Source organism: Zalophus californianus, chromosome 4 (assembly GCF_009762305.2).
Source record: "Zalophus californianus isolate mZalCal1 chromosome 4, mZalCal1.pri.v2, whole genome shotgun sequence".
NCBI classification, from domain to species: Eukaryota; Metazoa; Chordata; class Mammalia; order Carnivora; family Otariidae; genus Zalophus; species Zalophus californianus.
The window spans coordinates 61,486,983-62,063,698 of record NC_045598.1 but is presented as its reverse complement, the minus strand read 5'-3'; the positions used below and the strand labels follow the sequence as shown (position 1 = coordinate 62,063,698).

The window sequence follows — 576,716 nt, the reverse complement described above, 5'->3', positions numbered from 1 at the left end:
AGGAGCATTTTCCCAGTCCACACGATTTAATGCCCTGGCAAGGACCCCAGGAGACAGCACTACTAGCTTCTAGAATGGCTGTTGAAAACTTGGGGAAAAAAGGAGAGCCCACATGAAATGAAGGAGAAATGCCCAGAATTGCCATGGCAGTTGCTGGAAGAAGGGATTAAAAGGTTCAAAGAGGTGAGCAGCTAGAGTACCAGTCAACTATGTTTATCCAGAAGACACTGTCAAAGCAGTAAAGAATGTGCTAGTGAAGGAGGCATTAGGATCATTGAGATCAATGGTGGCTTCCTCTGCAGTCCAGGGCTGTTCCAGAATTAGGTTCCCTAATAGCAATGGGGATAAAGGGATTCTGAGATAATAGAGGCAAATGGCAGCATGTAACCATCAGAAGCAAAATGGGTGGAATTAGCATAATGTGTAGCAAGCTCAGAGTGCCAGCCAAGGGGCCTGACCTGAACAGAGCTGTGATGATGGTTAATAAAACACAGTGTTCCTAAGGGCAAGATAATGGGCAGCCAGTAAGGGTATGCTTAATTTATTTAACCAAAGGAAACAAGGATAGATCATCAAAAGGCTGAGGGCTCTAGCCCCAATTCATGACTCATGATTCATGATTTGGACCTGAACTAGGCAATTTTCAGATTTGCCTAAAAGAGAGACTCTGGCCCCATGAGGAAGGATCCTAGAACAGCAGCTGTTTATGGTAATGATTTCCCTTATCTTTCTCCAAAGGGACTCAGGTCCTTTCCTTAGGTGATTATACACTGGGGAGAGGGGAGTACTGAAACATTTAGAGACTGCTGGACACAACTGTACAAGTTGACATTAAAGGAAGTGTAGCCACAGCCCCTCCCATTAGAGCCAGTGGGGATCAGGTATTAAATAGAATCCTAATCTTGGTCTTCCTCACAGTGGTTCAACTGTGTTCACAAACCCAGTGGCCAGCTCTCCAGGTCTCAAGTGTATAACTGAAATGTGCATACTTAGTAATTGGCAGAACCCTCCCATGGATTCCTTGGTTCCTTGACCTGTGGCATTAGCATAGTGACAGATACCACAGAACAGCTTCTGAAACTGCCCTATCCCCCCAGCCAAGAAATCAAAAGTATCATCATATTCTGGATTGGATGTCTAATGGGATGGAAAAATATAAAGCAATTTCAGAAGAGGTGACATTGTTACAATATTCATTCTTCAGTTGCCAGAGAGATAAATACACCTTTCCATTTATTCAAAATTTTGTTTTGTTTTAGTAAATGTGGTTTTCCTAACTATAAATATCACACATGAGAAAGTTATTTCCAAATATTTTCAGATTTAATCGCCACCGTGAATAAAAAGTTTATTATATTTTCTGAATGTTACTGGTTTCTGAATAGCTATTCCTTAGTGCAAGGCTGGGAACTGTCACTTCTGTGTTTCAGAAAAACACTTAGTTGAGGAATGTGCATGAGGACAAAGTGGCCAATTCAATTTTGTTTTGTATTCAGGAAAAGAACAAGTAATCATTTGTTCAACAAATATTTATTGAAGGATAGAACTGGGTGCTTTGTAGGAATGCAAAGATGATTAGGTGGACCCTGTCCTCAACAAGTTTGTAAAAGAGATAAATCATATCATTAATAGTAAAAATAACAACATGACAAAAAAAGTTAAGGAATTATTAGGGCAGAGAGAGGGGTGGGAGGAGGAAGGGAGAGAGCAAAAGAGAGGAACAGAAGGGGAGGGAGAGAGAAAGGTAAAGAGAAAGAATAACGGGGGTTGTAGGAGACGGACTTGTCTTCTGAATGATGGAATTGCAGGGCACACTGTCAGCCTTGATAGAAGAAGGGCTGCAAGGGTGAATTCAGGAAAAAAAGAGACACCTTCTTAGTGGTTGTCAAAAGATGAAAACTAAAAACGTTCACCTTATTACCTTGTTCTCTGTAAAGTAATATGCAGGGTCATCTGTAAATAGTGGACACTGGAATTTAAGAAGAAAAGAAGAGGTTGTCAAATGGCAGCATGGGAGGTAGTATTGAGAGCAGTGAAAGATGAGTGAAAGCAGGACTTCACAGAGTGATCTACACAACACCCACAACAGAATCACCTGTGGGTGTTTGGTAAAAATGGAGAGGCTTCGGTCCCACTCTAAACTGAGCATTCAGATGAGGTCAGGTAACTTGAATTTGTATATGGAACATTCAGTTAATTTGAATGTTGTATTAAGATCAAGAAATAAGAAACAAAAGCTGTCTTTAACATTAATGGCCAATAAAAATATATTTACTCCTGGATAAAGGCCCACTTATTAGTCATTACTTATGAGGAGATGACAAAAAGGTGGGAGGTGGGAGGAGAGAAAAGGTAAAGTTAAGAAAGAGTGGGAGAAGAAGAAAAAAAGAGGACAAAAGGTAAATATTGGGGAAAATGAGACAAATACAAGAATACAAGATGGAAGCAGAATTGAAAGCGAAAAGGGAAAAGAAGTACACAGTTATACAGGGAGAAATTGAAAAATGTGAGGAAGGTCTAAGTAGATTTTAGGGTGAGTATTAGCATAGACTGCTTTTTATTTATTTTTAAATTTTACTTATTGGTTGATTTCTAAATTTTTTAAGACATCTATTTTAAAGGGAGAAAGAGAGAGCATGAGTTGGTGGAGGGGCAGAGGGAGAGAGACTCTCAAGTAGACACCCCACTGAGTGTGGAGCCCGACATGGGACTCAATCTCAGGACCTTGAGATCATGACTGAGCCAAAATCAGAAGCTGGCTGCTTAACTCACTGAGCCGCCCAGGCACCCCCATAACCTACTTTTTAAATTAGCCTTCAGAATCAGTTACCACTTTGCTTCTACCTTCTCTGCAATTCTGGTTATCAAATTTGCTACCCTTTCTCATAGGTAGGAATTTCAGCTAGCAATGTGTTGGCTAAACCACAGTGTTTCTCAGAAGGAAGATGTTTTTCTGCAGCACTTTTTCCCATAGGATGGCAAAATTACCCCAATCCGGTGCTTTCATAGAGTTTCTAATCTGACTAACCCACAGAGCTCAAATAACAGGGGAGACTGGAAAAACTTGAGATAGGGGCTGTAGACAGTTGTCCTGTTTGGTAACTTAACTAAACTTTGATCACATACAAATCATCAGGTCACTATCTTTCCTGTTGTTAATCACTTGTTACCTAGGTAACTAATCAACTCACTCTCTAATCTGGATGCTTGATCTCTAAATACAACATCACACCTGGTTTATATTCTTCTGTAGAATATGTGGAAACTAAAACTCTTCCTTGTTATAAGCCCAGCACTCCTTTGTTAGATCTACAGCCTAACAGTGGTTGATGACCATCACAAAGAACTTAGTGCCTAGTTGTGCAATGGTATGGAGGCTTTCTTGGAAATTCCTAAGTGAGGGCTCAAAGAGCACAAGTGAAAACAATGAGGGAGAACTGTTCTTTTCGGTGCTAAAATTTCATATAAATAAAATTGTGTATTTATGTGATGACTTTCAGTGGAGTTGGATGAGATTCAGAGAGGCACCTGTTAGAAGAGAAAGAGGAATTTCTTTCAGCAGGAGCTAGAGAAGGCTGGTGGCCTCTGTTTACTTCACAGTCATCCTGACACTCTCACCTCTACCATGTCTGTGACCAACAAGACATTCTCCTCTTCCCCCAAACTTTCAGTGTGTACTTTCATGACTTTTCTTCCCCAACATTTTTATTATCCTTTGATTTAATAAGTATCCAGATGCTTCCAATGGAATGGGGAAGCTGGTACAGTTCTTTTTATTCCCCCCCCCCAGATATGACCTCCTTATCAGCCCCTGAGCAATGTTCTCCCTTAAAAGTTTGTTTCTAGATAGAAGAAATACTAGGCTGTTGCTGTAACTTCATAGAAGATAGCAGTCTTGGACAGAGCTAGATTAATTTTTTTAAATGAATCCTAATTATGTATTATTATAAAGTTTCTGAGGCCAACTTGAAATTGTATCCATATCCCCATATTATATTGTATGCAAAAATAAAGCATAAAAATAATATGAAAGTATAAAAACATGCATATGCTTTGGCCCAGAAATTCTCATTCCAATTAGATATCCAAATAAGACTGGGATGCCACTAACAACTGCTATTTATCTTTCTTCCAGGGCTCACAGCTCATATTTCTCAATCTCCTTTGCAGTTAGGTAGATTCATGTGACTGAATTCTGGGTAATGAAATGTGGAAATAAGTGAAGTTCACCACCTTAAGACCTGAGCTATAGAGAAACCTTCCACACAACCCTGTAAATATTCTCTTTCTCTATGTGGACACTGAAATGTTACATTTATTATGTAATTTAGCCTACTTTCACAAATATACACTACCAATACGTTGTAACATTGAGAAGGAGCACATAGGAATTAGAAAGCAGAAATAAAAATGGTTAATTTTTGCTGATGTGGTAGTCTGTGTAGAACATCCAAGAGAACTGACAAAGTATTCCAAACCATAGCAGAGCTCAGTTATATTGCTGAAAATGAGATGAATATTCAAAATCCATTTATGCAAGCATCAAACTATAAAATGAAGTAAAAAAGCTACTGTTTATGATATCAATAAACCTATATGGCAGTCAAGACTAAATCTAATCAAAGGTGTAAAAGAAGGATTTATATGGGGAAACATTAGAAAAGATGACCCAAATAATTACAGAAATAGGGCATGTGTGTTAGGGTGCTCCAAAGAAACAATACCAATAGGATATCTATAGATGTAGATACAGGTATAGATGTAGACAGATATAAAATATTATATTCTATATTACATATTATGTGTATATATTTATTTTCTTACATCTCTGTAGATTAGAACCAACACAGGTCTCACTAGGCTAAAATCAAAGTGTCAGCAGGGCTGTATTCATGTCTGGAGGCTCTAGAGGAGTAATTTCCTTGCGTTTTCCAGCTTCTGGAGAACACTGGTATTCCTGGCTCATGGCCTTCTTCCTCCATCTTCAAAGTCAATAATGTTCCATGTGCCTTCTCAATCTCCTGTAGTCGGATCTTTCTCTTACTCTGATCTCAGCTGGGAAAGGTTCTCCCCTTTTAAGGACTGGGCATTAGATTGGTCCCATCTAGATAATCCAGAATCATCTCTCCATATCAAGGGCTTTAATTTAATCATATCTGCCAAGTTCCTTTACCATGCAAAGTACCATATTCACAGGTTCCAGGGATTAGGATATGAACATCTTTGGGGAGGCATTTTTCTGCCTACCACACCACATATCAAATTTTAAGTTACATTATATCAGACAGTGTGGTATTGGTATGGGTCTATCAGGATACCTAGGGAAAAAAATCATATATATTTAGAAGCTTAGGCCTTCAGCTTTTCATGGAAACTTTAGGCCTTTTGTTAGAAGACTTGGAAATAATAGGGTAAGGGATAAATTATTTGATACTTGGCACAGGGGCAAGCTATAAACAGATTCCCACTTTAGATTTTATGCACAAATAAGTTTCTAAAATAATATGAAGGGAGAAGCTAAATCTTTTAAAAGAAAATACTAGAGAGTAATTAGAAAATACCTTTATGGTTTTTAAAGCATCTTTAACAGGATACTAAAAGCAAAAGCCATAAAAGAAAAGATCAGTAAGACTGAGCACTGTAAGTGTGAAAGCAATTTTCATGAAAAAAACATCACAAATAAAGCAAAAAGACTGACAGGGACATACCTTGCAAACTATATCTTAAAAACCAGTAAGAAGAAAAAGACATACAAGCCAAAAGGAAACGGGTAAAGGGTATAAACAGACAACTCACAGAAGGAGTGTAAAGAGTTGATAAAAAATATTCTCAATATCATTAGTAATCAGGGAAATTAAAATTAAAACCTCAATGAGATATAATTTCACAACCATTAAATTGACAAAAATTAATTAGTGGGATGTGATGATGTAAAGAAACAGCAATTCTTATTTATTGCTGATGGCAATGTAAACTGTTAGAAGCATTTTAGAGTACAATTTGGCAATACCAGATAAGGACAAAGATGATCATTCTAGATTTGACTTCTAGATTTCCCCTCAAGGCTACATGTACAAAAAAGTTCATTTCAGTGTTGTTTGTAATAGTAAAAAGTAAACAAGCAAAATCCTGCCATCACATTTTTCTGTGACTCTCATACATATATATGTTAATAAAAATACTCAATTAGAAAAAAAAACCTGCCATCCTATTAAATGGGGCCAGCCAACAGTTACTGAGGACTCAAACTGGTCTCTTAGAAGTGGAATGGGTTAGGTACACATGAAGGAATGCTATATTACTGTTACATAATGAACTAAATCTACATGTATCAATATGAATAAATCTTAAAAACATGTTAATTGGAAAGTTGCAAATGGATAAATACAGCATAATGTATTTGGCATGTATAAAAAATAGTTAAATGAAATAATAGTACTTACTATTCTGGAACACATATTTATGTAGTAAAAGTACAAACATATGCACAAAAGTGATGCAAAATAATTTCAGATAAGTTTTTACCTCTGAGGAAGGGTGCAGATGAAGGGGTGAAGATATATCTATATAACATTGTATGTCTATAAAAGAGAGAGAGATCAAACACATATTGAAGAATGTTAACATCTGCTAAATCTTGGTGGTGGAAAACAGGTCTGTTATATTGTGTTCTGTACTTTCCTGCATGTTTTGTATTTCATATGAAATGTTTGATAATTTTTTTATAAAGGAAAAAAAAAACAGAGGTGGGCAAGAGTTAAAAGAAAGACCAACCAGTGAAAGAAAGCAGTTCCTTGAACTGAAAATCATTCCCTATTTTTTTCAACAGGCATTTGTTAAAGATTTGCTATGTGACTTATTTTTGTGCTAGGAATTTGAATGAAATCTTATTTTTTAAAGTCATGCCAGTGGTAATTATACCAGTTTTACTTAATGGTGGAACACTGTGCCTGTGACTTTAACCAGCTGAAGTCAAACCCAGTAGGGATGCTTGTTTTGCATAATACAGACCAGTCCAAGTCTTTAGTAACTGCTAGATTGTTCCTGGGTAATTGGATGGCTGCTCAATTTTTTAAGGACATACTGCTGTTCATTCACTCAGCTTCTTCCTCATCATTCAGTGAAAACTAAACCATCTGTTGTAATGAATATAAGGCTTCCTGCTCTCAATTCTATCTTCTGATTCCTCCACTAAATGCTGGTTGTCACTTTCAATTTAAAAAAACATCATTATACTTTCCAATTCCTCCTTTAGAATTTTCCCATGAGGATCTCAAAGCACTTCATGCATTCAAGGGAAGCACTGCAATTTGTCCAGGGAATTCAATAGTGGCATTAGCTCCATTTTATAGACTGGATAAGTGGAGATTCCAGAGAGTTTCAGAATTTTGCACCCATCGTTTTGAAAGTTAGTGCCAGTCAAGAAGCAAAGTATGAGATGCTATTCTTAGACCTAAAATATCAACACCAAGCAGTACGCTGTGGAAAAATTTCAGAAAATTTTTCACAGCATTAGAAGCTAACCTGATGGACTCTGTGTCAGCTGTAGTTGACAGGTTTTTAGCACTTCTCCACCTGTAGGCCGTGGGTGGTCTCCAGGATGCAGACGCTGGTGGAGCTGACTGGTGAATTGGATGGGACCAAAGAAGGAGAGAGGTACTCAGGGTAGAAGGTACACTCAGATGGTGAGCTGGAGGTAGAGAAGGTTTTCCCTGATGAAACTTGATGTCAGAGTGGAAAATCTGGACCTTAGACGGGGAGGCATAAAACAAACTATTAATTAAGGTGCTGTTATTTACTTTTGTAATAGAAAAGGCAGAATATCTCTTTTGGGCATTGGAAATGGAAAATTTCACCTAAGTGACCACAAAGCAAGGACTTTCAAAGTGAGTTAACCAATTCCCTTGATATTTTTGTTTCCCTTCCTTCCCCAGGTTCTTCTCTTCCTTCCTTTCTTTCCTTTTTTTTTTTTTTTTAAAACCTCTCTACTCTCCATTAAAGATGGTCCATGACATATTGTCAAGAGACAGCTCAGTAGTCCCACCTTCTCAGTTCCTAAACCATGAGATGCTGTCTGTCATCCATTGTTCTCTTGGACCAAGTAACATGATTCATTCCACTCAGTTAAGAAACTTAGCTTTTCATTTTCCACTCTCTGTGAAGACAGGAAATCAACCTCTTAGCCATCTGGGGCATACCTGGATCTTGAGCACTGAATCCAACTCACTCTTTTTAAGAAACTGTAACCTTTATAACATGTTTAGATGTTAGCCTAACAAACAAATGAATGAGAATATATTAAAGAACAAGACAATCAGTGGCTTGACTGTGCAAGCAAAAACTTCTGATTTGTTAATGAAACAAACTTTTCATTCTAAACGACCAAATGCCACCCTAATTCTTATTCAAAGAATATCTTAATGTGGTTTACACTCTAAATATGGCCACTCACAAGAAACTGTGTGAGGTTCTGGCTTGCCCTTTTTATTGACAGTTTCAGATCTCCACTGTATCAAGCCTATATCTTAAGTCTCTTTGTTAGGGACCAGCAATAAATTACCTGAGGTCAAGTTCTGTTTATACAGTGGACTGTTCTGAGAGAATTACCTTCTTGACTTAATAGCTTCCTTTTGGGTGACATTTCTCCCTGAAAGAAGACAAATTGTCTAAGGTCAGCCTGCAGATCAGCTCCGAGTGTAGGAGGAAATTGTAGTGGATCAGCCAAATTGCACCAGCTCTACCCGCCAGCATCAGGCAGCACGCCGCAAGTCAGAGGCCAGCCCTGAGGGACCACAGCCCCCGCAGCCAGGCTGCTCCCTCAAGAGCAAACTTTCAAACCGTTCTCTCTGGGCTGCTCGTGGATTTATCTCTCCCCCCACTCCACCCCAATCAGCAATAAAATGGTTCAGAGCTGAGTTGCTTTGAAAGCGCTTTATTTCCCTCCATCTACTAAGGCTAATTGGGGAGTCTGAATGGGAAATAAGGGTGAGTCTCAGACTCAACTTGAGCTTGAATCTGTTCGGTTTCATCCACTGGAATAGTGGAGTAAACTCCAAATTGTCATTTTTACTAAAGGGGAAACTTTAGAAGTTAGAAGTGGACTCAGAGCAATTAATAGGTTTCAGGGCACTAAAAACAGAGTAATTTATTCTCAAAGGTGATTGCCTTCTACATGAAACAGTTCAAAAAGACAATTTCTTCTTATTTACCTACAAAGGATCTGGTGGTTTTTCCAAGTAAGTGGGTATTTTACTCCTCCTTTAAAGGAAAAACAGAGAAAGGGAGAAAAATAGAAATACAAGTCTCTTTTTAATTAAGCATTTTGTCCTTTGAAGTTATTCTGATTTTTTTCACATTGATGATGTAATTTATGTAAATAATCATCTATCTATGAAAGGAGTGTGTCTGTCAAAAGCTGAAATAAAAAACATCCGTCATTTTGAAGTGATTAACATTCTCCAGATGTTTAAATCATCAGATTTCAGGAGTTTCTCTTTGTTGTGATAATGATATAGTATCCAGAACAAGAATGTTTACTTTTTTGTATGGGTCAAACGCAGATTTTTCACAATCCTATTAAGGCATGCAGTTCATTGTAATTGTATGTGCAGATGAAAGCATATTCAGTTATTATTATTCCCCTTAATTGTAAACTGCTGCTGGTAATTTTACTGTAAAGCTCAAACAAAAGGAGTGTACTTGAAAGGACCACCACTGCCCACTTATGTAATCAATTTATATATGTCAAGTTTGTACTGGGATGGTTATCCCCTTCTGTTAGCAGACATGTGACATGCTACCACCCTGCAGCTCAGGGCAGGCACGCATGCTGCTGGCTCCCTTTGCAGGCTGCTTGGAAACACAGTGTATGTCGGTCATAATGTTAGATGACAGTTCCAAACTATTTCCCTTAGGCCTGTTTGACCCTTGAGTTCAGGGTAAAACGGGAATGGTTCCGCTTACCTTCAAGGACTGAGCATCCTCACCATTGGCAGATTGAACTTGGAGGCTTGGAGAAGCTCCCTGGGGGCCCAATTACCCCTGTTAGGGGACCTACTGAAACATTAATGACATGTAGGCACTTCATTCATAAAGTTGGGCTCAACTCATGTCTAGCCTTACCCCACACACACCCTTGCCAGCTTCAGATCTGAAATGTTTGTAGGGATTTATTAAAACCTCTTGACTAGGGCACAAACTGACTACATGCTTATTATGTGCTACCTAAATGCATTCAAGGCTGGGGGGGTGGTCTTAGATACCCATGTGCCCAGTTCAGTCTTGTAGAACTGCATTACTTAGGAACAAGAAATACCAAATAATTTCTCAAGAACTATGCATTAGTAATAATGTCTCTGATCTTTTTTGTCTTTTGAGCCCTTGATACATATGTTCAGGAATTTAATGTGATATTATTCTACCAGTGACCACACAATTCTATTCTTTTGAACATCAGAGAGATCTCTTGGTATCAACAGAGGGAGGAAATGTCTTCCTTTACAGTTCTTACAAGAAATCAAAGCATTACAAGGGGTAGATGATGATGAGTCAGACATAGAATACTTTCTTTCTTACTGGACTGAAGCCTTCGTAATTGGCTAATAATTAATAGTTACCATCTGCTATCCCTTGTGCCCAACCTTCAAATCATTCTTCATTTGTATTTGAACACACACATTCCTTTTAATCATTCCATGGCTATTTAAGTACTTTGATAAGGCTTGGGTCCCTAAAATGTTTCCAAATCATCCCCATCTGACAGAGACACTTGAATTAGAACTTTATTAAAGAGGAAGTATGTATAATAAGTGACAAGGAGTTGTAGCATAGGGCTGGGAATTGGGTAACTTGGGCTCTCTTCCTTGTTATATTTAAGCATCAAAGCAAGCGCTGAGCCAGTCCGTTAGCATTCTTGCCCCTACCTTTTCTAAAGAATTTTAATGGCCTCTGTGTCACATAAAACTGAATGTTTCAACCCTTCTCCTTTTGTGTCCTTCATCTTTCCTCAATCCAGAAGAATATTGGGTCTGGGATTATCTTGGGACCTGAACATCATTCTTTCTCTAAATTAGAGAAAAAGATTTGCTTCCAGAATTTTATACATTTTGATTCTCTTTCCTCTGAATAGTCAAGGGTCCATATTTTTCTGAGTAAAATAAGAAATGTACAAGAAATCTCAGGATATCACAATACCATTTTCTATTCATCACATTAAGTCAATGTCACTCTTAATATTGATAGAGCACATTTTATCTCTTCGTATCAAATTAAAATGAGAGGGAGATGGCTACATAGTAGGTCATTTCTGACTTTGCTCCCCTTCTCAAGAACAGGTAACAACTATTCAAAAACAAGACACTGCTGAGAAAATTCTAGAACACAGGAATGAAGCTGAAGAACGCCCCTGTTTCAGAGACCAAGACAGATTTCATTAGCAGGGTAAGAGAAGCAGCTAATGTTGACCACATTGACTCTCCCCAAGGCTAGTGCAGCAACATATGGACAGGTCTCCCTTGAGCCTCTGGTTCCTTCAGTGGGAAAGAAGAACCCAGAGATGGGGTGCCGGGATGGCTCAGTCATTAAGCATCTGCCTTTGGCTCAGGTCATGATCTCTGGGTTCTGGGATCGAGCCCCACATTAGGCCCCCTGCTCATCTGGGAGTCTGCTTCTCCCTCTCCCACTCCCCCTGCTTGTGTTCCCTTTCTCACTGTCTCTCTGTCAAATAAATAAAGAAAATCTTAAAAAAAAAAAAAAACCCAGAGAGGACAACCAGCACCATGTCCCCCACCCCAGCATTGTGGGTCACTTTCTAAGAGCCCCTACTCTGATCTCCAACCATGGGAATTGCAAGGAAATCTTCCTGGTCAACCACTGGGAATCCGACTGTGACAGAGAACAGAGGAAGGACTTACAACAACCAGCACACAGATCTTGGCAGATTGAGTTCATACCTGCAGAGCCCAAGTAGTAATCCCAACCAGTGGTTTGGTTCATCTGCAGAACCAAGGGGATGGATTCTGACCAGGAAATTCAGTGGGATACAGATCTGCCTGATTGGGATCCTCAAATGAAGCATTTTGCCAACTTAAGAGCCCAGTTTGCCCACACCCAGGCAAGAAGCAGAATCGCAGCTCCACCCACTATGGAAAGTGTCTTCCAGCTCCATCTAACCAGAAGGGCTGGCAACAACTCCTAGAAGCAATGTGGCTCAGTGACATTTGAGCCATGGGGTAGGTGGGCAGAGCTGATGGTTTGCAGAGCAGTTAGTGGCCCTGTTCAGTTAGGGAACTAGAGGTATAGGTTGACTTGAGTGAAGACAACAAAGTGCTTACTGGCTTTAGAGCTGCTTCTCCCACTGCACTCAAACAGGGAATCTAATTCATCACCCTCCTTATTGTTGAATACAGCCGTCAGCCTGTCTGACCAGGGAACCTAACCAGAGTACATGGAAAACTGCATAGACCAGTCAACAGCTCTACATACAGTAGCTTAAACAGAAAGCACAGCCTGTGGCTTCCCCCATCTGCGGAGCAAAATGGGTGGTCTCACCTGACCAGGGAATTCAGTACACACTGTGGCCTGATTTGGGTCCCCAGGCAATGAGCTGTGCAAGTTCTGAGTCTCATCCTGGCTGTCCTAGTTGTCAGGGAAGCTAATTCATACCTACATCTACTACTTAATATAATACCCTGTCCTGACAACCTAGTAAAACTGACCACAGAATCCAGGTAACTGCAGAGCCCATCCTACAGCCTCATTTTGGTAGGGAAGCAAGCCAGCAGTCGTATCCAACTATTCTCAGCCAGTGGTACCACATCTGCATCCCTGTCCTTAGAGCTTGACCAATTGCCTCACCCCAGGGAAACTATATAGTCTCCACTTGCCCAGGGACATTACCAGCAAATACATCCAGAAACCCAAACTGAGCTGACTGAAGAACTATCTCTGTCAAAGCAAATCTGTACTCTAAAGGAGGAGCCCAATTACTCAAATGTGCAGATACCAATGTAAGGAATCAAAGATCATGAAAAATCAGGTAAATATGATACCACTAAAGGAAAAAAATAAAGCTCCAATAACTGTCCCTAAAGAAATGGAGATCTATGAACTGCCTGACAAAGAATTCAGAATAACCATCTTAAGGAAGTTTAGTGAACTACAAGAAAACACAGATAGACAACTAAACAAAGTTAGGAAAATGATGAACAAAATGAGAAGTCTGACAAGGGAATTGTAACCATCAAAAACAAACAAACAAACAAACAAACAAAAAAAAACCCCAAATGTGAGAGCTGAAAAATAAAATAAGTGAACTGAAGAATTCAATAAATAGTTTCAAAAGTAGACTTAACCATGCAGAAGAAATAATCAGTGACCTGGAGGATAAGACATTGGAAATTACCAGTCAGGGGAGCAAAAAGAAAAAAAAAATGATAAAGAATGGAGAAAGCCTACGGGAAGTATGACACACAATAAAAAGAAACAATATTCACATTATGAAGATTCCAGAAGCAAAAGAGAAATAGAAAGGGACAGAAAGTATATTTTAAAAGATAATGGCTGAAAACTTCCTGAACCTGGGAGAAAGATAGACATCCAGATCCATGAGTACCAGCGGATCCCAAATAGGTTGAACCCAAATAGGGCTATAGTAAGACATGTTATAATTAAACTCTCAGAGTCAAAGACAAAGAATTTTAAGAGCAGCAAGAGAAAAGAGAAGTTATGTACAAGGGAACCACCATAAGGCAACTGCAGATTTCTCAACAGAAACTTTTCAGGCCAAGAGAGAATGGGATGATACAGTCAAAATTTTGAAAGAGTATAGCTCACAGCCAAGAAGTCTATATCCAATGAAACTGTCCTTCAGAAACAAAGGAGCGATAAAGACAAAAACAAAAGCTGAGTGAGTTCATTACCACCAGACCTGCCTTACAAGAAATGCTAAAGAGAGTTTTTTGAGTAGAAGTTAAAGAGCACTAATATGATAAAAACATAAAAAGTGTAAGTCTCACTGATAATGATAAGTATATATTAGATTCTGTGATATGATAATGTGGCACATAATTCATTTACAGCTCTAGTTTGAAAACTTTTTAAGAGATAGTGAAAATAACCATAACTACAATAATCTGTTATTAATTACACAATATAAAACATGTAAATTGTAATAGCAATAACTTAAAATGTGGGGAGGAGAAGAAGTAAAAGGTAAAAGGGTGAAGTTTATGAATTTTATTGAAGTTAAGTTGTTACCAGTATAAAACAGGGTATTATAAGTTTAAGATATTTTATGTAAGCATCAACAGTAACTGTAAGGGACAATCCTGTAGTAATTACACAAGAGAACACAACGAAGAAATCAAAGTATACTGATAAGACATCAAAATGTGAAAAAAGATAGCAGGATAAGAAACAAGGAACAATAGATTGACAGGACAACCAGAAAACAGTTAACAAAATGGTAACCAGTAGATCTTTATCAATAATAACTTTAAACATAAACATTAAATTATCCAATTAAAGGACATAGAATGGTTGAATGGATAAAAAACAAGATCCAACAATATGCTGACTTTAGCCTTAAAATCACACATAGATTGTGAGTGAAGGGATGGAAATGGTATACCCTCCCCCCAAAAAAGCAGAGGTAGCTACACTTACCTCAGACAAAATAGACTTTAAGCTAAAAATAGTAAAAAGATAAAAAAGACCATTATATAATGATAAAGAGGTCAATACATCAAGAAGTTATAACAGTTGTAAATATTTTTGCACCCCATATTGGAGCACCTAAATATAAAGAGCAAAAACTAACAGAACTAAAAGGAGAAATAAATAGTAATACAATAATAGTTGAGGACTATACTATCCCACTTTCGACAATAGATCATCCAGACAGAGAATCAGAAGAAAACAGTGGATTTGAATAATGCTATAGACCAGATGTATTTAACAGATACATGCAGAAGATTCCATCCAACAATGGCAGAATACATTCTTCTCAAATGCACATGGAACATTTTCTAGGATAGAGCACATTAGATCACAAAACAAGTCTTCGCATTCAAGAAGATTGAAATCACACCAAATATCTTCTCTGAACACAATGGCATGAAACTAGAAATCAATAACAAGAGAGGAAAACTGGAAAAATCACCAACACATGGAAATTAAACAACACTCTTCTGAATAATTAGTGGATCAAAAAACAAATTAGAGGGGAAATAAAGTTTCTTGAGTTGAATGAAAATGGAAACACAATACTAGAACTTGTGGGGTACAGCAAAAGAAGTTCGTAGCAATAAACACCTACCTTAAAAAGCAAAAAAGATCTCAAATAAACAACCTAACTCTATGCCTTAAGGAACTAGGAAGAGAAGAACAAATTGAGCCCAAAGTTCATGAAGAAAAAGAAATGATAAGATTAGAACAGATATAAATGAAATAAAGAACAGAAAAACAATAGAAGGATTAACCAAAGTAAGAGTTAGTTCCTTGAAAAGATAAACAAAATTGACAAACTTTTAGCTAGACTAACTAGGAAAAAAGGGGAAAGGACCCAAATCAACAAACATAAATAAAAAAAGAGACATTACAACTGGTAACACAGAAATTCAAAAGATCATAACCTGCTATGAACAACCATATGCTAACAAACTGGACAACATAGAAGAAATGGAAAAATTCTTAGAAACGTACAACTTATCAATACTGAATAAGGAAGAAACAGAAAATCTGAATAGACCAATTGCTAGTAAAGATATTAAGCCAGTAATTAAAAGTCTCTCAATGAAGAAAAGCCCAGACCAGATGGCTTCACTGGTGAACTTTACCAAACACTTAAAAAATAATTAACACCAATCCTTCTCAAACTCCTCCAAAAAATTAAAAAGGAGGGAACACTCCCAAATTCATTTTGCAAAGCCAGCAAATTAAAGCACGGTTGTTACTTAGAAACTTGAGAATAGATCCAGATAGGGTAAATGACTTACGTGAGGTCTCATATTTGTTCATTCATTTGTTAGCACCTATAATTGCTGGGCACTGTGCCCCATGCCTGTAATAGAGCAGGAATAAAAAAAGATGCCCTGTCCTAAAGAAAGGAGTGGAGCCAATACTAGAAACTTAAGAGCAACGAAAAAACCACTTCTGCTTCTACTTCCGACACTTTCTCACACCTGGGCTCACTGCTTTTAAGTATAAAAAAGATTTTCTGTCATGTTATGGTTCTATTTTGACAATGAATTCCATGGCATAGATTGCATGGTACAGCCATACTCCTTCAGGTGGGATAGAGGATAGCCGAAGAGAAGAAAGAACACACAATTTATTTTTTCAAAGTGTTAAGTCACCACATTATGATAATTATTTTTGCTTGGGATCCACAACTAATGTTTTTGTGACATTAAAAACCAAATCATGCCATTGTTACAACAGATTTATTTAATAAGCCAAAAATTCCTCACCCAATTTTAGGTTCATTGAGAATTTTGTGACAGTTTTCAGAATAGTTCTGAATAGGTAAATGACAAACTTTTTATCTTGAGCAGTTTCTCACCAACAAGCTAGAATCATGGACCGGTGATGCCAAAGAGCTTCAAAGTTCACAAACATGTGAAGTTGGAAAAACAATGGGGAAAATCAAGATGTTCTCAAGACTGGTTAATACTCCTAGATCCCTAGGAAGTAAGGTAGCAAGAGACAGAGACCAACTTGCTCATTATTACGTCAAGACCATGTTAAACACATTTCTTGCCAAAACCTTCAGTTGTTCCCGTCTTTGGCTTTTGAGGCTTTTAAATTAAGGTAGTAAATTAATGTAGTCTTAGGCAAATCTTCCCTGCTTCATTTCCTTGATACAAAAAAATGTGATGTTCAGTTTAAGCTCAGGTATTTTTAAAATTTCAGTGTGAGTGGCTACAGCTTGTTGACAGAATATTTTTGGCGATTTGTTTTGTAAATGAATCCAACAAAATCCCACACCCCACACCCCCAGCCATCCCTGTATCTTACTGTCTTTCCCTTCTTCCTCTCACTCGCCCTTCTTCCCACCATATGTTTTCCTTGGTATGTTGCTGATACAGATCCACTGACTCTTCCTCCTTCGTCTGTATTGAACCTAATTGTTTCTCTTATCATAGCTAGGCCCTAGAAAACACTTCTTAGCTCTTAGCTTTAAGTTCATTTTTTCATTCCCTGAATCACTGCTGGATTAGTCTTCTCATATCCCATTTTTAAATTAGTAAATATCCACCAGCTGTTATAAAATCCAAACTCTTTTTCTTGATCTTTACAAAGTTTTCCATCATCTCACCCTTTCAGAATTCATTTTTAGGTTTGTATTATGTAACACTCATAGGTTTCAATAACTATAGATGGATACACTAGTAGATACAGATGTAGATAGGTGTATTCCAGCAGGCTAGAGAACAATGACACACCAATAATGAGCCCATCTACCTCCGAGATCTTGGCTTTTACATACCACTCTCCACTAAAAGGAACCAGGGCTTCTTGAAGAAATGGCTGATTCCAGGACTGGGCAAAGAAACTACGAGATGATCCCAGACCACATTGTGACAGAAATCAAAGTACCTTGACTGATGGCAGCATGTCACAATACACACAGAAATCAGCCTGAATCAGCTTCTACTGCTCAAACAGGAGATAAACTAAACACCCAAATAAATAATATTATTAATAAATTAAAATAAAATAGGAATCCATGAATCCTTAGTGATATAAATTTAAAAATTGAAGGATATTTACATAGTCCCAAAATATCTCCCTACAAAAATACTTCTTAAGGGGCGCCTGGGTGGCTCAGTCAGTTAAGCATCTGCCTTCAGCTCAGGTCATGATCCCAGGGTCCCTGCTTAGCGGGGGGAGCCTGCCTCTCCCTCTCCCTCTGGCATCCTCCAACACCCCTCCCACCCCCCACTTGTGCTCTTTGGCTCTCTCTATCAAATAAATAAATAAAATCTTTTTAAAAAAACTTCTTAAATACAAATGAGGAAAGAGTAGCTTTACATTGGACAAACCTGGGAGACACAACTTTAATGAAATGATTAGAATGAACATCATTGTAATGCTGGCAAATCAAAATAATGAGCTACCTGATAATGATGCAATGAGAACACATGATCACTTTTAGATATTCCTGCCACTGATGCTTAGCCAGAATGTAATCATGAGGGAATACAGATAATCAGTAATAGAGAGACACTGTACAAAAATCACTGGCTTATAAACTTCAAAAGTGTCAAGATCGTGAAAGTCAAGGAAAGACCAAAGAACTATTCCAGAACAAAGGAGACTAAAGGGACATGAGAATTAAATGCAACATGTGATTCTGAACTAGATTTATTTTGCCACAGTATGCATTTTGGGGACATTTGGTGGAAATTGAATGGGGTTGAGGACTAGATGGTAGTATCAATGTTATTTTTATGATTTTGATAGTTTGTATAAAATGTTCTCGTTTGTAGGAAATACACCCTAAAGTATTCCTGGGTATTGGGGCAACATGTTGGCAAGGGACTCTTAAATGGTCCAGGGAATAAAATTTTTTTGCACAGCACCTATACTTTTTCTGTAAATCTGAGACTGTTTCAAAATTAATACACGTTTTTTAAGTTAAAAGAAAAGAACAAAAGTCACTTCTGAGTTCCTCATCTAGATATATATAACCATTGGTAACCTTGGCTTATAGCTTTCCAGCTTTTGCTTCTATATATATATATATACACACACACACACAGAATATATATGTATATATATGTGTGTATATATATTTAAATATTATTTTATTATTTAGTATTTAGTGAATCCAATCATACCATTCTTAATATTTTAGTTTTCCTTTTTCACTTAACAATAAGCATGATAATTTTCCCATTTCATTTGATGTTTTCATTACTAAATAATGTAAAATGCCTGCTAGTGTTTCATTATTTGGATTATAACAATTTATTTAGCCAATCTCTTACTTGAGAATATTTAGGTTGTTTTCCTTTTTTAAAATTATATTTATTATTTTATTGCTACGTTAAAATGAAAATAAACTGTGGGAAGGTGCAAACACATGCCATTTCATGAAGATTATGGAGCAATGGTGGCCCCCACTGTAGAAAGTGGCTTATTTTACTTAGGGGCACCTGGCTGGCTCAGTGGGTGGAGCATGGGAGTCTTGATCTCCGGGTCATGAGTTCAAGCTCCACATTGGGGCTTTTTTTTTTTTTTTAAGTGGCTTATACTGTAAGGGGTGAAAGGACTTCTCACACAAAGGTCATCAATGATGAGATTATTGATAGCATTTACCAGGTGGAGTTTATGCACCAAAGGAAAGTTTAAAAATGAACATAAGGGAACATTGGCTACTTCTGACCTCCTAGCCGGGGACTATGGGTGAAAAGCCAACAGAAGGTGCCTAAAATCTCTACAAACACATAGCTTTACAAAAAACAAGTAAAAAACCAAATACTCAGGCAATGCCGAAACTTGCTCTTGGGGGAGGATTCCCATTTTATAGTGTTTGAACACTTTCTTCTACTGGATAGTTTCCTTTGAGGGGATAGTATTTTTGTTGTTGTTGTTCAGTTTTAGTTTTCTTCAGTTTTGACCTGTCAGACTTTACTTCAGACAGTCAGGCTTATCACTCATCTTGACTAAAAGAAAGACTGAAGGATTGAAAACCACCAAAGGGCCACTGTTGGACTAACTAGGCTCTGCACCCTGAAGGAGGTTAGCCTACCACGCAGAACCTTCTAGATTATTTTCAATTCACTTCTGGTTATTTCCATGTGGAAATTTATAGAAATAGAATTGCCAAGGGGAAGAATATGCATAATTTTAGGGGTTTTGATGCATATTGAAAATTACCTTCCAGAAAAGTTAACTCCAATTACATTACTCTTATCAAACATTAGTGCCCATTTTCCACAAGCTCACAGATCATGATTATTATAAACCATTTTATCTTTTAGGAAAGAGTCAAAACAAAATATTTTAATTTTCAGTTCAATTTTAAGTAGATTATACATTATATTAGTCATTTGTATTTCTTCTTTTGGAAATTTTCCTCTTTGCTTGCTTTCTGTGATAGTATCCTTTTCTACTGTGTTCATTATTCTTAGGAAACAAAACGTTCTCAACTGTGATTTTTACATTGCCATTACTGTAAAAACAGTATTGTTACATTGCCAAATGTATTTATTTTATTTAGAGTCAAGTTTAAAAAAGCATTTACCACCTGATGATCATCTATTTATATATATTCATCTATTTATATATATTTCAAAAGTTATTTAGTCTGGAATTATTTAAGTATACAGTGTAAAAGTAGGGACGTAGCTTTTTCTCAGAAAATCACATGGTGAAGATCCAATGTTAGTCACAGAAGACAACAAAACTGCAATGAACTTTGCTTACTTTGGTCTGCTCCTGGCCTCTGAGGCTCTCCCTCAAACCAATATATGCCTTGTGTATAGGCCTCATTTCTTGGAGCAGGAGCAGGAGGAGCAATTGTTGAGCTCCAGAAATAGAGTATGTCTATACAGTTTGGGGGATTCAATCAGGTACAGTGAAGCTTTCCACGTGATGGCCCTGGTAGTTTTCCTGTTTGTCATCTCTATCTTGAAGAAATAAAAATCTATGCTTTTTATAGTGCAGCAGGACAAGTAGAATTGCAATAGTTTAATTTTTTAAAAGAACACATCTATTCAATAAAATGTTTATAGTATCAAGAGGCAAAGGTATCTTGTGTACCTTGTATGTTGAAAATCAGTGATTTGTTTTCCAATAACTTCTCCCCAAATGAGGCTTAGAGGGGTCCAACGTCTGAAACAACTCTGGACAACAATAATTAAGATTAACTCTTTCTGAGTCTAGATGGCACATTATTTTCTTTCTTAGATTTAGTTTTTATGTTTATCAAAACAAATTCATAGAATAAAGAGTCAAACACTGACAATAACAATAACAAAAATGGTAGCCTTTTTGCCAAACATTTCTGGTTCTGTCCACTTTTGAATTCATGATAGAATTGCATGTTTTTGGTTCCCTTATAAGTTGAGTGGAGCCAATGAGTTGTAAGCAGAAATAGGGTGTGTCACTTCCAGGCTGGAGCATTTGATTATGAAAGTGAGACTCTCCAGAGCTTTATTCACTATGATACAGTGCCTGGCAACATTTAACATGGTAGTAGCTGCTCCATTAGCCTGGGTCTATGGGAATACAACAAACAGAGGCTGCTGCTGTCAGCAATGGACGCTTAATGTAAGCAAGAAATAAACATTTGTGTTTATAGTCACTGAGATTTTGAGATTTTTTTTTTTTTGCAACATAACCTCATCTATCCTAATTGATATAATGATAGTAATGCATTAATTATTTTTTATTTTGTGCTATTTATCACAACTCTTCAATTATGTTTATTTACTTTCATTGTTTTATGTTAATTTATATTACTTATTTATATTTATTAGTTTATCATGATAATTATTATAAGAGTAAACACATAGTTCTTACTATGTGCCAGACACTATTCTCGTGCTTTACATACAGTTCTTCATTTAATCTTTAAAGTTATTCACTAAGATAAGTACTATTATTATCCCCATTTTATACATGATGAAACTGAGGAACAAGGAGGTTGAGTAACTTGTTCAAGTAAGTGATAGAACTGAATTTTGAACCCAGGCAGTTGTTCACAGAGACCAACTTGGGCCAACAAACCTGAAAGCCTAGAAGTGTTGGTGTGGAGGCTTGACTAGAGAAGAATTCACTTCTAGGCTTTCAGGTTTGTTGGCCAAATTTCTTTGTGACTGTATGACAGAGGATCTGGCTTTTCGCTGGCTTTGGCTGGTGTAAGCCTCTCTGGTCCAAGAGGCTACCTGCAATTCCTTGTCATGTCAACCTTTCCATAGGCAATTCACAACCTGGAAGCGGATTTCTTCAAGGTCAGCAGGAGAGTCTCTCTAGTGCGTGTTGGCAAGATGAAGATATATATGTATATGTATATCATAATGTGACATTGAATTATCAAGTTAACATTGGAGTGACTTATTACCTTTACCATAGTACTTAACTTACTTATGGAAGTGTCAGCCCATCATCCTTGCCATATGATGTATTCTAATCATAGGAGTAACATCCCCATCACCTTTGCTGTATTCTATTTGTTAGAAGCAGGTCAACATCCCACTCACACTCAAAGCTGGGGATTTTATGGTGTGAAACACTGGAAGGTGGTCAACCTTTGGGTCTGTCCACTATAAATGGCAAGAGAAAATGGAAGTGGAAGGACAAATAGGAAATACCCATGATATTTTCCAAATAATATGTGTACAGACCTCTATAAAAAGGGAAAAGACATTCAAAGGAATAAAAAAAGACCTTGGATATTAAGCATATGATTGAAGTTTTTAAAAATTAAATCACATTAATTTCAATTAAAATTAAAATTTAATTTTTTACATTTTTAAATTAAAATATAATTATTTTATTAAAATAATATATATAATATTAAAAATCTGTAAAAAAACAGAAAGTTTTTTTAAAGCCTCTATCATATTTTTTAATATCCAAGGGCCTTTTCTTTGAATATTCCTTCTCCTTTTTACAGAATTCTGTGCATGTATTATGGATGTAATAAATAAATAAAAGCTTCCTTTTATCTCAAAGAATTTTAACAATGGTTATATTTTTCAATGTTTCTCCTTCCTGAATAGCTTTGTTTTTTTTTAAGTTTCTTTTATTTGTTTTTTGGGGTTTCAACCTTCCATGTTAGGTGCTTGCCTCCAAGATCTAGCGATTGTTAACTATTGAATTGTATTTAAGAGTGTGGAATTAAAAAGCTGAGTGGCAGCTCTGTGATTGTGGGTGGGGTTTGCCTACTGGATTCTTCTCCGTAAGATGATCTCACTGGGTGCTTTCATGCCCCTTCCACTGTTAGCATTTTGGGATCCATTTTCTTGCACTGGTCAATTCCAGAAAAGACTCTTTTAATCATGTGTGGAGGGCATATGTTTAGCTGTATGCTTTTGGGGTGCTGAGAGATGGGAGAAGCCTAGAGACCTCAAGATTAAGTGAGGAAATGTACCCTGGATCCCTGAACTGTACCTGGTATCCCCCTGTCCAGAGAATAAACCTCTAGTCTCTTCAGCTGAGTGGAATGCAGGAGGGAATCTGACAAATTAACCGCCTTCAGTGACGTCCCCCAACTCAAGCCCCACCTTCATCTCCAATTCCAGAGGTAGGAGTGCTGCCAGTTCCTGAGACTCTTCAGGTTTCCTGGGCATAAATCATATTGCCTCTCAGCTTTTCCACCAAGAGCTTAAGGGGCTGTTTTCTCAAATCTGAAAGGTCAGTTACCACTCATCTGCATGTTTTCCAGCTTCTGAATTTGCTGTTGCTGCCTTCTTTCCCATTCTCTCTTTGTAATTTGTCTGTTTAAAAACAAACAACTCAACAGGTTTCAGGGAAGAATTGAATGCAAATGTGTATATTCAAGTCACCATTTTTCACCTGAAGTGATGGCTCTCAATTTACATTATTGATTTCATACAGTATCAAATTTTATATTCTGCCATATTTCTGACAATTTCATTTTTTTTTCTGTAGGAATGACAAGATGTTACACTGAGATATCATCATTTCCTCCCCCCTATCTCCTCCTCATCTCACCCTCTGTCTGAACAAAACTTCTAAACATGCTCAAAGAGTCATCTTTCTCAGACCCACCCCCATACTGAGGAACATACTCTCCCCTTTCTGACCAAAAAAGGATTATTGGGATCTACAGCTTGTGTATCAGGTATCTTACTACAATGAAGACAGCTGGTCCTTTAAAGGAGGGTTTAGACATGCATGCAGTATGGAGAAATGGCAAAAGCAAAAAACCCTCTTGTTTAGGATCAGAAGAGCTAACTTTGAGTACTGGGTCTTCTCTGAGTCTAATTTTTCATTCATAAAAGAGAATAATACGATTTACTTCACAAGGTTGCTGTGAAGTTTCAAAGGATAATACATGCAAAGTATGTAGCAAAGGTAGATTACAAATTTAGGATGGTAGATTAAAACTGTACCAGAGAAATATGTCCCTTAGAGGAAAAGAAATCCACCACAACAACCAAAGAACAATATGGTCAGTAAACTGGGGCGCCTGGGTGGCTCAGTCGTTAAGCGTCTGCCTTTGGCTCAGGCCATGATCCCAGGGTCCTGGGATTGAGCCCCGCATCGGGCTGCCTGCTCTGCAGGAAGCCTGCTTCTCCCTCTCCCACTCCCCCTGCTTGTATTCCCTCTCTCACTGTGTCTCTCTCTCTCAAATAAATAAATAAATAAAATCTTAAAAAAAAAATATGGTCAGTAAACTTCAAAATATAGCAACTGTGAATAAGAACTGCATTCTGAAAAGCCTTAGCTCCCAAACAACCACCCTTCTATCCTGTTTAAAGACCAGTTTGGTAACTAAACTGAAATGAGCCGAAGCCTGAGTGTGTCTCTCACACATGAATGGAAAATCTCCCCCAAGTAAGCCTTATGGAAGGCATTTGATAAGGTCTCAGAAAAGAGACAGGTGATAGATCAGGGTCAAGATAGTGGAGGTAGCAGTGGTAGCCTGAAAGATGATTAAATTTGGGGTATAATTTGAAGGTAGAGCCTATAAGATTGGCTGTATGAGAGAAACAGTGCAGTCAAGGATAATCCCAAGTTCTTTTGGTGTGAAGAACTGAAAATATGGAATTGCCAATAGTTGAGTTAGGGAGGATTATAGGAGAGTAGGTTTAAGTCGGTGTGTGGGAGAGATAAGAAGCTGAGTTTTGGACATGTTTGAGATACCTATTAGACATTTAAGTAGAGTTGTCAAGTCAACTAAGCAGTTGGATATGGAAGTGGTCTGGGCTAGAGATATAAATTTGACAAGCATCAGAATATACATATGTGTATTTGTGTATATATGAAAGTGTGTGTCATGAGATTGAGTGAGTTTGTCATGAACTCAAAGAATAAGGGCAAAAAGAGAGGCATTCTGTACCTAAAGAAAGAAAGTGATAATTAAAATATTGTGAAATTAATGGATAATTATAAAGGACAATGAACAGAATAATAATTGCCATAAATTAAATTGCTAACATAACAGAATTATTTAAGATGATAAAAAATACAGATAAAAAAGATTAAAGCAATTAGGAGGGGCTAATTAATAGGTATGCAAGACAGAGAAAGATAATCCAACATATGGATAATCAATTTCCTAACAGTAGAGAAGCCAAATAGAACAACTGAACAATATAGAAAGTATAAATATGTTTGCAGAATAAACTAACATTTGAATTGGACCTGTAAAGATTTTATACTTTGCTTGCTAGTTTGAGTAGTATACATAATTGACATCCCTAATGGAGAGTTTTCATTTATTTAAAGCACTACTTTTATGTCAGTATTCTACAGGGTCAAATTTGTTACAGGTAATACAGAAAAATCTAGTGTGTGTGTGTTTTTGTTTTGTTTTGTTTTGGCTGTTTGAGAGTTCTCTGTAACCCACTTTAAAACCTATTTGCAGATGCCCATGTCATAAGTACTTGAAGCTAATAGTGCTCTTGCATTTCTCTTTCTACCAGTTAACTATTGTGTTTACTAAGATTTAGTTTTGTCTTCAAACTGATCATGACAACTATACAGTTATAACAATCACCTCACTTAAGTGAATATTATATAAACCTATGAAATATGAAAGTAAAGGAGCATTTTTTTCCCTCTGAAAACCAAGGTGGGGAGATTTCTGGTTTGGATATAAAAGGTTGTAAGAAACCTTTGCTCTCTACCTAATTACCAAAAACAAGCTGGATAAGATTTAGAAACCACTGTAGAGCTGAGAACACAAAGAAACCTAAATTAACCATATTCCAGAAAATGACATGCCTTTATAAAAGAGAAGAGACACATGGTTGTTCTCATGCCTTTTGGAAAGCAGGGGGAGGAAGAATTTACCAGAGATAAGGAAAAGGAGAAAACAAGCTTTCAAAGAACTTTGAATGGCTACAAATGGGCAGATATCACAGGTTGGAATTACATGGAGCCACAGCTGCAGACAAATCAGCATCCACCCACCTCCTCTTCTCTGAGGTCTTCTGGCAGTGCTTGGGGTAGTAAACCAAAGCCTGAGGGCAGAGCAGGAGAGCTGGGAGAGTGTAAGGCAGGCATCCAGAGGAGAACAAGCAATAGGGCAGGAGCACTGAAGAGACCCATTCAAGGTATTCTGCAATTTCAGTGACTGATGTTGATGAGTGAGGCCCGGAGCTAAGAGAAAGTTTTCCAAGTCATTCTGGACCTTCACAGAATATAAACAGGTACCCTTTGAAGTTAGCAGCAAGGCAAGAGGGAGGAGAGAGATTTCAGGTGCATAAATCCTAAAGCAGGACCAGAGAGCAAAGAGAACTTCCAAGCAATTCCAAAATCTGACATTCTTACTGTAAGCAGAGAGAGAAAGAGAGAAAGAAAGAGAGAGTTCACATAGTTCAGAAAGCTTAAAGCATCGTTCTAAGGCATAAAGAGATCTCAGGAGTCTCATCAGTGCTCAGAGCCTTTTTTCCTACTGATAGAAAAATCTCAGTCTCATCCTCAAAACGTTTATTTATTTTTTAAAAAGATTTAAAAGATTTTATTTATTTATTTGACACAGAGAGAAAGTGAGGGAGCACAAGCAGGGGGAGCAGCAGAGGGAGAGGGAGAAGCAGGCTCCCCCCTGAGCAGGGAGCCTGTTGCGGGGCTCGATCCCAGGACCCTGAGGTCATGACCTGAGTGGAAGGCAGATGCTTAACTGACTGAGCCACCCAGGTGCCCCTCATCCTCAAAACATTTAAAGCCAGTTGTGAATTGAATCAAACTAACGTTGCAAAAAAGACCAGATCCACCTCGACCACAACTCAGAATCACTCAGTACCCCAACCCCACTCAAGCATTTTGGCAGGAAAAAGAGTGTGCTCTCTTTGCTGGAGGCAAATATTATTTACTTTATTCTCTATGATTCTTTTAGTAAAAAAATATCTGGAATAAAATAGAATTTTACAAGATACAGAAGCAAGAAAATGTGCTTAAGAGAGGAAGCAGTCAGTAGAAGCAGACTCAAAGATGAGCCAGCTGTTGGAATTATCAGATCAGAACTTTACTTAACGATTATTCAAATACTAAAGGATCTCATGGAAAAGGTAAAAAACATGCTTGAAGAGATGAGAAATATAAGCATGACACAGAAACTATAAAATAGAACCACAGCTAGGATAGAGAAGCAAATCTGAGTACTCTATGTGTATGGTGCTTGGCACTTAGATTTATGCCCAAACAATCCCATGCAGAGGGGGCTGTAAGTTAGAAAGAAGGAGAAGGAGGAACAGTGATGTTTTGTACATTGTGATGCCTAATAGAAGCAGCAGTGAATGTCCTCGAATGTGCTAACATCCCAAGGGAACCAGAATAGCAAACATCTCAAGATCACTCACTCAGTTTATTCATAAAAATACAGTGTATTCTGGGGACTCCCAAGAGCATATACTGAGGTCCTTCAGGGCTCTGAGGTCTTGCAGAACACATGGAGATAAAAAGCAATGATACCCGGACGATTACCATCAATATTATGCCAGCTATAAAATAGGTTGATGAGGCCTGCTTGAACTCAGGTTTTGATAAATTATAACAAACCAATTTCCTTTCTTCCAGAACGTTCATGACAAGGAAAGTTGCTTATTTCCTTCTGCATATAAAGTTGCTCAGTTGATATAACACATTTACTTAAGAGTTCAAAGAATATTCACCTTGTTTTAGTGTAAGTCCTATTGATCTAAACCACAGGTGTTCTACTAACATTTCCATTTGTTCTTGGGAGAAATCAACAGTCTTTCTCTCCTTTTGTTTGGCATTCTTTTTTTCCCCAGAGCACAACTTATTGTGTGAGGCTATGCCTTTTCTATTTTCATTTTATAAAAGCTACTAGGAGCTGTTTTAGTTACCTGACATTTATGTAGACAATGTCTTATTCTCAGCTCAGCCGTTTCTCTTTTTGGTGAAACTTGCCTATACTTAATAGACCTTTTCTACCTTAATTAATTGCTTATTAGCACTGCATTTCAACTCCACTAGGTTGATTGCCATCAATAGTTTTAACTTTACCAGCCTTCAGTTCAGGTTTCGGTGTGATTTGAACAAGCATACAACCTTGTCAAAAATGGATTAATAATGGATAAGTGGTTAATCCAAAAATGGATTAACTGTGTCCTTAAGACTCAGTTATATTCTTAGCAGAGGCTCAACTGAAAGCCACTTTTTAAAAAGGTAATACAGGTGACATATAGTACTAAGTTAAGTCTAAAAATAATGCAGATACTGACTTCCTTCTACTTATGTGCAACAGAATCTCCTAGAAATATTTAAGCCGTGTACCACTTGCGATTTTTTTTTAGATTTTCTTTGTTTGTTTGTTTGTTTGTTTGTTTATTTTAGAAAGAGTGTGTACATGAGCAGGAGGAGGGGGAGAGGGAGAGAAAAAAATCTCAAGCCAATTCCACGCTGAGTGCAGAGTCCCATGCTGGGTCTGATCTCACAGTCCTGAGATCATGAACTGAACCAAAATCAAGAGTCAAGACCCTCACCAGACTGGGCCAACCAGCTGTCTGACCTCTTGTGACTTTTAACCCTATATTTGCAACAACACTTGCATCTATTAGATAAAATGTAACAATGGTAGTTACTGAAAGCTTAGTTGCATGTATCCAGAGTTTTGGTTTAAAAAAAAAACACTCTAAAGTTTACTATAAATCAAATAACGGTACTCCTCAATATTTGTGCAAGTATATGTGCCTTTTGAATATTAATGGCTAAATTCATACCAGTACAAAGGTGGGGAAAAAAGTGCGAGGCAGGGGCGCCTGGGTGGCTCAGGTTGGTTAAGCGACTGCCTTCGGCTCAGGTCATGATCCTGGAGTCCCGGGGTCGAGTCCCGCATCGGGCTCCCTGCTCGGCGGGGGGTCTGCTTCTCCCTCTGACCCTCTTCCCTCTCGTGCTCTCTGTCTCTCATTCTCTCTCTCTCAAATAAATAAATAAAATCTTAAAAAAAAAAAAGTGCGAGGCATCTGGGGCAACCAAACTGCATTAGTCTTGTTTATCATACTTAACAAATGCCAGATAGAAATCTGAACTTACAAAGTCAACCTATTAACAGTTGATTAATATTTAATTTTCTAAAGGATTTGCTGCTGGGCACTTTTAAATTGTAGGCCCTGAAAAGTATTAAAATACTTTTAATATAAAATACTGCCAAAAGAAAGGTACGTGCACCTTTGCCACACTAAAGCTGAGCCATGGGTATAACAAGTTCTGGGTATGTCTCACAGGCAAATTTCTTTTATTTCCTTTTTTATTCTCTGCCACAAGGAACTTCTAAACAGATACAGTTGCTGCTAACAGTTTTATCCACATCTCAACCAAATTTGTCTGGGAAACTTGGCATTTAGCCGTGGTTGTCAAGCTGCTGCCACCACTAGTCACCCCTGGGGGTGTGCCTGAGAAGAAGACGGCTCACAAATCAAGGAAAGCAGTGCGCCTGAGAGGATAGAGTTCAGGCTCTCCTGCCCCAGTGTTCTTGCAGCCTGACTTTGCATCCCGAGTTTTCTTCTTCCATTTATTCAGAGGTAGAAGCACAAAGAGTAGAGTTTGTGGCTTCAAGTTCATGTACATATGTGCATTGTTCCAAGCCACCCATTTGTGACCTGGGCAGGGCTGAATTTCTAATTTCTGTGACCCTAGGTAAGAAAAGATTCAAATGACCCACAAGAAGTTAGCAATGAAGGGTTTTAAAAGCAACAGACACACAAAAAAAACTTGTTCTTCTAAAGTGAAAAGTTTCAGATTATTTTAAAATAAAATGGATTAGCAAAACCGTGTCTTCTTTTCCTTACGCCGACCCAAGTATAATTAGGGATTTTGTTTTTAACCTTTTATTTCCCTTTTTCTCTCTTTAAGCGATTATATTCAGAACTGATGGAACGTTGTGCTCCATTAAGAGTTCAAAATAAGGGCACCTGAACGGCTCTTTTGGTTAAGCGTCTGCCTTTGGCTCAGGTCATGATCCCAGGGTCGAGCCCCACATCGGGCTCCCTGCTTGGTGGGGGAGCCTGCTTCTCCCTCTCCCTCTGCCTGCCACTCCCCCTGCTTGTGCTCTCTCTCTCTGTCAAATAAATAAAATCTTTAAAAAAAGAGTTCAAAAGAGATTTGCTCAAGATTAAAAACTTTTGGGCTTCAAAGATACTATCAAGAAAATGAAAAGTCAACCCACAGACTGGAAGAAAATACTTGCAAATCATACATCCAGTAAGGGATTTGTATCCAGAATACATAAAAAATTCTTATGGGTCGATAAATAGAAAACAACCTAATTGAAAAATGGGCAAAAGATTTGAATAGACATTTCTCCAAAAAGATACACAAATCACTAATAAGCACATGAAAAGCTATCATTAGCATCATTGGTCATTAGGGAAATACAAATCAAAACCCCAGTGAGACCAATTTTTCACCCACTAGAATGGCCATAATAAAAAAGACAGACAGTAACAAGTGTTGGCAAGAATGTGGTGAAACTGGAACTCATACATTGCTGGTGGGAATGTAAACCGATACAGCCATTTTGTGAAACAATTTAGCAGTTTCTTAAGTTAATCAGAGATTTACCATATGCCTCAGTAATTCTACTCCTACTCACAAAAATTGAAAACATATATCCATATACAAACTTGTGCACAAATGTTTGTAGCAGCATCAATAACAATATCCAAAAAGTCAAAACAACTCAAGTATCTCTCATGAGATGAATGGATAGTCTATATAACAGAATACTATTCATCAAAGAAGGGATAACACTCTGTAACATGGATGAACCTCTAAATCTCAAACATCTCAGTGAAAGAGCCTGACATAAAAGAGCACATATTCTATCTATATGAAATGCCCCCAAAAGGCAAATATTTAGAGACAAAAAGTAGATTATTGGTTGGATAGGACTGGGAGTGAAATTGAGGGTGATTGTAAACAGGCACAACGTTTCATTTTCGGATAGTGACAACATTCTAAAATCAGATTCTATAAATTCACAAGAATTTATTGAATTGTACATTAAAATGAGTGAATTTTATGGTTGATAACTTATATCTCAATAAAGCTGGTGAAAAATATTATTATGAGTTCTAACCCAAATCTTGAGGGAATCTACCACTTACCAGATGGTATTCTTAATTTTGGTGGGCTTCACTTCATTGTACAGGTTTATTAAGACCCAGACTTGGTCAGTGTATTTAGAAAAATGCAAGTTTGGTATTTATTTTATGGAAGTTATCTGGGCATTTGGTTTGGGGAACCAGGAGCAGAACTGGGGTGATAGGGCACATGCTCTTACATGGGCTCGTTATTTGATGATGACTGACAGGATCCAGGAAGATGTCCAAGGTGCTCATCTAATTCCAACTTTGAAACTCCAGTTTCTTCCAAGGATTCTCTAACGAATTCCAAGGAGAAAGATGCACTGAACTTAACTCCTGACAAAAATATTTCCTGACTGTTGTCAACAAGAAGAGATTGTCTTAAATTAGAGGATGTATTAAATAATTTTAAACCTGACAAAATAGGACTCCAATTTCAAGAGCTTTTAATAGCATCTTCCTATAGACCTTAAATTTGGTGAATAACTTGTGAAGTGCCTTCCAGAACAAAGGCAAAGAACAAAGCTCTTGTTTCTATATCATTTCCCAGAGAACAAAGACTATGCTAGTGCTAAGTAAAGCTAAATGCCTTTGTGTCAGCTTTTACCCCAACACCTGTTTTATTTTCTGGTGGGATAAATAAAGAAATGGAAAATATGCCCTAACAACCTTCAAGTCTCTGTCCAAACTTATTTAGGAAGTGTAGAGGTCCAAGTTCCAACCTGTTTGTTATTTTGAGAGAAAAAGTTTTCTCTGAAGATGTAAAATAGGCACATTAAGAAGCCAAATGTACATTAGTTACCTGTCCCATCCTCCATTCCCTGCCCCCCTTTTTTTAAAGGTTATATTCTGCATGATGGAGGCTAAAAGGTGGCAGCTGTGCCAAAGTAGTGGACCCTAAATCGCTGAACAAAAATGAGAGAGGAGAGGCTCTGATTGCTCGCAGTACAGGAGTGAATATGCACTCTCAACCACAAATCAAGCGAACTGAAAAAAAAAAAAAAAGGCCCAATCAAGGCAGTAATGGCCTCCACTTCACAATCAGACAAGTGCTTCTTACTTGAAAAATCCTACCATTTATAGCTGATTGCTAACCCTGGCCTCATTTCTAATCTAAAGGGCGAGTAATAATTTGGAAAAGGAATTATAACAACTTCCCAACAATTTAGCAAATTGTTATTATTTCAGGGGGAGGGGAGGCAGGGAACAAGGAGTTGCTTTTGTAACGTGTTTCTCTTATGGGCTACCATTTTCATGACATCAAATCCCATTGCTTCCATGCTAAAATAGCAACTAATATATATTGGAAATATTTTTTTAAATGGTGATATTTTATGCCATGTTATGTATTTTATTTTTTTTAAAGATTTTACTTATTTATTTGTGAGAGAGTGACAGAGATTGCAAGAGAGAGCATGAGGCAGAGGGAGAAGCAGGCTCGCCGCTGAGCAGGGAGCCTGATGCAGGGCTCAATCCCAGGACCCCGGGATCATGACCTGAGCCGAAGGCAGACACTTAACCGACTGAGCCACCCAGGTGCCCCCATATTACATATTTTAATATGGTCAAAATTACAGCTCTCCAAAGAAAAAGGGAAGAAGTGGAGGTGTCAGTTCTTCTGTACACATTTACCTACAATATTCCCAAATACGTTTGAGTGAATGTCCTTGAGCATCACTGTTTTAAAAGGGATTTTGACCTTTTGGAGAATTTGACTTCATAAAAAAATAATACTTTTAAATGCTCCACTGGGTTTTTCCTTCAGTATTGTAGTGTTGGTGGACTTGGTTCAGGTGAGGTTTCTGTTACTAGAAATATAGTAACATATAGAGTCATCTACACTCTTATTTTTGTATATTTCTACATTATAATGAAATAGAGAGATATCTATCTATCTCTCTATATCTATTTGGCATAGGTACTAGTTTGGAGATTAATTATTTTCTACTGTGCAAAACACACACATATGTGTGTGTATATAATATTCTCTTCACAAAGCAGCTGAGCATACATATCATACATATCTTATGTAATATTGTATGAAAGAGGTTAGGACCGTGTTGCTTTCTGCAAAAGAAAATTCATTGATAAGACTATAGGACAGAGGTTATATTGAATCACAGAGGTAGAAAAGATAGAGGAGACCATCCTATTCATCCTCTTAATTATTATTCAAATGAGGAAACACAGGCTGGGTAAGGGTAGTAACTTCCTGAAGGTCACACATCTACTAAATGACAGATTAAATTAAAACGTGGATATCCTTACTCCGATCATCACACATTTTGCATTAATTATATCCATTCTTCCAAATGGCTTTAAATTATGTGGGGCTTTTTTAGGAACGGGACATGTTAGCCTCCTCTAGTATAGACATCAGTGATTTTTGTAAGAGAATATGCTTTTGTGAGCAATACCACTGTTTCTGCATGTTTCACCACTTTCCATGAACCCTGTAATGAAACTTCTTTGTAGTTTAGAACTCTTTTGCCCTTAGGTATGAGAAGATTAAAATGTCACCTATTGAAAATATATTTCATTCTCTTTTATTTTCCAAATTAAGACCAGTTGCCCACAATAGAATTGACAATTGAGTAGCAGAACCAAGACACAGTATTGTTCTTTCATTTCTCTCTTCAGGTGGGCAACCAACAGAATTCTGTGGGCAGACTGTAGGTCTCTGCTGTTGTAGTATACATGAGGCAGCTGACGTGTCTGGAAACTCAGGCGGTAATTCTGAATCTAAGTTAGAAAAACTGGAACTCCCTGTCATTTGAATCAATGTAAGCATAATGAACATTTATTATTATTTATTCATTTTCAGTGGAAAAAATAACTTTCTTTTGATATTTTTCATATGTTGTCTAGCAAATATTAGGGATAGAAAATATATCTCAAAGGAAATATTTTGATTTAAAATTGAAAATGTGAACTACGCTATGCTTTTTGAAGCACAACAGATTTTAAGCAGATCTAAAAATTGGATTTGGAAAAACAAATATAACTATCTTTATTTATGTGTGTAACTAGAGTAAGAAGGCTAAATTTTTCAGATACCCAGAAATGATTTATAGCTTGCAATTACCCACTCCATTCAATATAAACAGGATCATAATTCATATTACATAATCTATAGCACATTCTAAAATATATAATGCTACTCTGAAAAAAAAAATTTCCTTTATGTCATCTCTCATGTCCACCACCATGACCTGAAAGTGATTTTTTAAAAAAGATATAAAGATTTGATATTATTAAGTACTAGAGACAAAAAGCAAAGTATTTTTAGGAAGGAGTGTGGAATTGAAAAACTTTTAAGAGTGGAAAATCAGATATTATAATGGGAGGTATTCATTTTGTTATGGGAAAGAAAAGCCCTGTTATAATGGATGCGTTTGCTGTACTTCACAGATGTTTGAAAATTAGCAAAAATAAGTAAGACTTTCACTGTGGCTGAGGAGGATCAGAATGTAAATGCTTAAAGAAAAAGACTAGCAAACCCAAAAGTGGACAAAATTTAAAGTAGTGACCATAGGCAAAATTACAAAATGAAGCACCATGCCCTCAAAGTAGGCCAGATATTTTAGAAGAATTAACAAAAATGAACTTTAGATAAGAAATTCAAAGCATACTTTTGTTTTATAGTTTTAAAGTAACAGAATCTATTCACAGTCCAACTAGGAGAAAAATTTAGGGATCTAAGCTCAGGAAAATGTTTTTCAAGGATAGCACTCTTCTAGGAAGGGTCATATTCCTAACCTTCTGTTTTATTAAGTAAAACTAATATTGTAGAATATTAACACAAGCTAAAATGACCCCTAGTGTTAGGAAATAGATTCTTTAGGGTGAATCATAAGCACCAAATATTGTTATGAACACAGTAATGTTAGCACACACATTTTGTCACTGCCTGTAATACAATTAGTAACAATTGTGTTGCTTTAGTCACAAAGTGTGCAATAAAGGAGATCTCTTTCCTCTTGCCCATAAAACAAAAGAGTAGCTTATCCTCAGATTCACTCAAGCAGTTTTAGATTTTTATCATTCAGAAAAGATGTTTTCTCTCATTAGGAAATATATGTTTATAGCTACGAATTAGAGCAGATGTACCTACAAGGAGAAAAAAAAAAGGCAAGATTTTTAAATAAAAATTCTGGTAGCATCATCTAGGACAATGCGTGGAACAATTTCAAAGCAGGCTTCTTGAGTAGTAAAGTTACCTATATATGGGAAATCCTAGCCTTTATGGGCTAAATGGAAAAGTACTCAAGTTGTTTAGCTGTGTAAATCATTAGACACATTATAAGGAGACTCTAAAATGTCTAAGCATTTAAGAGCACTTGTTTCATTAAACCTGCACAAATGAATTTTGTGGTAGCCACTTAACAGTTCATTTTTATATCCTGAAGAGCGAATTTTGGAGGGAAAATGTAACGTTAAGGAATACAGTTCCCACAAGGCATCAAAGAAGTGCAACGTGTACGTAGTAACAATATCTCTTTCCTAAGAAAAACACAACCAAAAGAGGGTTGTGTTAAGATTCAATAAGGAATAACTAAACTCTCCTATGATTTTTGTGTGTTTGTGGCAAAGAAATGAAACTACTAAATACCAGTGTGGTTTAGAGAAGCAAGCAGGGATTAAAACAAAAATCAACAAAACCCTTGTATTTATTGTAATAAATGCAAAATGAAACATTATATAAAACATAGGCATATGGTTAAGCCTTTTAGAAACTATTGATTGTAAATGATAGATACTTCTGTTAAAAATAGGTTTTATCTGCACTGTATTATTTATCAATAACGATTAGAAAAAAAGTGAAAGTAAGAGCTAATAAAATACAGATTTATGATATAGATTAAGAAATAAAAATTGTTTAACCTAACATCCAAGCACAATGTAATTAATTTCAGAAAAAAATTAATACCACATACCTATGCATATTAAAAATACACAAAACCATTTTCAAATATATGTTTTGAATTCGGTGCTGAGCTTAATTGGAAAGCTTTCTTGGAGGAAAAGAACAAGAAGCTTCTTCCTATGCGCTTATTGCTACCACAGTAATTATCTACAAAGAATATGCCATGATGATAAACTTCATTATTCAATAACATTAGTAAACATTAAAATATTTAAAGAATATTGTACTGCATTATGGTTTATTCTATTTAAATCTCACAATTATAGCAGCCTTTTCTTCTTGTATTTCCCTATGGGATGAATTGCTAGGATTTGATAATCTGCTGCTAATGCAAGCTGATATTACAGTCATATGACCTAATTAAACATCAGAATTCATATTTAAAATATATAATTACCAGACTGTCATTTTTAAAAATGTAATTACTAGTTTCTACTTTAATAGCAAAAATTGATGTGCATGTCAACAGACTATGGAAAGTTTTCTGGAAAATGTTTTTCTTCTCTGATTGTAAAGAAACAATGAGAAATATCAGTGTTGAAACCCAATCATTAATATTTTTTTCATGGAATAAATTCCCTTGTCTTTCAGTTTTCAAGGGAAAATTTCGGCTTTCAGAGGTATATTACATGTCACTTCTTATTGTCACTTGGAATCCATTCATCTTTCTTTATAGGAACATATTTTCATTTTTGGCATTTAAGAAATCCATGCACAACACTAGTGTGATAGGTAAGTGAAGAAACAAACTTCCATTATTTTAAAACAAAATAGACTCAGATTTGGGGCTTTGGGGAGGAATTTTGCATTTCTGAATTGCACAAAATCATTTATAATTACCTCAGTGATTTCAATATCACAAATCCCTTCTGATTAGCCCTCTTTAAAAAAGAGACGAACTCGCTTTAGAATTGTTTGGCCCTGTTGGAAGCCCTGTCTTAGAGAAGGACAGATTATGTAATTAAGTTGAATCATGTATTTTCCATAGAAACAAGGCATGATACTGGAACTGATGCAAGCTATATGCTCATTTCTATATTTAGGCTGCTCAACGTCAACAGGGCAACAGTCCGCTGACCTACCAACCAAGAGTTAGGGCATCATAGGTAGCTTTTCAATTTTAAAAATATGGAAAGACCAAAAAAAAAGAATGACTATAGAAATGGCTGATGAAACGTAACCCTTTTAAGGAACTATTCTTCGTTCCTTGAGTGAAAGAGTGTCCCCTCAAATAGTATTTTCCCACTTAGAAGACTGATTTGCTTTGAGCGCAGTATAGAGAAGTCTGGGGAAATAGTTAAGTTTAGCATCCAAAAAAGAGATCCAGGCAAGAAAGCGAAAACGTAAGTTCACAGAGGAACACATGCCAAGTACCTCCAGAAGTTTGTAAGTGAAAATGCAAATGCAATATTTAAGAAAAATGCTCCTTTGTTTTTTCAAATACAAAGTGTAAACTAGAGATTACAAGGTTAAACCAGACGTTGCTGAGACTACATCTAACACACAATAGCAATAGGAAAGAAACAAATCACTGAAGATTTCTCAGCTTTTGATTAGCTTTATCTTTGAATTAAGAACACTATTTCTTACTGGGCTTTACCTTTGGATTCTCTTATTTCCATTTTTTACCACCAAACCACAGTTGTAGTCCTAAATACCCAGTTGTGCTGTGTTTTGAAACCCACTGCACTACACTCTAAATTGAAAGTGTACTATGTACATTCTACCTATGCAATCATTAAGAAAATTCAGTGTCACAAGAGCCCCTCAAAACAAGAGATCAAAAAAACTTGTAAATTGTTGTACAAGATCTAGAATATGTTGTCGAGAATAAGTCATCAGGAATCAGTGAACCTCCATCTTACAATGATTCTTTTAAACCAATAGCAATGGACTATTTATAGACTTGGTGATTGTATATTTAAATTTTGTAACTAATTGCTGTCTAGGTGTTGAACTTACATTTAACATAAAGAATAGACAGGACCACATGAGGAATAGTAACATTAAAAAGACTAAAGAAAAAAATTTGACTTGGAAATCTATAATCCAAATAAATGCAATTATAATTACTCACTCTTTCTCTAGGATAACTGTAGACTTAATACAAATATACAGAGAGACACAGGAATTTTCTTTGAGGCCTATATAGCGTCATCTATAAATATATAGATCCATCTTTTGAATTTGTACAAAATGATGTTGATTGTTAGCTCTTTACACATACATTTTACTTACGTGTGTGTGAAAAATATTTAAAGTTATGAAGATGATCTTACAATTCTAACCCCGTAGATTTTAGATTCAAGCCAACTAAAAATTTGAAGTAAAACTTGTTCCCAACATTTCTTTCCTTTTAAGCCATAGACATCATTTTAATGGCATACTGGAATAGCAAAGGTGAAAACTTTGGAGAATATGGCTTTTTTATTAAGATACCAAATATCATTTGGCATTACATGATTTCATTTTTAGAAGAATAAGTGGAAGAGTCATTTTTTCTTATGTTACTTTTTCTTAAAAATAAAAACATCAAAATATTCTGGAATTGGTTTTATAAAGAAAAGAAAACAAACCCAAGCCCACAATTTGTTTTGAACGAGGCTCAGGCAGCTCTGCTGAGTCTACTGTGTGTAGTGTTCTGCCACCTGGTGGCTGCTTGTAAAAATTCTAGACAATGTGTTTGGGCGGTCTGTTTCTTTTTCTTTCTTCACCCTCCCCTTTATAGAACTGATGAATTAAACTTCAATTTGACAATATGCCTGATGCTGTGGGAAACACTGGCTAGTTCATGGGACTTAATAATTAATTCTCTTTTGCCTCGTTTCAAAGCATAAGTACACATTAGCCACAAGATTAACAGGAGGTAAGTTATTGGCAATTGTTTAGAGAAATGAAATTAGCCAGAATTTCTTGATTTCTGCACAGTGCTTTCTTTACGCAAGGAATTAAAAATAGTTTATTTAAGTCTTACCATACCCTGGAAAATAGTCATGAAATAAGTCATGAAAAACTGAGGAACAAAGGAATTCATTAAATGAATATAATGCGACAGCATTTCTGTGTATTACTGTGAACATTCCCACTGCTACATTACAGGAAATAAACTTAGTATAGAGTCTGAGATGTCATTTCTGTCCATACATCTCATGGATTCTGTAAACTACAAGATCCAGCCTTTGAATAATGATCACTTACTGATTATTATACACTGATGAATCATTCCATAATTATATGTGTTTTTTTTTTTTTTAACTTGCTGTCATGAGCACACCTAGTGTTCAGAACATAATTGCTAAATGTCAAGGAACTGGGGCTTTTCAGCTGATTCTATGATTCTGTGGCAGCACACAATGAACCTAGAACATCTTCCTGTGAAAAATAATAAGGAAATGTTTAAAACCTGATGGGAACATGTGGAAAGAACACAGGAGCCAACTTGAAGTGACTCCCACTGTTCACATCTGGGGCAATAAAGAATGATAGCAACAGATTGTAATCCATTGAATAAAATAATATTTGAATCCATCTCTCTCTCTCTCTCTCTCTCTCTCTCACACATACACACACACACACACACACACACACACACACACACACACAGTGAGGAGGAAACTTTCTCTTGAAGTAGAATGCCAACTAGTAAATGTAGAAGGAATAAAGGAATGGTGAATTACCCTTTTGCAATCATCATGGTAATAACTGATTCAAACAAGAGTTATGCTAAAACTACAGGTGAAAGTTTGATGAAGAACAGGTCGTTTACATACTCTTAAAGTATAGCGTCCTACAAATTTCTTATTAAATATAAAAGGAAAAAATATTACCTTAAGAATGGAGAAATCTGGCAGACACCACATTAACCAAAGTTAACGTCACCAATAAGAGAACCTGAAGTCACATGCCTCCTAAAATTATACATTGACTAGAATTCCTCATTATGTAGTTTTCTTGCCAAAAATGCATAACCTGAATCTAATTGTGAATAAATATGAGAAAAATATAAACTGATAGCTATTTTTAAAATCCTCTTCATGTATTTCTCAAACATGTCAGTGTTATGAAAAACAAAGACTTGCTAACAGTTAATGATTAAAAGAGTCTAAAGAAATACAGAAACTAAATGCAATTTAAGTTCCTAAATTGGATTCTGGGTCAGAAAAACGAATTACTAAAAAGCATATCAATGAGACAATTGATGAAATTTGAATACAATTTGTAGATTATATAATTAGGTTGTATAAATTTCAGATTTCCTGATTTTTATATTTGTGTTGAGATTATATAAGACTGTCCTTATTCTAAGGAAATATATATTGAAGTATTTAAGGATAATGAAGCATGGTATCTTCGATTTACCCTCGAATGGTTCAGAAAAAATGTTTATATTTATGGGTATGTATGTATATATACCCATATGCATAAAAAGAGAGAGAACCAAAGGGAGATGGAGTAATCAATCTGGGTAAAGTATATTCAGAAGTTCTTTATACTAGCATAACTTTTCTGTATATTTGAAATTATGTCACAATAAAAAGTTTTCAAAAGGCTTTCTATAAACAGAGACAGGACCTATGACCTTTAGTCACAAGATGTATCTTGGAATCTTGGAATGCTGGATCTGGAAATTTGGGTATCTTATCATATATAAAACAATATTATGCACACAGTGTCCTCTAAGCTTATTTTTTTCACCCCAGCCCCTTGATTTTATCAATCATATAAAGATTTTTCCAAGAAATGTATAGTAATTGGATTTGATAAGGAATTTGTCATCTGTCTGTAAAGTAATAGATAATGCTCTGAACTCTTACACATACAGTGTGTTTATAAATTGAAATAGTTTAGAAAATTCTTGTTAAAGGGACGCCTGGGTGGCTCAGTTGGTTTAGCATCTGCCTACTGTTCAGGTCGCGATCCCAGGGTCCTGGGATCCAGCCCAGCGTCGGGCTCCCTGCTCCTCTCCGAGTCTGCTTGTCCCTCTCCCTCTGCCCCAGCTCGTGTGCTCTCCCTCTCTCTTGCTCACTCACTCACTCTCAAATAAATGAATAAAATCTTAAAAAAAAAAAAGTAAAGTGCCTGTTAGAAACCAGTAATGGGCAAGGCATCAGAGATACAAAAATGATAGAAATATACCTTTCTCCCTCAAGTTGTCAAAGTTTAATAGGGTGATGTTGGTGGATGTATCAAGCTACTCCTTAATATGTTTGATTCTAGAGATGTAAACAAAGTGCTATGGAAGTATAACGATCGGAAAGTGCTATGGGAAAACAGAAATGGAAGAAGTTAATTCTGAAGTGGGCTATCAGGAAAACTTCTGAGAAGAGGCAACATTTGAACTGGGCTTGGATTGATGAGTAGACTCTAAAGAGCACAGAAGATCCTAGGCAACTCTGTGATGGTGTCCACAGTACGGTCCTTAGTAATGTTATGAGATGGGAAGCTCTGCCAGGGAAGGGGCTTTGTCTTGTCTCTATGTGACTGACACATTGTTAGGTACTCCTTACATATTTGTTAAGTAACTATGGTGCAATTGTTGTATACACGTATGAATGGTAAGTAAACAATTTGATCATTGAGGAAGATTTCACTTTCCTCTTGAAAGACTTATATTTGGAAGAAAGAGTTTCTTTTTAATTATCATTGGTATAGCTAAAGAAAATAGGTCATTTCTATGATATACAGACGTAGGAAACTTTGTGTTAATAAATTCGACAAAAATATCTGGAAAAGGGTATATGGAAAGGGAAATAAACTTCTGGAAACGTTAAATAATCTGCCATCGACTTGGAAAGGAATCAAACAGAACTTCTAGAAATAAAATACAGCCTTTGAAATGTAAAACTCAACAGGCTAGCTAGACAGAGTTGAAATGAGAATGAGGTTGCTGGCAGATAATCTGAGTAAGTGACACAGAATAAAGTGCATAAACATAAAGAGATGGAGGGGAGGGGTGGATGGAAAAACATGGAGAATAGATAAAGTCGGCCCAGTATATGACTAATAGTTTCAGAAGGAGAGACCAGAGATGAGGAGAGGAGTAAACTATGGACTTCAGATAATAGTACTGCATCAATATTGGCATATCACTTGTAGCAAAAGCACAACACTGATGTAAGATGTTACAAATGGGAAACCGAGGTGGGGGGCAGAGAGGAAGGGAAGCGTATGACAACTCTCTGTACTTTCTTGTTTTTTATTTTTTAATGATTTATTTCTTTATTTGAGAGAGAGGGTACGCAAGGATGAGGGAGGGAAGGGGCAAAGGGAGAGAACATCCAAACAGAATCCAGATCCACAATGAGCTCAGAGCCCGACCAGGGGCTCGATCTCACGACCCTGAGATCATCACCTGAGCAGAAACCAAGAGTCGGTCCCTTAACCAACTGAGCCACCCAGGCACCCCTGTACTTTCTTCTTGATTTTTCTGTAAACCTAAAGATGCTCCAAACAAATAAAATGTATTGAAATAAATTAATTAAAAATAATAAGTAAAATAAGTAAATAAGTACACGTGCAATGAGTTAAAATTAAAGTTCAAACCATTTTGAAGGCAAAAAGAAAAATGGCTGAGAGATAAAGTCTCAGCAAGAATCAAATACATAAAAACCCAGTACATTAAATGGTTGAGTTTAAGAACATAAGCATTTATGGGTATTATAATTCTTTTGCACTAAAAGAAACCTGCATGTTGAGAGGAGCATAGTACAGTAGGGAAAAGAGAGAGGCTTGAGGGTCAGAGCCCATTTTTAAAGGCCAAAAATCCTAACCAAACTGATATCCCTTAATACACACCCTATACGGCTGTGTTAGATTTACTCCCCCTCCCCAAACCAGATTCAAGCCATTCGGGGGCCACCCACAGAAGGATGACACCAACCAGTTCTCAAGGTTCTTCACCACTTCACCCATGAGCTTCCACAGCTCCTGGCAAAATGGGGAAAGCCTTTGCTTTCAGAACATGGAGCTCCTGGCCACCTTTGCCTTTGAAGTCAGGTGGCTCTGGAAAAGGCTCCATTTCACTTGATCTGAGTTCAGCCACTGAGCCTTTTGCCTTGCCTTTCAAAACATCAGTGATGAGTATTCAGTCCTGGTATGCTCCCAAATGGCTGCCCATGGTCCAGCCACCTCAGGGGTGTTGTGTGAAAGCCAGCACCTCGACCAGGCCCATCCCACAATCTGTAGCACTCTGACCCTTTCCTAATGGGGGGAGGCGGGCTAAACACCCTGACACTCATTCCCGTCTTCAACTCCAGAAACACCAAGACTCCAACCTAGGGCCAGCCTCATGGGTCTCCAACCTGTGCAACTGCATGGGGCCCCATGCTTGGAAGTATCCTGCACTTGACTTTATGCTCTGTTGTTGCCATTTTGTCATTGAACATTTTTCAACAAGGTCTCCTCTCCCCATCTTCATTTTTGCACTCTCCTCTGCAAATTATGTAGCCAGTCCTGCTCTGATCTCTTGTTTATTGTGTAATGTCATAACTAACATCATTGTGTAGGTTAATTCTCCCTGAAGTTCCACCCAGTGGTGACCAATGCTGGTGCCCACAGGTACAAGCCCTGAAGTGGGAAAGATTGCAGCTGGTGGTGAGTCAGGGAGCCAGCGGAGGGGCTGCAACTGTGGTGAGCAGAAAGGCTTGGTGCAGCCAGACCTTACCTCCGCTAAAGAGTTGTCACTGGCCCAGTAGAGTCCGATTTTCCAATTTTTAAAGAAAAACTAGAGATGTACTTCAAAAACCTCATCATGTTTTAAAATATTGGCTCAGTGAGGAAAAAATATATTCTGTGTAGGCCAAAACACATCTGTTTGGCCATACTTGCAACCACTAGTTTATGACCTCTGGCCTCGAATATTAAAAATAAAAGCACATTTTTAAATTTCCCTTCCTATTTCTCAGTAAACTTAACAATCTTTTTTTTTTCTCTTTTAGAACAAATAGTTGTAGACTATAGGGAAAAATGAATCCAGGTGTTAGGAATAAATGTGTGCCTCCATCCTGGGGGAAGAGAAAGAATTCCCTTCATTTTGGTTGGATCAACAACAAAGACAACCCGCATATTGAATTATTACTAATTGCCCTGCTGCAGTTACTAATATTCTTGATCGGGCACGTGAATTGAATATAAAATAATATACCACGCTAAGGAGTGAGTGGGATTCAATGTCCTTTCGAGTTTATGGCCAGCACCTGGACTCTCTCCTCTACTAATCTAAGAGGTCCAGGATAGTTCTGTTACCTTCGATAAAGGGATTAGGAGGCATCCCCTCTCTTTCTGATTCTATGCATATGCTCAGTTTATAAAATTTGGGGATATATATGTCCCTATGGGCTCCGTTTAAATGAGTGAAGGATTATGAAAACCAATGGATTATGAGTTCTTTAGAGATATTTTTAAACAACAGGATGCAGAATCATTCCACCACAGGATACCTCTCCCCGTTTCTCCCCCTCCTCCACCCCAACCCCCCTTTTCCTACAGTTCTTATTTTAGGGTTTGTTTTTTAATTGTTTCTCTTCTCTTTTCATCTACCTGCTAGCAGATATTTCCACATTTTATTCATTAAATTAGAAGAAATGTTCCAGACATTCTGAGACCATAAGACTTCTTTCCTGCCCAAATTCCCCTTTGGCAGGACTGCTGTGTATGTTAGTAGATAATGTGCACCGCACACTTTTTAAGGGGTGCCATTCATACTGCCATCTGTGGGGATGTCCCCTCCTGGAGTTGAACAGAGTTCAAAGGGCACAGCTGTACATATTTTCATTCCTCATGGCTTTAGATCTAAGGATAAAGACAGTGACTTAATATCTTAGAACCTCCTCCTTACCTTCCTATAATGTGTATACACAAAATCTGTGACATAGGTATATTGCAACATCTGATCATGTTACGTTTTTTCATTAAAAAAATGTTTAATTTTTCTCCAGTGCCTTCAGAATTAAGTCTGTTACCAGTGGATTCTAAAAGCATTGCACCAATTTTATCATGATCACTTGAATGGGTTTAAAAAAATAGAGTCCTAGACCCCAGATTGAAGATTCTGGCTGGAAAGGTCTCGAGTAAAGTCTGGGAACAAGTGTTCCAAAAAGCAGCCCTCCAAAACACTGCTAGCCTGGGAATTTCCGATGCATAGTCATGTCTAGGCAACACTGGTCTGTGTCCATGGTGGACTGGAAGGCCCTTCACAATTGGGCTTCAACCACCTTGACTCGTTTCATACCATATATTGCATTTCAGCTTTTCTGGAATATTCACCATCACTGAATATACCAAGCTCTTTGATGCCTCAATTACATTACACATTCTTTCTGTCTGCAAGAGTATTTCTTGGATTTTTTTTCAGTGAGGTGAACTTGTTGGCATCCTCTTGAATTGGATTTCTAGTACTCCCTCACCTGGAATCAATTCTTCCTGTCTCTAGGTTCTTACAACAGTATGTATTCTAGAAATGATCCTTGGGGTGCCTGGATGGCATCCAACTCTTGGTTTTGGCTCAGGTCACAGTCTCAGGGTGGTGAGATCCAGTCCTGCCCTGCATCAGGCTCTGCGCTGAGCACAGAGTTTGCTTAAGATTTTTTCCCTCTCCCTCCATCTCTGCCTTTCTCCTGCTCACTCCCTCTCTCTCAAATAAATAAAATATTTTTTTTAAAAAAGAAGTGATCTTCAAAAATTGTTGGTCAGATACTCACCCAAATTAGTTTTAACACTATGTACTTAACATCATAAGTTTATTTGCATCATGTTTATATCATAAGTTTTAATCACTACCAATGATATAATTTCTAACATATAAAACATCAACTCTTTATATTAAATGTATGTCATCACTTTAAAAAAATAGATCTAAAGTAATCTCAATACCTGTCATAGGTTAGGTTCTTGCAGAAGACACCATTCTAGTCCAACGGATTTATTAAGCAGGCGCTCCTAGGAGAAACGGGTAAGGAAATGGGAAAAACATGATAGGAGTCAGGTGAAGTCCCAGCTTCAGTCTGACACTGCTGGGAGCTTAAATGGCAATTGCATGTCCAAGTTTATCCCATGTCTGTGCAGCAGAGCTGCCTTTTGAAGCTCTGCACTTGTCCTTACTGGCTGCGAGTCAGTGGGTGTTCATGTGGCAGCAGGGTGGGAGGTGGACAGGAAACAGACTTCCAGGCTCGTTCTTTCTTTTAGAGTGGAGAGGCTCCAGAAGCCTAAAGCAAGAGCAACAAAGCATAGGAGCTGGAAGATGAGGCACAGCACTAAATAAAGGGAACTGTGGCTTTGGGATAGGTTCCAAAGGTGTCAACAATATCCCAACAAGGTGATGTTACCAATAATTTAAAAAATACATTAGACTTCGGATTCTGGAAGATGGAGTAGAGATGCTTTTTCCCATTCCTTCCACTAAGTACCAGTAAAAACTCTGGACATTATATATAAAGTAAACATAAGAAGACTGAAAGTGAAGAGGGGAAGGTGGACAGGCTAGGCATCTCGGGACCTAAAGAACAACACAGTGGTAGGTTCTCTGGGGTTTCTTCTGACCTCACATATGCTGGACGGGGAACTGGAAAAAAAAAAAAAAAACAGAAATGCCAGTGGGCTCAGACCAAAAAAAGTCCCAGTAAACGTCTGCTCTCTCTAGCCAAGGAACCAGAAGACCGTGTTACAAGAGATCTTAAGAAGGAATAGCTGTACTGGAGAAGCCCCGCAGTTAGCTGGAGCTTAGCAGACAGGCAGGTCGGGGCAGGAGATGGGAGTTGTTGTCTCAGAGGTTAGAGCTGCTGAAATGGGTGAGATGGCTGGGATGGAGAGAAAAATGCAAGAAAACCAAAGACAGAAATACGGGAATGCCTACACGTTATTGCCCTTTGGTTTACAATTAGAGAAGAATTTGGTAGCTTTAAAAAAAAAAACACACACATGCTTACTGTCCCTCCCTGGAGAGTCTCAGATCCTTTCTGTATTTTTCCAAAGTTCTAAAGATGATTCCAAGGCACAATGAATGTTGAAAACTGTTAAAAGGTTTGAGAGCAAAAGACTTGAGGATTCGCCACAATCAGGGCAATTCAGAAGAAAGCATTCAGGATGCCCATGGGCGCAAGGTGATTGACAGCACCAAATGCTGCAGGTGGCAGAGGGATTGAGGACTCAAAGGAGCTTCTTTCTGGACCAATGGAGAAGACCGTGTTGGAAGACTTCCTAAATGTTGTGGGGATGCTAAATTAGGAAAGTAAATATTAGAATCTTCTTATAAAGGCCTAATAGGGAGCAGTTCAGAGATATGATAGAAAAAGGGAGCGAAGATAAATCTCAAGAACTTTAAAACTCCTTGGACATCATCCCTGATGAATTTATTTAGAGGATAATAGATGTTTTTGAAGTCCATCTATTTTAAAAAGGCGAGTGCAAAATGATATGACAGAAGGCAAGCATGTGGGATGCAAATTTAACCATAATTTACATAAAAGCTTAGACAACTTATAAAAATATTAGGAAATGCCAAAATCAGAACTCAATGTTTATTATCTTATATAATTTTTTCTTGGCATTCTGATTTTATCCTAGCATTTATTAGTTCTAGGGCTAACAAATAATTTCTTTTTAAATATAACTTTAATGATTTGATACTTTCTGAAGATACAGTATGAAAGCATCATTTTATAATGAAAATAAATGAGAGATGAGCAGTAACACATATGCAAAAGTCTATTAATAACTTTATTTTTATTTGATGTGAAGCTGTCAGTACTCCTGTTGTGTAAATACAGCAGGTGTCAGAACTATTATGTAGAAGAGGAACTGGAAGGCCTTGGAAACTCAATGATTTGCTCAAGGACCACTCCAGCTTCTGGGTAGCAGCCAGAACTCGGACCCAAGTCTTGTGATTCCTTGAAACTTTCCAAAATAGTATATGAGGATTCTATAAGGATTCCTAGGTCTTAAATGATCATTTTTGACCAGGTTTAGTGAAAAACCAGGCCCACCCGTGTGGCAGAGACCATGCCAGTGGCAGGCTCTGGTTTGTGAGAAATAATGGGAAGAAAGGGTTCAGGTATTTTGTCCTGAACAAAAAGCGTATCAGTTGTTTTCTCCACAAAGTCAAAAGAAAGGGAAGGACTTGTTATTGGACTTCATGGCAACAAGAAGCAAGCTCATTCCCCTTTAAAGGCTGGAGATTTCAAAGTTAAAAAAGAAGTAAAATGTTGTGACGATTTTTACTCAAACATTCCCAGTGTTAAGGTTCTCTTGAAAGAGTATTATAATTCCGTTTTGCAGAAGTAGAAATTGAAACTTAAAAAAGAGAGGCATTAAAAAGTCAATTTTAATTTTGCAATGAATCACTATGTGACTAAAACAGATGGTATTTAATAAGCAAATATTATACAGAGCTATTTTAAAAAGCTAAAGATTTCTCTCAAATATAGAGAAAGAATAAATCTTGCTTTTCTGAATGGCTCATATACTCAAGAAACTAAAATACTCTTGTAAAGAGCAGCTTTGTATTATCTATTAGAAACATTATTCTACCAAGACTGAATCTTAGTAATCTTCAGGGAAGATAGTAACACTGATTCCTAGGTCATCATCATTTTCACATTCTTTAACATTTTCTTCAGTAAAACATTTGCTGTGTGCTTCTTCTGGGTTTCTTTTCTTCTTACGAGTATACGATGATTTATTTTTGTCTTTGATTTTCTCTTTGGGACGTGCGTTAGTAATGTTTTCTTTTTCCAAAGCATGCTGTAGGCAGTTATAAAGCCTGTAAAGAAATAAGTACTACTGTTATATCTGTGTTCTCAAACAGAATGGCTGAAATACATCTAGAACTTATAAATTTGATAATGTTCCATAGTAACCTTAAAATATAAAATGAAGCAGAGAAATAATAGGCTTCTTGCTTTTATAAGATCATTTAATTAGGAAGTGTGTTTTCAGTTCTTCAAGCACACTCCTGAAAATTGAGTTGGAAACATCTCCTGACAACCTGTATTCTACCTCAACTACTATTCCAGATGTAGGAGTCAAACAAGAAAGGTAAAAACAGAAGAGAAATTATTTTTCTTTATAAAAAATCATAAATGTAATAAAATCTCACTTTAGAGAATTTGGCAAATATATGAGGTTACAAATATAGACTACCTCTACAGAACTACCTAGAAATAACCTCTCAATAGTTTTTTTTTTAGATGAATTTCTTTTTCTTTTTTTTGAGATTTTATTTATTTGACAGAGAGAGACAGCGAGAGAGGAAACACAAGCAGGGGGAGTGGGAGAGGGAGAAGCAGGCTTCCCGTGGAGTGGGGAGCCCGATGCAGGACTCGATCCCAGGACCCTGGGATCATGACCTGAGCCGAAGGCAGACGCGTAACGACTGAGCCACCCAGGCGCCCACCTCTCAATATTTTTATTCTTTCCAGTTAATTAATGTATTCTGAATTAATATAATTTATACATGCACCCAAATGCCTACTATCTTTTACAAAATTATTATATATAGTTTTACATTGTTTTATCAAATTTAATATTTATTGAAAACATTTTCTATATCATCAAATAAACTACAAAATAACACTTTTTAATGGTAGTGTAATATTATGTCATCTAGGTTGGCCTTAATTTATTTTCAAACTTTCTCTAATACAAACAGTGTGACAAACATTTTTAAAAAATAATGTGCTCTGAGTTTCTAGCTACTTTTTTAGGACAGATCGCTAGAAATGTAATTACCTGGCTAAAGGATATAAACATTGTAAAGCTCTTGATAAATACCACCTGTTTTCCAGAATAGATGTTCAAAAAAACATGCTTCTAATAGCAGTACTTGAAAGATCACTTCACCCATACATTGACTATTACCATCAAAAAACATACTTTACTTTGATAGGTGACAATGGTATCTTATTATTTTAATTAACATTTTTTGTTTGCCAGTGAAATTGTTTTTCATGTGTTCATTAGCTATCTTGATTTCTTAAGTGTAAATTACTCTTTTCCTTTCCTCATTTTTCTACTTTAGTTTTAGTGTTAATTTTGTGGTACAACAAACTGTTAGCTCCCCGAAAATTGGTCTTCATGTCTTTTCTACTCCCATGTTAACACCTAATACAATCCTCTGCCTGACACAGCAGCCTTCAGCCTATGTGGGAGGGCAGCGAGGTGGCATGGGGTATCACATGCGCTTCAAATGCCTTCCACTGGGAAAGCTAAAGGTAGGCTAATTTCAACCTTACTGAGTCTCGATTTCCTCATTTATCAAACCGGACATCATCCTGTACTGAGCTGCGTTGTCAGAAGGTTACAGGTGATATATGTAAGTACCTAGCGCAGTGCCTGGCACAAAGTAAGTTCTCAATATGAGAGAATTTTTATAGAATATAAATTCTATGAGACCAAGGACCCCATCTATATGGTTTTCTGTTACATTCTTAGCATGTAATACAATGCTGGCACACTCAGTAAAAAATAAGTGAATAAATAACCACTGAACAAAAAGGTGAATATGGACGTGTTACCCTAGGTCCCCAGGTAGAGGAATCTGGAAGCTGAGACCTCCCTTGCCATTGTGGGGATCTCATCATGCTTTTATATTCTATTATAATGGCAAAGTGTGACAGGGAATTTTTGGCACCTATGGAATAGATTGTTATTTGGACCAATTTTCTTCTTTCTTTAATTCAGTGAATAGGCTAAGTTCTACTTGTAAAGGCTCTAAAACTGCCCTAAAAAACCAAAGATATTCACCTGTTTCCAAATATTCCACACAATTCTAATACATACCTAACACGATTACTACATATCCTGTCCATATTTTAAGAACTTATGTACTCACCACTTAGGTATACCTTGATATCCAGCACTACGCTTGGCAAATAGGTGCTGAACAGATATTTCTTCGGTGAATAAATCCATCTCAAAGACGAGGTACAGTACAAGGAAAAGCAGTATAGTAGGAGGTACAGCAAAAGGCTTTGAAAAATACTGATGTATAATTTTTTAGACCCTATTCCGTGGTAACAACCTTTTAATTTAATGCACCCCTATATCTTTACTTAATTGAAACCTGGTTCCCCCACAAAGACACCATCTGCTCTGCATTTCTCTCAAGTGGAGATGCCTACTCTTTCTATATCCCACCTAACAGTTTGGATGAGGTCAGAACTGAACTGGCTCATCAACACTTTACCAGACTAAACTCTTTCATCTGCCCCTCATGCCACCTACCAATATTTCGTTCAGTCTCTTACATTCATGAAAACTTCTACACTTGGCATGATCTTTCTCCAGGTCCTACCGTCATCCCTGATGACTTTAATGACTGGTTTTCTTCTCATCTTTCACCCTGCCTATTTAGAATAGCTTAACAAAATGACCCAGTAGAATGACTCATTTTATCTAAAACTTATAAGTCCAAAACTTCATGCCACCAAGTGGTGTGAATCACCCCTATCTGATCATAAGAGGCTATCGTGATGTGCAACTCCATTTTCTACCATTCTCCACCCAACCCTGAACTTCAGAATCAGGTCAGAAGTCTTTTTTCTGGATTATACTTTATTCCTAGAAAATTAAAGATAAGATTAAATTGCTCTCTTATGATCATAGAGAATTAATAGCTTGAGAAAAAATATCTTGTCAATCATATAAAAAAAGTAATTAAAGAGGAACAGGTGCCTTACTTTAATCTTCCGTTAAAGGACCTAAGAATTCACAGCTACAACCTTGGGGTACCAAAAACAACTGGTAAAATGCAACAAAGACCCTGTTGTCTGAAAGCCAAGAACAAATACTTCAAATACTTTTTCCTTTTGTTTTTCAAAGGGAATTTTTAAAAAGTTCTTTGGGAAACTATCTTTCTCAATAAGTCAGAAATTTGTTTTGCAATCACATGCTCTCCCCTCATAAGATGCCCCTTTATATAGCACTCTGAAGCCCAATTCTCAAAGTGCAATTTTCTCCGTTCTCACAGGCAACAAAAAGAACTCAGAAGATATTTTATCTTCTGAAATGTATGCACAGGCAATTGCCTTCCCCACCCCCAAAGAAAATCAAACTGTCTTCAGTTTCTCTACTTCTGCAGTCAAGATGATCATGCCACGGGGCAACTTGTACTTAGCTCTCTTCGTGACAGAACTTTTCAGACCCGCTCTAGGAAAATGAATTCTTGTGTTTCAGGTCAGTTAGAGGACCACTTGATATTTCTCTGACTTCTGAAATAGGAACATAAAATTAATGAAATCTAGCCACAATTTCATACCCTTTTAGGGTTCCATTATTCACAAATAACAAATAAGGCTATTTTCATGGATATGTATTTAGATTTTAACTTGATTAAACTCTAGCATTTTTATTAAAAAACAGGTATGTGATGGAGCCCATGCCAGGCTCTGGAAAGAGAGGTAAAGAACCCGGTTGTGCTCTCAAGGAGCTCAGAGTTTAATGGGAGCAGCAGAACTGTAAAGACACATTCAGCATGCCATGAAGAAGACAAGAGGAACGGGGAGCATGGGGGGGGTACCCTGCTTCAAGTGAGATCATGAAATGCTCTTTGGAAAAAAACCCAATGCCGGGGCTGAATTGCAAGGACGGACGGAAGTTGGCTAGGTATGGGAGAGGAAAAAAATGAGGGAACCGAATATCCAAGGGGTAACTATGCAAAAATAAAGTTATGTGTTTTCACTTTATATTATTTGCTTCTTTGATCTTAAGTAATGGGGAAATGTGCGAGTTATTATTCACCTGTTTTAGTTCTGTTTTAAAAGTAAGACTAGCAACGCTGAGGAGTCTAAGGCATCTGTTATCCTTGCCTCCTCCTCCTTTCTACCCCCATTTCTAGTCTGTCACCACGTTCTGTTTACATTCTGCACTATCACTCCCGTTCATCTTGCTACTCAAGCTCCTGTTACTTCTCACCTTGAGTATACAGCAAGAGCCTACACCGCTCACTCTTATCTCTAAGCCATCTTATACATCTTCTAGAATAATCATCTAAGGCTTTGAAGCCTTGTAAGTAGCACTAGTGATGGAAAAAGTCAGTTAGCAAATTTAGCAAACATTTATTAACTACTATTCTCACACCAGACACTCAGAAAATGATAAATAAGAAACTGTCATTGCCTTTGGGGAACTCAATTTAATGGGTTAACTTTTAAGTTCCTTTAGTGTTTATTATTAATTCAATAAACATGTACTGGTTTTCTACTATGAGCTGGACACTATCTTAGGTTTTGGGATAAAAAATAGTTAAAGCGTGTATGTGTATGGTTGGTGGCAGGGAGAACTCAGTCCTATTTTCAATGTGACCACATTGTAGTGGAAAAAAGGACATACATGCAATTAATTAATGTTTCAATGTGGTTCATATTTCTGTTTTGCATTGAGGAATTAACTGTACCAATACTGGTAAATAAGAAGAAGAATCTGAACCAAGGAAATGATTATGGGGTTGAGACTAGGACAAGAAAGTTAATCAGGAAAGGCTGACGGGGTATTCTAGTTAGATACATTCCAGCGGTTATTGGATATCTAGGTTCAGGACCTGGGAGAGATTTCGAAGACCTATCATTACACATGGGGAAGTAGCTGAAGCAATGGGCCAGGAGCGGCATTGTAGAGAACAAGAATATTTAACCAACAGACAGACTAGTGAGTGAAATCCAGAAGGAAGCTAAGGAGGAGCACCATAAGCAGGAAGGAAAGCAGCAAAGTAATAACAATTTCATATACCTGCCAACAGGTATATGAAAAAATGTTCCATGTCATTAACCATCAGGGAAGTGCAAATCAAACCCACAGAGATACCACCTCACACCTGTCAGGAGGGCAACTATCAAAAAAACCCACAAGAGACAACAAGTATTGGCAAGGATGCTGAGAAAAGGAATGCCTGTGCATTGCTGGTGGGAATATAAAATAGTGCAGTTCCTGTGGAAAGCAGCACAGCAGTCCTTCAAAGAATGAAACATGGAACTACCATACGATGTAGCAATTCTACTTCTGGGTATACACCCAACAGAACTGGAAGCGGGACTCAAACATCTGTACACACATGTTCATAGCAACATTATTCACAAAAGCTTAAAGATGGAAAAATCCCAAATGTCCATTGATAAGTGAATGGATGGATAAATAAAATGTGGCATATAAATACAGTGGAGTATTATTTAGCCTTAAAAAGGAATGAAATTGTGATACATGCTACAACATGGATACACTCTGAAGACCATATACTGAGTGAAACAAGCCAGACACAAAAGGACAAATATTATATGATTCCACTTATGTGAGGAACCTAGAATAATCGAATTCATAGTAACAGAAAATAGAATAGTAGTTACCAGGGGCTGGGAGTCTGGGGAATGGGGATTTATTGTTTAACAGCTACAAAGTTTCAGTTTAGGATGATGAAAAGGTTCTGAAGATGGACAGTGGTGGCTGCATAACAATGTGAATGTACACAATGCCATTGAAATGTACAGTTAAAATTGGTTAAGTTTTATGGTATATATATTTTACCATAAAAAAGAAAAGTTTTAAAAAACATAACCAACCATTGGAAATAGATTCATTTACTTTTCTCTCCAATTTGCTTTATCAACAGTATTATATGCCAATGTATTCAGCCCTTTTACTCTTTATTTAGCATTTTCTTACTACACAGTTGGTGAAGAGAAGAACATGGCTAATTTTGTTCTACTCATAGTCACATGGTAGTTTCTTCTGACCAAGTCAGTCCCGATCTCTTAACAGTCCAAAGATAGCCTTTCTCTTGGTAAAGAGATCTCCAAACTTTGTATTTTTTAGCTGGAAACCATTATATATAAAATTATCTCCTTCTTTCCACTAAGAAGTGGGCTTGGGAATTGTTTCACACAAACCTTTTTTTGTATTAAAAATGTTTTACTTCTTAACTTTGATTTTTACATTTCTAGACTATTTCTTATTGCTGAAATGTTACTGATTAGGACTTGACTTTTAAAAATTCTACTATAGTTATTTGAATTGTGAACCTTTGGTCCTGTCACAAACAAATTTTAGTACTCAAAGTTTGATTGCAGAACTTATCACCTCCAGTATTTATTATTTTTTCACTTTTCCACATCAGAAGGGTAACTTTTTCTCTGCATTTGGTTGAATGTACAGCTGTTCCCAAAGGAGCTCTCTAATTTGTTCCCCCTTTCTGAATTCACATGTAATCTTCTAATCAGTATCTTAAGACACTTTTTACCCTTCTTTAATTTTTCACTGATTTTATATGATGAGCATGGCTCTCTTGATGGCAGCATGCACACTATAATCTCCAAACATATTTTCGAGTCAATGGATTTAAAGTATAATTTGATTTTATAGTTGGTGAACGTGGCTCAATTAACTTCACCAGGTGTATAGCTAGTTGCTCTTGGGCTATATTTATAATCTTGTTGAAATTCAAGTAAGGAAACAGAGAAACTGATTTGTTACTTCCTACATTTCAGCAAAGAGCCTCACTGGAATACAATCTAAGAAACGTGGTAAACTTATGGAACAGTACCAACAAGTACCTACATGTAGTTCAAACTCTGTAGTTTGGTGAAGTGGCTGGGTGCTCCTCAGTACTTACTTACTGGAAATTATCACTTCATTTAGAATGTTTGCTCAAAGCACCTGGTAGCCAGGCAACCCCTCAGCTTTCTTCAACCAGTGTTGTACTAGAAAATTAAGCTCCAATGCCCTAAGCCATCCATTGTCTATAATGAGTTAACTTCTCTCCAATGTATCTAGAATGGAAGATATATACCATTGTTGCAAGAACTGAGAAACAGTCCCTTGAATAATTTTGTGAATTCTGTTGTTCAAATGAGGAGTCCTGGTTAAGAAAGCCTGGATGGTTTGTAATGATGTGATCATAGGTTTATTTTCTGTATGTGTCAACGAAGAAGGAAAAGAGCTACCCTATCCTGAGAATCCATGACATGACAGGGATAGGGCCAGTCATTATACAGATGGTATTTATACTAAAACTGTTCTTTAAGACAGGTATTTCTCCCAAGTTAGATGGAAGAAAAATGAAGTCAAGAATGTTGAGTAAGTTGTGGTGGAACCTGGATTCAAATTCAGTTCTGCCTCTGGAACCAAATTCTTCCTCTTTCCACCATCATACACTGCTACCATTGGCACCTGTAGCCTTAGCTACTTTAAAAAAAAAAATTGTAGGTATTAAAGAATTTTAAGCAGGCAAGTAAAACACTAGGACTCCTTTGCACTTTACAGACAGGATTCTGATGGTGATAATAGAGAATGGCTCGGCAGAGAGACACACTAGAAACATTCTACTATGAGACCAGCTAACAAGGATATTGCAGTGGTCTTGAATAAAGAAAGTGACAGTACAGATGGGGAGAGAAGAATGATTTAAGAATTATTTAGGCAGTGAGTGACTCGTTGTGAGGTAGCCAAGGAGGTGGGGAGAAGGGGAAAGGACATTATAAATGACAAGTTGGCCATCACTCCTTGACAAACTCAGAAGGATGCATCTTGCTGATGGCAGATCCAAGCATTCCTTTCATATAAGAAAGACAGCAGCATCATCACTTCTTTATGTCAAAAACTCTGTTTTTATGAAAAAGTTGAAAAGAAAGTAATGTAAGAGTTTTATTTACCAGGAGATAAAATTTAAGGAGAAGAGAAGGTATAAAGATATAAACTGATAGTCATGATCCTGGGATAGTCATGATCCTGGGATCCATGATCCCTCCTGGGACAATTATGGCAATTCTAGATCTAATCCATAAGAATCAGCCACATATGTAAAATATTTATTAGGCAAAAATTAACCAGGTTGCTTTCCTCAAAAGGAGATTCTAGATAATCACCAGTAGATCACATTCAGGGGGCAGTGTGTACCTCTTCCCTGGCTGCCTTCAACTTGATCAGTTATGGTCCCCATTGCTGTTGGGCTCTCTTACCTGAGGGATTATGTTTCTCTCCCTTTATGCCTGTTGTTGCTGGTAGTCATGTCCCACTATCCTCCAAGTATCTTCCCCTTTACACTGCATTTCGTACCCTTTTACTGTCTGGGCTACTCTCATCCGTTACTTTGATCATTTTTTTATTATCTGTGATAAGACTACAAATAGAAAAGCAGTTGGGCACCTAGGTGGCTCAGTCGGTTAAGCGGCTGCCTTTGGCCCAGGTCATGATTCCAGGGTCCTGGGATCAAGCCCCACGTCAGTCTCTCTGCTGCCTGCCGCTCCCCCTGCTTGTACTCTCCCTCTCTAATAAAAAATAAAAAATCCTTAAAAAAAAAAAAAAAGAAAAGTTGTTGGGAGTATAAACTGAAGACGGTGTGTATCAGTATTTTCAAATATGACCTAGATATATAAGAATAACATAGAAATATCCAACTAACATACCTTTCAATTCTCTTCTTGTTTTCCTCCATTTTTTGATTTGCTATCTTTAACAGGAAGTCAATATATTCCTCAGTCACCATCAGTTTTCCCTTATGGCTTAATGGAACTTCTAAGCCATGTGTGCTCCGGATAGCCTACAAGGAACAAACAATTTTAGATATAACAACTTACGTACTAGACACACTGAAAATAACTAAAGAAAAGTCCCAGTCAGGGCTGTGTTTAAACATAATTTGGTTCCATTACAGGATTTAAGTTTATGCTTTAATATACTTTAGCTAAACACAACTGAATCAAATGAGATTAAATAGATTTTCCCATCACATAAAGTTATTTCTTAAGAAAGTCATTCTACATATTGTCTTTCGGGAAGGCAGACAATATCCAAAAATCCAATCACTTTAACAGTTTCAGTCTCACTAAAGCTTAGAAAGCTTTAATACGCTATTTAAAGAAAAGAAATAAATGAAATCTCAACAGAAGCTTCAAGGGAAAATCAAAATGGACTGGATGCAGAAGAGCCTCTTAGTGCTGCTTGAGCAGAGTGAGGTTATAAACCATGCCTGTTCTATCTCACAAAGGGGCTGCTTTCTCCATGCTTTAGGGTTGCCAATCTTAGTAAACCTCTTGATGAAACAGTCAATGTGTTCCAAGTAAATCCAAACAGTGGAAATAGGTTAAGAATGGCAACAAAAACTAGCATGAGAAATAAAAATTCTTTCGGTGAACTTTTACTGAGCATCTACAGTGTTTTGGCCCCATGAAAGGTATGAAGACACAGAATAAATATAATATGATCCCTGCCTTTAAAAGCTCACACTTTAAAACAGGAAATAAATAAGTGAACAAAGAATGACAAAACAACATAGGTGCTATGCCAGGAGAGACACACACACACATACATGTGAACGTGTCCAGGCCTCGGTTTTATGGGAAAGGTAGCATTTGAGTTAGGATTTTAAGGATAAGTGCAATTTCACCAGATGTAAAAATGGGGGCAGGGGACATTCTGGCCAGAGAATGACTTATCTATAGTCATGGACACGTGAAAGAGCATGATACATTTGGGAAACAGCTAATAGTTTTCTATCTCACTGGAGCATAAGTATGGTAGAAGGAGATGAGCATAAGTAAGGTAAATGGAAAATAGTTTGGGTAGGGCCTTGAATACCAGGGGAAATATATGGAGACCCTGACTTTTTTTATTTATTTTATTTATTTATTTATTTATTTTTAGGATTTTATTTATTTATTTGACATAGAGATAGAGCCAGAGAGCACAAGTGGAGGGAATGGCAGAGGGAGAGAGAGAAGCAGACTCCCCACTGAGCAAGGAGCCCGATGTGGGGCTCGATCCCAGGACCCTGGGACCACGACCTGAGCCGAAGGCAGACGCTTAACCATCTGAGCCACCCAAGTGCCCGACCCTGACTTTTTTAAAAGGGGGATTCTGATAGTATTGGTTTGGGGGGCTGAAGGAGAAGATGGTAGGAAGATGAGTCAGGAGACCATTGTAAAGGCTGAGGGGAGGGATCATGACGGCTTAAGCAGGGGCAGTGACAGAAGGCTTAGACAGGTGGAGTCGGGCATAAGAAATTAGAGGCAGATGTGATAGGACTTGTAACTAACTGAATACGGAAGACAAAGGAATGGAAAGTGAGTGAACGGTTCTGTTCTTGCTTGGGCTACCAAATGGAGTGTATGGGAAGGAGACAGGGACATAAACCAGTACCGTGGCTTTGACTTTCTATTTAGGCATGTTTTTTTAATAAGTGTCTTCTTTTGTAAGCCATCTCTATTTGGGAAATGGGCAACTTGTTAAAAATAGATAGAAAATAGGAAAGTCTAGGAAGCCAGAATGGAAGAAAACCTGAAATAGTTAAAAAGCAAAGAATACATACCATTACAAATAATAAATACTACAGAAGATCAGAAGAGGGCAAAATCACTAGGAGTTAACTCGGCCAGGAAAGGACTCAGAGAGGCTGGAGGCTTAGAAAGGGCTTTAAAGATCATCTAGTCCAGGGTTGGCAAACTTTTTTTGTAAAAGGATAGATAATAAATATTTCTCACTTTGTGGCCATACAGTATCTGTCATAACTACTCACTTTTGCCATTGCAGCACAAAAGCAACCTGAGACGAGAATTATCAAGTGGAGTAGTGGGATCTGACCTCCCGTGGACTAGACCTGGTCCCAAGGCCGTAGTCTGCTGGACCCCTGATATGGCCAAGAAAACTGAGACCCTGAAGGATTAGGAGCTTGCCCAGGTTCATACAGCGCAGCTGTGGTGCAGCCAGTCTCTGTGTAGAGGACTTCAGACCCCCTGTCTATGATTCCTTCCACTGTATCATGGTGCTGATTACAGTGAGCTTTGACTATTTAGGATGAGGAGGGCACAGAGAATCAGGTTGAAAGTAAGTAGAGGAAGACACTATAAAATAAGAGCTCAAATGCAAATCTAAGAACTCTAGACTTTGTAGGAAAAAATAAAGTACTAAAGATTTCTGAGCAAGGGAATGGCAAGATTTGAGTAGGGAGAGACTAAAGACAGGAGTCTAATGAGGTTCTTCAATAATCTGAATCACTTCATGCCCAAAGAATTGCTTTTTGCCAAAAGTTATCTTACCAACATAGTCTTTCCTCTCTTTCCCACGGTTATGCCGGAGTTCCTGAAACCAGAATCTATTGCCACTGAATGCTGTAAAAAAAATAAATTGGTTAAATTCTGATAATCTGGCTAATCAAATAATCTGATTAGCTCTAAAAATTGCAGAAACACATATAGCCCCAAATCTATAATTAAATTTAAAAACTCGTTAATTAAACTAAAATCATATTATTTTTTTGGTAGATTTAAAGCTTAGAATTAAATCTACCCACATACCTATAAATTCAAGTATAATCATAAAATGTTACCAGAATCTGTGCATCCTGCAACTGTCGACACTGCACATGAAGAACGAGTGGTTCAAATTTCAAAATGGCATCACCATTTGCTTTCTTCAGAGCTGCCATCTAAATAAATGAGAAATGTTAGCATCAGACACCAATATATGATCCTTTTCTATGCTGACCCTTTACTATATGCAACTTCAGTTTTTCCCAGAAACATTCAGAATCATCCAGCATCCTTTTTCTGCAATAACTTTTCACTCTGCTTTCTTGGTCCTCTTCCTCCAAACACTGATTAATCTGCTTATTCTTTTAAAAGACCTGATCTCTAATTCTCCCATAAACCTCTGTGTCATTCTTTCCAGCCATACCTGGGAAAGTAAACTACTACTCTATTTAACTCTGTAACAGATTTTCACTAAGGAATACGGTATGCGGGTGTCTGGCTGGATCAGTCCGTAGAGCATGTGACTCTCGATTCTGAGGTCATGAGTTCAAGCCCCATGTTGGGTATAGAGCCTACTTTAAAAAAAAAAAAAAAAGGAATATGATATGAAAGTTCTGTTTAGGGAGCCTGGGTGGCTCAGTTAAGCATCTGCCTTCGGTTCATGATCCTGGGGTCCTGGGATCCAGCCCCACATGGGGCTCCCTGCTCAGCAGGGAGTCAGCTTCTTCTCTGCCCCTCCCTGCCACTTGTGCACATGCTCGTTCACTCTCTCTCGCAAAAATAAATAAATAAAACATCTTAAAAAAAGGAAAGTCCTGTTTAAATGCTTTGTTATTAAATTGACGTTTGAGACGCATATATGTCTGAGCTAGAATTTATACAAGGTGGTTGTTATTTCTGTCCACCTAGTGTCCTTGGGCTATATCCTCCCTTTTTCACACCATTTGATTCTGATGGGACTGTCAATCATGACCCTATCACTCATGACTCCTGCTATAATAATCTCAGAGATGCCAAGTGCCTAGGTCTGATCGAGGATAGTATTCCATTCTACTGGCAAAAATAACTGATCTCAAGGGGAGAACATCTAACCCAAGCAGGATGACTCAGACTCCTCTGGGAATAATACCTGGATATTAGCAAGAAGAAGTCCTTTTCTAATGGGGCTGTTGGCAGCTATTTTTCCTACTACAAAGACTGTCTGGAGCAGAAGAGAATAAGGGCCAATATGCAGAAAGAACCAGTACCCAAAGAAAGAGATGAAGAATGAGTGAGCATCCTAAGACAACATTTGAGCACCTGAAAGGTAATGTAAAGTGCCTGACTAATACAAACTTATATGAACTCTTCTAAACATTTTTAATTTCTGAAACTAAATAACCCAGGACAGATGGGAAGACTTATAAGAAGCAATCCAGATAAATAATGTATAACTTATTTATGTCAGTATGTTGGTAATATATAGATAGTACCTTTCTCCAAGCTCCCTTCTCCTTGTATAATTTATTCCAGGTTACAGAGTTATCAAATGGTAGAACTGAAATTCAAATTTTCTTTTTTTTTTTTTAAGATTTTATTTATTTATTTGAGAGAGAGAGAGAGAGAGAATGAGAGATAGAAAGCACTAGAGGGAAGAGGGTCAGAGGGAGAAGCAGACTCCCTGCTGAGCAGGAACCCCGATGCGGGACTCGATCCCGGGACTCGATCCCGGGACTCCAGGATCATGACCTGAGCCGAAGGCAGTCGCTTAACCAACTGAGCCACCCAGGCGCCCCGAAATTCAAATTTTCAATCTACTATGTGTCCAATACCCATGAACTCTCTATGTTGAAGAGGATGTGTTTTGTTGAGCAATAAATAATGCTTATATACATATTTATACTTTTATTTCCCAAATCAAAAAAGCCACTATAATGAATCTCCTCAGGTTTTTTAATCTTCAGTCCTTATAATTAAGCACATTAATCCACCTTGAATGTTCTATTTTTTTCATATGTATTTAATATGATTCTGAATTAAAAGTTTATTTCTAAGTTTATATATAAAAACTTACCACATCATCCTTTACACAAGGTTTGTGTGTAACCAGTAGCCAGCAACGGTTTTGCTTTTGAACCTCAAAACCATTTATATCCTAAAATTAAAAAATAAACATAATTTAATCATATAATATTTACACAAATAATAAGTACAATGCATAGAATAATTGTAAGCTTTCTTAAGATTAATAATTCCAAGTGGTTATTTTAAGTATTACTGAGAATAATTCACTAGGTTTTGGGTAAAGTTAACCCAAAACAAAAATGAAACCAAATTAGTTGAAATATAAAGAAAATAAATTGTTTATTAAGGTATAAAAATATTTTCCGAAATATGATCACAATTTTGTCAGGAGAAAAGGGATTATTGTAAGGCGTTGTACGTTAGCAGCCCTGAGTTATACTCTAGTTGTTTTATTTGGCTTGTAATTTTTTTTTTTTTTTTTTTTTTTTGAGGGAGAGAGAGGAGAGAGAGCATGATTCGGGGGGTTGAAGGGGCAGAAGGAGAGGGAGAGAGAGAATCTTAAGCAGGCTTCACAACCCTGAGATCATGACCTAAGCTGAAATCAAGAGTCGGATGCTCAACCTACTGAGCCTCCCAGGTGCCCCTTGGCTTGCACAACATTAAAAAAGCAAACAAAAGAACTTGGAATTTCCTTTGTAAAAAAGCACTGTCCCAATCCCACACAGGACCTATTACTTTTTACTGACAGGTGGGCTGTTCACACCCTTATGTCTCTAGTTTCTAAAGGCATACATTTATAACATCGGGATTAGACTATATATACAGACCCAAAGGGCAGAGCTAGGACTGCAAGGTCAAAGCTTCAAGAAGCCAATACCTTAACATCAGTTTTTTTTTTTTTTTAATTAACTTAAAAAATGTTTATTTGTAAAGTTCTTTTAGATTCTTTGGATATAAACAGATTCTACCCTCAAGGAGGCTGGAAAGAAGATGCAGGAAACCATACTTAAGTCTAAATCACTATACTTCTACAAAGTAACTATTTTTACAATGAATTCACAGGAGACTTGGCTGTCTAGCTTTGGAAAGAGGAAGAGCTGTGCCTGTCCTAAATAACTGGTTTGTTTTCACTGAATGACCTCAGTGACATTTATCTGATCTTATGTTGCCTGCTCTAAATGTTAGAACGAAATGTGTGACTCACCTCTAGCAAATTTACAGAATCTAGGGGCATACTTAGGAACTAATGCCATCTCTAGCTTCATCTTATCTATATTCCCTTCATCCAGATTTTCCCACTTTTAATTTTTCTTCTTGTATTACTTTTCTGTAAGTTGATGCAAATCCTTCCCGAAATAAGACTAAATGAAAATAAATAATACACATAAAATGAAAAGAGGTTCTGAAAAAGTCCTGAGGCAGTTCAGAAGAAGCAGTCATTACTTACAAGTGGGTGTGTATGCTTGTGTTCAGATGGGAGAGGGGAGTTTTGGGAGTCACATCTCAAATATACAGAGATGGGGGGAAACATTTCAGGAATAATAAATATAAACAAAGGCAAAGGCAGGTAAATATAAGATGAAAAAGAGAATAGGGCGCCTGGGTGGCTCAGTTGGTTAAGCGACTGCCTTCGGCTCAGGTCATGATCCTGGAGTCCCGGGATAGAGTCCCGCATCGGGCTCCCTGCTCAGCAGAGAGTCTGCTTCTCCCTCTGACCCTCTTCCCTCTCGTGCTCTCTCTCTCTCATTCTCTCCCTCTCAAATAAATAAATAAATTTTTTTTAAAAAAGCTATTAAAGAAAAATAGTTCAGTTTTAGTAAAGAGATAAACATGAAGAGAAGTAGCAGAAAATATCAGAGTAGCAGAGGGGTCGGAAGGTATACTAGAATAGGGGTTTGGATTTTCTGATGTTGGAAAAATGTGTAATAAAAGATTTCGGCATAGATGAGTGACATGCACAGAGTTGTCTTTAGGAAGGTGAATCTGTTAACTGTATGTTACATGGTTTGGAGTAGAGAGAATGGTAGATCAGTGACCTGTTAGGAAAACGCTGCAGAAATCCAGATAAAATAGGGCAGTAGGAGAGAGTAAGTCCAGCTAGAGTGCCACTGCTCAGGAGGCAATGGTGGCAATATAAAAATATACAGGCCCTGCTAACCTGGGGGACCAGCAAATTATCAGTCAATGAGGGATCTAAAAAATGAGCTTATGAGTGTGCTGTCTTTCATGCTCTGAATTCAATCCTAATGTTAAAATTGACATGCAGCTAACTTTTATGGCACACTTAATATGGGCCAGGCATGTGCTAAATGTTTCAAATTATCCCATTTCTACTATGCAAAATCCCTATGAAGCCGATACTCCATTATCCTCAGTTCATAGAACAGGGAGGGGCTGAGCTTAGATAACCTTCCTAAAATCATATAGCCAGTAGGTCCCATAATTAGCTTAGAATCTAAGCAGTATTACTCCAAAGCCTGAGGGCTTGACCACTATCTCAGACTAACCCATATTCAGCGTAATGTAAAAATTACCAGAGCTGTAATAACGGAGTGGGCCACCAGGAGGCAGTAAACGCCTTAACCCTGGAGACGTTCCGTCAAGTAGTTGATTTGGTAAAGGCGGCTGAGGAGAAAAGCCGCCTTGCCCTGCTGGGAGTCTTTAAATTCCCCCAGTATTCAGAATCATATTCTCTAATCCTTGCAACTCAAGAGCATTCTCAGGCCAGCAGTTTCGCCATCACTTGGGGGCTTGTTAGAAATACATAGTATCATCAGCTCCATCCCAGAATTACTGAATCAGAATCTGTATTATAAAAGAGCACCTGGTGACGCTCTTTTATAGACACATTAAAGTTTTAGAAGCACTGGTCTAATTCAACATTTAAGTTTCATAAAGCAGAAACCACCCATCAGAAGGACAAACACAAGCTGGATTGGGGTGTTGCACTGGGTGGGCACAGGGCTCTCGGTGTTGCACACCACAGGGCTGGCACTGAAACAAATAGGGCCTCACCCCGTCTAGGAGGATGATGCGCCCAGCGCAGGAACTGGTGGTGAAGTACGGTTCTCGCCCATTCAGGAGCTGCACAAGTTCTACCACATCCTCGTCCACACTGCCCTTCCGGCTGAGGTCAGCTTTGCTCAGACACTGCGCCTTCCATCTCCTGAACTCTGCGGTATGATCCATGAGAGGAAGGATTTAGAGTCTATACTTTGACGTTAGCCCACGCCTCTCCCTGGGGGAAGCCATTTTGGAGCGGGTGGTGGCCGGAAAGGCCCAAACTTCCTCCTCGTCCCGAGTTCGGGAGCTTGTCGTGCCCTCCCCTGAGGGCGGGGAGAGACGCGCGGGGGAGGCGGAGCCAGCAAGTGTAGAAGACGCCCAGCTCCATCCCCTTTTCTGTGGAGTCTGAGTGAGCCCTCGCAGGTTTTGCCTCCCCACTCTAGAACCGGGTAAGTGGTTTTTAAAAAAAGTTCCCTGTAGTTGTTCAGGCAGCGGATCTCCCCGCCGCTGGTCCACAAAGGAGTGCGTTTGATTGGGGTCGCGCTCTTGTCCCGCGTTCTGTCCTGAAGAATGTGAAAAAGGAGCTCGTGGCCGAAGACCTTTCCCTCTAGGGGTTACTTATTCGTCATCCGTAAATCACGCAGGGACTTTCACTTGCTGGCCGCGAGCTCCCAGCCCTGGTCTCCAGTGAGATCTGCGTTTCGGCTGCACCGGGCAGGCCGCCGCGGGCTCCGCGGGCTCCGCTCCCGCCGCCAGGCCCGGGCTTGGGCGTTCCTGCTGCAGCCGGTGTCGGCCGCGGGCCCTGCGCACAGCCCCGCGGGGGGGAACAGGCTTCTCCTCTGCGGTTGCCACGACTGCGGGGGCTCTGGAGCTCCACCCGCCCGGTCTTAAGTCGCCTCTGCCATCAGAGGTGCTGTCTTCCTTTGGGAGAGAAATGCCTAGTTTCTTTGACACCCCCACCCACCCACTCCTGTGACCCCCACCTAGAATAATTTTCAAAGGAAAAGAAAATTATAAAACACCGCGTAAACACATCGTTAAATGCTCACTTAGTTCCCAGATGAGGCTTATCACAGTGACCAGAGAATGCGTTCATGATTGAACTATTTAAAGGCTCACGTTTGGACTGGTAGTGGAAAAGTTGTGCGATTCCCACTGAAGCCACTGGCACGCTCCATGTAAGTCTGGTCAGCATTAGCAAATCCCACTGAGCCCTTCCCGAGCACGGAAGAGCTGCCGGCCTAGTTCCATCCAATCTTTACATCCAAGAACCTGGAGGAGTTTAGAATTATCTGTTCAACTCCTCCTCCACCACCCCCTCTTATCAGAAGTGGGCACTGAGATCCAGACCAGGGAAGTAACCTGACAAGGTCACCCAGCCAAGAAGAGACTTTTCTTAGGCTACTTTTAATTGTTTGTTTTTTTTTTACATTTCTGGCTTAAGGCTAAAAAAAAAAAGGCTTACATGAGTCATTCTTGATCGACAGCGGCACATTTCGTAATGATGATTCTCTTTACAAGTTCTTATTTTTTTTATGTCTTGCTAGAAATTCTTACTTAATTTTACTTATGCCCTTCTCTCATAAGTGCCCTTGCTCTGCCTTTGTGACTTGATTTCTTCATTCTATATTAAAATATAGTTCTAACATTTTCCCTGTCCCTTCAGTTTTTATTTAAACCAAACGGATTGAAACAGAGCATAGAGAAGATCACTGTTTGAGGAGGAATTTTAGAATTCTGTATTTCCTAGATTTCCAAAGTATTCTTGGCAACTTTTTATAGGTCAAAAGTACAACCAAAAATTAAACCAGGTCCTCTAATTTAAAGCTTATACTTGATAAATTGAAAAATCTATTTAAAAACACTAGCAAGGTGGCAGGCCTGCTGACACGCAAATGATTTAGTCTGAATAATAGAGCATATTGCATGCTGGGCATGCTGTGAAGCACTCACACCCCGCACTGTTGCAGTTAATCTTCACAAGGATCCTATGCTAGGGAGTACTGGCCCCATTTTACAGATAAGGAAATTATTAGTTTTCCTAATAGAATCTTGTCCTCTGTGTCACTACTGGATCCTCCTAACTGACAGACATTTGGAAAATTTCACACTCTGAGCAGATGCCTTAATCATAAAATATGTAATCCTACCTGCAAGTTAGTTGAATTTCAGATTTCTAGCTGAGCCTGTCTCACTCATCGTCATAAAGTATATTTTTAAGAAGTTAAAGGATCTTCTATGCCAACATTTCAAAGGGTAAGATGAAAAGGATTGTACAGTAAGGGTACATCACCAATCAACATTTAAGGTAGAGGACTTGGATTCTAGCTCTGCTTCTGTGTGACCCTGGTGAGTCTCTTACCCTCTTGGGATGTTTTCTCATCCATAACATGGATGGTGATTTTATTTCCATTTCTGCATATAATTAAATGGTTGCTTTTCTACCTCTTGTGAAAAATAATTATACTAATGGACATAAAAGATGTGCTTTTTAGAAGAAATCAGGTATTAGGGGTTTAAGAATTATAATTACAATTTGTGTGTTATTTTATTCTTTTTATTATTCCTTTTGACATATCACCTTATGTGTTATGTATTGTGAAGCAGTTGATGATCCTATGGGTAGTTGAGGGGGTTTTCAAAGGCAGTTTGTACAGATTGAAGCCTGATCGATCATAGTGGCAAAGGCTCAGTGGGAAATAAGATGGACAGAAGCAAAGTAGAAGACAGCGCTGTCAAGGTTATGCCTGGTCTCCTTACACGCTCGGTAGGATAAGATGGTAGTACTAGGCAAGGCAGCAGGGTCTTCTAAATCCAGTATTAAGGATGAGAATCCTCCTTCCTTTGTTCTTTTCTCCCGACTTAGCAGATATCAAAATGTAGGGGGGAAATGTATGTGTTAGATAATTTTGCCAGATCCTATTTCGGGATAATTTTGCTTTTATTACTGCTACAGTTCTTTGAGGATAATGATGTCTGTTGGTGAAAAGGTAGATGCAAGTGCTTGAAAGAAATAAATAGGTAGGAAGTAGGTAGAAAGTGGAAAAGGAGCTGCAGATCTTATGTGGTGTGTGTAGCTGTGTGAAAGAATGAGAGCACAGAGTGAACTGGAGCTAAGAGAGGGGCTGGGGCATTTTCTTTTTGCCCTTTGTGTTCTATGGGGTTAGCACAGGGCCTCGCTTACAGTTAATGTTCCAAGTATACATGTTGAATGAATAACAACCAGTATTTTGATATTAATGTTTTGTTTAAATGATTCTCCAGACTGAATCCTTTGAGGCCAAGGTCTTGTTTTTATAATCTGAGTCCTGTAAATATTGTTATGTAAAATCAAAAGTGATTATGGAATTATAGAATCAGGAGTATTTTAATGAATAAGAAATTGAAAAGGAGAAAAGAGATGGGAAAGGAATCATATCTACTATATATATAGGAGTGAACACTTGCCAGGTTCAATGCCTGATGCTTGCTGTCTCTAGCACAGTAACCCTGAGTGGGAGCCCAGTTTTCAGATGAAGAAGCTCAACAAAGTTGACTGCCTTGCCCACGGCCATTTGGCTAGTAAATGATAGAGCCGGAATTCATACTGAAAGTTGTCAGATTCCATAACCGTACTCTTTCCATAACACCGTGCTGGCAACAAAAAGGGAAAAGAAAGCTGTGTTCTTATTTCCAGAATGAAAAACTCTGAGCTGGGCAACCTTGGTGGTGGTGGTGGTGTTGTCGTTTCTCTTTTACTGTCTTTATATTTTCACTTTCTTGTCTAAGAAATACCCAGCTTGAGTGAAGAGCTAGATCAAAATTCAGCAGTGAGACTGTTGGCAGGTAGGGGGTGAGCTGCCTTTTCCCAGTCCTCACACCACACAGGTGTCACCCTCAGGGACTGCCCAGCTCCTCTGCAGTGACCTTAGGTTTATGTCTTCTGCCTGCTTCTGCCCCCTTGTATTTGAGGTCTGCCCTTCAGGACATGTCATTGCTCAACAACCTTCTAGCAATGGACAATTTACTTTCTCCTCTGTGCTAGGTACTACATGGCATCACTTAAAATAAAGGGTTTTAAAATAATACAACTTTGGATTAATTGTATCAAGAACTTTCTACTAATAATACTATCAAAATGCTTTCAATTACCCCCTATAGTTGGAGGGACATTTTATAGTTAGCATGTGTTCTCTTCTGAGTAGCCCTGTGTTGAGCTTCAATATAGTAAAAGTGTGAATTCTTTCATCTCAAGTCCCTAGTTTCTACAACTTTTTGATCTTTCACCTACTCATTGTTGATGAATATAATTATTCCAGACATTAGCAAGGATGTTCTGGGTGGTGGCAGAGTCTAACTATTTGACGTGGTTAATTTCAAGAAATTGTGATAACCCGCAAGGAAAATTATGGAGATACAGTCAAAACCCTTTCATTACATCGCTATAGGTATGGAAGATTTCCATAATTAGCTATTTTTATATTCAAATATTCTTTAGACCTTTTCTAAGAGTTTAACTCTTGAGTTTTCATTTCAATGATAGCAGTGGTAGAAAAAAAAATAACAGTGGTAGGACAGAAAGGTTAACTGTAAATGACCCTTGTAATTTATAAAAGATTACATACAAAGCATTGTTTTTAGTTTTTAATGTTTTCGTCCTTTGTTAAAATGAATGAGCTTCATAAAGCTAAGTGTTTCACCATTGATAAATCTCAAAAACTTAATGTTGAGAAGAAAAAGCAAGTTGCAGAATTAAGTACAGTATGATCCAATCTAAATAAAGTTTGAGAACATGCAACACAATGGCACATATTGTTGAATGAAGTAGTGATATGACATCATGCCTGGGAATCATGAGCACTGAGTTTATGGTAATAATTACCTCTTAAAAGGGTGGGCCAGAAATGGGATTGGAGATGGGTACAGAAGGCTTCAGTTATATCTATAATGTTCTAGGTTTTTAAAATGTTAAGATTTGTTAAAGCAGGGTGGCAGGTAAATGTGTTCATTATATTCTTTATGTTTCTCTCTATATTTGAAATATTTCATAATCTAACAGAAGGTCTATTTCTCTAATGTTAATAAAACTTAACAAATTTCTAAGATGTGGCAGCACAAACTTGCACAAAAAGAAACCTAAGATACTGTGTCATGCTATGTCTAGCCAGATGTTTTTGTTTGCATGTTTGATTCCCTTGTGGAAGGCACTGAATCCCTACAGGAAGTAATATCAAGTATTTTGCTTTGTAGCTGAAGAATTTGTAAGATGAAAGGCCCTTAAACATGAAATGAGATCTGTGTAAGCTCATGATTTAAATTGTTGTTTGAAAAATTGTTTGATCTGCCTCCTCCAGGGGAAAAAACATAGTGATATAGCCTAGATACCATATGACAGTACATTATTTTTTTTTCTTTGTGTCTAGATCACCATGGCGACTGGACAGAAGTTGATGAGAGCGATTCGAGTTTTTGAATTTGGTGGACCAGAAGTGCTGAAACTCCAGTCGGATATTGCAGTACCAATTCCAAAAGACCATCAGGTGGAAATAATTACATAAAAACAGGCAATAATTACACTGAGTGTGAGTCTCCAGCACATTAGGTTAATGTTCAAAAGAAGCAGACTCACAATAATTCGTAGAGACACTGAATTAGGACAAAGTTTATACTGATGATATATGTGAGCTCTGACAAAGAGAGCATAGTTATAACAGTGAGGTAGATCTATAAAAAGGAAAAATATCTTGCTATAAGAACATTTTTGAGGTTGAGGATCATCTGTGCAGGGCAATAATTGAATTTTTCTGCACGGAGTCATAAGTAGTTTTGAACAAGTTATTCTATTACAAACTTTCATGATTTCTATTTTGTGCACAGTAGGAAAATGGTTTTCTTCTGCATACATGCCCTTCTATATGTGATTTAAGAGAATTTAAATGAAGAATTTAATCATTTCCGGTGACTTTAACGATATACTTTCTCATTAAAAATTATGTATTTTTATTACCGCACCTTCCATGACTCCCAAGTCTCATTTCCTTAATGAACCTTGAGCCTCCTGAGAGTTTTTACAATTTGGCCATAACCTAACTTTAGAGATTCATTTCTTACTGCTCCTTTTCAATAGACTGTGCTGTAAAAAGCAGCACTATCTGGTTTCCCCAAGAGGCCCTTTTATTCCTTCTCATACTATTCCTTCTACCTGAGATATCCTTTTCTCCCATTCTGAAAGAATATCTACTCTTCTTTTAGGGTCTAGCTCAAATACCACTTTCTTTGTAAGGCCTTCTCTTAACTCCCACAGCAAAAGTAATCATTATATATTAAGTAAGGTAAAATTAGCTTCTGTGGTAGATGTAACCTCAAAATCTCAGTGGTTCAACAATAGAAAATTATTTCTCATTCACTAAATTCCAGAATTCTAAAACATTGGTGGGTAATTCTCAAAGAGTGATTTACGGACCTAGCCTTCCATCATGTGGCTCTGCACCTTCAACACCTCTGTCTTCTGGGGTCACTTCTTTAAAAGGGTGGAGGCACAGTGTGGATTGCCTAGAACATCTTTATGGGCCCTGACAGTGACTCTGATCACTTTTGTTCACATTCTATTGGCTAAAACTCAATCATAAGGCACCAAGAAATAATATTCTTCCTATGTACCCAGGAGGAGGAGGAATTAGATTTGATGAGCACATAGAGGTTTGTGCCACACATCCTCTCAAGTACTTCCACTACTATTGTCCCAAAATGTTTTTAATATAGCATATAATAAGCCTTTCTGTCTTATCTTTTTTATGTATACGTTGGTTTGCAAAACTGTAATGTGAGTCAATTGAAGGTGAGGTTTTCCCCTCCATTTTTATAATTCCCATAATCAGTGGAGTCCTAGCATAATGCTGAATGAATGCCTAAATGTTCCGTGTGAACAAAAGTACATTGTCATTGCAGGTTCTGATCAAAGTCCACGCATGTGGTGTAAACCCAGTGGAAACATATATTCGTTCTGGTACTTACAGCAGAAAACCACTCTTACCCTATACTCCTGGTTCAGATGTGGCTGGTGTAATAGAAGCCGTTGGAGATAATGTATCCACTTTCAAGGTATTACATTTTCAATTATTTCCATTTTGGCTTAATATTTTTTCTTAAAACATTTTAACATGGCTTTAAAATGTGTTGTTATTTAAGTCTTTAAAAGGCCCCGTCACAGATTAAGGAGTGCACTTGCTGTGATGAGCACTGGGTGTTGTTATGGAAGTGTTGAATCACTAGATTGTACACCTGAAACTAATATTACACTGCCTGTTAATGAATTGGAATTTAAATAAAAACTTCAAAAAAATGAAAGGCCCCATTACACAATTTCTGCCACTTGGGGGACTCCTCTATTCACAAAAGAGATTGCCTTTTATCTGGAGGTCTTCCTTGTTTCCATTGTTGGGGACAAGTGCTGGGTAAATTCTGTATCTTCACATCCTCACAGAATTCAACTGTGATCCTTTTGATGTAGCAGAAATATGTAAGGGCAGAAAATAGGCAAGGAAATTATACTGTTTCCTAACTCTCAGTAATACACAAGCCAACATAATGTCTAATTCTTTTTATAAATTTGGTTTCATAAGATAAAGGGAAGGCCAATTCTTTTGAATAATAAGTAAAAGATGAAAAAAATGCCAGGTCAACTATACATTTTTAGAGCTTTGCCTCAGATCAAGGTGACTGAGTCAATAAAAATGTTACGATCAGGGCTTTTGTTATTTATATGCCAAAAGGAATCTAAAACATGGATAGTGTATTCATGTTCTAGCATCTTTCCTCATAATTCCTTGACCTGCTCCACTTTGGCAGCACATTTACCAAAATCGGACTGAGACAGAGAAGGTTAACATGGCCTCTGCGCAGGAAGACTGTCCGATCCCTACAGCGTTGCTCTCCTCAGCCTGTGGCTGTCTGGCTTCTGCCCTCATAGCTCCACTGAAACATTCTTGCTAATGTCACTAATGGCCTCTCGATTGCTGGAGTTAATGGGCCCTTTTATGTCATTATCTCTCTTGACTTCTTGGTGACATTTGACACTCTTCAGCCGCTTTTTCTTAAAAAAAATTTTTTTTTTTCTTCAGCTTCTATGACATCATTTTCTCTCGTCTCGGCCCCACTTCCTCCTAGGCATTGTTTTTCAAGCTGCTTTTTCTCGGGATGCTCCTCCAATTTCAGTGTTGCCCAGTGTTCTCAGTCTTCTTTACACTCTGGAATTCTGTGCCTTCATCATGACCCCACGGTTTCCAGGATCACACGTGACATCTTTACTTAGAACTTTCCACCAAGCTGTGGACCTGTGCTGTCCACTAAGGTGCATACCCCACACTCTTCCTTCTCTGTCTTCGCTCGTGTTGGTTCTTCTGCTTGGCAGAATGAAACTGAAACTTACAAACAGAGGTGCGGGGGCTTTTACCCTCCAGCTTTAGTTCCTTTTCATTTTATCTCTGAAACTATTACCTTCCATATATAAGACTACTTACTCATTGGGCACAAATGCTAGCAGTTCCTCAGCATTTATTCCTGCCACTGTTCCTTTGTTTACTTTGTTCTCTTCACTCATAATGACTCTTGTCAGTTCTAGTTTCCAAAATCTTGTCCAATTCCTCAAGACCTACCTTAAATATTGGCTTCTCAGTGAAGCTATTTTTGATTCCTTCAACTTAGAAATAATTCCTTTCTTTTCCTGGTTACTTATCTTTGATGGTTCATCATGTTTTCTTCCATTGTAGTTACTCCTGTCCTTTCCTTTTCTCTCTTCCCAGGGTTTAGGATGCTTTAGATGGGGGAAGTTGTTTTGTTATTAATATCCATCACAGAACTCAAAGTCCTGCTTTCCATAATGAATTCTTAGAATGTGTTTGAATTATATTGCAATCTGTGCAACACCTTTTTAAGCTATTAAAGCAGGATTAATCTTAACACATTCATAGCTGCCCATTTGCAAGTGGCACTGTTAAGCAGTGATGAGTCTGACTGCTGGGTGGATGCCTTTTGAATCTTTTTTGTTTCTGTCCCACCACATAGTGCTATTACTTTTTTAGATCTTTTTGGGGGGGGCAATTTAAGTATCCTGAAGGTTATTGCCTTAATATTTTGCTTATTCCAAGGAATATTTACATTTTTTTCAAGAAAGAAGAGTTCGGGCAGGTGTCTGTAGTAGACAGTCTGATTTCTCTAGCATGCAGGTCACACTGGGCAGGCGCTAAGTCTTGCATCGTGCCTTACCTCACCCTCAGTTATGCCTCTGCTTTTCAATAGCAAGGACCCAGCAGAGTTTACTGAGAGTTTACTGTGTTTCTGATGCTGTAACAAGTGAAGAAGCCTGTCCCAGCTCTTCTTGCTGTCAGGATCCAGGCATAGTTTCCGGCTCTTGGTGTTGTATTAACTGTCATTTACTAACTGCTTAATCTGAGCAAATTATTGAACTTCTTTGTCCCTCAACTTCCTCATTTGTATAGTGGAATTAATCTAAAGTGGTGATAAGAAAAGTGCTTACCTCATAGGTTCTTGAGAAGATCAAATTAGACAATACTCATTAGACTCCTAATACAGTGTCTTGCACAGTAAGCTCTCTCGATAAAGGCAATAAAGGTTAGTTGTTTTCTCATTATACCATTCTGGAGGTTCTCTTTCCCCTTTTTTTTTTTTCCTATTTTCCTTAAGTTTTCTTCTTCTTGGTTTCTATTAATAAAACCTTTAAAAATGTTTAATATGCTGAAGATAGTTTTATGAGACTGTAAGATGTAGAAAACAATACATAAATACTTGTTGTTATACAAGTTGCATTATAAAGGATTATACCCATTTGACATTTTTAATCCCTGGCGCATTTATCAATTTATTGCTTTCCCTAGAAAGGTGACAGAGTTTTCACTACCAGCACCATCTCTGGGGGCTACGCCGAGTATGCTCTCGCAGCAGATGACAGTGTTTACACACTGCCAGAAAAACTGGACTTTGAGCAAGGAGCTGCCATCGGTATTCCCTATTTTACTGCTTATCGAGCTCTGCTCCACAGGTAATGACACACACGGTCAGTCATACAGCCGGTATCGCCTGCCTTCCTATCATGCATCCATATCTCTCCTATCCGGTTACTATTTAGTTACCATTAAGCATTTATGGAGTGGAAGCTGTGCTAATTTGGGAGATTATTCTAATCACTGGGGATACAAAGAAGAGCAAAATGCTGTCTTTGTCTTTAAGATGCTGACAGTCTGGTAAGAGACACAGACATAAGGGTTATAATATTGATGTATAATGTGGAAAGTACAGTGGTGTAGATGTGCATAGGGATTTATGGGATCATAAGGGATGTAACAGTGGTGATGAGATAGGGCTTCCTGCCAAGATGTAAGGCTTGGATTATTTTAAAGTCATGGTTCAAAAAATCTTGTTATCCAGCCCTAGAAACTAATTGCTGCAATTTAAAAATACCATGTAGGGCCCTACCCTAGACCCACTGGTCAGTTTCCATGGCTGGGATCTGACAATGTGTGTGTGTGTGTGTGTGTGTGTGTGTGTGTGTGTGTGTGTGTGTGTATATATATATATATATGATTTTTTTTTAAAGATTTGATTTTTAAGTAATCTCTATAGCCAACATGGGGCTTGAACTCACAACCCCAAGATCAAGAGTCACATGCTCCACCAACTGAGCCAGCCAGGCGCCCCTCTGAAAATATGTACTTTAATCAGGGAGTTGTCTTGGGGAAGGATAGCTGGGAGGCGAGAGGAAACTCGACAATGGGAATAGCCTGGTGTTGTGGGGGAGAATCATGATATCTAAGGAGAGCTGTAGCAATTTGGTTTTGTTGGATGGAAGGTTTGAAGGCAAAGAATGGCATGGAATTAGGTTGGAATATAGTAATCTTTTAATAAATATTAGCTGTCACATGAAATAGGTAGGTTTCAGATTGTAAAAAGCAAGATGGTAGAGCTCGCACACTGTTCCGTAAGGGATTGGGGGTCATGAAATGTTTTATTCGGGAGAGTGATACTGTTATATGAGTGTTTTATTAAGATCGCCTATCAGTATGTGAAGGATGGATTTGATGACGGGAGTGGAGAAAGAGATGGGTGGGTCTTATACGAGTATCCTTTAGGTAAAATACCTAAGGGCCAGAGCAAGAGCCATGGTAGAAAAGGTGGAAGGGAAAGGACAACTATTAGAGGGTAAAATCAGGTGTGTTTGGTGACTGTTTGCATGTAGAGAATGAGAGAGAAGATGAACTTAACGGATACTTCTAGCTCTTGAGGTTGGTAAATGTTTAACTCTGACGAAGAAAAGAAGGAAAACGTTTCAAAGGGAAGCTTGGTCCAGTTTTGGAGTTGAAACCAAGATAGGCATCATGTTGGAAAAGACCAGCAACCTGTTGTGTGAAAGAATCTGAAGCCTGAAGGGTAAAGATGTCAACATGGGGTTATCATCCTGTGGGTGGGAGTTGACAAGATGAAAGTGACTGAAAGCCTTCAGGGAATGAAGAACAGTGGAGTGAGAATAGAAAGTTAGAGAAAATCAGCATGGAGGATTGTAGTCAGAGGTAGGGGGCAGAGTCCTAAGAGACCAAAGGGAGCGTTTGCCAAGGCCAAGGGTGTCTAGAGGTCATGGTGTCTGTTAAACACCTAAGTTCATGGTCCTTGAAGACAGAAAGACTTGGGTTACAGGACTGTCTTCTCCTACTACCAGCCATATGACCATGGTCCAGTTACTTCCCTGTCTCGGCTGTAGTTTAGTGGTTTGAAAAATGTGAATACTAATAGCTCCTCCTTCCTAGAGGTGTGGTGAGAATTCAGTGAAGTCATACCTTGTGAAGCTCAGTGCAGACCTTGGCATAGAGTAAGTACTCTGTTGGTGTTGGTGGTGTTAGGGGCAGTGGTTGATGTTGCTACTGAGAAGGGAAGCTAGCTGTCAAATGCAGCAGTGAGGTGTGTTTGGAAAAAAAAAAAAAAGAACAGTTAGGATTAGCAATTAGGAGGTGACTGGTGACTGGAGTCCAGGTCACTTTCCCAGTAGAGCGGCGGGACAGAAGCTTGATTGAGTGGGCTGAGGAAGGAGGTGGAATTGGGTTCCTCGAATGGAGCTAGGGAGGAGGAAGTAGAAGAGTACTCGGGAGTTTGTGGGGACAACAGGTTGAATGGGAGCTGAATATGTTTATAGCTGAGGAAAGATCTAGCAGCGGGAGCGACGGAAGGTTTGGAAGAGAGGGTGGAGCGGCAGATGGCAGTATGGAAGGAGGTAGGACGTGTGGCGAGACTGGCCTCAGATATTAAAGGGTATCTCATCTGCTAAACCCAGAATAGGTAAAGATGGTATAACTATGGAAAAGTTTGTGGGTAGGGATGTAGAGTGTTGAAGGAACTCATATGAGATTGCCTCACTTTTCATAATTAAATGGGAGGCAAAGTGATCTTTTGAGAATCAGAACAGAAGTGGCACCAAAATGCATGGTCACGTGATTTTTTTTTTTTAAATAGTACTTCGTCATTTGGGTAGATTATCAAGGAAGTTGGATTTTAACATTAATCCAGGGCTGGAGTGTTAGTGACAGAATGGAGTAGCATGAAGGAAATGAGAGCACAGGAGAGGAAGAGAGAGGAGTCGGGGTAAGCTGCTGCAGGGTCCAGGCTGGCTAGTGCAGGAAATGGAGCCAGGAGCAACAAGTGGGCAGAAATTGAGCAATCCAGAGACGGCAATCTCTGGGAAGTTGAAGAAAAGATTTTGAGAGAATATGGGCTTACAGAATTAGGATTGGAGATTACTGTCATAACACTGGTTATTAGGGTCTGATACTTCTCTAGTGGAGATTTTGGGGGTGGTTACCAGGTTCCGCCTTGGGAGAGAGTGGCTAAAGGGGAGAATTCAGGAATTGTGATTCAAGGTTTTCTTCCCAGAGAATGTTGAAATCTTTTAGATTAGGGCTGGCTTTGGCGTGGAAGAGAAAGCCAGGTACTAATGTGCCAGGTACTAATCTTCAGTGACTGGGAGGAAGTCTGGAACAATAGCATGGAAGGCCAGGCCAAGGCTCGAGCCCCTGCCATGAGCCCCGAGGGGAGCTAACTGTATTAGTCAGGGTTGTCCAGAGGAACAGAACAACAGAATGTGTACGTACATATGTATGTATTACATACATACATATATACGAGAGAGAGAGAGAGAGAGATTGATTTGTGGAGGCTTGGTGAGCTTAAAGTCTGATAGGGTAAACTGGCAGGCTGGAGACCCAGGAAAGAGTTGCAGTTTGAGTTCAAAGGCAGTCTACTGGCAGAATTACTTCTTGTTCCAGAAGTCAGTTTTTGTTCTTTTAAGGCCTTCAGCTGATTGGATGAGGCCCTCCACAGAGACATCCAGAATAATGTTTAACCAGATTCTGGCCCCATGGCCCAGCCAAGCTGACACATAAAATTAACCATCACAATAACTGTGTAAGGGTAGAAGGATCATAGCAGGGGGATCCGCGAGAGGGTTAGCTTGCTTTTTCACCACCCGCCCCAGGCCCAGTGGTTTAGGAGAATGTGCTCTTAGTGTTTGAGGGGTTGTTTGAAAGATTCTTAAAAGAACCATTACTGGGAAAAGTATTTCATATCCCATAGGATGACATCAGTAATCCTATTCCCTTACACTCATATTTTATTTTTTAAAATGTCAAAGTGTTTGGTGATAGTTAATCATTTAGACTCTCCATTTAACTCACTGCCCTCAGTCCCCTCATCTCTAAACAAGAGTATTGGAAGAGGTTTCATTTACTGCTCGTAATTGCCATTTGTCAGCTGTTGGCATGCAGCCTTGAGCATGACTCTGGGTCATTGTGTTCTTACTCCCAGATTGAACATAACGGTCTGTACAGTGTGGCCACCCCTATTGTTCTAGGAAGTAAGAGATCCTCCCTGAGAGTCCGATCCGGATCACAGAACAGCTGCTGGATTGGGACATTAGCATTGTCCATCTGGAATAATAAAGCATCTCCTGTCTGTCTTGCTGCATGTGCCTTATTTTCCGTATAATGGAAAAGTAGTCAGATGAACCAGAAGTAGAACATGTCATTTTACCGGAGGATCTAGACATTTTTTGGTGTGACATGGAAACCTTTGTGACAGGATTGATCATATTTCTTAGTCTCGTACCGCTGCTGATTCAGCATTGCTCTCTGAAATGTGGGCTTAGAGGCTGCACGACCTGATGTTCAAAGGCATGGAGAAGGAAAAATGTTTTCATAAATCATCTAACTTCTGCGTTTTCTTGGGCATTCCCCTGGGTCACAGAACCGAGACTGGGCTATCATAAGCCTGTTTTGAGACACTTTCTGTAGGAATGAACGAGAAACTCCAGTTCCCCTAGGTTCAGCTGTTTCACTTCACGTGCCTCCAAAGACTGTAGCCTCCCAGAAGGAAGGTAGCACCCTGATGTGCTACCAGCATCCAGCACCGTGCCTGGCACGTAATAGGTTCCCATTAAATGTTTGTTGAACGAACAAATGAATTTCATGTTTTCTTTCGTCTATGGCCCTGAAGAACCCTCATTTGATCCTGTGAAACTTGGAGAATATTTTGGGCTGTAGAGCAGAATGAGTTTCCTGTTTGGGGACGCGTTAGCTGAACTGAGGGTAGAATTTCCTTAAGAAGAATGACAAACACCTGAGCTTCATTACCTTCGACTTGAGGTGATGAACCCTTGTCTTGTTTTGCAGTGCCCGTGTGAAAGCTGGAGAAAGTGTGCTGGTTCATGGGGCTAGCGGAGGAGTAAGTATTTATTTTTAAGTTTATGTTTAAAGGAGCTTATGTGTGTGGGTTTCACATTATATTTCTTTTCAGTCATTTTTAAAAGCCAAGTTAATAAATATGGTCAATACTTGTAGTCAGTACATATATTCCTTTTTGTAGTATAGCTTCTTTAAATGCTGTCTTCTTAAGGTGATTCCTTGTCATTAGTTTAGCATTTCTTGGTTAATACGTTCAGCAGATCACCCCATTAAAAATGTCTGGGTTAGTTTTTTCACCTGTGTCAGGTGCAGACCAAAATGAACTGGCTTTGTTTTTGCCTTCAAGTAGCATATGTTGTAAGAGTATTTATTTGGAATTTTAAACAGTTTTTTAAAGTTAATATTAATTCCATATTCCCTTAGCTAAGGAAACTAAGGCTCCTTAAAGCTTTACCTGTGTTGCCCCAGACAGCACTGGAAAGCCACTCTGTGAATTCTCAGACCCTTCTATCTCCCTCCCACTGCTTGCCTGCTGCGCTTTAAGGACATTCACGGAATGCACGGTGTATGGCTGTGTCCTTAACACCACAACCCGTGGCTTAAATGCTAATGGGGGGGGAGGGGACTGAGAACTTTAAAATAAGCCCTTCAGTGAAATAACCCAACACAGGGCCGTCAGAAGCTTCTTCAAGAAACCGGCTGTCAATCTGCCTCTGAGGAGCTTAGAGGAAAAGTTAGAGCTCTGAGGTTGGAATTTAACAAGAAATCCACTTGACCTCTATCCTGCATATAGAGGCTTTAGAAATTTTGGAGATGAGATTTCACGTTTTTTTAAAATAGAGGGCCTGGGGCTAGATGGCTCACCTTGAGGAAGCTGGTTAACCCTTTCAGAGCACTGTGTATTCCGCAGAGTAGTTGAAAGGAGTAGCCTGTCAAATGGCACATTGTTCTGGAATAATGAGTGGCATCCTAAAAATGTGAATTTACCTCTAAAGGTGGCCAGGGACTACAGAGCGTTCAGCCCATTGTGTTTCTGTTCTTTAAATAGATGAAGCACAAGGTTCCACACTTAGCCTCCTGTCTACCTCAAATAGATCAATTCTGAAGGATTTCACAGATCAGAGTATTTACTAAAAAGACTAAGATTGTCTTTTTGGGGCTTGAGAAAATATGACAGATATGCTTTGTCAAAAATTCCCATTGCTTAGCTTCACCAAAGAGGCTATTTTTGGATTAAATTAAATTTAACCCAAAATAACTAAAGGATCTGTCAAACTTGCATTTATTTAAATTGCTTTGGCTTTCTGAGAGCTAACCTGGTGCACTGTATAAAAGGGAGAGGTTTCAGTAGGAAGGGCAGAGAAGAATTTAAAGAAAATCTCTTTTTATTCCCTTTACCCGCTTGTAAAAAGCCCAGTCACTTCACCATGATTTTTTTAATTTTTTTTTTTTTTTTTTAAGGCAAAATCCACACTGTTCTCTGAGCTGGCTGAGTTTGTTAAATCCTTGGCTGGCAGGGATAGGCTGGTGGCCTGGTGTGAGAAAGCTTCTGATCCTCCCCGCCCTACCAAAGGGAAATAGTGCTGGGTTTTGTCTTGCTTCTCTTTGTACTTTCTGTCCTCATTTAATTCAAATTCCTCTGGGATTATGTTGTGTATTTAAAATGGTGTGGAATTTGTGAACACAGCTGTTATCCAGATACGTTGGTGGGGAGTGCCCTATTTTAGTGTCAGCAAAGTAAATAGAAGAACAATAACTGACACATAATGGTATATAATCTATTGAAGTACTGTTCCTGGTATAATTGTTGACAAGAATGGCATAAACAGTACCTTCAGAATAGCTATTAAATGCCTCTTTAGAGCAGAAGGAGATATATTTACATTAAACCTTTAGTTTAGATGTAGTTTTATTAAAGGCCTGTTTTGTTTTTTTTTAAAGTAGCAAAAATCAGTAGTGCTAACTCCATAGTATTTCGTGGAATTGAATGTCTCTCTGACTCAGGAGACTGTGAGTCCTGGGCATTTGTTTGTTTGTTTTGGTTAAATCAAACAGGTCCCTGCCAAAACCCAACTGAGTTCAGGCTCATCACTCCCATATGCCATACAGTCTTTAAAGTCTATTTCAGACCTGGGAGTCTGTGATTCTGTTACAATTTTAATCAGTTTCTATCATCATTTTTCATTTTAATTCTTTTCAGTCCATAATGATTTTACCTCCCTCTAAATCATTGGTTATCATTGAGGGGTGGGTTGGCATCATCCCTCCTCCCCCTTGAACATTTGGGGCAGTGTCTGGGGACATTATTGGTTATCACTGGGTGGAGGGGTTCTGGTGTCTAGTAGATAAATACCAGACATGCTGCTAAACATCCTTCAAAGCACAGGATAGCCCCCTGCAACGTAGAATTGTCCAGCCCCAAATGTCAGTAGTGCTAAGTTTGAGAAGCCCTGCTCTAAATGTATGTGACACTTACCTGTACCATTCATGTGGCATGTAACCAAACATAGATTTCCTAGTATTGCAATTTAAAAAACTGTTTTTAGCTATATTCCTTATATGCTTTTATTTCTCCTTTATCCTAAGTACATTTATTTAGTGATCTAGTGATTTCATGCAATCCATGGCTTTATTTTCTTACTTTTTTTTAAAGGTTTTATTTATTTGACAGAGAGATAGTGAGAGCAGGAACACAAGCAGGGGGAGTGGGAGAGGGAGAAGCAGGCTTCCTGCTGAGCAGGGAGCCCAATGCGGGGCTCGATTCCAGGACCCTGGGATCATGACCTGAGCCGAAGGCAGACATTTAATGACCCTCTTTCAGTCCTTTGAATGCCCCAAGCTCATTCCCATGTCACCAGGTGAGCCACAACCATTCTGCCAACAGCATTCTCCACCAGGCTTTCCAGATACTCACACGGCTCATCCCTCACTTCACTCAGGTCTTTCTTGGTGACCTCACTAGTCCCTCTCCCTATCTCCAATAGGCTGGGTTTTTTTTTTTCATAGCACTTTTTCTTTTCTGAATGTACTTTATTCATTTATTTGTGTATTTATTATTTTCCCCCTTTCTCAGAGTATAAGTTTCTTACATGAAGTACCATGCCTAGCACATAGTAAACACTCAGTAAATAGTCATCATATGGATGAATGGATTAATTTGCTCATATACCTATCTCTTCCACTTAAATGGTGTCACATTTGTCATTTAGCATTTCATATGTACTGTTAAAGTATGAAGTCAGTGAGCAGGTTTTGAATATCTTTAAACCCCATACCTTCTGCACAAAGTAGATGCTAATAGTAAGCATTTTGATACCGTGGTTAAAAGCTCAAGCTCTACAGACTGAATTGGTGCAGCTCTGTGATTTGGCCATGTTCCTATCTCTGTGACCTGGGCATGTTACTTATATTTTATAAGCTTCAGTTTTCTCATCTATGGAATATGGACAATAATAGTATCTACCTCCTAGGCTTATTGTGAGGCTAAAATAAAGCAATGGATAGAAAGTCTTTTGAGTGGTACCTGACACATTATAAATGCTCAATATAAGTTAGCTATTGTTGTTCTTATTTCTTCATTTAGACTCAAAATTCCTTAAGGATAGGGTAGGACCTAGAAGAACCTTAAGTTTATTACATATATTTAATAAATATTTGCAGGGATGCAAAGAATCTAAAACTAGGCATTTATATTTTGTTTTTCAGGTTGGACTAGCAGCATGCCAAATTGCCAGAGCTTATGGCTTAAAGGTTTTGGGCACAGCTGGTACTGAGGAAGGACAAAACATTGTTTTGCAAAATGGAGCCCATGAAGTGTTCAATCACAGAGAACTTAATTATATTGATAAAATTAAGGTAAAATTACTCTACAATTTTATAAAAGTAGATTTTATTTCTTGGGAGACTTTGTTTTTTTGTAAGTTCTTTTTTCTTATCAACCACTCTCTTAAAGTTGTTTGCTTCTTTTTTATGCCTATGTGTTTTACAGTTTTAATAAATTAAAAAGCAGAGATGTCTAATTTTCAAACCTTTACTCTCATCTGTCTTGTTTATGTTTATCAAATAAAACCTAGCCTTTCCAGAGTCTTATAGCTATAAAAATTGGTACTCTTTAATGTAGTCACATTTTAAGTAAAGTCATAGCTCTGTATTTAGAGCCCTGAGTTGTTTTTTTTTTTAACATTTATTTATTTTTTGTTTTTTGGGGATTTTTTAATCATTTAAATTCAATTAACATATAGTGTGTTATTGGTTTCAGAGGTACAGGTCTGTGATTCATCAGTCTTATATAATACCCAGTGCTCATTACATCATATGCCCTCTTTAATGTTCATCACCCAGTTACCCCATCCCTCTACCCCTCTCCCCTCCAGCAACCCTCAGTTTGTTTCCTATGATTAAGAGTTTCTTATGGTTTGTCTCCCTCTCTAGTTCTGTCTTGTTTTAGTTTTTCCTCTCTTCCCTATGCTCCTCTGCCTTGTTTCTTAAATTCCACATATGAGTGAGATCATATGATAATTGTCTTTCTCTGTCTGACTTACTTTGCTTAGCATAATACCCTCTAGTTCTATCCACATCGTTGCAAATGGCAAGATTTCATTTTTGATTGCTGAGTAATATTCCATTACATATATATATAAAATATATAATATATGTATCACATCTTCTTTATCCATTCATCTATTGATGGATTTATTTTTATTTTAGAGATAGAGCTAGTATGGTGAGGGGAGTGGGAGGTATAGAGGGAGAGGGACAGAGAAACTCAAGCACACTCTGCTGAGTGTGGAGCCCGATGTGGACCTCGATCTCATGACCCTGAGATCATGACCTGAGCTCAAACCAAGAGTCAGACACTTAAATGACTGCACCATCCAGGTGTCCTCCTTTTACTTTTTTTGATATTTGTAGATATTGTGAAATGATCACCACAGTAAATCTCACTAACATCCATCACCATACATAGCCACAAACTTTTTTTCTTCTGGTAAGAACTTTTAAGATCTACTCTTAGCAACTTTTAAATCTGTGATACAGTATTAACAGCTGTGTTCGCCATGCTGTACTTTACATCCCCATGACTTATTTTTTTTTTTTTATAACTGGAAGTTTGTACCTTTTGACCGCCTTCACCCATTTCACCCACTTCCAGCCCTCTGCCTCTGGCAACCACGAGGTTTTCCTAATATAATTTATGTTGGTGTAACTTTTTAGTGAAAAGTGAGGTATCTACAGATTACAGACTGGATCTGTCTAGCCTAGGGAAAAGAGTTTGTTTTTAATTGGATGCCGTGGAGGAATAATCATTACCTTATCCAGAGCAGTGAAGGTTTTAGTTAGTTGTTGCATATATTCCATTGTTAGAGCAGAATTCAAGCAGATTCTGAAGTTCTCTGTTTGTACTATAGTAGCAATTTACTAAATACTGATTACTTTGCTAAACCTCAAATTACTTGCTTATGTTGAGAAAGACTTAGAATTTTCCAGGTACTGATTACTGTGTAACCTCAGTCATTAACAAATTGAGGAGAATATGAGTGAGAGTTTATTTATTAGCACTAAATCATACTGCCAAAAAACTGAGTAAAGTTACTCCTTTGTATATGTCTAGGAAACCTAAAATTAATTGAATATTTACTCCTGCTCCCATCATCCAACAGTATTTACAAAGATGAAAAATGGCCAGTTAATTTAAGAATATGTTTTTGTTTTGCAGAAATCTGACTTTAAGACCCTGAGGTCTTGTGGCTTCTTTCTCTTCTACTAGCTCCTTCTGCTTAAGTCTCTCTTATTCTCCAAATCATTCCCCTAACCTTTTATCAAACCCTCCACCCCCTCTACCACTGCACTTCTTGAAAAGCAGTGAATACTTACTCCTTTTACTTCCTTACCTCCCAGCACCTTCCACTGCATTTTGCTTGTCAGAGGTCACCGGTGAGCTCCTACTTACCCCTCTGCTGCTTTTGGCTTAGCCTTCGTACTGTGTGATTTTTTGGCAGCAGCTGACCCTGATCACATCTCCTGGCAGCTGGTTCTCTTCTTACTTCCCTGAGTTCATTTTCAGTCCCCTTCCTCCCGTATTACTTAAGTGTTGCTGTTCCTTAGCCTTTCCCCTTGGTCTCGTATCTTCCTGGTGCTAGACCTTCCCCCGATCAGTCTCATCTACACCTATGGCTTCAGTTTGTGCCCACATCCTGCTGATTTCCAGCACTGTCTCTGGCCTGCGTTCCCTTCCTTCGTGCCGTCAGCCTGCTGGACGTGGCCACTTATCTGCTCACCCGAGACAGACCCACATTTCATTTTTCATTCCTATCTTTTAATCACTGTTCTCCTTCCTGCCCGTCAAGTCTGCCACCTCCCTCTGTCAGTTTCGATTCTGACATGCCTTTCAAATATGTCTCCCTTTGTTCTTGTCTCTGCTGTGACTTAGTTTAGTCCTCATCTTCTCCAGCTTTGTCTGTTATTTATAACTGACCTAATATCCCCTTCTGTCTTCACATTTTCTAGACTTATTTGGTTCTCCTTTAAAAAAAAAAAAATCTCCAGAAATAACTAAAATGGAAGCTCCATGAGAGTAGGAATTTTTGTCTTTCTTGGTCCCTGCTGCACCTTCAGATCTAAAACAGGGTCTGGCACAGAAATTAGCACCTGCCTCCCAAAAGTCTAGCTCCTTTAACATGGCATTTAATACGTGTTCCCAGTCCATACTGATATAGTTGACAGTCGCCTCTCTACCTCTTCCCCGCCGCCCGCCTTCCCAAACACGTGCCTCAGCTCCTCTGGGCTACTTTCAAATCCTGACTCGGACTCTCAGTCCATAGCTCTTCTGTTTTCTCTTTCTCCCACCTCAGGTGCAGCTTCTGCTGGCTCCTCTTCCTTCCATTTTGCTTAAAGAGCTCCTGCTCACTCCTCAGGGCCCAGGTCCTCCTCTCTGTTGAACTTTCTCTGATCACTACAGGTGATCGCAGTTATAGCTTTGTTTTTCTCTATAACCTATAGTTTATTTCCACTAACGCAGCACTTAGCCCATCCCGTCACAGCTATGATTGCGGTAGGTTTCCATCTTTCTCCCTAGCTTTGTTTTGAGTTCTCTGTGTCCATCTTTGAATTCCCAGTACTTAACAATGCCTGACACAGGTATTCATTTTTTTTGTTAAATAAAATCAGTATAAGGTATATATGTATAACTTATTTAAGAGAAGAGCCAGTTTTGGATATTGCAAACCAACATCTCTGAAAACCCAAAAGAAAAGTAGTATGCCAAGCTGATTGTAAACCACTTGGGACAAAATTGAACGCACACACAAAAAAATTCGGCAACACCAAACAGCCAATGATTTTCTTCTTTTGCTTTTTGTTTTTTAACAAAAGTGGAAGTCTTTTTGGGATTTGGGATTTGTTTGCTTCTCTGTGAAAATACATTTTGAAGACAGAAAATTTTCAACTGAGGAAAAAGTATTTTGTAGTCAAGTTGAGTCGAAGCACTTGAAATTTACTTAGTATAAATCTTTATTACTTTAAATGTTATGACTGGTACCTTGGAATTACATCAACACTATATAATTAGATCACTTAAAATTTGTATTATTAGTCTTAAAAATGTAGCATTTTATGTCTTTTGAAACACATTTCTGTAATATATGGGACTGTGATAACTGTTTTACAGTTGTTTTTTTTTTCCACTTATCATCTTACTCTGCATTTTTTTATTACATAGAAATCTGTTGGTGAAAAGGGAATTGATGTGATCATTGAAATGTTAGCTAATGTAAATCTTAGTAATGATTTGAATCTTCTGTCATATGGAGGACGAGTAATAGTAAGTATTTTGGTTTCTTCTTACCACTTTGAAGCTTTACCATAACTTAATACTATTTTGCAGTAATCTTTAACTATAGACAAGTTGTTTTTCATACTAGGTTGTTGGCAGCAGAGGTCCTATTGAAATAAACCCACGGGACACCATGGCAAAGGAATCTAGTATAATTGGAGTTGCTCTCTATTCATCAACTAAGGTAGGAAAATAAGTGACTCTGATTTTGATAACTTAAAACATTGATACAGTTTGCCTAGTCAGGCAGACTGAAAATTCCAGTAGATGTTAAACTTTGTTATCTGACTGGATGGGTATGTTGAGGATTAGTCACTACAAGATAACTAGGGGGGCAATGTAATTTATTTTCCAAGGCAAGACACTTTTGAGAGAGAAGGGAGATACTATTAGTAATTGCTTCAGGACAATAGGCTTTTTGTAAACTGACACTGCCTCAGACAAATTGGACTTAAGGTTACTATATAGAAAACTACTTTTTCTCTAGTTCTGGACAAGTGACAAAAGCCACATATTTGTAAGGAACTGTTTATGTTCCGACTCTTATAATCTGAAAGTTTTTCTGAAAATTAAGTCACGAGTTCTACAAAAAGACCTTTTTCTTTCACTTAGGAGGAATTTAGGCAGTTTGCAGCTGCCCTTCAAGCCGGAATGGAAATTGGTTGGTTGAGACCTGTAATAGGTTCTCAGTATTCACTGGAGAAGGTGGCCCAGGCTCACGAAAATATCATCCATAGCAGTGGGGCTCGTGGGAAAATGATTCTTCTCTTAGAATGATTAATTCTTTCATGTATTTCCTATGCAATTAGAAGTTTCCTGTCCCAGTTTTACTTACACTACCTTTGCTCTAATCAGCATTCATTTGATTCAGTGAGTTTCTTATATTAAAAAACAAGATTTGCCTTTAGAGATCTGAGCATTGGAGTAGAATTTATTTTATAGCTCACAATATTCTTTATGCCTCCCACCTGCCTCTAATCAAGGAGTCATAGTAGGAAATAAAATGTCAGTAGTCATTTGGCATTGGGTGCGTTACAGAAATTCCTGGTGCTTGATCATTAATTCCATACCTTTGACTAAAAGAAGCTAATTCAAAATAAGACTGTGTGATTTCCAAACCTACTTGTCCTTGTAAAGGTTCTTTAATACCTGATTAGCTCAGAACTGTATTGGACTCTGAAGATTTTCTGGACTAAATAAGATCCCTTTTCTAAACTAATCTCATCTGGATCTACAAGTCTCTTGCAAGGGCAAGATAAACAATGTCCAGAGAAATGTGTTTTTTAACAAATAGTTTTCCACTATTTCCCCAATATTAGAACATCCACTGTGTTGATGGTTGATTACTCATTATCCACATATTCTTTTTTTTAATTGTACATTTAGTGCCACCTTTTTTTAAATTTTATTTTATTATGTTAATCACCATACATTACATCATTAGTTTTTGCTGTAGTGTTCCATGATTCATTGTTTGTGTATAACACCCAGTGCTCCATGCAGAACATGCCCTCTTTAATACCCATCACCAGGCTAACCCATCCCCTCTAGAACCCTCAGTTTGTTTCTCAGAGTCCATAGTCTCTCATGGTTCGTCTCCCCCTCCGATTTCTCCCCCTTCATTATCCGTATATTCTGTGAAGAGAGCAGCCTTATTTTTGGCATAATGTGATAGGTAGGTACCTAGTCTCCTGAGAGATACTTCCTGATGATTTGATTTTCCAAAATAGATTTAGAATTATCTGAGTGATGGGAGTTCTATGTTTTTATTTAAATTACTAAACAAATTTGATACATTAAGAGTGATCTGCTTTTGTCTTCATTACATGATAACCTGCAGTAAATTCTGTAGAAAAATAAAACCTGTGTTTATCTATTTGGTCTTTATATAGTACTTGCCTTACATCTCTTTTATGTAGTTCCTAATGGTTAATTTCTAACAGTGTTCTGTGCTGGAAGTCCTTATCGAAACTAAATAAAGGGATGATTACTTAGAAATCTTGCCATCAATGTCATGCACAAGGAAATGAAGTTTGATTATTTATGTTCTTGTTTTCCTTCCTACGAGCCTAGCCTCCTGTGTACGTACAAACACGCACCGACACACACACGTGTTTATAAAGAGATGGGGGCTGATAAGCCAAATCAATAGGGTGGGCCAGCAGGGTTTCTACATTGCAGAATTCTTTCTCTGAGAAACCTCAGTTTTCAATATGAAGGCTTTCAACCCATTGGGTGAGGCCCACCTTCATTATTGAGGATAATCTACCTGAAGTTACCTGGTGACTCTTCGTAAACACATAAACAAAATATGGTGATATTATGTTGACGTATAAAACCAGTCATCCCAAGAAGGTGACATAGGGACACAGATGAGAAGCACTTAGTATAGCTTGGGATTTCCAATTACACATTTAATATTTTTGATGCATTTGTTAGCTGCTTCCATCCAGAGTAGCTTTGGCCATGGAAGTTCAAAATAACATACATGCTTCTGAAGAGGGGGAAAAAAAGGGGGGGGTAACATTTTATAATGTCCTTAGCTTTACTGAGGCAAGAAATTCTATGTGTGCCAAGGGGTTCCACAATTCACAGTGTAAAGAGCATTTTCCTGTGCAAGATAACGCTCAAGAATAGCAAAACCTGTCGGGTCTGTTTGACCTGGCTCTCTCTGCCTCCTCAACTACATCTCACAGGAAAACACCTCAGCTCAAACCTTAATTCTTTTTCCAACACTACCATTAGCATAGTGATTTTTTAAAAAATACATCTTGAAAATTGTCATAGGATAATTTTACTAATCCGTAGGGCCTTAGGAATAGCTCATATTTTGGGAACTTCCTACATCCAATAAAAGAGCCCAGAAATGTTATATCATAAAAAGGAATCTAGATTCACTTTGGTCTAGAGTCAGACTGCTAGGTGTTGATGGGGGGACAGCCTTAAGAGTGAGTCTAAATCCCAAACCCACCGTGTGATACAAATGCTTGTCAAATGTGTTAAACATGCCAGAGGTTGGCAATCCCTGGTTACCCTTTCCCAGCTTCATGCAAAAATACCCTCAAAGATTGTAACAGTACTACAAACTAAAGATGAAACCCTGTGCCAAAATCCACTGGGAATTTATATTAACTCCAGTGCCCATCATTTGATTCATGGATCCAGATTAACTGGAGAGAAGTTAAGAAAAAGCCCCAACTCAAGTCACTAACTCAGGACACAGGAGCTACACCACCTTGAAAATCAAATCCTTGTTGCCCAGCCATCATCTGAGCTAGCTAGAGTTGATGTCTGTGCCCACTCCTGCAGTATTCCTCAGCCCCTTTCTTTCACCTGCATGATAGAAACTACAGATTTCAATTTTTGGTACAACTGTGGATTGAGGAGTGAGGGGCACTTTGTACCCCTGGATATACAGTCACCACAAAGAAGTCTTGCAAATGGATCGAGAGTGGAGGATCCCTAGATTGTAGCAAATGCTGAGAGTGTATAACACTTGTTCAAAGAACATTTGTCTGACTGTAGCAATTATCTACGCAGATTATCTAAGAATTGGAGCAGAAGATGCTCCTGCCTTAGTCCAGCAGGCACTGGAATTGACACAGGTACTTAGGAGGCCACCTCATTACAGATAAAGATCTGAAAGGAACCGAACTCCCCTGTGAACAGGGAGGAGGCCCAAGGGCATGTGGAAACCTGCTTGCAGGGTTGTTAAAAGCATGGGTTATGGAGACTGAAGGCCTGGCTTTAAATCCTGGCTCTCCTACTAATCAGCTGTAGAGTGCAGGGCAAATCACCTAGTCATCCAGAGTTTCAGTTTCCTCACACATTACATGGTAGTGATATCTACCTCAGCGTTTGTAGGAAGTAAGCAAGTTAAAGTGTGAAGTGCTTAGTGCTCTGGCTTGCACAAAGAAGTGTTTAAATAATTTCATTTTTATTAGCCATAAAGAAGGAATAGATTGAGATAAAGAGAAGGAACGAAAAGGGAGCATCCTGAAATATGAAAAAAAAAAAATAAAAGGAAACTCCAAAAGTAAATTCCCATAAGAGGGACTAATCAGCATAATTGACACTACTGAAAACTTCATAGGTCATATGGGTAAATTTGATCACTCTCAAAAAAAAAAGAAAAAGAAAAAATTAAGATATAGCAAACGAAAGAAAAATACGATTTTTGAATTCTGTGTATGCCAGCCCAAAGAAAACAGAAAAATGAAAGAAGTAATAATTAAAACTTTCCTGGGCGCCTGGGTGGCTCAGTCGGGCTGCCGCCTTCGGCTCGGGTCATGATCCCAGGGTCCTGGGATCAAGTCCCACATCGGCCCCCTGCTCCGAGGGAAGCCTGCTTCTCCTTCTCCCACTCCCCCTGCTTGTGTTTCCTCTCTCGCTGTCTCTGTCTCTGTCAGGTGAATAAATAAAATCTTAAAAAAAAAAGGGGACGCCTGGGTGGCTCAGTTGGTTAAGCGACTGCCTTCGGCTCAGGTCATGATCCTGGAGTCCCTGAATCGAGTCCCGTATCCGGCTCCCTGCTGCTCAGCGGGGAGTCTGCTTCTCCCTCTGACCCTCCCCCCTCTCATGTGCTCTCTCTTCCTCATTCTCGCTCTCTCAAATAAATCTTTAAAAAAAAAAAGAAAGAAAACTTTCCTGAACTAACCCAAAGAGCTTAGTTTATTAACTGACGGTTTTTATTAGGTCTATGCAAAATTAATGAAAGCTGCTAGTAATAAGACATATCCTTTAAAATTTTTAAAAGTCACACATACAGATAGTGGAAGGGAGCATACAGAAGAATCATTATTTGCAGTTACGTTGTTCAAGACCTGGAGAATGCAAGAGAACCAGTGGAAAGACTACTAATAAGTTTAGAAAGGTAGCCAATTGCATAATAAATATACAAAGATTAATATAAACCTGTTAATTGGTCAGAAAATATAATGGAAAGACAATCTATTCACAATAGAAGTACTACTATTACCAATTTAAAAAGCAGTGAAATATAAGTGACCCAACTTAAAAGAAACGTACAGGACCCTTAAAAAGAGAACTGCGAAACTCCTGGGGGACAAAATGGAATACTCAAAAGATTTCTTGGTCAGGTTCGTGTACAGATTTTTCCCTCATACTCTGGAAATTCAAAGTAATTCATATAAAAAATCTCAATATGACTTTTTAGAAACTTGAAAAAAAATGTTTCTAAAGCCTTTTTTGTGGAAAAAATGGGCAAGTAGCCAGACAATTCAGAAAGGGGAGGGGAAAAAAAAGGTTGGAATGAGTCTCAGCAGATACGAAAATTTTTTTCCAGGGTAGAGTGACTAAAATATTAGTCAAAGATCAGTGGAACAAAAGAAAGTCTAGAAATGTTTCTCACTTTTGGGGGTGATAAAGATGGCTTTTAAGTGGGGAAAAAAGTTATTTATTAAGAGATCTGGCTACCCATTTGGGAAAAAAAGCTAGGATCCTACTTCACATATAACATCAATAGACTTTGAGATGGTTCACAATTTTAAATATAATAAAATTATATAAAATGAAAACATGGTAGAATATTTTTTTATAATCTTGAGAGGTGAACAGCCCCTTACATCGTTACTCAGAAGCCCAAACTATCAAAGAAAGAGCAAAATAGAAAAAGTAGAAAAAGATCTGTAGTAACAGATAAAGATTAATAATCTTAAAAAAAAAGAATTCTTCAAATTAATTAGTAAATGAGGAACACCCCACAAGAGACATGGAAATGAGAGGATAATCCATGTAAGAGAAGATGCATACAGCCAGCAAACTTAGGGAAAGGGTTGTTCATGCTTATTAGTAATATAAGAAATGGGCACTCATGGACTATTGATAGAAGTATACACTTCCTTCTCTTCTGGAGAGCAGATAGACAATGTCTTTAAGTTTAAAATGTGGATTCCCCTTTGACCCATTAATTCCACTACAGAAATTTATCCTAATGAGATGGACATGTCTGTAGAGGCATATGTCAAGATTGCTTTTCCTGCAGTCTAGCTAATCATAGTAAAATATTTGGAAATAACCCAGATTTTCATCAATTAAGTGATTAAAAAGCTGATATATTTGTACAGTGCAATAGGGTGTAGCTATTAGAATATGTAGATATATAGCTACTAATATGGGAAGATGTTCAGGGCACAGTATTAAGAATATTAAGTTTAAAAGGCAGATACAAAATATGTGTAATTCTACTTCTAATTCATTGTGTTTACCTATGCATGTCAAGAGATGCCTGTTAAATAGTTTTGATTTAGTAGTAGAGTTATAAAGATTCCTCCCAACACTTTTATTTTTTCAACATTTTCAAATATTTTTTAACAAAAGTTATTTCTAGGAAATCAGCAGCAAAATTTTATTTAAAAGAAATGCTTCCTTCAAATAATAAATACTAAGATCTAAAGAGTTTAATATCAAAAATCAAAATAAATGACTTATTAAGTTTCAGACTACATATATATATATATCTTATCTTGAATCCTCTGTAATTGTATGTCTGCATATTCAGAACTAGTTTTTTACCTGTGTTGGTAATTTATGATTTATTCTTACGACATGCTCTGTAAAAAATTATGGCAGTGCAATGTGTTAAATTTGTACTAAGTGGATTGTAATGATTTATTTACTTTATTCTTGTTTTTGAAATATTAAATTGTCCTCAGAAAATACTCCATTTTGTTTTAAAAGGATAAAGTATTCTTCAGATGATGAAAACTATCTGATCTTGGGAAAACTCTGTATGTACATTTCTAGTAATGAACTCCAAGATTTAACTTAAGGTTAATAAAAAACCCAAGATGAACTTGGGCTTCTCAGTTTGTCTTGGATGTTTATTTTGATTGCAGCATCACATCTGAAATCCAATTGTAAGCATCACTTGTAATCAAAGCACTGTTAGTAGGTGTGACAAATGCATTTTAACAAAATTATATCCATGTTTTATTTGGTGATATATTATTTTGCTTAGGAATTAACACTGTAATTCTGTTTCACAGTTTATCCATGTAATTTGGGTTTTTACATGTCTTGCAGTTTCTTTTATCCTAAAGTAGGTTTGAGTTTATTAGCTGGTTTCACATAGTCTTGTTTATAGACCTATCACTATAGCTTCTAAGTGCTTCTCAGATTATGTTCCCTTTTTTTATGTCTATCAAACTACATTTCCACATAAATGAAAACTCTTAAGTTGCTAGAATTCTTTGCCTCTTTATCGTCAGCCCGCTGGTTATCTAAATGAAGAGCACTGTTTTCCAGTTTTGTTCCACCCGGTGGTAGGCAATTTATCTGGAATTTTTATTTCACAATGAAGAAAACAGTAAGCTATTTATACTTACAAATTTATTTGCATCCTTTTGTCTTCATCCCCTATTTCATTGGAAGTGACGACTATCCTGCTTATTAAGCATTAATTTATCTTTTCTCTGGATCGCTTTGCTCTGGCCTCTTCATGAACTTTGCTCTATCAAGTATTCCCTGAATCCTGTAGCTTCATCATCTCCCTACACATAGAAACACCTCAAATTCTTTCCTATCCTGATTTCTAGAACAACATTGTCCTGATACCCCTGCCCCCTTCTTAGTTTCCTATGTAGACATCTCTTCTTCCACTCACCTTTTAAATGTCGGCCTGCTTTACTTTTGGATTTTCTTCTCTCCCCGTTACTCTTGACTGGTATCGGAACCCAGGCATCAGTATATCCTTTGTATACTCAAACCTTTATCTCAAGCCTGTTCTAAGGCCCATATAGGGACCATCCACTGGACAGTGCTTGGCTATTGTTCCACAAACTTCTGAGAACCAGTATGTCCAGAATTGAATTCTTCCCTAGGTCTGTGAATGACAACAGCTTGTACCTGGCTACCCAAGTCCAGCAGCCATTTTCAATTCTTCCCTCTCCCTTATCCCCAGTACTGCATCCTGTTGGCCACTGACTTGGATGGCATCTCATCTTTGTTCCACAGAACCTGACTCAGTGTCCATGCCTGGGTCTCAGCCCTCATTGCTTCCGGGTTGGCTCTCCGTCCTGGCATTCTCACTGGCTGCTCGCTCTTTATTCTTGCCCTACTTTGAATCCATTGGCCACACAGTACCAGAGTGATCTCTATGAAATGTCTGGTTAAAATCCCTTAATGTGTGGCATTAAGTTGAGGACAGAATGGTTTGCAGCTAGCTGTGGGGGCGGGGCGGGGGGCCTTTCCCACCAGGTGGGGGCATATCTGCCAAGAGTAGGGAGCTCACAGCTAAGCCTTTAGGGCCTTGTGAGTCTCAAAGATATGACGGCAGCACATGGAATTTCCTCCCAGAGGAAAATCTTTCTTGACCACCCCTAATCAGAATTAGGCACCCTTCCTCTCTGCTCCTAGAATAAATCTGAATGCTTGCCACCCTGCCTAGGATATTAAATTCTTTTTAGAAGAAGATGGGTACACACACACACACACACACACACACACACACACACACAACACACAAACACAGAAGCAAAAAAAAAAAAAAAGCACACCTTGCACCATTGCAATTTACTATTTATTTGCCTGCCTCCCTGACTAGAGTGGTGTATATTTCTTGAGTGAAGGGACTCTGTCTTTCATTTCCTAAACCCATCTTCTGTGCCTCACTGGTGGAAGGAACTTAGCAAACATTTATTGACTAAGTTAATAAATATTTATTACACACTGATTTGTGGAATGTACCTTAACTTCTGCATGAAAATGTATTCGGAATGCATTTGTAAAGTAAAAATTCCAAACACTGTGGTTTTACCAAGGAGTGGGGAATTTGCAACCAATGGGTTCTAGCTCTGTGCCCGTTTTTGCTAGAGGCCCGTCAGAGGCTGAGTGGGGGACAGGGGTGCGCAGAAGAAAAGCAGCAGCCGTAGGACCAGGGAAGGAGCCACAGTCTAGACAGCTTTGGGTCCCCAGAAATTCTTGGGGAAGAGTGTTCAGGGAGTTGATTGCCCTAGACCAGACATTGGACTCACTGAAATAATAGAATTTCTGTTATTACTATTACTGTGACTTCCTTGGCTTTCCTCCCAGCCCCCCGAATGACGAGGACTGGGAAAAATTTAAGTTAACACACCTTTCTGAAGTGATCAGAGAGTGAAGAAATCTGCTTCAGAGCAGAGGTAGTTTAAAGTCCTTTTTTTAACATTCTGATTATACCTGCTCTTTGACTGTATTCAGTCCTTCGGTTCATCTCATCCCTCGTTGCTCTTCAGTCCATTAGCCTGAACCAGCCCTCACATTGCACCAGGCCTATGTGGTCACTGGAATACCCTCAACTAGTGAGAACCACCATCCTCGTACAGAATCACTCAATGAAACCTAACCCCGCATCAAACCTGTAATCAACCTCCAGTGTCCAACCTTTCGGCATTGAGCCAGTCAAATGTAGCATGTACTGCCCAGCCGTCTCCTCTCGTTGGCCTTTCAAACCCAGAACTTTCTGCCTGTACTCCTTCATGTCATTTATGCCCCATTTATTACCCTTTCTCCAGATACATTCAGAAATTAAGCATTTGATTAATTATAAGATGATCTTTATATATCCCTGTGTGAAGTATTTGGAAGATGAGCAAGTCATTTTTACCTCTAGAAGTTAGGTAGAATTTGGGAGTAGCTATGAATCAGATGTCACTCAAACCGGTAATGAAAGCAAATTGCTGTAAACCACATGATGGGAAGGAACGTGGAATGGTTGAAGCTTAGTATGATAAGCAGTTGCTAATCAGGAGGAGTGAATATTTTCATCTTTTGATTGAACTTTTTTGCCTAAATAGAATTTAAGCTTCTTGAGGTGAGGAATTAAAACCTAACACACTGCTGTAGAGGATAGGCATTCAAGTGTTTGAGGAGTGAAGGATTATAATGGTGGGTTAGGTTTTCCCACCTGTAAACTCCGCTATATCAGGTTCTATTTATAGTGCCATTTATATTTATTATGATTATGTATTTTTAAACTTTTTTATTTTATTTTTCCCATAAAGACAACTTTTATTTTTTCTTTACATATCTGCTTTGATATGTTTTTATCTAGATATACCTTACCTAGATTAAGAGAAGACAAGGACTTGGAAAGCAGAGTATCCCTTTCATTACAAGTTCTTTTTACATAACCTTTTTAAACTAAATTTAGATAACTACCTGTCTCTCCTAGCAAAGGAGAAGAGTTCTGCACCTTACAACAGGCACAAAAGGCTTTTAGAAAGTAAAATATTTTAAATTGATCCATTACAATTTTTCAGTTTTCTTGAGTACATCGGAAAGTGGGGCAAAAAGACAGGAGGGGGGGAAAGTTGTACTTCAAACAACCCAACTGTAATAGCCTTAGTCAGGTTTAGTATACTATTTATATTTTTTCTCCAGACAGGTACAAAGGGGGTTCACGTGCTCTATGTGCCTGCTTTGCTATACCTTGATATTACACACACACACACACACACACACACACACACACACACACACACACACACACACACACACACACACATATATGCATATGTGTGTTTGTATATATTTAACTCCCAGTAGTCCTGGCCAGTGTTTTTCTAAACTCTTTGAAGCATATGAAGTCCCAGTTATGCAACATAATCCTGGGCAACCACAAACAAGGCGGAAGCACATCTCCCAGAAATAATACTTGTCGACCAAGTATTATTACAAATAATGCTGTATCCCAAGTATTACACACACACAAACATATATAATGTATATTATGTATATATATTTAATTTGAAGTTTAAATTGTATTGCAGAAGAACCCACAGAGATATGTAAACATATTGGTACATTAACTGTAAATTGCAGATTTAACATTTGGATCAAGTACAAAAAAATTGGCTTTATATACTGTCAAAGCTCAGCTCTGGGTACCTGCCATCTTGCTTCAAAGAAAATCTCACTTTGGATGGTTGAGGAAAAAATCATGGAATTTTAAAGAAAATAAAAGTAAAACCTATCAAAACATTTGTTTTCCTTTGTTATTTTATTTGAATGAAACAAGCATCCAAACTTCTAAACCTTTTTTAATTTTAGCTTGAAAACCTTTAACAGCCTAATTCTTAAACTTATATTCTAAATATAGAAAGTGCATAACACAGGTAAGTATTAATTTTTAAATGTCAAATCAACTTAGTAGGAAAAAAGCAATTGGTGTGCTTCAGTAATAACTTCCACTTATCTTTAACTTGTTTTATTAAAGCTTGCAATTCTATTTAATTGGCATGTAATTTAATTGCCACATAAGTTATTTAATTATATGCTATAAATGGAAAATGTTGTTTATAGGCAATCACATCTCTTTTGTTAAAATCTGGAATACTAGATCTCCCTCAATCTTGTGTTTATATTATTTCTTCATGCTGATTAGTTGCATTGCATGATTGAGTTATATCACATATTTAATTGATTTTGCTATTGTTTATAATGGGGTGTGTATGTGTGTGTTTGTATTTTTTATTCTATTTCAGTAATTCAGAGAGCCAAAATTTAACCTACTTTATTAATGAAAACAAAGGCCCAGATGTTTGCTTCTTTATGGAAAGTACAAAGTCATGCTGTCCACCCAGCTCAGCATGCCTTACCCTCCACTCTTGCCCAATTTTAACCCATTACTTTGAAGGTTTACCTTAGGTGTTACTTCTGCTTGGAAGGCTGTTCTGACCCCACTAATAGGTGAGATGGTTTTTCTCTGAGTTCCTTTAGCAGAATAACTAATACAGAGTTAGACAGACCTAGACCTGGTCTTGTCTTCCTCTTTCACTAGTGTGGCAACCTTGGGTCTTCGTAAGGTTCACGTTTCATGGTTCTAAATCAGGGATAATAGTTAACAACCTTACTGGTTGTTCTGAAAAATATATTAGATTCATCTTTCTATGCCTTTGCACAATATTGGCACATAAAAAGCCTGCAAAGAAACTTAGCTCTCTTCCACTAAGTACTCAGTAAATATATGTTGAATGAACGGATGGATTACAGTCACCTGGGTTGTTTTTTTTCCCCCAGCCTTACTGAAGTATAATTGACAATAATTACCAACTGACTTGTCTGACTCCCACTGCTTTGTTTACCCAAGGGTGGTCTTTTGTCTCATGAAGGGAGGAGAACAGTACCTGCCACATAGTACGTGGTTGGTGAATTGATTGAAAACCTCTAGCTTGCCCATCTGACTAAAAACCTAATAAATACTTCAAATAAACATCATTCATTTAACGTGTTTGTTAAGCACCTACTCTGAACCAGGCACTGTTCCACTCCCTGGCTCTACATCAGTGACAGCCTGTGGTTTCATAGCATTTGGATTTTAGTGGAGAAAGGCAATGATAAGTACATGGACTGTTGAGTGATAAGAGCTATACAGAGAACTAACGCAGAATAAAGGGCAAGAGTTTATTGAGAGCAGTTGCTATTTTATGTAGTGTGATCAGGGAAACCTTCCTAGGATCGAGGGACCTAAAGGAAATGAGGGAGTCAGTGGAGCAGATAGATATCTGGACACAGAACTTTCCAGGCAGAAGGAGTAGCAGGTGCAAAAGCCTTGAGGAAGGAATATCCATGGTGTGTTTCAGGAAGAGCAAGGTGCTCTGACTGGGGTGGAATGAGGGAGTGGGAGGGTAACAGAGGTTAACACTAGCAAGGTAACAGGGAGCCTTGCAGATCAGTGGGAATGTTTAGAATTTAAATCTGAGTTAGATGGAAAAAACGTATCCATTAGCATTCGGATACAGAAGTAAAAACGCTCCGCTACCCAAAGCTGAAAGTGGTTTATACAGGGAGTAAGTGCATGCCCTTGTCTGATAGTCAGTGGACACAACGTATTCCTTAGATTTATTTTGACAGCCAGGGAAATCATGGCCTCTTTTGCATTATATTTAAATTCAATTTATAATTATAGCTGTTCATCTAAAAATTTCAAACCTTCCTTTGAAAGCACATTATAGTGATCCAGATTTCCCAAGGCCCTGGGTGTGTTTTTTATGGAGTATTTAAGCACTGTTGATACAAATTGGTGTCTCTGGGCCCTTGTTTCCAAATTGCATTCATTAAATGTTTTCAGGTGCGATCAATATTTTTTGAAAGTCTCCAAATTTAGTTTATAAAATTGCATGCTTGGATTGTGGAGCAATTATCCTCTCATGTTGAGAAATATTTTAACTCTTTCCTAAGACCACATACAAAGAGAAGGAAGACATCTACATTAAAAGGTGGGGTTTTCTCTCTTCGTTTAAGGAAAAGAAATATTCCTTTTACTTTGGGCCGTATAAGCATAAAACATAATCCTTTTTTTTCTCAGAGTCCACATTTAAACGTGCTCTCATACTGGCTGATGATGCCCTTTCCTAAAACACTTTGTCCTCCACCCATCCGCATTCCCTGCCCAGTTCAGGTTCTCTTCCATTTTAACAGCTTCCTACTTGACCAGAACTTTAACTAGTCTTCCTCCCTCCCTCCACCCTGGAGCCAGGCTGATTTTTCTAGTGGAAAAATCTGATCCTATCACTGGCATGCTCACATCTTCCAATGGGTCCCTGCAGCCTGGATCATGGAACACACACTTCTTAAGCTAAGTTTCCAAAGCCCTTTTGGGTTGAGACCCTGTGTGGTCTCTAAGCCACCCCTCTCTCCATGCTCTCTCTTCTCCAGGTACCTGAAATAACTTCTGGTCAGTAAACACACACTCTCAGCCTCTCAGCCTTGCACGCTTGCTGTCCCCTTACTTTCCCGTATGCGACTTTCCCCCACTGCATGCCCCCACTTCCTACCTTGTTGCCTCCCCAAAACTGCTCATCGCTCAAGACTTCAGCATCCCTGCCCCTGTGAGGCTGTCCTTGATCCACGAGGGCGGGTTGGCTCCGTGGGCCCCCCCGTAGCATCTACGAACACCCAACCTAACTCTAGGTGCCGACATCCTCAATTGTAATCTCTGTAGATAGGTGTGAAGATAAGAAAGAGCTCTTCCCCCGGGGGTGGTTAGATTGTTGTATGTAAGAATCATACTTTCCCTGTCAGTAGCGCTGGGGCCTGTGGCAGAGCCTGGGACGACATCGGGTATTCACAAAAGATGGGTTTGTTGGAATAAAAGCTATCTGGAGGACCCTTGTCTGAATTCGTTTTTTGCTGCTGTCGACGAAATGCAGTTTGTTCCTCACCAGAAGGTGTCACACTAACTCTATGTTTTCAGCACCGTTTTTGGCTTTCTGGCTCTGCTCTAACGTATTAATTGGGTTGTTATGGGAAGGAGATGATAATTTAGGCACTGTTTACAGAATAAAACTGATTTAACCTTCAGTTTTTCTGTGAATATTTTTTTTCCAAACCCAACGTTCCAACTGAAATTGCCAAAGTAAAAAGGAAGACTTCAAATTTAAAAAATGATTAGAGCGAAATAAAAATTCAAGATAGGGCATCAAGTGAAGAACACAGGAAAAATGCGAAGCACAAAATCCACACCTCAGAATGGTCATGGTCCAATAATAGCTACAGCTACACAACTGTTTCTTTCCATCTCAAGCAAAACGCAAATTGTGTTTGGTATTTGAGCAAAAGTGCTGAAAGGAAAAACAAGGCCCAGAAGGAAATGTGCCTTGTTTGTAGGGTCTCTTTAACTTAGAAGAGCTCAAGTTCCTGAGTAAAGAACTCTTAATCCTGGATCCATGAACATTATGCATGCAACGCTTTTATACACAGGACTGGAGAAGACGGAGAAGCAAACAGGAAGGAGACATGAGGAAATGATAAATGCCCCTTGAAGGTATGAAGACATAAGTTAAGAGAGGTTGTTTTTTAAAAAAATAAGATAGAAAGTGCCCAGGTCCACATCGCTGAATACTTGCAGCTCAGAGCAATAAAGGAGGAAGAGAGTCCTTGGAATCAGAAGATCCGGGTTATGGACTCTAAAATGTACTGGCTGTGTGACCGAAGGCCCCATAGAGCTGACCTCTCAGGCCATCCGTGTTTCCAAACAAAATAAAGCTTATCTCCAGTGTTGTGAGCGTCAAATAAGATAACTCATGTGAACACAATTCGTGTTCTTTAAAATGCTACATTAACATAAAGCAGCCTTACAGGAGAAAAGTCAAGGTAACGTGTATTGAGCGTTTCCCTGCGGCAGGTGAGTGCTAGGCACCACACATAAACACGCCTTCGATTCCTTCCAGTGGGACGAGACTGTCTCCAAGTCAATGAACTGCAGCCACAGCCCCCTCCTGCCTGTGTCCCCTTTCTTTCTTGGCCCTGTCACCGTGTTCCAGTAAATATCCCTTAGATACAGAAATCATGGATATCGTTACCCGTCCCTAAGCACTGAAGGATCTTCACAAGGGGTGAGCTTTATTAGAACTGGTAGTGTTCAGCTTGCAGTTGCCTTGTGGTGGTGGTGGTGCTGAGTTAGAATTAGTGCTTCTAAGAAAGCTCTGGACGTGTTTGCCAACAAATGCCTGGTGGAAGATTTCTTTTGCAGGAAAAAGACGTAAAAGAATTTGCCGTCAGATCAAGAATGCATATGACATTTAGACCTTATCCGGTGAATAGATGAGACTGTTTTCTGAAAAGGTTTCTTCTATTACAGGGTAAAACCAGTTTTGGAAGATAATACTTGGATACAGCAGGAAGAACCTTGCCCTGGATGTGCTCTCAATAAATGTTGACCACATAAATTAAGATTAGTCCCTATACCTGACAACATTAGCAATCTATATTTCTAAGGTTATTGGTTTCAATACAGGAACAGAATTATAACGTTTAGTAGTTTGTGATTTTCATTCCAGAAAATAATTGGATTTGGACAGGCAAAATAGGTTTTCTTGCGTGTACATATTTTTGGATGCACTGGAGTCAAGAGCGTTATTATTCTAATGAACATCATGTGGCCTGGGTAAAAAAGAAGTAGCAAAATAAATAAATAAATAAATAAATAGTGAAGAAGTAAGGAAATTCCAAGATCTTACTCAGCTTAAGGTGTAGAAAGCGAACCCTTACAACAGTATGTGTCCTCAATTCGATCCTTTTATTTGGTCTTAGCCCTTATATGGGTTATATTTGAGGTATTCGCTGCTAAAAGAAACCGAATAATGCAAGAAATTAAACTTTCATCCTAAAAAAATTGTAGAAGTTTGGATCAGTATCACACAAACACTGTTGGAATATTAGCTAATCTCTGCAATGGATTATAACTCCCAGAGGTTTTCTTGGGCACATCTGCAAAATTTCATTATTTCCATGACTGTTGAACTGAAACTATTGCCAGTTACTAAAAAGACAGGGCAACTATTATGTCAGTTGCTGATTAGTAACTCTACTCCTTGACAAGTTTACCAGTGTTGCTATTTGATGTTTTCTGCAGAGTGGAATTAACGTTCTTCCAGGAGGCAATGGTAATGAACTAAACCACATCCACAGAGGAGACTGGACAGCAGGGCAGTCTTTCACTTTGGTCTTTATCTGTAATCAGATGCTTTATCTCCAAAAATCTTGTCTGTCAGGTTCCCTCAACTAAGCTGGATTTATTAATACAGGTTGTTATTTCTTGTTCTGATAATGAGCTGCTTTACTGGTGGTTGCTCAAAGAACCACAGAAAAGCAGAGCAGAGGACCTGTCATTCGATAGCGGACTACACAGGCAGTGGGAATTAGATATGGCTTTTAACTCCGTGCCATTGATGGTAATTTTTGGTTGCTTGCCTGATTTGCCTGGGGCAACTAAAAACATCACCTTAGCTTTATTCAGGCTAATTGTCAGCTTGTACAGAGGCGCCAAATTTGAGAAATGATTGACAACTGGGTATATGTCCTTGGGTATATGACTTTGCAGTTCATAGTTGTTAGCACTCAGTCACTCAGGGCTGACCTGCCCCCAAAGACATTAGTGGAGGCCAGCCATCTGATGAGACCAAAGAGCTCTGGGGAGGAGCAGCAGCTCTTCCTCACCCGGGTGTCCACCATTCTTGTTGCATCATTGACCATCCCTGTGCGGGAAAAGCTGGATGGCTTAGGGCCTATTGGTGACCTTGTCTGACACCCATTTGTGTGTGGGGCAGTTCAGGCTGCACGCCATCTGGCCTGATTTGGCCAGCTGTTTCATCATGTGGCTCTTATCCCCGTTAATGGATTTCTCTGAATAGCAGAGTGTGTCAAGCACGAGCTAAGTAAGTAAAAAACTGTGTAAACCCTGATGTTGCTCATCACATTTCTTCTCCATCTAAGAGAGTTGTAAAGACTGCCTGTCTGTGACTTGTCTGTAATTTTAGGAAACACACGATTATAAAATACATTGCTATAATACCTATATATTACATCCATCACCTTTACAATCCAACCATATCTCAAACTCTGTTCTTTGTCCATTTATTCTTTTTAAACACATTTCCCCACACAGTGAAACAGTCATTCTGTGCCTGTCACTTTTTTCGGTGCTTCTAGTGATCTGTTGTTTAACCAAACTTCTATCAAAACTAAAATCTATATGAACAAGCCGTCGGGGCTTGCATCTAAAAACAGGGCTGCTGTCAGATGTACTGTGTACTGAAGTCTGATACCTTAGGGAAAGACAGTAAATTATACAGGAAACAAGACTTTCCCCCCAGTGTGAGGGAAAAAATCCGAGTCATGAAAGCACCCATGAGGGTCTTCTGGTGGTCTTCCCATCTCTGTCTTTGCTGAACTTCCCTTAGATCTCTGCTCCTTTCTAAGAATGCATCTTTCTTTAAAAATTCTTTTCCTCTTTGGCTTTGAGAATTTTTGTTTACCCTTTGGGAAAAATCTACTCCCTTCTGTGGGACTGGAGTTGCCTGAGGATCGAGGGGCCTTCCCAGGTCTGTGACGATGTCCAGAAAGGGACACCCAGGAATTCCAGAAGGACAGGGAGGGGCAACCTCTCATCCTTCAAACCCTGCTGAGCAACCTCATGTGGGGGCAGAAACCTTCATCCAGTCTCCCTTAGATCTTCCCACCAACCTAGTTGTCTGTACTTTCTTTATCTTCAGTTGCTCAGTAGATATCTGCTGGCTCACATGGAGACATAAATGCATGCACGGGCTCCCCACCACCTTTCTGGGAAGGACTAGCCTTCCTGCAGCCAGAAGCTAGAAGCCAGTGGGCAGATTTTTAACTACAGATAATTTTTGTTCAGCCTGATAATGTCCTTAAAATTAGAAAGTTTCACCAAAAACATCTGGCTTTTTAGCTCCTTTGGAAAAATAAGATATGGCAATTCTAGAAAACATTTCTAGAAGGCAACGAGCTGCTGGACTCGGGATCAACTGCCTTGTAAGACTGGACTTTTAGACTCGCCATGCAGTCTCATCTGCACGGGCCTGTCACTCCCTAGCGTCTTACATTTTTCTTTCTCTTTTTGAGTTTTTGACTCCTGGTTTAAAACCATAAGGAGGAACAAAAGCATTCTAGATTGAACGTCTCTCTCAGAGTGGAGTTGGCAGAACTCATTAATGTACAGATCATTGTTAGATTTTGTATTTCTATTCTCACTCCCTTTTTAAATTGTGGTTCTTGGATCATGAAGGAATAAAAAATAAAACAGGTCTTTACTGTACCATATACTCTCTGGGGCTATTTGCTTAGCTACACAAGACCTGAAAGGAGCTTTGAAATTTTCACTTGTAAAGGTTGGGTCAAGCACCTTATATAAGGCCTCATCCTCCTTTAGAGGGAAGGTGAAGGGGTTTCCTTCTTCCAGGGCTGGTGGAGGTTCATAGCCAATTGTCACAGTCTCTATCCTAGAAGAGGCCTTGTACTCCATTTAGTTCAATATAACTCTATGTGAAGATCCCTAAAACATTTGATTCCCCTTCTTGATCATTTCTCAGGTTGATAAGGAACTGTCTACCATCAAACATTGCCTATTCTATTTTTGGAAACATTCTCTATAATATGGGTGTAAAGTATGCACTTATTCATAGGATTGTTGCAATAGAGTCTCCAATTGTTGATTGTTTCTAGAAAGTTCTTTCTTTTACTGAATCAAAAATCATCTTACAATTTCTCCTAATTATCTCCCATGAAACTTCTGAGTCTCTTCTCTCTTCTGCATCAAACCCTTTTAAACATTTGATGGCGCTGATACTTTCCATATTCATATCATGCTTAATTTAGATGTCACCAGTTATTTCAATGGTTTCTTCTATAAAATGACTTGCAGTGTAGTCCCTGTTTTAATAAACTTATACTTGAAAATTGCATTTTTATTTTTTTACCTTCTGCAATTATTTAAGCTTTTTTTTATTTTTTGGAATGTCTCAAGTTTTTATTTAAATTCTAGTTAGTTAACATATAATGTAATAATAGTAATTTCAAGAGTAGAATTTAGTGATTCATCACTTACATACAAAGCCTGATGCTCATCACCCATTTAGCCCATCCACCTGCCCACCTCCCCTCCAGCAACCCTACGTTTGTTCTCTATAGTTAATAGTCTCTCTTATGGTTTGCCTCCCTCTCTTTTTTTTTCTTTTCCCTTTATTCATCTGTTTTGTTTCTTAAATTCCACATACGAGTGAAATCATGTGGTATTTGTCTTTCTCTGGCTTATTTTGCTTAGCGTAATACACTCTAGCTCCATCCATGTTGTTGCAAATGGCAAGATTTCATTCTTTCTGATGGCTAAGTAAATATTCCATTGTGTACATATACCACACCTTCTTTATCCATTCTTCAGTTGATGGACACTTGGGCTCTTTCCATAATTTGGCTATTGTTAATAATGCTGCTATAAACATCGGGGTGCATGTGCCCCTTTAAATCAGTATTTTTATATCCTTTGGGTAAATATCCAGTAGTGCAATTGCTGGGACATAGGGTAATTCTATTTTTAAGTTTTTGAGGAACCTCCATACTGTTTCCCAGAGTGCCTGCACCAGTTTGCATTCCCACCAACAGTGTAAGAGGCTTCCCCTTTCTCCACATTCTTGCCAACACCTGTTGTTTCCTGATAATTGCATTTTTAAATGTAACTCTTTTCTTTTGAAATGTTGACTGTAATATCCGGGAGTAAGTGAAACAGGCTTTTTCTATCTTAGTTTCAGCAGAGGTTCCATAGGCAGAGAATAAAACAGTAGGCATCCGTAGGGCTGCTGAAAGAAAGAAAATTCATTGCAAGAAGGAAGAAGCTGGTGGTGAGGATTTCACTGGAGAGAGCTGTAAGTATGTTGATTTCGCACACCTACCTGTCGTGGATAAGAGGCAATGCTTTCCCCTTAGCTTAAACCAGATGAGAAAGGCTTTTAGAGCACACCTCAGAGAGCTTTGGCCTCGCTTCTGATTTTGGAAAATGCAGTGAATGATATGTACATGGAGCTATGACTCATGGAAGCTCAGTGTTCCAGATGTCATCCTGTCAAAGCAAAATATTGAAGAACTTGCACATCTGAGAATGTAAACCAGTATCACACTGATCTTTTTAGTTTTGAGACCACATTGATCTCAAAATTGCCTTATATTGAGTTTCCAAGCAACCATCCAGGTATTTCTCATACAGACTGTAATTCAGTTAGATATCTTGATATTTTAGATGTGCAAAGAATTTTTTGAGGTTAAATCAGAACCAGCTTGCTACAGAGGCAGATTATTCAACGAGGATTTAGAATGCCTTAGTTTATATCTTATTGTCTTCTTTGTTGGCCAACCCATTAATCTCTTTGAGTCTCGATTTTCTCATCTGTGCCATGAGAATAACGGCACCGCCTCACCTTGCCCACCTTCAGAATTATGAGAATTTAATGAAGTAATGTGAATGTATTGTTAGCTCTTTGGAAGGACTCCATAAATGGTTCCCTTCTGCCTTCATGATGACACCCTCAATTTGTATCATTCCCAGACACCCTGCAGGGGACAGTATAACACAGGGGCTTAGAGCCATTGCTAAGGAGGTGTCACCGCTTAAAAAGCAGGTGATTATGGGCAAATTACTTCAATCCTTTGCGTCTCAGAAATTTTCTCTGCAAAAGGGGAAATAATAGTATTTGAGTGTAAGATGAGACATGACATTTCAAGTATTTTAGCACAGAGCCCGGCACATGGCATGGATCCAGTAACTTTTTTAAAATTGTCATTACTGCAGCAACTATAAGGGTTTCTTATTTTCTTTGATGACAGGGCCTATAACTGGCCTCCAGAAATCTGAACAAAAGGTCTCTTTGAAACACCCTTGACCACTGTGCTTGCTCTGAGGACAACAGAGTGCCTTTAATTTAGTCTGAAAATGGTTGATTTCCAGCAGAGGGAGGTAAAGGGAGGAACGCCCACAGAATGCCATTTTGCTGGTTTCTCATTCATTTTGACCCACATTTTTTACTAAAATCTCTTGCCAATCCTCTGAGATGTATCCCCCCCAAAATTCGAGGTGTGCTATGTCCCCCAAAGTGACAAGGTTGGTTTGATTCAGTCACTTTTATTTCATTCATCAGCTCTTTGTTTTATTGAATTAATAAAAAGTCATCTGTGTTTCTGCTGTGCTGCTTCTCAGAACCTCTCTGGACTGTAGAGGATAACCTGGGTTATTAGGAGCTAAGTTGCAAAGAGAGAGAAAAAGGTTAATTTAGGCTTGTCCTGGCCAAAATTTGAGATTTGGGATATAGCAGTATTTAACAACCTTTATATACATTTTTTTAACTTTGTACTGGTAGAAATATTTATTGAAACAATTTCACAAATCTATATAAAATGCAGTTTATTAATGTCATAGATACAAAAATATTTTATTTGAAATTATTTTCAAGTTTAGGCTTAACACCATAACATTTTTAGATCTACTTTTTTTCCTTATCAATTCATAAACATCAATAGTGGCCCTTGTAAATCATCATAAATGGACCAAAGCATATTGTACATTGTACCAATGTACAAATGTACCACAATGAAATGACCCATTATAAATTCTGATAAAAAAGAAGAAAAAAGAAAACATTTTTATTTAGCTTTGGTCATCTCACCCTCTGGAAATATATTATTTCTTCTAGATACATGGAAATCCTGAGAATAGCTTGCAAACCATATTATTACCTTAATAAACCCTTAGGAGTTGGGAACCCCAGATTAGGAATTGCCAGGTATGGCTTTAGCCGGGATCATTAAAACCAAATCAGTTAGTAGGAAAGATGTTATGTGTATTGAAGAAAATGATGATTTTAAACTCCAAATGATTTTTTCCTTTCTTACTTGTTTCTTTAAATCTAAGGTGTTTATCTTAATTACTAACATACTATTAACTAAGTTTTCACTTATCTAGGAGTGAAATAACTACTTTTAGGGGAGGAAGCAAGAGCTCTGGATCAGAAAGATCTGGTTCCACTTACAAGTTGGTCGACATTCAGTGAGCTAGTAAACCTCTCTGAGGCCTGGTTTCACCATTTATAAAAAAAGATCAGTAACACCTAACTTACCAGATTGGTTTGAGGATGAGAGAGGATGTAGGTATAGAGAAGATAGTGACTGGCTCGGTGTAGGTAGTTCTTAAGATGTAGATTATTCTGAAGATGAACAAGTTACCATATTCTCAGTGCTTACTATATACCAGGCCTCCCTCGTTTTCTGATGAGAAAACTGAGGGATAGCTACTCTCAGGAGCTTTCCCCAAGTCACGGAACTATTATATAGCCTATTAATCACTATAGTCCAGCTTTGCTGTGATAACCAACAACCCCCAGATCTCGGTGGCTTTAAATAGCAAAGGTTTGTTGCGCATCTGTGTTCCTGTCCATCTGGGGTTTGGAGCAGGGCGGGGGAGGGGGGCTCTGCTCCATGCTGTCCTCACTTGGGAGGACAGGCTGAGGAAAGTGCCACCATCTGGAAGGCTGCTGGTTGCTGGGCCCAGGGGAAGACAGGAGAATCCGGCACAAGTTCTTAAAATAGTCTACCCAGAAGTGACACATCATTTTCCACTCACATTTCATTAGCCAGAGCAAGTCCTGTGGTCCTGCCTAACTTCAAGGTGTTGGAGACGTGCCAGCCTCTCTTGTATCCTGAAGTTGACAAGAACCAGACGTTGGTGACCAGGAACACCTTCCACAGTGCCAGAATTCCAATTCAAACCCAGGTCCCCGACTTAAACATGGACAAAATAAGGGAGCTGGAACCTCTTACCTCCTCTTAAAGCTGTTCTTTATAACATGGCCATACTGGTCCATCTAAAGAAAATGCTCACAATTTACAGTATCATCTAGGTGTGACTACTGAAGTCCAAGTGCAAAGTCATGAAGCCAAGCAAAATGAAGGGGATTTATGGGTTTTCTACTTTTTGTGATTATGGATAACTGGAACTGAGTGAGTACCTTCCATTTAAGACTTAGCCTCTTTCTTGGTCATTTAGTTGCCTTTTAAGTCAGTAAAGCTGCATTTTTCTCCTTTGACCTCCTGTCCCTTCTTGCTAATGCTTCTCTACATCATGGCAGACCCCGGTGTTAACAACTTTGCTTCCCCTCCCCCCACCCTTCGGCTTACAGCTGAGGAAATAGCCTCAGTTGCTGTGTGTGACTATAGGGCACATCGGAGGGACAAGGCCATGACATTTTGTGGTTCTGTTTCCAGTGTTGTGGAACTTGGGCTCAAAAGAGCATTCTCCAGCCTCCCTGCCCGACCAACCATTTAGCTCAGGGATAAAAGCTCCCTGTGGAGGCAGCCCTGCACAGGTGCAGACAATCAACCCTGCAGTCACGATTCCACCTGCTTAACCTAAATGTGGAATCTGAAGTGGTCTTTATTGAGTGAGAGAAAAACTTATTTAAAAAAAAAAAACGTGAAGGAAGGGAGGAATCCCACAATTTTGATCTTGGGTCAGCAATGGGGGCTGTGTTACTAAACTGTACATATCCCAAGGAATTGCCACGTTTTTCTTTCCAAATGCATTTATACAGCTCAGGAGCCGTTTTTTCACTGCATTGGGTTTTCCTGCAGTTGACGGGTGGATAATCTTGGTCTCCAGCTCCCACTCCAGAATGGTTTTCCCGTGTGCATGTTTTGCATGTTTTTTGACGCTTCATCCACACTTCCGTTTCTTTTGTCACAGTAGGAAAAGTCTCATTAATTCAGAATTTGTGATCCCTCTAACAATGATGGAACTTTTTTTTAACTTTTGTGCTCTTAGGGAGAAACTGTTGGCTTGAGCAATCATTAGTGAAAGCATACTCAAACTCCTTTAGGGGTGCTTATTTACATGAAAATAATAGATTAATTACCAAAAATATCTTTATCTAGTCAATATTTCTTTAGGACCCTATCAGGTAGCACTTTCTTAATCTGAGTTACAGTATGAATTTGTAAGTAAGAAAACTACGTTTTTATTTTAAAAGTTACTATAGTTCAGATGGTTTGTTCTGTGAGCTTGACTATCACCTACCTCCCGTGTGGACAATCCCAGTCTTCTGCTCAAAGCCGTGAATGTACTTCTACCCTGAGGTTAAGAAGTGCAGTTTTGTTTACAGGACCCAATGCAAGGAGTTACAGTGCCCCCTGTCCCTCTAGCTGTAGAGAGGAGAACAAGATAATGCAGTCAGCAGTTTGTGATGCCGGCATTCTGGAAGACGAGTACTGTTCTGCCTCCGCAGAAAAGCCAAGGCCATTGTCATTTAAGCCAAATGAAGCTGTAAAGTTTTTAGAGATGGGTGCTCTTAAAGGCTAGAGGATGTGGAATGTTCTATTTGCTCTGTCGGAAAACAGATGTGCAGTAATAAATGAAATTCCTGCTCTTCGGTTTCTTTTCACCGGTCACATTATTGAGCTACTGTTCTTAGAGAAAGTTGGGAAGAGAACAGTTGGTACAACTGAGAACAGTCTTCCTTTGGGATCAGTGACCTTACAGTTATTACCCTCCCCATTGTGTGGTCATGCTTCCTTGCCTCTGGCACGTGGGGAGGAATCGAGCAAAGTGTTCAGAAGGGGAGGTGACCCTGCAGATGGGGCTTGACACAACAGAGCCCTGTTCAAACCCCATTTCCTTGATGAAGCCATTACCTTCCTACCTTTTCTCCCTTTTCTCCTCTTCCTTTTTTCTGTTCCAGATCTCAACCTCCATTAATGTTTGGGCTACAGAAATGAGAACAGGGTCTGTAGACACTGACTAAGTCCACTGTTGCTCGAGAAGCTTAAGCAGGGAGGTGTTAGCTTGTTACATCTTCTCCCCAGGCCCCATCCACCTGGCCAACTCCTACACAGCTGTTAAGGCCCATCGTAAGAACTGCCTCCTCCGTGAGTGTTTCTCTGACTTCCCTAGAGAAACTTTTTTGGGGTAGGGCTGGAGAATGTATTTATCAATAATATAATTACTCAAAAACAATAAAAATAATGAACACTCTTTATTTTTCTTGCAGATTTCTTCATGGTTATGCCTCCCCAATAGCCTTTATGTTTCTCCCTTTTCCTTCTCTTCTCCTCCATTGAGGCCAATCTTTTCCCTTGCCTGGTATACAATACCTGGGAGAGGGTGGTGAGGAAGTATCGGGGTGTCAAGACTAGAGGGAATAATAATGTGATTCCTTGAGAAGTGATATTCAGCATCACCAAGAGTGGGAACGTGGCTGGAAGTGATGGGGGACAAGGATAAGACAGGAGCCTTAGTTAGAAGGCACCGTTACTGCACCTTTTGCACACTTCCATCAGCACTTAGCACTTTGCCATTCTTTGCCCACATGTCTATCGAGCCGATAGCCTTCAAGCTTGAGGGCAGACGGGAGTTCTGGTCATCTTTGAGACCTTGGGTGTAGTAAATACCACTGATTTCCCGTGGCCACCACATAAGTTCATTGACTGCAATACTGGCATTAAGCTAATTAGGGAAGCTTATTAGGGATGGTTGGAAAACAATTCAGGTTTGAAATCAAATCCTTGTGCAGGTGCTTTTCATTCTCCAGCTTCTCAGTGTTATAGCTTTGAGTCACCTAGGCTAATGTTGGAGGATGTAAGGTATCAGGGAGCTCTCTTATAAACTTAACCACCTGCACAATTGTGACCTGATGAAATGCTTCCCTTACTTACTGTGGTGTTGTATGGGTTGATAAAAGAAAGTAGCCCTGGGTGACGTCAGATCATCATGCATAGTAATTATATATGGGAAGAAGTCTGGATGACTTCACCTTTATTTGTGGGAGAAAGATAAACCCGTGGAAAGATGTGTTCCTCCCAACCATTTGTGGATTCCTTCATTTGCTTCTTGAGCACCTACTCTGTGAGAGGCACTGTGACAGGTGCTCGGATAAAATGGTGAAAGATGTGGTATCTGTTCTCAGAGTCCGTAAAGGTCAATTACCTTTCTGGTTGCAGTAACAACGTAAACTTTTGCTGTAATGGGCCAGATAGTAAATATTTTCCATTTTGTGGGCCCTAAGTTGATGTTGTAACTACTCAGTTCTGCCTTCATAGCACCAAAGTGGTCACAGATGATTCATAAACAAATGGATGTGGCTGTGTTCTATTAAAACTTTATTTAAGGTTATGGAAATGTGAATTTCGTGTAATCTTCATGTACCATATAATAAATATTCTTCTGATTTTTTTGAACCATTTACAAATATAGCAACTCTTCTTAGCTTGTGGACTGTACAGAAACAGGCAGGGGCTGGATTTGGCCCTTGAGCCATAGATCTCCCACCCCAACCTAGGAGATGGTCACCGGTACTTTAGATCTGTGATTCCCAAGTCTAGCTCCTGTTCAACCGAAGTGGAGATCTGCTTGTCTCTTGCCCCAACCCCAACCCCACAGGTCTTCTACAAAACAAAAATCTTTTTATAAATTTATGGTACTACTGGGGACATCTGGGGACTTGTTTACCTGCGAGAAAATGAAAATGACCCCAGTGACTATTTGGTCTCTGAAACAGTTTTAGTTTTTTTCTTTTTTCCCTTTTTTTCCCTTTCTCTATCTCCATACTAGAAATGAACATAAAAATTCTTTCTAGCTAAATTCCCAATTCAATTTCACAGTGAGCATTTTCTGAAGTGAAAATTAGTAGCTTCCTTGCAGTTTTCACCAGGGATGTGAAACTGTGCAGCTCACAGGGGTGGGGGGTGGAGAACTCAAACCCCGTTTATGAATTGGTACATGCTGCCAAGAGTACCTTGCTGTCTGCTGAGTGCCGGGGATTCCTTTCTACAGAATCCTGAGTATCTACATAGTGTATTTTAATTTCCTTTCTCATTCCACCAGTGAGCAAATACCATTTTCTATTTGCACAAATGAATTAATATGTAACAACTAGTACCTCTATGAGATTATATTATTTACACCATCCTTAGGGGTTGGCAGCACTTGGGCAAATGATAATGTCTTTCTCTAGTACCCCCTCCCTCCTGGCCAATTTTTATCCAGGTGAAATGTAGTAACAGGGAGCAAGAAGGACACCATCAAACAGGAACCACAGGCAGTAGGAGTAGACATCTATGGGGCAGATCTGGCTCAAGTCCCATTGGTGGCTGCACAGTGATTAGGTATCTATAGAACTTCCTTGTTGAAGCGTAAGATGCCACTTTCACATCTCACATCTTTTTTCTTTGACAACCTCTGCTTTTCTCTAGCTCTAGCCCTGGTCCCCAACGCAGCCTTGAGTCCTCAGTCTCAGGATCTAAGTCATTGAACTAGAACTCTTGTTTTCCCCCTGCTGGGATGACTCTGATCTTTCAGGTCAGAAAATTCTGATGGCGGAGGAAATTTGACTCCTGCGGCAACTCACAGGAATCATGGGGGAAGGAATGTTGTCATTGTTAAAAAGCAACACTGAGGGCTTTGGAATCAGAGAAACTTGGATTTGAATCCTGGTTTTTCCACTTAGGAGCTATTGTAGAGTTCAAGCAAAATAATTAGCTCCTCTGTGTCTTAGTTTGGATAGCTGTAAAATGGAGGAGAAAACCTTCCTCACAGAATAGAGAGGAGGATTAAATGAGATAATGAACAGTTAGTAAGTTCTCATAAAAGGCTGAGGAGAGCATCGAGTAAGTGGTCAATAAAAAGACTATCACTTTGACAAGTTTTAAAAAATCTGTTTCCTTCATTTATTTGCCAAATGTTTGTTGAATTACTGTTTGCTTCCAAGAAGACCGAGAAATAAAATCCATGTACCATGTGAAATAGAGGCGCTCACGTTCAAGTAGAAGAGACAGCCATCTGCCAGCAAGTGCAGTCATGCAGAGTCGGGGTGTAAAACAGAGGTACGTCAGGTAGAGCAGGGCCCCAGACGTAGGAGTCATCAGCACACCTGAGGATATCAGAGAAGGTGGTGTGCAAGCTAAGTGTTGAAAGATGCATGGAAGTTTGTCCAGGGGTTAAGGGAAGAAGTATGTTCCCATTCACAGGATGGTTCGAGATTTGGTTTTGCTAGAGGTCAGGGTAGCAGAGGGGGAGAAAGTGGTCACAGTGGGACTGATGAGGGACTCAGGGGTCCAGTGATGAGGGACTTGAATATCAAGTGAAGGAAACCGGACTCTGACATGCTCAGTGGGTCTTTATGATGTGTGGGAAAGCAGAATGCCTGTAAGTGTTTGAGCTAGAATGGAGATCCATGGAGGGCTCAGTCACCATGGATGTGTCCAGCCTGTCCCTTACGCAGGAGGAACCTGAGGCCAGAGATCAAGTCCTGCAACAAACAACCTGACAAAGTAAAACAGGACGCAGGAAAGGTCATCTAAGTCCAGTGCTTTAAGCTTCCTCCACACCAAGGGCCTCTCCTGTAAATCCAGGCTTCTTCACGGAAGCCCTGCCTTCTCTGTGCTGGATTCACATACAAGTGCAATTCTAGCATGCTCCTGAGAAACTGCACCATCCCACCTTCTGAACTTCAGACCTATGGGCACTGCCTGCTGGGAGTGGGGACCTCAGTAGGAGCAAGGATGGAGATTTTCCAAAGAGGAAATGAAGGGATTGCCATGCCTTCGAGATCAGAATCAAAATCAAAACGCCAGATTGAGAAAGACCTCTTTCTTTCCCTTGAACTTGCAGTCTAGGGACTGTTTTACAACTGAATGTCCATGCATCACCGTGGAGCAGCCCTGGACTTCCATTACCCGACCTGTAGCCACCACCCAGCCCTTCCTTCCCCAGGGCCTAGCAGGAAGCACAGCAGCCTAAATGGGTGTGCCTGAGTGAGTGAGAGAGAGAGAGAGAGAGAGAGTGTGTGTGTGTGTGTGTGTGTGTGTTGTTTCCAGATTACAGGTGCCTGGGGAACCCGCACCCAGGGCAACAGAACAGGGGCCTGGGTCTCCTCCCACATTAGGACCCAGAAAGAGGGGCTGGAAGCTGAGCTGCCCTTCCAGCTTCCCCAGGCTCCGCTCCAGCAGCGCCTGGGCCTTTCCAGAACCTCCACGCTCGCCTTCCCTCCTCCCTTAGCAACCGCGAGGCTGTGGATACCGCCAGCGGGTGGGGGCCCGGGAGGCACGGGGCAGCTCTGCGGCGGCGGCGGCCCAGCTCAGGTGGCCCGCGCACGGGCGACCGCATTGCGGAGCCACCCCGCGAGCACAAGTGTCGCTGCGCCAGCGCGCACAGGGCCGCGCGCACAGGGCCCCGCGCACCCGACCTCCGCACCTGCCGTGGGTCCAAAAGGGATGCTGCAAAAATGAGCCATTCTCACCCGGCTGGGTAAGTGACAACTGGAGCTTTTCCACCCCGCGGCAGGTGGCGGCTTCAGCCAGCGGCCCCTCCTCCTCCCTCCCGCTGCGGGGGAAGGGGCGAGAGGGGGAAGCGAGAGGGAGGCTGGGGAAGAAGAAACAAATAATACGGATTCTAGGTTGCGCTGAGGATGGCAGAAATCCCAGGCTTCCTATCTCCTCCCTCCCTTTCCTCGCTTCTTTTACCAACGTTCGCCTCTTTGAAATTTTCACTCTGGAAGGATTAAAAAATGGATGTGAAAAACGCATACATTAAGCAGGGACGTTAGCTGGGATCAAAAAGATCCCGTGGCATGGGACATGTGTTTGAATGCAAAAGTAGAGGTCACCAAAATATGCATTCATTTGGAGCTTTGGGAAGGAGAGATAAATTTTCACTGTGGCGTCTTGCAGAGAAACGAGGTGTGAGTTGACTTAATGTCGAGGGAGGTTCTATTTTGAGGGGTGCCCCTTATTTCAGGGTCATAGAGATCCTTAAAAGGGTTTTGACCAGGGAAGGTGGTATGATACTGAAGAGGAAGGAGAGAAGGAAGGAATTGTGTCCTTGTGTGTTTACACATGATCTGTTGCTTTGGGCAGGGTGACTCCTCAGAAGATGTATTTGGCAATTATTTAATCTATTCTAGAAAGTTAACACAGTCATTATTGGATGTTGTTTAAAAAATAAAAGGTCTTGGTCCTTTTATTGGAAGGGAGAATATCCAATTTCCTCCCAAATTAAACAATGTAATGCATATTAGGTGGTTTTTTTATTATGATACATCTAGTAAGCAGATAATATCCTAGTTGATCTTGCAACTAATTTGAAAATGTTTTCCTTTTTAATTGGATTTATTGCACCTTTTCAAGAGCAGCAAATTAGTAGAGGACAACATATTTAAGATCATTTGGAGTTTGTGATGTCTGGAATACCACATTAGTCATTGTGTTTAGGATTTATAGTCAAACTTAAAGATTTTATTTTTTAATGAATTCACTGAGTGTAATGACGTAAACAGAATGTTTAAAAAACTAGAGGTATACAAGGTGCCATGTTGGAAGTCAATTTCAGAACTTTTTTTGGAAAGCAGTGTAGCTCCAACTAAACAAGCTTCTCATTTTATCTCAAATTGAATTTAGTTTAGGTACTTTAACACTTTGATGCTGAACTCCTGTGCAATTTTAGTTAGCCGTGGGTCATGTGGGATGTAAATGGTCCTATTTTTCTGCAGCTGCTGTTTGCAGTATGTCCACATTCGGGAAAATGAATGTGTCAGTCATGGTTGTCTTCCTGTTTTTCGAGTTTTTGGCTAAGTTAGAATCTTATTAGGCCATTTAATCATCCATTTTAAAATGTGGAAAAACCTGTAGCTGCTTATTAAATTGTGCATGATTAAGATTTCAGAAACTGAAGGGAAATTTTTCTGAAGCTCCGTTAGTTCCAAGCACATTGGAAAAAAGGAAAATTTATATCTAGGGAAGGAGTATGCTTTGTGGTACTCTTCGAGAAAGATATTAAGATGGTAACAATAATTTTGCACTAAAATTGTAAGCTCCTGGAGAGTAGGCACTATGTCTTATTAATCTTTGTGCCTCCTTTACCTAGGACAATGTTATGCATAAGGTAAAGCTCAGTAAATGTTTGTTGAATGAATGGTGTGTTCTGACACTCCCTCCAGTCTGGAAGTGGATGTATTCACATAGGAAAAGCATACTAGAGCTGAACAAGTGTTTACCATGTGCCACGCTGTAAAATAATGCTTCACATGATATACCTCGTTTAATTTTCCCACCCATTTCATGAGGCAGGTTCTAGTCACCCTCATTCTCACAGGGAAGGAAACTAAGATCTGAAAATTTCGAAAGGTCTCACAGGTAGGCAGGTGTCAGGGCTGGAAAGCAAAACTAGGCCGTCCAGTTTCAGAGCTTGTGCACTGTACAATTATACTGCATTGCGTCTCATGGCCAATAGCTGAGATGTATTGGAGCCCTAGATATATAGAAATTCCTATCCAGATCAGACCAACATCTGACAAGTGATTGCTTTACATAGCTATCTAGCATGTTGATATATAGAAAATTACTTTGTAATAACGTGTATATGTGTATTATTTTGTTTTTAGTTCATCAAAAGTAAATGAAAACAATAAACGTAAGAATAACAACTCTAAATGCCTTAGAATTCATCCAAGAACAAAATTATTCAAATTGCTGAAGTTTCTTGTCAATATAAGTAGGGATTATTTTTCTTGCCTATGCCACCATTTGGAAATAATAAAAGATTCAGTAGCAAATAAAAGGTTTCATTAAAGCTGAGAAAGCTTTTCCATCATTGCTGAAGTAGTTTGTACTTATTACATTTTAAGGATAAATGGTAATGAAGTGCAGTGGTACAATAAAACAGAAATTTCGAATCCCTAAAATTCCACCAATCAATAAGTGATGCCCTGATGCTTTCTCTTGGTGCTTCCTTGGAGTTCCACTGCTCACTTAATTACAGCATGAAACACTTGATATAAAAATTGCAAAGGGCCTGTGCTGACTTAGTTCAGATAGAGTTTGGAGTAAATAAAAATGGTCTTAAAAACTTCTGCCAAAGATTATAATAGAGACTTTGAATCTGAGCTGCATTGTAATTTGGGGGAAGTCAACTATAAAACATGGCTCCTGGCACTGCCATCTCTGATGCAATTGTTTTAGAGTGGGAAATTTCAACTGATAGTCCCTTAGCTTTGCTAAATCTCACCCTGGGTTGCTCTTTCTGTGCGTGTGCACGTGTCTGTGGGTTGCACTCTAGTCCTGGAGGTGGAATGGGGATATTATACCCCTCAGTCATGCATGAGGATGAAATGATACAGCTCTTCTAACTCCTTCAAAGGATCGTCAGTGAATCCATGTGAAGTTGACTCCCTGTGTGAAAGATAAGCTTGGCTCTAAGTAGAGATAGTCACACTCATCTGTAAATTTGCTTTGAGGAATTGGAAGAATGGGGAGCATTATGGTTTATGACAAGATAAAAATGCAGAAGATGTATGCTTGGAAAGATTGCTCCAAGGTTTAGACACACTTTTTTAAAATTTAGACCTATTATTGTAAATCTTTTTAATGTAAACAAATGTTTCTGTACTGACAGAGTACAGATCTCCCTCGACTTATCACGGGGTTACGATCCAATAAACCCATTGTAATGTAAGTCCAAAATGCACTTAATACACAGAACCTACTGAGCATCATAGCCTTGCCTACCTTAAATGTGGTCAGAACAATTACGTTAGCCTATATATTTGAGTAAAGTCATCTCACACAAAGCCTATTGTATAATATAGTGGTAAATATCTCATGCAGTCTATTGAATGATATACCGAAGGTGAAAAACAGAATGGCTATCTGGGTACATACAGGACGGTTTAAGTGTATCAGTTTTTTATCCTGGTGACTTAGAGGTGACTGGGAGCTACCACTGCCAGGATCACCAGAGGCTATCATCCCCCATATTGCTAGCCAGGGAAAAGATGAGAATTCAGAATTCAAAATGGTTTCTTCTGGGTCATATTTAGGTACCATCGTAAAGTCAAAAAATCATAAGCCAAACCATTGTAAGTTGGGGACCCTCTGTATACTGAAGTGTGGTATAGAAAGAATTAACACATCCCTAGTACTTGCTGATAACTCAGTCCTTCTTCATCAAAGGCAGGTGAAAACTGCTGGGAGTAAAACTGTCAATTTTTAGATAGTGGAGATATATATATATCTCCAAAAGTGACAACAAATTATCAACCCACCATGCCATTTACAATTGGAGTTCTCATTGTACTTTGTCTCTGCCTTTTTTGTTTGTTTGGTTCAACAGGGTATTTTCTTAAAAATTGTGATAAAATTAACATATAACACTAGTTTCAGGTGTACGATATAATAATGCGCTATTTGTTATGTCCCGCAAAATGATCAACATAAATACTGTATGATCTCACTTATATGTGGAATCCAAAACAATAACAACAACAACAACAACAAATGAACTAATAGAAACAGAGAACAGAACAGATTGGTTGTTGGTGGAGATGGGGCTGCGTGAAGGAAGGGTGGTGGTGAAAGGAGTGAAGGGAGACAAAAGGTACAAACTTCCAGTTGATAAATCAATCATGTCGATGTAATGCACATCATGGTGATAATAGCTAATAAGACTATTTTTTTTTAATTTGAAAGTTGCTAAATCTTAAGTTGCTAAAAGTTTTTTAAAATTGAAAGTTGCTAAATCTTAAAAGTTCTTATACACACAAAATTTGTAACTGTGTGGTGATGAATGCTAACTAGATTTATTGTGGTGTCTGCCTTCCTAGCAAAGTGTAGTGATTTATATGGCTGTAGTAACATTCTAGTCTATTCGTTGCTCACCACTCTCCCACCACCAAAATTATCTCTGTCACACAGAAAATCAGAAGTCATTAAATATTGAATTCAAATTGGGTAGTTTCTACTCACCCTCCTGTTACATAATAACAATTTAACTTCAGGAATAAATTGTTTCTGATTAAACGAGGTGAATTGAATATGTTCATTTGTCTTGACTTCTTCTCTGATCATCTATTATAGATTCTGCTCTTTTTGTTATAGATGGGATGTCATCTCTTACTCCTTTGCTTAACAAACCTGTTCACATACATAGATGGGATTGGAAAGGGATTTGTTTGTTCAACATCACTCAATTCTTTGAATTTCTTCAAAGTTATATTGCCAAAAATCACATAGTGATCTATTGCCAAAAAATGTTTTCAGTGATCTTTCAAATGTGATCCTTCACTTGTGTTGAAAGCAAAGGGTTGGACAGTACTTGCAATCATATTTGTTGCCCAGTCATGAAAGCACTTGTTGTATTAACATATATGCAATACTCCAGGTTGTCCTTTTACTTTTCAGATATCCTTCTAAGTTCGGTGCACCCTAATAAGACACCAGGTGGTGAGAGGTGTGCCTTTCTTTTATAAACATGGAAAGGTGATTATAAAAGGGAAGGGGGGTGTGGATCAATATGATGTGGAAGTGCATTTTCAGTCAGATCAGTTTTAGGAGAGCACAGAAGAAACTAGAGGGTCTAGAAATTAATTCCCCTAAAACTATCCTTGCCCGGGTTCCCTTAGGAAAGTCTTTAGGTATCCAAGGAATGTGCATATCCCAGTATGTACACTTCTTGTGTAGAGAACAGGGTACTGTCAGATGCAGTCTACTGTAGCACCCCACTTCCTTTCTCAAAATCTCTGCTGAAGGAAGGTCTCTCTAACTGCGAAAAGTGGAGACTCCCCCAACTTATTTTGATTATTAATAACTACAAACAGTTTTTCAGGGAGATAAGAAAACAAAACTTCTGTGACCTAATTTTCAAACTCAGAATCAGCCTCAAATAATCTGGGTCTGGTTGTTTATGTATCTTCAAGACTTTAAGTTTCCAGAGATACCATTTTCAATGAAAATTTTAGATTCTGGAAGATAGTACTGAAATAATCTTTTTAACTTTAATAAATAATTTTGGTACAGACCAAGAGAAGTAGTATGCAGATTGAATTATTGGATCTTTCCTGCCAATGACCTACTCAGTTCTCCCCACAAATAGTTGAAAATAGTGTAGGCTTTGGAATGATTCCATAAATGTCCATGGGTTTAAAATAAACTGTTTAATTAGGTGGGGTTAAAATCTGTAAAAAAGAAAAAAATCTAGGATTCAATATTCATATAGATTTGCAAGCATCTTTGTCACCTTTCCCTAAACTTGAAGTCCCAAGTGATATATTATGAATATGATTTATATTTTTCAAAAGGAGAAGGGAAGAGGGACAATCAATTGAGTCACAGTCAAAGTAGAACCCTTGGGCACTACAAACAAAAATAAATATAGTGAACTGACAGATATTATGCTTTCAGTTAAAATAAACTATTTAAGGTAAATGGATTGTATATAGTTACCTCATTAAATTAATTTTTGGCTTGAATGATCAATTACTGGTCCTGATTGCATGGAATAAGACTTGGGCAATGCCCTCAAAGGCGACTTACTTGAGTGTATAGACACTGCATTTTGATTTTTCTTTAGTTCCTTGCTTTGGCCTATCTCTGTGGTTCTGGAACTTATGCATACAAAGAATTACTGAGTGGTGCGGCATACACAAAACCATGGCTATCGTACTTTATGGATTAAGCTCATGATTTTTAAGAATATTTTTTACCATATAAAACATTTGCCTCTTGTGCTAACTAAAAAAGTCAACCCAAATGTTAGGTAGGATTCCACTATACCTCTGGTTTCTAACTGATCAGAAGCCTTTTGGTTTTTTTTCCTAGCTAGAAGCTCTAAATAACTCTCCTCTTCCAAGAATTCCAATTAGGGAACACATCCTTCATTGACAACATCATTGCTGCAGGTTGTTATATTAGAAAATATATTGAGATTAAAGTAATTCACCTGAGAGCTTGCCTTTCTGGATTAATGCCTTTCCAGAGAAAAGAGGAGAAAAAGATGTTACAAGTTCAGTAGATGCAGCTTGAAAAATCATGCCTTACTGAGATTCCGTCAATATTACGATTAGAAGTTTTTTGAGAGTCGTTGTCAAAGCATTGCTTTTATAGTGAGCCACAAGACACATACTTTAAAAGTGAAGAACATTTCAAAGTGTAGATGTATGGGTCAGGCTTCCTTAATAACTTCTCATTCTCTTTAAGGTCTGCTCTGACCCTCACTCTTCTTGTCTCCCGGTCTCTTTTGTATGGTTAACTCTTTTTTGGTCTACGGGCAGATTACCGTGAGGTGCAATTTCTTCTTCTGCCCAGTGCTTTGGGGGATCTCTTTGGAGAGCTTCATTATCTGCTCCATATCCATCCAAACTACCTACATGGATATGGTAGGATCCAGAAGTATCTGTTCCCCTTTCGGATGGATCATCACTGACCCATCTCTGTTTGCCAACACAGATAATTTGGAATCAAAGTGTGGGTTTCTTTTTACTCGAGAAATATATTCCTTGTTTCTATCTAAATCCAAGTTACATACGTCAACTGGTCGTCTTTTTCACTGTGCTTGTGTTATGGGCCAAATTGTACCCCCACCCAAATTCATATGTAACATGCCAACTCCCAGCACCTCAGATGTGATTGTATTTTGAGATATGGTCTTTAAGAGGTAATTTTGGTTAAATGAGGTCAGTGGGGTCATTAATCTCATATGACTGGTGTCCTTATAAGAAGAGGTTAGGACATAGACACACACAGAGAAAGAAGACCATGTGAAGATAGAGGGAGAAAAACGGCCATCTGTAAGCTAAAGAGCGAGGCCTGGAACAAATCTTTCCCTCGTGGCTTTCAGAAAGACCAACCGTGTTGACAACTTGATCTTGGACGTCTAGTCTCCAGAACTGTGAGACAATAAGTTTCTGTTGTTTAAGCCCCCCAGTCTGTGAATCTTCATTATGACAGCCCTCCCGCACTAATACAAACTGTCTGTCACTGCTGATGCTCTTTATACTTGGTTCTGCAAAAGTTAAAGATGGCCTTTATGAGAAATGTAGTCATTGGAGATAAATGATTTAACAATATGAGGCTCATGAAGAGTGAAGATTGGAAGCCAAAAGTTGAAAAGGGAGATAAAACTCAAAGCAAACAGAAAGTATGATTAAAGCACTAGTGAGGAGAAGTAATTAAGATAATAAGTCAATGGTCTCTACTGGTAAGTATTGAACTTTTCTGTTTAGTCTGATTCGTAATCAAATTACTCCCTACCTCTCAGCATCTTACACTAGTTGGGATAGAAAATTGAACATTTTAAGCTGGTGATCCATTTTTCTGTGACTGTTATTATTTTCTTACAATAGTAATAAACATTTATAAATTGATGAAAATTCTTAGGGCAAAATATTGAAACAAAGGAAAAGACAGCAGGGAACTAAACAGACAATATAAATTGCACACCGTAGTTATGAAATAGCATTAAAAACTAAGGATTTTAAATTGAATTGAATCATAGTGTTTTATAGTAGCAGTTAATCTGACATTCTCTATATGCCATGGATTATAATATTTTATATTTGTGAATATTATGTGGCTCTCATATTAAGAAGTTGTCTCTCTTCATAGCTTGCTCCAAGAGTTTACAGTAATATTGTTTCTGTTGTTTAGATTCAAATAAAAATAATCTGCTCTAAATGAGAAGAATAGACTTAGAGGGGATCTCAAGTTTCTAGGTACTAGGGATACAAGTTATTTTTTATTTTCTTCCTTATACTTATCTGTATTTTGAAAAATTTCTACTTTGAGCAAAAAATAAAAGAAAAATTTCTTGAAATCCTCCCACTAATGATCATAGTTAGGTTTTTTTGTCATTTTATTTTTTCTCCATTTTCCTATGTATTATCCTACTTTTAAAGCTATACTGATAAAGCTATATTGTTTGAAAAGCTGTTTCCAAGACAGTATTGTTTTTAAAGTTACACCAACAAGTACCAGGAGGGCAATTCCCTCATAGCATTCCAGTTGTCTTCATATTTCCCTTGTAACTACAAATGTTTTGAGGGTAGAGACCATACCTCTCTACATATTTTGGTCCTTCATGTACTTCAGGACTATGCCTTGCACTTAGCTCAGTCATTGCTGACATAAGTCTCCTATGTTAGTGATCATTTGTGATTAATTTCAAGAATACATTTGCTCATTCATTCAATTAATATTTACCAAGTGCGAGTATGTACTAGTTACTAAGCTACCATTTTAAGCACTTACTGTGTTCCAGAAATTCATCTGAGTTCTTGAAGAAAACCTAAGTAGTGACTTTTTTTTAAAAAAAGGTTTCAAAAGTCACTCAACGTCATTGAGTTTTGCTGTCCAAGGGCAGCAGGGTAATTTTATCAGTTAAGAATACATTTAACTGGAAGTAACAGAAAACCAAATGAACAGTGCCTTAAACCATAACAACATTTATTATTTATTTCACAAGTAGTCTGGAGGTAGGTGATTTAATTTTTTTTTTGTAATATCAGGACTTGGGTCCTTACCTGTACAATTTTCTTGGTCTTTTCCTTATGGTAGCAAGACGATTACCCTAGATCCAGTCATTATATTTTTATAAAAGCATCCAAAACAGAAAGGAAAAAGATGGCTGAAAGAAGGAATTTTTAAAAAGATTTTATTTATTTGTCAGAGAGTCAGAGAGAGAGAGAACAAGGGGGGGGGGGCAGGCAGAGGGAGAAGAAGGCTCCCAGCTGAGCAAGTAGCCCCATGTGGGACTCGATCCCAGGACCCTGGGATCATGACCTGAGCCAAAGGCAGAGGCTTAAACAACTAAGCCACACAGGCGCCCCAAGAAGATTTTTTTAATCAAGGAGGAAAACATTTCCAGAACATTCCAGCACTTTCCTTTAATATCTCATTGACCAGAACTGCATCAATGGGCATGCCTACCTGCAAGGGAGTGTGCAAAGAATTCTTCTGCAAAGAATGTATTGACCTTTACAACCTCAGTGGGAGACAGACAAAGGAGAAGGGTTTGGGAATGGCTTCTGGGACCAGTCCACAGTGTCCTGCAGCATAGTGCGTTAGTAGTTAGCTGTCTAGCTCCAGGCTATGGTCTGAGCTCAGATTTGCGACTCAGCTGTTGTGTGGCCCTACATGAATTCTGCATAATCCCTCTGATTCTTGATTGTTTTTTTTTTTCATCCATGTGGAAAATATGTCTGTTGTGTAGTTGTGAGGATTAAATGAAATCCTCTAAAACATTTAACACTGGGCCTCCCATATAGTGTTAAATATGCTGACTTAGTGCTTGGTAGCACTGGGATAGGTACTAATGTACATAAATAAGCCCGAATTTCTGTAAGAGAACTTGCACACCGAAGTCCTGAGCTAGATGTAGAGTTGGATTAATTGGACAAGGCATTCTGGAGAGATTAATTTTGGGGAAATATTTTGGATACATATATAAAAGATACATACAGATACATACACTATCCGGAAACATTTAAAGAGTAAAAAGTACTCTGTAAGTGCATGGTACAGATATCCCTTGCTTTTCCTAAGTTTTCATTAAACCACTTCTCTAAAGACCCACAGAGGACCTGTTTTTGCTAACAGAAAGAAGTCTGAAGAAGACTTTTGCCTTTAGAAATCAAGGTGAAAAGCAAAACAGGGTCTAGCATGTGTTTGCAGCGGGCCTTTAGGGAGGCAGCACACATTCTGAGCAGCAAGAGTGGCCCCGCCAAGCACTTTCTCTGGGAACTACACTCAGCATGTCGGCATTAGCCACCACAGCTTTGAACTCCATTGGTATCTGTGCTTTGTATTGATTTAGTTTGCTCATTCATTAGCAAGATGTGTCCTAAGGTATCAGAAATGCTTATGGGAGGTTATTTCTGGGAATACTCAAAAATGTTTTCATGTAAATCAATGACGATTGCTTCTTTGCTTTACGCCATTTTGGTTTACGAAAGACTTCACAGGAACGCTCTACTTTCGGTTAGCGGGGAGACCTGTATTATCATTGTAGTTGTCATTGCCTGTTATGATTTTGAATAAGTGAGAGGAGACAACATTTGCTTATTTATTGAGCTGACATCTTCTTAGGAGCAGGCAAGGATGCTATAAAACCAAGTGAAAGCTGGCCTGGCCTGAGAAATCGATACCTCAAATTTGGTTTTGCTGTTAGGTTCCACTTATTGTCTCTTGCTCATTTTTAGAAACTCAGATACAACACTAAATATACACACTAGGTTTGTTTTGGTTTGGTTTTGGTTTTTTGGTTCTTTTTTTTAAGTGAAAGATCTTTGCCTTTAATTCTAAGTCAGATTAATTTCAGATTTATTTCTGTTCATCTTATAAACCTTTATAAAGTGAGTTTGTATATTTCTTCCCCTTGAAATCAGTAGTCTGGAATCTCTCAAACTACCAGCAAATGGCTCTTTCACCATAATTCATGGGGATTTATATAAGGTTATCACTGTTAAATTTTTCTTTCCTACAAATTTTTCTTTCCTCTCAGTCAAACTTGAGACTTAGAGCTTTGGCCCAGGCTGGAATCTTCCAGAATAGGAAATGGGCTTAGAGAGTGAATGAGGCCGACCTGAGGCTGCAGTCTACGTAGAGGTGTATTGAGGTTCCAGTCCTTGGTGAAGAGATTAGCCCACAGAAGAAAAAAAGGTAAAGTCTGAAGTTTCAGGACCAAATACAAGAACTTGGGGACAGGAACCAGATATCCCAAAATCCTATTTCAGGCAGTAGGGGAGCTCAAGAAGCAAGCTGGGAGACAAGGTCCAAGGAAATTTAGAAACTGTCAGGGGAGTGTGGACAGAAGGTTAGAGCATTTCATAGGGGGCACAAACAAGGACTTGAAGTCTCTGAAAGTTTGGAATGGTCTGAAAATCATCTTATTGTTGTGTGTTCTTCTAAATGAAAAGGAATGATATTCCACAAGGAAAATCAGTGTTTCATTAAAAAAATATGAAATGAACATGCTATAGTAGAAAGAGGAATATTTTTGGGGTCAGAGAGACATAGGTTTGAATCTCTGTTGTGCCTTATGGGGACTTAGGAAAGTTAATTTCTCTGTGCCTCACTTTCCTCTTTCAAAAATTGGGGCTAATAAATACCTTCCTTGCAGGAATATTGGCACATAGTAGAGACTCAGTGAGTGGCAGCTATTGTGTGTTTATATTGATCTTCGTGAAAAGCATATGTTGCTTAAGTCTTTTTTTCTTGTTTAATTTTTCCAGCTTTATTGAGATATAATTGACAACACTATGTAAGTTTAAGGTGTACAGTGTGATGGTTTTATATATGTATGTTTTATGAAATGATAGGTTAGTTAGCACATCCTTAAATCTTTAGCATCTAATTCTTAAAGTACATCAACTCAGTGGTAACTTCCAACATCCATTGAGCATTTAGAATGTGATAGGTAATTTGCTAAGTTTTTAGTATGACTCATTTAATGCTCTAAATGACTTTAGAAAATAGCACTATTATTATTTCCATTTTCAGAGGAAAATATAAGGCACAGGGAAGTTAAGTACCTTGCCCCTCTTTGCTAATCTACTCAGTAGCTGAGATTGTTAAATAGTTTAAGATTCAAACTCAGGAAATTGGACTTGAAGCGAAACTCTCAACTACCATACTCTGCCTACTCAAGACACCGCAGGAGGATATTGGTGGTAGAATAATCTAGTCATGCTGTTTCCATGCTTAAAACCCTCCATGGCTATTTGAAAACTGGCCAGTCTCAGGCCCGTTGGGCATACCATCTTAAAGGCCACTCCTTTGACTTTTAAACAGTTGTTCCTTTTGTTAAGCCAAACTGTCCTCTCTGTACTTTCCCCCATCATTTGGGATCATCCTGCCTTCTTAGCATCTTTCACAGGTCAACCATTCACTTATCTGACCCCCATATGCTTTCTCTTCTTTAGGCTGAGCTCTTCAGGACTGTCGACTGTACCTTGTAGAACACAGTTCAGCTTAGTGGTTAAAGCAGAACAGTCCCTGATTTGAATTGTGGATCTGCCTTTAACTAGTTATGAGCTGCTCATCCAAGCACTCTATGCCTTAGTTTACTCTTCCGTGAAGAGGGTGGATAATAGTACTTTGCTGGGTTGTTTTGAGAATTAAAACATATAGCTCATATTATATAGAGTGTTTACTGTGTGCACTACAAGACCGTTCAGTGATCCATAAATACTAGTGATGAAAATTATTGGTTTCTAGAACTTTCCCTCCTGTCACCTTTTCTCCAAATAGCCTCCTTAATCTCCCTTGGTTTGCATACTATTTTTCTATTAATGCATATTTCTTTAAGTGGCCACAGTTTATTTTTTTCTGTGCAAAGAATTGAAATTCTTAAGTCTCCAGAGAAGAGCTTAGAGGCTCAAACCTCTTCTTTTGGGAACTGTCCACCTTAGGGAGTCCCAGGCCTACTGACTTCCCACACGCTGTTTTCCTATTGCCTCATCTGTGAACACTGCAAAACTATCTCGCCAGCAGTCAGCACAGTTGGAGACAGTTTTGTTTTTACTAGTCACTTCAAACCATCATATTAAGGCTATAAATAAAATAATATTATGGTTCTCATCTGTCTACATCGTTGGGATAAGCTGAGAGAAATTGTAAATCAATATTTAGCATAATTGCTAAGATCTGGCAGGTTTGGATACAAATAAAAAGAATGAAGAATGTAATATAAAATCATTTATATAATATTAGTTCAATCACCCTCTATTAAAGTGGCAGGCAGCAGAGGCTCATGGGCTAATTTTAGTTGACAAAGAATTTTCTTATTAAGGGTTGGAAAATAATTGACCCTTATGTCATTTACTCTTCTGTATTCGTCTTTCTTCAAGTTTCCTCAAAAGGTTTTTCTTTTTTTCCTACCTCCTTAGGAACTTTTCTTTCAATGCAATTTTGTATCACACTGCAAAAACATTTATTTGACAAAAACAAAACAACAAAACTAACATTGTCAGCATGATCCTCCACACTAAGCGCTCTGAATTTTTTTTAAAAAGCCAAAATATGTAAAGTGTGCCTTTGAACCTCTTTTGGCATAAACTACTTTCAGTTATTATCCTGAAGCAGAAGAGAGGTTATGATCCTAACACATGGATTTTTTTTAAAGGATATATGTCAAGGAATTAGACCAGTATATTTTGTTTACATTAACTGACTGAAAATTTCATTCATTCAACAAGTATTGGTGAAGTGTTTACTGTAGATATGGCACCACCGTACAACTTGTGAGAGGGATACACAGAGGGATCTTATATGAATCTAAACGGAGTGATCAAACATGATGAAAGAAATTCTGGTGCAAGGTAGCGAGACAAGGGCCCAAGGAAAGGGAAAGGTACAATTCTATGGGAATTCCTGTGACATTCTGGCATCTTCTTTTTGAGTCCTTGGATCTGAGTTTACTGATGAGCTTTGCCTACTTTTATAACCTCAGTGTCCTGAATGTAAAATGAGAGAGTTGATTAGACCTCATGTGGTCATTTCTATAATCCCGTGGATCCAGGTAAATACATTTCCAGGCCAGTAAACTTAGATCATCCACTTCAGGAAGCAGTCACAGCATTTGACTTCATGGTGATACCTGCAAAAAAGAAAACTGAATTCACCAGGGTCATGCGTCTTGTAAGGGGTAGAATTAGGATTTGACCTCAAGCCTTCTAGCCCCAAATCTCATCCGTTTCTATCTTATCAAATTTGCTGTGGGCTGAAGTATTTGATATAGATTTATTTGCCTTAAATAACTACAGGAAAATCATTGCACCTATTAGGAGTTAAGGTGTCTATTCTTAAATTTTCTCACTCTTAAATGGCAGATGTGCAGTTTTCAGTGATGGGAAGCTACATAGTTTATTTTTTCTTTATTTTTTCTGGTTATTTGTGCTGCTTTCAGTTATTTTATTTGGAGAAGTTGTTCCCATTTAGATTTTATTAATTTCTTTGCTAAGAATCTTGCTGAGATTCAAAATCTTAGTTTTAGTTGGTTGACTTGAGTATGATGAGTTTCCTCACAGAGCTGAAATTCTGTGGATTCTTACAAATCTTTTTGATGGACAGTGAGAAAGGCATATGAGTCAGGAGGTAGAGCTCCATTGCTTGTGAATTGTAACATAATGACAATCAAACCACAATATCCTATGATTATTTTAACTTGCTTTCCCAATACAAGGACTTGGTAAGTGAGTTGCAGAAACATTTCATCTGGTTGTCATTGCTAGAAGCCTGCCTTGGCAGTGGAGGTTTGATGTAGGCCCTCCTTGAACACTGTCAAACTCTACAAATTGCAGATTTAGTGACCTCTGAAATGCAAAGCACCTCTCGATTAGGCTCTTCATCTTCAGTAATAAAACTGTGCTCATTCACCTAAGTCTCATTTGATTTTGTTGAGCATAAAATGATGTAATCAGTTTTTCCACATTGGTAGCTGAGTTGAACCTTTCCATTTGTGGCAATGTAAAGAGATATCTTGCATAAAATTTCTTGATTGAAATGCTACTGAAAATGTCAATGTATTTGCTAGAGTCCTCATGTTCTTTTTGTTGGCGATAGGAAATGGTTGAATGGGTATATGAGCCCCTTTGGTCAAATACTGCATCTAGAAGATGAATTTCTGGATAAAACTATGTAAGGCATACTTCTGTAGGTTCACTCATATAATCAATCAATTTTATTTAATAGCTCCTGTGATATATCTTGCTACTTTTGAAATTAGTTAGTGGTGTGCTGGTAAACTGGCTTTTCAGAAAGAGAAAAAGCCCTGATTCATAGTGTTTGTTAATTTCTGTGGTGTAAATACTCCCACAATGGCCAATTTCAAGCTAACAATGGCTTGCAAAACTCCTGAAAATTTTAACAGTTATCTCATTAGAGCCAATGTGAGTCTGCTCCAACACTCCACAGTTATTACTTTTAAAATATAGTTTTGTATGCTTTCTAATTGTTTTATGTGTAAAATCTTTCTCTCTAACCTCATTTTGAGGCTTTTAGTGGCAGGGACCCTGCCATATTCTTTCCTCTTCCCCAGATTTATCTATATATGTGCAGTAATTAAGCGTGCGTAGTAACCTATTACATCAATACTAAGATGATTTTTTTCACATTTTAACATTACTAAACTCATTTGTGCTTACATCAGTGGCATGCTATAGCGTAATTGGCAAAATTTTCTTCTTTCTTAGTGTTTCATATAATCATTATTTGAATTTAATGAAATATGTTCAGTGCTGATTAATCCCTGGCAACCATCATTCAGTATTTCTGTTAGTTCATTAAAAAAAAAAAATCCACATAAAAGTGAGATTGCCCAGTATTTGTCTTTCTTCTGACTTATTTAACTTAGTATAATGCCCTAAAATCTATCCATGTTATTGCAATTGGCAGGATTTCCTTTCTTTAATGCTGAATAATATTCCATTGTATATATATTCACCACATTTTCTTTATCCATTTATCCATTAATGGACACTTAGATTGTTTCCGTGGCTTGGCTATTATGAATAATGCTGCAGTGAACATGGGGGTGCACATATCTCTTCAAGATCATGATTTCATTTCTTTTGGATATATTTCCAGAAGTGGGAGTGCTGGAATTCTATTTTTAGTTTTTTGAGAAACCTCCATACTGTTTTCCATAGTGGCCGCACCACTACACTCCCACCGTAGCACACAAGACATCCCTCTTCTCCACATTCTCACCAATACTTCCTCTTATCTTTTTGAGAATAGCCATCTTAACATATGTGAGGTGATATCTCATTGTGGTTTTGATTTCCATTTCCCTGATGATTAGTTGAATATCCCTTCACATACCTGTTGGCCATTTGTACGCTTTTTGGGGAAAAAAATGTATATTCAGGTCTGCTCATTTTTAATTGGATTATTGTTATTGTTATTATTGTTTGCTATTGAGTTGTATGAGTTCCTTATATACTTTGGATATTAACCCCATATCAGACATATGGTTTGCAAATATTTTCTTGTGAAGGGATTTTCCTGTGATTCTGGTGAGAGCTCAAAAAAGAAAAGGGAGCTGGAGAGAAAGCTTCCTTCATCTTAGAGAACACATAAATAGTCATGGACAGAACACTGGTAGAAATACGGATGGTGAAGGCCGTTGGGATGAGGTCTGAGATGGAAATGAGAAACATGTTATTGGAAACTGGAGGAAAAGCGATCCTTGTTATAAAGTGGCAAAGAACTTGGCCACATTGTATTCATGTTCTAGTGTTTTGTGGAAGGTAGAACAATCGAGGTATAGTTAAGTCACTTGCTCTCAGATATGGAGCCAGTAATTGGTGAAGCCAGGATTGAACTGGAGCTGGAGTCTTAACCACTACATCTGTCTCTCCCACCAAGGACAGACAGTGTGGGGACAGGCAGTTCTGGGAGAGGGGTTAGGTTCAAGATTGCTGAGGCCAGAAGAAATTCTTCTATCACTGCGATCATGAAGAAGTGTTACCTTAATCAGGCTTTTCTATGACTGACTTACATTAAATGATAATCTTGTTTTAGAGCTTTTCCATTTTAGGAAGATGGAAGAGCTGTAATAGCTTTCATTCCAGGGGCCTAAAAGAAATCAAATGAGACCATGTACGTGGAGGTGCTTTGTAATCTGCTAATGGGATGGGGATACTATACTTCTTGCCCAGCTTACAGCACAGTATCTGACATGGAGACACTTAAAACACTCATTATCTATTTGTGAATGAATCGGCCTATGACACAGGAAGAAATGAAGTATGCCCACATGCTCACACACACACACACACACACACACACACATACACATATACTTCCCCCACTAGATTGGGAACTCTGTGGGTGCAGTGTCTGTGCCCTCTCTGAATCCCCAGCATCTTACAGAATGCCCTGAAAGGAGTCAGTGCTCAGTAAGTGCTTGTGATTAATAGTATTATAGTGCTTGTCTTTTCAGATGGGGTTTTTATGAGATAGATTCTCTTTGGGGGCAGATGGAGAGATTGATAGTAATCACCGACTTTATTACTTCAGAGCCCCATTTAGATATTCTACACAGTGGGAGGCAGGGGTCCGAGGGTTAAGTGTTGAAGGACTGCAGCTGGGAAGGCAGCACTCCCAGGGACTCAGCAGCCTGCTCCTCTAATCCCTCTGCACTGCAGGAATGTGGGGTGTGTCTCACAGTGGAGGAAACAGGACCCATCATAGAAACAGGGTTGCTTTGTTTCCTGGGGGGCTCTCTTCCCTGGTGCACTGAGCCAGATAGTGGGTTGTTCTCCACCCAGTGGCCCGAGGGTGGGTAAGTAGTCTTGTCCATCAGATAAAAGAAGCCAATGAGTTAGGCCTGTTTTGGCATTTAGCTGTGGGACTTGGTGTGAACATCATGGCCTTTGAATGATAGGGTCACAGTGGCCTGGTAATTGCTGTGATCAGTGCAGTTGTTGATCCTATGGACCGCAGCAGGGGAGGATCATGGGACTGGGTAGCAGGACCAGAAGTCCAGCTTTGACCAGAGATGCAGAGAGTGACTTACAAAGGGAGTGGAGTGCTGCAGGTGCAACACAATCACCAACACAATCACCAAGTTCAGGTGAGGTGACCTCATCTGGCCCAGGGCTCTGCTGAGTGCAAGAAAGAAAAGAAAAGGGTGTGTGTGTTGGGGGAACAGTGGCAGTAAATGGAGAGGACAAAGGCAGAAACATCAGAAAAGCTCTACTAATCTAAATTTGTGGCTGGGTCAGTAAAGCTCTTGTAATTGAGCAAGTGCAAAGGGAGGCTACCAACCCATACCAAGCACACAGAAAGAGAAGCAGAACAGAGAGCATCAGACAGACCACGGTTGTGGCTGAGACCCAGGATTGCTACCATCTCCCTGTGGAGGAGGCCTCATGGTCAGAACGAGGGTGACATTTATATGTATACAATAGAAATGACTATTTCTGACTGCTAATGTAGTCTCATCAGGCTCCTATAACAGAATACCATTGACTGGGTGGCTTAAACAACAGAAATTTATTTCTCACAGTTCTGGAGGCTGGGAAGTCCAATATCAAAGTGCCAGCAGATTCAGTGTCTTGAGAGCCGCTTCCTGGTTCATACATGGCTGTTTTCTAGCTATATCCTCATGATGAAAGGGTCAAGGGAGCTCTCTATGGGTCTCTTTTATAAGGGCACTAATCTCATTCTCATTCATGCTCCTCCCTCTGACCCTATCACCTCCCGAAGCCCCCACCTCCTAATACCATCACACTGGGGGGCTAGGATTTTAACCTACGAATTTTAGGGGGAAACAAACATTCAGTCCATAACAACTGTTTTACTAATTCTGTATATAACTTACTCTAGTACAATTTCTTGTTATCAAACAGTTTGTTAATCTAAAGTTTCAGTTAAAAAAATTAGGCACTGCTGAAAAAGAAATTACTGACCCCGGATGGACCCAGCTAGTTATTTTTCAGCTTTTCTGCCAAGGCCAGGTATATGATATCATGGGAAGAGTTGCTTCACAAATAGCATCCCAACCAGGGACTTTCAGTCTTTCCTAAACAGGGAAAGGTGAGAAAGGTTTCAACTCCATCAGACCTTTCGGTAAGACTGTAGGTACTTCATGGACACATACTCATTTAGTATGAGCCTGGGGGAGCAGAATTAGGATGAGGTGGTGCCAAAGCTGGCTAAGCATTATTCTTAGGACCTAAATAGTGAAAAAGTTACAAATTCTGAATGAAATAAGGGGATTATTTTCAGCCAGTAGGGAAGTTAAAGTTTATGTTACCCTAACTTTTTGACCCTATTTCATTTAATCAGGGTTTTAGCACTCACAGCTATTCCAAAACTATTGATTTTTTTTTTTAACTTGAGCCTGAAAAACAGACAAAAGACTATATATGATATCTGTCTAATGATTTATCTTAAGAATCTGTGAACTGTGGAATCATGATTGTTAGGACCGAGAGACACCTGCTCACCTTTCTGAAATGAGTTGCTGAAAAGATATTCTGAGATTCAGAAAGGGTAAGGGATACAGTGTTGACCTTTTGGAGACAGGAAACCTTTGATGAACTATAGGACACCAAGACAGTTCATTTAAAAGATGGTTTCAAAGCATTATCTGGGGCTGGTTTCGTATATGCATTACTGAAGCCCTTGGGTTGTCTTTTTACATAAACCTCGTGAAATAATGGCTTCTCATGTGGCATCTTGGCTTCTGGGCTTTGTAACTGCTTTCAGTGTCTTTTGTGGACAAAATTAAACTTTCCTTACCATTTGACAGCATATAACTTTCCCAAGATGGGCGTTAAGGAGAAAAGAGACAGGAAAAGGTCACCGATACCATCTCCATGTAATTAAGGCAGCTAAATAAAATTGTCACTAATGACATTTACTTGACTGTATCATATGAGTCCCTGCTCTGGCCTCCAAATAAGTTAAGGATCAACTGCTCGTAATATGTACAGATTGTAAATCTTTGTTGCAGGTAATAGGGTGTACATTTTTTTTAAGGCCGCCTTATTTTAGGGCTGTGTTTAGGCTTGTGAATTCTCCCTCTTTGCCTCTTTCTCTCGACTTGTCTCTGTCTCTGTCTTCATCTCTCTCTATTTATATACATATGTATGTACCTACACTCACATTTATGTAAATGGATGAACATACGTGCCTACCGGTATACATACATGTAAATGTATGTGCATATGCATTTGTAAGGTAATAATAAGCAGTGGAGGGTAAGTTAAAACTTGGAAAAAAATAGCTTCAAATTTTGATTTATAGACTCAGATTGACCACCTACCAAGGTATAAGATGTACTGAAGGAAGCGATTTGTTTTCTTTTAACTCTTAAAATAAAAGACCCTAAAAATCAAAAGTAATCTATGAATTTTGTGGGGGGAGAGTGGGGAGTTCTAGATGTGGAATTCATGAAATTGTGTGTATATATATATATATATATATATATATATATATATATGAAAGTTAAGACTTCTAAGCTGCTGAGCTTAAACTTAGAAGTTTATGCCAGTAAGAATGAGTCCCAAACAAAATTGTTTTCCCCTATAGAACACATCATTATTTGGGTACACGATAAATAATTCCATAGGGATACTTAGAATAACACAAGATCTTGGCCTTCCAGTCTTATGTGACATGTACTGTAAGTAACTCAAGGTTTTAGGGCGGGGTAGTGGAAGGTAACACAGAGCGGCCAGTTTGCACTGGGGCAAGTTTGCTGGGAGAAGAGATGATTGTGGATCATGGGTCTTATCCACTAGCTAACGGTCATAGAGAGGCCTTGGCAGTAGAGGGACCGTGTGTTGTGTTCTGAAGACATGAAAGAATATGTTCAGGAAGTGCATGTAAGTTTGCTGCTGGAATTTAGAGTGAGACAGGAGGCTGAAGAGTCTTCTGCAGGAACTCCAAATTTCCCATCAGGCTTCCTCCGAGAAGACTTTCCTGACAGCCGGAGTTGGTAGTCTCCTTCTCTGAGTCCCCAGGAGTTTTGCTATTTCTATTGTTGGATTTTTCACACCCAATTTAATTGTTCATGTCTGATTTCCATACTTGTCTGCAAAATAAACAATGTCAGGACTGTCTCCCAGTTCTTATCATAAAACCCGGAAAACAGTAAGTACTCAACACCTGTTTATTGATCTGGAGGAGTGAATGATTGTGCATAGTTTGGGGATGAAAGAGTCAAGAATCGCCTTGGCTATCAGGCAGCACTTCATAAAAACTTAAATGGTTTCATTTTTCTCTTCCAGATTGCTTGCAGCATATAATAGTCTTACCGATAAACACCTGACTGGATATTTTAATAACACAAGGATAAGGCGGCATCTGTTAAGATCAGGGCTGGTAAGATTTGGTTTACTTCCTACCTGCCCTCTTGTTTCGTTAAATCCAGTAGTTCTCATTCCCTTTTCTGGTTTTCTCTTTGAGCTAATCAGGGACATCACTCCCTCCCCCTCATTTTAGAAAAATTACTTCTTTTCCAGAGCTCTGATTTATCTTTTTGAAGCTGTGTTTCAAAAAGATAGGAAGAGAGGTCACAATGACCGCTAAGGCTACTTCTAAATTATTGAGAAAAAACCCTAGGAGCTTCCAATAGCATATTTTACTTGTTTGTTTATTCATTCATTTATTCAACACATATTTATTGAACACATTATATGAACCAGGAACTGTTAGGGATTAAGCATAGAGAAGACTTTACTGTTTTCAGGAAAAAATACTATTTTTAATAATCACAGAATATGGTGTGCAAGACATGAACAGTTCAAAATTTCCCCTTGAATTTTAAAAACCTGTTTCATTTCCCAGATTGTTTATTGGTAATATTAGTATCTTTCCTTAGCTCTAAAACTATCATTTCCACAGGATTTCCATTTCTCTAAATGTATTTAATGTGAAAACCTTTAAAAAATACTATGGTTGTCCATTGAAAGAAATGGGCATGATTACAGAAAGTGTGAGTAACGATTTTAGCTGTTTACCTTCTTAAAACACAGTGGATTTCCTTAACTATTGTTGCCATGGTGTTGAAAGGATTATGCATTGCGTTTCTAATTGTTGTTTATGTGCTTGGCACTCTGGTTGGGTAGATCTCAAGGAGCTTGCTTTTTGTCTCCTGGGGCTTTGTTATCAGACAGACCTAGCTGAAACCTGGCTCTACCATTTACAAGTCATAGACTCTTGAGCAATTCATGTACTTTCACTTTCTCAGCTCCAGCTTCCTTGGTTGTAAAATGAAGACAATGATACCCAGCCCTCAGGATTGTTGTGGCATTAAGAGAGGTGTAATAAATGCTTGTTGCAATTATTGTGGTGACTATTAACATTTCTTCTTTGGATAACAGTCTTGCGAGCTTTATGTATAAATGGGAAGGACTTTGTATTTACTCATCAACATCATTAACAAGCATTTATTGAACATTGGTTATGTGCATGGCAACTCAAATAAGGAAGATTTCTCTAGAACAGTGGTTCAAATACAGTTCCTGACTCAGCAGTGTTCAGCATCATTTGGGAACTTGTTAGAAAATGCAAATTTTAGAGTCTCACCCCAGACCTATTGAGTCAGAAGCTGTGGGGCGTGGCCCACCAATCTGTTTTTTCAACTTGTTTTCTGATTCTGATGCAGGCTCAAGTTTAAGAACTCAGCCCTGTAGGAGCTTCCAGTCTAGTTGGGGAGAGCAGATCTCCCAGAGGCAAGAGGACAATGACACCTGTTAACTGGGGAGGGGGCCACAGTTCAGGATGTTCTTAACATTTTTTCTCCTTGGAAACAAATGGCATGATATCCCATGGACAAACACATTTCAAACACTGTAACTGAGTTATTTGTGATTGGAAACACTTTCTAGAATCAAACCCCTTTCTTCCATTGGGGGAAAAAAAAGATATATATAAAGAGATCATCAGTATCCAGTCACTTGTAACACAACTCTCCTTGGTCTCTGAGCTCCAGTACATTGCCACAACAGTGTTATAAAACTAGTTATCAAAATCAAGAAATATGTGGGCTTGGATCAGACCTGAAGGAGCAGGGCATAATTAAGTGGAAAGGAAGAAGATGAAAAATCCAAGAAGGATAGCACCCTCTGTTTACAGAAAATACAGAAAAATACAACAAATATGCCCTTAGGAAAGAGTAAGAGAAAAGAAAAACAAGTAAATAAAAACCAGAAACTACCACTCCTGGCATTTTCAATGATACCAATTGAAATCCGTCTGGAATATTTTATATCTGCAGCACTACATAATCTAAAAAAAATCTGAATCAAGACAAATTAAATTACATTCTGGGTTGGAGAGTAGAAGGAGAAAAAGCAGTGTGAAAATAAAGTAGTGAAACCAGTTACTTTTAAGACAAACTGATGAGCACCTCTGTAGCTTACATGTTTTGCCCCTCAGAGTTATTTCCTGTAAGATCTTCAGTCTTGTGATCACTGGTCCTATTCATTGTTTCAAGGTAACACCCTACCTCCTCTTCCCAAATGTGTTAAAAAAAAAAAAAAAGAAATGAAAGGAACACCTGGGTTCCATCAAGGAGACATTGTGATTCTAATGAAAACCTTGTTTTAAACGTCAAGTGCACCACCTGTGTGTGTTTTCTCACTGATGGGTATATGGGACTGATTTTTTTCTTATGAAATATTCATTAAAAGTGAACATTTATCAGCCATAGTAGTGGACTCTCTCATGCTTAGAAGACACCACTACTCTCTCTCTGTCTCTCTGTTGCTCTCTCTCTCCCTTTTTGGTAACGAACAATATATTTTCTGCTTTGTATTTCCATGTATGTTTTATTTACTCATGACAGATCACAAGAAGTGGAAGAATACTTTCTGAAAAAGAATACAAGCTAAATATCATGAAGAGGGATCACCAAAAATATATCCGGGAGTGCCTAGCTCAGGCTATTTTCCATAAGGTTCTTGATATGGAGGTAAAGTATTTACATTTTCTTTATAACATATTTTCTAATATGACAATTAATACTCCCATACCCAGAAGCAGAGGAACTCCTCCTGTATTTCATGAAAAATGAATGGAACAAGGTACCCTGAGAAATACGCTACATCTCTCTAGGTAACAAGGAGCCAAGAGACTGAAGTAAGCTTTTCTCCATTTCAGTTAAGGAAAAATATGGACATCATTATATATTTTGTGGTATTTAATTTAACAAATGTAGATTTTTAATCCATAATGGCTACTCTAAAACATACCAGCCCTCACCATCTGTACCTCAATTTCCATTTGCTAAAAAAAAAGTGACATCTGTTTAAATATCAGTAATTCCACTGCCATGAATTATTTCAGATTTGTTATTCTTTTAAGGTTCTGAAGCTGAGCCGTATGCTAAATTTCAAGGAAGAGGCATTGAAACATCTGCTGTCCCTCCTACTTTAGGCCACATTGGTCAGCATAGATTCACAAACTAAAGCATCAACAACTTTTTTTTCAAGTCTGACATGGCATTTTTAGTAGGATATCTAGCTAACTTGATAAATTATTTTATCCTTGCTCCATGGAACTTATAGTTTCAAGCATCAACACCATTTTAATCTCCTTGAAAAAGCATGTCACTTCTTGGCTTGGCCATACAGCAGTACATCAGAAAACTTGGCTGGTAAAATCATTGACCCGTGAGTGCAGTAAACATTTATGAACAACTGTAGAATCACGAGTAAACCAGTACTAAGTGGAGCACCGCTGAAAATATTTATTATTATGCTACCATTATATTGAGCAAGTGTTGCGTTCAAATAGGATATGATCTGTTAATTTAGGAATTCATTTTATGCTGTATATCATGTGCATGAATTATATGGAGTCATTGTTTATGGTCCCCAAATTCACTTGCTTATAAAAGTATTAGTTAGAATTCTGCAACTAGTGTTAAAAGAATAGTACAGTAAATTAGTCTATACCTAGTTTCAAATTTAACCAATAGGCACGAAGTTAGGTATTAGCTTTGATCTTTGAAGTTTAGTTTTCCAAACTTTCATGTAATTGACACATCATAACTGTTAAATGTTATTAAGAGTGTTCGTACATTCTTAAAGTTTGCAATAGATACCTTAGATAAGTGTTCATATGTAGTATATAATATAATTTCTTAAAATGTAATATATATAATTATGATATGTAATATATTAATATAATTAACAAATGGAATAGCTGTCTCTAAATTGTCACATTTGTCTCACATTTAGTTTATGCCGATGCTGTTTACTAATGTTGTTATATTAATATTCATGTATTTGTGCATACAAGAAACATCGATCATTAATTGTAGGCTTACCGTGTACCAGTATGAAGCAATGTGATGTAGCTGTGAGATATAAAAACAAAAACCCATAGCCAAAAAAAGAAAAAAACAAAACAAAAACTACTGTAGAAAGTGATCACAAGCTAGACAGAGGAAGAACAGACTGGGCTCACAGAAGAGGGGGACGATGACGCCTCTGTGAGAGTCAGAGGAGGCTGAACCGAGGTCTTGCTATTTGAACTGGACCTCGAAGGCTAAAGGAGGCGTCACATGCAAGCGTGAGAAAGGCATCGGAGAGAGTGAGGATCGCAGGCGGGAAGCTGGAGAAGAAAGGACATCGTGGATGGGCAGGAAAGCTCACTGAGGCCAGACCACACAGTGGGTTGGTTGGAAGAGCAGCAGGAAGTGACACTCTTCAGTAAGCTGGGGCCGGGGTTGTGGAGGGCCTTCAATCCCCAGCGAGGTTTGGAGTGTAGGTGATGAGGCGATGAGATGTTTTTTCAGCAGGGGCGTGAAATAAATGAGCAGAGCCGTGTTAGAAAGATGATGTTGCTAAAAGTGTGGGTGGCGGATTAATGAGCTGGAAAAGATTGGAGGTGGGAGGTCAATTAGGAAGCTGTTGCCGAAGGGTGAGGGCTAACAGCAGTCGTGGAGACGCTGGGGAGAGGCCGCTCTCCCAGATGAGAGGAGATGTGAATGGGAGAGAGATTGACACTGACTGAATGAGGAGGGCTGGCGAGAAGAAGCCAGAGCACCTCTGGGGGCGCCAGCGCGGCAGGTGGTGCGCGCACTTGCTGGAGCTCAGGGGCTGCGGGCGAGGGCTGGGAGCTCAGGGACTGCTGCGGGGCGAGGAAGGGCCCTCGAGCGGTGGAAAACCAGGCCCCACCGAGAGGTGTCCTGGAAGCCGGCAGGCTCTCACAAGCTGCCGAGCGGTGAGACCGAGAAGTGCTGGGGAAAAGAAGGAATTCGGTTTGACCCAGGGACAAAGACGTTGGTGGCCTTAGTGAAGAGGAGGGGCCGTGCGAGGGAGGGTTGCAGATTTGGAAATAAATGGAAAATGGCTGGTAGTGAGCGTAATGAGGTTTGGTGATCGGTGGGTGAGAGAAGAAGGAAGAGGGAGAGAAGAAAGGGAAGTGTCTAAAGAGGGCTGACAATACTCGCTAGGAAAAATCGAGTCCGCAGGATCCCACGGGCTGCACGAGGGGATCAAGAACACAGAAAAAAACACTTTTCAAATGCCCTCAAATGTGTCTGAATGATTTCAGACAGAATCGTAAGCAGCTTACTTTTACATGAATAAGCCTCATGTAAATTTGTTATACAATTAAAATATTACAGAAAATTAGGAAAACACAAGAAAATATAAAAAGGAAAATAACCGCATAGAATCCTTCCTCTCAGAGAGGACTGCTGTTGACATACTCACATTAACTTTTAGTCTCTATTCATATTTATGCATTAATAAAAACATGCTATGTTGTGAAAGGGACAGGGTCTTGTGAAAAATAAGTGAACAGATAAAGAGCAAACAAACAGGAAGTTAGTGTCCAGTAGACTGAGCTTCTGATGACAGTTCCACCACTGACTGGATGTGTGACCTGGGGCAAATTCGTGGTCCTCTGCCTCAGTTTCTGCACTGGTAGAATGAGACTGCTTAGCAATTAGTATTGTTCAAGAAGAGATGATGGACATGATGCCCCTTCCTGGCACAGGGGCAGCCACACGGTATGAGCTTGATCAATTAAATTGTATTTTTGTGCAATTCTGTATTTTACATTTTTCCTGCATGACATGCATTTTTCATTTTTTTAAACAAAATCTTTATGAATCTTATTTTAATGATTATATTCTATTCCATTATATGGATGTGCCCCAAAGTTAACCATTCTCTATAAGGTTTATATTGCTTCTGAATTTTTGCTTTGAAGAAAAAATTCCTTTCAGATAGCATCTGAAACACAGATGTTTTCTTTTAATTCCGATTTCCTCCTAGGTTAGGAAGTGAAATTTATCAGTTAAAGGGTAGGGACGCTTTTCACTGCTTTATGTTAAGAATCAGCTTTCCAAAGAGTTGTACCAATTCATATTCCCACTTGCACACTTATGCAGGTGATTCTTCTCCATCTCAGTGACAAGGGGGGAGTAAGTGGGAATACAGTTAGCTGGTGGGATTATTTTCCTCTAAAAAAATCTTTGCTATAATTGACATGATCCTCTCCTCCTTCTTTCCCGTATGCTTAGCGGTATCATCAACTTGAAATAAAAAAAAAACTGGAGACGTTAGCTAGGAAGGAGCGAATTCAGAGATTTAAGGTAAGGAGCTACATAATTCTATTTACTTCATAATATTATTTTATGATTTTAAAAGTCAATGGCGCTATTATTGAAACTTTTTGAGTCACTTTACTTTTGAGTAACTCATAGTTGAAGTCAGGTGATGGTTTCACCAAGACTGTATCTTGGCCACCATTATTTCAGAAGATCATGGCAAAATAGGAGATTCTCCCACAATTTTATAAGGTACAAAGCTTTCAAAGGAAACGTGGAAAACACTCTTTTCAAGTTTGAAATTTTGCTTTTGTCTTTTCTTAATTGATATGTGACAGAGGCCCAAGGATTTTTGTTTTGTGTCTTAAAAAGCTGAAAATAGATGGTGATGTTGCCCATGTGATGGAAAATGGCGTTCTAAGAATTATCCAATGGCACATTTTCATGCAAATGTGACCCTTGAAAATAGATGGTAGGAAAGATCTGCCTTGGCAAACAAAAGCATAAGATTTAGACATTCTGTACAAGGCATTTAAAAATTCCTTATTTGTTTTTATTTTTATTTTTATATTTGATATCCTTTCTTTGAAGTGAACTTAGGAAACATATAAATTTGAATCAGGAGATGAGAGACTCAATTAAGTATGTCTGAAAGGTTTCAGTTTAGGTTGGCAGTTTTATTCAGTTTCTTGAGCCATTCAAATGTGCAGATGATTCTTCATTTTCTGTGTCATGGGGCCCAAGACACATTTCACAAACTGAGGAATATTTGTAAAGCTTCTGGAGAATAAGTTGCCATATAAGGCGGTAATTTTTCCCTTTTGCCTGATAGACTCAAATCTGTCTATTTCATAATGGTCAAAAGATAATCTTGTTACAAAAGTGTTGTTAAATAATAGCAGATAGATCAGTTTTTCAAGATCAGAAATGTTGGTGTGTAGAGATTTGTGGTTAATTCAACTTTGACAATATTGTCCTACATCAAGGATTGAGTTATAGATTCTATAAGTTAGTGCTGAAATGTTGATGGAGAAAAATGGTCCCTGGAAATAGCAACGAACATTGCCTAAAGCCATGTGGGATTTGTTTTCACCCAGATTGCCAGATAGGCTGACTAAGCACATGAACATGTTACAACATTGGCAGAAATTCCTGATAGACATTCCAGTTCCTCCCTATATGATTTTCATTCGTAACAATTTTCACTTTATAACAGCATTTGGTTAAAAGACCTATGATTTAGGTGCCTTTTATATAATATGCAACCCTTTTGCTTGGGGCATGATTTCATTATTTTTAAGGTAGAAAAGTAATAGTTTCTGGTAGTCTTTACTGATCAGAACTGTGTGGAATATTGCGCTTATAGTGATCTGCTTAAGCAGATTCATAAATATTATTGCTAAAACTCAGGATACACTGTTTCCGTAGCTATTTCTTTGAGTACAGCTATTTCTTCCAACATAGCAGACTGAAATTCCTGCCTCTCATTACCACACCCAATGCCCCACTACAGCTGTGGAAACTTTCTGACTGTCATGATAGACCTCAGAAGGAACACTTTTGAAAGTAATGAGAAAGGACTTCTTTAGTAATATAGTATCTCTTAACCTGTCAGGCAATAACCTAACCTCGATTGCTAATTATGCATCAATTTTTTCAATCACTTTCTTATTCCAGGGAGAACCCACAAGATGGTCTATAGAAAATAACATGCCAATCCTGTCTCCCCATCCCCCAGTTGGCCCAAAGACTAACCGTGGCCATAGTGTCCTGGTTGATGAAGGACATTCCAGTCCAGTAACACTGGTGAGTTATATTAAACACTCTGTCATGTACCCTTCTGACTAAATATTGTATAATTTCTGATTACTCTCAGAAGGCATTCTCTCTGAGTGCTTCTCTGTATAATCCTGTGAATCCTACTGAACGCCAGTGTGGTCTTGTATCTGTTCAACTCTCTTTACTGAACGTCCCACTTTCAGTCAGTATCGTGCCTGTCAAATCCATTTTGCCTGTTACTGCTAGAGTAGTTTCTTTAAAGTACAGATTACTTGTTACTTACATACCCAAATGCCTTCACTGGCTCTGTGACATTTTTAGAAAAACCTAGTCTCTTTCACCTAACATTTAAGACCGGAAGCCATCTGACCTCAATTTAGCCAACCCAATATTTCCCCTCATGATTACCGTTTAGCGCTCTACAATGCAGCAAGATTGAACCGCTAGTCGTTCCACATGTGTCCTGTTTTCCGACCCCTAGATTTTGTCCTGCTGTTCCCTCCACTCTGACCTTATCTGTGAAACTTATTTACGTACACAAACTCAGTCATACTGTATCGCATGTTGGGCCAGATACTTATATTTGTGTTTCTTTTATCAAAAGCACGGGCACATACTCTAACATAAACATAGTTAAATGTGCAGAGATTCTATTTAAAGAAATTGCACAAACCGACATTTCATTCCAGTTTGATTCATTTATAATATAGAGGTGGGATTAATTTGAAGTTAGATGAGGTAGCTTGAAACAATATAGGTACAGGAAAAGATTTGCAGAATATTTGCCGGAGGTTGATGGTTTAAGTTGTAAATGAATTGCTTGATCACATCTTTATTCCTGCTTTGTGTGGCCTAATATATTTCCTTGTTAGCATGAACATTTTTTTTGGATTGCACAATATTTATAGAGAAATTTGCAAAGCTTTCACAGATTGTTGAAGTAGGTTCATCTCGTATAGTGTTAAGCTTTGACATTTTTCAAAGGTAAATATGTTTTGACATTTCCCGATGAACAACAGCTCAAGTTATGAAAAGCAACCATTTTCCCTTTGTTGTTACCATATTTCCCAGCTTCATTTAAATGTATACGTACACAAATAATTCTTTTTTTGGATGGCAAATTCACTAGGCTCTCAAAAGCTTAATCTGGTTGAAACAAAAGAAACAATCAAGTGCTGTTTTCTATCTTCCCACCTGTTTCAAAGAGGAGAAACCCTTGAAAGGCTTTCTTTTCAATTTTCCAGCTGAACACCCTGAATAAGTAGTTTATGATACATCCAGGGGATCTTAATGTGGCAGGAGTGAGAAAGTAATTTAAAAATTACAGGAAGCACTGACACCAGCACCTCAGAAACCGTTCTATCTGGTAAGCCGCCATTCTCCACTTGGTCACCCCCTATGGTGCTTCTGGACCATAAGGGATACTTATTGTGACCTTGGAAGTGTAGTTCCCATTTTACAGAAATTCAAATCTTCCTTTTCGTTCTCCTGACCTGGATACATATCCTTTAAATTTGACTCCTGACCTCCAAGTGCCATGGAGATGGGAGATAATAATCCTCTTGGGATATTGCCATCGATTTTTCTTTTAACTTTTTTGAATAAAGAAAGAAGGTGTCCAGTGAATAGTTATGGCACTTGGTCACTAATTGAACCTAAACCTTCAGAGTAACGTACAGGCTTTTAGCTGCACCATTCCCATTAAAACTGTGGAAAGCCATTCAACTCATTCTGCACAAGCTTGGAAAATTCACCCCCAGAGATTGTCTAGTAAGAATTAGAAATGCTCAGCTAAGCTGGGTAATCACCAGGTAGTCAATTTTGATTCACATTCCGGTACAGTTTTGAAAATGTTAAGCTACAGTGCCATATTTATTCCAAGAAAATATATTACAAACAGTTTAAAATATAGCAAATTTAAGGTGGCTTCTGATGTGAACTACAACAGTTTGTAGCTCACAGCTGTTAGTTGAATGATGCAAATTTGTTTTTAGATATAAATGTAATCAGTTAAACATTTGACTGCCATATTCATCTAACTGAATGATATCTGTATGCAAATGTGGAAAATAAAATTTAGAGCACAGAAGCCAATAGATCATGTTCTAGTTTATAGTAACCTGCTTTCTTGAATTCCTACATTAGATTTTCAATGTGTTTGTGTTCAGGGGAATTACTTGACAGGAGAGAGTCTTAGGCATATTTGTTTTACACAGTTCAAAAGAATTCTTTTGGGTGATCTGATTCCCTTGTTCAGAAAGCTCTAGTTTGATTTATCTTTGTGGGTTTAAAGACATTTTGCCTTTTGGCTCATGTAGTCTCATGTCCTGTTTCTTTAAATCAGATATTGCCTTAGTCAATCCACTTGGCTTTCTGTATTGGTCATGAAATAAATAGGTTTGTGTGCAGAGACCCAAAATAACAATGACTTAAACATAAGGATGCCCTCCCCACCCCAACACACTTATGTGAATCTCAGCTGGTGTGCTCATCTCTACTCTATGAAGTCTTCAAAAGCTCAGACTCCTAATTTGTCATTAATCTGCCAAACTTAGTGTGTTGTCTTCATTTACATAAGCCAAGATGGCAGATCACCATGTGGATATTTCAGCTACAAGGAAGGGGGTAAAGGGAAAGTGACAGTACACTTCTCCTAAAGGCATGATCTGGAGGTTTCATATATCACTTCTGCTCACATCTTATTGACCGAAAGAAACTGAGGCATATATCTGTACAGAATTGCAAGAGATGCTGGGAAATATAGTCTTTATTTATGATAGCCATGTTCCCTGATAAAAATTCTATTACTAGTGAAGAAAGAAAAACAGATATTGGGGAATATTATTTTTGCTACCCTCCCCATGTCTGTCTAACAACTGGCTTTCTACCTACCTGGATGTTCAAATTTATCATTCTTCTCTGCTCATCCATTTTCTTCTCCTGCTTATACATTTGGATAAAATGCTTCTGTGAAAACTTGAATTTTTCCTGGTCTCATTGGTTTTTTCCAAATAACATTTAGTTCTAAGTTCTGTTAGGTCTTAGATATTCTGTTATTTTTGTTATTGTCTGTTTGGCAGTATCTGCGTAGTTTATTTGGCATTAACTGTCGTGTGTTGCCATTAGATGTTAAAAATTACTTTTCAATTTTATCATACTGCCTATAGTTGGAATCCAATGAATGCTGACTTAACAAAATCAGACATTTGGTGACATATGACATGCTTGTCAAGATGGACCTCAGACCAGTTTTTGGTGGTAGGAGCTGCCCTATCATCGTTTTTGTATGGATTTATACAACACTTTTCCAGAGTTGAATATTTGTTGTTCACTGTGCTTGAGTCAGTGCATTAAGCCTTATTCATGAGTCATTTACATGCCAGACTTCTAACCCTCTTACCCAAATGTATATGTATTATTCTTAACAGGTTTCCAACTTTTTCTTGTAATAGAACAACAGGGCCAAAAGCCTTGTTTTTTGTTTTTTTTTTCTTTGTTTTCTTTTTGAATCATTGCTGATCTTTATACTAAATTTACAGTGTTCTGTCAGTGCCACAAACAGCATTTCTAATGCTCCGTACTGGTACTTTTGGTATTCTCTGCAGTACATTCTTGATTAGAAAATGCATCAGTCAGGGTCTCAGCAGGAAACAGATGGCTCACACAAATAGGGTAATTAGGAAGAGTTTAATAAAGAAACTATTTACAAAGATGCCGGCAGGGTTAAGGAAAACCAACTGGGGATTAAGCATGCTGGGGTCAGCACCCTGGGAAGCACAGCACCTAGGCCAGAGAGGGAGAGGGAAGGACTGGGTACCAGCACCAGCAGGCAGTCCTTACAAGCTAGGAGAGGACTGCCTGACAGGAGCTGTGGACTCGGATAGAGGGACCCACCTGGCCCATCACAACCTTGGTGGCAAGGGTTCAGGAGAATTAAGACCCTTGCCTCTTGTCTTCTGATCTCCTGCCAATGCGTTTCGTTGGCCAAGTCCAACTGGAATCCAGGGATAGTAGGTGTAGTCCATAAAGCAATGACTCCCAGATGGTGGAGCAGGGCAGAGAAGTCAGAGAAGAGGAGCAAATGGAAAATATCCAGCCTGCAAAACATCTTCATTTTCACACAGGGTTTTCTAATTGCCAGTTACTGTTTTTCATTTTTACTTTACTGGTATTTCAAGGGAGAAGTTGAATGAATGGTAATATATTGTAGTTACGCATTGCCTTCCCTCTTTTTGAATTGTATCATCTGCTTTTACTTCGGCACCATTCTGGAGATGTAAAGGACTTACAGTAGTTTATGTTGAAAACATTTAAACGGAAATGAGTCCATTCCAATCATATTCCTTTAGATCTCTAAAATAGGAACATTATTCAAGGTAACATTTGATTGTGCAAAGCCATTTTATGCACTGAATAAATTAGGCATTGTAAGCAAGTTTACAAAATGAATAAAATACAGGACCCTAACAGGGAACATCTCCTTTGTCTAGAATACTCTATAATTGTGGCATTTAGTTGTGTAGAGGACTTCCACACCATATGTTTTAACAAATACTTTGGGTCATAAGGCTATGTATAATGGAAGGACATAATTAAAGTTTAATCTGTTCAGTAAAAAGGCACCATTAATTACTCTAAGCAATTTGTTGGGTTATTAATTGGTTCTGGAAACATGTCAAGATACTAATTTAAATGGAATTTTTTTCCTTAATTGTCTAGACAGCCCCTCGACCATACACTGCCCCAGGAAATATGCAGCCTCCAATTCGATTAAAGCCTCTTCCCAGTAATCCTGCGGTAGGAACTGTTCCAAAGATAACTTCGGGGTCCAGATCGAAAACCTCATTGCTGGAAAATGAAGCTCCATTTCCCATTGGGGTAAATGTTACTTCTTCAAGAAATCTCTTTTTATTCTTCATTAGAATATTATATTATCACAGGTTTTAAGATGGAAAATTCAATTAATCTACTCAGTGAAATTTATATTGTGCACTTTTTAAGCATTTACTATGTACTTCTGTTTAATTATATCTTTAACTGGAAGGCCTATAATTTCTGTGCTATTAAGCAAAATGAGTAAGGAATAGATTTGTAATAATATAAGGTTATCTTTCATTAATCTGAACGATTGTATGAAAAACAAAGAGAAACTTCTTGTAGCCAGATATGACTTCTATCAGAATAGACCCAGTGTTGACTGATTCTAAATTTTAAATGCATGAAACCTAGAAAGTGAAACTTTCCAAGAATAAGTTTGCATTTGCATGCCAACTTACTTTACCATCAGTCTATGAAATTGCTTCAAGTTTGACTCTGGAGAAGGTTGGATATAGAAGAAAAAGAATGTCCCTCTTTAAAAAATGGTGAATTAATCCATATAGGAGCTTGACTTTGCTTCCTTTTCAAGATTATGTCTCTGGTAATTTTATTTTAACAGAGCAGTGGAGGGAAACATGGTAAACATAAAATTATAAGTTACTCAAACAGGGACAAATAATTAAGACATTCAGTAATTAGGGAGGGTATCGTTTGTATTTCTTTTTTTTTTTTTTTTTTTTAAAGATTTTATTTATTTATTTGAGAGAGACACAGCAAGAGAGGGAACACAAGCAGGGGGAGTGGGAGAGGGAGAAGCAGGCTTCCCGTGGAGCAGGGAGCCCGATGCAGGGCTTGATCCCAGGACCCTGGGATCATGACCTGAGCCAAAGGCAGACGCTCAACGACTGAGCCACCCAGGTGCCCCAGTACAACATTACTCTTTGTATTTCTAACATGAAGAAGAAACATTTGCCAGCTTAAGAAAGAACCTATGTCATGAGAACAATTGTCACTGTGTTCAAATGGGTGAATTTAGTTCCATTTCTTATTAGAAAAATAAGACATGAAATTAAGATATTTTTTCTTTTTTTTTGAAATTAAGATATTTCTATCTAGAACTGACAGATAACCTTGATACTAAGAAATTAATCCAGATAAACAAATGATTGTGTTTCATAATAAAAGCATAATATAACTCCAAAAATAGTAACTAATATTGTATCCATATAATATGCTTTTCAGCTTATGAAGCACTTTTCACAAACCTTATTTTTAGTTAATTTAATAGTACTTTCCTAGAAACAGGAAAAATTAAACCAAGAGTGGTAGAGCTTTGTCTAGGGAATAGTACTTAAGTCTAGGCAGAAGCTTGTGGGCTGACAATTAGGCTGACACTTTAGGATCTGGTGTCCACATTGAAAGCCTAGAGATTTCCTGTTTCACCTAGTGTCCAGGAACAGACAGGTTCTGAGAGATTGTCTCAAGTTAACAAGAATAACACAGAACAAGCTCACTTGTCTCCTTATAGTAAACCAAAATCAGCAGCCAAATCATAATCAGGGGCCATTAATTCACCAGATATCATAAGCAAAGCTGTAGAAGCAGTCCATTATCCCTCTATAGACAGACCTCCATGAGAAGCCAGAACACAATGAGAAGGTTGCCTAGTGAGCATGGAATCAGAATGAGGGTATATAGGGGAATGGAATCAGGTTAAAATGGCTTGATGTACCTATCTCATCTTAGGAATGGGCTTGCCAATTTACCAGAAAACTCAAAGGTCTTTGGCTAAATCCCTGTATCTTCCAGGGGTAACTTTGCCATTAGGATTGGAAATATTTAAAGTCCAATGGGTGGGATTTTCTCTCCCCTAGATAGTGCTTGGATGGGTACGTTCCACTTTTGCCAAGGTGATTTTATTATTTTATCTAAGCTCCTATACTTTGATAGATATTTTTTCCTATTAGATATGTAAATACTACTAATCAAGTAATATTCAAGTTCTGCTGGCTAGGGAGGGATTTTTTTTTTCCCCCTTTAGCTGATTTTCCCATTCTGCTCTGAGCCATTGGATGGATTTATTTAGTTAAATCTGCATAGGGCCTTTTATTTTCCTGTTCTCAAGTTTTGGGGTATGAGTGAGTGAGGGATAAGCACTTAATGGTAGCTTACTTAGGCTGACAAGATTTAGATCGATTCCATGTTGATTTAAACTAGCTAAACTTATACTTTTCATTCAGTAAATATTTATTGGGCACTTACTATGGACTAGGTCTTGCTTTAGGCATTAGTGATACATCAATTATCAAGGCAGACAAAAGTCTCTAATTTATTGGAGCTTATACTGTAATGTACATAGGCAAACTGCCAGAAGACATGTAATTTTTCCATGGCATTGATGACGAAGATGATTTAATATAAAATCAGACAAAAAATTTCTAAAGAATAGTAGTAGCCTTCATGATTGCTGAGCATGTAGTGAGTACCCACTAAATTCCTACTGCTTTCTTAAAAAGTAAAAGTTATGCCTGTGGGAATTGTTGGAAGGGACAACAGACATAAGCAAGTTTCTAAGTATCAGGAGTAAAAATCTTCAGTTTAGGCAAAAGCAATTTGGTCAAAAACAGGGTGGTGAAGATGCAACTGAGTAAAAATCGTGACTTAATTAAAAATGATTATCCTTACAATGAGAGTTTCTCATACACTATTGATAAGTATAGAAATTACCATATCTGTTTGTGAAGGTAATGTGGGAATATCTATCAATATTTTAAATGAACATGCTCAAGCATTTTTATATATAGGAATTTATTTTAGGAATATACACATATGTGAAAAGAAATAGATTCAAGAGTACTCAGTATTATAATATTCGTAATAGTGAACAATTTAAGACACCTAACAATTTAATAGGATGTTGTTTAAAAACATAGTTTATTAAAGTATGTTTAAAAAAAAAGGTAAACTTATTTTTACCAGCATGGAAAGATGTCTAAGACACTGTGGGCTAAAAAAAGCAAGGTAAGGAATGGTATGTTAATTTTTCTAAAAATTTATTAAACCATTTCCAAGTAAAGCATACAATTGACCAATAACTACTTAGAAATAATAATTTTAAAAATCTCCAAGTCCCAAATTTCTGGATTCATTGATTTTATTGTTCTTATTATTTTCACTTAATTTAGATTTGTTATTACAATATCAATGCACACCATCACAGAAAAATTGGAAAATGTGAGAAAAGAAAAATGAGAACATAAATAGCACCTGCAATATCACCTATTTTAACAATTCTAAATTCATTCGTGAATATCTACTTAAATTCCCTTCTGTTCACATAAATGTTTGCAATCAAAATATGGCCTATACGTGCCTTTATTTATCCTGCTTTTACTTACTTAGCAGTGAGAAATGTTTGGAGAAGGACTCTCCTTTCTTAACAATAACTTTTCACTATATTTAAGCATCTCAAAGAACAAATTGGCTGAAAAAACCATACCAAATAAATTGATAAAAGTGGGTAAATGGATAAAGTGATTAAAGATGCCTTAAAGTTTGGAAAACTACCTCAGATGCACAAAATGACCAATTTATGAAAATTCAGAGACTCAAATATATTTGAAAAATGTGATATGATTATTGATTACACCTTTGGTGCTTTTTTATTTTTGATTAATACAGAGATACATTTTTTCAAATAATACAAAGATATGTGATGGAAAATGATATCTCCCAATAATCCAAATCCCCAAAGGCAACCCTTAGTTTAAAATCTTCCAGTCATCCCTGATTTTATCAAAATCCACATACAAATTCACTTAAAAGAAATTGTGATCACATCTCATGGACCTTTTTATGTCAGGATGAATAGATTCATACTATTCTCTTTGAAGCCTGATGAGAATCTATTACAAAGACCAAAAAAAATTTAGTTAAATATTCTCCTATTGATGGACTTGATGGTTCAACTGAATTTGTGTGTGTGTGTGTGTGTGTGTGTGTGTGTGTGTGTATCCTTTTACACATTTACATCAACATATTGTGCAGTTATCTTGGTAGGATTTATTCCTACAAGTTGAATTTGTAGGAAAAAATAAGCTGAATAGAGTCTTTGGGTCAGAATCTGCATTTGGTTCTGTGATATTATATTATCAAGGAATGTTATAACCCCTGCATGGATGAAATCAATGTGAAAAAAGTACTAATACTCCATTGTTAAGTGGGCTATCCAACCCTGCCTCAAAGTACAATACTTCCAACTCCTTGATTTTAAATTGTTTAATTGTACTGGGTCCCCATAGATTTAATGGATTACTGAGGAAAAAAATCCCAAAGTACTTGAAAAATGCCATCACTGTGTATTTGTCATGAAAGTATACTCCAATAAGGTTAGAAAGTCACGAAAATTTAACTTGCTGTGGATACTACAAAATGCCATTTTTCAATTAAAAAAATGAAGTGTTTGAGTTCGCCTATCAATGTCAGTTGTATTTATGTGCAATGTAAATCATGCGGTCTTATCTTTAATTTTGGGTTACATTGGTCACTACTACTGTTTTACTGGCTGTTATGTTGTGAAATGTGATTACAGGGCAAGAAGGCAGTGATGAAGTTCAGGAACTCCATGGACAATTCACAGGGAGTGAATCGCTATCAACTTCCAAACATTAACAATTACACGATGCCTATTCCTCCTGCACCTCCTCCCCCCAGTGGAAGAATCATAAGGGAAAATAGACTTGAGTCATGGAGAAGGAGAAGATTTCGTCCAACCACTGCTCCAGATGGCTTAGATCCTCTCTTTACCAGGGTGAATATGGAATCAAGTTTTCTTTTATTAATTTAGCATAGATTACATTGTGCTATTAAATTTCTAGATGTGTGATACAAATGTCTTGTAAAAATAAATATAATAATTTCCTAAATGTAATTGTAAGCTTCGATGAATCTGAAATCAAATACTTGAGTAGCTCCATTCAGTAACTAATTTAGCACAATTAATTTAAAAAGTCCACTAAATCTTGTGGTCAAATTTAGTTTGTACTGTGCCCATTTCTAAATTATTGATTTCCTTCAGTTTGCCCATTAAATCACATGTCAGAAGTATTTTAACATTTAATTTGTGAAAATTCAGGAACTTAAGTATACCCCCAAACATAATATGCCATATAAAATATCTTATCAAAGCTTCCTTTTAATGATTTTTGGAAAATTACTGTATAATATTTAGAAAATATTTTCTTTCGGTGTTCTTTGAAAATATTGTAGCTGGTTGTACTCATTTTCTCAAAATGCCGAAGAAAATAGTCCTGCGGCCAGTTAGACTTTATGTAGATACAGGCTGGTATGAAGGCAGATCTCCTAGCTTTTATTGTGTAAATATACAGCTAATAGTCATCAGGTATAACTTCTGTGATTATTAGCAGATTGGAGGACTGCATTTCACTGGTTGAGAATGAGTGCTGGCCGGCAGGCGGACTGCATGCTGGCTCTTGTAAACCCGCCTCACTCTGACCCAGCAGCTATCCTCATCAAGGGCCTCAAAACACTGGACCTGTCTTGCGTGCGCTTGCTCAAACTGTCTCCTTTCAATTCCATTTTCCCCAGTTTTCTTCCATTGATACGGTTTTGGACAAAACATTGTATCCCTGGTGTCTGAGGCCCACTTCCACCCTGTGTCCTCGATTGTATCTTTTTCCACTGCCCCTCATTCTCTCTGATTTGGGTTTTCCTCCTCCCTGTAAAATTCATCGCTGTCTGTCAGCATCCCCAGGCTTTGCCCAGAGTGACGGGATCCTCTCTTCACAGGCTGTAGCCTTGGAGTCGTCTACTCTTCTCACTGCGTAGTTCTCTGAGGTGTAGTGGACTGTAGCTTCATCTAACAAACCACCCCAGGCAACTCAGCTTACAGTGACAAAGGTTTCTTTGCTTTTAACAGTTTTCATTTAAAATTGTATATAAGATTACTTTATTCCTGCATCTCCTCAGTCGTTTTGTCCTTTTATTTGTCTTCTTTCCTTTCCTGCTTGGCAAGATTTGGCTTTCCGTTCAAGGATCTTTTTGAGGTCTTTTCCAGTTTCAGTCCGGTGATGACCACCTTTTGAGGCTGAATGCCCCCGTGGACGGTCGTGCCGTCCGCCTTCTCTCGCTGCAGTCCTTCAGCATAGATGGTCTGTTCTCCCTGTCAACCTGGACAACTGTGCCAGTTTGGTCCTCACACAACCTGTACTTCATCCCCTTTTCAGATAGGCATGAATCCAATGCTGTACTTCTACCTCAGCTCTCTGGAAAGAAGGGAAGACGTGATCTTCCTACGATGTGTGAAGGTGCAGTGAAATGCCGTTTACGGTTCTTGCTCTGGTCAGAGGTCACAAAGGGATTGAGCTTCATTTTGGCCACTGGCCCTTCAGTGATGGCCGCACAAGGGAAGAGCAAGGGTTATTGCTTGGTCCCGTTATCATCTGGTGTTGGTCTGCTGCAATTCAGGGACCCAGACTGGAGGAACAGACTCTGTCTGGGGCATGCTGCCCTCATGGACAACAGAACCACAGAATGTTTCTAAGATTCCACTCAGTGTGAAACATGTCACGTATACTTGAATTCCATTGCCAAAGCATGACAGCAATGCGGTAGGAAGTATCATCCTCTCACAGAGTGGGGCAGTGAATATTTGGAGCAATAATAAAATCTACCCCATCTACTAACTTACTTCTGAACTCTGCATGCTGGTGTTGGTCTCCCTCCACTAAGCCAGCAAACACGTGCTCTTGAAGGATGTGGCCTCTACGTAGTGGAAACAGTGAGTTCCTCATCAGATTCACGTGCTGGCAGCATTAGATTTTCGGATGTTAAAGTGTATTACTGGGATAAACTGTACCCAGTCATACTTCTTTTTAAAAAAAGATTTAAATATCTCCTAAACCATAAGAACATATTAAATCTATATGTGCGGGGCGCCTGGGTGCCTCAGTCGGGTAAGCGTCTGCCTTTGGTTCAGGTCATGATCTCAGGGTCCTGGAATCGAGCCCTGCATCGAGCTCCCTGCTCATGGGGAGCCTGCTTCTCCTTCTCCCTCTGCCCCTCCCCCTTCTCGTGCTCTTTCTCTCTCAAATAAATAAAATCTTTAAAAAATCTATATGTGCAAGTTAAGTAAAAATAATCAAGCAAACAGCCATGTACACATCATTATTTCTTAACGAAGTAGAGCCCTGCTGCATAGCCTGAGCCCCCATTTCCTGGCCCAGCACATCTCTTACTTCTTCCCAGAGCAACCATCCTACTGACTTCTATGTTAACTGAGTCCTGTTTTTCTTTGAAGCTGTATCATTTATATACACAAAACTTCAGACATAAGCTCAAATATAGCATTGTAATGAAAGAACAATATTTATAGGAATAATAAGCTGAAATGGAACCTCAGAGTCTGAGTCTGGTTCCTTGACAGTTTTAAGAGCGTTTTCTGGAGAAGTCGGAGAGGGAAAGTCATGAGTGTTTCCTAGGAAAATGGAGCTCACCAGGGTCAGGGCATCTATTCAGGTCCTAGTGTGGACCAGTGTGTGGCCACCGGATGCCCAGCAGGAATATGGTCAGGGGAATGGGCTTCTGTAGCTGGGCACAGAGGAGAGAAGTGACTTCTCCAGCCGGTGGTCATGACAAGTGAAGCACAGATAGGCACGGGAGCCAGCTTCCCCTGAGCATTCTGCACCGAGGTTAGCAACACGGGTTGGTGTCCGCCGGCATCCTGGCTTCGACAGACCTTAGCATGTCTGTCTTTTTGAGTCACAAGGTTTTAGCCTGAGTTGGTCTTTTGTTTCCATTTCCAAACTTCTATTCTCTCTATTTGGGGAATGATAGAAATACTATACTAATGCTCTAATATTCTTATCTTTTTCTCTCCTATTTTCTATTTCTTTGTCTTTTTGTTCTACTTGCTGGAAATTTCTTCAGTTTTATCTTCCACACATTCTGAGTTTTTTCTTCTGGTGCCCTTTTTAAATTCTAAGAACTTCCTTTGTGTTCACTAAAAGTTACTTTTCAAAAGCATCTTGCTCTGTAGGATTTTGACTCTTTGGTATTTGTGGAGACTTTTTTGTGGGCTAATATATGTTCAGTTTTTGTAAAGAAAATGAGTCTCTTACTGTTGGGAGTAGAGTTCTACAAATGCCCAATAGATAAGAAATGTTAATTATGTCATTCCTGTTTTTATATGGTTAGCATTCTTATTAATCTGCTTTCTCAGTTCCTGAGTTCTAGAGATAATTCATTCTCTGTAATCATAGACCTGTCCATTTCTCATTGTAATTATGTCAAATTCTACTTTGTAAATGTTGAGACTACCTGGTGGTATGCTCTCAGCTTTAAGACTACTCTGTCTTACTGGTGAGGTGATTCTTTATGATTTGAAAAATGATCCTCTAAATCACATTACTTTTGGCCTTAAAATCTCCTTTGTCTCACAGTACTAATTTTCTTTATATTAGCAAAGAATATATATTCCTTTTACATTCAGCCTTTTAATATCTTTGAATTTAAGCTTTAGCCTTTGAATGCATTTATGTAGCATGTAACTTACACATTAAATTCACTCATTTTATGACTGCCATCCTCAAAACATCCTCCAAATACTCTTACAAGGAAAAAAAAAAGAGGAGGGAAAAGGCAAAGAGATATGGCTTGCTGGTGACCCACCACCTGTTCCTCTAGGAATGTGTAGAGCACAGTCCCTGCCCTCTGTGTTCTGTGTCTCTAGAAGATCCATGGAGCCAAATGACAAGGTGTGGTAGATCTTACAGCCCAGCAAGTTGCTACTATGATCTGTTACTTTGTTTCCTTTTGCTGTAAGACCAGCAGAGCTTTTATACTGCTTTTACAGAATCCACGAGACTAGTTAGATTTTGCTCTGAGGTTTACCTCCACATCTCCAGACTTTCATGTCCTCATACTGTATTGCTGGTCACCTACTATATACAGCAGCCTATTACAATGGAAATGGTCCCGTAATAGTGTTTATAAATGTGAAAATACAGACTTTCAAAGAAGAGCCTACTTAATCATTATGGTTATTAATTTAAAAAACAAAACAAAGTTGGTTTTTATTTTTTACGTGTTTTGTGTAATGGAGCTTCTCCAGGCATGAACTAGTCTGGGCTTTCTCTCTATCTGGTCAAGGCCCCCTCCCCCCACTTAGACCTCCCATGAGCCCTGTGCAATTACTGGTGCTTGGTTGGTAGGTTCTACTGCCCCTCAAATTTGACATGGTTAAGCCAGCTTCTCCATTCAGTTGCCTTGTATCTCATAATACATGACCTTTTCCCCAATAAAATCTCAAAATCTAGGCTCAAAACCTAGGCTTCCTTCTGTCTACATCACACATCAGTTAATTGCTAAGTCTTCCAGAGATGTCCAATAGAAATGTAATGCAAGCCACATATGCAACTTTAATTTTCTAAGAACTACACTAAAAAATGTAAAAAGAAACATGTGAAAGTAATTTTATTAACATACTTTGTTTAATCAAGTATATTCAACATACTGTCATTTCAACATGTAATCAGTATGAGTTTTAATGAGTATCATGCAATTTTTTTTATACTACGTCTTTGAAATTCAGTAAGCATTTTATATTTATGGCACATCTCATTCTGATGAGCCCCTTTCAAATGCCCCACAGCCAAATGGGGTAAGTGGTTGCTGTCTCAGACTGCAGAGCTCTAGCACCTGGACAAGGGCTCATGTATCTGATAATCCTTTTCCATTCCCAGTGCTATAGCCCCGGGTCAGAGGCTTGCTACCTAACTCTTCACAGGGCTGTTGCAGTCATCTACGGACTTATGTTCTGCCTTTAAATCAACAAATAGCTCGATTTAGCTTTTATTGATTATGACAAGCACTGGGCTAGGTGCTGAGGTTACCAAGATGAGTAAAGCCAAATCCTTATTCTCAGAAGGATTACAGTTTAGCCAGGGAGTCAGAAATATCTACAATTAACCATGACACATTGTGGTGAGTACAATCATAGTGATATAAATAAAGCACGATGAGAACTCAGAGGAAGGAAATGCTAGCTTTGAGGAGATTGAAGAGTGATTCGGAGGGAAGGTGGCATTTGAAATGAGCTTTGAAAGATGAGTAGGAAGTTAGCAGATAGAATCAGGGAGCGGAGGGTCAAAGGCAGGAAGGGGAAACAAGAGCAAGCAAAGTCCATCTCAGTATTGACAGATTCTATGTAATGAAATTAAATGAAGCTTGAGAAAATAGCTCCCAACATGCTCCTTCCCTGCTTAAGACCCTCACCAGCTTCTTTCCTAATGAAAGCAGGTATGTTCTTCTGCCTGGTTCTTTTAAAATGTAGGTTTTATTATTATTCAGGTGTGTCGAGACCTATAGATCAAGAGATGATTACCATTGAAGACAGTTTGTCACTTACAATTCCCAAAAGGAGGGACATGCCATGTGTATTAGGGTTCTATCCAGAATAATGTTTGACCACATCTGGGGCATTGTGGCCCAGCTAAGTTGACAGATACAGTTATCCATCACACATGTCACATGGGCCACACAAGGCAGCACCAGGGTTGGCCAGGAGACTGGGGAAGTGGGAGGGAAACATGGGCAAGAGCTTTTGTTGTGGTTTCTGAGAGAAGCAACAGGAAAGACAGGGTAAGCAGGTTTAGGATTGAATAGTATGAATAATTTTGGCAGGTTTTGGGGTGTGGAGGCTGTCCCTTGAGTTGTCTGCTGCTTGGTCCAGGGGTGCTTAGGGCAGGGGAACACTGGCCCAGAGTTTAAGAGACAGATAGCAGAGGTAGCAGGAGGGTGGATGTGAGCCCCCCATGGGTTAGTTTGTCCATGAAAAGCACTCTCCCAGGCAAGTCATTTACCATCTCTAGGAATTGGTTAGTCTTGGGAGGGGTAGTCTCTCCAGGGTCAGTAAGGGCCCAGATGTCAAAACGTCAGAATGCAAAGACATGCTTAGACACTGGCCTTCAAGGATTTTCAGATACTGAGTCCTTTCCAGCTTTCTGCTCCCATCCAAGCCAAACCCAACTACTCCCTGGACCCTCAGCTGTTTGGTTTGCCACTTCCCCACCTCTGATCTGTGCTTTTCTCTATTATTACTTTTGGCAGGATATTCACTCACTTTCAAATCATCTATATATTTATTCTTATTCAATTGCTTTTGTTGGCTTTTAATGTAATAAAATGCTTATATTCACTGTTGACAACAATGTTTCTACCTTCTATTTAGTGGACCTTCAGCATGTGCTGGGAGTTTTGCTCAGTGTTTTACATACATTCTCTCATTAATACACACAATAAGCTCAAGAAAGAGATAAAATAATGTCTCCATATTAAAGATGAGGAAACTGAGGCAAGTAAGGTTAAATAAGCTGGCCAAGGTCACAGAACTAGTTAGTGACAGGCTAAGTATACACACTCAGTAGACTGACACTTAGAGCCTGCAGTCGTAATCCTCAAACCCAAATTATATGGAATTTATCTACGAGCCTGTTTCTCTCAAATCTTTGCAGATATTAATCACAGTCAGGTGTTTCCTCAATGCAGAAAGGCTCTTTCTCTATGAATTGCTTGTGAGCACCTGAGATAGAAGGATGTTATCAAACCCGCCTTTCCCAGCCTCTGTCAGAGGCTTTAGATTCTGTAGTGATTTATGTACATCATAATAGGATCCCTTCTCTTCCTCTCTTCAAAAGGATCTTCTTACTTTTCTTATGCCCCTTACTCCGTTCTGCTTAGTATCAATACTCACCTACTTTTATTATTTGTTACTTCTACTCCTAGATTATGAAGCTTGTTGAGGGCAGGCATTTGATTTTACTTACATTTAATCAAGTGTTTATTAGTACTGTGTTCATAAACAGGTATTACTTTGTTATCCATGCAAAAAATTAAACTCTTAATTATACTATTTAATTTATGGAAATATTATGGAAATAAATTATGCCTTTCAGGCATAGATCCCTTTTCTTTAACAACAAATAGAGCCTAACAAATATTAGTTTTGCCAGAGAGATTGCATATTTCTTTTGTTTGACTTTATTTTAAAAATATTTTTTGAAAATTTCCATCCTAGTCAATGTATTATCTTGGTATTTTTTACTCTTGGTTTTCCTCACCAGTAGACCCAGATTTGAGAATGAAAAAGGAAAGCATCAGCATGATTTTAATATAGGGTAATTCAACATATCTCATATAGGCTTGATTTATTTCAGGCCCTTTCCATTCAACAATGTTTTTGCTTAAAATTAACATTGCAGTTTGGTAACTACTTTACTAGAAAGGACTTGAAAAATGATTTAAATGTCAATTCAACAGTCAAAATATCTTAGCAGCTGGTATTGCAGAATTAAACAATAGATGAGAGAAAGAACCAAAGATGCTTCTGGGGGTCTGCAGCAGTTGGAGTTTAAGGGCAGACCTTGTAAGCTTTTCAGAGCCTCTTAACACAAGCAAAATGCAGCTGGATAATTTCTACCTCTGAGCAGACTTACTGAATTTATTCTACTGAGGGAGATGAGGAAGGGAAGGCTCCTGTGTCAGTTCAGCATCCTCAAAGCCTGGAGTTCCGATACCTCCAGGAGGATGGGGGCACTGGGGGGCAGACCAGGAATAAGCATGAGACGCGGGTTACGCTGTGGTAGGAAGAATGGGTGGGAGGAGAGTGAGAAGAGGAAGCATAGGAAAAGCAAAGGAGGGAGGAGGAGAGAACAAGGAAAAACCAGCATGATAAAGAGAAGGAGAGAAACCAAATGAGTATAGAGAGAAGTTTCTGTTACAGCCGGGGCTTCTTGAAGCCTGAGGAAGCGAACACTGGCACACTCTTCCTCTGGCTCATTTTGGAACTTTCTCCCCCCTGAGGCCTGAATCAGAGTCAACACGGCAATTGCCTGATGCTCCTTACATAGGCTTTTTCTTTTTCCCCAAATAATTTTTTATTTGAGTATAACTGACACACATTATTACATTAGTTTCAGGTGTACAACATAGTGACCCAACTTCTCTATACAATATGCTGTGCTCACCACAAGTCTAGCTGCTGTCTGTCACCGTACCATGCTATTACAATATCTTGACTATATTCCCCATGCTGTGCCCTTTATTCCCATGATTTATGTGTTTTTTTACCTTTTTAAAAATTTAAATTCAATTAATTAATATATATTATTTATTTCAGGGGTACAGGTCTGTGACTCATCAGTCTTATATAATACCATCGGTGCTCATTACATCGCATACCCTCCCCAGTGTCCATCACCTGGTTACCCCAGCCCTCCACCCCCCTCCCCTCCAGCAACCCTTAGTTTGTTTTCTATGATCAAGAGTCTCTTATGGTTTCATTGTTTCATTTTTCCCTCTCTTGCCCTATGATCCTCTGCCTTGTTTCTTTTTTTTAATTTAATTTTATTTTTATTATGCTGTACAGGCTTTTAATCAATCTTTGTCAAAGGTGTTGTTCAACAGGACACTATTAATTAGTTTTCATGTTGTGGTGCCTATCGAGTTCCTATAAATGCAGAAAGCTTCTGATGTAGGGCGGGGTCCACTTACTGCCGCTTTTGTTTCAGCAAAGGACAGAATGTGGAATCCCTAATTGTTCCATGTCTGTGTCCAGTCAGATCAATGTTTATTAGGCCCTGGCTAGGTGTAAGCACTGGCAAGACACCGGGGGCATAAAGATCAGTAAGATACTGTCTTTATCTACTGAGAGTGAGAGGAATACAAGGGAATAGTTTCAAGGCCATGTGACTTACAGAGTTATATGGGTCTGGAGATTAAAAACACGTGGGTAGTGTTTGGGTGACTCCAATTATGCAGCTGCTGGACCTTTAAATGTATCAAAAGAAATTGCAAATAGTTGAGAGATAGGAGGAGTTGAAAATATAAGACTTTTTTTTTGTTATTTGAGGAAGGTTGAACCTTATCCCATGGATATTGGGGATTGTTGGAAGACTTTCAGCAGGAGAGTCACATGATCTATTTAGTGATAATATTTCACTCTCATATGCAGGAGGAAGGAGATTTGGGGAGATACCAGGCTAGAAGTGGGGAGACCAGCTAGTAGAGTGACTATGCATCCCAGCTTTCCTGGAACAGTTCAAATTTGTGGGGTTTTTCTTCTAGTATAATTATTAATAATATCTCTTTCACTATGTCTCCCAGTTTGGATGAGAAATTCTGTGGCCGCCCTACTAACTAGATATTTATTGCAGGGGTCTAAGTAAGACTCCATGATGCCCGGAGTTCATCAGGGCTCAGCTAAGTGGACGAAAAGGAATTGCTGCCCAACGCTATCAGCAAGAACAGGCCCTCTGACACCCTTATAGTCTCTTAAATCCACCCCCCCCCCAATTTAGGCCTGAGCACAGATGAAAGATCTCAATGAAAATTTAGTATATCAATTGAATGCTAAATATTACAAATATGTAATAACTGACTGGCTAACCACTCAACCAGCTTGCTGTTTATTTGTCAGCTCAGATTGTACTTGCCTGAGATAACTGAAAAGAAATGAGAAGGAAAGTCGTAAGCAAGTGGTGCAGAAAGTAAGAAAGATAAGCCTTAGTCATGCGTGGGCATGAGGCCCTGCTCCAGTTCCTGAAATGGAACTGAATTCTCATGGAAGGTTTTGATACCTGCTGGAGGACGGCAGAAAGGGCCGTGAAATCTTGCTAAAGTTTCATCATTCTGGGTCCTTATAACCTTGGAAGATGGTAAGTATAGAGGCAATTTAGTCAACTGAAAGAAACAATTGTTCATTTCCTAGTGCATGTATTTAATCATGAGCTGTCACTTGGGACTCCTGTTAGAATCCAGAAAAGGTTACATGGTGGCAATAATTGGGGAATATTTTTAAAAAGAGCGAAGTAACTAGACCCAAGAGAAAAGAGATGTTGCTGTCAGGAACACACTTTGGCAGAAAAAAAAAAATGATTAAGAGTAAATGAAAAGGTGAAGAGCTGTCATTTCCTTTATTTTACTTTTAAACATTTCAACTTCTCCTTCCTCATTTTGTACATATGAGGCAGGCTTTTCCTCCACCCTAATCTCACTATTACCTTGCATTTATAAAGAGCTTATCTCCCAGAAGCTCACAGGGCTACCTCTGAATCCATGCCACTTTGGAAAGTATTGCTTAACAAAAAAGGAGGCGCTCTTATTTAATCTGTCCTATCATTAAATGTTCTAGCGGGAGCTGGGAGCCGGATTTGCCGTAGGCAGTGATTGTGTGCTGGGCTGCACAAATGCACGTCGAGCTGCACAGCCGCCCAGGCAAGAGCAAACGTGGCATGATTTTCCTACTTGGTGCCAGGCCTGCCATCATCCCTTTGCTTTCAACTGGGACTCAGGGAGATGTTTCTAATCTGCAAAGAATTATCCAGGTTGCTGATTTACCTTCATGGCTGCTGACGTCCCTGAAATATTGTTGTTGATTACCTCTCTATTTGGGAGCTTGGTTTGCCACAGGCAAGACAATTTACTTAAATTTTAAATTTTGGACTTCCTTCCCCATTTACATTTTTCAGCCTGTCATTTGCAGAATTTCATGTAATCAGATTTACTTCCTCTGGTTTTTGCTTCAGAGAAATGGAATTGAATTAGAAAAAAAAAAATCCTCTGAAGTGGAAGGGGACGGGTTTGGAGATGGAAATATTTTAGTAGTTCCTTTCGAAATTTTTGTTGCAGCTTTGTTATTTAAAAAAAAAATGCATGTTTCCAAGGCGCCAATAATTCAATGAAATCAAATGCAAATAATTGCTCTGAATTCACTGAAAGTTGGTCTCTTCATGTTTTTCATTTAGTTTGAAAATTGATTTTTAGAAACGTGAAGTAGATTAAAAGTATTGCCTGGCCTCTGTATAATCCTCGAGCCGACAGTATTCTTACTAGACTCTCCTGGAAGTCTCTCAACCAGCTTTGACTGTTTCTCTGCCTCCTTGTCTTCCTTTTCCTGCTTCTTTTCTCCTCTTCCTTTTAGAGGTTAGATAAACACTTTGCTCATTCGCTCTTGTGAAAATACTCCAGAATATAAATGAGGAGGCCAGGCAGAGGACATTTCTTTTCATCTCTGGCATATCAATTCATTGTTTATTTTATAAATGAATGTGTGAACACCATAGAACAGGTTTTTTGTTGTTGCTCTTGTTGTTGAGTTTACTGTTTGATATGAGAAATAATATTAATAATGTTGGTTTTTCATTGAATGAATGCTTCCTGTAAAGATGGATAGTCCTAGGCATGTAACACACATCTCTAATCCTCAGTGACCCTAGAAGGAATCGAACGTGTGCCATCCCCCTCTCACATAGAAGAAGATCAGGGAAGGCTACATTGTCAGTGCTCAAGTGTAAAGATAAAGCACTCAATTGCAAAAAACAGTTGCTAAAGCACAAAATCAATCAAATTAGAACAAAATTATGTCACCAATATTTAATTAATTTGATTTGAATCTTTATCTGAGAACCAGCTGAAAGAACCAAGAGCGGTTTCCTCTTAGTGTCACTGATATTATGTAAAATATCACACACAGGTAAAATAAAAAGTGACAAACTTTGTCCAGATCCCTGGCATTTATATTAAAAATACAAAGCCAAAAAGCATATAATTGTTAGAGAGATTTCTTTGGTAACTGGCTTGACTTTTTGTACACTAGGAAGATTGACATTTTATCAAGGTTTTATTGCTAGGGAGGAGCCTTTTCTACTCCTCCTATTACAGTATCATTTCTCTCTGATTAGAAGGTAATTAATTAATAAGCCCCCTTCTTTTGTTGATTCTAGGATTCAAGAAAGATTCATAAAACACCACCGCACAGTAATGCAGCTATTACAATGATCTATTTGGGGAAAACTGTGCACCTGTCTCATGATCACCCAGACTTTCGGGATGAAATAAAAGTTTATCAACAGCATTGTGGTGGGGAAAACCTTTGTGTTTACAAAGGCAAACTACTTGAAAAAGGTACATACAAAATTTGAATTTTTTTAAGTTGCTTAAAGTTGATGCTATAGATAAACTATCGTTGATATCATATCAAAATGATTTCAATCACTCTGAAATTATGCATATCCAGGGACTTATAAACCAGCTGCCTCAAAGTAAATCTAGATTTACTGCTCCATGATTGAAACCGAAGCAGCAATTACTCTTGCAGATTGTGGAAGAAAGAATTTGGAGTGATTTAACCCGGTAACAGATTAATTTTGGGATAGAGATATATGATCATTAAAATGTTGCACGAATAAACTGTCCCCCAAATTACAAGTTAGCTATTTGGCCTGCCATAGTGAATTATATCATACGTTATTCTAAGGGAAAAATACCAGATTGGCAATTTGTTCTTTAGAAAAATGTTGAGATAAAATCACAAATCCAATAAACTTCAGGGTGAATCACACCTAAATAACTTGGTGCGGAATTTGGCTAGATGGATTTTAGTACATTTCTGCTTTCATTTGATCATAAATCCATGTTTCTTAGCAGAAAATAATTTTTATATCCAATATAGGGTTTCACATATTGTACTGAAGTGGTTTTCATCAATATTTAGTTGTGTGGAATAGCAATTAAAAGGACAAGTTGTTATAGGATTATATTTGTTATTTCCTTGCTTAAGAAACTCTGTTTAGAAAGCAATTGCATTTTTACTAAGTAAAAGAATTATTTATATTTGGGCAATCTTGATACAAGTTTAGGGAGTCTTAAGAGTTAGGGGCAAGAATGGAATTGTTACTTTTGGCTTTTCTGCTTTCCCTCATCACTCAAAAATTGTGACTGTTAATTCTAAAAATTTTAAGTACTTAAAAAGAAACTAGACAGATTTAGGGTTTAAATATTTAAAACTTTCCAACAAAAGAAAGAGTAAACATTTGAATGTTTTAACTTTATAAAGATTTATAAAACTTACTTATAAAAAATAATGCTAGAAACTATTTTTCCCCATTTTGTGTACCTGGCTGAAATGTAATTTACTTTGCCATTTTGTCATAGCATTTGAGAGTTCATTCCTGCCATTTTGTAGATGAGGAAAATGAGAGAAGTCCAGAGGTGAAATGGCTTCCTAAGGTCGCACGCACAGCTTGGGGCCTGGTCAAGAGCAGATCCTGGACCTCTGAGTAGGTGCAGGACCCTTGCTCAGTTAGCTGTTCTTAGTGGCAAAGGGTTTCCTACATTTTCATAATATGAGAGGTAGGAAATCCCTAATGATAGTGGCATAGATACACTTAAGTTTTGAAAGTGTAGCTTTCAAGTATTAATATAGAAGAATTGCTGAAAATAGCTATAGTCTACAATTGGAACGAACGTAATGAAACTTTTCCTGGGTCTTGGATCACGCTTTCTTCAAGACAGTGCATGTATGTCTCTTTGCCTGCTGGAAAACGTGGTACATAAAAATGAAATAAGAACAAGGCTTCACTAGCTGAATGTTTTCAGGAAGACCACATATACTCTGTGGTAACAGCGCAAAACCAAAGAGTAAGGGAGAGTGTTACTTGGCTAAGTGTTGTTTTGCATACCTATTGATCCTGGGACTGACTTTTGTTATGTCATTGGACAGAATTAAATAACAGAGTGGAATGGGGACTTAAATAATTGAATCCTGTCCACATAATAATTTTGTCTCAGCTTGCCCTTTGATTGCCAGGAAAGTAATTGTTGAAAATTGAAAAGTTGGGTGGCTCAGAGTTGACTTGTGGTTCAGCAATCTAAGCAATTTAGCTGGGCTGAAAAGAATCTGCCCGTTTTACAAATCAAAGCTGTGCATGATTCAGTGAAATGTGAATAGGTTTTTAGAAGAGTTTGGTTTAAAAAAAAAAAGGCGTTTAGCGTTCTGCTTGGAGCAGTAAACTAATTAAAAATGTGGCGTTCGTTAATTTGTCTTGCTTTTGGATGAGAAATAACAATAAAATTAATTATTTAGGAATGTGGCAAGTGCATCTTTTATTCCCCTAGTAATTCACTGATGTCTTACAGTTTGATTTTTAGACATCAAGCCACATATTGATTGTTTATTATATACACCTATGAAGTCACCAAGTATTTCTGCTACTTGTAAAGAGTACAGTTCTTCGCAGGCATTTTTATTTACCATGTTCATCCTTTCAAACAAGGCAAACCTTGGCCTCCTGGGTTCATGTGGATACAAAGAGCAACGTAACTTTTCTTCTTTCTGACCCTCTTATAATCCCTTCCTTTTCTGCCCCATTTTCCTGTATTTTCATAACCTGATCGTTTGTACCGATTTGTGCATTCCTCGTTACTCCCTCACAAACCAGCTGCTTCACTGGTTCCCCAACCCCGTGCTGTTATCTTGTCTTTTGGAGCGCTATTCCTTTGTCTGCAATAGGACAAAGGATTTTAAATTCAAGATAGGATTTTAAATTCAAATTTTATCCATCTCTTAAGATTCACATTGAGGCTATGAGGCTTTCTCAGCCGACTTCTGCTGTTTCATCCCTCTCTCCGTGGCCGGGGCTCTGACTCTACCCTGAAACCCGAAGCATTTCATTACACTGTGACTTAGAGTAACTGTTTTTTATTTCTCTTTTACTTGTTATATATACTGAGTTTTTAGTTTTTAGAAATATGCTTATTGAGGTGTAACTTACATTCCACAATTCACCCATGGTGAGTGTACAATGCACTGATTTTTAAGCATCTTATAGGGTTGTGCAGCCATTGGCACAAACCAGTTTTGGGATCTCTGTCACTTCAGAAAGTTCCCTTGTGCCCACTGGCAAAGAATCCTCACTCTCTGTAGCCAGCCTCAGGGAGCCACTGATCTGCTTCCAGTCTCTACGGATACGTCTTTTCTGGACATTTCGTATAAATGAAATCATACAATAGGCAGCATCTGTGTCTTGCTTCTTTCACTTAGCCTGATGTTTCTGAGAGTCATCTATTCACAGCCGTTATCAATGGTTGCCCTCTTCTTATACCACTGAATGTATTCCATCCACTACATGTCCATTTATGCTGTTTCTAATTTGGGACCATTATAAATCATGCTGTGATGAATATACAGATACAAGTTTTTGTGTAGACATCTGGTCATTTCTCTTGAGCAGATGCCTAGGAGTGGATTTGATGGCTTTTTCCCCCCTGAATATGGCCCACACTTTTCTGCTTCTTACATACACGTCTTTTGATTTTTTTTGTTGTTGAAAACTGGACATTTTCGATCATGTATTACAGCAACTGTGGATTCTGGATTCTGACTTCTTCCTCTTGAAGGTTATTGTTCTCACTCTTTTTTGTTGTTGTCTGTTTAGTAACTTCTCTGAAATTCATGAAATCCATGCCCCCTCTCCTTGGTAGACAGCCAGCGTAGTGTCTCTGCTTAGATTTTATCTCTTTTTATTTTTTAGGCTGACCTTCTTGGGTTGTCTCTGTTTTCATAGTTTATTGATCTCTAGTGATTTGTCAGAGGTTGTGTGCAAAGACTTTGACCCAGTACAAAGTCAGAAGACTTTGAATGAAGTACAGCCCCCACCTTGTACCATGGATCTATGTGTGGGTGTATTCCTTTCCTGGGGCTAAGGTAACAAATCCCCAAAACTCGTGGCTTAAAACAACAGAAATTTAATTCTCACACAGCTCTGGAGGCCAGACATCTAAAATCAGGTATTATTAGCAGGCCATCCTCCATCTAATAACTCTAGGGGAGAATCTTCCCTTGTCTCTTTCAACTTCTGGTGATTCCCAGCAATCCATGGCATTCCCTGGTTTGTAACCCAGCGCTCCCCCCAGAGACCCTATTTCCAGATAAGGTCACATTCTGAGGTTCTGGGTGGTCATGGAGTTTTAGAGGGCAATATTCAACCCAAAGTAACGGGTTCGGGAGTCCATCCAAAGTTCAGGCAGTTTTCAGGTCTGCTTTAACTTTTATTTTTCCACCAGGTTTTCTTTGTTCATGGGTGCAAGCTTCCAGTGGGCCAGGGATGTATGAATAGGTTGGGCCTACTCCAATCCATGCCACTTCCCATCAGCCGGGGGGATGTGTGGAGAGCTTATCAAATGTGTCTATAATTGCCTTATGGCCTGTATCTCCTCCCTGTTAAGTTTCTGGCTAGCCCTGCAGCCTGGGTGCTTGCCCTAATTTCAACTACAGTCTTAGTTAGCAGGATCTCTGAACTTCCATGTTAGCTTGCCTCCAAGAATGCCACTTATTACTGGTAATGCCACTGGCCAAGGCTTTTTTGTTTTCTGCTCCAGACAAAGTCAGCTCCCATTGACAGGGAAGCTGCTAGCTATTTGTGGCCTGCCCTCCCCTGTTGGAACTCTGCTGATGAAATGCTGGTGGGGGGGAGGGGGATGGGGATTCCCTCTGTCCTTATGAAAAGTTCAGTAGTTTTTGAACTGCTGTTCAGTTTGTTTTAAGTCTTTGGTCCATTTTTAGAGACAAAATTTTAAGGGGAGAGGCTTTGGGGACCTCACTCTTGAAATCTGGCATATTGTTTTTGTCTCCTGCTGAATTATATAACTTCTTGAGTCAGGAGACCATATTTGATCTTTTTTTCAGTATTTTAGTTCCTCTTTAGTGCCTCAAACAGTGCGAGCCACTGCCAGTCAACAATGAATAACCACGTTTTACACGTAGTGTAGAATGCCTTCTGACACTGTACATTATGTAGTCCGTGAGGCTACTCAGTGAAGTGGGTAGACGGGGTCGCTCCCTCCACCCAACTCCTTCACCCCCTCCCATGGCCATCCTCATTTTATATGAGGGTTCTGAAGTGCAACAGTCCAGTGACCTACCAGGGGACACTCAACTTATATGTAAAGAACTAGGACAACGACCCAAATCTTCTGAACTCTGGTCGATATTATTTCCATTATTCCATGCAGAAACCATTAAGTCAGGGGTGGAAAGTGTCACTAAATTTTAAAATATAAAATTAAAAAAGTAATCACAAGGGAAGAAAAGCAGAGGGTGTCAATTCTTGTTACGTTGGGGGAAAAAAAAGAGAAAGGAATGGAATAATAGGTGGATGCACTCTCTAGCCACAGGGCTGCACGACGGAAGGGCAGTCGCCTCGAGAAGTCCACCTCCTGCACCAGTTCTCAGCATTTCCTTAGCCGCACCCTCTCCCTAGGCTGGGACCTCAGGCAGTTAGGGGGTGTGAGGCCGCAGCAGAATAGATCATATGACATGAATGTCCAATTCAAGTTTCTGGAAAGAAAGCAGTCAAACTCGCTTTCTAGTCAATACTTAGGAGTCCATATATCACTAAGACAAGTGGATTTTTTAAATCTGTTATATCTTAGTTTCCCCAGATGCTAACTTTTCGATTTTCTCTTCCCTTGTGTGTTTGAATTTTACATCACAAATACTAAGGTACAAATGAGGGAATTACCTTTCCAGTAATTTTATTCTTTAGTACAATTGCAACTGATCTAGGTAGTTTTTAGGGGCAGAGTGGGGTATAAACATAGTATTTCTAGATGACTATGAAATAGGTTAAAATAATAATTTATTAGTTAGTTATTGGGGGCCTCCTATGCCATTGTCCTGGGACCTGGGGAAACAAGGATGAGTCAGACCAGTTCCAGCTCTCATGGATTTCACAAACATGCAGGACTGCAGACATCTACATCAGGGTTCTCAAAGTCAGGTTCCTGGACCAGAAGCTCAAGCATCACCTGACAACTTAACAGGAATGCAAATTCCTAGGCCCTAGTGAATCAGAAACTCTGGGGTGAAGCCCAGCAACCTATGTTATAATAAGCCTTTCAGGGTATTCTGACGCACACTAAAGTTTGAGAAGTCCTGGTATTGCCATATTTCTAAACAATTGTAATAACAGCAACAACAAGAAAGGTGTACAGAGAGATGAAATGATCAACTCCATCACTTGTGCAAGTGGAAGAGTCCAGAGAGACTTGTTTTGTAGGAAGTGACATTAGAACTGTCATGAAAAGTAGGTTTCTGAGTCACTCTGTAACATAGGGTTTTCTTAGACCTAGAATTTGGGATCTCTAGGGTGAGACCTTTCCAAAGAGCATTATAAAAAGACTTTGGATGATTAAAAATTATTAACTCCAAGCAGTGGTTCTTAATTTTTTGGTGGGACTTTTGGGTGGGCAGGGGAACAAGAAGGGGACCCAAATCCAGGCAGAACTGAGAATGGATTTGAGATGGAATAATTCTACCTCATCCATACATGTATTAGGCTGGTTCAAGTCATAGCTAAAAATACACATTTATTTAAAAGCATTACTGAGCTCACAGTAGCCTCTTGCCATATACTTTATCAGTAGCTAAATAGCAAGATGAAATCTAGAGAGCTACTGGGACTCCCAACACTGACTCCCCTACTTACTGTATGATCTTGGATAAATGACTGAGTTCCCTTGAACTTTAATTTCTGCATATAGAAACTAGTGATAATAATATTCTCTAAACTTCATGTGTTTGTTGAGAAATAACACACCCAAGATTATCGGGCATAATGCCTGGCCATAATAAGAGCTCATATAATGTTATTATTTTATTACAAACCAGAGTTTTATAATGCCTTGGAGTATTTATTGTAAATAAAATAATAGCATGTGTTTTTATGATTAAAAATTGTCCTCAAGTTAAAAAGGTGATCTAGAGCAAAATATTGTACTTACCTAATAGAAAAATGTGATTTTGAACATATTAGTCCAAAGTCAGTTGCTTTCACTGATGTATTTACTTTTTTAATTCCAGAGACCTTTCAGTTTGTTTCCAAAAGGCACCATGGTTTCCCCTTCAGTCTCACCTTTTTCCTGAATGGGATGCAGGTGAACAGGTTAAGCTCCTGCTGTGAATATAAGCATCGGAAAGGTTCCAGACTTGGAGGCAAACGAGGCTACTTCGGGTTTGTGTGCGTGCAGAGATCATCTCCTTGTTACAAGTATGGAAACCAGTGTCCTTTGGTAGAGGGCACGTTTGCTACATTTTCCTCTTTATGCTTCTACTGATGCATTTCTCAGCACAGTTTGTTAACAAAGCTATCAGTGTAGATGAGCCCAAAACGTCTAAGTTAACGGTTGCTTATTATAACCCGGTGTGTTGTGTTTGAAATTATTAGATCGAAGTTAGATTTCCAGATGTATTCTATCATGGGGATAAAAGCTGGTGGTGTTCCAAATTCTGTTTCTCTCTCTCTCCCTTTCCTCATACTGCTTTAAGTTCTGTTTCTGAAGTGAAGGAGAGAGGGTGTTTTATTCTTATTCTTCTTAGGAACTGGTTTGGGAGTCCCGAAGCATGTGCCAAGCATCTGTCTTACATGGTTGGGTGTGACAGGTCATGCTTGCATTATGGTGTGGCCCGGTTACCATTCTCATGCCCCTAGTTTTAATCTCAGGCATAACGAGATGCATGATAAAGGGTCAATTTTGACTGTTGCTTATCAGCTTTCATATTGGACATTCTGTTTGAAATTAGGACACTTGCTTGTAGGCTTTCTTTAATTATTTTCTGAAAGTACTCATGGAAAATTGATATATGCCAAGCTAGAAAACAGGAGTGAACCACCCAAAGTTCCTGCCCTTGTGGAGCCCATTCTAATGGGGCAAAGGCAAATAGCAAGTAAACCAATTAATATGTGTCAGATGGAAGTGTTGGGATCAACTGGAAGTTCTCTGCTGATTGTTTCTGTATTTTCAGTCAACCAAGAATTTATCAGCTGAGGTTAAGGCTTAAGGAAGAAGGCATTGGAGGTTTTAGGGGGGAGAAATGTGTGAAAGAGTCATCCAGCAAGTGGGACAGTGAATGGTCTAGAGCAATATAGTAGGAGTGCCCAGATGTACTTAGGACCCACCTGAGGCTGTTTTCCTGTTCCAACTCAAATATACTTTCTCCATATTTGTGGGCAAGTCATTTAACAAATTTCTCTTTGCCTCCCAGGAAAGCTAATGAGCATATTATATACAGTCATCCATGCACAAATACATTGCATTCTTTGAGAGTTGCTGTATAAATCCAAGCTGTAAATGTTTGGTTGTAAACACTTTCTTTGGAGGTTTAATAATCAGTAATAAAATCTGATTGATGACATCTACTTTCCTATTTAACACTTATTACCTCATGCACAATTTTTATATGATTTCATTTGATTCCCTCTAGCTTCTTTCTTTGACCTTTTCAAATAATAAAAATAAAAAGCTTGTGATATTAAAGAGTAAGGACTGTTAGGTCTGTTAACGTTTTTAAAAATTTATTTATATAATATAAATATAAAACAAATATTTATAAAATATAACATAATTCACTTATAATTTTATATAACCTTTTTGGGGGGGTCACATCCATGATACTTTTAATTATTTTAAGGGGTGTACATGAATGCCTCTAATTTGTTAAAAAAGAAATTAATTTTCATTCATTTTTAAAAGTACTGGCTCTGGAACTTTTGATATGAGGAGGGAATTATTTAAAACAACAATAGGGAGTTCTAGTTCTAAAAATGATTAGGAATTACCTGTTTAAGGTCTTCAGAAAACAAGAAAGGCTCAGCAGTGGTCACATCTAAGTGTGGAGGTTGCACACTTGTACCCATCCCTCAGTCATGGCAACTGAAGAGACAAGGTAGTTATTTTCAGTTGCTAGAGTGAAGCACAGAAGGAAGAATTGCCTAGCCAAGTAGAATGCAGACTGCGTTGAGCTTTAGTAATCAGAATCAACGCCTCAAATTATACTCAGAAGTCAAATAGGTAGTCAGTGACAAGGAGAGCACAGATGTAGCTCACTTTGTTCATCCAATTCCCCTAAGCAGATGGGCAATAAAAAGTCTGTGCATGCAGTAGGGAGGCATCAAAGCCTCTACGTAGTCACAACATAAACCAAAAGTAACAGCAGATCAGATGCTCCAAATCGATGGATTTGGTGTTGCCATTGATAAGGGAAGAAGAGCTTGAACAGAAGGCAATGCTAGTAATCATATTCTGTGAAGATTCATGACACCTTTATTCCAAGGAAAGTGGTGTGCTAAATACATCATCATTACAGGCAAGAAACATTTATCATGCTTAATATGGGGGAGGTAAGTGTATTCTTATTATCTCATTTTTTACAGCCTGATAGTTACTTTGAGTGCAAATCCTTTTAGCTTTATTTAATGGGGGGATATTGAAAAGATAAGTGATATAACCAAGTTCTCCTAAGCTGGGAGGATTGATTCCTATGCTATTTCTAGACTGGGGATGGCTGAAATTCAGTGAAATCTTTAGCTCAAGAAATTGCCATTAGATCTAATTCACACTGAGGCAGTTTTCAAATTTTACATATTATTTCTGGTTGGATACATCTTGACTACATTTGGATCTGTTTTCACCTGTGTGCTCTATTGATTCAGTTTCCCACTAAGTTGTGTAGGGAAGGGGATGCAGGTAGTTCTAGAGGAGGAGGCTGGTGGAGGCTGACAGTTGCCCGGCACTTTTCTCAGGTCACAGATCATCTCTAGGCCTTGGTGCGAACTTCTCCAGGTTTTGTTAGTTTCTAGTGAAGAGTGTGAGCACTTTCCCTGGTGGGAAGCCCTGCAGTGTAACATCTGTCCATGGGGCTGTCCTTCTGGGAGGGCTACACCTGTAATCTAACAATATCTTTGTACCTCGTTGTGAGGGGATGGAGTCTAGCAACCCTGAGCCAGGATCCAGCTCCATCCCTAACCTGCTGGGTGAGCTTGGGCAAGGCATTGAGGCCTGCCAGCCTCAGTTTCCTCCTTTGTCAAGTTGTGATGATAGTTCTTAATGTGTCGCTCAATAATCTTACTCTTAGCATAATCATATTTTTATTAATGTATTATTGTACATTATTATAAAATATTGTACATCCTCCTTTGTCAAGTTGTGATGATAGTTCTTTTTTTTTAAAGATTTTATTTATTTATTTGAGAGAGAGAGAAAGAGAGAGAGAGCACGAGAGGGAAGAGGGTCAGAGGGAGAAGCAGACTCCCTGCCGAGCAGGGAGCCCGATGTGGGACTTGATCCCAGGACTCCAGGATCATGACCTGAGCGGAAGGCAGTCGCTTAACCAACTGAGCCACCCAGACGCCCTGTGATGATAGTTCTTAATGTGTTGCTCAATCATCTTACTATTAGCATAATCATATTTTTATTAATGTATTATTGTAATTATTGTACAATATTGTACATATTATTGTATGTATATGTATTATTATCATAATTGGAATTCTTATTTCAATATTAACTTGAGAGATAGGAAAAAAGCTATAGAAGGATTTATTCATGTTACGTTTGTTAGGACTGATTTTTCAAATATTTTTTAATGTCTTAATATATTCAGATCATTGGCTTGTTTCACCAGATTTGACTTTGAATGACTTCATGACCTCTACAAATTATTGCCATCTCCAAAGAATGAAAGCTTATTGCTAGGAAAAGTCACCAAAAGATTGTTGTACAGGCTTCAAAAGGCCATTCTAAAAACAATGATGACAGTTCTATTAAAATAACCATGCAGGCTCCCGATGTGTATATTTAAAGGGCACAACAACATTTGACTGTATATGTTTCTTAAAAAATCAATCATATTTATTTAGAGTCAACCTTGTATAGAAGTCTTTTGTTGTTGTGTTGTTGGAATAACAAATTATCTAAGACTGAATGGCATCTTCTTCTGATTATTTTTATCTCAGCTTCCCTGTTTATATACCTGAATGTTCTTTTATCATATAATTCTCATTTAAGAACTTGAATGATATGTTTATTGGACTCTGTAATGAGGCTAAAAACATGCTTTAAAGGCACAAGTTTTAGCTTGAGACAACTGTTCTTAGTTGTTTCGTTGTTTTCTTGTTCAAATTACCATGGGTAAAATTATCAATAATTGTTTGTGTTCATTTACAAGAATTTGTTATGAATGAGAAAATAAGTTTATTCTAATTAACTATGTGTACTATAATAAAATATTTCTTATAGTATTTCTTACTGGAATAAGAAATAATTCATTTAAAAAGCTTTGAGGTTCCATTGTGTTATATATAAAGGTTAATAAACACCCTGTGTTTACGTTTTTCACAGGTGCATTATTGCAATGGGCCTTGACAAAAATCCAACTTCACCAAAGCCTAAGAGAGAAAAGAGTATGGAGAAGAGAGAAGAACTGAAGAAGGGTGAGGGGAAACTGAGGAAGGATGGAGGGTACATGATACCGAGAAGGAGTGAGATGGAGGGGAACAAAACCGCTTCAGTCATTTTTTCAGCTCAAGAAGAAAAAACGGGGATCGTAGAAGTGAGAACAGCTGTGGAGGAAATGGAACTTGAAGGAAAACCAGGACAAGATGTTTGGGGAGATGCCCAGGAAAATATATTTCAATACGGTAATGGGCACCACAGAATTCTTTCATTGTTGCCATTGTTGTTTTGCTCCAGTCTTCAAAATGCCCTTATCGAAACATGCAACAGTACCTACCAAATGTTGCTCGGTTACAGTCTTCGGCCGGTTCTGTTGCATGGAGGGGTCCCTGGCCACCTTCCCGCTCTGCGTTGCGTGTCACCTCCCTCACGGGAGGCAGGCCTGATGCTGCAGAGCTGAAGGTGCTGGCAGGGGCGGGAGGGGAAGGAGAATCCTGTCTGCGTCAGCCAGAAGCTCTGTTCACTTCTGCAGAGAGAGACGGGCTGGACCAAATAGAATTTTACATTTTATTTATTTATTTATTTATTTATTTATTTATTTATTTATTTATTTATTTATTTATTTTAGTATTTGAATGTACTTGCTTTGGTGAAATTGATGCTTGGGATCAGGTAGGCACAATATGCTTATATAGTAATACGAGTATTCCATAAGTAAGAACAGTTGACGTAGGCTTGGGGTCCTGGAGCTGATCTGTCTGCCTTCCTTGTTATTCTCTCCTCTCCTGCTCTCTTCTTCTTCCTCCCATCCTCCCTTCCTTCTCTCTCTCTCTCTCTCTCTCTCACACACACACACACACACACACACACACTCATAACCAATAATGAAAGTGCCAGGTACTGGCGCTGGGCCAGAGCTTTCCACACACACAGTACTTTTTTTTTTTAGAAAGAGAGAGAGACTGTGGGTGAGGAAGGGCAGAAGGAGAGGGAGAGGCTCCACACCCAGCACAGAGCCCCACACTGGGCTCGATCCCACAACCCTCGGATCGTGACCTGAACCGAAGTCAAGAGTCTGAACGCTTGACCAGCTGAGCCATCCAGGCCCTCAACATGCACTATGTCATTTTATCCTTACCATTCATTGTGGTAGGTATTATTACTCCCTCCATCTTATGGGATAGGAAACTGAGGCTCAGACACACAGACAGAAAGCAGCAGAACTAGGACTTACACTGGAGGTGAGGAAAACTTTTGCCTCAACCCATCTAGGTTCTTTGACTGGGTCCTTGTAAATGAGACTGACAAAAGAGATTAAAACAGGAAAAACAAACAGAAATTTATTAGCATGTGCATCGCACATACACCCAGGAGTACTCAGCGGTGAGTAACTCAAGGGGGTGGTTAGAACTTGGGCTTATGTAGCATCTTAGCAAAAGAATGACGCTTTTAGAGAAGTGACAGGGCAAAGGAAAAAGCACTGAGCTTCTGGGGCAGCAAATTATGGGAAGGCAAATATATGGCGAAAGGAATGCTAGATAAAGGCTAGTTTCAGTGAGGTTTGTGATGCTGATTCTTTGGGTGTTTTTTTCTGGACTGATAAGGATGTGGAGTCATCTCCTTTGATTAACTTCTGTCCTTCCTGGGTAGAGAGGGGAGGGGAGACACCTTCACAAGTTTATGTCCTGCTTTTAGCTAAATAGGGGGAGGGTAGAGCACTCTTCTTGTATCTACTATTTCTCAGTTGCCTTCAGCTCAAAATAAAGTAGATGCCAAAGTGGCATATTTTCTGGGCCAGCATACTCTGTCTGTCACACTCCAATACCCGGGCTTGTCTAATTCTAAAACCCAGGCTTTCCCACACTGTACAACCTCCTATTCTGCACAAGCTATCCTCGATGTTACCTGGTTGTGGGTGATATGTCCAAAGTCAGCAAGGGGAGCTGCCTGCATGTCCCGCTTACAGCAAGGAGGCAGCTCTGGGATTAGAGGACCATTAGCTGTGGGCTGGGAGGACCTGTGGAAGAACTGGCATCAGGAAAGGGGCAGATTCCTTGTTCCTCCTTCTCCAGTCATCTTGCTGCTGCCCAAGGGTTTCAGAAATCCCAGAGAAGAATTACAGAGCTATTATAGCACTGGACTTTGTTTATTACTGAAAGAATGTGATCATCTTAAAAAAGATTTCACTTCTAACACTTTGACCCAGTTTCTCTCTCTCTCTGATCTCTTCTAGTTTTTATTATCTTAGATTGAAAATTTAAAACTATCTACGGCAATAGCAGTAGCACAGAGATGAACAAATTGGATGTGTTTTTATGTGTTTTAACTTTCAAGACGTGTAGGTTTATTAAAGCCATGCTCAGGAGAGGCTTTTATATTCTTCTTTTTTTTTTCTTAAACCAACCTGGCCAGTGTTATGAGTAGTATATTTTATGCCTATGCTGTAGCTTTTCCCAAGATCTTTCCTCTGTGTTGGCTAGTTAATGGATTTGTCCTTTAAAAACAAAAGAAGAAGAAGAAACAGAGGCAGCAAGGCTTCAGCTCTCTGCAGAGCATCCACTGATGGTAAAGGGCAACAAGAAACTTGAGTGGAGGTCAGTGAGAGAGGGTTGCGGCTGGACTGATGTCGACCTCGTGTCAACTCACTTCCTCATTAGTGGGGATGGTAAACAACAAGCTAATTAAATTCTCTGGAAGGAGGAAGATGAGATGGGAGAAACAGAAATTATGAAAAGGAATCCAGAAAGCATGCCACAAGTTCACTCAGATTGAGAACACAAGTAGCTAACACAAAGGAGGTGGCTCTGAGCGCTCATGCTAAGTGAGTGCTCATGGTTAAAGGAGAGATGATATTTAGGTGTAATGACAGTAGTGGGTAGAGCAAAGCCAGGGCAGCCTTGAATCTCGTACTTTGAGAGAAAACACAGAAGCTTCTGCAAAACAGAATGTAGGGACTGTTCTTATGGTTCAGTACATGTTCCTTCAATTTTATGCTCTGCTTCAATAATATAACTGTAATTGTGTCCTGATTGTGGACACTTGTACTTCTCCAGTTTTAATCAGGTGCCTCCATTAGAGTATATTTCTCTTGGTCTGTGACCAACCCCTTCCACCCCCATATTACTACTAATCCCTAATAATTATTAGACATGTATTGCTCATGCCATTGTACTAAGCATGTTCCAGGGATGATTATTATATTTTTTAAAAGATTTTATTTATTTGAGAGAGATAGCAAGTGAGAGAGACCACAAGCAGGGGACAGAGGGAGAACCAGACTCCCCGCTGAGCAGAGAGCCCAACATGGGCTCCATCCCAGGACCCCTGAGATCATGACCTGAGCAGACACTGGAGAAGCTTCTCCAACGGAGCCACCCAGGCACCCCTGTTCCAGGGATTATTGCTTTAATAGTCACCACTGCTTTGTGAGGCAGGCACTACCATGTCACGGATGAAGAAACTAAACCTTGAAGATGTTGAGCAAATTGTGTAAAGTGACATAGTTAGCAAGTGTTTTCACTTGGACTTGGGCACATGGCAGCCTGCCTCTAAAACCCTCATATGTCACCACTATGTGACACTAATGATGGATTATAACAGTTCACTCACGTTCTGCTTGGCCCCCTGCTTATCCTGTGACCAGCAGCAAATATCTGTAAAGTGATAGATGCATGTGTTTCTCACGCCCGTGTGTTCTGTGGCTAACCTAAACTCCACCTTTTACGAAGTCTTCCACGATCTCCAAATGACTTTCTGCCCCCCCTTTTTTAATTCCATTCCATTCATTTGACACTATTTCACGTAATTAATCATGAGTCCTATATGAAAATCCATAGCAATCAAGCCCAGTAGTGATGAAACTAACATTACTGAGGACCATGTATAAAAACTACTATGAGTACTGTATCTCTTGTGTATTTGCATCTTTTTTTTTTTTAAAGATTTTACTTATTTATTTGAGAGAGAGAGAATGAGAGAGAGAGAAAGTACATGAGGGGGGGAGGGTCAGAGGGAGAAGCAGACTCCCTGCTGAGCAGGGAGCCCGATGCGGGACTCGATCCAGGGACTCCAGGATCATGACCTGAGCCGAAGGCAGTTGCTTAACCAACTGAGCCACCCAGGCGCCCGTGTATTTGCATCTTATTTCCTCCACAAAAATTGGAGAGTCCTTCTCAAAAAAGGCTTATTGATTGACAGCTGACTGGGCCAAGTGAGGAACGATCCTATTATTTGGCCTGAAATATTTGGATAAAAATATTTGTTTTTATTGGTATTTCCTGTTTCTTTCATACACTATAAACCAAATTTTTCATCTTCTTATTTATAATTTTGGTTTGCAGATAATAATTCGCATTTCATGTTCTGCATATTAAATTTCTTTTGTGAAAACATTCTTGTGAATTCTCTTTGTTTGCCTTTCTTCATTACACTAAGTTTCTGATTTCACTTTTCCCCTTACATCTCCCTCATACAATCTCTGCATTAACAGAGCTTTCTTCATATGCACGGGGCCTGCATTTCTAAATTAAGTTTCTTTCATTGGGGCAGGGTGGATAGCTCTAAGTAATTACCTGACAGGCCCCCACCACTGGCAAGGAAGCCAGAATATCTAATAACTAAAACACACAAAATAGGGAAAGCTTTATTTTCCCTGTAATTTTTATTTTAAAGATAATTGTTTATTTGCTTAATTGGTTCTGCATGAAATCCTTTTGCTCTCTATCCTTGGCATGTTGTCATTTCAAGATTTTTAGTTTTTGGTGGAGGAAAAAGGGGAACAATTAAATATGAAAGGTGAAAAATCATAACCACAAGGGACAGCTGGAGTTTATCTGATGTGACAATTTCCTTTTTCTGCTGTGGATTTGTTGCACCTCTGTAGGGAATGAAGCAAATTAGTAGCTGTGACAGGAATGTTCTATTTTATAAGAATTTTTTATCCTTGGAATGTAATTATTTCATTGACTGTAGGGATGAATAATGCATATGATTTGGGTTCTGGTCTAAGTATAGAATGCCTCATAATGCCTTTTCCTGATGTCCATTTGGTTCTCAAAGAATGTGCTATTCACAGTATTACTTCTCAGGGCCTTTGGACTTGATTAATTGAATTTTTCCACTTCACTATTCATTAACTTGATATCCAAATATTTTGAACATTCTTCATATGAAATATGACCTCACTGGGTCTCCAAATTAACTTTCATTATTATAATCCTGTTCTCTTCATTTTTAATTTATTTCTAATTTATTGTTTTTCTATCAAGTTCTTCTCTTGTCTATTTTGGTTATTGTAGATGATGATGTCCATTTGTAAATGAACTTTCATTAGGTTTCAGGCTCGTCATTTGGAGCTTTATTTCTTTTGTGCTCTTGTGTATGTAACTGATTGCAATCTTTGATCATTTGCTGTTGGTTTTCCATGTTCAGTAATTGTGTGAAAAAGAAGCAAAGAAAGGCCCAGAGAAGAGAGTGTAGTGGAGTCAAAGTTCTCATTAAAGTAAAATGGGTTAAGTATCAGAGATTCTATTTTCCTTCTTATAGTGGTGATTTTTTTTCCTCAGAATATGAAGAAGATTTTGAAGTAGATGAGGAGAAACAAGATGAGAAAGCTAATGAAGAAGGACAGGCTGATGATCAAATGAATGAGATGTCAAAGTCACCCTCAGATGATGAAAAAGATCATTTAGACCCTGAAAAGGAAAGTGAAACCTTGTCGCAGAGGGCAGCAGATGCTGATGACAATATGAAGGATGAAGGGGATGGATGCTGTGACAGTGAGCTAGAGGAGGATAAACAAGGCAAGTTGTTTCCCAGGTCCTGGGACATGGGCTGTTCGGCAAGTGTGCTCACTCCTTTTCTTTTCTTTCTATTTAATGGGATGATCCTCTTTTAAGGGAGTGTTTAGAGCCTGGTTCCCTAACCAGAGAATGATGATCAATCAGGCTTCCATAGATACCTAATTTATGGGGTCATTCCGTAATTCCTTCTTTCCTTAGTTTGCTGGGATTTTTCAACAGGGGTCAGGTAAAGCTTTTAGTGACATGTCCTCTATTTACTTAGAAAGTTACTCCTTTTTTTTTTCTTTAAATCCCAAAGTATCCCCTCTTACACACACACACACACACGTATTCTCATGTGCATACACCATTTTGTAGCCTTAGAAAAATGAAAAGAACCTCCCATTCAGTTAAAAGGAAAGTTGAAGATTCCTACCCTAGGTTCACATTTTTGTCTTCACTTACCTTACACACAGGATGCTGTCATCTTAGTTTCATGGAAGGATTATCTCTTTTGACAAAGGAGGCTCCCTCACAGTCTTTAAGCTTAAAGAGACTCTGAATTTTCATGGGGAACATACAGAAAGGTTTTTAGGTAGAGAAAGAAACCCTTATCATCTGAGACATACCTCAAACATTTTAAGACTCTTTTAAAGACCTTAGTTCCCCAAAATCATGTTCAGTCAAAGAAGGAACCAATTTCTTGCTTTGTCCAATAAAAGGGTTTGGTCAAGGTTATGTGATTCTTAGTTAATCAGAGATCTTTCCTGGTACATTGAGGGCATTTACCAGTTACAACAATAACCCTGTCGTATTTAAGTATATGTATGTCTTTGTAGTTTGCTTTGGGCTAGAGAATGAGGTTACGTTATGATGACTTTTTTTTTTAAGATTTAATTATTTATTTGACAGAGAGAGAGACAGAGAATGTGTGTGCACAAGCAGGGGTAGCAGCAGGCAGAGGGAGAGGGAGAAGCAGACTCCCCTCAGTGCAGGGAGCCCAATGCGGGGCTGGATCTCAGAACCCTGGGATCATGACCCAAGCCAAAAGTAGACGCCCAACTGACTGAGCCACCCAGCCACCCCTATGATGACTTTTTAAATTGCTGTCCATTTCCCCCATTCTTTCCACCTCTCAACATTTTCTACTGTATAAAATTCAAAATTTTGAATTGAAGGAGTATATTGGGATAATATAAAGTAAGAGTAAATTCAGTAACCAAGAGCAAATATTTTAGTTCCATTCTCTTCAAGAAATAATTTAAGCAAACCTATTCTAAAATTTCATGCACACACATAAAGGCAATAAAATACAGAAATTATTTAGAGTAAAAGAGAAGATAATTTTACTAGGAACCATAGATGGGACCATCACTAAGCTTGAACTAGAAATTTAATCCTGAGTTTCCTGACAGTTAAAGCAAAGAGTGAAGCACAAAGTGAAAATTTAGAATGATGTTCGCTATTAGTAAACTTGAAAACACGATATGCTGTCACTTTTATTACAGTTGAAAGATGCACTCAAGATTAATGGCCAGGCATTGAAATATTTTTTATAAAGTCTAAACTAGGCCCTTTCTATAATTTCTCTTAATACTTACACTTTATGTTTCCAGGCATGCCTAATATATAAGCTCTTTTCTCAATTTAATGTGAATATTGGATTTAAGTTTATATTCCTATATGACATAGAGAAAGTTAAAGAATTCTATGGAAAAGTGATGTCACATGAATCAAATTTTTAAGAAATTATATGAGTGACTTGAACCTGGAAAAGAACTGAAAATGTGTTTGCATGTAAATATAATGGTTCAAAACACAAGGGACTCAATTTTTCATTTCTTCAGTAAAGGTGGGGAATTAATAAGTGTTGATTTCATGAAGATTCAGTACATTCTTTGAATATTTGGTCATCTGGGATTATTTTTGTGCTACATAATCATTTTGTTTTCTTGGGATCAGATGGATTTTTTCTAAGAACAAATTTTTATGTTCAAACAGAGAGGGATATAGGCTAGTACTTGGATCTTCCTTGGAGGGAACGCCTTAATCATTTAGACCTGTAATTATTGAATAACTGACAGAATAGGTAAGCTTTAACACTGAATCTGCTTGCATATAAATAATTGGAATCCTATGTTTGGAAAGGCATCCAAAAGGTATTGTTTATTAAGACTCTGTGCTAAGCACTATACTAAATATTTTATATGAATTATCTGATTTACCTCAACCAATCTTAAAAAGCAGGTACTGTTTCTTTTTATCTCCATTTTACAAATATTTGAACTTGGATATGGTGGGATTAAGTAACTCACACGCCAGAAAGCAGTGGAACCACACAAACATTACCCAACTTCAGAGCCTGGATTTTGGAGAAACAATATAATATTGTTCCAAATGAGAAAATATCTATTTATCTAAAAGTAAAGCAAATCCCCCCAATAAAAGGATTCTGCTTCCTCAAGACTATGCATTTTAGAGGCACTTATCGTGAGCTCTTCATCTTCTTCTCTAGCCTCTGTTTTTTTGTTTTGTTTTTGATTAGAGGAGATAAAAGTGGACATTTTCTACTTTTACTCAAATTGACCTTTCTCCTCCCTGGATGGACTTCCCTGTCCACTCCCAGGCATTGAGCTCAGTTCCAGCTGAGGCCCCTGCTCTCCCAAGACACACTCCTAGCTTGCCAGCCTTCGCTAAGCTCTTTATTTCATAAAACTCTATCATTCAGTAATTCATTATTCTCTTATTCATTATCTCTTCTTGTTTCATATGTTAAATTTCACCCCTCAAATTAATTACAAGAGGTAATAACACAAAGTTGTTACAACTATGGAAGCTAGGACAGTATGTTGTCTTTGTTATTCTTCACAGAGATGATTTCCTAAAAGATATTTTGTAAATATTATGCAATTACTTGATTGTTTTAACACTAAGAATACTCTGTCTCTCATTCTCTCTTTCTCAAATAAATAAATAAAATATTTTTAAAAAACAGAATACTAAGGTGCTTTTATTCGTGGCACACCTTAGAATTTTATTGAAAAAGATTGTATAGCGTTAGCTGCATTATTATATGTAATATTTTTGAAGAGATATGTAGTGAATGCTACCAGAACATATAAAATCTAGCCCGCAAATGGGAAATTTAAGAGCCAGAGATTAAATTTGCCAACTATTTTATTTTGTTGTTTCAATAATGATATTATTAAGCTATCCTTTTTAAGAGCTCTTTTGCATTTTTGGTATTTACATTAAAACTTTGCCATTATTTTGAAATAAAATCTCATTGCTTATTACTGTTTCTTTCCTCTACTTCCCAGCTCTTTTATTTCCCATCCCTTGATTTTGATAACCTGGCCTTGTGTTATTCAGAAACATTCCTTTTAGCATGCGGGATATCTGAATTAGAGATTTCATCCAGCAAACAAAGTAGCATGTATTAAAAATGATAATGACACAGCGGGTTCCTTGGAACACTCTATTAAAAAGCCAGACAGCATTTCATCTTCAAAAGTGTAAGAGGCATATTGTGACCACTGAGTCTGAGACACCAGTTCATCCTTTTTATTGACATGATTAAGAATCTTGCTGTTAGTATTTGGATGTGTTTCATTTGAACCTGCCTGCACCTGTTCCCAGAGGGCAAACAATTGCCCAGGCTGTCACTGTGGTGACAAGTTGGCCCCATTTAAACTGCCAGCTAACAATGGCGTGGGCCCGCCTTGATGAATGCTCTGTGCTGAGCAGCCCATGAGTGATGAGTGCTAGGGACCGAGAGCCACGAAGAGAGCACCCTGGTTTAGGGATGACGTGTGAGACTTCCCATCGTTTAAAAAGAATGACAGCTTCCTTTTCTCTGCATTTGTGTTGGCAACCCCAGGCGCTAAGTCACTAGTTGAAAATACATTGTCATAGATGAATGTTCTAAGGTTGAGGGGAAAAGTGTCATGTCGCTGGGAATATACTTTTATACTTTCATGGACAGTTTGGATGATAAGGCTTATGAGTAAGAGGTAAAGAATCAATAGCTTCTTATGAGAACGATTTCAGAGAGAGAGAGAATCTCTTCCCAGAATTGCAAAGAATAGAAGAATTAAAGCAAATGCTTTTTCAAGTAAGAAAGATAATATTTCACTTGTGCTATTTTCCAGTCTGTTGAAGAAACAGGCCTTATAGACTTTTAAAATTCTACAGTCACAAAAAATATTCTATTTACTTGACTTATTCTCTTCAAGAATCTTACTCTTCATTTCCTGGCCTAACTATCGAAGAGAAGCATATGAGGGGAGCCTGCTTCTTCTGTGTTGAAATTATAGATGCTGTGAAACCACATTCTGTGGACTTCAGTGTAACTTGACTGCTCCTTGAACAGAGAGGACTAGGGGAAGACTGTAGATGGCCTTCTGGTCAGCGTCTATATGTGTGATTTTTTTTTTTTTGCATGATTAAACTTCAATTTTTCTGAATGGTAAGAATTCCTCAATCCATATTCACATTTTGATTATTGAAGTAGGAAGTCATGGCTTTCAGGTGAATATTTAAATGCAGCATCATCTTTTAGTCCACATAAAACACTTTCCTATGAGATATTTCTCTACAGGTTTGAATCTCCCTTATACACAAAAAGGCATTCCTGAGACACCCAGTGAAAGCTTAATCTTAGTGGATAAATGTAAAAGGACTTAGCACGGTGTGATACAGGATTTGATTATATTCTCAGTATTTTAAGTACTCATTTTAATGTTTAAAGTGCAATTAAAGGTAGATATGGAGGAACTTTTAAGCTTTTTCAGTTGTTTTCATCTCCTCCTGCTAGAGCTGCATTTACCTGTAGATATTTATTCTTACAAAGTAATGTGTATATTTGTCTCATTGATGAATTGAGTCATAAATTATCAGTGTGAGGACATATGCTCTCCCTTAAGACAAATAACTAGTTACTGTTTATAGCTGGAATTTAATGATTTCAACTTTTATTTTCATTAAGCATCCATTCATTCTGCAATATTTATGAGTACAGAGGCATTTGTCTAACTAGACATTATTGTACATGAAAATATTGACTAAACCATAGTATCTAATATAAAGTATAAACAGATTTTTATGAGCTCATGTGTATAATCAAGATAGAACTATTAATATGAGTAATAGTAGGAGGTATAAATTCATGTGTCATGGCCAATTTGAAGACAATAGGAGCAGCATCCACGCAGATTTTGCTGTGAACCCCTGGACTAAAGAATGGGAGAGAGAGAAGCAATTTGTATTAGTTTGGAAGAGTATTGGATCCACTGGGTTGGGATGCATGGTATGTTATTGGGCTGAAAGCTAGTTGTTTTTAACTGAATTTACATATTTGTACTGAGTTTGTGCACTTGAAGTGTCCATGGGACCTCAAGCTAGTGAACCCAAAACAAAGTAGTTAAAATCAGGACACTAATGGAGAAAATGGTGAATTTAAACTATAGTAAAACCATGCTCTATGCTAGGGGGTGAGGAAATGATTCAAAACTAAGGTCAGGACTTATAATTGGTTCAAAACAGACCATACGGCTACTGATTGCAGGACGAGTGTTAACAGCAGCTCCTGAGAGAGCTGTCCAAGGTCAGTGTAAGGAGCATAGACAAACACCTGAGTGAACATGGACAGTTGAGCTGTTGTGCTCGTGCGAAAGGAAGCAGTGTCTGGCTAGAGTGTGTAATCTCTGTGGAAGCAGGGTCCTGGCCTGCCTTTTTCTCTACTGTATCCTTAGAACCTAGCACGATCCCTGACATATAGGAGGTGCTCAATATGCATTTCATGAATGAATCTATGGAAGTGGGTAGAAAGGTGAAGAACAACTCAGAACCTCAGTTACGAGAGGGGGTAGCAGAGTTCATCCTGAATTTTCTGGGCTGGTGTTGACTGTGGATGTGTGAGCGGTTGAAACACACAGGTGTGTTTCAACTTGGCAAAGCAGGCAGTACAAACAGTGGAGGTTACTGATACATACATATATATAGTGGCCAAATGGAGAAGGACCACTAGGGATATAAAACGGAGGACAGGCTGAATTCCATGAGTTCTGATGTTTTGGAGAGAACGATTTTCCATTTGTCATCCTGGGGTGGTAACAGTGCAAAGTTAGTTAAGAGAAGCAATAGTAGGTCCGTGACAGTGGGTGTGGTACACTCTGAAGGCCTTTTGGCAAGTAGAGTGGTCTTAGTTTTACTACAGTGGGTCATTACAAAAAAAAAAAAAAAATGTTTTACAAACTTGCTACTTTATAGCTAATGGGCATTGGATATTATTTAACTTCTCTGGGCCTTAAGTTCTTTTTAAATTAAATTGAATTTATTTATTTATTTTAGAGAGAGAGCGAGTGAGTATGAGTGGGGAGGTGGTGCAGATGGAGAGAGAGAGGCAGAGAATCTCAGGTGGACTCTGTGATAAGTGAGGAGCCTGATGCAGGGCTCAATCTCACCAGCCTGAGATGATGACCTGAGCCGAAACCAAGAGCTGAACGCTTAACCAACTGAGCCACCCAGGTGCCCCCTTTACTTTTTAGATCTAGAAAAAGAAAATAGCTATTCCATGGGATTAAATGAGATATTTATAAAGTGCTTAACCTCCTTGTTTGGTACACAGTAGGTACATACATAATCATGATCAGGTCTGTATTTATTTTTCCTCAGCAAACAGTCACTGCAATTACTATTCTTCGTATAATGCACAGGGTGAAATCACAAGAAAGAAATGTATTAGACAATACTTAACGTGTAGGATTTCATAGAGGGGGAAGGACTGGAATTCATAAAGAAAACATTGTTTGATTTTGTGTCATGTAATTTCTGCAATGACTTACAGAGAGGATTAACCCCATTTTATAGTCAAGAAAACAGAGGCTTAGAGAGGTTAACTGGAAGAGCCAAAGTCAAAGCTAGTCAGCAGCTGAGTCATGATTGAAACACCTAGTTTCATCTTAGAGAAGAAATTATTATTTTCCCTCAGTCTCATGTTGTGTGAAATAATAGTGATGTAAAAGAAGGAAGAGTTATCAGTGACAGGAAGAGAGAGACGGTGAAGGGTTTGGAGCCTGATTGAATGTGCAGGGCGGAAAGTCAGAGGTGCCTTGTAGGGCATGGAATCATGGCGCCACACCAACAAGTGAACATCATGTCTTTACCATAAAGATCAAGAGCAGATGCTTTTAGCTTCAGTACCTGCAGGGAGCCATGCAGAGACAGATAGAATTGGGTGGGAGCCGGAGTTGCTTACTCACACGCCTTCAAGATAATTTTTTCCCTCCTAGTGCCAAAAAATATTAAGTATGTGCCCTCGCAGTTCTTTCATGTAAAAAGTTCTTTTAGACAAAAATTTTTATATAAAAACTTGCTTCATTTCTAAGACAATAAATAAAATTAGTGTTGAAAATCCCATTCCATGGCCCTGAAACATTTTGAGCTTTTATTTGTAGGCAAAGTCTTGCCCCAGTGTCTGCATGAAAATGAGAGAAAGAAATGAGAGTGAAGCTAAATTGCACAGCAAGGTTAGAGAGAAATTGGAAAACTGAAATGAGTTTATATGGGAGGTCAGGTACCCTTGCCTCTTGAAGGCCATTCATTCTCCTGATCTTTCTTCTCTAAGGGACTGACTCAAAATGAGCCAGAGTGTGATTCAGGCTTTTGAAATAAAACAACACAATTAATAGAAGCTACGAAAGAAAGGTAGGGGAATGCTCATTTTTCTTATTATGTGAACAACTCTCAGAGCCAAAAGTCAGAGTCATCATAGAAATATTAAAGATGGTAGATATGAATATTTTTGGGAGTGTAGAACAAGTATAATATTGCCTTCTAGCTAATTGTGCTATTAATGAGAGCCATGGATTGAACAAGTAGCAAATAGGAGTTGTTTTTCTTTAAAAAAAATGTGAAATGCTTAAGAGAGGGTGAGATCCTAGTCCCTAAATTTTCTGAAGTGGTACAAATAAGATAGAGAACAACTGTCCTTGATCTGCTGTGTTCCCTACTGAGAGACAGATTTTATAAAATGGAGATAAAGAATGAGTGGTTGAAGTATGCGTTCCTTTGAGAAACAGTGGTCATCTGGCGCCTGTCAAGGGAGTTGGGAGATAGGAACAAATGGAATTGTACTTAAGGGGTTCTGTTGCTTAAAGGCTTTTTAGAGTTTGTGTTTTACTGCTGTGTAGCATCTCTCAAATCTTTGTGGAAACTCTGATAAGTCTCTGTGTCTATACTTAAAATTCTAAGCCCTGTCATGGAGAGTCATTTGGGCTGGAGGGTGTGAAGGAAAAGGAGAAGAGGAAAGACAGGTATTTCTTCCCTTAAAGTCTGTATCAGCTGCTACAGTCGTCTGTGCAGCTGCCAAGCAGAAATAAAAGAAGCAGAGAAAAGAGTAAGGAGCACACACAGAAGAGAAAACAAGGAAGCTAGGCAGCGTTTAAGTGTAGGATATTTCATTTGAAAATATATTCTATAAAAAGCTATTGTAAACACAGCTCTGTTGATGAAAAACTCAAAAGCAGGTTTGTATTTATCTGGCCCCCAGCATATGCCGTGACTTTCAGGCTGTGCGTCTTCCTTCCAGAGATTCAGGGTGTATGTGGCTTTCTTGGAGATTTTTGAAAGTGCTTTTGGGTAGTAAGAACGGAACCATTTCTGGCTTTGGTTAATCGAGTCTGCGTATCTGTAGCATCCCATCAGCACACGGCCTCCCTCTCCTAGAAGTCCTCTTACTGATTCCATGTGCCCATCTCTGCCCAGCGCTGGCACCCTTTGCCTTCTTCAGAGGACAGCCCTGGGCTAAGGAGCTGCTTCACCTGCCTGCACCGAGAGCCTGGAAGAGCCAAGGAGTTTACCTTCCCCTGGCGGGGTGGGGGGCAGAGAGGTAGTGGTAGCCACATCTGACTGGAGCACTCGATCCTCAAGGGAGGAAAAATTCTAATATGATTTAGACCTCAGAGGTCCTTGTGGGATCAGGCTGAGGTTGAGATGTTGCTTGAAATAGCTCCCTTGATCGACTTCTTCCCTTCCCTGCCCTGCTTCCCCCACACCTGTAAAAGTTTCTCCTGGAGCATATCCCTAATACATCACTTGCACATGAATCCTGACCTCAGCATCTGCTTTGGGGGGACCCAAAATAAGACAACATGTCCTCCTACACACACACACACACACACACACACACACACACACACACACACACACACAAGCATCACCTCAGAATATCTTTAAAGTGTCTTGGTATTCATGCAAATGCATCAATCTTTCTAGTACACCTTGCTAGCTGGGTATGGGTGGTATTACAGTAGATAAAAATTTAAATTTTATGCACAGAGAATATTGTGGCTACTCAAGATGATAATGAATAAGCGCTCTTACTGAACAAGTAAGAATTATCCAGTTTCTTCTACGATAAAATAGATACAAAGGCTTTCTAATAAAGTGGCTTTCAAAAATAAATGAATAAATACAGTTGGTTTTCAGTTAAATGTGATTTCCTATGGAACACTTCTAGAGGGGCGGCTGGGTGGCTCAGCTGGTTAAGCGTTTGCCTTCAGCTCAGGTCATGATCTCAGGGGTGGGATCGAGCCCCGCTTAGTCGGGCTCCCTGCTCAGCGGGGAGTCTGCTTCTCCCTCTGCCTCTGTTCCTCCCCACCCCCCAGCTTATGCTCGCTCACTCTCTCTCTCTCCCCCTCTCTCAAATAAGTAAAAAATCTTTTTTTTTAAAGAAAACTAGAGACTCACAGATTACATTGGTTTTTCTTTATCTTGACAGTTATGTGCAATATATGTGAAATGGGCACTAAGTCTATTAACCTATATTAAAAATTTTTAGTATGATTATTACTCACCTGATTCCCACAATTAAACCAAGTGCTTTATGGAAAAACAATGATGTCATCATTTTTATTTTTTAGATATAAAGACTGTTTCATCATCTTCATCCAGAAGTCGCCCATGTTCTAGTTGCAGTGAAGATGAGTCTGCACCGGGAGATAGAGGGGCCCACGCTGAAAACAGCCCGAACAGAAGGGCCAGAAGTTCATCTTCTCAGGAGTCAAGTGAAAGTGATGAGCCAGGAAAATCCCACCTTCCAACTGAGGATTACTTAGAAGTTGAAATTGAAGACCAAGAATTCATAACAGCAGATATAGAGACCAAGCCTCTGCCCACAGAGGAACGCTTGGAGAATGTTCTTGAAGAAGAAATGGAGAAAGGAACCCAAGTGATTGCAGAGGGCTTATCTGAGAAGTCCAGGGAATGTGTTTCCACAGAAGAAAAAGAAAAGGATAAGAGTAGGTTTTGGGAAGGAAGCACTGCTAAGGTGAAGGACAAAAAGGCAGGTCCCCGTAGGGTGGAAAAAGATGGTAAGTATGGCCATTGAGTGGACCTGCCATTGTTCCCATGCATGGAAGCTGATTTGGGTCCTTACATTTCTGCCAAAGCTTGGGAAATGCGATTGTGATAATGCCAGAGGCATTCAATTTTTTTCTTATTTCTCTCTTCATCACATAATCATACATGTACTTTCAGCTTGCTGTTTTCCTTCTATTGCATTTTAAAAGTTACTTGATAAATCTGACATAGCTTGTTTCCTATTTTCTGTAAATTCCTTCTTGTGGTAATTCTATCTCAAGAATCAAAACACAGTATGTGTCTGAAGGCAACATATGTGTGGCTTTTTAGAGGTGATTTAATATTAGAAATACTATTTGTTTTTAGCTATATATTCACTTATATATACATACACACACACACACACACACACACACACACACACACACATACATACATAGCTAACATTGGTAGGTGCTTACTATGTGCCAGTTCTAAACATTTATATATATTAACTCATCTACTCCTTACAACAGCCCAGTATCCCCTGAGTTAGGTTCTCTTATCATCATGTCTTTTTTTCACAGGTGACAAAATTGTGGCTCAGAGAGGTTAAGTAAATTGTCAAGATTATATAGCTCCTAAGAAGCATTCCTAGGATATGAATTCAGGCAGAGTGGCTCTGGTTTTTAAAGATTTTTCTATTTTATCTGTGCAATAGGAATTTAAATTTAGATAAAAATATGACAGTTTCATAGAAAACTCCAAACTTTACTTTGAGTTCTTCTCTGAAACTGAGTGATTTCGATTTTCTGACCCAGTGGTCACTGGGTGAGTATGCAAGGCAGTTCATTTGATATGGGAAGAGTGAAGAATGTCCCACAATAATCAGGTCCCAGGACCTTAGACATGTGGAAGGTCTGATGCCTTTCTCAAATTTAGAGGGACAGGTAAAGGACCAAGTTGTGTCCTGTGGACAGCTATGCCTGCCAGATGTTTGGCTCTCACATGGCATCCTGTGCCCTGTCACTCCTCTTCCCCTGTTCTCGCTCATCTGTCTCCCCTGCCAATATGGTGGGCATTGTTCTTGATTCCGAGATAAGATCTGTTTTCACATTTTAATATTACTAAAATCATCTGTTTTAAAGCTTATGATTACTTGTAATGTCTCTAAAAATTTTTTTTAGGACCTAAAGAGCTGTTATTAAACCACTGGGGCCTACATCTAGGAATTGAGGTTGTTGAATAGTTATCTTTCAATTCAATCATTATTCACCTTCTACTATGTGCAGGGCACCATGGCCAATAAGAAATGTGTAAGAGAGGGTGCCACCCATCACATGTTAAGAGGAAGGTGTGGCACCAATAATTGGACAAAGGTCAGTAGTCATTCATAAAACCAGAGAAGGTACCAATGCTAAGGAGTTTCAAAAGAAGGGGAAAGTCCCATTTGGTTAAGTACACCTTGAACGTTTTTGTGAAGGATTTTTTTGAGGAAGGTTTTAAAGGTTAGATATGATTTTTAAGATCGAATGAAAGAAGATAAAAGCATTCCAGTTAGTGGGGTGTAGCAAATTCAGATAACTCTAGAATATACAGTTTGACAAACTTCGACCCACAGGCCCCATCTGGCCTACCACCTTTTTTTCTTCTTTTGCATGGCCTGTGAGCTAAGAATGTTTTGAAATTTTTTTGTTTGTTTTTTAAAATTTTTCAGTGGTTTGAAAAAAATCAAAAGAATAATATGTGGTGACATGAAAAAATTAAATTCAAATTTCAGTGTCAGAAAATAAAGTTTCACTGGAATAGAGCTATGCTCATTTGCTTACACATTATTAACAGCTGCTCTTGCATTGCAAGGGCAGAGACTGCCTGACAGCTCACAAAGCCTTAAGAATTCACTATGTGGCCCTTACTAGAAAAAGTTTGCCAACTTCTGCCCTGGGATTGAATACCTCTGAGGTTTTCAAAGGGGTTTTTCCATATGTGAGTTAAGATTTTTGTAAAAGTATATTTGAAACCCTTTTACAAAGTAATTCAAGTCTTTGATCGTGGATTTCATTGTTCAGTTCTAGAACATATCCTGTACAATCTAGGAAATTTGTACAATTTGGCAAGCTGCTGCCCAAAAAAGGTAGAGATGTTAAAGTTCAGTAGTAACAGTGACATTATTTCTTTTACTTCCTCTTCAGAAAACTAGATTGTTTACCTGGACTTGTGTATACAGACATCTTTTTGTAAAGTAAGATGCATGTAGCGTAGGCTGTATTTAGGTGATGGATGGAATAGCAGAAACATTGGGCTAGAAGTCATGCCACTTGGAAGAAAGTGAGGTGGTGTTTTTTTCTGGATGTGTGAAATGAAAAGTGTGTAGGTTTATCATTTTTCTTACATATTATGGGAAGTCTGTGTTCTTGACTTGATAACATCTATAATTCTAAAGCATTTTGTTATCTTTTTATTAAGGCAGGTTCAACTTCAACACTAGATGGCAAGGTTTGTGACTTTTTATCTTTCTTAAGCTTTAATAAATGTCGCAGGCCTCTTTGTCAGTGTTTATTTTTCATTAACAGCTTACGACATAACATGAAATAATAGTCAGAATGTAGAGAAAAGTAGATTTGAAAAAAATTACCCATAGATGTAGCACACACACAAAAAATCACCTTCAACATTTGGTCAGGTTTTTTTATTTCTAAACTTAGGGTTTACAAAGTTATGTTGTCATATTTTTTATAAAATATTGTGTCCTGCTTTTTTTTCTTATTGTTATAACATAAGCATTTTTATGTTATTATGTAATCTTAATAAATATGTTCAATGTCTGTATGTTATCCCATTCTGTGGTTTTCTTATAACCATTCCCCTATTATGGATATTTATATTTTTCCCTATTTTCACTATTATTAATAGTACTCTAATATCTTATTACCTAAGGTAATTTAAAATCTATAATTATTTTCTTAGGCTAGGTTCCTAAGAGTGTAATTTCTGGATCACATATTAAGGCTTTTGATAAAATTTTTTCCTTATAAAGGATTGGTTGAAAAGTTTAAACAATACAGAACAGAGAGAATGAAAAGAAAGCTAGTCTTCCTTGCCCCGCCTCTACTCTTTCCCATGCAACATAGTCATAACTGCAGAGAATATTTTTTAGGCCTGATTCCAGAAAAATTTCTCTCCATACACATATATAAATGTATTCATATATTACATATATGCGTATATCTTTATAGACAGATGGAAACATACATTTTGTTTTACCACTTGCCTTTTTTTCACTTATTACTGTATCTTCAATACCTTTTCATATTAGCACACATAACTGTACTTTATTCTTAATCACTGTACATAGTATTCTACTGTATTGCCTTAGTATTTTATCACTGCAAATTTTCTTAAAAATATGTTGCCTTCTGTGCAAGGACTGATAGATTTGTTCTATGACTCATCTTCCACGAAAGAACAAAATTTCTGGGTTATGGAGGCCCAGAGGCAGAGGGAATAAAGTACAGTGGAAAATAAAACATTAATAGATTAAAAAAAACATGTAAAATGTTCAGAAAGATGTAGAAGGATTAATGCTATCAAAACCCATGGATGCATAGATTATAACTCTTGAGTGCTGATGTTTTAAGTATATTCAAGGAAATGATACAATAAATTTGTAAATATTTTTTACAAAAAAATAACAGATGAAGAGAGGTCATAAATAGTCTCAAAGTCCCTTATATGAATAAATATTTCTAAGAAAATTTCAGATAAAATAAACCAGGTCTTGACTTGCCTGATGCCAAGCAAAGAGGTTATGGCTAGTTCCTCTTTCTTGATGGAGTCTTCTGTTAGATGGCTCAGGGAGAGAGGGATGGAACCAAAGTTAATGCTTGAAGAGAAGGTCATGTAGGTGATCATGCTGCATTCGATCAGAAGGCATGGTAAAGAGTGAAATGTGTATTATTTTATTTAGATCTCTGAGTAGAACCTTAGGTCAAAATGGGGGCCAAGATAATGTGTAGAAGATTCTCTCTCATATTAGTTTGGTGCTGAATATGAACTGTGATTATGTTAGGAATAGGTCTGTGGGCTATAAAATCACACTCAGGTAGTGATGTTTTATAGTGTCCAAATGAAAACAACTTAATCTGAATTGTTTTCACTTAAGATCATAGCAGTGGATAAAGTAGTAAAGTTCTACATTCAATACCTTTGTGCCTTTCAGATAACATAAAATGATATTTTTCCTTCTATTTTATGTGTCTCACTTAACTGGGCTTTGTCCAGTCCACCAACAAATCAGGCGAATTGATACAAAAGATGTGTTATACACAGTGAAGTGGATAAAATAAAAGATTATAATTGCTAGCTACAATGGGACAGGGTCCTTGGCAGGTAATTCAGTATGATAGGGCATAGTGTTATTATAATGTGTTTATTTTTCTCTGTTATCTTCAGTTTAAGCTGTCTTAATGCACTATGACATGATCTTTGCTTTATGTTCTAATAGTAGAACAATTTAGGTAGATTAATTTGTGAAGTTAGTATAATTTATACATTACAAATAAAATGTTAAGAACAGAATGTTGTATACTGTGAAATGTATATGGAAGCAGGCATTTTATTCTTTTATATGTGAATGAGAAGAGGTCATAGTGCTTGGCCAGGTAATCTAAGCCTAAGTAATGTAATGGCTAGAGTCATATGCAGTCTGATCATCACGCAGCCAAGTTGGGTGGTCCTGATGAGAGAACATGACAATCACGTGTTGTGAGTTGTGGTCTAAGTGCAAGTTCTGGATGAATTGTGAAAGCATAGTTATTTGTTCCAATAGATTTCCTCTGCCAGTAAATAGTTTTTTGGTTATCTGCTTTATGCCACACTGTTCTTAGTGTGAGCATCATGACGTCCCTTTCCATACTGGAGTTTATGTTCTAGTGCGAGAGATGCCTGACAAGTGAAAAATAAACAAGTACTGGGGTATTCTGGCCTAAGTGTAGAAGAAAAATCAGGGTTAGAGGACAGAGCAATGGGTTGAGGAAGGGCTGTTATTTCAGGGATGGCCTTTCTGATGAAGGGACATTTGAGCAGAGACCTGAATGAAGTGCAGGGGAGAGCCACTTTGCCCCCTGCAGGAAGCGCGCAGGAAGCAGAGGGAAGAGCAAATGCGGGGACTCTAAACCGGGAGCTGAGTGGAAGAAGAGGCAGAGGGAGAAACTCGTATGCCATGGGGAGGATTTGATTCTGAGATGGGAAGCCACTGGAAAGGTTTGAGCATACAAATGACGTGATCTGAAAGTTGCAGAAAGATGATTCTATACCATTCTATACTGTGTGGAGGATAGACGTTAGCTCTCCACAGCTGTCGTCTCTGAACAGCTGTGGGCTTGGGTTTGTAATTAATCCTGGGTTTGTGTGGGCTGTGCTTCGATTCCGGGGGGGGGGGGGGGGGCCGGGGGGAGGGAAGCAGGAGCATCTTTACCACATAGGTAGATGGTGTTAGTCATGAAGTTTGTCATGGTGACATGCTGGGAAGGTAATTGATTGGCTACACAGAGAACGATCGAATCACACACGTGGTATTCGAGGGCACCAGGAACTTGGGATAAACTTGGATAGGTCTTTACTCTGCCTTTATAGCCTTCTTCTTAAAATTCCGATGAAAAGTTCTTGGCAAAACTTTCCTCTGATAGTGAATTGCTCAGGGTTATTAGTGTGTTTTGAGATGGGATCAGTTTGTTTTGTTTCAAAACAAGCAGAGAAAAGGGGATGAATTTAGAAAGCTTTCCTACTAACATTGAAAAAGGTATCCTTGTCACCAGTTTTCAATTATAAAATTATCAAATATAGAAAGAATTGATGGAAATTGTAACATTGTTGGCAAAGCACAGGGACATACGGCCTTCCATCATTACAGGTGAAATTGTTTGTTGATACCTCCTTTTTTTTGAAGAATATATAAAAAACATATCAAAAGCTTCTAAAAATATGCTCTTTGAGCAAGTCCAATTCCAGGAATTTGCCCAAAGGGAATAGTCAGAAAAAAATACAAAAATGATTATAAGTCATATTTAAAATAGCTTTATAATCACACACACACACACGCACACACACACACACACACACAAATGGAAATAACTCAGTATTCAAATCAGGCAATTGGTTAATCAAATTTTAGTAAAAACTTATTAGAACATTCTATGTAGTTACTGAAGAATCTTGTTTTATTTAATGATATATGGAAATAGTCACAATATATTGCTAAATGAATAAAATGGGGTACAAAATGCTATCTATACTAAGAGTAGAGTAAAAAAGATACATAGAGATTCACCCAAATGTTAACTAGTAGTTCTGAGTGGTAAAACTAGGATAATTTTTGTTTTTTTCTTTGTACTTTATAATCTTTTAAAGCTTTCAGTAAGAATATGTACTATTTCCCTATTTGGGGAAAGTACTGTATATATTATTTTAAAATATGTTTGTTTTCATAATAAAAAAACTAACATCAGATAATAATATTTTGGTATTTAAAAAACATCTTAAAATGTCCTATATCATTTGAGTGGATAAAGCGCTTTTCTAAGAATTCTAAGAATTCTCTCCATTTTGCTTTGAAGGCTGTGAGAATGGACAGTTACCTTTGCTTTTAATGGTCATCTTTATAGAAAGGGAAGGAGAGGAGCCTCGGGGGGGTGAAGGGCTAAGTAGTTAAGGACACAAAGTGATGTATCACAGTTCTGGCGCCGGGCTCAGCGGACATAGTCCTCCTTTCCTCTAGGTGGAAACCCTCAAGGTTAGACCCTAGCCAAGTTCTTGCTTTTAAGTTTCAGTTTCAGAACATCTAAGGAAGAAAAATGACCAAGTGAGGCCTTTTCTGGTCTCACACCTAATTAAGTCCTTGATGCTCAGGCCAGGGTCCCATTCTTGCTGAATCTGTAGCAAGCAATACCTAACTGTATATCTACTTCCAAAAGCCTTCTCATCTACTTCCAAAGCCTAACCCTCCAGGGGCAAGCCAGCAGACGTGGCCAGGTGGTGAGGACAGTCCTGAGACAGAGGGACTACATGCTTCACTGTCCATTCTGAGTGAGTTGTAATTTCCAAATTATGCTAGTACTGTTTGGCTTCTTAGAGTAGTCTGTTTCAATAGCTGCTAATTGCTTATTTTAATTTATTATTATTGTAAACCATATTTCTTTAAAAATTTATTGGGGTATAATTGATGTATATTACATTTTCTTAGGTGTATAACATAATGATTTGATATTTATATGATAAACCATATTTATTTATAGTCTGTGGCTACCTGGAAACAAAATCCAGATGTCTCATAGGCTCTGATGAAACAAAACTTCAAGTCATTGCTGTGAAATCAGACTTGGTCCCATTCCCCTGTCCTCCCATCTTTGGGATTTCGATTGCTCAGTCAGCCAAGCAGATTTATATACAAGGATCTAAAATACTGCTTATTTATTAAACTCACTAGTTATATACTGTTAACATTATTACAGTGGGCAAGATATTTAATTTTTATGTACTATGTTTATAAAGTTCCTAAAATAAAGGTTTACTTGATAACAAACCCAACTATAATCTGTCATGAGCTGATGTCATCTCTAAACTATATTATTGTAAAAATCGTTTTTACTTGTTTATCGGATAAATGAGGAAAATTGATGTTCAAAAAAATTTTTTAATAGAATACATTTGAACCATTTTATGTACCTCTTTTCATTTCCATGTTTGTTCTCAAGATTAATAAAGTTAAGTCATTCCATTTTTTTCCCCAAAGACACATGAGGCAGACATTTCACTATTTGCTTCCAAACACAGATGAATCAGTGAGTAACTAATTACCCCTTAGCAATTCACCTTAAAGTGAGCAAGAGACCACATTCTAGTTCTGTTTTTTTCCAAGTACAGTCTTTGGATCAACTGAATCAGAATACATTAAAGGAAAGAGAGAAAAAAAAAGAAGGGAAAGAAGGGAGGGAGGGAGGAAAGGGAGATATGTTCTTATCTGGGAGGGCAGACCTAGGTCTAGTGTTATTCCAGTGAGCTTTAATTAACTAGAAGGTGGCATAATGGTAGGGTGTCAGGGATTTAGGTACATGGATCATGACATGATAGGTAAGGGATGTAGACAGGGACATATCAGAAATAATAGACAAATTTAATTGATATTACAGTGTTGCCTAGAATCATACCAGATTGGGTGATAATACTTAAAATAGACATGCTCATCATCATCACGGCTATTATTTATTAAATGCTTAGGCACCTGCTAATAAGTGAAAGATAATCATGTACTACATATATTACTTTAATCCTTCCAATAACCACTGAGTAGGTATCCTTTTTTGACAGATGGGTAACTGAGGTCTAGGCTTAGGTCAAAGAACTTAACGAAGGTAACACGGTTAGTATGGAGTACAGGACTTGAACTTAGGTCTTTGTGTTTCTGAAGTTCCGTGGCTGGTTATCAGCTGCAGAGAACAGGAATTTCTACAACAGCTTTTACTGTCAAATATATAAGAATCATGCACTAGGTTTTTTTGCTCTATCCACGTGGAGTATTGGGGTCAAATCATTAAAATCTACTAATGGATGAAATGCTCATAATATAGTCAGCGCTGGTGGTCTTAGCAATTTCAAAGAGCAGTGATGACTGGTGTTATAAAAGCCATAACGTGTTTCTAGAAAGGAAAAGGCAACTAAACCTCGTTTTCCATCATTTCATTGCATGTGCATTTGGCTAATCTGTCACTGCTTCTGGCTGTTGTCTTTTTAAAGTATTTCTTTGCATGGATTTCTTCGTGATCTGCCATTGTGTTTTCTCTTTTGAAATCACAGCTTGGAAACAATCTCCATAAATTTTTAAAAAAACAAGGTCACATTTTAATGTGAATACTTTAAAATTAACCCCACTTGCTGAAAGGATGTGAAATAGCTCAGCAGTGTTCCCATGACCTGTTTTTATGCCTTTTGATATTTCCTATGATCTCCAATCAGTTGGACAGACTGTTGCTGAGGCTGTGGAACCTGGTAGCCACCGGCACTATGGCACCGAGTCTGGTGTTAGCAGCACGGACGAGGAGAAGCACTCGAGGAAGCTGGAGATTGACACGGGTGCAGGTAAGGGCACATCATTACCTGAGAAAGACCTTTAGAAATCCTCTGCGAAAGACAGCCCCGTTTTTCATCTTTCATCCCCCCACTCTTGTTTCCTCCTTCTTCCACCTTTATTTTCTTTCACCTAATGAATTTGATGGCAGGAGGTGGCTGAGAGGCCTTAAGGGGAGCTTTAAAGTTGACATCGGATGTGAATGTTATTATTATTTTTTGAATATATTAGTGCCTAGATTGGAGGGAAAAAAGGACTTTCGAGTATAAAAGATATATTGGTAGGGATTTTCAGATCAGTCTTATTTTGTAGTCGGCCTCCCAGTTAGGTGAGTAGGTAGGAAGATTTGCCTAACTGACCCACTGGAGACAGGGAGGGCCCAAGACACATTTCACAATGGTTTATTTGAACTTCTTATTTTTTTAAATTAGGGAAGAATTCATTGCTATCAGCATATGACCTGGCTCTTGGTGATGAGTATTCCAGCTGCAAGATTGCCAATTAGAGTGATTCAACAGACCATGACTCATGTCCGTCGGGTCAAACACCCTGTGTCCTTGAAATCGGGTTTACCCATATTTAGTAGAGGACTTTTTAAAACTGCCCTGATTTGAATATATGTATGTATATATGGGGGGGAAGAGTTATTCATTTTATTCATCATATGGTTACATTACCCCCACCTCTGATTTTTAACGGCAGTCATTAAGCACTGTGAAGTATTTGAGATTTTACCCAATTTTCAAGCAAACAACTTTGCCAGCTACAGTTTCATGGTGTGAGCAGAAGACACAAATTCCTGGGTCAGAGAAAAAGGACTTTATTACAACAAATAGCCAGAATATTTGCACTCACGCTGGTTCCCTGAGCTCCAGTTCCCTCTGGGGAATGTGGAGAGGGCCAGGTGGCACATGAACCTGAATAGATGAGTTAAAGGAGAAGGACCCTGACTGCTTAGGGAATCCAAATCTTTGTATGGTGAGCCTTCCACCAGAGGAGTTCTGGTATACCTCCCAAACATTCTGCAATGCAGGCACAGTAGCTGTTATTGATCAAATCTGATTCGAGCAAGAAAATGTAATTTATCATAAGCAGTGAAAGGGAAGGATGGAAGGAAGACTGGGTAGGGCCTTCTGTGTGCCAGAAACTGTGCGAAGCATTTTATGGTTCACTATCACAAGGATTCTGTGAGTCAAGCATTTCTGCTCCCATTTTATGGATGAAAGAATGAAGGCTTAGAAAAGCGTTGTTTCCCAAGTTCATACAGATAGTAAGTGGCAGAGCTGGCGTTCTCATCCAGCTCTGTCTGACCCCTAAGTACACACTCATTGCACGATATTAAATTGCCTGTTTGTGAATATGGCTTGCTCTCTTATATTCTTTTTTTCCCCCGAAAGCCCAGGAGGTTATTATCAAAAACCATGTCATGTTTTCACACTCATACTTCTTAGAAGGATTTCAATTGCCCTTTCTCCCTTACTTCAGAAATGTCATGTCTGACGCCCCTATGGTGCGCATGTTCATATAATAGCTCAGCTGGACGCCATTAGCCCTTTCTCTCCTAGAATTTAGGTATAGCATATTATTATATGGTGGCTGGGCAGTTTTATTCCCCTGTTTTCCTTAATGTTCTTTAATTAATCCATACATTTAAAGACCAGGTTAGCAAAACAGAGGACTTTATTTAAGCGTTTTTCATAACTGACTTTTAATATACTTTCATGCAGGAATTTGAATAGCAATAGATACACTATTAAAGAGACTTGACACACATTGTTTTAATTTTATTTTTAATCCAATAATAATCCATAATGAGATACAATGGATGGATGGAATAAAATTATTTCAGGTGAATTGGCTACATGTTCTCTGAATGAACATTTGGCTCCATATTTCCCTCTGGCAGCTTGTAGGTGCAATTTAGTAAATAACTGCTGTGATGTGCTGAGGGCCACCTATGAAAGTCAACACCAACCCTACTGATGGACCTGAAATTTGTTACTTCTTTGAAAGAAGTCACCAAAAGTTACCTTCCAAATATATTTTTTGAGGGAAATGTAATATCGGCTATAACTGCCTTACTTCAAAATGGTTTATTGTGATAGCTGGCAAAAGGCCAAGAGAATGCAACAAAGGGCAGCTGTGTTTTGTGTTAGGAGAGGAAATGGAGTGATCAACAGTCCTGGATGGGGTATCAGAACAGGGAAGAAGTGGTGAATAGGATCAGGGCTTTAGGTTTCTGATAGATCCTTGGTAATGACGTGGGGTGTGTGGGTTAAAGATTTATTTATTTATTTATTTATTTTGAGAGAGAGAGAATGAGAGATAGAGAGCACGAGAGGGAAGAGGGTCAGAGGGAGAAGCAGACTCCCTGCCAAGCAGGGAGCCCGATGCAGGACTCGATCCTGGGACTCCAGGATCATGATCTGAGCCGAAGGCAGTCGCTTAACCAACTGAGCCACCCAGGAGCCCAGGTGTGGGGGTTAGATGGCTGGCCAAAAAGACAAGCAATAAAAAATACGAGGAAAACACATTTGCCTACTTTATAAGTTTACATAATTTGGAGGTTGGCACACTGGTATGATAACTTCTAGCATCTAGTCTAGTGTCTCTCTCTTTTTTTTTTTAAGATTTTATTTATTTATTTGACAGAGAGAGACACCGCTAGAGAGGGGGAATGGGAGAGGGAGAAGCAGGCTTCCCGCCAAGCAGGGAGCCCCATGTGGGGCTCGATCCCAGGACCCTGGGACCATGACCTGAGCCGAAGGCAGACACTTAATGACTGAGCCACCCAGGCGCCCCTAGTCTAGTGTCTTCTATAAGTGAGAAAGATTAGATTGATAGCAAAATTATTAAGATGACTGTTTTAGAAGTTCCTATCTCCCTAAGTATTATCTGCATTTGGAAAATGTAAATGGTTTTGGTATTTGGCATGACATCCTTTTATTTTTGCATGGATCATTTCAACAGAAATGCATGTTATTTGTTAAATAACAAGAAATGCATTTGAAGCCTTTAAGAAACATATTGAACCTAGATTTATTGAAGTATGATGGCTAGTACAGCCAGATTTGCCAGGGAATTATGAATGAGAACTTATGAAATACTGCAAGAAGGTTATTTATGTTGAAATTTGTCCCAGACTACAAAGTCCTGTCTTGTTCTCTGATCCTGTTTTGCCAAAGGCAAAACAGTTTCTGAACATAGACAGGAGGTATCCTGACCTATAGTACAAATTGGTGTCTTTAGTAAAGAGCCTTACTTTGAGCTACAAAGTTATTTGATGACTAAATCTAGATATAGTAGCTTTAAAATGTGGGAGTAATATATGGGATAATAATCAGCTCACACAGTATTGTGATTGTGTTGCCGAATACCCACAAGAGTATAAGAAACACAGGCTGACGACATGCATATTATGATGCTCTAGGGCATAATGATTTCTAAGAAGATGAAATACTGTTTTTTATTACATGATTTTTCTGCAAGTCCTAAATTTCAAATGAAAGTAGGCAGTGTGTGTGTATGTGAGAGATTGAGAGAGAGAGAAGGCGGGGGAAAATTAAGATAAGGAGATTTTGTTTGTTTTCAACATTTGTGATGTTCACTTTTCCTTTAATATCAATGTGTCCATTAAATAGATAGCACTTCTTTTCATCACGAAGAGCCATTATTAAATCATGGTGCATGTTATAGTTGATGGCATCAGAGGATCGAGGAAATGTTTTATATATAATATCAATAGCTTCTTGATATTATATATATCTCATATGTGGTTATATAGAATATCTCCTCCCTGGGCGCTTTGATTAAAGTAACCGTGTTTTCTAACCTCATTTTATAGCACCACACAGGAATTTCGAGGAACGAGCAACACTCAGCTCAGACGCGGAATCCAAGCAAGGTGCATCTGAAGCGTACACACTGGAGAAGAAAGAAGCAGTGGAGGGTGATGGACTTCCCCAGCACAGGGATGCTGACACAACCAAAGAGAAAGGGGGTGCAGCCCAGTGGGGAAAAGCAGGGGTTAATGATGTTCCCTTGGGGCAGGGGAAGTCAACAGCCCCAGCTTTAATAGGACAATTTACTGAGGAAAGAGAGATCCCTCGGGGCATAGCAAGTGGGGCAGAGGCAGAAGCAGAAGGGGATCCAAGGCTGGATAAAGAGGAGTTAAGCCCCAGGGGAAAAGAAGCCACCAGAGCCTCTGGAGGTCTGAAAGAAGACGAGGCTCCTGAAGAGGCGGCCTTGCTGCCCACAGTGCTGGAGACTGAGAAGGCGGCTGCCGAGGAGGAGCGGGGCTCCCAGAAGGCAGTGCTTGCACGTGAGGCAGCAGCTCCAGACTCAGAGCGTATTCAGGAGGCCGCAGCCATGAGGGAGGCAGTGACACTAGAGGAGAGAGAGGCTGAGAGAGGTGAGGCCGTGAGTGCTGCAGGGTCTGAAAAGCCCGAGGTGAACAGTGAAGAGCAAGCATCTACAGACCTAGAGGACCTGGGAGCCGCGGGAGATGCTGCCTCTGAGAGAGAAGCTGGTTCAGAAGAGGCAGTGCTTGGGGGAGAGGAACCGGCCGAAGACAGGAAGGCAGCTTTGGGACCGCGGACACCCTTGAGCTCCTCAACTTGGGAGAAGGCTGAGGCAGCCCCGACGGGGCTTTCGGAGGACAGCCTGGAAGAGCTTTGTAGGGAAGATGCTGACAGGGGGGAGGTTGGGACTGAGGCAGAATCTAATAAAGAAGATGACAAGAAAGAAATGCTACCCGAGGAATTAGGTGTAGCAAGAGAGAGGACGAAAGCGGAGAGGCCAGAATCACCTCTGGAGGAAACTGAATCTGAGAGGGGAGAGGTGACCAGGGCAAATGCACGGCCGGGTGAAGACATTTTAGAAGAAGAGCACAAGTTTAAAGGGGAAGAGCAGGAAACCGCGAAGGAAGTGAGATCTGAGGAAGAGACACAAGTCTCCCAAAATGAAATGGAGTGTGATGCCGAGGGCGAAGCAGCCATGGGGCCCTTGGAGTTGACGGACGACGCAGGGCCGCAAGGAGGAGATTCACTGAGAGAGAGGTGGGGGGCCATGTTTGAAGCGGCACCTGGGTATGAAGAGTCACTGGAAAACACAACTGCTCTGAAGAAACAGGAAGGAGGGGAAAGCCTGAGGGAAGCCTGGGACCCAGAGCACAAAGGCAGAGCCGCGCCGCTCCCCAGGGAGAACGGGGCTCCCTCGGGGCCGGACCAGGGGCCGGGCCCTGAGGGGGAGGGTGTGTCAGGAGCTCCTGAAACGGAGCTAGCAGGAAAGGGGCAGGCCCCGGAGGCAAAGATCGCAGCCCCAGGTGGGGCCCAGGAGCGCGCGGCCAAAGATCAAGATGGCCTCGCTGGACTGGAAGGAGGGGATGAGGAAGGGCCTCTGCAAAGGCAGCAAGGAGCGGAGGTCACAGCGATGACCCAAGAAGATGTTTCCGAGGAAGGTTCCGTGATGGCAGAGAAGCTGAGTGAAGAAGCTGGGGATGAGGAGGCAGATAAAGAGTGCGCTCCGGGGCCAGGAGTGACGAGGAACGGGGACACGGAGGGGGACGGGAGCTTGCAAGGAGGCGCGGTGGTGGCCGAGGGAGATCTCCACCAAGGAGAAGAAGCGGCAGGAACGGCCGCAGAGAAGAGGGAGGTGTTGGCAGATTTGCAGACAGCTGAGGGGAAAACAGGGGCAAAGAAAGCCTCCTCCCTGTCAGATGTTGCTGGCAAGGACACTTGGCACAAAGTGGAGGAGGTACTAGGGAAACCGGCAGCTGCCGAGAAGGTGGTGGCAGGGGAAAGAGCGCCGAGCAGGGAGGAGGAGCCGGCGGTGGAGGAGGTGACGGGGACGTGGGCACCAGAGGCTGACGTGGGGGCTCCACGAGAACCTTCAGGCCCGGGAGGGCAGGCCCCGCAGCTAGGGCAGGGTCCAGAGGGCGGGGGAACTGAAACCGCGCAGCGGGCAGAGGCGGTGGGAGAGGAGCCCGGCCCGGGGAGCGGAGACGAAGCACGGGAGTTGGGTGCGGGCGGAGAATTCAGCCCAGGAGTGTCCCGAGGGAGAAAGTCGGAGCCTAGGGGAGAGAGTCTGCAGGGCGTGCAAACGCTCCCTGTAAAACCTGATGACACGGAAAGCCAAGAGAGGCAAGCGCTTACAGTGCAAAGAGAAAAAGAGCAGGTGCAAAGAGAAAAAGAGCAGGTGCAAACGCAGATGTCTCCTTGAACAACACGAAGGCCTAAGGGACTTTGGGGCAGAAGGTGAGTTTAAGCCCGCTCTGTTCGCAGTATTAAACAGAGTCCCCAGCTGAGGTTCCCTCCCCTTTGGTCAGGCTCAAACCTTCATCAGTCCCTGCATACAGCTGCCCCCAGCGGCGCCAATTCTCAATTCTATGCAGCTTGGCGGCAAGCCCCTGAGGACAGGAGCTGGGGAAGACCGCGGTGGGGCCAGCGCACACACACGGACCCACTTCTACACCTTTTGCACCCCTAAGTCATGTTCTCTGCTCTGCAAGCACAGCTCTCTGAAGAGGTGAAATCCATGTCTCCTTTCCAGGGCCCCGGAGATGAAATGGAGAGAATGGGACACAGGGACATACCACAGACAAAAAGAATCAAACTCTATTCCCAAATTCATTTCCCGTTTAGCGTTTAAAAGGATGGCTGTGATTATTTACCTTTAAATGGGCTCTGTGCCTTCATTTCTGCAGTTTTTGTGAAGTTTAATATATACACAGCATAAATTATAAAACATGAAAAATGCATACACATTATAAAAATATATGTAAAATAGTGCAGGTTGTAACTAAAGGCCAAATTATTTTTAGCATTTCCTGTATTCCTGCTATTTCCCTGATGCCCTCATATTCCTAGCGCCCAGTTTCTACTATCCTGAGTGATTTTATGCACAGTTCTATCCTTTTTTATTATTTTTCAGGATATTTGAGAGATGTCTTCTGGAAGATTTAAAGACTGGAGAAAGATTAACCCAAGCATCTCACTTAGAACTTTGGATTCTTACCTTTTTTTTTAAATCCTCGTGCTTGTCTGAGCTGGTTCCCTGTCTAGCAGTGCTGGTCAGGTGCACAGTGAGCACCTTGAAAGTAACTGGATCCATCTGTAGGACCCTCTTTAGGGGCAGCGGTTCCTAATGGAGGACTGTGAGGCTGTTAGGTACTCAACATAGCTAACGTATCTCTATTCAAATCCAACTGATAGTTTTCCAAATGTTTGACTTTTACCAAAGATCACCCAAAAGGCTCGGTCTTCACATCTGGGGTTAGTTTAAATTCCTTTTTTTATTTATAATCAAATATTAGTTCCGGTTTCACACATTAGAGTTTTACTTAAAGTCTGTGGCTTGGGGCTTTAATGACTTAGTTTGTGAAAATGAGCTCTGAAGGTCCTTCCGTGTACACTCAATACTAAAGATTGCACCAGCCCTGTAAATCCTTCCAGAAAGGGATTCTATGGCATGTAGATTCACTTACACTTAGAAATATTTATTCATCCTATTTATGCCAGAAGAGTACAGTGGCAATCTTATTTCAAAATGCCCTTTGCTTTTTTTTTTTTTTTTGTATGTGTTTCTGTCATTTTGCTTTCTAAGGTAGACTTAAATGCTTGTCGCATTTTGTCCCTGGGGCCTTATTTATAGGTCCATTCAAATGTAAATCAAAGTAGTAAATAATTTAGCTGACTGAAATGAGTAACAATAATGATAGCAGGTAAACATTGCACATCAGCACATACATCAACATTCTAGACTCCGGATTCTTTGGTTGATGTCATTTGATGGAAAAGAAACTTGGATTAAATTAGTGTGCTGCTCACCTGCCCAAGTTCTGTTACTTCAAACCTGTGAACTAACCTTGCAGGGCATTGTAAATCAACAGTCAAGATCACTTTCTAAATTACCCATTGATATTACTAGAAATAGCTGTGCATCAGTGTGCCTACTGGGGATTTTGATTTCCTTGAAGATGTCTTTGTTCCTATACCAGTACTCTAAAGGGCACATATGTTTGGCCATCTTTTCTCCCATGAGGAGGTGAAACAAAATTTCCTAAAGCAGCGATTCTCCAGCTGGACTACACATTAGACTTGCGTGGAGCACTTTCATGAATGATTCAACCCCTGGCCCCCTGGCCCACAGAGATTTGGGTTTAATTAGTTTTAGATGGGTCTAGACATCAGGTGTTTTGGTTTTTGGGGTTTTTGTGTGTTTTTTTAAATTCGGTTGATTCCACTGTGTAGCTAAAATTGAGGACTGCTGCCCTAAATCATCATATAATCTATGCTGACTGCCCTACACTCTAGGCCCCTAGGGACCAGGCATATTATCTTTATAGGTATGTTGCATTTTAATAAAGGAGTCCTTGAACGATCAAAGATATAATGGACGTGTGGTTCTCAAAATGTGGTCCCTTGATGAGGATATCAGCATCCCCTGGAACTGCTCCAAAAATCCTCATTCCCGCCCTCACCTCACACCTATTAAATTGGAAACTCTGTGGCTGGGGCCTCCCAGTGGGTGTTTTAATAAGCCCTCCAGGTAATTGTGATGTACTCTAAAGTATGGAACTGCTATCATGGACTCTGGATTGTACTGAGGATTAGTCTCAGTTGGAAAACGGATTGCAGAAGCATTGTGAACTTTCTCTCTTTGTCTCTTTTTCTGTCTCTATTTTTCTCCTTTTCTCTAGGAAAGGGTACTCACTCTAAAAGTGATGGATTCATCTTTAAGCTTATTTTTATTATGACTGTAATGATGTGTTTATGACATCTTCCAGCCCCCCTCCACAAGGATGAGCACCTCTCACAGCACACCACAGATCGCCATTGTCTATCTTAGGTTTTATGAGTGGGTTTCATCTATAGTATATCTAATTTCATTTATTACTGAGCTGCATTACTGTGGAGCCCGACAGTATTTGTTTCCTGATCTCAACCTCAATGCTACAGAGCACTTTGAATACATAGCACCTTATGAGAAAGATTGTAAACTTGTTAATTCTATTGAAGAATGAGTTTTGTACAATGTGCTAAATGGAAATTGCATTGAATTATTTTTATATTTAACACATTCCGTCAAAACATTCTGTAACATAATCCTACAATCTGCATGTGGGTTTAAGTGTGAAATTCAGTGTTGGGATATTTTGATTAAATGACTTTCTTTCTCTGCAAATACTGTGTTGATAAAACTATTTGCATGTTCAACTGAACTGATATCCCCCCCAGTTTCATTATTAAAAGCATAAAGAAGCTATATGTTTACAAAGAAGACATGTGAATGATTCTTTATAAATAAGACTAGACTTTGAAAAATCTTCTTTGTCCTTTCCTTATGAATTTAAACTCTATAAAGCAGAGAAAGTTTGTTTCATTGGGTTGTTTATATTGACTGTCTGCAAACATGTCTGCATTCTTACGTGTCTTTCCCATACATGAGATAATGTCAGAGAGGAAAATTATCACCATTTCATGAATAAGTAAATGAAAGCTCAGTAAGGTTAAGTGGCTTGTCGAAAATCATGGGTCAGTCTCAGGTCTTCTGACCCTGAACTCTGATGTTCTTCATCTCACACACTATCTTCTAGGAAGAGGTATAGTAAATACATAGCAAGATACTATATGTGCACTTCTACATGTTTTTGTTTACTTGTGGAAGGAAGGAAAAGACTTACAAAGAAAGTAAGGAAGGGTGAGTTTGAGGGTGACTTTGAGAGAATTCCAGCTGTATTTCCTTGTTCTCTTGCACCTCTTACAGCTGGACACAGTGGCAGAAAACTTCTTTTAAAAGATGCATTTGGGAGCGCCGGTGGCTCAGTCAGTTAAGCATCTGCCTTCGACTCAGGTCATGATTCCAGGGTCCTAGGATCAAGTCCTGCATCGGGCTCCTTGCTCGGTGGGGAACCTGCTTCTCCCTTTCCCTCTGCTGCTCCCCCTGCTTGTGCTCACTCTCTTTCTCTCTCTCTCTCTCTCTGTCAAATAAATAAAATCTTAAAAAAAATGCATTTGGGTGGCTTAGAAGAGTCAATAACAAATCTCATTAATATATGCTATATCAGCAAGGAGGGAGTTATATTTCCAGCCAAAGAATATGGTAAGTTATTTAAATAATTCAAGAGAAAACTAGACAACCAAAGTAAAGGTAGACAGAATTAGGCTGTATAAAATTTATTTATTTATGAGAGAGAGAAAGAGAGAGAGCACGAGCAGGGGGAGGGGGAGAAGCAGACTCTCTGCTGAGCAGGGAGCCTGATGCAGGACTCGATTCCAGGTCCCTGGGATCATGACCTGAGTGGAAGATAGATGCTTAACCCACTGAACCACCCAGCTGCCCCTGTAAAATTTTTTTAAAGACTTTATTTATTTATTTGACAGAGAGGGAATACAAGCAGGGGGAGTGCAAGAGGGAGAAGCAGGCTTCCCGCTGACCAGGGAGCCCGATGCGGGACTCGATCCCAGGACCCTGGAATCATGACCTGAGCCGAAGGCAGACACTTAACGACTGAGCCACCCCGGTGCCCTGTAAAAGTTTTTTAAGTTAAGCTTTTTCTGTGGTTTTATAAATTCTTGTGTTATAAATTTAAAGTTGAGTTCCTTAATACTTCTAAATCAATAATTTTGCCACAATTAATGTCCTTGGAAAATGATTGCTTGGGAAAAGAAAAGAAAGCCTTAAAGATTCATCTAATAAGTGAAATATTCTAACAGCTTCAAGGACAGCCCAGGAAAGGCTTCTGACCTTGGGCAATATTTCCTTCTAGTCCTCTATACCCACCTGATTGTGTCATTTAAAAGAATCTCCCTGTCAACATGGCCAGCAGCAAGAGGTACAAGGGAACGGGGAATAAATATAGCTAGAATTCTTTCGAAGTCACCCTCAAGCCCACCCTTCTTTTCTTTCTTTGTTTTTTCCTTCCTTCTAATACCATGCCCTAGGATAGGAAAACTATGATAGGAAATATAAATTCTGTCAGATAAAATGCTAGATATTTGAGAATACACATTCCTTTTGAAATTCCCTCCAGAAGTCTCAGACTGTTTAATAATCTGTGCAAACCTTACAATACTTTGTGATGATGCAATGCCCCCATTTTTCATTAGGGAAAATAGAGCACACAGAAGATTCCTGGTACAGAGAAGCTTGTGCCAAAGTCTATTTAAGAACCAGCTCTCTACCTCCTTTGTGAGATCCTTACTGGTCTTTATTCAGTGTCTACTTATAACTAAGGTTATGTTAAGGAAAAAATTATAGGAGAAATCTCGTACTTGTTCAGGAGCTTGGTACTAAGGTGACATAGAGATCTTCAAGCTGGTGGGGGTGTACCCCTGAGGGGAAATGAGGCTTTTCAAGGGATTCTCTACGAAGGCTACTTTGCAAGTGTTCAACATCCATATGCACTTTTGTCATGAAATGGACCTGAAAACTGGTTGCACTCGAGGTCTCCCCTTTAGCCAGTCTCCCATTCTCATTCCATAATAGGTGTCAACTCTTCATTTACCAACTTGCTGTGTTGTCTCTGGGATGTCACACATGATGAACAATTTGAAATATGGTGTAGGCATGGAGCATGGGAATGACCTCAATGACTGGTTAACAAATCCTTTTGCAAGTCAGGTGGTTTTCCATTCTTTGTTTTCAAGAAAACTAAGTTGAGTTGTCAGCTGATAAGGTAGGAAAATAACTTTTGGTATTTTATCAGTCTGTGGCTTTTGATAAATCACTCACAAGTAGGTCAGAGAAGACACTGCAGTACCATACACCAAACCATTTCCAATCCCATCTATTTACTAATGTGACATGCACAAATACTGCATTTGTACATCATTACAAATAAAACAGAAAATGGAATAGAACTGATGTTCAACACTCATTTAGCAGTAAATAATATTCGTTCATAGATCAACTAATTAAAAATAGAAGTCACCATCTTAAGAGATGCATCTCTACTCTTGCTTTTTATGGGTAATGGTTATCAAAACTTATAATGCATGTATGTTGTTTTGGCAAATGCATATTACTCATCATTGTAATGATAGCTCAGTCCAGAAGAAATTTCACACATAGAAATTTATGTTCATAAGAAAACTTTGAAAAGAGACAAAAAACCCAGACTCTTTTTTTTTGTTGTTTTTAAAGATTATTTATTTATTTATTTATTTGACAGAGACACAGTGAGAGAGGGAACGCAAGTAGGGGGAGTGGCAGAAGGAGAAGCAGGCTTCCTGATGAGCAGGGAGCCTGATGCGGGGCTCTATCCCAGGACCCTGGGATCATGACCTGAGTCAAGGCAGACGCTTAACGACTGAGCGACCCAGGTGCCCCTAAAAACCCAGACTCTTAACTGTGGAGAACAAACTGATGGTTACCAGAAGGGAGGTGGGGTGGGGGATGGGTGAAATAGGAGATGGGGATTCAGGAGTGCACTTATCATGATGAGCTCAGAGTGTTGTATGGAAGTGTTGAATCACTATATTATACACCTGAAACTAATATAACACTCTGTTTATTATACTGGCATTTTAAAAAATGTTTAAATTAAATTTTACTTTATTTTTTTATTAAAGTTTTAGAGATTTTATTTATTCGTTTGACAGAGAGAAAGCAAGCAAGCACAAGCACGGGAGGGGCAGAGGGAGAGGGAGAAGCAGGCTCCCCGCTCAGCGGGGAGCCTGATGGGGGGCTCGATCCCAGGTCCCTGGAGCCATGACCTGAGCAGACGCTTAACCAGCTGAGCCACCCAGGCGCCCCTAAATTTTACTTTATGTAATAATTTAGTTACAGAGAAGTATGACAAGGCAATCAAAAAAAGACTTTCAAACATACAAATATACTACAGTAGGATAAAAATCTGGGGGCAAAGTGGAATGGAAATTAAGAAAAAAATAACATGAGATTTCCTAATGCTAAAGAAGAGCTTAGTCATGTACTTTTGAAAATGGATATCTTAGGTCAGGCTCCCCAGAAACCCTCTAGAATAGAGGTCTGTATGCAGAAAGTTTACTGGGACGTGGTCTTGGGAATAACACTATGGAAGAGTGAGGGAAAGAGAATGGGTGGAGAGAGAAAATGGGCTTTGATGTCATTACCCCTAAGGCTGCAGCCCATCACATGGGGAGCTCTGGAGCAGCTCCTATGGCAGAGGGCCAGGTCTCTGAGTCCCCACAATGGGCCAGTCACTGATGTTGGCTGTTTCCCCAGGAGAGAGCCTAACCTTTGACTAGATAGCTCCCTTCAGTCAAAAGCACTTCCTGTACAGAGACTCCGATATGAGCCAGCAGCAGACCCCACCCCAGGCAGCTGGGGAATGAATGCGTTGACTGACTGTGAAGGGGGTAGCTTCCCCACAGCACCCCACAGCACCCCCACAGCACCCAATACATGGAGAGAGGTGATATGAAGTTGCGATAGCATTTTGATTTCTTTGGACACATTTAGGAAGGAGACCGAACCGTTTTATCTTAAAACATCCCATTTTATAACATGCTACAAATTACATCTGTAACTACTATTTAAACTTACATGAAAATTTGTAGATGTCAATGAAAAAAATGTGTGAGGGTGTACTGACAGCTTTTTAACACTCTCTTATGTGAGCAAAAATATTTGCAGAGCACTGGTGAAATGGAACAGGTGAATAGCCCATGGCAGCTGTTTCTCAAGCTGCAAGGCATGGCAGCTGTCATAAATGAGTTGCTAAGATTTTGATTAATATATGAGGTTTGTTTTGGCTACATACTACTAAAGTGAGTGTCAGAAAAATAAATGAGTGGGTCATGCAGCTTGGGGTTGCTGCAAGGAAAAAGTAAGAGTCCTAGCACAGTGTCTAGCTGTTTCTAGGGAAGGAAGTGTGCCCCTGGAGTGTGTCCAAGCACACAGTCAGGCGGTCAACAGTTGTACTCAAACAGCAACTCCATGCTAGAGGGCAGGGGTCAGCAAAGTCTTTCTATAATGGAGCAGATCCTACATATTTTAGGTTTTATGGGACACAGAGTCACAACTACTCAATCCTGCCACGTTAGGGCAAAAGAAGCCATAGACAATACTTAAATGAGTATGGTTGTGTTTCAATAAAACTTTATTTACAAAAGAAAGGTGAAGTGCCAGATTTGTCATGGGGACTGTATTTTGCTAACCTGTGCCAAAAAGCAATCAGGTAAGTAGTTCTGTAACTATGTAGACTAATCCGCACTTCCCATATGCCACAGAAATTTTAGTTTTCAAAAGTACTCCTTAATCTTAAAAATTTGGAAACGACTGGTGTGAGGAACAAATTGCCCTTTAATCCCTTGGTGGAATGAATGATTTGTTAGAATCTTTCTCTCTCTCTCTTTTTAATATTTTATTTATTTATTTGAGAGAGAGAGAGAGCTAGAGATCACAAGGAGAGGAGAAGGGTTGAGGAAGAAGTAGACTCCCCGCTGAGCAGGGAGCCATGCGGGACTCGATCCCAGGACCCTGGGACATGACCTGAGCCGAAGGCAGACACTTAACCAACTGAGCCACCCAGGTGCCTTCTTTCTCTCTTTTTAAGACTATTACTAAATCTTAGCCAGCTTTTCAGTCCATCCTTGGCCTCCTTCACCGTTTTCTCTGGTACATCTGTTAGGGTGCAAACATGAGATGCTGTGAAGAAGGGAAAAGGAGCTGGAGAGTTCTGACAATCGCACTTCCTGTAACACGGGCTGACTTGTTCTGCAATAGAATGTCAGCTTCAGGAGAGAAGAAACATGCTCTGTTCTGGCCCATGTTCAATTTGCTGTGCCAAGAACACAGTCTGGCACACAGCACATGCTCAATATCTGGTCAATGAATGACTACATGAACTAAAACAGGTCGAAATAATGTTATAGGCTGTCCTGAAAATTTTTTAAGTTCAAATTTAATTGATGTTGATAAGATGCAGGAAGCATCTGAATTTGTTGACTGAAGAGAAAACGATATTTCTATAAAACTTTAGAGGTAATAGGGATACTAGAGATCAAAGACTCCACCATTTCCTTTTTAGATACCAGGTTGAGAAAGGAGTGGCCCAGAAGGTCTGAGAAATGGGCTACGCATGAGTTAGGGGATGAAACAGGATTAGAACTCCTACTTTCAGTCTAGAGCCTATTTCACTTAGTGCTGCTTCTCTCAGATTTTCTTTTTAGAAATGCAAAATCCTAATTTCTAATCAAATTCATTCTCTAAAACTTGGTGGGTTGTTTCTGTTTGTTTGTTTTGTTTTTAGGACCACTAACTTAGTTCTTGCTTTTGCAGACACTGGAATGCAAGTTTTCAAATGCAGTATAGTTGAAACATTTTGGTTGTCTGGATTATAGATGTCTCTAAGTTTTTCCATTACTTGTTTGTAATCCCCACTGACAATGCAAATGTTTATAGCTGGAGAGAGCAGATATCCCACATACTAGTTAATGCACACACACTCACACACACACACACCGGTCATGGATGAATTTAAAGAAAAGAAAGTCTCTGAGAATGAACACTCTCCCCACTGAACTAATCATAATGTTAGTGGCTGCCTACATAGCACAGAATTCTGCAGCAAAATTCAGCAAATTACAAACCTTCTGAGCACATACAAATTGGCTTAACAAACTCAAATCTAAATCTCTGGTTCTCAATTTTAGCTGTGCATAAGAATTCTCCTGAGGGATTTTTTTAAATCTCTGAGGGTGAGAGTCAGGCATCAGGACTTTAAAGAATCACCACAGGTGATTAATACATGTAGTCAAGGTTTTGCACCAGAGACTTCAAGTCTGAATAACTCCTGTTTTGAAAAAGTAGTCTGTCAATGGGATTTCAGAATCCTAATTTAACAGGTTTAATACAGCTTCACACATTTTGCTTTTACTATTTTACTCATTTTACTCTTTTGCTCATTAAGCCTCGCAACGCTGTGAGGAAGGTACTATTAGCCCCATGTTATAGATGTCGAGACTGAGACGGAAAATGATGAAGTAAGGTATTCAAGTCACAGAGCTAGGAAGTGTCTCTGCTGGGATTGAACCCAGAAGGAAATGGCTCCATTGGCAGTAGGAATTCTTAACATTTATCTTGCATTGGAATCTCCTGGACGGCTGATTAAATTAGAATTTGCTAGAGTTTCCCATTCATTAAGGTTGCAGGGCACCTGAGAGTTTGCATTTCTAACAAGTCCCCATATGATGCTGATGTTGCTGGGCTGGGGACCAGACTCTGAGAATGTGCAGTTCAAACTGTGTTTTAGAAAGCCTGCCAGGCAGGTGATAACAGATGCACACAGAAGTGTGAGGGAGCCCTGTTCTCAAAGGTTCTTAGCTTGGACTGCACATTAGGATCTACTGGGAAGCTTGAAAAAGTCCTGATGCCAGGCTGCACCCCCAGACCATTAGCATCTCTGGGGAGGAGGACCCCTCAGGTCTGTGAAGCTGAGTCTGGGAACATTTGTGGCCGGGTTAGCTTCTGGTCAGCCATTGCATGTTAGGCGCCTTCTCTCAACCAAGAGATCTGGTACTCATGGCCAAATCTAGCCTATGCATCTCCTAAGACTCAGTGTGAGATGGTTTTGCACCCTGAGCCACCCAAGCCAAGGGATCGCCACAATTCTGAGCACCTCTAATCAGTATGATAAAGAGCTTCACGCTTGTCCTGTCCACACCTGAAAAAACAAGTACTTCAGCTGATGGGCAAGGGCCAGATCACCCTGCCTCCCAAAAGTTATGTCCAGGGAAAGTCAGGGTACAATAAATAAGAATGGTTTGAAGAAAACCAATGACAAAAAAAGAAGTAAGGGTAGCCTGAGGGAAAGAGATGGAAAGAGACAGAGGGAGTCTGGATTACACCTTGTTGATATGTAATAGTTTGCACTTACAGGTCATTATCACACAGACCATGCATTGTTCTCATGAAGTAGAATCTAGCAGCAAACAGAAGAAAATAGGGCAGGTATTTTAATTCCTATTTTACAGAGGAGCAAAAAGCTCTGAAATTTTTCAACTTTTCTTTTCCTAAGTGTGGCATTCTGTGTAATTTCTTCGGAGCTACCTGACAATTCTTTTATTTATCTGTCTAATCTTCTGCTTAATGCATCACTGAGCTTATGCTTTCAACAATTTTGTCGTTTCTTAACGTTGTATTTAGTCTTTAATCCAAATCTACCTGTTATTTTTGATGATCACATGCTGCTTGTTAAATTTTTCCTACTTCATGTCATTTTGTTTTTAAAATTTAACTATTTTACGTGTAGTTATTTTCTATTCTGAAATAGATTCTTCTAATATCTAGCATCCCTGGCAGTCTGGATCTATAGATTGTTATTTCTGCTGACTTTCATTCATACTGGTTTGTTTCTCATTTGTTTGCAAATATTGAGTTAATCTTAATTTGTGAATAACTCTCTCAGGATCCAGTTTAATGTGCCAGTCTTTAATAAAGCTACCCCTCATGTGGGCTCGAGGCTTAATCTCCAATTTCAGTTCTAAAATTCGATTGCTATCATGGCAACCTTGCTCTTCCCTTGCGCTTACCCAGATCACTGATGGTTTTAGGTCACTTTTTATTTTTTTTTAAAGATTTTATTTATGTGAGAGAGCGAGAGAGCGAGAGAGCAGCAGAGGGAGAGGGAGAAACAGGTTCCCCGCTGAGCAGGGAGCCAGATGTGGGGCTCAATCCCAGGACCCCAGGATCATGACCCAAGCTGAAGGCAGGAGCTTTAACCAACTGAGCTACCCAGGTGTCCCCAAAATTAAGTTTTATGCAGGATCTACTTGTATTGTAGCAGGAAGGCTCTTTAGGCATCGAGTCTTCAAAATAATTACATCATTTAATTATAAAGAATAAAGGTGCACAATAAACACCAAAATTTTTTCAAATATTCATAGACACAAGTTCCCAAAAATAAGGTTTGGATTGACTATGAAGATACCAGCAACTGAGACTAAACTTTTCAACAACTAAAGCTTCTTAAGTGATGGTTTAACACAACTGTCTTAAAATGGTTGGGAAGAGATTTTAAAATTGCAGTGCTCTTGTTATTGGCATTTAACATTGTAGCGCTCTTTTTAGTGGTATTTAAAATTGTAATGCTCTTGTTGGTGGTATTTCTTCCCATAATTCAACTCCAAGGAAGAGTTCACACATGGGTCATGGAAACAACTAGGTTGTATGAAACTTTAGAGAAGCAGAGGATTTACATATTCTATCTTCTGAGTACCTCATTTTTCATTTATTTTCACTCTCTTGTAGCTTGTCCACCGAGGCTGGTAGAATAAGGGCTCCAGCCTCTTTCTATTTAGAAGTGAGTAACAGACCCCTATAAAAAGGGGAGAAGGCCAATGTCAATTACTGGGTTTTGATACTGTCCTATAGTTAAGTATAAGATGTTCCACTGGGGGAAGTTAGGTGAAGAGTACATAGGACCTCCTTGTACTCGATTTTTGCAAATTCCTGTGAATTGACCATTATCTAAAATAAAAAGTTAAGCAAAAAGATAGCAGACAGCAAACTAGAGTAAGGCCTAGAGGCAAGAGGGTGTGAAGGAAGAGGTGCATTTTCCCTAAAGCCTAATATTTCTTCAGTGGAGACCTGTCTCTGACCAGGCCTTAAAAGAGTGGGAAAAGGGAACTCTTTGTGGCACACTCATGGTTTATTTTAGTTCTCCAAAGGCATCATGTGCCAGAGCCCTAACTCCGGATAGCAAACATCATTTGCTGGCTGTGAGATCCCTGAGTTACCTTGTGGGGTGACAAGCCCCCCCCCTTAAGGGTGCAGAAAACCTGTCATCTTCTTGGAGACACAACTAGTGGCTCCCTTCAAATGTTATGTTGATAGTTATTAACGCCATGTTTACAAATAAACACCATAAATTAGCACCGTGGGGAAAAATGAACTCCATGAGTCTATAATAAAAGGAGGAAACATGCCTTTTAAGGCATATTGTTTAAAAATTATAAGGGAGTAAAGGAGGACCTGTTTTTAACCAGGCTAAGAACATAAATAACATTTATAAATGTTTGTAAGCACTCCTGTTGGTTGTGGTTCTGATGAACTACAGTGTATGCTTATCTTATGAGGAATCATTTTCAATACAATAGTAAGACATTTGATAGGAAATTGCAAATAAGGAGGTGTCTCTCTGTGATTCTTGAGCTGTATTAATATTTTAAATCAATTAATAGCTTAATGGATAGGGTGGGAGAAAGGAACAAACTACTTTAGCTTTAGCAAGCAATTTGAACATTCTCCACCACTCACTTTACGTTTTGCAGAATTTCCATTTGTATTAATAACTTATTACTTCTATTAAACATGCATTTTCCCTAAAGCCTAATATTTCTTCAGTAGAGACCAATTAACTAGGACAGTCTTTTCTAAGCTAGCCAATTATTTTAATTATTAGAATTTTTTAAAAATGTGCTTGCTTTGCATAGGTTTGACCAGTTGAACTTGCCCCCCAGATGCCCTGAATTTGTATTCTATAAGGTGGAGGTTTTAGGTGAATATGTGGATGCCAAAAAACCGTTTAGAGTTTTGGGGTTCTGCAGAGCGGTAGACTAACAATCTTGTGTCGATACGCTATTGCTTTTCATCCTCTTCTCTAGCTTTAACTTGGGGCCTTTCCAATCCAGACTGTTCCTTGTTAGTGAATTAATTCAGTTTCCTTGTTCTCTTTGTGAAGAACCCTGGCTTGATGGATAAGGAGGAGCTATACTGTAGTAGGCGGGGCTCTATTATAACAAAACTTGAGGGTTTGCTCCCTTATTTTTTTGGGACTGCTACTAAAAGGTACATGAAGCTCATATTTAATGAGCGTTGAAAAGTTAAAAGCAAAAGCAATAAAAAAGCATTTTGTTCATTAGACCTCCCTGGGGGTGAGGCATGCTTAAACTGAAAGAATGAGAAGTACCATAGAGATGGAATTTGTTTGGGGGGTTAGTGCTCTCCCGCCAATGCCAGTAAGCCAGTCATTTTGATGCAAATGATAGACCTTCCTGAAAGGCAGGTAAAAAGTCATTTCCAACTTGCAGAGAGACACTGAACACAAGGAAGTAAAATAAAGGTCAGCAATGATGAGATGGCTAAATGGGTACATACTAATACAGTAGGAAAATGAGTAAGCAGATTGGTGGAATGAGAGAACTCAACAAGAATCAAAAAGGGAGAGGAAAAAGATCAGCTTACAGAAATCTAGAGCAAGGAGAGCAAACACCAGGTACTGGTACTACTTTAACTGGTGATAGGGGTACTTACAAAGGGCGTGATCAAACATAGTGGTGCTCAGTACAACGTTTCACATGTAACAGACTGAAACAGAGGGAAAATGGTGTTAGGTTAATTACAAGAGGAGGCCAGGAGCTTGACATGGTTCTAATACCTCAGCACCTTATATAAGCAAACCAAAACCTAAGCCTACCAATGTCTCAAGGTTAAGAAATCAAAACCTAAGAACAACTAATCACAAACAGCCAACTAAGCTTTTCCAAGTAAGGCAACTGCTTAAGCTGTAGCCAATCAAATAATTTCCTTGCTTTGCTTCGGTATCTTTGCTAAAAGTCTTGCTCCTATTTCCTGTTGGTGGAGCGCTTCTAACCACTTCTGGTTTGCTGTTGCCCTATTGGAATAGATTTTTGCTCAGAGAAACTCCTAACATTTTTAATATGCCTCACTTTATCTTTTAACAGTGGGGACAACAGGATACTCAGAAGGTGCTGAAAGAAACAGGGCTGAAGATTAACATAACAATAAAAAATTAAAAAAAAAAAAAAAAAAGAAACAGGGCTGAAATGGTGATCTTAGCCTGGCAGCCTCCTGAACCCCTCAGTCCTTTGTGAATTCATTCTTATACGAATTGAATTATTCTTCAACCCCCTATTCCTTCATTCTACAAACCATTCCTTACTAAGGAGGAACTAGTGGTCAAAATTCAAGTCATCTGCATATTGTCTATGGTAGTTTGGTTTTACCAGAAAGCAGACCCTGGGCAAAAGCTCATAGGCTGCTTACTTTTTCAGTAATGCAATCCCTGGAAGCAGGAAGGAGGCAAGTAGGAGGAATGTGGAGGAAAGGAGGGAGACCAACCCCTACAGTGTGCTATTGAGCTGGATGCTGTTTAGTACCAAGGGTGACTGATTGTCAGTCTCACCAAATTGTCTTCTGAAGCACTAAGAATGACTGTGCCTCAGGACAAGGGATTGTGTTGGAGAAAGGAGAATGTATTTCCTGCTTCTGATCTCCTATTGGTCAAAGGTTTCCTCCACATTTGCATAGGTGTTAGTTAATAGCCAGGTTGAGCTGCAAACGCCTAGAGAGCCAGAGGCATCTCTCCTCGAGCAGTAAGGGAGTTTTGTAGCAGTGATCTGGGAGGTGCGGGGCAGTAGGGAGTCTCCTGGCCTGACGGGAGGTAAGGCGTGGTCAAGAAGTTGGTTGTCACGACTTTGGACTCTGAGAAAGAAACAGGGTTTTAGAGGGGAGGGGGGAGGGGGACAATCCCGGTGATGGGTATTAGCCTGGTGATGGGTATTAAGGAGGGCACGTACTGCATGGAGCACTGGGTGTTATACGCAAACAATGGATCGTGGATCACCACATCAAAAATTAATGATGTATTGTATGGTGACTAACATAACATAATAAAATTAAAAAATAATAATAATACTTGTTATTCCCTAACAAAAAAAAAAAAAAGAAGTTGGTTGTCTCCATGGTGGGTAACTCACTGGCAAATGGCATAAGGTGAGACAAGATGTGAAACGACACTCAAGAGGTGTCTAAGACTTGGTCCTTGGGGACCCTGGTAGTTGTTTCTGTTTAACCGCATTGCAAATCTGGTTATAATTTTATTAACGTTGTGCCTTTTGTGTTACTCTATCTTTTTGTTACCTAGCCTCAGTTGCAGGACCTGAACTTAGGGCTGTCTTACAAACACTTAAATTTTCTCAGCCAAGATCCTTTCATTAGAGTCCAGGAAATAAATGATTAGCCCTTGGTACTTGCTTGATTCCTCTCTCAGTCATGTTATATCAAGCATGGCCGATTGTTATGGAACATTTATCATGTGCCTGGCACCGGGATATGTGCTTTCCATGCGTTGTTTTTCTTAATCTTTTCTGTGAGGTAAGAATCACTCTATCCACTTTACAGGCGGGGAATTTGAGGATCAGAGAGACGAAGTAACATGCCCACGAGAGGTCCCGTAATGGGTGGGAAAAAACCAGAACTTCACCCAAGTCTGACTCGAAAGCTCACAGCCAGTGCCTCTCAAAGTGTGGTCCCAGGACCAGCGGCATCAGCATCCCCTGGAAGCTCGTGGGAAATACAAATTCTTGGGCCCCACTCCAAAGCTTCCGATTCTAAAACCCTGCGACGAAGGTCCAGAAATCTGTGTTTTAATAAACCCTCTAGGGGCACCCGGGTGGCTCAGATGGTTAAGCGTCTGCCTTCGGCTCAGGTCATGATCCCAGGGTCCTGGGATAGAGCCCCGCGTCGGGCTCCCTGCTCAGCGGGTCTCCCCCTCCCTCTGCTTGTCCCCCTGCTCATGTTCTCTCTCTCTCTTTCTCTCTCTCTCTGTATCTCTGTGTCTTGAATGAATAAATAAAAAAATCTTTAATAAAAATAAATAAACCCTCTAGTAATCCTGACATGGGTTGACACTCAAGAACCGCTTGATGCTATTTTGCTTCCTACGGTCTCCTACTTGGTATAGGATAAACATACGTCAGCTAGTGTCCCATTCATTTTTATTCTGATTACTTCAAATTATCCTCAATTTTGACATTGATTTTTTTTTTCCCTTAGACTAATTTGAGTTTCGGGAAAGGAAAAAAAAAAAAAAAACCTGAAAGAAGAACCTGATATTCTTCACTGTGGATTAATTTTTGAAGTGGTGTTAAGCAGACCATCAATTATTATGAGTAGAAAACTGAAGGGCAAACCAGCATTCAAATTATTTTTATTGCATTTCATGGTCTTGCTGGAATCTTACCCTTTACTGATTAGTTGAGATAAAAGAAGAGATGGAGGTTAGTGAAATTAGTGAGCTCTAAAACCTTTTTTAAAGATGGTGAAGATACCTTTCTTCTGCATAGGAGCCTATTGCTTAAAAGACAGATACTTGAGATAATATTCTTTTTAGCTCACTAATTAAACATAAAGCTCGGCTGAGAGTGCTTTGGAGACGTGTCCTCGTAGCAGGGCCTGGCACCCGTGGCAGTGTTTTAATTCAAGAAGCCTAATTTAATTAGCACCCTGCCAACGGGTCGGCTGCTGTGTTGCCTTGGATCTCTGGCCTGAGGAGAAATGTGCAACCCCTGCTCTTTTTATTTCTAGTTAGCCTCATAAAAGGTAGGATGTCCAAGGAGGGAGAAGAACTTTGCTTCTCCAGCATGTTTGGCATGCGGTGCTAATTGAGCTGACGGTCTTGGACCACAGTCTATTATTTGGGCATCTGAGCCTTCAGCAGATTCTGGGGAAGGGATCACCGGTGTCAAATGGCTCCTCTTTGCCCTCATGGCTCTTGAAATATGGAAGGGAAGTGATCAGGGGGAGCTCCTCCATCGGCATCCTTGAGTAACTGCACGCACCACAAAACCAGGAAGGAATAAGGCATTCAGATCCTACCGGTGATGGCTCTGCTGTCTCTCCTTGTTTTCCCTACCCAGCGTGCTAATGAGGAGAGGAAAACATGAAACTCCTTGGCTTCCCTAATTGCTGTGCTTTGCCCTCATAACTTTTTTGTTCCTGCTTGTCACGGTGAGAGTCTTGCTTCTGTCAATCATTTCTGGTTCATTCTGCCTAGAAAATAACAATGTGTATTTTTTCAGCCTTGAGATTATTCCAGCCCCTTCTTTTCCATAATTAAAACAGAGAAAATGATGATGATTATATTTTTGGTTTTACTTTGCAATAATGAGCCACAGCAATCAGGAAAGGTTTGTTTTTCTGGTCCCTGAAACTTCTCCTGGGCTAATTCTCAAATTTTCCTCAGGACCGCAGAACTGCAGATTTGTTGGCTTTTACCACGACTCTGGATTGTGCACGTTGGCTATTTGTATTCCTCTTTCTCCACACAATAGAGGCAGTACTGTGTAGTGAACAGATCCTGGGTACTAGTGCCAGACAAACCTAGTTTTGAAACGTGGTTCCATTCTGTGCTAGCTTAGATTCATTATCCACTTGAGCAAGCAAGGGAAAAAAAAAAAAAAAAAAAAACTCCCGTTCCAGAGTTATTTGGAGAACTAAGTGACATAATTGCATTTAAAATCATCTGAAACTATTCCTGCCACATAATAGGTGCTCAATACATTGGTTTTCTTGCTATTTTTACTCAGCATCCCCCTTGTTGGGGAATACTTCTTGGTTCCTGTATTTGATTTAAAGGATTTGATTTCTCTTCTGATTTGATTTCAGGTATAAATAAGATATCACCAAATGGGCCAATCCTAAGGTTGCTGGATCTTGGCTCACACTGCCTCAGAAGTGTAAGCTCAGAAGCTTACTGTTCACAATGGTGGGGCCTTAGGGTCATCGATGGTTATTTTCACAGGAGGGAAAAAATTCTCCATCCTTCTCACGCCCTCCTCTTGTAGTACCGCTCCTTGGCTACATGGCGATATAACAGTAACGATAAACAACAACAACATTTACAACAATATCTGCTATTGTGGTCAGGAACTATAAATGAACTTTATATTATTTGTAATTCTTACAGTAACTCTTCAAGAGAAATGCTATTATTACCATCTGCAGATATTAAATTGGAACTCAGAGAGGTTAAGTGACTTGTCCAAGGTCACACAAATACTATAGAAGGTCTGAGTGACTCCAAAGCCAGTGGTTATTGCTTGAGGGAGAGAGGGAAGGAAGGAAGAAAGGAAGGGAGGGAGGGAGGGAGGGAAGAAGGAAGGAAAAAGGAAAGGAAATTAAGTAAAGACAGGGAACAAGAGAGGGAGGGAAAGAAATCAGGTCTTTCATTTCAGATGGATTATCTAGAACTAGCCTTTTTTCCTACCACCAGCACCCATTTTTTCCCTCTTTCCCAGGGAAATGTCAGCTTTGGAAATAATTTAACCTAAATAATCACTCTGTTGGAATAACTCTCTCCTGGTGCTGCTGTAATTTGGCTTACAATTATAGCTAATTGAACATCTTCGAAGCGACTCAGTGCTGCATGCACATAGAAAAAAAAATTTAATGTGCTAAGCATGCAAAAACATGATCATAGAAGTTCATTTTTACCAGCAGAAAAAGAAAGCAATTAGTGAGACATTTTTTCAGCAAGGAGAAAAGACACATACGCACACACAAAACCTCATGATCTCAAGACAAGCTCTAAGATGATCCTTGGGCCCCATTAAAGGTGCAATAATGAAAAGGGTTGGTGAACTACAGGTTGACATCTGTGAAAAGGTTCCCCTTCTCAGGAATCAAGACACATTAGTCTCATTATTTGCAGATCCTTGACAAGACAAGAGCCAGAGGGAAGCGGTAACCTAAGGAGATACGTTGTGGAGAGAGGAGGTGGTTAATTAAAGGAAACAAAGAAAGGGAGCTTCACACATTTGTTCTAGAAAATCTCCCTCTAAAAGGGGTATTTCAGAAGCAAACTGTCCTTCCTCTGGATAGGACCTCCATTCCATGGGAAAGTGGGAGGACCCTGGCTTACCCCAGCACTGTCCTGATTATACATACAATCGGCATTATATCTACGGTTAATCTTTTAGTTAAAACTGGTTATTTACTTACTTATTTTTATTTATTTATTTATTTTTACTTTCTAAGGTAGTCCTTTCAACCTAGCTCATAGAGGGATTAAGGCCTGAAGAACCCCAGGCTAGGTGCTGGCTCATTCCCTACAGCTGCCAGAGCAGAGGCCTAGAGACAGAGCTGGAGAGATAGGAGCTCTTTAGCCAGCCCCTTACCAGAAAGCCTTATGCTTGTCTGCCCACTTCAGGCTCCTTGTTCCTGCTTATTCGAAAGACCCTTGGCAACTTGCTAGGTGGGATAGAGCACCTATGACTCCAGAATAATTTGGTAGGGAAATGAAGAGGCTGGGGGCTAAAAAAAGAGTGACTCTAAGTGGAAGTATCATGCTTTTAACTTCTACTGGACTGGCACTGGGCTATCACTCAGCTGTTCAGAGGACTTCCGACTTTGCAACCACAGGTCATAAGAAAAGGCTTGGAAGGGTTTTAGAGGTGAGGTTGCTTTTCTGATAGAAACTGCCCTCAAGAAACCTAATTTCTAATCAGGAGGAGGAGAGGGGAGGACGGAGGAGCTCACCACAGACATGAGGGGAACAATCGGCACTTTTCCCATTTAGTTCCATTTGTGTATGAGCCCACATTACTCAGGAGAAGAAAGCAGAGTTGCCTAAATACAGTCACAACCGGGCTCTATATTCCTTCCATTGCTCTTCAAGATCGCAGTTGTCCTCTCTGGGTTGACAGCTGTGTTCTCAACCTGGGGCAGTTTTGTCCCCCAGGGTACATTTACAAATGTCTGGCGACTTTTTCGGGGAGCTGTTACTGGCATCTGGGAGTGGAGGCCGGGAAGGCGTTAACCATCCCACTGTACCCACGACACCGCCCACAGAGATAATTCCCTCCAATACCTCAACAGCGCTGAGATCTAGAAACCTTGATTTAGAGGCTACCCCATCTTGTTTTACTAATTTTTTTCCTCTTACTGAGGTTAAAAGCAGTAATCATCACACTGAATTTACATGGTTTCCTGCCTGTTTTTTTTTTCCCCCCAAATCTGCCTTTCAATGCAGGACTATTTTGTTTGGTGAAAGTATTCCTGTCTTCCTGGTTAGAATGAGCGTGGAGAGCAGGTTTTTCTCTCTTTCTCTTTTTAAGTAAACTCTACCCCTGATGTGGGTCTTGAACTCACAACCCTGAGATCAAGAATCACAGGCTTTACTGACTGAGCCAGCCAGGCACCCCCCAGATTTCTCATTGTTTGAAGGCGACTGGTACCTCAGATATCCTTCCAGTGCACTGTGCCAGACTCTGGTATAAATAGTAGGTTTGCATTTGTGGGCCAGTGTCATACCCACACCAAGAGCATCTATGACACCTTGGTTCTGACAGCAACAAGATGCCCAAACAAAGTACAGAGCACTTGGTATGATGTAGAAAGGAGGCTAAATAACTAAGTGCAATATTTTGCAAGCATCTTGATCCGAAGATCATTACCAATATGTCTTAAAGAAGGTATACTCAAGGGTGCCTGGGTGGCTCAGTTGGTTAAGCGGCTGCCTTCGGCTCAGGTCATGATCCTGGAGTCCTGGGATCGAGTCCCGCATCAGGCTCCCTGCTCAGCAGGGAGTCTGCTTCTCCCTCTGACCCAACCCCCTCTCATGCTCTCTCTCATTCTCTCTCTCAAATAAATAAATAAAATCTTTAAAAAAAAAAAGAAGGTATACTCAGAAGACGTCTTGTTGGAATGAAATACACTCTTGCATCCATTTTGTGTGCCAAAAAAGAATCTTTAATTACAGAGCTGGACACTAGAGGTAACATAATTTATAACATAAGAAAATGAACAATATTCTAAAAAATCAAACCCACAGTTCTCAAACACAAGTCTAGATAATTCAGTCTAGGAAAACATAACAATTGTTAAGTGCCCACTGCAGACTTAGGTCCCATCTCCAAGTAACGATATAAATTTGTTCTTTCAGTTACAAAATTCAAACCAGTTCTTTAAATACATTCTGTCTTGGTTCTTTTGCATTTCATTCCTTAGCCACAAATCCAAAGCCCAACTTGTGGTAGGGAATTAAATAGGACCAGAATAAACAAGCCAATTTAAGGAGACCTTAGAGGGTAAAATATTATAATTGGAAGCAAGTCTGCCATGGTTGGAACTGCTGCTGTCAGTTTGGGGGGAAACTCTCCTTAGGTATCCGCGGAATGCTGTCAGCCACTGTCCTCAAAGCTGCCATTATTCCGGCAAGAATGAAAATGCATCGGGCTCATAGGATCAGACACGTAGCCTGCATCAGAATAGAAGTTCAGCTGTTACTCACCTGCCTTGCGGTCCATCTTGCAATTTTTTCTTAACCAGCCTCACCCAGTGCACCACAGAGCTGCCAGGCAGCTTCTCCTGGCTCCTGGGCAGAGTCTGGGCATAGGCTGCTGGCAGGCAGTTGTAAAACAAAGGCAAAATTTAAAATGCAAGCAGAGAGCTGAGACCGGAGGAACACAAATGGTGATTGGGACCCAAGCCGGCCAGGATTGGAGTCAAGAAGGGGTCAGTTCAAGAAGGTGGTGTATTGTGATGGCTAGAAGTATGGGCTTTTATGTCAGGCAAATCTGGCTTTAAACCCCGGCTCCACTACTTACTGGTTCTGTGATATTTGTCCACTTAACATTTTTAAGCCTCGGTGTCTTCATCTGTAAATAGGACATTAATTCGTAAGGTTGGTACCATACATCAGACCGTCCAACCGGATAGTGTGTGACAACATGAGAGTTAAGCAAATGGCAGTGATAAAAAGAAGGGGGAACTAAGCATAGAGCAAAAGGAAAGAACCACTCTCTATCACAGGTTGCCTCTGGTTAGGTTTTGTTTTGCTTTTCCTCCCTGAGCGCCCGGTTTTTAAGTGGCCATCAAAGCTCAGGTACAAATACCAGTGGTATTTGATGCTCATTGAAGCAATAGCCCCTGCTGTGTCCAGAGAACACAACTAGTGGCTCAGGATCAGGCCACTGACCCAGAGAACACAGGACACGAGCAGGTAAGCAGTTCCTTCTCCCCTGCAAGTAAGGAAGCCATTCGTTCATCAAGTCGGTGAAAATGGGCACATTTGTCAATGGCTATTGCCGCTTCTGCTCCCCTTGGATAGCTGAGTTTTCAGAACCAACTCAGCCATCTACATTGTCATCAAGGCATCTAGCAATATGCAGTTGGATAGGTTTATTTATTTTCATAAGTAGGGTCTCTGTCAAAGTCTGTTAGGCGGCACACACACTGTCTTATGTGGAGATCCCAGGGCTGCGGCTGACCGTGGGCGGGGCGGTACTGGCCCGGCTCAGAGAGGAGCAGGGTGTGGTCAGGGGTTGCTGAGTTGAGGGGAGGCAGGACCAGCATACACATCACTGATTCCTAATTTTGGGTGGACTTACATAAAATCTACATTTCCTCTTATCCAGCCTGAAACTGCACCTTCATTCCAGGCACAGACAAATGTTTTAATAAGCCTGTGATCATTTTATTCCTATCATCAACCTTCTACTGTACCACATGCGATTTTACCGGCCTGTGAGGCTCCTGCCTGCCCCTCTCCCCATGGGACTCCAGGGGAAATGTCCCTGGGAGTGCTCGTCGCTCAGTGCAGGTGCCTCTCCTTCAGGGACGGGGATGGGCGGCAGAGTCAGCGGGGTGTGGGTGCTCACATTTTTACTGATGCATCATTGCCAGAGTTGGGCGACAGGCACTTGGGTGGCCGCTCCGCTGAAGAGGGACCCATGTGAAATTTGACCATAGGCTTTAGGAAAAGAACCATAGCCGCACATTCTGTTACTTTAGGGTGAAAGGCCTCAAGTACAGAGAGACTTGCTATGCCTGTAATTTTATCTTCATCCCCTAGCCCTGCTCTTTGGGGGCGGAGAGGAAGAAACAGGTCCTAACGTAGCTGTTTTACCACAACTGGCTTATGCGATGAAAACGGAGGGCAATTAAAAGTTCTTTCTTGTACCGGGTGATGTTCCTAAGTGGGGACAGTAAATCTATCTCCTTTGTCTGTTGGGGCTCTCGCACCATCCAAACACCCTAATGTTTTCTTCCACCCCAGTACACGCATGCAGGGGAAAACCCAACTTCTGCGTTTCTGCATCACTTCTGTCTTCATCTTGGGGAATGCTACTCAAAGTCTTATTCCTTTAAGAAACAGATTGTTAATGAAATGCTTCATCTTGAAATGCTTCCTCCACCATGAAAGGAAAGACTTCTGGTCAAAGCACACATTTCAAAGGGTGCCCTATGTTTTGTGGTTGTGTGGTCACATCTGTAAAGGTTTGAAAAAACGATATGATCTCTATAAAAAATGTGATGATGTGACAGAGCACATTTTCCCCTGTAACCAGACTGGCCAATTATGTTGTAAAGCTGATGATAACAAGCACTCGGCTGCATTCTACACACGTCCTGGGAGTCAGAGCACAAAGTTTCCTTTCTTTAATGTTCCCAAGTAGTTTGGCTGCATCTATCCAGAAAAACTTTTTTTCCCTTCATTTCTTAAAGGCTTTCTAATGCCTTAGGTAATAATAACTTGGCAAACGGGGTGCATTGGTGAGGATCCCGAAGCGGAGGGCTTCCAAGGTCTATTGCCATCTAAATCAAAGAACCGGGAACGCATCATCCAATTTATTCTTCCCCAAACCCAGTTCTTGTAATAAATCTGATCCCTTTAAATGACGTACATTTTTTTCAGTCCTCCATATTGTCAAGAAAAGTTCCCATGAATAAATGAGCCCATTGTGCTAAAATTCCAATTAAATATAGAGCCTCTCAGGCTTAGAGGTTGGAAAAAGGACATTACAGGCCTCGCACATTAATATGGCAGCTGATGATAAGGGTGATTACCCAGCCTCTGGCTTCCAGGGGCTGCACAGAACTGTGTTAACTATTTCAAAGAGCTTTATTAATTCCTTCTACAGTAGTCCTGTGCAAAATGGAAACCATCAATGATACCTTCACCTCCTCTCTAGCTTTTTGAGGGGATGGCTGGGTTTACGTTTTACCCTTGGGTACTTGTTAAAGGGGAAGAGCTCCCCCAGCATATGATGTAATTGTGGAGACTCCTCTCTTGTTTTTCTCCTCCTGACCTACTTGCGATGTGGGGCTTAGAGGCAGTGAACTCAGTAAGGTGGCAACAAGGTGTTTGGAATATCACAAGATGCAGGTGATTGTTTTCATGAGGAGAGTTGTATCTTCTTCCACGTACACACACACTCTGATATACTTGTACAAATACACACTTATGCACACACATTATTAAACTCAAAGGTAAATGCTGAGTTATATAAGACTAATAAGATCAAAGTTCTTACTTTTATAATATAGTATTTTTAAAGCATCCGCCATTTCTTGGTATTATATAAAACAGAATCTTTTCTCCCTTGTCATCAAATAAATATCACCTTCTTAGGGGCAGGTCCCTTAATCAGTCTGAACAATCTATATACTTACCATATTTGTCAACGGGTGAGAACTGGAGACCTCTTGTCATCTCCCCCAAAGACAGGCCTTCAGAGGAACATTGTCCACTAGAAAATTCCGAGAAACACATGATTTCACACTATGAAAACCATGGTGGTGGTTTGCTAATAACATTTTTATAAAACATAATTTATTTACTCGGCATAGATCCCAGAAAACTGACAAAGTGATACAAAGGTGTTTTTAATGCTACAAGTGACTAGTTGGGAAAGAGTTCAGAATTATTTGGAGTAAGTCAGATTTGGGTGTGAGTCCTGGCTCTTCCAGGGAGGCTACAAAGGGCATGCCACCCATTCTCAGCCTCAGTTGATTTATCTGTAAAATGGGAAAAGTACATAAATAATTTCCAGTTTGTTTTGATGATTAAGTGTAATAAAAAGGAGTGATGAATCTAAAACCTGAGTTAGTATCATTGTAAGCCTTATTTAAAAGGAACTAATAACCAGAACATTATTATCTTAGTAATAATATCAAGAAACCACATGCCAAGAGATATTGTTATTATTATATTGCTATTGTTATAATGGTAATTATAAGAGATAATGGCGATAATATTTATTGCATGATCTTGATGTAGTAAGCATTTACCTCTCTCATCTCACTTAATCCTTATCATTACCAAATCATTTCTGTCATTTTACACGTAAGACAACTGAGGCTGGAGCAATTAAGTAACTTGTCACACAGGTTTGATAATTGGCTCATCTATGGTTCAAACCCAAGGCTTTTAGATTCCAAAGCTTGCGTGCTTATCCACTATTCAAATGGGAATTTCTTCCTGTTTCCCAGCCCTCATTAATCCTTCACTTCCTCCAACTTCTACTCTTTTACCATAGTGGTTAATGGGGTTGCTTCCTTTTTACTTCTTCAGACTCAAAACCTGAAGCCTTTGAAACCTTCACCCTAATATCGAATCACATTTGTCAGTGAATTATATATCTGTGGTCTCTCTTGTGTCCATGTCAGTTTATGCAACTATACAATGGGAATTATAACAAAACTTGGCTTATAAAGTTAATCACAAGAACTAAAGAATTAATAAGTTTAAAATACTTTGAACAGTGCTAGCATTTAGGAAGCACTCAATAAACGTTACCTACTTTTATTAATTGTCAAGGTCCAACTCAAAGGCAACATTTTCTCAGAGTCTTCTTGGAAACCCCACCCAGCATTTCATACCCCTCTAGTACTTCATACTTCTACCACAGTGCTTATCAGAGTCTGCCTTGGTGTAGCACCATCTGTATTTGTATGTAGTGAACCCCACTAAACAATAATCCTGGAGGTCAGAGATCCTGTCTGACATCTTTGGATCCCCCACGAGGCTTAGCTGGTACTTTGTAAATAGTTAAGATAATTAAAGTGTGTAAAACAGAGTTATTACAAAATATTCATTTGAAGAAGTTAGATTTTTCTAAACTCTAATATAAATTCACACTGCTTAATTTACTTAGCTGCCTTAAAATGACCACATGTTTGGCCTCACTTTCTGAAGAAATAAAGTGAAGTTCTTAGAGGAAAGCAATGATTAAAAAAAAAGAAAAAGTATTGACTTCAAGTGGGACATGGTATTATCTCAATCGACATTAAGTGGTAAATCACACTCAGTTCTGGGCAATAGAATGTCATTCGAGATATTTTTCAAAATAAAATGTATCCTACTAATACCCTAAAATTTACTTACTAAAGCCTCTTTAGCACTCTAGCTCCGTTTAAGAAATGTGCTGTCCATAGTAGTCTTGGCAACAACAAGATAATAGGGAATAAATATTTTATCATCAGAAAGGCTATCTGCTTTCCTATGAATAAAAGCCCTCTCCAAGCTGTCTTATTTATTCAGTCGCTGAATGCAGTTCATGCCAGGGGACTTAACCTTCCTGCCCAAGAGATACTACATGGGCTGGCTTTGGATACTGCTCTAGGATGACAGACAGATGGAAGCTAAGCACGCCCAGGTCAAACAAAGCAGAGGAAACCAGACCCTGATCAATGGAACTAGTTGTCCTCAACCCATGCGCATCCAGCCTTCAGCGGGAGTTTCACAGAAGCCCGGAGTTTAAGAGACACGCCAGCAGGACAGGAGCTGTGTTTGCTGAAGTTGTGGTCAGTGAAAATCGGCATGTCCAGTGATGCCGCTGCCCCACAAATTCAATGAAAGTAAATGTGAACTAATGACAGGTAAGAAAAGCACTCAGTTTTGCAGTGTATCGATATTACTAGTCAACTAGGTAGCCTTCCTTATGCTAAGAGGATGCTATATGTCATATATATATGACACATATATATATATGGCATATATATGAATGATATAGAATATTATATGGGTAATTTTATGCATATGTTTAATGGGAATATCATGATGTTTTCTCCTTTAAAGAGAACAACAGAATCTTTAGGTTAGTTTTTGCACATTACGCCATTATATCAATACATCTTATTTAAGTACTAAAAAAGGCTTCAGTCATTTTAGGCTAAATAGTTCAAATTAGCTCTGTGGTGTATGTGTAAAGATAAACACAATCATCAGCCATTGTCTCTTACAAAGGTGCATCAGGGAATGAATAATTTATCCAAAATGAAGAGCAGAACTAAAATTCAAAAAATATTTCCTGCTTTTCAATCCAAGCTTTATGGGTATGGACTACCTAGTAGATTGTTAGCTAATTAGGCCAGTTCATACTAAAATCCAAAATACATAATCTGTATTTTCGTGTGTGCATGCCAAGCAGACCATGGTTGGTAGGCACAGGCTAGCATGTTTATAGTCAGTCACGTGGTCTGTGAATGGACTTACGCACCCTGAGCAAAGATAAGAACATTCTAAACTAGGAGGCTATGTTGGCTGAAAGGAATGCAGAGATAACAATGTTCAGACAAGCACATTAAGCAAAAAGTATTATCCAAAGAAAAGTAAATCAATACGTATGTAAGATTACAGAAGAGCCATGAAAAGTGCAGAAAGTGCTAGCTGATAGAATACACCCAAATATAGCTTCAATTCTTCAGAGCAGGAGTAAGGCAGAGTCTATAAACTAAACTAGTGGGTTAATGTACATTCTAGGCAAAACTCCAGAAAGGAATATTAAAACAGAGTTTTTATGTACACTTAAAAAAAAAAGCACTGATTACTAGAAGCTACCATGGGTTCAGTAAGAAAGAAACATCATGTTAGATTTGCTTTATTTCTTTTTGTTGAGGATAAATTTAGAGAGGAAATTCATAGGCAAGAACATACATCTGGATTCCCGCAGATACTGGACAGAGTTTCTCCTGATTGCTTGGAAGTAAGAAGGGGAGATCTGTGCCAGATGACAAGTGGTTAGATTGAATTGTCACTGCTTAAATAAGTGAAGAACTGATAAAGACTTCAAGTAGGGTAAAAGGGTAAAAGCTGAGGCTTAGACACTGGGAATAGTTAAAAGAAAATATCATATTTCCTGAAGTTAGAATTGTCCCAAAATAGATTGGGTTGTTCTAGAAGGGGATATTGTCCCATCCCATCCCTGGAAATTTTTGAGGTATGGCTGGGGTACCTCATGGCTGTGGGTTCCATAGAGGGATCCAAATGATGTGACATTCCAGGTCCCTCCATTTCTTATGTTCTATGATTCTTTGGAAGGGATTCATGAACCATATAGACTTTGTGAAACTGGTTTCGTATGTTGGAAAGGCAGAGTGAGATTACATTTCCCACTTAGGCAGAAGATTTTTATCTTCCTTACCTGAAGTGTCTGCGATTTGGCCAGGGCCGAATGCCCAATTTCCACATATATGCCACAGCATACCTGGCTACCCATTACTGTTACTACTCGAGGTGGTGTTTGCCGCATTTTGTCTATACACATTTCATTTCAAGTAGTCACTGAACCCTGATATTTGCCTGAAGGAACCATCTCTTCTGTGGTCTATTTCAAAGGAAGAACCACACTGCCATCTAAGATGAAGCAAAGGAAAAGTGTGGAGAAATCGCTTTCACATAAACCCATCATTAAGGATTTGAATGACAGGTTGTGTAAGGCTGGTACTAAAAACTCCTGAGCTGCTTTGCAAAAGTTTTTATAGAAGATAAATTTGTAGAATATTCATGTTGTAATGCCTGAGAGGTGGAGAAAAACTCCAAAACACTCTGTCATCTCTTAATCCAGAAAGGTATATTGCTAAGCAAGGCCCATGAGGAAGTAAGAAAAATACTGTCTAAAGAGAGTCTGGGGAAATCTGATGTCTTCTCTCCAGAGTTGTGGGAGCAGGGGAGGGCCACAACGAGTTCAGATGGCCCCATTTAGAGCCTCAGAAGCAGCCAGCATTGTGGCTTCCAAACTACAGCCTGCCAAATGCTTTTGGTATTGGAGCAATGAATCATGGTTTTGGCTGTGGGATTTCATGAATTCTCAGAATCTCTGCTAGTGCCATAATTGCTTCTGACTGAATTACATTCCAGAGAAGACATCAGGTGGGCATCTAGTCCAAAAGAAACCATTTTTATCACATTCTTCCAAGTGTGGGTTTTGCAGAGCCGGGGACTTTGATTTGGTGAATTATAGCAAATGAATAGAGTCTGCATGGCTTGAAAGCAAGAGTAAATTAAATTAAAACAACTAAATAAGAACAAAGAGACGTAGAACATTAAGTTCTACCATAATGATATAATAAATGATTTCTTAGATTTGTAGAGGGCTTTGTAGTTGGCACATACTTTTATACTGATTAGCTTAGAGCATTTTTATAAAACCCCCACGAAGTATCTGGGAAGGCATTATTTTTACTTCCATCCTATACCAGGCTCAAAGTTTGAATAATCTGCAGTAACTCATGGAGCTAACAAGGGGCAGAACCAGAACTTGAACAAAATATCTTGACTTCCAGTCCATGCTCTTTCTTGTAAAGCACACCACATTTAATAGCAGCACATGTCAAACATGTTGGTCTGTTACCATTTGGGGAGCTCCCTGAATTAGTCATGAGTTACAGAGTTTTGGACCCTCTGCATATAAAGACCAACACTACATTCCTCATAGAGAAATACCTTTCATCATCATAGAGAAACCAGAATCAGCTTTCTCATGTCCTGCTTGGTTAGATCTGTTAAAAAAGTTTTACTTTCCCCTATCCAACAACGGCTTACCTGTCCATGTGCGAGGATGCCAAAACTTGAGACATACACGCTAAGCTTTCTAAATGAGATGCTTATGCCTCCCCACAACCCTCTGATCTTGTGCAAGGTTTCCTAAGCTGCATGCATGGATTCATCTTCCTAAACAGTGCCCTGGCTATGTTGAACAGAAAACCATTAGGTTACTCGTGTGATTAAAGCCTTCAGGCACAACTTTCTTGCCTTCAAGTTGGTCCAATTAGTTTTTATGCAGCTAAAGATGCCTTCAGGCTACCGGTAACCCTAGAAGATTTCGTCATTTGGACTTTGCAAAGTCAACACCATTCAAGGCCTCACAGCTTTGCAAATATGCTTTGTGGTTTGTTAGGATTTTTTCTGGCCATCTGTCAGAATGATGTTACTTATGAAAGAATAATTGCAAGGGGATCAATGGCATATGCACCTTTATCCCCTTCCTCAAGAGGAATGTATCTGAGTTAAAAGTCATTTCTTTCACTCAAAATGAATCACATACAGGTAACATCTAACCAGAATTTCAGTTCTTTGACACTAATCTAAGGGACTAATAGAAAGAAAAGGCAGAGAAACAGCCTGCTGTGATTCCCTAATAAAGGTGTTTAGAAAGGAAAATAAATGCTTTGCCACAGAAAAGGCTACTAGAGTCATCTGGCTTGTTCCTTTTGGCATTTAGCCGAAAACAAATAGATCTATTTAAAACAGATCTGTCACAAAGGATAAATGCCTTTCTATGCTTTGCAATGTCTATGCAGCCCACCTTTTCTCTGGCCAAAAGAGAAAGACGACATTTCTATTAGAAATGGGATCACCTTTGGCCTAACTTTGAAATAGTCCAGTCAGACTCTTATGAATAAGCATTTGTTAATTTTTCAGCTAAGTTCAACATATTTATTTATTCATGATTTCATCCTGGCTGTTTTCAGAACATTGTTTTGTCTTTGTCAATATCCCCTACTTGATGACATCCTAAATTAAAACAAATTTATTGCTCCCATTACAGTGAATGGGCAATGGCCAAAGTATTTAATGGGGCCAGAGGTCAGTGCAAAATATCTCTTTCAGGAAAATCAAACCCATCGGCTTTCTTTCAATGGCAAATATCCCCAGGCTATAAAAGGCCTGAAAGACTTGGCAATGGGTCATGGCTCTGTTTGAGCCATTAGGCAAATATCCAAGGTCTCGGCTCCCCCATTTTTAAGGGAAAAAGCAATTAGGAAAATAATTATGAATAAGGAAAAATGCAGCAAGAATTGAAACTGTGTGCTAGTTCCTTGATGGTTCATAAATTTTTAATGCGCTCAACAGTAACCTAACAATACCACCGCCTCTCAATTTACCTATACTTTCAGCAGGTATAAATGAGGAATTGTGCAGTCCAGTAGGAGGGAGACTTTGCATGCCTTGACTGCTAAAACTGAGGACCGTCCTTTAAATACAGCAAAAACAAAAAAAAATAAATAAAAATAAAAAATAAATAAATACAGCAAAAATCTCTCTTATCCTTCACCTTCTGTATCATCATCCAAAAAAGGGAATGTATTTTAAACTTTAGAACTAGGAGATCTTGGGACTGTGATGGACATAAAAGAACCAAGCATATGTAAGTTATACCCAAATAAAAGACCAAAGAAAAGAAAGTGAAGTGCTGAGAGTTAATGACCTGAGAATTGTGGATAAATAACTTGGCTGAGGAAAAGAGAAGAAAAGAAAAAAGAGAAGAGGAGAAGAAAGGAGAGGAGAGGGGAGGAAAAGAAAAAAAAAAAGCTCACCTCTCACTCTCCATTTTCCCACCTCCCATTTTACCAAGAAGGAAGTTGAAGCCTTGGGAAGTGAAATGACTTATCCAAGTTCATATAACAAAGCTATCGTGAAGTCAGGAGATAACCTGGAGTTCTAAACTTCTAGTCTTCTTTGATAATTTTTTATTCCTATTTTTAAGGAGAAAGGGGAAACAAAAATTTGTTGCCTACCTGCTAAGTGTCAGGGACTCTGCTAGATGCCTTACAAATCTTACTACGTTTGCTCGGTCTAACAACCCGTTTTACATGTGTGGAAAAGGAGTCTAAGTCTTGTCCAGGATCACACAGCTGTAATTCAAACACAAGCCAGGCAGCATACAAATCATCTGCTTTTCTTAACTCGGTTAGCTCTAGAAAATATTCCAAATTTATAACTATAACTTTGTCTTTCTCCTTCTTTCCGTGGTTGATTATCAAGCACAACGCCAGGTGCAGTGCAAAGTGCTAGGAACACAGGTGTGAGTGTGATGGACATGGACTCTACCCTTTGGGGTAAATAGAAATGTAGACATGTACAGGTAAACTTCAATGCTTGGGGACACAGTACATACTATAAAGGGTACCCTACCTTCACAGAGGAAATGAAGGACAAGCAGGGGTTCTCGAGGGTAGGGGACTTCTGGGTTAGGGATAGGTTGGGGCATGTGCAAAGACCTAGGAAATCAAATGGCCAAAGTGAATATATAAAATTTTAACTTTTCATTTTGAAACAATCTCAAAATGAAGGAAGGTTGCAGCAATGGTACAGTTTTTTTTTTTTTTTTAAATCCTGAACCATTTGAGAGTAAGTTGCCAATCTGATGCCTATCATTTCCCAAATACCTTAGTATATTTCTAAAATGAAGACATTGTCCTATATAGCCTAATACAATAATTTGATTTCATCTACTCTCAAGCTCCATTCAAGTTTTGCCCATTATCTCAGTAATGTTCTTTACAGCAAAAGGATGGGATTCGGAATCACATACTGCATATAGTTGTTCTGTTTCTTTAATTTCCTTCAATTGGAGACAGTTTTTCAGTCTTTACTTGAGTTTCATGACTCTGAACATTTTTGAATGACAAGCCAGTTATTTCTCAGAATATCCTTGAATTTGGTTTTATTTGAGGTTTACTAATGATTAAATTAAACTTATATATTTTTGGTGAGAAGCATCACAGAAGCGATGCTGTGTTCCCTTCATTGTATCCCATCACATTTTCATTTATCTCGTTATTGTGTTCTTAATTTTCATTAGTTGATTTAAGGTGGTGTCTGACAGGACCCTCTACTACAAAATGATTCTTTTTATAATGAATAAGTATTTTGTGGGGAGTTACTTTGAGACTATATAAATATTCCATATCTCAACCAAATTTCAATATCTTCATTTATTTATATCTATATGGATTTAAAGTTCTTATTTTATTCAATGGATTATAACGTTACTGTCATTATTTTGATGCTTAAATTATCTTAGAGTTGGCAAGCAGGAGCCCCTTTAAGCTGTCCCTTTGATATATACTCATCTTTGAGTATCTCTTTACTTTCTGGCACCAGACCTTCCAGGCCTATTTTGTGCATTCCTTGTCCCAGCCTTGAAATCTGCCATTTCTCCGAAGTACACTGCTTCCTTTTTGTGAAGAACAGTAGTAAGAAATCAAGATTTAGGTGCTTGGTGTGTTTCTTGTTGAAGTGTTGCTGCTCCCAGACCCTCTCACTGAGCAGGTAGAGGTGAAGAACATGCATGTATATACATCCATGGGTAAATACATTTAGACCTCTCCCACCACCCTCAAATCATACATTCATACCTTTATCTCCAGGCTAATCTAACATCACAGGGTCCATTCTAGTTTTCTCCCTTTCCATGTTTGTAATGCCCTTCTCCGACAGTGAGAAACCTGGTTCCCATTATCCTTAATATATTTACTTGTTTGATCATTGCTCCCAAATGTACAAATCTCGGTGCTGTCACACCCCCATCCCTCAACACACGTGTGGACGTCTTCCTTTACCCCACGTGGGCTCCACTGTTGTTTCCATGTGGCTGCTTCCCTCACCCTCTTGTGTTCGGACACCCTACTTTGGGCTATTTCCCACCTGTCTGCCTCAAGCGAGTGCCTCCTCACCTACCTTGGGCCCCAGCACTCAGCACTGAGCTGTGCCCCATGTGATGCTCTCCTCACCCTGTGTGGGTTCCAGTCACTAGCACAGGGCTGCCTACACTTATACTCTCTGCACCACCCTCATGCTCCACCTTCCCCACACCAGGCACCTTCCCGTAACTGACACCCTGCTCAATCTGCATTGAACCACTGTGGCCACCATCTCCCTGCATGAACATCCTTCCCCTGTGCATGGGCTCTGACACGTCACGTGGGGTCACTGCTTCACTGACCCCTCTCACGGATGTCCTCCTTCCCAAGCTTGGACTCTGACTTCCCATACCAGGTTTCTATCCCATATGGATGCCTTCCTTACCATACCTGGGCTCTAGCATCTTGACTGGGTAGCCCCCTAACCCTCACGGAAAACCTTCCTTCCTCCCACTCTCGCTCTGACACCTCAGGCCAGGCAGCTGCCACCCACCACTCTCACCATCCACATGGACATTCTCTGTACCCTACTTGGATTCAGACAACCTGTTCCACATCCACACAAGGTGGAGAAGTCAACCTTGCTCAGCCCTGACTGATGGCTTTTGGACTAAACCATTTAGGAAGAAAGGGGAAGGGAAGAGGAGTAACCAGGATGAACTTTTAAAAATGTTAATCAGATCATATCATGTTCCTGCTCAAAATCCCTCAGTGACTGCCCAAAACATTCAGATGACATTCTAATGCCCTGTTCTGGCTGATGAAGCTTTTGTGGTTTGGCCTCTACCTACCGGGGGACTTCAGCCCGTAACACTCTCCCCTGCCTCCTATCCTGTGTCCACAACAGAGGCCTTCTATTTCTCCTCTTTTTCCTGTCTTATGAACTCTGCACTTCCTTTTTTTGCCCTGCTGAATGCTGCTTCCCAGGCCCCTCCTTGTTTTCATCATTCTAACCACCCCATCTAAACTAGCCTTCCAGTCACTCTTTATCCCATCAGCCTGTTCTAACTGCCTGCATAATACTTGCCACCATCTCATTTTCTTGGGTATTTGTTCATTGTTTGTCACCTGTGTAGCCAGATATAATACTCTGCCTCGATCTACTTGGGAAGTCACCTTTAGAATTTTCTATACATGCTCAAGTTTTCCTGTGTCTGTCCTTAAAGGGAGGGGAGAGGTGGATAGCTAATTCTCCTTCCCACCCACCCAAATGAGCCTCCATCAGTGAGGAACAAGAGTTGGTGGATAAATATTCCAGCATCCTTGCTCCTTGTTGGGAAAATTCTGAGACATGGTCTATACCCTCAGAGGATACAACATGAAATTAAGACTTAGTTGCTCACAATAGTGGCTTACTCATTAACATACCCCTTTATTTACTTTTCTTTCCTTCACTGTGCTTGAGATCATATCCCAGAAAAATAATTTTCACTCGAATCCTTGTCTCATGGTCTGTTTTTTGGAGGAGCCCATATTAAGATGGCTTGCCTCCTCTGACTAGAATGTAAGTTTCATGACAGCAGGGACTTGTTTGTCTCATGTACTACTGTGTCTCGAGTCCCAGTGCCTTAAACTAATTGTCATGAACTAGGCATCCAATAAATATCTATTAAATGAATGAATAGTGATTCCTCCCTTGCAACTTGACTCGTGCTTATCTTTATTTAACCTCTGATTCATTGGCCAGCCTCCTTCCATTTCTTTAGCCATTGCCCAAGAACAGCCTGCATTCCCCTGTTACTGGAACAGTGACCTCTGCCAAAGGCTCCCTATTCCTGTTTCCTGTCTAGCCTATTCCACCCTCCACATCATTGCCAGAGAAATACGCGAATGGTTCTTTGTTAGGGTATCCTCAACCATTCAGTGGTTTTCAGTACAGTCTTACGGACATGAAAGTGCAATGGGACACCACAAAGAGTCTCTCTTCAAACTTGGCTTCTGGGATAAAGGTGATGGCCGTATGGAAAGGAAGCAGGAACCACAGTGGCCTCAGTGCTGCCCGAGACATTTGTTCTCACCATCCGGAGAACTTGCCTCTTGTGCATATTCATCTGATCAACAAGTGCGCTGTGGATTCTTTATCAGGAGGGATGCTGCCTTATGAATCTCTGTCCCTGGGGGCCTCACATAGCACCTGGCATTGGCCAGTTGAAGAAAATGTGTAGACTTCTTGAAGGCAGCCTTATTATTTTTCCACTGGGGAGATGAGTTTCCGACGTATGCAGTTTCAGAGCTATGTGACTTGAAAAAATTGGATTTTTTAAGTTTCTAGAACAGCGGTCAGAAAATGTTTCCTGTAAAGGGGCAGATAGTAAATATTTTAGAATTTGCAGACCATAGGGTCCCTGTTGCAACTATTCAACTCTGCTATTGTAGCACAAAAGCAGATATAGACAATATGTAAACAAATGAATGTGGCCGTGTTCACAAAAACTTTACAAAAACAGGCAGAGAGTTAGATTTGGCCCGTGGGGCACAGTTTATCAACCTCTCCTTTGGAGCAATAGATAAGCCCTATATGTGGTGCTTCTCTAAGCTGTCTTCCCCCTTTGGGCCAAACAATGCAATCTCAATGAAAGTAGGATCTCCACTCCTCTTTCATTTTAGTAGCTCCTCTTAGAAGAGGAATAATAAAGACTAAAATACATGAGCTAATGGGAAAACAGAAAAGAAATATAGTGTACATTTGTTCCATGTTTACCATATATCAGACTTGTACAAATCGCATTCTTGCTTAACGCTCACTGCGACATTCTGAAGGAGGCGATAGTCTTATTTTCATCCTGTAGAAAAGACACTTGAGACTTAGAAAGCTCAACTAACTTGCCTCAGGTCACACAGCTTATAAGTAGTCGAACTTGAATTTGAACTCAGGCCCATCTGAGCCCAAGCTTTTAACCACTATTTTATAATAGTGGCCCCTGCGTGGCTACAGAAGTAAAAATTACAAAACCAATTTTAGTGACAGAAGATAAAGGCGGCAAGTTGATAGGTGCCTACAGAGTAATATATTCGTTTCCCCTTTTGGACTGAGGAAAGTTCAAAGGCCATCTCTGTTGATTGAACATCTCCAGGCTCTGTTGTGTGGATTCAGATCCCTGCAAGAAACTCCATATTCCTTTGTTCTTTATGACAGGCCAGTCTGAATGGAAAGATTTGAAAACTCCCTAAACTCTTTGAACATGTAGAACATTGATCTTCACAAACCATCTGAAACACCCTAAGGAGGTTACAAAATTACAAGCGATGTTTTTTTTGTTTGTTTGTTTTGTTTTGTTTTAAGTGAATGTATGCTAAACCTCTGGGACCTTTTGTCTCCTCATACAACACCAAAGCTTTCCCTGCCTCCTCTGTGTATTCTTTGCTGTCAGACCCTGAATAATAAAATGGTATTATGTTGCTAGGGTGCCTTGTTCTTATGGAAAAGTTCTTCTCCTGCCAGTAATGTGGGGGCTCTTACCCTACTCTGGTGTGATGTGCTGCGAAGCTTCTTTGAATCCTGAGGCAACCCAGGGTTTGATATTTCCCGCTGAGCGCACCACTGCTCCTGCCTTCTGTTTTGGCAGGAACACGACTGTGGTTCTGTAAGAAGTGTTCTGGGGTTGGCTGCAGAGCTGGAGCTCCATGGTTGGTTTTAGGTTGGTATTTATTAAGCCTTGATATGGGGCACTCCCGACTGCACCCGCCTTCAGAGCAGGAGCCATGTTCTTTTACCTCTGTGGCCCCTGCAGCTGAGGCCTGGCATGGAGTTTGCTCTCAACACAGATTTAATAAATGAATTTGATGGAATTCCCTGAATTCGCAGACATGATCTCACCTCAGGGAATTTGCAGTTACTGTTCCCACAATCTGGAATACTCTTCCCTAGAGGCCTATGGATTTTGAATTCACTCTGTTCACATCTTTGCTCACATGTTGTCTTCTGGGTGAGGTCGTCCCCAATCTTTCTGTTGAAAATTGCAAACCACACATCTTTCTGCACTCCTTATCCCTCATCCCTGCTTTAGTATACTGCATAATTTTCTTTAAAAACAAAAGTCTGTCATTTTCCTCCCCCACTAGAATAAAAGCTCCATGAGGGAAGGGATTATTTTGTTTGTTTTATCTGTTGCTGTATTGCAGAACCTAGAAGTGTAAGCTCTGAATAAATATTTGCTAAATGAATGAATGAATGTCCACAGCCCTCAGAAGTGAGAAAAATGGAAAATTGTTTATGAGTTTCTTTCTGGGGACATTTACGTGGTTTTTTGCTGATGCATTTTTTTGTACCGTTTTTAAATAGGAAAGGGCTTGTGGAGGCCCTGCAGACAACCATCAGTTGGCCCTACCTCACGTCTGGCCACAGCCAATAGGACTAGGCAGCAGCCCTGGCGTCCATATAGAGAGCCTGCACCCCGCTCCTGGAAGGGCCAAACCCCTCTATTCTAGGCAGGCCCACAGAGGCATCCCCTCTGCAGATATCCATAACCAGCTGAATGGGGCAGACATTGGGCTATTAAAATACCCAATAGGCTCTTCTGAATGCTTCCAAATACTATCTGGTATTAATTATCACATAGTTACCGTGTGCTTTAAAGACTTTTCACATAGAAGACTCATTCACTGGAGATTTTGTGGACACTGCAGAAAAAAAAAAGAAATTACTCAACTGTGTGGCTGGCCACAACTGGGCTGTGGCCAAATGCCAAAGTTTTGCAAAAGCACTTCTCTAGTGAAAGCAGGAACTCCACATTCACCTATGCCTTTGGAACCGTGGCTTATGAGAATTGCCTCATTCTCTTAGATATATGACCTAGAGAACAGCAGAACACGAACATCACACTCAGAATTCTATGATACATGACTTTACAAAGCCAGATGTTTCACAGAAGTATCAAGTAGGATAATGTTTCTAAAAAACACTTTTTAAAATCTTAAGTGTTAGAACATCTATTTCACATATATGTTTAAAATCTCATTTAACCTTCCCAGCAACCATGAGGGATGGATATTATTATTATTATCATCGTCATTATTTTTGTGAAGAAACTAAAGAGCAGAAAGGTCAGGTACTTGGCCTGAGGTGAGTGACTGGGCCGGTAAAGGGAGAAGACTAATCAGGACACACACGTTGAGCCCACTGTTGTTCTACTTCAGTGTTCCTGCAGGACGGGCAGTCCTCTGATCTGCTGGAGTGAAGTGAGTACGTGGGTTCTTCCCCTCTCATTAGTAATTTGGGTTTTTCAATTTCCAGTGGACTATTGGGCTTGGTCTTAGAAATTTGGCTTTCCGGTGGTGAGCCTATTGATGCTTTGGATCATGCAAAGCTGAGTTTTAGGTATTCACAGTCTCATCCTGAATTCCCTCTACAGGCAAATACACAAAGTTTCCACTAACATCAGGGGCTAAGGTAAAAAGACAACAGATTCTGAACCTGAAAAAAACCACCAATTTTAATCCAGATTTGATTCCATAATATTCCAGGTAGAAAATGAATGTTATGCTGGGATTGCTTCCTTACCTACTGGGGTCGTGCATGTGCACACACACACAACACACACACACACACACACACACACTTTAAAGACTTAGAAAACAACTGCTTTACATTTTTTGGAATATGTGGGGGAAAGTCAGATTTCCTCTTTTTCATGCTGTTTTTTAAATATATAATATCCTCTGGAGTAAGTCTTCTATACTGTGTTGGGAGAATGAATCATGCAACGCCCACTACAAATATCCCCCAAGCACCACTCTGGAAGTGTACCCCTTGGTCTACCTCTTAATATAAGATGCCCCAGTGAAAGGAAACTGCGTCTGGGGAATGGGTAATCTGAGCTGCCCCGGGTTCCCAGAGGAATGCTAGGAACACACTTCCCTTGTTTATGCATGGTGCAGAAGCTGCCTCCTTTGGATTCTGGCTCTTAGCAAGTGCAAGCAGCACCTCCAGGCACACAACTGCCCCAAATGTCTCCCTTTGAAGCCCCAGAGTCCACAGCCTTCTATTTGTGTCTGGCTCTGATTCATCATGGGCCTGAATGCTTCTCCTGCTATGTTCAGCTTCCAATAGAGCCTGAAACAGATTTTTAAAAAGAACAATCCCTGGCCAGTGAATCTCAGCATGAAAGAGTAGGAAAAGTGAGAAGGCTGGGAACTGAGGCAGATAGTAATTACTTCCTATGACCTATCTTTGGAAGGATATTGATATATCTCCTTCATCTGGATCTTTTGCTCTACCTGGATCCCGGCTACCTGTTTAGACGATTAACAACAGTTGGATGCAGACCCACAATCACTCTGGGCCTTGGAGAAGTTATGATTCATAGCCGAAATGGCACTAAAAAGAGACCAGCACAGGTTTTGAAGAAATTTCTACTTATTTTCAGTATCAAAACACTTAAAAAATTTATGTATATATTTATTTAACTAAATAATATTATTATATTATATAATTTAATTATATAATAACTAAATAATAAATAAAAATTTATTTATGTAATTAGAAACATCCATTCATAATTTATTCATTCGTGTATTCGCCTGTTAGGCCCCGTGCCTCTCTTATCATAAAGTTTATAGTGCTTTGCCAAAATGGTCTGTTCAACAACTCTATGAGGGCAGGGATTGGGTCCACCTTGATGATCACCATATCCTCTGTGCCTGGAAGATAGTGGGTCCTTACCAAATATTTGCTAAGCAAAAGAAGGAAGAAAGGAAAGAAATGAAAAAGGCTTTATGAAAATAGTAGCATTTAATATAGAATGTGTGTGTGTGTGTGTGTGCGCGCGCACGCGCGCGCACGCACACATATATGATCAGGTAGGAATTTATTGTTCTGGAATATGTATTTCATATAATAGCTAACAGTTATCGAGGAGTAACTATGTGCCAGATGTTGTTTTAAAGTTTACGGACATTGTTTCACTAAATCTTCACAATAATCATGAAGTGCGTACTATTATTTTCCTTGTTTTATAGATAGGGAAGCAAATGGAAAGAGGTTAATTAGTTTGGCCAACATAATGTATAGGAAATGGCTTTGCCAGAATGCGGACCCAGCCAGTGTGACTGGAGGAAAGTGCTCCTTAATCACGACTGTACATGGGCTCCGTCTTTGTCACAATCCCACCTCTGCAAACCCCCACGGTGACAGACAGAGGACATTCTCTAAAAATGTTCCGGGGTTAAAGCCAGTTGTTGAGTCTTGCCCAAAGGAGAAATACTGTCCATTCTGGGTACTCAGAGCACAGAGAAAGTGGATCTGTGCTCTCAGAGATAGGACCCCAACACCGCCTTAGGGAACATGGGACTATTCAAGCTTCTTTTTACTTCTGCTCCCTATGTCACCACTATTCACAACTGAGTGAACAGAAGCCTCAAGCAAGTACCCCAAGATGAATCAACTCCACATGGAATTTCCAGGTCTAAGTTTAGTGAGGGGCTGGCTGCCCTGCTTTCTGTTAGTCTGATTTCAAGTCTTCCCAACCCAGCTGCTTAGACATGTTACAATTCAGAGGGGCTCCTTTCTTTGTCCCCCCAAGTGGATCAAGACTCCCTACCTCTCAATATGTTCCAGGGCTCCCTTCTTTCTTTCCTCACTTTTGCTATCAGCATATTAAAAATGGAGGCAGAGCAATAAGGTTGTTCCTTTTTTAAGTTGTAAGACATAACTTTTGGTGTCAAAGGATAGGACAGAGAAGGTTGATGGGAGATAAGCAGGGACTGAGGAAGAAAGAGCCAGAGGCAGAGGAAGTGATCAGTGCACATGGATGGATGGGGCAAGACCTGGGAGAAAGAGAGAGGCTGGACTCAGAAAAGAGAAGCACTATTTCTCCATCTAAAGATAAACAGAAGAAGATTCTGAAGTTTTTAAGGAAGTTTAAAGGGATTGAGGAGGAAACTGGGTGGCAGTCCTAGGAGATGGTCTCAAATTTTTAAGAAAAGTAGGAGGCAAGGTCACATGAATTCTGTGAGTGAATTTAAATGACATGCATTTACATTTTCATCCTAAAGACCTATTCTGAACCTAATTCAGTCAATTTTTTGAAAAAAAAAAAACTGTCATTCATAATCAAGGCACAGATAACAAATATTTTACAATAGAATGGTGAACGTCATAAATGTTAACCTTTGGTTTATCGCAGCCAAATGTATCCTCCTTATGGATACCTGTCTTCACTTTAGGAAGATTCCATGTATAAAACAGAAATTTCTTTTAAAGATACATTCTGTGGGATTGTTTTGTAAAACCATTTACTTAATAAAGAGACTCTCAGAACTTTCCTATTACTCTAGCTTCCCTATTATTTTAGTTTATAAAAATCAATCTAAGGACTTTTAAAAAATTGTACTTTTAAGGTAAGGTAATTTGTTTTAAATTGAAGACTAAATGCTTTCTCAGGATGCATATTCATAAATGGTGTTTTAAAAATGCATCCTTTACTTATGGAAAAGAAAATACATAAAAGCAAAATGTGAGACCAAAAAAACCAATACAATAATTCTGAACTTAAAAAACAGATACTATTTTGAACACCATTTATGATGGATGATGAGGCCTCCATCACTGACAGTAAGTTCCCCAGATGGGCTTCTGATAAAACACAGAAGCCAAAAACTTAGTCATGATTAGTAGACTTCACTAAGACCCTGGCGCAGAGCTCAGCAGGAGGAGTTGATGTGGGAGTAGGAGAATCAGAGGTCCTCCGGGGATAAGAACAGCAACTCAGAAGGCAACAAGAGTCTATAGCTGCCCTTAGGCTACACTGGTCCTGTAGGTAAAGAGGAAGAAGGAAAATGCTGTGGAAATATCATACACAAAAACAATAAATAAAGCGAACAAATAGCAGGACACTATGGGGAAGCAGGAGACATAGTACATAAGAAGGCAGAATTCCCTTCTATCCTTTCAATCCCTATTGAAGGGCTGGATAATTCCTCTAGCCTCCCTGACCAAAGAGTAGAGTCACCTCTAATGGCCCCTTTATCCTCAGTCAATTAGAAAACCCTCTGTGTCCCCTCCACCAGGCCAGTATTTCCCAGCATCTACTGCCCTATCTCTGTTTCTCCTTACTCTCACTAGGAAACTCTTGGTCTGTCACCTGCCCTCTAGCACCCCACACATAGCTGCCAGATTCATCTTTTCTAAGCAAGAACTCTGACAAGGTTACCACTTGCTCGAAAACTCTGAATGGCTTCCGAGGATATGCTGAGACAGTCAAAGATGATTACATTAAGTATCGCTTAGAGCAGTGGTTCTCAAAGTGTGGTATCTGAATCATCAGCCACAACATCCTCTGGGAACTGGTTAGAAATGCAGATTTTTAACACTGCATCACACTGACCCAATCAAACCTCTGCGAGGAGGCCCAGCAATCCATGCTTTAAGAAGCTTTCCAGGTGATTCAGATGCATAGTAAATTTGAGTACCACTGGCTTAGTGATTAAGACCATGAACTCTGGCTTCAGATGGCTTAGTTTCAAATTCTATTTTGGCTTACTAGCTGTATTCCTTACACAAATTGCTTCCTAGGTCTCAGTTTCCTCATTTTAAAAGTGGGGGTCTGAGATTGCAACTTATGAGTGATAAACAGGTCATATATAATGTATAACACAGTGCCCACACATACGGAGCCCTCGAAAAATATCACTATTACTAAGTATGGTTATTAAAGGCTACCCCTACACTGATCCCGAACTATTTCCCACATTCTGGCTTAGTGGATCCACTCACCATTCCAGGCAGGTCTTATGCCACTAGCACATATGTGGGCTCAACAGTTCGACATATGAATCAGTGAGGAGTGAATGCCAGAAAATTCTTGATAATAATTAAGTGCCTTAGGGAAGGAGCTTAGTTTGAAGTTGAATGCAGTGAAAATTCTAATGAATGTTAATGAGGCATTGATTTACTATCTGACCTGAGAAAATATGATAAACCAGTTGCTTTTATTCCCGTCTGTAAAATGGGATTAATGTCATTAACCTCCTTTAAAAGAATTACCCCTACAGATACATTGCTCATAGAAAGTTCTCATAGGTATTGAAAATGATTCCTCTGATACATAATAATGAATCCTATTTGCCGAAATGGGGACAAGCTATAAATAATCTCCATCAGCAAGTCTGGGTACTGGGGACAATGATGTTTCTGTTTTATTTTGAATTGTTATCAGTGTTTCCTCAATTCTGCTCATGGGAACAGGCATTATAAATATTTCTTTCAGACTTCTGTCACATTTGGGTAGAGGATGCTAGAGAAAATATTGTGGGCTGAATGAGTGGATAGCAGCTTTCATTGACTAGTCTTCAACATTCGCTGATTTTTTTCCTGGCTCATGGGAAATTTCAGAACAAAAAGAAATGGCCAGGTTTTTAAAAATCTTGAAATACCTAAGTTATGACCAATAAAATTACAGATATGAATGATTTACACTTTAGATTCACATTCTTAGCACAGTTTTTGTTCGAAGATCCCCAGAGGATGACTTCATCAGGAAGTGGATGATCTTTCCCCTCTCTCCAGTGAGGCTCTTAAGACAATAATACTATTCTCTATTCACATTCTCCACAGAAGGCAAGTTTCTCCTTCTTGACTGAGTCAGATATCAGCATTTCGTGTGAATAAAGGAGGTAAACTTGCTCTACAGCGCATTAGGCTGGCACGGGTACTATAGTCCTTTTAACAATTGAAGATCTCCAGGCCAAAGTAAGAGCCAATTGAAGACTAGGTTTCTGAAGATGAAAACCTCAGACTTATCTTAGATTCCATCACACTTATTGTTTGACCTAGCTTGAATGTCCTTGTCAGATCTTGCTTTTGATTATTTCCATCAGTGATCAGTCTCCAGGCCTCACCTGTTGTCTCTGCCTGCGTCAAACCTTGATCTCCATAGTTTGACTACATCGGATGTCAGTCACCTGCCCGACCTCAGTTGTGTTTGACCTCAATTACCTGCAATTTCTTCCTGACTCCTGCCTTAATTAGGCCTTCAATTGTGCCTCTTGTAGAACTGGTTGCCAACAGCAACCATCAAAGAGACCCCAGTGAGACCTCAGAGAGCACATTGTCTCCCGGTGTCCTTGTGACACATATGGGTAGCACAAAATATTAGAATTTAACCATGACTTTGGTTAGTCACATATTTTTTCTTTCTGAGAAGGCACCCCAGAAAATGTCTTTTAAATCTCAAATTGGGTATGGTGTGGGTTTTCTGTACAACCACAAAGGATGAAGGGAAAATAACAAGTGACTGCTATTCCGCTCGCAGAGCATCAGCCTAACAACAAGTCTTGGGGCTGGTTTTCTTCCTGGGCTCAGTAAATCTCTTTTACCCTCGGCATTCATTTCCTAGGGCCTTAAGGAGGTTCCACAAACTGGATACCTTAAAACAACAGCAATTTATTTTCTCACAGTTCCGGAGGCTAGAAGTCCAAAATCAAGGTTGGTTCCTTCTGAAAGCTCTGAGGGAGAACCTGTTCCCTGCCTATCTCTAGCTTCTGGTGACAGCTAGCAATTCTCCATGTTCCTGGCTTGTTATCAGTTGCCTCTGTTGTCTTCACATAGCATTCTCTCTCTCTCCTCTTCTTAGAAGAACACAACTCATAATGGATTAAGGGCCCACCCTACTCCAGTATGACCTCATCTTAAGTTATTACATCTGTAACAACCCTATTTCCAAATAAGGTCATGGTTTGAGGTACTGGGGGTTAGGACTTTGACCTCTCTTTCTGGGGGACACAATTCAATCCATGGCAGCCCCTCACATTTGAAGCCACATCCCTGACCTTGTTTTCATCATGCATTCTAAACAATTTCTTATGCTGTCCTGGAAAGAGCACATGTGGGCTTTGTGGTTAGTTAGATTGGAGTCAACGCCAGCTTCCCTACTTATTATTTCCGGGCATAATTTCTGTTTTGACCAGTTTTGCCATCTTCAAAATAAAGATATCTACCTTGCAGGCAGCTAGGAATATTAAATTAGATAACATAAGTATGGTACATAGTACATTCTCAATAAATTATATTGAGAATTTCCTTCTTTAATGAATGATTATTAAATAGCAATTTCTATTAAAATGAACCTTTACACCAATGTTTCTCTTGGCCTTAATAATGAACATTTCAGTACAAATACACATACAATCGCACCAGTTGCTGAAAGGATCATATAGTCCTTTCAGCTTGTCAGCTTGTGACTCTCTAACAAAAATGTAGAGTTGTGGGTAAATGCTTTAAAACAATTACTCCTGACATTTTGATAAGAATGCATTTATTAGACCATGTCTCATACTTGATTGTGAAAATAAACAAGGGCCTAAATGATGTGGCTTTAAGTGCTCTATAAAATCTCTATTTCAGTACTCTGTTCTATGATTCATAAAGGAAGCTTCCATTTTGGTGTGCCCGGGTAAATCTGGCTATGTAAACTCTGTGAAGCCTTTGAATTAAAAAAAAAAAAAAAAAAACGTGGTTATGGTTTACTGCTTGACAGTCTTTTTAAGGGAGAAAAGGCAGGCACTGAATCACCAAGATAACTTTATTTAAACTTAATTAGTTGTTGGAGGATTATTTACCCCCCTTAGTCTATAAAAAAGCAAAAGTCTGTCAGCACCAGATGTATCTGATTTTTGCAGATGTGGTTGTGGCTTCTGAAATCTTTAAAGATTCATCTTAAATATGCTTTCAGGTCTCCCTTTTGTGAAACTTTGACAGGATAATAGAATTAGATTTGCTGAATTTCACTAAACTGTAAAGTAACGTGTCATCAGCTTCGCTAACTTCTCAAAAAATATTTCTCTCTAGTAATGCTCATCAATCTAGCTTTTCAACCCCTAAACACAAAACTCTGAAACAAAAAGGATGACTCCATCAGTTTTGTAAGTGACAAGATGTTAAACATTTAACACTCCCACATTGTAGCACCAGCTGCTTCTGGATAATGTAGACTTGCTTAGGTTTGGTTTAGAGAGAAAGGGAGGGGAAGAAAAAGAAAGAAGGAAGGACAGAAAAGGACTAACTCTTGCAGTGAGAATGCAAAATGCTCTGCAGATGTGGAAGATTCTGGAGAGGAATGTGTCTATGGGAAAACCTTCCCTCTAGAGGGAACATGGTGAGGGAGTCACTACCATATGCTTAACTCCTAGCAGCACCCCTGTGTCTCCACCTTTCCAAGGACTCCCTTTGATAAGAGCACTTAGTGCACGGGATTAAAATATTCTGTTCATAAAGGGAAGGGATGGAGCCTCAGTCAAGTACCTTTCCAAGTTCCACTGTAAGTGCCCAGTACATGTCAGCTGAGTGAATGACCTGGAAAAGTATAGGCAGCCCTCTGGCTCATGCCAATTCTTTGTCCACAACCAGTTCCTCATCTCAGGCACTTCTGCTGTGATCTTGGGCCAGCCAAACAGCACTGACTGAGCAACCTGTGTGCTTGGTTGACCTCATGACAAAACCCTTTGACAAAGCCTTTGTTAACAATCCAAAACTAGCATCAACTTTAAAGAGTCAAGAGTGTTTTCTTTTTTAAGTGTCTTGTCATGAGTGATGCTCATGAGATGGCAAAAGTCATCTCTGGTTTTCCACGGTGAGCCATTTTCCTGGGCAAAGGCAGAAAAAGCCAACTTTGAGTGGTTGCACGGTCTGCCTGGTCATGTGCTTGTTAAGAGAGAAGTTTTCCATGTGGAGTGAGGCATGCCACAGCAGAGTGCCCATTTTGAAAAACATAGTATGAAGCTCCCTAAAGGGAAGACAGAACAGTATAAATAGCACTCTGTCAGTGGTAGCTATTGGTTCTGTCATCAATGAACTTTTGATGAGGAACTACCATGTGCTAGATGCTATTCTAGGCACTAAGGATGAAGGCAGATGGGAGTGGTGTGGGAGTGGAGATGCATATAAAGAGGAATAAGGCATATGGCTGAGATGTTGGGCAGTTAACTCAGTAGGTCTCAGTTTTATCATCCACCTTTCAATGTAGAGATTAGCAAACTACAAGCTGTGAAATCTTTGGGTAATTTCTTTCTTTCTTCTTCATTGCCTGCCTGCCTTCCTTCCTTCCTTCCTTCCGGATCCTTACACCTTTATTTCTCTTTCCCCACCATTTAAAGAGACAGCCTCACAAACATAATCATGTGCGTAGTGTCATCAGTGAAAGATTAGTTGAGCATCAAGAGCCACCCCTGCAATGCTGCCTGGTCGGCACAGTTCCAGAGGCTGTTCTTGGCTTCAAGGTGGACCTCTACTGCATCTATGTCACTCATGTCTCATCTGTATCACTACATTTTCCCTACCCACCTTGTATTTATTTATTTTTTAAGATTTTGTTTATTTATTTGACACAGAGAGAGAGACAGCGAGAGCAGGAACACAGCAGGGGGAGTGGCAGAGGGAGAAGCAGGCTTCCCGCCGAGCAGGGAGCCCGATGTGGGGCTCGATCCTAGGACCCTGGGATCATGACCTGAGCCGACTGCAGACGCTTAGTGACTGAGCCACCCAGGTGCCCCAACCTGAGTCTTTTTGATGACCCATTCTAAACACAGCTGCAGAAATCATGCTCATTCAGTCACTTGAAATTTAGACTCATGCCCCAGTGTGATTTCAACAAAGACTACTGGTTGCTGTATCCAGTCCCATTGAGAGCCTCAAATGCTCCCTGTTTGGATGAAGAGTCTGAGGTCTTAGTGCCTGGAAGGGAAGCTGCACAAAGAAATGCTTCTCTCTTCTTTTCAGTATTTCTTGGATATTGAAAAGGGATGTATCTACTGAACCAACCTTCCCTCTTGAGGGGACATTGCAAAAGAATCACCACCAGGTTCTCAACTCCTAGCAGTACCCCTATGTCTCCACTTTTCCAAGGGCTCACTCTGGTAAGAGCACTTAGTGCACTGGATTAAAATAATTTGTTCATTGAGAGATGGAATGGGGCCTCACTTGTCTCCATATTCTTATTTCTACTGCTGCCCATTTTAAATCTTTATTCCTCTCTTCTGCTATGTCACACCCAACTCTTTGTTCTTCCCCAAATGTATCGCTCAGGTTCCCACCTCTCTACCTTGGTCCTTGATGCTTTCTTTCCCTAATATACCCGTCCTTCCCTTCTCTGTTCTGCTAATTCTCCCAGATTCAAGTTAGGTAGCATTGCCTTCAGGAAGCCTCTTCCGACCCTCCCCAGATTCCAGAGCATCCTACTCATGGCTCAGTATTACCTTCCTGTTTACTCCTCTGGCCTCCTCACTAGACTGCATTCTGTCAGGGCTATGGAGAGACATTATCCATCTTTATTTTACCAATACTGACTCAGGATCTGGCATATAGTAGATGTTTAATAAATGTTAGATGAATACATCTCCAGTGGAACAACCTAAAGAAAGAGCAATACAATCAGCAGTAGCAATAAAATAAATGAAGGGGCTAGACAAATAAGGGAACATAATGCCCACATCAGGCTTTTCTCATCTATATGTAAAATATTGGTAATCTTTTAAGTAAAGAATATACGGGAAAGACAAAGGGAGGAAAGAGCAAAAGACAATGTATTCAGTTTGCCAAGAGTGTTTATATAAGACTAGCTATCAAAATATTGGGTGCTCTCTGGATAGGGCCAAACATGGTTTTATGTACCTAGTAGGAGCTCAGTGCATTTTTGTGAGATAGTTGATTAATTCCATGAACTTTCCAATTTTAGACATATTCAATTAAACTTTGTATTTCTGTTCAAGTTCCTATATGTTTCCCTAAGATAAAGAGGAATTTATTTAAATAAATGCAACACATAGATCTTTGTTCTTTAGGACAAATTATAGTGCAGGGTGCTGGCCTAATTCAATGGGCAGTAATTGAAAAAAATACAAAAATCTTGATAGTATTTCAATTATCTCTTTTGTTCCTCTTCCATTTAGATATAAGAAAAAAAGGATGGGAATTTATTGTCCTTTGTGCTAAAGAACTCAGTAAGTAAAAATCTGGAGGTGAATAATGTAGCTTAACTTTTCTAAGTAGTCTTTAAACTCAGAATTGTCCACACTTTAAAAAAGAAAGAAAAATAGCGAAAGAATACACAAGCAGCAGAAAATTTATTTTAAAAATATGAACTTTAGATTACTTAATATCAAAAAGTAGTTCATAGGTGCGTTTCATAGTCAAATACTCTATTCCTTAACATATGTCATAAGTCAAAAACAACAACCAACATCTTAACATAGTGTTTTGTCATCATTTTTATGAAATTTATTTTATGATTTTATTTTTCTTCTCTGGGTTGATTTGGTAAAATATTATTGAAGATAGTGTAAGCCTCATTTTTTCTTGAACAATAAAGGATTTTTTTAATAGAATGAAAAATGTTTATTTGTGTAAAAACAGTATATTTAGATTTGTTGTTTCTCAAGCATTTTAAATCTTTTCCATTTTTGTGTAGTACTCTAGCCTTTATCAGGCACATTCGCAATTAACTATAGTTTTCTTTTCAAGGCTTGCAAAAAAAGAAAAACTGAAATCCTTGAAAGTAATTTCCCCTGATTTCTGTCATTTTCATGTAAATAGCTGCTGGATAGAAAACATGCAGAAACCCTGACTTTAATCCAAATGGCAACTTGACTAGGGAATGGCCAATATTATTGAATTTGACAAACAAGTAGTGTAGATAGGTGAGGAAAAGCTATGAGAAATTTATGGGTAAAGCTGCTATTTAATGAGAAAAAGGACTGTCCTACTATCTCAAAGAGAATAAGTGACAAAACGGAGAGCAGAGTGCTTGAATTAGGATTCTGAATTCCAGGCAGACATAGACTTTCGCAGCCTCAGAAAGGTATTTATCTGTCTCTGGGTAGAACTATAAAATAGCAGACAATTATGTCTAGTTTAAAACAAAACAACACAAACTTCCCAGGATAATATTAACTGTTTTATATGTATTTTCTCCAGTCCTTGCAAAAGCTAGCCAAAGTAACATCACGATACCTACCTTAGCAACCTTGGGCCCAAGTTCACACTGTACTTAGGAGGCAGGGATTTGAACACAGGTATCTTTGGCTCCTAAAGTACACGCGCTTTTCCAGTGTAGCACACCAGCTTCCCCTTCTGTTATCATCAAGTCATCCCCTTCCTCCTGAGCTGCTCTTATGTAGGACACCTGTCCTGGGCCAGGTTCTAACCATTAACTCACTGTCAGTATTCCCAGGCGGCTTTTGATTTCTTGCTAAAAAGATATGGAATAGAAAAACATGCTAGTATACACTAGCCTCCTACACCTGCTTTATTTATTTTTTAAGTTTTTATTTAAATTCCAATTAGTTAACATACAGTGTTATATTAGTTTCAGGTGTACAATATAGTGATTCAACATGTCCATGCAACACCCGGTGCTCATCACCTCAAGTGCCCTCCTTAATCCCCATCACCTATTTCACCCATCCCCCAACCGACCTCCCCTCTGGTAACCATCAGTTTGTTCTCTATAATTAAGAGTCTCTTTCTTGGTTTATCTCTCTTTCTTTTTTTCCCTTTTCTCATTTTTTTGTTTCTTAAATTCCACATATGAGTGCAATCATATGGTATTTGTCTTTCTCTGACTTATTTCACTTAGCATTATATTCTCTAGCTCCATCCATGTCATTGCAAATGGCAAGATTTCATTCTTTTTTTTATGGCTGAATAATATTACACACACACACACACACACACACACACACACTACATCTTTATCCATTCATCTATGGATGGATACTTGGACAGCTTCCATATCTTGGCTATTGTAAATAATGCCACTATAAACATAGGGTGCATGTATCCCTTTGAATTAGTGTTTTTGTATTCCTTGGGTAAATACCCAGTAGTGCGATTGCTGAATCGTAGGGTAGTTCTATTTTTAACTTTCTGAGACCCTCCATACTGTCTTCTACAGTTTGCATTCCCACCAATAGTGCAAGAGGGTTCCATTTTCTCCACACCCTCGCCAACACCTGTTGTTTCTTGTGTTGTTTATTTTAGCCATTCTGACAGGTGGGAGACGATCTCTCATTCCCTACACCTGCTTTAAATGAAGAACTGATGCCTGGAGCTGTTGCAGTCACTTTGTGGCCATGTAGCTACAAACATAAGAAAGACAGACCAATATGTTGAAAATGATGAAGGGGAGAAAATGAACCTGGGTCTTCAATGGCCTGCCAAGTAGCAGAACCATTGCCCATGACCATCTTCTTCTAGACTTCTTGTTTTATGTGAAAAACAAGCTCCTATTTTATTAAGTAACTATCATTGAGTTTCTGTTACTTTCAGCTGAAAGTTTTCCTACCTGATACATTGGTGTTGGCTGAAAGCTAACTAATTAGATATTAGGTAACTAATGATGTATTGAGTAGGTGAGGAAGAACACGATCTCTCTCCCTTCCCATTTCCTATTCCTTATCCTGACATTGTCTTGACAAAAGACAAATCTGATAGTCCCTGAAGGCTTTTCTCCATCCCCTTTCAGATGCGTAAGAAAGGGCTGGCTCCCTGTGTCCAAGATAGTAGAGGTCAGCACCAGAGACTTCCCTTTTTCTAACAACGCTATTTCTCACCCCAGAGGGGAAATTTTATCATTAAATAGTCACCCAGATGTTCCCTGTTCCATTTTCCTTTTAAGTATATAGAGAGTAAAAAAGCACAGGGTCCATCTAGAGAGTAGACCATTCTGAGAGAAGGTATGAGCTCAAGAGATTTGTGTCCTTGGATATTTCTCTGTTTATAACTTTCTCCTATAAACCCCATTTAGATTTATACCATGTGCCCCTAATGAGTCTGTGCCCCACCAACTTACCTCATCTTCCATTCTGTGTTTTCAGTGTTTCTCCTCCTTAGTACAGATTCATTGTCTGGTAGTGTCCTTCTTCTCCAAATTCAGTGTCCTTTCCAGAGAAGGACGCATGGGGGACCTGTTGTACATACCTCTAAGGCCAATGAATGGCCTATCTCTCCTCACTCTGTCATACCTCCTTCTGTGTTTTCATGATCCAAGAGACACCTGCCCATTACTGTATATATAACTTTTTATTATACATACATTTGGGGTCTATTTCCAAGGCTAGACTACTGAAAGGAAGGAAAGATTGTACTATGCACTCTTCTTGACATCCCCGATCCCTAGCAAACTCCTGGCACAATGTAGGCACAATGTAAATGTTTACTGAATGAATGGATGACTAACTTACTGAGAGAGGAAATAAATGCTGATTTAAACTTTCAATCTTGGGTGTCCCAAAGGCACTTGAGTTCCTAAGTCTCAGGGCTTATATGCCTAGATGACACCACATTAAAGTGCCATATTGGTAGGGAATGTCATCGTGGCTGAAACAACTACTTCTTAAGTCTCACCACAGACAGTGCTTCTCCACGTTCTTGGTGTCAGCAAACCCTAATGTGGAGCAAAAAAATGAGACTTTAGAGTAAAAACATTTGCGCTTATTGATTGATTGATTCATTCAATATACATATACCTACCATTTACTATATGACAAGCATTGTGATAAATTTTAAGAATGTAAAAATGAAAGATATAATTCCTGACCTCAAGGAGTGTACAATGCGTGTGTGTGTGTGTGTGTGTGTGTGTGTGTGTGTGTGTGTGCGTGCGTAGGGGGGTAGCTGACATAATTATGATGATTATAACATAGTTTGTACACTTTGATGAAGTATGCACAGGATAAGATGGCAACAAACATGATGGGTATTTAACCAGCTGAGGGCATCCAGGAAGACTTCCTGGAAGAGACGACTTTGGAGTCTTTCCTATATTGAATCTTTCATGTATTTGTTTGCTAAAAAGGTAGGAGTGGGGTGAGGAAGTTTGGAAACTGCTCTTATGTGTGCAATTTGCAAGTTTCTTTGGATCCATATTTAAAGAACTCTTGGCGTGCGCTTGCCTTGAAATTTTCATAATGGACAATACAGGGATCTTACAGTCAGAGCACTATATGATATCTATAACTAAATTCAGATAATGATTTATTTAACATTTCTTTCAACATATTTGTTTAGTGTAAGTACTATGCCAGTTGGCATTACAGGTATAAAATTATTTCATGTGGATGGTTCTGCCTCTCAAGGAACTTACAGCATGGACATGATACTAGGTAGAAAGTGGTAAGAATTAAGGTAAATGAAACTGGTTAGAGGAGAGAAAAATCTTTTCATCCAGCATAAAGTTGGGATTAGGAAAGCTTGGAAGGAGAGATGACACAACCTTGGAGGAGTTGGATTTAGAAATAAGGGGGGCAGCATTCTCAATATACTGGAGCTAGCAGGGTTCGCAGAGATTGGTAAGTACTGTGCTTCTTAAATTTTAATGTACATTCACAAGTCATGTTACAATGCTGATTGTGATTCCGTAGGTCCCAGTGGGGCCTGGGGATCTGAACTTCTAATAAGCTCCTGCTGCTGGTATGTGGGCCACACCCTGAGTAGCAACGGTCCAGTTCACATGCCTCAGCAGGGAGGAGAATCCTGCCACCCAGGCGAGGAAGGGACTTGTCCATGCCACCCAGTGATTGGTATGAGGCAGCACTCCGTTTCACACTGCTGCAGTCAGTAAGTAGTCAAGAGATCATGGGCTTTGGAGTCAGACTGATCTGGGCTCAGTGTTGGCCCTGCTATTTACTAGTTGCAAAGCCTTGGGCAGGCTATTTATCCTTTCTGTGCTCCAGTTTTCTCATTTGTAGACTACTGATAAATAATTCCTACCTTGTAGAAGAGTTGTGATAAGTTAATGATATGACTGGTGAAGAAAAAATGCACAATAGTGTCTGGAACCTAGTAAGTGATCAAAATACATAATGTGTCTTTTCTTTTCCTTTTTTGACCAAGTTAATATTGCTGTCAACGAACTTGGCCTCATCTCAACTATTATTTCCCCGAGGGCCTAGGCTGTGATAGCTGCCAGTTTTAAGTAGGGGGTACTTAACACTGCTGGCAAATTGGTGCCTGATTGAGGCCAAAATAGGAAGATTTTTTTTCTTCCTTCCTTCTTTTTTTTTTTTTTTGCTGTCTCTTTGGAAGAGGATTCAGGAAGATAAACATATCTGTTAGTGAATTTTTGGTACTTCTTTGCAATTGAGGCCTTTAAAACATCTGCTCATTAATAGAAAATGCTCAGCTAACATCACAAATATTAATGATAGAGATTTTTTATTCCACTTTGGTTAATACAGGAATTATCTTTTGTCTGGATCCACCATTTTTTCAGTTTGTTTTAGCTGCTTCCCTACATACCAGGAAAAACTCAATCCCATAGTTGCCAAGGAGATAAATAAGAAACAATAACTTGTGAAATGTCTTCTTTAACAAAAAAAACTTTCTGTTTCAAATAGTAGCAAAGGGAAAGGAAGCATGTTGTCATTTTTGCATTATATGGGGGTTAGAATGAGTCTGCATGGAAGGTGCAAAACGTGCAAAGAAAAAAAAAACATCTATGAGGAATTAAACCCGTTAAGCTGTGCACAGCCATTGTAAGAGCTGCTTTAGAAATCTATTTAGAAATCAGTGCTCTTGTATCTGAATCATTACAGACACACCAGCATCACCCACTTCTTATTACTGCAAACATAGCAACAGTTGCCATGCTAGCAAGAGATTCACAGCACAAACACTGGAGTCAGGAGGCAGCAGGGTGGGGCCAGAGCTGGAGTCACGGCGGTTGAACAGCGCTCAGAGCTGCCTGTACAGATTTAATTAGGCCGGTTGTTCTCTCTGGTCCTCGTGCTGTGTCCTGTCAGACATTTCAGCAGAGCAGAAGCAGTCTTAAAAGCAGCCTTTTTGGACCAAGGCTTGCTTTCGGTCATACACAAATGTCACTGCCAAAGGCAGGATCTGTGGGCTTTGATGTACCAAGAGTGGGCCTGGGCCTCCGGTTTTGGTTATGAATGGAATAAAAAAAACCTCATAAAACTCTCATCGTTAGAAAGTCAGGCTATTCGTTGTCCCAATATGTCATTTCATCTAACTGAGAACTGAGAAATCTGTCACCGTTTATTTAGCAGTTTGCCTCTGGCGAATCTTTGCAGGTTCCCTTCCCGTGGCTGGGAATTAGTTAATAAGTATTACTAAACGCTTGAAGAGGGAAATGCACTCCGGCTCACCCTTTGGGTTATGAGGGAGCCCGTTTTAAGTTGCTAACAAGCACTGCTGAAGGATAGAGAAGAACATGAAAATACAGCATCAGAATAGCCACACGGAGAGCTTCATCTCATTCTCTCTCAAGTGCCTGTTGTAACCTGAATATGTCACTCGCTCACTCTTTTCATGTAAATCTTTTATGCCTGACAATAAATTCAGGTCCTTAAAACTTATAAAAAGGTGCCAATTTTACACACATAGGGGTCTTTTCATATTTTCACTTTATTATTAATTTCCCATTTTTCATCACTTCGTCTTCTGAACGGAATATTTTGTTTGATGTTCTTTTATATTTTTCATGGAAAAAAGGCTGTTTCCCACTAAGAGTGGTATTAAAAGTCAAGGAACTGAAGGAAAGGAATGACATTTTTTCACGTGCTCCTAACTTTAAGGCTGACTTCAGCCTTTGTTCAGTGTGAAACTCGAAGCCTCTTTCGTTAGTACCGCCGGAGGCCCCACGTGTGATTTCTCAACTGATTGCTAGGTGGCGCTAGAGAGCAAGGCAACTAGGAAAGAACCTCTAATAAGATTGATTGCTCTGGGTTCACATGGGCTGAAAGGAAGTTCTTACGTAGAGCTCTATCACATTTCAGCACATACTATTTCCAGTTCTGATGATTTGTAGGATATCAGCAGCATACAATGCAGAGGGCACTAGCAATCAATTTATAGTTTTCTTTCCACTTTTTGTGTGTATGTGTGCATACGGGAATTGTTTGCTTATTTCACTGTAGTGCTTTCTGGGTATGGCACCTAGGGCTATGGTGGAGAGGTATACAAATATAAACAGATAGCTATGCTAATTGTTTGGCCCTTTATAGAAATAGTTTTAACTTCCTGCAAGGCCCCTCTCCACTTTCTTTAATCTTTCCTCCTTATGACATGACATTTGGGGACATAATGAGGAGGTGTACCAAGTACTTTCATACCCTCATATCAATGTGAACAACTGTGTATTTTTCTCTCTCAACCCCATACCCTATGGCATTAAGAAATTTTCTGCTTTTGTTAATTAGAAAGATTTATGGGCATCGCAAAAAGATTTGAGCTTAAAAAGAAAGAGATAAAAGGCAACTGACAGGCATTATGTCACTTGCTTGATTCTAGCAGCTCTCCTTTGGCTTTTATATTTTTTCAGTGCAGACCCTTAATGAGCTTGATAACTGACCTTCAGCAAGTGAATGTCACAAAAATTACACATCCTAGAGGTGATAACTATCCTGAGAAAAAATGTTTTCTTGTCCCTAGATTAGGCGAGCAACATTTTACTCTCCTCATTATACAAACAATGTGAGCAAGGCCCATAGAACTTGCCATGAGTTAGGAAGGCAACTCTTCCTACAAGCTCGGAAGACATTGCTGAAATGAAAGTTACATACTACTATGATGCTCTGATACACACCGAGGTCTTCTGTAAATTCTTTATATGTCATATTTTAAATCAACAATCTTTAGTAAGTAAAGAGACAGTTCAGGAACTAACGATGCTATCTTTCTATTGTCTCCTTACATTTATAAATCTTAAAATTGTTTCTATGTGGAATCAGCTGGAAGGTTGTGTTTATGAGTGAGAAAGGGCAGTGTTTATTTTCATTTCCAGGGTTAAAAAATTCTTGAAACCCTCATCATTAGATAAGCTATTTATTGCTCCAAAATGTCAGCTAAAAATTCCTTAAAAGAAAATACAGTGAATGCAACTGACTACTGTACTAGGGAATATATTTAATGAAGAAATGAAAAAAAAAAAAGAGGCCTAGTTTTGCAACGTATTTAATTAAATAAAGGAATCATACTAAAGTAGAGCTATCCTTAAAACTGGTTCCATGTTGTCTAGAAGGGAAGAATTTATCTTTTTATATGTTCTGATTGGTTTTTGTGGCTTTTAAAATGTGGCCAGGGAGTCAGACTGGTTTCCAGAGACATGGTTAAAGAAGACAGAGAGGGCACGGTTAGACCCTGGCAAGCTGGTGCACGTGCAGCAGCTACGGGGTTCACTGGGTTCAGGCTGTACCTCTATCAGTGCAGGCAACTGATTCTAAAGGTCTGTCATGAACAGGCACAGAGTGAAGTAAACCGGCTATAGGATCAGAGGTAGTCAGAGTGAGAAGGGACAATTTCCCTGCAGTCAAAGGTTGTATTGGCTGTAGACTGAGAGTGCTCTAGGTTCCAGTGGAGCTGGAAGAACTTTAGAGGTAGGCAGCTCTCTGCTGATTCCCAAAGCCCGAACCAGAGCATGCAAGTTCCTGCTTCCTTCAGACGGTTCAAACATTCTGGTCGATCTGAGCCCCCAGAGACAGCATGGTGTAAGCGAAACTCTACTAGCAGGCCCAGGTTCAACTATTAACTACCATTTTCCCACCATGTAGTTTCATACAAATTACTGAAATCATTGGAGTCTCAGTTTGTTTTACCTGGAAAATGGAAACCACAAGGCCCACTTCACAAAATTGTGGTGAAGATTAAACAGCATTAAGGTTTGTGAGGGCCTATCATGATCATTCATTCATTCCACAGATAGGTATTTAGCACCTACCATATGCCAGACACTGTTTTAAGTATTGGTGAGACAGCATCAAAAAGAAGAAAAGAAGTTCATGCCCTCATGATATTTACAGTTAGTGTAGATACCAATGAAAAAGTAAATGATTGGCTAAAATTATAATTCTAGGTCACTATAATTCCAGGTGCTACGAAGATACTGATTCCTGTTGGCCTAAAGCTTGAATTTTGTTGAACCACACAGGGGGAAACACAGCCTGGGTTTAAGCAAGGTGGGAGGTCAGATAAGAAGCAATGGTGTAAAGCTAAAATCTGCAAGGGACAACCCCAGGGTGAACCAGGAAAAATAAAATCCACTCCAAGTTAAGAGATGCAGAGGATAAGTGTCCATTTTGTCCTTGGATCCAGGTAAAATGAAAAAAAAAATTAAAGAATGAAATATTTACCCTCAGAAGTCCCATCCATAGTCCACAAAGATCCAAGTTTTAAAATAGAAAATACTGTATGTATTTTTGAAAAACTCCAAGTGGAAGTTTTGAAGTGGTCCTATGGGGTTAGTGGACCTATGTAATTAGCAAGAGCAAACACAAAGCATCTGTGAGGTAACCTACACCAAATAAGGGCCAAAAAAATCTGCTGGAGATAAAGTTCCAAGGAACCTGAGCTTACAGTAGAAACACAAATCTCTAAATATGTGATGAAACCAGGAGCAAGAATTAGCAGAAACAACAAACTACATAATTAGTCATATAAAGACTGCAGAGGTTAGAAATAACAGACATTCAGTTATGGAATATAACATAAATGTGTTTGAAAAAAGAAGATAATCCATTAAAAATATGTGGAAGAAACATGGGACTTTCAAAACTGTCACACACACACACACACACACACACACATTTTTTAGATATGGAATAGAAATTAGAAATAAGTTGAAATTGAAATGTAATGAACAGAACAACATATTAGATCCAGTTACCAAGAGAATATGTGAACTGGAAGACAGATTTGAAGAAATTACCAGAAGGCATTATAGAAAAAGTAAATCATGGGAAATATATATAAAGACATTGAGGAATGTGGAAAATAGAGTGAAAAGATCTAAAATACTTCTAGAGTTCCAGAAAGGGAAAATAAAGAAGATGGAGCACAGAAATATTAGAAGAGGTAGTGGTGAGGGATTATCTAGAATGTATAAAAGATGCCAATTCTCAGATGCTGGACACCCAACAAATTCAAAGCAAGATAAATTAAATCCATGAAAACTATATACCACATAGTTAAATGTAGGATACCAAAGACAAAGAGAAGTGCTAACCGTAGTTTAGGGTAGATTGAAAATAAAAGAACAAATTAGATCCACAGATGAAAGTTTACCAGAAGCAAGGAGAGTCAAAAATATGTTGAATGCATCTTGGAAGTATAGGGGAAAAGTAATTAAACACCTCAAATCCCATATTCACTAAAGTACCTTTCAAGAAAGAGGGATAAGGGTTTTTTCACATGTTTACTTCTAATAGAGTCATGTTAAAGGAATTTTTAAAGATGTGTTTGAGGAAAAGGAAAATGATCTAGGAGGAAGGTGTGAAATATAAGTGCAATTAATAATGAAGTAGTTAATATGGGTAAGTCCAAATGAACCGTAGCTGGATAAAACAATAAAATAATACCTAAGATGTAGAATTAAAAAAATCATGGTGAAACTAAAATAATGGACAGAAATATCATATAATTCAGGAGAGAATGATTTGCAACTAAAATGCTCTAAAACCTTTTGTTTGGGAGATCTTCTGTTTTAATAACAAATATATTAAATACAGAATTTGTTAATAAATATGTTAAAGTTTCTAGGCACCCACCAAGAATAGAAAAACACAGCGCTTATCCAGGCTAAAATTAACAACTCAGGAAACAACAGATGTTGAGGAGGATGTGGAGAAAGGGGAACCTTCCTACATGGTTGGTGGGAATGCAAACTGGTACAGCTACTCTGGAAGACAGTATGGAGGTTCCTCAAAAAATTGAAAATTGAAAATTGTAGAGCTACCTTACAACCCAGCAATTGCACTACGAGGTATTTATCCAAAGGATAAAAACATAGTGATTCGAAGGGGCACATGCACTCCAATGTTTATAGCAGCAATGTCCACAATAGCCAAAATATGGAAAGAGCCCAGATGTCCATCAACGGATGAATGGATAAAGAAGATGTGGTGTATCTATATACATACTATAGAATATTACTCAGCCATCAAAAAGCATGAAATCTTGCCATTTGCAATGACGTGGATGAACTAGAGGGTATTATGCTAAGTGAAATAAGTCAGTCAGGGAAAGACAAATACCATATGATTTCAATCATATGTGGAATTTAAGAAACAAAACAGATGAACATAGAGGAAGGGAAGGAAAAATAAGATGAAAACAGAGGGAGACAAACCATAAGAGACTCTTAACTATAAGAAATAAACAGGGTTGCTGGAGGAGAGGTAGGTGGGGGGATGGGGTCATTGGGTGATGGGCATGAAGGAGGCACTTGATGGAATGAGCACGGGGTGTTATATGCAACTGATGAATCACTAAACTACCTCTGAAACTAATAATACAGTATATGTTAATTAAATAGAATTTAAATAAAAAATACAAGTTTTTAAAAACAACAACAACAAAAAAGAAAAACAGAGTACATATTCAAGGAATCCAAAGAAAAACAAAAAAAGGGTAGGGTAAGAAAAAAGCAAAAACTAGAGAGAATAAAATAATATGGTAGCAATGAATTAAAATTATTTCAGCAATCGTTGAATGTAACAACCAATGTGACAAAAGGTATATAAGAACCTTACAGAGAAGATTATAAAATCTAACTAAAAGATATTAAAGAACATTTAAATAAATGGAAAAATCCACTAAGTTCATGGGAGGGGAGACCCAATATCATAAAGATGTCAGATCTTTCCATATTGATCTATAGGTTTAAAATATCTATAATCTAGGATACCTGGCTGGCTCATTCAGGAGAGTATGAGACTCTTGATCTCAGGGTCATGAGTTTGAGCCCCACACTGGGTATAGAGATTACTAAAAAAATAAAAAAATAAACTTGAAAAAAATCTATAATCAAAATCTTATTTTTTGTGTGTGTATAAAATGCAAGCTGATTATAAAATCTATATGGAAGAGTGAAAACCAAGAAAAATCAAGAAAGCCAAGATGAGACATACCCTACCAGATATCAAGACTTTAAAAATGCTACTGTAATTAAAATTGTGTATTACTGACATAGGGATAAACAAATATTTCAATGAAACAGATTAGAAAAACTGAAAACAGATCTATCTAAATGTAGATCCTTGATGAATAAAAGAACTACTATTATACAACAGTTGGGGAAGGGATGCCCTTGTATTTTATTTTTATTTTTATTATTTTTTTTAGGAAAGAAGAAAAAGAAAGTTTGTAATCAGTATTTCATGTTTGTTCATCCGGTTCTCTTTATACCTGGACCACATCTCCATCATCCGCCTCTTCATTGAGACTTCTCCTAACTACCTCAACAAAAAGCAATCTCTCTCTTTCTTTTTGTTAACACACTGAGAATGAATCAATCAGTCACTTCTCTCCTCACACAGTTCAGGTACCTCCATTCTATCCTTTTGTTCATTAAAAAAAAAATAGGTAAACATTTAATGCTCTAATGGTGACAGAGTGGTGTAGAAAGAAGTCTGAATTATCTGGTGATTCATTATTTTGGATAAGAACATATCTGAACTTGATAGTAATGTAGGGGTCAAAAACTGTGAGTGCCAGAGTTTTACTCTCTTAAAATGCAGAAATACAAAGCATGGCATTCATGGCCCAACTAATGATTCCTCTAATTTATTATAAATAAATATATTTAGTATTTACCACATACAGTTAAATTATAAATGAGATATGGTAGGCACCTGAATAAAAACAAAAGAGAAGACAATTTCTGTCCTTAAAGTATTTATGAGCTAAAAATAAATAATTATAAGACAAAATAATATAAGCGCATAAAGTGGCACAAAATGCTGTGGCCTAAGGCATAGGTGGGGATCGGGTAGCCTCAGACAAGGCTCACTTATGATGTGATTAAGCCGACTGAGCTATTACTGAAGGCTTATTAATATATTGACAAGATTGGGCAAGGTGTCAAAGTTAAAAAATAGAGGATACAGGGATAGGGTAACCGTAGGTTAAACACGGAATGTATGGGATATAGTAGAACTTCTAATTTGTCTAGCTGTGCATTACCAGGGATGCTATTGCTAGTTTGTGCAGGATAATTCCTTATTTTGTGGGATTGTCCAAAACACTGTAGGAAGTTCAGTACTCATTTGAGAAGAGAAGAAATGACAGTCTCTCTCTGCTTAGAACCACTGGGACATATGATGCTCAGTGGGAGGTATCACTGGAAAATATACCATTGATTATTTGGGATTCCAGGATGACATAATTTCACTTAATTTGAGAGGTAATGGAGAATTATTGGTGGTTTTAAAGTAGGGTAATGGTATCATTGGAGTTCTACAGAAGGAAGGTTATTTGCTGGCAGTAGAGGGTTAACTGGATTAAGGTCATAAGGAAGCTAGAATGGGAGAGAAGTTTAAAGACAAAGGAAACAGAGCAGTTGAGGTGGGACATAAGACTGGGGGTTAACTCTGTGTGTGTGTGTGTGTGTGTGTGTGTGTGTGTGTGTGTGTGTGTGAGAGAGAGAGAGAGAGAGAGAGAGAGAGGCTGGAGCTATGGATTGTATGAAATCACAAGAAAACTCATGAAGATGAGAGAAGTAAGGTAGGAGGAGTTTAAAGTGGTCATAAGCTCGTTACTGAGACTGCTGATTGTGGTGAGCTGGCAAGAGAAATAAAGTGGGGATGAGGAAGGGAAGGGAGGAAAAGAGCACATTTAAGGAGGCTGAGGGAAGTTTCAGTACAAAGAAGCATGTAGGAGAGGTGATAGATTAAAAAGAGGAGCGCTGGGCGCCTGGGTGGCTCAGTTGGTTAAGCGACTGCCTTCGGCTCAAGTCATGAACCTGGAGTCCCGGGATTGAGTCCCACATCAGGCTCCCTGCTCAGCGGGGAGTCTGCTTCTCCCTCTCACCCTCTTCCCTCTCATGCTCTCTATCTCTCATTCTCTCTCTCTCTCAAATAAATAAATAAAATCTTTAAAAAAAAAAAAAAAGAGGAGCGCTGACCTTTGGTGATAAGGAGGAGACCCTATTGCTCCTACTTGATAAACATTCTGCTCCACGACAGCAAATGGCCACAACCCCCTCACCACTCTCCTTTTCTTCATTCCTCCTAGGAACAACAGTTTCAGGGTGCTGTCATCTTACACAATTGCTGCATTCCGAGAAAACTATGTGTAAATGAAAATTTTATAACTTACATTCAACTTTTATAAGTTGAATCGCATTCCAAGTGCACTAGGCAAGCTTTCTATTTAAAGGAACCCTTTGATGGACCCTTTGGTAATGTGAGAAATTAATTCCAAATGTATCTGTTTTACAGTTGCAGTCCCTGGATCTCTGGTTTTCTTCTCCTGGACAGCTAACTAGGTCATAGCATTCTATTCTCAGAGCCCAGCCCCACACAAACACTAATTGATTTTCGCATCTGAAAGGTTGTGTATCACTTTGTCATTTCTAAATTTACATGATGTAATCCATGCACAAGATGGGAGAGATTTCATACCCAGTGGGAGGGGCAAGTGCCACATGCTTAGTTTTCCAAATATATCTAGAGACACACAATATTTTAAAAGAGGCAGGACTTCAGGAGCGCCTTCCTCAATCTCAGATTGCAACAATTGGTGGTTTCAGTGGCAACTAGTAGATCCCTATCACCTGTGGAGAAAGTAATCTGACAATGTCTCACCTTGACATGTATTTTGCGAAGGAAAACAATAACCATTAAAAACCAATATGCAAATAAACAACAACCAAAACCCCCCATCAAATCATGCGTTATAAAACTACAGGCTGTGAACTTCATAACCCAAAACTGAAAAATAAATGTATCATTTTTAAGACATTCTGGAGGGCTGCGAGGCCCAGAAATGGGGGCATTACATTAGTCAGGAACACAGGCCAAATCTTGTACCCGTATTTTAAAAGCATGATGCCAGGCTAAAAATTACACCTTGTGTGATTTTAACAAGTCAGCATGTCCCTCAGATCAGCAGTCACCTGCACGTTGTAAGAATTTCTGGGAGACACCCAGCAGGTAATCAACCTTCAAAATGATGTCCTTTGGTCACAGCTGCTGTGTCACCTCTGCCCTCACTTGCCTCTTCCATGTATCCCATGGTTACATCCCCTCCCCACAAAGTGACCGGCAGGTTAGCACTTGGGCATCCCCTTCTAGCCGGCTTCTCCTACTTGGGGGTATGTTGCAATCATCTCGGAAAGTTCATTTTAATGTATTTTTTTTTTTTTCATCTGAGAAACTTTAAAAGCTTCTGATGTCTGGGTGCCACCCCCCTGGGTTTGGGTGTAATTGGCCCTGGGCATTGGTACTGGTAAAAGTCCGCCAGGTGATTCTCCTGTGCAGCCAAAGTTGCGAGCGGCTGTCTTCCCGGCTGTTGAACTCGCGGCCCTGCTGGAGTTACCCCATCTGTTCCCGTTCCCGTATCCTCAGGCTCTTTGACTTTAAGGACCTATTGATCTCTGGTATCGCTGGCTCTGTCTTTCATAATAAACGCTGAGAAGGCAGGCGGAGGAGAAGTAGCTGAATTCTTTCCCTGACTGGCTTCCAGAAGAAGCTGGAAGAAGTCCAGCAAATACAAGTATTGGCAAAATATATCAAGCTTCTGAAAAGTGCCACCTCCTGTTCCAGGGACATTCAGAAAGCACAGACGAGCCTCTGGTGAGAATTTCAGCTCCGCCTCCACAAACTTAGGAAAGGTACTTCTCCTTCCTGAGGCTCAGTTTCCTCATCTATAAAAACTGGAATACCTGAGCCTTACTTAGGTGACTACTCAAAGGGTCTGAAATAGCACGCAGCATGCAGTAGGCACTCAATAGTGACAGGTATATACATGGAAAGCATAGCGAAAATAGTTAAAGCTTTTTCACTGATTATGTTCCGAATTAATAACAATTATGATTTACTGAGCCCATTTATCCAATTCTTTAGCTATGAAACAAATGTGTATTACCTATCAACTTTATACCAGCCATACTGCTAGATACTAGGGACATGGTTATGAATAAAATACACATGATTCCTACCTTAGTACATCTTACAGCTTAGCCAAACGCTTTACCTATTTCTGGAGTTGATTTCAAGCAGTCCAGAGATTGAACTTGCTAGAGGGACGGTATAACTAACAAACGGACCTTCCATGTACCCTCACAGCAAATACTCAGGATGTACTACATTGTTAAGAGCAATCTGAACCAAGTAGAGAGACAAAGACTTAGCAGATTTCTGTAACAGTTGTGAAGGGCCAGAAAAGCTATAAGAAGCCTTAGGAGACTATCAAAAGGAACATCTCAAAAGACCTGATGGGTTTTTCCCACACCCATTTCCCACACCCAGTTTTATGAACAGTGGTATATTTCTCTGGGTTCTTGAAGGTGCTCTTGCGAGCACAGCTGTGCCCCCCATGCTGTGTAGCTGTCTACGTGTTGTAAGGTGTATGACTTAGCTACATTACGGGAACTTGTATTTTTTGGTTGGGTCTCCTGGCATCTTTTAATCAATCACCCACTCCTGTGATGATACTGCCTCGCTCAAGAGCAATCCTAAAAGCTGGTATTATTATGTCTGTTTTATGTACAAAACTTAAGTAACTTGCCCAAGGTCACTGGGCTGGTAAATGGTGAAGCTGAGATTGAACCTCAGGTCTGTATGATTCCACAACTCACGCTCCTAACCTCTGCTTCAAAGTAGACAGACTTCAGGGGACTGTGTTTTGGAAATATCAAAATCTGCTTGTTCAGAGAATTAATTTTAAAACCACAAGTAAAGAATAAGAAGAGCAGATGGAACTAGCAGACGATGCTGTGACTGAACCTAATCTAATCTTGGCCTATGGGCCTCTTATGAAATTATATAAGAGACTGGAATCTAATAAAGAATTGTGTCCAGTTTGCCTGGTTATCAATCAAACCTACTGATACTTAATTTTATGACATTCTGTAGATTAAAGTCTTCATGATTCAGATTCCCATCTCTTCATAGCTGCAGCTGCAACCCTTTTGTTAGACTAAGAATATAATAATTATAGCTAAAAAACCAACATTAGCAATTTGTATATGGTGTAAGATCCTTGCTAACTCCAGATAATCTTCCTCCACCTTCAGGATAAAACTTTTTACTGTGATGATGGGATGTGTGAGTGAGTGTGGAAGCATTTATGTGTGTGTGAGAGTATACATGTATAGTAACTCAAGTGCAAATGCTCTGGAGCTCATGTGAAAGAACAGAGATTTTAAGCCAGTTTTTCCAGACTTTCGTGGGTTGCAGTACATACTTTCGATGGTATCCATCCAGCTCACAAGTGATTGCTTTTGCCATTGCCCATCCAGAATAGGGGTACCTGGCAGCCCTGTTTATATTAATGAAATATGACCCCACTGCTGCTCCAGCCGCACTTGTTTAGACCAGGGGTGGCCATTTGATCCCAAAAGGGCCAATCGCATTCTCTCTTAGGGCAGACTGCATTTATTCCTAATTCATTATGCTTTCTCTATCTATGCCCTTTGCCAAGTGACTCTGCAGTTCCTTCCACTACAGGCTGAGTATATGTATTTTCTCTCCCTATTGGATATTGGACTCAGCTATGTGACTTGCCCATGGAATGCCATGGGGTGCAACTTGAACATAAGCCTTAAGTGGGCATGTGAAGTTGGGCCTGCCCTCTTGAGTTCCTAGCCTTTGTCCATGAGAAGAACATGTCTCAGGTAGCTGCTGGTCCAAAGACAGGGAGAGACATGTGGGACAGACCAGGATAAAACCTGTGCTCCGTCAAGCCACCTACAACCAGTTCACAGACACATGAGCAAGAAATAAGTACTTATGATTATATATCCTTGGATTCTGGTGTGGATTTTATAGAGAATTATTATGGCAAAACATAACATATATCTCTGCTTGAAACTTTACAGTTAAGCTGAGAGACAAAGAGACTGTCTATTGGGAACTGGGGCATGTAAATGGTAGAGTTCACTATGGAAGAATGTTGAACTTTTTTTTTTTCTCTTTTTCTGACTTGCTCCTTTGCTTTTTTTGTTTGTTTGTTTGTTTTTTCCCCTTTTTTGGCTCTTTTTTTGAGGTAAACTTCACATAACATACAATTAATCATTTTAAAGTGAACAATTCAGTGGCTGTTAGTACATTCACAGTGTTTTACAACCACCTCTATCTAGTTCCAAAATAATGTCATCACCCCAAAATAAAACCCTGTAATCATTAAGCTGTTACTCCTAATTTCTCTCTCTCCCCAGCCTCTGGCAACTACCACTCTGCTTTGTTTTGATTTTTTTAATTTTTTAAAAATTTTTAATGGATTTATGTATTCCCTATCATGGACTGAGTGGTGTACCCCTCCCATCAAATCCATATATTGAAGCACTGACCCCTTATGCAACTGTATTGGAGAGAGGGCCTTTAAGGAGGCGACTAAGGTTAGATGAGGTCAGAAGAGTGAAGCCCTGATCCCCCAGGACTGATGCCTTTATAAACAGGTGGAAAGATCGCAGCACTCTCTTTGCCATGTGAGAACATAGGGAGGAGGTTGCCGTCGGCAAGCCGGGAAGATGGGCATCTATAAGTCCCACCAGAGCCTGACCATGCTGGCACCCTCATCCCAGATTGTCAGCCTCCACAGTGAGAGAATACATTTCTGTTCTTTAAACCATCCAGTCTATGGCATCTTGTTATGGTAGCCTGAACTGACTCATACACTTATTCTTAAGGATATTCATATAAAAAGGATCATATAATATGTGGTCTCTGTGCCTGACTTCTTCCCAATGAAGGTATATTTTCCAGGTTCATCCGTGTTGAAGCACGTATCAGTATGTCATTGCTTTTCATGACCGAAGAATATTTTATTATGTGCATACCACATTTTGTTTGTCTGCTCATCTGTTAATGGATATTTGGATTGTTTCCGCCTTTTGGCTATTGTGAATAGGGCTGCTATAAACATTTGAGTACAAGTATTTGTTTGAGTACCTGTTTTTCATTCTTTTGAGTGTATACGGGGTAGTGGAATTGCTGGGTCATAGCGTCATCCTCGGTATGCTGAACTTTTGTGGTGCTTAGATTCTCAAAGCCATTTCTTGGTTCCTACACAAGGAATCCTTCCTTGGATGCCATAAGATAACCCCAAAATACTTTCAATAAATTCCTTTTGTTGCTGTAGCTAGACAGTTCTCACTTAAGCTAGAGGTAACTGCTGTTACTTGAAACTTAGAAATCTTAAACAAATAAATAATACAATTTCTATTTTTTGGTCCTATAACATTAATAGAATCTTATAAGAAATATGGGCTAAAAACTCTTACTTCAAAGTTTGCCATAGGGGTGGTAAATCCCCCATTGATACTAACCAAATCGGGTGACGATCTTGATGGGATTCTGGTTAACTGGACCATGAGATTGTTGCTTAGATTGCCACTCACCTTTGGGACCAGGCAGCACAGGACCTCGCATTCAGAGCATATTCCAATTCAAAACGACTCCTTAACGCTGCCACATGGCTCCGGCCAGGCCCTCCCCGGCTCACCAGGCAGTCAGAAGAAGAGGAAGGTGAGAGAGACCCACTGCTGTTACTTGATGCAGGAGACATCAGCTGAGTGAAGAAGGGGTAGTTTCAGTCCTTTCATAAATCCAACAGGCTTAAGCACAGAATAGAATATGGATTTATTTTAACTTTCTATTCTAGGATTTCTCATATTTTAATTTCTATTCATCTCAGCTTACTTCTGGCTTTTCCTATCGGCCTCTGATGGCAACACATGGCTAGCTTAATGTACTTTTTTGACCCAGTTCTATGCTGAGAGCTGGCCCATTCAACTTATACTCATCTTTCAGAAAACATGGTATGCTCAAATCAGATTCATAACATGGATATTTAGAAGGTGATTATTTAATGGTTAAAAGATTACATTTTTCACTATGCTGATGAGATTCATGGCAGAGTTCCTTTAAACTGTAGCTTAAAATTATCCCCTTTATATGAAATTATTTCCTTTATGTAAAATGAATTTACACACTTTTCCAAAAATGCATCCATTTCATAAAATGAAGGATGTTTAATGTCTGGCAAGCATGAGGACTAGAGAGAGTTGTTGGGGGAGAAATTTTAAAAATAGTTACAAATAGTTAAGTTTAGCTAGAAAATAGAAGAGTATGAGGGAAGAAAATGGGAAAGAGAAGAAAAAAAAAATAGGAGATAGTTTTCTTGAATTTCTGACGGCCTTGCTGTTTACCTAACCCAACTGAGAACACTAGTGCTTTGACATTATAATCTCATAAGACATGTCGACAGTGGATTTTGGTTTAAAAATAAAATATATGTAAATTCTAGGCTCTTCACAGTAGCCAAGACATTACTGAGTAAAGCTCTGAGAATCATGTGATGTCAGTGTTGAAATGAACCTTCAGACTCTTCAGTGATTGAATCTCTTCTATGCCTCCTTTTCAAGTGAGCTATGCAAGCAGATGGGGAGTCTCCAGTGATGAGGACCTCACTGTGTCCAGATCCATTCATTTACCTTAGGACAACTCTGATAATTAGAAAGTTCTTTCTCCTCAAAAACCAAACCATAATTATACTTCATTTCCATCTGTTGGCCCATAGAGAACAAGGCCAATCCTTTCACCATATGATCATTTTTCAGATGTTTAAAAAACAGCTCTTGGGCTCATCCTAATTTTCTCTTCTCTGGGACAAGCATCTCTGGTTCCTTTAATTGGTTCTCACATACATGATTTTCAATCCATTCATCATTCTGATCTCTCTTCCCTAAAATTTGTGTTCCAGTTATAATGATCCCTTTAAAAGGATATAACTGGGTACTATTTTGTTTGGCCATCTTAGAAGAGAGAGGAATGATATCCATTCTTTATTTTGTGGCAAGACAGCTACTTCACACTCTAACTCCCAAAGAGTTTATTTAATCTACTAACATGCATGATGCTCCTAAACCATATCTCCACCATTTGATATTCTTACTATTGTTTCTCTGACTCTGGTATGTGATGTTATATTAATTCTTGTTAGACATGTCCTATCATTTTATCTTCCAACATACGGAATTCTACAAATCAAGCCCCTTAAAGCTGATCTTGGGCCATTATTTAGTGCAGTCCAGTCCAGCAACTTCTCTTTGCATATAGAGTATGTAAGAGGGTATACTTCATCTTCTCTACTGGTAGAGATTGTGCTAAGAGGCTTGGTCAATATAAGAAGCCATACTAGTTTAGGACATCCTACCATTGTCTCTGTATCTGGAATCCACTCTCTCATCTAATTGGCTATATCCCCAGGCTTGGAGCAGTTTTGCCCTGTGAAACACAAAGGTTCAAAGTGAGAGGACACTTGGAACTTAAGCTTTAAAAGTGTCTCTCAACATTCAAGGCCTCCAGCAGATGCTCTCGTTAGTAGGGGCTGCTAAAGCCCCACGAATTATACTACTACTTTTCTCTGCTTTGTATGTTTCAGGACTGAAGAGAAGGGAATGGACGTTTAGTGTCCAAAGACTGAAGCTGCCTCCTACATAAAAGACTTCCTTTTTAGAAATGTCATTAAAGAGTTATGAGACAGCCAATAGCTGCAGGCTGCAGTTGAAGACCTGGAACCCTTTCCCAATAAACTGGGTTCTAGTGACTCTAAGCTGACTTTTTTTGTTTTTTGTTTTATTTTTTTAGGGGAAAAAAATGGGATGGTTCCACTTTGGGATTTAGTTGTGCAATCTCAGGCTGATGCTGTTTCTCCTGTTTTGCCCCTTCCCATCATATGCACATGTATTTGTGAGTCAATATGTGTGATGTCCACCCCTGTCTCTTGCAGCACTCATTTGCATTGGGAATATATTATTATTTTTGAATTAGTGCTCATGTGTTAGCTTCTTTGCTTATTTTCAAATGCTATCTCCTGACCAGGTGTATAGAAAATTAAGGCAATTAGAGAGAAAATTAAAGCAAACAGCTCCTTGATATTAAGGGAAAAAAATTCCATTAGGCTGATTACCAACATATATCACTTTATGCAACATATGTGCGGTATAAAAGCAATGCATCCCAATTAATTTATGCGCTAATTTTAGTGGTAATTTCCCTTTCTTATTGAGCATAGACAGTGGCTTAATATTTTAACTTACATTTCACTGTATATAGGAAATTTTGTATAGAAAAAAGTTGATTTAAATAATTACCTTCTAACATATTTGCTGTATTTTCAAATTTTTAGATATTAATTTTTTCAAGCTGGGCTTGCCTGTGCCCATTTGCCTGACTGATTATTTGTTGGAAGGCCCAAATTCATGCTGAAATTGCCTTTGTCCCTATAGATTCAGTCAGTCCACCCTAGAAACTTAATGAACATGGTAAATACATGAATGAAGTTATAGACCTTCATACCTACTTTCTACAAGCAACCCCTTACCTATTCCCCATCACCCTTGGATATTCAAGATTTTTTTATGGACATATTTCAGAAGCTAAAGTTCTTACCTCAATGTTGCAGAGACACTCTTCTAACTTGGTAACAACTTCAGAAAATTCGGGTCTTCCCTGTAAATAAAGAAAAGACTTTTTCCCCCAAAGAATAAAAGGGAAGTAACTCTCTTTGGATTTTAAAATTGGGTATTTGCATTTGTAAAGGATGAGATTAACAATAAAGTATATTTTTATTTAAAATACACTTGTATTGAAGTGTTAATTGAATGTTCATTTGCTGTTCAGGGAGGGATGTTGAGTCTCCTGATAAGAATTTTAAGTCAGAATTTGCAACTACATTCAGATAATGAAATAGTGGAAAAGCTTTAATTAGCTTTGCATGCTTTTAAATGGCAGGTTTTCCTCTTCAAAATGAAAAGAAATAAGTGAATACTAGGAACTGTTAACTATCTCAGTGCCTTATAATATACTGCACAATGTGTCTGTAGGAAAAGAACTGCTAAAGCAAATTTTATAATTAGCTTCATTTTGAAAATGCCATCTCAGATTCAAAGCTAAGATCAATAGAAGCCTCATGACTATGCCCTATTTTAGGGGTTAAGATAAGCTTTTTATATTCAAAAGCTGCCATTAAAGATACTGTTCATTATGAACTTCTGTGTCAGATGAGTTTAGTTAAACAAACATTTATTGTGTTCTGATTATATTCCAAACTTTGTTCTAGTTGCTCGGGATATAAGGATGATTATGGATCTATGGAAAAAAATGCTGGGGATTTTAGAAAATGTTGTTCTCTTTGGAAGAATTTATATGCCTCCTTTTGTCAGATCCTAGGGACTATATAACCTATCATTTCTCCTTTATGAAACTTTTACTGCCAGGAGGTGGATAGCCCAATTTAACATTCAGGTGCAGTAACCAACTAATTTAGATTCTTAGTAGAACAATTTCTCCCTTAATATCTAACCCTCCCCTGAGGACACTGCTTCCCCCAGAGCCCTCTCAAGTGAAAGCTGTTTTTTCTTGCGTATTCCTGGTACCTCTAGGTCCGTGGGGGTGGTGATGGGGTGAGTGGAGCTCTGGGTCCTCTTTATTGTCATTGCAACTTCCAAATGGCTTCTCCTCTAAAAACCACCAGTTTATGAAGCTATTATACCAGTCACTGTCCCTCATTCTTTGAAGGCTTTAGTGCTTGGCTCCCCGTCATGCTAACACTACTAAGTGCTTTTATTATCCATGCTAGTAATCATTAAAATGGCCTGATCTCTAGGTTCCTTTGTTTCCTCTTCTGCCTTAACCTTACTTACACTCCACCTTCCTGGGAGTCACTTACCTCCTGGGTCCTATCTTAGATCCTGTTACTAACAAGGTCCGCAACCCTTCTCTGTTTCCATCCTGTCAGTTTCCATCAGATCACTATCTCGGCTCAATCTTCTCTCTCTCTCTAGTTTACTTCTTCTGGAACCCTGACTCCAACAATCTTTAACCACACAAACCATCTTGCCACTTTAAAAAAACCAACTTTCTGTTGTGAACGTTTTCAAATGTACCCTAAAGTATTAGAGAACAATTTAATAAACCTCCATGTATCTATCACTCTGCCTTAAAAACCATGTTTATGCTAATATTGTTCTACGTACATACACATGTCTGCATCTATCTACTTACCTACCTATCATCTAATCTATCTCCCTTATTTTTTTGTTCATCTTACCATCTTTTCTTTCTTTTTTTTTTTTTGGTTTCAAGTTTTTATTTAAATTCTATTTAGTTAACATAGAGTGTAATATTGGTTTCAGGAGTAGGATTTAGTGATTCATCACTTACATATAACACCCAGTGCTCGTCACAAGTGCCCTCCTTAATGTCCACCACCCATTTAGCTCATCCCTCACCCACCTGCCTCCATCAACCCTCAGTTTGTCCTCTATAGTTAAGAATCTCTTAATGGTTTGCTTGTTCATCTTACTATCTTTTCACTGTCATTTACTCACCTTGTTTCCTCCCTTACTTAGCTTAGATTTCATTGGCAATCATAATCACTCTTTTCCATACAGCCTCAGCTCCCTTGTCTTATCATGCATTTTGTATACCATTAGAAAAAAAATCCCAATCTTGATTAAATCCATTCTGACTGGTCTTACTTCAAAATCATGTCCCTCTAACCTGAGGTGGACCCTCAGTACTGCCTAGAGAGCCTGTTACACATTTTTGGCTCACTCACTCTCTCACACTCCAGATACCTATTTTGTTCCTTCTCCTCTTTCCTCAAATGTCTAATTTCCACTACTACGTTGACCACCCACCAATGTCTAAATCCACATAATTTGCCCTCACTCGCATTTCTATGGATGAATTTTGCCTTTCTATCTGAGGTCACTTCTTTCACTGGGTACTAACCCTTAACCCTGCTAATCTACTGAAGGGCATTGCTCTAACAATAATTCTGCTTTCTACTTCTTTGCATCACCAATGTTCCCTTTCTATTGTTTAATCCCGTCAACCGTACTATAAATTCCTCCATCTTAAAAAGAAATAAGCAACAAAATAAAACTCTTGACTCCACTTCTTCCTCAAGGTACTGCTCCATTTTCTCTAGTCACCAAAATCGCTCCAAAGAACTGCTTAAATTTGCAGTCTCTTACTTTCCTCCTTCCATGTATCCTCCACCCCAACCAGACTTTCTTCTGTGACACTCTGCTATGCCTGCTCTTGTCAAGGATACAAAGGCTTACCTCCTCACTGCTAAATTCAAAGGTTACATCTCAAAGCTCTTCTTACTTGGCACTGCATTAAATGCAAATAATCATTCCTTTGTGCCTGAAACATTCTTTAATTGGATTTGAGGTCACTACTTCTCAAGTTGTTCTTTCTCAGTCTCCTCTATTAGTTTCACTTTTCCTTTTCATCTTAAAATCCTGGACTGTACCAGGACTCAAGCTTTGGGTCTCTTCTCATCTCTCTTTAGAGTTAATTTGTTGAGGGTTTAATTCTGTCTCATGGCTTTAAAAAACAACTCCCAATATCTATATCTAGCCCAGTATACTCCCGTAAACTCTAAACTCACATATGCAAATTCTTATATTTATAGTCTTCCCTGCTTCAGTAAATGGCAACTCCATCCTTTCACTTACAGAGGCCAAAAACCGAAGAATAATCTCTGACTTCTCTCTTTGTCATACTCTTGCTTTTAATCCACCAGCAAATCATATTCATTCTCCTTCAGAAGGTATCCAGAATCTGAGCGAACAGGTAGCATTTATAGTGGATCAACATTCCCCCAAACAACTATAAGCTCTGGGCAAAATGTAAAAGACAGCTACCTAAAGGCAGTAAAGAGGGAACAAAATCCAGGAGCTTCTGGAGGGGAGTCACTTGGAAGAAAGGAAGGGCGTGGAGTCAGTTTTCCATCTTTTTATTTTATTTTTTTTACAGAATTTACCCTAAGGGTAGGCTTCGTCTACATCTTACAGAACAACTAAAATTCTTATGAAAGCCTACAGGTTTGCTTGCTTACAGAACAGAGGGCAAAATTCAGAGAAATCAGTATATTAGCTATGGTTTTGTAACAAATTATCACAAATTTAGTGGTTTAAAACAGCACCCTTTTATTATCTCATAGGTTCTATGGGTAGGAGTTGAGTGAAAATTAACTGGGCCCTTTCCTCAGGGTCTTACCAGACTAAAATCGAAGTGTCAGCTAGTACTGTGATTCTCATCTGAGGTTCAAGGCCTCTTCCAAGCTCACTGGTTATTGGAATAATTCATTTCCTTGTGGTTGTCTGACTCAGGCTCCTGTTTTCTTGCCAATAGTTGTTTAGGGATGACTCTCAGCTTCTGGAGAATGCTCACAGTTTCTTGCCACATGGTTCCTATAAGTAGCTCACAACATGGCCATTTGCTTTCTTCCTGGGCAGCAAGGACATGTTTCTCTTCCTTCCTCTGTGACCAACTGGAGAAATATCCTCCGCTTTTAAAGAGCCCATCTGATTAGATCAGGCCTACCCAGGAAAATTTTCCTTTTGCCATATGAGGAAACATAATTATAGGAGTAATATTTAATCATATTTGTAGGTTCTTCTCATAATCAAGGGGAGAGGATTATCCTTGGTACGTATACCAGGGGACAGGGATCTTGGGGTCATTCTAGAATCCTGTTTATCATGCATAAGCACTAGAAAATGAGGGGAGATTCTGGAAAAAAAAAGAGTCTAAGAAAGGGAGCCCCAGAATCTGCATACAAATTCTGTTTAAATCTTTGGCTGGCCTCTGGACCACATATGCATGGAATAGACTCTAAGCAGCTCAGGTAGGTTTAAAGAAGTGAACTGAGATTAGATCTTTTGCCTGATGCAGGGCATTTTTCTTACTATTTTCTCAGACTGGAATTATTTAACTCTTATTCTCTGCCTGTAGAAATCCTCTGCCCTCTTCAAGGCTCAATTCACAAGATACATTCTTCTTAAAGTGTTCAAGTGATTCCACAGAATAATTTTGTTCCTTTCTTTAGATTTACTTCATTCTTCCTTGTGTTATAACTAGGCATTTACATGTTTATGCCACTATCTAGAAAGTGTTTTGAGAGTAAGCAATGGTTTATATACTTCTGTATACCTAGCATGTTCCATTGCACAGGATAGCTTGTTTGAGCTCAAATTTGTTATATTAAATTGCATCATGATAATGAAAAAATTATCCATGATCTATCTCTCTTTTTCATCTAAACCACAATCATCTCTTTCTTGTATTATTATAATTGCCTTGTAAGTACTTATGCTGCTTCTGTTCTTTGCCTATCAAAAGTATTCCCAAAATGGTAGCCAACCTGTAGCTAACATCATATTCAATGGTGAAAAGCTCAATGCTTTTCCTCTAAGTTCAGGAATAAGACAAGAATGCCCTCTCTTGTGACTTTTATTCAACATAGTATTGGAAGTCCTAACTAGAGTAATTAGGCAAGAAAAATAAATAAAAAGCACCCAAATTAGAAAGGAAGAAGCAAAACTATTTGCAGATGGCATGATATTATATATGGAAAACCCTTGAGACTCCACCAAAAAACCGTTAGAACTAATAAACAAATCCAGTGAAGTTGCAGGATACAAAACCAAATATACAAAAAACTGTTACATTTCTGTACACTAATAATGGACTATCAGAAAGAGAAATTAAGAAAACAGTATCATTTATAATTACATCAGAAAGAACAAATTACCTAGGAATAAATTTGACTAAGGAGGTGAAAGATCTGTACATTGAAAACCATAAGATGTTGATGAAAGAAATTGAAAAAAACACACAGATAAAATGGAAAGATTTTCCATGCTCATGGATTGGAAGAGTTCATATTGTTAAAATGTCCATACTATCTAAAGCAATCTACAGATTCAGTGCAAACCATACCAAAATTCCAAAGGCATATTTCTACAAAAATAGAACAAAGAATCCTAATATTTGTATGAAACCACAAAGACTTCAAGTAGCCAAAGCAATCTTGAAAAAGGATAAATCTGGAGATATAGTGCTCCCTGATTTCAAACTATATTACATAACTATAGTAACCAACACAGTAGCCAGAATTACTCATTTTGTTTGTTTGTTTGTTGTTTATTTATAAGATTTTATTTATTTGACAGAGAGAGAGAGTGAGAGAGCTCACAAGCAGGGGGAACCGCAGAGGGAGAAGGAGAACCAGACTCCTTGCTGAACAGGGAGACAAATGATACAGGGCTCCAGCCCAGGACACTGGGATCATGACCTAAGCAGAAGGCAGATGCTTCACCGACTGAGCCACCCAGGTGCCCCTAAAATAATCATTTTAAAATGTACTACAGATTAAGTAAGGCCACTCATAAAAGCCCCGATTAGGCTCATCTGATTTGGATACAAAGCAAAACCCTTCCATTCATCTGTAAGGCACGCAGAGCCTGCCCTCGCTCTTGCCTGACTCTCCCTTCCTGCTGTGTCCGGCCATTCTCTCCGCCTGGACTGACCAGTACCTTGACCTTCTCCAGGTCTTTGCTCAAATGTTACTCTATCAGAGAGGTTTTCCTTGTTCACTATATTTAGAACCCCCAAACTAGTGCTATCCGCTCTCTTTCTTGCTTTATTTATTTCATAGCGCTTATTACCAGATGACTTAATAGATATTTACTCATTGCCCATGAGGTCAGGGATTTATCGTTGTCACTATCTTATCCCCAGTGCCCTTAGCAGTGTTTGGCCTACAGAAGGCATTCAGTACAGATGTTGAATGAATGACAGAATTCATGATTCTATGTTTTATTTACATTTTATTTAATTCTCAAACTATGTTATTATATAAGTAGAGTATTTTTATTATAATGTGCTTCAAGTGTTTTTCCCCCTAAATCAATCAGGGAAACAAACAAACAAACAAAAAATAAAATATATTGGGGAAAAATATAAATAAATGGGCTTTTTGGAATATTATATCCAAATGATGTTAACATTTCATTGGAGGGCTGAAAAAGCATAAAAATAATGGTGAAATTTAACATTTATTAAACACTTAGAGCATTCCATTTACTTTTTACAATATACTCTATAATGTAGGCATCTGTTACTATTTCCATTTTAAACATGAAAAGGTAAAAAAATAAGAAAAAATAAATAATTTACCTAAGATACTATGTTCAGTAAATAGCAGAGCTTAATTCAAAGCTAGGTAGAGCTTATGATCTTGGTGCTCCTCCAGACTCCCTCTCTAAGTATGGCATCTAAATCTGCAAAAAATAATTCGTTTGTACTTATGTAAGACGCAGTGCCTGAGATTAACTTCTGCAAACTAGAAAGAAACTAGACAGTTAAAAGATGTGAGGTTAAATATGAAATAGCTATGTAACTTTAAATGGTTTATGAACCATTCCAAATTTCAGTCTTTCAGCCTCCAATTGAGTTGCAGAATTAAAAGAATTAAATAAGATAATGTATGTGCAAAAGCTCAACAAGCTGTACGTATTTTACAGAGTATTTTAAATTTTTTAAGATTATTTATTTATTTATTTGACAGAGAGAGAGAGACAGCGAGAGAGGGAACACAAGCAGGGGGAGTGGGAGAGGGAGAGGCAGGCTCCCGCTGAGCAGGGAGCCCAATGCGGGGTTCGATCCCAGGACCCCGGGATCATGACCCGAGCCGAAGGCAGACGCTTAACGACTGAGCCACCCAGGTTCCCCAAGGAATTTAATTTTTAAATAAACTATTCTAATGGGTGTGCTCTGGATGAGCTCTCTAAATTTATGGTCAAATGCTTTAGAAGTTTGGTTTAGATTATATACAAATTAAGAATTCTAGCTATTTATCTGGAATCTTGTGAAAACCCAAGGTGCTCACTAAATAGCAGAAATCACCCAAATGCCTCATGAGCTGAAAATACTGAAATCATGGATAATGAATGCCAACATCATGATGTGCCTTGTCGTCTCCTTTCAGGTGGATGGCTCATGCTCTTTGCCATCGTGTTACGGCTGGTGGCAGCTTGTCCTGCGTCATGTGTGGTGTGCACCAGAGATGTAACCCTCTGTCACCAGCTAACCTATATAGTAGGTAATAAAACCAATAGCTCTAAAAAGCAGTGTTAAGTGTATCTGGCAAATTCGTTGCCATGGCTTTCATCATGCTGAGGGCTCTCTGGACTCAGCCTGAGAGAGGTAAACTTTCAAAGAGCAAGGCTTTCACAGTGATGAGAGACTGATAACATTATTTTATTTTATTTTTCCTGTTCCTGGTGGTTTCAACCAAAACTATGTTAAGACCTTCAGAGGTGACTGAGATATTTTGCTATTACAAAAGAATACTACCATTTCATGCAAACACACACTTTTTTTTTAATAAAAGAAAAAAAGTAAATCACTTTGATTATATTTTTGTCCATACTTTGTGCAGTTTTGAACCCTACCACTTGCTGGAAACAATATCAATGAATCAGAAACCTGAACTGCAATTGTTCAGCATTAGTAAGATTAAGTGATGTACTAGCAAAACAGATTATTATCAAAGTGCATCTAATTTTGAAAGTCTAGTCTTTTTTTATTGGTGGTAAATGAGCTGTAGAAATGCTAACAAGATACACTGCCTGTATTCATTACATATTGCTTGCTTAAGTCAACAATTTAATAAGACACCTTATTAACAAATTTGAGGAGAATGTGATTTACATCCTGATATCCAAGAAGAGATAAACAAGCTATAAGCTCTGCCAATGGAAAATTTTCAGAAACAAGTCTGAGTTAAGTTGGAGTGAAAGAAGATGATTTCATTTCTAAAATCCTATGACTCTATGAAAATTAAGAGATAGTAGTTATTATCATCCCTGACAGGAGAGAGACAGTTTCAAGGCTAGTTCGTTGTACACTGTTTCCAATTAGTATTGAAAATACTTAAACACTAAACTCCTACCCTCTCAAATAGATTTCCCAACGTCACTACATTTTTTTCTGATCAGAGATAGCTGATGTCTGTAAGAAACATTGCAGCACCTCTGTATCTTCCTTCTCATTTACAGAATGCCACATTCACGAAGTTAAATTTCATAAACACAGAGTAGTAGATGGATGACTTGTGAGTGGGCTTCTGTCTATTCCTAGATAAGAAGTAATTGACAGAATCAATAGCCTGCTCCCTCAGAGTCGACAAATCCCTAGAGAACTAGGGATCCATAAAAATAAAACTCCCTTAACCCATAGCAAAAACAATATTGAGAGAAACAAAATGCTAAACCGGCCAGAACTAATAGAATTCAAATAATCAGTGATAAATACTAAACAGAAACACACACACACACACACACACACACACACACCATGATTTAAGCTTGTTTGTGCTGTAGAGATGGAAGCAATTCTTCCAAAAGAAGGCACTGTGAAAATCCTTTTTTTTAATATTTTTAAAATCTCTTTGTTTCGGCAGTATAGTCTGGATTTCCTAAAGGGACTGTGATTTGCTCCCCTCATGGTTGATTGTTCTAATATCACCTGTAGACCTCCCAGGGACAATGGACTCTTCCATCTTTATGACACTGTCATTTGCAGTCAAAACAATTTTAGCATGATAAAGATGTGTTACAATAACTCCTGATTATAATACATCTTTATTGAGTTAAAATGCTTTGATTTCTAATGACAGAGCAGTGATAGCTCTGAGGTGATTATGGTGAAGGGATTTAACAGTTGGAAGCCCTGAGTACCACCTGTCATCACATGATGTACTTCATTGGAGGGAACGGATATTAGAGAGGAGGCCAAGATGGCCCAGACTATAATGAGAACCCCACTGACAGATCCTCAGGTCATCTGGAGAGAATGTAGATCCTTACCAAGTTGCCAACATTTAGCCTGGAGCTAAAAAGCAGAAACCCAACCCTCCTTCTCACTCCTCCCACCCAACTTATACCTTTAGGTTTGAGAGAAAAGATGACTGACTTCACAGCATTAATATGCACTGCTAGTGGAAAACTGGCTAGGAATCGCAGACACAGGCGTGGCTCGTGGGCGAACCTGTCTCGGGCCGGCAGGGCTGCAGCGGGTCAGTACACGGGATGCCTAAAAAGCCACCTTCAAAGAAAAAACATCCCTGGTGATCATTCCAAACAATGAATTAACTCTGACATCGAAAGGAACAGATGGGTTTATGTTTCTCAAATAAACATGTCATAGAAACAAAGAACATAAAAATCCATCATTCTGATAAAAAGCCAGCTTCCCCTTCAACTGAGAAATCAGGGAATTATTTTCATTTTGTTTCTTGTTCTTACCCAGGTGGTAAGATTGCTCAGAGGGCGTGGAGTATCTTTGCTGTCCACCGTACCCCCCTCCTACTTGTGTGTATCTCGCTTCTAGTCTGTGCTTTTCTTCCCCACAGCAGCCCCTGTGACCACGAGGGTTTTAATCATCACCGATGGATACCTCGCCTCTATAGGGAGCACAAATCTGTCCCTCTTGTTTAATCTTGCCTTGCTCTCCTTGAGCAGAAATGGCATCGAGGATGTTCGGGAAGATGCCCTGCACGGCCTCTCAAAGTTGCGGACATTGTTGCTGGAGCACAACCAAATATCCAGCTCTTCACTCACTGATCGTACCTTCAGCAAGCTTCACGGTCTGCAGGTGCTGGTGCTTAGCAATAATGCTCTGCGCACCCTGCGAGGCTCCTGGTTCCGGAACACCAAGGGCCTGACCCGGCTCCAACTGGATGGGAATCAGATCACTAATCTGACAGGCAGTTCTTTTGGAGGCACGAAGCTGCACAGTCTTAGGCATCTGGATTTATCTAACAATTTTATTTCCTACATTGGGAAAGATGCCTTCCAGCCCCTGCCTCAACTGCAGGAAGTGGACCTTTCTCGAAATAGGTTGGCCCACATGCCGGATGTCTTCACTCCACTGAAGCAGCTAATCCTTCTGAGTTTAGATAAGAACCAGTGGAGCTGCTCTTGTGATCTCTATCCCCTTGCCCGGTTTTTAAGAAACTATGTTAAGTCTTCTGCTCGCATGCTCAGGAATGCCAGGGACCTAAGGTGTCAGCCATCGGCCACAGCTGCGGGCACTGCAAAGAGTGTGCTAAAGCTGTCTGAGACCAACTGTGATTCCAAGGTTTCCAACGTCACTCTGGTTCTAAAGGACAGAAGTCCCCTCCTCCCAGGGCAGGATGTGGCCCTGCTGACTGTCCTTGGCTTTGCAGGTATGCCAGGGAGAAGTGTGCCCAGCTCATCTCCGCGTTACTAAAATACACTAAATGATGCTTTTCCCAGGCAGGTTGGGGAAATTTTCCAAGGCTTGAGGAAGGGAGAGGTTGTGAGTAGATGTGGGAGGATGTTGACTGACCTGGCCCAGCTTGCAAGAATTTCCTGTTGCAGAGAAGCTGTCTAACAGAGGAAAGGGTCTTGGACCAGAATTCAAGTACTCTAGTCTTGGTGTAATAACCACTGTAATCCTGAGTCAGTTACCTTGCCATTTAGACTTCAGTTTTCTTGTCTGTAATGCAGGAATATTATCTATATTTCATCAATCATCCATTTGCCATGGAGTACTGGGACATTCATTAAAACACTAGAAATTGGGATTAAAAAGTGATGAGACATTGTCTCTTTCCTCAAGATACTTCTGTGTGCACTTCTGTGGTATAGTAAGAATCAGTGGGCTTAACCAGGTGCACGAGGAGTTGATATTATGGCAATCACATGCATCCTGCTCTATAGTGGTTGTATAGCACAGTGATTAAATGTATGAGCTCTGCAATCAGATTACCCAGGTTTGAATCCTGGCTACCTCTTACTTGCTGTGTGACCTTGGGCAAGTTATTTAATCTCCCTGTGCCTTGCTTTCCGCCTATTTGGGAGTTTTGAATTCTTGTAAGATTTCTGTTTATCAACTCATTCATAAACTTGGCCCATACCTCCCCAGACTGACTAAGGAGAAGATAATTTTCAACTCTTTAATTTTTCTACAGTAGTTTAAACATTTCTTGACTATGCATCATTGTTACCTCTCACTGGATGAATCATACAAAGTGATACCTAGTATCATTAGTCAAAGACCAAATATACATGAGATTCCTTGAGTTATCTAGCTGGATGTATGTTTTCCTTCTATGTTTACAGTGCATGGTGAAATCCTTTGGGCTTGTGGGTAACCATGGTGATGAGGTGTGTGTGTGTGTGTGTGTGTGTGTGTGTGTGTGTGTGTGTGTGTGTGTGTTGGGGGGGTGGGGTGCCCCAAAGCTAGAAAACCAGAGGCTTGCAAATGACATCCAGGACTGAACTGATGTATTTTGAATATGTGCTATAAATAATTATTCTATAGCAGGTTTGCCGTGAAACCTGAACATCAGATTTTTAACTCCTGACAGTTACACTTTTAATCAGAATAGATAGAGAGCAGCGTCAGGTCTAAACAATGGAACTACCATCGGCAATAATCAAATTCAGTTGGAAGTGAATTAATATCCTCTCGGAAAGATAAATTATTTTAAAAACCTGTGTAACCATGTCAGTAATTATATGTGTTAAGAAATAATTTACCATAAAAGACAAAAGCAAATAAGGGCAGGGAGTTTTACTTTAAATGTACTAGAGTACTAGAACTCAAGTGCTAGTTCTACGGAATAATTAATAGCTATTCCAATAAAAACATACACAGATGCACAGTGAACAACATGTTGTGGGGTTCAAATAGATTTGGGTAATGCTGGATTAAACAAAGTGAAATAGGCTTCTTTAATTGCAGCATTTTTCTCATTGCCTTTCAGTTTCTAATGAGCATTACGAATCCTTAAGAGGAAGATACAATTGGAGTGTTTCTCAAATTTATTTAACCATTGACTCTTTTTTCACAGAGGATTTCGTTAAATTAGTGTTTTATAGGGCATCATTTTGGAAATATTACAATAGACTAATTTTCAGCATCTTCTAGGTATTTTCTATATCTATTTTCAGAAAAAAAATTTACTAACAACTTACATTAGTGTAGAGATGGGTATAAATTCTGGAAGATTCAAAGGTTTTGTCAAAATAATAGGAAGCTTATTGTGCATGGACAAATTCTGATAAGTTATAACTATGATTACACACATGTTAAGTTATAATGTGTGAAAGTATCATTATATACCTCTCATTAAGTGATTGTTAAAGATGCTGTTTTTAGGAAATATTTGTCTTTAAAAAGATCTGACCATATAATTTATTCTACTAAGATTTTACTCCTTCGGAAGTAAAAATGTAGTTAATAATCTATACCTGTAGATGGTGGGGAAAAGACTTAGAATTATAATTTGACCCCTGATTTCCTTTCCTTCTTTGGCTATAGCTAAATCCTCACAATTCCAGGGACTATAAATAATCATATTCAGTGAATTTAAAACCAATAAGTGGTTATTTGGCATTAAATGCTAACATCTTAAAACCTCATATTCTGGGCGCCTGGGTGGCTCAGTTGGTTAAGCGACTGCCTTCGGGTCAGGTCATGATCCTGGAGTCCCGGGATCGAGTCCCACATCGGGCTCCCTGCTCAGCGGGGAGTCTGCTTCTCCCTCTGACCCTCTTCCCTCTCATGCTCTCTATCTCTCATTCTCTCTCTCTCAAATAAATAAATAAAATCTTAAAAAAAAACACCTCATATTCTGTGAATTGGTTGATGAAAAGAGAAAGATTTCATGAAGCTGTAACATTTCCAACAAGGACTTATCATTAAATTTGCTTTTTGCTGTTGTTGTTTTTCCAACTCAGAAAGATTGTCAGAACACTTTTTAAAAATAGCAACAATGCCCATGGCAATGAAAATTCAACCATCTTCTTAATAGCACATTCAGCCTGCCTACAAGCTTCATTTGCTGCTTTTTGCTCTCTGCACTAATAGAAAGTGACCATACCTGAGTGGTAATGTGGTGCAGACATAGTTCTAGCATCAACAGCAGGAGAATGAGTGGTTCCTTGCCATTTAGACACAATTAGAGGAGAAATTTTACCCTATAATCAGATTATGCCTACTCTCATTTCAATGGCTGATGCATGTGTTTAAGAAAATTTAGGTCTTTCTTTCCTTTATTATTTGGCTTAGTAACTGCATCAGCCATATGACATATTCTCTTAATGATTTTATTTTTTGGACTCCTCTCCCCCGCCCCCCCACCCCCCGTGCCAGCTGAGTCTTCTAGGACCTAATAGGGCAATATTGAACTGAAACAACAGCAGTAGCAATCATAACCATAAACCACAATGACGAAACACTGTGTTAAATGTCACATATATTATCTCATTTAATTACCAGTCGTATTAATCATCCCTGTTTGATAAGGGAGGAAAAATAAGGCTCAGAGAGGTTAGAAAACTTGCCCAAGGAAAGTGTCAGAACAAAGCTTTGAATCCTGAGTTTTCTTACTCCCTGTAAGACATATGGAGGGTTTCTAAAATTTTATTATTTTCATATGTTTTTAATATTTTAAAGCCACAAGTCTTGTTTGGAATTACTAGGCAATAAAATGTCTGATCTAAGTTTTGCTACTACTTTTTTTTTTATTGCTCTTTATTTAAAAACATAACCAGATGGACCTTGGTGTTTATATTGTCTGGTTGTTATTCAGTCTGAAAATAAACATTGGAAGTATATAATAAGCAAAAGTGCTACTAACTTTTTAAAAATATATCTTTAATAGAGATTAAATTATTTCAAAATGTGATAACACTAAAAGTATATTGTAAAAAAAAATTAAAGTGGGGCTTATAAGACCTCAAGATCTGGTAAACTATGCAAAGGTTGAATTTTTTTTTTTTTTTTACCAGAGAATGCTATTCACTTTGGGTAATCTTCATCTTTAACAGAAAAATGAAGCAATCATGCCTGACACTTTCTTTTCTTTCAAGTTCAAAAAATATCATCACGTTTTCATTAAAGTTGTTTGCAGTGGAGGGAACCAGGCATGGTGCAGTCAATCAAAAAGTCTAAAATGCTGACATCATCTCTTTCACTGTCCTCATTTCCAGAGTCAGGAAACTGAGTTCTCCGGGGGAACTGACTTGCCTAAGGTCACACAGCAATTTATGGTCAGAGCTGGCCTTAGAAAATGGGGCTCCTAACTTAGTTGATACTGATGCCATGTCTTCCCCACCACCATTTTGGGGATTTGTAAGATTGGACCACTCAGTGCATTCATTATTAGAACTCATAAACAGAATCCGTTCTGTTTATTTAAGAATATTCAGTAAACATTTCTGGTGTGCCTGTGCCAGACTTGAGGGTACTGGAGATACAATGTCAAACAAGACTGAAAAGTTCCATTTCCTCTCAGTGCTTAATTCTAGCAGGGGAAGACAGACAGTGAACAAACAAGCAGGTAAGTGAACACAATATTTTTATACTGTTATAAGGGCTAAGAGAAAAGGAAATGACTGTGACAGAGAGGGAGTTGGGGTATAACTCAAGAGACTTTGGTTTGAACATCTAGGTGGTTGAGCATGCCATTTGTCAAGATGGGAAACACTGAAGTAGAAACAGGTTAGACTCTGCATGTGAGTTTCAGAAACACTGCCCTCTATAATTTTATTCATAGGACAAGCTATATGTACATAGAACATGAAAGGACAGTTCCAGACAGTCTGAGATTAGATGTCAGTCATTGTTTTGTGGGAGTTTTGCAAGATGGAAAAAACAGCAAAGGTATCAAGAAATTTAGAGGTACTGATTTAGTTTTTAAAGGATAAATTTCAAAAAAAAATAAATTTCAAATAAGCAGAGATAGAGAAAGCACAAGTCACTGAGTCACTAAGGGCATACACAAAAGCTTAGAAATACTTTAAGACTAATGAATTGAAGAGTTTGAAACATAATGTTTTAATAATGAAAAATGAAAAATTAGGCAAAGAAGGAAGGTTATGGCCAGACGGCACTGAGTCTTGGATGCCCAGGAGTTTGGCCTTGATGCTAATAGGAAGTCAACGACTTTTTCTGAGGTAGGGGGTGAATCTTTAGGGATGATAAAAATACAACAATAGGAGGAGGTTACGGTATATGGAAATTTCAGGGTATGTACTAAATGTAGTCTACTTTAATTCACTATGGGATTAAGAAATAGGAAACTTGGTTTCCTATAGGCAGAAGAAGAATTTTATTTTATTTTATTTTTTTTTAAATTTTATTTATTTATTTGAGAGAGAGAGAATGAGAGATAGAGAGCACGAAAGGGAAGAGGGTCAGAGGGAGAAGCAGACTCCCTGCCGAGCAGGGAGCCCGATGTGGGACTCGATCCCGGGATTCCAGGATCATGACCTGAGCCGAAGGCAGTCGCTTAACCAACTGAGCCACCCAGGTGCCCCAGAAGAAGAATTTTAATGCAAGAATTATTTTATCCTGAATGAATCTCAGTCCATGAACAAAAAAACCTTTTTTTCTACCAAAGGCATTCCAGATGGTATTTTTCTTATAATTTTTAATAGCTACAAAGAGAGATCCAAATTAACAAACAGAACAATGTTGATTAAATAGCCTCTGTCTGGACTGATATTTTTCTCCATGGTGATAGACTTCCCAGCAATTCTGATGCCCTTTAAACCATTAACCTTGATATTTGTGGATTTTACATTTGGTGATTTATATGTTTCTTCCTTTGATGTTATCTTTTAATGGTCTCTCTATTTGTCACAGGAGCTGTTGGTCTCACTTGCCTAGGTTTAGTTGTATTTAACTGGAAACTCCAACAAGGCAAAGCAAATGAACACACATCAGAAAACCTTTGTTGCAGAACCTTCGATGAATCCCTGCGTGCTCATGAGGCAAGAAATTACCACGCTAAGGGATACTGTAACTGCCACTTAACTCAGGAAAACGAGATAAAGGTCATGTCCATTGTGGGGTCCAGAAAGGAAATGCCGCTTTTACAGGAAAACAGCCATCAAGCAGCACTGGCCTCTGAGTCCACAGCCCTTGACGGATCATTTAGAAACCTGAAAGGTAAAGACCATGGGGCAGATAGCACTTTCTTCTGCTTTGGTGGCAGATTGCTGCAGTCAGGATGTTCAGAGCCTCCTGGGAATATGGCAGCTTTTAATGAAGCAGGCTTACTTACAAGATATTGTCCAAAGAGAGTTAGAAAGTTAAGGAATCATAAGCCTGGGGAAGTCCAACCTCAAATTCTGCCACAGCATGTAACAAGAACAATAGGGGAGTTGCCTTGTTTTAGAAAATCCCACTCTGTTTAAATTCCTCTGAAAGGCATAATCTCCTTTAATTTTCTCAACAGTAGAATGCTCTAAAAATCATTGTGTAGCACCACTCTATCCTTCTTCTAAAGACACTAGATCTGTGTGTGTGTGTGTGTGTGTGTGTATGTGCGTGTGTGTGTGTGTGTTTGGGGTAAGGTGTAGATGAGGACTCTGCCACCCTCAGGAGCTAAGAGTATCTTATGCCTGTTGGAAAGTGAATTTTGTGACCCAACACCTAACAAGTTTCTTTTTTTTTTTTTTTAAAGAAAAGAAGGCTTTTAAATAGCAATATGCTGTTAAGATTTATGGGAGGCTGAGTATCGGCTTTTATTCCAACATCCTTTGAGCTCTAATGCCAATTCTGCAGTAAGGAACCTTCTCAGAGCATGACATGTTAGAAGAATGGGCCTTCTAATGCTAGTGATTCATTTCAGGAATGATGTCAAGACACACACTTTGCTTGCTGAGCTGTCAGGGATGATAACTTCCCAGTCCAGGGAAAGTCAGGACTTAATTCATTGTCCCATGTTGGGAGCCAAGTGAATCTGGCCGTGACATCTACCCACTGTACATGGGCAATGTCAATATTTAGGCAGAGGCAATGAATTAAATGTCTTCCTTTTCCTTCCTGAATAGTAAGGTGATGCTTTCAGGCTCAGCAGTGAAAACTTTGACAGCTCTGTAAAGAGGTTCCTGTCATTTATTTGAATTGGTTTACAATAAGCAGAGCTTTCTCTCAGAATGTGAATGGTGGAGGTACTGCACCAAGAAATTCTCACCATGGGGATATGGCCCTTAAGATGGATTTGGGGACAATTGGAAAATAATGAAACTGTATGTTATTTCATGTGTGGCATAAGGCAGGATACGAATTTATTCCATTGCATTCCCCAGACTCCAGTTCTTACTAGTTTCTGGGGACTGATGATTTGACTCAAGAGAGGAATAGTCAAGAAAAAAAAATCTGCCATAGAAACCAGATCAGACTGGCTTTATTTTAGAAAGAAATAAGCACTTACCCTTTCAATAGAGTCACACCTAGGGCAGATGTTTAGCTTTGTCCAATGCCTTAACTTTTCTGTGGGAAACTCTTATACTGAAGGGAATGTTGTCTCTTAACCATTTAAAACCCAGTCAGTTGTTTCACACAGAGAACACATTTGTTTGTCAAATCAATACATTTACTTTTAAGAAAGACTTGAAATTCTGCTACATGTCAGGCATTGTACTGGAGATGGAGAGGACAGGTATTGGAGGACAAAACAACCAAGGCCACATCTGCTTTAGAGCAGAAGTCAGTAAGAGTCAGTGTCACTCTGATTATGTTTTCAAACTTGGAAACACAGAATCACAGTATTTCAGGAGTAGGGGAGATTTAGAGATGATCTAGTCCAATAATTCTGAATATTTATCTTTGAGTCACAGAACTCTCTTAGAATCCGGTAAAAGCTAAAATTCTTTCCGCAGAATAATTTTATACCCATATAAAATTCCTATCTAAGTCTTATCTCTTGATACCTATTGAGTAAGCAGCTTCTCCAAGGTTCCCCAGAAAGTTGAAGGCAAATCTTAAGAGTTAGATGCTAGTGTGAAGCTTAGCTCACGTCTTCCTTTCTATCTCTGGACAGAAATACCCCTTTCTTCCTTGGGATAAAACAAACAATTTCAGAAGACAAGAACACTGCTATGATGTAATTTTAAACCTAATATGCATTGTCTTTAAGAGGATAGGGTTTAGTGTCAGAGAGACCTGGGTCAAGTTCTGCCCATATCATTAGTGGACATGTGATGGGGGGGAAAGCATTTCACCTCTTTAAGCATCTTTCCTCATCTGTAAAAGGGATAGGACAAAAGGACTTGTCCAGTGGATCAGATCTCTTATGAATATTAAATGAGATAATGAAGGTACAGTACTTAGCACAGTGCCTGGCTCTTAGTAGATGCTTAATTAATGGTAAAGGTTACTATTATTTTTGTCATTAGTATTATTTAACAGGTATCATTAATATCAAATTAACATGTACCATTTAAAATTCACAGAGATTCCTGCAATACAGATGAGCCATATTACAAAATACTCATTCATTTAACAAATATTTAATTAATCCTATATTAAGTGATGGGAAATAAAACAGGTATGGTCTCTGATAAAGCCAGTAGTATCACAGGTATTTCTTTTTTGTTGTTGAGGGTATCTTGTGTTTGAAACCTAAACACTACCCAATATAGTATCATGTTCTTCCTAATATTTAGTTCCAGCTGGGAAATTAATGCAGAAAAAAAAAATCACAATTTTTTTAGATAGATATTTATTCATATTTAAATATGAATTTGTTATTCATATTTAAAGATATTAGATATTATTCATATTTAAAGCTAACTCAACCGACAACTAATGTAAAGATGTACAACTATGAATGTTTTTATTTCTAATTCTGTAACTTTCAAATCAGCATCACAACGGATTAGGATGTGGCCATAAAGAGTAGCTTTGTAAACACACTGAACTGCCCAAAGTCTTTTGTGGGTTTGGTTAAAAATTAGGAAGTATTCAAGAATTGCCATAATCAGAGGAATCATTTTTGCACCTTTCATTAGATTTCTAAGCAACTGTTTGGTTGGGGTAATAAAACTCAGCTCAGTCCTAAATTTCTGCATTTCTTGTTCAGCAGATATCAACAGTGACAAATTTAGTAGAAGATATGCAACATCCGCTTCAATGTTGGCAAGAGAAAGTTTTGAAAAACATTTAACAAATGAATCATGGCAGCCTCCGATAGAAAAAAAAGACAATGGCTTACAACCTCACAGGCAGAGACATTTTATTATAGGCTCATCATCCAAGCCTTGTGAGCCCAAGGAACACTGTGTACAAAAGATCTTACAAAAACATAGATCAGAATATGATGATCCTCATGGACTGTTAAGATGGAGCGGGCCTAGCTATTTTCAGCCAAACAATTCTCTTATCTGTAAGTATGTGCCCTGTGATCAATTTCAAGATTACGTGGAAGAAAAGAAGTCAAATTGTCAGGAACGTTCAAAGGCCAAGAAAGAGCAAATCCAAATTAACAGTGCAATAGAAAAATTCCTTATGAGTGAGGACAACACGGAGTTATCAAGGTTATCGACAAAAATCAAAAAAACATATTCCCCTAAGAGGGTTAGCTTCTGTGATCCCGATTTAGTAGAAAAAAATAGTTTGGTGATGTCATCTAAAACATCAACCCCCTGGAAACAGCAGAAAAATCAAAGTAGCCACCTGACCAACTTGGATCTCAAAAAATGTGGCAATCCTCAGGAGGGAAACAAAGGAAGAAAATGGCCTACTGATCCACAGATTCTGAAAAAGAAGAGAACCTATCAATCTGACCTCAAAGGGAAAATTAAAAAGCCAAATTCAAGGGTAAAATTAAACGCACACCCTTTTAGAAAAGTCAAAGTCCATCCAGAAAAATCCTTGCCAGATCTCCCAAAGAAATGTAAACAAGCATTGTTACTGCCGAATAAATTACCTAAGGCTTCTCAGAGAGAAGCCAATATAAACCTTGTGTCCTCTGCAGATTTTCCCCAACAGCCAGAGAGTAACAACTATGTTAAACTCACTTCAGAGAGTATGCCTCTCAACCACGCTCCAAAGCAGACCCCATTTTTTTACCAAAAAAACACTAAAAAGACTCTTCTGCTCAGTGCTAATGACTTACCTGTAGTCACCCAGAGCTCCAGGGAAGGCAACTCTCACCCTAATGGCCTCATTCCTGATAGCAATTCATCAACACTGCCTCTGCCCACACCCATCATAGCTGAACACAGGTATTCAAGCTCTCAATTTGCAACTGAGGGAACGGTAGGTGCAGCTCCCCTTGCATTGGAAGTGCATAGGTCTTTACCAGCTATTTGGGAAAACATAGAAAGTGATGTTTTACCACCCAGCATTTCCAGGGGGTCTACTGACCAAGAGGCAACAGAGCCCACTGAGCACATGGAGCAGGACAACTCAAAGACTGGTTGAGCCAAATAAGTTTTCTTTGTCCCTGGGGAATCAAACACACCTACACATTGTAGGTGTCCACAAGACTGACACCTATAAGGAACATACTTTAAATCAAAATGAAACTTTAAAACATGTAGAGCAACACTCAAGTCATGAACAACTTGCTAATGAGGAAAAAATGTTAATGACCAAATGGAGAATACCACATCAAACTGTGGAAGGTTGTATCATGGATGAGGGAAATGATGTAGGAATAAAACTTCCTCAGTCAGAAACTGAGGATTCCTCTCTCATTTCCCCTGAGACACAAGCCACGGGCGACCTAACGTTGATGAAGACAAACTCTATCCCATACCAAAATAGAACAGAGATTCCCAAAGAAATCAGTACTTCTCTTAGCACTCAAGCCTTTTGGAATCTAACTAATAGCAGCAAAGGAGAAACTGACGGCACAAATGCATTGCCCATAGATGATGGCACCGGAACACTATAGATACAGATATTAGGGAAAGAAAATAAAAAAATGCCGCAGGAAAACAAGGCAGATTCTAGGCCATTAATTAGGACTGCACAGATGACCTTAAAAGGCAGCAGAAAAGAAACGCAGCAAACTTGGGAAAATGGAGAAAGTGAAAAACATATGTTGTATGATTCAAGCTCTGCTGAGGCTACTATTACAGCAAAGGATTTGAGTATCACATGTTCCCCTGAAGCTGAAAATAGACCTTCTCGTAGCGAAATAGATCTTCGAGTTAACTGTAATATGCAAGATTTAGGCGAAGTTCAAAATACTCAACCAGATAAAGATAACAGTGTACATAAAGAAGGTGCAGGGACAGTGGGACACAGCAAGTGCTTTCCTCCTTACCAGAATTAAAAGACATTAGTTTTGAGGCAAAAAATAAGATGCCTCTAATTCCTAGAAGAATAAATGAAGCTGTAAACTCTGCTCCAAAACCTACACTGTATCCACCATCTGCCGATTATGCTGACCCATCACCTTTAGAGGCAGAACTCAACTAATAATCATTTTCTATTTTAGCTTTCTTCAAAAGGACACACAAACACCTCCTAGTCTTTGCAGGTATTCCAAATGCATTATTTTGGAGGAAAATTCCTCAGTAACTCTCTGTTATCAGTGAAATAAAAGTACATGACTGAGTATAATGCAAAAATCAAAGATGGAGCCACAAGATAGGTTTGACAAAATTAACTGAGTTTGCGTCTCTAAGGAATGGAAAAATGGAAAAGAAAAGTTTTGCCTAGTTCTGGAAAAGAAAGCAAACATTAAAAAAAAAAGCCTTAAGCAAATGAAAGATTAAATAAGAAAAAAAGTACTTGAATAGATTTACCCTTGATGTTTATTTTATGGAAATTACTATACACATCTCAATTAGTGGTATTACAATATTGCTTTCTACAAAGATGATTATATATTCATATTTGTGCCTGATCTGTTTTCCTAATTATGGTATGAAAATAAAAATTGAGCTTTGTTTGTTAACTGTAGTCTAGCTGATATGCATATTGGTATATTTCAACCATTTGCAACTGCTCTGTTGACAATTATCCTAGATCTTAAGTATTGAGTTTTTTAAAACCTGTTATTTCTCTAAGAGAAAAAATTAAGGATTTCCAGGGGTTGTAGGCTATTTCTGTAAAACCTGTAAAATCCTCTAAATCCACTAGGTGGGGATCTCGGCTTCAATCATTTTAGAAGAAAAAATGGGGCTTCACATCGACACAATGGGTCCTGAACAAAGGGAATTTTAACACGCTTTATTGCCAATTGTTATTAACTTAAGATTTTGAAAACTAAATAACCTATTAGTATGTAAGCTTTCAAGGTTTGCTCTCTTGAGTTTAGCACGTCACTATTGTTTGGTGTGAGTACTCTTCCTTGTGCACAGGAATTAAATGTCCTTATAAATATGACATTTAAAAGCAATAGTAGAATAAGCATCTCTCATTCAAAGCCATACTTAGTGGAAAGATAGAGGTATACTCAAACAATTTTATTTTTGATATCCCAGTAAAACATCGAAAGCATACCTTCATGGTGAATATTTACTTTTCCTCGTGGGAAAAAAAGGTAGTACTTTCTCTTCCTCTATCTATATCTAATATATTTTTACATATTTTATATATTAATGTAGTTCCTAATATATTTCTATATAACAGGATCTTTATATCTACATTTGGCAATATCGTACAGCTTAAACGACTACAGAACAATGTAAATATTGCTTACATGCCCCGCCTATCTTCTGTTTTCTTTCCTATTCAGAATTGCCAGCAAATGATGTAACTTTCTTATTTTGAAACTCCCTAACCTTATTCCCTCTCTTCTTTCTGTTTTCTCCCTGGATTCAAAATTTCCGTGCTTTTAACTCCAACTCCTCTCCCCTCTATTTTTGTTCAGCCTCTCTGCCTGAGCTTAGCTCCTATGCCATCTGTCTGCCTCCCCTGATCCCACTTCATTTGGTGAAGCGCCTTTAAGGTGAGAAGAGCATCTATGCCAACTTCTTGCACAATAACTTTATTCTCACTGACCGTTCCCTTAGTTTTGTAGACGAGGTTAGTTTTTTTTTTTTTAAATCTCTGGGTAGTTATCTTTCTTTTTCCCTTTTTCCATGCTTTTTTTTTTTTTTTTGCGCCTTCGCCTTACTGCAGAGTGCTTGGCTTTGTTCTCTCACTGCCAACAATATCCGTGATACCTAATGGCCTAAGGAGTACTCTGGTCACTAGCTGATTCTTGGAAGGGACCAATGACAGCTCTCCTGGGCTACTTCCTCTTTTCCATCTCCTAAATCCAGTCTTTCACCTCCTTAGAATGTTGTTTCCTTTGAAGTAGTTCTCAAAGTTTACCCTTGCTCCTGAATCCCCATGGTAACCATTGTAGTCTTTGTGTTGTAATCAACTGGATTAATGCAATAGCAGCCCAGCTGGATGCTCTGACTTCAGTGTCTTTGGCTCCCGTTTCAGCCTACTAGTTCTCTGCCTTTACTGGGCACAAATCACCTGAGGTGCTTGTTAAATGCAAAGTCCCAGGCTCCATCCCAGACATTTTGATGCAGTAGCTTTAGAGTTGGGCCCCAGAATCTTCGTTTTAACAAATATTCCTGGGTAAACTGGAGCATGTAATGTGCAGCCCACACGTTAAGAAACAATGCTCAACTATCCCAATCACACTAGAAGATAATTCAGTGCCTGTCTCACTATAGGAACCACATAAAATTCTTTGAGTAAGTTATCAAATCTTTTCATATCAAATTCAGATGAATTTTCCAAAAAAGTTACTTTCATCATATTTCTGCACTATTTTAGAGACAAATGCCTGGGACTTCAGATCCAAATTCCCTATTCTGGTTTCCAAAGCTTTCCAAGATCTAACGGGACTTTTTTCCACCTCTTGCGGTTTTCCAACCAGCATTTTCCATTTCCTATAGGCTTCTGTTCTCATTGCCCTCTTCCTCCTTTGTAGGTCTCGACTAAGAAGACATACATAGGTGATAATAACGTGGTTCAAATTCAAGGAGTGAGGCAAAGACAAATACGTAAGGAAAGAGTTAGTAGTGAAGTTGATAACCTAGAAGCAAGGACCAGGAGAGCACGGTGTTATTGTCTCAGATCTAAAGATGAACTTGTTTAAAATGATGGTAGAGAGATCTAACTCCTCACTGGCTACAGGGTTCCCATAACTAGTAAGTCTCTTCATTGTGTCCTTTCTCTCAGTGAATTTGCACACTTCTCTTCGCTGGGACTGTTTTTCCCTCTCACCAAACGCCCTCCCCCTTCATTCAGCAAACTCCTATTTATGCTTGTGATCTTTGCTCATGTGTCACTTCTTCCAGGAAGCCTTTCTTGACCTACACTATCTCTTTGTCCATCACTTGCCCATTCCTTTAGTATGTGTTCTCATCTAATCTTGTTTTCCTCATTTTGGCTTGTTACTATAAAATTATGTGTTTATATGTGCTATGGTGAGCGCTGTGAACTGTGCAAGACTGCTGAATCACAGATCTGTACCTCTGAAACAAATAATGCGATATATGTTAAGAAAAAAAAAAGAAGAAGATAGCAGGAGGGGAAGAATGAAGGGGGGGAAATCAGAAGGGGAGACGAACCATGAGAGACGATGGACTCTGAAAAACAAACTGAGGGTTCTAGAGGGGAGGAGGGTGGGGGGATGGGTTAGCCTGGCGATGGGTATTAAAGAGGGCATGTTCTGCATTGGAGCACTGGGTGTTATACACAAACAATGACTCATGGAACACTACATCACAAACTAATGATGTAATGTATGGTGATTAACATAACAATAAAAAAATTTAAAGAAAAAAATTATGTGTTTATTCAACTAGTCTCCATTTGGCTACTAGGCCTTACTGAGGTTCCATGGAGAGCATGTCTCCATTGAATCCCCAGCACTGGTTCCTGGGGCTGTGTAGAGCAGAGACTCAATAAATCATTGTTGAAGGAAAGAATGAAAACTAGCCCATTGTTTCCCTTCTCACTACTGAGCCTACTCAGACAGTGAAGACCTTACTGGGTGGGCACTGTGCTGATGTCTCAGGCATGTCACATCCAGCAGCTCAACTTCAGAATGCTGAGATGGAAAGCACAGCCAAGCCAGGGCCCACCTGTCTGGCAAGCCCAGATACAGCCGGCTAGTCAGAGACTTTTCTGCCTACTATGCCTACTATGCCTTTCTCCCATCCTTCTCCCTGCCTTCTCAGAGCCCAGGCCCTGGGCTGATTCGCTTTGCTGCTTAGCAATAAAACTTTTCCACTAAGCACTTGATTTTTGGGCTCTTAGTATTTCTTGTAAACTTTAAATGTACCCTCCTTTGGCCCTAATCTGGGTCTCTTATTTCCTAACCTGTTATTTGTGACAGCCATTCTACCCCCCAAAAATGCTTTTAGAAGTTGCTAATTACTTGCTTTTATCTCCAAATGAAAACTTCCATATGTCCCTTATTTATAATCATAATCATGAAGATCTTGTCCATTAATAAAAGCAAAAGGGAGTCCCTCGACTGTTTTTTATGTTACACTTAATGTTATGTACACCAAAGAGAGAATGAAATTCCGGATTAGCTTTTTTGACACACTTATCCCTAGAAAATATGCCTGAGGTTCATATTGAAAAATAAGGAAAGCTTTTCCCAAACTATTTTAGGTCATATAATTTTCAAGACAAAATTTTTTTGGACACTGAAATTCAGATGCGGGGGCTGGAGGCTTTGATAAGCAGTAGTGGTACTCGTTCATTTACTCAACCAATATTTCTGAACATCTACTAGGGATGGTTCTGGATGCTGGGGTTATAGGGGCAAACAAAACAAAACAAAAAGTCTCTGATTTCTGGTAGTGAGAGAAGATTCAACCCCAATAAATACATAATCTGTCAAATGGAATGGTCAGGAGACGAGGTTATCTCTTTTGAGATTACTCCATCCACATGCCATAATAATCTTTATTTTTCTTCTTAAGAATCTCCATGTATACTTGTGGGATTGGGTAATGACTTGGTCTGGGTTTTGCTATTAGAAAAAAGAAGGGAGGACTTTGCTTTCTCCTTCCAAAATCTGGCCTGGGGCTTATTCTCGCTCTCCTTTGGTGAGGTGCATCCTGAGTTACCAACAGCTACACTTTTGTGAACTAATGTGAACCAATTCCCTCTGCTCAGCAGAAGAATCAATGTGGGCTGACATCAAAACACAAGGATTTCAATGAAAACAAAACATGCTGGCAGGGAGAGTCTTAGACACTGTGCTAAACCGTGTTATCAGGAGAGAAGTTGTAGACTGTCCTCCTTTGTCATTCTCTGAGAACAAAGTAGACGTCAAAATGCCTGGCATAGGTAAGAAGAACCCTTTCCCAGAGACAAGCGGTTTGAGATTTCATTCTGGGATTATAGGAGTGTGACCCTTAATATTCTTAGATCTATGATCATATTTAAATTTTTTTTCACTATTTACATAGCCTTCTTTACGTATTCCTTCCATAGGATCGATTCCTCCGTCCGTGCTCTTAACCACTTTATCACATAACCACTTAAAGAGTTGGGGGGGGGGCTAGGACAAGGCCTTGGGACTCCTGCTTGAGCCAGTGCCTACTGAAGACCACATGTCATGGGGCCTTAGCCTGAAGGCCTGCCTCGTGGCGAAAAGCCAACACACATCCATCTTGTGCCAAACTTCTTTCTTCGGAAAATGACTAAGTATGGCTCAAGCATAGTTAATAAAATTGCAGCTGAGATGAGACTGTGAGTCATCTGTCATACCCTGGTCTCTCTTTTGCTAATCAGTTGTGAGAAACATTTCAAAATCAGAGAGCTGCAGCAAAGAAATATGAGATCCTCAGACTTCTTGAGGCAATTAGAGACTACAGAGCAGAAGGCAAATCAGTCTTCCTGCCTTGACAGTCTTAAAATACACACTGGAAGTAGACTTTGGAGTTACACTATTTGGGACAGGTTTTGACCATAACACATTTTATTTCCTAAGAGGAAATAAAAATTACTCACTTCAGGACATGCATTCCACCCTCGCATCAGCAGAGATGATATGGGCTTGGGGATGGAGTAGCCAATGGGAGGTCTGATATGGTGGTAAGCCATGTCAGCTGCAGCAGCCGCTAGGAACCAAATTGATCATGTCAGTTCTGAAATCCACATGTTTGCTTCAAGAAACATATGAACAGACAATAAAAAGTCATCAAAAATCAATCTGTGCAACATTAGCGGAGACTCAAAGACAGCTCTCTGCTGGTTTTTTTTAATGCTTAAACAAAATGTTGGATAATTTGATACTATAAGTTAGTCTTTATAATTGTCCATTCATTCAGTTGTTCATTCAACAAATTGTGAACAGAAGGAACATAAACAGGATCAAAGAAGCATACAAAAGAACATACAAATAGCAAGCCGTTTGGTGTGTGTGTCTGAAGTATAGGGTATATGCGTGATGTTATAGGAAGTAAGGACTGAAAGGCAAATTGGACCAGACTGTACAATGTCATAAATCCCAGGAGAAAGAGCTTATATTGTACTTAGCAAGATGTGGGGTGCCACTGAACTTTGCAGTTCGGAAAGCACCCGTATCACTTGGACAAAATAGATTATTTTTTAAGCTTAAATTATCATTACTGGTTATAAGAATTTTCGGATTTTAAGATTTAATACTTATAAAGTAGTTATTATTTGCTAAACTTTGTTAGATACTTCAAATCCATCATTTTAGCTAATACCCCTCATTGACTGAACTCCCTAGTGTTACCTGTCTGCTTGGATTTCTGAATATTGCTCATCTCAAACTCCCCATTACAGTGTTGGGATTCTTAGGACTTCACTGTAGATCCCTGACTGTTGCATAGTTTCCTATTCTACAACCAGTGATTTCTGTAACTCTCTTGGAAACCAAGTTCATAGCTACTTTTACTGAACATATTTTATATCAGGCAGCATGGTAGATACGTACATAAGCTTTTTCAAACCTCCTAACAATCATCCAAAGTAGGTATTTCTCTGCGTGTGCGTGTATGTAACTAGTTTTTAATTTGTGAAAAAAATTAAATATAATTAGTAATTGGTGTAGCCTCTTGTTCCAGATTCCACGCTCTCTTCAACCACTTCACATTGAAAATACTTTGTAAACAACACCTGAAGCTCTTTTTATTTCTCAGAAAAATTGCTCTGCACCAGTGGGAGGCTAAAGTTCCAGGATGTTGACTTCCTATTTTCTACGTTTGTCATCAACATCTGTCTGTACCTTAATAACTTTTCTGATATGACCTATAACTATTACCTCTCTTCCACTAAAGTTTGCTCCAATTCAATCCTGTTTATAGATCTACTAATTTAGTGAAATTATATGTAATATAACTTAATCAACATTTTGCCTTATGGATTAGTCAGAATTACTATCTAATTTTGACAAATGTAACATTTATACCTGTTTTCTGTAGAATTTCAGAAACATAATTAGAACAAAATCTTATTCAGAAAGGATAGTTGTTAATTATTTTGAGTATTTCTTATATATTCTTTTTATCATTGAGCTCATGCCCAATCAAATATATGATTATGTAATATTTTTCCCCTAAATATCAACATTTTTCCAAGTTATTAAAACTTCAGGTTAACATATTTTTAATAACTGTATTCTGTGTGACTTAATCATTCCTCAATTTTAGGTTGTTCAAATTTGGGCATAAACACTTCAAAGTATATCTTCTTCAGTATGACTTTCCCAGTTTCACAGACTGTTTATGATATATTTTTTAAAGATTTTATTTATTTATTTGACTAAGAGAGAGAGAGAGAGAGAGAGATCACAAGCAGGGAAAACAGCAGGCAGAGGGAGAAGCAGGTTCCCCACAGAGCAGGGGGAGCCCAATGCGGGACTCGATCCCAGGACTCTGGGATCTTGACCTGAGCTGAAGGTGGTCGCTTAACCAACTGAGCCACCCAGGTGCCCTGTTTATGATATTTTGAGGGGAGAGATTAACATGTCAAAGGGCATAACTGAAGACTTTTGATACATACTGATAAACAGTTTTTCTAAAGAGTTGGACTAATTTATACTCTGAATAGCCAATGTGTGAGAGAGTTTTCATTACATCTGCACCAGTATTAGGCTTTCACATTTTATGAAAGATTTTGCTAATATGAGAGGTAAATACGCCAGCTCATTTCTTGTTGGTTAAATTTTGTTCTTTGATGGATAGTGAGGCTTACTAGTTTCCTGAATATTTATTGGTTATTTGCATTTAAAATTTTAAGTTCACTTTGCCGGCCTGGTATTTTGGTATTTCCTTGCAACCGCAGTCTAAATGCACCATGTTTCCAGGTTGAGGGCAGTCAGAAATTCCATTTCTGCTTTTGTTTTCAATGCCATTTATAGAATATTTGCACTGTCACATTTGCCAGCCGTTATCTAGCCACTATCAGCTACAGTTATAGTTGCCAACGCTAAGAAAACAAAGACACAAAAGACTGGTCAAAACATCCTTAGCAAACTTAACATGATTTACAAAATGTGTCTTGTGTCAAAAAACTAGGTATGTTAGATTTCTCCCATTGGCTGCTCTTGATGATTTTTAATTCTTTTTGGAATGAGGTAAATAAATAAGCAAACAGATTAACTAATGCTTAATGATCATTGATCTTCAAACTCTATTTTTTCACCTTATGACCATTTGGATATTGTTGAGCTGGTGCAGCTATAAGCACATAAGCCAGTGTAGTGAACACATTTAAACTAATTATACATATCCTAATGGGTGGGGAGGGACTATTCATAAAGTGAGTTAAACTCAGATGCAGGTGCCAAATGTCTCCTCTGAAACCCTTTTAGACTCTGATATCAAGTCTATAAAGTTACTTGTTTGCTTCTTGGCACTGTGTCTGGAGAATCAGTTTAAGATGAACGATATTTAATTCTTCATTATTCAAAGTAGATTCTGCAAGTCCTTGGCATCTCCTTCTCCCTTTTGCTTTGTGCACTCTTGGCAGCGATACTACTCATTAGCACCTCTGCCAGAAAGTGGGCAATGCAACATGAGGGGTCATGGAATTGAGATTTGTCACCTTTGAGAGTACTTTGTCAGTCTTGCCTAAGTGGCCGTGCTATACCAACAGCTGGGAAATTTTCTGGTATTCCAGATTCAGGAAAGAGACTGTCAGCCCATTAATCAAGTGTTTTACCTTGATTGCTACATAAAATATGTTAAATGATTTATGTACATATTGGTTTCTACTTTTACAAGTGAAACTTTGCTATTAAAAGAGAATAAGGCTAAATTTAAAAATATCAATAACTATTTATTGAGCACCTACAATTTCTTCAGCACTGTGATAATTATCAATGATTTAGTGAAACTTGTAATCAAGATTCTAAAGTAGGACTGTCTAATAGAACCTTTTACAATGATGGAAATATTCTGCAGTGTTCAACACGGTAGCATATACCTATTAAGCACTTAAAATGTGGCTATTAAGCACTAAAAAGGTGTGACTGTTGAATAACTGAATTTCTACTTCAGTTTCAGTTCATATAAATTTAAATTTAAATAGCCTCGTGTGTCTAGTAGCTTCCATAGTGGACTGCACAATTCTAGAGCATAGCTTTTTCCCACTCCCATTATCCTGAAAACAAGATTTTGTGAGTCAGCCTCAAAGGTTTATAGAACCATGGTATTGATTTGTGGATTCAAGTTCTTTATTGTTTATTAATACTTTATCAAGAAAAAAAGGATATTATTAGAGATCGTCAACAAGCATTCAGTACAACATGTGATAACCTTCATTCATTCATTCATTCATTCGTGTGACCAAATGTACCGAACATTCCATGAGAGTGATAATAAACTAAGAAAAAAATAAAGTGTTAGACTTTTCAATAAATTTGGTAAATGAATGAGTAATCATTAAAGAGATGAATTACTGGATTTTCACTGCTTTTTATGGTTCAATCACAAATTCAGAAAGGTGATCCTTTTTTCCTAAATGCTCTTTCACACCCTCTTTTCCCACATTACATCTAGGTCCCTTAGGTCTTAGCTTAAAGAACTGTCTCTGGGTGCCCTTCTTATGTACTCCCACAGCACCTGATACTACAATAACATACATTATATTATACTTAATTTTTCATTTATTTGCTTGCCTCTGTAAATAGATCACAAGCTCCTTGAGCTCAGGAACTGTAACTTTTCACCATTGTATCTCCTGTGCTTAGCACGATGACAGGAAATTAGTAGGCACCCAACTGATATGCACCAAATGAATCAGTAAATGAGGCAGTTCAAAATATGATTTCACTGGAGATCATATTTTGGTCATGGTATAGAGGACTCAGTAAACATTTATTGTACAAATAAATAAGGATTATGGATTAATGCTGATTAATATCTTGCTCATTGTTATGTCTTTAGGACAGAGCACAATGCCTAGTCACCAAGAAACACCATGGAATGAATATGTTTAGTTTAATATTAAATTATGACACAATTAGGTAAATTATTGAGATCTTGTGGCATATTTAGTTCATAATCTCATCTTTCTTTTCAGAACATTTGGGGAGGGGGCTTCCATAAACTGAAACAGTATGACTATTAAGAAATGCCCTTGGGGCACCTGGGTGTCTCAGTTGGTTGGGCATCTGCCTTCAGCTGTGGTCATGATCCTGGGGTCCTGGGATGGAGTCCCACTTCAGGGTCCCCGCTTGGCAGGGAGTCTGCTTTTCCCTCTACCCTTCTCCCTCTGCTTGTGCTCTTGCTCTCTCTCATGCTCTCTCTCATGTCCCTCTCTCAAATAAATAAATAAAATCTAAAAAACAAAACAAAAACACACAAAAAAGAAAAACAAGAAATGCCCTTCACAAGGAAATGCGGGGGCCTCATTTCCAGGAGGCTTTGCTTTTAACTCTATGAGAGATCCTGATTAAGCTAATTTGCCTCTGTGAGTATTAATTTTTGTACATGTAAGATGAAGCAGTGAGGACTTTGTGTAATGGTGATAAGCATGGGCTTTGGGGACAAGGAGCCATACACTTAAGTCTTGACTGTCCCTCTTACTAGCATGTGATATTGAGCATATATCTTATCCTAATAGAACCTAAACCACAGGTTATCGTTAGAATTAAAGGAGATAGTGTACAGAGAGCATCTGGCACATTGTTGGTTCTCAATAAGTGTTAGCTGTTGTTGCTGTAATTATTATCATCTATAGAGCTAAGGGTTTCACTGATCCCTTTTAGTCTGAATCTAGAGAACTAGATATCAAAAACATTGTATATTTTCTGTTCTGTTTAGACCAGAAATCATAGTTCCTTTTGAGGTTTTTTGGGAGTATGAATACTAAGTAAAAGATTGCATTGAGTTACTGCAAATTACAAGGCTACAAACCATCTCATCTGTCACCAGCCCCAGCTCATAATGTAATATGGCTGTGGAGAGGATGACTATGCAGCTCTTCATGGTGAATTTAATTAGCTATATTGCTTATGGATAAATTGGTACTGGATTCTGAATTCCTAAATTAAACTATCACTTACGTTTTATAAAAATAAATCTAAGCATCTGTACAAAAAAAGAGCAATAAAGTACGGTATTTTATTTGTAAGCTTTGACTAAGATAAAACTGCTGGAATGTTTTTTATTTGTTTTTTTTTGTTTGTTTGTTTGTTTTAAGTTTTGATTGTGTGTATGTGTGTTTTAAAAAACACAATTGATTCTACCTCATTGTTTTTATGGGTTGGGCTGTGGTGAAACAAAGCAAATGCAGACCACTCTCCCAGCAAGAGCTGAGACACATTCTTTGTTAAACTGACACTTTTCAATGATGTATCACCAGAGCATATAGCATCTGAGAGAGACCATGAGATTGCAATCTTGAGATTGCACTAAGAATGGCTTAATTTTTTAAACCACATCCCATTCTCATTACAGACTGTCAGAAGAATAGATTAATTTGCACCAGTGTCTATTCTCATTGCAATCTTTGTCAGTGTAATGAAGTATTGGAATGTTAATATAAGCTACGTTCATAGAAATATCACTATCCATTGGACCGATTTGATCTTTCCAGTGATCTGTGTAGTGATTGGCTGGCTCTACTCTTTTCAGTGATAAAGTGATAAAGATTAGCACAGCAAACACAGGATTTCAGAACTTTCGCCCACTCCTATTTTCCTATTACTTGTCCAAGCATAGTCCATATCATCAACGTGCTTATGCCTTTTAAGGTTATTTTATTTAGATGCTTTAGGATCCTAATCATATATGGAGAACATAATCATCTAATATTTAAACAGGGGTAGCAAACACAAATGGCCACAAATATGGGATCCTGTGATATAATTGTGTCTCTAAATGTACTTAAATTCTTATTTTTTACAATCATATGTGAGACAAAAAAACTTGCAAGCCATATTTGGCCCCTATATTACAGTTTGCAACTCTGACTTAAAACTTCAATATGAAGTCTCACCAAAATCTGGCTAGAATGAATTGGCAGATGTTCTTAATTTGCTGCCACATCCGAGACTTAGATACAGCTTGGCACTGAGGAATCCCAGGACACAGAGTTGAGTCTCCTTGTGAACCAGCTGGCATCACATAGGAAGACAAAAGAAAAACAAGAGGCTTTCTTCTTTGGCCTCAAACTATAATCTGAAAGTGATCCACAAAATTTGGTACCTGGTTATAAGGGAATGGGATTGGATAAAATACATATTGATGGATTAATTTATCTTAGATTTGTTCTTTAGTTTTTCGTGATATATCAGAGGAGACAGACCCAGGAGAGACATAAAATCTGGGAAGCAGGTGTTGGTTTCTTTCTCTGAAATGTATCCAGTACAGCTCTTGTTTGCCAGGTCAGACCAGCTCCTTTTTCATCTTGCCTGGTTCTTCTCTCTGTGCTTGGCTTCACACCTTGGCTTCTTCTCTGCCTAATCTTGTCACTTCTCTCACAAATCTGCTTTCTCCCTGGATCCATCATCCTCCTTTTGGCTCAGCCAGAAGCCTGGAAATTAACCCTGACTCCTCCCTCTCCCTTGTGCTCCCACCTCAACCCATGGGCAAATCCCATTCAAATTTCCCACAACTGGCCTCCTTTCTCTTCTAAAGCCACTACCCTAGTTAAGGTTTTATACATCCTTATCTAGATTACCTGGTCTTCTTGCCCTTGGTTTCAAGCCTCTTCAATCTAGACTTTGCTTTGTAGCAAGAAGGAGTTTTGAAAATAATAATAGCGTTTAATTATTGCCCTGCTTAAACTCCTGCAGTGACTTTCACTGTGAACACACAGGCCCTTCACCACCTGGCTCTAGGTTTACATTTACAGCATGTGCCTTGTGATGGATTCCCTTGTATTCTCTGATTCATCCCTACTGAATTATTTGTGGATCTCTCATGCCTCTGCACCTTGCCCATACTGCTTTCTGTTAGAACTCCTTCTCTACCTCCCCACTATCTCTCATTTAATTAGTTTACATCTTTTTGCAGTTCAGGTATCATCTCTTCTCATATTCCTTCTCTGATACCATCTTCCCATTCTCCACAGTCTGGGCAGGAGACTCCTCCAGGGAGCATCTTTAGCACTCTGCTTCTCTCTAGTTGGGACTTAACTTCTGCTCTGTACTATGAGGGCCTGAGCAATGCCCTATTCTTCTCTGTTTTCCTTTTAACTCTAGCACAGTTCCCAGCCAGAGGAGCATTCAATGACAGCCTAAAGATAATAATAATAGCTAATATTTACTGAGTGCTTCCAATTCCCAGTCACCATTCCAATCTTTTGAGGTAGGTCCTATTATTATCTCCATTTTAAAAACAAAGTGAAGTATAGCTAGGTTAAGTAGCTTGCATCAGTTACAAGGCTCATGTTCTTACACATTATGCTGATTCCCTTTAGCCCATATGGTGTTAAACTGAAAGATGCTTTCTTAAAAATTGAATTAATTGACAACATGTAAAAGCCTTTAGTTTCCTTCCTTCCTTCCTCTCTCTTTCTTTCTTGCTCTTGAGAGAGAGAGAGACAGAAAGAGAGAGAGAGAGAGAGAGTGCGAGCATGGATGCACGAGGTAGAGGGGGAGAGAGAGAAACTTAAGCAGGCCTTAGACCCAGTACAGAGCCCAACATGGGGCTCGATCTCACGACCCTGAGATCATGACCGAAATCAAGAGTCAGAGGCTTAACTGAATGAGCCACCCAGGTGCCCTAAGCCTTTAGATTTCTAACACAAACACACAGAAATTATTTTATATGGTAACAGTGGGCAGTGACCTCTACATTCCTGCATGGCACTGTTTGGCTGAAGCTGGGTAGCAGCTGTCCCTTTGAGTCAGAGCATGTGATTTCCTGTCCATCACACTGTTCTGTGTTAAGCATTTGCCTATTTCCTCTGGCCCTTTGGGCATTTGATCTCTCGGGTCACCCATAGGATGCTGGATGTGATGGCTTTTTGGTTCTTTCTAAGCCTGAGATTATAAGGTTAATTTGAATATATCCTATGCAAAAGAGACTCTAACTTCAAGTTCTTCTCAGTGCATACCCATCACTTGCATAAGAGTCAATGCCAATATTTGTGTTCCATTTTTGTATTTCTCCCAGGAGATAGGGTACTACTAAATCCAGAAGGATGAGCCATGTGTAATGTTGCTACTACTATAATTGATAATGCTGTCATACATTGTAGTCATGGATTTGTTCCTCTTTGTAAATGGCTAATATGTAGCTTATATTGAATCTGATGCTTCACATAATTTATTGCTGAACATATGCTAGATTGCCTAACCACTGCAATGATATAAACAGTCTCATTTCTTGATGTATGGTCACTGTCCAACTTTAAAAAATTCAACATCTATCACAAACAAACCTTCTTTCCAATAAAGTACTATAAATTCTAATATCTGGGATATTGGTATCAAGTTATTCTTAGGCAAGATTTTAACTGTTTTATTATATAATATTCTCCCTCTAAAAAGGGTAAATATTTCTGGGGGGGTTCATGACAGAAGGGATCTTTATCTCTTTGAAATATTCACTGTATAATTAGCAAAGGATAATGGAGAAGAGAAAATTCCAAAACTGTATGAGTACAGTATGATAAATACTATAATAAATGATGACTTGGGGCATAGAGGAGACTGCATTAACCCAATATTAGAGAATTAAAGAAGATGTTGTGGGAAGAAGTGATATTTAAGCTAAGATCTAAACATTAATTAGGGTTCATATGACGGAAAGTGAGCAAGAATGTTTCAAAGAGACTAATGTGTGCAAAGACAGGGAAGAGGGAGGAAGCAAGTCATGTTGGGGAAAAGAAATGGGCTCTGGGCTGGAACATAGATGAGAGACTGTAAGTGGCAAGAGATAGACCTGGGCGGGAAAGTAGGAATGTAAGTGTGAGGCTTTGTAGATTGTTTCAAGAAATTTTGTTTTTATCTTAAAAGCAAAGGGAAAGCATTGGAGATTTTAAATAAAGGAGGCCAGATGATCTAACTTCAGTTTTTAGAAAGCTAAACCTAGCTATAGTATGGCAACTGGTGAAAAGAAGATGATAAGAAAACCTGGAGATAATGACACCATTTAAGATACAGTGCAGAGGGAGAGAAGTGGAAAGATTCAGGAGATATTTAGAAAGTAGGACAGAAAATAAGGAAATGAGTGAGAACAACAAGAAAGGAAGGACAGGAGGAATGAGCAAAAGAAGGAAAGAGAAGAGTCAAGGATGACTGGAGTTTTTATATGGGCTTTATGGAGAATGAGTGCCGTAAAAGCATAGCATCCTAGGGGTCTTGACCTTGTGTTACACTTCACCATCATCTCTCATCTTACAGCTGCAGAGAGTTTTCAGTTTACTAAGTTCAGTCATAACTACCATGTCATTCACCAACTGCATTTCCAGAGGAAAAGTTAGTAAAAGGCCAGAAGAAATGGGACACACTGGGAATGGGAAGCAAAAGATGGCTCCAGTGGCTGGAGCACGTGACGTAAAATGATGTGAGCAAGGTCAAGATACAGAAACACGTAGAGTTGTGCAGGGCATGTTAATAACTTTGAGATTTAGTCCTAAGAACACGGGAAGCCATTGGACGATTTTAAGCAATAGTGGCATAATTGGTTTTATGTTTTAAAAATACCATTCCAGTAGCTCTCTGAGGAGTGGAGAGGAAGTGGGGCAGAATGAAGGGAAAGAAGTCAAATGGCTATTGCAATAGTTACAGTGATAAAGATGGCAGATTTGACTAGCATAGTGGTGGGTGAAATTTGGAGAAGGACCTATGTATAGGTCCTTGAGGTATATATCTCATCCCTTTTGTTTTTTGTTCATTGTTGTTTATCACAGTCTTTGCTTGTGCAAGAAGGCAAGAAAAAGATATAAAAAGACATACAGATTGAAAAGAAAGAAAGTTTTCTTTATTTACAGACCACAAAATCATCTATGTGGAAAATCTCAAAGAATGTAGAAAAAAGCTACTTGGATGGATAAGTACATTTAGCAAATTTGTAGAGTACCAGGTTGATATTTAAAAATTAACTATATATGGTGATTAACATAACATAATAAAAAAATTAACTGTATCTTTCCTCTAGCAAAGAACCACTGGACATTGAAATTTTAAAAAATAACATGTATAATAGTATCAAACACAAAATGCATAGAGATAAGTGTAAAAAAATGTGCAAGGTTTGTATGCTAAAAACTACCAAACACACAGATGACAGAAATTAAAGAAGACATAACTGAAGGGAGAGCTATACCATGTGGACTGATTGGAAGATTCAGTATGCTTAAGTTGTCAGTTCTTCGCAAACTGATCCATAAACTCAATGTAATCTACCCAAAATTCCAGTGGGCTTTTTTTTTTTGGTAGAAATAAACAAGCTGAGTCTAAAATTTATATAGAAAAGCAAAAAGCCGAGAAGAGCCAAAGCAATTTTTATAAAGAAGAACATAATTGGAGGATTCATATAACCTGATTTCAAGATTTAACTGTAACCTTTCAATATAATATGGTATTAACGTAAGGGTAGACATATATCAATGGAACAGAGCCCAAAAATAAATACACATATACTGTCAATTGATTTTTGACAATAGTAACAAAATAATTTAATGGAGAAAGGAAAGTTTTTTCAACAAATCATGCTGGAAAATTAAACATCCATATTAAAAAACAAATTTTTTATGAAGAATTTTTTAAAAGATTTTATTTATATGAGAAAGGGAAGGAGAGAGAGAGAGAGGGAGCACAAGCAGGGGGAACTGTAGAGAGAGAGAGGGAGAAGCAGGCTCCCCATTGATCCTGGGACCCTGGGATCATGGGATCATGGGATCACGACCTGAGCTGAAGGCAGATGCTTAACTGACTGAGCCACTCAGGTGCCCAAAAAACAAATAAATTAACAAAAGAATAACAAAAACTCATACCTGTGCCGTTAGAAAAAGAGAACACAAGCAGATTTTATAAATATAAAACCTAAACCTCTAAGAGTTCTATAAGAAAACATAGGAGGAAATTTTTGTAGCCTTATTGATGCAACCATATTTTAGGAAGGATACCAAAAAATGTGATTTAAAAGTTTGATAAGATAGACTTCACTGAATTTAAAAACTTCTTTCAAGACATTGCTAAGACTATGAAAAGGCAAGCCACAGGCTAGAGAAAAATACTTTCAAAATGCATAGCAGATGAAAGACTTCTACCTAGAATCTAAGAACTCTTACAAGGAAATAATAAGGCAATCTGAACAAACACTTCACCAAAGAAAGAGGTATGAACACACATAAACATGTGAAAAGATTATCAACATCATTAGTTGTTAGAGAAATATAAAATAATACTACAATGATATACCATTACATACCTACTTAAATGGCTAATATTTTATTTAAAACAGGCAACAAAAAAGTCCTGTCAAGGATGTGTAGCAACTGGAATTCTAATCCATTGCTGGTGGGAATCCATAATGGTAAAAACACCTTAGAAAAACTCTTATCATAAGATCTAGTAGTCATCTCTTACATGTTTATTCAACAGTAATGAAACCATCCACACAAAGAACAGAATGGTCTTAACCATCTTATTCATAGTAGTCCCAAAGTGAGAATAATTCAAATAATCATCAACTCGTGAATGCATAATTAAAGTGAGATACATCCCAAAATGGAATATTACTCAGGAACAAAAAAAGAATGAATTTCTGAAAATCAACAACATGATTGCATTTATAGGACATTCTGGAAAAGGCAAACCTATAATGACATAAATCAGATGAGTGATTGGTGGGGGCAAATTTCCAGTCTAATGGTGAATACAAGTAAGTAAATAGAATGACAAGACATAAAAGCAACTCAAAATGAAAAGACAGAAGCAAATAAAATTTACCTTAAACCTCAAGTATGTGTATATTTTTCATGTGGTTAAATTCCATATCTCTACAGTCTACATGTACACAGAGTATAATGTGTATTATCACCAAAAATTAGGCTCACTCACAAAGCCCCATTTTTGGAAGGTATCCATTTATGTAATACAAAATTATTAGGAAAAGCAATTCTTTTCTATAATGTGAGACAAGCAGAAAACAGTCCTGATAGGTTATTTTTATGTGTTGCTACTTTCAGCTCACCCTTATATACACACTAAAAAGGAGCATCTAGAATCTAATCTCAAAAAATAAGTATTACAATGTCCACGTTATTTGCACCCACCTGCCATGTGACCGTAGTCATTTGTTGTTTTATTAACCACAGATAAACCAAAGCCTTAAACTTTAATAAAAATATACCAATGCTTGTGTGTGCCTGTGTCTCAAAATCACACAGATCATTAAGTTTTCTGGATTTGGCACACGCTTTAAAAGACACTGAGGGGCGCCTGGGTGGCTCAGTTGGTTAAACGGCTGCCTTTTGTTCAGGTCATGGTCTCGGGGTCCCAGGATCGAATCCTGCTTCAGGCTCCTGGCTCAGCGGGGAGCCTGCTTATCCTTCTCCCCACTGCTGTGCCCTTTCTCTCTCATTACCTCTCTTTCTCAAATAAATAAATAAAATCTTTTAAAACAAAAAAAACCCAAATTGAAATTGTTTACTTAATTCTCACCTTGCCCACCCACCGAGAGTAATAATTTTTTTGGAAAAAAGTGTTTCTTGAAGTCATGAAAATGCACAGAACTCTGGAAAACAGAGAGACTTTGCAGGATGTCTTACCTGGCTTGAGATGAGCGAATGGAATTTCACCAGTGAGAAGTTCCCACAGACACAGAGCATAGCTGAAGACGTCAGCTTTGATGGTGTAGCGTGTGCACTGCGTGAACACCTCAGGAGCCATCCAGCGGAGGTTCTGCATGTCCAGAAACATCCACAAGTCATTTACCAAGTGTTTAGTTATTCCATTGTAGAACAGTGTTTTTCTTAGTAAGGATTTAAGTGTTCTCACAATTGTTCTCAAAAGATATATACATAAAATAACATCGATTGCCCTATACTGTGCAATAAAATGGTGTGTTTATACATAAATAGCAGGTTTACTCTTGTTGCTCATTTTTACAAAGGGCATTTTTTAAATCATTGGAAGATCATGAGATTCACAATTCTTCCCAAAATATTGCAACAATATTAATCATCAAGTAACCCTGCATCTTATAAAGTGATGATCACAGTAGCAGCATTTTCAGTTTACTTCTAAGCACCTTACCCCTAGAAGCCATAGAAGCTTCTGAATAGCCAATCACAATTCACCCAAGAGCTCTATGCCTCCCTGGGGGTGAATCACACACTGTGGGAGGCACCTTCCCTCCTTTAGATCTTCAGGTTGTAATTTAGGAAGTCACTAAATCAGACCCCTAAATAATGCTTTCATGACTGAGAAGAGAAAGGACCGTAGGGGAGTGCCCAGAATATTCCTATGAAGCAGATATCTTACTGGCAGGATCACATCTGTCACACCTCCTTTGTTTGCCCAGTTGTGTTATTTCTGAATGCGGTTTGGGCAATAAATATTCCGGGAACAAAGTCTATAAAACGTTATAATCTTCTCTGTACAAAGTTTTATATTCATGTTTTGATGGCATTATTTACATTCTTTTCACTTGCAGTTATGTATTTTTTGGTTTTAAATATAAGTTTCCATTCTGGGATGCAAATGCATAATTTTGATTTATTTGTGGTTTAGGGGAAAGAGCAGTAGGTTTTGAGTTAGGAGATGGAAATTGCAGTTCTAGCTCTACCATTGCCTGTTTGGGCAGATCTAGAGAAATCTCATATGCTTCCTGGACCTCAGATTCCTCAAGGGCAAACAGAGGAGGCAGGCCCTTCCAGCTCTAAAATCCCATGGATCCATAACCTTATCAATGAACTTCACCAAACACCTTCTTTCTTTGTATTTCCACTGAAGGAAACCAGTATTCTTTTATTGTTCTTCCTGAAATTCTATGCAGAGCTGTCTGCTGATAATTCTTTTGAAGTGTCTATCTTATTTTGAAATCATGCATAATTACAGCATTCCAAGAATATCTCTGTTCTGATTATGGTGCTTATATGCAATTCTTCCACATCAGCTTTTACATTCCAAATAGTCTCCACTTATGTAGCAGATTATGCATTGTGTCACAACATTGCGTAAGTGGAAGTAGGCATATGATGTGCCCATTTTTCCACAGGGGAGTAATAGAGTAATTAGCCAACTTACACAAGGCCCCTTAACTAGTAAGAAACAAAATAGCCTTCAAAATAAATCTAGAGTAGTGTTGTGCTTAAAGACTACACTGCTAGAATAAAAGAATTACTTGCTGTTGGTGACATTCAATTCAATTTCTTCCAACAAAAGTTTATCTAGCCAGTCTGGATGTGTTTTAGAGTCACCCGGGGAAACTTAATAGATACGGGTACCCAAGATCAACCCCAGGCCAATGAAATCAGAATTTCTGGGCGTTAGATTCAAGTGGCATACTTTCTAAAAAAGTTTCTGAAGTGATTCCAATATGCAGCCAGGATTGAGAGCCACTGATTTAGCTATCTCTATGTCCCAGGTCTGCATGTCCTGTCAAAAAGAGGACTCATTCTTCCTACCTCCCTTACCTCATATCTTACCCTTCTCCTTTTGCTTACTCTACTCCAGTCATTCTGTCCTTAAACACACAGAGAATTTTCCTGCCTCAGGGCCTTTGCACCTAACGTTCCCTCTGTATTTCTCTTCTCCCTGTGTGGATGACTGCTGGTCAGGTCTCTCATCAGATGTTATCTTTCCCTCTTGCCCTATCTAAATGGCACCCCTACTACTCTCCATTCATATGCTGTGCTTTGTTTGTTCTTCATAACACTTATCACCACCAATATATATTTTGTTAATTTGTTCAGTGTCTAACTCCTTCTAGAAGAATATTAGCTCCATAGGAATAAGAAAAATAATTTGGTCACTGTAACATCCCCAGTTCCTAGAAGAATGTCTGGCATCTAGTAAGTAGTCCATAAATATTTGTTGGATGGATAAGTGAAATCTAACTGGGGAAACCAGCATGAATAATCCTGCTTACAATACAACATGGTCCATGATGTGGTTCCTGCCTTCCGCTCTAATGCATCTTTCACTCTCTCTTTCTCACACAGTGCATGCCAACAATGCCAATCTATTTGAAGTTCCCTTAGGAAGTCTGATATTTCTCATTCTCCCCTGTGACTTGGCTCACACTGTTGTTCATTCTACTGGCCACTCCTTTCTGTTTTCCCTCCACCTAATTTATGCCCGTTCATCTCACCTGAGCTCCCATGATGCTTTGTCACACCTTATTTACCACTGAATTTCCACACTGCTTTCAATCTATCTGCTTATTACCATGTTTTCCCCATTGGAAAATGAGCTCCTTGAAATTAAGGACTAAGCTCTTCTTCACATGTTGCATTCCTGGCCCTTTGCACAATGCCTGATACATGGTAGGCCCTCAATAAATGTTTGTAGACTGAATGAATAAGAGTTTAAATTAGCAGTGCAAAATGCACAGAAGCCCAGACAGAAAAGTGCATGGGGAGGAGGCAGCAGGGGGGACATTATGCAAGGAAAGGCACTTAAAATTGATAAAATTTCCTGGGTCTTGCAAGATGAGTAGACTCCTTTTAGGTGGGGTGGAGTAGAGGGCTATCCAGGCAGAGAAAACCACACCAGCAGAGTCACAGGGATATGAAGGTGAAAGCATGTTTGGGGAATGACCAGGAGGCTTGTGTGCTGGGCTACAGGGGACTTGAGAGAAGTTGCTGTGGGGGAAGAGGTCACGGAGGGGTCCTGAGCCAGACTGGGGAGGAGAGGAGGCTGCCAGGCAATGAATTTGGATTTGGGCCTGTGGGTAAGTGGATATCTTTTTTTTTTTTTTTAAGATTTATTTATGTGTGTGTGAGAGAGAGAGAAAGAGAGAGCATGCATGTGCGTGGGGGGAGGGGCAGAGGAAGAAGGAGAGAAGGTATCTACGCAGACTCCCCACTGAGCACGGAGCACGACACGGGGCTCGATTCCGGGACCCTGAGATGAGGACCTGAGGTGAAATCAGGAGTTGGATGCTTAACAGACTGAGCCACCCAGGCTCCCTGGGTAGTGGGTATCTTTGATGGTTTACAGGAGGAGGTGAATTGTCAGAACCCAATATTTGGCTGACGCTGCAAAGAATGAGTTGGAAGAGAATACTGGAGTTAGAATCCTACTTCTAGTTCAGAAAAGAGATGATGAAGACCTGAACTGAAGTGGAAAATGAGAGGTTGGGTTGAACTTAAAACAAGCATGCAAACAGACAGAAAAAGTGAGTAAAGTCAGTGGAAGCAGGGAAGGAAGGAATGGAAAATTACCTCAAACTTGGGTAATTAAATAACATAGGTAGTCTAGAAAGAGAAGTTACTTTTTGGGGGTGTGGGGGGAGCAAAGGAGAGAGCAGGTAATGAATTTAATAGCAGACGTTTTGAGTACAATTATTCATGCTTCAGACATTATAACTTCTATTTTACTTAAACATTGATGCTTGGTTATGTGACATATTGCCTTATAATGCTAAAGTAGAAGAAAAGTTGTTAATAGATGCTGGTTAACTACAAATTCTATAGTTAGTTATCGATTAAATGTTCACTCCACTACTTCATAAGAAGATCTAAAACCGAAAGCCAATTAACCATGCCTGCCATGTACTTTTTTTAGTTATATTTGAAACAAATTCTGTATCATTTTGCCCATTGCCTTTTCCAAATATATATCTAATCTATTTTTCTGGTAGAGCCTTGAAAGTGTTCTTTTGAGGGCTTAGTGCAAATAAAAACAACACAGTATCCTGCCTCTGGGACAATTACAATGCTTCCAGTTAAAGCTGTTCTCATCTCACTTCACCTCATGCTGAGTTTACACATTTTAATTGTTTCATAATTATAGGGAACACAAGCAGCAGCAAACCCCAGGTTGTTTTGTCATGTTGTCTTCGTCCAGAGACTGTAGAAATCTTGATTCTGAGGGAAGGAGAAAACGAATTCATGTCAAAGGAAATATCTTTAAAAATAAGGTCAAAATCACAGCTATAATTTTGAAACCCCAAGAAACCTCTATCTTATTTAAATGTTCACTTCCTTTCTTTTAGCTGGGGATATCAAAGATGAAAAACTGAAAATAAATGATATACTTTTAAGATTCAGGGTCACTGAAATTTGAATGACTTAGAAAAGTATAGCTGTCAGTGTGAAATCCATTTTCAGATTCGTCATACAATATGAGGGACCAACTAGGAATGAAGAAAGAGACTGATGTCATTCGGGATATTATTCATGGAAATCTCACCTCCAAAATCTGCCACCACAGCATGCCCATCCTCACAGAGAAGAATATTATGACTATAAAAAAAAAACAAAACAAAAAACAACTTTGAGTAAACTTTACTATTACTGAATCCAGTGCCTTAAGGAAAAGGATGATATTTGTTTACCCACAGGATAAAGAAGCTGCAAAAGATGACCAGAGATCTTAGGTTAGTGAGTCTGATTTTCTGAATTTTGCTAATTCAAAAGGAATATTTACAAAATCATTTTATATCTAACTTTCAAAGTATACAAAGTATCCAACTTTGTGTAGATCTTCTAAACTTGTCAAAAAGTCCCATTAGCTGGAGATCAGTTTTTCAAATACTTGAGGTTCAGTTGCTAATACAATTGTAACAGTGTCAAAGGCATCTCTGAGCATCTGAGAGTCAGAGCAAGGGAACCAGCTTGCTGGAACCCGAGGTATAAGGACAGTTCAAGTCAGAGCCCGACGTGAACACCGTAAAAGGACCCTTTGTGGAAAATGTCTTGGCCAGTATCTTCTAGCTACAATTCCAGGAAGAAGAGTGTTTTTTTTTTTTTTTTCAAAGATTTTATTTATTTATTTGAGAGAGAGAGAATGAGAGATAGAGAGCACGAGAGGGAAGAGGGTCAGAGGGAGAAGCAGACTCCCCGCCGAGCAGGGAGCCTGATGTGGGACTCGATCCCGGGACTCCAGGATCATGACCTGGGCCGAAAGCAGTTGCTTAACCAACTGAGCCACCCAGGCTCCCAAGAAGAGTGTTTTTTAAGACTGACACTAGCAAAACCACTTTTTAAGTTCTTAGGGAAGAAAAGGTATAAAGGTCATCAAAATCTTTCCAGACCATAATTCAAGCTAGATTAACAATGTCCTTCCTTTTCAAAAAGTAAATCAAGACTGGGAAAGCCCCAAAAGAGGTCGTTCCTCCCACATGTTGGTGAAATGAGTTGTGGGATATCTTAGGGACAAGCATATCATGATTCAAGATTGTCTTTGAGTGCTTCTTACTGAATGCCTTTCTTCATGCTCATTTCACATTTGGCTTGTAAATGAGTCATTTCAGTATTAGGAGATCCTCCACTGGATTTCTTTTAGTGTCCATAGGCTATACTATATTTATTTTATTGGCTCTATCCTTAATTGTTTTGCTTCGTGATCAATATAAGGAAAACACTATTATTTTCTAGTCCTGAATAAGTCCTGAATAAGATATTGAATCCTTTGCATAAGTGCTTTTTTGTTGCTGACTGGAGCTTTATTTACTAAGTTATTTTTGAACTCCCTTAGTATCATTAGTGACTTTTATTTCTGTGATATAGACTTAATCCTCTTTTCAACTACCAAAAATCTAGACTATGTTTAAAGTCACTGTGCTTGGAAAAACCCAGTGTAGAAGTAATCAAGGATGTCAAAACAAAATCCCCAAATCCTCTCTTTAACTACAAATTTATCAGTTGCTACATGTGATGAGATGACTGTCATGATAAAGAACTTGATAGCATCAGGAGCTCTCTGGAAGTTCAAGTACAACAAGAAAAATGCATCTAATTTTGTACCACTAGGTTCTTTGTAGGATTTATGGGAGTTTCAATACCACAATCCCTTGGTCTATCAAGGGATAATGGGTGTTACATTTTAGAGATATCATTAAAACACATACTGAGCATGGATTCCCCAATCATCATACATTTCTATGTATAGCATCCTGTCTGTTATTTTATTTTAATTCCAATTGGTTACCTAGAACAGTGGTTATTAAAAAAATATTTTTAGGAGTATAATCTCAACATGTAAAACAGATTTGTAAATGGATCTGCTGCTCTAGTTCAATATGGGGAAAGGCTCCCAGAACTACTAAACCTTCACTTTTTCCATAATAGTAGTCATCCAGGCAATAGCTTAAAATCATGGATCTTGAGAAGCCCTCAGATAAGTTACATCTATATGGAATATTTAGAAAATTTCTTCCAAAGTAAATATTTTATATTATTCAGAATGATGTTATAGCAGCTAGCTGGAGTTGGGGTGGAGCGTTTAGCAAAATTTTACCCTTTTATCAAAGAAATTGGGCACCCAGTACATCACGGTATGAGAAGCAGGATATCTCAGGATGCATGGATTATGCTCACTGCTGTACCTCTGCTGTTTTTAGCACATGCATTACATAGAAGCATTCAATAAACATTTGTTGAACACATAAAAGAAATAGAAAATAGTCATGAGTATTTTTTGAATACCACTCATCAATCTACTGATAAATATTTAGAATTCACAGAATCCTACAATTGGAAGGGACATTAGAACTAACTTAGCATAACCCTCTTAGTACCTAGAAGAGTCCAAAGCTCAGAGAACTTCATGTATCAATGGAGATTACAGAGGTAACTAGTAACAGTGAAGACATAGACTCTAGTTCACGAAGGCCATTCTTTCAGAACTTAGAACAGGGACTGGCAAACAGTAGGTGAGAAATGCATTTTATGAATTATTCTTGTGTTAGGTTATGGACCTATCCCCACAAGCATGACATTTACTTTCCTCACATTATCAAGATACTCTGAGAGATGCAAAGTGAGGCAAGTTATGAATTTCATCTTCAAGGAACTTAAAATCAGCTGATAAAAATAAAGATGAATGTGGGTTATGTAAGAATTCAAAGAAAATTGTGTAGGTTAAAAAAGGAAATTATTTTTGAAGTGGGACTGGAGGGAAAGTCTGTAAGTCTATAAATACAATTTGGCTGAATGCTGGTCATATACCAAGAAATTCTCTATATACTGGAATATAGTGGTGAACAAGATAGGCAAAGAGTTTGTGAGCCGATGTAGTCAGGAGGAAATGGGGCAGAAGATGAAGGGAGAAAAGAAGTCTAAGTTGGGGGATGATCTTAGAAAGGTCAAGAGCTGGGGACGCCTATAGTTTCCATCAGGAATTACAGGAAGATTATACTTCCTAATTGGAGTACATGCTGCAGAATAATGGAGGAAAACTGAGTGAAGGTGGTGTTGGATTATCACAAGGAAAGATGAAAGCCGGGAAGGGAATTCTAGGCCTGATGCATGGAGATAGCACATTTTTATGCATAAGGGCGATGCTCTGAAAGCAGAAAGATTAGTATTCAAGAATAATTTTAAGCCCTGGGTACAGAAAGTAGAAAGAGGGGAAAATAAACAAGATAGGATTAATACATCAAAACATCTGAAAAAAAGTGTCTAGGTCTTGGGATAGCTTAGATATAGAGACTAAAGGGAACAGAAAGCCAAGGATCATCCTTCATCACACTTCAAGTTTTCTAGTTTGGAGTTCCTAAGCACAAGGCAATAACATATCCAATTAGAAGGGATTGTCTTACTAAAAACCCTATGCTTTTTTCTTAAGATTTTATTTGTCAGAGAGAAAGAGACAGAGAGAGAGCACAAGAAGGGGGAACAACAGGCAGAGGGAGAAGCAGGCTTCCCGCTGAGCAAGGAACCTGATGCCGGGCTCGATCCTAGAACCCTGGGATCATGACCTGATTCAAAGGAAGAGGCTTAACTGACTGAGCCACCCAAGTGTCCCAAATCCTATGCATTTTTATGAAAAGGGTAGTGGCTGAAGTGGGAGGCTGAGAAACTTCAAAGTCAGTGTTTTGCTTGGCAAGATTGGACTCACTAGACAAAAAACTATTATGTTTATCAAACTAAAATGAACATGAACTCGGGCGCCTGGGTGGCTCAGTTGGTTAAGCGACTGCCTTCGGCTTAGGTCATGATCCCAGGGTCCCGGGATGGAGTCCCGCATCGGGCTCCCTGCTCAGCGGGGAGTCTGCTTCTCCCTCTGACCCTCCCCCCTCTCATGCTCTCTCTCTCATTCTCTCTCTCAAATAACTAAAGTCTCAAAAAAAAATGAACATGAACTCTTGTGTTCTTAACAAACAATAGCAAATTACACGAAACAAAGGATGAAGTGACACTTTAGGAACACAAGGCTATCTGAGTTCAGAGCAGCAAATGGAACCAAATGTCAAAAAGGATGCTATGAAAATAATACTGCAGAACTTCAGGAAGGGCTGGAACAAAATGAAATTTTCTATTTACTTCAAGGTAGTCTTTTGGATTTGTCCACTCCTTCTCTAACCACTCAGTAACAATGGAAACTAATTTTTAGAACTACCTCTAAGATTCAGCCATTCATTTTTTAGTTAGTGCTGAGTGATAGTTCCTATCTGGAGTGAAATAAATAGAGATAGGCAGGGGTGAAGCTGAGAGAAGCTGTGCTAATCAGTGACAGCACTAAGGCTTTGTGGTGGCCCTTGTGGTGGGTCAGAGAGTCATCAGCATCGGGGTTGAGGATACCTAGGGAAGGGGATGAGCTTAGAGCTGAAGTCAGTTAAGACAACAGAAGTGGTACAATTATTATTAGTGATAACTTCAAGAGTTTATTACTGAGATTTGTTCTGAATGGCAAGTTTTGAGAGGAATGAGAGTAGTGAAAATTGTGGGGCAGTAACAGCGAGGGTAGCAGTCAAGAAAAAAGGGAGTAAATACTGGATGAGAGCCTCCTTTGGGCAAGCACTGATTTTTCCACTCCTCATGGATCCACTATATGGTTGGTATTAGCCTATGCACCCTATGGATGGATAACTGAGGATCACAGTGGTTGCATAAGATGGCCAGTATCACAGCTAGTAAGCGGTGGAGGCAGCATTCAATTCTCAGGCTCCAAAATTTGCCCTTTTTAGAAGCTGACTTCCACATCACCCAGATAGGCCCTGAGGAGCCAGGACTCTTCCAGCTTGATGTCTAGACAGAAATTCCAGAAAATCTGCTTGAGTGAAGGAAGACTGGCCAGCTAGTGCTAAAAAGTTCTGTGTTCAATGTATGACTATAAGGTAATGAGAATGAAGTCAACAAGCTACATGGAAATAAATCTAATACACCTCTGATCCACAAAGACACAGCAGGCAAACACTAACCTTCTTCCCTTCTGGGTTTGGTTAAATAGGTCATATGTAGATGAACGAAGCACAGTCCCTGCGAACAGGAAACTTGCAATCTGACCTGGGAATCCAGCTAGGAACACAAAGAGTGTCATCAGGATCAGAAGAGTGAATGGAAACAAGGTGATGGGAATTCTAAGACTTTTTCTTCCTTAGGAGACCACCCAGGAGGTTCATTTTTATCTGTCTGCTTTTATATAAAATTCTGGGGGGAGGCAGTTTTCTGTTACACATGACGCTTTACAGAGCATCTTCATGGATATAACATTTGGTGGAAATAGCCCTGTGAGTCAGGCCCTTTGGATTTGAATTTGATAGACGAACAAACCTGTCAGTAATTGATTGAACTAGCACTTTAGCACAAGTCCTACCATCTGGGGGGAAGGGATTGAGAAATAAGGGGCAGGAGATGAGAAGAGTTAGGTTACAGAGGAAGGAAGGAGGGCAATGGTGAACAGATGTTGTAATATACACACATGTACACATAAGCAGTACACACACACACACATTTGCTGTGTGGAAACATCTTTAAGGGTGACATGCTCCTGAGGAATGCTCTCCAGATAGCAGTAGGTTTTGTAGCCAGACAAGAAAGTTCAAGAGATAAACATCAACAAGCCCTTCATTTTTACAGTAATTTTTGTCTTTTCTGGATTTAACATGTTGTTTTCATCCAAATGAGTGTGGTTTTAATAGTCCGCACTATTTGCGGACTTGTAATTTAGTTGTGTTGAGTGAGGCTCAAGCTCCAAAGCAAGTAGCTTAGCTGATGAGTATGCCAAGGTCAACCTTGCAGCATCAGTAGCTCAAAGGGCTTTATTGCCGTCTTTGGTGATCATGCCTTACAGGAGAAACGGTATGCTGGAATGGCAGTGGTTATCTGCACAGGTTTACCCTCCCTGCTGTGAAGGCCTCATTCTGAGGTAGAAACCACAGTGCCTGCTTTCAAAGAGATGACAATCTGATTGGGAATGAAATGCAAACTGACAGGAAGAGACATTATCATACATAAGCTAGAATGTAAAGTAGCTTTTACTGTCAGAGACCTAGAAAAGAATATAGTGACTGTGAGAATTAATTCTGGAAAAGATCGTTAAAATAGAAGAGAAGATCTTAAGAAATAGGTTGAAGAGAAGGTAGTGTGTAGGAAAAGGACCCGGAGTCAGAACACCTGGTTTTTGCTGTTAGTAGTCCCATAAATTTGGACAAATAATAATTTTAACTTTTTGAATCTTCCTTTCTCATCTTTAAAACTTTTGAGAGGAATGAAGAACGTTAAGAGATCATACACAGAGGGGCACCTGGTTGGTTCAGTCAGTTACACGTCTGCCTTCTGCTCAGGTCATGACCCTGGAGTCTGGGATGGAGCTGCATGTTGGGCACCCTGCTCAGCGGGGAGTCTGCTTCTCCCTCCCCCTCAGCTCCTTCTCTCTCTGGCTCACTCTCTCTCAAATAAATAAACACAGTCTTAAAAAAAAAATCATACATGGAATTTTGTAAATTCTGAACTGCTAAATAGGTATTGGTTGTTATTAATACATGGAGGACCTAGCTTACAGAGTGTTTGTACAACTTACAAACAATGCCCTTTGTAAATGATAAAGCCGTGTACTTGGTAGGTATCAAGTGATGAGTCTTGGAAGCAATGTGACTTTCTGGATCAAAACCCACAGGAGAAACTGACTTCACTATGGAGTATTTCAACTTATTCTTAGCCCAAATAGTCTCTTCTCCTTCCATTCCCATTGTCTAATTCTTTTTTTTTTTTTTAAGATTTTATTTATTTATTTGAGAGAGAATGAGAGAGAGAGAGCACATGAGGGGGGGAAGTCAGAGGGAGAAGCAGGCTCCCCACTGAGCAGGGAGCCTGATGCGGGACTCGATCCTGGGACTCCAGAATCATGACCTGAGCCGAAGGCAGTCGCTTAACCAACTGAGCCACCCAGGCGCCCCTCCCATTGTCCAATTCTATAAAACTATTGCTGCTTTGATTGAATGACCGCATTTCACCTAAAGGAATCTTTGTTCTCCTGACCGCATTGATACCACAGTGTTTGGAGTTGCCTCCAGCTTTGTCTTTTATCGTGATTTGGGTCAATTGTTTACGTAACAGAACTATTTATCTCTTTGAAATGTCTGTCCCTTACAGATGACTCCACAATAAAGTTCTTTTAACCCTAACAATGCATGCACTTAGCAGAATACAAAATAAAACTGAAGGCAAGATTTACTTCATCCAATGTGAACACAGTCCATGCTCGGACCTTCAGTTCTTTCTTCCAGAGTAACACAGTTCACTTTCAGAAATGAATAAGCTGTTTTCAATGTGGTGTGTGTGTGTGTGTGTGTGTGTGTGTGTGTATTTATATCTTTTAAGTATTTTCTCCAGTTTTCTTTTAAACAAAAGTGAGTGGAAGTTAAATTCTGCTGGTTCTTTTTCTTTATGACATTTTTTTTTTACTCCAACCTCAGAACTGAGTTAATTTAATGAAGTCATTATGTAAGCATCATGAGTCTTTTCATTTTAATTGCCTATATTGAAAATTTACCTAAAGTGCTCAGATGATTCATAATCAGTTGGTTATGCACTATAGTCCAATACTAATTGTCACTATTAATCAGACTGGCCTGATTATTAGACCATTTTCCAATTCTGACTTTCTTCCAGAGCCAGACTGAAGTTCATGATGGCCTTAGAAGGTTCAAGGTGACTTGCTACTCTCACTCTGCTACCATTAAGACTTTTTTTAAGTCACTTAAAAAAGAAACATAAATAATAATTCATTTTTTTCTGAATTATAGAACCATGTAATTGTTTGTGTCAGTTGCTACTAACAAACACTAGTTTAAGGGCACCATGGCCAACCTCTCAGTGTCCTATTTGAAGAGATGACAGCCTCAGAAGTGTAAACCGAATAACGCAACAGCAATGCTCCCCAGACTTGCTATAAGCCACTGTTTTCTGATAAATGCCTGAAGGTGATTAACTTACATGATTAAAGACACATGGCTATTGGCATGCCTGGAAGCATTCCAAGGGTTAAATCAGTGGAAGCAATTAGGCTTCATTTTGAATCTCATCACACTGTGAAAGTCATTAGTTTACAAACAGATCTGCCTGACAAGCAATCATTCAAACCTGATGCTGAGGAGTCCCGGATCTGCCAGCTGCCACATTTTGCTGGTGGTACTACTTGATGGCCCAGAATTCTTTTTCGGCTCCAGACCTCCCTCTGGGGAGTTACCACCTTCTTGACTTTCAGCCGAGGCAATACACTGTTCTCTACTATTAAGCTCCCCTTAAAAACCCTTTCTCAACCTTTGCCACTACCAAACTAAATGTGGCTCTGTACCTCTCAATATGTAACCCCCGTACCCTCATCTGCTTCCAGTTTGTTTCAAGTATAAAGTGCTTCCTAGATCCTTGAAATGCAGCACAGCTCAACTCTCCTCACTTTGGAGCTCTGTGCCCTTTCCTAAAAAAATACTTCCAAGTCATGTAGATCATCTCCTTGCGGTCACAGATGTATTCTCGCGTGCTCTTTTTTTTTTTTTTTTTTGACATTTTTCTTCCTCTGATTTTATCTTTCTATCTCTGCTTCTTACATCATAGGGAACAAAAGCAAATAAAAACTCAGTATCTTCATGAGGGGTGACTGCTGGGGATCCTGTGTTTGAGCCTCAGGCAATGGAGACAACACATTTAGGTTCAGAGATATTTGTTATTTCCTTATTATGTACGTTGTGTGGTGATTGTACCCTCGGCAACCACTTGAAGGCCCCTCACAATTTGGGCTGCACACAGAAACCTGGTTAACAATTGTAGGGTTACATAGGAAATCAGGTACTTTGTTTGCTTCATAGCCTAATAAAGCCTCCACCTAATATTCTGGACATCTTTGTACCTTTGGGCCCAACATAAACTGTTCCAGGGCTCTTGCCATAATCAGAAGATTTTGTTGTTGTTGTTTCTGCCGGAAAAGTGAGGCCACTGGAACTCTATTTTTTTTGGATTTTATTTCATCAGGGTACCCCTCCTTGACAACGGCCAGAGAATCCCAAGCCTAGGTTTCCCTATTAATCCCTGTGAAGCTAGTTCTTCACTAAAAATGAAAACTGTAATTTTATTTTTCATGCTACCAGAAAGCAACCCTATTTGGCTTCATACATACTGATTTAAGATAGCTTGTATCTACCATTGGTTCTTAAGAAAAGCATGTCAGGGAAAACCCACATTGACAGCAAAATAGATCCCCAAACTCATTCAGGAATAGCAATATACAGATCTTGAACATAATATAGGTAAGAGAAGGAATTTACCAAAGCCCCATATCATTAACTTCTAAACACTGAAAGCCTAATTTCAGTGAACTCTCGGAAACCATGGAAACAGAACACTCCAATGAATGCAAAGGATTGTAGAACCTTGACTTTTTCTAAAACAAACTTCACTCTGTCAGTAGAAGTGTATTTGAAGGCTTACCTCTAAAGCTATTGGATTTGTCCCATTGCCAGTGGGATTGAAGAGATGGATTATAAGATTTGTATTGTGGTTAAACCCATTTATTGAGAGTAAGGTGAAGAAAACACCATACTCTTCACTTATTATTTGCTCAACACCATGAAATGCAAGTGGAAGAGTGATAGTGACTGAATAAATCGAACGACACACACTCAGGCTATTGATTGTGAGGTTTCTACGAGTTAGTGTCCTAGAATCAACAAGCAAGTATAATTGCTGTTTCTAGGTATGGCTACAGTTTTGCTTATGTCCAGGGTATAATCGTATGATGATGAGGCATCTTAGGTATGCAAACTGCAAAATCTGAACTCTATAAAGGAAGAATTTGAAGAGCTTTTTTGTTGTTGTTGTTACTGTTTTTTTGCCAAGGTTACCTGATTGAGCCCCTGACTAATTGTTATTTTTCCTGCCTCACCTACTTCTTTTCCCTGATCTCTGAGGATCTAAGCATGTCTCCAGCCTTTGTTAAGTGTGTTATATAGATGCTAAGGGCCCCAATGACTCCTACCGAAAAGTGTGCTAGGACTCTTCCTACCCATGTTTAAGAATCCAGATCCAAAACTGATTTCTTTGGCAACGTGCCTTCTGAACATAAACAGTCAAACACATAAGGTCTGTTTTAACCCTTTATCTCTGCAGGATAAAATTAAATCCTGGATGCTAATGGGGACAAAGAAACAAGGCCAGAGAGAGGAGAGATTAAGAACACAAATATATAAAAACACGTAAGAGAACAAAAATCTTTTGAGTTTGGCGTGGCAGGCACAATTGATATTTTGTGTGCCAAGTTTCCTGTTTAAAGACCCTGAAGTAGGTGTACATGTGTTGAGCAGTGGAGGGCTGAGCTTAAAAATAACAGTTGAGAGGAGAGCTGGGCTTTATCAGCAAAGAAGGTTTCGTGACTTAAGTAGAGCAGCTTCGGACCTGGGCAACTCCGCGAGAGCAGGCGAGGCAGCTCTATCTCTGACAAGAAGAGGCTATGCTCCTGCAGGGCTCGACCTCTAAGGGAGTGTCTCCTTCTAACCTGAGCCACCAATGAGTGTTTAAAAAGTATGGCTTTGGGGTGGAGTCTTTTGGGTTTTCCACCTAAAGTATCATATCATCTGCAAACAATGAGAGTTTGACTTCTTTGCCAATCTGGATGCCTTTTATTTCTTTTTGTTGTCTGATGCTGAGGCTAGGACTTCTAATACTATGTTGAATAGCAGTAGTGATAGTGGACATTCCTGCCGTGTTCCTGACCTTAAGGGGAAAACTCTCAGTTTTTCCTCATTGAGAATGATATTCGCTGTAGGTTTTTCATAGATGGCTTTTATGATATTGAGGTATGTATCCCCTATCCCTACACTCTGAAGAGTTTTGATCAAGAAAGGATGCTGTACTTTGTCAAATGCTTTTTCTGCATCTATTGAGAGGACATATGGTTCTTGTTCTTTCTTTTGTTAATGCATTGTATCACGTTGATTGATTTGCGGATGTTGAACCAAACTTGCAGCCCAGGGATAAATCCCACTTGGCTGTGGTGAATAATCCTTTTAATGTACTATTGGATCCTACTGGCTAGTTTTTTGGTGAGAATTTTTGCATCCATGTTTATCAAGGTTATTGGTCTGTAATTCTCCTTTTTGATGGGGTCTTTGTCTGGTTTTGGGATCAAGGTAATGGTGGCCTCATAAAACGAGTTTGGAAGTTTTCCTTCCATTTGGGGTGGCTGGGTGATAGACATTGGGGAGGGTATGTGCTATAGTGAACGCTGTGAATTGTGCAAGACTGTTGAATCACAGATCTGTATCTCTGAAACAAATAATGCAATACATGTTAAGAAAAAAAAAAGAAGAAGAAGCTAGCAGGAGGGGAAGAATGAAGGGGGGGAAATCAAAGGGGGAGACGAACCATGAGAGACGATGGACTCTGAAAAGCAAACTGAGGGTTCTAGAGGGGAGGTAGGTGGGAGGATGGGTTAGCCTGGTGATGGGTATTAAAGAGGGCACGTTCTGCATGGAGCACTGGGTGTTATGCACAAACAATGAATCATGGAACACTACATCAAAAACTAATGATGTAATGTATGGTGACTAACATAACAATAAAAAATTAAAAAAAATAAAAAGCATGGTTTCAGGGGAATGTGTTTGCAGCCCTTTGGGAGGCAGGGATTTGTAGGTAACTCAGGAAAGGAACCGTTTACCTATTGAACTAATCTGAAGCTATGGCTTTTACGGTGGTATCTTTATCTCTTCTTAGCACAGGGAGACTAAATGCCCATATTTGTGCAAAAGGCCAGGTTAAAAATGTACTTAGTCCCACATGCCTTCCATCAAGGACGCTTTGAAAATTCAAAAGAAACGAACGGGTCTATTTTTTAAAAACTCACTGAACCATTCAGCTTCTCTTCAGTTGCTGAGAAGAGGAGCTGTAGGTTTTTTTCAAGACACTAGATAGTCTATCCCCGTGGGATAGAAATATTAGTCACAGAAATATAAGTTAACAACCATGACGGTTTAGGGCTACTCTAGTTCTAACCCTTTGTCAATGCTCTGTGACTGTCCCCACAATACCCTCAGCTCCTGCCTCCCCTTTGTTCATCCTGTCTTCTCCAAGTTTGAATCCACTTCCAATTTCCTCTAAATAAATATCCCCATTTTTCAACATCCTGTTCAGTGATTTCTTCTTAGCCAGGCTTTCGCAGTGCTTGTCTCCAATAAGATTATAAATTCCATAGGAGTAAGACCCATGAACCAGGGAAATAATCGGTGATCAATAAACTCTTATTGAATTAAAATTTCTTCCTGATACTGGAGGAATAAATGGCAAGAAAAACTGGGAACAATGGGGGGGATTTTATGGGGAGATTATATTCAGCTGTAACTTTTCCTAAATTCCATAGAATGAATTCTGTATTTACTCAGGTCAAATTGTTGTTTCATGTTTCCTAATAAAGGTCCAAATTTGTGACTCTGAATATATTCTCTGAGACTTAATACCTTAATTTTCCCATTTTATTCTTACTCCAGGCAAATTCTTATCTGTCAGCTACCTATATAATCAGCATTTACCCAACAAATATCTGGGTAATATTTATTTGGCATCCACCACACTGCTAGATATTATGCAGGACACAGAAAAAGCTTTAGAACAAACCCACCTTTCCAGTAAAGATAAGGAAATGAGCTAAATAAACACTTCTCACTCTACCCCTCTAATCACTGACTGCCATGCATAAGTCTGAAGCTCTATTCACCCCATTTACTCACTTCCCCCATGCTTTTCCTGACCTCCTAAATCCTAGCCTTGCTTCAAGAACAAGTTGAAATCTTGCCTCCTTTTTGAAATCTTAGCCAAATATTCTAGCACACACCAATAAATCTGAGACTAAATGCCAATAACACAATTTTCAGTTCCATACATTTGGTACTTGGTTCACACTCTGTTATTTTTTTTTCTTTTTCCACATATCTATTTCCCCAGATAGAGCAAAACTATTCTTAAGTGAGTTTTTTATCCTTTGCTCTCTAGGACTTGGCAAATTATAGCAGCTCAAGGAACATCATGATTGTGAATAATCAGTATAGCTACTGATACAACATCCTGCTTTTTTCACAGTAATCCTCTGGGCAACATTCTGTTGTTCTCCTCCCCTTCATAGTCAATGTTCTTGAAGGCTTTTCTTACACTCACTTCTTCTACTTCTTTACTGACCAACTCCTCTTCAATCTACTAGTCTCATCTTTTTTTCCTTCCACTCCAATAAATCCTTTTTCCAACATGAACATCTGTGCTGCTCAATGCCATAGACTCTTTAGTCCTTGAACTATCTAATCCTGAGCACTTCTTCCTGACCAAAGTGCAGGCTATCACCATGAATCCAGTTACCCAAATAAGGACCAGGGAATCTTCCTTGATTCCTCCCTGTTCTTTAACCCCTCCATAAAATCAGTCACCATGTCCTATTGATTCTGTTTTTCTAGTATGTTCTGCATCTGTCCAGTTATGCTTTCTATGCATTGAGCCCTTATCCACTTTTGACAAGTCAGTAATCCAAAAACAAGTTTGTTTGTATCCCATTTGTAGAAAGTATTACCTATAGGAGATCTTCTTTGCTAGTCATGGTATTAGGCATTAGGTAATAATAATAATTAACACTTATACACACCATGTACTCGGCATGGTTCTAAGCAATGTGGGTTAACCAATTATGGTTAACAATATCACACAACCCCATGAAGTAGATATAATTATTATATCATTTTGAATATAAATGGAATTGCAGCAAGGTTCAGTAACTTCCCTAAGGTAACACAGCTAGGTACTTTGAATTCCTCAACTCATTTACTCTCCACTGTAGCCTTATATGGTGATATTAATATTTCATCTTACACCTAAGTATTTAAGGCTGAGAAGCTTAAAATAATTTTCCTAAGGCCACCCATTTGGTAAAAGTGTCAGAGTTATGATTAGAATCCACAACTAGTTGGCTTCAAAATTCATTTACTGTCCTCCACACATGCTTTGAAGTTGCCACACAGAGTGATTTAAGAAAAGTTAAATTGGAAAGTATGGACTGAATTTCTCATCTGTTGCATTAATTTGGGAACATTTGTTTTGAATATTGTTTTTAATGGAAGCAAAGAGGATGAGTGTTAAAATAGTGAAGTCTATAAGTTAAAAGAAAGTAAGTATAACAAAGCACAAAAAATAGTGACCAAGGAGAAAAGTCTGAACACAGAGAGGAAAGAGAAAACAGGACCAAAGGAAGGAGACAAAAAGGGTGGGGGAGTGGGGGTGGTGGTGGACAGGACCTATGGGAGCTGAAGGAGGAGCTAAGCTGAAGCATGAATTGCCTCCATGGTGTTTAGAACATCTAATGAGAATGTGTTAAGAGAAAATGTGATATGTGACTAAATAGTTCAACAACATCCATATTTCATGATGTTGGCTTTATGTGACTAGGTTACTCAGGAATCTACCAGCTGAAACAAAACCAAAGATACTGGGTGATTTTGTTCATGCTTACCAATCGCTACCCAGACTTTGCGTGCAGCATGGAAATGACAGATGATTAGTATTCTAAAGAAGTCTATAAGCTATCCAACAAGTTGTGGATACTTTGTATTCTGCACTTACCCAATACAGCAGAACATTTTGTTCCTAAAGAATTTAGTATGCTTTGTTTTTTTGGTTTTTGATTTTTTTGGGCAGGAGTTTGGTTTTGATTTGTGTGTAGTTCTACTTAACTCTATGATGATGGAAACAACAGTTGTAAATGTTACCCACACCCCCTGTATAGTCAAAGAAACAAATGCAAACATCAATTTGAGTGTCTGGTGTCTCGAAGGTGATGAAAGTTGGTTAAAGAGTGTGGGTGGAATGTGGAAAGAATATAGGACTGGGAATCAGAGCACTTAGGTTCAAATATCAGTTCTGCTATTAAGCCTACTGAGTGACTTTGGGGGAAGAAATTCATTTACTGAACTTCAAATTTCTCTTATTCAGGATTGTGAGGTTTTTTTAAAATTTTTTTATTGTTATGTTAATCACCATACATTACATCATTACTTCTTGATGTAGTGTTCCATGATTCATTGTTTGTGCATAACACCCAGTGCTCCACGCAGAATGTGCCCTCTTTAATACCCAACACCAGGCTAACCCAACCCCCCACCCTCCTCCCCTCTAGAACCCTCAGTTTGTTTTTCAGAGTCCATTGTCTCTCATGGTTCGTCTCCCCGTCCGACTTACTCCCCTTCATTCTTCCCCTCCTGCTATCTTCTTCTTTTTCTTTTTTCTTAACATATGTTGCATTATTTGTTTCAGAGGTACAGGTCTGTGATTCAACAGTCTTGCACAATTCACAGTGCTCACCAGAGCACATACCTTCCCCAATGTCTATCACTCAGCCACCCCAAGCCTCCCACCCCCCACCAATCCAGCAACCCTCAGTGTGTTTCCTGAGATTAAGAATTCCTCATATCAGTGAGGTCATATGATACATGTCTTTCTCTGATTGACTTATTTCACTCAGCATAACACCCTCCAGTTCCATCCACGTCGTTTGCAAATGGCAAGATCTCATTCCTTTTGATGGCTGCATAATATTCCATTGTGTATATATACCACTTCTTCTTTATCTATTCAGCTGTCAATGGACATCTTGGCTCTTTCCACAGTTTGGCTATTGTGGACATTGCTGCTATACACATTGGGGTGCACGTACCCCTTCGGATCCCTACATTTGTATCTTTGGGGTAAATACCAGGTAGTGCAATTGCTGGATCATACGGTAGCTCTATTTTCAACTGTTTGAGGAACCTCCATACTGTTTTCCAGAGTGGTTGCACCAGCTTGCATTCCCACCAACAGTGTAGGAGGGTTCCCCTTTCTCCACATCCCCGCCAACATCTGTCATTTCCTGACTTTTAATTTTAGCCATTCTGACGGGTGTGAGGTGGTATCTCATTGAGGTTTTGATTTGGATTTCCCTGATGCCAAGCGATGTTGAGCACTTTTTCATGTGTCTGTTGGCCATTTGGATGTCTTCTTTGGAAAAATGTCTGTTCATGTCTTCAGCCCATTTCTTGATTGGATTATTTGTTCTTTGGGTGTTGAGTTTGATAAGTTCTTTATAGATTTTGGATCCTAGCCCTTTATCTGATATGTCATTTGCAAATATTTTCTCCCATTCTGTCAGTTGTCTTTTGGTTTTGTGGACTGTTTCTTTTGCTGTGCAAAAGCTTTTTATCTTGATGAAATCCCAATAGTTCATTTTTGCCCTTGCTTCCCTTGCCTTTGGCAGTGTTTCTAGGAAGAAGTTGCTGTGGCTGAGGTCGAAGAGGTTGCTACCTGTGTTCTCCTTTAGGATTTTGATGGACTCCTGTCTCACTTTTAGGTCTTTCAACCATTTGGAGTCTATTTTTGTGTGTGGCATAAGGAAGTGTTCCAGTTTCATTCTTCTGCATGTGGCTGTCCAATTTTCCCAACACCATTTGTTGAAGAGATTGTCTTTTTTCCATTGGACATTCTTTCCTGCTTTGTCAAAGATTAGTTGACCATAGAGTTGAGGGTCCATTTCTGGGCTCTCGATTCTGTTCCATTGTTCTATGTGTCTGTTTTTGTGGCAGTACCATACTGTCTTGATGATGACAGCTTTGTAATAGGGCTGGAAGTCCGGAATTGTGATGCCGCCAGCTTTGCTTTTCTTTTTCAAGATTCCTCTGGCTATTCGGGGTCTCTTCTGGTTCCATACAAATTTTAGGATTATTTGTTTCCATTTCTTTGAAAAAAGTGGATGGTATTGTGATGGGGATTGCATTGAATGTGTAGATTGCTCTAGGTAGCACTGACATCTTCACAATGTTTGTTCTTCCAATCCATGAGCATGGAACGTTTTTCCATTTCTTTGTGTCTTCTTCAATTTCTTTCATGAGTATTTTATAGTTTTCTGAGTACAGATCCTTTGCCTCTTTGGTTAAATTTATTCCTAGGTATCTTATGGTTTTGGGTGCAATTGTAAATGGGATCGACTCCTGGATTTGTCTCTCTTCTGTCTTGTTGTTGGTGTATAGGAATGCCACTGATTTCTGTGCATTGATTTTATATCCTGCCACTTTACTGAATTCCTGTATGAGTTCTAGCAGTTTTGGGGTGGAGTCTTTTGGGTTTTCCACATAAAGTATCATATCATCTGGAAAGAGCGAGACTTTGACTTCCTCTTTGCCGAGTTGGATGCCTTTGATTTCTTTTTGTTGTCTGATTGCTGTGGCTAGGACTTCTAATACTATGTCGAATAGCAGTGGTGATAGTGGACATCCCTGCCGCGTTCCTGACCTTAGGGGAAAAGCTCTCAGTTTTTCCCCATTGAGAATGATATTCGCTGTAGGTTTTTCATAGATGGCTTTTATGATATTGAGGTATGTACCCTCTATCCCTATACTCTGAAGAGTTTTGATCAAGAAAGGATGCTCTGCTTTGTCAAATGCTTTTTCTGCATCTATTGAGAGGATCATATGATTCTTGTTCTTTCTTTTGTTAATGTATTGTATCACGTTGATTGATTTGCAGATGTTGAACCACCAGCCTTGCAGCCCAGGGATAAATCCCACTTGGTTGTGGTGAATAATCCTTTTAATATACTGTTGGATCCTATTGGCTAGTATTTTGGTGAGAATTTTTACATCCATGTTCATCAAGGATACTGGTCTGTAATTCTCCTTTTCGATGGGGTCTTTGTCTGGTTTTGGGATCAAAGTAATGCTGGCCCCATAAAATGAGTTTGGGAGTTTTCCTTCCATATCTATTTTTTGGAATAGTTTCAGGAGAATAGGTATTAATTCTTCTTTAAATGTCTGATAGAATTCCCCTGGGAAGCCATCTGGCCCTGGGCTTTTGTTTCTTGGGAGATTTTTGATGACTGCTTCAATTTCCTTCATGGTTATAGGTCTGTTCAGGTTTTCTATTTCTTCCTGGTTCAATTTTGGTAGTTGATACATCTCTAGGAATGCACCCATTTCTTCCAGGGTATCTAATTTGCTGGCATAGAGTTGCTCATAATATGTTCTTAGAATTGTTTGTATTTCTTTGGTGTTGGTTGTGATCTCTCCTCTTTCATTCAGGATTTTGTTGATTCGAGTCATTTCTCTTTTCTTTTTGATAAGTCTGGCCAGGGGTTTATCAATCTTGTTCATTCTTTCAAAGAACCAGCTCCTAGTTTCGTTGGTCTGTTCTACTGTTCTTTTGGTTTCTAGTTCATTGATTTCTGCTCTGATCTTTATGATTGCTCTTCTCCTGCTGGGTTTAGGCTTTATTTGCTGTTCTTTCTCCAGCTCCTTTAGGTGTAGGGTTAGGTTCTGTATTTGAGACCTTTCTTGTTTCTTGAGAAAGGCTTGTATTGCTATATACTTTCCTCTCAGGACTGCCTTTGCTGTATTCCAAAGATTTTGAACTGTAGTGTTTTCATTTTCATTGGTTTCTATGAATTTTTTAAATTCTTATTTCCTGGTTGACCCATTCATTCTTTAGTAGGATGCTCTTTAGCCTCCACGTATTTGAGTTCTTTCCGACTTTCCTCTTGTGATTGAGTTCTAGTTTCAAAGCATTGTGGTCTGAAAATATGCAGGGAATAATCCCAATCTTTTGGTACCGGTTGAGACCTGATTTGTGACCTAGGATGTGATCAATTCTGGAGAATGTTCCATGGGCACTAGAGAAGAATGTGTATTCCGTTGCTTTGGGATGGAATGTTCTGAATATGTCTGTGAAGTCCACTTGGTCCAGTGTGTCATGTAACGTCTTTATTTCCTTGTTGATCTTTTGCTTAGATGATCTGTCCATTTCAGTCAGGGGGTTGTTCAAGTTCCCCACTATTTTTGTATTGTTGTCAATGTGTTTTTTCACTTTTGTTATTAATTGCCTTATATAATTGGCTGCTCCCATGCTAGGGGCATAGATATTTACAATTGTTAGATCTTCTTGTTGGATAGACCCTTTAAGTAGGATATAGTGTCCTTCTTCATCTCCTATTACAGTCTTTGTTTTAAAATCTAATTTGTCTGATATAAGGATTGCCCCCCCAGCTTTCTTTTTGTTTCCATTAGCATGGTAAATGGTTTTCCACCCCCTCACTTTCAATGTGTGGGTGTCTTTGGGTCTAAAATGAGTCTCTTGCAGACAGCATATTGATGGGTCTTGTTTTTTAATCCAATCGATAGCCTGTGTCTTTTGATTGGGGTATTCAGCCCATTACATTCAGGGTAACTATTGAAAGATATGAATTTAGTGCCATTGTATTGCCTGTAAGATGACTGTGACTGTATATTGTCTCTGTTCCTTTCTGATCTATGCTGCTTTTAGGCTCTCTCTTTGCTTAGAGGACCCCTTTCAATATTTCTTGGAGGGTTGGTTTCGTGTTTGCACATTCCTTTAGTTTTTGTTTGTCCTGGAAGCTTTTTATCTCTCCTTCATTTTCAATGAGAGCCTAGCTGGATATAGTATTCTTGGCTGCATATTTTTCTCGTTTAGTGCTCTGAAGATATCATGCCAGTCCTTTCTGGCCTGCCTTGTCTCTGTGAATAGGTCTGTTGCCAATCTAATATTTCTACCATTGTAGGTTACATATCTCTTCTCCTGAGCTGCTTTCAGGGTTTTCTCTTTGTCTCTGAGACTCGTAAGTTTTACTATTAGATGTCGGGGTGTTGACCTATTTTTATTGATTTTGAGAGGGGTTCTCTGTGCCTCCTGGATTTTGATGCCTGTTTCTTTCCTCACATTAGGGAAGTTCTCTGCTATTATTTGCTCCAATATACCTTCTGCCGCTCTCTCTCTTTCTTCTTCTTCTGGGATCCCAATTATTCTAATGTTGTTTCGTCTTATTGTATCGCTTATCTCTCGAATTCTGCCCTCGTGATCCTGTAGTTGTTTCTCTCTCTTTTTCTCAGCTTCTTTATTTTCCATCATTTGGTCTTCTATATCGCTGATTCTCTCTTCTGCCTCATTTATCCTAGCAGTTAGTGCCTCCATTTTTGATTGTACCTCATTAATAGCCTTTTTGATATCGACTTGGTTAGATTTTAGTTCTTTTATTTCTCCAGAAAGGTTTCTCTAATAACTTCCATGCTTTTTTCAAGCCCAGCTAGTATCTTTAAAGTCATGATTCTGAACTCTAGGTCCGACATCACACTAATGTCCGTATTGAGTAGGTCCCTGGCTGACGGTACTATCTCTTGTTCTTTTTGCTGAGGTGATTTTTTTCATCTTGTCATTTTGTCCAGCGGAGAATAGATGAATGAGAGAACAAAATGCTAACAGGTTAACAACATCCCCAGCAAATATACTCTATACAAATCAGAAAAGACCTGAAACCAGGTGAAAAGAAAGGGAAAGAAAGAAAAAAGAAAGAGAAAAGAAAGAAAAAGAAAAAAAAAACAAAAAGATAAAAACAAAAACAGAACAATACAAAAAAAAGCAGAGTATGATCAAATATGATCAGACTGGTGCATAGATCAGTGCCACACACTAGATTTTGGGTGTATTTTGGTCTGTTAGAAAAAAGTGCCTCCTAAAATTTAAAGGATGAAAGACTTATATATTTACAAAATAAGGGTTGATACAATGAAGGGATGGAAGATGACTGTAAAGATGAAAATTATAAAAGATTTTATAAAAGGAATTGATAAGATAAGAAGTTGTTTGAAAAAAGAAAGAAGATTTAAAAAAAAAGGAAGAAAAAAAGGGAGAGATTGTGATCAGGCAGGAGACTAGAACAAAGCCATACACTAGTGATTTAGGGTATATTTTGATCTGTTAGAAGAAACTGTATCTCAGAATTTTAAAGAGAGAACAACTTATATATATATGCCAAAAATAAGGGTAACTACTATGAAGGGACAAAATATGACTCTAAAAATGAAAAATAAAAAATGTTTTTTTTAAAAAAAAAGGATTGATAAGATGTTGGTTGAAAAAGGGAAAAAGAAAAATTAAAAAAACAATGAAAAATATTAACTTTGAAAAACTAATGAATCATGGTAAAAAAAGCCATGAATTCTATGTGCAGTATTCCCCTAGCGCTGGAGTTCTCCCGTTCTCCTTGATTGGTAAACTTGGTCTTGGCTTGCTGGCTGTTTGTGCTGATCTTCTGGGGGAGGGGCCTGTTGCCGTGGTTCCCAAATGTCTTTGCCGGAGGCTGAATTGCCCCGCCCTTGTCGGTCCGGGCTAAGCAAGTTGCTCGGGTTTGCTCTCGGGAGCTTTTGTTCCCTGCAAGCTCTCGGTACAGCTCTGGAGAACCAGGGCGAAAATGGTGGCCTCCCAATCTCCACTTGGAGGAGCTGAGAAGTCGGGGCCCTGCCCCTCAGTGCGCCCCCAGAGAAAAGCAGTCACTCCCGTCTCCCCGGTCTCCAGCCGCACTCCATGTTCACCTGGCCTGTGACCGAGCGTTTCTATGCCTGGCACTCGACCCCGTGTGGAGTCTCCAAACCCAGCAGATCCCTGCGGTGCGCTTCCGCGCCGCTCCTCCCTGGGGAGGAAGGGGAGTCTCCCCGGCTCTACTGCTTGTTGGGTCCCTGCTGGAAGAGCAGTGGCCCGACTGGGCTGCGGATCACAGTTTATGGCAACCCCGAGCTGAGAGCCCGCGCCTCGGCTCCGTCTCTGCAGCCGGCTTCCCTGCTCCGATACCTGGGAGCTCTGTCGCACTCAGGCACCCCCGGTCTTTCTGTGACCCCAGGGTCCTTAGACCACACTGTCCCGCAAGGGTTCCACCCCCCGCTTAGTCACTGCAGCGACGTCCCTCAGCAGAGCCGACTTCTAAAAGGTCCGATTTTGTGCTCCGCGGCTCTATCCCTTGCCAAAAGCGGCCGACGGAGGCCCCCTCCCCCGCCGTGTATCCTCCCTAATATCGCCTCGGATTCACTTCTCCGCACGTCCTACCTTCCAGAAAGTGGTCGCTTCTCTGTTCAGAGAGTTGTTGCTACTCTCTTCTTTGGTCTCCTGTTGAGTTCATAGGTGTTCAGAATGGTTTGATCCCTGTTCAGCTGAATTCCTGAGACCAGACGAAATCCAGGTCTCCTACTCCTCCGCCATCTTGCTCCGCCCGCCCCAGGATTGTGAGTTTTTAAAATAAAAATTAAATGAACTAATACTTGTGAAAAAAATTCATGTGGCATACATCTGATACATAGTGTTTTCTCAATAGAGAAATAAATAAAGGAAATGAAATGCCAGCATCAGAGAATTAATTAGTTGATTTCTCAAAAGACTGAGGATGACAGCTCAAATGATATATTCCTCATAATAATAAATAATAATAAATACATATATATCTTCACTTTATGACACATAAATGGGGATGTGTGAACAATTTTAAATATTGAGCAAAAGAACAAATAACCTTAGGTAGAAATCACCTTAAGGCATTAGGTCTTCTAGAAGATGTGTTAACCCTTTATGTTTCCAAAGATTATAAATGATTACATATTTCAAAATGGTTAATTTAGTCCTCAAATTTAAAAGCCATTTCTTAGGAGGAGTAGCTTCCTAAGAAGAAGCCATTACACTGAAAAAATTAAAAAGCAAAGCAATCCAGGGCTTTTGTTTCTTCCCTGACTTGCATGTTACTCTTAGTTTTTCAGATTTTGCCCAACTGGGAAAACTTTCAGAAGGTTCCTACACAGAGAGTTTTGTGACCAGGAGGATGTTCCATGTAAGAGTACCTGCAGTAGTCTTCCACACAGCGGACCAGACAAGATCCAGTAAATGCCCACTGCTATGACGTGACTTAGGTCCTTACTCTTGCCAGCTTTTCAGGTTATGTCAGTCCTCTTATCCTTAGCAATCAGATTAAGTAGCCTCTCCTAGTGAAGTCTCTACCAATTTCCTCATTTTACAACCATCTTCCTTTCTAGTTTAAACTCTTACAGCTGTAATATAGTAGAATGAACAGTGGATATAGAGAAACAAAACTTAGACTCTAGTCCAGCTCTGCCTAGAGACTTTTAAAAAAATTACTCAAATTATTTCTTAATATGATGCCTTAAATTCTCTTTAAGAATTGTCTTGTCAGGGGCGCCTGGGTGGCTCAGTTGGTTAAGCGACTGCCTTCGACTCAGGTCACGATCCTGGAGTCCTGGGGTCGAGTCCCGCATCGGGCTCCCTGCTCGGTGGACAGTCTGCTTCTGCCTCTGACCCTTCCCCCTCTCATGTGCTCTCTCTCTCTCTCTCATTCTCTCTCTCAAATAAATAAAATCTTAAAAAAAAAACCCATCTGTTTAAAAAAAATAGAATTGTCTTGTCAGGTGATGGTAAGGATTAAACAGGAAGTCTATAAGACCTTAGTGATTTGCAAAACACTATTAAATGTTAACTCTTCATCACTTATATGTACTTTTGGATCCTCCACTCAGCTGCAAGCACCTTAAAAGCATGAACCATCCTTTTCATGTATTTGAATCTTCAGGGATTAGAAGTTGGTGGCTTTTTTGTTTTTGTTTTTGTTTTTTATGCACTGTATATTCAATAGATATTATCCATGCTGGTAGTGTTGTAAGGGGTTCTCAAATATCAGGAAGAACATTTAAATGTCATAGGAACTCTTAAGAAAATCCCAGTAATTTCTCTCCACCTGGAAGCCAATGGGTATCTGATGATGACTATGGATGGAGGTAAAATATGCAAAAGATAAGAAAAGAGCAAAACTCATCAAAATTCTGGACAGTACAAGTAAGAACGAGCCATTTTTTCCCTTTTAAGGTGGCATGAAATTCGAAGTCAAATCATTACTTTCAAAGATTGATAAAAGTCACATTCCTGACTTGAAAGAGGTACCATGTGATAATGTTTCCTCTGACACTTATTACAGCTATTGCTAAAACTGGCATCTGTGGAACGTTACATCTTAATGCCGACATTGCCTTGTTACAGCTTGAGTGGAGGCACTGTAGTTTGACTGCAGCTGCTTTATGACATGATAAAGAATTCTGAAAGTTGTGATGCTGTTTGCAGTGTCCTTTCCTGATAAAGTAATAGTGTGGGAGATGTGTGTTGGTATTTGATAATTTTGAAAGCTTTGAGAAAGCTACGACAGCTTGGCAAAGCATAGCTGGCCAGAAAACTTTGAAGTATTTCTCAAGCCCTGTGTCTATCCTCAAAAACAAAGTGAAAGTAAAGAAAGACACTTCATGGAAGCAAATCCCAGCACCTGCCCCTGGCGGTCTTGCTAGAATTTTTCTTTTTCTTTTCTCCTTTTGTTTGAGCAATTGGATGCATAGAATGGATCATGTGAAATCTGAAATGCTTATTTTCAAACAGCAGTTTTTAATGTATAAATTTAAACATAGAAAACATCTAGCAAATGTTTACTTGCAGTTTTACTCCTCCAAATATGTTAGGATTTCTTCCACATAATTTCTGGCTTATACTTACAGAGATTTCTACCTCTGGTAGTTACACATGCATGAAAATTCATGCAAATCTATTTATTCAATCATTTCATACATATGTGGTAACGGACCAAAATGAACATCTCAACACCAAATGCTAGTGAGATGTGGAGCAATGGGAAGTCACCTTCATTGCTGGTGAGAATGCAAAATGGGACAGCCACTTTGGAAACTGCCACTTTGGCAGTTTCTTACAAAAAGAAACATGACTCTTACCAAAAGATCCAGCAATCGTGCTCCTTAGTCTTTACCCAAGGAGTTGAAAATATTTCCTCACAAAAATCTGCACATGAGTGTTTATAGAAGTTTATTCACAATTTCTCAAACTTGGAAGCAACCAAGATACTCTTCAGTAGTTGCATGGATAAATAAACTTTGGTGCATCCAGACAAAGGAATAATTTCAGTGCCAAAAGGAAATGAGCTATCAAGCCATAAAATGACATGGAGGGAACTTATTGCATATTACTAAATGAAATAAGCCAATCTGAAAAGACTGCATACTGTGTAAGTCCAACCATATGACATTCTGGAAAAGGCAAAACTATGGAAACAGTAAAAAGATCAGTGATTGCCAGGGTTGGTGGGGAGAAGAAAGGGAGGAATAGATAGAGCTTAGAGAATTTTTAGGGCAGTAAAACCACCCTGTACGATGCTATAATGATAGACACATGCTATGATAAATTTGTTCAACCCCATAGAACGTATAATATCAAGAGTGAATCATTAAGTAAACTATGGACTCTGGGTGATATGACATGTAATATAGGTTCATCAACTTTGTAAATATACCACTCGGGAGGGGGGGAATGTTGACAATATGTGTGGGGGGCTATGCATGTTTTGGGAAAGAGGAGGTGTACGGAAAATCTCTGTACCTTCCTCTCAAATTTTCTCTGACCCTAAAACTGCTCTTTAAAAAAACGTCTAGGGCACCTGGGTGGCTCAGATGGTTAAGCGTCTGCCTTCAGCTCAGGTCACGATCCCAGGGTCCTGGGATCGAGTCCCGCATTGGTCTCCCTGCTCCTTGGGAGCCTGCTTCTCCCTCTGCTTCTCTCTCTCTCTCTCTCCCTCTGTCTCTCCCTCTGTCTCTCATGAATAAATAAAATCTTTAAAAAAATAAAAAAATAAAAAAAGTCTATTAATTTTTTTTAATGCACATCTCTCCCAAAATTTTTGTCTTTTGTCTTTCTTCCTGACTCATATGCCACTTGATTTCATTCTTTCTTTGGATACTGAGTGTTTTCTCTTTTGATGTATAGCCATTTATGTTATGCTATACCCTTCTAAAATATTGCAAAATCTTTGAGTACAATATATGTCTTACTTATCTCTATACTTAGCATGGTGCCTGGCATTTGGCAGTCATTCCAGAAATGTGTATTTAATGAATAAACTAAATAATACTTAGCTTTTGGGGACACCTGGGTGGCTTAGTCGGTTAAGTGTCTGCCTTTACCTCAGGTCATGATCCCGGGACCCTGGAATCAAGCCCCATATCAGGCTGCCTGCTCGGCTGGGAGCCTGCTTCTCCCTCTCCCTCTGCCCCCCTGCTTGTGATCTCTCTCTTGCTCTGTGTGTCAAATAAATAAATAAAATCTTTAAAAAAATAATACTTAGCTTTTGCCATCCATTTATATTTGTTATGCTACTTTGATAATATTCCATACAGCATATTAAAATATATAAAATTATTATATCAAAATTTTCTAGCTGATAGCAGAAAACTAGGGAGAAATTTTGCCTCAAAAACAATTGGCTGTATCATTTAATACACATCCTGAATATCTAAATTGGAAGACACAGGTTGTTGGGTACTTTTGAGTTTCCTTTTGAAATATCAAAAAAAAAAAATCCACAAAAACCACAAAACACACATACACATTTTTACACACACATCACAAATATATATACTCACAAATTTACAGGAGCACTGAAATATGTACACAATATACAATAGCACAAATCAGTGATTTGCTAATCTTTTGTGTGTGTGTGTGTGTGTGTGTGTGTGTGTATGTGTGATTTGCTAATCTTTTGAAGGAAACGACCTTAATTGCAGCATGGATAACACAGTGGTTTGAATGGTGGCCTCAAAAAGATATGTCCATCTTCTAATCTTCAGATCCTGTGAATATTATTTTATTTGGAATATAAGGGTTTTGTAAATGTGATTAAGAATCTCAAGATGACATCATTCTGGATGATCTGGGTGGGACTTTAATCCAATGGCAAATGGAGGAGACAGAGATACACAGGAGAAGGTGATACAAAGACAGAGGCAGAAATTGGAGTGATGTGGCTGAGAACCACCAGGAGTAGAAGAAGCCAAGCACAGAATTTCCCCTAGAGCCTCTAGAGAGAATGAAACTCTGCTGACACCTTAATTTTGTACTTCTAGCCTCCAGAACCGTGAGGGACTCAATTCCTGTTGTGTGAAGCCACCATATTTGTGACAATTTGTCATGGCAGCCATAGGAAACTAATATAGATGGATTAGATAGGAAAATAATTCTCTGTTAACTCAAACACAGAACTTTGAAATAGAGCAACACCAGAAACCAAGGAGGAACTAGAAGAAGGCTCTCAAATTTTCCTTCATGAATAACACTTACCTATTATGTGGGACCATTCAGCCACATCTAAACATTCCTTGGGAAATTATAAAAATTTTTAATGATTGAAGATATCCTACAAGCATCCCAGAAAGAAACTAAGTTAAACAAAAGAGATAAAAATCATGTTTACTCTAGGTTTTTCCTTGGTGACTTTGCATGACAGAAGGCAATAGAATAACAGTCTGTAGCATTTTGGGAGGATAGGGTTTTAACTAAACCATTGTGCTCCCACTTATTTACTGAACAATTATTTATTGAGAGGGTATTATATGCTAAGCCCTGTTAGAGTCACTGAGGATACAGCAGTAGGCAAAGCAGAAAAAAAACTTGTTCCTCTCATGAGACTTACATTCAAGAGGGAAAAGATACACAACAAACAAATACATATATATCATATAGTGATAAATATCAGGAAAAGACACAAAACACAGTAAGGTGGAAAGGGAATATGGAGATGGGGGTTCTAGGTTTCATAAGTGACTCAAGAAGCCCTCTCTGAAAAGACGATCTTTGAGCAGAGCTTGAAGAAAGTCCAAGAGTGAGCCGGAATGATATCTGACAGTGTCCTAGAGAGGAGGAGTTGTAAGGTGCAAGGCTCTGAGGCAGGAGTGTGCTTGGGGGCTTTAAAAGCAACTGTCTGTGGGCCAGCCAGAAGGGAGAACTTTGAAAGATAAAAGTGGACGAAGCAAGAAGCAAGGGAAGGGAGGGTGAGCCTGAGACTCCTGTGAAGGAGAAGGAGAAGGAGAAGGAAGGAGGATTGGGGAGGAAGAGTCCCAAAAGGCAGCATAGTTCTAAGAAAGTGTTGGCTAGTGGGAAGTCCTTGAGCCAAAGTTACCTGTTAAAAAAGTTCACTCCTTGTAGGAATGGGCTTGCATTAATACCCTGATTGTGCAGAGTCATGGCTGGGAGAAGCCGATGGGAAATGTGTCCCTGTCTTGAACATGGGGATGGATCAAGAAGAGCAGCAACTGGGGCAGTCAGTTATGTTCTTCAGAACAGATCTGGGGGGCACATTTTCATAACTGCCACAACGTCTAACATTGTATCTGATATCACAAAGGAAAGATGGCCCTCCATCTTTTATGTATCTCCTAAGAACTAGAATTATATATCTCCCAAGGACTAAAATATTCTCCTGTATAGCCACAATGTCATTTTTATGGCCCTGAAATTTCACACTGACGCAGTTATATTATCTAACCTGAGATATCTTTTAAACATTCAAGTGGAGATAACCAGTAGGCAGTTAGCTGTAAGCTTCTGAGGTTCAGTGGAGAGTAAAAAAGTTAGAGACCACCAAGCCAAGCTTTTATTAATATCTAAAAGTAATGAGAGGAAATTATCAAGATAGTCAGAGGCTCAAATTACACACACATCATGGGCTCTTACACAAAGATACACTCTAGAAGAAATGAATGGAAAATAAAAAGACAGAAACCAAGAAATTGTAGTATAATAGAACTACAGAGAACATTACTACCAGCAAAATGTATAGGTGTCTTTCAAATCAGAGTGGTGATACAGCAAAATTAAATTGCAAGAGTGAAAATTATTCTTGAAAGACAAGATCTTTAATAAGAATAAGAAAAATGTATTAATAAAAATCCATGTATCTAATTCCAGATCATATTAGAAAATATTAAGGAGTGGGAAATAAAAGCATATTAAAGTCCTTGCTTTCAGTCAGGGGAGTCCAAAGTGTTGATATGGTTCTTGGATTGAACTATATAAGTTATCTTTCCACAACCGTGCCTACTAATTTAAGGCCTCTATCTCCTGGAAAAACCTACTCCAATAATTTCTAGGATGCTCAGAACTACTATATCACACACACTCACAAATACTTCTTTTCAGTTGCTCTATGGCAGTTCAACAGTCTTTGTTTCCGTTCTGCTCATTACTCTCTCATTAGCACAGGCCTTACAAGACACCACACCAGGTCTATTTTGGGAGTACCCACCATGACATCCAAGGTGATTATCACCAGAGGTCGCTGCACATCCATGAACTGAAGAACTGACTCAGCTCTCTGAATTCCTCTGGTCTTCAAATTCCAGTGTTGTGCTTTGCTTCGCGTCAAAGCAGGAAAAATTCCCTCTCCTCAATTATGTGCCATATTTGAACATTCGAGAACCAGACATGCTGCTGTATAAAGAATAACTGTGACTCTAATGCACAGCCGCTTCTGCCAAAGTTTTCAGAACTGAGACTCCTAGGAGGAGTCTGGGACTAGGCTGAGCCTAGGCTATGCTAAAAGTTTTCCTCTTTCCACATGGATGATTTTTTGTGTTCCTCTGTCCACAGAACTCCTTATGCCAACCACCTAAAGCATAGTTTCTCTTGCAAAGAAAACTGGAGATGGCTACACATCAGTAGTCATAGCTTGGTCAAAGTCTGGGATCCTGCTTCCCTCATAATAAGCAGAGAAAAAAGGTTCAATAATGGTTTATAAAAATGTAAAGATGACCATAATCCAGAGCCAAGAACAGAATGTATATTGCTCAAATCACTGAAGAAAAAATAAAGAATGTTTAGTCTATATACAAAAGATACAAGGAAATAGAAAAAAAAATCAGTGAAGTAGAAAGACTATAGAAACCAGAAAGTAGTAAAATCTAATATAAGTATGATAATAAATGTGACTGTAGTTAAGACCAGTATTAAAAGAGAGATTTTTACAGAAAGGTTTTTTAAAAGATTTTACTTATTTGAGAGAGAGCATGAGAAGGGGGAAGGGCAGAGGGAGAGGGAGAAGCAAAAAGCAGACTCTTAACAGACTGAGCCATCCAGGCACCCCCAGAAAGATTTTTTTTAAAGGAAAGTTTTACCAAATAAATATAACAAGCAAAATTAGTGAAAGAAGGGATAATAAAAATTAAAAAAAAATACACTGTATTAAGCAATATGCACTTATTAATATACATACAGTAGGCCAAGACAGTTAACATTAACAAACTATTTGAATAAGTGGTTTGTCAGAGAGTGAGAAGGGAAGTGTAGAAAATATAGCAGAGTAAAGAAAACAGGAGAAGCTCTAAGATGGTCAGGAAAGGCCTCACTGATGTGAGAATGGATGGAGTGAGGATGACAGCCATGTGGATAGGTGGGGGAAGAATGTTCCAGGCAAAGGAACAGCAAGTGCAAAGGTCTGAAGTTGAGCAGACTTGGAGTGTTAAAGGAACAGCAAGGAGGCCATTGTGACTGGAACAGAGTAAACCAGGAGACTAATAGGAGTTCATGTCAGAGTGTTGTCAGGGATCAGCTGAAGTACGGCCTTTTAAGTGACTGTGTTTTGACTTTTATTGCAATTGAGCTAGGGAACCCCTGGAACATTTTGAGAATAGGAGTAACACAATCAGCTTTTTTTAAAAAAATGACTTTTGTTGCTTTGTTGAAAACAGAATGAAAGGTTAAGGGGAGCAAGAATGGAAAGAAAAAGATGAATTAGAGCTGTATTGTGATGGTCCAGGTGAGAGAGAAGAGTAATTGGGATCAGGATGGTAGTGGTGCATATAGTGAGAAATGGTCCACTTCTGAACATATATATATTCAGGAAACAGCTGACTGAATTTCCTGACTAGTTAGATGCCTTTTGAAGCTGTTGATTTGCTTGTTTATCTTCCTTACAAGGCTAAGAATTTCATAATAACAGAACAAATGTATTATTCAACTTAGATCCTTTGCACTAACATAGTATTTGCCCTATAACAAGCAATCAATATTTTTAGACTAAATTTAATTTCTATATACAGATATTTAAAAATGGGCACTGTGGAATAGTAATAGACACAGAACAATGTAAAATGCCCTCAACATCATTCAGAATTTATCCACCCATTACTTGACGTAAGTTCACTAGCGGAATAACAATCTAAATACAACTGGAAGAAAGGTTAAAATTAATATGCTAGATCAAGTGGGCATATATTTCTTTCACTGTTATAATTTTTTCATGCAAAACTCCATGCATATTTTATTCCTTTTTAAAAAAAAATTTTTTTAAAGATTTTATTTATTTATTTGACAGAGAGAGACACAGCGAGAGAGGGAACACAAGCAGGGGGAGTGGGAGAGGGAGAAGCAGGCTTCCCGCTGAGCAAGTAGTCTGATGCGGGGCTGGATCCCAGGACCATGGGATCATGACCTGAGCCAAAGGCAGATGCTTAGGGACTGAGCCACCCAGGCGCCCCTGAATATTTTATTCTTTAAAATGAATCTGCTACTAGATTCTTACATCATAATGTCAAAATATAAATTTTAGAAAAAAAGGCATAATACATTTGGAACCATAAAATTAAAGTTGTTATAAAATAACCAGCATAGATTATTATGTATGGTTAGAACATTTTTAAGTAAAAACTTCAAGGGACTTTTAATACGTGGTTAATTCAGATGCTATAAGTGGGATAGTAATAAATATGACAGCTCAATTCTAAAACCTACTCTCAATGCACTCAATGATCCATTCATTCAATGTTTTTACAGTAGGTTTTGACAAAGCTAAAACTTGCATAACACTCCTACACTACTACCACATAGCAAAGAGCCATTGAAAAGGATGTACTCACTGTTATGAAATCCAACACACAACATGTAGCTTACAGCATTCTAAATGCAAAATAAATATTCCAACCTTAAGTCCCCTACCATCAATGTAGTTGAAAGAACTGATTGCAAATCTTTTTAGTGAAATCTATATATTGTTTTAACTTTACATTTCTTTCCTATTTCCTTTGGAAGAAAGGCATCTTGAGTAATATTAGGAAATAAAACTAAAAGATATAATAACTTGGATACGCACTACACCACCAAGTGTAATGTAGTACCCTACTATAAACATAACTTTTTTGGCACTTCCTTGCATTCAAATTAGACAGAACTCTCAATGTTCTTCATATAGGACTTAGAGAGCCTGCAATTAACTTCTGTGAAAGTTGAATTTTTTTTTTTTTAGTTACAGTAAAAGTAATGACACATGTAGTTTGCATTAAAGAAATTTCATCAGAGGAGATCAGCTAATTTCTTGAACACTAACACATCGGACTTTACAATACTCTTGAAATTTAGGAAGAATATGTGGCTTTCCTGTGACCACTTCTTCATAATTGATTACCACTATTTTAGAAACTATAACTTTCTTAATATAGCTTGGAATTGTTTATGAAGAGGTATGATATATACTTTATATAGTGGAATGTATTGTGTTACTATATTGGGAAAAAGCTAGAAAAGTTAAATAAATCACACCTTATAGTAATTATTTTATATTAAGATCTAGGATTTTCCTGTGTCCAATACAACCATGAATGTAACCAATCTATCTACTTGTTACATATATACTTTTTAGAAAAGTCTGTCTGATTTCTTTTCTCTGCTCCTACAATGCCTGACACATGGTAAGCATTTAATAAATGGTTAAATAAATGGTTACTATATGAATGAAATAAACAGATGAATGAATGAGTTAGCCAATCAATCAATAAAGGTGTCATCATTAATCTGACATCATTGTTGTAATACTTGTATTGAATTGTTTTTCTAGTCATAATGGCTGTCTTTTACTGAATTACCTACATTTCCTTATCTGGCTCACTGAAAAGTCATGTCCTATATTTGAGGAACAGAGAATTGAAATTGAGTATGACCAAGAAACGTTACAAAATTATATGGCCTGCTGTTATTGAGTCAAGGTGAGACAATATTTAGTAAGGATCTTGAATAACCCAAATATTCATACACTGACTGCATCTATCTCTTTCCCCCTACTCTATCTTGGGCTTCTTCACATGACAGTGCTCCAGAGGGCAGGTCTAAATGAACAAGTACTTTCCAAACCTCCATTTGTGTCATATTAGTTGATTTCTCTTTGGCCAAATTTAGTTACCTGTCCAAACCCCAAACTGGGGTAGGAGCAAACTACCTAGGTTTATGGATACCCAAGAGGCATGATTCATGGGGTAGGGTGGGATTAATACAATAATACACCAGAGAGTAACATAATTGATTGTATATTCTGGGACAATCACCCCAGAAGCAAAGTAGAAAACTGATTAGATGGGAAAAAAACAAAATTTGGGGAGATCTGTACAGAGACTATTTCCACAACTAAGGGAGAGTATTGGTAGCTCAAACTAAAAGGATAGAAATGGGGTAGAGGATGGTGGGTAAATTTGGAAGGTATTTATGAGTTACAATAGAAAGACTTGGTATAATTGGATATAGGAGTGAGAGATTAGGAATTAAATAGCTGACCCTAAAGTGTGAATCTGGGTAAATGGTGGTACCACTTCTGAGAAGAGAAATATTGGATGAGAACAATGATATGATTGCTAATTCGGTGCTGGATATTTTGAGTTGGAGACTCCTTTAGTTATCCAAGTGAGAAAGCCAAATAGGTATTTGGATATTTAGGTCTAGAGTACAGGAGAGGTCTGTGCCAAAGATAAGGATTTGGGATCATAATTAAAGTCAGAGGATCACCTTGAAAAAACCATTGCAATGGGCTAATCAAGGTAGAAACTCAGACTGATGAGGATAGCATAGGGAATCAAAGAAGAAACAGCTCAGTGTCTCCAACTTTTGCCAAAAGCTTACCTGTGATACCTGTTGAAGGCACCAGCCCTCCTTGACTCATCTACGTATCTTATTGTTGAATCTAGTAAATTAATCTTAGTGACCTGCCATCAATTAATAGGTACACATTCAAGAGGTATTTGGACATTATTAGGAAACAACTTTCTAATTTACCTAATTTCTTTATCCTGGAATGCCTGTTCTCCACATTTCTGTGTGTCCAGATACTGTCCATCCTTTAAGGGCAGATTCAAATATACCTTCTCCAATTTATCTTCTCCCATGTCCACTCCTCCAACAGTTAGATGTTAACATTTCTCTACTTTATCTGTATCTCTTATGTTTTTCTCTTCTTCCTTTTGAATATCTCATTTTTATCTACCCTATCTTCTTGAGAGCAGTGCTTATTTTTTATTTATTTTTCTATCCCTTCACTGCAAGATACACAACAGGCGATCTAGAAAGATTCAGTGAATACATGCATTGGCAGAATGTCAGGCAGCAGTCACAGTTCTTTAAAGCCATTATTTCTGGACAAGAGGTGTGCATGTGCGTAGATATGGTGAGAGGAGATCCTTATTCAATGCATACCACATAGTTCGTTACCTATTTGACCTACTCATTATACCCCTTTCTGCTGCATTTGTAAGAAGAGAATTTCTAATTGAGGGTTTTCTCAGGTTGATACCTACAAGAGCCAGTAAGTTTTACCCATGGTTATTATCCTCTGTTTTAGATAAAAAGATTTTATCTCAGGGTATCCACACTTAGTTGCATCCCAAATGGTTTATAATGATGATAATTAGCATTTAAATAGAACCTTACCTATTCAGGGGCCTTACAGCCATGCTTATTATTTAATGGAATGGTCACACTATTATCCTTCATTGAGAAATCTTCAAATATAAAAACCTACAGAATATAGATATCATAAAAGCCTAGGAGCTGATAGAGTTAGTGATGCTATGCATTTTGTTAGCAACTTCAATTTTATGGTATAAAATTGAAATGTGGAAGACCATTAGTACTTTTTCAGCCCTGAAACTTAGCATGCAATGTATGCTCTAAGGTATAACTACACAAAGACAAAAAAAACTCCTTTCTCAATAACCAACCATTTGTCAAGGAGAGAAACCTTTTCTTTTCAATAATCTCTTAATCGCCATAGGACATGAGTGAGCACTGAAAGAAATCAGTCTGTTTGAAAGTCTTGGTGAGATCATTCAAAGCAAGTCTCAGGCTGTGATAACTCATAAGACACTACTGATTTTGAGAGCACCATAAGAGTATATTCAGGACTTCAAAGAATAAATCGCAATTTAAGATCCCTATTGGCTTCTGACAGTTATCTCATCATCTTGGCTATTACACTACCGTGTCTTGGAAGGAATGCTAGGCTTTTTTTTTTTTCCTTTCTCGCCTTAGATGTCAAGTTTATTTCTGGTCTTTCATGGCTTAATTTTACAAGTGGTAAGCTCTTAAGAGAAATATAGGACAAGGTCTGAAACCAGGATCCTGAAAGAACTATAGTATAACTTGAAGTAAATTGTAAAATGCAGATAAAAATACAAATTTCTCATTCTGTTAGAGACACAACTTTTATTTTCTCAGGAAATATTGGAGATTCAAATATTAAGGGAATCTGTAGTAGTGGAAAGAATACTAGATTAAGAGACAGAGTTACACAGAGTTCTAATATCCTTTTACCATTAACTAGCTGTATGATTTTGGGGGAAATTAATATAATCTCTGGGAAGCCTTAAGTTCTACATTTAAAAAATAAGAAATTGGAGTTAATAGTTATTTTAATTTTATATTTTAAGGTAAGTTTCTATAAATGGAAACATACAACTGAAAAGAAGAAACAGCCTTTATTGATGTGATTAGTAGTCTAGGTTCTCTAATATATTTTATCAGAATTAATCATGTAGAATCCCATTAGTGTCTTCATCAAGCAAGAATTCTTTTAAAACAAAATTGTTCTTTCATTTAAGCTTTAAATTACCCCTATACCAATAACAAAGCAGCAGAAAGAGAAATCAAGGAATCTACCCCTTTTACAATTACACCCAAAACCATAAGATACCAAGGAATAAGCCTAACCAAAGAGGTAAAAGATCTGTACTCTGAAAACTATAGAACACTTATGAAAGAAACTGAAGAGGACACAAAGAAATGGAAAAACATCCCATGCTCATGGATTGGAAGAATAAATTCTGTTAAAATGTCTATACTACCCAAGCAATCTACACATTTAATGCACTCCCTATCAAAATACCACCAGCATTTTTCACAGAGCTAGAACAAACAATCCTAAAATTTGTATGGAACCAGAAAAGACCCTGAAGAGCCAAAGGAATGTTGAAAAAGAAAACCAAACTAGAGGCATCACAATCCCAGACTTCAAGCTGTATTACAAAGCTGTAATCATCAGGACAGTGTGGTAATGGCACAAAAACAGACTCATAGATCAATGGAACAGAATAGAGAGCCCAGAAATGGACCCTCAACTCTATGGTCAACTTATTTTTGACAAAGCAGGAAAGAATGTCCAATGGCAAAAAGACAGTCTCTTCAACAAATGGTGTTGGGAAAATTGGACAGCCACATGCAGAAGAATGAAACTGGACCATTTCCTTACACCACACACAAAAATAGACTCCAAATGGTTGAAAGACCTAAACGTGAGACAGGAGTCCATCCAAATCCTAAAGGAGAACACAGGTAGCAACCTTTTTGACCTTAGCTGCAGCAACTTCTTCCTAGAAACATCGCCAAAGGCACGGGAAGCCAGGGCAAAAATGAACTCTTGGGATTTCATCAAGATAAAAAGCTTCTGCACAGCAAAAGAAACAGTCCACAAAACCAAAAGACAACCGACAGAATGGGAGAAAATATTTGCAAATGACATATCAGATAAAGGGCTAGTATCCAAAATCTATAAAGAACTTATCAAACTCAACACCCAAAGAACAAATAATCCAATCAAGAAATGGGCAGAAGACATGAACAGACATTTCTCCAAAGAAGACATCCAAATGGCCAACAGGCACATGAAAAAGTGCTCAACATCGCTTGGCATCAGGGAAATCCAAATCAAAACCTCAATGAGATACCACCTCACACCCGTCAGAATGGCTAAAATTAACAAGTCAGGGAACGACAGATGTTGGCGGGGATGTGGAGAAAGGGGAACCCTCCTACACTGTTGGTGGGAATACAAGCTGGTGCAACCCCTCTGGAAAACAGTATGGAGGTTCCTCAAACAGTTGAAATTAGAGCTACCGTTCGATCCAGCAATTGCACTACTGGGTATTTACCACAAAGATACAAATGTAGGGACCCGAAGGGGTACGTGTACCCCAATGTTTATAGCAGCAATGTCCACCATAGCCAAACTGTGGAAAGAGCCAAGATGCCCATCGACAGATGACTGGATAAAGAAGATGTGGTATATATACACAATGGAATATTATGCAGCCATCAAAAGGAATGAGATCTTGCCATTTGCAACGACGTGGATGGAACTGGAGGGTGTTATGCTGAGTGAAATAAGTCAATCAGAGAAAGACATGTATCACATGACCTCACTGATATGAGGAATTCTTAATCTCAGGAAAGAAACTGAGTGTTACTGGAGTGGTTGGGGGTGGGAGGGATGGGGTGGCTGGGTGATAGATATTGGGGAGGGTATGTGCTACGGTGAGCGCTGTGAATTGTGCAAGACTGTTGAATCACAGATCTGTACTTCTGAAACAAATAACGCAACATATTTTAAGAAAAAAGAAAAAGAAGAAGATAACAGGAGAGGAAGAAAAGGGGAGTATGTCAGAGGGGGAGACGAACCATGAGAGATGATGGACTCTGAAAAACAAACTGAGGGTTCTAGAGGGGAGGGGGGTAGGGGGATGGGTTAGCCTGGTGATGGGTATTGAGGAGGGCACGTTCTGCATGGAGCACTGGGTGTTATGAACAAACAATGAATCATGGAACACTGCACCAAAAACTAATGATGTAATATATGGTGATTAACATAACAATAAAAAAATTAAAAAAAAAAAAAAGAATATCCAATGGAAAAAAGACAGTGTTTTCAACAAATGGTGTTGGGAAAACTGGATAGCCACATGCAGACTAATGAAACTGGACCACTTTCTTACACCATACACAAAAATAAATTCCAAATGGATGAAAGACCTAAATGTGAGACAGGAAACCATCAAAATCCTAGAAGAAAATGCAGGCAGCAACCTCTTTGAGCAAGTGGAATTTAAATATATATACAAAGGTATATATTTAAGACTTTATTTATTTATTTATTTGAGAAAGACAGAAAGAGAGAAAGTGAGCATGTGGGGGAAGAGGAAGAAGGAGAAAGAGAGAAAATTCCAAGCTGACTCTGCCCTGAGGGTGGAGCCCGACGTGGGGCTTGATCTCAGGACCCTGAGATCGTGACCTGAGCCAAAATCAAGTTGGATGCCTAACCAACTGAGCCACCCAGGCACCCTTGACTAACTGGAATTTAAATAAAAACTTGGAAGAAATAAAAAATAAATAAAAGTCAATAAAAATAAATTACTCCTACTCAAGTACCTTTTTGCATAGGCATCTTTAGTGCAAGTCAGAGGTTGAGGTATTTCCATACAACCTGTGTTTCCTGGAGTATCTAGGAATCACTGACTCAATTGGAATGTTGGTACATTCATCATCCACTGGCTTTCAGAATAAAGTCACTAACTTATCTATTTGCCAATAACAAAAGAATAATAAAAAATTTGCAAAATCTACACAAATGTAAGCAGAAATATGAAATAGTTTACATATTACAGAATACATAGTTCAAAGTATTATGCATAGAACCTCAAGTAAAACAAACAATAAAGAACTCTTCCTCATACTTAAAAATAATGACCAAAAAATGCAACACAGATTAGAGCAAAGAGCACCGCATTTTGAATAAGGAGATTTGGGTGTCTCCTGGTCATAATGGTGAGGAGCCTGGGCTCTGTCCTTAGTCAGGCTTGGCTTTGAACACTGGCTTCTGGATTAGTTACATGATCTTGGGTAAGCAACATAACATCTCTTAGCCTCAATTTCCTCATATGCAAGTTGTTGATAAATGTGTCTTTTCTGACTGTCTTATAAACCTTTGAGAAGATCAAATGAGTAATGGATGGAAAAGTATTTATATATTGCAAAGTGCTATGCCAATGTAATTTTCTTTGATGGAGTAGTAGCTAATTCTGGTACTAAGAGGACAATCTATTCTTTTGGCTATATGGAGGCATTAGGTAAGTGTCATCTTTCTTGAAGTCTTCTACATTTCTATATAATGAAGAGAGAGATTTTTTAATTAAGGGGTATGTGTGATGAGTTGAAACAAGTTTTCTACAAAAACTACAATACCACAAACTGTCTTGTACAGACTTCGGTTATGAAGCTGTCAAGTTGAATGTCAAACTATACCTTAGTCTGAAGGACTTCAAAAATATAACACCATGTTGCATTTGGATTTGAATCACTGACTTTCGACTTGTTTATCACGACATATTAAAAAGAAAGATTTAACCTTGTAGGCCTATGACTTGTGACTAACTTGAGTTAACTTGATTAGTAGAGAATCCAAAATTAGGGTGTCTATCTTTTCTGACCTTGATCTGTGGGAGGATAAAATGTGTCACATGGATGTAGATTGGCCAGAGAGAATGAATGACTGAGAAAATAAGAATGCAAACCTGACAAAAACAACAAAGGGAGAATTAACAAAAGAAAACTAATATTTCGTATATATCTGCTACACATCTGGCAGTATGGAAGGTATTTTAGAAACATATCTTCATTTGTTTTGTATAGGAACACTGTGCAGATGTTCACCACTTTCCAGTTCTAAAAATAGAGAGAGGATCCCAGATCATTTGCTTAAAATCTTTCAGTGATTCCTCAGAGCTCCATACTCATTTGGTTGGCCTAAATAATCCTGTATATTTTGGTCTTGCTTAATTCTTCAGTCTCATATTCTTTAAAGACTTGTATTTCTTCACCTTTGGTCAACCACACTGAGATTCTTAAGTTCTTCACAGCTATTTGTGTATGCTCCAACTTCTCCAAGTGCCTTGTCTTTAATTCATCAGCTGGATAACCCAACTGGTAATTCAGGGCTCAATTTAGGCACCATCTCTTTCTAGAAGACTTCTCTGCTCCCATGTAGTCAGGGTTAGATCTCTTATCTTTGTGTTTTTATAGAACCCAACGCTTAACACTATCATAAAACTTAGTGTTATTGTATTGTCATTATCAGCTTACTCAATGATCTCTCTTTCTTAAACTATAAGCTCCTTAATCCATGAGAGGCTATGGACTCCGAGAAACAAACTGAGGGTTCTAGAGGGGAGGGGTGTGGGGGGATGGGTTAGCCTGGTGATGGGTATTAAAGAGGGCACGTATTGAATGGAGCCCTGGGTGTCATACACAAACAATGAATCATGGAACACTACATCAAAAACTAATGATGTAATGTATGGTGATTAACATAACATAATAAAATAAAATTTAAAAAATACAGAATATACTTTTTTCACTTTGCATAGACAATGTCTATCACATACAAGGCATTAAATATGTAATGAATGATGGGATGAATAAATAAACCAATTAATCATTCATTCAATCAATCAATCAATCAATCAAATCAGTTAACAGAACTCTGGTTGTTCTTTAGGGTTTGAAAAAACCAGAGTCAGAACCAGGAATTCAGTTAGTAGGGGAAGAGTAGGCTATAAATACAGGTAAGAATTAGAACTAATAACATTGGAGATTCATATAGGGGATGAACCATAGGAAATTGAACTTAGAATGAATTCAAAGTCTGGGGGATCAACATCAGCTAGTGGTTCTCAATGTATGATTCCCAAACCAGAAGCATCAGTTTCACCTAGGAACTTGTTAGAACCACAAAGTTTTGAGCCTAACCCAGACTTATTATATCAGAAACTCTGGGAAGGGAGTCCAGAAATCAATGCTTTAATAAACCCTCCAGATGGTAGTCTGAGAACTACTGGCATAGGCCAAGCGAATTAGATGGGAAACTTAGATTTTAGCCAGCAGTGTCAAATATCTAAGAGATCAAGTTGCTCGGAAGGAGGTACAAAGTTAAGAGACACTGGATATGAAAAGTTAAGCTATGAATCCAGATGGAATTGAACAGGCATAGAGAGATAGAACAGTAGTTATAGGTAACAAAAGCAAATAAGATTGTACTATTGAACCAGTGTTTCCTGAGGTGGTAAGTCTCAATAGGCTAGTGGATAATGGGAGGTGTAGATTCTGATACATCCCTAGGAATGATGAAAGAAATGGGAATGAGAATTCTTATTTAATAAAGTCTTTCCAGGTGATTCTGATATGTATTATCTCTTGTTCCTAAGTGAGATGCATTATTTTATTATAATCCTCATCCAAATATTCTGACTTAGAGCCAGAACTGACTTTTAAGCATAGGTAGGAAGTAACCAATCTAGCTCAAATAGTAGGACATCAGGGTGGGGAGCAAGTAATTAACTGACATACATTTCTAAGCAGATAACACATAAAGAAGACTGAGCAGTTTCAGTTCTTCACTCAAGTGATGGTAATGTGAACAGGATGTAGGCAAAATGAAACACAAGAAGTAGAACTTTAAAAACAAACATTCCGCTTACTCTTCATTATCCATGGTAATGTGATTAGCATGGACTTCAGCCAAGACTTCCAACTATGTTCCTCATTAACTATGTAGAGAAATTCTTAACAAGGAACACAATTGCCATGTGGTTGTGTACACGATGCCAAAGATTCATATAAGAATAAAAACCCAGTAGATTATTTGGGAAACTCCCCAAATCTAAACATTTAGCATTGTATAAACAAAGCCACTGATTTCTTTTCACTTTTCATGTACATGTTTTGGTAGCTATAGCCAGTAATATATTCTTTTTTCCTTCTGGTAACTTGGTGTTGTTTTGCATCTATTGATCAAATGTTTATTGAATCCCACTCTATGTTCAGCCATGCCTAATTAAATTAGCAGTGTAGTACCCAAATTTTGATAGTAATACAGAAGAGGAGAAAAATAAATATTACTTCTGAACTAAGGAGATTAGGAACAAAATACAATCCTATTTGCCATGCAGAATTGAACCTGAAACTTGATGTTGACAAGTTAAAATCAGTAAAGAGGATGTGCCTCGAGAGTTCCACTTTTGGTAATGGCAAATTGAACCTCATTCTTTGAGAAACTATAGAAAATGTTAAAAAATAAAATCTATTTTAAGGCACAAAACAGCTAAAAACAGTGCAGAATTAAGGAACTAAGATCAGGAGGAGAAGAAAACCCACCAATATGAGCCCCAAACTGGGGAGTCAATTTCCCCCTTTGTGAATCTTCCTGTGCCATCTCTAAATAAATAAGCAACAGAAGTGCATGTATTTGACGACCAAAAGACATGTAAGGAATGTTCAGAGGAGGATATCCTTACTATGGAAATAGCTCAAATATCCATCAATAGTAAAATGGAAAAATAAATATATTTGCTGAACAGAATACTATAGAGTGTTTTAAATGGATAGATTCACAAAAAGATGTTGAGCATAAAAAGCCAGATATAAAACATTGCCTATGAATCTACATACATAAAATTAAAAAAACAGGCAAGACTAATCCATGGTATTCTACATGAGGAGCAGGGAAAGGGTAATGATTAGAGGTCTGACTTTGCATCTTACCTGCCATTGGTCAAGACTCTAGTGTATCTCTAGAATAAGGTAAAAAAAAAATGACTTTTCCATAAGGTACAGAACAGAAACCAATTTTTCAATGGGTTTTGGGTCCAAATTCTGAGTGAATAATTCCTTACTATGCCTTACTTTTTCATAGTTCTCTGTACATTAATTTTCCTCAGGGACTTCTAAAGGAAGAGCAGTATAATCACTATCAAGGCAGGCTTTAGGCCTCCTGGGTTGCCTACTGAAATATCATCTTATTACTGCACCATTCCATCACTTCCAAGAGTCACATAATTACTGTCAAGAGTTGATGTAAGCCGTCAGGTCATTTTACTGAATGCTACTTTCATTTATCTACACTTGGATAGCTTTATGATGGAACAAAAGTTAGCTATTAAGAAACAGAGAAATAAATTTTAAAAATATGAAGGATAAGAATACTCATATTATTCCAAATTGAGTTTTTCATTCAATGTTCCACATATACAACTCTAAACTTTGTATCATTTCTATGAATATCATTTAGGATGGCAATAATAAGCATAGATCTGAAATTGCCTTTTCCCTCTTAATGAGCTCCCCTCCTGATGCAAATACTATGGGTGATCCGAAGCCCAGATGAACTGATAGACCCTTGCTTGAAGAATTTAATATTGAAAAATAAAATAAGCAGAGTTTTGAAATAATTACATAGCAATTTTATTGTTTGAATTTATATGGCAAAGACAGATCTGATCATATTTGACATCTTAGTTCTTTTGTTATTTCCTTCTGTGTTAAGCTGTTATTATCTCTCTTAACCTCCTAATGGGAGAATTATATTTGAGCAATTGCCTCTCCAGCAACATTTATGAAAATGAGTATAGTACTCTGAAAATACTTCCCTCTGTAGCTCATTAAAGGCTCTTTTCTAACTTGTTCACATGGACTATGGATTATTTAGCTTCCCCATAACTGAGCAGCAAAATTTACCAAACAATGGCAAGCTATTTATATATTTTCCTTTTTGTTACAAAATGCAGACAGGTTCATGCCTTTTCATTGATAGTGTTATTAAAGATTCAATACCTCTTGTGAATAACAAAGGACTGAATTATATAGTTAAGTACCAAAATTGATAAAGTTTTTAAAAAGTCTTTCTTCCCACTGTGAATGCATTAAAAAGACCCTTTCTTTAGCTCATCACAAAGAAATGTATAAAGTATTAAAATTGCTGTGACCTGGAAAATCATCCAAATATGACATTCAGTGTGTAATATGTATGTATATATATGGATTTGAATGAGTTATAGAAAGAAATACATCTATGTCTTTATCAAAGCTATTATCTATATAGAAGAAAACCCTATAGAGCCTATGCTCACTCACCCCTTTGCCAGTACATAAATAGCTACTTAAAAACTGCCTTTTAGAATAAGGCTCATTGTTAATTTTGAAAAGTAAGAAAATGAATCTTGAATTTAAAACTTTAAAACTTATTTAATATTCTTGACATCCTATTTCTAGGTGCCACTAATGTTAGGTCTCTTTTGGATTATAAGAATCACACAAAATTTTTCTGATGTCTTCTTTTTCCTTATAAGCCAAGAGATGGAAATGTTTCAGTTCTCTGCTCCCAAAAACATCACTGCAATAATCTGAATTTCTTCCCATTCCTCTCTCTCTCTCACCAAGTCATTGGTGGACTCTTTTTTTCTTCCTTTTTTAATTGTCTTATCTCTTGCTAAACAGCTCTTGAGAAAAGTTGCACTATCAAACAGTGCTCTGAAATGTTGTATAGGATTTTTCTCTAAATCCCCATAATACTTTAAACTGGGCCTGACCCCCTCACCGCATTGGTGTTTATGGCTGTGGTATCTGTGAGTACTCAGAGTTTTCCCTCCTGACCTTCATGAGCTTCCTCTATCATACAGCAGTAATTATTTAGGTATTTTAGTCATTGCTGTTTTTATTTTTTCATTCTGGCTGAAAATTCTTATTCATTTAAGTCCTTGTTCAAGTATCACTGTTCCTGTGATCTCTTTAACATTCTTTGTACAGTTGGTTACATTTTCCTCTGTACTTTCATAGTACTTGGTTTATCACTCAACAATTTTGTTTTCCCACTAGGTTTGGAATCCTGGGGGGCAGAAACAATGTCTTGGTTAATTTGAATCCCTTAGTACAAAAAAATCATACACAGTAGACACTCAATTCCTGCTGAATAAATGAATAAGCCAATAATAAGCTGTAAGAACAAGGCAGGGATACACATCTTTCATTGTATAATCTTTACAACAGTGATATCAAACCCATGTGACATGGTCCCTGGGATGGCAATGGTTATTTCATGGGGATTACACAGTTGGGAAACTTACTTTGGCTGGTTCAGCATATACTCATACTTCTTTATTTTCCATGGGCAGTCCCCCTCCTCACTTTTAGTTCATGAGGTTCATGTAGATTTAAGATTCTAGGAGTGATTTATGAATTATCTAACCAATCAGAACATCACATTCTCTGATCTATAGTGATTAGCTCAGGAATCTTGATATACAATTCTAGGTCAGTGTTGGTAAAGTGAAACTAGAAGACCTCCTTACACTGCAAAAGTGGCCACCAGGTGGAGAATAAAAATCAAGTGAACAATAATAAAATTAAAAAGAGAAAAACCTAGAGGTGGAGAAAGAACAAACTTTGACGATATCATTTGGAATACTAGGCCTAGCTGTGTTTTAAAACACAATCTGCTGGACTTTTCAGTTATGTAAGTGAAAATCTTTTTCTGTTTTCCTTGGACAAGTTTGAGTGATTTTTCTGCCATTTGCAACTTAAAAAGTCCTGTCTAATATAGTTTTAACAATCCAAATTTGCACTAAGCTTTGTCTAGAGATTAAATATATATATGTATTACACACACACAGTTGTATGTATATATTTGTATGTGTATATATATGTGTGTATATATATGCTGTTATTTTTCAAATATATGCAACACTACTGTAATAAATAAAATACATAAAAAATTGTGCATAAAGTGTTACTGACTTTAGGCCAGCTTGGTTATGCATTCTCTCACTTGATAGACTCTAAAGGTCTAATAGCATCCCTTGAGGTCTGCCTAAATTTTAATACTAAAAAAACTGTCATATTCAGAATCTTTGTTCTCACTGATTTGCAGCATCTGCTCCAGTCCTGAATCTATACCCCATGTTTGGTAAATATATTTTGATTGATTGATCAAATATAAATTTTCTCCATTAGCTTAATGATAGTACTAACTTAAATCATATGATATTGTTGATTTGCAACCATTTTTAGCCAAAAAGGACAATTTCATATGGTTCAACCTAATAGTGAAATGAATTCACAAATCTATCAATGTATTTTTACTGTTTTTACCCTGTACAGTACAATATTATTCCAACAGAAGTAGAAATAGCAATTTTATGAGTATTGGTTACCTGACTCACCTTACTTTTTTGTTCAAACTGACTTATGTGTTTAGACATAGCCTAAGAGATAGAAATCATCTGGGAAATTAATTTCCATTTCTAGGTGTGAAATAGCCATTTCAGATATTTGAAAACCAGTAGTTCCTTCTCTACCATTTAAACTCACTTTCTTTTCTTCTTCCATTTTGATAGATAAACTGTGGCTGTGTAAGGTTTTGTTTTTGTTTTTTGTTTTAAATAATTATGTGATATGTTACTCTAGGGAAATGCTTGTAAATATTTTTTATCTTAGGCTTTCAAATCCTTTCCTGCTTACCTTTTCCCAGAAATCTTTACCATCCTATCTGTATTCCCTTCTAATTCATTATTACTTTTTCTCCTCACTGTGATATCTGAGATATCATCTGGAATGAAAATGAAACTTGCCCTGCAATTCTGAGAATAAACGAAATATAAAACCAGTGCCTACTCCCTTTCACCTTCACCTCAACCCCTCCCCAGCACATTGTTTTCTGCTAATTGTCACAATAACAGCCATGCTGATTATTTATTTGCCACCCCTGTGCCCAGGGTGCTTGTGGAACAAAGGAACACAGCTTATAAGAGGTTTGTGTTTAAGCAGAAAGTGTTCCCAAAATTCTAGATGCAAAATATAGTTTGTTTTGTATTCCTGAAGACCCTTATGTACTGCCTGAATCTTAATTATGCTTCCCAACATTTGCAAAATTAAAACCTCAAATTAAACATCTCATTAATGTAGCTCCTTTGCAATGTATCCATTTGTTTCAAAAATGATAAAAGGGGAAAATTATGCATTTCAGGAAGTACTTGGCTGTAATACCAACTCACATTTATTTGAATGTCTCAGAAAACAAACTGCAAAGCCTGTTGTGGAAAGAGTGTGGAATAGAGGAAGTCAACCAAGTGAGTAAACATGAAATGGAGGATTATCCTTATTTGTGGAGAATCCATTCCAGCAAGAAATTGAATCAGGGGCTTCTGCATCTAAAAGAGTGGGGCTAGTCATAGAACCAGAGGGAAATGACTTTTTAGATGAGAAGTAGACTAGACTAAGGGCTATGAGACCACACGGTCTAGTGGCCTGAGAAGTGCAGAGGATTCAGAGATTGGGGTTAAATCCTACTTCTGTTAGTTGCCAGGTTTAAGGAACTTATTGTAATTCAGCAGACTCATACTGAGTTCTGACTGCTGCTAGGCCCTGAGCTGAGTACAAGGACTTTGTTCACACAATTAGATGCTTCTATCCTACAACATCAATTTTTTCCTCTTACCAGATTATTCCATCAGCATGCACACATGCCCTAGTAGCATCCATCTTTAAAAACCCTCCCTGGCCCACAAACCCCTCTAGTTACAGTCCAGTTTCTCAGTTTTCCTCTTCAAAACTTCTTGAAAAATTTATTTCCACTCCCCTGCCTCTCATATCCCCTTACCCCCAAGGTTTTAGAAAAGTAGTGCAGTGAAGTAGTTAAAGACTCAATCCTGGAGTCAACCTTTATTCTGTCTAGGTTCAAATTCCAGCACTGTGAGTAACTCTGAGGCTAGCTATTTGATGTCTCTGTGCAATTTCCTTAACAGTAAAATGGAATAAAAACTGCATCAAATTCATAGTTCTACTGACCTCTTCCTGAGCTTTAGATTTTTCGTTTGCAACTTCTTTTTTTATTTAAATTCAATTAGCCAACATATAGTACATCATTAGTTTCAGATGTAGCATTTAATGATTTATTAGTTGTGTATAACACCCAGTGCTCATCACATCACATGCAACTGATTTCTTAAGGTCTTTTCTTAAATAGGCTGCTGACATTTAAAATGGCCACAAAAGATCTCTCTCTCTCTCTTTTTTTAAAGATTTTATTTCTTTATTTGACAGAGAGAGAGAGAAGAGCACAAGTAGGCAGAACGGCAGCAGAGGGAGACAGAGAAACAGGCTCTCTGCTGAGCAGGAAGCCCGATGTGGGGCTCCATCCCAGGACCCTGGGATCATGACCTGAGCCGAAGGCAGACACTTAACTGACTGAGCCACCCAGGCACCCCCACAAAAGAGCTCTTGATTTCTGTTTCCTGAAAGCTGTTTTTCAAATAACATCTCAAAAAAAAAAAAAAAAAATGGCACCTGTGTCTATCGAGGTTTTCTTTTTCCCTCATCTTCCAAATATATCCAGCAACAACCTAGCAGGCTCTACCTATAAAAAAAAAAACCCAGATCTATTGACTTCTCTCCATCTCCACTGTAAACATTCTAGCCCGGTTCACTTTCATTCCTCTCCTGGAACCCACCATAGACTCCTGACTGCTCTCTCTGCTTCCACTCTTGCCCCATATTAGCCCATTCTCCACAATACATTTAGAATAGTCTATGTTAAAAACATTAACTTACTAAGATGTAATCTTCATAAAGGCAGGATCTGTTTTGGTAACTGCAGTATCCCCAATGCCTAGGAACTGGCATATAGTATATGCTCTATAAATATTTGTTGAATGAATAAATAAATAAATCAGATCATGTTTCTCTCCTGCTTGAACATCTCAGTGGCTTACTATCACATTCAAAATAAAATTTGAACACCCAAATGGTCCATGCACCATATATGAACCGGTTCTTGTTAAACTGAGATTTTATCTTGTATCGCTCTATTATCCAGTATGCTTCAGTCACCCTGGTCTTCTTTCTCTCTCTCTCTCTCTGTGTATGTGTGTGTGTATGATATATATATCTTTTTCATTCCAATTTAGGGATTTTTCACTTTCTCACTTGTTATTTCTCTGGAATCATATCCCATTCATATCTTCACCAGGCTAGCTCCTTTGTAGTATTCAGATCTCAGCCCCATATATAACCTTCTCACGGAAGTCTTCCAAAACCAACAATCAAAATTAGTCCCTCCACCCCCAATAAATTTCTATCACATCTACACATTTTATAGCACATTTTTATATATCCAAAATTATTTTGCTTGTTTATTTTGTTGTCTTATCTCCACCTACCCCTTACCCACATCTAATCTGTATGCTTCATGAGAGCAGGAGGAAACTTTGCCATCTTGTTTAATCTTGTATTGTCAGCCCCGAGCACAGTACCTGTACACAGTAGGTATACAGTAAGTGTTGGCCGAATAAAGAAATGTCACTGTACAATGTTCTCACTATTTACAAGATGCAGTTCAATGGAACTCAAAAGACACATCACTTTCACCGTCATCTGAATCAGGAAGATTTCTGACAAACAGTGACAGTACCCACTATTATACCTTTAAAATTAGAGCATATAAATGTGTTTGTACTCACACAATCAGAGCAGCCTATCTCAAAATGTATTCCAGGGAATATAACTTCCCTTGGAATGTTAATAAGTAAGTTGTAAATTGTCAAAGAAGGTGGTGAAATACTTTGTTGAAATTGAACAATCATTATTTTCTGCATCTTTAAAAGTGGGAGGTACTAGAATTCTGAAAAATATCCTTTTAGGGAAACACTGAATTAAAGAATCCAGTGATTATAGGGATCATTACAAGGCCCTCCTCATTCTTCTTAAACTTGTTCTTTTTAGTTTTGAAATAATCAGGGACGTCCTTTATTTTTGCTCTGCCAATGCTCTCCACTGTCCAACACCTTTCAAAGATCTCTACTGGTATCGTTGTTCTCTCCCTAGACATTCTGGGCTTTTTGAGGTACCTGACATTTCTGACATCTTATTCCTAAAATTCCACTCTTTTTCGTTTATCCCTGTGACTATTCCTTTTTCCCTTTTCTAAAAGCTTCTCACCTTGTATCAGCTGTTCCTCCCACTGCTGTTTCTATTTGGACTCTTTACATAGAGTAAAGTCAATTAATCCCAGAGCCATTGCTCTCACCTCTTTGAAATATATAATTAACGCTTCACAACTTCCAAAGATTCCAGGGCACTACTAGTCATTAAAAAAAAAACAAAACCAGCTTTTGAGCATTTATTATGTATTAAGATCTGTGCTTAGTGTAATGGTACTAAGGTGAGTAGAATGGTCATAAGCCTTGCCCTCACTGTAGTCTGAGGTGACAAAATGAAAAAGGCAATTCCTATGAAAGAGAAGTAAGTGTAAGGAAGGAAACAAGTGCCTTTGGAGCACAGAACGGAAGAAACCTAGCCCGATCTGAGAGGACAGGTGGATTAGAGAAGGTGTCCAAAGGAAAGTAACATTCATGCAATTTTCCAAATGCCCTATACCATACTCCTCACAATTTCCCATAAAGTAAGGATGACTACTTCACTAGCGTTTCAAACACATATGGTTGAGGTCAGTTTCAATCTTTGCATTTTGCTGTGTGTATAACCATTTACCCTGATATCCAAGCTGAAATCTTAATATTTTTTAATCCCTTTTTCCTCCTTCCCTTCAATTTGGACTAGTTACCAGATCCAGTCAATTTTGCCACTACCGGAGTCTATAATCCTTACATTCTGTTGCTTTCTCATTGCTACTGTCTCAGTTCACACCCTTATTACTTCTGGCCTGAGCTATTTTAACTTTCTCCTAACTTACGGCAAATGTTCCTGTACTAAGTCACTCTCTATAACATTGCCAAAAGGTTTTTTTTTTTTTTTTTTTTTACTTTGTCTAATGATATCCCGAGTCTGTAGTCTATCCCTTTGCCTGTTAGCTAACAATGGGATAGGGCACGCTCTCTCCAACCAACAATGTACTCACAGAGGCTTGGGTGCTTTGAGGAAAGTTAAAGTTTGCATTAGCTGCCTGCTGCAGGTAGCATGCAGATATCATAGATAGTAAACAAGAATTCCTAGCAAGAATGGTAGCTCTTGCACTGTCCTGGATTCCCAGTGGTTAATCCCATTTGAAAGACTGGAGATGGAGAGGCATCCCTGAGACATGCGTCTCGGGGCAATGCGGAAGTTTAGAATGGGATTCTGTGCCTATGATATGATGGTAGATTTTCCAAGAGTTAAAATAAAGTAATAAAATAATAAATAAATAAAATACCCTGAAATATGAGAACCATTTCCCTCATTCTTTCTTTTTCCAGATAAGTCAGAAGAACTAAGCAATGATTTAAAAAAAATTGACACAAGTAGAATAGTGTCAATTTTCAATTATCTCTGTATAAATTATTTTCAGTGATCCATTATTTCCTTTTTACCTAACCAGATCTCAGGTGGCTAAGTTAAGACAAGGTCTTACATTTCAGAAGAGGAGAAGAGAGGGAGATTATTTGAGAGGGTTTGACTGTTAGAAGGTATGATTTTAATATTGACCTTTGGGCTATTACTTTCTTTGCAGTGCCATTCCCTCTGCATGTTTTCTTTCTCCTCTTCCTTCTTTTCCTCTTTTTCTCTCTTTCTCACTTTTTCTTTCTCAGGATAATTAGTGGAGTTAAAGCACATTATTATCACCAGGAGGAAGACTTTTTGTTGAGTGGGAGAATGGGAAGACAGAAATAATTACTAAGCATTCTTCCTTAGAAATATTCTTTGCAACCCTCATTTGCAGCAAAGGTATGAGAGTTGGAACTTTGATCATATACATGCGACTAGTTTCAAATGGCTCTGGAACCATTTAGGTGAAGGGACCAAGAGCTAACATTTATTGAATGTCTACCATGTGCCAGACACTGCTATGAGGTAGATACCATTCCTATTTTATAAATGAAGAAAATGATGTTTAGAAATAACTTGCCGGGCGCCTGGGTGGCTCAGCTGGTTAAGCGACTGCCTTCGGCTCAGGTCATGATCCTGGAGTCCCAGGATCGAGTCCCGCATCAGGCCCCCTGCTCAGCAGGGAGTCTGCTTCTTCCTCTGAGCCTCCCCCTTCTCATGTGCTCTCTCTCTCTCTCTCTCTCAAATAAATAAATAAAAAATCTTAAAAAAAAAAAAGAAATAACTTGCCAACCATTACAGCATTAGGGAGTGGCAGAGCTTGGATTAAGCCTTAATATTTCTGACTTGAAAGTACACAGTCTTTTTGCCACTCCTGGGATGCATTCTCTTTGATACTACCACTGCTCTTAAAACTGCTATAGCAATTCTTAGTTACTGTATTGCTGGCCAAAGCCTAGAGAAACTTCTTTTATAAGAAATGATACTGAAAATTAGTGTGGGCAAGCCAAGGCAAACTTTTAGGAGAAGAGCTTCCTCCTAGAAGTCTCAAAGGTTTTCTTTTTTGTAACAAATTCCAGTTTCACCTCCAAAGTGGAAACTTCTTGTGTATAAAGTTTTGGAAACTTGCTGATTATACAAGCATTTGATCAATCTATGACTTTAACAGCACTTCATTGATCAAATGCACAAAATAAAAATTTAAATTTATTTATTTGCTCTTTTATTTTTTTGGTTTCTTTCACCTAGCGTATACTCTCCTTAGTTCTCACTACTGTGAGAACAAACATACTTTTCCTTAAAATGTTCTGAAAAATATGAAGCAAAATAGAAAAAAAATATAAAGTATTTGTAATCTCCAATTGTTGAGACATTTGAACAAAGGAAGTAAGATTATTGAACCAGAGAATCCAGCTTTCTTCAGTGCTTGTTTGTTTTTGTAGCAAAAACATTTGCTATTTGTTAAATATATCTGCTAAATTAAAAGAATACATATAGATGACACATACTAGATAGCTTTTCTATAGGAATTTTAACATTTATAGGTAAACAAGTGGCTCTCTGAAATGGCTAAATCTGCCTTGCCCTGACAATGAATAGAAATGCTTAGTATCCAGCTAAATTTAGAAAAATAAGCCACTACTCAAATGAAAACCATCTGATCTATACCTGAATCATTTTTACTAATCAAGAAAAAAATTCAATTTATCACAAATACTTTTACTGTGAGGCTGAACATTACACATTTCCTTCTGCCAACTAAATTTGGATTGTCTAATCCAATTTTCTGAATTTGGGCTAAACTGACCTTAGATCAGAGTGCAATGGGAACATTTTCCACAGACCAGTTATCTGACATACACTTTTTCATCTGTTGAGACGTATATAGAGATGCTCTATAAGTCTCATTTTGAAGAGGGAATCTAATTTTATATTTCTTGCACATGAGTTATGTTGTTCTGTGATCTTGATTGTAAATTAATTAATTCAGTGTACTTTTCTGAGTCACAGCATCAGTGTTCCTTAGATTCCATAGATTTCCTCCTGTGAATGACATTTGGAAGATGGAAAAAGCCATTCTAGCTTCATCCTCATGACCCACAGTTTCATGCTACATATCTATAGCAGCACACTGCTTTCAATCAACTTAGTGATACTAGAGTAGCTTTTTTTGTTTCAGAGGTTGTGTTTGAAGTTTTGGAAATTTTTGATATCTAATGTCTCCAACCCACCAGTTTTCTGATGATATATCAACAATCTGGGCCTTTTCTTTGCCATTCAATGTATGCACTTCCACATCTGGCTGAGGAGTAGATCCCAGTACTGAATACTGTTTGCATCAGACCAGAACCAGCAAGAGTGAATAGAGGGTAAGTGCAGAGTCTCAGAGATTCTCTCTCATCTCCTTTCCTGTCAGTGTCTAGGGTCCTTTGACTAAATGCTAACATTTGCAGACAGCTAACTTGACCTCAGTATGATATAGATTTGTATTCGGTGATGGCATCTGAGTAAACCTTTTTCTTCCAAGTCAGTTATGTTGATTCTTCTCCATTAGCTGGAATTGGTTTTGATATCTTCAGTGAGATTAATTATCAAATGATTACTTCTCCTTTTTAAGGTTTCAAAAGGACAATACCTTTCGTTTATGATTAGAAAGGTGCCAAATCATATTACTTTACATACTTCTTTTTAAAGATTTCACTTTTTGTAGTTACCACTTATATTAGACAATTTACTTGCATCCATATTAGAAGAAAGGAGTCAACTATTTAAAGATGAGAGTTCGATGAGTTTTAACAGACATATTCTTCTGTGGAACCACTGCCTCAATCAAGATACAAAATATTTGTCACCCCAACAGGATTCCTTACTCCCCTTGCAGTTCATCCCTCTCTTAGCCCAGCCCTAGGAAACCACTAATCTGCATTTTGATGCTAGAGATTAATCTGCATTTTCTAAAAATGTATATAAATGAGATCTTATGGTAGATAGTATTTTATGTGTGCTTTCTTTCAGATGGCATAAGCTGAACGTCAACAGAGAATGCTGACCATATTTGAAAACATGGTTGGGATAATTCCAGTCAATGAGAGTGAAAAGTAGCCGAGAAGTGAAAAGGATGGCTTAGGTATTTGTATTAAAGAAACCAAAGAAACTTTGAGAAAATATATATAAATAAAAGGCATAGTATATTTGTGCTGTTGAAACCACAAAGGATATTTAAAAAAACAAAAACAAAAACAAAAACATAAATCCTTGACAGAGAGTAACTTCTGGGTCAGCTAAAAATTAAAACTTTTCCATGAAGGCATTGAATAATCACTGTATCTAAGAAGCTGAGCATCAACATAAAGCAAAATTGTGAAATGATTAATTTAGACATAAAAATATAACAAGTTCAGGAAATGTCGCCACTGGTTTTTCAGGTTCACATGAATCTGATTTTAGTTCCCACATACTCTTTTCAGAGGATATTTAAATAATTTGACCGTGACAAGCCAAACTGTTTTGAGACCTCATTGAAAGTCAAATGAAAACATTAATCAAATGCAAAAATATTCTAGTCAGGCATAGAAATGTTGCAGGTTAGAAAATAAAAATGTTGCCTGTGAGAAGGAAAATCAATCAGTTCAGAAAAAGCAGGTATTGGTTCAAATCTACATAGTCAGTAGGGACTGGAAATCACTAGAATTTCAGGGGATTATATTTTTTTCCTAAAGAATCATCAGATAGTCTTGGGCTATGTCTACATTGCAAAATCAGTTTGTTTGGCTAACTTTTCACCTGAGTAAATTAGAAAATCAGTGCAAACAACTGATCATATCTTTTTTTCTCACTGTCTTCACTGTCTTTTTGGACAGGCTTTAGTGACTAGCATACAAATAATTATAGCACAAAACAGCTAGGTAAGCGACTTGTGGAACCGCAGTCTTAATTGAGCAAAAAAAAAAATAGCTTTCATATTATTAAATGCCACTGAATTGTTCAATATTAAGTGAAAATTACCTTTTAATTTCTGCGATGAATTCTATAATCTATACTTCCTTGGTAAGGCAATCTAACAAATACTGCTTTGCTATTTAATCAGAGCTGCTCCTGGTCTGTGGGACTAAATGACTATACATCCCTATGTTTGGGTAACTACGGATACAGGTAAGTATATAGTATGGGTAATAACCTTAATCTGTCACTTACCATCTGTATCACAATTGTTTAGTCTCTTTAAGCCCTTTTGTCTTTATCTGTTTAAAAAAGACATCATATAGAGTTATGAGTATTTAATAAGCTAATGTCTATGAAGCATTGAGCTCAATGCCTGGCACAAAGAAACACTAATGATACTTTTATATTCCTTCAAATGTTATTAATTAATTCATACATTTGCCCAATATTAATTGAACTTTTATTAGGACCCAGTCACTGTGCTAAGTATTTGGGGATAAAATGGTACAAAATACACAGTCCCTGTCCTGATTAAGCTTAATGTGTAGCAGGGAATACATGCAAATACATTACCAATTTTCATAGAGTGCTATCTACCCTGAGATAAGCAAGAGTAGGGTATTCTCGTATAAAGGGCTTCCTGGTGGATGGACTATAAATTAGCCAGGAGAAAAGTGATACTGGAGGAAGGGGGAGAAGGAACAATGAGGGGAAGATGGGAAGGAGGTGTAGGGTAGGGGTAGATGTTTCCATCAGAGTGAACAGCATGTGTTAAGGCCTATATTAAATTTACCTTTTCAGATAGAGACTACAGATGCAATTCAACTGAGAAAGACAAAAAAAAAAAAAAAAGGAAAAAAATGCAAACTTTGTTTTCTGTCTACTGCTTACAGTGTTAGGGAACAAACGGCAAATAACAGCTCTTTAGCCTCATATTTAGGAAACAAAAAAGGAGAAACTTTGTCAAACCCAGAAGAGGTTAATAAAAGTTCAGTGCTAAAATATCTGCCCTTAAGGCCAACTATATCTCAATAGAGGGAGACTCAGAATATCTTTCTCACTCTTTGTATGAAATGGGAAAAAAAATTAAAGAAGGAGAAAGAATTAGAAGCATGTAATCAATCCTTTCCTTTACAAATCCCAGCAATTCAGGAGACTGCCAGTGGCTAAATCTTTCAGGGACCACAGACAGGAAAAAGCCTATTAAAATGTGCCCCATTCCCAAAGAAAGGGTCACTCAAGATCCTCAGACCCTTAACTCTGAATAGACTTAATGAAAGCCAACTGCTATTTTAAGAATTTAGAAGGGGATTTCCCTCCTGGAAGAAAAGAAGTCAGACATCATCAATGCTCTAACACTTTCATCTATGGTACCAGGCATTGCTTTTCACGAACTTTCTGCAGGTTGTTAAAGCCATTAAATGAGGGCTTAGTGACTGAGAATACAGTTCATCACATACAAGGCTTAAAATATAATTGATACAAAGACCATCCCTCCAGGATTAAAGAGTTCTAATCATTCTTTGGGGCTTGCATGCTCTTTTCTTCTTGCTGGTCAAGGTAATATTAAGCCTTTCGGAAAAGGAGTATGTTGTTCTCCACGCCATTTAGGAACCACGACACTTTTCAACTTCAGTTGGAAGAAGATAATCCAGACTACCCTACAAAGTGTACAGATCCAGCAGCTGGACACAAAATGAATCTTACTCTAAGATTTCTGGCAACTCAGTTTCATGTGATTAATAAAAATGATACACGGATTTCTCTTGTAGAATCTTTCTCTAGTGTTCTCCATGTAACATTGTCCTGACACTTCTATTAATTGCAAGGATATCTCTGTAAACAGGTAGATATTAGACACCATTATCTCCACTTGCAAATGAGAAACCTGAGGCAGAAAGAAGTCAAGTGACATAACAACAGCGTCACAAAAAGAATGGGAATAGAAATGAGAAAAACGATTTTCTCCTGTGAAACAAGAAAGCAAAAAGGATGTGATGGGATGATTTCCTTTTCTCTATTGAAGGAAGGGCAGGGGCAACATTTTTACTGCTAATTTTGAAAACATCCCCTCCCTGCTCTTTATAGTAACAAGGACAATTGCTGAATTGAGTCACTGGCTGAGCTCATTGGGCATAGAGAAGAAAAGCTACCTAACTATATGGATGCTCCACAAATCCTCTACAGGTCCAGGGCTTCTCCTACTTGACTTTTTTTTTGTCTGGCATGATCTCTGGGATGCGCCTCCAATGAGGGTTCCCCTTCTCTGCTATTATATTCACAAACAAATGACTGTTGAGTGATTGAATGGCTGGTGTTTAAATTGTATGCTTAAGCTTTATGAACGAACTATAGGAAGAAGAATCACCAAGAAGGATCTTGGATAATTAAATAATCCTGCCCAATCCTCAGCTGTGTTTTTATCCATATTGTTTCCAATCTGCATCTACCTAATTGAAGTGTCAGACAGAATCCCTGTTGCAAGTTAGAACCATGAAGAGATAGAGAGGTCTCAGTGAAGGCAGTGATATAGGATTAGAATTCCCTGGCCCTTCTGTATATATAGTGAGAGATCCACAGTCAAACAATCCACTTATCCTAGATCTTTATGACAAGAAGAAATTAGCCATCTGAGATATTATAAGCAAAGTTTGTAGTAATACAATCAAAAGGAGAGACAGGCCCTTAGAAACATTCAATTCAGTAACAGCATTAAGAATATTAAATAGTGCAAATAAGCTTTCAGAAAAATAAAGAAGAAAAATGACAATAATAGCTAATGTATTTTCTCATTTAAACCCAATAAAATGGGTAACATTATCACCTTATACATGAGAAAACTGGTTTTTAAACAAATTGCCCAAGGACACAGGTAAGGTGTGACAGAAGTGGTATCTGCACCTGCATGGTCTGGCTCCATAGCCTCTGCTCTCAATTGGTTCATCCCGCAGCCTTCCAGTAGGGTGGCAGACCACACCAACACAGATTCCCAGAGCTGTCCGTGTTGCAATCTCGGGAGAATACTGACCTTATCTGAAAAGCTGCTTCCTCCCAAGAGTGATAGGGAGAATTTTGAAATAAAAAATGTTAGACAAGAGAAGAAAATTCACAATTATCTGTATCTCTTTTCCTAGACCAGAGTCAAGGGGGTAGCTATTGGAAATTCAGTGAATGGCCAAAGAAATACCCACCTATTAAGACTGTTTCTCTCTTATTAGCTAGAAATTCTGGCTCTGGGTCCCTAGTCAGGTTGCACTCAATTAAATTCCAGGATCTTAAGAACACAAGAACGTAAATGAATCTCAGCAAGCAAGGGTTGAAAATGATGAACTGAGAAATGCACAGATAACCACAAGGCAGCATTAATATCATTATTGAAAGGTTAGCTGGTCAGGAAATCGACAAGGTGCCAAGAGGGCACTCACAGTGCCTTCCAGGAAATGAGAGCAGAGAAGAAAGGAGGCTGAACACAGCAAAGCCTTTGTTGACATTTTCCAAAGCTGACTTTATACAAGCCGTATCCCTCAAGAATGGAAAATGGCAGTATAAGGAACCAGTAACACTAGAAAATTGTAGGCCAATAAGTTCACCCCCAGTCACAGGGAAGCTTTTGAAAGGTTTTAGAGGATCAAGAGGGGGCATCGCCACTACTCTTCCAAGTTCAGCCCTGGGATGAGAGAAGGTGACACGGTTATAGGAAAAGCACAGCTGTCTCCCTGGCTTTGGGAATTCTCTGGGTGTGGCTGTGTTGTATTAGACAACGAATGACTTTGTCACAAAATGCTCTGGAATAAGAAACCCTGAGGCCAGGCTCTAGGGTGGAGTAGTAGTATTTTTACGTTGATTCAAAAGTGAATTCTGGAATCACAGCATTCCTGTTTTCAGTCAACCCTGACTTCCCGTGCTCTTATACACACAGATACATTTATTTTGCACACACACCCATGATCTTGTGTAGTGTTTCAAATGGCATATGGTGGCTTAGAACCCACTTCTAAAATAAAGGATTCAGGGATTTATCTAACTGGGACCATTGAGCAAGAGATGCAGGTTTGACCAGGTTTGTGTGAACAATGTGATAGTGTGAGCAGAATGAACGAGTTTTCCTCTGACTTAAATATACCTGTTTTAAATTTAAAGGGAATATGTGTCTAAGGGGATTTACTTAACGGGGTGTTAAGTAAGAGCACTATTTTTAGAATTTGTGGATGCAGCCAAAATTAAATGAGACATTCTAACGGAGGCAGCTGAGAAAGGAACATTTTAACTGGCCCTGGGAGGAAACTTTAGCTATTTCTGTTGGCGTACAAAGAGAGGACAACTCAGGACTAAAGGACATTCGGGTAGTGGAGCAGGGGAGAGGGAAGGACCTGCTATTTTAATGCAGGATGAGCAACCTGAACCAAAATGAAATGTGATGGGAATGTTTGGGACATTGTCTCTGGGAACTGTGAGAATCAGGTGAGAGGCAGGGATGAAGCTACATTCAGAAAAGTTGAGGACAAGGTGGGTGGTGAATTTCTATTTAAATAATAGGCTGGAACTTGAGAGTCAGAGGGAACTCCCTGCTTCATCTGGAAGTTTAGGGAGTTGAGTATCGACAGACTGACTTAAAGTGGAGATCAAGCGTGTCAGAAATGGAAATGGAAATTATGACTGAACATCAACACCTGAACGGAACTCATAAATATGATTACAGTAATTTGTAGAACCAAATGGTTGAGGAATGCCTTCTGCTGGATATGGTACAACAAGTTTCTCTGACTAGAGTGATCATAGTCCTGTGTTTTACTTTTCACCCTTAAAGAAAAATGTGTGTATACGTGTGTGTTTTAATTGACACAGAGCACATAGAACTATGACTTAAGTTTTGAATTTATATAGTCTATTTCATACTCTTGTATCTCATTACAGCACACGTTTTGCTCTTGAACCATGTTTTGATTCAGTGACATATGTCTTCATACTCCCAAAGCTATTTTCATATCTTTAATGTAATCAACAATAGTAAATAAAAGTAATTGTTTCAAAATTAATTCACATATAATATGCTTTATTAAATAGCTTTCACTGCATTTCCCAATTAGTGGTATTAGTTTATAAATTGTGAACATGTATATGTAAAAAATATTTAGTATGAGATTAACATTATTTTAGTGCAATTGATTCAAGCATATGTAGACGAGACTTCTCAGTTATCATCTTTACCCTAGTAACTGTTATCACTAGCATAAATAGGGTGAATGTAGCACAGACTGTTGGCTGCCCAGGAAAACTCGTTTCCTCTTCTGGGCACACAGCTAAGACTGTATTACTCACTACCTACTGCAGTAGGGGGCATGGCCATATGAGTGAGCTCTAGCCAACGAGATGTGACTCAAAGTGATGCATGAAATTCTCATGCCCAGCCTATTAAACACTTCATGCATATCTTACATATTCTTGTCCCATTTATGCTCCTTTGAATGGAGATGACCCCCAAAGAGACCTTGGAAGCCCATGTTTAAAATGGGTCTTGAGTAACTTCATGGATAAGGGCCACACCAACAACCTGTTTATTCACATAGTCAAGATACAAACCTCTATTGTTTTTGGACCATTATCCATTTTTGGGTCTATTATTGTAGCAGGTAACCTACCTTAAGAAATTCAGATTTCATCTTGGAAAACTGAATATCTTAGTTCCCCCCGCCCCCATTACTCAAAGCAGTAATGAAATTCACAGAGAACGCTTTAAAAAATTAATTTGGAAATCTGAAGCCACATTACAGTTTTAGACAAAAACATTTCAGAACTACAAGCACCCCTTAAACCTGAAGGCCCTAAGTCCTAAGGCTTCCATTGTAGGTAATGAATAAACTTCTTTTTTACGCATCCCAAAGGGTATAGCTATGTCTTATCCTTGGGGAATTAAGAAAATTGTCCCTCAAATCATTTTCCATAGGACTTAATTCCTTCAGAAGTACAGTTGAGAAAGGCTGGAAGCATCACAAAAACACGGAAATGTGTAGGCTTATATGTAAATTGATATATAATACACATATATAGTTTATATGTCTTTATCCTTCTATATGTATATTGATTCATTATATGTGTTATGTATTCTTCCAGAGTTTATAGTCTTGAATACCCATATGACCTGTGCGCACTGCCATTGTCCAATATTGAAACTTGTACTTTTATTTTGGCTGCCTGTAAAGATCCTACACTGCTGGGAACTTTCTAGTATCAATCATGAATTATAAATTAGATGTTCCAGAGTGCCTTAAGTATACACAGCAACTCCCATGGAAAATATGGATCTTGGGACATACTCTATGCTGCAGGTATCATGGACCTGTGGATCTCAGTCTTTTGCATTCATTATTGAATGGATGAATGAATGAATGAATGAATGAATATTGTATTTTGGGCAATGATTCTCAAAACACGTATAATTCTACTATGAATTAATTCTTCAATATTCCCACTCCTCTCTGGCAGCAGAGAAGTATGAGATTGTATGACAAATGGTTAGAGTAATTGGCATTAACACTTGAAGGTTGTTCTCAGTGCAGCCTGCCTATTGGAATCACCAGGAGTGCTCTCTAAAAATATGATACCTGGGCCCCACCCCTTTAAATTCTGAGGTAAGTAGCATCAGGGTTTTTTTTTTTAATTTTTAATTTTTATTTATTTATTTAAAAGATTTAATTTATTCATTTGAGAGAGAGGCAAAGAGAGCACAAGCACGTGGAGAGGCAGAGGGAGAGGGAGAAGCAGACTCCCGGCTGAGCTGGGAGCATGCCATGGGGCTGGATCCCAGGACCTGGAGAGTTCATGACCTGAGCCTAAGGCAGACGCTTAACCATCTGAGCCTCTCAGGCGCCCCAGCATCAGGGTTGTTTTTTTTTTTTTTTAAGGTCTCCCATAGTTTCTAATGTGCAGCCAGGGTTGAGAAAACTGTGCTAGAACAATATTTCCTCTTCTTGTTTGGTCATAAGAATTAACTGGCAATCTTGTTTAAAAGTATGGATTTTTAGGCCCAATTTAAGACATTCTCAGTCTTTGTTTCCAAATTCCAAAACAATTTGGAAAATGTACTTTTCCGAGGGAACAATATGTTTTTGGTTTTTTAATGAGGGCCCCCAGATGACGCTTATGATTGGGAAATTTGGGAAAATACTTCATTAAACTCCAAGCTCTTCTAGACAAAGTGTTATGGCTATCATTCTCAGCTGTATCCCCAGGCATAGCACAGACTCTGGCTCATATCAAGCACTCAAGTATTTATATTATTCATTAATTCATTTACTCTTAAAGTGGAAATGGATGAGAAAAATTTGACAAAATTTAAAATGCCACGTGTGACTAGCTTAATACTAGAGATTTACAAAAGTAGCGTTATGAAGGATTTCATGAGTTTCAGTGTGTTCTTTCAAGACCTACAATAATTATTGAATTGTAATCAACTGGTTTGCACTTGATATTCAGAATTCTTTGCAACGTGGTATTTGCCAGTAAATATTAAACTCTCTCTGTATAACCACTTATTGGAAAAGTCACAAGTGAAAGGAACAGCTGAGAGCGGACTCTTTAATTTATGAGAACTGAGGAATACAACTGTACCTAATAGTTCAGTAATTAGAAAAAACTTACTAATTTGTTTATTTGTATTTGACTTATTTTATTTTATTTTTTTATTTTTATTTTTTTTATGTAGTGTTCCATGATTCATTGTTTGCATATAACACCCAGTGCTCCATTCAATACATGCCCTCTTTAATACCCATCACCAGGCTTAACCCATCCCTCCAGCCCCCTCCCCTCTAGAACCCTCAATTTGTTTCTCAGAGTCCATAGTGTCTCATGGTTCATCTCCCCCTCCGATTCCCCTCCCTTCATTTTTCCCTTCCTATCTTTTTTTTTAAACATATAATATATTATTTGTTTCAGAGGTACAAGTATGTGATTCATCAGTCTTACACAATTCACAGCGCTCACCGTAGCACATACCCTCCCTAATGTCTATCACCCAGCCACCCCATTGCTCCCACCCCTCACCAGACTTTTATTTATATTTATAGTCAGTTGAAAGGCAAACACATACATCAACTTAAAACAATTATTAACATTTTTTATGAATAATTTTTTCTTTGATACTTTTTGAAATCTTCACTGATTTAGTTAAATGTCATCTTCAAAATTAAAATTCTTCCAGCTCTTACCAACTTTGTCAGTTTATGATATTTGTTATTTCTCCTCAGTAAGTTGGCTGTTTTAAACTGTCACTAATTATTTTCCTTTATTGTCACCCAAATAAGCTGACACTCAAAAACCAATAGTAATCTTTCTCAGATGTAGATCTAGACCCCCAATTAATTACTTAAAAAGTAATATAAAGTTATATAAAAAGAAATATTGATAGTATGAAAATATCGTGGATTATTTTTACATCCTTGACATATAAGAGAACAAGTGAGGGATTAATAATGATAACAAATGTCATTTGTCTAGTGCTTCACAGTTTACAAAATGCTTTCATATACATATCTCATGGGAGTGCAATGGCCATTCTATGATGGAAGTATCACTAATTTCATTGCATACAGTATTGTTCTTCTATATACTTATACAGGGAAAAGAGCATTCATTTGATCCATGTATGTTTGCAATGATGTTTTGGTTTCAATGTCAAACAATTTGGAAAATGTACTTTTCCGAGGGAACAACAGAGAGCTGCTTATATCCAGTAACAAGCTTTAAAGCCTTTAGTTGTAAACCATGCTTTGCAAGTTCCAATACTGCAAAATGAATATATACATTGGGCCAAGGGTAAGTTGGTAAGTTGGTAGGTAGTGAGGTCTACAACAAATTGGAAAGTGCATTCCTGTATAAAGCTATATATATTTAAAAAATATTTAGGGGTGGAGGGGTGGGGGTGGGAGGGATGGGGTAGCTGGGTGATAGACATTGGGGAGGGTATGTGCTATGGTGAGCGCTGTGAATTGTACAAGACTGTTGAATCACAGATCCGTACCTCTGAAACAAATAATGCAACATATGTTAAGAAAAGAAAAGAAGAAGAAGATAGCAGGAGGGGAAGAATGAAGGGGAGTAAGTCGGAGGGGGAGACGAACCATGAGAGACGATGGACTCTGAAAAACAAACTGAGGGTTCTAGAGGGGAGCGGGGTGGGGGGATGGGTTAGCCTGGTGATGGGTATTAAAGAGGGCACGTTCTGCGTGGAGCACTGGGTGTTATGCACAAACAATGAATCATGGAACACTACATCAAAAACTAATGATGTAATGTATGGTGATTAACATAACAATAAAAAACAAATAAAAAAAGCAAACAAAAACTACATAGAAGTTTGTACATGCTTATATTATCTATTTCTGATATAAAAGAAAAACTAGAAAATAAAAGGAATAGGATCAGTAATGTCTAGTTCATGGCATTAAAAATTTCCACAACAACAACAAAATATTTAGGGGCACCTGGGTGGCTCAGTTGGTTAAGCAGCTGACTCTTGATTTTGGTTCAGGTCATTTTTTCAGGGTCCTGGGATTGAGCCCCATGTTGGGCTCCACACCTAGCCGGGAGTCTGCTTGAGATTTTCTCTCTCTCCCTCTGAACCCTCCCAAATAAATAAATAAATCTTTTAAAAAATGTTTAAAAAATATTTAAACACTGCAGACCAAAAGAAACATATCTGTGTGCCTCATAAGCAATTTCTATTCCACATTAGCAGAACATGGGTTATAAAAGAGGAAATAAAGCAGGAACACAGAAACACAAGGAGATCATATGAGAAATGAATTCGGTCACAGGAATTAAGCCTAAGGACTGAAGCACAAAGAACAAAGTTGGTAAATGGCTGATGCTCATCCAGTATCATCAGCCTCTTTATCTCTCTGTTCTGACTTGGTTTTGTTGTTGTTGTTGTTGGGACAGCATAATAAAATGTTAAGAATACTATAAGTTAAGGATGTGACCTTGGACTTAGTTTCCTTATCAGTAAAATGGAGATAATGATAACTGTATTATAGAATTGTTGTGAGATTAAATAAAAGCATACATGACAAGGGCTTAGCTCCTTTCATCTTGTGAGTGGTAAATAAATGGTGGGTATTATCATCATTCTCCTCATCATCATTGGAAAGAGCCACTTCCTTACTCAGCCCTTCAACTTCTCCTTAGTAAATACTTAAAGATCAAAACTAACTTTCAGACCTGTATGGTAAGAAGCCTGCCAAGGGAAAGGCGGAGAGTTTTTTCCTCTCACTCATATAAATCAACTACCACAAAACCAAAGAGAGCATCCCCTCATCTGTAAGCTGATCAATAAGCTCAAACAGCCCCTTTCCTTTAAACCATAACAGGTATTGGGCAAAGTTAGTCAGGCTCTACCTAAAAGCAGCCATACTTGTACCAACTAGGCCGTTGCTTTCTGAAGTGATATTCACAGAAACACCCCAGGGATTTGGTTCAGTTAAAAATGCATTGATTGGGTGCCTGGGTGGCTCAGTTGGTTAAGCGACTGCCTTCGGCTCAGGTCATGATCCTGGAGTCCCAGGATCGAGTCCCACATCGGGCTTCCTGCTCAGCGGGGAGTCTGCTTCTCCCTCTGACCCTCTTCCCTCTCATGCTTTCTATCTCTCATTCTCTCTCTCTCTCAAATAAATAAATAAAATATTAAAAAAAATGCATTGATTGAACATCTCTGAGATGAAGAGAACAGGACCTCTGCTCTTGAAGCTCTGACATGCCCAGATTAGTGGGAGAAAGAAAGATGTAAACAGGTCATTTCAATGCAAAAGTAAACATGTCTGAGTTCCTCACTCTTATGTGCATCTTTCCCTTTCCCGTTTTTCAGTGGGGCTCCATAAGCATTGTAAGCATGCAAGGGTGGGTCTGCTGTGAAAATACTGAGGGAAGACTCATACCTGTTCTTCAAGGTCTAGCTTTAGCTTTACATCCTCCAGGAAGCTTTCCATTCTACTTTGATCTTTGACTTACTTGAAATCCTTTGAAAACTGCTGCTTAATCATTTTGGTCCTTAGTCATTTTCTACCTTACATGGGAAATAAATTGTTTCCTGGTATATGCTCTGCGTACCCAAACAGTATAGTAAGCCCAGAAGGGCTTACACTCTTGAGTAATATGTGATGTTATATCCACATTAATCTGAAAAACTGAATGTTTTATTGTTGCCAAATTAAAGATTAGTAAAAAATAGTTCATAAATAATATATGCAATTGTTTGGGACTCTATTACATTGAGGACACCCATGAAGCCATGTTTTATAAAATTTGAAGATGTTTTGGTATAATTTAAAGCATTTGGGTTAGATTAGAAACAGAAAAAAAGGCAAATGTAAACATATCTGTTATACAGTAAATGTTCTCTTTCCACTTTTAATCAACATTTATATATTTGGCCCTGTAACAACTTGCATTTAAAGGGCAACAGAATACACATTCATTTGCCCCATAATTGAGGAGTTACAGCTAGAAAAAAACCTTCAATGACCACTCATTTGTTTTAATACCACACGCAAAATGGTTGGGATGACGACACTCCTAAAACTCACAAATCATCAGTTTATATTATGCTAATTTATCACCTAAATCTACTTCCTGAATACTGTTACTGAAACTCAAAGAAAATATGTCTATTAACATAAATGCTTTTAAAAGAGAGGTAAGAAAAAAACCCTAATAACAGCAAAGAAATGACTTTTGTGTGAAAACTAATAATTTTAAATGGATTGAATCCCACATATATTTACTTCCAGTATCTAAGATTCAACCACTCTCATAATCTAATTTATTTTATTTTATCTCTCCTATCTTTCATATCTGTCTCTCTCTTTCATTTCCACTGCCACTAGTGAAATTCTGCTTTTTATTACTTCTCATTTAGATTACTGCAACAACTGCTTCACCAGTTTCTTGACTTCCCCATCAAGTCGATCTTTTACAAAGATGCTGGATTAATCATTCCATACTACAGTTCTGAATTTGTGATTCCTAGCTCCCCCACCACAGTGCCCACTTTCTTACAGAACAAAGCCTAAACTACCTTAAGTCTAGGATTCACTGATTTCTGTGCTCTTATTCCAATTTATCTTTCTGAATTTCTTTCCCAATCCTCTGCTTCCTACATTACAAATACTATGTACATTCATATACACTTCATCCCTTTAACTTTCTAATCTCTATTTTCTTAATGTCTTCCCTAAGCTTAGGATACCCTTCCCAATTCTATCCATCCTTTCGTGCCAAGCTCAAATGTTCCTTCTTCCATGAAGATGTTTCTAAATTCCTCAGAAGTAATTAATATTCTTCTTTCTAAAATTTTATAGAATTTTTAACATCTCTCTTATAAAACTTATCTTTTTATACCTACCACATACTTAAGTAAGTATTTTTCTCCCCTACTAGAACTACGAAAGCTCCTTGGGAATGGAGTCTATGGCAGCTTCACCTTGTAAGCTCTAATATGCCAAGTATAAAGGCTTTAAACATAGTAGATAACCAAATTGTTGTTGAACAAAAGGCTGGAGTAATTACTTTTTAGTAGTCTCAGAATTGTGGACTTTATACAGAAGATTATATATGGGATCTATATGAATGTTATTGATAATCATGAAATGAAAGTTATTAAATTTCAATAATCTGACTTGTTTCATAAACTAGATCAGTGGTTGTCCAGCTATTCTCTATAACACCTTTGGGATTCCAAAGAGGTGGCCTGGGGATCTCCCTCCTTGGCAGTAGAAAATGGTAAGTGAACATATTTCTGCACCCTACATTCTGCCTTCAACTAAAGCTGCTACATTTTGTATATTGGCCTTCTTGTAAGACTTTACTTAGAGAAAGCTTTCACTATTTAAATTTCTTTTTTTAATCCCTTGGGTTTTCACCCCTGGCACACTATAAATTATTTGTTTCAAGTCTCTAATCTACATGAGAACACCTTCACATGAAAACTAGGTAAACGAGCTGCTGTGTTTTGGCTGAATTTACTATTAGAAAACTACCAAAACGGTAGCACAAAAATGGTGTTTCAGGTAATTTAAATCAGGACCTCCTATAATACCTAACTTTGTATGAGACCTGACATGTTACAATAGTCCTTGATCTAAATTTTTGATCTGACTTTATTGACTTGAGAACTAGCTAGCTGGTGAATCTTTTTTTTTTTTTATTAAGATTTTTTATTTATTTGACAGAGAGAGACACAGCAAGAGAGGGAACACAAGCAGGGGGAGTGGGAGAGGGAGAAGCAGGCTTCCTGCGGAGCAGGGAGCCCAATGCGGGGTTTGATACCAGGACCCTGGGATCACGACCTGAGCCAAAGGCAGATGCTTAATGACTGAGCCACCCAGGCACCCCTAGCTGATGAATCTTACAGACATCACTCTCTTGAAAGATCTCCGAGAGGCAGTTATATAGCTTTCTATTTCTGTAAAAGACAATGACAAAACTTTCTATAGCTTAGCTTTAAAGTAGCCTATCGCCTAATTCACACAGTAGAAAACCCTGATTTGCAATATATCTAAGTGAAGTTACACTGTATCTTCAGTGAAGATACACTGAAATCTCTCTTAGACTCCTCTTCAGTTACACAATTCTATGTTCATTATTTAGGGGGAAAAAAATACCTGTTTAAGTCACGGTGTATAATTGGCTGTGTCAGGTTGTGAAGGTACTCCATACCTTTGGCAACATCTACTGCAATAATTAATTTAGACTGCAAATCAAGAATCCTAGAATTTAAAAATAGATTTAGTGAGGATGAAATGGTCAAAGCCAATAGCACATCTTTCTAAAAAATATCAATGGAGTACGTGATTTGTTATTCTGTATATCTTTCAGCCTTTTTTGCTTTATTGAAGATTAAGCTAAATATTCAAAAAATCTGGAAAAATAGCTTTTCTACATCAGATCATACTTAATTATAAATCAATTCAGATACCAACCCCTCATATTTAAAATATTCCACTTGATTTTATAATACTTATAATGCTATACTTAATTTTTTTATAATAACATAAGATGGATTCTACTCTAATAATTGAGGGAAACCACACTCTAATTATTGTATGCACATATCTAGGAAGTGAATTAAAATTAGATTTGTGCAAGGCTATTCTTTTTTAAAACGTTAAAAAATAAATGCTGTGACCCCTGGTAATTATTTTATTCTCAGCTTACATATATCTGCTTTATTAGTATATCTATTTAGCCTAATTATTATAAGCTTTGGTTGCTAATTTAAATTCCTTGAATTTGTTATCTCCAACTGAATTCTTGTTAAGAAAGCACAGAAGTATTTCTATTCACTAAAACATAATTATTGGGCATAAATTATTTGCCATCTTTAAAATGCCACATTTCCTAGCACTCAGAGATTTCAGAAGGTAAAGGTGCATCCAAGCGGAAAGCCTCAATGACATGGAAAATGATTAAGTCAGAACAAGAGACCCATACCTCTTCTGTTCATGAAGGAGGGAGAACAGAGAACCCCCTGAAATGTACTGAGTGACGATGGCAAACTGGCTGGGATCGTTCAAGCAAGCACCCACAAACTGAATTACACAGGGATGATTGAGCCGGCAGAGAATGGACACCTCTCGGCAAAACATATCCACATCTGATTTGGAGCAGTAGGTGTTGGCTCGATAACTGGAAATGGCAGCAACAGGAAATCCTCAGTCAACAGATGGATCAAAACAAGGGGCTTGCCATGCATATGCTTCTTAAAGTTCACAACTCCAGTCTGATGCTAAATTTTCTCATGTTTGCTTACCGTTTTATAGCCACTATTTTATTTCTGCATCGTCCTTTATATACTTTCCCAAAAGAACCTGAAATTGTTTAAGAGAAATGAATAAACACATATTATCTTGAGCTCATGAAACTAAAGCAGACTAGTCTTTTCTTAGGTTACCTGAGCCGATAATTTCATGGAACTCAATTTCTGAGAGCTGAAGATGGAAATGTGAAGGCAATCCAGCCCTTAGGAGGAGAACATCTGCCTTTTCTGCAAACAGGAATTATTATTTTATTTTTAAAGACAAAAAACACACATGGATGTGTACACATGATGCACATATATACTTTACTTAGCCAAAAATGTCATTCCCTAGTAACATTTAATTTTCCAAATACAATTGACTACTTGGAGATACTAAAACCTTATCACAAATGATCCCTAACCCTCTGCATTAAAAACATTGTTTTCTGTCTCTGTTCCCAGACCTTTGTTATCAGGGCTAAAGTGTTTATTCCTAATTTGATCAATAACTAGCTCGTCTGCATGACACGGCAACCCTGGAGTACAGTTCATATCACATCATGATAAGGAGTTTTATCTGGTCGATCCCTGCAACCTATCACAATGGGCTTAGACAAATATCCATAAGCTAAACCTCAGAGGGATGCCAATTAGATGTCAAAAAATAAGTACATGAATCATTCAGAGGAAACGTCTCAAACCCAAAATCGTTTTTAAAAACTTCAAATTCTAAATAGTTAAATATAAATTTATAGTTGAATCATATAAATATGTATATATATATTAATTTTCCTGATTCAATGGTATTAATTTCTATGTGCAGCACACATTCAAAAATTTCCCGAGGTATTACTTATTTGGGATCCTTTGGAAAATAACTTATTTTTTAAAATTTATTTTCCTATGGCAAACCTATTCCCAATTCTCCTTAGAGATATTAATATTTGTAATTTAGACTTCATTAAAACTACAAACATCTATAAGAATTTGATCTTTCTTTAATACTTGGGAAATTTTCACTGCTATACCTTCATGAGTCTAGATAGCATATGCAAAATAGTACGGCGGCCAAGGTTAATTATGGAGAGAATTGTTTGTTGCTAATATTGTTTATGCAGGCAAACTAGTCATCATTTATAATATGTAAAGCAAAACAGAAAGTTGTCATATTTGAGGCAATAGTTATCCTTAGTAATAAAATATAACAATTGTCTCATATTAAAATACCTTTCGTCATGCTTTTAATCTTCCCCAAGGGGGACGGAAGAGACACATAGGAGCCATCTAGAAATCAAATTATATTATAGAGTTGAAAGTAGCATTTTTCTACATAAACATTAAACATTATAAAAAGAAGCAGGTGACAAAAGAAATTTGCTAAGAAAACCAACTGAGAATATAGTTTTAACCCAGGTCTTTTTCTGGATACTGAAACTGTATAGCAAGTGTTTATTTAGAGAGTACATAAAAAGATTAAAAACAAAAAACCAAGGTCTAGTAGCCTCTGGCAGATTTAATTTGCATCTGGGTATGAGTATTCTCTGGCCTGCCTTAATAGATAACTGAAACGGAAAATGACTGCTCTCAGCTCACCCCGGCCTTCCTGGTCATGCATAAGCCTCATAAACATCCAGTCCAGGGAATGCTAAACCTGAAGGAACTGCAGATTAGTGAGTTAGAAAACTGCTTAAGTGAAGGCTTCTTTATTTTCAGCCTTACCCAGACATAAGTTCTCTTAAAATAAAGCCAATCTGACATGCCCTCATCCCTAACCCCAGAAAAATAGTAATAGAAATAAAGGTTTACTGTTAGACACAATATTGTACTAACAACAAAAACTTATTAAGAAAGGGATACCTCCTCCAGGCTGAGAATATTCATTACAGGGCAATTCATCCTGTGGTCTCTTATAATGCTTCAGGAGTGTGACAATTGCATCATGTCCTTCATGGAAAGACAAAAAGGACAAAGGGTCTTAATTTTTGTTTGATTTATTCAGCTCATCATACAACTCAAAAGTGACTAGAGGTAGCTTGAAACATGGGATATATCTTAAGAGATAATATATTGCGGGCGCCTGGGTGTCTCAGTTGGTTAAGCGACTGCCTTCGGCTCAGGTCATGATCCTGGAGTCCCGGGATAGAGTCCCACATTGGGCTCCCTGCTCAGCAGGGAGTCTGCTTCTCCCTCCGACCCTCTTGCCTCTTGTGCTCTCTATCTCTCATTCTCTCTCTCAAATAAATAAATAAAATCTTTAAAAAAAAAGAGATAATATATTGCAATAGGAATTTAGTACTTTCACCTACCCATTCATTCATTCAAAATAATTCATTGAGACCCTACTACATGTGAAGCACTATGTTAAGCACTATATTGGGTAGTAGGGATACAAAGAAGCTTAGTGTAGTTGAATATAAATGAGAATTTCTAAATGAAGAAATATGAGGTGCTAAGGTCACCATTACAAGGGTAAAAAGCACGGATGGTAACCAGGAGAGAGGGTTTGCTTTGATTGAAGATTACATTCGGTTGGCAACTGCAGCATAACATGGCACTAAGATAATTGACATAGGTTTTTGTGGCAGGAGACAGCTGTCTGTCTGCCTATAAATATTTGTACTTCCCATTCATGGGGTGATTTCGTCACTCGGAATGGCTGTCCACTCAGGGACAACAGTTCCCTATCGCCCTTGCATCCAGATGTGGCCTTGTGACAAATTCTCACCAACGGAACATGAGCAAAAGCCATGCCACTTCCAACTCTGAGCTTTAAGAGAAAAGCTCAGCCTTCTCTACTCTTCCCTTCTGCTGGCTGGATGCAGAAGGTTCTGAGGCCCTAAGGGATGGGAAAAAGCCATCCATTGACCAGAAATGCCCACACTGGACTTCTATACAACTGATAAATAAATTTCTATTATATAACACCACCCAAATTAGGAGATTTATTAACTGCAATAGATAACATATTGTGAAAGATAAAAAATGCTAAATGCTCTTCTGAGTAGACCCATGATTTTCAATAGAACTAAACTTTTTGATACGATTTTATGGTTTAACTATAAAAATAATCTACTGAAGCTACTTTATACAAGAGAAAAACAAAGTCAGCCTTAAAGACCCTGCCAAGAGACTTGTGAAATGCAACAGAACTCATTGTAAAAATGGCAAGATTTAGGAATTGAAAAATCATACGCCCTTATCCATCCTGGAGGGGTCACAGATAACACTTGTTCAGAATACACTTAGTTAATGTAGAGAGTATATGCTGAGAGTTATGCCTGTTTATCAAATCCCCCCTTCAAAAAAAAGAATTAAAATTAATAGAGCATGCAGATCATGAGATGGGGTAATTAAGATACTAACTAGATTAAAAACTTTTCCAAATGTAATATCCCAACACCAGTTTCTTCAAGAAAACAACATTATGATAACAATTGTTAAATTTGTAGCAAAACTTAAATCTACAGAGTTAACAACTAGTGCCCATTTTCTTATCCATAGATTTCAATTCACGACTGGTTGATCTGTAATTTTCTCAAATCATAGGCATAGGTTATGATGAAATAATGAGGAGCCTGTCCTATTAGCATTTTTTCTTTTCTTCCTGTGCTCACAATCAGGGAAAACTCCAGACCCCAATGGCATGAGCCAACAGGCACATTTCTAAAGAGCCTAATACGGGGCGCCTGGATGGATCAGTTGGTTAAGCATCTGCCTTCGGCTCAGGTCATGATCTGGGAGTCCTGGAATCGAGTCCCACATCAGGCTCCCTGCTCAGCGGGGAGCCTGCTTCTCCTTCTCCCTCTGCCTGCCGCTCCCCCTGCTTGTGCTGTCTCTCTCTCTCTGTCAAATAAATAATAAAAAAAATTAAAATTAAAAAAGAGCCTAATAGGCAGAAGAAACAAATAATGTAAAGGTTCCAAGATGGGAGGAAATATGACAGCTGCAGAAATGAAAGGCGGCCAGTGTGGCTGGAAAATCACAAGCAAGGGTGAGAGTGGTTCCAGACTTGGGTGGAGAAATAGATAAGCACAGATCATGTGCAGAAGTGCTTCACAACTTTGTAGTGTGTATAAGAATCACAGGGAGCATATATTATTTACTTTCTTTAAAGATTTTATTCAAGTTCAAGTTAGTTAACATATAGTGTAATATTGGTTTCAGAGGTAGAATTTAGTGATTCATCACTTACTTATAACACCCAGTGCTCATCACAAGTGCCCTCCTTAATGCCCATCACCCATTTAGCCCATCCTCCCACACACCTCCCCTCCCCTCCAGCAAACCTCAGTTTGTTCCCTATAGTTAAGAGTGTTTTATGGTTTGGCTCCCTCTCTGTTTTTATCTTCTTTTATTTTTCCTGCCCCTCCCCTATGTTCATCTGTTTTGTTTCTTAAATTCCACATATGAGTAAAATCAGATGGTATTTGTCTTTCTCTGACTGACTTATTTCACTTAGCAAAATACCCTCTAGTTCCAACCACACCATTGCAAATGTCAAGATTTCATTCTTTTTGATGGATGAGTAATTTTCCATTGTGTGTATATATATATATATATACCACATCTTCTTTATCCATTCATCAGTGGTTAGATATCTGGGCTCCTTATATAATTTGGCTATTGTTGATAATGCTGCTATAAATATCAATGTGCATGTGCCCCTTCAAATCACTATTTTTGTATCATATCCAAATGACACAAAAATAGTGATTTGAAGGGGCACATGCACATAACTACCTATCCAGCAATTGCTGGATCATATGGTAGTTCTATTTTTAACTTTCTGAGGAACCTCCATACTGTTTCCCAGAGTGGCCGGACCAGTTTGCATTCCTACCAACAGGGTAAGAGGGTTCCCCTTTCTCCGCATCCTCACCAACATCTGTTTTTTCCTGAATTGTTAATTTGAACCATTCTGACCGTTGTGAGGTGATACATCATAGTGCTTTTGATTTGTATTTCTCTGATGATAGGTGATGTTGAGCATTTTTTCATGTGTCTGCTAGCCATTTGTATGTCTTCTTCTGAGCAATGTCTGTTCATGTATTCTGCCTATTTCTTGACTGGATTTTTTATTTTTTGGGTGTTGAGTTTGATAAGTTCTTTATATATTTTGGATACTAACCCTTTATCCAATATGTTATTTACAAATATCTTCTCCCCTTCTCTTGGCTGCCTTTTAGTTTTGTTGATTGTTTCTTTTGCTTTGCTGTGCAGAGCTTTTTATCCTGATGAAGTCCCAATAGTTCATTTTTGTTTTTGTTTCCCTTGCCTCTAGAGATGTGTCCAGTAAGAAGTTGCTGCAGCCAAGGTCAAAGAGATTGCTGCCTGTGTTATCCTCTAGGATTCCTGTCTCACACTTAGGTCTTTCATCCATTGGAATTTATTTTTGTGTGTGGTGTAAGAAAGTGGCCCAGTCTCATTGGTCTGCATGTGGCTGCCCAGTTTTCCCAACACCATTTGTTGAAGACACTGTCTTTTTTCCATTGGATATTTTTTCCTGCTTTGCTGAAAATTAGTTGACCATATAGTTGTGTGTCCATTTCTGGGTTCTCTATTTTGTTCCATTGATCTATGAGTCTGTTTTTGTGCCATTATCACACTGTCCTGATGATTACAGCTTTGTAATACAGCTTGAAGTCTGGGATTGTGATGCCTCTAGTTTGGTTTTCTTTTTCAACATTCCTTTGGCTCTTCGGGGTTTTTTCTGGTTCCATACAAATTTTAGAATTCTTTGTTCTAGCTCTGTGGAAAATGCTGGTGTTATTTTGATAGGGATTGCATTAAGTGTGTAGAATGTCTTGGGTAGTATAGACATTTTAACAGAATTTGTTCTTCCAACTCATGAGCTTGGAATGCTTTTCCATTTCTTTGTGTCTTCCTCCATTTCTTTCATCAGTGTTTTATAGTTTTCAGAGTACAGATTTTTTCCTCTTTTGTTAAGTTTATTCCTATCTTATGATTTTTAGTGCAATTGTAAATGGGATTGATTCCTTTATTTCTCTTTCTGCTGCTTCATTATTGGTGTATAGAAATGCAACAGACTTCTGGGCATTGATTTTATATCCTGTGGCTTTGCTGAATTCCTGTATCAATTCTAGCAATTTTTTGGTGGAGTCTTTCAGGTTTTCCACATAGAATATCATGTCATCTGCAAAGAGTGAAAGTTTGACCTCTTCCTGTAAGGCCAATCTGTATGACTTTATTTCTTTTTGTTGTCTGGTTGCTGAGGCTAGGACTTCCAGTCCTATGTTGAACAACAGTGGTGAGGGTGGACATCCTTGTCTTCTTCCTGACTGTAGGGGAAAAGTTCTCAGTTTTTCCCCACTGAGGAGATTATTAGCTATGGGCCTTTTGTGTATGGCATTTATGATGTTGAGATATGTTCCCTCTATTCCTTTGTTGAGGGTTTTTATCAAGAAAGGATGCTGTATTTTGTCAAAAGCTTTTTCTGCATCTATCGAGAGGAACATATGTTTCTTATCCTTTCTTTTATTAATGTGGTGTATCACACTGATTGATTTGGGGATGTTGAACCACCCCTACAGCCCGGGAATAAATCCCACTTGGTTGTGGTAAATAATCCTTTCAATGTACTGTTGGATTCATTCGGCTAGAATCTTGTTGAGGAATTTTGAATCCTTATTCATCAGGCATATTGATCTATAATTCTTTTTCAGTGGAGTCTTTTTCTGGTTTTGGAATCAAGGTAATGCTGGTCTCATAGAATGAGTTTAGAAGTTTTCCTTCCATTTCTACTTTTTTGGAACAGTTTCAGAAGGATAGGTATTACTTTTTCTTTAATTGTTTGGTAGAATATCCCTGGGAAGCCATCCAGCCCTGAACTTTTGTTGGGAAATTTTTGATCACTGATTCAATGTCCTTGGGGTTATGGGTCTGTTCAGATTTTTCTATTTCTTCCTTTTGGTAATTTATGTGTTTCCAGAAATTTATCCATTTCTTCCAGATTACCTAATTTGTTGGCATTATGATTGCTCATAATATTCTCTTATAATTGTTTGTATTTCTTCAGTGTTGGTTGTGATCTCTCCTCTTTCATTCATGATTTTATTTATTTGGGTCCTTTCCCTATCTCTCTCTCTCTTTCTCTCTCTCTCTGATAATTCTGCCTAGGGGTTTATCAATTTTGTTAATACTTTCAAAGAACTAGCTCCTAGTTTTGTTGATGGAGCGCATGTTAAACCACAGATTCCTGAGCCCTACCCCCAGGGATTCTGACTGAAAGGTCTATATCGGGACCTGAGAGTTGCTTTTCTAACAAAGCCTCAGGTGATGCTGATTAGGAGTCCACACTTTGATACTTTGGATGTGGAGCTTTGGAGTTTAAGACAAGAAATTTGGATTTTATTGTAGGTGAGATAGAGGACCACTTTAATTAGTTGAAGGACGCAATTTGTTTTACTTTTAAAGAAGATCCTTATTTACAGATTAGAGCTATGATATGTCCTTCTAAGGTTGTTGTAAAGATTAAGTGAGATAGCGCATGTGCCTACAATTCTAACATGTAAATAGGCCTTTCAGATCTTCTCACTGCTTTCTTGCCTTACTATTTTGCCCCAAGAATTTTAAATGAACTTGGAAACTCTTTTATGGAACTTCACATAAATTTTCTAAACACCAATATATTCCATTTCTATTGCTGCTGTGGTTAATTACTGCAAACTTAGTGGCATAAACAACTTTATTATCTTATAGTTCTAGAAGTCAGAAGTCCAACATAGTTCTCAATGGGCTAAAATCAAGGTGTTGGCAGAGCTTCATTCCTTTCTAGAGGCTCTGGAGGAACATCAATTTCCTTGCTTTTTCCAGCCTCGAAAGGCCACAGACATTCCTTGGCTGTGGCCCCTTTTTATATTTTCAAAACTATCAATAGCTGGCTGAATCCTTCCCAAACCATTTCACTTTGACCTCTGCTTCTGCCTCCCTCTTCCACATTTAAGGACCCCTGCTATTACATTGGGCCCACTGGCATAATCCAGGATAATCTTTCTCAAAAAGTCATCTAATTAGCAGCCTTAATTCCCCTTTCCCATGTAAGGCGGCATACTCATAAGTTGCTGGAAATTGGACCTGGACATCTTTGGGGGGGCCATTACTCTGCCTACCACCCCCAGTGTGATGAAAATTTCAGTGTGCTCTGTTGGCATGTTGGTGCTGCCTCCCATTGAGTAGCCTCCCTTTCTTCCCCATTGCTGATGGCCATTTTAGTCTCAGGATAAAAGTAGCACCACCAACAAAAAGTTCTCTGAAATTAAAATACCCCTTCATCTGTCCTGCTGCTAGATTCAAAGGTTCTGAGGTTTGTCTGCTCCTCACTACATTGTCTGCCCCCTCAGTTTAATAGGAACTGTGGTGCTTTTAGTTGTTCTTTTACTTAATTTGGTCTTTAAGTGTTTGGGACCAGGAAAAACAAAACAAAACAAATTTTCTTATTTCTCTTTCTCCTTTGGGAAAAATAAAACAACTTAAACCCCAAGGATTTGCCAGGCATAACAAAGCTTACTTAAATCACAAAGTCTACCTCCCTGCCTGTCTCAGCCTCTCTGTTGGACTGACTGTGGCTGACAGTGGAGTGGGCCTCCTGCTTTCGCTAGTGAAGCAGAAAGCCGCGTCTTGAATCCTGACTGTGTGTGTAAGTCAGTGATCACACCCTTGATGTTACCTTTCATTTCAACAGCTCTCCTGGCTCCATTTGCTCTGAGCAGCTTTAATTTCCTGCCAGCACAGTGGCACAATTTGCTGGCATTTTCTTTGGGATGCTTTTCATCAGGAGCCTAATGAGTGCCTGGGTTCTGGCTGATGATAAGCAGGAGGCTGCCAGGGAAATGCCAAGAGGCCCCTCGGCTCTGGAAGGCATCTCCGCCTGATTTCCCACCTCCTGCTAACTGTGGGCCAAGGCACACACGTATGGGAAATTCTTCACTGCTGTCACTTCTCTGACAAACTACCAAAGTGTATGCAAAGAAACCTGAAAATCACTAGGGCCCAGCTCCCTGATACTTGGTCACAAGGAGTTAAGCAGAAAACTGTCTTGGTGGAACTCACTAAATGGACTTGCTAAGGCAAACTCCTGATAATGGATATACCCAGATAACCAAGGCACACTAATGGAACATGTCCAGAGATAATCAAACTTTCACTAATTAAATAAAATGTTTTCCCATATCTAAGAATTTACTATCTACATCCAAGTATTTTACCCAAAACAGGAGGTTGCTATGTTATTAGCCTAATGCTGTTATAATAATGCTTTGCACTTTCAGAAGATTACTGATTGGAGCCCATGGAGGTTTTGCCAGTTTGGAGTGTCTTTCATTTCCTGCATCCCACTCTGCAAGTCTGTCTGTATTACTCAAATCCCATGCTTTCCCTTTAATTCATCTTCTTCTTCTGTTCCTTTCCTTATACTTGGGGGTGATTCCTTCCAACCCCAAACCTCTTTGCTTTCAACTTTCTGCATATCTTTATTTTATAATCTAGATTGTTTTTTAAGGCTACAAGTCCATCTGAAGGGCTGTTACAAAGACAGTTTAGTATGTATATCAGGTTCATGTATACAACAGAAGGTTCATAATTATTCAAGAAGGAAAAGGACACATTTTACTATAACCCTAAAAAGGATATCTCTTCAACCCCACCATTTTGTCTTAAGAACAATGAATGCTGTTTACTGCTATGAAAAATTATTTTGATAACAGAAGAAAACTTGCTATGAAAATTATTTTAAGTACTAGGTCTGAAGATTAATGGTAAATGACACTAGTACTAAGATCTTCTCCCTGACGTTGTGACTCTGAGGTCCTCTGGGTCTAAGGTAGAGAATATAGGGATTAGGTCTTGATTACATAAGCCAAGGAATTCCTATTGACCTCACATGTTCAAAATGCCCAGGTGATCAAAGGAGCAGTTTCAGCCTTTCTTTGTCATACCTAATGGAGGAAACTTTCACAGCAATGACACAGACGAGACTTTACTCAATATTTTGCTATCTCCCCTTCGCATCATGTTAAAATCTCATCATCAGGTAGGAAAAACTCATTTTCCAAAAGCACTGAAAAGTGGGATCAAGGATGGCTCCTGATGTTTGTTCTTCCTCCTGCCAATCCTGGCCCATATACTATCATTTAAATAGTATATTTAAGGCAAGAAAAATTCAGTACTTGCTCTATCTTCTCATCACTTAAATCTGAAAGATACTTTCACAAGAAAGGGTACACATGTCCCTCTTCCCCCATATTCTTGTCCATTAATCACCAAATCACCAGGCCCAAACAAGAATGTCACCAGTCCTTCTTCACCTTGAGATAAGAACCCACAATCATGAATGCTTTTGCCAAAAGAACTCTATACAAACCAAGTTATTAAGCATTCTTTCCTTCTTTTCTCTCCTTCCCATTTGGCTTTCTTTTCCCTTCTACAAATATATATTGAGCACCCATTAGAGATCAGCTCAAGAAACATCTTCCCAAGGAAGCCCTCCATGACTTTTTGATTTTAAATAGTATCCTTTAACTTTTTACTCAGTGTTGTGTTTCCTTTTTTTTAATTTTCTGATAGTTTCTATTTGTTTTCTTGCTCATGACCTATTTCTTCTGCTAGAAACACAAACTTCCTAAAAACAGGATCTAACTCACTGTTTTACTTCAGTTCCTAGCACAGTGTCTATTACATATTAGGTTTGTAATAAATTTTTTTGAATGAATGACTGGAACCAGGTATGAGAGATATAATGTTGAGATATAAATGTCCTTAATCTTGTAATGAATGCTTTCTAGAATAAAAGAAAAAAATAATGATACAAATGCTCAAATTTTATTTAGCCAAGTTCTAGGAAGGAAAAGGTGGAGGATGCTGTGAATGAGCATAACGGTGCTATTTTACAGTAGGCTAGAGGGGTCAGGAAAGAGTTTCTTAAGGAACTGTCTTTTAAGCTGAACTTGAAAGATGAATATGAGTTGATTAAGCAAAAAGGGAGCATAAGAGCCAGAGGGAAATATTTCATAGTTCCAATGCATAGAAAGAGGAATTTTATTTAGAACATACTTTAAAATCATCTGCCTATTAAAATTTAAATATTAGTACTGTGCAGTTAATCAGAAACCCACAATATTTAAAGAAGTATCTACAGAGACAACAGAATAGTGGTGAGTGGTATTCTTGAGAACATCTACTATATTATGACAAACTAGATGCCATTTAGTGAGACATGAAATTGAATGTTATGACTGAGATATCTGCTCATTCTTTAATTCACTTCAACAAACACATACTGAGCACCTACTAGGAATCAGTCATTGAATTAGCTTTTTGGAAGACAAAAAATTAATAGCTCAAATGTTTGTTCTCAAAAAGTTTATAATCTGATAAGGGGCAGTGTTTCAATATGCAGTGGTAAATACAGAGATAGAGATGCACATATGGTATAATAAAACATAAGAAAGGACATGTATGCTAGCCTGGAACATCAGGGAAGACTTTCAGGAAGAGAGGATCTGTAAACTGAGTTTTGAAAGCTAAGTAGCAATCAGACATTGAGAGTGGAGTGGGTTAGGGAGAATGGGAGGTGTAGAGATAGAGAGGACTGTATAAGGGAAGGCTTGGAAACATGGAATAACATGATATACATGGGGAAGAATGAGTATCTTTGTATTACTATCATGTGAATAGATACTGTCTCACAGGGTAATTGTGCACATATGATAAGTGAATGCATATGAAGTATTTAGAATATGCCTGGCACCGAGTGAACCCCCACTGAATGTTAGTGATGTAGTGGATGTAATGATGATTGTAGCATGTGGGGTCATTCACATGACAGGAGTGACTGGATATGAGGTCTGAGAGGTAGGAAGGGCACAGGGCATGGGCACAGGTTATGCCATGATGACACACTGGAACTTTTTAAATAGGTAATTGTGTACCAGTGAAAGATGTTAAGCTGGGGAATGCTATGAATTCCTATTTACACCTTGAATACTTCTTCGAAACCACAGCTAGAAAATGGAATCAAAGAAGTTAAAGACCAAAAAAAAAAAAAAAAAAGAAAGAGAAGAGAGAGTAGTTATGAAGCTATTAAAATGGATCAGGAGAAAGATAAGGTTATGAACTAAAACAGTGACAGTAAAAATAAAAAAAAAAGGATCGATTAAATGTACCTGTAAGGTAAAATCATGAGAACTTTTGATTGAATGGATATGGGGAAAGAGAGATTGAGGGAGAAAAAGTCACCAAGCATCAATCCAGATCTCTGACTTCAGCGACTAAGTGGATGGTAATGCCATTAAATGACAGAATGAATAAGAGATATGGTAGGAGAAACTGACTGATGAGGACAAAAAAGACATTAAGTTCAATTTTAGACTTGTTGAGTTTTACATACTCCTCAGATATCAAAATAAAAAGATCCAGCATGTCAGTTGGTGTGGTGATTTGAGAACATGGTCACAAATTCCGACACTTGTCCATGACTGAGGGGGAAAACCCTGCTATAGTAAAGAGACTTGCAAATTTGTGCTAAGTTTTAAGATATTGTTTTACATATTTGCATCCTACTATGCAAATTAGAAAATGGTTTTAAATTACTTTTTAAATATTTTGATTAGTGATTTTCAAAACCTCCTTAATCTTGCTTCAGTCCTGAGGTTTTAAAATAAATGGTATTACTTGATTCATAAATAAGAAATATAAATACAACAAAACAACACATTTTTTGTTTTGTTTTAAATATTTATTTATTTGAGAGAGAGAGAGAGAGAGAGAATGAGCAGGGGAAGGGGCAAAGGAACTCCCACTGAGCGTGGAGCCTGACATAAGGCTCGATCTCATGATCCACGAGATCAGGACCTGAGCCAAAACCAAGAGTCGGATGCTTAACCGACTGAGCCACCCAGGCGCCCCATAACAACACATGGTTTTATATATTCCAGGTTTGTCTGGTGGTGTTTGGCAGGGATACAAATTCTTCACTAGAGAGCTTATAGAGGATGTCCATCATTCTAATATGTCAATATGTCACATTTCTTATTCCACACTAAAACATGTAAATTAGGAAAGACTAAAATTTGGGACTTATGTGAAGCTTGACTGAAACTTTGCTATGCAGTTAATAACAGATACCATTATTTTTACTGAGAATCTGTTATGTTCCAGACATTTAGATCTTATCCCAAACCTTCAGCAGAATTCTATAAAGTGGTTATTAATTTACTCATTTTAAATCTGAAGATTAAGGCTTAGAGAGGTTAAATAACTTGCCCAAAGTCAGTATATAATAAGGATGGAAACTGAACTAAGATCTGATTCTCAAGTGAGGTGGTAAGAGCGCGAACTCTGCAGTAAGACAGAACTCTGTTTGGTACCAGCTCTCCACTTAAGAGCTGTGCAATTTGGGACCAGTGTGACTTGGCAGATTGAAGTCTCAAACTTTTAATCTGTAATAGAGAGGTAATACTGCTTTAAAGGGTTAGCTTGATAATTTAATTATATATACACATATATGCATGTGTAATAGGCATGTAATGAATGCAAGTTCTCTTCTACTATCCATTTTAATGTATGTGGCTTTTGTTTTTTTTTAGTTTCAAATTTTTATTTAAATTCTAGTTAGTTAACATACAGTGCAATATTGGTTTTAGGAGTAGAATTCAGTGTGTGTGGCTTTTTACAGTTATTAAGTTTCAAAAATATTTACTGTGTGTAAATGTGTTACTCCCCTATAAAAATGAAAGTTCTGATCATTCTAATGAGAGTTTGTGCTATTCTATTTATTTTTTAAAAGGGAAACTAAACATGTAGAACGTAACCAGTACACACAAAATTGCACATAGATTTTGAAATACCATCTAAATCTTTCATTTATTCCTTCTTCTGCCCCAGACCTAATTCATGCTAGCACACTAAACTAAGGTTCACTAAACTAAGTAACTAAACTCCCAATAGGTAAGAATTCAATATAGAAGAAGTTTGGGAATTTATAATCCATTGATGAAGATTTATCAAAAAATTTAACGAATCCACCTCTTCTTCCTTCAACTCCTCCCCCACTCTTATCTTTTAGTTATTTTTTACTGGTTGAAAACTGTAGAAACTCACAACTGTAAGACTTTATTACTTTTAGAGAATACACTATAGTACGTTTACTATAAATAATTCACACCATACTACACTTGTCAAAAGGAATGAACAAAGTATATATCATGGTACAGGAGCCTTGATTTTTATTGTTTTTGCTCCCTTACTAATTCTCCAACTGCAGCTCCCTGTCACTGTGAATTACAGTTGTTTTGATGTATACAAATATTGTATTCTGCATAATTAGATATCAGTATAGGAGCCTCTGCAAATTACTTTAACTGGTGTCAGTACTGAAGCAAATAAGAAGTTTTTAGTTCTGTTTCTAGTTTGGGTTATTTTCTGACCCTAAACAGCCTGACATAAAGAAGTGCTTTTCTTTGTGAAAGGCAGCATTTTCAAATCTAACTGCCAGACACACTATTGAGCTATGTGTTCAATTCTAATTGGCTGAGATCTTTTCAATTCGGCAGTTTCATCTTTAATGCAATGGACGTAAGATTATATGTAGGTCTTTTCAGTGGGTTTTCCATACTGGTGATTAGGGCAGAGGATTTGAACATAAGCAGGCTGCTGGCTATTTCTTCTGGCCAATTTAAATTGATTCATACAAGTCCTTCATACCCCAGGGAAAGGGCAGAACAAATCCAAGTGAGTGAGACAGCTATCTCTACTCTCAGATGGAATACTAGAAAACAAGGCGGTGGTGGTGGGGTAGCTGACTAGAGGAGGGGAAATACTCTAAATACTGTAAAATTAGAGCTCTGAGTAGTCTAGCAGGGAAATATTGAAACTTAACCTGTAGGTTTCTGTGTAGAATCAAGGTCACAAGGAAAATTATTTCCAAGATTGATTTTGATATCTTTAGGTTAAAAAGGCTATGTAAATGGAAACTGTTCTTCATATCTGATCCTGCAAGGAGCCATGGTGAGTAAACTCTTTTCTGAGTTTCCAAAAGGAAGTTGGTAACTCTTACAAAACTCTAAAGCACCCCTGAACTGAATGTGCTATATCAGAATAGTAGAGGGTAAGCTAAAAACTGTTTGTGTCAGGTGAAAAATTTGTCTTAGAAGAACAGAGGCAATGGGTGCCTGGGTGGCTCAGTTGGTTAAGCGACTGCCTTCAGCTCAGGTCATGATCCTGGAGTCCCGGGATCGAGTCCCACATCGGGCTCCCTGCTCAGCAGGGAGTCTGCTTCTCCCTCTGACCCTCTTCCCTCTCGTGCTCTCTATCTCTCATTCTCTTTCTCTCAAATAAATAAATAAAATCTTAAAAAAAAAAAGAACAGAGGCGGGTGCTATTGAGAAAAACTCCCAGTTTTCTATTAAGAGGGTAAACAAAAAAAGCAAGCAAGCAAGCAAGCAAGCAAGCTGGTAGACTAGGATGAGCTATTTAAATTTGGCACACCCAAAAGTAGTCCTTTTTAAACAGACAGACTCCGGCTATGAAGCTCCCTTCTGGTTTATCTCCCCAAGGAGAGAACAAGGTATGGGGTAAACCATGATGGGACCATTTCTACAACATCTCCATCCTATAAAGAAGGAACTTCAAATGAAGTGTTTCCTCAACTCCATCTCCAAGTTGCTCAGGAAAATGCTTAGTATGCCACATCAGTTAATTTGGGGATTCCCTCTCTGAGGGAGAAAGGAAAGCATTTCTTTATTCAAAGAAAACAGGGACAGTGCACTGTTGACAATATTTTAACGAGGCCATTTCAATCTCTCCCGAACACAAGAAAACAATGCAACATTTTTCTAGCAAGAGAAAAGAGCAACAATTTCATTTTATTGGTTTTGACTTGTTCTGCTCTAGAACATATGCAAAGCATCCATCTGTCTCTTGAGTATGAACATTCAATTTGTTAAAATTCATAGTAATAACGAAATACAACACTGATGCCTAACACATTAGTTGAACAAATAAGGGTGACAAGTATGGCAGATGTTGCAGAGACCAGTGGGTAAATCCTCTAAGCTAAAAGATTTTTGTTGTTGTTGTTTGATAGGAAACCTTAGGAACTTACACAATGATTCATTGTTTCTTAAAGTGTGGAATTCCACAAAAAATAAAACTAAAGCCAGTTTTAAACTATCACTCTCAGTCAACTAAAAACAAGCAAAGCCAACCCCTGTGAAGAGCTAGCTACAGCACTGTATCTGAGCTGTCTTCCGGAAGACCAATGCTTTGTAAACAGTCTTTCCCTGAGACTCAAGTTTCTTGAGAGACACTGTCTGAGAATCACTTGAATAAATGCAATTTGATGAGTAAGTAGAACTTAGTAAGCCCTCCTGAGGCTTCAGAATATGTAAGATTCTTCAACTGCTGCTCAAATACAGAACTACCTGGAAATTATTTTATACAGATTGGAAGGTCCTTATACCTAACAGAAATGCATCCAGATATTCATCAAAAGTCATGTACGTTAGGGCGCCTGGGTGGCTCAGTTGGTTAAGCGACTGCCTTCGGCTCAGGTCACGATCCTGGAGTCCCGGGATCGAGTCCCGCATCGGGCTCCCTGCTCAGTGGGGAGTCTGCTTCTCCCCCTGAACCTCTTCCCTCTCATGCTCTCTATCTCTCATTCTCTCTCTCTCAAATAAAAAAAAAATAAATCTTTAAAAAAGTCATGTACGTTAATGTTAATAGCAAAAGTATTCTTAATAGTCCCCAGTTGAAAATTATCCAAATGCCCCTAAACAGTAGAATGAATAGTGATATAATAACAAAACATTATGCTATACAAGAATGAATAATATACAACTACCTGAAATAATATGAGTGAATCTCACAAATTGTTGGTCAAAAGAAGCCAGACTCAAAAATGTATATACCATAACATTCCACTTGTATAAAATACGGAGAGAGGCAAAGCTAATTTGTACTCCAAGAAGGCAGTGGTACCGTCTCTGGGGAATGACTGGAAGAGAATGTAAGTGAGGCTTTCGGGTGCTAGCCATATTCAATTTCTTCATTGGAACTAGATGTTGGATGTGAGTTCAGTTTGTGACAATTCATCGAGCTATAATGTGCAAACGTGTGTGCAAGCACATGTGTATTTACACAATACTCAAAGAAAAGCATAAAACATAATAGGGCTACATCTAACTCATTCTTTACTTTACCATGTCTGTTCACGTGTCTCAAAGTAAGTCCTATAATCATTTATTCACTGTCTTCAGATCTATATTTTTCTTTCTCTCTACGTGTTTATAACTCCCCATTTCTAGCTATCAAATTCCATCTCTTTTTTAATTGACAGAATTTCATGTCCCACGTCAGGCAGAAAACCTTTTAGATCAAATTGGTAGCCTATCCACACTTTTTTAGTATGGACATCTAAGATTCTAGCATTTAAACAGAACATTTCTTTATGTACTTAAAACATCCTAATAAGAGAGCAAAAGACAGGCAGCAAAGTTTGATATATTTTACAGTATTTAGTTGTAACCCTCTGATTTCAATGACAATGTATACTATTCCATTTCACCTAAAAATTTAAACTTCATAGGAGCTTATGCACATATGCAGAGCTCGCTGGTGAGGTACACTATATCTTAAAACAATGATGAAGGTTCTATTTCACCTTTGATTATTTCTAGTTTCCTCTCCCTTAAAATGTAGAGCTCATTATTGATCATCTTCATTTCTGAACTACTACTATTACCACTGTTATCAGTACTGAACTACCAATTATGAGCACTTACTATGTGCCAGCCAGTGTTGTAATCAATGTGCATATATTATCTCATTTAATCTTTACAATTTTGTAAGTAGGAGTTGTGATTATTCTCATTCTTTCAGAAGAAACTGAAATTCAGCAAGGATAGATGATCAAAGATCAAAGAACACAGCTTGATTTAAACCCAGGTGTTCTCATATCAAAGCCCAAAGTTTCATCATTTTGAGCTCAAGTAAGTTTACACATATGCACTGATCATTGGTTCCCTTACTTTTTCTAGTTCAGGCATTGTTAGCAGGGTTAGATGTAACAGATATTCCCTTTCTTTGTATTTATTTCATTAAAATAATTTGAATCCACATAAAAATTCCCCTATATAAGAGATAAAGTCTAACTCTATGTCTACTCTAAGAAAGTAGCTATTATTACATATCACAATTTTGTTTCTCTAATACCTAAGACTATTATAGCTCATTCTCTTTTCAAAGTGCCAGTATCAAGAATGCCTTTAGCTCATCTGCAGCCCCGGAGTTGCCTTCCCTAGTGATGGTCTATTGGACTCTTTGATCAAGTTCCCAAAGACTCAAATATAATCTACAGAGGAAATGGGAGTGTACAAGTCATACAAGTAAAGGAATTATTGATGCATTGACATAATCTATGCACACAGTTAAATGCATCACTATAGAGAGGCAATGATGAAAAATATACCTTTTTCATAAGCCCACATCAAACATGTCTGCTCGTCTTTTTCACCACTAGACCTGCTGGGATCACAAGCTACCAGATTCATATCAGCTCCATTATCCAGTAAGAACTGAACCAGGCGAATGTGACCATGGTAGCAAGCAGAGTGCAATCCTATAACAGAATGAAAGTATGAAAGGAGAAAAGAGGAAAACTGAACCCCAATTTTCAAGACAGTTATCACCATATCTAGCATTGTTGCCAGAGATACAAAGCAAAGATAGATTTCTTTGATAAAGAATTAATTCTATTATTGAGCAAACACAACATATTTTAAACAAAAGAAGTATCCTATTCTAGTTGATCTTCTAGGTAGATTGCCTTATGTTTAGCTCAATTTTCAGTACTTCTACATGCACTGAAATTACCAAGAATAAATGTTGGCATCTTTGTACAAGAACAAAGACCCCAAACAAGTGTTTTTCTTTAGCAGCAGACCAAGGACAGGGCAGTGTTGTCAGTCTGTACCTGATATGGGCCATAACAGATGCATCAACTATAGATAATTTACCACAACAATGAAACTGACCGAGAGTCAGTCTGCTTTTTATTGTCACCATGCACCATCAGTTCTAAACGATGTCATTGATAAACTATCCCTCCTCATTAGGGTTTACCACGCCCTCTTTTCCCTTCCCTCTGAGCACACCACTGTTCTTGGGCATTGATATACATCAGAAACTGGTGATGTTTCACCAAAGTCTCACCTGTGTGCCCATCCCTTCCTTGGTGGTTGATGCTTATGACATTTTGATCAAGAAGGAATTTAACCAGGTCAATGCTCTTACCATAGGTACAAGCACTGCAAAAACACAACAAAAGGAAAAGACTTCTGTTATGAGTTGAATTGTGTGCCCCACAAATTAATATGTTGAAGCCCTTTTATAACTTCACAATATGACCGTATTTAAAGGGGTACAATTTAAAGAGGTATTTAAATTAAACTGGAATCATTAGGATGGCCTTATTCCAGTATGACTACTCTTCTTATAAAAAGGGAAGATGAGTACACAGATGACACAGACAGAGGGACAATCATGTGAAGACACAAGGAAAATGTGGCTACTGACAAGCCCAGGAGAGAGGCCTCAGAAGAAACCAAATCTGCTGACATCAAGATCTTGGACTTTCAGTCTCCAGAACTGTGAGAAAACAAATTTCTGGTGTTCAAGCCACCCAGTCTGTTGTATTTTGTTATGGCAACCCTAAAAATACAGCTCTGATTCATCCAGGCTATTCCAGATGCTACTGTGTCTATGAGAGCGCTAAAAAGACAAAGAAGGGAGAAGGAGGAAATGAGAGAGGAGAAGGAAGTGATAAAAAACAAGCACATAGAGCAATATAATCCTGAAATTCCCAAATCTGGGCTTTCAAGATAAGAAGTTGTATAAAATTTCTAGTATTTTATTATTAAATATTTCCCATGATATTCTTTTTCATAAAAGGAGGAAAAATATTGCAAGACTTTCATGCATTTTTAGCTACAAGACCTAGGCATTCTGCAGGACAATTGAATGCGGGAACCCAGAAGGGTCCTGAGAGACTTAGGTGAGAACCTGGACTTGTGATTGGCATCTGAAGTGGCAGGGGGCAGTCCTGTGGGACTGAGCCCTTAGCCTGTGGGATCTAACATTAACTCCACGTAGATGGTATCAGAATTGAATTGAATTGTAGGACACATACTTGGTGTCTGCAGAAAATTGGAGAATTGTTTGGTATGGGAAAGATTCACACATGACTGGTGTCATGTGTTTCAGAAGTGAAGTATTGAATTTTGTAGAACAGTACATAAAAACAGTGTGTTTTTCTTTCCAAACTTGGTTCGTTGGGTCTTAATATTTCCACTTTCTGGGATGACCTTGCCAATCCTTTTTCTTTAATGAAATGTCATTATTTTCCTTAAAGAAATATTATTCATCTAGTTGAACTGTTATTCCATCTATGAAGTCTTATGGACCAAAGGCTGAGTTCACTGCTATCTCTACTCTTTCTTTGTCATTTCAGACTTACGGCACTTATCATATTGTGTTATGATAATGGATACATCTCTGATTACCCTGATACCTTACAACAGAGTTCCTGTAAGGAGGGAAGGGATGGTGTCATCTTAATGTTCCTACCACTGCCAACACAAGGCAAGTCCTTAATAAGTCATTCTTGAATAATTGAGTGAATAGAAAGCCACCACTCAGTGCAAAAGATCATATCGCCATTAATTATTTGCATTGTAAGTAGGACCCATAGCACTACACTCTTAATGTTCCATTGGCTGAACTGCCTCATCGATTCTTTTCAAAGCAACCATTTACAGGAATTGATGAGTTCTGAATATATATATATATGCATGTGTGTACATATGTGTGTATATATGTGTACGTGTATATATACATATGAAAACAATAACAGAAACGTATCGAGTGCTTTCTATTGAGTGCAAGGCACTGTGACTTTTACATAAAAAAATTTCAGAACCAGAGTGAACTCATGTAAAAGGAGTTTCTTTTATAAATATGTGCTTAAAATGAATAGAATAAAAATATTAATATGTTATTCCTAGTAGCCATAGGCTTATACAAAATAAAACGATTGGATACATACTTTTAACTCACTTCACTAAACTTGTCATATAGACTCTTCTGAAGGTGACAAGCCTCGTTTGATTATAGTTGGTTCCAATTAATGTGCACAGAGTAGCAAAATGATTTGAAAGCTAGCCTGAGGTGTCAGCCTTAACAAGCATGACCTAATGGGGAAAGAGGACACCAGTAACCATATGTATCAGTTCTGCCAATTTTCCTTTTGGGGAGAAATTCCACTGACCCATTTTGACTGAAAGCATGATCTAAAGAGTTCTTGCATCTGTTCTGCTACAGAGCATGTAGAACACAGACATAATATTTTGGTACTAGAACATGAAGATATATAAAAAGCGCAGAATTTGGAATCAGGCAGGTATTTAATACATGATTTCCTAGTCATAAGACTCTTTGGCAAGTTATTTAGCTTCTCTGAGCCTCAGTTTTCTCATCTGTAAAAGAGAATAATAAACCCCACTTCATAAAATGGTTATAAGGATTAAATGAGATGGATGCAAATCATCTGGCATATATTCACTACTCCATAAATGGTAGCTTTCTTTAACTCCTTTTTGGCTGATCTTTTTTCTGGTAAGAAAAATCTGAGCATCCAAGCAATATTGGACAGATTGATGCCTTATCAGGAAGCACAAGCTTAATATTAAATCAGTATGAAGAAAAAGTCTCCTCATTTCTATTAGTCACTAGTGCAATACAAACACTATGTAAATAACATATCAGTCTCAAATACATTTTTTAGAAGTTGCAAACTAGCCAAGAAATCTGTAATGTGTAGGTAAATGATCTTATATTCAAGGTTTACTAAATTCAAAGTACTATGTTTTTATTTTTATAGCAAAATAGTAACTCATTTGTTAAAAATGAGGGTTTCAAATTTTATAAAACATCTGCCTATCTTTTGGGTATTTTAGAGAGCTATGGCTCTGAATTTTTAGCAACCTTTTCCCTCCTTTTCTAGAGCACACTGTAAAGGACTCTCATGCATTCCTAGAAAGGAGTTAATGCCTTCTTAGGTATCTCAGTGGCCACCCTGACTGGGTTTTTACAGGCTGACAGATGGATGTCTTAGATAGGTAGATACATTTGCACATAAGGTTTAAGTGGTAAGGAAAAAAGTGTCACATTTGATGCTGATGAATTCTGGTAATGAGATTCTTGTCGGAGGAGGATTATGGGCACTGCCCCTTTTGGCAGCTTTCTGCAGAGTGAAGTGGAATAGAAGCAATATGCTTACAGATGTTGATATGCCTGTTGCCTTGGCAACATCAGTCCCTGTCTTTGCGGCTGCTGCCAGGAAAGCAGCATCTGGCTATGGTCCCATCTGTTGTACTGGCTGCAGCATCTGCCTCTACCTTTTCTTCTGTGCATCTAGCTTGGGCTCCTTGTCCTCTGCCCACCACCCTCTGCTCTTGCTCTCTGATTTCAACATCTGCCACTATCCGTTCTTGCTTTATGTACACAACTTCAGGTGCCGAAGGGTATCAGCTACTCTCAGTGGCTATTGAACCTAAACATTCTTTTACCTGTGAAAAGCTGTTTCACTGAAGATGTTTTCTTTAGTCAGGCTTTCGGTTCCTGATATTTGAATGATTTCCTTGGCGACATCAAATTTGCCATTGTAGCATGCCCTAGAGTTAAAGAAAGTATTTTGATAATAGTAAGAAGGTACATGTGGTTTACCTGGAGCACACATGGAACCATACATATTACTCACAGGTGCAAAGGGGTATCTCCATAGATATTAACAACATGCGGCTGAACTTCACTATCACTCTGGAGCAGGTACTTCACTATATCATGGTGTCCAAAGCGAGAACAGAAATGGAGTGGGACATGGTCTTCATTGTCCTGAGCATTCACTGTCATCAACAAGAAAGGAAAAGTATGTTATCTGGAATCTTTTGTGTCTCAGCCTTCTCATGTGTAGTGTCAGGAACTTTTCTAAGTGCCTGAGAGACTCTTTCCTGGAAATTGCCAATTAATGATAAATATAAAGGAAATTAAGTGCAACCAATTTAAAAAGTTATAATTCTGTTCTATTGCCCATTACTACATTAAAAGGCTTTCTTCTAGCTTCCATAAATTCTATGGAATGCATCTAATCAAATCTACCTTGCACAATGGAATAGTTTAGGAAACTTATAAGCCTCCAAAAGATCCTCATGGCCTTATTTCCACAAGTATCTCCTTCTAAATTGATTTTTTTCCTCTATAAGATGTTAAAAATTACAGATCCTGGCTAAAGCATCATTCCCAGAGATTTTGGTTCAATAGGTTAGAGTGGAGCCTAGCACTGTGTATGTTTACGACACTATTTAGGAGGTTCTGATGTACCCTTAACTGAGAATTATCATACTATAGTGTACACAGCATGGCATAATGAAAAGACAAGCCTTAGAGTGAGGCAGACCTCATTAATTATATTTCCTTAGACAGTTATTTAACATCCAGCTGTTCACTCAGTAGTGGGCATCTGTCCTCTCTTTGCTCAGCCAGCCTCATAACCCCTTTGGACATTTGGGGAATTCCCTATACTGAGACTACTGACTGGAGGCTAAGACCATGTTTAATCATAGGAGCTGAAAAAAATGCTCTCCAAGCTTCCTTTGCAGTGAGGGCACAGGATTAGGAGAGAGTGACCATACGTCCTGGTTTAGGCTTTACCCTAGCATAGTTTTTAATAGGGACCCTTTCACTCTCAACAGCGCCCTGGTTGGGATACTTATCTATGGGTTCCTCCAAACAACACATTATGTCAGACTCTGACATCAGAGCTGATGACACAAAAAAGCAGAACCTAATCTATCTTGGCAGTGTAGCAATAATAGCGTAGCTCCATCCAATTTCCAGTGGTAATGATTCTAGTCACAGACTCAGTGCCCTACGTGGTTGGTGCCAGAAGCACAAGTGTTGGCATGTGTACCTAGCGGTAGCAATGTGTCTCCAAATGACTACTTTTGGGTTGTGATTGTGGACATTGTTCCTCACTGTGAGAATTCCAAACCTGGCTTTCCATCTTGTCCTGGGGAATATTCTGTGCTCTGATATCCTTTAATATATTCCTTTTCTGTTTAAATTAGCAAGAGTGAGTTTCCAATGCTTGCAGATAAGAACACCCGATTGATACATACTCATTCCTCAACAAGTATAAAATGATCACTGTGTGCCAAGAACTTTGCTCAGTGTTGGAGATACTGATTTATTATTAGTAACAATGGATATAATAACAGTACTGTTGTAGGGATGCTGAAAAGGTTAAAGGAGATCATGACCAGAAAGTATCTAGCATGATGCCTGCCACATATTAGACATTTAATGAAAGTGTCTATTCTCCTTTTTCACTAATTTCCCTCCTAGAAATCCGCTAAGTACTAAGGCCAATATGCTGTAAATGTATAGAATCTATATCCTCAAATAACCTGCAATCTAGTTGAATATTCAATAATTTCAGGCCAAAAGTAATGATAACAGAACACCAAGCTGCTCAATTCTGGATCTGCTTTAGCACAATTTTTTTTTAAAACTAAAATAACTGAATCATCTGCTCCATAGCTATTTATTGTATTTGATTACTTTGTTAATCTGTACAAGGTGTTTTATTCAAAATAGAAAATAACAGTCCTTAAGAAGCCCTCTTATCATTCTTATATGTATCTATAATAAAAATTATCCATAGAATCAAAAGAATTGAAGAAAAAAAAGTAAAGGATATATAGGAAGGAAAAGAAAGGGAAGGTAATAGTTAATTTAAAAAATGTGCAAGTGGTTTATTACTACTGTTGTTACAATCATCATTTAACATTTAATGAACATAGGCCTTGTAGCTGTTATATTTGTAGACAATGATTCTTATTTTATTGTCCTGTAAGATCTAAGCCAAAGGGAAATCTTTAACAAAGTCACTGAACTTCTCCTCCCAAGGCCATTATTGAAAAATAAATCTTTGAATCTTTTTTTATTAATGAGTGGCTCAGAAGGACATCCTTCCTTCAGAAGAATGTTCCTGGTTATTTTGATTACCTTTCTTTTTATGATACTTCTCCTTTGTTCACATTCTGTTGGAAACCAGGGAAAGTCAATACCATGAGTCAATGCTTTAGAACAGTAGGGAGTCCAGGGCAACTGGAGGTCACATAAGAGCTCTTGAGGTCCAGAGGGGACATTGTAAAGCAGAATGCAGCACAATCTTCCATTAATTCATAGTTTGCCTTTGGCCATCCCTGGCCCCACCCAGCATTATTCCTCTCTAGTTGAGTCAGTAAACTTCAAAGTAGGTTATCTACTTGGTGAATTACCTTCAGTGGCCTAGAGGTTCTTCTTATCAAAGAAGATATAAATAGCAACCGAAGGGACAAGCCAGGAGAGATCTGGATCAGACAGAGTTTATATATACACATCTATATTTCTGCTTCAGCCATTGTGATCTACTTAGTTTTGTCTTGGATCAATTTGCAGTGACAAAAAAATGTATATGTTATTATATATTATCTGAGGGAAACTGAATGTAAGAATGGTATTCTATTTGCTCTAATTTCACATTTTATTGGAGTTAAATAAAGAAGAATTTCAAGCAGGGGCGCCTGGGTGGCTCAGTTGTTAAGCGTCTGCCTTCGGCTCAGGTCAGGATCCCAGGGTCCTGGGATCGAGCCCCACATCGGGCTCTCTGGTCAGCAGGAAGCTTGCTTCTCCCTCTCCCACTCCCCTTGCTTGTGTTCCCTCTCTTGCTGTGTCTCTCTCTGTCAAATAGATAAATAAAATCTTAAAAAAAAAAAAAAGGAATTTCAAGCAAAGAAATAGATGTAAATCATTATTAGGAAATTATTTAGTGCCTAGTCCTCTACTTTGAAGAGCATATGTGTTCAGTAATGTCTTTTATTTTTTTAAGATTTTATTAATTTATTTGATAGAGACAGAGGGAGAGAGGGAACACAAGCAGGGGGACTGGGAGAGGGAGCAGCCGGCTTCCCGCAGAGGAGGGAGCCTGATGCTGGGCTCGATTCCAGGACCCTGGGATCATGACCTGAGCCGAAGGCAGACGCTTAAGGACTGAGCCACCCCATTTAGTAGTGTCTTTTGAAAGAAAGCTTGAGTGAATGCGTGGGTGGATGGATACTACTCCTTGCTTATCTCTGCTCATTAATCTTAAAGATAAAGTAAAAATTCCCATAGTAACCCAGCAAGGCAAGCACTTCCGATTAGCTTTCTAAAACAACTCCCAAGTGTGTCTTAAATACATTTTAAGTAACAAATCTGTGTAATAGCTCTGACAAGGTATCATTTTAGAAATAAAATACTTCCTCTTCCTGGCCAAGCCTCAGAAATTTTTGTGACTTTATATAATATCCAGTTCTGTGTGAAAGGAACTGTAGCATTTAATAGTCAGATGACAAAAAATTAATAAATTCTGAATTTAAAATTTTCCATTTTTAACTTTATTAAAATGATAAGTTATGAAGGCTCGATCACTACTTTCTTCTTATGGAGTCCAGGATTATTTTGACCTTTTCAATCTCATTCAATAAGCATTACATTTCTCCTTTTTCATTTTCCTATGTGGTACAAAGAAGACTAGAGTTTTGAAACCTATGTGACTGAATAGGTCAACCTCCCAAACATGCTGAACTGAAGAGGTTGCTTTCAGAATTACATTGTGGCTAATTTTGTAGGCTGAATTTATTTTCATTTGTGACATTCTGTTACCATGGAAACATACTGTAAATACCAGATTTCAAATTGTGCCCCTTTTGAGGTCATTAATTCACTCTTCCTCTTATGTCCATTTACCACAAGCAAGGGCCAGATCTAAAATAAATCATCTGGAGGCTTAGCTACACTTTGGAATAAATGAACTAGCTGATACTAAATTTAGTACGGTGTCCAGTAGCACAACAGATCTTCTGGTTTATTCTTTGCAATTGGTTGAAATACAAAAGGGACTTAAATATCAAGTGTGTATTAGAAGGAAATAAAAATACATAAAAATCTGAGTCATGCTGTCTCTTGAGATTTTAAATGATTGAGTAGAAAGCATGTAGTGCTTGTGTGAATCAGAAAGAAAGGGTTGAAAATTATATCATATGATGCTGGCATGTAGGGGGAATACAGTGCAGTATACATTTCAATGCCTTTTGTAGAAGAGAACTTTGATCCTGGAGACATGCTGATCAATGATACTCATTTTGACACCACTGAGCTTTGGAGTTGCACAGAGAATAAAAAGCTGAGGTTGGCATCGGTAATAAAAGGAAAAAAGTGAGCTGTTCCTGACCCTTTGGAAGAGCGAAGCAGTTTCAAAAACACAATTATGTGTTCAGTGGTTCATACAGGTGTATTTTTGCCTATTCTAAACCAACAAAATCAAAAAGACTGTTTAAACAAGGTCTAAGGAACAGCATTTCCTTGTATCCTGACAACACAGGTTATTTATGATAATGCTATAGAAAAAATATCTCAGTTATTGCATACTGGCTCATAGAAAATGACACCAACTATGTTTCTCAAACTTTAGAAAATAAAATGGCCCTCTTTCCAACATGGAAACTGGAAACTGCCCTAGCCTCTTCCCATATGTGTCTCTGGAAACCTTTATGTTTTCCTTATGTGTAGATGAAAACATTAGCTTTATTAACTGAATATTGATTTCAATTTTGGACCAAGGCACTGACAGTCTGAGAGTTTTGACAACCTTGTCCTTTTGTAAATGCACATAGTTTCTGCTGCAAAAGCAAGCAGCTCTTATAGCTGGGCTTTTAATTAGGTCTCTTGGGGGTCAATGGAAGAATGTTGGATGTGCCTGAGAGAATTTAATGACAAGATGTAACTCTGAGGGAATTTGTGTCAGAAAATAAAGTTTGTAAGGAAGAGAAAAGGAAAAAGAACTTTTTTCAACATTCTACTTTTAATCAATTTTCCAAAATTCATCTTATAATTAAGAAAATTAAAAGTTGTGGGAAATTCTATTCTATTAGCCATATCCTAAAATCTTTCTGTATGTGCTAAAGATTTTTTCCCCCAGCCTGATCACACTGTAATGCTGTTTCACTAAAAATAATAGTAATATCAACTATTGGGGAGGATACGGGGAGGAACTGGAACTCTTATATATTGTTGTGGGAGTAAAAATAGTACAAACACTTAGAAAAACTGTTTCTCATTTCCTAAAAAGTTAAACGTATGCATACAGCAAATCTACACACACAGACACACACACACACACACACACACACACACGCATACATATCTCCCTAAGGGAGATAAATATACATGTTCACAAAAAAGAATTGAATACAAATGTTTCCAGCATCTACATTCATAAAGGCCAAACTAGGAACATTCAAGCATCCATTAGGAGGATAATGGATAAACAAATTGTGGAATAATCATACTTTAACAATAAAAAAGATAAACTATGATTCATGCAACAACATGGATAAAAGTTAAAATAATACTGTCAATCAAAAGAAGGCAGTCCCAAATTATACTGAACTCCAAGAACAGAAAAAATTAACCTATGGCAATAGAAGCCAGAATATTGATTACCTTTTGTGGTTAAAGCTATTTACTGAGAAGAGGGAACAAGGGAACTTTCCAGAGTTCAACTTTCCATATGAAAATATTCTATATCTTGATCTAGGTGGTTTTGCATGGATAGTAAATATTCACTTAAGTCAACATTTACTTTAGATTTGAGAATTTTGCTTTATGCAAATTTTACCTCAATTAAAAAAAGATTAGTGAAAAATAACAAAATGAGAACAATTTATCTAAGAAAAACCCTTACTTTTATGGAAGCATCTAATATATTAAGAGTTGAACTAAAATGTATATAAAATGATTAACATATAGATTTATTACATTAAAATAATAAATTATAATTTGTGGAGCAAATTAGCATATGCAATTAATCAGCTTCAAGATTATTCTCTAGTAAAAAAGAAAGTGCAAATAAAAAATACACATAAAGTAAAAAAAAAGCAAATGTCTTCTAAATATATAATCTTACCATCTGCTTTGCTGCCTTCTTCCATCAAGAGTTTTGCAATATTAAAGAATCCTTTTGCAGATGCTAGGTGGAGGGGCCTATCTCCAACTTCACCACTTACATTTACATCAGCACCAAATTTCAAAAGAAGGCGGGTTACCTAAAGAATCCATTCATTTGAAATTAGTACCATAAGTCAAACAATAATGCAAAGCTTTCAAAAATATGGAAGAAGACATATCATTAAAGTGTTCTCCTAGATTATTTTTACCTGAAAATAACAGAAAACCCTAACTCAATTGGCTTAAACAATAAGGAATTTATTATTATATCACTTAAGAAGAAGTCTAAAACTGGAGAAATTTCAGGGTTAGTTCTTCATTGTACATAAATAATCCTCCCTAAAGTCACCCATAATTTTCCCTAAACCATCTTTTCCAAAGTCTTCTTCTGGCCAGAGCCAGCAGTGTTTACTTGATTCTTGATTTTCACAGCAACTCCATGCATAATGCGTCACTGATGGTCATCTTACTACTGGAGTTCTGGGTTCTTTTCTGGATTTGTGAGTAAATGGGAGATAGCTGCACTCGATCTCAGCAACTTCCTCAGTTAGCTGAGATTCCACATTCAAAGGGAGAGAGAGAGATGAAGTATTAAACAATTTAGGAGTCTTCCAGGGATTGTTTCAGGTAATTTATAAGATTTCTTTAAACTATTTACCTATTCACTTATAACCTTCCAAATAATTTCTCTAAATCTGACATTGTCTCCTCTGGCCATTTCAGAAGTCAATACAATGATCCCAAGAGGTAAGTTAGAATGAATCTGTGCCATCAAAATAACAGTTATGGGAGGAACCCTCAACTGACCTGACCACTGAGGTGTTAGCATAAAAGTGAATTCAAACCCTAAATTTATTTTGGCTTTCTATGTGGTAGCAAATAAATATCTCAAGAATATGGTACATATTTGATAGAAATTCTAGGCAAAATTTAGCAGTGTGGGATGTGGGGAAACTTCCTATTGAGTGTAGTAGGTAAAGAATAAGGGCTCTGAAGTTAGGCTTTATCACCTTTAATAAATTATTTGACCTTTCAAAATTTCAGTTTCTTCATTATTAAGATGGGAATCACAATAGCTCCACTTCAAAGAGTTGTTAACAAGGATTAAATGAGTTATTATATGTAAAACACTTAGAAAAGTGCCTGGCACTCAATAAATGTTAGCAGAAGTGGTAGCACCAATGTGGAACATGTGTATCTTATCCATTTATTTGTTGGCTAATGGGCAGACCAATACTTAATTCAGAAGAAATTGGAACACTAAAAGTTAGTCTCAAGAACTGTGCATGCCTAAGCAGATATTTCCACTTACAAAGACTCCATAAATTCTGGTTATGTGACTTTATAATGGACAGCTTTAAACTATCTTTGAAATCGATTGTTTATTAAGCACTATTATTATATAGCTAGGAAATATTGCTCTTGGTACAAAACATCTACTCTTCCACTTAAAAATAAGTAAATAAACAAATGGCAAGGAACATGGAACATTAGGCACATTTATATATCGAACGTACCATTCTCCTGTCAGCATATTTTAGCAAATGACAATAGCATCCATAAATTACTTATGTGCTGTCTTTGCACACTGAAAGTGAGTCCCTTATCATAAAAAGGCCATCCACATTTTAGCATAATTTTATAAGACTGTGGCTATATATTCAGGGAAAGTAAACAAATTTAGCTCTCCACCCAACATGCATAGAAGCTTTTTATGTTTCTGTGGGGTAAGGAGGTTAATCACCAAAGAGGGTGACTCTACGAATAACATGCATTGTGTACATCTGGTCTGTGCCTAAAGTCAGAAGTATGGAATTTTTTCATCATCTGGGCTTTTAGACCCTGTACTTTCTGAAGGATTTTCAGTGCCCAGCTCTCCAGTACACTCCAGTGCACTCTGAGCAGCACATCAAATGAAATGAGAAATCTTTCCTAGCTATAGGTCACGCTTCATGGGTCTGAGAGTGTCCAAGCATATGCTAGCCAGCAAAGAAATAAAGGCACAATGACTAGAAGAGCACATAGACACAAGTAAGTTTGATTTTTAACTTGGAATCCTCAGGCAGGACAATGGCATGACCTCTACGAAGACAAAAAGGTATAATTTTACTCCTTATTGAGTAAGACTAGAGGTCTAGAGATACAAAGTGAGGAAGAGTGAAAACAGGATGTCAAAAGAACAGTTAAGTTTTGATTATCCAATTACATGTATATTTCTGTTTTATTTGGTTCTATTTGGTTTCTTAAGAGTAGCTAAATGGCGATGTTTGAAAGTAGCACATAAAAATTTTGTCTTTCAATATGTTAAGGTTAAAAATCAATGGACTTAGTTTGTCCTAGGAGGTACATCACATAGGCTTTCTTTTCTGTAGACAATGTGGTTTTTAACTCATTAGGCACCTACCTCTTTGGAAAAGTTTGACCATTCCATAAGATGTTAAACATTGTGTTACCATATAAGCCATCAATTCCACCCCTAGATGTACCCAAGAGATATGCAAACAGATGTCTATATCAAAACTTGTACATGGGGGCGTTGAAACAGATAAAGGGGATTTGGAGTCCACTTATCGTGATGAGCACTGAGAAATGTATAGAATTGTTGAGTCATTATATCATACACCTGAAGGTAACATAACAGTGTATGTTAATTATACTTGAATAAAAAACAAACTTGAATGTTCAGAGCAGCATTATTCATAATAGCCAAAAAAGTGAGGAAAAAATCCAACATCCATCAACTGATGAATGAATAAGTAAAATCTGGCATAGCCATACAACAAAGTAGTATTCCACACTCAAAAGCAAGGAAGTACTGATACATGCTATAAAGTTGATGAAACTTAAAAACACTGTGCTAAGTGAAAGAAGTCAGTCACAAAAGACCACAGGTTGCATGCCTCTTCTTATAGGAGGTCTCCAGAATACGTAAATCTATAGAAAAAGAAAGTATATTAGTATTTTCCTCAGACTGGAAGAAAGGGGTTGGGAAGAAGTTGGAAGTGCTACTGTGTGCAAGGTTGCTTCTGGGGGTAATGACTTTGTTCAATTAATTGTCTTTATGGTTGTACAACTCTGAATATACTAAAAACCACTGAGTTGTACAATTTAAATTTATCTCAATAAACTTTGTTACAAATTTAAAAAATCAATGGACTTTGGAGTTAGAGCACCTGGGCTTGAATAACCAGCCCACCATTTAAGCAAATTTCCTGGACTTTCTGATTTGTTTCACTGATAGAAGAAGTGGCTCCTAGGTACAACAGAATAACTTTGGGCTTTGGGATCAGACAGGCCTGAATACATATTTCAGCTCTAACCAGCTGTGTGACTCTGGCATGGTACCTGACCTAAGTGAGCTCATATATATCATTGAGATGTATATCATTGACAAGAAGATGCAAATAACAACTAATTTTAGGATTGTGGAAAAATTACAAAAAAAAAAAAAAAATCCACATAAAATGTTTGTTCCAGAGTATGAGATCACTTACATGGTAATTCTTATTAAGTTCATCAGGTTAAAAAAAAAAAAAAAGTTCATCAGGTTTTCATGAAGGTCAAATAAAACTATTCATTGAATGAAGGCACACTGTAAACATTAAAACATCTTATATATATTATTACTTTATTACAGAATATCAAATTTTATAAATAATTACCTGTTATATAATTATGTATTTAAATCAAATTATATTTAAAGCACATATGGTGATTTTTAAAAAAATTATCTAGGTTATTCCATGTATTAGTTACCCACTGTTGCAAATTGCCACAGAATTATTGGATTAAAACAGCACAGATTATTTTCTTAAAGTTCTGGAGGTTAGAAAACTAAAATCAAGGTGTTGGCAGATTGCATTCCCTTTGGAGGCTTTCATTTCCTCACTTTTTCAGCTTCTATAGATTGCCTGCATTCTTTAGCTTGTGACCCCTTCTTGTATGACTTAAACTTCTTGCTTCTACTATCACATCTGTTTCCTGCTCCCTATTGTAAGGACCCTTGTGATTACATCAGGTCCACCCAGGTAATTCCAGGATAATCTCTCCAACTCAAGATCCTCAACTTGATCACATCTGCAAAGTCCCTTTTAGGATATACACAGGTTCCAAAAATGAAAACATGAACATACTTGCAGTCTACCACATCCAAAGACAGTAGAAAAGAAGAAACCCAGTTTCTGAAAGACACTTTTTTTTTTTTTTTACCTGCTGGGACAGTGTTCATGATTTGTTTTATTGTTACTGTCACTAGCATCATCATAGTAATTGAGCACTTGCCAAACACTTTAATATCTCATCATATCAACAACCCTATGAGGTAGGTATTATCAATATTTTCTCTATTTTGCAGATGAAGAAACTGAAGATCAGGGAGGTGATATAACCTACATATGGTCACAAAGCTAGGAATTTTTCAGATTCAGACTGACTGATTCCTGGGATTGTGTACTTACTCTGCTGCCTCCCTTGGGTACTAAGACAGTCAGTAAAAATGAGTAACTTGACAGATGCAGGATTTCTATGGATCTACAGGCTCCTCAAGGGTGGAGCTGATGAGAATATGGCAAAAATAATTCAAAAGATATCTTAAATATTCTTTCTTTGAGGCTAGGACAGATAGTTCAACAAAAGCCTGGAAAGGTCCCCCAGCCTTTGGAAATACTCCTGTCAGACTTACCTGTTCATGTCCATAGTATGCTGCAATGTGCAATGGAGTGAAAAAAACTGCATCTTGAACATTGACATTAGCTCCATGTTGCAGCAGGACATCAGCAGCCTGGACAAGAAAGAGAGCTCAGTTAAGACCTTGATTTGGGGCATCTGCCTATCAAAATACATTTTACAACCACCATGCACAATGCTTCTTCAGAAATCACTATCCTGAAACAGTTTTCTTCCAACTCCCTTCTCTGAAACCTCTGATGGCTTGTTTTTGTCTCAAAAATGAAGACCAAACCCCTTAGCATGGGTTTCAAATGTCTTCCCAATCTGACAGTATTCTTTTTAAATGAATCTCCCATTACTCTCTTTCATAAACTCAATTATGTAGTAAAACTGTATCCCATTTCCTGCTCCTTTGAGTCTTTGTTCACATCATCTCCTCAGCCAGGAATTATCTCTTGCCCAATCTACAGATATTTAAACCCAAGCTAAATACCTTCTCCTCCAAGATTTCTTTGATTTTCCTACCTTCACTATCAACTGACTTGCTGAAATTGTCTTCCTTCTTTTTTTTTTTTTAAAGATTTTATTTATTTATTTGAGAGAGAGAGAATGAGAGATAGAGAGCACGAGAGGGAAGAGGGTCAGAGGGAGAAGCAGACTCCCCGCTGAGCAAGGAGCCCGATGTGGGACTCGATCCCAGGACTCCAGGATCATGACCTGAGCTGAAGGCAGTTGCTTAACCAACTGAGCCACCCAGGCACCCCAATTGTCTTCCTTCTTTATAAATTTCATATAACTTTCTTTCATGCCATATAGAACATTTAAAAAATTATATGCATGCCTTTTCATCTGTACTAAAGAGCAAATCCTTTAAGGGCAAGTACATCAGGTTCATCTTTATAATCCTGCCCTGGCCTGTTGCCATGCAAATAGTAATCATTCTATAAGCATTTGTTGAATGAATGAATGGATGAGTGAATGAATGAATGTATGAATGAGCAATTGAAAAACATAAGGAGCTGTAGGCCAACTGTCTTCATGGAAAATTACAGATTGTAACAAATCTGCTAACCCTTCAAATTTCTTCTCCTCCCAAAGACCTATTTCTAAGTCTCTTCTCTGGAAAACTGATTGGAATCATTTCCTTCAGATGTGCTCATTTTTCATTTTTATTGTGGATTTTAATGCATTGTCTGTTATTCATGTGGTCAAATAATATACATTTGGGAAGATTTTTCAAAAGTTTGTTAGACTTAGAAAAGAAAACAGGAAGATGGAATCTAAAAGCTCAAAGGACTTACGCTCCAAAAATGTTATCACTTTTTTATTAAATTGGAAAGGGGTCCATGAAATACCTTTAAGTTAAATAAGCACATGCATTCTTATATATATTATGTATGGTTATGAATATATATACATATGTACATATATAAAATAATTTTAAAGGATGGAAGGAAATATACCAAAACATTAATAGTAAATAGCTAAAAAGGTGAGATTACAAGGGAACTTCAAATTTTTCTGTTTCACAATTTTTACCATGATTCATATTACCAGGAAAATATCTTCCATTTTGAAACAAAAATTAATAAGAAATACCAAATTTTAGTATTTTGGACAAGTGACTTCATTCATATTTTTATTCTTGTCTTTCTAATGAAATCACTGTTCTAAATAAATAGTTACACTACCCAGGAGGAGCCATAAAATAGGGGACATTTTAGAGCTTATGAATAAAGCTGTGATTTAAAGCTAGACACACTTTTGATATTGGAGCCACAATAAAGCTGAGTTTTGATGGTTTTGAGAAAAAACTTCTACTAACAAAGCAACATCTATAGTTCCAAGATATTTGAAATTCTTACCAAAGAAACTCCATATACATAAAACAGGAAAAAATAATCAAAGTTATGTTTTTGATGGGTTTGATGATTAATATTGAACAAAAATCAGAAGGTAAAATACAATCAGTGACAATATGTTATAGATAACAGAATGACTGAGTTTAATGTTACAGGCTTTTCAATAAGTTTGGGCATAGCTACTCCTTTGCTCATTTACATTTTCTAGCTATCCAAGAAGGTCATTTACAAGATCAAAGGATTGTGAATTTTCATTAGATTGATTGAAAGCAGCTGGATATGTTCTTTCTGTCAAAGATACACTTAGTATTTTTAAAAAATTTTTTGTTTCTAATTTTTTAAATTTTTTTCTCCAAGATTTTCTTTAAATTCAAGTTAGTTAACATATAGTACAATATTAATTTCAGGAGTAGAATCTATGATTAAAAAAGATAAGGAATTCTTGTTAGGACATCTGAAATTTCTGGTGGTTTCAAAAATACAAACAGGTGTTGGGGCACCTCAGTGGCTCAGTCGGTTAAACGTCTGGCTCTTGATTTGGGGTCAGGTCATGATCTCAGGGTTGTGAAATCAAGCCCTTAGGTCTGGCTCCGCACTCAGCAGGGAGTCTGCTTGAGATTCTCTCTCTCTTTCTCCCTCTGCCCCTGCCCCCTGCCATGTGCTCATGCACGTGCTCTCTCTCTCTAAAATAAATAAATATATATAATATATATAAACAGGTGTGTATATATATGAGTATATATATATATACATATATATATATAAACAGCTGTATAGGCTTCTGTACACTCTCAGAACAATACTCTTGCTGATATTTTGGTATTGCTAACTAATGATCCATAGAATACATAATGTGTATAGTGAGTTGTTTTTCTAACAAAAAATTAAAAACACGATTAACACAATTAACATTTATTGAGGGCATATTATGTGTCAGACCCTGTACTAAGTGCATAAATGGTAACTGGAATGTCCTGTTTCACCCCAAAACACAGAAAGATAGGTGCTACTCTTCCATTTTAAAAGTGAAGAAACTGAGCCTCAAGGAGGCTAGAGAAATTGTTCAAGTTCCTACAGGTAGTAAAGGCAGAACTGGAACTCAAATCTAGTTCCCTTTGACTTCAAATGTTTTCCATTAGGCCCCTTGTGTGTCCTTGATCTCATTAACACTAATCTTTAAGTAAATGAACTAACTGACTCAAACTCAGGTAAGAGGAAACTTTCAGTAGAAGCTCTGTAGATTCACCTTGGAAATGAATATCAGAGCCATTTATACAGTGCTTGGTATCTTAGACTTCACATGCCTGGAAGTTCAATCTTAGGAACCTTTATAGAAGGTCACAAATGATCAAGTAAATGAAGCTTTTTAGAATTTCTCTTATTTTAAATATAGCATAGAGTAAAGTAGACAGCATGTATTTTTACTGTAATAGGGACTCTCAAATGTTAACATATAGAGCCAATTTCTTAGGCATGGTTCCAGAACTTACTTTGATCCTAAAAGATAATGGCTCTTAGGCTTCAATAAATGGTCCAAAGCAAACTTTTTTCCTAAATTTGCACTTACCCAGTCATTCAGAAGGTCAATCTTTTGGCTGAACATTCATTAATTATGAACTGTTGGCCTTCTGAGAAACTGTCAAAATGTAAGTCTTAATGAAACCACACAGAGTCATTATTGAACGGTAGGCTTTATTTAGTTCGTTTTAAAATTCAATGAAGTATTTAACCATTGAGAGCAATGTACATTGGAATTATCTGAATAATGTCATATGTTATTTATATGAGTAGAATGCATTTATTGATTTTTATTACTTTTGGAGTCACCATGGAGAGGGTATCTCTTAGCAATCTATGGGAATATAATGTATTGTGATGTACAAATAAGACTATCATGTCGCTAAGACAAATATACTTGTATTAACATTTAGGTGGGACATATATCTATTATTTTATCCATGTTTCCCTTCCCCAGAACCTGAAAAAGTTGGTAAAGCAATTTCACATTCTTTCTACTACATGAAGCCGCATAAAGTCACAGCCTGAATTATTTGCCACTTTGCAAAGTATATGGTAGGCATCTAAGTAATTGTTGAATTGGGCTGTGTTTCTAGCAAAAATTATATACACACACACCATCAGTTACAAGTGAATTTAAGCATTGACAATTAGGACCCAATTATGTGATAGAAATTTTAAATAATTCAATTCAACAAACATTTATTGATAACTTATTTTATTTTTATTTATCTTTTTTTTTCAATTAGCAATAATCGTGCCTCGGATAAACCTCATTGGCTACGATACTGCCACTGTGCAAAGCTATCTTTTATTTTTTAAATTCAATTAGCCCACAAATAGTACATCATTAGTTTCAGACATAGTGTTCAACAATCCATCGGTTGCATATATTAAATTAACCTTTAGCAAACCTCAGTGCCTGCTCCATGCCGGGAACTGAAATTAGAGTTTTACATGTATACATTATCTCATTAGGATTTTTGCAGGACATAAAATCTGTTGTCTTAAGATTTTTTGATAAAATACATAGTTTTGATCTTTTTCCCTTGAAAATATTAACAAAACTACTAGTGAAATTGAAAAGTAGAAAAAAGGTTATCACAGAAAGGATATATTTATAATCTTTAAACTCTTTAAGGAAATAGAGGGGTGGAGCAAGATGGTGGAGGAGTGGGAGACCTGGATTTCGTCTGGTCTCAGGAATTCAGCTGAATAGGGATCAAACCATTTTGAACACCTACGAACTCAACAGGAGATCAAAGAGAAGAATAGCAACAACTCTCTGAACAGAAAAGCGACCACTTACTGGAAGGTAGGACGTGCGGAGAAGTGAATCCGAGGCGATATTCGGGAGGATAGATGGCAGGGGAGGGGGCCTCCGTCGGCCGCTTCCGGCAAGGGAAAGAGCCACGGAGCACAAAATCGGAACTTTTAGAAGTCGGCTCCGCTGAGAGACGTTGCTCCAGTGGCCAAGCTGAGGGTGGAACCCTCGCGGGACAGTGTGGTCTCAGGACCCTCGGGGTCACAGAAAGACCGGGGGTGCCTGAATGCGTCAGAGCTCCCAGGTATCGGAACAGGGAAGCCGGCTGCAGAGACGGAGCCGAGGTGCGGGCTCTCAGCTCGGGGTTGCCATAAACTGTGATCCGCGGCCCAGTCGGGCCACTGCTCCTCCAGCAGGGACCCAACAAGCGGCAGAGCTAGGGAGACTCCCCTTCCTTCCCGGGGAGGAGCGGCGCGGAAGCGCACTGCAGGGATCTGCTGGGTTTGGAGACTCCACACGGGGTTGGGGGCCAGAGATAGAAACACTCGGTCACAGCCCAGGTGAGCACAGAGTGCGGCCAGAGACGGCGGACATGGGAGTGACTGACTGCTTTTCTCTGGGGGTGCACTGAGGAGTGGGGCCCCGAGTTCTCGGCTCCTCCGGGCAGAGATTGGGAGGCCACCATTTTCACTCTAGTCCTCCAAAGCTGTACGGAAAGCTGGCAGGGAACAAAAGCTCCCGAGAGCAAACCCGAGCAGCTTGCTTAGCCGGGACAAACAAGGGCGGGGCAATTCTACCTCCAGCAAAGACATTTGGGAACCACGGCAACAGGCCCCTCCCCCAGAAGATCAGCACGAACAGCCAGCAAGCCAAGACCAAGTTTACCGATCAAGGAGAACAGGAGAACTCCAGCGCTAGGGGAATACTGCACATAGAATTCATGGCTTTTTTACCATAATTCATTAGTTTTTCAAAGTTAATATTTTTTAGCTGTTTTTTTTTTAATTTTTCTTTTTCCCTTTTTCAACCAACATCTTATCAATCCCTTTTTTAAAAAAAATATTTTTTATTTTTCATTTTTAGAGTCATACTTTATCCCTTCATTGTAGTTACCCTTATTATTGGCATATAAATATAAGTTGTCCTCTCTTTAAAATTCTGAGATACAGTTTCTTCTAATGGATCAAAATATACCCTAAATCACTAGTAAACGACTTTGTTCTAGTCTCCTGCCTGATCACATTCTCTCTCTTTCTTTTCTTTTCTTTTTTTTTAAATCTTCTTTTTTCAAACAACTTATCAATTCCTTTTATAAAATCTTTTATAATTTTCATCTTTATAGTCATTAGCCATCCCTTTATTGTATCAACCCTTATTTTGTACATATATAAGTCTTTCTTCCTTTTAAAATTTTAGGAGGCACTTTCTTCTAACAGACCAAAATAAGCCCAAAAATCTAGTGTGTGGCACTGATCTATGCACTAGCCTGATCACGTTTGATCATATTTTTTTTGTTTTGTTCTGTTTTTGTTTTTATCTCTTTCTTTCTTTTTTTTTCTCTTTCTTTTTTCTTTCTTTCTCTTTCTTTTCCCCTGGTTTCAGGTCTTTTCTGATTTGTATAGAGTATATTTGCTGGGGATGTTGTTAACCTGTTAGCATTTTGTTCTCTCATTCATCTATTCTCCTCTGGACAAAATGACAAGACAAAAAAAAATCACTTCAGCAAAAAGAACAAGAGGTAGTACCCTCAGCCAGGGACCTACTCAATACGGACATTAGTACTATGTCGGACCTAGAGTTCAGAATCATGACTTTAAAGATACTAGTTCTGCTTGAAAAAAGTGTGGAAGTTATTAGAGAAACACTTTCTGGAGAAATAAAGAACTAAAATCTAACCAAGTCGAAATCAAAAAGGCTATTAATGAGGTGCAATCAAAAATGGGGGCACTAACTGCTAGGATAAATGAGGCAGAAGACAGAATCAGCGATATAGAAGACCAAATGATGGAAAATAAAGAGGCTGAGAAAAAGAGAAATAAACAACTACTGGATCACGAGGGCAGAATTCGAGAGATAAGCGATACGATAAGACAAAACAACATTAGAATAATTGGGGTCCCAGAAGAAGAAGAAAGAGAGAGAGGGGCAGAAGGTATATTGGAGCAAATTATAGCAGAGAACTTCCCTAATGTGGGGAAGGAAACAGGCATCAAAATCCAGGAGGCACAGAGAACCCCCTCAAAATCAATAAAAATAGGTCAACACCCCGACATCTAATAGTAAAACTTACGAGTCTCAGAGATAAAGAGAATATCCTGAAAGCAGCTCCGGAGAAGAGATATGTAACCTACAATGGTAGAAACATTAAATTGGCAACAGACCTATCCACAGAGACCTGGCAGGCCAGAAAGGACTGGCATGATATCTTCAGAGCACTAAATGAGAAAAATATGCAGCCAAGAATACTATATCCAGCTGGGCTCTCATTGAAAATAGAAGGAGAGATAAAAAGCTTCCAGGACAAACAAAAACTAAAGGAATTTGCAAACACGAAACCAGCCCTCCAAGAAATATTGAAAGGGGTCCTCTAAGCAAAGAGAGAGCCTAAAAGCAGCATAGATAAGAAAGGAACACAGACAATATACAGTAACAGTCACCTTACAGGCAATACAATGGCATTAAATTCATATCTTTCAATAGTTACCCTGAATGTAAATGGGCTCAATGCCCCAATCAAAAGACACAGGCTATCAGATTGGATTAAAAAACAAGACCCATCATATGCTGTCTGCAAGAGACTCATTTTAGACCCAAAGACACCCACACATTGAAAGTGAGGGGGTGGAAAACCACTTACGATGCTAATGGACACCAAAAGAAAGCTGGGGTGGCAATCCTTATATCAGACAACTTAGATTTTAAAACAAAGACTGTAATAAGAGATGAAGAAGGACACTATATCGTACTTAAAGTGTCTATAGAACAAGAAGATCTAACGATTATAAATATCTATGCTCGTAACATGGGAGCAGCCAATTATATAAGGCAATTAATAACAAAAGCAAAGAAACACATTGACAACAATACAATAATAGTGGGGGACTTTAACACCCCCTGACTGAAATGGACAAATCATCTAAGCAAAAGATCAACAAGGAAATAAAGACTTTACATGACACACTGGACCAAGTGGACTTCACAGACATATTCAGAACATTCCATCCCAAAGCAACGGAATACACATTCTTCTCTAGTGCCCATGGAACATTCTCCAGAATTGATCACATCCTAGGTCACAAATCAGGTCTCAGCCAGTACCAAGAGATTGGGATTATTCCCTGCATATTTTCAGACCACAATGCTTTGAAACTAGAACTCAATCACAAGAGGAAAGTCAGAAAGAACTCAAATACATGGAGGCTAAAGAGCATCCTATAAAGAATGAATGGATCAACCAGAAAATGAAAGAAGAATTAAAAAAATTCATGGAAACCAATGAAAATGAAAACACAACTGTCCAAAATCTTTGGGATACAGCAAAGGCAGTCCTGAGAGGAAAGTATATAGCAATACAAGCCTTTCTCAAGAAACAAGAAAGGTCTCAAACACACAACCTAACCCTACACCTAAAGGAGCTGGAGAAAGAACAGCAAATAAAGCCTAAACCCAGTAGGAGAAGAGAAATAATAAAGATCAGAGCAGAAATCAATGAACTAGAAACCAAAAGAACAGTAGAACAGATCAACGAAACTAGGAGCTGGTTCTTTGAAAGAATTAACAAGATTGATAAACCCCTGGCCAGACTTATTAAAAAGAAAAGAGAAATGACCCAAATCAACAAAATCATGAATGAAAGAGGAGAGATCACAACCAACACCAAAGAAATACAAACAATTATAAGAACATATTATGAGCAACTCTATGCCAGCAAATTAGATAACCTGGAAGAAATGGGTGCATTCCTAGAGATGTATCAACTATCAAATTTGAACCAGGAAGAAATAGAAAACCTGAACAGACCTATAACCACTAAGGAAATTGAAGCAGTCATCAAAAATCTCCCAACAAACAAAAGCCCATGGCCAGATGGCTTCCCAGGGGAATTCAATCAGACATTTAATGAAGAATTAATACCTATTTTCCTGAAACTGTTCCAAAAAATAGAAATGGAAGGAAAACTTCCAAACTCATTTTATGAGGCCCCCATTACCTTGATCCCAAAACCAGACAAAGACCCCAACAAAAAGGAGAATTACAGACCAAATCCTTGATGAACATGGATGCAAAAGTTCTCACCAAAACACTAGCCAATAGGATACAACAGTACATTAGAAGGATTATTCACCATGACCAAGTGGGATTTATCCCTTGCCTGCAAGGTTGGTTCAACATCCACAAATCAATCAACGTGATACAATACATTAACAAAAGAAAGAACAAGAATCACATGATCCTCTCAATAGATGCAGAAAAAGCATTTGACAAAGTACAGCATCCTTTCTTGATCAAAACTCTTCAGAGTATAGGGATAGAGGGTACATACCTCAATATCATAAAAGCCATCTATGAACAACCTACAGCGAATATCATTCTCAATGGGGAAAAGCTGAGAGCTTTCCCCCTAAGGTCAGGAACGCGGCAGGGATGTCCACTATCACCACTGCTATTCAACATACTATTAGAAGTCCTAGCTACAGCAATCAGACAACAAAAAGAAATCAAAGGCATCCAAATTGGCAAAGAGGAAGTCAAACTCTCATTCTTTGCAGATGATATGATACTGTATGTGGAAAACCCAAAAGACTCCACCCCAAAACTGCTAGAACTCATTCAGGAATTCAGTAAAGAGGCAGGATATAAAATCAATGCACAGAAATCAGTGGCATTCCTATACACCAACAACAAGACAGAAGAGAGACAAAACCAGGAGTCGATCCCATTTACAATTGCACCCCAAACCATAAGATACCTAGGAATAAATTTAACCAAAGAAGCAAAAGATCTGTACTCAGAAAACTATAAAATACTCGTGAAAGAAATTGAAGAAGACACAAAGAAATGGAAAAATTTTCCATGCTCATGGATTGGAAAACAAACATTGTGAAGATGTCAATGCTAACTAGAGCAATCTACACATTCAATGCAATCCCCATCACAATACCATCCACTTTTTTCAAAGAAATGGAAACAAATAATCCTAAAATTTGTATGGAACCAGAAGAGACCCCGAATAGCCAGATGAATCTTGAAAAAGAAAAGCAAAGCTGGCGGCATCACAATTCCGGACTTCCAGCTCTATTACAAAGCTGTCATCATCAAGACAGTATGGTACTGGCACAAAAACAGACACATAGATCAATGGAACAGAATTGAGAGCCCAGAAATGGACCCTCAACTCTATGGTCAACTAATCTTTGACAAAGCAGGAAAGAATGTCCAATGGAAAAAAGACAATCTCTTCAACAAATGGTGTTGGGAAAATTGGACAGCCACATGCAGAAGAATGAAACTGGAACACTTCCTTACGCCACACACAAAAATAGACTCCAAATGGTTGAAAGACCTAAACGTGAGACAGGAGTCCATCAAAATCCTAAAGGAGAACACAGGTAGCAACCTCTTCGACCTCAGCCACAGCAACTTCTTCCTAGAAACATTGCCAAAGGCAAGGGAAGCAAGGGAAAAAATGAACTATTGGTACCTCATCAAGATAAAAAGCTTTTGCATAGCAAAAGAAACAGTCCACAAAACCAAAAGACAGCCGACAGAATGGGAGAAAATATTTGCAAATGACATGTCAGATAAAGGGCTAGGATCCAAAATCTATAAAGAACTCATCAAACTCAACACCCAAAGAACAAATAATCCAATCAAGAAATGGGCTGAAGACATGAACAGACATTTTTCCAAAGAAGACATCCAAATGGCCAACAGACACTTGAAAAAGTGCTCAACATCGCTTGGCATCAGGGAAATCCAAATCAAAAAAACCTCAATGAGATACCACCTCACACCAGTCAGAATGGCTAAAATTAAGTCAGGAAATGACAGATGTTGGCGGGGATGTGGAGAAAGGGGAACCCTCCTACACTGTTGGTGGGAATGCAAGCTGATGCAACCACTCTGGAAAACAGTATGGAGGTTCCTCAAACAGTTGAAAATAGAGCTACCGTACGATCCAGCAATTGCACTACCTGGTATTTACTGCAAAGATACAAATGTAGGGATCTGAAGGGGTATGTGCACCCCAATGTTTATAGCAGGAATGTCCACAATAGCCAAACTGTGGAAAGAGCCAAGATGTCCATTGACAGAAGAATGCATAAAGAAGATGTGGTACATATACACAATGGAATATTATGCAGCCACCAAAAGGAATGAGATCTTACCATTTGCAACGACTTGGATGGAACTGGAGGGTGTTATGCTGAGTGAAATAAGTCAATCAGAGAAAGACATGTATCATATGACCTCACTGATATGAGGAATTCTTAATCTCAGGAAACAAACTGAGGGTTGCTGGTGTGGTGGGGGTGGGAGGGATGGGGTGGCTGGGTGATAGACATTGGGGAGGGTATGTGCTATGGTGAGCGCTGGGAATTGTGCAAGACTGTTGAATCACAGATCTGTACTTCTGAAACAAATAATGCAATAAATGTTAAGAAAATAAAAGAAGAAGATAGCAGGAGGGGAAGAATGAAGGGGAGTAAGTCGGGGGGGGAAGAGGAACCATGAGAGACGATGGACTCTGAAAAACAAACTGAGGGTTCTCGAGGGGAGGGGGGTCAGGGGATGGGTCAGCCTGGTGATGGGTATTAATGAGGGCACATTTTGCGTTGAACACTGGGTGTTATACACAAACAATCATGGAACACTCTATCAAGAAATAATGATGTTATATATGGTGACTAACATAACAATAAAAAAATTAAAAAAAAAACTTTAAGGAAATAAACTGTATTAAACTTAGTTTAATAAGTATACCTGACATATATGTCAGTATTATTATTATGATTAAAGGAATGGTGTTCAAATATGGTCTGGTAACTAGGTACCTTTTACTGACTGAAGGATAAGCACCAAAAAGTTTTTCCCATTAAGTAGTTGTTTTATAAGCATAGAAAATGAACCAGAGTTCCTTATTGATAATAGTAATTACTATATATATTACACTTAACGGATATTTTTATTTACCAGTTGACTCATCAAAAGGTCCAAGTGGAGTGTCTTTAATTTTCTGGTTGTATTTAAACATATATTTATACATTCTGCTCTTTCTTCCTAGAAAGGCTCCCTTCTCTTTCTCTGCCTTCCAATAACCAGTCTCAAGGTCAAGCTCATGTTCTTCATGAGAAGTTCCTACAAATACTTCACCATACTGATCACTTCTTTCTCTGAATGTTTATACTATTTATCCTCACAACTTAATCTTTCCATCAATAGTGGGTAAACCACTATTATACAAAATTGTAAACTTTTTTTTTCATGCACTAAACTTGTGCCAGTGAAGTGTAAGAAGTTTGGAATTCCAACAAAAATAATTTTTCACTGAACATAATCATAATTAAAATAGTCAAACCTTATCATTTAAAATTCCAGAGATTCTAAAAGCAAAGGCCCTTACTGTCCTTGCTTACTGAATGCTTTCCTATAATATGACTTTAACTTATTTGACTTCGCACCCCCGGTATTCTTCATATTATGAAAGTCATTGATAGCAATGAAGAAAATAAAGGCCATATCAAGAGGAACCAAATGTCCCATGGGAGAGAAGTAGAATAAAGTAAATTCTGAAAGGAATAAAATGGTAATCAATGTCAGTTGAAATTGTCAAAATTAAATATAGTGTCTTCTACCTAGTAGATGTTCAATAAATACCTATACTTTTAAATTAAGATATTCTTTGCTTTAAGTGATATCTCAATTTCTATGACTTCTTTATTGTCTTACTCAAATGTATGCTTATACTAATGTTTTCCTCAGGATTCATCGTTTATTTAAAGCCACAATTTTCTCTTCTGTATACCTTCATCTAACCTTTATTTCTAAGATTTACAGAAAGAAGAACCATGAGACTATACTAGGATAATATCCATTTCCATTTATTGGAAAATCTGTAGTAGTGAAACTTTAGAGGAAAATGATTTTTTTATTTTTAATTTTTAGTTTTTTAATTAAAATGTTTTAAGTTTTTATTTTAATCTCAGTTAACATACAGTGCTATATTGGTTTCAGGTGTACAGTATAGTGATTCCACAATCCTATACATTACTCAGTGTTCATCACAAGTGCACTCCTAGATCCCCATCACCTATTTAACCCATCCACCCACCTACCTCCCCTCTGGTAACCATCAGTTTGTTCTCTTTAGTCAAGAGTCTGTTTCTTGGTTTCTCTGTCTCTCTCTTTCCCTTTGCTCATTTGTTTTGTTTCTTAAATTCCACATGTGAGAGAAATCATATGGTATTTGTCTTTCTCTGACTGATTATTTTGTTTAGCATTATACTCTCTAGCGCCATCCATGTCTTGCACTGTTGGTAGGAATGCAAACCGGTATAGCCACTGTGGGAAACAGTATGAAGTTTCCTCAAAAAGTTAAAAACAGAAATACCCTATGATCCAGTAATTGCACGACCAGATATTTACCTTAAAAATACAAAAACACTAATGCAAAAGGATACATGCACCTCTATGTTTATAGCAGTATTCTTTTTAAAAAAGTAGTCTACCTTTTGTCCACATTTCCTCACCTCCTATTCATTCATTCCTCAGCCCATTACAACCTGACTTCAGACCTCGCCACCTTCGTAAAATTTCGGTGGAAAATGATATCAAAGACCTCCTAATTGCCCATTCCAACAGGTAATTTTTAGTTTTTTTCCTTATTTTAATGTTTATTTTACTATTTATCTGCTCCTTAAGTTTCTATCCTCCCTTAGGTTGACTGACATCGCAGTCTTTGAGTTTGCTCCCTACCTCTCTGCCAACTTACTATTATTCCTCTATAGAGGTGACTCTCTCTGTTCATCTCTTAAGTGTTTCTTAAGTGTTGCTTTTTTCCCACTGACAAGTATTTCCTAGCTTTTCTTTTTGCTCTCCTTTTGTCTGCTCTAATTCTTTTGTATTAAGTTAATACATGCAAAACAATTAGCACAATACTTGGTATATAACAGTAAGTATTCAATAAGTGGCAGCTATTAGCTCTTTTGCAGTGTACAGTCTCTGGTTGATTCCATCTACTACTACTACTACCACTACTACACACACACACCTCTCCAGTTGCATGTGCTTTTTCCAGACTTCCTCTAACACAAGATCTACCTCCTTCGGCAACTGTTCGTCCTGTTACGTATTTCTACTCTATTTCCCGCTGCTTTTTCCCTGGGAAGATAGAGTCCCCTACATTGATCTCTGTCACTTATACTTTAATTCTTATTAATGTGAATGAAGCATTAGAAGGCAAAGGGAACTAATAGTTCTTGAATGTGTACATTGAGGATATCTATGAGCTAAATGAGAATATCTGTTTCAGGTAATGCTTATAGCAATCTCATGGAATTTTATTAACAGCTTCACCTTAAAAATAAGAATAATGGAATTCAGAATTATACAGCTTGTGAGGAAAACACCAAAGTTTAAATTCAGGTCTTTGGAAGTCCAAAGACCATGCTATTCCATGTTGTTTTACTTCTGATGTGTGTTATTATTTGTGGCCAGTTAGCAATTCCTTGCCATCTTATACAGTTGTGCAGAAGATATAGCTCTTGATAGATGTTACTCTTCAAAGATTTTCAGAAATGTTCATATAGCTAGTATATCAGTAAGAATGATCCTGGCTATACAGTAATGTCCACAATGGCCAAATGATGGAAAGAGCCCAGGTGAATGGATAAAGAAGATGTGGTATATATATATACAATGGAATACTACTCAGCCATAAAAAAAAAAATATGAAATCTTGCTATTCGCAATGACGTGGATGGAACTACAGGGTATGTTAAGTTAAATACGTCAATCAGAGAAAGACAATTATATGATCTCACTCATATGTGAAATTTAAGAAACAAAACAGAGGATCATAGGGGAAGAGAGGAAAAAATAAAATAAGATGAAACCAGAGAGAGACAAACCATACGAGACTCTTAATCATAGGAAACATAGGAAACAAACAAGATGAGGGTTGCCAGAGGGAAGGGGAGTAGGAGGAAGGGGTAACTGGGTGATGGACATTAAGGAGGGCATGTGATGTGATGAGCACTGGTTTTATATAAGACTGATGAATCACTGACCTGTACCACTGAAACCAATAATACATTATATGTTAATTTAAAAAAAGAGAGGTTTTCCCAAATCGAAAAAAAAAAAAAAAAAAAGAATGCTCCTGGCTATGTAATTGTTTAGAGTTGACTGAAAAACAAATGAAGTAAAATTTATTCTAAGTAGGAGTTTTTATTAGGGATCTTCAAGAATCTTATGTACTATGGAAGGAAGTTTAGAATTTTTCTTAAAATTTTTCCTTTTAGGAACTCACCAAGAGATTTTAAGTAGTAGTAAGGTATGTTCTGATTTGCATCTTAAAATGACACTTCTAGTAATAGTATATAAAATGGATTGAAGAGGGAGCAAGACTGGAAGCAGGGTAATCAGCAAGGGCCTACAGTAAGTTAAAAAGAGAGAGCTAAGGATCAAATAAGCTGAGGTAGTAGTAGTGGCTTGGAAATGAAGAAGGGGTCTCAGACATAATGAAGATGGTAGAGTAATATGACTTGGCATATAAGAGGACAGGGCATAGTGAGAGATGATGAGAAATTGTGAACAAGTGATGACTTTAAAAGAGGAAACCTCTTAAGGGAGATGAGCGTGAAGATAAAACTTTGTCCACTTCATGAATTTAGGAAGTGGGAACATTACCTACAGTTTCTCCTCCCAGATTAAACACTTATAATAGCCAGTTTCTTCCAATTCCCCTTGGCAGTTCACTTTGTTCTCACCCAGCACCACAAGCTGTTTTGATTGAGGCCAATCCTTCAACCAAGATGCGAACATAATTCTCAAATTCAAACAACTACCACAAACTATGCTAATTAAAGAAACCAATAATTGCTTGTCCATTTGTATTGAAGCTTGTATTACTTAGAAAACATTTCAGATAGTAGCTTTTGCTTTAGATTTAATAAGCACTTCTTTTGACTTTATGCTCTATTTTCTGCAAAATTTTCTATTTTTAAATATATACACTCACTTCTTGACATGCACCACAAATGTTAGGTTAGAACTCTCTATCATGTAGTCACAGAGTTTTTCACTAATAACATTCACTGAATATTTTTGTAATGGCTTTTTTTTTTACCTGACATACCTCTAATTAAATATTTGAGTACAAAAACTTATTGGAAAATAGTTTCTTCAGGCTGTCACAGAAATGAGGTTCTCTTATGTGATCTTTCTCTTATTATCTCAGGTTAAAATTAAATTTGGTCTGAAAATTACTTAGAAAATGATTCCACAAGATAATATTATCAAAGAAATTAAAAGGAAGCTCCATATTCTTAAGTTGTAGAAATAGAGCTGAAGGATATATTAACTTATATACATATAAAAAAAGAATTCATCAATTATATAAATGTATCACTTCTCAGGAAATGATGAGAACATAAGTAGAAAAGCTGATGAATGAAGAAGAGTAATGAGAAGCAGCGAGGTCAGGGCTGGAGATACAAGTGGTGTGTATCATTTTATGAAAGTAATAATTGAAGCCAGGAGATAACATCACTTCCGTAAGGTAAGAGGAGACATTTATGGGATATTTACTGCTAAAAAGTGATAAGAAAGGGAGCCAGCAAAGAAAAAAGTCATCTAAGAAAGAAAAAGATAACAAAGGAATGCTTATTAAGGAAGTCCGTGGAAGAGATAGTTTTAAGAAAAGAGGGACAACATTTTCTAAGCCTTCCAGCTAATCATCATCTTGCTGTGCTATTTTCTTCTTTATAGATATACTTTTTTTTTTTTTGCAACATTTCTTTATGTGAGGGCCTTATTTTAAAATCTCTGGCTGAGAAAACAGCTTTCAACATTTACTATGTTATGAATATATCATGTTCTATGCATTTCAAAAGCCATAATCTTTTTTTTCTTATGAGATTTACTTATAGAGCTTGCCAAAGGCCCAACATTTGTCACTATATTCTGACTGCAGAAACTTGAAAACTGTAGTACCAGTTAGGCTTCCTCTCACTGACATTCCTCCCCACACTGCAGACACCCTGGACATCAGAACCATGGGGGGCAAGTAGCACCTGACAACCGGTTTTCTCATGACTTTTGTTCTCCAGCCCAAGTCACCTGTTCCTCCATCTTTGGCTCCTCTGCCAAAGCATTTTGAAGAGAAGTGATTTGCCTCCACTTGAAAAATCAACTTATTTTTTTTTTAAAAGACTTATTTATTTGAGAGAGAGAGAGAGATAGAGATAGAGAGTGGGGTCGAGGGGAAAGGCAGAGGGAGAGGCAGAGAGAAACTCTAAGCAGACTCCGTGCAAAGCTGGAGGTGGGGCTTGACCTCAGCACCTTGAGGTCATGACCCTGAGATCCCGACCTTGAGATCACAATCCTGAGATCATGACCTGAACTGAAACCAAGAGTTCTGATGCTTACACAACTGCACCACTGAGGTGCCCCTTGAAAAACCAACTTCTAAACTACACTTTGAAGGCAAGTTGGAATCAACTAATAGAACATAAGAAGGAACACATAAAGATTTTGGCTCTTAGAGAAGAGTAAGTAATAAGAATCCTCTTAAAAACTATATCAATGATTAATTTCTAGCAGCTGGAGTTTAAAAACAAAGAGGACAACATCAACAGTTAAGTCTCAGGCTCAAGGGTTAGTCCTATTACAAGCACAATATATGAAATATTTAGAGCTCCCCTTTGTGAGCTTCCTCATTAATTAATCCAGAAAACTCACTGTTAGATGAACTGTAAGATACTACCTTAATTCATATTAGAACAGCAGATGTGGGTAATTAATTGCAACCTACAGGCTCTTTATTTAACCATATAATTGAAAATGTTCATCTGCAATAACTTAGAATAAGTGACACAATGAAATTGGTAAACCCACAGCTGTGAAAATGTTTTAACTGATTATGAAACCCTAAGCATTGACAGGTATAGAAATCAATTATAGATAATTTTCTTTCTAGAGAAGGAGTTTATTAAAACGAAGAACACACATCATCTAGTCAAAGACCTATTATCAGGACAAAAACAGGAGGCATAATGATGGTAAATGCATTAACCATTCCACTGGTTATGTTAAACTAAGATAAATATAGGGAGGCTAATAATAGAAGGCTACAGTGAAAATAAAAAGAAGCAGAGTATCAAGTCTGCCCAAGTAGTTTTGGCTTCAGAAACAGAAAGGGCCAAGAAACAACTGTGGATAGGACTCAAGCCCAGACTTTTCTAAATCCCATCACGTGGCTAGCTAATGGCAGAATCTGGATACAAAAAACCCAGGCAGGCGGGTTCAGAGCCTGCAGGCCTAACCACTACACTATACTACACTGCTATAGCCAGAAACCATTGCTCTAGGATCCCAGTTTTTGAGACAGTTCAAACAGTCTTTTTTCAAACTGGTATTTATGAACTGAGAATTCAGCATAAGTAACATGATAGAATTGGGTTGGGTGGCACCTGGTGGTAGGGGGCATGGCCCTAGCACTCCTCCCTCTCTCCCTATATGACCTCTGAGGTACCACTAGAACCTTAGACATCCAGAGAATGCATACTGGAAATCATTGTTCCGCAAAAAAGAGCTACTAGTTCTTGGGGAATAAAATTGCCATCACATCTACTTGTTGGATCCTCTGCTCTGAGGGGAAAACTGGGCCGAAGAACATGAGCTTGGCATCATGCCAGATTTCCTGGGCTAACAGAATCCATATCTTTCATACAGAATACATAACCGTCTATGAATCCATTTCTATATTTATTTGTTATTGTCTTGGAGAAAATATAAGTGGTATTGGCTATACATGAGGTCAAATAGTTCCCTTGAGTGTGGGATTGACCTAATGACTCACTTCTCATGAAAAGAATATAACAAAACTTATGGAATGTCACTTCCAAGATAAGGTTACAAAAAGACTGTGACTTTATCTTATTTGCCTATTCTAGATTTCTCCATCACGCTCTCTGATGGAAGCCAGATGTCTTACTGTGAGCTTTCTTATGCATAGGATCACATGGCAAGGCACCGATGCTTCTGGCTAACAGCCAGAAAGGATCTAAACTTGCCAACATCTATGCGAGTGAGCATGAAAGTGGATTCTCTTCCTTTTGGTCCTTGAGATAATTAGAGCCCCACCTGATACCTTGTGAAAGACCCTAAGTCAGGGGAGCCAGCTAAGGTGCCCTGAAATTCCTGAACTACAGAAACTGCAAAATAATAAAAGTTTGTTGTTTTAAGCCACAAAGTTTTGGGATAATTTTTTACATAGCAATAGTTAGCTAATATACTATTGTGCCTCTCAGTTCATCACTGAAAACATCCAGGTCAGAACTGACTTCTACATTACTGTCTACTTGTGAATTTTATTATTATTATTTTTTATTAACATATAATGTATTATTTGTTTCAGGGGTACAGGTCTGTGATTCATTATACTTGTGAATTTCAAAAGATGAGCAACAGTTCACATCAACAAATATTTTTAAACACCTAGGCATTCTAAGCACTCTGCTGGGTTCTGGGGGTCAAAGATAAATTAATTGCTCAAAAGCAATATGTAGGTTAGTGAAAGAAACAAAATGAAGTAATTATGATATAAGGTAATTATGGATTTAATGGAGATAAAGTATGGGGTATCATAACAATAGAAAGAAGGTATAAGTTATGAACTCAGTTGGGGGAAGATAGAGAAAGTTATAGAGGAAAAATGTAGACTTGGGACTTGAAGTAGGAGTTTGCTAAACAGAAAAGAGAAGATCAGTCAGTTCATTCATTCATCTCTCAAACATATTTGATCATCCAATAGTACCTAGCACAGAACATATGCTTGCCAAATTCTCTTTCTTTAAAATCTGTATCAAAGTTTACTTGCTTCATGAAATCTCCTTACACCTCTAGACTCATTGAACTAATTATCAAGACATGTGATTAAATATCCTGGTAACTTTAGAGTTACACTGAGGCTCATAAAAAGAATTCATTACAGATAATCTTCCCCAAATTACTGATACTATAAATATGCACTTTAAAAAAGCTACTTCGAGACTTCCTCTTGCATCCAATATACAGTAACAGAGACTAGTCTGGAGAAACCAAGGTGGCTAGAGTTCAAAGGCAGAGTACCTAAGACAAGAGAGCTACACAAAGAGAGGTACAAAGATCTGCAGAGAGCCCTCCTAGAGGATTAAGCTGAGCACTGATCAGTGTGTGCACGTGAGGAAACTACTGACTGGAAAAATAACCAACAGAAAAAGATTAGTGGTAATAATTCTCAGTGCTCACGCAAGTCCAGGGATAATGCTTATTCCTACCAACCAGACTAAAAACCTCATGATTCATGGGACACTGGGTAACATACTCTGAGAGACTTCTCTCTGAAGTTGGTTATTAGCCTCACACTGAGCACTGTTCTGGTCCTACCAATTTTAAAAGCTAGACCTAAAGGGACCACATTATTTCCAAGTAAGTTAACTGCATGCCAGTATAATTGGAAAGGTTGTCTTATGACTATATATAGAAATTCAAAAATATCTTCCACCTAACAGCATAAAATTCATAATATCTGGAATCCAATCAGAAATTAACAGGAATGTCAAGAGGTAGGAAAATATGACTTAAAATGAAAAGAGACAATAATCAATCAAAACTGTCCCCAAATTGATACAAATGTTACAATGTTCAAAAAAGAACAAAATAGTTTTTGAAACTATTCCATATAACTTCCACATAAGGAAGCTAAGTAGAGGCATGAAAGATACAAAAATGACCAAAATCAAATTTCTTAGAGATGAAAGTTATAACATGTGAGATAAAAATGCACTAGATGGGATTAGCAGCATTAGCAGCATATTAGATATTACAGAGGAAAAGATTACTAAACTTGAAAATATCACAATAGAAACCGTACAAAATACGGAGAGAAAAGAGAATATAAGAAAAATGAAAAGAACATCACTGACAGCACCAAACAGCCTAATGTGTATGTAATTGGAGGGGAGACAGAAAAAAAATTTAAAGAAATAATGGCAGAAAATCTTCCAAAGTTAATGAAAACCGCAAACCCATAGATGCAAGAAACTCAATATAAGAAAGAAAACTACACCAAAATAAATGTCAAATAAGCATATGGAAACATTCTTAAATCTCTTGCTACTAGGGAAATGTAAATTAAAAGCACAGTAAAATATCACTGCACACGTATTATAATGGTTAAAATAAAAAGGACTGAATATTCTAAGTGTCGGTGAAGATATGGAGAAAGTGGAACTCTCATACACTGCTGATAAGAATGTAAAATATTACTACAGTTTGTTAAAGGTCAAACGCTTTGGAAACAGTTTTTTAATTTCTTAAAAAGTTATATATTAACCTATCAGATGATCCAGCTATTTGACTCTTAGATGTTTGCCCAAGATAAATAAAAGTATATGTTCATACATGTCATTGCAGATTTCCTTATAATCACTAAAAACTGGAAAAAATGTAAATGTCCATCAGTGAGTGGATAGATAAACACTGTGGCAGATCCAAATAGTAGAATACTACTCACAGGCTGGAGACCTTATTTGATAATTTATCATGAAATGAACATTTTAAAATTACTGATCTTCAAACTTTCACTTTCCATTCTGCCTACATCTACACACTATAGTCTTCCATTGTTCTCCATCGTAATGAACTGGAAATCCTTTATTCAGTTGCTGACACTAGAAACCTAGAAGTTTTTGTTCACACCATCTTCTCCTAAACCCCCTTCATATGTAACCCATAACCCAAATAATTTGATTTTACTCTAAATATTTTGCAACTCTGTTCTTGTCTCCATCTTTACTAATACCACCCACAATCAGGCAATCTTATAGATTATTGCCTACTGATACATCTCCCTCATTTAGTTTATGTTTAACCTTTCAACCAAAGTTATTTTCTCAGAATGTAAATCTGATCACATTACCACTTCTTAATGGCTTCTCATTACTCTTAGGAGACAGATCTTCTTAACTCAGTTTATCATCCAACCTAAGGAAATTCTGAATAAAAATTAATTACACTTAATTACATCAAGCCAACAGGCATAGACCAGGACTTTCCTGAGGCATCAGGAATATGTTGTCACACTACACATAAGTCCCTTGGTTACCTGGCCCCTAACCTTTTTCTTCTTTTCCCACCATATCCCCTAGGTCTCTCTTAGTTCCAGACACACACTCTTTTACTGTCTCCTTGCCATATTTTCTACAGTCAGAAAGCTTTTACACATACAATTTCCTCTGCCTGAAAAACTCTGTCTCAACCTTTCATTTGTGAATGAGAGATAATGATTTTACATATTTTGGAGGGTTATTTTAAGGATTCAGAGTTAATATATGTAAACTACTAGTTCACAGCACTGAAGGTAATTGTTATTACTATCACTGCTACTATTATTACTTCTTCCTCTCTTTACTTTTTTTGTATATAGAGAAAAAATTTTATTAGGTAACAGAAAAATAAATGGATTCTACAAAACAAAAAAAGATGGCATTCTATGTAATAATTACCATCCTGAGGCAAGCTTGACTGAGAAGGGCAGCACCGCCAGAGCACCAGGGCATGGGACTTGGCCTGGGCAGGTTAGGCAGTCTGTGTGCAAAGTAATAGAATGGGAAATGACATCTCACAAGAACACCATTTGACAATAATAATTAATAAGATCTTGTTTAGTAGTCACAAACTCCTTTAGTGCTTTTTTGTCTGGGAAACTCTTGATCTCTCTTCGATTCTGAATGTTGCCCTCCCTGGATAGTCTTCTTGCCTGCAGGTTTTTTTCCCATTCTTTTTTTTTTTCTTTAATTTAAATACAATTAATTAACATATAGTGTGTTATTAGTTTCAGAGGTAAAGTTTAGTGATTCATCAAGGTGCATATAACACCCAGTGCTCATTCCATCAAATACCCTTCTTAATGCCCATCACTCAATTATCCCCACCCTTCTCCCCTCCAGCAACCCTCAGTTGGTTTCCTGTAGTTAAGAGTCTCTTGCAGTTTATCTTCCTGTTTTTGTCTTATTTTATTTTTCCCTCCCTTCCCCTATGATCTCTGTTTTGTTTCTTAATTTCCACATTTGTCTGGAGAACAGTATGGAGGTTCCTCAAAAAGTAAAATATTGAGCTACCCTATGAGCCAGCAACTGCACCCCTAGGCATTGACCCAAAGGATACAAACATAGTGATCAGAAGGGGCACCTGCACCCCATTGTCTACAGCAGCAACATCCATAATAGCCAAACCATGGAAAGAGCCCAGATGTCCATTGACAGATGAATGGACAAAGAAGATGTGGTATATAGAGACAATAGAATATTACTCAACCATCAAAATGAAATCTTACCACTTCTGATCAGAGTTTTCTTCCCATTCAGCACATTGAATAGATCATGACACTCCCTTCTGGCTTGCCAATGTCTATGGAGAGATCTGCTCCTTCCATCCTTGTGTTCATTGCTTCAAGCCTGTTTCCCATCTCAGTTATTATATTTTTCATTTCTGACTGATTTTTTTTTAACTCTTTTATCTCTGTGGTAAGGGTCTCCCTGAAGTCCTCCATTCTTTTCTTAATCCCAGTGAATATCCTTAGGTTTGTTGCTTTAAATTCTCCATCAGTCATGTTACTTCTATCTGTCTCACTTAGATGTCTGGCCATGACTTGATCTTGTTCTTTCATTTGGGATGAGTCTGTTTCCCACTTTCATAAAGAAGAAGTGGGTATGTAATACCCAGTGTCTGGCACTTGAGTGAGTGTCTCTGGTGTGGGCTGCATGCCCTCTGCTGTGGTTTGGCTGCTCTAGTCTTCAGGTCGGTCATCTGCAAAGACTCCCCTGGCCTGCTATGGAGAGTGTTTGGTCCCTGGCTGGAAATGTGGCCAGTTTGGACTAGGTGTGCTCTGCTCTGCTTGTGAAAGGGAACCTGACACTACCTGTACTTGAACTGCAGCCCCGCAGAACTCTCTAGTCAGGGGCTGAGGTCTGTGCTGGGGCTCGTGCTGATCTTCTGGGCAAGGGGCCGGCCACTCTGGGACTGAGGCAAGCTTGACTGAGAAGGGCAGCACCGCCAGAGCACCAGGGCATGGGACTTGGCCTGGGCAGGTTAGGCAGTCTGTGTCCTCCCTGTGTTCTTACCGCCCACCCCAGTTTGCTCTGTGTTGATGCTGATGGGGAGGGGGAGGAAAATGGCACTGACCACCTCCTTTGTCTCCAGAGAGCAGTCTCCGAGTCTGCTGCCTTTCAGGAAAGCACTCTGAGAAGAACAAATCATCTCCCCCAGGTGTGTCCCAGATCTCTTACAGATCACTGTTTCCAGGACGTCTGCCCCTGGCTTGTGGGCCTGCCTCCTCACCACGAGCGGCTTCTACCCCAGCCAAGCCTGCTGACTTTTCAAACTCCAGGCTTTAGGGACGTGTTGTGGGCAGGGGCCTGTGCTGTTCGTCACCCAGAAGACCAGGGTCTCACTACTCTGGGACTGAGGCATGCTTGACCCGGAAAGATAGTCTCACCAGAGTGTGGGGAAGTGGGGTTTGGTGGAAGCAAGTGAGGCAGCCTCTGCAGGCCCAGGACTGCCTCCTGCTGGTACATCTGTGTTTCTGCTGAGGGGCCAGGAGAGAAATGTCACCAGTGGGCTCCTGTGTGCCCAGAAGGGTGTCTCCAGGAATACTACCTCTCTGCAACTCCTCCAAGAAGGGCAAGTCATATCCCTGCCTTGTGCTACAGGCACTCTTCAGATGGCTTTTCCCATGCTGTCTGCCACTGGGGTGTTTCCCTGCCTTTTCTGCAGGAACAGGGCAGAGCCCGGAGGACTCTAGGCCAGCCAAATGCACCGACCTTTCAAACTCGAGGCTTGAAGCCCCACTGGCTGATAGAACTCACAAAACTTAGCCCCTCTCTTTTTCCCAGCAAATGGCTTTGGGGAAGTGTTCTCCTTGTGGGTTCCCCTCTGTGCTCCTCTGTCTCTCTCTCCCTCTTTCTCTTGCTTCCGTGACCACAGCTCCTTCTCCTCCACAGCAGTACTGATCCCTTTCTCCCTCAAACCACTTCTCTGCCCTTCCTGGCCTCTTCGATGAGTCTTCTTCTCTCCCTTTAGTTGTGGAGTTTGTTCTGTCAGTCTTCAGGCTGATTTCTGGGGTATTTAGGATGATTTGATAGTTATCTGCTTGTGTTCCGTGGACAAGATCAGCCTAGGGTCCTCTTACTCGGCCACCATCTTAGCTCTCCTCTCTTTACTCGATTAACATCTACTTAGGTCCTTGAGTTATAAGCCAAATTATTAGTTCCTCAGAGAGTCTCTCCCAACTTCCATGACTATTGACATATTCATTCAACAAATATTAATTGTGTGTCTACTATGTGCCAGGTAGGCCCTGTGTTAGGAACAGAGGATAATGGAGAGAAAACAACAACAAAATCTGTCTTTTTTGAGCTGATATTTCCGTACAGAAAACAGACAGTAAAGCAAAGTAAATAAACAGCAGGCTGTTATATAGTGATAAGTGCTGGAAAAAAATAAAGGAGGGAAGAGATTAGAATATCAGAGAGGTGAGGTTTCAGTTCAAAAATAGGATGATCTGGAAAGAACTTACTGATAAAATTACATTTGAACCAGGATCTTAGGATAAGAAAATAAGGTAGTTACTAAGAGCAATGTAGACAGAGAGAAGAGCAGTGTAAGTGTCCCAAGGCAGGAGCATTCCTGGTATGGTCAAGGAACTTAAGGTTGATGACAAATGAGTAAGAATAAAGTGGGGATTACAGTTGGGTAGAAAATGAGTATTTTTGCTCTGAATTATATGGGAGGCTTTTTGGGCAGATCAGAGGAGTGACATGATCTGATACACATTTTAAAAGATTCACTCAGGCTGCCTTGTCAGAACAGGTTGAGGGGAAAACAGTAGAAGGGAGACCAAATTACCCTCTTTTAGGCATGGCGCCATTGGTGATCTTCATAGCTCTTATCACAGTGGCAATTTTATGTGTTTGTCTGATTATTTGATTTCCTGTCTTTTCCACTAGACTGTAAACCCTGTGAGGCTAGGAGCCGTATATAATTCTGCTCACTATTAAATTACCAGTGTCAAACATAGATCTTGAAACCTATTAGTTCCTCAATAAATATTTGTTGAATAGTTGACTGAAAGAATGAATGTATATTATTATGTTCCAATTTTTTAGTTCTTTAACAGGTTGTAAGCACCCAGGTGATATTTGAAGCTATATTTTATACTTTTTTTCAATTTCTATCATAACTAACCTATACATGCTCAATAAATATTGACCAACTTGATTTGCTCTTCCCTAGTCAAATTTTATGTCTTCTACACTTTAAATACTCTTGAAGAAAAACCTGTAGAAGAACAAAAGAAAACTTTGAAAGTCAGGATAAACTTTAAAAAGTCTAAACAAGGAACATGAACTCTTAAGGTCTGCATATTGCCAGAAACTATGAAACTCACACAAGGGAAAACCAATGATGGATTTTTTTTCTTGTCTTTTGGGAAATAAGACTTGATAATAGAAGTTTATTTATAATCATAGTTGCAAAATTGCCTCTAGGAAAGCAATAATAATGGGGCAAGTTATCTTGTTTCCTTATAAATCCAATTTAAAATAAGAAAAAAACTAAACTAAAACTCGGTCATATTTGTCAAAAATGTACTGAGAGAACCAAGCTACAGTATTTACCACAAGTCTCAGTCCAGTTTACTAACTGTAATATATAAATGTAGGCATTAATTGGCTGACTGAAATATGCAATAATAATACATTTTTTTTGTGCTTGGGAATGCTTGATAAATTTTAAATACACAATAAATACATTATTCATTCTCTAGTGGTTCTTTGCTGGGCTGAAAGTATATAATGTTTTAAAATACGACGCTCAGAAATAGTATTTTAACTAGGCCAATAATGGAGTCTTCACTATCTCTGATTACTTTTTCTTCTCTAAAAAAACCTTTACTTGCAAAATTGCTGTTATGGGCTCACTTTCACTATGTGTCAAATTTCCATTACTAAGTTGAAACAGAACTTAATTTCTTTCCATGAACAATTTGTATGCAAATCATGGAGTATATACAGCATTCATACAACAGAGAAATTCCAATGACTTTGCCTCCTTTCCAGAAATATCCTTCAGTATGCTTGTGTTTTGGTCACAATTAGTGCAGGCTTAGTAAAAGGCATCTTGTAATTCTTTTTTTTTTTTTAAAGATTTTATTTATTTATTTGAGAGAGAGAGAATGAGAGAGAGCACGAGAGGGAAGAGGGTCAGAGGGAGAAGCAGACTCCCTGCTGAGCAGGGAGCCTGATGTGGGACTCGATCCTGGGACTCCAGGATCATGACCTGAGCCGAAGGCAGTCGCTTAACCAACTGAGCCACCCAGGGGCCTGGCATCTTGTAATTCTTTCATGACTGGACAAGCAATGAGGTAGAGACCTAAAACACAAATTTCAAATTGCTTTCATTTCTTTAACCTATTTCTCAAGTATAAACTATGAACAACATAATTTTTCAAAGCTCTAGCAACAAATTACCTATAGCTTCAGAGGCTGTGAGGTGTCATTATTATTATTATTTAATTAAACACACTTTCCTCCCCACTCTCAGTTCTAACCAAATTAGAGAAAACGGAAAATATTTCATATATATATATACATATATATATATGAATTTTTCCCTCTCAGTATTTTATTTGTGATTTTGATAATTTTCCTGTGAAGAATATTTTCAGTAATAGTTATGAAATTGTATGAGAACTAGGGAAAACACCATGATGTGCAACCAAGACAGTCACAGAATATCCCATACTTAGAATGGCCCCATGCTTGTTTTAATGCTCTGCTGTTGCTCTCTTGAAGTTATCCCTCTTTTTTTAACAAGGGGCTCCATATTTTGTTGTTGTTGAGACCTGCAAATTGTATAATCAGTAAAGACGGCTAATCCAAGTAAATTAACTAGTCCAACCTTTAAGCAAACTGATAATATAAAAATTTCTGAACAAAGAAGAAAGCAATAGGTAGAACCAGAAATCTTTATGTCCTAAGATAGCAGCTGAAGCAAATGATATAGCAACAAATAAGATAGAAACAAATTATAGTAAATATTTTTAACAAAATTTTCTTGTACTGAGTTAAAAAAATATTTTCAGTGCTATAGAAAATAAGCTCTAATGAGAATTGATCAAGAAAACATTTATCGTGAAAAGTTTTGAAAAACAAGTTTTTCTTGCTTTTATAGTTCTTCTGAAATACATCCTTAGCACTCTAGCCTTTCACCAAGGACAGATGAAAAACATAATGGAAAGTGTAATTTCCAAAAAAAATGTCTTTTTTTTTTTTTAAGATTTTATTTATTTGACAGAGAGAGCAGGAACACAAGCACGGGGAGTGGGAGAGGGAGAAGCAGGCTTCTCGTGGAGCAGGGAGCCCAATGCAGAGCTCGATCCCAGGACCCTGGGATCATGACCTGAGCCGAAGGCAGATGCTTAACAACTGAGCCACCCAGGTGCCCCTCAAAAAAAATTGTCTTGTTGATGAGGAATCTTGGGCATAACCTTAAAAATAAGAAGAAAGCCAAAGGTAGAAGTGGAAATACTAAAGAATATAAGTGGAAATACTAAAGAATATACAGAAACAATAGACTTTCTCCTGTTAGCTTCTTTGAGGAAGCTTTCCATAGGTCCCCTCTCATTGGCTATACAGAAAATTGATTAAGAGCTCAGTTTTTGTAGTCAGCCAGTTTGGGTAAGAATTTAGACTCTGACACTTAATAGCTGTGTGATTTGGTGCAAATTAACTTATCTCTTTGAGCCTCAGTTTCTTCAATAAAACTATGTGATGATTAAATTAAATGGCATAATAAAAAAATAAGCAAAAGACCTGACTAAAGTAAATCCTTCATAAATATTCATTTCTTTGGCTCTCAGGTTAGAGCATCAACTCTATCAACGGGGTAGAGAGAGTAGCTTCCTACCAGATAGAGCAGGCAGTGAGATGCAGGGCATGCAAATCATGCCTGGTGCCACATTTAAAGGTAAGGCTAGGGTCCCTTGGGCAACCAGTTAACCTCAATGAGGCTTTAGAAGCCAGGACTGAAGGCTTAGAAAGAAGTCTGACAAGACGGAGATAGGAAAGGAGGAGCCTAAACAGAAGGCTAGACCTGAAAATTGGTGTGAGGAATTGGGACTCCAGGGCAATTTCCAGACTGAGTCAGCCAGTTATTCCTTTACAAGTACCTAATGTCTACTCTATGCCAAGCTTAGGAGACAAACACAGATGCCTGGTCCTGGGTTTAATGAATTTATTGTCTAAGGTGAGAGACAGATAAACATGTGATATCAATATAGTGAGAGAAGTATGCTAGAGATAAACCTGGTGTTATGGGGCAAAGATGAGGCACTGAATTGGGGGAGTGACTTTTCCAAAGAGATAATGCCTATATTGAATATTGCTTAGAAGGCTATATAGGAGCTATCTAAGAGAAAGGCAAAGGAAGTTCCAAACATATAAAGGCTATAGAAATACTGGGCTCTAGGGTCCAGGAGAGAGAAAGATTCTCAATTTCATAGGAAGAGACCACGTAAAATGTGCCTGAGGCTGTTTGAATACTATCTGCTTAGGTCCAGATTAGTTAGTCCTAAAGCAGAATTGAGTCTTCTCTGGAGAGCTCAGGTGGTCCAATGGGATGAGCTAGGAAGGCAGAGGCTAAGAAACTGAGGCAAGGAGAATAGGAACAATAATAGAGGAGACAGTAGCAAAGCTGAGAAATACACAAATAATCCCTGACTCTCATTTTCATTAAGATTCCCCATTTCTCCTATTTGAAACTTCTAATCAGTGACTAGTAAAATGGCTAAATATCATGGTCTCTTCTTTTTCTTTTTTTTAAAAGATTTTATTAATTTATTTGAGAGGGAGAGAGTGAGAGCTAGAGACAGCATGAGCCGGGGGCAGGGAGAGGGAGAAGCAGGCTCCCCACTGAGCAGGGAGTCCAATGCAGGGCTCCATCCCAGGACCCCAGGATCATGACCTGACCTTAAGGCAGACACTTAACTGACTGAGCCACCCAGGCACCCCTTTTTTTTCTAATCCTCCCATCAAGGTGATGATGAAGACAGAAATGGCCAAAAAATACCATTTGGTAAGGGTTAGCTTAGATACTTTGCCAATTAGAAAACAGTCAGGAATAATCAGAAATCGATCTCTTATTCTAATCTGTCCTCATTACATAATTTAAATTCCTTATGTTTATTTGGATTAAAAATGTATAAGACCTCATCACCATCTTTCAGTAAACCTGCAATGGCAGGAAGACCATAAATAACCTCAGTAGGAGACACCTTGTTTCTTTTTCCTTATGTTTTATTTGTTCTTAACTCATCTCTACTACAAGTCTGTGAAAAAATTCTGTGATAGCCTTGTATCTTACATAAATGTGTCTCGCTGGACCCAAACCAGACAATGCCATACACTGTAGGACATGTATATTTTAGGATAGAGGATCACTGAGAAGCTAGAAGGACCTCCAGCTTCTGGTCTCTTAGGCAGGTGACTACTTACAACAAGTGAGATTGATGGCGATTTATCCTATTTTTAATAATCTATAAAAGAGAAGTTCCACAAGTTCTCTGTATTTACATCTCCCTCCTGACTTTCTTTTTATGGCCATATGCTTCATAAATTAAAAAAAATAAATGAATGAATAAACATATGTAAATTTCAAATACAAGAAGTATAATAATAATATATCCCCAGAAAAGCTGTTCATCTTTTAAAAGAGCTAGGGAACAGAAAACTCATACAATCTTAATATATACAATATGAAATGGAAATCACAGAGGTTATCAAAGGCTGTTAATTTCATAAAGTTAGAGAGGCAAAGATTCATAATTTATCTTTCAGTTATTCATGAGTGGACCAGAATGCTGTGAAGTTTGTAAATTCCTTCACAACACACACCTACACAAAATATTTTGTATTTGTCATTTAGCAAAGACCTTTATGTAAAAAGCAGAGAATTTTCTGTGCACAAAATTTCAGTATTCAGAGGAGACACTTGAACAAAGAGACAAAAATTTCATTTTCAGATCCATGGCAAGACTCACTCCCATTTACATGATGAAATATCCTAAGAACAAAGAAACTTCAAATTTGGTCCAGATAACAGAAATTTCCTAATTATATTAAAAACAATTTATTGCCCTTGATACTTCATAAAATGTACTCTGGGAGTTTATTATGGAAAGAAGGGCTTGCATCTACTTTTGTCATGTGTTAGGTATTACATTCTTCTGTGTTAATATATTTTTAGCTATTTTTCATAGAAAAACTAGGGGGTGTAACATCTAATCCTAGGTCACTGGAACCAAGGGGACTTATAATTGGACTAATGACTTTTTTTTTATGAGGGAAACTAATTAAGTAATAATTTAAAAAAAAAGAAAAGAAAAAAGAAATCTTCACCATGTGTGATAGATTTTTTTCACTGACAGCTAGAAGCCTACAACTTCTGAATTAATTTATCTGGTTATGAGAACTGAAAACTTAATAGAATAATTCAGTTTAACTCCTAAATTGCTCCACATTTGTATAAGAAGAACAATGATTAAAAGTTATGTTTTCAAGTATCAAACAGCTCTAAATTTACTGTATAACATAATTCAAAGACAATGAATCTTGCATCTTGAGATTAAAAAAAAGAATTCATCCAGTAACAAGCTAATCTATAATTTGAAATCTCTATCCTGTAAAGATACAATGTTTAACAGGGGACCAAGTGATTTACAGTTGTCTAAAGGTTAGCCCTACTTCATTTGTAAGTAACAATAAAAGTACAGTAAGATGGTAGAGACTCTACACTTGGCTACCTTTTATCCTCTCAGCCAGAAGAAGGTGCTCCATCATTGAAGCTAAGTGAATAAGAGGGATCATGTCACAAAATTCAAATAGGAGGCATGGCAGATATGTGTGGGCTAGAAAGGAGAGTTGATTTTTCACGATGCTATCTCCTTAGAAGCTACTCAGAATTGTTTAGTGAAGGAGCATCTGGGAATGATATTGTCAAGATGGTAGAGTAGGAGATACCAGGCTTTGTCCTCCTGCCTCCCCACCCTCCAAAAAACAAAAAACAAACAAACAAACAAAAAAACCCCACAAAACCCAATGAGTTATCTATGAAGGAAAATAGCCCTGGGAGGGCCCAAGGGTTCAATTAAGAACCTGTAGCAACACAATGGGATGAAAAGTGGAGAGTAACAACACACATAGGATTGCTGGGGGAGACTGGCATAGCTGAGATGTCTAGAGATGGCTAGGAGTAAAGAAGGTCAAAGGCTATCAGTATCAGCCATACAGAGAATGCCACCATGGTCTCCAGTGTTCTGCACTGCGGAGGACCCCAGTAGCCTTTGCTCTGAGTATCTCAACAGCCACTGAAGCTGAGGGCAGCCGCAGACTCCCACGGCTTTCACAGTGGAGAACCCATAATGTTTGCTGGTGTGGACTTCAGTGGCCATTCCACAAAGGACACTAGCAGGTTTGGCCACCAAGGTAACCAACAGCCACTGTCACTGAAGACACCTGGAGAAGGAGATGTTGCTCTGCACAACCCGCACACCAGAAGGAACTGCTGTTGCACCACCCTGGCACAGGAGCTGCCCCTTTCATCAACCCTGGACATGTCCGGAACTCCAGAGCAACAGCTGCTCTATACATGACTGCTCTCCAGACCTGTTGCAGCACCATAAGCCTCTGTACCTCAGACTTCAGAGCCACAGCCACAGTGAGCATGTCTGCACCTCAAACCTCAGAGCCATGGTTGTTTGGCATATGCCCATTCTCTAAGTTCAAGCTCCATAGGCACTTGGCAAGCACCCTTACCTAGGATGGCAGAACCACTGCCACAGTGAGAAGGCCCATGACACAGATCCTGGAGCCACTATAGTTGCATGTGTGCCTGAGCTCTGGACCTCAGCTCTACCACCACTCCATGGACTCCAAGTTCTAGACCCTAGCTCTGTGACTGCCTTTCAGGTACCTATGCATCAGATACTGGTGCCACCACAACTAGGAGTACACTGATGAGCCAGACCTGATACCAAGAGGGAGCCCTTGGCCACAAATTTTCCCACAGGAGAGAAAGAGATCAAGAGAAACCCAGCAGTCTTTGCACCAAAGAACCCAACAGCCATTGCTGCCACTGTGGGTACCCACAAACTTGGCTGCTAAGAACTCCTACAATCTTCATCAATGCTGACCTCAGTTGACAAAGCTACAAGGAGAATATACAGTTAAGCCCTCCTTAGAGATGGAACTGCCACACTACACCCAGCTGGCACCCTCATGCTCACCTGTGGATGAAGATCTTTCTCCATCTAAAGCAGTTAATAAATTCTAGAAGTGACTGCTCCATTAAGTGTGCACACATCAATGCAAGGCTATAAGAAACACAAAAAAATCAAGGAAACTTGACACTATCAAAGGAATACAGTGATTTTCCAGTAACTGACTACAAAGATATAGAGATCTATGAATTGGCAAAGAATTAAAAAGAATTGTTTTAAGGACCTCAGCAAGCTACAAGAGAACATAGACAATTCAACAAAATTGGGAAAACAATACATGAACAAAAGGAGAAGTTCCAAAAAAAGATAGAATTTATAAAGAAGGACCAAACAGACATTCTGGAGCTGGAGAACACAATGAATAAAATGAAAAATGCAATATATAGCACCCACAGCAGATTTAATCAAGTAGAAGAATCTGTAATATGAAAAAAAATTATTTGAAATTACCAAATTAGAGAAACAAAAAAATAAATGAATGAAACAGAATTAAGAAATTCTATGGGATTTATGGAACATCATCAGAGAAAAATGCACACATTATGGGAGCCCCCAAAGGAAAAGAGAGAGAGAGAGTAAGAGAAAGGGCAGAAAGGTTATTGAAAGGAAATAATGGCTGAAAACTTCCCAAATCTGGGGAGAGATATTGATATCTAGGTATAGGAAGCTCAGTGGCCCTCAAACAGATGCAACACAAAGAGGACTTTACAAAAACACATTACAATACAACTGTCAAAACTCAAACACAAAGAGAATTCTGAAAGCAGCAAGAGAAAAGAAACTCATCTCATCTCATACAAGAGAACCCCCATCAGACTATCAGTGATTTTTTTTCAGCAGAAACCTTGCAGACTAGGAGACAGTGGGAGGATATATTCAAAGTGCTGAAAGAAAGACAAAACAAAACAAAAAAACAACTGTCAGCCAAGAATACTTTACCTAGCATGCCTGTCCTTCAGAAATGAAAGAGAGATACTTTTCCAGACAAACAAAAGTTAAGAAAATTCATCACCAAGACTTACCTGAAAATAATCGCTAAAAGGAGTTCTTCAAGTGGAAATGGAAGGACAATAACTAGCAATATGAAAACATATGAAAGAAAAGAACCTCAATAGTAACAGTAAGTATACAGACAAATTCAGAATACTCTTTTACTGTAATGCTGGTGTGTTATTCAATTTTAACTTTAGTATAAAGTTCAAAAGATAAAAGTATTAAAAATAACTACACCTACAAATATTTGCTAATGGATACACAATATAAAAAAAGTAAATTGTGCCATCCCAGAAACAAAATGTGAGGCAGAGGGGAGTAAAACAGTAGTTTTTGTGTGCAACCAGAGTTGTTATTACCTTAAATAGACAGTTAAAACTGTAAGATGTTTTATGTAAGCCCCATGGTAACCATGAAGTAAAAACCTATAGTGGATACACATAAGATAAAGGAATTAAAGCATAGCACTACAGAAAATAATTAAATAACAAAGGAAGACAACAAGAGAGGAAGAAAAAAAACAAGGAACTATAAAGTAGTCAGAGAACAATGAATAAAATGGCAATAGTAAGTCCCTATGTATCATAATTATGTTTAATGTAAGTGGATTAAATTCTACACTCAAAAAACACCGAGTGGCTGAATGGATTAAAAGAAACAAGACTCTATGTCAGGAAACTAGAAAAAGAGCAAATTAAATCCAAAGCAATCAGAAGAAATTAAATAGTAAGAATAAGAGCAGAAATCAATAAAATTGAAAACAGGAAACCAATAGAGAAAGTCAATGAAAACAAAGGCTGGGTCTTTGAAAAGACCAATCATTTTCATAAACCTTTAGCTAGGCTAACTAACAAAAAAAGAGAGAGGACACAAATTACTAGTATCAGAAATGAAACAGGGGATATGACTACGGATCCCATGGACATTTAAAAACAGTAAGGGAATACTATGACCAGTTCTATGCCCACAAATTTGATAATCAAGATGAAATAGACCGATTGCTCAAAAAACACAATCTGCTCAAACACAAACAAGAAGAAATAGATGATCTGACTAGACCTATATCTATTAAAGAAATTGAGTCAAAATTAGTAACCTTCCCAAGCAGAAAGTATCAGAGCCAGATGGGTTCACTGCTACATTCTATCAAAATTTAAGGAAGAAATAATATCAATTCTCTACAATTTCTTTCAAACAATAGAGGGAAATGGAATAGATCCTAACTTATTCTATGAGGCCAGTGTTACCCTACTACTAAAACCAAGCACATTACAAAAAAAGAAAACTACAAACCAATATCTCTGATAGATATGAAAATCCTCAATAAAATATAGCAAAATGAATAAAAAAAAACAAAAAAGATTATACACCACTACCAAGTAGGATTTATTCTAGATATGTAAGACTGGTTCAAAATTTGAAAACCAATTACTGTAATCTATCCCATCAACAGAATAAAAAAGAAAAACCACTTGATCATATCAACAGATGTAGAAAAAGCATTTGACAAAATCCAGCACTCATTCATGACAAAAACTCTTAGAAAACTAGGAATAGAGGGAAACTTTCTCAACTTGATAAAGACTATCCACAAAAAACCTACAGCTAACATCATATGAATGATGAGAAAATCAAAGCATTCCCTCTAAGATTAATTACAAGGTAACAATATCCCCTCTCACCATTCTTTTCAACACATTACTAGAACTTCTTGCTAATGTAATAAGGCAAGAAAAGGAATAAAAGTGTATAGATAGAGAAGGAAGCTATAAAGCTGTAAAGCTATGTTCACAGATAACATAATCATCCAAGTTGAAATTCTGAAAGGATCCACAAAAATTTCCTAGAACTATTAAGCAATTATTCAAGATTGCAAGGTACAGGGTACACAAAAGTCAGTTGCTTTCCTATATACCAACAATAAACAAGTAAAATTTGAAATTAATAAAACAGTATCATTTACATTAGCATAAAAATATTTAAGTATAAATCTAACAAAATATATACAAGATCTATATGAGGAAAACTACAAAATGCTGACAGACAAAGTCAAAGAACTAAGTTAGTGGAGAAATAGTTCATGTTCATGTAAGAAGATATCATTTCAATAATCAAGATACATTTCTTCCTTACTTTTTCTGAAGATATAATGCAATCCCCATCAAAATCCCAACAAATTTTTTTTTGGATATTGACAGACTGATTTTAAAGTTTATATAGAGAGGCAAAAGATCCAGAAGAGCCAACACAATACTGAAGAAGAACAAAGTTGTAATACTAATGCTACTAAACTGCAAGCCTTTCTATAAAGCTACAGTAATCAAGATATTATGGTAATAACAAAAGAATAGACAGATCAACAGAACATAAAAGGGAGACCAGAAACAGACAGACATAAATAAAGTCAATTGATATTTGACAAAGGGGCAAAGGCAATAGTATGGAGCAAAAATGTCTTTTCAACAATGGCATTATCATTCACTGCTATAAAAATGATCTATCAAGCTCTGAAAAGGCAAAGAGGAACCTTAAATTCGTATTACTAAGTGAAAGAAGCCATCCTAAAAAATACATACTGTATAATTCCAAATAAATGACATTCTGGAAAAGGCAAAGCTATACAGAAAATAAAAGTATTGATGATTGTCAGGGGTGGGAAGTGGGTAAGAGATAAATAGGCAGAACACAGAGGATTTTTAGGTCAGTGAAGATACTCTATGATATAAAGATGGATCTATATCATTAAACATTTGTCCAAACTCAGAATGTACAATACCACAAGTGACTTCTAAGGTAAACTACAGCCTTGTGATTATGATGTGTCAATGTAGGTTCATCCTTTGTAAAAAGTGTACCAGTCTGATGAGCTATGTTGATAATGTGGGAGGATATGCATCCATAGGGGCAGAGGGTGTATAGGAAATCTCTGTACCTTTCTCTCAACTTTGTTGTAAACCCAAAAGTGCTCTAAGAAAATTAAGTCTTAATTAAAAAAAATATAAGCAAGACCCAAGTATATGCTGCCTACAATAGACTTACACATAGGCTGAAAGTGAAGAGATGGGAAAAAGTATCCCATGCAAATAGACAGCAAAGGCAAGAAGGGTAGCTATACTTATATCAGACAAAATAGACTTCATGTCAAACCTGTAACAAGAAAAAAAGGAGATCATTATATAATGATAAAGGTATTAATTCATTGAGAGGATAAAATGGTTATAAATATATATGCACCCAATATTGGAGCATCTAAATATATAAAGCAAATGTTAACAGCTCTTAAGGGAGAAATAGACAGATATTCAATAATAATAAAGGACTTTAATACTCTACTTTTAACAATGAGTGGAACATCCAGACCAAAAATCAACAAGGAAATACTGTACTTGAAATATATTTTAGACCAAATGGACCTAACTGACATGCACAAAACATTCCATCCAATAGCAGCACAACACATTCTTCTCAAGCACACATGGAACATTCTCCAAAAAAATTCATATGTTAAGTCACAATATAAATCTTAACAATTTTAAGAAGACTGAAATCATATCATGTATCTGTTCTGACCACAATGGTCTGAAAATAAAAAGTAATAACAGAAGTAAGACTAAAAAAAATTCATGAAACTAAAAACATATGGAAGTAAAATGACATATTCCTGAACAGCCAAAGAGTCAAAGAAGAAATCAAAAGGGAAATATCTTGAAAGCAATGAAAATGGATTTACATCATACCAAAACTTATGGGATGCAACAAAAGCAGTTCTAAGTGGACAGTTAATACAAAAATGTCTACATTAACAAAAAAGAAAGATCTCAAGTAAAATTCTAAGTTTATACCTCAAGAAACTAGAAAAAGAACAATAAACAAAGCCCACAGTTGGCAAAAGGAAGACAGTAAGACAGGTCAGAGCAGAAATAAAGGAAATAGAGACTAGAAAAACAATACACATTAATGAGACTAAGGGTGGCTTCTTAAAAAGATAAACAAAACTGGCAAATCTTTAGCTGGGTTAATTATGAAAAAAAGCTTGAAGATCCAAATAAAGTCAGCGATGAAAGAAGAAACATTACAACTGATACCATAGAAATATAAAACATCATGAGACACTATTATGAACAATTATATACCAACAAATTAGATAAATAGATAAATTCCTAAGAATATGCAATCTACTAATACTGAATATTGAAGAAATAGAAAATCAGAACAGGCCAATAATGAGAAAGGAAATGGAATCAGTAATTAAAGCCTCCCAATAAACAAAAGTCTAGGATCAGAAAGCTTCACTAGTGAACTCTACTGAACATTCAAAGAATTAATACCAGTCCTTCTCAAATTCTTCCAAAAAACAAAAGAAGGAAGATTTCCAAGCTAATTTTTTGAGGCCAGCACTACCCTGATACCAAAACCAGATAAGAACATTAAAAGAAAAGAAAATTACAGTCCAATATCCCAGATGTATATACATGCAAATGTCCTCAGCAAAACACTAGCAAACCTAATTCAATAGCATGTTAAAATAATCATATACTATGATCAAGTGGGATTTATGACTTAGATGCAAGAATGTTCAACATACACAAATCCATGAATGTGATACACCACATTAACAAAATAAAGGACAAAAATCATATGACCATATCAGTATATGTAGAAAAAGCATTTGACAAAATTAGTGTCCCTTCCTTATAAAAGCTCTCAATACTTAGGTAGGGAGGGAATGTACCTCAACATAATAAAGGCTATATATGACAAGTTTACACCTAATATCATACCAATGGTGAAGGGCTAAAAGCTTTTCCTGTATGATCAGGAACAAGACAAGGATGCCTACTATGGTCATTTCTATTCAATATAATAGTGGAAGTGCCACCAGAGAAATTCAGCAAGAAAAATAAATAAATAAAAGGCATCCAAATCAGAAAGAAAGAAGTAAAATTTGTCTCTGCTTGTAGATGACATGATCTTATCTAGAAAACCCTAAAACTCTACCAAAATCTGTTAGAAAAAAATTAATAATTCAATAAAGATGCTCCATACAAAATGAACATACAAAAGTCAGTTGTATAAAAATCTGAAGATACAATAAATGCAAAGATATCCCCTGTTCATGGATTGGAAGAATTAAAATTCTTAAAATGTCCATACTACCCAAATAAGTATACAAATTCAGTGTAATCCCCATCAAAATTCCAACAGCAACAGAAATAGAAAAGAAAAAAAAACAACTTATATGGAAATCACAAAAGAACCCAGATAGTACTCACTTTAGCAGCACATAAACTAAAATTACAACAATACAGAGAAGATTAGCATGTCCCTGTGCAAGGATGACATACAAATTTGTGAAGCCATTCAGATTTTTAATTATTGCATCACTATATTGTACACCTGAAACTAATATAACACTATATGTTAACTATACTGGAATTAAAAAAAAAAAAAAAAAAAAGAGCCCAGAAGCTAAAGCAATCTTCAGCAAGAAGAACAAAGTTGGAGGCATCACACTTACTGATTTCAAACTATATTACAAAGTGATAAAAATCAAAACATATGGTACTAGTTTAAAAACAGATATTTAGACCATTGGGACAGAATAAAGAGCCCAGAAATAAACCCATTCATATGTATTCAACTAATCTTTGACAACGTTGCCAAGACTATACAATGTGGAAAGGATAGCCTCTTCAATAAATGATGTTGGGAAAACTAGATATCCACATGAAAAAAAATGGATGTTTATTTTATACTACACACAAAAATCAACTGAAAATGGATTAAAGACTTAAATGTAAGACATAAAAACCGTAAAATTCCTAGACGAAAACATAGGGGAAAACCACCTTGACAATGCTCTTGGCAATGATTTTTTTTCCCTTTTTGGATGTGACACCAAAAGCACAGAAAACAAAAACAAAAATAAATGAGGGGGACTGTATGAAACTTAAAAGTTTTTGTATAACAAAAGAAAAAATTAACAAAATGGAAAGGGAGCTATGGAATGGGAGATAATATCTTCAAAACATATATCTCATAAGAGATTAATATCTAAAATACATAAAAATCTCATACAACTAAATAGCAAAATATCCAAATATGTCAATACAAAAATAGGCAAAAGACCTGAAGAGACATTTTTATAAAGAAGACACACAAATAGCCAGCATGTGCATAAAAGATGCTCAACATCACTAATAATAAGAAAAACTCAAATCAAAATTACAGTGAGATGTTACTTCATGCCTGTTAGTATGGCTATTACCAAAAATCAAAAAAGTAAGTGTTGGCAAGGATATAGAGAAAAGGGAACCCTTGTATGCTATTGGTGGGAATGTAAACTGGAATGGCAATTACAGAAAACAGTATGGAATTTCCTCATAAAATTAAAAATTGTAACTATCATATGATCCAGCGATCTCACAGATGGGTTTACAGCCAAAGGAAATAGAGTCGCTCTCTCAAACTGGTATCCGCACTCCCAGTTCACTGCAGCATTATTCACATTAGCCAAGATACAGAAGCAACTTAAGTGCTCATCAACAGATATATGAAATATGATATACATATGTAATGAAACATTATTCAGTCTTTAAAAAAAAGGAAATCCTGCTGTTTGTGACAACATGGATATACCTAGAAGACACTATACTAAGTGAATTAAGTCAGGCACAGAAAGACAAATACTGCATGATCTTACTTTTACATGGACTTCAAAAAAAAAACAACCGAACTCAAAGTAACAGAGAGTGGAGTGGTGGTTACAGGGGCTGACGGGTTGGAAGAAATACGAAGATGTTGTTCAGAGGATAAAAACTCGGCTAGAGGATGAATAAGTTCTGGAGACCTAATGTTATAACATGATGACTATAGTTAATAATAATATATTATACACTTGAAATTTGCTAAAAGAGATCTCAAGTGTTTTCCCCACTATGTGAGGTGATGAATATGTTAATTAGCTTGACTATGGTAATCATTAAACAATGTGCATATGTATATTCAAAACATCATGTTGTGCTACTTAAATATATACAATTTTTATTTGTCAATAATACCTTAATAAAGCTGAAAAAAAAAAAAATCCTGCATAGCAGGACCTGCAGTGGGAGCTCACTTAGCCTGTCCCAAATTGACTGCTTCTAATGTAGCAAAACAGAGACTTGGTGACATATTGCTCAAACATCTGTAGCTGGTAGGTACCTTTTCAGAACTTCACTTCTGATTTAAAAGCATGCTTTCTAAAAATCAATCATATTTCATCCCAAACTGATAATGTTAGTTGTCTTGTTATTTTATGTATATAATTTATATATCAATAAAAATTAATGAAATATAAGTAGAAAAAAGTAGTAAACAATTTATCAATATTCTATATTTAGAATACTTTGCATGTATCTGTAAATTCTTACTTTATTCAAAAGAAACTAAAGCAGTAAGTTGTATCTGACCCATTACAAGCAAGAAGGAGGTTTCTGAAGACCAACCTGGCGACTTGCATTTAAAGAAAAGCTTTAAAACTTTTAAAGTGTGATGAATAAATGTGTATTTATATGTGAAATTAGAACAAAGTATTCGAATATGGTATGTATTTTTAACATGAGTTCTCTCTTTTACCGTTGTTTTTTTCAATTAACCAATTAAATTTGGGTCCTGATCACTTAAGATAAGAGGGCTATCCAATGTCTGTACAATGCATTACCTAAGCTGCCAGGAATACTGCTGTGCTAACAGCATAGCCCTCAGCTCTCTACCTCTCTGGAGATTTCCCTTGGCTAATGAGAGCTGCCCTGCCACTAGAATCTAATGACTGGTTATTTTGCCAGTATAAAAGCCCAACCTCCTCATTCCAATTTGGAAAACTCTCAAAGGTCATCTCAGTTTCAGAGCTCTCTATGGGGCTGACTGAGCTTTTATTGGGACTGCATTACAGTCCAATTTCTCCCCCACTCAGTCCTGCTTCCTCCCCTTCCCTATTGGTGTTGATTCTGAGGGCATGCTCCAATAAACATCCTGATGCCTACGGTCAATGTGAGTAGACTTTCCGTGAGTCCTGCAATAGGTTTCTACAGTGCTTTCACTTTAATCTGGCTTTCAAAGGCATCTAACCACTAGCAATCAGCCCGAGTATCAATGTCAAAGTTGAAGATCTGACTTAAAAACAATGCAGAGATACAGTCCCCTCTTTCTCTTTTCCACTTCCCGATCCTCTTTCCATGCCTCCTTCTCCTGTGAAAGCCCACAAAAATGGATATCTGATATCCTATTTCAGTATACTATAATTTTCATTATATCTCATATAATATACCATATCATTATAATTAATAGCTATAATATGGTAATAGTCGCTGCTGCAATAAATGGACCCAAAATTTATGTTTCAAACCCAGTAGAAGTTCATGTCTTGCTCATTTACCAATAATCACCAGGTAAACAAGATGGTATGGAGCCTTCTTCCACACAGTTGTTTAGAAGTTTCTGCTGTTTTCACCAAATGTTTTCTCAAAGAGCTGGCTTTATTCCATTCAACAGGACAGAAGAAAAGTTATGGAAGAAGAGCTATGGAGGTTTTTGGAGGCCACACTTGAAAATAGTGTGCCTCACTTCCATTGAATGTTCAGTTGTGAAGCCAAACCAAACTGCAAGCAAGACGGGGAAATGCAGTCTTCCTAAACATCCGGGAAGGACAAAAGAATATAGATTTTGGTGAGCAGCTCTGCCACACTAGGGTCATTCAAAAGTTTCATCTCCTAGGACACAATGGGTAAATTTTCTGCATACAAGTCTTTTTCTGAGACTTGTAACTGATCTATGAATTTGAACTCTCCTTCTGTTAGATCCTTTCTGTATATGAGCATTTAATGTGACTGTTATTGATTTTTATGTTCTTATAATTTATATACAAAGAACAACATATACGTAATGTTCACAACTTGATGAATTTGGGCATATGTAAACATAACATGGTATCATCACCACAATCAAGGTAATAGACTTATCCAACATTTCTCAAAGTTTCCTAAATATGACACCAAAAGCAAGGCAGCAAAAGCAAAAAGAGACAAGTGGGACTACATCAAACTAAAAAGTTTTTTCATGGCAAAGGAAACAATCAACAGAATGAAAAGCAACCTATAAAATGGGAGAAAATATTTGCAAACCATATATCTGATAAGGGACTAATTTCCTTTTTTAAAAAAATTTATTCATTTATTTGACAGAGAGAGAGTTAGAGAGGGAACATAAGCAGGGGGAGTGGGAGTGGGAGAAGGAGAGAGAAGCAGAGAACCCCCTGACCCTGGGATCAGGACCTGAGCCGAAGGCAGAAGCTTAAGACTGAGCCAACCAGGCACCCCATAATTTCCAAAAATATGTAAGGAACTCCTATAACTTAACAGCAAGGAAAACTAGTAATCCATTAAAAACTCGGCAAAGAACTTGAACAGACATTTCTCCAGAGAACACATACATATAGCCAAAACATGCACAATATCATTAATTATTAGGGAAATGCAAATTAAATTCACAATGAGATGTCACCTCACACCTGGCTAGGATAGTTATTATTAAAAGAAGTGTTGGTGAGGTTGTGAAAAAATTACAAACCCTATACACTGTTGGCAGAAATATAAAATGGTACAGCAGTTATGTAAAACACTACAGACATTCCTCAAAACATTAAAAATGGAAATACAAAATGATCCAGCAATACCACTTCTGATTGTTTAAAAACAATTGAAATCAGGATCTCAAACAGATATTAGCACTCCCATGTTTATTGCAGCATTATTTACAATAGCCAATATAGAGGAATAACCCGAGTCCATTGAGAAATGAATAGATAAAGAACATGTGGTAATGAATACAGTAGAATATTATTTAGCCTTAAAAAAATTCCGCCATTTGCAACAACATTCATGAACATGGAGGACATCATGCTAAGTGAAATAAGCATCACAGAAGGACAAGTAACTCCATGATTCCTTTTATGTGAGTATCTAAAATAGTCAAACTTTTATAAGCAGAGAATATAATAGTGGTTGCTGGGGGCTGTTGGGTGGGGAAAGTAGGGAGTTGTTCAATGAGTATAAAGTTTCAGTTATGCTAGTTGAATAAATTCTAGAAATTATGCTAGTTGAATAAATTCTAGAAACCTGCTTACAACATACTACCTATAGTTAACAATACAGTATTGTACACTTCAAAATTTTTTAAGAGGATAGATCTCATGTTAAATATTCTTACCAAACACAAGACAAAACAAAGGGAATGTGTATGGATTTTATAGATAGTCATATTTTTAACAGAAGTCCTGTATACATTTCCAAAGAAATGTACAATCACATTATTAGCGTATTTATGATGTAAAAATGTCATAGAACCTGCATATATCAATACCAGTCATGGTACTAGGATCTTCAGCTACATTTATTCCTCACAACAACATAAAAAGTAAATCCAGTTATTATGGTTATGTTAGAAAGAAATTTAGGGTTAGAGATGATCACCCCACCCCCACACAAGGCCAACTAAGTAGTAAACAGCAAAATTGAGATTCAAACCTAAATTTTCTTGCATCCAGAGCATACTTATACTTTTAATCAATAGGTATACTGCCTCATGACTGGTGTTTGCTAGAAACTGGAATAGAAATTATGAATAATCATCCTCAATTCTACACCAGCATCGTAGTACAAGTAGGGTCTTTGCTAAACCTAGAACACAAAAGCTTTGGGTTTAAGATTTTAGTGCTCTATGTTCGTCTCCAGGCACTCTCCCAACTTTCACTTTGCCCTCTGGCAAATCATTTATGTGCTTTAATCTTCACGTCTAATACTGAAATGATAATTCTATAATCCCACTCAAGGAGTTTCTATCAGGAATAGTAACAAACACTGGCTGAAGATCAGTATGAATTATGTTTAAAGAAAACCCCTATAAAGCTGAGATGTGATATAGATATTTAGAACACTGTGAAATATATGACTTTGTGAATGTGTTAGGTCTTTTAAAGTCAATTTTTCACACAAGAAAACAAATCTTTTGGTCCACAGTCTAGATTTAATGCATCTCTAGCCAAGTAAGTCTTTTCAGAAATGTTTCTCTTTCTTACCATGTCCATAGATGTCCAATGGGTTACTTAGGTTTTTGTTTCTTGTACATTATGACAGATTTCATTTAATCCTGTCCACAGAATTGATAAGGCAAAGAAGACAGTTCTAAAGCCAAAGAGTGAATTCAAAATGAAAACATATAGAATTGCAAGTTATAAAATCTGTTAGAAATTTTGGAAAACTTTCTGAATGTGAAGAAAATTAGATTTTTTAAAAGAGTTTATTTATTTGAGAGAAAGCGCACATGTGCACATGAGCCTGGGAGAGGGGTAGAGGAAAAGCGAGAAACAGACTCCCCATTGAGCACAAAGCCCAATGCTGGCTCCATACCAGGACCCTGAGATCATGATCTGAGCCGAAGGCAGACACTTAACTGACTGAGACACCCAGGTACCCTAGATTTTTCTTTATATGTCATTTGGTACATCTTTCACTTAATATGTTTATATGTCAATATCAACAAATAACTCAATTTAATACAATATAAAAAATATTGGCTTTCCACTCCATAGATGACATACAAGTCTCACCATAAAAGAGCCACAGCTTCCCTCTCCAGCATCTTTTCAAATCCCCTTATTTTAAACTTCAAAGTTTAGATAGAACTTGTATTTTCCCACATATACCATGATGTTTCTTATACTATTTCTCCCACCCTGAATGTTCCCATATCCAATAGGGTGACTTAGTTTCCTCACCTATTAAATGAGGATAGAAATATCACCTATCTTGTGGGGTTATTATGAGAATATAAAGAGATAATCAATGTAAAGTGTTTAGAAAATGACTGGCACATTGAAAACACTCAATAAAAGTTGTTTTCACAAATAAGGAGCTTAATCTGTGTTATATTACTTCCCAATAGTTTAGCCAATGACATACTGTTGGTATAGAAATCTACTATATCAAAAAATGACTTTTGAAATTGCTAAAGCCTACTTATTTGATATATAACTGTAAAATATTGGGCTCACACTAGCAACCTGATAAAATAACAAGATAAACAGGATTACACACATATACAGTGATAAATTATCTAAACAGAAAATAAACCTCAATGTTCTGGCATAAAGGTGCAAAAGCCAGTAAGCATCCAAACGCATAAGGTCATCACTAGTCAGCACACCTCAGGTTAGAGGCTGCTACATTTATGGTGACAAATAACTTGACATATTTCACAAAATCAGTAATTTAAGAGGTTCTTTATTTCTGTGTTTTGCCTCTCTAAAGAACAGGACCACACTCTGTCTCTTTCCACATCTGATATCTTTCAGAAAGAATAAAACTGAGTCTTAATTTAAAATGAGTGATGTAGTACAGAGTTTTAGACCATATATCTCTTTAAAGCTGTCAGTTTCCTTTCACCACTTTTCCTATATTCCAAAAACAAGTTTAAATTAAACATAGATCAACAATAAATCTGCCACTTGCTGTCTTATTTATGGCACTTTTAGAAGAGATACTGATGTTCTTTTATAAGCCAAAATGGACACTTTCTGATACCTTCAGAATTAAAATTAAAACATCTAAAATATTTTATAGAACTTTATTGGCCATGAGATGTCTACTATTTTGCTGATCTTAGTACTATTCCTTCATGTGTCCCCCATATAAGGTATAGGGAAGCATATTCTGTACAGTATAAGGGAGAAGAGCCTCAGTTTTCATGGCCCAAACTTGATCAGTATAAAACTATAATGTCATTTGAGAACTTAAAAGGAGAGAAAGCTACAGTAGAGGATGCTTTATCCAAATACCTAGGACCTGATCTATTCCAGATATGTAGTACCTCTAAAAATTTAGATGATTTAAGAAAAAGTGGAATGATAAAAAAATTAGAATATATAGCATGATAAAGTTTATAATAATCAAACTGCAGTTGTGCATTTATATTTAAAAGCAACATACACACATATGACCGTTTATTACCTGAAAATGGTTACCTTCAAAATTGTATAAATGACCAAGAGCCTTTACAACTCACTACAATTATTCATTACTATTTGTACTACCTGACCATATTGTGGTGTTTGAGTCTTTGTGACACCAATATGAGATTATCTGCTGTGTGTGCCCATTTTTTACTTTTTGAATAGGTACATCTATTGTGATTATCCATGCCTACTTCACCACTGCATGCTGGGTGTGTGGGAGGCAAAAAACTTGTCTCTTTATTTCACGTGAATCCAACTGAGATAAATCATAGTAGAAGCATCAAACTCAAGAATTCTCATCCACACTTGAACCTGACTTATTTGATGAGATCCTGGAGTTGGAGCATGATGTGGGAATAGAATGTGGCTTATTTTGAATATGGGATTAAAGTAAATAAATGCACAAAAAAAGACCCAAAGTTGTAATATCACAGAAATGGACAATCTGGTTTAAAAATGTTTAAAGGATGTAAAAGGCCAAAAATGGCTGTGAAAAATTTAAATAGTAATTTAAAAAAGATTAACACATTTATACCCTTGGATATCAAAACTCGTTATAAATTTTCAGCAATGAAAGCAGAGTGCTTTCCACATATAACAAACAAACAGACCAGTAGGATAGAATAAAGTGTCCAGAAATAGACCATCCATATTCAGGCACTTAATTTTTGGCATAAAGCAAGATAGAACAAATGGAAGTTCAAAATATGTTGGTAGATTTAACTCTAAATATACAATACAAGTGGATTAATATTTAAAATGATGAATTTCTGGGTAGGATAAAATAAAACTCAATTATATGCTATTTATAAGAGACATCTCGAAAGTAAAACATTTATAAAGGCTTATAGTAAAAGGAAAGAAAAAGATATGCCCAATAAATTCTAAGCAAGAGAGGTTAATACTGCTATATTTACATGAGAAAAATTAGACTTCATGGATAAAGTAAAGCATTGCTGGAGATAAAGAAGGTTAATTTGTTGTAATGAAAGGATTGATTCCCACAGGAAGTTATAATCATGTTATATTTGTGCTTGTATTGCTATATACTTTCCTCTTAGGACTGCCTTTGCTGTATCCCAAAGATTTTGAACAGTTGTGTTTTCATTTTCATTGGTTTCCATGAATTTTTTTAATTCTTCTTTACTTTCCTGGTTGACCCATTCATTCTTTAGTAGGATGCTCTGTAGCCTCCATGTATTTGAGTTCTTTCCGACTTTCCTCGTGTGATTGAGTTCTAGTTTCAAAGCACTGTGGTCTGAAAATATGCAGGGAATGATCCCAGTCTTTTGGTACCTGTTGAGACCTGATTTATGACCTAGGATGTGATCTATTCTGGAGAATGTTCCATGGGCACTAGAGAAGAATGTGTCTTCTGTTGCTTTGGGATGGAATGTTCTGAATATGTCTGTGTAGTCCATTTGGTCCAGTGTGTCATTTAAAATCTTTATTTCCTTGTTGATCTTTTTTTAAAAAATATTTTATTTATTTATTTGAGAGAGAGAATGAGATAGAGAGAGCATGAGAGGGGGGAGGGTCAGAGGGAGAAGCAGATTCCCTGCTCAGCAGGGAGCCCGATGCGGGACTCGATCCTGGGACTCCAGGATCATGACCTGAGCTGAAGGCAGTCGCTTAACCAACTGAGCCACCCAGGCACCCTCCTTGTTGATCTTTTGCTTAGATGATCTGTCCATTTCAGTCAGGGGCTGTTAAAGTCCCCCACTATTATTGTATTGTTGTTGATGTGTTTCTTTGCTTTTGTTATTAATTGGCTTATATAATTGGCTGCTCCCATGTTAGGGACATAGATATTTACAATTGTTAGATCTTCTTGTTGGAAAGACCCTTTAAGTAGGATATAGTGTCCTTCCTCATCTCTTATTACAGTCTTTAGTTTAAAATCTAATTTGTCTGATATAAGGATTGCCACCCCAGCTTTCTTTTGGTGTCCATTAGCATGGTAAATGATTTTCCACCTCCTCACTTTCAATCTGGGGGTGTCTTTGGGTCTAAAATGAGTCTCTTACAGAGAGCAATCTGATGAGTCTTGTTTTTTTATCCAGTCTGATAGCCTGTGTCTTTGATTGGGGCATTTAGCTCATTTACATTCAAGGTAACTATTGAAAGATATGAATTTAGTGCCACTGTATTGCCTGTAAGGTGACTGTTACTGTATATAGTCTGTATTCCCTTCTGGTCTGTTACTTTTAGGCTCTCTCTTTGCTTAGAGGACCCCTTTCAATGTTTCTTGTAGGGCTGGTTTCCTGTTTGCAAATTCTTTTAGTTTTTGTTTATCCTGGAACCTTTTTATCTCTCCTTCTAAGTTCAATGACAGCCTAGCTGGATATAGTATTCTTGGCTGCATATTTTTCTCATTTAGTGCTCTGAGTATATCATGCCAGTCCTTTCTGAACATGGAAGCAAAAATTCACACCAAAATACTAGCCAATAGGATACAACAGTACATTAAAAGGATTATTCACCACGACCAAGTGGATTTAACCCTGGGCTGCAAGGTTGGTTCAACATCTGCAAATCAATCAATGTGATACAATACATTAATAAAAGAAAGAACAAGAACCATATGATCCTCTCAATAGATGCAGAAAAAGCATCTGACAAAGTACAGCATCTTTCTTGATCAAAACTCTTCAGAGTATAGGGATAGAGGGTACATATCTCAATATCATAAAAGCCATCTATGAAACAACCACAGTGAATATCATTCTCAATGGGGAAGAACTGAGAGCTTTCCCCTTAAGGTCAGGAACATGACAGGGATGTCCACTATCACCACTGCTATTCAACATAGTATTAGAAGTCCTAGCCACAGCAATCAGACAACAAAAAGAAATCAAAGGCATCCAAATCGGCAAAGAAGAAGTCAAACTCTCACTCTTTGCAGATGATATGAGACTTTATGTGGAAAACCCAAAACACTCCACCTCAAAACTGCTAGAACTCATTCAGGAATTCAGTAAAGTGGGAGGATATAAAATCAATGCACAGAAATCAGTGGCATTCCTATACACCAACAACAAGACAGAAGAAAGAGAAATTAAGGAGTCGATCCCATTTACAACTGCATCCAAAACCCTAAGATACCTAGGAATAAATCTAACCAAAGAGGCAAAGAATCTGTACTCAGAAAACTATCAAATACTCATGAAAGAAATTGAGGAAGACACAAAGAAATGGAAAAGCGTTCCATGCTGATGGACTGGAAGAACAAATATTGTGACAATGTCAATGCTGCCAGGGGGAATCTACACATTCAATGCAATCCCCATCAAAATACCATCCACTTTTTTCAAAGAAATGGAACAAACAATCCTAAAATTTGTATGGAACCAGAAAAGACCCCGAATAGCCAGAGGAATGTTGAAAAAGAAAAGCAAAGCTGGCGGCATCACAATTCTGGACTTCAAGCTCTATTACAAAGCTGTCATCATCAAGACAGTATGGTACTGGCACAAAAACAGACACATAGATCAACGGAACAGAATCGAGAGCCCAGAAATGGACCCTCAACTCTATGGACAACTAATCTTTGACAAAGCAGGAAAGAGTGTCCAATGGAAAAAAGACAGTCTCTTCAACACATGGTATTGGGAAAACTGGACAGCCACATGCAGAAGAATGAAACTGGACCATTTCCTTACACCCACACAAAAAGAGACTCCAAATGGTTGAAAGACCTACATGTGAGACAGGAGTCCATCAAAATCCTAAAGGAGAACACAGGCAGCAACCTCTCCAACCTCAGCCGCAGCAACTTCTTCCTAGAAATATCACCAAAGGCAAGGGAAGCAAGGGCAAAAATGAACTTTTGGTACCTCATCAAGATAAAAAGCTTTTGCACAGTAAAAGAAACAGTCAACAAAAGCAAAAGACAACCAACAGAATGGGAGAAGATATTTGCAAATGACATATCAGATAAAGGGCTAAAATCTATAAAGAACTCATCAAACTCAACACCCAAAGAACAAATAATCCAATCAAGAAATGGGCAGAAGACATGAACAGACATTTCTGCAAAGAAGACATCCAAATGGCCAACAGACACATGAAAAAGTGCTCAACATCGTTTGGCATCAGGGAAATCCAAATCAAAACCTCAATGAGATACCACCTCACACCAGTCAGAATGGCTAAAATTAACAAGCGAAGAAACGACAGATGTTGGTGGGGATGCAGAGAAAGGGGAATCCTCCTACAACTGTTAGTGGGAATGCAACCTGGTGCAGCCATTCTGGAAAACAGTATGGAGGTTCCTCAAAAAGTTGAAAATAGAGCTACTGTAATACCCAGGAATTGCACTACTGGGTATTTACCCCAAAGATACAAATGTAGGGATCCGAAGGGGTACATGCACCCTGATGTTTATAGCAGCAATGTCCACAATAGTCAAACTGTGGAAAGAGCCAAGATGTCCATTGACAGATGAATGGATAAAGAAGATGTGGTATAGATAGGCAATGGAATATTATGCAGCCATCAAAAGGAATGAAATCTTGCCATTTGCAATGATGTCGATGGAACTGGAGGGTATTATGCTGAGCGAAATAAGTCAATCAGAGAAAGACATGTATCATAGGATCTCACTGATATGAGGAATTCTTAATCTCAGGAAACAAACTGAGGGTTGCTGGAGTGGTGGGGGGGTGGGAGGGATGGGGTGGTTGGGTGATAGACATTGGGTAGTGTATGTGCTATGGTGAGTGCTGTGAATTGTGTAAGACTGTTGAATCACAGATCTGTACTTCTGAAACAAATAATACATTATATGTTAAAAAGAAGAAGAAGAAGAAGAAGAAGAAGAAGGTAGCAGGAAGGGAAGAATGAAGGGGGAGAAATCGGAGAGGGAGAAGAACCATGAGAGACTATGGACTTGAGAAACAAACTGAGGATTCTAGAAGGGAGGGGGTTTGGTGGATGGGTTAGCCTGGTGATGGGTAATAAAGAGGGCATGTACTGCATGGAGCACTGGGTGTTATATGCAAACAATGAATCATGGAACACTACGTCAAAAACTAATGATGTAATGTATGGTGATTAACATAACATAATAATAAAAAAACACAAAAAAAGAAGGATAAAAATCATATGCTCATTTCAACAAATGCAGAAAAATCATCTAACAAAATTCAACATTTATTTATGATGAAAACTCTCAAAAAAGTCAGTATAGACGGAACATACATCAACATAATATAGGCCATATATGACAAACCCACACCTCACATCATACTCAATGGTGAGAAGCTGAAAACTTTTCCTCTGAGACCAGAAACAAGACAAGAATGCTGGGTGCCTGGGTGGCTCAGTCAGTTCAGCGGCTGCCTTCAGCTCAGGTCATGATCCCAGAGTCCTGGGATAGAGTCCCACATCGGGCTCCCTGCTCAGTGCAGAGCCTGCTTCTCCCTCTCCCTCTGCCATTCCCTCTGCTTGTGCACTTCTGTCTATCTCTCTGTCAAATAAATAAATAAAATCTAAAAAAAAAGACAAGAATGCCTACTTTTGTCACATTTTTTCAAAATAGTATTAGACATCCTACCCAGAGCAATTAAGCAAGAAAAAGATATAAAAGGCATCCAAACTGGAAAGGAAGAAGTAAAAGTCACTATTTGCTGACAACTTGATACCATATATAGAAAACAGTAAAGACTCCATCAAAAAAACTGCTGAAACTTACAAACAAATTTAGTAAAGTCACAAGACACAAAACTAACATGGAGAAATTAGTTGCTTTCTTATACACTAATAACAAGCTATCAGAAAAAGAAATTGGGGCGCCTGGGTGGGTCAGTCAGTTAAATGCCCAACTCCTAATTTTGGCTCAGGTCATGATTTCAGGGTTGTGAGATTGAGTTCCCCCATTGAGCTCTGCGCTGGGTGTGAAGCCTGCTTAAGATTCTCTCTCTCTCCTTCTTCCTCTGCTACCTTCCCCACCACTGCACATGCATGCTCTCTCTCTCTCAAATAAATAAATAAATAAATAAATAAATCTATCTTAAAAAAAAAAAGAAATTAAGAAAACAATCCTGGAGTGTCTGGGTGGCTCAGTTGGTTAAGCATCCGCCTTTGGCTCAGGTCATGATCCCAGGCTCCTGGGATGGAGCGCCATATCGGGCTCCCTGCTCAGATGGGAGCCTGCTTCTCCCTTTCCCCCCAGTTTGTGCTCTCTCTCTCTCTCTGAAATAAATAAATAACATCTTAAAAAGAAAACAAAACAAAACCATCCCACTTACAATTGCATCAAGAAGAATAAAATATCTAGGAGTAAATTTAAAAAAGGAAGTAAAGGACTTGTATTCTGAAAACTATAAGGCACTGATGAAAGAAACTGAAGACAACACAAATAAATGAAAAGATATTCCATGTTCACAGATAAGAAGTAACATTATTAAAATGTCCATACTACCCAAATAGATCTATGGATTTAATGATATCCTTATCAAAATACCAGCAACATTTTTCACAGAACTAAAGGAAAGAACTCTAAAATTTGTATGGAACCACGAAAGACCCCAAAGAGCAAAGCAATCTTGAAAGAAGAACAAAGCTGGAGGTACCACACTCTCTGATTGCAAAACATACTACAAAGCTAGAGTAATCAAAACAGTATGATAGTTGCACAAAAACAGACATATAGCTCTCTGGAATAAGATAGAGAACCCAGAAAAAAGCCTACAAATATATGGTCAATTAATCTCTTCAAAAAATGGTATTGGAAAAACTGGACAGCTACATTTGAAAGAATAAAATAGGACCACTACCTTACACCATATATAAAAATCAATTCAAAATGGATTAGACTTAAATGTAAGATGTGAAATCATAAAACCCCTAGAACAAAAAAGTAGGCAGTAAGCTCTGTAAGTAAGAAATATTGGTCTTAGCAATATTTCTTTGGACCAGTTTTCTCAGACAAGTGGAATAAAAGTTCAAATAAACAAATGGAATTACATCAAACTAAAAACTTATTAAGGTACAGTGAAGGAAACCATCAACAAAATGAAAAGGTAAACTATTGAATGGGAGAAGATGCATGCAAATCATACATCCAATAAGGGGTTAATACCCAAAATGTATAACTGTAAGTTCTTTATACATTCTTATTCCAGTGATCTATCTGTCTGTTTTTGTGCCAGATCATACCGATAGGATATTGTGTGTCAATTATGTGTCAATAAAAATAAAAAATAAATTGAAAAGGTAAGAGCAAAAAATCAATGAAAAAGAGAACAAAATCAACAAAACCAACTTTACTAAACTTCTGATAACACTAACAAGTAAAAAGAGACCAAAATAACCAGTATCAGGAATGAAAAAGAACATACCAATATTGATTTATTGAAAATTAAAAATATTAAGAGGATATTGTGAGCAACATTGTGTGATAAGTGAATATTTAGATAGACTAAGACTTTTTCTGTAGCTAGTAATTAAGACACTCTGGTAATGTTCCTTAAATATTCAAATAGATCAACTGAATAGAATAAAGATTTAGAAACAGAATCACAATTAAATATTTGATATATAACAGAGTTGGTATTGTAGATCAGTAAGGAAAAAATAGGCTTTTCAGCAACAGTTGCCAAAACAATTGAATATAGAAAAAAATGAAGGTGGACCCAGACCTCACACCATAAACTGGAATCAATTTTAGATGGTTAAAACACTTAATATTAAAGACGACCATCAAACTTTAAAAAGATAATATAAGAAAATAACTTCACAAAATCCCAGGGATTCTTAAACAATATATGAAATCATTAACTATAAATTAGAAGATATTTGTAGCATATATAACTATAAAGGAGAAAAGAGAGATAGTTTAGTAACAGTGGTTAAGATCATAACCACCTAGGATAGAATATCACTTACTTACTAGCTTTGTGATCTACAAATAACCTTTGACAAGTTATTTAACCTCTGTATCTCAATCTCCTAATCTGTAAAACAAAATTAATAATGATGTTTATCCCCTAGCTAAAACAAGAAAATTTACGCAATGTGCTCAGAACATTTCCTGGCATATAATAAGCTTTTAATAAGTGCATAATTATTACTTTTTAATTATTGTTCATGGGGCACCTGGGTGGCTCTGTTGGTTAAGTGTCTAACTTTGATTTCAGCTCAGGGCATGATCTCAGGTTTGTGAGATTGAACCCTGCATTGGGCTCTGTACTGCGTATGGAACCTGCTTAAGATTCTCTCTCTCCCTCTCCCCCTGCCCCTCCCCATCTCTCTCTCTCTTTCGATTTCCCTCCCTCTAAAAAAATTATTATTCATAATACATTGAAAATAATTTTTGTGAATCAAAATAGACTAACCATTCAATAGAAAAACACAGAAAGGCACCTCATTAAAAAAGGTAATTCTGAGAGCCACATACATGTGAGAAATGTTCAATCTCATAAGTAAGCTGATAAATACAAATTAAAACCAAAATGTGATACTATTCCATACCTATCAGCTGGAGAGAAAAAACGTGTCTACTATACTAATGTTGGTGAGGATACGAAGCAAGAAAACAATCATACAGTCAATTATACACTGAGTGGGATTGTCAACTAGATCAATCCCTTGAACATTCCCATATTCTATAACCTAGCAATTCTAATCTTAGGTTTATATCCTAGAGAGTATCTTGTGGTAATATGCCAGGAAATACATATACATATTATCATACAACATTATCTATAATAGCAAAATATTTAAAATCACTCAAATGTTCATCAAGAATAAACTGGATAAATAGTGGAAGAAAAAATGAATCACAGCTACACAAATTAACATGGATCTTACATATTTAATGTTGAGCAAAAGAAACATGTCACAACAAATATGTATTTCCATATATATAATATTCAAGAACATAAAAATGTTAAGAACAAAACAATATAATTCATGATATTAAAAAGATACACATACATATACAAAATATCAAGGAAAGCAAGAGAATAGTTTTCATAAATCTAGAGTAACAAAAGTTCACATGAAGCTCTTATGAGGAAGTTCATATATGTTTATGTATATCCTTTTGTACACATACTTTTTTCAATAAAAATACTTTTATAAAAGAATCAAAGAATGTGTTGCACAGTTGGAAAGCTGTCCCAAGTAGGTTTTAAATAAGAAAAGGCTTTAGGAGCATTTATTGTGATTATATTTTTGAAGAAAAAATATATATGAAAAACTCTGGAAGAATATCCATCAAAATGTGAATAGCAGTTACCTTCCCTTTGGGTAGCAATGAGGGTGAAGTGTGTAGCCATTAACTGTGTGGTCAATTTTGTAAAGTTATATTTTTAAGAAAATGTATTCAGCATACTAATAAGATAAACTAAAAAGAAAAAAAGAACCTTAAATGTAAAATGAAACTTAAATAACATCATTGTTTCATTAGTCCTCGTGAGTCTCTTCCCATGTAACTGTATAAACTTGTGCAATGCCATATTTGATGAATACATAGTATCCCACTGTACCCATGGATCAGGTTGATTTAATCAATATTTCTGGACATTTAGATTTTTTTCTTATTTGTTTTACAGGAGCATTCTTGCAATCCAATTTCCCATTATTTCCATAAAATCAATTTCTAGAAGGTGATTTGCTGGGTCATAACATAGGCAAAATTTTAAGGCCTAAAACACAGAGAGTTTTCACCATAATTTTGACAACAGTACACCAAAGGTAAATTTATTTATTTATTTATTTATTTATTTGTTTGTTTGTTTGTTTATTATTTATTTATTTATTTATTTTAGAGAGAGTGAGAGAATGTGTGCACATGTGCGCTGGGCGAGGAGCAGAGGGAGAGGGACAGAATCCCCACAGAGCATGGGGACCAACATGGGTGTTGACCCCACAACCCTGAGACCATGACCTGAGCTGAAATCAAGCTGGAAATTCAACCGACTGAGCCACCCAGGCACCCCACCAAAGGTATATTTATTATTCATATTATTCAATTACAAATTTTATTTAAACTCTCATTTGAATTTAAATTAAAAAAACAATAAAGACGCCCATGTCAGAAAAACAAAATCTCATTTAAAAGAATTGGTTACCCATGATCCCAAGGTCCCGGGATCTAGTCCCACATAGGGCTCATTGCTCAGTGGAAAGCCTGCTTCTCCCTCTGCCTGCTGCTCCCCCTGCTTGGGCTTTCTCTCACTCTCTCCCTCTCTCTGATAAACAAACAAACAAACAAACAAACAAATAAATAAATAAAATCTTTAAAAATAAATAAATAAAGATTTGGTTTTCTAAATTAGACATAATCTCAACAATTCCACAAGTTCCAATGTGGGGTCAGACTTGTTCTCTTGCCAAAAAGAAGGAAGTGTAGAATGGCAAAGTATCTCAAGAAAAGAATGCATCCTATACATCTCTGTAACCCCATACTAGTATCTTCGTATGTGGGAGTGCTTAAAGAGTGTTTAGTTAGCTGAAAATTACTAAATTCACCTGATTCACAGGAGATTTTCACTTTCCTGGGGATACCCAGAAAAGCTAGAAGCAACTACTTAATAGAAACAATAAGACATCAATAAAATAATCCCAAATAATCCACAACTTATTTTCAACAATTTACGTTATCACACTTGCTGATGGGAGTGCCAACATCTAAACCAGGACAGGTTCCTTATTGGAACAACACATTTACACCCTTCTTGCATCATCAATGTGAAAATTGTATATTCAGTTTGGCCACCAATTAGGCTAAAAGATATAAAATCAAGTTGGAGAGGGATTAGACATATAGTAATTCTCTAAGTGTAAGTTTACTGGGAAAAATAGCAGATATAAATAATCTGAAGATCTTCATTTATCTTGACAGTTCATAAATGAATCACAAGCTATCAGTACTGAGGCTGTGTGATAGCACAGGACTGTGAGTCAGTAACTGATTTTATGCCAGAGAGCACAATTCACACGTGAGATTGGAGACAACATTACTGATTAGAATGGAGATTAGGAAAATTCAGCCAAGTCATAGAGAGAGACATGCAGATCTAAAAGACTAATGATGCTCCCTTATGGGTATGTTGGACTTCTTTTCTGTAGAGTAGAATAATTTAAACTCTGTTACTCTCTTTTGATGGGGTCAAACTTCATTAGATTGAGTCCAAACTCCTCTATATTTTAAATGGCAGTGCACTTATTGTGATGAGCATTGGGTACTGTATGGAAGTGTTGAATCACTAAATTGTACACCTGAAACCATTATTACATTGTATTAGTTAACTGGAATATAAATAAAAACTTTAAAAAATAAAAGCATACAGAATTCCACAAATGTTAGGGTGATGTTAGGAGAAGAAAAATGAGAGTTCTAGCTTAAATGAAACTCTATTTGATTATTTTAAAAATTTGTTTTAACTTAAAATAATAAAGATAATGTTAACATGTAAAAATAAATAAATAAATGAAAACTTTAAAAAAGATATATTGCATGGGCAGACAGAAAATTTTAAAAACAAAAAGTCATTATTTTTGTTTATATAGGCTGTATCCTTCATTTTATAGATTTTGTAAGAGTAATTTTTATGAAGCTATTCATGAAAATTGCTTGTGATTTTGTAAGAAACTTTCCTTATTAAAGGTATCTTTATAATCTCTTGTGCATTTACTGAGAGGAGAAATCATTTTCTTCATTCTGTGTGATTTGTAAAAGAACACGTGAATAATCATTAATTTAGTCATTCATCGAACAATTATTAAAAACCTACTAGATGCAAAAGCACAACAGTGGAATCTGCAAGAGCTATAAAGGTTTTAAACATGCAGTTCCTATGCTCAAGAAAAATATATAATAAAATAATAAAATAAAACCATGTTTCCAAAACAAGCAGTGTCAAATGCTATAAGAAAGGTATAGATAAATTACAATTGGTTGTTAGAAACATGAAAACACCTCAAGCTAGAGGAACCCAGCAATTTCATGAAGGTGGCATTTCAGCTGAACTTTGAGGATGGATGGGAGAGGCAAACTATAAAGAGACTGTAGTGTGATAAAAAGCATAGGGAATATAAATGCATAACACTTAATTTAATTTAGAGTGTGGGTTGTAAATGAAAAGCATGAAAACCCATGGCTGAAAAGGTAGGAGAACTGGATCACTACCACTTAATCCCCTGCTGGGTGTATTTTGGAGTCAGCAAGTTTCTTGGTTAGAGGAATGACTTTACCAAAGCCATGTGTTAGAGAATCTGGCAAAATTTCAGGCGTGTTTAGGATAAAGTAGACTATAAAAGACTGGAAGACAGGCCTTACAAGACAGAATACTATTGCAGGAAGTCTGGTAAGATAATGATGGTAGGAATATAGAGTAAGATAATGACAGTATGAATGACAGAATGAAGGAACATACTGACCACTACCAGTAATATCTTTGATTGCTCCAGACAAAAGATTTGCATCCATTGCCCTTTCTCTTATTTAATTTGGAATTTTTCCCCAAATCTTCTGGATAGCTCAATGTATACCTTTCAGGAGAGAATTATAAAAATGATTCTTCAATTCTTGCCAGGATCTTTCTCAGATGTGGAAATCTACAGTAATTATAAGACAGCTCAGTCCAGAACTGAGGGAGCTAGTAGCCTGCTTCAGGGCACAGAAAAAAGTAAAAGGCAGAAAGGTTAAAGATAACTTCAAGTAGTTACACTTGAATTGTATCTCAGAGCAACTCCAGAAACCTTTGTGTGACTTCCTTAATAGTTCCATGCTTTATAATGGCTATATTAGTCTGATATTCAGTTGTGGAAGAACAAGTGATAAGAAGCAGAGGTGCCGAGTACCTTTGAGGGACACCTCAGAAGAGAGATGCTATGACAGAGGGCAGCTGTTGAGAGCCACTTGTCGGGGCTCTAGCCTCTCACTCCCACTACCAGAACCTCAGAAACTTTCTAAAGTTTCTTTGGAGATCCACCAAAGGGAACTTACAGGGAAAATAGCTTACACAATGTTCAGAAAAGTTAAAATACTTAAAGGGCTCTACTCCCTAAATACCATCCCAGAATGGATCATCCCTGAGGGAAAGTAGGTAGGACTCACCATCTACTTTATTACTGTAATTAAAGAACAGGTGGAAAATTTTGGTCTTCGCATGTATTCCTAATTGAGGGGAAAAAGAGTAGCAATTTCCTGCCATCCTGGGACAGAAGGGGCTTAGAGGTTCTGAAATTCTGGGGATGTGACTTAAGGAAGCTGTAGAAACCTTGATTCATAACTCAGCCTTCAAATTTCTGGTAGGGAATATGGCATTGAAAAAGAAGGTTAAGTGCACATGCATCAAAATCTATAGCTGTTTCTTATCAACTGTCACAGATATCTAGCCCAGAGATTATTTCTGCCTAGCTGATACCTTGCATAGCATGATTTATATATAAATATGGTTATTTATATATATATATATATAAATGATATATATAAATCATGTTATATATCTATCTTATCTCTATCTATCCATCCTTTTTAAAAAAAAATGTATGGAGTACCTAGGATCTTGGAATCAAATTCAGTGCACAGAAGGGTTGGCATAGAGAGGCAAATTCACACAAAACGCTGAATGTTTACAAAGGGATTTCTCATTCAGTTTGATTTGATTAGCAATAATCTTTGAATCTAATTTCTTAGGTAATGTTTCTTTCATCATTTGCCATGGTAGCAAGCTGATGAACACTTCATTTACATTTTTATTAGCCTATAAAGCTTTTCCTGCTTATGCTCTTTTGCCTCACCCCCAAAGCAGTACTTAAGGTTTAATAATAGCTAATTGAACCTATGGCAAAGACTTGAGTACGAAAAAAGTGACACTCAAGGTAATGTCCTCTTGTATCAATCTTACAATTGATACCAGTTAAGGTACTGCTTCTGAAACCATAAAATGACTGATTATGATATATAATCTATGATCCTGTCTCAATCTCTAGACCAAAAGCCTAGACAGTAGGAGACTGTCTCCTTGCCTTTAATAAACAGTATTCTGTAATACTGAGCACATTTGGTAATTAGGACATAGAGCTTCTTAGTTTCGACTTCTGAGAAAACCACTTTTGAATGCCACAGGAGATGTGGTGTTTCTAAATCAGGTCTCAGTTCTCAAAGACTATGCGTATAATAAAGGTTTAGTTTCAGATTTAACCATTTGATATGAAGGTATATTAAACTTTGGCATCACAGATCTGCAAATGACTATTCAGACCACGTTTAGAGTTCATGCCAAAGAATGATAACTAGAGGGGCGCCTGGGTGACTCAGTCTGTTAAGCATCTGTCTTCAGCTCAGGTCATGATCCCAGGGTCCTGGGATCTGGCCCCATGTCAGCTCCCTGTTCAGCGGGGAGTCTGCTTCTCCCTCTGCCTCTCCGCCCCCCTCCCCCACTTCAAGGTCTCTCTCACTCACGCTCTCTCTGCCTGAAGTAATTAAATAAGATCTTAAAAGAAATGAATGGTAATTAGAATACCTATCAATCATTAATGGCATTCACTAGAGTGATATTTGAACAATTATAATAATGTACATTAATTGGTATCTTTGGCCCTTGCTATGCTTTTTGTACCTGAATTGTAGTAGCCCATGATGTTCATATAGGATTTATTTCTCCACCTGCAAAATTTTGGGAGACATCAGAGATAAGGCAAAGGTGCCGCACACTGTGAAATGACAGAGGGTTCTGTTTTTTCTAATTCAGAATGGAGTTCATTAGGGACCACTGCCTATTCATTAGACTGGAGGCAGATCTGATACTTTTTAGTTATAAAACTCCTGAGCACTCTATCTCTTTAAGAGAGAGAGAGAAAAAGAAAGAGGGAGAGAGCACATTTTATAATTCCAAGCATTCACTTGTTTGTGCCTTTGGGGAGAAAACTAAAGCCATTTTAAAAGAAATAACTTAGAGAGAGTCAGAAGCTTCATGGTAAACAAAACTCTCTCCTGAAACAGATGATTTACTTAAGAATGAACTGGAACAACATCAATTGCATTTCCTTGAAATCAGAAATAAATTTCAAAATAACTGGGAAGAATTTCTGAAGCAGTGTTTGGGTAAGTGTTCACAATCTGAAAAAAGGATAAGGTAGGATAGAATAAATTCAACTATTAAAATAATACTCTCACCTGCACCAAGTGTATATGAAACTGTGACTTTCTATGGAAATAAAACACTCCACAACCCTTATACATTATATATTGTGCCATCCCAGACATGCTTTTCAGTCTGCTATTCAAACAGTTGTCTACAGCTACAGATAATTGATTTGTCTCCTGATAACTTTAGAAACTACTGCATGAAACACCAAAGTGTAACATCTTTTACAAGAGTTATTTGACGAAGCATAAAGTGTTTTACACTTGGGGGATGTGTGTGTGTGTGTGTGTGTGTGTGTGTGTGTGTGTGTGTGATATGTGTGTGTGTGTGATATATGTGTGTGTTGTGTGCTAACAGACATGCATTATACATCCATGGGTTTTGGTGCCCATATACTAAGTACCATATAAAGTTATTCTTGAATCAATTAATGTTGCTTAAATTGTATATGTAACAATGTCTGGGCTTTAGATAGTAAGATATTCAGTTTATGCTTTGTTTTCTGAATACGTTTTTTTGTGCCTTATGGGTGTAAGCCTATTTTAGCAACACATACAAGAGTCAAAAAGGAACAATTGTTCTTTTATTTACAAGACTACAGATTTGAAGTAGATAACCAGGTTTGAGTTCTACTCATCTCATTTATTTATTGTCTGAATGGTCCTGTGGAAGTCATTTAACTTCTCCAATCATTAGTTTCCTCATTGATAAACTAAGCATAATGGTAGCTATCTAACAGGAGAGCCAAATGACAAATGCATGTGAATAATCAAGCACTACCAAATATGAGCTACTATTTTTCATTTTCCACGGTTGCAGGAGCACATGACACATGTGCCTCCTGGATGCAGAGGGGAGAAGAGGGTTTCATGCATTTTTGGAGTTTGCTGACAGGATCTTGGGCCTTGTATAAAGCAGCATATGCACATGTACTGATGGATAAATCAGGGAGAAGTAGTGAGACTTGGGACAAGCACTATTAGCCTCCTTTTCAAAGCACAGTAAGCCTAAATCTGAGTCTCAAATTGCAATCAGCATGTCTAGGAAGCCACAGCACATGTTCTCTTCTATTATTGAAAGAGACAGCTGCCTAGTCAATGTAAATTTTATTGTAAAATTGATAATAGAATTCACAATTATGGGAGGACAAACACACTTGAGACACTAATGGCAGTTCTGAATTTGATATGTGCAAAGAGGGCTGTCAGACTTAGCATCAGTTGTCGTTGCACACAGAAAGGTGGGCAATAAAAGAAGGTGACTACTAATGAAAGGGAACTCCCACTGATCCACTGCCACCATCTCTGCTAACCAAGAGTGAAAAATAGGAGAGAAATCAGCATCTAAATTTTTGGTATAATAAGTAAAAACTGTATGTATTTTATCTCATTGTACTCATGGTACTTTCTACAACATTTGATACCCAGGATCCTTTATCTACTGAAATTCTCTATACTCCTAATTATTGTAATAGTACAATCTCCTTGTTTTCCTCACATCACTGTGACCAATCCTTCTTTGTCCCTCGATGGCTGTTCAGTAATTTCTCAAGTCTCTATGGATAGGGGCTCTGTGCCTCACTATCTATTAGGCTCAATTTATAACTTTCAGCTATCTTGGTTTCAAATATCATCTCTTCACATATAATTTTCAACTTCACGTATAATTTTCAACTTCTCCATTGACTGGTAGTTGTGTATTTCTAAATGATTAATGAATATTGCCACTTGAAATTTGGATGTTGTCAGTAGATCAACATGTTGGAGCTAATTGATTTCTCCTCCAAATTGATGCCGTTACCCAATCTTTTTATCTCTCTGTTTAATCATCATATCATCACTCTGGAATCCATTCTAAACACTTTGTTCAAAGAAATCCTCTTCAATACATTATTTATCAAATCTCCAGGCATTATCTTGTTTAAAAAGTCTCAGTGGCTTGTCATCTCCTGTTGGGAAAAAATCCTATTGGCTGTGTCTTTAAAAAGCAAGAATTTCTGTCTTCTAGTCTCTTCAACAAATGGTGTTGGGAAAATTGGACAGCCACATGCAGAAGAATGAAACTGGACCATTTCCTTACACCACACACAAAAAGAAACTCCAAATGGTTGAAAGACCTAAATGTGCAACAGGAGTCCATCAAAATCCTAAAGGAGAACACAGGCAGCTACCTCTTTGACCTTAGCTATAGCAACTTCTTCCTAGAAACATCACCAAACGCAAGGGAAGCAAGGGCAAAAATGAACCACTGGGACTTCATCAAGATAAAAAGCTTTTGCACAGTAAAAGAAACAGTCAACAAAAGCAAAAGACAACCAACAGAATGGGAGAAGATATTTGCAAATGACATATCAGATAAAGGGCTAGTATCCAAAATCTATAAAGAACTTATCAAACTCAACACCCAAAGAACAAATGATCCAATCAAGAAATGGGCAGAAGACATGAACAGACATTTCTGCAAAGAAGACATCCAAATGGCCAACAGACACATGAAAAAGTGCTCAACATCGTTTGGCATCAGGGAAATCCAAATCAAAACCTCAATGAGATACCACCTCACACCAGTCAGAATGGCTAAAATTAACAAGTGAAGAAACGACAGATGTTGGCAGGGATGCGGAGAAAGGGGAACCCTCCTACACTGTTGGTGAGAATGCAACCTGGTGCAGCCACTCTGGAAAATAGTATGGAGGTTCCTCAAAAAGTTGAAAATAGAGCTGCCCTATGACCCAGCAATTGCACTACTGGGTATTTACCCCAAAGATACAAATGTAGGGATCTGAAGGGGTACGTGCACCCCAATGTTTATAGCAGCAATGTCCACAATAGCCAAACTGTGGAAAGAGCCAAGATGTCCATCGACAGATGAATGGATAAAGATGTGGTATATATATATATATATATACAATGGAATATTATGCAGCCATCAAAAGGAATGAAATCTTGCCATTTGCAACATGGATGGAACTGGAGGGTATTATGTTGAGCAAAATAAGTCAATCAGAGAAAGACTTGTATCATATGATCTCACTGATATGAGGAATTCTTAATCTCAGGAAACAAACTGAGGGTTGCTAGAGTGGTGGGGGGTGGGAGGGATGGGGTGGCTGGGTGATAGACATTGGGGAGGGTATGTGCTATGGTGAGCGCTGTGAATTGTGTAAGACTGTTGAATCACAGACCTGTACCTCTGAAACAAATAATACATCATATGTTAAAAAGAGAAAAGAAGAAGATAATAGGAAGGGAAAAATGAAGGGGGGAAATCGGAGGGGGAGATGAACCATGAGAGACTATGGACTCTGAGAAACAAACTGAGGGTTCTAGAGGGGAGGGGGTTGGGGAGATGGGTTAGCCTAGTGATGGGTATTAAAGAGGGCATGTACTGAATGGAGCACTGGGTGTATACACAATGAATCATGGAACACTACCTCAAAAACTAATAATGTAATATATGGTGATTAACATAACATAATAAAATTTAAAAAAAGAATTTCCATCTTTTATTTATCTCTTTATCTACCACACCATCTAGGCATGTGTGTTACACATCATAAACTACAATAATTGCTTATTGAATTGAATTAAACTCCTTGGACTTTTATTCTCAGTTTCCTTAGTCTGGTCCATTCCCAACATCCAAATTTACTTGTAGGGACTCTTCACAATCTGTTCATCTAGCATTATATTCACTCTCCCCTAAATGTGTTCAGCTCATTCTTCTTACCATATCTGGACATGATTCCTCTCTTCTCTGTCCAGTTCTCACTACTCTTTAAAGTTCAGCTCAATTTCAAAACCTCTCTCATAAATCCTTCCCCAACTCTTTCAGTCCACGTTGATTTCTATTCCCAGTGAATTCCTAACACTCCTCACTTTGTGTTGTTATTTCTTGCTAGGTTTCTAATTGTTCCTAGTTACCAAAGTCACTCTGATCTTTGACTCTTTTCCCTTCCGTCCGTACTATTTTACTTTTGAATTGTTTATATAATTTTTCCTGTGTATTAATTTTGTGTGTCCAGCTACACTATAATGTCTTTAGAAGAAAAAAGTATGTCATATTTTCTTATATCATTCCCATATTCTAGCACTATGCTATGGAAAAAGTAGAGGTTCAAAAATATTTATTAAATGAATGAATGAGTATGGGGGAAGAAAATATATTAAAAGTGAGTATTGCAATTAATAGCTTTGGAAAAATAATTCAAAGAAAATAATTTTGCATTTTGAATATGATGCTTGTAGGTTTTTTGAATATCATTTTCTTTTATTATCTGATTTGTACCTTAATTAGTCCATTAGATAAGAAGAGAATAAAGGTTAATGTATATAAAACCTGTTTTATGCACCAGCAGTGATTGACAATAAAAGTCACTAAATGTTATACAACAGCTAATAAAGGAAGTTGGAGAATCCATGAAGAAATGCAAGACAAGAGTAGAAACCTATCTGGAATGATTTTGGTAAAGTTTGCCCTAAGGCTGGTAGAATTATATTTCCTTCCACACTATGATTTACAAAGCAAAAAAAGAGTATTTGAATAGGAAATGAAGAGACCAAGCTCTTCACCACCTTACTTTTGAAACTTGTAAGTCTATCCCTTACAAATGTAATCAGCTCAGCAGTAGACAAAAAGGATTTTGTTTTGCAAAACATATTCTGCCATTCCCCTCCCCACCACTGAATTAAGAGGTTGAACATATCTCGCTGGAACTGAACGTCTACCTTGCCAATTCTTCCACGCAGACTTCTTAATGTTTACCTTCCATTTACTTTATCACTGGCCTCAGTTGTTTTCTTTTTTGGAAAACACTGATATTTAGGTGATTCTAATGAAATTTCCCCTTTATAACAGATTCATTTATATTTACAGTGAATCTCACCAAAAGATCTATTTTGGGGGGAGAAATAAGATATAGTAAAGGGTGGAAATGTCAGCATGAAGGAAACTATTTTGCTCTCAATGAGATATGTTAATATTTATTGACTGTAAGAGCGCTTTAAAGTGACTCTGTTGGGCACCTGGGTGGCTCAGATGGTTAAGCGTCTGCCTTCGGCTCAGGTCATGATCCCAGAGTTCTGGGATCAAGTCCCGCATCGGGCTCTCTGCTCCTTGGGAGCCTGCTTCTCCCTCTGCTTCTCTCTCTCTCTCTCTCTCTCTCTCTCTCCTTCTCCCTCTCTCTCTCCCTCTGTCTCTCATGAATAAATAAATAAAAAAATCTTAAAAAAAATAAAGTGACTCTGTTAAGGGAAGTGGATCAAACCCATTTTATAGGTTTTATATATGATTTTATATGCAGCTCTACTTGCTCACAGTTGGCGTGTGTGTGTGTGTGTGTGTGTGTGTGTGTGTGTGTGTTAGCAAAGAAAGTACAATTTAACTTGTAACATGACTAAAAGGGAGAACTAGATAACTATTTAATAATAAAGATATTGTGTTTATCACTAATACTACAGTGTGAAAATCATGAGATTTTGAGTAAACTGACCAGGATTCCAGACATGGCTCTTTTTCTCAATGGCTTTGCAATATCTAAAGACAATGACTATAGAAGAGCCATGGTTTTATATCTATCAAATGGCAGTGACATTAAAAACTATTTCATGAGGATTTGTGAGTAGATTAAATAAATAATACAAAATGCTTTGTATGTATAAAATTAATATTTTAGTAATTAAATCTAAGACAAGATCCAGAGTCCTTCCCTTGGTGTTTAAAAGCACTTTGTGATCTTGTTTGTAACCAGCCACCCGACCTCATCTCCATCACTCTATCTCTAGCTCACACCACACTAATAACTTTGGTTTACTTGTGTCCCTGAAACACAACTAATTCTTTTCTGCCACAGGGTCTTTGCATGTGTTATCACATATATTTTATATACAGTTTTACTATATAGTTTATTTTAAATGGTGCCCACTTCTCTACTCTTTTCATTTTAACGTGTTTTATTATTTTTCTAGTACTTACTACTAACTGACATTATGTTTTCTTTTCTTTATTGTCTATCTCATTCTCTACAACTAAATTCCAAGAAAATGGAGTTTTGCCTATTTTTTTGCTACTCTCACCTCAGAACTAGAACACTATCTGTGGCACAACAGATGCTTAATAAATCAAATAATACACAAGCGAATGAATGAAAGAATGATCTTTCACTGAGTCCTTAATCTGCATGAGGCAATCTGCAAAGTGCTTTATATGGATTATCTAATTTAATCATTACAATAAACCTATTATAATTTCTATTTCATAAATGAAGAAAACAGAGATGACAATAATTTGTTTGAGGTAAACACAGTAAGTGATTGCCTGACTCCAAAATCTATGCTTTTAATCACTTCTATAAAGCCCGTGTGTATCCAGCCATCTTTATATTAATTGATGTTTGATTATATTGTTACAAAACAGCCTGCATTAACTATCAAAAGAGCATTTATATAGCTTAACTTGATCCTCAAAATAAATGTATGTATTCAAGTAGCTAAAAAATAAGCCAACTCCTAGAATCTGAAAAGCCAGCCTTTGAAAATAGTTCAGAACAAGAATCAAAAGAGCCAGGTTTGTTTTCACAGGTGACCAAGGTGAGACTTACCTCCAGGTGACCAGCTATTGTAGCAATATGGAGGGCAGTGAGGCCACCATACCCAACCTGCTGTATGTCAGCTCCACTGTGAAGCAGAGAAGTGATCAATTCTGCACTGTCCTGTAAAGAAACACATCTTTAGTGTTACTTTTCTACTAATAGCAGGTTTGGACACTGTGCAACAGGATATATTGATTCCCTGACTGTCAGCCAGTTTAGGCGCTCAAAGAAAACCTAAGTGTGATTTCTGGTATAAGAGCACATGAGACAGCAGAGAGCAGCTCTCAAATGCTTGAAACGTAGGAACAAATGACAAGGCTATTCAGTTTCAATCAATCCTCTACCACTTGACCATAAAAGATAGAAAGGACATTACCTATGGTGAGGCTCTTGCAAACTCAACTCAGTCTTATGTGTAGGTCACTCCGAAAAATGTGCTTTCCCTGGCAACTGCATGATTGGACTGACTGCAGTGGACTATTTCCTGGTAATTCAGTAATTGCTTCTTCTCTACATATGTGTCATGGTTCCTGTACACATTAAAGACACATAGTGTCATGGCCCTATACATAATTAATCAGTAGTGTCTTTCTTAACTCATTTTAACAGTGAAAATGTTTTGAAGTAATATTTAGGCCTTTGAATTAGAATAATTTATGCAATGGCCAAAGTGATCCTTACTTTCCTTGTACTATTATTTGCAGTGTATCTCTGTCCTTAGAAAGACAGGGAACTTTTCACAATACTAAGAGCAATTTACATTCACTGAATTTTTATTATGTAATTAACCTTTCATATGCATTAACTTATTTAAACCTGGTACATGGTAGCACTTTAAAAATGCTTAATAAAAAAATAAAATAAAAAATAAGTATTTCTCTAAATTGCCTATGAAAAAAATACTATTATATACCTTATTTTGTAAGTCAGAACACTCAAAAGAGTGATATGGAAGGTCACATATTCATAATACCCCACAATTGGAAGGGAATGCAAAGAACAGTCTTCATGTTTGATCCTCTCTCTCAAAGTAAGAATTCAAACCATAACTTCTTTAATACTTGGCCCACCAACAACTCAAACACAGTCTGTGGCAAGAAAGTCAAGTCTTCATGAGATAGGTCATTGCACTTATCCATAAACATATTATTTCAAATACTGTTGGTGAAGAAAATCCTCTCATTTAAAAAAACAAGTTTGATTTCTTAATCCTGTTACACATAATTGAAGGTTATAAAAAAGAAGTTATAAAAAAGTGAAAAAACTTTGGTAAAGAATTCTAAATAGCAAAATTAATGTTATAGTTTCCAAATTTTCTACTCTGCACACCTGTTCTACTAAATAAGTTAAAGATTTTGTGTTCCTCTACTATTCCATTGGCTCCTTCTGTTCAGATATAGACCTGCATTTTCTCCATTCTTTTTTTTTTCCACTAAAGCTAAGCTAATTTTATCTTTATCCTTGCCTTCATTTTCCAAGTTTCCATAAAAAGTTATTGACACTCACTGCTGACAGCTGTGATCTCATTTCTTCAGTAATCTCTAGCTATGTATACCCAAATCTTACATAAATCCCAACTGAGTTCACAATACTCCTTACACATTGAATTTTGCTCTTTCTCACACCATCTCTTCTCCCTTTGTGCTTGCCTTATATTATCAAGAGAAATTGCCATGCTAGTTTCTTCCACCTAAGACAGAAGGACTCACCATGGTCCTGAAATCACCTCCTCAGTTTCAGAAGGTAACCTTGTTTACCAAATCCAGTGTCAATTCTCTTCCTGTCTGTCTATAGTCAGATGATCTCTTTCTTCTTGCCTCCTCTTTGCTTCTGTCTGCCTTCAAAAAGTGAGTTTAGCTTCAAGCCACTTTCTCATTCCAAATGCCACCTTTGGCAATTCTTATACAATCAGATAGCTTCATCTTTAGCCCAAATCCCTCTAAGTCCAAATTCCATACATCCTGCCTATCAATGGCATCTCAAATTCAAAATTCAAAATTGCTCTTGCAAATTCCATTCATAATTTCCCCAGTATAAAATCGCCTAGTATTTCTTATTCATATTAATGACATTTTCTTGTTTCAAATGTCTTTGAGTCCTTCAACTCAATCAGTTTCAGAATTCTGTTGGATCTAAGTCATTAGTACTTCCTACATTTTTTCTTATTTCTAATATCACCCTCCATTTTACAGTCTTCTCACTAGTCTCCGTGATTAAGCCTTTTCCCACCGCAGTCCAGCCTCCATACTGCTACTAAATAAATATTCTTATACACAGTTTTGATGACATTATTCTCTTTTTCAATAAAACTTTCAAATACTTAACAAACATAGCATATATGGTATGTGAAACACTGTTCTGAGCAGAGGGAACATGGCATTGGGTAAGACAGTTAAAATTCTGCTTTCATGGAGCTTACATTTGTACTGTATACACAGTAAGAGGAGAGACATAAAATAAATAAGAAGGGAACCTCGGTGGCTCAGTAGGTTGAGCAACCAACTCTTGCTTTTGGCTCAGGTCATGATCTCAGGGTCCTGGGACTGAGCTCCCCATCAGGCTCCATGTTCAACGGGGAGTCTGCTTGGGATTCTCTCTCTCCTGTCCCTCTCCCTCTGCCCCTCCCCCCCATGCACATGCTCTCTCCTCTCTAAAATAAATAAATAAAAATAAATAAATAAAAATAAATAAAAAATATTATATACAGTATCGTAAAGTACCAATGAAGGAAAACTAGCAAATGATAAAGTGGCTACTTTAAACTGAGTAGTCAGGGAATGCTTCACTTCTCTGAGAAGGTACACTTTGAGATAAATAGTAAATACCAAAAAGGAGAAATCCAAGTCACAATTTCAAGGATGGCCACTGAAGATCAGGTAGCAGCTAAGTGTGAAACACATAATTTCTTAAGATGGAAATAAACTTAGTATGCTTGAAGGCCAGTGTTGAGTAGGTTAAAAATAAAGAAAGGAATATTTGTTCTTTGGGTGTTGAGTTTGATAAGTTCTTTATAGATTTTGGATACTAGCCCTTTATCTGATATGTCATTTGCAAATATCTTTTCCCACTCTGTCGGCTGTGGAGAAAGGGGAACCCTCCTACACTGTTGGTGGGAATGCAACCTGGTGCAGCCAGTCTGGAAAACAGTATGGAGGTTTCTCAAGACGTTAGAAATAGAGCTACCCTATGACCCAGCAATTGCACTACTGGTTATTTACCCCAAAGATACAAATGTAGGGATCCGAAGGGGCACCTGCACCCCAATGTTTATAGCAGCAATGTCTACTATAGCCAAACTATGAAAAGAGCCTAGATGTCCATCAACAGATGAATGGATAAAGAAGATGTGGTGGATACACACACACACACACACACACACACACACACACACACACACACACACAATGGAATGAATATTATGCAGCCATCAAAAATGAAATCTTGCCATTTGCAACAACATGGATGGAACTACGGGGTATTATGCTAAGCGAAATAAGTCAAGTCAGAGAAAGACAATTATCATATGATCTCACTGATATGAGGAATTTGAGAAACAAGACAGAGGATCATAGGGGAAGGCAGGGAAAAATGAAACAAGACGAAACCAGGGGCGCCTGGGTGGCTCAGACAGTTAAGTGTCTGCCTTCAGCTCAGTTCATGATCCCGGGGTCCTGGGATTGAGCCCCACATCGGGCTCCCTGCTGAGCAGGGAGCCTGCTTCTCCCTCTCCCTTTGCCTGACACTCCGCCAGCTTGTACTCTCTCTCTCTGTTAAATAAAAAAGTAAAAAATCTTAAAAAAAAAAAAAAGAAACAAGACGAAACCAGAGAGGGAGACAAACCATAAGAGACTCTTAATCTCAGGAAACAAACTGAGGGTTGCTGGAGTGGAGGGAGGCAGGAGGGATGGGGTGGCTGGGTGATGGACATTGGGGAGGGTATGTGTTATGGTGAGCGCTGTGAATTGTGTAAGACTGAGGAATCACAGACCTGTACCCCTGAAACAAATAATACATTATATGTTAATTAAAAATAAAAGGAAAAGTAATGTTCAAGATGAGGTCTAAGACCCCTGATCTTATAGGGTCTTGTAGGCCATGGTATTTGGTGTTTGAATTTTTTCCAAGTGCAATAGCTAGCAGGAAAATGACATGATACAGAGCTAGGGAAGAATCAGGAAGAAGCAGTTTTTGAGGTAGAAATAAAATTTTTTTTTTTCACCTGTCAAGTTTGAGATACTTACATGAGATCCTTAGGGTTAAGACTGCGGGTACTAGAATTACTCTGTAGTTAGAACACCAGCTCTGCTAATGATTGTCAGCTGGGGCAAGTTACATAACCCCTTTATACTAAGTTCCTTGGTTATAAATAAAGGGGACAGTAACTGTATGTCCTGATGTGATACATATACAAACTGTGCATTCACAACTGATGTGATAATACATTTAAAGTATTTGTAAGGTACCTGGCAAAATAATACTCAATAAACTTACTGCCATCAGACATAGAAGACTGGGGTTTAGTTTGGTCCTCAGTGAAAACTTCCAAATAAGAAAGTGAACTGACTCCATAATCTAACTCCTGTTTCTCCTTTGCCCTTACATCCTCCCTACAACTTTACTTCTGCTTCATTAGTTACCCACTGAATCAAAGTATTAAAACATAGGAAAACTCTGAAGCAGTACTGGAAACAGGAAATGTCTACCTGTTCTGCTTCCTCCAGAAAAAAAACAAAGCAAAACAAAACAAAACAAAAACAATTCACAGGAGTTCACTCCAACCTCATCAATAACTTTTATTTTTAAATGGTGAGGGCTAAAGTCTCTGAGGTAAATGAAAAAGACATCACCTTAAAACATTTTCTCCTGCAGATGGATAGGCATTTAAATGCAGGGAAATGGAGAAAGTCTTTTTAAGCACAAAATCCCTTTTTAAAATAGAGGGAAACATGATAAACTTAAGCAAATAAAAGTATTAAAAATACAATAAGATAAATGACAAATTGGAGAAATATTCACAATATATAACACTGACAAGTGGTTTGTATATATATGAAGAACTTGTACAAATCCATAGAAAGATGGATACTCTTTAATTTGACAAATATTTGTTAGTGAATGTCTATCTTATGACAAGCACTGTACTAGGCTATATTAAAATACATGTAAAATAATGCAATAGATGAAATATTTATCAGGCAAATTCTAGTAAATGCACATCCATCCTTTTCTCAACTATCTTTATTTTTTCTCTTATTTAGTCAAAATTTGTGTAATGTAAGAGAAAGTGTGTCATGATTTCTTCAGAATAGTCAAATGTTGAGGTCAGTTTGAAGTACTCAATTATCCTTTCATAACTTGGTTAGATTTCTCAAGTTGATCTCTGATTGACCTAATTTTTTTTTTACTAAATACTATAAAGATAGAACTTTTATATTCCCAAGCTATGCTAAAGAGAATGTAACAAAGCAATCATTGCTACTTAAAAATTGCTTACTATGGGCTAAATACCATGTAAAATGTTTTATTGACATCATCTCTTCAAGCCTTACAACTTACCTGTGAGAAAAAGACTATTATCCCTATCATGGCTGATAGCAGTTCAGACTCAAAGAATTTAAAGTACTTGTAGAACCTTAAGTAGTTTGTAAGTGTTGTAGCTAGATACAAAATCAGGTGTGTTTGACTCTAAAGTCCATGCTTCATGTTTGATGATCCATGGTGCTTTAGCTGATCCTTCCTTAGTTCCAATATCAAAGAGAGGATATACTTTTGCTGTATTTTGTTGCATTTAACTGACGAGTCCCAAATATTTTCTTCCTGCTCTACAGAAGTATTGTGTTCTAATGGAATTATTTTAAAAGTCAGCAATATGACACACACCTCCCAGGGGGAAAAATCATTCATATAAAATAATAACATGGGTAAATTTTAAATATGACAAAGTTGATCTTATTGTTTGCACTCTATAATATATAACAAGTATCTAAAGGCAAAAATTTTTTAAAAGATTTTACACAGAAGCATTCTAAAGTGTGGGGAAATAAGCCTCTGTTATGCATTATGTGTACAATACTAATTAATTAATTAATTTTAAAGATTGAGCAAGAGTTGGGAGGCGAGGGGCCAAGGGAGAGGGAGAGTCTTAAGCGGACTCTGTGCTCAGTGCAGAGCCAGAGGTGGGGTTTGATTTCATGACCCTGAGATCATGACCTGAGCCGAAACCAAGAGTCTGATGCTTAATCAACTGTGCCACCCAGGAGCCCCTGTATGCTATTTATTTTTAAACAAAAGAAAATCTGTGTGTGGTAGAGTAAGGCTTGGATAAAAAATATGTCCAGCAAATCCTTGAAAAAACAGGATTTGAGATACAACAGACTTCTAAAGATTTATGTAAATGGGAAAAATTTCTTGTAATGTTAGCAACTCCAACTTTGTACTATGCATTAAAATGTAACACAGAATCTAATATCTTGCCTATTCTTAGCTCTGTGATTGTTACTATGGATAAAGCCAAGATAAGCAACCATTAGTGTCAGGGAGCTTAGATTCTCTACCACCAAAGCTCATAATTAAATACACACACACACACACACACACACACACACACACACACACACTTTTTTGTGTTGTTTTTTGCTAATTCTATTTCAGAACGAAAACTAAACTGGGAATTTTTAATGTTTAAAATTTACTTTCTTCTAATTATGGAAATATGTCCTTTGGAGATTTTAAAACACAACACTAATTCATTTATAATCTTCCCATATAGATGTGAAATTTGTGGCCTTTCCCCTTGAATCCAGGTGGGTTCTGATCAAAAGAGTGTGGTAGAAATAAACTATGTTTCCTCTAAGGCTAGGTCATAAAAAGCCACATATCTTCCTTCTATTTTCTGGAAAACCTGTTCTTGAAGCTATTAGCTACCATGTAAGAAGTCTGACTAACTTGAGGCAGCCAGGCTGTAAGGAATCCCAGGCCACACAGAGAAGCTGCATATCATATACAAGCTTTCCCCTCACATGACCCAGCTAAAGCTAGACTTACAGTCATTCCAGCCCAGGCACCAGATATGTGAAGCCTCCAGGGGATTCCAATTCCCTGGTTGATGAAGTACCCTAGTCATTTATGTCTTCTCAGCTGAGGCCCTAAATACAGTCTAGCAGAATCAGGCCATCCCTGCTGCATCTTGTCTGAATTTCTGAACTGAAAATCCCTAAGAATAATAAAATGACTGCCGTATTAGAGGACTAAGTTTGGGGTAATTCGTTATGCTTTAACAGATGACTAGCACATGTCATAGTAGAAAATGTAGAAAACAGAATAAAGGAATAAATAACAATTTATAATCTGTAGTACCACCATATAATCACTATTATCAATTATTCATTTATTTCCTTCCATTCTTTTTCTCAGGTGTGGACCTTCATGAAACTAGATACGAGCACAGACTAGCACCGCAAAGTACTTGTGTTTGCATTCTAACGGCCACTTCCTACATTTGAGACATGTTCCCTAAATTCTTAAGCTATGGGTTTTTTTTTCTATACAATGGAGATCATAATAGTGTCAATCTCACAGAGTTGTGAGGATTAAATCAAATGATGTAATGCATTTTGCATAAAGCTTGACACATAATTTTTGTTATTAATTATTATGTACACAATTGAGCTATACTACATATAGAGATAAATAATCTCCCTTTTTCATTTAATATAAAATACTGAGTATTTCCCATTGTTTGGCAGATGTAGAGATACACCACTCAGATCTCCCTTCAAGAAGAATGGGCTGGGAATGTGGTTAGCTGGCAATCTCCCTTAGCTAGCTCTTTCAGGATCCACTGCAGCAGTAGAGTTGAGATCTTTTCAAGGTGGCCCCCAGTCATTGACTGAGAAAGCTGGTGGTAAAAGGACCTAGCCATTGCCACTCAAGCATTACTCCTCTAATAGGCAATTTTTGCTCTGGAGCTCCCATTGGGCTGGCAAAGATTTTAGTAAGTCTGCACTGTGGTCTGACAGCTTCCCCAGACTAATTCCACTGCCTTCCTTTGCCTTTCACAGGTGTCACGTCCAAATAAATCTCTTGCACTCCAAAATCCCTTTCAGAGCCTGCTTTTCAAGAACTCAACTGACATAGCATATCATAAAATGTTTCTTTAATGCACATTTAAATCAAAGCTTAACTGGGATTTGAACTTAGACCTTCTGATTTAAGTGCTGTGCTTTTTTCAATACAACATGTTACCCTCCACCCCCAACTAATATTCTACTCTCAATTTTTTGCCTTTCATGTGTAAGACCTGACCATGTGTTCTTCACCTGTAAAAAGGGAATCTAATACCTGCTGTATCCATCTTACAGGGTTGTAACAGGATCAAATTATATAATGTATGTGGGAATGTTTGTAAACTCAAGATTCTTACAAGTATAAATTCATATACTAATATTAAATGTCACCCCCAAGATTGACCTATGAGAACATTCACCTTACATCTTAATCTCAGTCCACTTTATCCCCAAATATGTTTAATCATGAAACACCTCAATATCTTCACCTGCAAGATGCAGAGTCAGACTAAATTGTTTTCTGTAATACCCTATCTAACGCAAATATTCTAATATTCCCTGAAATGTCAGATCAAGCTGCAAAGAAGACCTGAACTCGGTTTGGAAAGAAGACTGGGTTTCTGAGTGTGAAAACAGGGATATATAAGTAAATATTTTAATAATGTGCTTACTTATGTATCTTTTCTCTACAACCCAATTTACCCAGCCCAGTAATTATTACAGCCTGGTGTTTATGCTAGTAGGGAAAAAAAGTAAAAAAGCAGTTTTTTAGTCTTCAAAGACTATTAATGTTTCTTTTAGGGCAAGGGACCATACAGAGCTTCAGTATGAAACATATTTAGCTCTAGGCATTAAAGTTTAATGGACTAGAGCTGCCTCATGTATCATAGACATCTCTAATGAAAGGATCCATTAATCAGTATAAAAATAACTGCTCATGAAAGTTCACACCTACATGCCTCTTGTTGAAATAATTCTGAATTTACCTCTGCAAAAGATAGCACTTATTAAAGGTTTTGGTGTGACAGGAATACTTGACTTTGCTTGAAATTTTGAAAAAAGGAAAGAAAAGAGAGAAGGAACACACTTGTAGATTGAGTACCTGTACTCGAGGTAAGGCCTCTAATTTTGCTTTTTTTTTCTCATCCCTTTTGCTGACCCTTCCTCTTCTGTTTCCTAGTGTTCAATAATCATGTCCTGTGGGCTGCTCCTAATTGGCCTTTGAATATACTTGTTCTCTCTTCCAATAATATAGTGTTGATTTAATAGGGAGGAGCTAATCAGAATCTCTGGGAATTTGGGAGAATGCAAATACATGCTGTTTGAAAAAGCAAATTGAGTAATATAATTTCTTTAATTTGTTTTCACTTTAATTTTATTTATTTTAAAATAAAATACATGTAAACAGACAGTGAAGGTTTATGTTTATCCAAAGAAGCAAAACTTTAAAAAGATCGAGAAACACACTATTGTAGAATCTTTCTGTGATCCTATCTCTCCTCAAGATACTGCCCAATCTTTATTCATTGCCTACATTTTCCCAACTCCATTTATTTTCAATCCATTTTTACACTCTCTATTCCCACAAATTTACTAAACATTCCTTAAGGAGATATCTGACAATTTTCTAATTTCCACATCTAATGGCCAAAATAGAACCATATTTTGTCCAATGTCAACATGATTCTTCCTCCTTTGAATAATAGAATTATTCACCATAGAATTATAACTTACTTTATTTATTTATGCAACATGTATTTATTGATGAATATACACCAGGAATTATTCTATGCACTTAGATTAAGATGATAAGAAATTTAGATCTAATCTCTGCCTTGGTGGTGCTCATAGAAACAGGTCACAAAGGGGAAACTATGTATATGGTTTGGCTTGCATAATAGTTAAAACTAAAATTTTGAATTAATGGAAATTAAATATCAGGAAACTTCATAATTTCTGATTCTCTGAAATTTGGGGAAATACTGGGCTTACCTGCCTACATGGCAATGATTAGCTGGAGCTGAATGTTGACTGCTCCTTTACATGGAGCATAAGTTCTCTAATTTGCCACAGTCTCCACCATGTCTTATGTCTCAAAAACACTGAGTCCAAGTGTTAGCCCCCATTTAACTTTGTCATATTATCTAACACCTTAATTCATTTATGTTACCTGTATCTTTCCTACATGTACTTAAGATTGTGACCCTTAGTCTAGAGGAAGATGTAGAGAAGTAACCATGTAATGAAAGAGAATCATTCACAGTATAAGAAGATATACAGGGTGTTTATGAGAGTACATTGGAGGAGCACCTAATCCAGACTTGGGAGGGGTCAGGGAAGGTTCTCCAAGAAGGATAAATTAGTGTTTTCAATAACGTCCTATCAAGTTTTTACTGAGAACATGTTAATTTAGAGATTATGAAATATTAGTTTACTAAAAAGAAATGTATGTATAAAAATAAATCTTAATGTTTGCTCTAATTTGTGGGTATAAATGTTTTCTGGTTCCTTAAATTAAAAATTTTAAGCAGTGTTTAAAAGTTGCAATTAACTGGAAGATTTAGTTAAGTATCAAAAAAGAAAAAAAAAGAAACAAAAACAAAAAGTAAGATTCTATTTTTGTGTGTGTGAATTTTGTTTCTTTTTCCAAGAATTTGTTATTATTATCTTGACAAATTCCTACTTGGAGAAAATGCTCTCTTTAATCAGGAAACTTTATTTATTCAAATAAAAAGGTAACTTGGATTTTAAAAAGATATCAATCAACTTTGTCCTCTAAATTAATGGTTTTCAGCAGGGGGTGATTTTGTCCTCAAGGGGCAATGTCTGTAGACATTTCTGGTGTCACACTGGGGATGGGAGAAGTGGCTACCAGCATCTAGAAAGTAGAGGCCAGGAATGCTGCTAAATATCTTACAATGAACAGGACAGCCCCCACAACATGGAATAATCCAATCCAAAATAGCAGTAGTGTTGAGGCAGAGAAAATCTATGTAAGTAAAGGATTCAGAAACTATGAAACACATGCATTGTGACCTGGATTTTAGGATAGTTGAAAAAAATATCAGTTTTGCAATCAAATACACGTGTTAAGGAAGAAAAAACATCAGAAAAAAAGATACAACAGTTTCCAGGCTATGGATCACCATGAATAGAAAACAACTTTCTGTTAGGCATAGTTGTGTGGTAATAAGAACCTAGGTCTAGTGAGCCAAAAGACATAGGTTGAATTAAATTTCCCCCCCTTCCATGCCCTTCCCCTATGTAATAAATATTTAAATGACTTCTTCTGAATGATTGGAATGAGATCTTGCTATAAGTCTATAGGATGGAATAAATGACCATTCAGCACCTGCTTTTATCATTTTTTTAAAGCATGAAATGCTTAAAAAAAAGTTGACTAATCAAATGCAATTTTTCATTCACTGGAGAAATTTCAAGTGGTTTGCCTGTGTATTGAAGGAAGAGTATGTCTGAGGTTAATTAGACAGTCAGATATGTTTTTGTTCATTAACATTCTTGCTTATGATGTTTGAAATTATGGAAATCTCAAATTTTTCCTCAAAATCTTATGTTTCATTTTAGGAGTTCAATTTAGATATGATTTAAAGAAGTATGCCCCAAAGTAGAATGCCAATATGACAGGTATCTTGTAAGAAAATTAATTAAGGTGCAAAAAGAAAGTATCAGAAATTCTACTTATCTTTATTTTTTATTTTATTTTATATATTTTATATATATTTTATTTTACTAATAGTTAACATGAAAATTTGTACTGGTGGTCTCAGTTCATGTATCAGTTAGTTATGTGTCATATACAATACCTAAAGTATGATAAATAAAACTTGTAATTCCAAATGGAGAGAAGTTGAGAGTTGCTTCTCACTTTTTTTTTCTTTAGCATTTAGTATATAAGGATGCATTATAGCTTATGTGAGCTAAATTCAGGGGATTTATAGATTTTAATATCTAATTTTAACTGAATTTATCTCTAAAAAATCAGCACATTATCTTTAAAAGATTCCTGTGAAAAAATCACAGAGGAAATGTATATCACTAATATAAGAAGAAGGGAAGGAAAATGGCAGAGCTAGAATGCTGGCAATTTTCTTTCTAGTAATCTGAGCTTTTTGTAAGCCAAATTTCCAAGTAAAATTAATTACAATTTAATCATATTTGAAAACAAATTTGTCAAAATATTTTGATATTATCAAAAAGGACATATGAAATATGGATTTATACCCACAAATTTTAACGCTGTCTGCCAGAGAGTGTATTTTTGCCTAGACCTATTTATTGATAATTTTGTTCATAATTATAATTTATGAACAAATATGCTTTGGGGGAGCTAATTTTATATGGCATATGATAAAAAATTTGGAATCCATTGATCTAAGTGTAGACTTCACTACTTTAATGTTTTTAGGATTTCATACTCTCATCTCTTTAGAATGTAATAATCCAGAAGACACAATCCTTTTTGTTTGTTTTTCTGTATAGAATGGTTGAACATTAGGGGTGCCTGGGTGGTTCAGTCAGTTAAGCTTCCGGCTCTTGGTTTTGGCTCAGGTCATGATATCAGGATTGTGGGATAAGCCCCGTGTTGGCCTATGTGCTCAGCATGGAGTCTGCTTGAGATTCTCTCTCTCCCTCTCCCTACCCCTGTGCCCCACCCCCTGCTCATGGGCTGGCACGTGTGTGTACTCTTTCTCTCTCTTAATAAATAAATAAATAAATATAAATAAATAAAATCTTTTAAAAAAATGGCTGAACATTAGGTCTTCAATAAATGTTTGAAAGTTCAACAATGATAGTTAACTTTTATTGAGTACTTACTATGTGCTAGGTATTTTGCTACATACTGCATATGGTTTGTCCTCTTTAAAACTATAAACCACTCAATGAAATATGTAATTCTATTTCCTCCATTTCAGAGACTGAGAGGGGAGTAATTTGTTTAAAGATGCACAGCTAGTAAGTCTCAGAACTGAGATATGGAATCAAATAGTCTAGCTTCTAAGCTGACAGTCTTTATGAAGGTATATTATATCAATCAATGTCAAGTATTGTTTGTGCTAATGTTTGGATACTCATTAATTTCTCAAGAATATTTATCAAGAATATTTTATAGGTCCTTATACACTGAGGAATTAAAGAAAAAGACTCCCAATGCTACAAGTTCACAGAACAACATATGAAATATCTAAATAAATAATTATAAATATTATAATATAAAACAATGTGAATTTGTAATTGAAACCCAAAAGAGAGTACAATAAAATCTGCTTGGGAGTTCAAGAAAGCTCAAGGAAGCTCAATTTATCTTGGTTTCAAATATGTAATAATCTCCTACTAGGAAAAGAAATAAAAAGATATTTAAGCAGAAGAAATAATAAGAATAAAAACACTGAAGTGTGAAAAATGCTTGTCCTAAAGAATGAAATAATCTAGAACAATTCTTTTCAAACTTTAGTCTGTAAACCTGTCAGCTAGGATTAAAACAACAACAACAACAACAACAACAACAAAACACAGTTGGTTAGGGATGGGATAGGGAATGAAGTTCTGCATTTCTAAAACTCTCTCATTTGAGGCAGGAGCTGCTGGTCTTCTTACCACAATCTGAGTTGCAAGACTTGAACAATGATCCTTATCATTTAGCCTTAGACTGCTTACATCAAAATTGCCTAGGCTGTTTGTTAAAATTTTAGATTCCCAGCATATTTTATATGTACCAAATTTGATTGAAGTGAGATGTGGAGAGAAACATCCATTTTAAACATGTAGTTACCATATAATTCTTATGCATATTAAATTTGAAAACCATGTGAGTTGGAAGAGCAGAGACTGCAGGAGTCTGAAAAGTGATTCCAGCAAAATTGTGAATTAAGGGATTTTGAAACTCTTATTTAGGAGCTTGAATTTTATTATGCAGATAATGGATAACAACAGTATTTTTTTTAAATGTTATTTTATTATGTTATGTTAATCACTATACATTACATCATTAGTTTTTGATGTAGTGTTCCATGATTCATTGTTTGTGTATAACACCCAGTGCTCCATTCAATACATGCCCTCTTTAATTCAATGACTTAGAACAGTAGTGTCATATATTTTGCTCCATTTTATGTATTTGACTTGTCAGTAAGGAAAATCTATGTAAGTTATCCAGTCATGCCCCCATCTATTTTTAGATTACTTCCAAAATCATGTGCTTAAGGTGCAAATCCTAGATTGTGTCTATTAGATATTTCATATGTTTGGAAGTAATCTAAAACGTAAGAATAGATGGGGGCATGACTGGATAACTTGTACAGATTTTCCTTACTGACAAGTCAAATACATAAAATGGAACAAAATATATGACTCTTCTGTTCTAAGTCATTGAAGAACATGAACAAGAGACTGTGATCTTTGGAAGAAGGGAAAGACACAAAGTAAGCCTCCACAATATTCCATGATTGTTCTGACTTTCTGCCCGAGATATTTCTCTGTCACAGAAGAGAAAGTGAAAGGGCGATCATAATGAGTTGACAATCAAGATTAAATTTCTGGGATTATAAAATGATTATAATTTGTCAAGTAGGGTAACTGGGGCAGAAGAAGAAGCTGCACAAAGAGAGGACTGCAGATATCTGCATTGAGATTCACTAAGGATTTTTGAGTTGGGCTGCACAGAAACAGAGAAAGACTCTGTAGTAGGTAAGATCACCAACTTATGGCTGAAAAATATATAGTAATGATGGAAGAGGTCATGCAGTAATAGGAAATTTTGGAGTTCCAGAAACCAGAATGGAGACTTTACTAAGTGATTGGGTATTCAGGTAAGATATCAAAAGTCCACATCTTAGGAGTAAGAACCATATTCAGGAGTAAGGACCACATCCTAGAGTAAGAGGTATGCTATTAGGCTAAGTCTGAAACTCAAATAGACCCACCCTAACAAAAAATCAAATCAAGATTGACTAGGTGAAATGTAACTGCCTTCCAAAAAAAAAAAAAATCTACACCCTTTAAAGGAAGATGACATGATGATTTATTGTAACAAATAATACATAATGTCTAACATGTGATAAAAAATTAATAAAAATGTGAAAAAACTGGAAAATGTAATATGAAGTCAAGAGAAAAACACTCAATAGAAATAAACACTGAGGTAATCCAGATGTTAGAAACAACAGATAAGGCATTTAAAACAGTCATTAATGATAGAATCAAGAATTTAAAGGAAAATATGGAAAAATAAAGGAACAGATGGGTAATCATAGAAGAGAAATTGAAATTATATTTTAACATCAAGGGAAATCCTAGAACTGAAAAGTATAGTATCTGAAATGAATAACTCTTAGCAGATTATCATCAGATGGGAGATGTCAGAGAAATCGTTTTTGAACTTGAAATCAAGTAATTAGAAATAATCAATATTTAAGAACAGAGAGAAAGAAGATAGAAGAAAATGAACAGAGACTTGGTAACCTGTGAAAGATTACCATTCTAACATATATATTTAAAAAAATAAAGATCAAAATTTCTGAACTTGATGAAAGCATAAACTTACAGATTTAAGAAGCTCAACGGACTCTAAAAATCACTGAACAGAGAAAATCATACATAGGCTTATTATAACCAATCTGCTGAAAATTAAAGATATTTTCTCTAAAAGATATGAAGTGTTTATTAGAAAATTTCTAACCATATATTAGAATTTATAACATGTATAGATATAATGTATATCGCAACAATAGTATAAAGAATGAAGATAAAGTGGAACTATACTATGGATGGTTCTTACGTTTAAAGTGAAGTAGACTGATATTAATAGTCAGTGCATGTGTTTATTGAAGATCCATAGTGTAATCACTAATCAGTTAACAAATAATGCATACAAGTTTTGCTACAAGAAAATGAAAAGGCAAGCCACAGACTGGGGAAAATTTTTCAAAATATATATCCAACAAAGGACCCATATCCAAATACATAGAGATCTTTTCTTATAATTCAAGAAAACAATAAACCGAATTTAAAAATGGGATAAAGATTTGAACAGACACTACAGCAAAAAAAAAAAAAAGATGACAAGCACACGAAAATTGATTCAACTTCATTAGTCACTAGAGATATGCACATTAATCATGAAATATTAATATATATTCAATTAAAAGGCTAAAATAAAAAGTATTGACAAGTGTTGGCAAGAGTATATAACATAATCACTAGAAACAAATACATTGCTGATGGAAATGGAAGATGATATAGCCAATTTGGTAAAGAGTTTGGCATTTCTTATAAAATAAACATGCACTTATGATATGACCCATCAATTCCATTCCTACGCATTGCCCAAGAGAAATAAAAACAACTGTTCAAACAAAGATCTGTACATGAATATTAATAGCAGCTTTATTTATAACAGCAAAAATATGGAAACAACCCATACGTCCGTAACAAGTATATTGTTAAACAAATGGTATTATATCCATAGAAAGGAATATAGATCCACAATAAAATAAATGAATTACTGAACACACAACAATAGTATTATGATAAGTGATAGTAACCATACATAAAAGAAAACATACTGAATGGATTGCATTTAGGTAAATTCTAGAGGGGGAAAATTATACTGATAGAAAACACATAGTTGTTTCCAGAGGTCAGGGGGATAGAGGAGGAAATTGACTGCAAAAAAGGTACGAGAGAACTTTTTTATATGATAGAAAAGTCCTATATCATGACTGTGATGATAGTATAATGACTTATACATTTTTAAAAGTCATCAAATTGTCCACTTAAAATTGTGAATTTTATTGTGCACAATTTATACCTCAATAAATCTAGCCCCTATTTAAAAAACTGAGCAAAAACAAAGCAATAACAAACAAAACAAGTAAGAGGAGTGCTAACCAGCTGATGTGACCAATAAAAAGATGTGAAAATCAAATTATTCATTTTGTGAGTGGTAAGAAAAAATAAAGTTCACTTGCAATATTTATAAATATCCAAATAAATATATATAAGTAACTGTTCTGTATGCACCAAAATATTAAAATCAAGAGAGGAAAGAAAAGAAAAGGAAATAAAGGCAAGGACATTTCTTTCAGATAAAAGAGATTCAGAGACAAGAAAACTAAAAATGAATGATTCTGGAATCAATCCTGAACAACAAAAAAATAAACAGCTTTTCATAAATGACACTAATAATATAACTAACCAAATTCAAATTTGGACTATAGATTAGATAATAGTATTGCATCAATATTAAATTTTCTGATTTTGATCATTGTATTGTGATGATGTAAATGGATTTTCTTTTTCTTAGGCAGGTCAGGAAATGGATAATTAGAACTAGATTTAATGCAATGGTAGTATGAATGGCTACTTTATATTCTTTCTGTGTTTTAAAGGAAATTGTAAATTTAATTTGTTTTTGCCTTTGTTAAGGAATAGGTAGAATAATCATACACTCAATTATAGCCTTTTCAAAATTTTTGCCTACCTTATGTCCTAAGACTCTAAATTTGTTTAAACTTGCTAAAAAACAAGCTAGTCCATATATCCTTCTGTAAAATATATGAAAACAGAAAATAAAGCAAAGGAAATTCTAAATATGGAAATTTAGTTTTGATAAACAGAAGTAGAAGAAATTCTGTAAAGATTGTAGCACTAAATCATTCAGAATGCATTTTTATGGTTATGTCATACTAAGTGTTAGGAAAACTAATATAGAAAGGAATCTCCCAGTCAGATTCAGAATTCATAGTTTCACATACTGCCTTATCTTGCTTCCTATTCCTTGGAGCTCTTCTACTTTCACCTCCTGCTATTCAGCAGAAAAGCCAGCATCAGACACAGTTTCCCACATCCTGAATTCAGCCTAAATTCAAGTTTCACAGGATGATTAGGACAATTTAGCACATAACTGACGCTTTCTCCCAGAAAAAACAAAAAACAAAAACAAAATAAAACTGACTAGGAATTGGCTGGGCGCAAAAAAAGGATGACTATTAGAGCATTTGTACTATGAATCACAAGAATATGTGAATCTGAATTGTGGGAAAATATGGCTCTCTTCCTCTCACCGTGATAAACTCTAAAGTTTGGGAGAGGGAATGTAGTGTGAAGTGATCCTGATCTGAGCAACAGCTGCCCCCACTCCCAAGTCCTGCACATACAAAACTGAAATAAAATCCTGTCAGAGATTCACATGAAACTGAGAAAGAACAAAATATGCAATATAACAATAAGAGTCTGAGAGTATGAGCCAACTGCACTTGATTCCAATCACTATTCTGACATTCACTAAATAGCTAACTTTAACCTTCAGTTTCCTTTTCTATAAAATAAACTCTATTATGCATCTCACTAAGTTACATTAATAGTTAAAGAAATAATATATATAAAACCTAGTATAATACTTAACTCAGAAGTACAGAGCAAGTAAAAACTTATTATGATTAGAGAATGAACAATTTATATTTATTTTATATATTGTATAAATTTATATTTATGACAATCTCAAGGATCTATCCCAATAGTGAGTATCCCAGTTTTTCAAACCCACTTTTATATTTACTTTCTGATCAGGTACTGAGATTAGTTGGGAAACAGGGACTGATGCAAGGAAATAAACTAAAGAAAAAGTAGGAAAAATAAAAGGAAACTAAAGGGAATTCTAGAGGTATTTTTTAAAGATTTTATTTATTTATGTGAGAGAGAGAGAGAGAGAATGTTGCATGAGTGCTCACATGTGGGGTAGTGGGGGGGGAGGGGCAGAGAGAGAGGAAGAGAGAGAATCGTAAGCAGACTCCATACTCAGTGTGGAGCCATACTCAGTGTGGCGCCGTACTCAGGGCTGGCTCTCACGATCCTGAGATCATGACCTGAGCCAAAATTGAGAGTCAGATGCTTAACCAATTGAGCCACCCAGGTGCCTCTAGAGATATTTTTAATTAAGGAAAATGTGCAGAAAAAGAAATGTAGCTTCAATGTGCTTCTTTCATCCTCAAACGCAACCTCATCCTCTACTGCACAGAGGCAGCTTGGCCTCCTGGTGAGAAGCTCTAGCAAGGGGACCAGACGGCCAGCTCCTAAATCCTGGCTAACCCACTGACTAACCACGTAATCTTGGGGACAATAATAGTATTCACTTACAGGTTTCTTGTGAGACTTAAATGAGCTAAACATGGAAAGTGTTACAAAGAGTGTGTGTCTGGTATATAGATGATACCAGGTCAATATAGAGAAAGAGCTTCGCCTAGTAATGTAATACTCTGGTCACTCTGAATGTTTTTCATGATTACCAATTTGCCACACACACACACACACACACACACACACACACACACACACACACACAAAGGAAGAAAAAAGAAGAAGAAGAAGGAGGAGGAGGAGGAGAGGAGGAAGAAGGGCAGCAGCAGTCTGAAGATGCACATCATCTTAAGTTGTAATACAGTATTATGGGAACAAAAATATTGTACCTTGTAAACTGCTAAGTGCAAGGCTGTAAATCCATTTCTTGTTAGTCGAGACGGGCGAAGCCCTTTTAACATAAGGGTTCTAATATGTGACTTGTTACCTTAAAGAGAAAAGTGAAAAAAGGTTAAATTATTGTGGGAGTAGACCAAGTGACTTTAAAATTTCTCTTTGATTTAATGATAAATTCACACCGATGAATGGAAAATGTCAAATTGTGGCACCTGGGTAGCTCAGGTGGCTCAGGCTGTTAAGCGTCTGACTCTCAGTTTTGGCTCAGGTCATGATCTCAGGGTCTTGGGATCACCAGCCTTGGGCTCTGTGCTTAACACAGAGTCTGCTTATCTCCCTCCCCCTACCAACTCACTGGTGCTCTTGCTCTCTCTCTGTCAAATAAATAAATAGGGGTAGGAGCAAGATGGTGGAGGAGGAGGAGACCTGTATTTTTTCTGGTCCCAGGAATTCAGCTGGATAGGGATCAAACCATTCTGAACACCTACGAACTCAACAGGAGATCGAAGAAAAGAAAAGCAACAACTCTCTGAACAGAAAAGCGACCACTTTCTGGAAGGTAGGATATGCGGAGAAGTGAATCCAAGGCAATATTCGGGAGGATAGATGGCAGGGGAGGGGGCCTCCATTGGCCACTTCTGGCAAGTGATAGAGCCATGGAGCACAAAATCGGAACATTTAGAAGTTGGCTTCGCTGAGGGACGTCGCTCCAGTGACTACGCAGGGAGTGGAACCCTCACGGGACAGTGTGGTCTCAGGACACTTGGGGTCACAGAAAGACCGGGGGTGCCTGAGTGTGGCAGACCTCCCAGGTATCGGAGCAGGGAAGCCGGCTGCAGAGACCAAGCCAAGGCGCGGGCTCTCAGCTCGGGGTTGCCATAAACTGTGATCCATAGCACAGTCGGGCCACTGCTCTTCCATCAGGGACCCAACAAGTGGCAGATTCAGGGAGACTCCCCTTCCTCCCCCACAAAAGCACACCACAGGGATCTGCTGGGTTTAGAGACTCCACATGGGTCGGGTGCCAGATGTAGAAACGCTGGATCACAGGTCAGGTGAGCACGGAGTGCAGCCAGAGACCGGGGAGATGGGAGTGATTGACTGCTTTTCTCTGGGGGCACACTGAGGAGCTGGGCCTGAGTTCTCGGCTCCTCTGGGGCGGAGACTGGGAGGCCACCATTTCCACTCTCGTCCTCCAAAGCTGTAGGGAAAGCTTGCAGGGAACAAAAGCTCCGGAGAGCAAACCGGAGCAGATAACTCAGCCCGGACCCAGCAAGGGTGGGGCAGTTCCGCCTCCGGCAAAGACATTTGGGAACCATGGCAACAGACCCCTCCCTCAGAAGATCAGCAAGAACAGCCAGCCAAGACCAAGTTTACCGATCAATGAGAATGGCAGAACTCCAGCACTAGGGGAATACTGCACATAGAATTCATGATTTTTTTACCATGATTCTTTAGTCTTTCAAAGTTAATTTTTTTAACTGTCTTTTTTTAAATTTTTTTTCCCTTTTTCAACCAACATCTTATCAATCCCTTGTTTAAAAGATATTTTTTATTTTTCATTTTTAGAGTCATATTCTATCCCTTCATAGTAGTTACCCTTATTTTTGGCATATATATATAAGTTGTACTCTCTTTAAAATTTTGAGATAGAGATTCTTCTAACAGATCAAAATATACCCTAAATCTCTAGTGTATGGCTTTGTTCTAGTCTCCTGCCTGATCACATTCTCTCCCTTCTTTTTTTTTTAAATCCTATTCTTTCTTTTTTCAACCAACTTTTTATCAATTCCTTTTATAAAATCTTTTATATTTTCATCTTTAGAGTCATATTCCATCCCTTCATCATATTAACCCTTATTTTTGTACATATATAAGGTTTTCTTTCTTTAAAATTTTGGGAGGCACTTTCTTCTAACAGGCCAAGATATGTCCAAAATCTACTGTGTGGCACTGATCTATGCACCAGCCTGATCATATTTGATCATATTCTGTTTTGTTTTGTTTTTGTTTGTTTTTATCTTTTTCTTTTTTCTTTCTTTTTTCTTTTTTTCCCCCCCAGTTTCAGGTCTTTTCTGATTTGTTTAGTGTATATTTTCTGGGGATATTGTTACCCTGTAAGCAGTTTGTTCTCTCATTCATCTATTCTCCTCTGGACAAAATGACAAGATGGAAAAAAAATCACATCAACAAAAAGAACAAGAGGCAGTACCAACAGGCAGGGACTTAATCAATACGAACATTAGTAAGATGTTGGAACTAGAGTTGAGAATCATGATTTTAAAGATACTAGCTAGGCTTGAAAAAAGCATGGAAGTTATTAGAGAAACCTTTCTGGAGAAATAAAAGAACTAAAACCTAACCAAGTTGAAATCAAAAAGGCTATTAATGAGGTGCATCAAAAAAGGAGGCTCTAACTGCTAGGATAAATGAGGCAGAAGAGAGAATTAGTGATATAGAAGACCAAATGATGGAAAATAAAGAAGCTGAGAAAAAGACAGATAAACAACTACTGGATCACGAGGGCAGAATTCGAGAGATAAGTGATACCATAAGATGAAACAACATTAGAATAATTGGGATCCCAGAAAAAGAAGAAAGAGAGAGAGGAGGAGAAGGTATATTGGAGCAAATTATAGCAGAGAACTTCCCTAATTTGGGGAAGGAAACAGGCATCAAAACCTAGGAGACACAGAGAACCCCTCTCAGAATCAATAAAAATAGGTCAACACCCCGACATCTAATAGTAAAATTTACGAGTCTCGAGACAAAGAGAAAATCCAGAAAGCAGGTCGGGGAAAGAGATATGTAACCTACAATGGTAGAAACATTAAATTGGCAACAGACCTATCCACAGAGACCTGGCAGGCCAGAAAGGACTGGCATGATATCTTCAGAGCACTAAACGAGGAAAATATGCAGCCAAGAATACTATATCCAGCTGGGCTCTCATTGAAAATAGAAGGAGAGATAAAAAGCTTCCAGGACAAGGGAGCCTGGGTGGCTCAGTTGGTTAAGCAACTGCTTTCGGCCCAGGTCATGATCCTGGAGTCCCGGGATCGAGTCCCACATCAGGCTCCCTGCTCGGCGGGGAGTCTGCTTCTCCCTCTGACCCTCTTCCCTCTCGTGCTCTCTATCTCTCATTCTCTCTCTCTCAAATAAATAAATAAAATCTTTAAAAAAAAAAAAAAAGCTTCCAGGACAAACAAAAACTAAAGGAATTTGCAAACACGAAACCAGCCCTACAAGAAATATTGAAAGGGGTCCTCTAAGCAAAGAGAGAGCCTAAAAGCAGCATAGATCAGAAAGGAACACAGACCATATACAGTAACAGTCACCTTACAGGCAATACAATGGCACTAAATTCATATCTTTCAATAGTTACCCTGAATGTAAATGGGCTAAATGCCCCAAACAAAACAAAGGCTATCAGACTGGATTAAAAAACAAGACCCATCAATATGCTGTCTGCAAGAGACTCATTTTAGACCCAAAGACACCCCCACATTGAAAGTGAGGGGGTGGAAAACCATTTACCATGCTAATGGACACCAAAAGAAAGCTGGGGTGGCAATCCTTAAATCAGACAAATTAGATTTTAAACCAAAGACTGTAATAAGAGATGAGGAAGGACACTATGTCCTACTAAAGGGTCTATCCAATAAGAAGATCTAAGAATTGTAAATATCTATGCGCCTAGCATGGGAGCAGCCAATTATATAAGGCAATTAATAACAAAAGCAAAGAAATACATCGACAACAAACAATAATAGTGGGGTACTTATACAGTCCCCTCACTGAAATGGACAGATCACCTAAGCAAAAGATCAAAAGGAAATAAAGACTTTAATTGACACACTGGATCAAATGGACTTCACAGACATATTCAGAACATTCCATCCCAAAGCAACAGAATACACATTCTTCTCTAGTGCCAATGGAACATTCTCCAGAATTGATCACATCCTAGGTCACAAATCAGGTCTCAACCAGTACCAAAATATTGTGATCATTCCCTGCATATTTTCAGACCACAAAGGTTTGAAACTAGAACTCAATCAGAAGAGGAAATTCAGAAAGAACTCAAATACATGGAGGTTAAAGAGCATCCTACTAAAGAATGAATGGGTCAACCAGGAAAGTAAAGAAGAATTAAAAAAAATTCATGGAAACCAATGAAAATGAAAACACAACTGTTCAAAATCTTTGGGATACAGCAAAGGCAGTCCTGAGAGGAAAGTATATAGCAATACAAGCCTTTCTCAAGAAACAAGAAAGGTCTCAAATACACAACCTAACCCTACACCTAAAGGAGCTGGAGAAAGAACAGCAAATAAAGCCTAAACCCAACAGGAGAAGAGAAATAATAAAGATCAGAGAGAAATCAATGAAATTGAAACCAAAAGAACAGTAGAACAGATCAACGAAACTAGGAGCTGGTTCTTTGAAAGAATTTACAAGATTGATAAACCCCTGGCCAGACTTATCAAAAAGAAAAGAGAAATGACCCGAATCAACAAAATCATGAATGAAAGAGGAGAGATCACAACCAACACCCAAGAAATACAAACAATTGTAAGAACGCATTATGAACAAGTATGTGCCAGCAAATTAGATAACCTGGAAGAAATGGATGCATTCCTAGAGATGTATCAACTACCAAAACTGAACCAGGAAGAAATAGAAAACCTGAACAGACCTATAACCACTAAGGAAGTTGAAGCAGTCATCACAAATCTCCCAACAAACAAAAGCCCAGGGCCAGATGGCTTCCCAGGGTAATTCTACCAAACATTTAAAGAAGAATTAATACCTATTCTTCTGAAACTGTTGCAAAAAATAGAAATGGAAGGGAAACTTCCAAACTCATTTTATGAGGCCAGCATTACCTTGATCCCAAAACCAGACAAAGACCCCATCAAAAAGGAGAATTACAGACCAATATCCTTGATGAACATGGATGCAAAAATTCTCACCAAAATACTAGCCAATAGGATACAACAGTACATTAGTGGATTATTCGCCATGACCAAGTGGGATTTATCCCTGGGCTGCAGTTTTGGTTCAACATCTGCAAATCAATCATTGTGATACAATACATTAATAGAAGAAAGAACAAGAACCATATGATCCTCTCAATAGATGAAGAAAAAGCGTTTGACAAAGTACAGCATCCTTTCCTGATCAAAACTCTTCAGAGTATAGGGATAGAGGGTACATATCTCAATATCCTAAAAGCCATCTATGAACAACCTACAGCGAATATCATTCTCAATGGGGAAAAACTGAGAGCTTTCACCCTAAGGTCAGGAACATGGCAGGGATGTCCACTATCACCACTGCTATTCAACATAGTATTGCTATGTTGCTATGCTATTCAACATAATCCTAGCCATAGCAATCAGACAATTAAAAGAAAAGGCATCCAAATCAGCAATGAAGAAGTCAAACTCTCACTCTTTGCAGATGATATGATACTTTATGTGGAAAATCCAAAAGACTCCACCCCAAAACTGCTAGAACTCATACAGGAATTCAGTAAAATGGCAGGATATAAAATCAATGTGCAGAAATCAGTGGCATTCCTATACACCAACAACAAGACAGAAGAAAGAGAAAATCAGGAGTCAATCCCATTTACAATTGCATCCAAAACCATAAGATACCTAGGAATAAATCTAACCAAGAGGCAAAGGATCTGTACTCAGAAAACTATCAAATACTCATGAAAGAAATTGAGGAAGACACAAAGAAATGGAAAAAGGTTCCATGCTCATGGATTGGAAGAACAAATGTTGTGAAGATGTCAATGCTACCTAGAACAATTACACATTCAATGCAATCCCCATCGAAATACCTTCCACTTTTTTCAAAGAAATGGAACAAACAACCCTAAATATTGTATGGAACCAGAAAAGACCCCCAAATAGCCAGAGGAATGTTGAAAAAGAAAAGCGAAGCTGGCGGCATCACAATTCCAGACTTCAAGCTCTATTACAGAGCTGTCATCATCAAGACAGTATGGTACTGGCACAAAAACAGACACATAGATCAATGGAACAGAATAGAGAGCCCAGAAATGGACCCTCAACTCTATGGTCAACTTATCTTTGACAAAGCAGGAAAGAATGTCCAATGGATAAGACAGTCTCTTCAACAAATGGTATTGGGAAAATTGGACAGCCCCATGCAGAAGAATGAAACTGGACCATTTCCTTACACCACACACAAAAAGAAACTCCAAATGGTTGAAAGACCTACATGTGAGACAGGAGTCCATCAAAATCCTAAAGGAGAACACAGGCAACAACCTTTTCAACCTCAGCTGCAGCAACTTCTTCCTAGAAACATCACCAAATGCAAGGGAAGCAAGGGAAATGAACTATTGGTACCTCATCAAGATAAAAAGCTTTTGCACAATAAAAGAAACAGTCAACAAAAGCAAAAGACAACCAACAGAATGGGAGAAGATATTTGCAAATGACATATCAGATAAAGGGCTAGTATCCAAAATCTATAAAGAACTTCTTAAACTGAACACCCAAAGAACAAATGATCCAACTAAGAAATGGGCAGAAGACATGAACAGACATTTTTCCAAAGAAGACATCCAAATGGCCAATAGACACATGAAAAAGTGCTTAACATCGCTTGGCATCAGGGTAATCCAAATCAAAACCTCCATGAGGTATCACTTCACACCAGTCAGAATGGCTATAATTAACAAGTGAAGAAACGACAGATGTTGGTGGGGATGTGGAGGAAGGGGAACCCTCTTACACTGTTGGTGGGAAAGCAAGCTGGTGCAGCCACTCTGGGAAACAGTGTGGAGGTTCCTCCAAAAGTTGAAAATAGAGCTACCATACGATCCAGCAATTGCACTACTGGGTATTTACCCCAAAGATACAAATGTAGGGATCCGAAGGGGTACATGCACCCCGATGTTTATAGCAGCAATGTCCACAATAGCCAAACTGTGGAAAGAGCCAAGATGTCCATCGACAGATGAATAGATAAAGAAGATGTGCTATATATATATATATATATATATATATATATATATATATATAATGGAATATTATGCAGCCATCAAAAGGAATGAGATCTTGCCATTTGCAATGATGTGGATGGAAGTGGAGGGTGTTATGCTGAGTGAAATAAGTCAATCAGTGAAAGACAGGTGTCATATGACCTCACTGATATGAGGAATTTTTAATCTCCGGAAAGAAATTGAGGGTTGCTGGAGTGGTTGGGGGAGGGAGAGATGGGGTGGCTGGGTGATAGACAATGAGGAGGGTATGTGCTATGGTGAGCTCTGTGAATTGTGCAAGACTGTTGAATTACAGATCTGTACCTCTGAACCAAATAATATAATATATGTTAAAAAAAAGAAGAAGATAGCAGGAGGGGAAGAATGAATGGGGAAATCGGAGGGGGAGATGAACCATGAGAGACGATGGACTCTGAAAAACAAACAGAGTTCTAGAGGGGATGGGGGTGGGATGATGGATTAGCCTGGTGATGGGTATTAAAGAGGGCACGTTCTACATGGAGCACCGGGTGTTACACACAGAGAATGAATCATGGAATACTACATCAAAAAGTAATGATGTAATGTATGGTGAGTAATATAACAATAAAAAGGAAAAAAAATAATTTTTTTTAAAAAAAAATGTCAGACTGCTGTTCTGCGGGTCATTTGTAAAGTCTTCTATTAATTGACAGCTGTCCTTAGTAGTGAACATTTCTATTAGACTTATAGAACTTTGTATCAGTGCTGTTTATTTAAATCATTTATGTTACATTTTTCTCTGTAGTACTCTCATCTGTTGGTTTTAAAACATAAAAATATGAAAATTCGTTTAATAAACAGTGAAAATGGCTTAGATAAAAATCTAGTTGTACAGGATTCCTCAGAACATCATTAGCAGTAGAACTTATTTATTTAGATCAGAGAAATCTGGAAGAAATAACTAAGGTTGGGAAAGCATTTTTTTAAAATTTTGAAGATCTGTTAAGGAGAGTTGGTTTAGTTTGTTCCAGTAGGAATGCTTAAGGAATATGATTAGAATCAATATTTCTGCATTAGGGTTTTTTATTTAAAACCTGAGTTCAATGAATACTAGTTTGTATTAACAAAGTAAATATTAATCATTCATTAATTTAAAAATGTATTATCTACTATATGCCAGTGCTTGGGATACATTAATGAACAAAACTGAATAAAATACGAGCCAAATTAAACTCTAAATCTTCACTTTGATCAATCTTCACTTTGAGATTTTATCTTTGGCATTTATCTTACCTTACACATATTTTACTGCAGATTGTAAAGTGATTGCACGATGATATTTTAGGGAATGCTTTAAGTGCTTCTGAATTTAACCTAATCCCTGACTGGCATGGCCAATACTGAATTTTTTTGTTTTAATTTCCAAGCAAATTAAGTGACTTGGTTCAGGGTAGGAACACAATGAAACTTAAATTCAGAGCTAAATCAATTGGAACATCTGCCTGGTAGTTACTGATTCAACTGAAGGTTATCAGGGTTGTAGGGACAAAGCAAAAAAGAAAATTGAGCATGAATAGAATTCTCTTGTAGACTACTAAGCAGCTCAAATCATTGACCATATATACCTACAACTAGTTTGGAAAGTATTGAGTTTCAAGCACTCACCTCCACAAATACAACATAGATGAAGTAGAGACAGCCCATTTTCTGTGCGGTAATTTAAGTTGACTTTATTGAAGGCATCATCAGAGCTGAAAAAAAAGTTTTTCAGATGACTAAAAATTTCACCTTTTACTTTACTATTTTTCACTTGAAAACGTATGAAAGGGAAACCTGTTACTATAAATTCAGAAGTATGTCTTTTCTAGGATTTTGTGGCACCTAGAAAAAGAATTTTGAATATGCATCCATATGAAGAATACTTAAAGTCAAGAGAAAATAATATGAAAGTTAGAGAGAGAAGTTTAAATTAAGGACTGTTAAGCAGTTTTGTGTTCTATGTATAATTTGAACTTTTCAAGGAAACTTTATGAATTAAAATTTCTGTATAAGAGAAATAGAAAACAGACATTTGAAAGTAAACTCATTCACATTCAAAATTTCACATCGTATTTATGGAGAAAGTCAAGAAATTCCCTCCAAAAAGAAAAAAAAAGTAGCATTTGATAAGAGATTGGAGAGAAGAATATAATCCCAATGTTTTACAGATTCTGCCTGAAGCAAAGTTTCTTTGTACTCTGACAGGGTCAGATTTCACAGATAAAGGAGGTCTAAACTCTGATCCTTACTATGATACAATCCCTGGAGAGGAGTAGTGTTAGTGATTCAATTAGTAAAATCCTTGCCTTTGTCTGAACAAAGACCACTGCCCCAGGAGGGCCCTAGACAGCCAAAGGTAGTCTTGGAAAAGGAATGTAAAGCTAAAATTCTTGACCTCTTGAAGTTGTTGGTATTCCCAGGGCATTTTTCGGTAGAAATGAGATCATATCCTTGGCCTTCCAGGTCAATTTCAAGCAGCTTCCTGCCTATTTAAATCTTCAGCAGCTTTAGCGAGATAGCATCCTCTTTGGTGAGGGAGACTTCCATATCATTTGTAAAGTACTTACACTTGAAAGGTACTATAAATTCAGGACATTATCATCAAGGCACCCAGTTAAGCACTTCAAAAGCTACTGGAATATTTAAAATAGAAAAGAAAAGGTGCTATTTCCAGGATGCTGCTAAAAACAGAAAATCTCTAAATCTAGAGACATTGAAGGATCTCAGTGAAAACTTTAATTAGCAATGGCAAGCCCAGTGGTTTGTTTTCATAGAATATTCTAGAATATCCCCATCCTCATAACCTTCTTGCTTTGCATGTTCAACTTCCCAGCTGCAAAGTCCACAGACATGCTTATTCATATTGAGAAATATACCTCAACTTGCTTTGGAATGCTATATGTAGAAGTACAATAAACTCAGAGTCATCTTTACAAATGTTAATAATAGAGCAAGGAGACAAGGATTTCAGGGAAAAATAGCTAAGAGTTTAACTCACTCCTATCTGCGCTTTCCCCCAGTTCAATGAATGATGCCAAAAAAATATTTCTGATGAAAATACTACTGTTTTAAATGTCTGTTTAAAATGAACCTAATTGTAAATGGTATACCTATTTTATGGTATGTGCAGGAACTTCACAAAATAACATGGTTCTTGGAAATGTGTGGCCTTTGCCTGAGCCAGGCTTCTTAACTCTTAAAGCCAATTGTATTATAGATGTCTTGCAGAAATTAAAATTAATAGGTAGTACTAAACAAAGTGCACTCAGCAGCCCAGACTTACAAGTGCATTCACAGAGGTCTTCTCTGTGGTTATGATTTCAAATAGTACATGTTTTCTGAAGAGCTGAACTCTGCTTTTAAACCTAGGTGGTTGGGATTTTTCTCTTAAAGTTTGTAGGAAATCAGTGTCCATAAATAAAAAGGGAAGGAAACTGTGACTAACCATTGAAGATGTTGATTGACAATGATTTAGAAACTCTGAGCTGCACTGGCTTTTCTTTCCTGGTCCTTCCATTATCCAGCAATGAAAACACACAATAAGATCAAAAGACAGAAAACAAAGTATTCGGTGGGGAAGGAAAGGGAAGCCTTCTGTTAAATGTAAAGAAATATATAACCTTCAGCCTAAAAGAAGAACAGGGAAGGAAGTATCTTTTGAGCTAACTATAATGAACTTAATGGCAAACGCAGAAAGAAGAAAAGGCTTGGGAGCTCCTCTGTAGCAATAAACCCTTGAGAAAATTAGTTTTTCAACGTATTTCTAATATTATACAGCAATATCTGCCATGTTTTGATGTTTTAAAAGTGGAAAATAATTTCAGCAGTGTAGGTAATCCTTAAAAGTTTGGGCCTTGTATTTATATGAGGATTGAAATCCTATCCTGCTTCTGCCTCTTAAGTAGTTTTTTTTCTCCCCTCCAATTTGGACACGTTATTAAACCTCTTCAAGCTGTAATTTCTTCAGTTATGAAATGATTAAAATAATGCATAGAGATTATATTGTTGTGAAGAATACACGAGGTTAGGGCTTACTGTAGTACCTAGCACATATGTTATCAATAAATGGTTATTTTATTATTATTACTATTGTTAACAAGGTCACTGAGTGTACAACTTCCCCTGCATAGTCTAAATCTTGGGAGAATTTTAGCACAATTTTCAAACCAAGTTTGACCTTCCTCAATCTCTCACATTTGATAACCTGTAAAATTTCCTGACTTTGAGAATTCTATAGATGTATTTTATGCTCATGGTGACTCTCATTCAGGCTCCTAGAAAATGTCTGACCTTGTCTTCACATGCTTTTAAAAAGACTACCAACTTGGATGTTGTGACACATAGTACCTGTCAGTGACTCAGAGCAACTACTAGAATCACAATTTTGTAATGTAAATCCAGGGGCATCATGGGAAGGCTACTTTCAACACTGGAGATATTAACTTAACAAAGGAGGAAAAAAGAGGGGATCTTAAAAATCCAAAGGGGGGGAGAAACAGTTGCACTGAAAGGTTTTATGAGACGATAGACTCAATTGCTTTCTTATTCCATGATGTAACTTTGATGATGCATTCAATCAGTCTGTCGCAACACCTACTAAACACCAACTTTGTGCTCCATCTCTGTTCTTAATAATCATCTTACCATGTTCTCAACAGTCTGCTTGATATAAAATTGTTCACTGTGTCCTGGATCCTTTAAGTGCATTAGTCCTGGAAAAATGCATGCTAGATAGAATTCTGCAATTGACCTCAGTATTAGTCCTGATTTCTCATGCCCCGATCAGCTTTGCAAAGAAAGTAAACACTGAATAAACAGAAAATATAAGATGATAAAGTTTATGGCTTTATTTAAAATAAGAATAACCCTAAATGAATAACTATTGTTTACATAAGTAAAATTGAAAGCATGAATTATATTAGTGACTTTTTGTTCAACAATCAATTCTTAACTCACTGAATCTTAAAGTAGACTTGACCATTCATACGTGACTCGATATACAGTCCTAAAGAGCTCCTTGCTCAAAACAACGCTATTGTCTGTTGTTTTTGTTCTTCTCTTGAATTATATCCTCCTTGAACTCATGCTTCTATTAATGGCAACAAAATGAATCAACTGAGAATAGGCTCCCACAATATTTGGCAGTCAAGTGCAATTTTAATAGTACAATTTTTATGTTAACTTTAATAACTGGAATGTAGTTTTTTAAGTGAGAGTTACTTTGGGGCTATATTTGAATCCTAATTCTTACTTCCCATTAACTTCTAGTCAAATGTTTCTGTTTTGAAACATGTAATCAAAATATTCAAGGTTTTAATGCAATCATTCCTAGGAGAGATATTTCATATTCTCTTCTTCTGCCTCTTCTAAAGGAACTGTGTATGTCAAATTCCCTGTCAATTGAACATCACTTATGTATTCTAATACCCTAAGCTCAATTTATTTTTTAATTTCCCCTTACATTTTTCATCACCTGCCATGCCATACTGTAACTTAACATATCCTAATGAGTTCATAGTGTTTGCTGAGGTATGGATGAAGTTCCTAATTAAAATGAAGTCACTATTATGAATATATTTCTAACAGTAAATTCTGTCTTTAATCATTAAAAATGGTAGTCTGGTACCCAAAGGTTACTTTCTTTCTTGTAGCATAATGAACTCTTTTCTTAGCCTTTATCTTTTATACAGAAAAGTATGCAGTTTTGTGATCCAATTAAATTTCTTTCTCATGACCTCATCCTTTCAAGAAAATATCTGACATGACCACAAATGGAAACTAATAAAAATGTAACATTTGAACAGTTGGCCAAAAATAACATACCAATGTCCAAAATATTCTGATAGGTAGATGCATTTTTTAAATTAATTCATTTGCTGAAATTTAGGGAAAGACCAAGAAGATAGAAAGAAGAAGAGGATTTGCTTTAGATCATCTAGTTTCCCAAATTGATAATTTAGTTTCAAATGGTTGATTGTAAATTCTTTTTTTGTGTGTGTTTTTGTTTTATTTAATTTCAAGATAGTTAACATATAGTGTATTATTAATTTCAGGAGTAGAATTTTGTGATTCATCAGTTGCCTATAACACCCAAGTCTCATTACATCAAGTGTCCTTCTTAATGCCCATCACCCAATTACCCCATTCCCCCACCCACCTCTGCTCCAGCAATCGTCAGTTTGTTCTCTATAGTTGAGTCTCTTATTGTTTGTCTCCCTCTCTGCTTTTATCTTATTTTATTTTCCTTCCCTTCCCCTATGTTCATCTCTTTTGTTTCTTAAATTCCACAAACGAGTGAAACCATTTGGTATTTGTCTCTCTGACATTTCGCTTAGCATAATACATTCTAGTTCCATCCACAGCATTGCAAATGGCAAGATTTCATTCTTTTTTATGGCTGAGTAACATATTCATTCATCAGTCAATGGACATCTGGGCTCTTTCCATATTTTGGCTATTGTGGAAAGTGGTGCTATAAACATTGGGGTGCATGTGCCCCTTCGAATCACTGTTTTTGTATCTTTTGGATAAATACCTAGTAGTGCAATTGCTGGTTGTAGGGTAGCTCTATTTTTAACCTCTTGAGGAACTCCATATTGTTTTCCAGAGTGGCTGCACCAGTTGCATTCCCACCAACAGTGTAGGAGGGTTTCCCTTTCTCTGCATCCTTACCAACATGTGTTTCCCAAATTGTTAATTTTAGCCATTCTGACCGGTGTGAGGTGGTATTCCATAGGGGTTTTGATTTGTATTTCCTGCTGATAAGTGTTGTTCAGCATTTTTTTTTATGTGTCTGTTAGCCATTTGTATGTATTCTTTGGAGAAATGTCTGTTCATATCTTCTGCCCATTTCTTGACAGGATTTTTTATTTTTGGGTATTGAGTTTGACAAGTTCATTATAGATTTTGGATACTAACCCTTTATTTAATATGTCATTTACAAATATCTTCTCCCCTTCCATTGGCTGCCTTTTAGTTTTATTCATTGTTTCCTTTGCTGTGCAAAAGCTTTTTCTCCTGATGAAGTCCCAATAGTTCTTTTTGTTTGTTTGTTTGTTTTACTTGCCTCCTGAGACGTGTCTAGAAAGAAGTCCTGTGGCCAGGATCAAAGAGGTTGTTGCCTGTGTTCTCCTCTAGGATTTTGATGGATTTCTGCCTTAAATTTAAGTCTTTCATCCATTTTGAATTAATTTTTTTGTGTGGTGTAAGAAAGTGGTCCAGTTTCATTCTTCTGCATGTGGATGTCCAGTTTTTCCAACACCATTTGTTGAAGACTGTCTTTTTCCCACTGGATATTCTTTCCTGTTTTGTCAAAGATTAGTTGACCAGAGTTGAGAGTTAATTTCTGTGTTCTCTATTCTGTTCCATTGACCAATGTGTCTGTTTTTTTGCCGGTACCACATTGTCTTGATGATGACAGCTGTAAAATACAGCTTGAAGACCAGAATTGTGATGCCCTCAGGTTTGGTTTTCTTTTTCAACATTACTTTGGTTATTTGGGTTTTTTTCTGGTTCTGTACAAATTTTAGAATTCTTTGTTCTAACTTTGGTTATTTGGGGTCTTTTCTGGTTTCGTACAAATTTTAGAATTTTTTGTTCTAGCTCTGTGAAAAATGCTGGTGTTATTTTGATAGGGATTGCATTGAATGTGTAGATTACTTTGGGTAGTATAGACATTTTAAGAATATTTGTTCCAATCAATGAGCATGGAGTGTTTTCCCATTTTTTTGTTTCTTCCTCAATTTCTTTCATAACAGTTCTATAGTTTTCAGCATACAGATCTTTTATATCTTTGGTTAGGTTTGTTCCTAGGTATCTTATGGTTTTTGGTGCAATAGTAAATGGGATCAATTCATTGATTTCTCTTTCTGCTGCTTCATTGTTGGTGTATAGAAATGCAAAGGACTTCTGTGTGTTGATTTTATATCCTGTGACTTTGCTGAATTCCTGTATACGTTCTAGCAATTTTTTTGTTGGAGTCTTTTGCATTTTCCGCAGAGAGTATCATGTAATCTATGAAGAGTGAAAGTTTGACTTCTACTTTACTGATTTCGATGCCTTTTATTTCTTTTTTGTTGTCTGATTGCTGAGGTGAGGATTTCCAGTACTAGGTTGAACAACAGTGGTGAGTGTGGATATCCCTGTTGTTTTCCTGACTTTAGGGGAAAAGCTCTCAATTTTTCCCCATTGAGATAATATTAGATATGGGTCTTTCATGTATGGTCTTTAGGAAGTTGAGGTATGTTCCCTCTATACCTACTTTGTTGAGGGTTATTATCAAGAAGGAATGCTGTATTTTGTCAAATGCTTTTTCTGCATCTATTGAGAGGATCATATGGTTCTTATCCTTTCTTTTATTAACGTGGTGTATCACACTGATTGATTTGCGGATGTTGAACCACCCTTGCAGCCCTTGAATAAATCCTTCTTGTTCATGGTGAATAATCCTTTTAATGTACCATTGGATCCAATTAGCTAGTATCTTGTTGAGAATTTTTGCATCTGTGTTCATCAGGGATGTTGGTCTGTAATTCTCCTTGTTAGGTTTTTACCTAGTTTTGGAATCAAGCTAATTCTGGCCTCATAAAATGAGTTTGGAAGTTTTCCTTCCATTTCTATTTTTTGGAAATTTCAGAAGAATAGGTATTAATTCTTTAAATGTCTGGTAGAATTCCCCTGGGAAGCTATCTGGCCCTGGACTTTTGTTTGTTGGGAGATTTTTGATTATTGACTCAATTTCTTTGCTGGTTATGGGTCTGTCAGATTTTCTATTTCTTCCTGTTTCCGTTTTGGTAACTTATATGTTTCTAGGAATTTATCCATTTCTTCCAGAGTGCCTAATTTGTTTGCCTATAAATGCTCATAATATTCTCTTAAAATTGTTTGTATTTCTTCCGTGTTTGTTGTGATCTCTCCTCTTTCATTCATGATTTTATTTGGTTCCATTCTCTTTTCTTTTTGATAAGTCTGGATAGGGATTTAGCAATCTTCTTAATTATTTAATGAACTGGCTCCTAGTTTCATTGATCTGTCTTACTGTTTATTTCATTTCTATATCATTGATTTCTGCTCTAATCTACATTGTTTCCCCTCTCTGGATATAGGCTTCATTTACTGTTCTTTTTCCAGCTCCTTTAGGTGTAAGGTTAGGTTATGTATTTGACACTTTTCTTGCTTCTTGAGGAATGCCTATGTTGCTATATACTTCCCTCTTAACACCACCTTCTCTGCATCCCCCAAATTTTGAACTTTTGTGTTTTCATTTTCATTTTCTTCCATGAATTTTTTTAAAATTTCTTCTTTAATTTCCTCGTTGGCCCGTTCATTCTTTTCTCTTTTTTTAAGATTTTATTTATTTATTTGAGAGAAAGAGCACTAGAGAGAGAGCAAGAGAGCACAAGCAGGGGGGACAGCAGATGGAGAGGGAGAAGCAGGATCCCCACTGAGCAGGGAGCCCCATTTCAGGGCTCCATCCCAGGACTCTGAGATCATGAACTGAGCTGAAGGCAGATGCTTAACTAGTTGACTGAGACACTCAGGAGTCCCCCATTCATTCTTTAGTAGGATATTCTTTAACCTCCTTTTATTTGTGGCCTTTCCAAATTTTTTCTTGTGGTTGACTTTGTTTCATAGCACTGTGGTCTGAAAATATGCATAATATGATCTCCATCTTTTTTATACCTGGTTGCATCCTGATTTGTGACCCAGTACATGATCTCTACTGGAGAATGTTCCATGTTCACTCAAAAAGAATTTGTATTCTGCTGCTTAAATGTTCTGAATATATTTATTAACTCCATCTGGTCTAGTGTGCCATTCAAAGCCCTTGTTTCTTTGTTGATCTTCTGCTTAGAAGATCTGTCCATTGCTATGAGTTGGGTGTTAAATTTCCCTACTACTATTGTATTGTTATCAATTAATTTCTTTAGGTTTGTTATTAATTGATTTATATATATTTGGCTGCTCCCAATTTAGGGGCATAAGTATTTACAGTTGTTAAATCTTCTTGTTGGATAGACCTTTTTATTATGATATAGTGTCCTTCTTCATCTCTTATTACAGTTTTTGTTTTAAAGTCTAGTTTGTCTGATATAAGGATGGCTACTCTGGCTTTCTTTTGATGTCCATTAGCATGAGAGATGGTTCTCCACCCCTCACTTTCAATCTGGAGGTGTCTTTGAGTCTAAAATGAGTCTTTTATAAGCAGCATAATGATGGGTCTTGTTTTTTCATTCATTCTGATAACCTGTCTTTTGTTGGAGCATTTAGTCCATTTACATTCAGAGTAATTATGAAAAGATATGAATTTAGTGCCATTGTATTACCTATAAAGTTGCTGTTCCTATAGATTGTCTCTGTTCCTTTCTAGTCTTTGTTACTTTTGTTCTCTCTTTCCACTCAAAGGGTCCCCTTTAATATTTCTTACAGGGCTGGTTTAGTGTTCACAAACTCCTTTAGTTTTTGTGCGTCTTGGAAACTTTTTTTTTTTGTATGATTCTATTTATATGAGATACCTAGAATAGTCAAATTCATAGAGAAAGAAAGTAGAATGGTGGTTACCACAGGTTGAGGTGAAGGGAGATGGGAAGTTTTTGTTTTGCAGTATAGAGTTTTAGTTTTGCAAGGGGAAAACAATTATGGAGTTGGATGGTGGCGCTGGTTGAAAAACATACATGTAATTAATACCATGGAACTGTACATTGGTTGTGATAGTACATTTTATGTTCTATTTATTTTACTACAATTACACTTAATTATTAAAAAAGAAAATACTGCCTAAAGAATGCAGCCCCTGAGGGGGTCTCCAGAAAGTCACTTAAGATTATTTATAAAACAAGCAAGTCAAGGAATAGGTCACTTAGAAATGATAAATATAGGGGCACCTAGGTGGCTCAGTCATTAAGTGTCTGCCTTTGGCTCAGGTCATGATCCCAGGGTACTAGGATCGAGTCCCGCGTTGGGCTCCTTGGTCAGCAGAGAGTCTGCTTCTCCCTCTGTCTGCCGCTCCCTCTCTTTGTGCACTCTCCCTCTCTCTCTCTTGAACTCTCTCATCCCAGAGATCCTGTTCCTGGTCTTGTCTCTGTTCTGAGTCTTGATCATCAGGTTCTCTTTTTCTCTGGACATGGAATCTGGATCTCCAATTTTGAAACCAAATTTGGACTCTTGACTCTGGAATGCCAATTTCTTTAGCAAGTTGCTCTCTGGTATCAATGCCAGGATAAGGGTTGTTCATAAATGCCCCGATGAGGGTGTGTAATTGCGAAGAAGTATAGCTGGTACGACACCGTCTCTCTTCTCTACTTTGAATCTCCTCTTCAGAGTGATCTTGGTCTTGACTTGATTCTAAGTCCTCATCGGGTTCTGATTTTTTCTGGCACTGGTGCCTAGCTCTTCGATTCTGAAACCAAATCTGTATTCTGGACTCATCAGTGTTGATTTCTAAAGCAAGTCTTTGTTTGGTAGCATAACCTGGGTAAGGATTTTGGTCAAATGCCTTGATGAGGATTTTCAATTGATCTTCTGTGAATTTTGTGCGGCTGCGTCTCTGATTCATTGTTATGGTCTTGTTTGGAGAGTTGTCTTGGGCCATGTTGGAAGAGAGTTCTGAAGTCTAAGGATCCTGTCTTGGAAACTTTTAATCTCCCCTTCTATTCTGAATGACAACCTTGCTGAATAAATTCTTGGCTATATATTTTTCCCACTTTAGATGTTGAATATATGATGCCAATCATTTCTGGCCTGCCAGGTATCTATGGACAGTGTTGTTGCTAGCCTTACGTGTCTACCCTTGTAGGTTAAGGATCTTTTCTCCCAAGCTGCTTTCAGGATTCTCTCTCTCTCTCTTTTTTTTTTTATATTTTGCTAGTTTCACTATAATATGTTGTAGTTTTGTTGATTTCACTATGTCTGTTTTTGTTGATTTTGAGGGGAGTTCTCTTGCCTCTTGGACTTGAATGCCTGTTTCCTTCCCCAGATTAGGGAAGTTCTCAGCTATAATTAATTCAAATAAACTTTCTGCCTCCCTTTCCCACTCTTCTTCTTCTGGGACTCCTATGATATGGATATTATTTTGCTTTATGGAATCACTGAGTTCCCTAAGTCTACCTTGGTGATCTAATGGTTTTCTCTCCCTTTTCTTTTCAGCTTCATTATTTTCCATAATTTCATCTTCTATAACACCTGTCCTCTCCTCTGCTTCTTCATTCCTTGTAGTGATTATATCCAGTCTGTTTTTCATCTCAGCTATAGCATTTTTTATTTCAGCCTGACCAGTTTTTAGGTCTTTTACCTCTGCAGCAAGGGTTATCTGGTGTCTTCAATGATTTTTTTTTAAAGACCAGCTAGTAGTTTTATAACTGTTGATCTAAATTCTTGTTTAGATATATTGCTTATATCTGCTTTGAGCAAGTCCCTGGCTGTGGTATCTTCCTGACTTTTCTTTCGGAGAGAATTCCTCTGTCTTTTCATTTTGGCTAATTTTCTATCTTTTGCGTGTTATGAAAGCTTCTTTGTTTCTTGCATCTCAGAGTAATGATAAAAATTTTTTTAAGGATTTTATTTATTTATTTATTTGACAGAGACATAGCAAGAGAGGGAACACAAGCAGGGGGAGTGGGAGAGGGAGAAGCAGGCTTCCCGCTGATCAGGGAGCCGGATGTGGGTCTCGATCCCAGGTCCTGACCTGAGCCGAGGGCAGACGCTTAACAGCTGAGCCCCTCAGGTGCCCCGGAGTAATGATATATTAAAAAGAGTTCATACTTTCTCCAGGGCCTGGCACTTTGGGAAGTGTTTCTGGTGTATGCTGTGTGCATTCTGCTGTTGTGTTCTGGCTTTTTTTAAAAATTAATTTATTTATTTGACAGAGAGAGAGAGAGCACAAGCAGGGGGAGCGGCAGGCAGAGGGAGAAGCAGGCCCCTGCTGAGCAAGGAGCCTGATGTGGGGCTCAATCCCAGGACCCTGGGATCATGACCTGAGCCGAAGGCAGATGCTTAACCCACTGAGCCACCCAGGCGGCCCTAAAAAGAAAAAAAAAGAAAAGAAAGAAGCCTAATCCAAAAAAGAAAAACAAAAACAAAAACCAAAAAAAAAAAAAAAAGAGAGAGAAAGGAAATGGAAAAACAAACTCACAAACCAAAACAAACTGTAAGTCTGATTCCAGAGGAAAAAAAAAAAAGAGTAAGAGAAAAAAAAAAAAAAATATATATATATATACATATATAGCCTGGTCTTATTTCCAGCAGAACTGAAGGGGACGCTGTGAGGCACTGTATACTCAGTACACTTGGTGCATGTGGTGTGCTGCCTGAGTTGCTCTTCTCCAGGAGACGCCTACTGCGCTGGCTCAGTTAGTCCCTTCCTCAATTTAAAAAAAAAAAAAGAAAAAAAAAGCACTTTCCAAGCACAGAGTGGGTGGGGTTTGATGAAAGCCGCTCCCACCTGCCCTAGGGGACTCTGTGTTGTTCTCTGCTGCCAGGCTGTGTTGGTAGTGGGGGTAAAATGGCAACATCCCACTCTCTCCTTTTGGTTGGGGGCTCTCACACCCCCTGCTGTTCAGGAAGTCCTCACGGAAACGTGAGGGCCATCAGCATGCATGGCGCCCAGCTATTCTGCTGGCGCCGCTGGGATACAAAAGTCCAAATCTTAAAGTAGTGGCACCACTCTGGTCTGCTTCCTCTTCTGGATTAGAGGCTTGCGGCTCTCTGACTAGTGCTCTTTGTCCCCAAAAAAGTTCCCCACCTGTGCAGTGTGCGGATTCTATGTTTTGGCAACATGAAAAGCAGCAACCAGGTTATCCAGCCTCTGTGCACACTTTTGTTTGCTGCCGATGAAAGGCCATTTGCTGGTGCCTGCAGTGTCTTTTGTCCTTGGAGAGGATATATACCCTCTTCCAAATGTACTCCAGGAACGGGAGCAATCTCTCCCAGTGCGACCTCTGAGATCCCTACTCCGCTTTGTGCATGCTCCTGGGCCAGAGCTGTTCTTCTCTCCAGGAGCACAAGCTACAGCTACTCTCCGCAAAAGTCACACACTTCCAAAAGCTCAGAATCTGAGCTATATTCACTGTTTGCAAAAAACCTGCACCACCCAGGTCCCCCAACTCCCCAGGCTGTGGTCTGAGAGGTTTTCTTCTTGTGCAAACCCAAAGCCACACTCTCTCAACCCCTCTCGACCTCTGTCCCCTTTCTCTCCTGTGGAAAGGGTTCCCTCCGTCTGCAGCATGGCAGTTTTCCTCTTCCCCAGTTCACTTCCACACACCCTGCACCTGCCATGTTGTCTTCCTCCAATCGTAGAAATCCTCCTAAAAATCCTCAGATCTATTTCCTGGGTGTTCCAAGTGATCTGACCTCAATACAGCTGTATTCAAGAGAGGAGGAAAGCCCCTAGCTCCCCCACTTCTCTACCATCTTAACTCCTCCCCCTTGTAACTTCTTAGGTAGTTCTTGTGGCTGTTTCTGATTCCTGTCCCACCAAACAACAGAAACAAAAAAACCATCAATAAGATCTATTCCCAAGGTATATCCCCAGGAAATACCCAGAAATGTATTTGTCCAATATCATACAGATCCAATCAGGAAAACTAACAACATGAAGTATATTTATTCATTCATTATACAATAAATAATTGCTGAAATATGTTGGCCGATAGAGCAAGAATAGCTAAGGATGATAAAATTGAGACAATAATAATTTATTGTGAGGCTTAGATCTTGTAAGAGTTTTATAAACATTAGCTATAATAATTATTTTTAATAAAGCACTGATATTGATTATTATATTGATTATTTTAACAATTTTATAATTTTGCCTTGCATTTGAGAAGGGAGATCAGAAGCAGAAAGGGAAGACAGAGGCAGTATGGGATGGGAGGGAAGAATAGAGGAGAGGTAGTGAGAGCTAGTGAGGTAGCAAGCTAGAGGGAGAGAGAGACTGAAAGACAGAGAGATTGAGATCAAGCTGCTTCATAAGGTTTTCACAAGCTATTATTGTACAATTATTATTCATAACTGGTTTTACTTAGACAAGCAAGAAAAGAAATAAAAAGGTAGGCAGTCTTGGGGCAATGTGAATTGTCTTTCTGTTGCTGTGGTGGTTTGTTTTGGTTTCATTGCTAATTAGCACAATGCACTAACCAAACATGCCAAATAATACTTTCACACTATTTTAATTTTATAAGATGACATGTCCCCCCTCAATATTCTACTTCTCAACTTGATGCAGAATTTCACTATTTTAGATAAGGTCAGCCTGCCATGTTTCTGGAGCTATTCATTTTATAATAGCTAAATTTCATAATTGGTTATGGCTTTGAAAAAGTAGAATTTTGGAAGATATTTCATTTGGAGGATAGGTATGGTGGACTGCAGCTGCGCCCAGAGGAACTTTTCAGGGAGAAAATGAGTAGGAAGGGCATATACTTTTTCTCTCTTCCCTCCCCCTCTGTACATTTTTAGCATGCAAATATTATAACTGCTTGCCCATGAAACAGAGCATTCTTCTATTTTAGTTTATTTATTAAACCTAATCAATCTCAAAGTGGAATATTATTATCAATTCAATGACAAAATAAGATTTAAAATGAGAAAAAAAATAGGGTTATTTTGATTATTGCTGAAATAGCATGGCATTGAAACAATATAACTTCTCTGGAACCTCCTCAGTGATGTCAAATTTCATATTGCAGATTAAGAAGATAAAGAGTAGCTCTGACAATTAAATTAGCACAATACAGTTCTAAAATTTCTAATGACTTAAAAACATATTGAAACAAAATAATTTAATCAAAAAGCTTTTAAAAGTTACATGTGGAGGGCCATCATGTGAGTGGTGTTCAAAGATCGTGGCTGAGGTACATGTTTCACCAGGGGTAGGGGTGGGGGACTAAAATATATTCTTCTACTCCCACCCCCAGGGGTAGTTCTAATACACAGGATATAGCAAAATTGTGGAGTGGTATAGGGAAAATAAAAATATTTCGAAGATAATTTGAAGATATTTCGAAGATAATTTGTTCCCCCCTCCCAGGTTGAGAACAAAGATCATGAAGATTACACATTTTGAAATTAAATACAAGTGGATACAATCCCAGTACAATCATACAATTGTTTATCCTTTTTCAAGCCAATTTAATTTGATTGCCTCATTTTCTTTAAGTATAAAATGGCAATTGCAACAAATGCCTACCTCAGAAGTTGTTAACATAAACAATGATGATTAGTTTTTAACTAAAACTTTTGAGCATTTACCATGTGCCAATCATTGTGCTAAAACACTTTACATATATACAGTTAGGATTGTATGAGCTAATGAAAATTAAAATACCTAGTAGCATGACTAAAATATGGTAGGCACTAAGTTGTTAGTTTTTTTCCTTTCAAGTGCTATACTAATAGGTATTACAAATAAACACAAATATAAATAAATCTAAATAAGACAAAGAAGCTGCCTTTAGTGAACACATATACTAGTGGTTAGAAAGAATTGTAAATGGATAAAGACAACACCATGTAGTGAGTGCTATTATATTGATAAACAAAAAGATTAGAGAAAGCACAGAGGAGGAAATACAGACAATGGTATTCCAATGTACCACTTCTGTCTTTCCTTTTTCTGCCTTCTCTTTTTCTTCATCTCTTCCTATCTTCCATCTATTATCTCAACAAATGTCCAAAGTTATGAGTGAATGCAACTTTATTGTGGAAGATGAGAAAACATTCCAATTCCTTTCCCCTTCATTACTCTACCAAGCTTTTATCCCAAAGCTGCTATAAATTGGCATAAGAAACATAACGGTTTAGTTCCGTTTATCTTTTTAAAATTTAGTACCGTCTCCCTGTATGCTGTATTGTGGGTGAAAGTTATACCAGGAGATTATGTATGTGAGCTAACAGAAGCCTTGGCACAAAATGGTGTGGAAAATCTCTTTTAATTAATGGATTTATTATCTACCTTGAATGCCATAAAGAAAGTACTCATACATTTTTACTTTTGAAAACATATTAAGACATTTAATATTTTCATATTAAAACATTTAACCCTAACTTTCTTACTTTCTAACTTTTTAATAAACTATTTGTTACTTACACTAGATAATAAAGTCTTCAGTCTTTCTAACTGCCCTTATTTATCCAACCATAATAGAAACCTCCAATTATTCCATGCCTACGGTGTGTTAGGCCCTCAACTCAATATTTAATTGACATCATTTTGCAAATATCCTGTGAGGTCATTATTATTAACCTCATTTTACAAATGGAAACGAGGCTCAATGAGATTAAATAATATATCCAAGGATACATAGTTTGTAAATAAAAGAAACTGGGTTTAAAACTATTTTTGTATCACTGTAAAACTGTTATGCTGACTGACATAACTTTCTTATTCAACTTAGATAAAATGGTCAAGACATTAGTTTTTCTTGACTTCTCTAGACTTTCCATGGTACTCATCCATTCTTGCCTATATATCTTTACTTAACTATGCCTTTTATCTGGAATGCTTTTTAAAATGGATGAATAAATAAAGACCTCCAAATCTTTTTTTGTGTTTGAAACCATTTCATTTTTCTTTCCATTTGGCACTTGTCATAGACTGTCTTTTGTGAGTTATTTATATATGTTTTCCCCCTAAATCAGATTATGAACTCCTGGAGCAGGAAGCAGGGTGTAATAGGAAGACCTTTCTCTATAGAGTCAGCTGGCCTTGCTACAAATTAGAGTTCTGGCACTTACTGAAAATATGATCTTGATAAGATACTATGTCTCTAGTCCTCAGTTTATCACCCATCAGAATTCATATTTGTCACACAGAGTCATGGTGAGAATTACCTAATGTCTTGTATTTGATGTGGCTCGAATAACAACTTGAATATAGTTGGCACAATAAATTCTGAACTATATTGTCCTTGACACTGTTTCCTGCCTCTCACCCCAATACTAATTAGTAAAAAGGAGGTCACATTTATTCATATAGTGGAAATGTAGGAAAAGTCAGCTATAGAAAGAGCTGTAAAAATAACGGTCTGTTGTTGAGTATGAGAGAAGACCTACATCCCAAGCCCATTGTTAAGCTTAATCCTTAAAAGGATATGTCTATTTAAATTAGCCTTGACTTATTTGCACAGTACTTCTTAAATTAAAAAAATAAATTAATAAATGAGGTTTTGACTTTATGAAGTTGAGGAAAATCTCTCTAGTTTAACCACATTTCATTCAGTATATTTATCTGAGTCAATAAGAGCTAGAGGATTTATGATTAAGTTTTATATTTGTATCTTTTTTCCAACAAAATAAATATATATGTATAAATCTATTATATCAGTGCCAGTCAAATCTCTTACAGGAATTTGAAATGTTTTCCCATAACTGATCATGTTCAAGTACTTGCAAAAGTCAGCCCAGGGTATCTCATCACTAGTATCAAAGCTGATTTATCATTTGGGGCCAAATTAACACAGAGAATCAACTATTTCCTAAATTATAAATTAATCACTTGAAAAAGCCTTATTAACCCACTGACAATTTCATATAAACTATATTATACATGGATAACTTTAATTGCCAGTTATGTGAACCTTGTATACTATAGCTGAAAGTTTTTGTGAAAAATATGTCATTTGCTTATTGTTTCACACCTGTTTACCAAGTAAAATAGAGGAAATTCTTTGTCACGACTACATTAGATGAATAATGCAGGTAAAAGTCAACATGGCTAATTGGCCTACATGGGACTTTTCCTCGGTCAGACAGTTAACTTAAACTGACCCTCCAAAATGCATCTAGTTTCTCAATGCCAGATTCAATTTCTCCAGAGGTTGCTTGTGTGTATAAGGGTCTTTTCTGAACATTTTGTGTCTTCCAAGGTTGTGACTATACCAGATTATTTTTCTCTTGTTATCATGATACAAAACCCACTGAAGGCTTAAAGCCAGTATTACACAGTGTTATATGCTTGTTCAGGGGCAGAATGATACTCAGTTCCATTAAGGGACAGCCTTTAAATGTTGAGAGACCAGAAGGTTTGTTAAAATTGGACTTACCCTAATAGTTCAAAAAGAACAACATGGCCAATATTCTACCACCATTCGGGAAGAGAAATCTTGCTTTTTGTTGCTGGCATGGCTTACAAGAAAGACCTAATTCCAGGGAAGATTATTCAGATCAGCAACCGCTTGTATTCAAAAGTCAGCCCTTATTTGACTCTCTTCTTAGACGTAAGCAATGGGAGCATGCAAGTCATTTTTTAAGGAGATAAGATATTTGCATTTTAGGGGCTATATGAGTGGTCAAGAAGGGGTAACCTTATATTTTAAGTCTTAACATGCCTGGTAACATCCGAGATTCTATGGGTTGTGTTTTTAAATATAGATGTATCTAAAAACAAGATAATTAATAAAGATACATATAACAAGAACTAATAACTCTGAGAACTTTACCTAAATATGTGCCTTAGTTCTGCAAGTTCTTTTTCTTTGATCCGCAGGTCATCTTCTAATCTTTCTATTATAATAACATAAGATTCACTGACTTTCTTCTTCCATTCATCTAGTAAAGAAAAACAAATAGGACTGATTCATAGCTGCTTTGCAAACTGTAGACACAGACCATAACATACAAGTAATTAAAACTCAGGTTTTTATTCTACATTCTACAATACTGAATTTAAATTACTGATTGTAAGCTTAAAATACAGATGTTTATATCTAAAATGCAATCATATTGAATTGTAGTAATTAAGAACCTATTTGATATTGGATAATATATTTACATAAAAGAATGTATTTGACTTATTTCATTTGATTTTATTGCATTATAATTACATCAATCTCTAGTTCCTAGACAAAAGTTTTTAGGTTTCAAATACTAGATTTTTAAGATATAATTCTAAAATCTCTATATTCAGCAGTATTCCTAGGAACATTTTACCTAACAACGAATATACTTTTGTAAGAAATTTTCTGTTTTCTCTAAAAATCTTTCAGAGAAAAATAATTTGAGTTCAGATAATCTTCTCAACAGTTTCATATAATACATTGTCATATCCTCCATGTAAAAATTAACAGATACTCCAATGATGTGTTAATTATCTATAACTACTATTGAACCATGTTACATTTAAGGATATAAGAATAATTACCCGTGCAAGTTTGGGTTGGTCTAGATTTATAATTTCCCATTTGTTAGAAGTTTCTTCTTTTCCACAGTGCAGTTCCTCAGGTTACAAGATTCCAAGTTCAAGTGCAATGACAGTCCAGTTGAAAAATATTTTGATAGTCTGGCTAAAAATAAGCTGACTGCCAAATGGAATGTCATGCAACAATGACAAAGAACAAAACACTTTGTGCTTTCAAGGGTGAAATCATAAAGGGAACTAATCAGTCTGTTTAAAAACAGCTGTATCAAAAATAAATAGTAAATGTTTCAATAGGATTATTTACCTTCATCAACTGATTATCTACCCATGCATAGCTTCATGGGCCATTTCTTTAATAGGTAAATCTAGAAAGTGGTTCAGTTACACCTGAGGTTCACAAACAGCTATTAAAACTATCTAGAGCTTCTTTCTAATCATTTTCCCCTGAGTTAAAGTAATGCCAGTTGGAAAAGAGTGACTGGTGATAGAATTCATCCTTTATATAAATAATGGGAACCCACATCCTATGACATGCTACTAATAGAAATAAATGTAAGTTTTGCCTATATTAGAAGTACAAAATTATAAGAAGAAATTCTCAACATAGACTATGATTAAATTTTACCATGTGTTGATTATGTTGAACACCATCATAGATAAAATCTAAGACATGGAGTTCTATAAATGGCAATTCATAAAATAAGAATGAAAAGAACAAGATTGTGAATAAGACTGAATGCTTCCTGTGTGATGATACTAGTCTGAATGCTTTACATACATTTTGTCATTTATACCTCATACGTTGCAGGATTCTGCAGGGTATATATTATTCCTATATAATGGATGAGAAAACCCAGGTTTACTGGTAGGTGGAGGAGTCTGGAATCAATTCTAGGTCTATATATTTCTGAAGTTCAAGCCAGATATTATTATTGTTAAAGTCTCCAATTCTTCTTCTTTCATTCACCTTCCATTTACTTCATGGGGGACATTTCTCTTGGCCTATGCATATTTCTCCTGATAGAAATGAACTCATGGTATGATGTAGAAAAAATGGAAAACATAGAAAGAAAAGTTATCTGATTTTTAACTATGTATTTCTTTTGTATAATATAATTATACCGAGAAGATAAAGATTTCGATCTTGAAATTCACCTCCAGAGGACATAGTTTTAATGTAACAAGTATGAATTTCACATTTATTATAGTTGAATATTCAAACAGTTTGGTCTTTTTGAAGTAAATGCTAAGGCAAATTTAGGATTCTCCACACCTTTTTCTCAGCAAAGGTAATCTAAGCTCCAGAGGGAGGGCTTCCGTACCTATCAGATATAGCTAGAGAAGTAGATAATTTGACTTCATGGACATTTCTGTTCTCCCATAGATAAAACTCTGCTTTATCTCTCCTCACCAGTATATGCTGCCATGGCTTTTGCTGTCTGCTATTTTGTAGGGGCCTCTGGTTACTTGTTCTATGCATTCTGCATTTTCCTTGTTTGAAGGCCAGACCTCTCCAGTTGCACCTGCTTTCTCTTAGCAATTATGAGACACACATCCCCTCAAATCAGAAAGTCTTTGCTGTCCCCAGACATGCAGCCTTTAGGCTCCTTGGTCCAGGCACCTGACTTCCTCAGTGCTTGGTATTGAAGACCAAGTATTCAGTATAGTCCTGAACACCATACCGGGTAGTCTTCTTTAAGAGGCTTGTAGTCTCCCAAGGTGTAGCCTTGGGAAATAAGGCACAAGTTCTCCCTTCTCTCAGATTTCCCTAAAACAATCCATGGTTTCCATACTTTGAATCCAGAGGGTCAGGGATGGGAAGAACTGCAGACCTTCTTAAGGACATCTAAATCTATTTTTCCTGATCTTCTTTCTTTTTCTCTCTCCACTATCTCAAATCTTACACCAGTGTGTGTGTGTGTGTGTGTGTGTGTGTGTGTGTGTGTGTGTGTGTTTACTGCCTGTACCACTTGAAGGAAAAACTAGTTCTTATATCATTTTGCATTATTTTTCCAATTTCCTGTTTAGGATATAAACTTGATGCATTAATTTTTAGCATTTTTCCTTTTGATTTTCAAAAATATTTTTATTCTTTCAGAAAGGCTGGCTCTTACAAATGAAAGCTTTGATTTTCAAAAGCTGCAATTTGTGCTATCAGTTTGAAAATCCAGTCAGCAACTTAACTGAATTTTGCTTTACTCTGAAGCAATAAATTTTGTCCCCTTCCCCCCAAAAAAGTAGGATAACAGCATAAAAATTCAGGAAATGGTAATCCCAATACCTAAAATATTAAATGTTATTAAACTATAACAATTTCCTACTTTCAAAGGAACAATATCTACAAGTCACCTTTATGAATTTGAGTTTAGGTCATGGGTTGAGGGCAGTGGAGTAATCCTCCTGCATGCCTTCTGGAAGGTGAAGAAAAGGCTGGAATAAGCAAATGACCCAGGATAACATCTCTTACTTTTCTTTCCTAAGGGATGTTGGAGGGAATCCACATGGAGGCAGGAAATATTTTCCTCACTACTGAGTATATTTCTGTAAAAATTACTTCTTTCTATGTTAAGTTGGCCAAATGCTCAAGCTTGAATTCTACTCTTCCCAGTTCTGGACTTCCAAAAGTTCAAAAAGCATGTTATCTCATCTATTATCAAAAACACAACCTAATTACAAAAGTGGCAACCTTCTCAAACTTTAGTGAGTGTAGATGCCACCTGAGGAGCTATGTAAAAAAAAAGAAATAGGGTTACTTCCCTAGAAATTCTTGTTCAGTAGATCAGTACTAGGGCAAACGAATCTGGATTCAACATGCACACTTAGTGATTCTAATCACTCAGGTAGATGCTACCTGAGGCATACTTTTAGGAGCACCATTTTAAGGCTGCTTAAAGTGAAGTGCCTACTTACCTGAAGGTTTTTGTGTCTTTGAATTCAATGTAAGAGGAGAAGAAAACATTGTGGTAAAGAAGAAAAGAAGATTGTTCAGATTCTCAGAGTTTTATCCTCTGGTAATCACTAGGGCAACAGATGATTTGGCTGTGCATGTGAATCACAAAAATGCAAGTAACCAAGATGTCTTTTCATAGGTAATGAATAAACAAATTACACACACACACGCACATACACACACACATCCATGCAATGGAAATTTATTCAGCAATAAATGAAAAATGAGTTACCAAGCCAAGAAAATTCATAGAAGAATTTTAAATGAATTTTGCTAAGTGAAAACAATCAGTTAGATAAGGCTACATACTATATGATTGCAACTGTATGACATTTTGGAAAAGGCAAAACTACAGAGACACTAAAAAGATCAGTGGTTGTTGGAGGAGCAGGGAAGGAGGAGGAATGAATAGGTGAACAAGGATTTTTTTAGGTTAGTGAAATTATTCTGTATGATACTGTAATGGTGAATACATGGCATTTATGCATTTGGAAAAACCCATAGAATTATACAACACAAATGTTAACTATGGACTTTAGTTAATAATAATATATCAATATTGGTTCATCAATGATAACAAAAGTACCACAATAATTTAAGTTGCCAATAACAGGGGAGACTGAGGGGGGTGGTAATAAAGAGTATATGCAAACTCTCTGTACTTTCTGCTCAATTTTCCTGTAATGTAAAACCTTTAGCAGAAAAGTCTATTAATTTTTAAAAATTAAGGGAAAATATAAAATAAATAAGACCCAAAATAGTAATTTCTTACCAAGACCATTTGAGCTTTTTAAGGAATATTTTTAACTTATAAGGAAAAGCCTTCTCTAAAGAATATATAACTCATAGTAAGTATTTTTTTCTTTCACTTGTTTTTCATTCAAAATGCCGGGGTAGATTTAGTAAACACCTTAGTTCTTCAACTATTCCTTTTTTGACCAACCTTCATGTTCTATTGAATTGCCTAAATCTAATGTTAATGTCTCCATCTTTCAACTGATTTATCAGACCACTTCAACACATACATAGATATGTTCTAATACTCTTTCAATAAGCCTATTTACATTCTTTCTGAATTCCTTTATTATGGGTTCATATTATTTATTTATCCCAATCTACACTTGTGCATCTGCTATTTATATTTCATACTAGTCTCTTCATAAATATTTAAAAGGATGCTTTCAAGATGAAAAATACAAAAATTGACCTTGACATTTCTACCTTTATGATTCTGAAAATAAATTATAAAGAACATGTATCCTATGAAATCAAACTGATGCATTTGGAACAATTCTTATCAAATTTAGGAGTCTGAGTTCACTTACACTTAAAACCTAAATTGTTATTTCACTGTAAATGAGTTCTTATTAATATGTTCCAAAGTTTAGGGAAGTTTAGATTGTTGATGTATTACATCTGGTTGACAAGCAATTAAGAAATCATTGCTTTAAACAATAACCCAGAATTACTAATTGGTAGACAGTTAGGCTTTTTCCTTGTGTTTAATAAACATTAAATTTCTCCTGTTAAAACAAAATTTTCTTTTTTTTTTAAAAGATTTTCTTTCTTTCTTTATTTATTTATTCTATTATTATTTGACAGAGAGAAAGAGAGAGCACAAGCAGGGGGAGCGACAGGCAGAGGGAAAGGGAGAAGCAGACTCTCTGCAGAGCAGGGGGAGCCTGATGTGGGACTCGATCCCAGGACTCGGGGATCATGACCTGAGCTGAAAGCAGTCGTTTTACCAACTGAACCACCCAGGCACCCTAAAACACAATTTTCTAAAAGAAAATTTGTGTATTGTCTAAGATAAAACTATTCAATTAGAAATTATTTGATCAATTTCCTTTTAAGCATAAATTACTGCTTTTAAAGAAGCGTAATTTGTAAGAGTCTTATTTACTAAACAAGTTTCCTTTCTTTTCCACTAGAATATCTAAAGTATGTTGGATGGAACTATAAATAACCATTATGAATCTGAACATTGCTGAGGTAATACTTAGATTAATTCTCGAAAATGAATAGGACTTGAGAATATATAAGAATGAAAGTAAAGGTAAAAAATCAATTTCACAGTAATTTAAACAGGTGTTCTCAGTATTTCAAAATGTGAGGATATATTAAAGAAAGAAAATAGTATATTACTATTTTTGTTTTCAATATACTATGACTGCAAATGCAAGATCTTAATTTTTCCTTTGCCTTCTTTGTTGCTGGGTAAACATGAAGTAAAATTTATCAAAGAATCTAAATAAATAGTAATGAGTCACATCTCTGTCATTGGCTAAAGCTTTCTCTTCCAAATTGATAGGGCTTCGTTCAATTGTCAGTTCAGCTCTTTATTGGTGGATTGATTCATTTATTCATTCAATAAGCATGTACTATGCTAAGCACTACAAAGAGCTCATGAGGGCCAGGGAGAGACAAGTAAACAGGCAATTGCAATAAAACATTTGTCCCATGATAGAAATATACATGATTGGTAATAAGAAGATACATATAATAAAGCCTAGATTCCACTTAGAAAAAAATATTGTTGGGGCATTAAAACCATCAGAATAATATAAACTTCATGACACAGGCCATTTCTACTCTCCTTTTTTCCTTCTTACACCCTTCCTGAGTCAACTGGCCTGATAAGGAAATAACACTATGTTATAATTATAGTTCAATTAATAAGTAATTATTATCTTTAGGCATAACACTTCCATACCTGAGATTTGTCATTTAAAAGTCAAACAAATAATCTATGGCCATACCATTCTGAATGCACCCAGTCTCTTCTAAAGATCAAACAAATAAAGAAAAAAAGTAGAGGAGGGAAACAAATATAGTTGTATCTACATTGAGTTAGTTTTCTTTTCACTTACCAATTATCCACTTGTGGCGATTCCTCAAAATGAATAGAAAACTAATTTGTTGTAGGTTGGACAAATTACTTAAAGGTTCAAAAAGTGGATTTATAAAACATGTGGTTGTTAGAAAGCCTGCAGAGTGATTCCATATGACCGGTTCTTTGCTTAGTCCCTCTAAGCAGAAACAATCTCAGTAGTCTGTCCAAGCATCTCTTCCGGTATCTTCTTAGTGGAAGAATGGTGATAACAGATATCATGCCATATACTTTCATGACATCCTCCTGCAGTCCTATATCATAGCAGTGCCCAAAATGGCATCAGTCTTTGGCATGCACTCAGAAGTTCATGATCCCGGTTCTGTTCACATTGCCCAGCTCAGCATCCCACCAATCAGAACCGACACTGACTTAACATTTTTTATCCATTTCATACTATAGTTGTGGAACTAGACTGGCTCCCTTCACAGCTGAAATTTCATATACATATAATCTTGAATGTCCTGAATAGAAATTAAAAAGGAGTGCTATGGTTAAATTAGTGTGAAACTGTTGGAGGTACAAAAAAGTCAATTTGGGGGCACCAGTTTGGGTGGCTCAGTCAGTTTACTGTCTGCCTTCAGCTCAGGTCATGATCCCAGGGTTCTGGGATCAAGCCCTGTGTTAGGCTCCCTGCTCAGCAGGGAGTCTGCTTCTCCCTCTGCTTCTGCCCCTAACCCCCGCTCATGCTCTCTTTCTCATTTTGCTCTCTCTCAAATAAATAAATAAAATCTTTAAAAAATAAAATAAAAAGTCAATTTTTACTCACAGCTCCATTAATGGATCAATATATTTGGTTGGGTGAATCAACAGAAAGTCACAATTTATAGGGCCACACAAGCTGATTTCCTGTTGTAGGGGCTATTGTCCCCAAAAATAATTATTAGGGGACTTGTTATAGCAAGTAATGTTTGAGTACATCCTAATGCCAGCATACTTTTGATAATAAACACAAGTTTCCAATTTTATATAGTCAACATATGTCCTAATAGATTTGTGTCTTACTTTTACTGGTACCCAAACAACACATACCCTTCCCACTCAATATTCAAGTTTAATAATCTAAGTGTGTGTGTGTGTGTGTGTGTGTGTGTATATATATGTGTGTATATATATATTTAATAAATATATATAAAATTAATGTTTTCAATTAGAATTTTGAACAAATTACATCATGTTTTCTTTACAATTTTACTCCCCTTCTTAAAATGGATTGTCAAGAGTAGACTATAATTGTGAATTTCAAGATAATTTGTTTTCATGGAGAGTCATTTTTAGAAGTTACCACTGCATTTAACTGCATTTAAAATAGTGTATTGTATCCATTTTATACTATAGTTGTGGTTGTGTACTTTCCCAGTCTGGTAATATGGAGAGTGACTGCCTCTACTATTTTTGCCCATACTTCCCATGAAAAATCATATTATTATTAAGAATTCAATTTAGATGTCAGCACCTCTGAGGAGCCTTTATAATTCCATAAAGTATTTAGACCACCTTCTCCTTGTTGTTCTCACTGTATCTAGTTCTCTGATTTGCCTCTTGACTCCATAATTCTGGTCACTTGAGGTCTATACTAATGTGAAAAAATGTGAATTAGATTTAACTCAGTTTAAAAACCTTTAAAAATTATCCTCAATACTAGAGATGCATGTTTGGAATTACAGACTGGTAGAAATTGTTAGAAGCACCTCCTTCCTACCCAAGGATTCCCCGTTTTTCCCACAGTACAAACCCTACCATTTAGGATCACCACCTTTTGAGAGCTAAAACAAATGATGCAGATACTTCTAACTTGGGTGTCTCTGATGCCTAGGTTTATTAAGTCATGGCAGAATATATTGGACTTACATTCCAAATCTTGATTCTAATTGTTTAAGTTGGCTTACTATGTGATACCACTTCCTAACTGCTGCCTGGAGTTGCCCAAGTTGAGGTCTGGATCTGATTCAACAAATAGTAACCTAAAATTGTTCCCTTTTTTACTATTCATATATGCAGCCAGAGGAGAAGTGATGGAGCCTGTGGGGAAGGGCTACAAGGCATATGGAATTTGTGAGGGCCTTAGGCATATCAGAATGAGAGATAAATGCACGCCATCAACTGAGGTTTGACAAATTAATTCTATCATTATCTTTCTGAAACTTTCATTTCCCATGATGCTGAAAACCATCCATCTCATTTAGCTACATAATAGTTAATTTGTTAACTAATCACAGTAGTTATCTAAAGATCCTCTAAAGATCACAGTATCTCTCTTTGAACTATTCCATAATTCTCATTTCTTCTATTGAGTCTGGACATGCATTAATCTACAAAATCATCTAAAGATGATATATCAGGCCTGCATCTTTTAATGTTATTAAGGGCAGCTGTTATACCTGTTCCTTTCTGATGACCAAATATATTTATATTTGGCAAGTGTGTATAATTATATACATGTGTATGTTTGTAAATAGTATATATACATAAATATGCATACGTTACATACATAGGTACACTACATATGTATATACATTATATCTATTGTACATATATATATATAAAATCCAAAAGCAGCAAGAGAATAAAAGAAACTGATTAACACTCTTAAGTCCTACTCTAAGTTAAGCCTGTAAGAATACCTGTTGTACTAAAACACTTATTACAGTAGATAGAATTAATGCCTTTATCTTTCCTGTTAGGCTGCAAGCCACTAAAAAACAAGAATTGTAGTTTTATTCATTTTTGCATTTGCAATAGCCTAGCACAGTGCCTGAGAGATATAAATTTAATTTTTTTAAAAGATTTTTTTTTCTAATTAGAGGTTTTTTTTTATTATGTTAATCACCATATACTACATCATTTGTTTTGGTGTAGTGTTCCATGATTCATTGTTTGTTCATAACACCCAGTGCTCCATGCAGAATGTGCCCTCTTTAATACCCATCACCAGGCTAACCCATCCCCCTACACTCCTCCCCTCTAAAACGCTCAGTTTGTTTTTCAGAGTCCATCATCTCTCATGGTTCGTCTCCCCCTCTGACTTACTCCCCTTCATTCTTCCTCTCCTGCTATCTTCTTTTTTTTTTTTCTTAAAATATGTTGCGTTATTTGTTTCAGAAGTACAGATCTGTGATTCAACAGTCTTGCACAATTCACAGCGCTCACCATAGCACATACCCTCCCCAATGTCTATCACCCAGCCACCCCATCCCCCCCACCCCCGACCACTCCAGCAACCCTCAGTTTGTTCCTGAGATTAAGAATTCCTCATATCAGTGAGGTCATATGATACATGTCTTTCTCTGATTGACTTATTTCACTAAGCATAACACCCTCCAGTTCCATCCACGTCGTTGCAAATGGCAAGATCTCATTCCTTTTGATGGGTGCAGAATATTCCATTGTGTATATATACCACTTCTTCTTTATCCATTCATCTGTCGATGGACACCTTGGCTCTTTCCACAGTTTGGCTATTGTGGACATTGCTGCTATAAACATTGGGGTGCACGTACCCCTTCGGGTCCCTACAATTGTATCTTTGGGGTAAATACCCAGTAGTGCAATTGCTGGATTGAATGGTAGCTCTAATTTCAACTGTTTGAGGAACCTCCATACTGTTTTCCAGACTGGTTGCATCAGCTTGCATTCCCACCAACAGTGTAGGAGGGTTCCCCTTTCTCCACATCCCCGCCAACATCTGTCGTTCCCTGACTTGTTAATTTTAGCCATTCTGACTGGTGTGAGGTGGTATCTCATTGAGGTTTTGATTTGGATTTCCCTGATGCCGAGCGATGTTGAGCACTTTTTCATGTGCCTGTTGGCCATTTGGATGTCTTCTTTGGAGAAATGTCTGTTCATGTTTTCTGCCCATTTCTTGATTGGATTATTTGTTCTTTGGGTGTTGAGTTTGATAAGTTCTTTATAGATTTTGGATACTAGCCCTTTATCTGATATGTCATTTGCAAATATTTTCTCCCATTCTGTCAGTTGTCTTTTGGTTTTGTGGACTGTTTCTTTTGCTGTGCAAAAGCTTTTTATCTTGATGAAATCCCAATAGTTCATTTTTGCCCTGGCTTCCCGTGCCTTTGGTGATGTTTCTAGGAAGAAGTTGCTGTGGCTGAGGTCGAAGAGGTTGCTACCTGTGTTCTCCTTTAGGATTTTGATGGACTCCTGTCTCACGTTTAGGTCTTTCAACCATTTGGAGTCTATTTTTGTGTGTGGTGTAAGGAAATGGTCCAGTTTCATTCTTCTGCATGTGGCTGTCCAATTTTCCCAACACCATTTGTTGAAGAGACTGTCTTTTTTCCATTGGACATTCTTTCCTGCTTTGTCAAAGATAAGTTGACCGTAGAGTTGAGGGTCCATTTCTGGGCTCTCGATTCTGTTCCATTGATCTATGTGTCTGTTTTTGTGCCAGTACCATACTCTCTTGATGATGACAGCTTTGTAATAGAGCTGGAAGTCCAGAATTGTGATGCCGCCAGCTTTGCTTTTGTTTTTCAACATTCCTCTGGCTATTCGAGGTCTCTTCTGGTTCCATACAAATTTTAGGATTATTTGTTCCATTTCTTTGAAAAAAGTGGATGGTATTTTGATGGGGATTGCATTGAATGTGTAGATTGCTCTAGGTAGCATTGACATCTTCACAATGTTGGTTCTCCCAATCCATGAGCATGGAACGTTTTTCCATTTCTTTGTGTCTTCTTCAATTTCTTTCCTGAGTATTTTATAGTTTTCTGAGTACAGATCCTTTGCCTCTTTGGTTAAATTTACTCCTAGGTATCTTATGGTTTTGGGTGCAATTGTGAATGGGATCGACTCCTTGATTTGTCTCTCTTCTGTCTTGTTGTTGGTGTATAGGAATGCCACTGATTTCTGTGCATTGATTTTATAGCCTGCTACTTGACTGAATTCCTGTATGAGTTCTAGCAGTTTTGGGGTGGAGTCTTTTGGGTTTTCCACATAAAGTATAATATCATCTGCAAAGAGTGAGAGTTTGACTTCCTCTTTGCCGATTTGGATGCCTTTGATTTCTTTTTGTTGTCTGATTGCTGTGGCTAGGACTTCTAATACTATGTTGAATAGCAGTGGTGAAAGTGGACATCCCTGCCGCGTTCCTGACCTTAGGGGAAAAGCTCTCAGCTTTTCCCCATTGAGAATGATATTCGCTGTAGGTTTTTCGTAGATGGCTTTTATGATATTGAGGTATGTACCCTCTATCCCTATACTCTGAAGAGTTTTGATCAAGAAAGGATGCTGTACTTTGTCAAATGCTTTTTCTGCATCTATTGAGAGGATCATATGATTCTTGTTTTCTTTTGTTAATGTATTGTATCACGTTGATTGATTTGCAGATGTTGAACCAGCCTTGCAGCCCAGGGTTAAATCCCACTTGGTCGTGGTGAATAATCCTTTTAATGTACTGTTGGATCCTATTGGCCAGTATTTTGGTGAGAATTTTTGCATCCATGTTCATCAAGGATATTGGTCTGTAATTCTCCTTTTTGATGGGGTCTTTGTCTGGTTTTGGGATCAAGGTAATGGTGGCCTCGTAAAATGAATTTGGAAGTTTCCCTTCCATTTCTATTTTTTGGAACAGTTTCAGGAGAATAGGTATTAATTCTTCTTTAAATGTCTGATAGAATTCCCCTGGGAAGCCATCTGGCCCTGGGCTTTTGTTTCTTGGGAGATTTTTGATGACTGCTTCAATTTCCTTAGTGGTTATAGGTCTATTCAGGTTTTCTGTTTCCTCCTGGTTTAATTTTGGGAGTTGATACATCTCTAGGAATGCACCCATTTCTTCCAGGTTATCTAATTTGCTGGCATAGAGTTGCTCATAATACGTTCTTATAATTGTTTGTATTTCTTTGGTGTTGGTTGTGATCTCTCCTCTTTCATTCATGATTTTGTTGATTTGGGTCATTTCTCTTTTCTTTTGGATCAGTCTGGCCAGGGGTTTATCAATCTTGTTAATTCTTTCAAAGAACCAGCTCCTAGTTTCGTTGATCTGTTCTACTGTTCTTTTGGTTTCTAGTTCATTGATTTCTGCTCTGATCTTTATTATTTCTCTTCTCCTGCTGGGTTTAGGCTTTATTTGCTGTTTTCTCCAGCTCCTTTAGGTGTAGGGTTAGGTTGTGTATTTGAGACCTTTCTTGTTTCTTGAGAAAGGCTTGTATTGCTATATACTTTCCTCTCAGGACTGCCTTTGCTGTATCCCAAAGATTTTGGACAGTTGTGTTTTCATTTTCATTGGTTTCCATGAATTTTTTTAATTCTTCTTTACTTTCCTGGTTGACCCATTCATTCTTTAGTAGGATGCTCTTTAGCCTCCATGTATTTGAGTTCTTTCCGTCTTTCCTCGTGTGATTGAGTTCTAGTTTCAAAGCATTGTTGTCTGAAAATATGCAGGGAATGATCCCAATCTTTTGGTACCGGTTGAGACCTGATTTGTGACCTAGGATGTGATCAATTCTGGAGAATGTTCCATGGGCACTAGAGAAGAATGTGTATTCCGTTGCTTTGGGATGGAATGTTCTGAATATGTCTGTGAAGTCCATTTGGTCCAGTGTGTCATTTAAAGTCTTTATTTCCTTGTTGATCTTTTGCTTAAATGATCTGTCCATTTCAGTCAGGGGTGTGTTAAAGTCCCCCACTATTATTGTATTGTTGTCAACGTGTTTCTTTGCTTTTGTTATTAATTGCCTTATATAATTGGCTGCTCCCATGTTCGGGGCATAGATATTTATAATTGTTAGATCTTCTTGTTGGATAGACCCTTTAATTAGGATATAGTGTCCTTCCTCATCTCTTATTACAGTCTCTGTTTTAAAATCTAATTTGTCTGATATAAGGATTGCCACCCCAGCTTTCTTTTGGTGTCCATTAGCATGGTAAATGGTTTTCCACCCCCTCACTTTCAATGTGGGGGTGTCTTTGGGTCTAAAATGAGTCTCTTGCAGACAGCATATTGATGGGTCTTGTTTTTTAATCCAATCTGATAGCCTGTGTCTTTTGATTGGGGCATTTAGCCCATTTACATTCAGGGTAACTAATGAAAGGTATGAATTTAGTGCCATTGTATTGCCTGTAAGGTGACTGTTACTGTATGTTGTCTGTGTTCCTTTCTGATCTTTGCTGCTTTTAGGCTCTCTCTTTGCTTAGAGGACCCCTTTCAATATTTCTTGGAGGGCTGGTTTCGTGTTTGCAAATTCCTTTAGTTTTTGTTTGTTCTGGAAGCTTTTTATCTCTCCTTCTATTTTCAATGACAGCCTAGCTGGATATAGTATTCTTGGCTGCATATTTTTCTCGTTTAGTGCTCTGAAGATATCATGCCAGTCCTTTCTGGCCTGCCAGGTCTCTGTGGATAGGTCTGTTGCCAATCTAATCTTACCATTGTAGGTTACATATCTCTTCTCCCGAGCTGCTTTCAGGATTTTCTCTTTGTCTCTGAGACTCGTAAATTTTACTATTAGATGTCGGGGTGTTGACCTATTATTATTGATTTTGAGAGGGGTTCTCTGTGCCTCCTGGATTTTGATGCCTGCTTCCTTCCTCACGTTAGGGAAGTTCTCTGCTATTATTTGCTCCAATATACCTTCTGCCCCTCTCTCTCTTTCTTCTTCTTCTGGGATCCCAATTATTCTAATGTTGTTTCGTCTTATCGTATCACTTATCTCTCGAATTCTGCCCTTGTGATCCTGTAGTTGTTTCTCCCTCTTTTTCTCAGCCTCTTTATTTTCCATCATTTGGTCTTCTATATCACTGATTCTCTCTTCTGCCTCAGTTATCCTAGCAGTTAGTGCCCCCATTTTTGATTGCACCTCATCAATAGCCTTTTTGATATCGACTTGGTTAGATTTTAGTTCTTTTATTTCTCCAGAAAGGGTTTCTCTAATAACTTCCATGCTTTTTTCAAGCCCAGCTAGTTTCTTTAAAGTCATGATTCTGAACTCTAGGTCCGACATCGTACTAATGTCCGTATTGAGTAGGTCCCTGGCTGACGGTACTACTTCTTGCTCTTTTTGCTGAGGTGATTTTTTTCGTCTTGTCATTTTGTCCAGAGGAGAATAGATGAATGAGAGAACAAAATGCTAACAGGTTTACAACGTCCCCAGGAAATACACTGTATACAAATCCGAAAAGACCTGAAACCAGGGGAAAAGAAAGGGAAAGAAAGAAAAAAGAAAGAGAAAAAAAAAAAAGAAAAAGAAAGATAAAAACAAAAACAGAACAATACAAAAAAAGCAGAATGTGATCAAATATGATCAGGCTAGTGCATAGATCAGTGCCACACACTAGATTTTGGGCATATTTTGGTCTGTTAGAAAAAAATGCCTCCTAAAATTTTAAAGGAAGAAAGACATATATGTACAAAATAAGGGTTGATACAATGAAGGGATAGAAGATGACTGTAAAGATGAAAATTATAAAAGATTTTATAAAAGGACTTGATAAGATAAGAAGTTGTTTGAAAAAAGAAAGAAGATTTAAAAAAAAAAAGAAAAAAGGGAGAGAATGTGATCAGGCAGGAGACTAGAACAGAGCCATACACTAGTGATTTAGGGTATATTTTGATCTGTTAGAAGAAACTGTATCTCAAAATTTTAAAGAGAGAACAACTTATATATATATATGACAAAAATAAGGGTAACTACTATGAAGGGATAAAATATGACTCTAAAAATGAAAAATAAAAAATGTTTTGTTTTGTTTTTAAAAAAAGAGATTGATAAGATGTTGGTTGAAAAAGGGAAAAAGAAAAAAAAAACAGTTAACAAAAATTAACTTTGATGAACTAATGAATCATGGTAAAAAAAAGCCATGAATTCTATGTGCAGTATTCCCCTAGCGCTGGAGTTCTCCCGTTCTCCTTGATCGGTAAACTTGGTCTTGACTTGCTGGCTGTTCCTGCTGATCTTCTGGGGGAGGGGCCTATTGCTGTGTTTTCCAAATGTCTTTGCCAGAGGCTGAATTGCCCCGCCCTTGTCGGTCCGGGCTAAGCAAGGTGCTCGGGTTTGATCTCAGGAGCTTTTGTTCCCTGCAAGCTCTCCGTACAGCCTCGGAGGACCAGGGCAAAAATGGTGGCCTCCCAATCTCCACCCGGAGGAGCTGAGAACTCGGGGCCCCGCTCCTCAGTGCGCCCACAGAGAAAAGCAGTCACTCCCTTGTCCCCGGTCTCCGGCTGCTCTCCGTGCTCACCTGGCCTGTGACCGAGCGTTGCTATCTCTGGCACCCGACCCTGTGTGGAATCTCCAAACCCAGCAGATCCCTGCGGTGCGTTCCCGCGCCGCTCCTCCCCGGGAAGGAAGGGGAGTCTCCCCGGATCTGCCGCCTGTTGAGTCCCTGCTGGAGGAGCAGTGGCCCGACTGCGCCGCGGATCACAGTTTATGGCCACCCCAAGCTGAGAGCCCTCGCCTCAGCTCCGTCTCTGCAGCCAGCTTCCCCGCTCCGATACCTGGGAGCTCTGGCGCACTCAGGCACCCCCGGTCTTTCTGTGACCCCGAGGGTCCTGAGACCACACTGTCCCGGGAGGATTCCACCCCCTGCTTAGCCACTGGAGCGACGTCCCTTAGCGGAGCCGACTTCTAACAGTTCCGATTTTGTGCTCCGCGACTCTATCACTTGCCAGAAGCGGCCGGCGGAGGCCCCTCCCCCGCCGTCTATCCTCCCGAATATCGCCTCGGATTCACTTCTCCGCACGTCCTACCTTCCAGAAAGTGGTCGCTTCTCTGTTCAGATAGTTGTTGCTACTCTCCTCTTTGATCTCCTGTTGAGTTCGTAGGTGTTCAGAATGGTTTGATCCCTATTCAGCTGAATTCCTGAGACCAGACGAAATCTAGGCCTCCTATTCCTCCGCCATCTTGCCTCACCTCTCAAAAGATTTTTTATTTATTCATTTGAGAGCGAGAGAGGGCTAGCCAGAGCATGAGCAGGGGGGAGGGTCAGAGGGAGAGGGAGAAGCACACTCCCTGCTGAGTGGGGTGCCCAACACGGGGCTCCATCCCAGGACCCCAGCATCATGATCTGAGCTGAAGGCGGACATTTAACCAACTGAGCCACCCAGGCACCCCAAATTTAGTTGTTTTGGATTGAATTGAACTCGACTGAACCAAACCGAATTGGAATGAACCAATTGAATTGAGTAGAATTAATCCTTTCATTAAGGAAAATACTGCTAACATCTGGAAAAGAGGTAAAGTGAATTTAGATGCAGACAAAACATGCAGCATTTTGAAATTCCATACAAGGATAATTCAAACAATTTTTAAACTCTTTATTCTCATCATCTTCCTTTTAAATATTTACCTATATCTTAAGAGTTTTTTTTAATTACTTGGAGTTACTAGCATTTGTCATTTATACAAGGTATTTGATGATCTCACACTAATTTACAAATCAGATTTTCAGGGAGTTTTTAAACACTTCAGTTACCAGGACCTATTTATGATCAACTAAATCAGAAGCTGTCAGGGTTAGTCTCTTGAATTAGGAAAAAAAACAAAACTCCAAGTGTTGGACATAGCTTTTCTATAAGTGTACAGCAGGGTTCCTGCCTGCAAAGAATTGAAAACCTAATTTTATATTTGAAAGTATAACTTACTCTACTAAGTAGTTTTTGATGGTGCCAAATGGATGGTGCAAAAAACCCCACATACTATGCAACTTAAGAAGAGGAAAGGGTTACATTGGGCTGGCTACGGAAGTTTTGTGAGCATAGCCTGATTTGAAATAGGTCTTGCTGCTTTTGAGGAGTTTTAAAAAATCTTCGAACAGAAATGACTATTTTCAGCTTGAACATATGATAAAATGAGAGCTTGGACACAATTTATTCATATTTCAGAGGATTCAGAGAAATTATTAAGACAGTGTTCATTAAAATCTCTACTATTGCTTTACACAGTAAAACAAATTAAACAAAACTGATGAAATCAAAGTAATTTAAACTTCAACTTGGATTATTTTATTTTATTTGAGACAATTGATGAATTAAGTTAGGCAAAGTAATAAATACTAAATGACAAACAAAATTACATAAAATGGCAGCAACAGGAGGAAATAGGAGAAGGAAAGATAACAAACGAGTTTCAAAAGGAAAAAACAGCAAACCAAAATTGCTTGGAAAAACTAAAAAAAATAATTATCAGAGGAGAGAAGGACTTGGGGCGTTGCATAAGCCACGCCTATCTATCAGTGAGAGGAATATGCAAATTATATATGAATTCATGGTATATTATGGCAAGAAACACATTGAGGAAAGTGAGTGGTTTAAAAAGAAGCATCATTTTACAAAGAGGATCATAAAAGTTTTTAATTTAAGTCTATTGAAGTTACATTTGAAATGTAGTGTTCAATGCAGGACATCTACCTCATTATCATAGAAGAAAGACATAAAAGGAAAGCTTTTCTTGGATATACAGGAAGGGATTATGAAATATATTTATCCTAGCTAAAGGGAGTGATTGAACATATCTTCTAAGTGTTCCTTTAATCCATTAAATTTTCCTAGATATCATAATTAAATGGGCAGCATATTATCATCCATTTAGAAGGTGTTTTATTTGTTTGTTTTTGTTTTATTTGAGAAAGTCTTTCTAGGGGTGCCTGGGTAGCTCAGTCTGTTAGGTTAGCATCTGCCTTTGGCTCAGGTCATGATCCTGGGTTCCTGGGATTGAGCCCTGTGTTGGGCTCCTTGCTCAGCGGGGAGCCTGCTTCTCCCTCTGCCTGCCACTCCCCCTGCTTGTGCATTCTCTCTCTCTCTTTCTCTCTCTGTCAAATAAATAAATAAAAATCTTTAAAAAATAAAAAATGAAAAAGGCTTTCTAGTAAAGTTTTATCAACCCATTCCAGACTCACATGGACCAGTGGCCCCTTGTGTTTGTATATTTTGACTTTTGGCTTAATGCAGATCACAGTGAGTTAACAGTGGAGCTAGGAAACAAAGTAAAACACTGTCCAATTTTACTATATATTTTGCCCTATGTTGAGCTTTATGCTTAACTAGAAAATTACCTTCTGTTTTTATTCACAGGAAAACTTTGCAGATTATATCATTGCTTTAGCTAATGTCTGAATATGGGCTATAAAATATGCATTTATGTAAGTATTTTGGTTGTTACTGATGTTATTTTTCTACCAAGAGCCATGAAAGAAAAGGTTTATGCAGTGTAGCTAACTACATAAACACATTCTTTTTGCTCTTTAAATCAGATTGATATAATAACATTGTATGTGGTGTCATTTCTATATCAATAAAAAAGCCACCTGCATACTGAATTTTTAGTTCAGCACAGATGATGATAAAGTCTTGTAAAGACAAAAGGTAGCTATTCATGTCTAAACAAAAACATTTCCCAGAAATATGTGTTTAAAGAGAATATAAAATATAGGATTAAACACTAAAGTTTTGAAATCTATTTTTTCAAGTTCAGAGTAAATAAGTTTCTGTAAAATATTTGCATTATGTTAATATGCTTGCGAGCTTCCTCTTTTCCAGTTCTCTCATTTCAATTCTATACTGTTGTGTTCTCTGTGCACTACTTATGGTTAAGCAAAGTTATCACACGGATCACCACCTTCCTTTAATTTACAGTGTTTTACTAGGAAGTGATCTGTGGGAAAACATTGGATTTTTATTTTTTTTTATTTTTCAAAAATTTGTTTGGCTTTCCTATTCCTCACTGTCAAAAAGTCAACTTTGTCATTTGGTAGCCAAATACTGCTGGAACAATTACCCCCACTCACCACACACACACACACACACACACACACACATACACACACACACTACTACTACTACTACTACTACTATACTCCTTTTCTATTCTCTTAAAGAGATAATTAACCTTATTTAATCTATAAAAGGTACATGAACATTTTTATAAAGGACTATAAATTAACCTAAACTTTGGATATTTCCCCAAGCAACTCTTTCTTACACACACACTACACTTCAGACAGGGCTTCTTTTAGAGCCTCTCCTATCAATCTTCGCAAATCTATTTCCACTGATCACTCTCCTCTCCACCTCAAAAACAAACAAAAAACCCCATAAACATGTCAATTTTTATTATTCTTTCAGGTCTTAGTATAAATTTCACTTCCCTTGAGAGGCCTATCCTGATCATTTACCTTTTGTTAGCTTATGCTGACTGCTCTTCAGGACACCCTGCAGTTTGTTTATTGTAGCTCTAGTCACAAGTTACTACAATTAATTTTTTTTTCCTGCCTTATCATTTGTGAGACTGGAACACCCTGAGAGCAATGAAAAGTACCCCTACTATATAGAAAAGGCCCTGACACATAATTAACATTCAATATATATTTGATAATTTGAAGTCAGAGAGAGCACAACAGTGGTCTTTATTTAAACAATAACCTTATCCTTGAGGAAATTATGTTCACTCATTTCCTATTTCAAAGCACATACATTAAACAAACCTTTTGTCTGCTTATGCATATTTCGACTTCTTCTGTAACAGATTCAAAGTGGTTCATCTCTATAGCAGGCATTAGGCAAGGTGTTGGGTTGTCTACCTTGTTATATGGCTTCTTTAATGTGGACTAAAAGGGATAAAGGTCTAGATGTTTACCTTATCCTGATTTTTTTTTCTTTATCCTCTTCCTAAATTTAGCATTTCCATGCTCATTACATTCCATGACCATAACATTCATTATAAAGATATACCATCTACCAGTACCATCCCCTTTGCTAACATACCATGCCCTCTACTAATAAAAATACACCATTGCTAGCAAAAATATTTAATAATATGTCAATAGAATAAAGAATTATAATTTATGCATCATATAAGTGATAATAGAGGATTGATATTTAGATGCTAAATAAAATATTAAAATATTGATGAAATAAAATAATAAAAGAGCAAACACAGTCATTTTAGGAAAAGCTTGAACCCAGAAATATAACTGGAATGTGAAATAAATTTTTGTCTTGAGGAATTTGGAAAAATACACATTTGCTCTTAGGTTCCAAAGAATCAGACGGTATCCTAAAGACCCCACAGACTGGGGATTCTTAGAGGGGATCTTGGACATACTAAGCTAGAACTTCTCAAAAAACTTCTTTATCCTTCAGATTATGGATCAACTAGAAGTAAATCTGTCATCCAGACCAAAGGAATTGTATAACAGATTCCTTTGGTATTATGCAAAGCAGGAGAAATTAAAAAGAAAGTAAAACAAGGTCCCTGAGAAATTATGGCCATAAATATACTCACTATGGATTTGCCCTCTGGATATGCAAAGCCTGGTAGGCTACAGAATCTAAGCTGAACTTACTGTAAAACTGTTCTCAACTGGTAATGCCTGTCCAGTCTCCTGACATAAACAAATGCAAAGGTTTGAGGAAGGTCCATTCATTTTAGACCATGGAGAACTCCTGCAGATACTTTGCCAAGGACAATGACCAGTAAATAATCAAAGTTAATGAGACATACAAGAAAGCATGGCAACATGAGCTGAAAAATCAGCATCAGAAGCAGATCCTCACTGATTTCTGATAGTAGAATTATCAAATACAGTTTATAAAACAACCGTGCTTGCTTACCATATTTAAAGGAAAAAGAACGAGAATGAGAGAGAAATAACAATAAAAAGCATATCTCTAGAGACCAGGAAGCTCTAAAAAGGGAAAAGAAGATTTCAATGAAAAGAATACTCTGAATTGAATAATAAGAAAAAAAATCAGAAAGTTATCATTTCATCTTTCACAAAATATTTTTAAGAAACAGTGATTAAATTATGTTTTCATTTCTAATTCACATCTGGAACTTCAACCTGAAACGGAAAACAAAACATATGTACCCTAAAAAAATACTGATCAATGTAATAATAAATGGCTAACAATCTTATTAAGTGTTATACATTTGAAGTTTGAGACCTAGCAAATTAGTTTTAAAAAAATATTCATAAAGTTAACTCTTTTCTTTAGCAATGCTAGCTATTATTGTTTAAATCTCCTTATTTCAGATTCCTGATATTTCAGAGACTATTGGGAAGTAACTATATTTATTTTGTCTTAGTAGTTTTCAAATACACATGGACTCAAAGCTCAACCCAAAATATGGTTAGCATTGGACACCTGTTATTTCCTGATTCCTTTCTGAAACAAACATCAGGAGTCTCTACTATGATGATGGTATATTTTGTGTACTTCTTGGAATAAATAATGTACAGGAACCATTCAAATGCATATTCAGTGGGAAGCCATCTGGCTCCATGTGAATTTATGAATATTTTAGCTTGCTCAGCTAGTCAAAAGTAAAATCTGGCACTTGGGATTATCATGTAGATTTGTGACATATATTATAAAAAATTTGCTTCTATAAATAAATGATTGACACATTTACTAAAGCATAGTTTCTTTCTTTCATCATGGATTGAGTCCACTTAAACCATGTATGATATTGCATGCTTAGAAGTTTGGAAGTCATCATAATTCAACTTGAATTAGAACATGGAATGTTTTATTAAAATAGTTGCATATAAAAAGAATGTTGGCACTGGGTTAGACTTCACAGTTTATTGTAGTGAACACTATGGTGTGGAACCCCAATTTTTTTCCAATAAAGGTCTTATTACCCCAGCTACTGGGAATGCTGTCAGTAGAGATTTTTCAGCTGTCAGCACCATTCACAGATTGCCTCAGCAATAGACAGCCATCTTGCCCAAGATATTCCTTTCCAAGATGCCCGTATCTAATGATGATTGATGTGCAGTATAAACTGTGGCTACTCAGGGCCAACTTTGGATAGAACTAAAGTGTCATTCTAGCACCAGAACCCCTCTTGGCATGAGCCTGTCATGACTGTCATTGGGCCTGATCACAGTTTGACTTCTCCCTTCTGCTCAATCCTGCTCTGTCCCCTCCTTGTATAATTATTAGTCCCAAACTCACTCGTTAAGATACATGCTGCACTCTAAATTCCATCTCAGATCCTGCTTTCCAGGAAACTCAACCGGCTATCATTATCTAATCCTACCTTTAAACTTCTCGGAAAAACTCTTGGTAAACTATCTTCTAGGCACTTTGCTTAAACACTTCTGGTATGAGGCATCTTATTTTCTCAGAAGGCAACCCACTGTATTATTGGGCAAAATTATTTCTAACATTGTATAAATGTTTTCTTCTTTGTAACATCTGGAAAAATGTAACATCATTCTGCTGATTTAGTCATTAGTAGATTAAATGACATTCTGATGTATGCTCACAACTTATAGAATTGTATTTTTACATTTTTGAGAATTATACTTCAAAAATTAGAAATACAGATTTGAGACTTGATAGCACATAGATGATATGAGAATGGATGACATCCCATAGTAGTGAATGTGGATAGGGAAACCTAAACACAAAGACTTGTGACCTTTCAGTGATCTAAGGTAAGAATGATGATGAAGAACGATTTAAGGAGATTTGAAAAGTGACAAGTTAGGAAAAAAACAGTAGTCTGGGGTTCCTTGAAGCCAAAGAAGAATGCATCTCAAAGAAGGAATGATCAATTGAGATAAATGTTGCTAAAGGGGAATGAAGATGAGAACTACAAGGAGTACTGGATTTATAAAAATGGAGAGCACTGGGAATCTTCAGAAGAACAAGCTCAGTGTAGTGGGAGTAGGGAGATAAAGACTGTTTGAACTGGGCTGAAGACTGAATGGGAGAAAAGACATTGGAGAATGGAAGTGCAGACAATTTATTCTAAAATTTTTGTTGTATAGGTGAGCAAAGAAATGAATAGCTGAAGGAAATGGAGTCAAGAAATAAATTTTTAAAAAAGATTTTATTTATTTATTTGTCAGAGAGAGAGAGAGAGAGCACAAGCAGAGGGAGCAACAGGCAGAGGGAGGGAGAGGGAGAAGCAGGTTCCCCACCTAGCAAGGAGCCCCATGCGGGACTCAATCCCAGGGCCCTGCTATCATGACCTGAGCTGAAGGCAGATGCTTAACCGACCGAGTCACCCAGGTATCCTGAGAAAGAAAGTTTGAATTAGAAAAAAAACAGTATATTTGTGTACTGATGAAAATGATCCATTAGAAAAGGAAACCTGTTAAAACCAGATCTAGAGTGAAGAGATCATTTACTGGAGTGATATCCTGTTCATAAGAATGTAAAGTTACAAAGAAATCATCACATTTCAATGTGGTTTGCTAAATGATGGTGTTTTTAAAAACAAAATATATGCTCATTTGAGATTAGACAACCTTAGGAATAATATGGTATATTCTCAGAACCCATTTCAAAAGTTGTAGCTTCCCTGGAGTCAGAAGAATACTGCAGCAAGGACAGAAAAAAAGATTACAGAGCCTTATGGAGAGGCATGCTGTCCATCATGAGTAGGCAATAAAATTGCTTCAAGTTCAGTTGATAAAAGTAAGTCATCTTAGTTTCTATAGAATGAGGATTTAAGATCTCAAAGATAATCTAGCTGATTTGTGTATATACATAGTGAGGGACATGGAGGAGAAAGAGTTGTCAGACATAATTTTAGATTCAATAAAATGACCAGTGAAGAAATTATTGGTAATGAGGATGCTAAAGGACTTCTAAGAACAAGAATAGTTATTATTTATTTTGCTGTTTTCATTGGTCTACTATATATCCTTCTTCCTCTATCATTGCTGCAATTATTCAGAGATTTTTGTGTGAGAAGGGCTTTTTTTTTTTTCCTGGAGTGGGGTGATGTCGTAGGTATGGGAAAAGATGAAAAGTCTGAGACTTAAAATGACTCAAATAGTGAAAAACAGGCAGTTAACTTGTCGAATTATGAGAAAATCACATGCAAGTCCAAACAGAATTAAATCACCAGAATTGGAAGCTTAAAGCCAAAAGTGATTGTGAAAATACGTGCTCTCTAGGAATTCACAGATATTTGGGGGAATTTTAGACTTCTGTGGGGCTTAGAATGGAGGTTGAGTTAATGTCGCCTGTATCTAAAGGGGGAAAGATTCCAGCTGATAACTGATTATATATAGTAAATATGGAAAAGGTAAAAAAAAAAAAATGTGTGTGGTGAAGAACTTGCAGACTATCACCAAGCAAATCCCACAGAAAAAGAAGTGCAGAATGTTAAAAAGTAGTATGATTTGCCATCCTAAACAGCAATGTCTAGGAACGCAAAGTGGAATGTAAATACAGATCAAATCAGAGAAGCAAGGCTGACATGGCCATAATATTCCTTTTCCTTTCAATGCCCAGTATAACTCAATGCCAATCTTTTTAAAGTATTTCTTTTGCAATCTCTCTGCAACTTCACCTTCATGCACAATCATAAAAATCAGATGATAGTTTCTGATTATTGCACATAAAAAGGTGCTGTACTGCATTAGCCTAGGTAATAATAGTAGATGGTAGTTTGCATAAGAGCTAAGAGACGTGAATGCATTTTGGTTATATTTTAAATGTGTAGACTTCACTTAATGAAGGAGTAGATGGGAAGGATGAAGGAAAGTATGTGAGGAGTCATGGATGACTTCCAGGTTTTGCCTTGAGAAATTTGGTGGATGACTAGAACATTTATCTAGATAGAAAAGACTATCAGGATTGATAGAGGAAGACAAGAACTCTTTAAACAGAGATGCCTATTGGATTGTTTTCAGAGAGGGAGAAGAGACACAGCAGGTAGGTATGTATACAAATCTAGAACTCGGTGTTGAATATATTATGGCCAGTAGAGACAACTTAAAAACTGCTGTAAATGAGGGGCGCCTGGGTGGCTCAGTTGTTAAGGTCTGCCTTCGGCTCAGGTCATGATCCCAGGGTCCTGGGATTGAGTCCTGCATCGGGCTCCCTGCTTGGCAGGAAGCCTGCTTCTCCCTCTCCCACTCCCCCTGCTTCTGTTCCCTCTCTCGCTGTCTCTCTCTCTGTCAAATAAATAAATAAAATCTTTAAAAAAAAACTGCTGTAAATGAAACATACAAAATAGACTGTATCCTGATGAAATGATATGGAAGTTTATTTTGTTGCTTATTTCTTTATTTTTATGTTTGTGAAATTACAGCATGTTTGTAGTCTAGAGATATGGAGAGAAATAGATTGCAGATACAGGAAACACAGATAATTTTGTAAATTGCTCCTTCTGTACTGAACTCATGGCAAATGTTTCTATTGTATTTAAATATCAGTAACAAGTAAAAAAGAATTTCTCTAAAACTCTATACTTGCTTCCCCCTTCTCATAGGATAGCTTTCATAGACAGCTTTTGATTTGACTGGATAATAATTAGAAACTCTATTAACTTTAACCAATTATAATGAGTGATGATCTTTCTTATTAAATTTCATTAAAAATTGATCCCAGTGATATATAGGCAGTGAATTTTATAAGTTAATTTATGACCTTGTCAGTGTGCCGGTACATTTAAAATCTGCACTTGGAGCACTTATTATATCATAATTATTTCTTTGTGTAGTAAAAGTTTTCCAGTTCCAGATTTTATTAAAAGCGTTTGAAACTTCTCTGAAGAACAGGATATTGGTGTATATAATTTACTTTCTCAAACCCCAAGGCTAAAAATAATAGGAAAGAAACCAATCATGTAAAACTTCATTGAGTAGTACAACATTTCTCAACCTGCAAATGAAATGAACACTTACTTGATTTCCAGAGTTGTGTTTTAAAAGATTTTTGCCTCAAGATGTAAATGCTTTAATTCTTTTCTGGGCAATATGATACTCTCCTACAATGAAGTAGTAAATGAAAACTAACTTGAACCATGTGAATGTTCTGCAGAGAGAAAAGAGTGGATATTAGTGAAAAAAAAAAGAGATTTTAAAAATCATTCATATTACCGCAAAGTGTTGGTTGGAGCAAAGATTTTAAGAGCCTTTAAGGAGGTTGGAGATTCAACAGGCAGATCAGTAACACACCATAAAACAGTGCCCAGATATAGACATTAGAGTTTAGATTGTTTTAGCAATGCATTTAAGCACAATTGAAGGAGTATAATTTGGGCACAGAGAGCTGGGAAATGACAGTAGCAGATGGATTGTACCAGTCTGCAGCAATCAGAGATGAATTGCTCTATTTGAATGGTTGAATTTTATACTTTGGAAGCCTAATAGATTCCTCCATCCAGAGGCTTCAAAAGATAGACTATTTTGTCCAACCAGCCCAGCAGGAAACATTAAGTCTGTTAGCTTCAATCATTTACTTGCATGGACAATAATGCCCTTGGGATGAACATCTTTAGACACAAATGTCAATAATCAAGCTGCTTTACAGGTGGATGATAATAGTGACTAATTTACAGGCATTTTTCCCCTTTACCTCCTGTTCTTGAAAATATCAGTGTGGTTGGGAATTGGCAGCTTTATTATCCTTTTACTCCAACTTTTTGGTGCATTTTTGGTATTGAGGTATAATTGACATACATTATATTAGTTTCAGGTATACAACAAGATAATTTTATATTTGTATATATTGCAAAATATACCATGATAAGTCTAGTTAACATGTCACCATACATACTTACAGAATTTTTGTGTGTGTGATGAGAACTTTAAGATCTACTCTATTACCAACTTTTTTTTTACTTAATTCCCCTTTCTGATAGTTTGTTATGAATGTATAGAAGCACAAAAGATTTTTTTGTATATTAATTTTGTATCTTGCAACTTTATGGAATTCATTTATTAGTTCTAACATTCTTTTTCTGGAGATTTTGGAATTTTCCATATATAGTATTGTGTCCTCTACAAATAGTGACAATTTTACTTCTTCCATTCCAATTTGTATGCTTTTTATTTTTTCTTTTTTGCCTAATTGCTCTTCCTAGGACTTCCAATACTATGTTAAATAAAAGTGATAAGAGTGGACGTCCATGTCCTGTTCCTGATCTTAGAGGGAAAGCTTTCATCTGTTCACCATTGAGTATGATGTTAGCTCTGGTCAGATATGGGCTTTATTCTGTTGAGGTACATTCACTCACTACCTCAATCACTATCCATAAATCTCGAGATTTTATTAAGAAGGGATGCTGAGTTTTGTCAAAAGCTTTCCCTTTGTCTCCTGAGATAATCATATCATTTTTATCCTTCATCTTGTTAATGTGTTGTATCACATATTTTTAATACTTTTAAGCTTTAAACTAGCTTTATAAGCAATTAATCCACTATCTTTACTATATCTTTACCTTCCCAGTGAAATTTATTTTCACATGTGTTCTTGTTACCAATTAGTACCCTTTTCAGCTTAAAGAAGTCCCTTCACCATTTCTTGTAAGGCCAGTTTAATGGTGATGAACTCCTTTAGTTTTTGCTCATCTAGAAAACTCTTTATCTCTCCTTCAATTCTGAATGATAACTTTGCTGGGTAGAGTATTCTTGGTTGGATTTTTTTTTTCATTTAGCACTTTAAATATATTGTGCCACTCCTTATAGTCTTAAAGGAGTTCCCTTGTATGTAACAAATTATTTTTCTCTTGCTGCTTTTCAAATTCTCTTCTTGTCTTTTGACATTTTAATTATAATATGTCTTGGTGTGTGTCTCTTTTGGTTCATTTTATTTGGAACAGTCTAGGCTTCCTGGATCTGGATATCATGTTGTTCAACCATGCCTCAGCTCTTGGTTTTCTCTCAACCCTTTGTGCTCGTCCAAGTAGCCTATTATATTTTTAATAACACTTAGTAGTTAATGATGTGCTAAACCTGTCAGTGTCCCAAAGGGGAGAATCTCAATGCCGAGATCTGGGATGATTAGAAGCCAGACCCTCAGGCCTCAGCTCTTAATAGTATGCAAATATATAGTCCCATGCGACTGCAAGAATAAACCCCACTGTCCAGCAGAGCCAGGCAATCTGGAGGTGTCCCTTGGACAGAAGTCACAAAACTGGGGCTCCAGACAAGTGTATAGGCTCTTTTCTGTGAGATACTGGTGAACTGGAGCGAGGGAGGCAGGGAGTGCCAAAATGGCATCTATAGCCCACACTCCTTGAGAGCAGCTTGGTGAGCCACTAGATGTGTAGCAAATTTGAAGCCTGCCCCTGAGGCTGAAGCTCCAGAAGAAGCAAAGAAACTGTCTATTCAGACTCTCTGCCCAATTTTAATCAATTTCTAAAAAAGTTTGATTTTAAATTCCTGTTAGTTAACATACAGTATATTAGTTTCAGGTGTACAATTTAGTGATTAAACACTTCCATACACCTGTGCTCATCCCAATAATTGCACTCCTTAATCCCCATCACCTATTTAATCCATCCCCTCACCCACCTCCCTTCTGATAACCATGTTTTTTCTCTACAGTTCAGAGTCTGTTTCTTGGTTTGCCTCTCTGTTTCCCCCATGCTTGTTTTGTTTCTTAAATTCCACAGATGAGTGTAATATGCTATCTTTCTCTTGTTTTGCTTAGCATACTCTCTAGCTCCATCCACATCACTGCAAATTTCAAGACGTCATTCTTTTTTATGGTTAATATTCCATTGTGTGTGTGTGTGTGTGTGTGTGTGTGTATGTGTATATACACACTTCATCTTCTTTATCCATTCATCAGTTGATGGACCCTTGGGCCGTTTCCATAGTTTGACTACTGTAGACAATGCTGCTATAGACACTGGGGTACATGTATCCCTTTTCACTAGTATTTTTGTATCTTTTTGGTTAATTCCTAGTAGTGCAATTGCTGGATTGTAGGGTAGTTCTATTTTTAAATTTTTGAGGAACCTCTATACTGTTTCCCAGATTTTTTTTTAAGATTTTATTTATTTTAGAGAGAGCAAAAGAGAGCATGAGCAGGGGAAGCTGTGGAGGGGGAGGGAGGGGAAGAATCTTAAGCAGATTCTGTGCTGAACATGGAGCCCGAGGTGGGGCTTGATCTCAGGACTCTGAGATCATGACCTGAACCAAAACCAAGAGTCAGACACTCAACCAACTGAGCCATCCAGGTACCTGTTTTCCAGATTTTGTATTTAAATTTTTAACCTGACCCAAAATTGTGATCTACTAGACTACAGCCCACTGGCAAGTTGAGTGATGTGCCAAGTTGGCTTGTTGTGGCTCATGTAGATAGCTCTGCTAAGGATAGGAACTGATTCTTTCTCAGAGGAGACTGATGTTTTGTCCCTCATTAAAAAAAAAGTTAGAAATTTCTGTAAATATAAACAATTGAGAGCATGTAACACCATTATGTTATACAGAGTTTAGCACATTGGTATTGGAGGGAA

The 576,716-nt window shown here is 38.0% G+C and overlaps 6 protein-coding genes, 1 non-coding gene and 2 pseudogenes across 13 annotated transcripts; 4 read left to right on the top strand and 5 right to left on the bottom strand.

The window, feature by feature from the left end:
* Positions 1-47,838: 47,838 nt before the first annotated feature.
* TYW3 (tRNA-yW synthesizing protein 3 homolog) lies at positions 47,839-65,709 on the bottom strand. Its single transcript, XM_027624031.2, has 6 exons — positions 65,421-65,709; positions 62,455-62,535; positions 60,479-60,577; positions 60,189-60,260; positions 57,561-57,694; positions 47,839-48,931 (listed from the first exon to the last, which is right to left on the bottom strand). Exons 1-6 carry the CDS (start codon positions 65,592-65,594, stop codon positions 48,712-48,714), a joined length of 780 nt encoding a protein of 259 aa, XP_027479832.1. The 5' UTR covers positions 65,595-65,709; the 3' UTR covers positions 47,839-48,711.
* A 12-nt stretch (positions 65,710-65,721) lies between these two features.
* Positions 65,722-89,435, top strand: CRYZ (crystallin zeta). Of its 2 annotated transcripts, XM_027624008.2 has the most exons (9): positions 65,726-65,857; positions 70,811-70,927; positions 72,336-72,488; positions 75,281-75,444; positions 80,114-80,165; positions 83,831-83,980; positions 87,843-87,944; positions 88,045-88,140; positions 88,569-89,435. In XM_027624008.2, the coding sequence occupies exons 2-9, from the start codon at positions 70,817-70,819 to the stop codon at positions 88,731-88,733; spliced, it is 993 nt and encodes a 330-aa protein (XP_027479809.1). In that variant the 5' UTR covers positions 65,726-65,857; positions 70,811-70,816; the 3' UTR covers positions 88,734-89,435. The 2 variants fall into 2 exon arrangements, with proteins under 2 accessions (XP_027479817.1, XP_027479809.1); XM_027624016.2 differs by lacking the exon at positions 72,336-72,488 and having other exon boundaries at positions 65,722-65,857.
* Positions 89,436-108,020: 18,585 nt separating this feature from the next.
* ERICH3 (glutamate rich 3) lies at positions 108,021-214,344 on the top strand. 2 transcript variants are annotated; one of them, XM_027625721.2, is made up of 15 exons: positions 108,021-108,118; positions 138,797-138,890; positions 141,358-141,483; positions 145,051-145,122; positions 146,755-146,883; positions 151,576-151,734; positions 156,266-156,484; positions 168,474-168,654; positions 175,391-175,577; positions 179,707-180,005; positions 185,325-185,561; positions 195,464-195,913; positions 204,891-205,013; positions 208,847-211,256; positions 211,933-214,342. In XM_027625721.2, exons 3-14 carry the CDS (start codon positions 141,409-141,411, stop codon positions 211,219-211,221), a joined length of 4,506 nt encoding a protein of 1,501 aa, XP_027481522.1. In that variant the 5' UTR covers positions 108,021-108,118; positions 138,797-138,890; positions 141,358-141,408; the 3' UTR covers positions 211,222-211,256; positions 211,933-214,342. The 2 variants fall into 2 exon arrangements, with proteins under 2 accessions (XP_027481522.1, XP_027481514.2); XM_027625713.2 differs by lacking the exon at positions 108,021-108,118 and adding an exon at positions 117,235-117,534 and having other exon boundaries at positions 211,933-214,344.
* LOC113939513 lies at positions 157,643-158,064 on the bottom strand (annotated as a pseudogene).
* An 18,127-nt stretch (positions 214,345-232,471) lies between the features above and the next one.
* TNNI3K (TNNI3 interacting kinase) lies at positions 232,472-547,844 on the bottom strand. 5 transcript variants are annotated; one of them, XR_003522330.2, is made up of 26 exons: positions 547,718-547,844; positions 547,017-547,125; positions 529,210-529,295; positions 520,526-520,623; positions 500,986-501,096; positions 432,009-432,107; positions 427,287-427,425; positions 420,999-421,143; positions 420,808-420,912; positions 417,395-417,489; positions 416,652-416,801; positions 400,028-400,114; positions 399,398-399,454; positions 398,324-398,416; positions 398,183-398,240; positions 397,864-398,058; positions 397,035-397,139; positions 328,517-328,569; positions 328,139-328,191; positions 323,926-324,058; positions 310,735-310,844; positions 283,558-283,617; positions 280,503-280,672; positions 249,784-249,840; positions 236,185-236,261; positions 232,960-232,987 (listed from the first exon to the last, which is right to left on the bottom strand). XR_003522330.2 is itself a non-coding variant. In XM_027606927.2 (25 exons), the coding sequence occupies exons 1-25, from the start codon at positions 547,755-547,757 to the stop codon at positions 232,911-232,913; spliced, it is 2,505 nt and encodes an 834-aa protein (XP_027462728.2). In that variant the 5' UTR covers positions 547,758-547,844; the 3' UTR covers positions 232,472-232,910. The 5 variants fall into 5 exon arrangements, 4 of the variants coding, with proteins under 4 accessions (XP_027462728.2, XP_027462736.2, XP_027462745.2 ...); XM_027606927.2 differs by lacking the exon at positions 249,784-249,840 and having other exon boundaries at positions 232,472-232,987; XM_027606935.2 differs by lacking the exons at positions 249,784-249,840; positions 283,558-283,617 and having other exon boundaries at positions 232,472-232,987.
* Positions 290,836-305,226, top strand: LRRC53 (leucine rich repeat containing 53). Its single transcript, XM_027580841.2, is given in 6 exon segments — positions 290,836-291,070; positions 293,384-294,199; positions 299,653-300,180; positions 302,879-304,218; positions 304,220-305,042; positions 305,045-305,226. Coding segments are annotated over 6 exon segments (3,852 nt in total). The 5' UTR covers positions 290,836-290,907.
* LOC113917049 lies at positions 436,056-436,181 on the bottom strand (annotated as a pseudogene).
* On the top strand, positions 471,498-471,603 carry LOC113917218. Its single transcript, XR_003518169.1, has one exon. It is a non-coding gene; the product is annotated as a U6 spliceosomal RNA (small nuclear RNA).
* LOC113915115 (double homeobox protein A-like) lies at positions 532,355-539,173 on the bottom strand. Its single transcript, XM_035727404.1, has 2 exons — positions 538,606-539,173; positions 532,355-532,389 (listed from the first exon to the last, which is right to left on the bottom strand). The coding sequence occupies exons 1-2, from the start codon at positions 539,171-539,173 to the stop codon at positions 532,355-532,357; spliced, it is 603 nt and encodes a 200-aa protein (XP_035583297.1).
* Positions 547,845-576,716: the final 28,872 nt, after the last annotated feature.

Excerpts from the sequence above, each read along its gene's own strand:
- TYW3 (XM_027624031.2), bottom strand. The coding sequence starts at position 65,594 with ATGGATCATACCGCAGAGTTCAGGAGATGGAAGGCGCAGTGTCTGAGC. Across the intron at positions 57,695-60,188 it reads AGAGAGGAAAGACTATGTTG|GCTATCCGGAGCACACATGG; the intron begins GTAAGATAACTT and ends TGTTCCTTGTAG. Across the intron at positions 48,932-57,560 it reads AACAAGAAGAGAATTGAAAG|GCTTTATAACTGCCTACAGC; the intron begins GTATGTTAGTTG and ends ATTTCTTTACAG.
- CRYZ (XM_027624008.2), top strand. The coding sequence starts at position 70,817 with ATGGCGACTGGACAGAAGTTGATGAGAGCGATTCGAGTTTTTGAATTT. Across the intron at positions 80,166-83,830 it reads TTCATGGGGCTAGCGGAGGA|GTTGGACTAGCAGCATGCCA; the intron begins GTAAGTATTTAT and ends TTTGTTTTTCAG. Across the intron at positions 87,945-88,044 it reads CATATGGAGGACGAGTAATA|GTTGTTGGCAGCAGAGGTCC; the intron begins GTAAGTATTTTG and ends TTTTCATACTAG.
- ERICH3 (XM_027625713.2), top strand. The coding sequence starts at position 117,512 with ATGAGCCATTCTCACCCGGCTGG. Across the intron at positions 156,485-168,473 it reads TAGATCCTCTCTTTACCAGG|GATTCAAGAAAGATTCATAA; the intron begins GTGAATATGGAA and ends TGTTGATTCTAG. Across the intron at positions 185,562-195,463 it reads GCTAGAGGAGGATAAACAAG|ATATAAAGACTGTTTCATCA; the intron begins GCAAGTTGTTTC and ends TTTATTTTTTAG.
- LOC113915115 (XM_035727404.1), bottom strand. The coding sequence starts at position 539,173 with ATGGCCCAAGACAACTCTCCAAACAAGACCATAACAATGAATCAGAGA. Across the intron at positions 532,390-538,605 it reads TCAAGAGAGAGAGAGGGAGA|TGTTTACTTTCTTTGCAAAG; the intron begins GTGCACAAAGAG and ends CTGTTTATTCAG.
- TNNI3K (XM_027606927.2), bottom strand. The coding sequence starts at position 547,757 with ATGGGAAATTATAAATCTAGACCAACCCAAACTTGCACGG. Across the intron at positions 328,570-397,034 it reads ATACACCGTGACTTAAACAG|TCATAATATTCTTCTCTGTG; the intron begins GTATTTTTTTCC and ends TTTTTTTTATAG. Across the intron at positions 310,845-323,925 it reads ATTCGCTCATCTCAAGCCAG|CGGCTGCTGCAGCTGACATG; the intron begins GTAAGACATCCT and ends TTTGGTTCCTAG.